The sequence below is a fragment of the Schistocerca serialis genome, chromosome 6, assembly GCF_023864345.2.
Source record: "Schistocerca serialis cubense isolate TAMUIC-IGC-003099 chromosome 6, iqSchSeri2.2, whole genome shotgun sequence".
Taxonomy (NCBI): Eukaryota; Metazoa; Arthropoda; class Insecta; order Orthoptera; family Acrididae; genus Schistocerca; species Schistocerca serialis.
The window spans coordinates 387,738,665-388,228,044 of record NC_064643.1 but is presented as its reverse complement, the minus strand read 5'-3'; the positions used below and the strand labels follow the sequence as shown (position 1 = coordinate 388,228,044).

General features: G+C 38.9%; 3 protein-coding genes across 8 annotated transcripts; 1 reads left to right on the top strand and 2 right to left on the bottom strand.

Moving 5' to 3' along the window:
• Positions 1-26,869: 26,869 nt before the first annotated feature.
• LOC126483839 (coiled-coil domain-containing protein 124) lies at positions 26,870-61,588 on the bottom strand. 2 transcript variants are annotated; one of them, XM_050107051.1, is made up of 5 exons: positions 61,419-61,588; positions 60,927-61,104; positions 44,688-44,822; positions 27,692-27,837; positions 26,870-27,155 (listed from the first exon to the last, which is right to left on the bottom strand). In XM_050107051.1, the coding sequence occupies exons 2-5, from the start codon at positions 61,083-61,085 to the stop codon at positions 26,963-26,965; spliced, it is 633 nt and encodes a 210-aa protein (XP_049963008.1). In that variant the 5' UTR covers positions 61,086-61,104; positions 61,419-61,588; the 3' UTR covers positions 26,870-26,962. The 2 variants fall into 2 exon arrangements, with proteins under 2 accessions (XP_049963008.1, XP_049963009.1); XM_050107052.1 differs by lacking the exon at positions 61,419-61,588 and adding an exon at positions 61,215-61,368.
• A 98,562-nt stretch (positions 61,589-160,150) lies between these two features.
• LOC126483836 (nucleoporin NUP42-like) lies at positions 160,151-161,349 on the top strand. Its single transcript, XM_050107043.1, has one exon. It carries the CDS (start codon positions 160,215-160,217, stop codon positions 161,259-161,261), a length of 1,047 nt encoding a protein of 348 aa, XP_049963000.1. The 5' UTR covers positions 160,151-160,214; the 3' UTR covers positions 161,262-161,349.
• A 41,202-nt stretch (positions 161,350-202,551) lies between these two features.
• LOC126483834 (E3 SUMO-protein ligase PIAS3) lies at positions 202,552-479,652 on the bottom strand. Of its 5 annotated transcripts, none has more exons than XM_050107037.1 (13): positions 457,790-457,851; positions 443,411-443,528; positions 429,236-429,402; positions 396,668-396,869; positions 384,659-384,830; positions 351,404-351,528; positions 351,221-351,322; positions 316,408-316,648; positions 308,385-308,619; positions 296,177-296,303; positions 282,445-282,481; positions 278,911-279,081; positions 202,552-204,084 (listed from the first exon to the last, which is right to left on the bottom strand). In XM_050107037.1, exons 2-13 carry the CDS (start codon positions 443,414-443,416, stop codon positions 203,753-203,755), a joined length of 1,917 nt encoding a protein of 638 aa, XP_049962994.1. In that variant the 5' UTR covers positions 443,417-443,528; positions 457,790-457,851; the 3' UTR covers positions 202,552-203,752. The 5 variants fall into 5 exon arrangements, with proteins under 5 accessions (XP_049962994.1, XP_049962993.1, XP_049962998.1 ...); XM_050107039.1 differs by lacking the exons at positions 443,411-443,528; positions 457,790-457,851 and adding exons at positions 209,573-209,685; positions 479,283-479,652 and having other exon boundaries at positions 203,952-204,084; XM_050107036.1 differs by lacking the exons at positions 443,411-443,528; positions 457,790-457,851 and adding an exon at positions 479,283-479,652.
• Positions 479,653-489,380: the final 9,728 nt, after the last annotated feature.

Here is a 489,380-nt window from a genome sequence, read left to right as displayed (position 1 = left end):
GCTCAGGTTTAGCAACAATTGTGGAATCTGTTTCTTCTGTGTTGGGAAACAGTTTTATTGCATTTGACGATGTATTATCACATCTGTACCGTTTTCCCTTAACATGTTCGCTGCAGTCACCAGTGCGGGCCGCTAATGCTCTAGGCGGACGCTTGTAAATGGACGTGAGCTGAGAGTTGAAATCATACCCCTGCAAAACCTGTAAGTTCATGTTGTGCATGTACGTAATGTTGACAGCAAATATAACGTCTGCACAAGAGGTGGTGCTAGATACAGAAATACAAGTACGCTTTAGCTGCATGCCGATCATGTGTGAAATGCTGCATGCTGTCTGACGCTTATAAGTGTCGTATGCATCTATTGCAAGCAATTCTAACAGTGCCTCTGATTTATTGATTTTATTCCAAACTGGAAAGAAAATGCGATTCAAACAACCAATAAATCTGCTCCATTGATAAAGAATTAGTCAGAAAACACCAAAAGATTTATGAAATGGAGAAAAAGAGACAGGACTCATCTGCAATGTGGTGCTATGGAAACCCAATCCCATATAACAAATGAGTTTGCAAGGTGTGGAGGTGATGTTTTTATAGCAAACCACAAATAAGTCCACATACTGTACAGAAACCTCATGTTCTGAGCAATCAGTGTAACAACATTTTACTTGGCTATCAAATAAAACAAATACAAACACTTTACAAATCAAACACAAAAGATCTTCCTCTGAAGATATGACATCCCATTACAATATGGAGTGCAATTGTGCAGCAGTTCAAACAGGATCCAGGTTTGTTTGGACATGTTACGCACATGTGTACAGACATGCCCCATTCCACACACATTGTACACTGCTTCCCCATAACTTGCTTCTTCCCTTCAGTTGCATCCCACTTTTGCACAGTGTGTGTGTCTTTACGATATTTGTTACGCACACCTTTTGTAACATCCATTTGTGGAAATACTCCCTTTATTATTTGTATTCTATAACCATATAACGTCATTTTATGCCCTGAGTATTTATTATATAGGTAATGTGAATTGAACATTAGCATGTCAACTACATGGAAGGATAGTTTCTTTGGCCAGCGGACAGTCTTTCTTTCACATAAATAATACAACAATACATGGTCCTGCCTATCGGTCCCAACATACAGCTATTATATTTGACACTTGCCAGTGGTTTTGAGACTATTTCCTGGCATGCATTTGGCGCATGTCTCATTGTAGTAGGATATTCTGTGGAAATATAGGAGACCTCTCGTCTATCCTTGCATTTGCCGATCATTATGCCATCCAAATATTGTGCAATGTGTCTCCTTTCCCCAGTTTTGCGCATACCACGTCTTTAGGGGTATTTCTTCTATTTACTCTTAGTGTTCCGATACAATTGTGTTTTAACATTCAACAGGGTTTTAGCTAAAGCAAAGCTATTGTAAAAATTGTCTATGAAAACGTGATGGCCAGCATGCAGCTTCTCTTCCAACAAATGTAATACTATCGTTCCAGCATGCCCTTTTCCCCCTCATACCACCACACATCCCCGTGTACACAGCACATTTATTTACGAAACTGTCTGGATTGTGTAGCATGTACAATTTGATGCCATATTTATTCCTTTGGTTCTTTATATATTGTCTAAATGACAATCGTCCCCTAAAGAATCATTGATTCATCTACAGATAGATCCTTACCTGGATAATACACCTGGCACATTCTGTTGTTAAAATAATTCAATATAGGGCGTACCTTATATTGTCAGTCATCTGATTTCGGTTCTCCTGACTGGATAGTTCGCAAAATACAGTGAGCGTAAGATGAGCAAATATCTGTCTCTGCCCATACTCATCACTATTCCTCTATATTGAAACAGCGGGTCTTCCTTCCAGTAGTCTGTAATCGGGCATAATTGACATTACCCATATGTAATGAAATACCCAGGAAGACTAGTATTTTTCCTGTACTTACAGGTTTCCAATTACTAATCCTAGAGCTCTCTTTCATATTTTCGCTCGCAAATATATTGCGTGCGTTACTGTTTGTTTCATCAACTACGAGCTGCAGTATGTCATCTGTAACCAGTAGCCTAAAGAAACCCATTGGCGCATTGCCAGCAGGATTTATCTGCAAACATTCTTCTTTTTTAAATGGACGATACTGCATCCCATGTGGTTCTTCACTCCAAGTCGCACCTGGTTGGCTTACTTCTGCGAGCGCAGGTTCTTTATCGTCAGCGATTTCCCCATCATCGTCATCCATATCGTCTGATTCCGAACTGTTGCGAAACATATTTGACAGTTCTGCTTCCACACTGTCATCACTATGGTATGTTTCTGCAGTCTCCAAATTCCAACCACCCGCCTCTGGTCCATCCCCTCTGAACTCAACATCACTATCTTCTAACACACTCAGTAACTCATGGTCAGTTAGAAGGCCCTGGTGTCGGTTGATTTGCCGCCATTGCAAACAATGCACAACACAGATGACTAAAGACAAAAACACACAACTGCAGACAGGAAAACATTACGTGATATTTTGTTGGTTGCTTGTACTAACACAAGTGCAAGCCAAACAAACCAAACTGAATACTCAGCTAGCAAATGCTCCACTTATAAGCATTACCTGCACTGGATCGCAGAAACACTTATAAGCATCAACTGCACTGGGGTGTTGATCGTGGAAAAGCTTATAAGTGTCAGCCGCAGCGAACGTGTTAAGCTACAGGCAAGGTACCTTATTTGGTGTTATAAATAATGTAGATATTACATTCCATAAGGCTTCCTACATTCCACATTCATTGATTTGGCTGAAAGTGTAGGCAAAGAAACTCTGCTTTGTCGGACAGATATACGTTCTGCAACAGATCAGATCTTCAGGTGTTTACTGCCAATTCTTCGTTATTAAAGGAAAACAACAGTCTTCAATAAATTTCTGTACATTACAAAAGACTCGTAAATAACATGTCCTGTGTAATGGACCATTTCATACATATCACATCCTTGGAAAACTAAAGTGTGACAAAAAGGGGGTCATTTTTTGGTTATTATCAATTTTTATGGCACTCTATATGCTCCCCATTGAAAAAACTATGTTACAAATAAATATAAATATTAGTATTTGCATTCATCTGATATTGTATACAGAAATATTGTTTGTTGGACACCTGGGGCACTGCTGTCACACAGGGTAACAAAAACGAGACGGAGTGTTGTGACTGTTATGTTAGAATGTGCTTTCTGTACTACCTTATTTATGCCAAGACATATTTCAGGTCTTCACCTCGTCTTCAATTGGCATAGTACCCTTGTATCCTCATAATTATTATGCTAGCTGAATTTTTAATATTGTAGCTGTCTTTTATTATGAATTTTGTAACACATTGTTTTGCGTTTACATTCCTAACACAATTACTTTTAGATTCATTGGTGTGCTGATGCAACACCACTTTCACCTTGTGCCCTACTAAATACAAAACAAATTGCCAGATACAGAAAAAAGTCAGTTACAACATTCCAAATTCAGTTGACATAAACTTCACGTATCAGAACATGGCTGTTCATCTTTCTGTATTTTATCTGTGGTGTTCGCAGCTGCAACCATTATTTGCCCTTTGTAACTCTGTGTATACTCAGAAAGCACATATTTAATGAGAAAGATGCTACATTTTTGGTAGATTGTATGCTCCACTTCAGCTCTGTCTTTTGTAGCGACAAATTAGTTAATATTTGTACACTCTCTCTAATAGACTGATGATGTCTTGATGATCTACACTCACACATCAGTGTGTTAGATAAATGTGTATTATATTTAATCAGGCACATGCAACTCGTACAACCCAGTAAGACTGATGATAGGATGAGACAGGTTAGTACAGTAGTTTATGTAAAGAATTAGTGATTTCAATACTCATAGACTATCAACAGCTGCAGTAGTAACAGATTTTTTGTGAACACAGTTATAGCCATAGATACATACCTCAAAATCAAAGCTCTGTGAAAGACAAAGCATTGGTGTGCTTCGTTCTTACTTTGTCATTTTACTTACAGCACATATTTATTATTGCTGCTATTTACACTCACTTGTCATTTCCCACCAGCTTTTCTGTGTGTAATCTTTTTGTTTTATTAATGTGTAAGTTAAATAATATTAAACTAAAAGCAGTATTCTCTGTAGCAGCCAAAATATGAACAAGACATATTTTTATATAAAAGAATCTCTAGATGTATTACTTGCATATTTGTGAAATGTTTGGTTTCACACCTATGAAATTTGTTGTTTGAATTCATGAAAGACTATGGAATGAGTATTGTTAATGATAAATGAATGAGAGACTGACTTCATTGATGTTATTGATGATTATAATTTTTGGACATGTTTAGAATCATGTATTATATATTTTTAAACTTAGTATTATTATGAATTACATTTACTATACCTTTGTATTTGTGATATCTAACAAGTCCTAAATGCTATTGCTAGTACTTCATTAGCACAAATATGTATTTAAAACAGATTTATCTTCTGTTTTTTCCCTCACAGTATTATGATGTCATAAATTAGAAAAAAGTGTCAGGTACTGCATTTAGTTGTTGAACCATGCTTACTAGTGCTTGACATGTGTAACAGAAAAGACTTGCCTTCCATTCTATGGTGCTTTGAAGAAAACAAACCTGTTTCACATACATATTTATAAGTGTATTAGATTAATGATCAGTAAAATCTTGCATCACTTTGTTTTTGGACATATGAAAGTTACATATTTATAAAAAGGGGTTAGGTGATGTAGACCATGATTAAGATGATATATAACAAACACAGTAACTTGTTGACTTTAACTTTCACACACAATTTGGAGTCATTCTATCAGTGCACTGTTGCCATCGATCATATGTTTGCAAAGTACAGCATTCTCTGTCACCTCCTTTCTCTCCAAATTTGATTCAGTCCTGTTGCATTCAGAGAGGCAAAACTTCCCCCCAGTGGGGAAGTCTGAAGCATTATCTCCAAAAGATGTGATTATTGTAGTTTTATCTGGTCAGATTACCTCATGTGCCATGTCATCATAATCAATATATGTAATTTAACAGTTTGTTAAAAATATTCTGACTAGTTGTAGGACATTTGTGGGAACTGCAAAACAGGCCCTTCTAATATAAGAAAGTAAGTGAACTGTAGAGGAAAGAGTCTGCCACTTCGTCTGAGCTTGATCACTCAACTACCGTCATTTCTTGGCTGTATTTACATCAAGACTATATGTGGAAGACAGTGGCAGGATATAAAGAAAGATGTACTAAATTTCTCATCAGCAACAGCAGCAAAACTATGAAGAAAGTTTTTTCTTTAGGATAGCTCAGCATGTACACTGAAGATCAGAAATAGGTAATGCATGAAAACAGAAAGATATGTTATAGGAATTGGAACACTGCAAGGGAGCCAGAAAAAAAAGAGTAAATGAAATGGAATGGGGACAGTGAAAGAACATTGGATTGCTGGAGAACTTGTCCACTATTAACTGTCCTAGTCATGGAGATTAACAATAAATTTTCAAGTAGGGATGTGATTTGTGAAAACGACATTGCTTGTCAAAGTGATCCTCTTTATCCAACATAAGATGTTACATTTGCAGACTGTTAATCTGCTACATCTACATTTATACCTATACCCCGCAAGCCACCTGACAGTGTGTGGCGGAGGGTACCTTGAGTACCTCTATCAGTTCTCCCTTCTATTTCAGTCTCGTATTGTTTGTGGAAAGAAAGATTGTCGGTATGCCTCTGTGTGGGCTCTAATCTCTCTGATTTTATCCTCATGGTCTCTTCGGGAGATATACGGAGGAGGGAGAAATATACTGCTCGACTCCTCGGTGAAGGTATGTTCTCGAAACTTAAACAAAAGCCCGTACCAAGCTACTGAGCGTTTCTCTTGCAGAGTCTTCCACTAGAGTCTATCAATCATCTGCGTAACGCTTTCGCGATTACTAAATGATCCTGTAACAAAGCGTGCTGCTCTCCTTTGGATCTTCTCTATCTCTTCGATCAACCCTATCTGGTACAGATCCCACACCGGTGAGCAGTATTCAAGCAGTGGGCGAACAAGTGTACTGTGACATTTTGTGGTATGATAGTAATCAAGTCCTTTTTTACTGTTGGAGGGTACTTTCTCATTGCTATTTGATTTGAATGCATCTCAGTAAATTGTCCCAGTGTGCAAGAAGGCAAAGCTCATTGTTGGTGTGAGAGAGAGAGAGAGAGAGAGAGAGAGAGAGAGAGAGAGAGAGAGAGAGAGAGTGTGTGTGTGTGTGTGTGTGTGTGTGTGTGTGAGAGAGAGAGAGAGAGAGAGAGAGAGAGAGAGAGAGAGAGAGACAGACAGACAGACAGACAGACATTATCTCCTGGAGATGGAGCATAAATATGCATGGTCTTTTACGGTGCTCAGGTGGCACTCATGCCCTAACTGTTTTCACTAGAATAATTGTTCTCCCTCTGAATTCTGTATGTTGCATGTCAAAAATATGTTCAGTTATTAATTTCATTATTTGAGTTACAAATATTTTAATTTATGTGTAGTTTGCACACATTGGAGAAGAGTGCCAAAAATATATTAAACTGGTGCTGTCACCATATTTTTCATAAACAGTTGGTATGCTATAAGCATAATATAATTTAAAAAAACCAGTCTTTAATTAAAATCTGTGTAGATTTCCTTTCTTCTCTGAAGCAACTTTAGGTTAAAATTTTCCTTCATCTTGCGTGAAATGTCCCTCAAATATTTAATAATGGAGCATTGTAGTCTTATATCATTGTTACGAGAATACTGTAAGTGAAATGCTTAACATTGATTGATTAATTCATTCATCAGGAGAATAAAAGGAAAGAAAAAAAGACTTTCGTTCATTGAAAAGGACCCCATATTTGGGATCATGAGAGAAATGTATTATGGAAATGATATTTCACTTTTACAACTCTAATGACATTCTCTTGTCGAGTTATATCTCTGTTATGTTGTAATCATCTGTTAGCTGTGATCAAACTAAGCTTTCTGAAAATGGGGAAAGTAGGAATACTATAAGGTTGTATTTATGTATGGATATAGGAGAGCTTGAACAGTATTTGGTCTGACATTGCAGCATAGCTGTCAGTTACAATAAGTTGTTATCTGAAATGCTTAGTAGTAGATACAAATGAAGGGGTCGATGGAAGAAAGTGCTAACCCTGGATTTAGTAAAGATTATTCTAATTACATTATCTGCTATATATTCACACACATCACATGCTGGTAACAGTTCCACAAGTAACATGAAAAAGCAGTATCTTTTTACATAAATTGTTTTATTGTAGTTCTGGTTTTGTATTTGAATTTAACCAACCATTTAGCATACGACAACTCAAAATATACTCTTGTGGCTTGGCACTTTCTTCTGTCAACTGCATGGAAATGCCAGCAGTAGAGAGATCTCACCTTGTGGACAATGTCGCCAGCTCTTAGTATGGGTTTTAATTAAACTCGATTTGTTATTTCATATAAGCAAATATGTTCACAAAATCAAGTAGACAAGTTTAACAACATTTATACCATGAACAGTGATGTATTTTTACTGAATTTGTCTTCCAATCAAGATTTTTCTCTTGCTTATATCTGTTAGTTACGGTAAATATGTGACATACAAGACTGAATGAGATGTTTGAATCCCATCTTCAAACAAGTAAATAAATGTGTAGTATTCATTGTTAATCTGCTTTATTCTTTAAAAATTATCAGTGTATTCAAAAAATTAAGTTGTATTTCAATAATAAGTAGGAAATTTTGTGCACTTTATTCTGCTGCAAATTTATATTTTATTACTTGTCATGTCTCCACAGGAATTGTACCAGTAGATCTGAGGGTTCTTTTTGTACAGTAATCTCAGTACTTTATTTCCATTTATCACTTGGCTGTATTATACTATCATTTTTTCCCCTCTATGCATGTGGTATCCTTCTTCCCAGTTCCATATTACATGGTCACCATTGTTTTAGAATGCCCACATGTCTCTTGACTTGCAATTTTTAAAAATAATTTGAACCATGCTACTGATGTTTCAGTGATTTCCAATCGCTTGTTATAGTGCTTGCCTTGTGGCATTTCCAGTCATGCCTATGAAGTGGATCACAGTATCTATTAACATTCAAGCAACCACCACATGGATGCTTGTTTTAAGCAGCTACATGAGTTAACAACAGTTGTTACTCTCTCAAATTGCCTCTAATGATGTTGTTGATTTAACACTTTGACTACCGCACACATAGTGATGGATGTTTCACCGCCATGCCATGCCATCAAATATACAGCTCTGCTGTGGTTACTGCCAGCCCTATGGCAGTCAACATGTTAAATAAGTTTGAAAAGAGAGCACTGTGTACCATAAAATTTATAAATAATGAGATCTAACAATTTTCTCCTTTAGCCATGCATGCTTTTTTTCCTACTGACTTAGTCTTCAAATACAGTAGTCACTGGCCATTTTTCCAGGAATCAGAGGCAAGATGACGCATTACTCCACAAATACCAATAATGAGAAATAGTATTACAGCAGTCAAAGCAGTGCGCCCCCTTGTATAGAAATGTCTACAGTTTGGATATAATGGTTTAAATCTTACCTTCCATCCAACCTCATTGTCAATACTGTGTTGTAGTTTCCTCTTTTGTAACAGAAAGCCATATTGCACTGTTTCATTCTATAGCTAAATTCAAAAGCTTTATGATTTACATGTTGGTGTGTGCCATTAGCTCACACTGTGCTAATATCCATTAGTTTGCTTCTTATTTCCTTTTTTCAGACTGGAAGTAAGTTTTATTTATTTAGTTTTGTGGTTCGTTAGTGGGTTCTTAATGGATAGAAGTGCATGGTTGTCCAAGTCTGCTTTCACCTACATCTGTTTTTTATAATCAATGATTGCATTTTGCTAAGTCATAAGATCTGGCTTAAAATTTCTCCATAGCTCTTTTTTACAGAAATACATATCGAACTTTTAAAACTTCCTTAGAGATTTGCAATTTTTTTTTTTTTTGTGCACTTAAATGAATTTTTAGTAAATATCATGTTCTGCTTACTAATGGCCTGAGAATAACCCTCTTCAATGGTTTCCTTATTATATAACACAAAAACTATACATATGTAGAAATTCAACAAGATGCATTTTCAATGATAAGTTAGTTCTCTACTGTGTCAGTTGTATTGTGGCCTGAAATCCATCTTCAACATTACAAATCAGATGTTTATTCTGTTTAGAACAGTGCTAGAACTTAAACATTAAATTCCTATAAATCCTTGCCACATCGCTAAAGAAAACGTGCAGTACAGCATCATATTTCTCACAATTCAGTTGTCAGTGAAGCATTCAGGAAACTGTACTGTTGTATTATCTCAGTAAAAACAAATACTCTCACGTTGTTTCATATGGTGCTACAAATCACAGGAACCTGAGCAAGTATCGCAAAAAATTTGGTATTAGGAATTTAGAACTGCAAAACAGAAGAGTAATTGAGATCCATGAAGTAATGGGCTTACAGAGTTGCCCTCTAAGTGCTCAGTACACTAGGGTAGTCAAGGTCTCAGACACTCCTTTATCTGTATTAATAATGACGTTTGCCATAAGTAATTTCTGTAGGTGAAAGACAAACTACTAATGATTGTATTTTTTAATTGTGTATTAAAGCCAAAGATAGATACAAAATAAAAGTGAATATAAGTACCGTTGTTAATTCAAAACTAATCCTTTTGTACATTACGGAGAAGGAATAAAATTTTTTTTATCCATTGTGGATTTTGTCCTGTTCTTACAGATATTTTCCTTCACCCTCTTCCCGAAAAGCCTCCCCTCCTTTCAGCATCAAAATGACTAAAATTGGACATTAATTTAACAAATATTGGAATTTGAAGGGAATGGGGATTTCCAGCAGTGGCCTAAGTGAGAGCATTTTCCTGAGGTGATTTAGGAAAACGATGGAAAACTTAAATTAGGATGTCTAGTCAGTGATTTGAATGTGCACTGTTTACAGCAAGGGGTAAGTATGAAGAGGAGGTTGTTACATAGGACACTTTTTTTGTCACAACAAAAAAAGACTCAGTTCAAACTGATTAATCATATCAAGTGATACTTTTAACAGAGAAGATGTGACTTACCAAACAAAAGTTCTGGAAGGTCGATAGACACACAAACATACACACAAAATTCAAGCTTTCGCAACCAATGGTTGCTTCATCAGGAAAGACGAAAGTATGTGGGTTTTAAGGGAGAGGGTAAGGAGTCATTCCAATCCCGGGAGCGGAGAGACTTACCTTAGGGGGAGAAAAGGACAGGTATACACTCACACACACACAAGCAGACATTTGTAAAGGCAAAGAGTTTAGGCAGAGATGTCAGTCGAGGCGGAAGTAAAGAGGCAAAGATGTTGAAAAACAGGTGAGGTATGAGCGGCGGCAACTTGATATTAGTGGAGGTTGAGGCCTGGCGGATAACGAGAAGAGAGGATATACTGAAGGGCAAGTTCCCATCTCCGGAGTTCTGACAGGTTGGTGTTAGTGGGAAGTATCCAGATAACCCGGACGGTGTAACACTGTGCCAAGATGTGCTGGCCGTGCACCAAGGCATGTTTAGCCACAGGGTGATCCTCATTACCAACAAACACTGTCTGCCTGTATCCATTCATGTGAATGGACAGTTTGTTGCTGGTCATTCCCACATAGAAAGCTTCACAGTGTAGGCAGGTCAGTTGGTAAATCACGTGGGTGCTTTCACACGTGGCTCTGCCTTTGATCGTGTACACCTTCTGGGTTACAGGACTGCAGTAGGTGGTGGTGGTGGTGGTGGTGGTGGTGGTGGTGGTGGTGGGAGGGTACATGGGACAGGTTTTACACCGGGGGCAGTTACAAGGGTAGGAGCCAGAGGGTAGGGAAGGTGGTTTGGGGATTTCATAGGGATGAACTAAGAGGTTACGAAGGTTAGGTGGACGGCGGAAAGACACTCTTGGTGGAGTGGGGAGGATTTCATGAAGGATGGATCTCATTTCAGGGCAGGATTTGAGGAAGTCTTATCCCTGCTGGAGAGCCACATTCAGAGTCTGATCCAGTCCCGGAAAGTATCCTGTCACAAGTGGGGCACTTTTGTGGTTCTTCTGTGGGAGGTTCTGGGTTTGAGGAGATGAGGAAGTGGCTCTGGTTATTTGCTTCTGTACCAAGTCAGGAGGGTAGTTGCAGGATGCGAAAGCTGTTTTCAGGTTGTTGGTGTAATGGTTCAGGGATTCCGGAATGGAGCAGATTCGTTTCCCACGAAGACCTAGGCTGTAGGGAAGGGACCGTTTGATGTGGAATGGGTGGCAACTGTCATAATGGAGGTATTGTTGCTTGTTGGTGGGTTTGATGTGGACGGATGTGTGAAGCTGGCCATTGGACAGGTGGAGGTCAACGTTAAGGGAAGTGGCATGGGATTTGGAGTAGGACCAGGTGAATCTGATGGAACCAAAGGAGTTGAGGTTGGAGAGGAAATTCTGGAGTTCTTCTTCACTGCGAGTCCAGATCATGAAGATGTCATCAATAAATCTGTACCAAACTTTAGGTTGGCAGGCCTGGGTGACCAAGAAGGCTTCCTCTAGGGGACCCATGAATAGGTTGGCGTACGAGGGGGCCATCCTGGTACCCATGGCTGTTCCCTTCAATTGTTGGTATGTCTGGCCTTTGAAAGTGAAGAAGTTGTGGGTCAGGATGAAGCTGGCTAAGGTAATGAGGAGGAGGAGGAGATTAGTGTTTAACGTCTCATCGACAACGAGGTCATTAGAGACAGAGCGCAAGCTCGGGTGAGGGAAGGATGGGGAAGGAAATCAGCCGTGCCCTTTCTAAGGAACCATCCCGGCATTTGCCTGAAGCGATTTAGGGAAATCACGGAAAACCTAAATCAGGATGGCCGGAGACGGGATTGAACTGTCGTCCTCCCGAATGCGAGTCCAGTGTGCTAACCACTGCGCCACCTCACTCGGTTAAGGTAATGAAGAAAAAGATTTTGGGTAGGGTGGCAGGTGATCGGCGTGAAAGGAAGTGCTCCATCACAGCGAGGCTGGACGTGCGGAATATTTGTGTATAAACAAGTGGCATCAATGGTTACAAGGATGGTTTCTGAGGGTGGCCAAAAGCTATAATTGTGAGTGTCGTTTTGTTGTGCCTATCTGCGAGTCAGCTTTTCTGCTATATGGTGAGCAGCAACTTTTCTCTATACTGTTTGTTGTTCAAAAATGTTCCTTATTAACGTATTCATGGTTCTAACATTTTAACTTCAAGGAAAAAATTAGATAAAATTGAAAATGTTTTGTAGAAAAAGAATAGCATTACTTGAATGTTAGTGTGGCTATAAAATTATAACATTACTCAAGAACTTACATTAACAGCACAGCAAATTAAGAAAGCATGGGAAACAAAATTTGGACATAACTGTCCTACAATCAAGTCAGACCTGTTAAAAGTATCGATATGAATATAATAAAGGGAAACATTCCACGTGGGGAAAAATATATCTAAAAACAAAGATGATGTGACTTCCCAAACGAAAGCGCTGGCAGGTCGATAGACACACAAACAAACACAAACCTACACACAAAATACAAGCTTTCGCAGCCAACAGTTGCTTCATCAGGAAAGAGGGGAGGAGAGGGAAAGACGAAAGGATGTGGGTTTTAAGGGAGAGGGTAAGGAGTCATTCCAATCCCGGGAGCGGAGAGACTTACCTTAGGGGGAGAAAAGGACGGGTATACACTCATGCACACACGTATCCATCCGCACATACACAGACACAAGCAGACATTTGTAAAGGCAAAGAGTTTGGGCAGAGATGTCAGTCGAGACGGAAATAAAGAGGCAAAGATGTTGTTGAAAGACAGGTGAGGTATGAGCGGCGGCAAATTGAAATTAGCGGAGATTGAGGCCTGGCGGATAACGAGAAGAGAGGATATACTGAAGGGCAAGTTCCCATCTCCGGAGTTCTGACAGGTTGGTGTTAGTGGGAAGTATCCAGATAACCCGGACGGTGTAACACTGTGCCAAGATGTGCTGGCCGTGCACCAAGGCATGTTTAGCCACAGGGTGATCCTCATTACCAACAAACACTGTCTGCCTGTGTCCATTCATGCGAATGGACAGTTTGTTGCTGGTCATTCACACATAGAATGCATCACAGTGTAGGCAGGTCAGTTGGTAAATCACGTGGGTGCTTTCACACGTGGCTCTGCCTTTGATCGTGTACACCTTCCGGGTTGCAGGACTGGAGTAGGTGGTGGTGGGAGGGTGCATGGGACAGGTTTTACACCGGGGGCAGTTACAAGGGTAGGAGCCAGAGGGTAGGGAAGGTGGTTTGGGGATTTCATAGGGATGAACTAACAGGTTACGAAGGTTAGGTGGACGGCATAAAGACACTCTTGGAGTGGGGAGGATTTCATGAAGGATGGATCTCATTTCAGGGCAGGATATGGGTAAGGATTCCAGGCATTCGAGAAAGTGGTTGGTGTCTTTGATGAAGGATGGGAGACTGCACGTAGTGGGTTGAAGGTGTTGATCTATGTAGGCAGAGATACGTTCTGTGGGGGCTTGGTAACCAGCTACAATGGGGCGGCCGGGATGATTGGGTTTGTGAATTTTAGGAAGAAGGTACGGGTGCGGGGTGTTGGTGGGGTCAGGAGGTTGATGGAGTCAGGTGAAAGGTTTTGTAGGGGACCTAAGGTTCTGAGGATTCCTTGAAGCCCCGCCTGCACATCAGGAATGGGATTACCTCGGCCAACTTTGTATGTAGTGTTGTCTGAAAGCTGCCGCAGTCCCTCAGCCACATACTCCCAACGATCAAGTACCACGGTCATGGAACCCTTGTCCGCCGGAAGAATGATGATGTATCTGTCAGCCTTCAGATCACGGATAGCCTGGGCTTCTGCAGTTCCGTCCTCCGTCACAGCGGGACCCGCCTCCTCTTCTTCAAAATCACCCTCTCCAAAGCTTCCAGGAATTTCTGACTTCCAGCCTTGCCTCTCAATCCTTCTTGAAAAACCTTAATCCTACTCCCAACATCACCACTGCTGAAGCCCAGGCTATCTGTGATCTGAAGGCTGACCGATCCATCGTCATTCTTCCGGCGGACATGGGTTCCCGTCTCCGGCCATCCTGATTTAGGTTTTCCGTGATTTCCCTAAATCGCTTCAGGCAAATGCCGGGATGGTTCCTTTGAAAGGGCTCGGCCGATTTCCTTCCCCATCCTTCCCTCACCCGAGTTTGCGCTCCGTCTCTAAGGACCTCATTGTCGACGGGACGTTAAACACTAATCTCCTCCTCATTACCTTAGCAAGCTTCATCCTGATCCACAACTTCTTCACTTTCGAAGGCCAGACATACCAACAATTAAAGGGAACAGCCATGGGTACCAGGATGGCCCCCTCGAACACCAACCTATTCATGGGTCGCTTAGAGGAAGCCTTCTTGGTTACCCAGGCCTGCCAACCCAAAGTTTGGTACAGATTTATTGATGACATCTTCATGATCTGGACTCACAGTGAAGAACAACTCCAGAATTTCCTCTCCAACCTCAACTCCTTTGGTTGCATCAGATTCATCACCTGGTCCTACTCCAAATCCCATGCCACTTCCCTTGACGTTGACCTCCACCTGTCCAATGGCCAGCTTCACACGTCCGTCCACATCAAACCCACCAACAAGCAACAGTACCTCCATTATGACAGCTGCCACTTATTCCACATCAAACGGTCCCTTCCCTACAGCCTAGGTCTTCGTGGCAAACGAATCTACTCCAATCCGGAATCCCTGAACCACTACACCAACAACCTGAAAACAGCTTTCGCATCCTGCAACTACCCTCCTGACCTGGTACAGAAGCAAATAACCAGAGCCACTTCCTCATCTCCTCAAACCCAGAACCTCGCACAGAACCACCCCAAAAGTGCCCCACTTGTGACAGGATACGTTCCGGGACTGGATCAGACACTGAATGTGGCTCTCCAGCAGGGATATGACTTGCTCATATCCTGCCCTGAAATGAGATCCATCCTTCATGAAATCCTCCCCACTCCACCAAGAGTGTCTTTATGCCGTCCACCTAACCTTCGTAACCTGTTAGTTCATCCCTATGAAATCCCCAAACCACCTTCCCTACCCTCTGGCTCCTACCCTTGTAACTGCCCCCGGTGTAAAACCTGTCCCATGCACCCTCCCACCACCACCTACTCCAGTCCTGCAACCCGGAAGGTGTACACGATCAAAGGCAGAGCCACGTGTGAAAGCACCCACGTGATTTACCAACTGACCTGCCTACACTGTGATGCATTCTATGTGTGAATGACCAGCAACAAACTGTCCATTCGCATGAATGGACACAGGCAGACAGTGTTTGTTGGTAATGAGGATCACCCTGTGGCTAAACATGCCTTGGTGCACGGCCAGCACATCTTGGCACAGTGTTACACCGTCCGGGTTATCTGGATACTTCCCACTAACACCAACCTGTCAGAACTCCGGAGATGGGAACTTGCCCTTCAGTATATCCTCTCTTCTCGTTATCCGCCAGGCCTCAATCTCCGCTAATTTCAATTTGCCGCCGCTCATACCTCACCTGTCTTTCAACAACATCTTTGCCTCTTTATTTCCGTCTCGACTGACATCTCTGCCCAAACTCTTTGCCTTTACAAATGTCTGCTTGTGTCTGTGTATGTGCGGATGGATACGTGTGTGCACGAGTGTATACCCGTCCTTTTCTCCCCCTAAGGTAAGTCTCTCCGCTCCCGGGATTGGAATGACTCCTTACCCTCTCCCTTAAAACCCACATCCTTTCGTCTTTCCCTCTCCTCCCCTCTTTCCTGATGAAGCAACTGTTGGCTGCGAAAGCTTGTATTTTGTGTGTAGGTTTGTGTGTCTATCGACCTGCCAGTGCTTTCGTTTGGGAAGTCACATCATCTTTGTTTTTAGATATATTTTTCCCCACGTGGAATGTTTCCCTTTATTATATTCATATCGATACTTTTAACAGGTCTGACTTGATTGTAGGACAGTTATGTCCAAATTTTGTTTCCCATGCTTTCTTAATTTGCTGTGCTGTTAATGTAAGTTCTTGAGTAATGTTATAATTTTATAACCACACTAACATTCAAGTAATGCTATTCTTTATCTACAAAACATTTTCAATTTTCTCTAATTTTTTCCTTGAAGTTAAAATGTTAGAACCATGAATACGTTAATAAGGAACATTTTTGAACAACAAACAGTATAGAGAAAAGTTGCTGCTCACCATATAGCAGAAAAGCTGACTCACAGATAGGCACAACAAAACGACTCTCACAATTATAGCTTTTGGCCTCTAAGGCCTTCATCATTAACACACACACACACACACACACACACACACACACACACACACACACGACCGCAGTCTCAGACAACTGAAACCACGCTGCGAGAAGAAGCACCAGAGCATGATGGGAGTGGTGACTGGGTGGGAGTAAGGAGGAGGCTGTGGCAGGGAAGAGGAGGGATAGTATGGTGGAGGTGGCAGACAGTGAAGTGCTGCAGGTTAGAGGGAGGGCAGGGGGAGTTGTAGAAAAGAAGAGAAATCATATTACATACTATGAACTCAAACACAATGAAGTGTCTCGATCAGACTAACCACTTCCATACCCACTAGTGTGGATTCTGGCAACTGAGGTGTGTGAAACTCAACTTGCACTTTTCTCACGACACCCTGAAAGCCACAGATCAAGCAGTGAAGCAGCTGCCATATTTCTTTACTTCCACAAAGCATTTGTGTCACTGCCACACCAATGCTTATTAATGAAAGACAACCCTATCAAATGAAATTTGCAACTGTTTCTAGGGAGGACACAGTATTTTATCATCTCTGATGGAAAGTCATCGATACAGGTAATAAATCCAGGAATATCCCAGGAAAGTGTGTTTGTATCCTTGCTACTCATGTTGCATATTAATGACTGTAAAACTGTTTCACAAGATGAAATAATGTAGTGTCCTGTAATTACAATATTAGTTAGTTGCAATTAAAATCAGTAAGCTCAGACAAATATCTGGGTATAACAATTTGTAGGAATAAGAAATGGAATCAGCACATAGGCTCAGTCAAGGTACCAGACTTTGATTTATTTGTAGGTTACTGGGAAAATGCAGTTAGTCTACAAAGGAGATTGCTTAAAAAACACTGGGTGACAACTCCTGGAATATTCCTCAGGTGTGTTTGATCCATCTGCAGACTAGCAGTAAATGCTGAACATGTACAAAGAAGGGCATCATATAGTCACAGGTTGGTTTGACCCCAGAGTGTGTCACAGAGTTGGCAAAAAAACCTGATCTGGTAGATTCCTGAAGATGGTCTAACTATACTGTGAAAGCCTAACTGAAATAAGTGTCAAGAGTGAGGAATCTAAGAACAGTTACCTATGTATCACTAACGTACAGACTGCAAAAACAAGATTAGATTCCCACACTCCACAAATTGAATGTGAAGAAGCCCTCAAAGTGGTACAATGGGAGGTATTCTTTGCCATTCACTTCACAATGGTTTGCAGAGTATAGATGTAGAACCTCCCTCCAGTGTAACGAAATGATAAACAAGATACATCACAGAATCTCTACAGCTGTTGACCACACTGCAGGCATGTTGATTGTGAACTGCTACAGCAGTCACCCACACTCAAGAAATGGCACAATTTGACTTGTGCGGCAGTCTATTGCTTTCAGGATAAAGCACTGAAGAGTAAACATTTGAGTGAGCTAGAATATCTTAAAAGTTAGGTGAAAAATCAGTTAAAGCAGCTGTATCTTTTAGGCACTATCAGTTCCCCCAAAAATTAAATTTCCAAGATCATTTAGTGAAAAGGGAGAGAATATTGAAAAAGAGGGCAATTGTTCCTGCTATGTGTATTTTCATAGATATTGGAAACAGAACAGAGCAGCAACACAGCCCTCAGTTTGGTTTCTAAAATCTGCCAGCAACAGAAAATGCAATTACTTATTCTTTGTGGGGCTCTTGAAGGAATGAATGAGAAGAACCATAGAGTTTTATAACTGTACTTGATTTGGCGCAAGAAGACCCTTAATAGCTAGCAGTCCTATTGCCAGCTTTCAGCTGTGAAGCACTAATGGCTGCAGGTGAGAACAACAGTCATCTATATAGCTGTGGCAACAATGAGGCTGTACCGTGGAAACATTTACAAAAATCACACTACACAGTTGACTGAGTTGTCACGTGAAGTTGCTGCACCCAATGCACTACAACTATCGGAGAGTGTCTTACGCCAACTTGACTGTGGTCTCTTGATTTTCTTGGGGTACGTAATTGATCACCAGCTGGAAATATTATCCAGCCAGTAAGAAAGGTGAAACTTCAAGGTATATGAGAAATTAAACAATCTAACTGAAGGGATTGCTTGAAGGAAAACAGGCAGAAAACAGACTTTTTTTGGTGCTCCACACTTTTGCAATTTTAACTGTTGTAAACTCACGCTGGTGTTCTTCTTTGGCACACCACTGAAGAAGTTGGCACAACTAAGTAGATGTTGAATGTGCTAACCCTCAATTTAATAATAGTTTGTATGTTCATGTTAATGAATGAGCAGCATGAACGAGTAGTTCCAAACACGCAGCTACAAAGTGCTGTCTGCTGTACAGACTGTTTTCAAATGGCTCTGAGCACTATGGGACTTAACATCTGAGGTCATCAGTTCCCTAGAGCTTAGAACTACTTAAACCTAACAAACCTAAGGACATCACACACATCCATGCCCGAGGCAGGATTTGAACCTGTGACCGTACCGGTCGCGCAGTTCCAGACTAGGGCCTAGAACCGCTCTGCCACTCCGGCCGGCAGACTGTTTTCTTTTTCATATTTATGTTACTGCCTTCGAATTTTCCCAAACATGAAACATGCAATAACTGCAGATATGCTCTTTTGGTTTAGTATTTGCTTCAACTGACCCCTTTCAATTAGTGGTCAGTGAGGGAGGGAAGAAGGGGGGGAGGGGGATAATTTTCCATGTCCTTGGAGAAGATCCATATAGCCCTGTAAACAAAACACACACACACCACCTCTGCTCTTCACTGGAGTTGTTGCCTACAGCCTGTACCAACCATTTAATAACAGTTTCATTTCCAACCGCAAGATTGTGCACCTTTAAAACTGATTTGGTTGACACCAAACTCAACATTCCACCTAAACCAGAGTTTCAATAGTGACAAACCAACAATGACAAACCCACCAGTGAAGCAAGGAATGTAGATCAAGCAAGTAGACAACTTCCACCCATTTTCTCTACCATTAGTTATTTAAACTTATAAAATCAATGTTTTTGAACAGAATTTCAGCAACTATCAATTAAAACCCTAACCCAGAAGAAAATGGTTTTAGATGTGGGAAGCCCCATTAGATGCTAATGTTGAATTTAGTTCAATATCCCGAGAATGGTATTGAAGAAAGAACAAATTGCTACTTTTGTAAATATGAAATATGCCTGCCACCTGTGGTATATGGAAAGTCCAGTTTTTTTTTTTTTTTTTTTTTAACAACACTTTGATGTTGCATCTCTTACTGGAGGCTTATCAGAAATCCTCCTTCAGAAAAAATAATTAAATATTAAATGGCAATTACAGAATGGACTTCTCCAAGGAAGCAATCTTTTTCAAATTTTATGTAATGTGTACACAATGGCTACACTGTTGGTGGAATGATGTAGTTTATTTGCACAGCTGATGCTGTGCAGCTTCCCTAAGATGAAACTTCATGAAGCATAAGCTGTTAAATGACCAAGCATCTATAAATGACTTGTGTGGTCAGGACCTCATCACTACTTCCATCTGAAATAACTTGAAGTTACCTTCCATAAGTACATTAAAGGTCAGGCAACACTGCCTCAAAAAAAAAAATAAATAAATAAATAAATAAATAAATGAAAGGTTTGTATGAGACACCAACTACTTATAAATTAAATGAGAAAATTCCTGATTAGGAATGAGGGAAGGGGTGATCACAGTTTTTAGTGTTTAAGACATCAGCCTTGGTACTCTGCTTCTGTGCTCCTTCACTGAAGTTCTTAAACAGAATATTTTATTGCTGGATATCTCAAATTCTAGTCATCTGTAAATCTAAGAGAACTTTGTGAAAAAACAGGAACAAAAAGAGATAACAAAAGACAGACCAAGGGCACCCTTCATATGGTCATCAGCCATCTACACCCACACTGCATCCCTGCAGCAACTAGCTGAAAAATGCCCGCCAGCACAGAAGACGTGAATATGATCGTCTTTAAAAGACACTTACAGAAAAATTGGGAACAAACTGCCTCAATCCTCATTTTGCCTCCCTAACAAAAATTTTAGGGTGCAAACATATTTATGCTTTTTTTCTGCGGAAAGCGAGTAGTAGGGAACCAGTGAGGATGGAAGAGAGAGAGAAAATGGCAATGAAAGAGAAATGGATGAAGACAATAATCAGTGAGAGCCAAAGATGGAAGAGAGAGCAATGGTCAGTGGGAGATTATGGCAATAAAAGAAAAAGAGAGATGAATGAAGATAGTAGCAGTTGGAGCAAAATAGAAAGACTGTGGAAATCAAAAAAGAGAAATGAATGGAGACCATACACACACTTGGGTGTTCTGAACTACCTCAGAGTGGCGATCTTTAACACGAAAGAATCTGCCCACTTCCTCCATCACCTATACCCACAGTTTCCCAATCTAGGGGGTCAAAAACCAGAGCAAACCATCCTCAAGGACATATGTCGAGAGGAGACAATGGTGGTTGAAGACTGTGAGTGCAAAAGGATGAGACAATGGCACAGAAGAGAGAAAGAATGAGAAAGACAATAGCAGTGGGACAGAGAGACAGTGAAAGTGGCAGAGAAGAAGACAGTGGTAAGGAACAGTGAGAGAGAGGGATGAAGACAGTGATAGCGGGACACAGACATATGTAGACAGTGATAGTGAGATGGCCGAGTATGAAGGCTTCATTACCAAGAGAGACTGGGAAAATGATTTAGAATATTATATGTTAAAAGAGCACAAGTATGTTCACATGCCAAAATTTTTGGTGAGGAAGGCAGAATGAGGATTGAGGCAGCTAGTTCCCCACTTTTCTGTCAATGTATTTTAAAGAGGAGCACATTCACAATTTCTGTGCTCTCACAGGAGCATTTTTCAGCTGGTTGTTTACAATATTAATTAAAAATGAAGAAACAATATTTAAAATATTGCCAGATGGAACACCACTTTGGGATATGGTATCTTTTCAGGCAGAAGCCATGGCAAAGGATGTAATTGCTCTCTTTCGGGGAGTGCCAGTCTGTGACCAATTCACAATGGTAACAAGTCTTTTGGTCTAGGAATAAATGATACAGAAATCTGTTTTTGAATATTTTACATCTGTAAAGGCTTTCTGAAGATTATTATCATGTTAGGCTACTTCAAGTTTCCCACTGCAGATGCGGTGTCCATAGGAGCTAAGACTGCAGGGGAGGTACCTTTTTGTGTCTAACGTTAACAGCTGTAAAAATTGAGTTATTATTGGTGCTTACCTGTTTCATATGGACAGAGGTTCTCATTAAGCAATCAGAGAGGTGACAAATATCCACAAATGTACCTCATTGAGCAGAATGCAAACAGATGAAGTGGATTGCAGAGCAGGTGTTAAAGGTTTAAGGTGAAAGAACAAAGGCAATGCTTGCCACAGTTCCAGATGTCACTGGTATCATTAATGTGTGTGAACCAGAGATGTGATTCAAGGTGTAACTGAAAATATATCACTAATCATGGAACAGAAGAAAAGAATGAGAACTGCTTAGCAGTCTTTCTGCTGAATTCTCTCTCTCTCTCTCTCTCTCTCTCTCTCTCTCTCTCTCTCTCTCTCTCACACACACACACACACACACACACACACACACACACACACACACACACACACTCCTCAACTCTCACTCTCCCACACTCACTGTGTGTGTGTGTGTGTGTGTGTGTGTGTTACCTATTTTCTCAGCTTCCAGTTGCCCCAACCATACCACCACCACCACCCTACTGCTCCTCCTCCACATATCTTCTCTAGCAATCACTCATGAACATTGTAGGCATAGGTGTAAAGGTTTGAAAGTTTGTATAATGTGTAATCATTTTATATATATAAAAAAAGTTAAATCCCATAGGCCACTGTGATATATCCATCAGTTAAAATTGCTTAGAAGGGATCCATCATTCATTTTCAGATATTTGTATCAGATAATACAAATTTATGAAACTGATTAATTGCATTGTTGATATAACTCAATACTTCATTCAATTTTATTTGAGACAGAGAGAGAGAGCAACCACAGGCAACGTTGGTTACCTGTGAGTTAATTAGCTGTTGTGAGTTGGTACACAGTTGTATCCAATTTGAAGCATTGGACTGATGTCATGCAAGTTACAGTGGTTTTCAGTAACTGAATCCACTGGTTCGCAGATGTTGAATTAGGCAGACCAATTTTTATGTGGTATTATTAGAACACGAAGTGCAGTTGTGTAATTTTGTGATTACAATGACGAGTTGCAGAGGTACAGCAAAATGAAATGAAAAGTAAGTTCAACATGCAAGGAGAGAATCAAACAGTGGATACACATGAATTAAAAATGTTCTCAAATGCTGTCAAAGGTGAAAATGAAGAAGTAATAGCGTCCATAAAGGAAGTGAAAAAAGCTTCAAGTTTGTTAATTAGGAAAAAAATGAATGAAATTAGAATAATAATGTAAATTTTGTAGAATACTGTCACAATAAGCCAATGCACATGGGTAAGAAAACAGATCATTGACTAAAGCTTCGTTCTTTTGTATCCCACGAAGCCTTCCCGACATGTATTGTTAGACATTAATGAACAGCATTTTCTCCGCTCACAATGGTTATAACAATAAACAGTTGTATGACATCAGAATATTATACTTTTAATATTTGTAAGTACCTATGTAATAAAGGCCATGTAATCTTGTTTTGTTTGGTGCTGGAATGCTAATAGTAACAAGTAAAAATACATCAAAAGTTTAAAATTGAGTGTAAAAATTTATTGTGTCAGTTATTAATGTAATTTGAAGTAGTTGTGACCTCTGCTTGTGCACTGTATCATAACTCATTGCACCTATTAAGCTGTCACCTAAGTTACAATTTTTGTGTATTACTGCTTTTGTATAAGATGAATTTGGCATATGGTTGGTAAAAGTCTTATATTAAGCTGAAAGGAATCTCATTACATATTTAAATACTTGGTAGTAGCAAGCTCATATCTCAGGTTTTCCAATTACAACTGGAACTGTCTTACAATGTTTGCTAGCTCCAAAACTGACATAAGATTTGTTCATTCATTCAAGTGTCCTGTTCAGATAGTTGGTACAGTTCCATAATATCCTTTTCAAAATAGCCAATCCTTCGTCTATTTCAACCATTTTGCTATTTCTTACTAAATAATAGTAGCAATATTTATTTTGACTGAAGGCATTTCACATGCCATATTGTGTAACATCCACCAATGAAGCTATAGCATGTACCATATTTACAGCTGCTTCCTGCTCCAACATGGGAGATTTAATTGTTGCCAGGTCAAAGCACAGCCATCCACTTTCAGTTGTCTGTTATCATTTATCACGAAGGGAATACAGGATTCTGATTTGCTGTGCTCATGACATTGAATCACACCGTCAATTTCTAAGCTAGCTCATTTGGCACCATAGGAAGAATGGCAAGTATTCAAAATGCCACACGCCATAGACCAGAGACCCTTTTAATTCACCTCCATAATTTAGTGTGACTTAGGTGTTAAAGTTAACTTTTTTTTTTTTTTTTTTTTTACCTTCCTCATTGGTATGATTTGCGTAAGCACTCACTATCCAATAGATTGTGAGATAGTCTTTGGAACGACACAAGTCAACCTTTGCAATGCTATTTACTAATTGCCAACTGCACGCCAGAACATGTTAACAGACAAGTGACAAGTTGTACTTAAGGTCCTACTAGGTTCTAAAAGGGGCTATTTTAGCAGTTTTGTGAAGCACTACAGTGATGTGACCACCCAATTCTGGAAACTGACTCAATGTTCAAATACTGCTAACAGTTAATATCAGTACCAATCGCCATTCTACATGTTCACTTCTGTTATCTTGTTCTGGAAGCTCTTTTCTCAGGATGCAATGCAAGATCACAAAGTCATTGCTGGACTATGGGGCACTTTGTGTTAAAAATGTGCTGTTCTACCTTTATTTACTGTAAGAGAAAATAAAAAACTATTATAAAGAATTCATATTTCAATCTGTACAATTATCCAGGTAAATCAGTTTACCACCTCTGATTAACTGCTTGATGTGGCTGAAAATACTTCCCACTGGTATCTGCATACTACTGGTATTGCTAAGTTATGATCTATACAGGCACTACCCCTACCTTTTCATTATGCTGAGTGACAATTTCAAGAGCACATTCTGATAAACATAAAACATCTAACCATTCGTCTGATAATTTTCCTGTAATGATAGGAATTTAAACTTTGTATAAAGCTTCTTATGTTTTTGTGGAGTAAAGCCAGTGAGTGTTTTTCCATCCCCATGTTCTGTTGAACTGTTTTGCTTAACAACAACTATATTTACTCTTCATCTCAGTCTTTTGCAATCTCTTACCTTAAAAAGAGGCCAACATTTCCACTGGGAGAGAGCAAATACTACTTTGATCGGAGAACATTTCTGACAATTACATGTGCCTGTAGGTTCTTAGCAAAAACATTCAGATACATGCCTGCCATACAGCATATGATTTGCTACTCGCCATAAAGATGACATACTGAGTTGCAGACAGGCACAACAAAAACACTTTTACACATCAAGCTTTTGGCCAAAGCCTTCTTCAGAAAATATTCACCAAAGCAGGCACCACCCCCTCCTCCTCCTCTCTCTCTCTCTCTCTCTCTCTCTCTCTCTCTCTCTCTCTCTCTCTCTCTCACACACACACACACACACACACACACACACACACACACACACACATGACCGTTATCTCTAGTCATCAGCAACTGTTGTACTGCATGAAAGCAGCAATCCAGAGTGAAGAAGGGAAGGGGGAGGGATAACAGGATACACATGGGGTGGAGAAGAACACTGTCTGGTAAGCATTCGGGGAGTAGAAGGTCGCAGGACAATGCTGCCAGGCATATTGTAGGGTGGCTGGAAGGGGGTGGGGTGGCGGAAAAGGCAGGGGAGGGGGGGGGGGGGGGGGGGGACAAAATGGAAAAGACAGATGGGTGCATTTGCAGAGTGTGACACACAATGATGATGAGGGGACATGAAACCTATGGTCCCCACACACTTCACTCAACAGTTTCCATCTCCCTGTCCAATCACCTCCTCCCAATTCATGTCTCCTTACCCCCGCTGTGCACCACACACTGCCAATGGACTAAGAAGTCTTTTCCCCTCTCTATTCCTCCCCTTTTGCATTCTCCATTCCTCCTTCATAGCCTCCCAACACTGCACCTGGCAGCCTTTTCCTGCCACCTTCTAGTCCCTGTATGCTCCACCAGATATTGTTCTCCCCCCCCCCCCCCCCCCCCCCCCCCGCCCCAAATTTGTTCTCTGCTATCCTCCCTTTACCTGCCCCACTCCAAATTGCTGTATTTGTTCCATGCAACAGCTGCAGTCTGGCCAGAGTGGCCGGAGATAGTGTTCAAGTGTGTATGAGGTGTGACTGCTTCTGCGAATATGTATATGTAGTTTTTTCTTTTCTTTTCTTTTTTAAAGAAGGCTTTGATCAGAAGCTCAGAGTGTAACAGCCTTTTCATTGTGCCTGTTTGCAACTTACCATGCCATCTTTATGGCACGTATCAATCTGTCCTTTTCACAACTGTTGATACTTCAACCTAGACTTCCCATTGTTTGACAAAGCATATTATGTGATGCATCAATTGCACACAAGTGTAAATTCCCCGTACCCTCTTCTGGATGATTCTCCAAAGTCAGTACACATTTATTTAGGGGAATACATTTTGTCCAGAATCAGAAAATTTTCTCCATTTAAGGCAACTGAAAATAGGAACCAACCAGATGGAACTGGTCAGACATTTCATGAGATATACATATTATGCTGCCCACTCCCTACATACTCTAAAGATAGTGTGATCGATTTCCTTACCAGCCAGCTACCTAGCAGCAGATGACAGCTTTCTGTAGTATCATGGCTCTTCCAACGGATAGGGCACTGTCATAAAATGCCAACAATGTCAGTAACAGAGAATGCTTGAGGTCAGTGGTGGGGACAATCACTTGAATGAAAATTAATGAACATTGATGAAAGAGATAAGGGACAGGAATATGCAAAGTTAAGATAGAAAGTGTTTAGTAGGCATTGAAATAGGAATGTCGACTCATTTCGTGCCTTTTTCAGAGTGAATGATTTATGGAATTTGTCAGTTTCCTGACAGCGATAGAATGTGTTATGGTTGGATGTGTTTATATTCTTGAAAGTTAAGTAAACTATTTTAAAGAATTTCATCTTTTATTCCACAAGACTTACCTTCTTTTGACATTAATTTTGCAGTACAGACATGCACAGACTGCAGTCTAACTTTCTATGAAACCACTGACTGTTGCAAGTGTCTCCCTCAAAGGTCCGATAGTGAATACTTAAGAACAAGATCAGTTCACTTAAAACTAAGGAGGACGAGAGCTTATAACACTTAGCACACCAATTGCTTATAAACCTGCAGCAAAAAACAAAACAGTGAAACTTAATGAAAAACAGTAAAATGGTGAGAAGCTGCAATTACATGGTATTTTACACAACAGCGAAAATAACACATTAAACTGCACTCAGAGATTTAATGCCTCATTTACACAATAATGAAAACAAGTCCACACATCATTTAACCACAAAACTATAATTATACATTAACTATGACATCAGACGCTGATTGAGGGGATTCTGTGGTGATTTCATCCACTCCTTTCGCAATATCTGTTTAAGCTGTGACAGTCTAAGTGTAGGATTTTCCATTTTTATACGGGGAAGATTAGCTTCTTCAAATTCTGTGTATGCAGCTTTTAATCGTTTCTCTGGATGTTTGTCACCTACTGAAGTTTTGTCACTGCAACAAAGAAGAAAAAAAAAGAAAAAAAAATCACCATGCTTGACTAAGTACAAACTTTTTTAAAAAAAGAAAAAGAAAAGAAAACTGGATTATGAATCTGAGAACAAAATGAAAATTTCAGTCTGTTTAATCAAAAATTATGAACTTAAGGAAAAGGAGAGGGTAAGGGATTATTAGAACCACACTTACCCTGACTGACTTAACGAGTGAATGTAAAGGGATCATAGAGAGAGAGTTGATAAGCCATACTAGAGTACAAGAGACAGAGATAATAAAGTTGCATGAGGGAGCAAAACACATTTTATGTGGGTGAGAGCATGACGGTGAGGAGATGAGTCAAGATGTAACAGGAAACTATGGAAGTCAGCATATCGCAGAATGATCAACCAGCATTGTGACTGACAGAAGGTGTAATTTTTTTAATGTCCAGCCAGGCTGAGGATTCAGTTTGGAAATGGAATCGCACACATTCACATATGTGCGCACACAAGCATGTACACACTAGATAGATAGATAGAGAGAGAGAGATTTACCTGAGAACAGCAATGGCTTCATCAATGTTCCGTGCCTCATCCCCTTCAACAACCACTCTATTTATGTTTTCCTCTAAAGGCACTTGTAAGTGTGTCTCTGGTTCTTTAATCTTCAGAGCAGCTAAACGTCTGCGTTCTGTTTCAGCCTGAAAAATACAAACAAGTAAATAATGCATGGTTAACATCTTTTATACCTTTAATACAAACTGGAGAACAAGTAGTAAAAACAAGAAATTTGGCTAATCTCCTAAACCTTATAAAGTAGCATAATTTTACACACACTACAGAGTTGAAATAGTAGCATTACATTTATTTTTGTTTGTCACAAAAATTTCAATAATTGAAATGGCTCCTCCTCCTGGACTAAATAAACTGTAGAACTCCCAGTCTTGGTCTCATTTTAATTTATCTACTGAATTGAAAAGTGACAGACTGAATTCTATAATTTATTTTGATATTGACATAACAGGTATTCTCTAATGATTAGAGATGCCACATTTCATCTTCTATGCTGAATCACTGAAATGTAATTAGCATATTTACACCAAGACAAATTTCTAAGTATGGAAAGTCCACAATGGAACAACAAGAAATTTCTAGTATTCTTTTTCATTGTCTGTCCAGGTCTTAACACCACCTCTATGTGGTGAGCAGCAATTTATCCTTCCTCTTGTTATTATTCTACACAAAATTTCTTAACTATGATGATTCATTAATGAAATAAGCAGGGATCTTGCGCTTTAACTACAGTAGACCTCCAACTTATTGCAACTAGCAGTTACAAATTGAACTGTCTCCCTCCCTCCATTACTTGGTGCAAGCTACTGAAAAAGTCAGAACGAAGTTCACTGTCCTGAATAGTCAACACAAGTAACGAATGCATTCAGTATGGTTTTACATGCAGAATTTGCATAGAATGGGCCACACAGATGACTAGTTTTCTGTTTGCACAGTGATTTCTTCAGGTTCCTGGTGAATCATTCTCACACACGCTTCACCATTCTCTGCTAACTATCTCGGCCAGCCTGTTCCCCCACCCACCAGATAAACATCAAATCTCATGGAATGTGTTCCACTACCCATGGATTGTTTAGTCTCTTGGAGCTTTTACCTGAGATTCCGTACAAAATCCTCACTGAAGCATCACTGCTGACTCACATTTAGTGAATTTGAGGTCACACAATGCATGCATTGCTGCATTATATGCCATGTTATAACATACTTGACCCCTACTAGTGACAAATGCAACAACGCCAAAGTGTGTATTACAAATCAAAACTTGCAGGCATGCTCTATCCACTGACATATGCCAATTTTTTGCACACCTTGTAGTTTTTGCATGATAGGTTTCTGAGACACCAGAGGCACTTATGAATAGCCCTGTAAGTAATGGGTTACCTTAAAAAATTAATAATGAATATAAATTGGTACAATGTATTAACAAGTTAGTGTACATATTTTTGAAACTAGCAATCACACAAAAAGAAAAAGTTAATGTTAAAGATGCTCAAGCACTGTTTTTGCAATTAAAATTTCCATCAATATGCACACACAAAAAATAGGAACATTCTCCATTTTCACCCATTCTTGCTTTTACGCTGCATAATGAGCAATGGAAAGTCCAGGTTGAAATATCAACAATATAAGGAAAAGGACAGATTGCTACTTATTGTAAAGGTGACATGCTGAGTTGCAGACAGGCACAATGAAGAGATTTAAGATTTAGCTTTCGGCTGAAAGTTCAATCTTTACAGGCATGCCCACTGAAGCACATTGTACTTGTGTTTACAAGGAGCACATTTCAAACTATCTGATGCACCTTCACTAAAGGGTTACAGCACTCACGATATATACAACCTCAGTATGGAAAGGGCTGAATCCATGTAATGTGCGATCTTCCTTGATAATGCCTTATACTTTTCTTCATAACACTTCTACCTGTAACTACATGTGCAGTGTTGGACTAGTAATGAAGTCGTATCTTTTCCATGGCCATGATCGTTTAAGACCCAAGCAGTATAATCAGTCGCTTTGCTTGTATGAAAAAAAATGTTCTTGATCCTGTCCTGGCAGCACCATCATCAACTGCCAGAGAAAAACGTACATAACTTTTTCACCAGTTCAATGGGTAACATATGCTCTGCGAAATCAAATCCCTCCTCTTTGCAACTGAGAAATGATGATTTGAATGTTGGTGGGCTTTAGGTGTTCTGTCTTTTTTTTTTTTTTTCTTCTAAATATATTATTCCTCTAGTGACCTCAATTGTAGCTGATAAACAATGCAAGTATTTTAAAAAAGAAAGAAAGGAAAAAAAAGAAAAAGAAAAGAAAAAGCTGAACACTGCCAAATTTGTAGCTCACCTGCTCACTGCCATCGCAGTAGCAGACAATCAATGCACAATGTGGCAAGCACATATCTCTGGTTGATGGCACATCAATAAACATAAGACTGTCATAATTTGTAAAGCGAATTTCAGTTTCCGTTAATAGTTTCTGTGACACAATTGCTCAAGTTACTATTCACTCAAATTTGTAACTCAGTTAATGTTCATAATAATTAGCAGTGGTTGTGAATAACATCTGTATTTGTGCAGCTTCCAGGATTTTACAGTAATGTGGAATCCAATTAACATTTTCAACCTTGCAAATATGAAATATGAAGAATGTGATGTGCAATCGAAATCACCTACTTCTCCTGAAGATCTACATAATATGTGTTATGTATTAGTTAATTTGTTGGACATTAATTCGAATAATTTCAACATTTCATTAGAATTGGGAAATGACAAGTATTTGAAAGAACATGATATAACTTGTACAATTTCATGAAGTGTGGCTTGAAAGATGATCATTGTGCTAATTAAACTCCAGAACACAAATAGACTACCTTCCAAGCCCAAAGAAAACGTGCAGCAACAGCTTTCAGTGACAAAGAAATGGTTGAACTTCTTTTTGGTTAAACAGGAGGAGGACAAATCAGTCAAATTTAAGTGGTGACCGTGGCTAATTTTGTTTTGTAAAATCCTGAACATGAATTATATAAAAGGAGAAAAGATTTACATGATGTACAAAATATGCATCAACATAAAACTCACAAAACCATAAAACAAAAACTTTTCAAAAGGTTTAGAACTGCTCATGAGAGGCAGTGCAGTGTTATCAAGGGGGATCTATGAGACTGAGCACTCTGAAAGACAAGTGAGAGGAACATTACTGATTTCCAGGATGGTTAAACAGATTATTGAAATTACTTCAAGTAAATGGGTAGAGGAGATGTTATTAATATATAATACTATAGAAAATTTCACAGCTGATGTGAAAACGAAGCTTCTTGTTTTATTATAACTGTTTATACCAGTGATAAGTATCAGTGGATTACTATTCATGCAACATCATATCTGTTGTCAGAAATATCAAGGAAAATTAGGACAAAAATTAAAAAAAAAAAAAGACTGTTTACCTACAATGTTGCATCTGAAATGTCTTGTTACCACTTGCAGAGAATAATTAATTGCTTTCATTGTACTCTTAGTTGGACATAGAAACACCTCTGTCCTCACGAGGATAACGAAAAGACGGTCAATATAATTCAGATTCCATCCACATCTAATTAGTGTGATTCAGTCTCTAGATAAAAAATTTTTCAACTGTGTCTGGCCCTTTCAGTAGCCCAGTAGCCAGAGACTGTGTGTGTGTGTGTGTGTGTGTGTGTGTGTGTGTGTGTGTGTGTGTGTGTGTGTCCATAGAAGGCCTTGGTGGCCGAAAGCTCACTTTCTTTCCTTTTCATAATATTGTTACTTTACATACAATTTTCTTTACAGTGTAAAGAATTTTTCAGAAAATCATCAGACAGTATAATTTCCAACAGCTCTTTGTCATTTCAGGTTTATCAGCGGAACAGTATTGTTAAACATCAGTCATTTCTGCAGTGTCAATTTGTATCACCACATTCTTCAAATTTGATCAAGTACATCTGGTACACAGCACAATATGCGGAACAATGATCACAACAATTTCTTACTTCATTCCAGTTCTCTATAATTAAAACTAGTTAATTACTGTGAAGTGTCTGAATGCATTAATATTTTGTCAGGTGTGTCTGGTGTAAAGTAAATCTTTCATTTCATCATTCAATAGACACTTCGCATTTTTGAGACAATTTCAGAGAATAAACAAGGAAATGTCTCATTGTTAATAAAATATACATTATTAAAAATTTCATACAAACTTTGCTACAAGAATTGTTATAAAATACTCAACATCAATAAAGTAAAGCCCTGACTGATGGAAGTAATCTGTAATTCAACATCGCACATTGCCTTTCTTTTCTTTCCTCTGCTACTCACTGGTATAGCAAATACCTCCGCAACAGTTTAGCTGAGATATGAATTGCAAGTTATTCAAAAAATTTATCATTTGAGACATGTTTGGTATGGTGTAAGTGCTTAAAATTTTTGTGTGTCATGCGTTGGACTTCACGCTGCGCAGTGCTACGTTCTCATGTCATGGCTGTATCTGCTTATTCACCAATTGTACACTAGAAAGGAAGGGCTGTACAAACTGCCGTAATAAATGGATCTTTGTGCACCAAAGATGAGTAGCTTTAATATTTAAAAAAATAAATAAAAAATAAGAAAAACTTGCAGTGTGCCTTAGCAGCTAAAATTTTGACAGTGCAATTGTTTTGCTGCAGTCTTCCTGTGTGAAAAGTATCAGAGTGGGCTTTGACACATCTAACTGCACCATTCCCTCATTAGATGGCCCTGTTGCCAACCTAATCTCATAGTAAACAGCACTGATGATTTTAAGATGTGACGACCAACCTGAGCCACAGGTCACGCGTGCATAGTCAAGACAGGACCACATAAAAGCCCTGTAAAACTGAAGCAGTGTTCTATCTGCTCCCCATGAGCTGTGGCTGAGGTATTTTAACATATTCATTGCCTTTAGAGGTTTGGCATTTATATTCTTCAGTGTGGCAACCAAGTCAGCCTTTCATCTCCTCACTGTATTTTTAAAATTGAGACCAGTGTTCCTCATTATAAGAACAGTTAGGTTACAAAGGCAACAGGAACAATTAAAAGTAATACCAGCACATTTTTCCCAAAGAAAATTTAGAAGCTATGCTATCTGTTCACTCCTCCAACTGTTTTATCATTAGGTGCAGCTGCCAAGTGGTCATTGCAAAACTGAAGGAGCAGCAGAATACGGTAAAAACACCCACAAGCAGTGAACATAAAATGGGAGATTTAACTGCGGACATAATACTGTTGATTGCTACATTCATTCATGCTCATAACTTAAGGATAATGCCGATACATGGTGGAAAAAACGCTCTGGTGGGCGGTTTGCGGGTTTAAATCACCTCGGGGTATGACCATGCAGTGCACTTGACCTGTGGTCGTCACACGTTGGTGCTGGCTGCAGTTCCCATACGCAGAGGTGTGTTAGTGCATGTCAGAGTACAGTGCAAACATTTTCAGATATGCTAATGGCGACTGTGTGTTGAAAGGCTCAAAGAACACACATTGATGACGTTATGAGGGGTAGAGTACTAGGGCGACTGGAGGCTGATCAAACACAGCAGGTCGTAGCACGGGCCCTCTGTGTGCCACAAGGTGTGATCTCAACGTTATGGCAATGATTCCAACAGACATGAAACGTGTCCAGGTGCTACACTACAGGACGTCCACAGTGCACAACACCACAAGAAGACCAATATCTCACCATCAGTGCCCGCAGACAGCCATGGAGTATTGCAGGTAGCCTTGCTCGGGACCTTACCCCAACCTGTATGGAGGCCATGGTTTGATGGTGTGGGGCGGGATTACGATTGGCGCATGTACACCCCTGCATGTCTTTGACAGAGGAACTGTAAGAGGTCAGGTGTATCTGGACGTCATTTTGCAGCAGTATGTCCACTTTTCAGGGGTGCAGTGGGTCCCACCTTCCTCCTGATGGATGATAACGCATGACCTCCACCAAGCTGCCATCGTGGGGGAGTACCTCGAAACAGGCGAATGGAGTGACTGGATTGTTTTCCAGACCTGAACTCCATCGAGCACGTTTGGGATGCTCTCTGTCGACGTATCGCTGCATATCTTCAAACCACTATGACACTTCAGGAGCTCCGACAGGCATTGGTGCAAGAATGGGAGGCTATACCCCAGCAGCTGCTCGACCACCTGATCCAGAGTGTGCCAACAGATTGTGCGGCCTGTGTACATGTGCATAGTGATCATATCCCATACTGATGTTGGAGACATGCACAGGAAACAGTGGCAATTTGTAGCACATGTGTTTTGGGACGGTTTTCTCAACTTATCACCAATACTTTGGACTTACAGATCTGTGTCTTGTGTGTTCCCTATGTGCCTTTGCTATTAGCGCCAGTTTTGTGTAATGCCACGTTGTGTGGCACCACATCCTGCAATTATCCTTAATTTATGAGCATGAGAGTATATCAAGCCAAGTCACACATAAAACACTTCCCTGAGGAGCCATTCTCTTGCCCATATTCCTCTGAAATAGCATCACTGACCTAAAAAATTGTCTGGAATGGAAGGACCATATAAATATGGATAAACGCCCTGGGAAGGCTTGTTTTTGGAGTTGTCTGAGAATATTAAGCTTCAAAATAGTGTCATAGGCCCTCTCAAGATCAAAGAAGATACACTGCCATTTGTGAAAAGTGCAACACTGAGAAGGAATTACCTGAATAGCACCACACTTTGTGTAAGTTGCGACGGGTGTGCAAGCAATATGTGATACATTTTGCAGTGAGATGGGGTACATGTAGGCCGAGCAGAGCCCTCTCATGTCAGTTCGACAGGGTCAGTGTTGCGCCTAGTGTAGTCTGTGCTGAGCTGTCACACAAGATGGAAACAATAGAGTGAAGGCCAGTATGCCTCGCTGAAGTTAAAGGGAGCCACATCGGCATGTGAGCGAGTTCAAACGAGGCAGAATGATTGGTGCCCGGGAAACGAGATTGTCATACCATGATATTTCAGCTCGCACAGGGCATGCTGCTATGATAGTGATGCGTGTGTGGAAGCAGTGGACAGAGGAAGATCGTACGCAGCAACGAGCAGGAACTGGACCACCGAACATGACCACAGCACGGGATGACCGTCATCTTGTCCGCATGGCCATTACGGACCATACAGTGTCATCCACAGTGTTGGCTCATCACTGGAGCACTGCAACAGGTATGAACTTGTCTGTATCAACAGTTCATCACCGTCTGCTGAAGGCTGGACTGGTTGCAGGCATGCAATTATGTCAGCTTCCATTATCCAGAAACCACAAGCTACTCCGACTGCAATGGGCACGTGAACACCTTCACTGGGGTGCCGAGTGGCAACATGTGATCTTTTTGGATGAGTCCCAGTTCAGCATGGATATGTGCAGTGATAGCTGCATGTGTGTCTGGTGGTACCATGGTGAGCACAACCTGGAGGGCTGCACTGTGGAGCGGCATAGCGGATAAACACCAAGTGTGACGGTTTGGGGCACCATTGGTTACAACAACCGATCTCATCTCATACATATTGCAGGCACTTTGAACAGCAACTGGTACCCAACGGAGGTTGTGGAGCCTGAGGTACTCCCCCTGCTTCAGACATCTCCACACGCCACATTTCAACATGTCTGGGATATGGTTGGTTGGCACCTGGTGCATCACAGTCCTCCAGTAACTGGTGTCACAGATTTCTGGGCTCTAGTAAAAACTGTGTGGAGGGAAATCCCTCCAGAACATATTCAGAACCTTATTGATTCAATGCCATGGCGTATAGCAGCTCTAATTGCAGTGCATGGTGGCTGTACGACATACTGAATGGTAGGGCTCAAAGGACATGTACAGATTTGAAAAGGTGATCATTTGTTACTTGTCATGTACCTAACCTGTGGTATTAAATTAATTGAGTCATGCGTTTCCTTCTTGGTGTTGCAATTTCCACAAACATTAGTGTATTTATAAAGTACTGTCTGCTTAGGGAAAATTGTTGTATTTCTCCTTTCAGCAGGGTGAATTTGTCAAAGGTTGAACAATACTTTCTAGCCAATACTGGAGGCGATTAAGTAGTCCTGCGCTCTTAGGACCCGGTCAGACACTAGTTGACCATACATTCTACCATTTTTGCTGCGCAGCTAGTGTGAGCTCCACTACAATGACTACTGCACAGCATGTGGTCCTTCCCTGGTTTCAGACAGGGTACTGAAATTACCTCCCTGCAAAAGGTGAGGAAGTGACACTCTTTGTTCCACCATGGGACTTGTTGCCCCTGAAGGACTCTCGGACATGTGTGTCAGCAGCATGATGGATTATGCTTGTAATGTGACTGATCCAGTTCTCGATGCTATATAGGTGTTCAAAACAGTCAGCTGGTTGGTAGTACAGTGCCTGTTTGCCCTCATGAGCATCTATTGTGGCAGCTTCCCTTCAGGTATTGCTCCATCTGGGATGTGGATGGAGATAAGGAAGTGGTCACTTGAATGCTAGTAATTTACCACTTCCCTCTGAGCAGTATTTATAATGGCAGGAGAACAGAAAGTGAGGCGAGTGGCAGCAAATACCCTCATTGCATTGCTGAAATGCTTTCTACTCCCAGTATAAAGACTTTTAATCATGTGAGCAAGAATAACTGCAAACTGAGCAATCATATTTAAAGTTAACATAACCAGATCAGCAGAATGATTGCAAAATAATAATCCAGCAGGACACAGTTACTCAAAATTACCACTAATTTCTACATTCTAATATGGCAGATCAGAGCAATGATGTAAGCTCTACAAATAAAGGTTTGGCATTTTTATTAAAACTTTTAATGGCAACATGATCAGATTTATAACTACTAGATTAAGCTTCACTATTAATGGAGCATTTGTCATTTTTCCATAATCATAATACAGCTGCACTATCATTATTTACAGTAATTGCAGGTTATGCCCTCAGTTATATATTAATGACTGCTTATACAAATATAAATATACTTCACAGGCATTTAATTGAAACTAGCGAACAGCTTTACCTGCTATAATCTAAATTTTCATTCCATTACCTTCACTATGACTACTATATTTCATGATTCAGTAGATACAATGATTAAAATTAAAGCAACTGGATGACAATGATACTGAATTCATGAATGTTTGGACTTTTTAGATGTTGAAGTCCATACTTACATGATACCAGAACAATATCTAGAAATTTATGGACTTTGACTATTAGATGCAGATAACCAGACAGTTTTACTTGTAGATACAGAAGTTGAAGCTCTAACTTCAGCATCAAACTTCCTAGATTCATGAGCAATACCCACACAAGGAATTAAGATTGATGCTACACCTGCACAATTAAATTGTGGAACATTTACAATTAACTGACCTGGATTATTCTTTGGTCAATGTTTAGAAATTTGTGGAGCAATCACAGGCTTATACCAATTGTAACTGAAAGGCCTTCAGTAAATCTATTAAGTGATTATCTAAAATAGCTCAGGAGTTAGTTAAAATATACAATTAGAGTGTCAATGTAAAATAACAAAAAATGTTATAACAAAAAATGTAGTACACCTCAATCATCAGATGGTAAAGCAAGTAATAGTCTCTTTTTCAAAACACCAGTAAATTAATGCCACATCTGACTGGGAAGCATTAATCTGAATTCCTCAAATACCACAACTTGTGTGACTTTCTCTATTTACTATATTTTCTACTGTTCTGATTTTGTTCCATCAAATAACCTATTATCATTTAAACAAAACTATTAAAAGAGAAAGAAAGAACTTAACCTGAAAATGGTAACAAACATATTCTCAATATTTGATCCATCAACCAACATTTCAATTTATCATTAAAATGAACTGGAATGTTCTTAGGACTACTATTAATCGCCTCATTAATTTGACTAACACCATCACAAATTAGTATTATCTGAAATAAAACAAAATTAACTTTACATAATGGATTTAAAACACTGTAAGGTCCAGAATTATTCAACGGCACAAAATTTTTCTCTGTCTCAATTTTCATTATACTGCTTTTAACAATTTCATACGATTATTTCCATATATTTTTACAAGAACTAGACATCTAGCATTAACATCTACAATTGCTTTATCTATATGATTTAAGTTTTATATTATTTGGATGAATTAACCACATAAACCACTTATTAACACACCTAGTACCTCACATACACCTCCTGCATTAATAACATTTATGGCTCTAATTGAAAGAATCAGAAATGTTATTCATCAAGGAACATTTTAATGCAACCCAAATGTTGTAATTAAATACAATCTTCTATTCTGCTCGTGTTTTTATAATAATTACAACTGGCAAAATTAATGCAATTCGGACATCCAAAATTAAGAAAATTATAGCAATTAAGCAAAACTGAAAGGAGTATGGTACTCGTGCTGATCTTTTTGGATCAAATCCACATTCAAATGGTGACCTTTTTCTTGGTCATTAATTATTTTTGTATATAGTTGTTGCAAGTATTATAACAATTACTGGTATATTAAATATAATAAAAACTCTTGTAGATAAAACTAGAATTGTTTTTCTTGATTAATAATTGAGCTTTCTGACTGGTAGTCAACTGTATTATTTATACTAGAAAAACGATTACCTACTTGATCAGTAAACTGAAATGTGTAAGAATACTCAAACTACATCTACAAAATGTCAATATCATGCAGCAGCTTTAAATCCAAAGTGGTGTCTTGGTGATAACTGATTTATTGAGTGTCAAAGCAAGCATGTTGTTAGGAACATTTTTCCAATAATAATGTGAAGTCCATGGACTCCCTTAGCAACAAAGAATGCTGATATATAAACTGCATCAGTAATGATTAAGGGTGCCTCTCAATATTGCTCGCTGATGACCTAGCTGTTTAGCACCCTCCGCCATAAATGATCATCATCAATATTGCTTGTCATATAGTAAAATCCTAGTAACATTCTGGTGAATAGGCCTTGTAAGGCACATGTGAAATTAGATTCTATATGTCAATGATGGGCTCATGTTACATTTACTCCTCTATGCAAGAAGATGAAACATTTAATTCCTATTGCTGGTCATAATATTTCTAAGTCAATAGTAGGTGCTAGTCTTCTACTGAAGAAAACTCAAAGGAATGATAAAAGAATAAAACCTCAGATGCAATGAATAGAATTGTTCCTCGACATAATATAATTTTAAATACATCATGTAAGTAATGCTTGGTACATACCTTCTTGAACTACATCTCGTCATCGCTGAATTATTGTAAGTAGTGTAATCCCAAATCTATTGACGAAAAGGTCAATCAGAGCAACAGTTCTAGGATCAGGGCCAGCTGAATGATTTCACTTATTTCATATCAGCCTTGGAAGTAAACTACTCACAATGATTCAATTCTGAAGAGATATAATTTGAGAAGGTACATAACGAGGATTACATAAGAATTAGCCAACAATGATCCCCTCTCTTTCATACATCCTTCAAATGATACAAAAGTATTTTTTGAGGCAGACTGTAATGCGGATAATGTTCCTGGTAAATCCTAAGAGCTGCCCTCATATTGCCACAAGTAGCACTGTAGGCAAAGAGCTTGTCACTCAGTTCGTCCCATGTGAAACCATACGCTATGTTGCTATTTCACAACACTCACCCACTTGTTGCTACCTACTCTAGTAAAGTGCTGGCAGGTCGACAGACACAAAAACAAACACAAACATACACACAAAATTCAAGCTTTCGCAACAAACTGTTGCCTCATCAGGAAAGAGGGAAGGAGAGGGAAAGACGAAAGGAAGTGGGTTTTAAGGGAGAGGGTAAGGAGTCATTCCAATCCCGGGAGCGGAAAGACTTACCTCGGGGAAAAAAGGACGGGTATACACTCTCGCGCGCGCGCGCGCGCGCGCACACACACACACACACACACACACACACACACACACACACGCAAGCACACACGCACGCACGCACACACGCACACACGCACACATACACACACACATATCCATCCACACATATACAGACACAAGCAGACATATTTAAAGACAAAGAGTTTGGCAGAGATGTCAGTCGAGGCAGAAGTGCAGGGGCAAAGATGTTGTTGAATGACAGGTGAGGTATGAGTGGCGGCAACTTGAAATTAGCGGAGATTGAGGCCTGGTGGATAACGGGAAGAGAGGATATATTGAAGAGCAAGTTCCCATCTCCGGAGTTCGGATAGGTTGGTGTTAGTGGGAAGCATCCAGATAACCCGGACGGTGTAACACTGTGCCAAGATGTGCTGGCCGTGCACCAAGGCATGTTTAGCCACAGGGTGATCCTCATTACCAACAAACACTGTCTGCCTGTGTCCATTCATGCGAATGGACAGTTTGTTGCTGGTCATTCACACATAGAATGTGTCACAGTGTAGGCAGGTCAGTTGGTAGATCACGTGGGTGCTTTCACACGTGGCTCTGCCTTTGATCGTGTACACCTTCCGGGTTACAGGACTGGAGTAGGTGGTGGTGGGAGGGTGCATGGGACAGGTTTTACACCGGGGGCGGTTACAAAGGTAGGAGCCAGGGGGTAGGGAAGAACTAAGAGGTTACGAAGGTTAGACGGTGGAAAGACACTCTTGGTGGAGTGGGGAGGATTTCATGAAGGATGGATCTCATTTCAGGGCAGGATTGAGGAAGTCGTATCCCTGCTGGAGAGCCACATTCAGAATCTGATCCAGTCCCGGAAAGTATCCTGTCACAAGTGGGGCACTTTTGTGGTTCTTCTGTGGGAGGTTCTGAGTTTGAGAGGATGAGGAAGTGGCTCTGGTTATTTGCTTCTGTACCAGGTCGGGAGGGTAGTTGCGGGATGCGAATGCTGTTGTCAGGTTGTTGGTGTAATGCTTCAGGGATTCTGGACTGGAGCAGATTCGTTTGCCACGAAGACCTAGGCTGTAGGGAAGGGACCGTTTGATGTGGAATGGGTGGCAGCTGTCATAATGGAGGTACTGTTGCTTGTTGGTGGGTTTGATGTGGACGGACGTGTGAAGCTGGCCATTGGACAGGTGGAGGTCAACATCAAGGAAAGTGGCATGGGATTTGGAGTAGGACCAGGTGAATCTGATGGAACCAAAGGAGTTGTGGTTGGAGAGGAAATTCTGGAATTCTTCTTCACTGTGAGTCCAGATCATGAAGATGTCATCAATAAATCTGTACCAAACTTTGGGTTGGCAGGCCTGGGTAACCAAGGCTTCCTCTAAGCCGCTTACCACAGAATTTAACGTCATTATTTATTCGTCAGACAATTGTTAACCTCATTTTCATAATCTGCCACCACAAAACCACTCCTTTTAATACATTTACACGTAGTTTTTTCGAAATTTTCCCGAATTTCTCCACCCTTTAACGTGTTTTGGCGGCAACACAACTACCTAACCTTTATGCACATCGTTGTCTACCAACCCAAGTTCACCACAGGATCAAGATAGCCCAGCTTTAACCAACACTTTCTCGCCTTTTTTCATACCAGATCTCCAGTTGCTTTCTAGTTCACCTTTATCTCTCCCCATATATTTTTATTTTAATTTTCATTTCAGCCTCATGTTACACTTTCCACCTTCTAATACCACGTCACCCTCACAACACCCCCACAACGACCCCATTAAGTTTTATTTACATTCCCTCCGCAAACATGCCTTCGCCCTAGCCAGATTACACTCCCATATTTTATTTAGTCAGGCTTGTCTGACATTTGGCATTACCCCCAAAGGCCTCACACTTAAAGTTCCCATCTCTGGCTGCAACCCTTCTTTCCATCAGTCCCTATACCAGTTCCAAACTGAACAATCCGTAGCACTCACCCACCTAATCCTTCACCTACACATCAACTCAGCCAATGAACACACCCGTCAACTCCTATCCTTAACAAAAGTCCTCAATCTTTCCTCGCCCACATCCACACCGGCTGTTCAGAGCATCCTCCTACAGGCCAAACGCAGATTAGAACAGCATGCAACCCTCCACCTTAAAAAACTATCCAATCTCCTGGTTTCCCACCTTCGGAAAGGCAACTCACCCACCCTTCACAACCTTTCCAGCAAACCTCAACCTCCTCTCATTGCACACAGACCCAGTCTCTCCCATCTACTCAATCTCCCACTTCCAGCTCCACTCCCTCCAAAACCTCAAAATTCCAGTCAACACAATCTGGAACCACAACACCCTAATTCAGTAGCTAACCTTTCCTGCAAACCTCTCTCCCAATCCGAAACCTCTGTCCTATCCAAAGGCCTAACCTTCAGCCCCACTCCCAGATTCAACCAAACAGCTTTCGTCAAAGATTTACTGTCCTACACTCGTACTCTCTGCTGGAAATATCACTTTGCCACGAAGAAAAATGATCCTTATCCTACTCCTAATGATTCCCCAAGACACTAACCAAATTAAACCCTGCCTGGAACAGTTCCGTCCTCTGTCACAGCGGGACCCACCTCCTCTTCCTCAAAATCACCCTCTCCAAACCTTCCAGGAATTTCTGACTTACAGCCTTGCCTCTCAATCCTTCTTAAAAAAAACCTTAATCCTACTCCCAACATCACCACTGCTGAAGCCCAAGCTATCCGTGATCTGAAGGCTGACCGTTCCATCGTCATTCTTCCGGCGGACAAGGGTTCCACGACCGTGGTACTTGATCGTCGGGAGTATGTGACTGAGGGACTGCGTCAGCTTTCAGACAACACCACATACAAAGTTTGTCAAGGTAATCCCATTCCTGATGTCCAGGCGGAGCTTCAAGGAATCCTCAGAACCTTAGCCCCCTACAAAACCTTTCACCTGACTCCATCAACCTCCTGACCCCACCGACACCCCGCACCCACCTGAAATTCACTAACCCAATCGTCCCGGCCGTCCCATTGTAGCTGGTTACCAAGCCCCCACAGAAAGTATTTCTGCCTACGTAGATCAACACCTTCAACCCATTACATGCAGTCTCCCATCCTTCATCAAAGACACCAACCACTTTCTCGAACGCCTGGAATCCTTACCCAGTCTGTTACCCCCGGAAACCATCCTTGTAACCATTGATGCCACTTCTTTATACACAAATATTCCGCACGTCCAGGGCCTCGCTGCGATGGAGCACTTCCTTTCACGCCAATCACCTGCCATCCTACCTAAAACCCCTTTCATCATTACCTTAACCAACTTCATCCTGACCCACAACTTCTTCACTTTTGAAGGCCAGACATTACACCAACAACCTGAAAACAGCTTTCGCATCCCGCAACAATTAAAGCGAACAGCCATGGGTACCAGGATGGCCCCCTCGTATGCCAACCTATTCATGGGTCGCTTAGAGGAAGCCTTCTTGGTTACCCAGGCCTGCCAACCCAAAGTTTGGTACAGATTTATTGATGACATCTTCATGATCTGGACTCACAGTGAAGAAGAACTCCAGAATTTCCTCTCCAACCTCAACTCCTTTGGTTCCATCAGATTCACCTGGTCCTACTCCAAATCCAATGCCACTTTCCTTGACGTTGACCTCCATCTGTTCAATGGCCAGCTTCACATGTCCGTCCACATCAAACCCACCAACAAGCAACAGTACCTCCATTATGACAGCTGCCACCCATTCCACATCAAACGGTCCCTTCCCTACAGCCTAGGTCTTCGTGGCAAACGAATCTGCTCCAGTCCGGAATCCGTGAACCATTACACCAACAACCTGAAAACAGCTTTCGCATCCCGCAACTACCCTCCCGACCTGGAACAGAAGCAAATAACCAGAGCCACTTCCTCATCCCTTCAAACCCAGAACCTCCCACAGAAGAACCACAAAAGTGCCCCACTTGTGACAGGATACTTTCCGGGACTGGATCAGACTCTGAATGTGGCTCTCCAGCAGGGATACGACTTCCTCAAATCCTGCCCTGAAATGAGATCCATCCTTCATGAAATCCTCCCCACTCCACCAAGAGTGTCTTTCCACCATCCACCAACCTTCGTAACCTCTTAGTTCATCCCTATGAAATCCTCAAACCACCTTCCCTACCCTCTGGCTCCTACCCTTGTAACCGCCCCCGGTGTAAAAACTGTCCCATGCACCCTCCCACCACCACCTACTCCAGTCCTGTAACCCGGAAGGTGTACACGATCAAAGGCAGAGCCACGTGTGAAAGCACCCACGTGATTTACCAACTGACCTGCCTACACTGTGACGCATTCTATGTGTGAATGACCAGCAACAAACTGTCCATTCGCATGAATGGACACAGGCAGACAGTGTTTGTTGGTAATGAGGATCACCCGGTGGCTAAACATGCCTTGGTGCACGGCCAGCACATCTTGGCACAGTGTTACACTATCCGGGTTATCTGGATACTTCCCACTAACACCAACCTGTCAGAACTCCGGAGATGGGAACTTGCCCTTCAGTACATCCTCTCTTCCCGTTATCCGACAGGCGTCAACCTCTGCTAATTTCAAGTTGCCGCCGCTCATACGTCACCTGTCTTTCAACAACATCTTTGCCTCTTTACTTTCGCCTCGACTGACATCTCTGCCCAAACTCTTTGCCTTTACAAATGTCTGCTTGTGTCTGTGTATGTGCGGATGGATGTGCGTGTGCGTGCGTGTGCGTGCGCATGTATACCCGTCCTTTTTTCCCCCTAAGGTAAGTCTTTCCGCTCCCAGGATTGGAATGACTCCTTACCCTCTCCCTTAAAACCCACATCCTTTCGTCTTTCCCTCTCCTTCCCTCTTTCCTGACGAAGCAACCGATGGTTGCGAAAGCTTGAATTTTGTGTGTATGTTTGTGTTTGAACTACAACTTGCAGTAGCTCTATTGTATAAATAAGTGAAGTGTTCCAGTACTATGCCACAATAGAGTTTAAATATGCTTAAGCTGAAAGCACTCTCTCTAAAAATAGATTCTCTATTTCAGTAGAATTAAGATTTACAATTTATAAAAATGACAGATACTGGACTATAAATTTAAAAAAAATACCTGGATCTGTGCCTGAGTTATTTTGGCAGCTGGCTGCTTATTTGTAGTCTGAATGGTTTTCAGCTCCTGTTCAAGTAATGCTTTGGATTCAGCCTTTTTTTCTAAAACTGCTTGTTTCTTCCGTAGCTGTTCTTCCTTGAATGAAAAAATGAAATAATTACTAACATTTAAACAAACTAAAAAGTCTACTTACAGTTTCATAAATGTACAAATAAATGATAACCTAGGGTTTTCAGATACAATTGTAACACTGCTAAGCTAAAACATTACAACCACTAAAAACTGTGACATTACGAACTGCGACACTGGATGCCACCTAGTGGCGTTGCAGGCACATAACGCAGTAAAAAAAGTATGTATGCAGAGTAGACACAGACAGGGGATCACCCTAGCAAAGAAATGGGCTGCAAATAGGGAAACCCATTGAGATAAGCAAATCTGACTGAAAGTAGATTATTATCATGCAGAGCCTGTGAACAAGTACCTCGAATATGGCGAAGATGGTTGAATGTTCTTGTGTTACTGCCGTGAGCATCTATGGAAAGAAGAAGGACACAAACTACCGCTAGGCGCTAAATGGTTGGACGTCCATGAGTCATCACAGAATGTGTGGCTTGGAGGCTTGTCTGTTCTGTAAGGTAGGATACATAGTGATTTGTGGCATCTGTACCAATACAGCACAATGCTGGTGTACGAACATGTTTCAGAGCACACTGTTCATTGTACATTATTGAACATTGAGCTACGCAGTAGACTATCCCTGTGTGTTCACATGCTGACCCAATGACGCAATCAATTATGAATGCAGTGGGTACAGGACCATTGGGATTTGACCGTCATTCAATGGCATTGTGTTGGCTCTTCGGGTGAACCACCTTTTTGATACACTAGGTCAATGGTTGTATCCACAAATGTCATCATCGAGGTGAACGGTGTGCAGCATGCCACAGAAGCAGACAGATGGAACAGTATTATGCTATGGGAGACATTCTCCTGCAATTGCATGGGACATGTGGTAGTAATCGAAGACACTGACAGTTGCAAACCACCTGTATATCTGCATCCTTTCATGCTTGATGTCTTTCCTGAAGGCGATGTCATCTTTCATCAGGGGGGGAGGGAGAGAGGGAGTGGGAGGGGGGAGAGGGGGAGAGGGAGAGGGGGGCGGGAGAGAGAGAGGGGGGGAGGGTTACTGTGAACATAAATCAGGGAGTTTATTTCAACATAGTTAGGAGATGTTGCATTTTCTTCTACAGCTTGTTAATGAATATGCTGTGGACTCTCCTGTCTTCCACTGTGACAACAGTTGTGTTCACTTCAGGTTTTTCCTCACATAAATATTCTCCTAGTCATCCTGGTGGATTTATTAACTTTCTCTCTAAACTGACATTGTCAATACGGTCAGGTCTGTTTGCAGCTACACGGTCTAAACTATTTTCGTTGTGAGCGAGTTATCTAACTAGTTGTTCAACGCAGTTTTTGGAAAATGTGTTGAAAAGTGCTTCACAAGACTATTTTTCCATACCTTATGCAGTTTCCCAGTCTATACTCTGTAGATTGAAGTTGCCTCCAACTAACTTTGCATGAACTGGGTATATCCACACAATGGAGCATAGACCTTCTCTCAATGATTCTACATTTGTTACAGTGGAATCGAGTGGCCAGCAAAAACATCTGTCCTTTTAATACATTTACACGCAGTTTTTTCGAAATTTTCCCAAATTTCCCCAGCGTTTAACGTGTTTTGGCGGCAACGCAACCATCGTTGTGCACATCGTTGTTTACCAACCCAAGTTCACCACAGGATCAACATAGCTCTGCTTTAACGAACACTTTTTCGACTTTTTTCACACCAGATCTCCAGTTGCTTTCTAGTTCACCTTTATCTCTCCCCATATATTTTTATTTTTATTTTCATTTTCATTTCAGCCTCATATTACACTTTCCACCTTCTAATACCATGTCACCCTCACAACATCCCCACAACGACCCCATTAAGTTTTATTTACATTCACTCCGCAAACATGCCTTCGCCCTAGCCAGATTACGCTCCCATATTTTATTTACTCAGGCTTGTCTGACATTTGGCATTACCCCCAAAGGCCTCACACTTAAAGTTCCCATCTCTGGCTGTAACCCTTCTTTCCATCAGTCCCCATACCAGTTCCAAACTGAACAATCCATAGCACTCACCCACCTAATCCTTCACCTACACATCAACTCAGCCAATGAACACACCCGTCAACTCCTATCCCTAAAAAAAGTCCTCAATCTTTCCTCTCCCACATCCACACCGGCTGTTCAGAGCATCCTCCTACAGGCCAACTGCAAATTAGAACAGCATGCCACCCTCCAACTCAAAAAAGTATCCAATCTCCTGGTTTCACACCTTCGGAAAGGCAACTCACTCACCCTCCACAACCTTTCCAGCAAAGCTCAACCTCCTCTCATTGCACACAGACCCAGTCTCTCCCATCTAGTCAATCTCCCACTTCCAGCTCCACTCCCCCCCAAAACCTCAAAATTCTAACCAACACAATCTGGAACCACAACACCCTAATTCAGTAGTTAACCTTTCCTCCAAACCCCTCTCCCAATCCGGAACCTCTGTCCTATCCAAAGGCCTCACAAGAAAAATAATCCTAATCCTACTCCTAATGAACCAACTCCCCAAGACACTATCCAAATTGAACCCTGCCTGGAACAGTTCTGTCCTCCGTCACAGCGGGACCCACCTCCTCTTCCTCACAATCACCCTCTCCAAACCTTCCAGGAATTTCTGACTTCCAGCCTTGCCTCTCAATCCTTCTTGAAAAACCTTAATCCTACTCCCAACATCACCACTGCTGAAGCCCAGGCTATCCGTGATCTGAAGGCTGACCGATCCTTCATCATTCTTCCGGCGGACAAGGGTTCCACGACCGTCGTACTTGATCGTTGGGAGTATGTGGCTGAGGGACTGTGTCAGCTTTCAGACAACACTACATACAAAGTTTGCCAAGGTAATCCCATTCCTGATGTCCAGGCGGAGCTTCTAGGAATCCTCAGAACCTTAGGCCCCCTACAATACCTTTCACCTGACTCCATCAACCTCCTGAACCCACCAACACCCCGCACCCCTACCTTCCACCTACTTCCTAAAATTCACAAATCCAATCATCCCAGCCGCCCCATTGTAGCTGGTTACCAAGTCCCCACAGAACGTATCTCTGCCTACGTAGATCAACACCTTCAACCCATTACATGCAGTCTCCCATCCTTCATCAAAGACACCAACCACTTTCTCGAACGCCTGGAATCCTTACCCAGTCTGTTACCCCCGGAAACCATCCCTGTAACCATTGATGCCACTTCTTTATACACAAATATTCCGCACGTCCTGGGCCTCGCTGCGATGGAGCACTTCCTTTCACGCCAATCACCTGCCACCCTACCAAAAACCTCTTTCCTCATTACCTTAGCCAGCTTCATCCTGACTCACAACTTCTTCACTTTCGAAGGCCAGACATACCAACAATTAAAGGGAACAGCCATGGGTACCAGGATGGCCCCCTCGTACGCCAACCTATTTATGGGTCGCTTAGAGGAAGCCTTCTTGGTTATCCAGGCCTGCCAACCCAAAGTTTGGTACAGATTTATTGATGACATCTTCACGATCTGGACTCACAGTGAAGAAGAACTCCAGAATTTCCTCTCCAATCACAAATCCTTTGGTTCCATCAGATTCATCTGGTCCTACTCCAAATCCCATGCCACTTTCCTTGATGTTGACCTCCATCTGTCCAATGACCAGCTTCACACATCCGTCCACATCAGACCCACCAACAAGCAACAGTACTTCCATTACGACAGCTGCCATGACTGCTGCCACCCATTCCATATCAAACGGTCCCTTCCCTACAGCCTAGGTCTTCGTGGCAAATTAATTTGCTCCAGTCCTGAATCCCTGAACCACTACACCAACAACCTGAAAACAGCTTTCGCATCCCGCATTTACCCTCCCGACCTGGTACAGAAGCAAATAACCAGAGCCACCAAACCCAGAACCTCCCACAGAAGAACCCCTCAAGTGCCCCACTTGTGACAGGATACTTTCCGGGACTGGATCAGACTCTGAATGTGGCTCTCCAGCAGGGATACGACTTCCTCAAATCCTGCCCTGAAATGAGATCCATCCTCCATGAAATCCTCCCCACTCCACCAAGAATGTCTTTCCGCCGTCCACCTAACCTTTGTAACCTCTTGGTTAATCCCTATGAAATCCCCAAAAAACCTTCCCTACCCTCTGGCTCCTACCCTTGTAACCGCCCCCGGTGTAAAACCTGTCCCATGAACCCTCCCACCACCACCTACTCCAGTCCTGTAACCTGGAAGGTGTACACGATCAAAGGCAGAGCCACATGTGAAAGCACCCATGTGATTTACCAACTGACCTGCCTATACTGTGAAGCTTTCTATGTGGGAATGACCAGCAATAAACTGTCCATTCGCATGAATGGACACAGGCAGACAGTGTTTGTTGGTAATGAGGATCCCCCTGTGGCTAAACATGCCTTGGTGCACGGCCAACACATCTTGGCACAGTGTTACACCGTCTGGGTTATCTGGATACTTCCCACTAACACAAACCTATCAGAACTCCGGAGATGGGAACTTGCCCTTCAATATATCCTCTCTTCCCATTACCCACCAGGCCTCAACCTCTGCTAATTTCAAGTTGCCGCCGCTCTTACCTCACCTGCCATTCAATAACATCTTTGCCTCTGTACTTCCGCCTCGACTGACATCTCTGCCCAAACTCTTTGCCTTTACATATGTCTGCTTGTGTGTGTATATGTGTGTGTGTGTGTGTGTGTGTGTGTGTGTGTGTGTGTGTGTGTGTGTGTGCGCGCCAGCGAGTGTATACCTGTCCTTTTTTTCCCCCTAAGGTAAGTCTTTCTGCTTCCGGGATTGGAATGACTCCTTACCCTCTCCCTTAAAACCCACATCCTTTTCCCTCTCCTTCTTTCCTGATGAAGCAACTGTGGGTTGCGAAAGCTTAAATTTTGCATATGTGTTTGTGTCTGTTTGTTTGTCTATCAACATACCAACGCTTTCGTTTTGTAAGTTACATCATCTTTGTTTTTAGATATATTTTTCCCACGTGAAATTTTCCCCTCTATTATATTGATAATTAACTTGAGTTCACCTAGTTTCAACTTCAACAGACATATTTTTTTCAGCAGCAATGAACACTCCCCCTCCTTTGACGTCTAATTTATGTTCTCAATACACATTCTTGTACCTCGCTAAATATTTCAGAGCTTTCTATTAAAGGTTTCACCCAGCTCCCGGTTCCCACAATAATTTTAGCATGACATCCAATGTAATAAAGCTACAAAACCATCCTGGCTACCAGAGCTATTTTATTTATTTGTAGCTGCTAATCATGTACAGCTGCAGTCCCACCATACACTATGACAGATATATTTTACAGGGTAGCTCTTCTACAAAATTATGCACAGTAGTTTTCGGCAAAGGTGGATTCATGGCACACACCACTGAAATAAGAACATCAGTCCAGGAGTTTCAGCACAGGGATGATATCAGCCAATTGTGCCCTGGCAAGAAATGCTCTTTGAAGACACTAGGAGAATGAATGCATTACGGTACCAAAAATGACTTCTCTGTATACATAATGATGATTCAGTGTTCCTGTTAACTAAAGTGCCTAACTAACTAAGAAACATATCTGTGAAACTGTAAGTACAAAACACTGTTGATTAAATATGAAATGAGCATGTGTTAGGTGCCATGAAAAGAGGACTGAGAAGTACTCTGCTGAGGTATCTTATTTCCAAGAGTGATGTGTTAATTTCTTTCAATGTTCCTCTGCAAAACCTAACTATGCACAGAAAATTAAGGTGATGAAGTCATTTGAATATTGTACAAAAAAAAAAATCATCTGTTGTGTGCTACTCGGCTGCCACTGAGAGCACATGACGCAGTAAAGCTGTTATCACACAGGCCATGGTATTCAACATGCTACACACTGACTTTATCTCTACCTTGCTGCTGAACATTCAGGAATTTTACAGTTTGAGCAGACGGTACATGTGCATCAACATTGTATACACAACTGCAGCGTGCTCCAGCAGCAATTTGGAGCTACAAGTAATGTGGGCGAACTACACAGTACACACAAGTTCTCAAAATGTAAACTAGCTACAATAGCTTGAAGCTGTCCTCACACAGGATTAGGCAGCCGATGACAATGTGGATGGGGATGCTAAAACCAACTGCAGAAGACACAGTGCCTAAGTCACATTAGATGCGCTGGTTGATGTGATTTGTCGACATGCCTTGGTGATTTATCACTGCAACACTCTCCAGTGGGCGTAAAATTCTTGTGTTAGCTCTATTAAAATTCACATTTCATCCCTTGTCCACATGCTAATGATGTTCTCTCTGTAGGATACATAAATATAAACTTTATCATTCACGAACATGTTAACGCAAAAAGCAAAGTTCCATGTTTAGTCAGTAAGAACACTGGCTCATAAAAGTTCCACACAAATAGTGTGATACGAATTTAGTATAGTATTCCACATAAGATAAAAATTATTTCATCATTATCACTTTTTAGTAATACCCTAACGTCATTCTTACTTGATCACCTTTTATATTCAATAGCACAATATTTGGAACATGTGAAATACAAGACTTGAAAGAAGAAAGCAAAAAATATCTTAAATGGAAGTAGTGTGAGTTCTCTTTTAGATACAGCCAGTGGACAAACTCATTCCTGAGAGACAGGTGGATTTGTATTTATATAAAACTGAATATTCCAGAATATACATCTATTAAATTTAGAAGGAAATTAGGGTTCTTTTAGAAAATGTTTTTATATTCAGATAGTCATGAACCAGTTACACATCACTTCACAACTTCCTGTCTCTGTTCATCACATTAAACTAAACTTCCACAGCTTATGGCCATATTTTGTGTGTTACCACTTCCTGAAGGCTTTAATCATCTATATGATATTAACTGACATTTAATTATGACAGACCATTCCAAAAACAGTGTGTTCTTGATGGATCTTCAATGTGCCACTGTCTCAAAACAGTATACTTTCAAAATACACAAGTCAGAATACAAAAAAATCTTTAAACATCTAACTGACATTTCCTGTCATTTTACTGCAACCAACTGTACTCATAACAATGAGTTTTTGAGAAGCCTCAACGTGATGGAGCTTTGAAATGGGATTTATTCATGTGACATATGTTATATTACAAAATCCACTAATATGGACTACAAGTAAAAATGACAAAATCCAATATTGCATCTCCTGAGTGTACTGAAAAGAGAGATGGCCAGCATGTGACATAGGTGGCATTTTTCTGTCTCATTGGTCTATGTTCAAATACGAACTCAGATTTTCTGACATAATTGATATTGCTCTGCATGATCGGACACACGCCATAATGTGCTGTTTCCATGATGTGACATCAGAAACTCTGCCTCCTCAATGTTGATGTTCTAATGTGCAGTCTGTGCAAGAACGGCTTAAGAAAAAAAACACAAGTGGGACAGAGTTGAGTGGGGACTCATACCAGCAAAGATATGTACCACAAATGGGGCAACTTTGACAAAGAGCAGATTGTTATGGTCTGAGGTCTGCGAACGAATATCTCAGAAATAGTGAAGGTGGTCAACCTTCAGCACACACTGCTGAACATGGGGCTCTGCATTAGATGATCCATATGTTTTCCCAAGGTGATTCAATGATATCCTCAGTTATGATTGCAGTGGGCAGAGAATAATCGAGATTAGATCATGGATCAGTGGAATATGCCTTCCGATCAGTTGAATCAAGTTTCTTGTAACACTAGGTCGATGGTTGCACATGGATACCCTGTTGTCCAGGAGATGATTACGGTCGTGATTATGATGATGATGATGATGATGATGATGATGATGATGATGATGATGATGATGATCGGTAAAAGAGGCTCAACAACATGTTCATCAGTGCTATTATGAAGTGGCAGTGCCATTCATGTGGAGGGAAGGGCAGGAGGGAGGGGGGGATGAAGTCTCTCCCCATGGCGGAGTTGCTTATAATACATGGAAGTCAACCTATCAATTATAAAAAACCTCCATCATGACACACTTGACTACAAAACTGAAAACCAATTCAAAAAACACAAACTACCTGGGAAAGCTACCCACTCACAGCATGCTGACCTCCGCTTCCCAGTACTTTAGGGATGAGGTCCACCAGTTCACAAAATTTCAAAACCTGTGTACACTTGTGTGTCAGTGAACATTGTGTGCTGATCTCAGGCCAAACTGAAGTTTGCCCTCATAACAATATATAAAACACATGTGACCATAACATGCTGAACCAAAAACTTCACAGTGGTTGTCCACCCCCTAGAGGGGAAAAAAAAAAAATATGTGTCCTATGCACAATCTAGTGACCAGTACTTCCTTCCATCGATGTAGTTGGCACAAAGTCCACCAAGTTTGCACTGTCGCATTGAGAGACCACAATTTGTTGTTTACCACTTACACCCACTTTATTTCCCACTGTCACACAATGAGACTATGGTGCGCAAGGGAACAGCACATTGATGCACCCCACCATCCCTACCCCTACCTGCTCCTTTGGCTGCTTTGTCAGCATTACCCTGTCTCTTAAAGTGTCCAGGTGTCCATCAAAATAATACCTCTTTGTGTCAGTGTTGGATCCAGTGTAAAGTGTCATGGATGATCTGAATCGAGTAGTCTACTGAATATTTGAAGTGGACCACTTGTAGTGCATTAAGTGAGTCATAGCTGATGAGAAACTTTGTCCTGTAATACCTTTGAATCCACTCCAGTGCCATCATAACCCCATGTAACTCTGCACCATAATTCGTAAACAGTTCTGGAAGATGTAGTTGTAAAACCCTATTCGGGACAACAGATGAACAACCGTGTGTATTCCTTGGTGGAAGCCACCCACACATACAACAATAAAACCATATTATGTACTTAACAATGAAGTAAACAGATTTGTGAAAAGTAATCTGCAGTACAAGTTTTCTTGTACTGCCTCAAGTTTAAATTCACTTTGGGCCTCTGAAGACACCGAGGCACCAATTTGTTCCATCCCTGAGTGCATATTGGGAGATCCGATATATCCAGATCTGTGAGATAGTCAGAACTATGTATCCAAATAGCTTGGTCACAACTGGCCAACTCCTGAACACTCCTGGACAGCCACTCATAGTAGGAGTGGACCACCACACTATATGCTAATGGGTGAGGCAATGTTAAGATTTTCAAGTACTATCGAGCGAGAATGCACCACTGAATTCAGAGTGGTGGTTAACCAGCCTTTGCACGCAAACAATGAAATATAATTGGCTAAGAATCCTTTATGCTTTCTCCAATTCCTCTCTCCAACAGCAGTTTCTAAAAAAAATCTGTTTAGCTAGGAACCCAAAATCCTTTTGATGATAAGAAAGATGGATGAACAAAAACTTAATATCAGAACTGTGGAGCTGCTCCATCTAGCCAATACTGAATTTTTGATAATGTTATTTTTTCTAATATCATCTCTTATTCTTTAGTAAATGCAACAGTGACATAGCTTTTATGTTTCAGTCAGACAATAAGAATGAAGACAAATCTGCACTCTTAACTGTATAATGATATGCGTCACTACAGTGTACACTGTCAGAGTCTTAGTTGCCCTGTGAAATTTTATCACCTCAGCTTGATCTTTGTATAATTATCTGAAAAGTCAACATACATTAGCAACTCATTCTGATTACTTTTAATACCTGGTGTTGTCTGTCTGTAGTATAAAGACACACACTCTTTTTAATAGCGTGTTGGTCCCTTAAATCTCTAGATCCATTCCAGAAACTCTCATCTGAATCTATTCTCTCTCCTCAACCCCAATATTCCTTACACTCTTACCTTCTACATGGATACTGCACTCCACAGAAAATATCTCTGCCTTGTAGACCAACGTCTTTGGCCTATTACTATAACAACTGCCCTCCTATATAAAAGACATTAACCATTTCCTCTGACTGACTGGACCAGTAAAATGTTGGTTCTACTATGTTCTTATTGTTGGTTACTAGTCGCTGTGTTATGTCTATTATTGTACAGGTATTGTGTGATTTTTCTTTCGAGAAATATATGAGTACATAGTGTACAAACTGCCAGTGACTACCACAATTTTCTTTTTGTCCATACGTTCTAATATATAAATTATTTTCAAAGTGCCCAACTGTACCAGAATAAACAAAATCTGCACCATACAATGTACTTGCAGTGAGACTGTCGCAATTCCTGAAATCAATCGCATGTAGCATCTGGCCTGCTGAAAAGCACTGCAGTCCTGGGTCCTTGGATAAACCATGAAAATCCGCCACATTATCTCTCTCTCTCTCTCTCTCTCTCTCTCTCTCTCTCTCTCTCTCTCTCTCTCTCTCTCACACACACACACACACACACACACACACACACACACACACACACAGAGAGAGAGAGAGAGAGAGAGAGAGAGAGAGAGAGAGAGAGAGAGAGAGAGATGACAGGTTTCAGACCGACAGGCCCAATCCGTTAGAGATACCCATAGAAATGGCTTGCGGTTTTGGCCTGTCATGGAAGCCCACTCGTGTGGCCAGCTATTTACATGTCACAGACACCATGTTGATGAAATGAGATCGCATTGATCAATCCATGCAACCGTTAACTTGAACAAATACTCTGAGAATCAGTTCTAATGAGAATAGGTAGCAACTCACCGTAAAGATGATCGCTAAGTTCAGACTGTATGTAGAAAAGACAATCACACTCTCACAACTAAATTTTCAGTCATAGCCTTTGTCAGAAAACAAGAGCATACACACATTCACACAGTCCCCCAACACAACTCATGTGTACATGACTGCCATCCATGGTTGCTGCATCAACAGTCTCTGAGAATCAGATTCAAACAAACCACTCCTCCTGCCTCCCATTGGCAGTTGCTAGGCTAGTGGCAAGAAGTGGTGGCAGCACTGTCTGCAAGCTGAGGAGAGTGGTAGGAAGGGGAGAAGCAGTAAGAATGAGGGAGTAGGGAAGTGGCACACATACTCCGCTGCACCCAGCCAGTGACAATGCATGACATCTCAGTAAACAAACCCTTTCATCTACAGAGACAAAAATGAGATTTTTTCCCATTTTTTTTAATTTCCCTGATATGTTTGAAATTCCCTTATTTCTAGAACTTGTAGCAACTCTGAATCTACTCCCTGACCACACTTACGCAAATCAATGTACACAACATTCCAGATGCCTTCTTAGGACCAAAACAGTTCCAACAGAACACACTTTACCCACAGAGCACTGGGGAATGGTCATCAGTGGAGTGCATTTCTTGTAGAGCAACAGAAATAGCAGAAGTGGAGGAAATAACTGGTGTAGACCTGGCAGTGACTTTTTAATATGCATTACAGTTCCACTGAATAATCACATTACTGGACTCCAGGTCAAATGTGTAGGGTCCAGGAGGACTGTTCACACCCCAGAACCACTGCCTGTTACCGATGGTGATGGAACCACATCAATGAGCATTGGTTCAGAATCCAACAGTGGAGAGTGGGGGTTCTGTTGCCTCTTGAGATCACTGGAGTAGCCTCATTCTGATTCATCATCATATTATCCTTCATAGCCTTTGGAGGTCAGGATTCTTTCAAGTCCTAGCTGTGACAGGCGTGGAGATGGATGAAGAGCAAGCAGCCCTGGGGCCTTCATGTCACTGGTCCTTCAGCTATTGGCTGGCTTTAGCCTCAGACATATGGGTTTCTGTGGAGATGGATCCCGAGAGGGAGCCCTGCCATCTGTAGAAGGAAGCAGCTCCTCTAGCTGGGTGTGGGAAGTGGTTCCTGAAGATGGTGCTGCGAGAGAAGTTCACTGGGAGTAGTAGTTTCGAAAAAATTGAGGTAGTGAGTGGGATGGCTGTAACTTTCGCATAACTGCGCATCATATCAACAATATGTAGGTGTTCAAAAGATTTATGTTCCTGTATTTTCTTTTATTTCTTGAAGAAAGGGCAAAATAGTGAATGGAGGTTGGTATTGTGTGTAACTGACACAGAAAGGTGTTTGTTCAAAAGGACTACCTTTGTGGAGTGATTGCCTGGAGCTATATTTTAGGTTGCTTTTATTCTGGAAATAGCCATTACATTACAACAAGTCTCAGTTTTAAATGGTATTAAATCTGACTTAACCTGTCGTACAGCTCACATGATACTACCACAACATTACCCAACACCCTCCCCCCTTCCCAACAAAAAGCCCTCTAAAACCTTAAAATTTTTTTACATTTTGAGCTCAAATTTTGCACTGTACAGTTTCATTCTAAAGGGAACTCTAAGGTAAAAATGAATTAAAACTACAGATCATCAAATTATTGCTCGTCCACTTAGCACAGAAGACCGACTGGGTAATTCCACGGAAACGTGACATGTTTGTCATAATTAAAATTGTCTGTCACTTACTCATGTAGCATATCATATTAAAGCTCTAAATGTGTAGTTTCTAAATTGAGCAACACTACAATAAACCTTGTGGGAGCTATGCAAGAGAAGCACAAATGCAAACAGCAACAATGCCTCGTTTAACTGCCATTATTGGCAGTGAATTAAAATGTATTTACTTCCATATTAAACATGTTTTATATGTAGCACGTTATATGGTGTTCATTTCTGCCATTTAATGCAGGTTTTCACATCATATTGATTATTCACATGTTGACAGATAATACAGTAGCTTCAATGTGAATTTTATGTTAGTCACCAAACAGGCCTTCTTTAGTACTGTCGTTGCATGTTTTTGGGCTATTGCATCCATAAACATAAGGACACACATCCAATACAGCACTCTGAGAAACAGGAGGCATAATAAGCTTCTACACACATTGTAATAGACAGTGTCACAAATGTAAAAGGTAGTTTGGAACTCATGTAACCTCCAGTAATTGTTACATTAGTCACAGGCTGTATTGACAGTTTGTTATCTGCCTCACTTGCAATCACTGTTTAATTTTACAATTTCATTTAAAAGCTGTGATATTACTGTGAATCACAAACAATGTACACAATATTTATGACAATTAATAGATTTTTTATAGGAAATTGTTGAAATGCAAATCATTGGCCACTATGGCTTCCATGGCACCAGCAGAATGGGAAAGAAGTCGTCAATCTAAGCAAGATGCACAAAAAATAGCAATGTAAAGACAAAAGGCACGAGAAAATATGAAGCTTCGAGAAAGTTTGAAAGGTGGCAATAACATTCAACGAAAGGAGAGGGAAGCTTCTAGGATCCATAATAGGAGGAAAGAAAGCCAAAAACAGGCTTCTGAGGAAACAGCAATAATGCCCAGTAGGTGTTCTGAAATATAACCACATAAAAGGCTTTGCAACGAGCTGTCAGGAAAGTGAATGGAGCTTTAACCAGCATCCTGAAAAAGGAACAAACTTTATGACAAAACTTCTCAGCAAATTTATGTAGCACCCCTTCATCTGACACACTGTCAAGACAGGTTAACCATAATCACTGAAGAAACGAAAGAAATTGTGAGAGATTTCTGTTGCAGTGATACAATTTCATGCCAGGCGCCTGATAGGAAAGATGTAAAAGCTGTCCAAGATACACACATGAAGACAACGACAAGCAAGCAAAAGAGGCTGATGTTCAGAGTGAAGGATATCCACTTCTTGTTTACAGAGAAGTATCCTAAGATGAAAACACAGTTGTCAATGTTTTGCAAACTGCTTGCAACACATGTTGACTTGTTTGGCTGAGACTAGAAGTGAGCTGTTGTTTATACTGTGAAAACTTCAGATTCCTTCTTCTTCAGATCCTCTTACACACAGTGCAACAAAAACTGTATGACTGGAATGTGCCATTTGTACTTACCGGTCAAACAATTTGTAGACACCTTGGAGTTTTATGTGCAGCAATAAACTCAAGGCAAAATTGCAAGATCTACACCACTCAGTGGGATAGAAGGAGAACAATTGTGGAGAAAGAGTGGAATCTTCTTGAAGCAAGAGCTGAACTAACATCTCAACTCAACAAAGTAAAATTACACCTAAGGTATATAACATATTGATAAGCATTGGAATTGCAGAAACAGAAAGACACTCTGCAGCAGGATGTCTGATACTGTAAAGAGGTTTTGCTGAAAACTATTGTGTAACACAGCGGAGTGAGGTAATGGCCGCACACTGGAGCAATGACTGCACCGAGAAAATATATACTGCAGTCATACGTCATCTGAATTCTGCCAAGAATGTAAGGCATCAATGTCATGCTGCAATTTCAGATTGAACTCGGCACACATCTGCAGAAGTACAAACCTTCAACAAAACAATCACACGTTTTGAAGACCATTTTGAAACTATTGAAAAAAGTTACAGCTTGGAGTGATAGCAGAGACAGTCATTTCAAAAGTTCTTATTTCATGGCTGCTATGTAAGTGAGCCCAAAATGCTGTGCTTGGAAATTTTTTTAATCCATCATAGTAAGGGCACACACAATGGTGCGCGTGTTGTTGCAAAAGGATATGTTTGAAGGCACATCCTCCAAGGTGATGAGTATGTTACTAATGCCAAAGAGTTGGTATGATGTACCTGTTGCTGGTCATTTGAATATGCAAATCCTGTTTGTCACAGAGTCACATGCAAGAACAAAAACATAAACTTAAGTAATTTTTTTCAAATTTGCAGCTCCTGTCCAAGGCATCAAGAGAGCAAAAAATGGCTCTGGGCACTATGGGACTTAGCATCTGAGGTCATCAGTCCCACAGAACTTAGAACTACTTAAACCGAACTAACCTAAGGACATCACACACATCCATGCCCGACACAGGATTCGAACTTGCGACTAGTCGCGCGATTCCGGACCGAAGCGCCTAGAACCGCTTGGCCACCGCAGCCGGCTCAAGAGAGCACCCTGCGTGAGACAAGAAGAAAATCTGCAGGTTCTGTTATATGAAAACACAGAAAATGATTGCCGTTTCTGATACAATAGATTTAGCAATGCCAGCCTTAATAATTGCAACAATGATTCCTACAGTGGTTTTCCCCAAAGCAGTGGTGAAAACATTCATATTGTATTATCTTTTGGTGAAACCGAAGATTTGTTACATACTATGGAACTATCTTTATATGACTAGTGTGCTGTTCAGTAAGATAAAGGTATCCTGGAGAAGCTGTTGGACTGGAGCCTGAGGATTTTAATGCTTTTCAAGTGTATTTCACGATTCCTGCTTGCACATAAATGTACAAATGGCCTGACAAAAAGGATCAGATTATCATAAGTGACACAGTGAAGAAACTGCACTCACCACCAATCCCAATGAATCATAGAATGAAATTTTCACTCTACAGCGGAGTGTGCGCTGATATGAAAGGAGAGCTTCTGTAAAGTTTGGAAGGTAGGAGACGAGGTACTGGCAGAAGTAAAGCTGTGAGGACAGGGCGTGAGTCGTGCTTGGGTAGCTCAGTTGGTAGAGCACTTGCCCGCGAAAGGCAAAGGTCCTGAGTTCGAGTCTTGGTCTGGCACACAGTTTTAATCTGCCAGGAAGTCCAATGAATCATAGTTGTCATTTCAAGCTCAGGGAGGATATGAGATTTATTCAGTGCTGAATGTTTTACATTTACATGTAGCTTATTTTGAAATACAGTAATGACCACTTTGTTATGTTTGTTAAACCATCATACTGAATACAACCTTGTCACCTTCACTGAATGTGCCACACAGCAATCAGCAGCTGGTAACAAGTCGAGCAGAGTTCAGAGGTCAAAAACATATAGTGACAATGAACAGTGCTGACACCAGACAAAAATCATGGCAACTTCAGAAGGTTTTCATAGGGTCACGCAAATGTTACGTTTGTCACAATTTTTTTAAGTATTTCTATAAATAGGCTATTGGATTAATAGGCAATATGTGAAACTATCAAACAATCCTGGAAGTCAACCTACCATGCGTAGTATAAAGGACGTGAAAAAGCAATTATTGTACCCATAAGGGAGGGGGTTATGCCTGTCACGACAATATATATTTTACGTTAATCACCATGGAATGATCCCACTGTCAAATGATATTCTTCATAGACTTTAGTATTTGTAAATTCCAATTGGCTGAGTGTAATCCTTCAGTTTACATTATTTCTTAGCAGTTCCGAACTAACTACCTTCCTCTGCTGCTTCCTAATAATGTGTTTATCGTCATCTTTCCACAATTCATCCTCTAGCTGTTGTTGCCGCCTTGCATTTTCTTCTTCCTTTGCTGCAGTTTTGCGAGCTCTTGCAGCAGCAGCTTTACTGTTTTCTCCCACAAATTTCTTGGGCATTAGATCTAATTGACGAATACTGAAACAAAATAGACCGTAAAATATGAAGCATGCATTAAAATTGTCAGTTACGTTACACACTCAACTAAACACTTCTTTTCTATGGCAAAATTAGGAAATAATATTAACCTATGAGTATTCTGTCTGAATACCACAACTGTTCTTGATCAAATGATATTACAAGTATTGTTTCTACGACTCATACTGGTCACGAATTACAAAGAAAAATTTAACATCAGGAGGTCTACTCGTTTCCTCCAAAGTCACGCACAAGATAGTTTTTATTGGGATGAGAAGCTTATTTGTAAATACTTCTGAAACGACAATACCTACACGATTTTACGTTGAAAGAAATTTCACATTCACAATCGAGCAGGAACACTAACTTCGCAAAGTCTCAGTCCTGTCACCGCCTACCACACTGTTGTAAAAAAAAAAACAAAATTTACTGCGAAATTATACCATGTATCATACGCAATGACAGCTGATCTCAAACAAGTGCAATGAAACCAAACTTCCTCGTACGCAACAGACAAAAATAGTTGCGCTACTCAGGGTCGCCAGCCTTTCAACGTTAGTGGATCGCATACTTGCAGCGAAATTATCGTATATATTTATATATATTAAATCCGTTTTTAGGTTGTCTGGCCTCTACTTTTGTTTGTAGATGGCGTATCTACCAGCTTCCAGGGGCAACAAAAAGTTCATTTTCAATATTTCGCGTAATTATTGACCGAATTTAAAAAATTGACGTGCTGTCGTAATTTACTCACTACGAGTAAGCTAAGATTAACACGATAAAATAAGAATTAAAATTATAAACTATTTGTTATGAAGCTAATGGCGCTCAAATATTAGAAATTTGTTCATCCATTACTCGAAAATGATAATACTTCCAACAAACATATAACTTCAAACCTTTACGGAACTTTTACTCACTGACAGCCCTCACAAAATCATGGAAGGAAAAAACTTTATCGCTTACTACTTTTTCGCTGTTCATGTGGTCAAAATTCAGCATATGCCATGACGTTTTAATTTCTTACTCCTTTACTACTAACGCTGTTCGCAACACACATTGCAGACAGTATCTACATGTATCACTGAATGCACATGCAAAATTATATCACTCTGCGGCACATAGTTCAGGGGGTTTGGCGTGATAAGACACTTAGACGTGTGAAAAACTAGCTTCTGCTTACATTGGCATGCATAAAAACTTCAACATCAAACATGGCGTTTTAATTTATTACTTTTTTACTATTCGCTGCACATTTTACATTCAGTATCTACATGTATCACTGAATGCACCTGCAACATAATATTATTGTACAGCAAATAGTTCAGGAGATATGACTTTATAAGTAATGACATCCGTCAAAAATACGCTTCTGCTTAAAATAGAGCGCAAATTACCTATCCTATAATCATCCAGTATTTTATAAAGAAAGCACTTAGCAACTTCCAACAAACTTTAAGCACAAGTTCAACCCTTTTTCTAAAGGTTCTCTCACTTACACGCTTATCGTCAAGAATAACGGAATTAGAACGCTATTATTATTGTTGTAGTGCATTGGAACGAACTCGTGGTCGGCCACGGCAAGGGATTTATACTGGTACCATGTAAAAATAGGAGTATCCGATTATTTCACGTTAACTTATTCACATTTTAATGCTATAGATTTTTGACTTTCTTATCAGGAAAAATTTATAAAAATTAAATATGGCTCACAAAATTATATTAAAAAATTACTTCATTATTAGCTTATCTTGAAAGAAGACTAAAAAATGGAATGTGCCATCATCTTCCTCCTCTGGAGGGTCAGTAACAGAAGAACACGAAGTGGAAGGCCCAGAATGTACCTGCCTTTCTTTCATGCTACTGACCTTATGTTCATAGGAACAAAATTTTTTGAAGGACTGCTGCCCCTCACACTTTGGCAGACAAGCAAATCTTTATTTATTGTAGAAGCAAGGAGCCTATTCCTATTTTTTACTTTTATGAGATTCATCTTACTAAAAACACCTTCACAGTCGGCATTTTAATGTGAGGGGTATAAACATGAGAGAGAAAACTGTGGTATGTCTGGGAAATCATTTTCATCAAATATAGTTTTTATATTGAGTATGTTCCCCCAAAAGACTTCCACTTCTAAGCAGTTCTTAATATTTTCGTCTATTTTTAAGACAGGAAGTTTCCTTCAGTCATTGTTGATTTGTTGTAGTTGCTTATCATCATCTAGAGAGACTTTTCTTGGCAATTTTGCTGTCAGAGGTATATGAGAGGGAGTTTCTTCCCTTTCTTTACTTGAAAGAAACCTGTTAGGCATCAAAACTTCAAGCCATGGCAATAAATCATCATCATTAAAGTTGTATCTCTCTTTTGGTTCTGAAGATCCTGTCTGCATAAAATTCCTACATTTGCAGTACAAGTCTTTTACAGCATCCTGTTCATTATATATATCTGGTTTCTGAATTGCCTTCAGAACTTCAATTCCTAAATAGATTTAGCCTCAGGGATAAACTTGGATGTGTTGTTTGGCCGGCCGGAGTGGGCGAGTGGTTCTAGGCGCTACAGTGTGGAACCGCCCGACCGCTACGGTCGCAGGTTCGAATCCTGCCCCAGGCATGGATGTGTGCGATGTCCTTAGGTTAGTTAGGTTTAAGTAGTTCTAAGTTCTAGGGGACTGATGACCACAGCAGTTGAGTCCCATAGTGCTCAGAGCCTTTTGAACCATTTTTTGTGTCGTTTGTGTTGGTGTCAATAAATTTATTGGTTATGCCGTACTACTGGTTTTTATAGCAAAGCAACATTTCCTATTCCCTTCTACCATCTTTTCGTGTAAGTCATTAATGACAACTTTACCACTCTGGAAATATATATGCGAATCTGTGAATTTCGGTAAAATATATACCAAAAGTAAATTAATTAATTTTAAAAAATTGTCCTTGAGGGATTGGTGAATTTCTTCTGCTGCAACCAGGCTCTCTTCTAGGTATTTAAGTAGTATAGTTATATGGTTTCTGGGGCAAAAAGCATACTTTTTTCCAAATTCTCAGATTTAAAAACAATATTTTAGTTTTATCTTTTCCCCTATATATATATATATATATATATATATATATATATATATATATATATATATATATATCTCAGATTATATATATAATATATAGTTTTATCTTTTCCTCCACATATATATATACAGGGTGTTTCAAAAATGACCGGTATATTTGAAACGGCAATAAAAACTAAACGAGCAGAGATAGAAATACACCGTTTGTTGCAATATGCTTGGGACAACAGTACATTTTCTGGCAGACAAACTTTCGAAATTACAGTAGTTAAATTTTCAACAACAGATGGCGCTGCAAGTGATGTGAAAGATATAGAAGACAACGAAGTCTGTGGGTGCGCCATTCTGTACGTCGTCTTTCTGCTGTAAGCGTGTGCTGTTCACAATGTGCAAGTGTGCTGTAGACAACATGGTTTATTCCTTAGAACAGAGGATTTTTCTGGTGTTGCAATTCCACCGCCTAGAACACAGTGTTGTTGCAACAAGACGAAGTTTTCAACAGAGGTTTAATGTAACCAAAGGACCGAAAAGCGATACAATAAAGGATCTGTTTGAAAAATTTCAACGGACTGGGAACGTGACGGATGAACGTGCTGGAAAGATAGGGCGACTGCGTACGGCAACCACAGAGGGCAACGCGCAGCTAGTGCAGCAGGTGATCCAACAGCGGCCTCGGGTTTCCGTTTGCCGTGTTGCAGCTGCGGTCCAAATGATGCCAACGTCCACGTATCGTCTCATGCGCCAGAGTTTACACCTCTATCCATACAAAATTCAAACGCGGCAACCCCTCAGCGCCGCTACCATTGCTGCACGAGAGACATCCGCTAACGATATAGTGCACAGGATTGATGACGGCGATATGCATGTGGGCAGCACTTGGTTTACTGACGAAGCTTATTTTTACCTGGACGGCTTTGTCAATAAACAGAACTGGCGCATATGGGGAACCGAAAAGCCCCATGTTGCAGTCCCATCGTCCCTGCATCCTCAAAAAGTACTAATCTGGGCCGCCATTTCTTCCAAAGGAATCATTGGCCCATTTTTCAGATCCGAAACGATTACTGCATCACGCTATCTGGGCATTCTTCGTGAATTTGTGGCGGTACAAACTGCCTTAGACGACACTGCGAACACCTCGTGGTTTATGCAAGATGGTGCCCGGCCACATCGCACGGCCGACGTCTTTAATTTCCTGAATGAGTATTTCGATGATCGTGTGATTGCTTTGGGCTATCCGAAACATACAGGAGGCGGCGTGGATTGGCCTCCCTATTCGCCAGACATGAACCCCTGTGACTTCTTTCTGTGGGGACACTTGAAAGACCAGGTGTACCGCCAGAATCCAGAAACAATTGAACAGCTGAAGCAGTACATCTCATCTGCATGTAAAGCCATTCCGCCAGACACTTTGTCAAAGGTTTCGGGTAATTTCATTCAGAGACTACGCCATATTATTGCTACGCATGGTGGATATGTGGAAAATATCGTACTATAGAGTTTCCCAGACCGCAGCGCCATCTGTTGTTGAAAATTGTAACTACTGTAATTTCGAAAGTTTGTCTGCCTGAAAATGTACTGTTGTCCCAAGCATATTGCAACAAACGGTGTATTTCTGTCGCTGCTCGTTTAGTTTTTATTGCCGTTTCAAATATACTGGTCATTTTTGAAACACCCTCTATATATATATTCTCAGATTATATATATAAATGGGGGAAAACACAAAACGACAAAACTAAAATATTGTTTTAAATCTGAGAATTTTGAAAAAAGTATGCTCTTTGCCCCAGAAACCATATATGTTGTTGTTGTGGTCTTCAGTCCTGAGGCTGGTTTGATGCAGCCCTCCGTGCTACTCTATCCTGTGCAATCCCTCTTCATCTCCCAGTACCCACTGCACCCTACATCCTTCTGAATCTGCTTAGTGTATTCATCTCTTGGTCTCCCTCTACGATTTTTACCCTATACGCTGCCCTCCAGTACTAAATTGGTGAGCCCTTGATGCCTCAGAACATGTCCTACCAACCGATCCCTTCTTCTAGTCAAGTTGTGCCACAAATTCCTCTTCTCCTCAATTCTGTTCAATACCTCCTCATTAGTGATGTGATCTACACATCTAATCTTCATCATTCTTCTGTAACACCACATTTCGAAAGCTTCTATTCTCTTCTTGTCTAAACTATCCATCGTCCATGTTTCACTTCTGTACTGGTTACACTCCATATAAATACTTTCAGCAACCACTTCCTGACACTTGAATCAGTAATCGATGTTAACAAATTACTCTTCCTCAGAAACGCTTTCCTTGCCATTGTCAGTCTACATTTTATATCCTCTCTACTTCAACCATCATCAGTTATTTTGCTCCCCAAATAGCAAAACTCCTTTACTACTTTAAGTGTCTCATTTCCTAATATAATTCCCTCAGCATCACCCGACTTAATTCGACTACGTTCCATTATCCTCATTTTGCTTTTGTTGATGTTCATCTTATACCCTCCTTTCAAGACACTATCCATTCCATTCAACTGCTCTTCCAAGTCCTTTGCTGTCTCTGACAGAATTACAATGTCATCGGCGAACTTCTAAGTTTTTATTTCTTCTCCATGGATTTTAATTCCTACTCTGAACTTTTCTTTTGTTTCCTTTACTGCTTGCTCAATATACAGATCGAATAGCACCAGGGAGAGGCTACAAACGTGTCTCACTCCCTTCCCAACCACTGCTTCCCTTTCATGTCCCTCGACTCTTATAACTGCCATCTGGTTTCTGTACAAATTGTAAATAGCCTTTCGCTCCCTGAATTTTACCCCTGTCACCTTCAGAATTTGAAAGAGAGTATTCCAGTCAACATTGTAAAAAGCTTTCTTTAAATCTACAAATGCTAGACATGTAGGTTTGCCTTTCCTTAGTCTTTCTTCTAAGATAAGCCGTAGGGTCAGTATTGCCTCATGTATTCCAACATTTCTACGGAATCCAAACTGATCTTTCCCGAGGTCGGCTTCTAACAGTTTTTCCATTCGTCTGTAAAGAATTCGCGTTAGTATTTTGCAGCTGTGACTTATTAAACTGATAGTTCGGTAATTTTCACATCTGTCAACACCTGCTTTCTTTGGGATTGGAATTACTATATTCTTCTTGAAGTCTGAGGGTATATCGCCTGTCTCATACATCTTGCTCACCAGATGGTAGAGTTTTGTCAGGACTGGCTCTCCCAAGGCTGTCAGTAGTTCTAATGGAGTGTTGTCTACTCCTGGGGCCTTGTTTCGACTTAGGTCTTCCAATGCTCTGTCAAACTCTTCACGCAGTATCATATCTCCCATTTCATCTTCATCTACATCCTCTTCCATTTCCATAACATTGTCCTCAAGAACATCGCCCCTGTATAGATTCTGTATATACTCCTTCCACCTTTCTGCTTTCCCTTCTTTGCTTAGAACTGGGTTTCCATCAAAGCTCTTGATATTAATGCAAGTGGTTCTCTTTTCTCCAAAGGTCTCTTTAATTTTCCTATAGGCAGTATCTATCTTACCCCTCGTGTGATGAGCCTCTACATCCTTACATTTGTCCTCTAGCCATCCCTGCTTAGCCATTTTGCACTTCCTGTCAATCTCATTTTTGAGACGTTTGTATTCCTTTTTGCCTGCTTGATTTACTGCATTTTTGTATTTTGTCCTTTCATCAATTAAATTCAGTATCTCTTCTGTGACCCAAGGATTTGTATATATACACACACACACACACACACACACACACACACATATATATATATATATATATATTATTTTTATTTAATTAAGAAAATAAATTTATTTAATTGAAATTTAATATTAAAAAATTTGAATCAAAACACTACAAAAATTCTAAAATTTATTCAAATTCAGTAGCATAAATTGAACAATCGTTATTTTGTTTTCTATCTCGATTAATAAAATTTAATCTAACAGTTTTCTCTAATATATCTTCACCTTCTGAAAAATATTTAGTGTAGCAGCCTGGAAGAGTAAATTTAAATTTATCATCTAAAAGTAATAAAACATTCTCGACGTATTTAGTTTCCAAAATTTCTGCTTTTGAAATATTATAAGGTTTATTTTTTTTGTTTCTGTTAATTCAGTGAACACTTCTGCACAACCATTACTATAACTGTTAAGTTCAGACCTTCAGTTACTAGATTTTCAGCACTATCATTCATGTTAATTTTGTTTTGCTTTTATTTATATAGAAAAAAAATGATTTTCAAACATTAAAATGTTTGATAAACGTTTCAATTTTTGAAAATCCTATTTTTTGCAGTTTTTATCTTCCCTATCTTTCTGAAAATAATTCAAAAAGAAATATAAAAAGGAAGATAACACCTTTAAAACTTTTTCAATTTTTTATACATTTGTGTACTATAAAGTGGGGCCACTTTGCTCCACTCTTTAGATGCTTTGTACCAATTCTTAAAAATACCTAAGTTAAAGCTAAAAAATATAAATTTTATAATTTCCACACTGATAACTAAAGCACAAATGAATAATGTCTGAGTGAAGAGGTCTTTGGATTTTCATTTTATAATGAATTATACAATTTTTAAAAGTGGGGCATAGTTTTCCATATAGACGGATTTCTTTCCTCCACTTTCAAAATCAATTTAATTCTAATGGAAAAATTGTATGGAGGAGCATTATATACATAGTAAAATTCAAGTTTAATGTTTATTAAACAGAAAAAAGTCCACATATAAAAATACAGTATTTATTTTTCAAAATTGCAAATTATTCTTATAAAAAGTAAATATTAAATTTTATTGGATTCATCATATTCGCCAAAAATACAATACGTTTGTATTTATCTGGGTACCATAAACTAATTACCACAGAATTTAACGTTGTCACTCAACACTAATCAGTTCAGGAATTTGGAAAAAGCTCCTGTTATTCACCTTGTTTGGTGGATCTATGCCTCCCACAATACCTTTCCATTCATAAAAGAGTTCATCTGGTTTTGATGGCCATTTCCATGATTTTTTTGACTTAGTCTTAGCACTTATTGTTGTCACAGTCTCATTAAAGTTGTGAATAACACCTGGATACAGATGATGCTCATAATGAAAGATCACAAAAGCACTGACTTCTCTCTTCACAGATTTAATTTGTGGTCCTTGAGAGTTCTGTAAGTTTTCCTCTTCTTCTTTTTGCTCAACTCCAGAAAACATTTCTTCCTGTAAGACTCCCAGGATTCTTCATTAGAAGAGTCTTGTGAATAGTGATCACTTCTCTTAGAATGCCAAATTTGATTTCTTTTACTTTCATCTGGCTGGCCTCCCGGTCTTTGTGAAGGGGTTTCTGCTGCAACACACCCTTCTTCACCATGCTGCTACTGGTACTAGTTGCATGAGAGACAGTTTTTCCAGGTGAGAGTGCAATCCTTCTTCGTTTTGTGTGCCTTTATCCCCAAGAGCGTTGAGAGTTTCTTTCCTTTGAGGAATGAGCAGGTGGTCGTGGTTAGTGTTTAACGTCCCGTCGACAACGAGGTCATTAGAGACGGAGCGCAAACTCAGGTTAGGGAAGGATTGGGAAGGAAATCGGCCGTGCCCTTTCAAATGAACCATCCCGGCATTTGCCTGAAACGATTTAGGGAAATCACGGAAAACCTAAATCAGGATGGCTGGAGATGGGATTGAACCGTCGTCCTCCCGAATGCAAGTCCAGTGTGCTAACCACTGCGCCACCTCGCTCGGTGAAGAATGAGCAGAAATGAATTATTCAGATCATCTGGTTGCACCTCTCTGTGTTTGATGAGTTCAAGCAATGGTTTAACATTACACAGAAATATCCCACACTTTCTAAAGCGACTTTCAAGGTTACTTTTTACATTTGGCTTTATCCCATCAAGAGTCTGTTGTGGGACTAGTTGTATTTACTTGATTGCAACATAAAAAACACACTCCTTTACTAGAAAATTAAACAACAGAACAGCATAAAAACAAATGAGGAAACAGAAGTCAGAGACTGCATCAGAGATAATAATTACAAATGGCAAACACTTGCGCACAGCATTACACTGCAAGTAACACTGCACTTCACCACTCCCCCCTTAGTGCCAATGGTACTTTCTGTTGATACGGCCATGTCGTCCAGACCGGGTTACAATGGGTCGTGCACAGGCTGCTGATGGTGCATTAGATAACAGACGTCCATTGAGGCTGACCTATGACGAGCAGTGGAGTGGATGGAGCTTCGGTCCTGTCCTCCGTACCAGTGTAGGGAGCACAGAAAGCTGGTTTGAGCCTGTCGACAGAGACGGTTGTTGGTGTACCCATCACATCGACATTGACTGTCTTGTCTTCCCTACTGATGACACGATAAGGTCCCTCGTAGGGTGGCTGCAGTGTCTTGCATACTGCATCATGCCGTAAGAAGACATGTTGGCATTCCTGTAGTACGTCAAACACAAATGGGCGACGGGTCTGCCGATCCCTTGGAGCAACAGGGCGTAGTTGCCGGATTTGTGTACCCAGCTTTTGTACAAAATCTGAAGTGTCAATGCCGTTGTCTGGCACATTACGAGTTTCTGAGCAGTCTTATCGGCTGGCAATAAACAAGTTCTGCAGTCGTGGCGTTCAGGTCTTCTTTCAAGCGACGCACGGAGACCCAGGAGAACAATAGGCAACGTCTCTGTCCACCACTGTGAGTGTTGACATCGAAGCGACGCTTTCAGTTGGCAGTGCATGCTGTCAATTAAACCATTTGCTGATGGGTGGTAAGCAGTAGTTCCAATGCGCATTCTACCCAGTAGGATAGAAAGTGCTTTGAACAAACACGACTCAAACTGTCTTCCTTGGTCTGTTGTGATTCGTAACGGCACTCCGAAATGGGCGATCCATCCCCTGAAGAAAGCAGTAGCGACAGTTTCCTCGGTGATGTCGGCGATAGGGAACACTTCACGCCAGCGTGTAAAACGATCGATAGCTGTAAGGCAGTAGGTGTATCCTTCCGATGGTGGGAGAGGTCCTTCTAGGTCTAGGTGGACATGATCAAATCTCTGATTTGGAGGAAGAAATGTGCCAAGAGGTGACCTAACGTGCCGGCTAACTTTATTCCGTTGACAGGCCACACACTGTCACATGTGTTGTTTGCAATCTTTGTCCATGTGTGGCCAGACAAAAGCTCGCTTCACCATATTGGTAGTGGCTCGTATTCCAAGGCGCGACAAGTTTTGTAAAGAGGAGATTGCCTGTTGGCGAAAGTCAATAGTCACAAAAGGTCTCAATTTGTTGGTGGCGACATCGCAATACAGCAGCACAGTTGACAATGGCAGCGTAATACGACGGAGTTGTAGGCCCGATGGTTGCGCCAACAAATCTCGGAGCTCACTATCAGATTGTTGTGCTAAGGCGAGAGCTTCAAAATCAACTGCAGTTGCAGATGCGTCGTCTATCAGGGCGAGAGGCGCCTGCGGAACTGGGTGCGCTAACGTTGTAGCTTCTGCGAAGGCAGTCTTCAGCCTGTTAAATGCCAACTCGGCCTCACTGTCCCACTGTAGTTTGTCTTTCGGCTTCGGTGAACCATGCAAGAACTTATTCAGTGGTGCAGCTAGGAAGGCATGATTGCGAGCGAATCGACGGTAAAAAATGCTTGTGCCAAGAAATCTACGTAATTCTTTAACCATCGTAGGCTGGGGAAAATTCAGTATAGTGTCTACTTTCTCCTGTGGTGACCGTATGCCTTGAGCGTTGATAGTGTAGTCTAGGAACTGTACTTCAGCTCCTCCACAAATGCACTTCGATGGGTTGATGAGCTAGTCATGTGCACGTAAACGAGTGAAGATGTGTCATAAGTGTGATAGGTGTTCTGCCTCTGAATTTTACATGAGCAAAACGTCGTCAGTATCACATAACGGAAGTCTAATTGACGTGTCACTTCATCCATGAACCGTCGAAACGTTTGGGCAGCATTGAGAAGTCCAAAAGGCGTTCGGGTAAATTCAAAGAGTCCAAACGGAGTGCAGACGGCAACATTGTCAGGTGCCACAGGTATCTGATAAAACGCACGAACTAAGTCAAATGTAGAAAAGATTCGCTTACTGTGGATATTAAAGTAAAATCTTCGATATGCGGGACTGGATAACGATCTGGAATGGTTCTGGCATTGAGCTGTCTGTAGTCGCCACATGGACACGATCCGTTGTTCTTCTATGGTACCACATGTAGAGGAGATGACCAATTACTGCTCGATCGACGACAGATTTCTTGTGCTAGCATGTATGAAAATTCCTGCTTAACTATCTTCAGTTTCTGGGGTGTCAAGCGGTGCGGTCGAGCATGAAGTGGTGGCGCAGATGTAGTCAAAATATAGTGCACTGTCGAGTGTCGAACAGGTGCTAGTGTGGGCGTCTGTCATGTGATCTCTGGGAACTGCCTGAGGAGCTCTATAAATGGAGAATCACCAGTAACCACACGTACTGCTGTGTCTTCCACACAACGCACTCGACCTTGGCGTGCTAGGTTGGTAGTAGTGTCAAGAAGACGTCGGTGACGGAGGTCAGGCAAGAGTCCATAAAATGATAAAAAAATCCGCTCCAAGTTTGGGGTGCATCACATCTGCTACGACAAATTGCCATTCAAATTTGCGCCGCAGGTCCAAGTTCAGAACTAATGTGTCACAACCATAAGTTGTTATTGTGGAACCATTGGCCACAAAAAGGTGGCAGTCATCACATTTGCGACAGGCAGATGGATAGACTGACACATCAGCACACGTGTCTACCAAATACTATAACTTTGTTCTATGTTCCGCTACAAACAGTCGACGGCTGCCGCCTGGAGAGCCAATGGCCGTCATCACTGACTTCCTGCTGATATTCCCTGTTCACACAGCAGTTCACCCGTGCTTGTACCGTGGCGAGAGTGTTATCTGCCAGAGGTTGTGAGAAAACTGTTGCGACGCATGCGGATGGATACATTTCCGCTATTTGATCCGCGGTTTGCGCGAGTGCATTCAGATCGACGGCACACACTGTCAATATTTTCTGTGAGTCGGGTGGCAGGCGCAATAGCCAAATATTACGCAAAATATCGTCACTGACCGCGTAGCTCGCTAATGTACGCAGTCGGCGTAGTAGCTGCGATGGCGTGCAATCGCCTAGCTCCTCTGTGCGGAGTAGTTTCTCTAATCTCTTCGCCTCGGACTGTGAGAGCCTGGTAATCAGAGCGTTCTTGAATGTTGTGTAACGATCAGTACTCGGAGGTGACGCCAGAATATCTTGTACTTCTGCGGCCATATTTTCATTGAGTGCAGCAACTCCATGTCTGTGCTTCGTTTCGTCTGCGGTTATGTGCACTAGTACAAATTGACTTTCTACTTGAGCAAACCAGAGCATGGGATTCTGTTGCCAAAACGGTGGCGGTTTTACTGTCACGCGATTAATTACTGCGCCAGTCGACACTTCTGCAGTTGGTGGTGTGTCTGCCATCGTGAGTTACAGCGAAATGGAAAAAGGAAGATGCGCGACACGGCTGACACGAATGTTCGTACTTAACGCGACGCGCCACGATATGGAGCGTTAGTGATCGTCGAATTTCACGTTAGTGACCGTTGGGCATCACGTCGGGATCACCAATGTTGCGGCACTAGTTGTATTTACTTATTTGCAACATAAAAAACACACCGTAACACATACGTCTCCTTTAATAGAAAATTAAACAACAGAACCTTATTTCCTTCCAGTTTCTTCTGCTTGGGCCGCAGTATGGTCTCAAACCAGTCACTGTAGGTCACTGTAGTAAACTCTCCTGAACTAGAATGATTTCCCTGCATCAGTTTAGACCTCTATGTGTTCCACAGCTGCTCGGACTTGTAGGGTGGCAAAAGTTCTCCTGCTGCACTGCCACATATCGTAATGGAGCAACTAGATTTAGAAAAGTTACAGATCATTTCTAGTGTAGAGGACAAGGGGTTATTTTTAGGAAATATGGTGCGAAATTGTGACTTAGTGTGTTTCAGTGCATGATCCGCCAGCCTCACGGCAGACGGCGGACGAAGGCAGGCCGGCGCGTTATGCAGGTGACACAGTTTTGCAACGAGCGTCGGTATGTGTGTATGTGCGTGGCAGCCATCAACAGCCAGAACGCAGCGTTAGCAGAATTACACAGGTGCAGGACGCGTGTGGCGCAGTTGCGTTAGCCAACTCATCGAGAACATTCTAATAAACATGGTGCTGTGTAACCGGTGGATTCAGCAGTGGTCTGTATTATTTAAGGGCTTCAGAGGTGGGCGTCGGCATCAGTTCGACCTACTGGCCGTTCGGTCGCTGTTACGTCGTCGTCATCAATAACGCTGTCCCCGAGGACCGACCAGCGGAGGGCGTTGCCCGCTGCTGCACCGGCGACTCCCGGCGTTGTCACGAGCCGCAGCGTCTGCAGGAGGCGAGCTAGGCCATGCCTCGTGCTGCTAACCTCCTACCACCTCCGCAGCCACTGACCGAGCACGGCGTCGTGTTTCCTGAGCTGAGCGGATCAGTACGTCTCCACCCCGACACGAGCGGTGGGGCTGAGCTACCGGAAAATGTATTGGAAGAACCAACAATAAAGAGGAAGATTGCTAAAAAGAGCCACCTTATTCTAACCAGCCATGCCCTATAACCCCGACCATGTCACCCGCTCCACTCATCCTATTACAAGTGGTGTCAGAAGTGGGCACTTATCAGTGGTTTAAAATCATATGTCTTGGGATTTTTAAATGATCTACAGCCTTTCTGTGGGAAAATGTATCATTCCCGATACTTTTCAGGTATTGTTCCAACTGGTGGCGTGAATAATCGATGTATGTGATCCTGGTTTTCTTTTATATTCACAAACGATATCGATTAGAATTAATACAGAAATATAACAAAAATACATTCAGTAGAAATGAGCACTAATACTTTGTTCCATTTTAAAAGTGGTAGCCCCACAATTGTTGAAAATGTAAGCTCACTTACTTATTTTTGAATAAGAAAAAACAAATGCAACCACATTATCAGATGAAGTAAATTTTAATTCAGCATTAAATTCTACAACAAATGGTTATATACTTACCATTTCAGTAATAAAATTCTGTTCTGTAGGGACAACTTTAGAAACGCTAATTTCGCTTTAATAAATAACACTTCAACTCAATGGATTCCACTCAAAAACTAAACGCAAAATGGCAGATGCAAAAAGCACTCAAAGAAAGACTATGATGCTATCTATGATTCACAGCTGAAAGCTTTTGGTTTAAGTTGAAGATTTCCCCTCAAGATGGCTTTGAAACTTCTTTCACTTCTGGAGCAAAGTAACCCCAAGAGGAGCAATGTAGCCCCAATTTATGGTACATAAAAATTTCAGTTAAAAGTCTATGTTGTGAATCATCAGTTGAATTCCTTTTTACCATACATATTTATACATCCAATTGCGCTATTACATTTTCATTAAAAAATGTACATAATTTCGTACTTAATTTCTGAGTGGTTAAAACATTCATTCATCTAGTCATACTTATGACAGATAGGATTGTTTTGAATAAAATAGAATAGTTTTATGTTTACATCGTTACTGAATTGTGCTATTCTTTTAAAACCTCTAAGAGCAGCATGAGCTTTTAAAAAGCTAATGGGGACCAAGATTCCATAACTCTTGAGAACGAACTTCATTTCTTCCAATTTTACATTAATATTTTGTAATTTAACATGATCGAATAGAGAAGAATCATTTAACTGTTTATTTTTTCGATTAATGTGGAAAACAACGAAAGGCATATCAAATTCAGCAGAATTACTGTAATTAGAAATATCTAGTTTAATATTTCTTTTCTAGTCAATCTTGCAAATTCAGTTGTTTGTAGTTCAAAGAAAGAAATTGGAATTTTTGGATTTTTCAGTCTTTCTTGTTCTACTTCAAGTGAATATTCTGGTTTATATTTAACAACAGGAAGACAATTTTCATATATTTTACAACAGTTTTACCTTCTTTTGTTAGTGTACTATAAACATTATTAGTTGTCCATTGAAGAATAGAATCTTCTTGATCTTTTCTAGAACTCCAAGTAAAAACTAGAGCTAACTCTTCTTCCCAAATTAGTTATTTAAAATCCTACAAAAATCCACAAAAAAATTAATTGGTACAGTACTTCATTTAGTTTGTTTTTAATTTGATCATTTTTAAGAATATGTCCTACTATAGTTAATTTTTTTGATAGAAAAGAAGTTAATCGAATAAGAGTTGCTGAAGAAATCAATAGATAATCTATTCTAGATAAAATATTATTTCCTTTTACAAATGTAATAATATCAAACAACTTTAACAAATACAAATAAATTTAATATTCAGCCTATATGAATAACATCAAATACCATCTAAAGTTCTGAACAATTGGGGTTAAAACCATCCGTTGCCAATTTTAATAATAATTTCTAATTGTTTATTAAAAAGATTTAAATTATTTTTGTTTTCTTATTTACAGGAAATGAGAAAAAACTGGAACTCTCGATTTCATTCATGATTTATAAAGGAAACAATTAAATAAATAATTTATGTTAAAGGAGCACCATTGAATTCAACCAAATTATCATTTTCATCAGCAATAGTGATTATTAAATTTTGGATAGTATCAAAAATTGAAATATTTATCTGATAATATGGTTCGTAAATTATTGGCCTTCAAATTCAGCATTAGGTTTCAATGAAGAAGTAATATAAGTTCCTCTATGAAAATGATCATTACATTTAACAACATACCAAAAGGCAGATTAAAATTTATATTTATTAATGCAAATAGAATAACTTATGAATAACATAAGGAATTAATTTTTCATTAGCTTCAATAATTTCATTTTTAATCCTAATATTTATACAATATAATCTTCCTTATCCACAAATAATACAATATCACCTTGAATAAGAACTCTATATTAAATTTCTTCTTCTTTAAAGAGTATGTTAGGTTTTCATGATCGAAGCAATAATTCTAAGTCTTTCAAACTGAATTCACTAAAGACTTTCTATCTTTTCTTCGTTAGTGGATAATTTATTATTTATCATTGTAATACTTGGAGTTAAAAAATTGAATGAAGAACAACTAGTTAAAAACTTTTTATCAGTTTATTTCATTGGAACAGTTAATTTTTTCTTCAAAACAGTTGAATAATCGCAGAATAGAAATAAACCATTCATTTTTATTAATAAAAATGATGTATATAAAAGACATTGGGAACCAAAAATAAGAATTCCTGAAAAAACGTTAAAAAATTGAAATGGTAAACTTTTACCAAATAATATTCGATGTTCTATAATAGGATGCAGAGCTTGTGGAAAAACAACACAAACGATTGATTATTATAATCTGGGAGTCTGGATTTTTTACATTAAAAAAATTGATCATTTATATGTTTATTCACAAAATTTAGAGCAACCAAAATAACAAGCATTTTTAAAAAGATTTGAAAAAAAATGGAAGATAAAATTAATGAAAAAGTACTGCTTTTATTGGAAATAGTGACGAAATTATTCTGTTAGATGAATGTGAACCAGTTGAAATGTTGTTCTTGACGATTTTATTCTTGGAAATCGAGATAGAGAAATACATGCTTTATTCAATAAATATGAAGAAAAAATATATATAATTGAAACAAAATCAAAATTTGTGAAAAGTAATGACGATATTTTCTGGATTAAGTACTGTTGGTACTTTAAAAATAAATTTGAAAATATCTGTATGTATTTAATGGTGATAAATTAAAAATTGGTGAAAAATAATATACAGTAAGTGATGATTACTCAATCTTTTCACTAAAAACAAATTACTTTGGATGATTTTCATAAATAATTTTATTGTTTTGATTTACAAAATTATGCTAGAATTTTATTCGACTCAAATGCTGAATATTCTAACAATAATCCAAATAAACCTTAGTCAGTTATAGGAAATAATGTTATTAATTTTATAAAAACAACTGTTGAAAAATATTTTCCAACATTTTCAGAAGGAAAGTCTTATGATTCATTTGAAATAGTTTGTGAAGTTTACTAAAAATATTCTTAAAAACGGGTAGAATATATTTGCATGAATGATGTTAGTCAAATAATTGATAGATTAACCGTAATCCATGGAGAAGGATTTGATGGAAATAAAAATTTATTGAAAAAGGGGAAATAGCAAGATGTTAACAAATAAATTTTTTGACTTTTACAATTAATAATTCATAAGGAATTCCATATTTTATTAAGATTTTGAATAATTTTCCACATACATTTGCGGTAAGTTAATATGGAAATAGCTTAGAGAATGGCGAAATTTATAAATTAGTATTTGAAATGCATTTACTGGCTATAATTAGTGTGGCATTGGGACTAAAGTAAATGAAAGATTAGCATATGGAGATAAAGGAATAAAGCCACTAGATGAAGCATGTAAAGAGCATGATATTTTATATAGAGATAATAAATAATTAGATGTAGGACGTAGACCTGATAGAAAACCTCAGTTAGCCGCTAAAGTAAGAATGTATGCTTCAGATACTTCAATTGGTGATAAATTAGCTGCAACTGCAGTAAGAGCAATAATGTACAGAAAACGAAACTTTTCGATTAAATGTTGCTCAAAATGAGGATTATAAAAAATTCTCTATTAATTCTTAATCTACATTACCAATAACTTCAATAGTGATTATGGTAAGCTTGCAAATGGTGATATAACCAAAAATCAATTGAAGTAGAATTCAATAATGAGCTATTAAATAGTAGATAAACATTTTAACAGATGAATGAAAAAGAAAAAAGGAACAAAATTATGGACTTTGCTTTTTAGATTTGTTATTCATGTTGTGAAAAAATCAGTGAATATTTAAAGAAAATAAAAAACAAAAAAAATTGGTGAAATTTTAGAATAACTATTGCCACCTTTTCCATTTTCATTTGGTGCTGCTTTGGTATCAGCATCTATTGCAAATGCAGTTATGATCAAGAAGAAAGCTCATAAAGAACTAAGATAACAGAAAAGACATACTCCAGCTAGGGAACATAAAGGAAAAGGTTTTTTAAAAAGTAAAAGAAATCAAAGAAGTAATCACAAACTTTAATAATCCGTTAACTAATTTTGACATAGAAAAAGTATTTAAGCAATTAAAAAATAAATGATTCATGGGATTTTTATGATTGATGAATTACCTTCTAAACCAAAAAATTCGGTATGTGGAATAACACATTTAGATATATCTGATCATATTGGTACACTCTGGATTTTTTGTTAAAAGTATAAAGGTATAAAAATTGCATACCAAATCAACAAATAAATCATTTATATATTTTAACAGTGAAACGTTACAAATTTTTTACGAATTTATATGTGATAAATTATGTTCACTTGTTAAAAAAACTTTTTTGTATGAATAATGAGTCAAATGATATTTTAAAGTTCATAAATGGAAACTATTGGAATTAAATTATATGCTAAACTCAATAGCGAATTAGGAAAAACTAAAGGTTTTTAATTATTTCAAAAAAATTAAAAAACCATCTAACTCCACAATTGGAAGATTTTAAATAAAAAATCATAGGTATTCATACTCCATTAAAACCAAAAATTAATGAAAAATGAAAGCATTTGAATTAAAAATCAAAAATATTCATTTAGGTAATTTGAACAAACAACTGCAAGCAGAATTTTCTACACACTTTTTATTTAGTAAAAGTCATATTGGTATTTAAAATAGGAAATTAGTAAACATAAATAATCCAGTTAATGCTCAAGTTGCAATTAACAAAAATTATTTCTAAAAGGAAATAGCTATTTTTGAAACAAAAATTGAATATAGTAGTTATTAAGGCAAAATTATAATTATGTGAGTAAAATGGGTTTTAATCAATTTAACAAAATTAATCTAGTTAGACAATTTTACTTTATTTCACAAAAACAAAGTTTTCTCCACATTTAAATGAGTTAAGTAATCTTATAGATAATTTACGTGATAATTGAATTTACTTTTATAACTGGAGGAAAAAGAAAACGCACAATTTCAATGAATATGATTTTACTCTTGAGAAAATTAGTTTTCAGCAAAATATAATCAGAGATTTAACAATTATGAAGCTGGCCTTTTGAAGAGAGATTTTAAAAAACCTTACAATCACCTCATGTTATCCAATCAATAATAATGTGGAAGTGACATTTTCTAAATTTATAATTAAATGAACCTGTTAAAACAGTTCCTGGTCATGTAAACGTAATTATACTTGGTTTAATAATTCAGTTATATTTTATTTTATACAAATGGAATATTATGTTCACATCTACTATTTGGAATGTAAAAAGTTTACTGAAAAACACATTCCTTAGAGAACAACAACTGTTGTTGTTGTGGTCTTCAGTCCTGAGACTGGTTTGATGCAGCTCTCCATGCTACTCTATCCTGTGCAAGCTTTTTCATCTCCCAGTACCTACTGCAACCTACATCCTTCTGAATCTGCTTAGTGTATTCATCTCTTGGTCTCCCTCTACGATTTTTACCCTCCACGCTGCCCTCCAATACTAAGTTGGTGATCCCTTGATGCCTCAGAACATGTCCTACCAACCGATCCCTTCTTCTGGTCAAGTTGTGCCACAAACTTCTCTTCTCCCCAATCCTATTCAATACTTCCTCATTAGTTATGTGATCTACCCATCTAATCTTTAGCATTCTTCTGTAGCACCACATTTCGAAAGCTTCTATTCTCTTCTTGTCCAAACTATTTATCGTCCATGTTTCACTTCCATACATGGCTACAATCCATACGAATACTTTCAGAAATGACTTCCTAACACTTAAATCAATACTGGATGTTAACAAATTTCTCTTCTTCAGAAACGCTTTCCTTGCCATTGCCAGCCTACATTTTATATCCTCTCTACTTCGACCATCATCAGTTATTTTGCTCCCCAAATAGCAAAACTCCTTTACTACTTTAAGTGCCTCATTTCCTAATCTAATTCCCTCAGCATCACCCGACTTAATTAGACTACATTCCATTATCCTTGTTTTGCTTTTGTTGATGTTCATCTTATATCCTCCTTTCAAGACACTGTCCATTCCATTCAACTGCTCTTCCAAGTCCTTTGCTGTCTCTGACAGAATTACAATGTCATCAGCGAACCTCAAAGTTTTTATTTCTTCTCCGTGAATTTTAATACCTACTCCGAATTTTTCTTTTGTTTCCTTTACTTCTTGCTCAATATACAGATTGAACAACATCGGGGAGAGGCTACAACCCTGTCTTACTCCCTTCCCAACCACTGCTTCCCTTTCATGCCCCTCGACTCTTATAACTGCCATCTGGTTTCTGTACAAATTGTAAATAGCCTTTCGCTCCCTGTATTTTACCCCTGCCACCTTTAGAATTTGAAAGAGAGTATTCCAGTCAACATTGTCAAAAGCTTTCTCTAAGTCTACAAATCCTAGAAACGTAGGTTTGCCTTTCCTTAATCTTTCTTCTAAGATAAGTCGTAAGGTCAGTATTGCCTCACGTGTTCCAGTGTTTCTACGGAATCCAAACTGATCTTCCCCGAGGTTGGCTTCTACTAGTTTTTCCATTCGTCTGTAAAGAATTCGTGTTAGTATTTTGCAGCTGTGACTTATTAAGCTGATAGTTCGGTAATTTTCACATCTGTCAACACCTGCTTTCTTTGGGATTGGAATTATTATATTCTTCTTGAAGTCTGTGGGTATTTCGCCTGTTTCATACATCTTGCTCACCAGATGGTAGAGTTTTGTCAGGACTGGCTCTCCCACGGCCGTCAGTAGTTCCAATGGAATATTGTCTACTCTGGGGGCCTTGTTTCGACTCAGGTCTTTCAGTGCTCTGTCAAACTCTTCACGCAGTATCATATCTCCCATTTCATCTTCATCTACATCCTCTTCCATTTCCATAATATTGTCCTCAAGTACATCGCCCTTGTATAGCCCCTCTATATACTCCTTCCATCTTTCTGCTTTCCCTTCTTTGCTTAGAACTGGGTTTCCATCTGAGCTCTTGATATTCATACAAGTGGTTCTCTTATCTCCAAAGGTCTCTTTAATTTTCCTGTAGGCGGTATCTATCTTACCCCTAGTGAGATAGGCCTCTACATCCTTACATTTGTCCTCTAGCCATCCCTGCTTAGCCATTTTGCACTTCCTGTCGATCTCATTTTTGAGACGTTTGTATTCCTTTTTGCCTGTTTCACTTACTGCATTTTTATATTTTCTCCTTTCATCAATTAAATTCAATATTTCTTCTGTTACCCAAGGATTTCTACTAGCCCTCGTCTTTTTACCTACTTGATCCTCTGCTGCTGTCACCACTTCATCCCTCAAAGCTACCCATTCTTCTTCTACTGTATTCATTTCCCCCATTCCTGTGAATTGCTCCCTTATGTTCTCCCTGAATCTCTGTACAACCTCTGGTTCTTTTAGTTTATCCAGGTCCCATCTCCTTAAATTCCCACCTTTTTGCAGTTTCTTCAGTTTTAATCTACAGGTCATAACCAATAGATTGTGGTCAGAGTCCACATCTGCCCCTGGAAATGTCTTACAATTTAAAACCTGGTTCCTAAATCTCTGTCTTACCATTATATAATCTATCTGATACCTTTTAGTATATCCAGGGTTCTTCCATGTATACAACCTTCTTTCATGATTCTTAAACCAAGTGTTAGCTATGATTATGTAGTGCTCTGTGCAAAATTCTACCAGGCGGCTTCCTCTTTCATTTCTGTCCCCCAATCCATATTCACCTACTATGTTTCCTTCTCTCCCTTTTCCTACACTCGAATTCCAGTCACCCATGACTATTAAATTTTCGTCTCCCTTCACAATCTGAATAATTTCTTTTATTTCATCATACATTTCTTCAATTTCTTCGTCATCTGCAGAGCTAGTTGGCATATAAACTTGTACTACTGTAGTAGGTGTGGGCTTCGTATCTATCTTGGCCACAATAATGCGTTCACTATGCTGTTTGTAGTAGCTTACCCGCATTCCTATTTTCCTATTCATTATTAAACCTACTCCTGCATTACCCCTATTTGATTTTGTGTTTATAACCCTGTAGTCACCTGACCAGAAGTCTTGTTCCTCCTGCCACCGAACTTCACTAATTCCCACTATATCTAACTTCAACCTATCCATTTCCCTTTTTAAATTTTCTAACCTACCTGCCCGATTAAGGGATCTGACATTCCACGCTCCGATCCGTAGAACGCCAGTTTTCTTTCTCCTGATAACGACGTCCTCTTGAGTAGTCCCCGCCCGGAGATCCGAATGGGGGACTATTTTACCTCCGGAATATTTTACCCAAGAGGACGCCATCATCATGTAATCATACAGTAAAGCTGCATGCCCTCGGGAAAAATTACGGCTGTAGTTTCCCCTTGCTTTCAGCCGTTCGCAGTACCAGCACAGCAAGGCCGTTTTGGTTATTGTTACAAGGCCAGATCAGTCGATCATCCAGACTGTTGCCCTTGCAACTACTGAAAAGGCTGCTGCCCCTCTTCAGGAACCACACGTTTGTCTGGCCTCTCAACAGATACCCCTCCGTTGTGGTTGCACCTACGGTACGGCTATCTGTATCGCTGAGGCACGCAAGCCTCCCCACCAACGGCAAGGTCCATGGTTCATGGGGGGGGGAACAACAACAAAAATGAATAATAAACTACTGAACATATTTGTTTAAATCGTAAAACAAAAAATTAAATTTGTTCAATAAACTTTGTAGGAAATGGATTAAATATTCGTCAAGAAACTGCAATGAATTACGTAAATCGATGAGATAGAATTTTAAGAGAAAAAATTCTAATTTCTTTTCAAGTAGATGATTTATGACAAGCTGACTTAGTCAGAATGGATTCTGTATAATTAACAGATTTTTTCTAAAATAAATAACGTACATAGATATTTGTTACCTGCTACACATATTTTTTTAAGATATGCTTGGTCTATTCCAGTTAAAGATAAAAAAAGGTAAAAATATTGTTGATGCTTTTGAAAAAATCTTCGAGCTGAAAAAACGAAAAAGAAAACAAACAGAGAAAGGTAAAGAATGTTAGAATTATGAAATTTAAGAATTAATTAATATTAATCGTTATTCAACCATTAGTGATTTAAAAGCAACTGTAGTTGAACGGCTTACTACATCATTAACAGAAAAAATGTGGAAAAAATCTAGACTTAGGAGCAAATTATAAATGGGTTCAACTAGTTTAGAAATTAGTTGGTGAGTAAAATAAACCAAAAAAATTCAGGAAAGAAAATAAAGCTAAAGATGTAAACCAAGAAAATGAAAAAATCTTATTGAAAATCGTTTATGTAGCAAATTAGTTACATACTAACGCTAAACATAAGACTGTCGATAAAGTAAGAATTTTATAGATGTTAATGTTGTTGAAAAAGGTATAAACAAGTAATGTAATGAAATACGAATTCAATGCTTAGGTGTTCAAAATTCACACAATAGTTGGGTAAATAAAAATAAATGCAATTTTTTAAAATGTTACTAAAAAGTTTTATATATATGTGGAGTTCGTTATTAAACATTTTAAAATATTTGTATCGAGGATATAATTCATTATACTCATTGTTCTGTTGAAGAAGATAAAGAATTTTTGATGCTTATATAGTGGTTAACAAAAATCACATAATATCAGAATTATCTTCAATTTTAAAACTGAAGTAATGTAATCAACCAGTTATAATAAGTATTCTTAATTAGATGTATATTATTATGAATGTCATGTAAAATCTGATCATGAAAAAAGTAGCTGGAGGTTTTCTGGGGAAAATTAGTAAGATTAATACATCCTTATGCAATTTTCAAAATATTGAAAAAAATTTTAGTGACAATTAATAGTCAACCTTCGTTGAATTTTTAGAAATTTGTTAATTTCTTTCATGAATAATTACTGTCGTTCTATCATATATTTCGTCTGATTTTTTTAATTAAATATTTTTATCTTATTTATGTCTTTGAAATGATTGATTTGAGCATTTTAGAGCTATTTTACATTCGTCTACATTTTATAATCATGTCTTGGTAAAATTTTTCATAAATCCGATCTTGAAATTTTAAGCATATGGCATTTGTAAATACCAAATTAAAGATTAGGTTAAATATATATCAATAATTTATCTCGATTTAAATATTCACATGTTTTATAGTATTTTTCTTTAACGTGTTATTTGACAGCATTTCGAGAACTTATATACCCTAAGATCTGAGGAACCTGATTTGCATAAAGCCATGGATTATTATATTCCTCAATATTTAATTATAATTAAGTATGTTATTTTATAGATCTAAAGAACTCCATTTATATATAATGAAATATATTTAATAGCTATAAATACACAGGAAGTGAAAATAAAATAATTTGTCCATTCTCCAAACAAGAAAGAGAAATTCATAAAACTATATATAACAACCACACCTTCAAAATTGGGTTGTATTGATGGTATATAAAAGGGACAAAAAGATTTTAGAGAAAACAAATACCAACATATATTAGATTTTATTAATAACTGGACTAAAAATCAATTACTTGTAAAAATTGTAAAAAGGAAATTAAAAACTGTCCTACATATATTTATAGTTGTAACTATAATCAGAAACATAAAGACAGATATTACAAAAAGTTAAATGTTATGTGGAAATATTCGTCTGTTAAGTATATCTGAAAGCAGATCAAAACTGACATACCATAAAAACTGTCAAAAACGTGTTAACTTGTTTTATTTCATTATTTGTCTTTTGGATTATCTTCTATGGAACAGGTCATTTCACATAAGAAATAATGGTTATCACCTATTATTTTATTTGAGTTTAATTCATAATGTACACATAGTAATGTAAAAATTTCGTCTTATAATAAATTACATTTACCTTTTTCATTTTCTTACATTCAACTGTATTCACCTCATATTTAAATGATAAAATTAAAATCATATGTCATTTGTTTTATATTGTCATCAAAACAATATTTTTAGGCATCAAAAATAATTTCATGTTTATAAAAGGTTTTTAACATCTTTGAATATATATATTTATTATGTTATACTTTATAGGTGTGCATTTCGCTCTTATACTAACGAACTGTAGCATATTTCTTTCATGATTTTCATGTCTCATTTTACCTAAAACTTTCTTATTTATTTTTGAAATTTCATAAATGTTTTCTTTTGACTATCCTTTTACATGAAATACGTTTATCATCAATTTCATATGTAGATAAAAACCTTCAGTTCTTATATTGTACTTAAAAGAGTTTATATCCATGTAACATATATCAATATTTTCTCCATTTTTTCGGTTAATTAAATTCTAATAAAAATCATAGGACGTCGTTATCAGGAGAAAGATAACTGACGTTCTACGGATCGGAGCATGGAATGTCAGATCCCTTAATCGGGCAGGTAGATTAGAAAATTTAATAAGGGAAATGGATAGGTTAAAGTTAGACATAGTGGGAATTAGTGAAGTTCGGTGGCAGGAGCAACAAGACTTTTGGTCAGGTGATTAAAGGGTTATAAATACAAAATCAAATAGAGGTAATGCAGGGGTAGGTTTAATAATGAATAAAAAATAGGAGTGCGGGTTAGCTACTACAAACAGCATAGTGAACGCATTATTGTGGCCAAGACAGACACAAAGCCCATGCCTACTACAGTAGTACAAGTTTATATGCCAACTAGCTCTGCAGATGATGAGGAAATTGATGAAATTTATGACGAGATAAAAGAAATTATTCAGGTAGTGAAGGGAGACGAAAATTTAATAGTCATGGGTGACTGGAATTCGTCAGTAGGAAAAGGGAGAGAAGGAAACATAGTAGGTGAATATGGATTGGGGGGAAGAAATGAAAGAGGAAGCCACCCTGTAGAATTTTGTGCAGGGCATAACTTAACCATAGCTAACAGTTGGTTCAAGAATCATAACAGAAGGTTGTATACCTGGAAGAATCCTGGAGATACTAAAAGGTATCAGAGATTTAGGAACCAGGTTTTAAATTGTAAGACATTTCCAGGGGCAGATGTGGATTCTGACCACAATCTATTGGTTATGAACTGCAGATTGAAACTGAAGAAACTGAAAAAAGGTGGGAATATAATGAGTTGGGACCTGGATAAACTGACTAAACCAGAGGTTGTACAGAGTTTCAGGGAGAGCGTAAGGGAACAATTGACAGGAATTGGGGAAAGAAATACAGTAGAAGAAGAATGGGTAGCTCTGAGGGATGAAGCAGTGAAGACAGCATACGATCAAGTAGGTAAAAAGACGAGCACTAATAGAAATCCTTGGGTAACAGAAGAAATATTGAATTTAATTGATGAAAGGAGAAAATGTAAAAATGCAGTGAATGAAGCAGGAAAAAAGGAATACAAACGTCTCAAAAATGAGATCGACAGGAAGTGCAAAATGGCTAAGCAGGGATGGCTAGAGGACAAATGTAAGGATGTAGAGGCTTGTCTCACTAGGGGTTAGATAGTTACTGCCTACAGGAAAATTAAAGAGACCTTTGGAGAGAAGAGAACCACTTGTATGAATATCAAGAGCTCAGATGGAAACCCAGTTCTAAGCAAAGAAGGGAAGACAGAAAGGTGGAAGGAGTATATAGAGGGTTTATACAAGGGCGATGTACTTGAGGACAATATTATGGAAATGGAAGAGGATGTAGATGAAGATGAAATAGGAGATATGATACTGAGTGAAGAGTTTGACAGAGCACTGAAAGACCTGAGTCGAAACAAGGCCCTGGGAGTAGACAACATTCCATTGGAACTACTGACGGCCTTGGGAGAGCCAGTCCTGACAAAACTCTACCATCTGGTGAGCAAGATGTATGAGACCGGCGATATACCCTCAGACTTCAAGAAGAATATAGTAATTCCAATCCCAAAGAAAGCAGGTGTTGACAGATGTGAAAATTACCGAACTATCAGTTTAATAAGTCACAGGTGCAAAATACTAACGCGAATTCTTTACAGACGAATGGAAAAACTGGTAGAAGTGGACTTCGGGGAAGATCAGTTTGGATTCCATAGAAATGTTGGAACACGTGAGGCAATACTGACCTTACGACTTATCTTAGAAGAAAGATTAAGAAAAGGCAAACTTACGTTTCTAGCATTTGTAGACTTAGAGAAATCTTTTGACAATGTTAACTGCAATACTCTCTTTCAAATTCTGAAGGTGGCAGGGGTAAAATACAGGGAGCGAAAGGCTATTTACAATTTGTACAGAAACCGGATGGCAGTTATAAGAGTCGAGGGGCATGAAAGGGAAGCAGTGGTTGGGAAAGGAGTGAGACAGGGTTGTAGCCTCTCCCCGATGTTATTCAATCTGTATATTGAGCAAGCAGTAAAGGAAACAAAAGAAAAATTCGGAGTAGGTATTAAAATCCATGGAGAAGAAATAAAAACTTTGAGGTTCGCCGATGACATTGTAATTCCGTCAGAGACAGCAAAGGACTTGGAAGAACAGTTGAACGGAATGGATAGTGTCTTGAAAGGAGGATATAAGATGAACATCAACAAAAGCAAAACGAGGATAATGGAATGTAGTCAAATTAAATTGGGTGATGCTGAGGGAATTAGGTTAGGAAATGAGACACTTAAAGTAGTAAAGGAGTTTTGCTATTTAGGGAGTAAAATAATTGATGATGGTCGAAGTAGAGAGGATATGAAATGTAGACTGGCAATGGCAAGGAAATCGTTTCTGAAGAAGAGAAATTTGTTAACGTCGAGTATAGATTTAAGTGTCAGGAAGTCGTTTCTGAAAGTATTTGTATGGAGTGTAGCCATGTATGGAAGTGAAACATGGACGATAACTAGTTTGGACAAGAAGAGAATAGAAGCTTTCGAAATGTGGTGCTACAGAAGAATGCTGAAGATAAGGTGGGTAGATCACGTAACTAATGAGGAGGTATTGAATAGGATTGGGGAGAAGAGAAGTTTGTGGTACAACTTGACTAGAAGAAGGGATCGGTTGGTAGGACATGTTCTGAGGCACCAAGGGATCACCAATTTAGTATTGGAGGGCAGTGTGGAGGGTAAAAATGAGGGAGACCAAGAGATGAATACACTAAGCAGATTCAGAAGGATGTAGGTTGCAGTAGGTACTGGGAGATGAGGAAGCTTGCACAGGATAGAGTAGCATGGAGAGCTGCATCAAACCAGTCTCAGGACTGAAGACCACAACAACAACAACAAAAATCATACATTTTTATTTTTGAGGTATAAAGAATACTCATTCCAGTTTAAATGGTTTAATGGATTTTACTATTCTTTCTTCCATGTGAATGGCAACTAGATTTTCTGGAAATATAGTAGTATGTTCGTTATTTGGTTCGGAAGTACATTGCGTACATTTATCTTGATCTGTTACTATTTTTATATGCTGTCTATTTCTAATATTCCCATCGATTTTCATAACCTGCATTGTTGATTATCTGTGTAGAAATATTTATCAAATTCGTTAGGTGCATGTTTTCTCATTTGTGTATCAAAATCAATATATTTTTTAAATATACTGATTGCACAGATGATAAGATTCTGTGAATTTTCGATAAACTATGATTTAAGTATTGTTTAAAAAATCTATAATGCAAAACATTTTTATTTATTATTGAATTTTGTTAGTCATTTGTTTCCTCCTCTTGCATTAATGATAAATCTTTGTGTAAATCATGTAATTTTTTTCGATGTTCTAAATCGACTTCTAAAATACAATCACATTTATTATCACGTGACTTTCTAATTATTTTTTTCAGAATGGGATCATTTGAAACCTAATCAATCGAAATTTTGAAACAGCATAAAATGAGATATTGCTGAACTGTATATATTTTCTGCATCTAAATAAGCCACATAATTTGACTAGTTTCTGGGTAGAAATTTTCAAATGTTTATTAATTGATTTAGCATACCTTTTAAAACCTGGAGAAATTTCTCCTTGAATTCCTTTTCCAAGATATAAAATCATCTAATTCGTTTAATAAATCTCATTCATCTTTTGCCAATTTAAAATAGAATTCCAAGATAAACCAGGTGATGTAAAATACCAAGATCGATTGTGTTTATTCATTTCAATACAAGTATTTTTAAAATTTCGAAAAATATTTCTTAGAATTAAAACATTGGACTTATTATATAATTTAGATATTTTTAATATTGAATTATCCCCAAACTAGTTTTGTATGAGTGTGATCTTCCTGATAAATCATTTTTTATAATGTCTAAAATCAAAATATCTATATTTGATAATATCTATCTTTAAATTTTTCTTCATAAATCTTGTAAACATAAGTAAAAACTTCTTTGTTAATCATTAAATCTTATTGTCGCCCTTCAAAATATTTTGTTTTTTCTCTAGATTTATCTTTTGTAAGATTAGAACATAATTTATCAATACTGAAAGTCACTATTTGGAATAGCATTAATATCTTGTTTCTCTGTTGCTAGTTCTTTGATTTATAAATGAACATTTTAATTTGCTAAATTATGTATATAAACTGCAATAAATTTAGGATTTTGATAAATGAAATTATAATTTTCGTGAACACTTCGTCGATATGACCGTTAAATGACAATGATCTCTCATATTTTTCATCAGCTGTAAATCTATTTTCCCAAAATTAACAAGTGTTTGAATTTCTAAAATTCGTTTTATCTACATTCGTCATTATCATTGACATATTTTGATCATATATTTCTTTACTATCTCGAGACTCTTGTTTTAACATTTCATGCAATTTTTTTGTTGCATCTATACCAGTATACGTAACATGATTTTTGTCCCTCTTTATGTTCTTTACAAATGTTCTTGTTACTGTCTAATTGTTCTTGTGAATAAAAGTATCTTAAATATCTATTAAAAGGATAAATTTTCAATTCATGATTAGTTGTATGGGATTTAATTAATCTAAATACATCTTTTATCCAAAATTCAAATGAATTATATTTATCAAGAGTTAAAAGCAGACTAAGACGTTTTTTTGTTTATTTTTTGTAACGAAAAGAGCATATTCAATTAATTTTTCATCACAAGCATAAACATCAATTGAATTACTTGTCTTCTTTTCAAATTTTGAATATTTCTTAATTGAACAGGAAAATTAATTTTCTGTTTTTCAGTAATTTCTTCTAATTCTTTTCCAGTATTTTAAAATTAACTTACTCTTTCTCCATCACAATTTCCTGGATACAAAGCTGATTTTATTGAATAATGAAATAATTTTTGATATATGTTATTTATGATAATTAAATCTTTATCTGTAAATTCTTTTGGTGAATCGATATAAGAAAAACGAAAGGGTCTATTAGCTGTTGTTGTTGTTGTGGTCTTCAGTCCTGAGACTGGTTTGATGCAGCTCTCCATGCTACTCTATCCTGTGCAAGCTTTTTCATCTCCCAGTACCTACTGCAACCTACATCCTTCTGAATCTGCTTAGTGTATTCATCTCTTGGTCTCCCCCTACGATTTTTACCCTCCACACTGCCCTCCAATACTAAATTGGTGATCCCTTCATGCCTCAGAACATGTCCTACCAACCGATCCCTTCTTCTGGTCAAGTTGTGCCACAAACTTCTCTTCTCCCCAATCCTATTCAATACTTCCTCATTAGTTATGTGATCTACCCATCTAATCTTCAGCATTCTTCTGTAGCACCACATTTCGAAAGCTTCTATTCTCTTCTTGTCCAAACTATTTATCGTCCACGTTTCACTTCCATACATGGCTACACTCCATACGAATACTTTCAGAAATGACTTCCTGACACTTAAATCAATACTGGATGTTAACAAATTTCTCTTCTTCAGAAACGCTTTCCTTGCCATTGCCAGCCTACATTTTATATCCTCTCTACTTCGACCATCATCAGTTATTTTGCTCCCCAAATAGCAAAACTCCTTTACTACTTTGAGTGCCTTATTTCCTAATCTAATTCCCTGAGCATCACCCGACTTAATTAGACCACATTCCATTATCCTTGTTTTGTTTTTGTTAATGTTCATCTTATATCCTCCTTTCAAGACACTGTCCATTCCATTCAACTGCTTTTCCAAGTCCTTTGCTGTCTTTGACAGAATTACAATGTCATCGGCGAACCTCAAAGTTTTTATTTCTTCTCCATGAATTTTAATACCTACTCCGAATTTTTCTTTTGTTTCCTTTACTGCTTGCTCAATATACAGATTGAACAACATTGGGGAGAGGATACAACCCTGTCTTACTCCCTTCCCAACCACTGCTTCCCTTTCATGTCCCTCGACTCTTATAACTGCCATCTGGTTTCTGTACAAATTGTAAATAGCCTTTCGCTCCCTGTATTTTACCCCTGCCACCTTTAGAATTTGAAAGAGAGTATTGCAGTTAACATTGTCAAAAGCTTTCTCTAAGTCTACAAATGTTAGAAACGTAGGTTTGCCTTTCCTTAATCTATCTTCTAAGATAAGTCGTAAGGTCAGTATTGCCTCACGTGTTCCAGTGTTTCTACGGAATCCAAACTGATCTTCCCTGAGGTTGGCTTCTACTAGTTTTTCCATTCGTCTGTAAAGAATTCGTGTTAGTATTTTGCAGCTGTGACTTATTAAGCTGATAGTTCGGTAATTTTCACATCTGTCAACACCTGCTTTCTTTGGGATTGGAATTATTAAGCATTTATTCTAAATTATTTATGTAAAATAAAGACTGACCATATTATTTTCTTTGCATTTCTTCCATTTCAATTAACACTTTATTTGTTGTATTTGATGACAAGACTCTAAATCAGATGTTCTTAATTAAACTTTGTTACTTGTTTTAAACTTAAAAGTCTTGTATTTAATCTTATAGTTTAAAATTACAATAAAATTTCATGTTAGCTTTAATCATTCATTGTATTAAAATATTTTTAATTGTATTTATTGCCGCTTCTTTAATTTGAATAAAATATCTTAAGGTTCAACAATATTATCAACATTATTAATTTCATCAATTAATATTCTCGATTTAAATGCAGAAGCTTGAAACATTTTTCAGGTAAGTTTCCACTGTTCTAAAGCTCTTTTAACTGAAACCCACAAGGATAAGCATATTGTCTGTGTTGGATACAACAAGTGACGAGTTTTGATATTTAAGGCTATGAATATTCCTAGATGTGTCTTCACAACATCCAGTAAGAGATTTACACATTTCACCGCCACAGGTTTGAGTTAGTGTTGTATATATTTGACAATAGTTAGGCCAAGCTATTTTTCAGTTAATTGAGTAACAAAAGAATTTCCTGACCCCATTACAGAGTTACAACCATTAGAAGCAAATCCTATAACACTGTTTTAAAAAATATGTACTCAGAAAACGAAAGCATTACATTAGAACGAAGGTTTACACTTGTTGAACCTTTGTTTTGCCTTACCAAATTCCACTGATTCCAAAATTTACTTTCAATTTTATTTCTGTCTTAATCAAAATATCTGACCATGACATATGATGTTTCAATAGATTCTCTGTCTGTTGACTCATCAGTAAGAACACTGAATGTCTCACTATCTCTGCAAGTTTGTTGTTAAGGCTCTTACGTATCACCTTTTTTACGATCTCGAATCCTTTATTGCGACGCAAATGTATAGCATTGACATTTTTAGAATTAGAATAGCAGCTCGCAACTACGACCCCCAGTGATCTACAACACTGAAAAGAAGATTGTGTTCTAGCACATCTAGATGCATCATTTGCAGCTGATTTCATAATGGTACCCAAAACTGTCTGGCTTTCAGATGATACCATTTTCACTTTTTCGACGTGATTTCCACTTTCAGAATGTTTTTAACACATCCCAATTCAGACACAAAAGTTACATTAGAGATTCTACTTCCAGCCCTTTTAGAGTTTGATTCAATCGCGCACAACCAGCCTTTAAATTCAGAGTTAGTTTCCCACACTTTTCTATATTTTTGTTTCCACCTCTTACATTTAAACACGCCATCAGTACATTTCTTAGGAGTACTAGAAGAACTATCAATGTCTTCCATTTCCACTGACACAAATTTCCGCTATTTATTAACTTACAAATCGCTCACTGTTCTCATCTGAGCCAACAAGTGAACTTTTTTTCCACCTATCTATGACCACTGTGCAGGATGCAGAACGGTCGCTACAGTAAATTCCCCCCAGGATTCAACTCTGAGAATGACTTATGCAGCTGAAGTTTAATGAAATTGGGGAATCCCATCGCTGTACAGTCTGGCATGTAGGCTGCTCAAAATCGTATTTTTGTAATAAATTGCCAAAAATTAAATAAACAATAAAAGTTAAAATAATAAAAAGATGATGTCTTAATAACAGTAAGTGTTTCAAAAAATCGTACACTAGATGTGCAATCTGAAGGATGGATGATATGTTCATGCATCATCTTAAATTATCATACATGTATGATCCTCATCAGGTGGTTGGCAATACAACAGCTGAAGAAGTTAGAAAGCCAACTGCCTTGTTTGTGTACCCCTGATCAGGACAGAACAGCAGACAAGTATATCCACCCAGTGACACGTGGATTTCTATACTCAATGAAGTATTTCAGTTTCTGCTGCATACCACAATAATCAACCAGTGAAATTATTGACTGAGAAATTATGTATGATTCACATTGTAACGGTTTGCTCCATTCAGTTGTATGCACAAATAAAATTACTTTACAAAATGCTTGTGTTACTACGTGTCAAAAAATTTACTTTAACAAATAGTGGTATAACTGCCTATTAGGTTCATCAGAAAATTATTAAAATAGAAATTTGTGGTAGTTAGATATAATTAAATTTTTTATTGCCACACACAAACCACAAAAACATTTCATGTTGCCTGATGATATTCCAGATATTCTGACAACTGTTTGATAGTGTATACCTTAACAGAAGCATGTTAAGGCCAATTCACATTGGCCATCATCTCACCTCACATCCCATTCTGTCAAAATGTTATGCAATGCTTTTCAAATGGTGACATCGACACTAGCCCTCAAGTCCTGTCATAGCACTGTCAACATTTCTCGGGAATAAAGTTCTGAGCATTAACATCATCCATCTGTTTTTGATCACACAACCCCCATGCTCATTCCCTCCTGATACACAGCCAAGTGCACATCTCTATATTTCATTTTGTTAGAGTACTCATTTTTTATATCAGTTTAGTTTAGCTTGGTTTGTCAGCGTCCTTTGCATCACTTACATGATACAGGGATTGTCATAATACCATGCAGTATATGCACAGCATAAATCTACATATTAATACAATAAATATAAAATTGATATTTTACAATGGATTTAAAATATTCCCAATGAACTAATGCATTGGCCTTATACATGCTCTCTGATGATTTGACATACATGCAGAAACTCCTTTATCACATAATTTGCAGTTGAAGGAGTATAAAATTTACAATGACAATGGCATGGATGAAAGACAATGAAGAAAATACACATGTTTGTTGGTGATTCAGGAATCCAAAATATTCAACTACATTATAAAAATATTTACTTCACAGTTCTTTTTTAATTCTGACTTGCTCACTGGCAGACCTTTATTTCATAATGGCTCACATGTTTTTCAGTTCATGTTTTTCGAGCTGTTCTACATGCAGATACCTTTCTGATATATGTATTGTAGTTTTGTAAATCTGAAGTAATACATAAATTAGTCAGGTATGTTCTTGTATGTGATATACTTTGGGAATATGTACAGAGAAGGTTCGGCAAGTATTTTTAGCTGCATGAATAAAGGGTTGCAGTATATTTGTAGAAAGATAATTGTAATAGCTCTTTTTCATAATTTAAAAATGTCTGTCAAGAGAGATTTTACTACACCCAAGAACATTATTCATTAAGATACAATGGAATGGAAATAAGCAATATACACTAATCTTCGATATTCTGAACTACAAACTATAGAAATTACTCTTAGAGCAAAACATGCAGAATTGAATTTTTCAGATATGTGTATGACATACTATTTCCTGCTCAACTCATAATCAATGTCCTTGTCCAAAAATTTTGTAGACTGTACTTTCCATAATTATTTGCTTTACTGTACTGTATGTAATTTGTTTTATTTAAAATCAGTATTAACTTATTAGCATGAAACCACTGCTGCTGTTTGTTTTTGTTTGTCATACATTATTACACTTCATTACTTCTTTTCTTAAAAATTATGAATTCATAATAAATGATGATACATTAATTGAAGCAGTGAGGCAGCAGCCTGAATGGTACAGCATGAGACTACTAAATTACTTGCGATCTACCTCTTTAAATAGTGAATTTTTATACATACCAGTACCGTATTTAATATTTTACAGTGAAATGGATTGCAATATGGCTGCAACTTGAACTGAAAAAAGTACTGAGGGTAGAACCAGATAGAACCAGTAAGTGGTATCTAGTTGTATGTTGCCAGGCATTTGCAAAGTTTCACAAAAAATTGGACTGAAACTTTGAGACACTGCAATAGTGACAATCAGCTTTTTTGTAAAGTATATATCAACCAATGTATTAGAATTTTTTATTTAAATAAGTATTTGTGGCAGGGTTATTTATTTTTAATTAGCTCTCTGGATTGTGTGTGAAACAGTTTGGCAAGTATCAGTGGTCAATATTTATGGGGTTTTACTGGCGTACCCCAGTACAAATAACTCCTTTCTCCTGTTAAAAGCCATATAAAAGATGTAAAGAGAACCTATAAAACTTGTAGGGAAAGGTGTTGAGGGAGATATGACTACTGCAAAAAAAAAAACTGCACTGGACTGGCATCTGAATTTAGCCTTAAACAAACCAATTTTTCATGGAATGTGATAGCAGCCCATAACACAATGTTCCTTTTAGTAATTCTGAATGAAATTTGTTGTAGCAAAGGAAAAAACAGGTGTCTCATTTTTCTTATATACTAATTATTAGAATAAATATGCACAAGTTGTTTGAAAGTTACATAAATTACAAGGCTTTGTGATATCATACCTTGTTCATCACATTTCAGTGTTCACATTGTTTATTATTTATAGTACTCTACCAGTGATTTCACTCGTATTTACAGCTGGTCACATTGTAATGGTCGCAGGGTTGGTCACACAACTCACATACTCAGTTGATCCTGGGGTCGTGGAAACTCTTGTTCTTGCCTGTTTTGTGGTGGTATCCATGCACTGCTATTGAGTTCAGCAGGTGTCGGATTTCTTGATTCTTGTTGGTCCAAACATGTAAAATCTCGAACAGCAGCTGCCACAAAAGCCATTTTCGACATCAAGGCAATATCCTGTTCATGGCAAAAATAGTTCCCATCACAACCCATGGAACAGATCTTATTTGAGAAAAGTTGAGTCTAGAAGACCTAACGATTCAGGAAATCACGGCTCATGAAAACCACTGTCATGAATGATGATGATGGTGATGAAATGATGAGGACAACACAAAAACCCAGTTCCCAGGCAGACCTTCCTAGAATACTTCCAAAAAATCGCATCCAGGGATTCCCATTTGATTTCCTGAAGCATCTGCATAACACTTGCAGGTTGTTCGAACCTACCAGTAATAAATCTACCAGCCCCCCTCCGTATTGCATCGATGTCTTTCTTTAGTGTGACTTGATGTGGATCCCAAACACTTGAGCAGTACTCAGGAACAGGACCCAATAGCATCCTATATGTGGTTTCCTTTGCAGATGAACCACACTTTCCTAGAACTGATGATGATGATGATGATGATGTTGGATTTGTGGGGCACTCAACTGTGCAGTCGCCAGCGCCCATACAAAGTTCCAGTTTTTATGTAATCCAAGTTTTTTCACAATCCAATATAGCCACTGTCACGAATGATGATGATGGTGATGAAATGATGAGAACAACACAAAAATCCAGTCCCTGGGCAGACTTTCCTAGAATTCTTCAAAAAAAATCGAAGTCGAACATTCACCTTCCCTGCCACAATCCCCACATGTTCGTTCCACTTCATGCCGCTTCATGAGGGGAACAAGAGGAAGGATCAGTACCAGAAGTCCCTCCAGCACACACCTTTCAGTGCCTTGCGGAGGATGATGCAGATGTAAGTGTAGATTTATTCCATCTCTTCTTAGCTAATTTATTTTTGTGGATTGTTGTTCTTTATGGCCAGTTTCTTTTCAGAAGTTTTTATTAGACGATGATTGTCTGTATTCTATCTGTTGGGCAAGGTAGTTTGAATAATGAAAATATGTGTTACTGTATTCAACAGAGCCTTCAGTAATATTAAATTATTGTGTAATCTGTCCATTTAGAATTAGAAGTTGTGACCCTGGTGTCCATGGAAACTGTATTTCAAAGACTGTATGAAATTAATATATCTGTAAATTCCATGTTAGCCATGTTTCTAAGAGCACATCATTGTTAAGGTCTTCAAGTACTGCAAAATCATTTGGGGCTGGTGGGCCTAATTATGGAACTGAAACTGTCGAGAAAATGGGTTGCATCTCCAGAAGGTGGTCTATATATTCCTGTTACTGTTTTACTGCATTGATTCCATGCTCTTTTAGATGAACTGCAATACTGCTACTTCTAGTGTTCCTTATTCACTATGTCGCTAAATAAGTACAAGTTTCTCAATCTCGATATGTTCACTAAAAAATATTGTCACATCACTGCCCTGAAGCTGCTTTCCTCAATATCTGTTTACCAATACATAAAATATTAGTTTGTAGTAATTAATTTCATTACAGTTTAGACTACTTTCAATTGATATTAACAAATGTGGCAAGTGCTCATTTACAAACACCGATAATATACTGAGTTTATTTCTAAGATGCTGCACAATCCTTAAGTGGTACCTGGGTTTCTGGTCTGTTTGTACATTGATGACAGATACAGTTTTCTGTGAAGGTGAATTAAGATTATCTTCAGTGTTGTACTTATGTTCTATATGTGGGCAGTGAAGAGGGAAATGCTATAGCATGTTATTTAAAGATCTAAAAATACTGCCTCTACTTTTTCTTGTATGTGAAATACTACACTTTACAAAAAGGAGCTTCTTAAAAAAAGAACAGGTTTTTCAAAACTAACTGATTTTCACTCATATGAAATAAGGCAGAAAATTATTCTGCATATGTACATAGTACATACAAACATATGAAAACGACTAGTGTATCATATTCGAATTATTATACAACTAGAAGCCGGACAGAAGTTGCGAGCAGAATACAAAGGCCAAAATTGCATTTAATCGGAGAAGGAACTTACTCACCAGCAACAACATCAGTCTGAAAATAAGGAAAAGTATAATGAAAGGTTTCTTTTGGAGTGTGGCCCTATATGGATGTGAAACTTAGACAATTGGAAGAGAAGAGAGAAGATGGCTAGAGGCCCTGGAGATGTGGTGCTATAGAAGGATGATGAAGATCAGCTGGAGAGACAAAGTAACAAATGAAGAGGTACTTAGAAGAGTACAGGAAACCAGATCTCTGTGGAGGCACATCCCAACAACAAGAGACAAACTTGTAAGGCACATCCTATGACATAACAACATCACCGGAACAGTAGCAGAATGAGCTATTGAGGGAAGGAATCGGTGGGGGCGACCAAGGATATCAACCTGCAACAGATTATGATTGACATTGGATGTAACACATACGTGGAAATGAAGAGGAAGGCAGACAGAAGAGAGGAATGGCGCTCTGCTGCAAACCAACACAGGGTTGAACAATAAAAGAAAGAAGAATATAACTACTTTATTCTTACATAAAATACATACTGATCTTAAATATGTGTAAAGTGAACTGAAAGAGAATTAATTTTCATCTAGAGTGGAGAGTATGGTGAGCTGAAACATTCTGACCGATTAAAACTGTGTGGCAGACTGGGAACTGACTCTGGAATCAGTGCTCTACCAACTGAGCCATCAAAGCATAACTCACGATCTGCCATCACAGCTTCATTTTCGCCAGTGCCCCATACTGTATCTTCGAGACTTCACAGACATTCGTCTGCTTACCTTGTAGGGGCTAGTACTCCTGGAAGAAAGGATATTGTGGTGACAATAGAATAGAATAGAACAGAGTAGAAGTATATTGTCGCATAACATACAATTTCAATTCATTCGCTTACTGCACAGGAGACTCGTCAAAACCCAAGAATTTGCTTACAGTTTTTCTAAAAATATCATTATTTGTAACATACTGCACTGAATACATAATTGACACACAACTTGTGATTTATTTTTTAAACATTACAAACTATAACATCATAAGTATGTGTTCTCTCCTATTAGATTTTCAGATCGTCCATTATGAGTTTGACACATAAGATTTCTTTCAGTCTTTATAAATGAATAGTGAACAATCCTTTTCGTTTTACATATACTGCAGAGTTTCAGCATAAAGTTTTAAATGGTAAGTGTGCAGTATAAAAATTATTTTGATTCCTAGTGTTCTAATCATTTTGAAATTAATTCACTAAAATATAGCGGGTTTACTATGACCAAGACAACCTGTTCATCGATGAACAGTGAGGGAACACTTAATATACTCATATTTTTAAGCAGTAGCCAACATGATTTTCTTTGTTTTGGGTTGTGTATATTTATAATGACAGTTTTTTGAAACTTTAATAATCGAGACATATGGTTTGTACTATCCCAAAATATACTTCCGTACTTTATTACTAATTCAAAGTAGCTATGACATATTACTTTCCTTATGGTTGTACTGGTAGCACTGTATAATGTAATCTTTGCCCATGTTAGGCTAATTAATTTGCTTACAAGGTACTGCATATGTAAGCACCATGATACATTTTTATCTAACTACATTCCCAGGAATTTCGATAGCTAACTTCCAGAAAGTCCTGGTTTTAGTGATGTATCTGAACTTCATTTGGCTTCACGTGCTCTGTTTTAACCTACATTAATTGATTTTTTTCCATTTTTAATTTTAATCCTTTTAAATTAAACCAAGTATCTAATTTTTGTAAATTATGTATGAGAGTTTGAAGAATTTGGTCGGTACTTTTACTTTCAATGATTACAGAGATGTCATCTGGAAATCAAACTAAGTGACAACCTTATGCAGTAAGTCATTTATGTAAAACAGAAATGGAATAGGACCTGGAATTCAACCTTGAGTTACTTCTTGTGACGTCGTTTTCCATTCTGATGCATGATGTTATAGTTACTCTTTGTCTTTGGCTGGCTAGGTAGAACCTAAATCATTCCAATACAGTGCACATGATTCCATGGTTTTTTTCCACTTTAGAGAGTAGTGAGCAGTCGTTCACACTTCCTATGGCGTTTGATAGCTCACAAAAAATTCCTGTGACATATACAGAGTTGTGTGGAGATGAGCTAATTTTGTCAACAATCTGGTTGACAACAGGTAATGTGCCTTTGTCGTTCTGAAACTCATACTGATTCTCTGAAATTATATTAAACTTTTGTATGAAATTTTGAATCTCTGTTCTCATAACCTTTTCAAATGTTTTTGATAGTGATGGAAGAAGGGAGATTGGGCGATGGTTCCCCATATGTTCATTTGCGCCATTTTTGAATTGAGGTTTAACTACAGCATACTTCAGAGTATGTGAAAAACAGCCTCCTTCAAAGGACTGATGAACTATTCAGGGCAGTGGCCGTGTAGTTATTTTAGAGACTACCATCAAAACTTTGGTTGGTGCACCATTCCATCCTCCTGATGTTTTTCTTTTTACTTATAATATAGTATTTTTCATATCTTTGGCAGTAGTTCTGCTGAATGTATTGAATAGTTCATATTCATATTCCTCAGTTGCAATGAAATTTACCTTATCTATTTAATTTTGTATATTCATGCTTCATTCAATTACACTTACACAGAATTCATCAAACAGTTCTGAAATTTGAGCAAAATTTACAATACATGTTTCCTCCATCTTGTTTTTGGAAATATCATGGCCTCTAGCTGCAGTGCTTGTTTCATCTTTGATCACTGACCATAGTATCTTTGATTTTTTTTCACTATCTTAAAGAAATCTGTTTTTGACAGTCCTTTCTCTGCTTTTACAAGTCTTTTTTTACATACTTAATAAAATGAGGACTTTTTTTCTGTTTTGGTTCACAGTGTAGCTGTCTTTTTCTTACACTAGATACTTTTATTCCTTCATTAATGCACTTTGCTTTATTTGCCATTATTTTACAGTATACATTTCATTAAACTGTGTGGTAAGTGCCAGTCGGTGTGGCCGAGCGGTTCTAGGCCCTTCAGTCTCGAACCGCGCGACAGCTACAGTCGCAGGTTCGAATCCTGCCTCGGGCATCGATGTGTGTGATGTCCTTAGGTTAGTTAGGTTTAACTAGTTCTAACTTCTAGGGGACTGATGACCTCAGATGTTAAGTCTCATAGTGCTCAGAGCCATTTGATTTTCTGTGGTAAGTTTCCCAAAAAGTCAGAAAAATTTCCTGTACATTAAGTACTATGTTCTATAGTCCACACCATGTTATGTAATCTATGGTGGAATAAGTCCATATTTTCCGTGCTGAACTGTCATTTGGTGTTCGTGTTTTTGGTGCAAGGTTGTATTGTATTTGGCAGCTCCTTAAACAGGACACAATGGAAGAAAGTCATAAATCCAAACAAAACTTATTTGCCTCATTATAACTATAATTGGTTAAAATAGTATCTACACATGCTGGTGACTAGCAGTTTATTCGAGCCAAACCAAAGAAATTAGCAATGTAACCCGATTTTTGAACCATTTCAAGGTATTTTGTCAAGCTGTTGGATTCACTAGCTAACTCTATGTTAAAATTAGCAGCTAAAATGAATCTTTGTTGGTTTGTTTTTAAGTTTCTGCAATAGGCACTGCAATCTTGATAAAAAGAGTTTCGTTATTTCTGCTGCTGGAATCCCACACACAGATAAAATTACAATATTTTGGCCTAACTCCACACAGTAGGGTTCAGATACACATTCTTTATGAAGAGAATCAAAATCATATTTTCCTTTATATCCCATTCACCTTTCCACAAGTATGCAGGGTCCTCCTCATGTTACATTACTCCTACAAAAGCTATAAGCAACATGTAAGTTTCTGTGCTCAAGATTTTGATATTGTCCTTTGTAAGCTAATGTTAATATGTTAATCTGTGCAAACCACTTTGGAATTTGCTCTCTCTGACAAAATGATTTGCAATTCATTAAGTTTTGATTCTCTGTCGTCAGTATAGTTTGATCTTAACCCATTTACCTCAAAATGCATTACTAAAGTATTTTTACTTTTTTGAATATCCTTAGGGCATCTACTTTGGAAGATACTTATAACTAACTGCACCAACGCCGATTAAAAAGCAAGATAACCGAGGGTCCCATGATCACAGTTAAAACTTAATCGCGATTAAGTCGTTTCTGTGCTGCACCAATGTTAAGCGCCAATTACCCAAAATGTGGTAAGCTAACCAGAAGTTTGACTGCGGTTAACTCCACGTGTTAAAAAGGAAAGCGCCCATATACACGCAAAGATAATGATATTCGCTGTCTCTCTGTGGTAAGGGTGTTGTAACCGCCTTGTTCTGTGGTACTTATGGGCTTTTCATATTGTTACAGTAACGTGAGCGTTGTTACTGCACTATGGAGAACAAGAGAAGGACGTCGAATTTTACCGAATTCGAAGTAGACATACTTTTGGAGTTGGTTGCCTCCAATTCAGGTATATTAGAATGTGAAAAAGCGGATGGTCACAGAGTTAGGGAAAAAGTGGATGCGTGGGGTCAAAATGGTTCAAATGTCTCTGAGCACTATAGAACTTAACATCTGGGGACATCAGTCCCCTAGAACTACTTAAACCTAACTAACCTAAGGACATCACACACATCCATGCCCAAGGCATGATTCGAGCATACGACCGTAGCAGTCACGCGGTTCCAGACTGCAGTGCATAGAACCGCTTGACCACCACAGCCCCCCGGATGAATGGGAAAATATAGTAAGACAATTTAATTCAATTCCAGGTAAGATTAAATTTTATTTGAGTCATATATCAGTAAATATCTGTTACTAATGTAAATTAAAACACTATTTTTCATAGTGCTTAGATTAATATTGAATAGCAATTCAAGATACACACAACAAAAATGATATCAGCTAATACAAAATACATCCATTTCAACTGTAACAAAAAGAAGGCCTGAAAGGCTTAAAACATGTTACGAGAATTAGAAGAGGAGGATGCAGAAGGATTTGGCTGAAGAGAAGGTTCAAGTCTATAAAACACGAGGAGGGATGGCAATACCAGTACCTAAGAAGCGTCCACATGAGGCAAAACTACTGGAAATAGTTGCCTCATCATTGAAGCCACTGGAAAATACCTTTGTTTCGGATGCACAGTACTGTGTAATAATGGATCTAAATGTAGATGTAGTTGATGATGCAGCAGTTGGTGATGCCAGCAGTGCCACAAACAGTAATGGAACTGTAATTGCTGCTGAAGCTGGCGAAAGCCTGATTCCAGCACAGGTGGTTATGGAGAATGTCCAGTAACCCTTCTCCAAACCTTCAAGTGCAGGAACACAAGAAACATGTAATCAGAGAAGGATGCCACCGAGACCTAAACCAACATCCTCCTCTGCATTAGACAGTGTGATGCAGAAGAGGGTGGAAGTACTCCAGCAGCAGCTGGAAATGATGAAGAGACAACATACGAAAGAAATGAGACTAAAACATCTAAAAATTTTGGCACTAAAAGAAAAATTAAAATATTGGAAGCAGAAGAATTCTACTGAATGTAATGTAAATGTTTAGAAAAAATTTTGTTATTTGTGCACTATTATAATTTCAAATAAAAATAATTACATATTTCACATGTATTAAATAACAGTTTACCTCTGTGAAAATGTTCATCAATTATAGTGTGACGAACTGCGCATCCTGGTAATGTGTCATCATGATACATTTGTTGACCGGGAGGCATTGGCTCATTATCGTCAATATCAGGGCCCCTCTCGCTATGTAATAGCCTCAGTACCTGCATAATTTCCATATCTTCTGGTGTCTCTTCCTTGCTTGTGCTCCTTGCAATTTTTGCAAGACAGCCATACTCACTGTAACTGCCATTGTCTTTTGTGGATTACACCTCATTCCCATAGATAAAATGGGGAATCTCCTCCTCCACAAACCATATTGTCTCTCCACAGTGTTCCTTGTTGTTATGTGAGACCTATTATATCGGTGCTCTGCCGCACTCTGTGGATTTGAAAGTGGTGTCAATAAGTAAGGTGTGCACACACAGCCACTATCTCCTAGTAAGTGACCGACTGGTATTTCACCATTTTCAAACTGTGCCCTTCAGGCGCAATTACGAAATATTGTACTATCATGCACAGTGCCAGGGTACCGAGCCACAACGTTCCGTATTATTATATTGTGGTCGCTGATTGTTTACAATTAAAGGAGAAATATGATTTCCTATTACAGAAAAGTTCTGCATTCTGTCCCCCAGGTGAATGAACCCTTATGTGAGTGCAATCCACTTTGCCAATGACTCTAGGAAATCCAGCCAGTGTGTTGAAACCATCCATCACAGAGCGTACTTCCGCTCGAGAAGGAAACTTTATGTATAGACGAGACATTGTTGCTACGATTCCCAACATTTCACTTATAATTCTTTGTGCCATTGTAGAATGTACATTAGCACTATCACCAATTACTATATTAAATACTCGAGTTACGTATGCCCTTAACGTCGTCAGAAGTCTGTTCAAGGGCTAGAACAGATTATTTCGGTAAGTTGGAAATTCTAACCAATCGAGGATTTGATCCAATAACTACCACACTGTTTCTTTTGAAAGACGAAACCACTCTTCAAATTTCTGGTCACCTTGATATTCGAAAGGATTTCCCCTTTCCACAAGTATACCAACATGGTGCGGCGATTCATATGTTGAGGATATAGCATTTCTTCGTCTTCTATACCACCTAAAACATCGAAACGCGCTGCCATGTTACTTGTTTACAATAGGTTAACCGCGATCAATTCCAGATAATCGACCCTTGGAGCTCGGTTAACTTTAATCGCTATCATATCCCTCGATTAACTTTGATCGAAGTTGGTGCAGCCAAATATCGAGTTAATCAGGGTTGAATGCTGACTTGACCATGGTTAACTTTTAATCAGCGTTGGTACAGTCGGCCCTTAATGTATTTTCGTTTCAACTCTGTTATTAATTTTACACCGCCATTTCTACAGGCTAGTTTCCCTCATTAAGTATGATCTTACAAATATCACTGTGCAGACCGCTGAATGTAGTTGTGCCTAACGTTTGTTTCAGTATTCCTTCTGTAAAGTTTTTACTTATTGAATCGCCAGTTATTAAGAAGACATTTCTGGTACTCTGTTTGTCATTTTCTTGATACTTCCTTCCTTTTGTTTTTGTGCTTTATTGCAATACACTTATATTTGTTTATATGTTAAACTTATTCCGAATTTCTTTCTATACCTACTCTCATCATTATCACTTTTTTCGGTTTGCGTACAACTTTTAACACTTTCAATTCTAATGTTTCTTGGCTATTTTCCACCATTGTTTCCACAAACACAAAAACTTTTTTTTCTTTTAAGAGATACATGTTTTCATGCTTCAAGATTATTATTTATTTTCTGAGAGGTTTGATGTCGCTATTTGATAACATGATGATATCGTCTTTTGTATTTATCATGTACAGAAAACCTTTAAGTTTGTCATGAACACAGTCTCGACATGAGCAACTAATATTGTCACTTACGAATTTCAGATTCACGTTTGCACACCAGAAGCTGCTCTTTACCCTCAGGATGCATTTTTATCTCTCTTTTTCGCATTATTGACACAAATAATTGCTATAAAACTGCTTTTTATCTAAAACTAATGTGCCACTGCTCTGATCTAACAGCGCCGTCTTGTAGGCTTAGCTACAACCTAGCGGATCGTTTCCAGAATGAATTTTCACTCTCTAGTGAATAGACATTGATTTTAAATTTTCTGACAAATTAAAAGTGTATGCCAAAAGTACTTTAACATGGGACCTTTAGCATTTGGAGTCAAGTGCTTAATCAATTGACCTTTCCAAGAACCACTCACAATCTGCCCTCATATCTATCTGCTATACTTCTGCTGAAGCTGTCTGTAGATGGGGTGGTAGAGAGCATGGAGAGCGCTTGCCCTTGATAGGCAAGAGTCCTGGGTTCAAGCTTTAAATTGCTAGGACATTTTGAACTAAAACTGTTCTTACTTTACTACTGCTTCTATCCAGTCTCTGAATTTTTGGAGTGTCATAATAAATAAGTATAACTCATCAAATATTGTTCTTTACATTACCACATTACATTCTGTTTATACTTACATTCACAATATTGAACTTGTCAACACTCTGATTAGCTAATATAATATAAATTAATTGTATTATTTCTAAAATTATATGCACAAACAATGTTTTGTACTATGGAGCAGAAAAACTGACAGCTGGAGGGGTAAGCATTGAAGGTACCCACATTTCTTCATATTTCCCACAGCCATTTGTTGCGACACAGTTCACTTGCTGAAAGATTTGCCCAAAGGCCAGTACCTGTCAGGCTGAAATTGGCAGACTATGGCACCAACTAATATTGTTTGACATGTATTCACATTTATGTTACAAGTTTTTCACATGAAAATGACATGATTAATGAAATCGGCAAGTAGTACATTGCAACAAATTTTTTGCTGCCAGAAGCAAACAATGATTTTTTTAAACGATTCGTTATGTGTTAGTGGTGAGGATGTTGGCTTGAGGAGGCCAATAGATGCCAGAGAGACTTTGAACTGATCAAAGTGACACCATGTGTTGACGCAGCAATGCAGTTGATAATGAGTTGGTGAGGCATTCAGACAGTCGTTTTTCCCTCGTGCAATCCACAAGTGGAACAGAAGGGGGGAAATATGACTTTGGAGCAAATTGTGCCCTCCGCCACACACCTCTTGGCAGCTAGCGGAGTACATATGTCGATGATGTAGATGTAAAAAATACAGCAGTAAAATACAATAGTTCCATTCTTGAACCTTATCCTATTTAACGAATTCACATGTGAATTACAGTATATTATAGCAAGATGCAATGTTACAGTTCATTAATAAATCTATTTCCCTTATAAGGGAACGAAACAGGGCTCCAAGGTTTGGTACTGTGGAATGGTCACTGTTTGTTACTGTTCTATGAATTCCACTTTCCAAAATATAACTTTCCACCAACCATTTCTAATAGACCACAGACATCAGAATTTTTAGTAATACTGACAATAAAATCAATAAAATGTGATATAATGATGATAAGAAATTGTTTAATGCCAGTGTAATATGTAAAATATTTAAATATTAAATAATAATAACAATAATAATTTGCATGGAAACAATTATTTGCTTTAGTCTATGTCACACTTTTATTTTGTCTAATGACTACTGAATTCGATAGCAGCCATGTTATGATCAATAAATCACAGTTAAAATGTTTATTAAGAAACATTTAAAAAATATGTTTTTAGAAAATATTTTCTTTTGATGCTAACATATGGCATAAATTGCAACCATAAAAGATAGGCAGTCCCTTACTCTCAGCACACAGCTGTCTAGCTCACTTGCCCCAGAAAGTGTGCATATCCTTGAAGTACAGGTCAATGTTATGCTTTAAATAGACGCAGAGTGCGGTCAGAAGTTATAAGAGAGCCCCCTATATTCTTTTATTTCTTATAAGAGAGTAAAAATAAGGAAGATATTTAAAAATAAAAATTGTGTGGAACATAAGAAGACAAAGAACAAGACATAAATATGAACCAATTTTCGATGCAATAAAACGTCAAATCACGATAACACATTTCAGTTGCAATGTTCCCATCCATCATTTGTATAAATTGGAAATTTGCGGTAAGGACTATGCGACCAAACTGCGGAGGTCATCGGTCCGTACGCTTACACATTACTTAATCTAACTTAAACTAACTTATGCTGAGGTCAAAACACACACCCACGCCCGAGGGAGGACCTGAACCTCCGACGGGGAGGAGCCGTGCGAACCGTGACACAACGCCTCAGACCGCACGGCTACCACGCATGGTTATTTGTATAAAGTGCTTACCACTACAGCAATTATACGGTGTGAGTATGATATAACTGAGGTACAATATGGTATGGAACGATAATAATGCTTTATTGCATGACTATTTACACAGTAAAAGGTACACGTCTATTCTCCTTGGAATTCAAGAACGCACTTAAGGCTGTAGTCAAGTCACAGATATTCCACTTATTGTATGTCAGCAATGTACATTGCAGTGGATAACCCCACAGAGCTCCCACTCTAATACATAGCATTGAAGGGAAGACGAGAGTGGGCTAAGTGACTGCTTCAGCAGTGGGTACTACTGTGAATTAATGGTCATGCCATAGCTGGCACATTCAAGAGACAAAACTGAATTGTTTCTTGAACTGCTGCTGAGCAGATGCACGTGATCAGTCGTGCCATGGCTGGCGTTGGGTGTGGTATGAGTGCTGAATGGGTGATATGGCTGTAGCTGATGCGGAAAGTGTCTTTTGTGTCCACATGGTATGGTGATGATACGGCCAAAGAGACAAGGGTGTTGATGGTGAGGGTGTTGGCTTGAGGAGGCCACTAGATGCCAGAGAGACTTTGATCTGATCAAAGTGACAGCAAGTGTTAATGGAACAATGCTGTTGATAATGAGCTGGTAATTTATTTGCCTGGTTGAACATCGATGGGTGTGGTCAACATAAGGGCTGTCCATGGTGGAACAGAGACTGTGGCTGGGCAGCAACACTTGGTACCAACCTGTTTTGAATCAAGGTTGAAACTAATGTAAACAGGGATGCAATCAACAGAGTCTGGCATTTTTGTGATGAACTTGTCTTGGGTAGAGGAGCTGAAGTTGCCAGTGATTGAAAATGATCGATTTCTCCAATGTGTCCTGAATGTGGCCTTGTAGAGTATTGTCAATCTATAGTAGATGTATGATATTCGAACATGAAGCTAGGTGAATGTACTTGGTAGTGTCAATGTTGTTTTGTAAAGATTCACAGCAGGCTGCAATCAAATGGCGTGGCAGTAAGACATGTAGAAGAGACTTTGCAATGGTGTGCCATACAGCCGGAGGGATGTGCCTGATGACACCAGTGGCGTGGTAGCCAGTTGGTAAGGCAGAGAATGCTGTACTAACATCGGTGCTTTGTTGTGTGTCTTGAGTTGGTGCCAGTGCAGTTGTTTTGTAGAGCTGGGAGCGGGCATAATAGAACATCATTTAGAAGTGATTGGTTGGTGGGACCTGGACAACACGTTCACTCCAATTCTCGTCGTCACGACAGTTGTTTGTTGAGGTCATGAGCTGCTGGTATGACAGGGTAAGGGCAACAAATATGTCGTTATTATACTGTGGTAGCTACATGTTCTTTGTAGCCGGTCGGGGTGGCCAAGCGGTTGTAGGCGCTACAGTATGGAACCGCCCAACTGCTACGGTCGCAAGTTCGAATCCTGCATCGGACATGGATGTGTGTGATGTCCTTAGGTTAGTTAGGTTTAAGTAGTTTTAAGTTCTAGGGGACTGATGACCTCAGAAGTTAATTCCCATAGTGGTCAGAGCCATTTGAACCATTTGTTCTTTGTATGGAGTGTATCTGATGATGAACGACAGTAGATGTAACATTGACTAATCACCAAGACCTTGTTAGTTGAGTGGACACACCGCTTCAGTATGTTGATGGATGTACAATTGTCTTCCTGTTGTTTTTCTTGAATGGTCCACGTACCAGGTATGGGTGGTGGCATCGGGATAAAAGTTCCTGGGATGGAGCGGCCGATGTCGAAGTACAGGAGTGCAGCATGTTGTGCATTCGAGGAGAGATGGAACTGGTATCAAGAGAACATCTCTAAGTCTGGTTTTATAATGTCCTTAACAGAGAATGTCCATGTGAGGTGACAGATGTAGAATCCAGGTCATGGATTTGTGCACTACCACCGGCGAGCTGGCAGCCTCGTAAGGTTACAATGCCATCAAGTGCTGTAGGGTTGATGTCAGAACTTGGATCTCCCGAAAGGCGATTCGTTGGAAAGAAGGATAGCGTTATCACAGTTGAAAACAAGATTCAGAAATGGTTCAAATGGCTCTGAGCACTATGGGACTTAACTTCTGAGGTCATCAGTCCCCTAGAACTTAAAACTACTTAAACCTAACTATCCTAAGGATATGACACACATTCATGCTCGAGGCAGGATTCGAACCTGCGACCATAGCGGTAGCACGGTTCCAGACTGTAGCGCCTAGAACCGCTCGGCCACTCCGGCCGGCTACAAGGTTCTCAGAAGTGGGACCAGTGAAGGTGGAAACCGTGTGGAACACTCATCAGATACCAAGTAGATGATAACATCATGTTCGTCTATGCAATTGGAAATGTGAAGTCCTGTAGCACTCATGGTCAGTGCAATGAGGGAAGATACATTGCTGTGTGGAGCCTTGAGGCGACTAGAATAGTCTTTTCAAATAGATGAACTTGTTACAGGCATCACTGAGTAGGGACAAGACAGGCAGCAGTCAAGCAATAATCGAATTGGATTGCATAAACATGATGGCATATGGGGTGTAGTTGCTCGGTGCAGTGCATTTAGCAATGTTCTGTGCAGGTCTCAGCATAGTGAAATTAGTGCTATAAAGTGGCTGCATGGGAACAGCATAAATGACAATAAACTGTGCAGAATCAGGCACTGCTAATGGTATTCTTTGTCCGGCCAGGTGCAGCACAAATAGTATGGGAGCGAGAGAATGGTTGATGTCAGGCAGAGGTCAAGGTCATCACTCTGGCTGGGTGGGACTGCTCTGTGCTGGGTAGTGGTGGCGATGTCACTGTAGGAGGCGGTTGGGTGAAGTCGGTTGGGCTCAGACTCTGAGTGAAGTAAGCACACTGAGACTGGTACTGTGGTGCATGGTCGGCAGTATTAATGTCAACAATATGAATGTATTGTTTGTGTTCGGTGGACTGTTCTTCATGTATCTTATTATCTGTTGTCTTTTCAGAGTATAGAATGTTGTTGAATGATGGCGAATTTGGTCTGTCGGAACGTTGCAGTCTAGCTGTTGTGCTGTATTGCGGCCACACAGGAATGGCGATGAGGTTCCACATTGTAAGGTGGCAGATTAAATGAAGTTCAATTTCGCACCTTACATTAGAGTTTTTATGCATCGTAGTGATGAGGTGAATATGTCACCAGACAGATGTTCTTATAGAAATGTACAGTATGCAATGCAAAAGGATGACAATCAATTGACAGCATTAACACACCAAACCCATATCCTCCATGTTAGTGAGCAAGAGGTGAAACAAGCTGCTGGAGGAAACGTTTCGTTTGGGAAGCAAATGCGAGGGGCGACATCCTGGGCGCGTCACGTGTGGGGTACAACAGAAAGCTCTTAAAAGCGACCCACAGCGAGAGACAGCGAACGGGCCATGTGACTTATTCAGGATGACAAGTAGCAGGCCACCGGCGTGGTACAGAAAGAAGCTTTAGAAAACTGCATTGGGGAATTGCATGTGGTACGCTTGTGATGTATGCATGTAACTTTTAGGCACAAAATATCCGACTGGCTGACACGAACTAGGAAGGAAAGGAGTGCCATAATTTCGATGCAGTTTAATGGTAGGCCCTTTGCGATTAGCAGAGAAAGTTTCCACAAAATAAGAGGAACGCTCCTATTGTCGGGAAAAGTCATGAGGTGGAGTATGAAAGGATCCAGGTGGGGGACGGTTTTGCTACAAGAGAGACAAGACCGAAAATTTCGGGGACTCTCCTCTCAACTCGCATCAAGTGCAGAACTGGGCACCTGACTCTATGTATGGTGCAGAGGAGGAATTTTGTGTGAACACTGCATTCACTGCGTCTGTCATTCAGATAGATATTAGCTATAGCATTGTTGAGCTCCAACTGCAGAGAAACGAACCAGCCACATAGTTAATTGTTCTTGCGAGAACTGAGAGGGTATTATAATATGCATGCTGTTCCAGCCATGCGCCTGCATATCGTCATATTTCAAGACTAGGGATGAGTGCATGTTTTCTCGCCTAACGAGAAAAATAGGAGAATTTCTGTTGATAAAATCAGCAAAGGTTTTGATTAGATTTTATAGGAATTTCAGAGGATGAGAGCAGACATCCAGCTGACAGCTCATCGCAGCTAAGGTAAATACCACAAGCAGAGGTGTTAACTCGTTTGTTCACCAGCTTACGTCCACTGTGAACTCGAGCAACACTGCATAATCTTTTGCTCAGCTTGTCACAAAAAACTAATCATGCTCCTTAGACTTGATTGTCAAGCTAAATAGTACGAACTTAGAACTGGAATCGGATGATTTGTCGTAAAATTGGCCAACTTCACGACGTAATAGTAAGAATAATTTTGTAAGGAACTTTGGTAAGAAATTAGATATTGTTGTGCTTAGAGTTATTTCTATTACGCAGGACGAAATGCGTTATCTTAGCACTGTCACATTTCAACCTACATAAATTCGTGTATTTCCTTGACAACAATTCTGCATTAAAACCAAATTGTGTACAGCTTAAATACCGTTGTGCTCTGTCATAGAAGAAGGGTCCACTCCTTACCCTAGTCTTTTATTCTATAGATGCATACACACTCACAGGCGTTTCTGCTGATGTCTGATGAAAGAGAAAAGGAGTGGAGTGTCAGATAATGGCGACCCTGCCAGAATGGCAATTGGTCTGGCAGGATGGCAATTAGTCAAATTGGAAATAGAAATTAAAGTTTTGTGTTGAAAAAAAAAGGTTACTTAATGTATGTGTCTGCATAGTGGTCAGAATACTGTACATGTGTGATCCAATGAGTAGAAAAAGTTATATTAAGGAGTAAAGTTCTGTGTTTGTGTAAAAGTAGCTTGTGCATGGCCTTGCTGGCGCACGCAAAGTTATTCGCGGCGTTGTTGAATTGCTTTGAATATTCTTAGACAGTGAAAGGCGTTGCTAATGATGTGTTCATAGTCTAAGAAACTTTCTATGATATTTTGAAGACGTGTCAGGTCATATAGTTTCATGTTGACTAGAGCCCAGGCTCGCGCAAATCGAGAAAGACAGAGGTTAGTTAGACGATCGGAGATGGTGGAAGGACGAAGAACATCGCATATTGGGCAAACTGAAGATCTTGATAGGATAGAAATTGACGTACAACAAAAAGTATCGAGGGCAAGTCACGAAACCGAACAAAGTGGCAATGCAGGGGGGATGGTGACAGTTTCGCGATTGGTATCACAGTCTGAGACTGCACAAAAACGAACAAATGGCAGGTCTAGTGGGTCAGAAGTAGAATCGGAGGACGAGTAACTTTGGTACATTGAACCAAATGTAGTAATTCTGGAAACGGGACAGTTTCCAACGGAAATAATGTGTGTGAGTGCGTCCGCACTATGCGCGGAAGGCGGTGAGACGTCACGTGAAAGACGCGAACGGCAAAATTTACACCAAATGGTGACAGGTGACGATGGCGAAGAATCAGATAGCTTGTTTGCAATGTTGAAGCAATTCACTATTGTTGTCAAGCAAACAAGTGAAACGACTAATGCAAGGTTAGCAAACATAAAAACTGAAAAGACAAATTTAAAAACTGAAACAGCGAATTTAAAAAAAGCAACAAATGCAGGGTTGGCAGACTTAAAAACCGAGACAAATGCTGCATTAAATGGTCTTGAATTCGAAACCAATGCTGGGTTAGAAACAGTCCGTAAAGATCAGCAAAAATTGCGAACGGAAGTTAATGAACATTTTACTGAAATCCGGAGAGGTGGGAGACTCGCGCAAGTTAATTCAATCACTAATCGCTGAACAGAAAAAGATGCGTTCTGACATTGACCAGGTGCAGGATGCAGTGTCTAATGTTAACCAAAGAGCTGATAAGTTAGCACCTAAGACGTCTGGTGAGGCGCAACAGGTGTGAAAGAACTCAATCTCAGAAAACGAGTCATGCGAGCCTCATTAAAAATATTCGATACACGCACTGAAAACATCGTCTCGAAAATTCAACAGCGGTATGAACAGCTTCGTACAGAACTGAAGCAGTGTATCGAGAACCATAAAGAAGGCAGTAGTGGGGCAACGGAATCGATAGTTATCATCCTACAAAGTGGTGAAAAAATCAAGAGGTAAACAAGTCAGTTATGCAATCTTCCGTGGCAGTAGCGGAAACACAAAGAAGTCATGAGATTTCACTTGTATCTCCACAAGAGGTTGCATCGTTATTTTCCGAAGTAAATGGGAGGACAACGGTTGAGACAGGTGAACGAAGAAGGTAAGGTGTGTTCACAGCAGACAATGGTGCGAGAACTGCGCCCATTCCAACAGAGCGGCAGCCGACCCTCCGAATGTACGCGAATGGCTCGATAACCGCGCAATTTACGGCGACACATGTACCAAATTCTCAATTTCCGAGTTACAGTACAACAGGCCATATACCGCAGGTCAATATAAACCAAATACAAAGACAAAACGTTTCTTTCAGTCCGATACACGAGGAACGGTACGGTTTAGACAATTGCACATCACTGCATAGTTGCGATGCTAGATGGACTCAAATACATCTCAGGATCCAAATGTGGCAGGGCGAATAAAAGAAAACATGACGCTGTTGAAGGGAACAGAACAGGTTGCGAAAACACAAACACATATGGTGTAATAGAAAAATTTGACAATGATCTCTTTTTGACAGTCAGAAAAGTCCAACATTACAAAGAAAGCGGGAATGACTTACACCCTCGCACGTTTATACATCAATTTCAGGTCGGTTTACCAGTGCATTGGCCACTTAGCTATAAACTTGACTTTGTTTGTGATCAAATCGACGCCGCAATAGCGGAAACCATGCAAAGAGTCGCTGCAAACTGTCAGTCGTATGAACAATTTGAATCTGCATTCTTGGCGCGATACTAGTCCACAGAAACCCAAAATAGAATAAAATATGAATTGTTACAAAAAGAGTCATTCGAAAATTCGGGAAACAAGACGGCAGTTAGATTTTTTGATCAAATGGAAAAAAAGAATCAGTGTTTAGATAATCCATACAGTGATGGTGAGCTGATACGTATGTGCACAATGAAGTTACCGTTGCGTTATCAGCAACCGTTGGTTGGTAGAGCAGGAGATAATATACAGGCATTCAAAGGGATATTAAGAGAACTTGAATTCATCTTCAGTGAAGATGACGCGAAGAAACAACGTCAAGTGAGAGAAACCAATGGTTGGGGGAATAATAGCAACCTATTGGCCTTTAATAATGCTTACAATGGCAATAACAATGTCGGGAAAGGTAATCATTTTGGAAATAATAGTAATCGCCCATGGAATACTAATTACTATGGTTTTGGAAACTCACAGAGGTCAAACAATAACTATGGTTTTGGTGACCCTGAGAATTACAATAACGGCTTTGGTTCTAGAAAGTAAGGTGGTAACTAAAATCCGCGATATGATCACCGTGCAAACGAAGCAGGAATGTTTAGGAGTTTTCCACCACAAAACCCAAGTTATTCAGGTGGAACTGGGATGCCTAGAACGCAGAAAAGTAGGGAGAATCAGACTTCAGCAGGACAAAAGACGCGAAATGAACCAGTACAGGAAGTCGAGCTGAGGCTACCAAACCCAGGTAAAAGAATTGACGAGATGGACGGTACCAAGACCAGTCAAAAGTGATTCACTAGCCAAATGAAGTTGATTTTATAATTAAACACGTAATTAGACTTAGCTTTGATCAGCAAGTTTCTGAAGTAGGTTGAGGGGGTGATCAGATACCAGGGAAAACGAGGTACAGCTGCGACCTGGATTGGCGCTGCAGTCTGTTAGCCAACTTGCATTTCTTTTTTGCAATGGGCAGGCCTACAATCAATAAGTGAACGACTGCCTAGCTCGAATGTCTTTTTGCTGTCAGGCTGCAATTACATACATCTGGACATGTCTTCTGTTACTGCATGTAATACAAAATGACAAACTACCATGAACAGAGGGAATTTGGTGTTGCTTTGTCTATGGTAATGGAAAGCAAGCCATCTATTAGTCGTTTGAGTCAATATTCGATAGTGCTTGTTTAATGCTGTATTGATTTGTTATAAGGAATGATTAAGTAGTGGTTACGATATAGTTGAGGTACGACACGGTACAGAACAATAATAATGCTTTATTGCATGGGTATTTACACTGTACAAGGTACACATCTGTTCCGTTTGGAAGCTAGGTACGCGCTTAATTCTACACACGGGTCACAGATATTCCACTTATCGTATGTCAGCAGTGTATGAGTATATCGCAGTGGATGTTTCCACCCTACTAAAAATATCGACTTGATCGTGACCCTTCCAATCATGTACGTGTCGTCCATGATAACAGCTTGATTTACCATAAACATAAATTAGTTTTATGGAAACAATATCCAGCATGTAGATGGAATAATGGTACAAAAACGCAATTTTTTACTGTTTGAGAGTCATTTCATGGTCTTTGGCCACATTCCCAGTTTCATGTTTGTCTATCTTAGCCATTTCCATGCACAAAAAGTAGTTCCTGATGGCGCCACATTGCGCTTCATCCACACCAAATCATAGTTCACCAACCTGTCACTGCATCAACAAACACTCCTCATATGCAGTGTGCAATCATAAAAGGCTGAATCAATGAACCTTAGTATGGTCAGATCGATGTGGACAGAAAAATAGCAACTTAGAAGTTTTATCCTGTCTTTAATATTTTGTTCCAGCGTTTCATACCAGGTTTTGCATTATATGTCTTCTTACATTCTGTACTTCGTACAGTTTTCCGATATTATTTTATGTTGTGAATCTTTTTTAAGATATAAGCAAAACAAAAAACCACTGTGCTCGAAGGGGCACTTAGTCTTCTAGTCACAATTTGCGTCTATTTAAATCTATATTGTATACCTACGTTAGCTATGGTAGAGAAAAATATTTTGTAAAATGTTTCTTAATGAATACTTTAACTGTGCACTGTAATTTTTTGATCATGGTATGACCTGATGATAATAAATGGTATCAAAACTAAAATCATTAGCAAAACTCGAGGATACCGTTGTTTAATAAATCCCTTTAATGTGGACAAAAGCAAGTGTTCTCCTGCTGTTATCAGTATTTCGCTTAGAAATGTAATCATGAAGACGACTATTTTGTTCAGACTATGGCTATGTAAGTGTTCTAGCACTGTCCGTCTTTCTGTTATTTTTCCTGTCTTCCTTTACTTCAATATTTATAGTTTGTCAGAAATCTGTGTGGACCCATGAAGGAACAATGGGTACAATCAATAAGTGAACGACTGCCTGGATGGAATGTCTTTTTGCTGTCAGGCTGCAATCACATACATCTGGACATGTCTTATGCAAACAAATGAAAAGTATAATATGTTAATTATCACTTTAATTTCTGGAATTTCTTGCTATTTTCGGAATTTATTTTTCAAGCTCCTTCATTCATATGAAGCTAGCCGACAAATTTGGAAACTTTTACACGTAAAAATACAAACGGCTTTACTGAACAGCTTTTTTTCAGGGAATGGGTGCTATTACACTGCCCCTCGTTTGGCCAGCATCTCACGAGAATCTTTATGCATTCATTAGCTTTGCATGTCCATTTTCACTTTAGCACAAGCTAGGAAATACAAGCATTCTTCTCCCTACAAGTAACACTGACAAATATGTACTCTATACACAACAGCTGGTCCACCTAACATAGACAAATTTTTGTAAGGAAAGAGGGGAGTGGAATGCGAGAAGAAGGAGAGTGGAAAGAGAAGAGTTTTGTAACTTTGGTGAAGAGAGAGAGAGAGAGCAAGAAATAAAAAAATAATGTATTAACTATTGTTTAATTATCTTGTATTGTAGAACTGAGTGACTGAAACCAATCAGTATCTGAGGAGCTATCTGAAGTAATGACAAAGCTTTCAATGAAATATTTATTCTTTCTTCAGAAAGTCGTTATCTTGAAAATTTTCAACTTAGACCCCTAAAGTATATTTGGCACTTATTTAATTTTGAACGTTCAGGTTATTGATGTAACCTTTCCTTACACTAGCACCATATATTTTTCGTTGGCTTACATAGACAGTGGAGAGTACAAAAAGTCATAATTTCTTGGCCCATTTCTACTGTACACTATCAGGTCAATTTCACTGTAAAGTTTTTTTAAGCGCATTACAGTCCACAATTTATCTGCCATTTCATAGCAGCAAGAAATTGAAAGCTTCCCTTTCTAGCCATATGCAGTTTCTTTCTTATTTGTGTTTTAATTACGAATCTTCTCCTTTATTCAGTGAGAACTGCAGTTATTCACGACGTTCACGTAACCCTCTTGTAAACCTTTTAATAAATGTAATAATCAATGTATAAAAAAATCACTATTCATCCATCCTGGTAATCACTGGATTTTCTGGATGTAAATATTAGCCTTTCACTTTCGATAAAGCCATATTCTGCTCATCCTGTATGAGAGAAAGTATGTGTTTTCTTTCCTTTTCCAGTCAACATTTTCATCCATTGCCCTTCAGATACTCCCACATGTGCTATCCATCATGAATTTGATTAAGCTAGCACTTTCCTTGGCTCATGTACCTTGTAACTGTCATCTTAACTCGCATTTAGGAATAGCAGTCTCAGCTCTCTTTACAAATGTACAACAATTCTGTACAGCAAAATCATAAGTGAATGTGGGTAGCAATACAATATCATAGCTGTGCTGCTAGCAACATGTTGTAACATCAATCCTGTCCCCAATAAATGTTTGTCTGGTTCTCAGTGCTTCTTATGGTGCTTTCTGGGTAGCAAGTTCACAGCCGCCTTTACACAAGCCTGAGTCATGACAAATGGCGAAGCTGTTAAAAACAGCCTACTACCAATGTGATACTGTATTGTGGAAATACGAATTGAGATAGTTTTGACTTCATTTTCTATAAGATGTGTAGCGACTGGTAAAATGATTTCCCCAGACGTTCAAAGACCACTGACCTGTCTTTCCAGCCGAGTTTTCTTAGAGATTTGTTATTAAGGAAATGATATTAAAAATATCATGAAAGTATGAAGACTCAGACTACACTTCATAGATGTAACACGTTAGTAAGAAGTTGTATCTCACTTATAGTAAATGTGTATTATTATTATTAATTAAGTAAAGTTTTTCGTGTGTTATATGACTACATTGTTCCAGCATGTGGAAACAATTGTTGTTACAGAGGTGGTAAGACCTACACTGATATCTATATTCATACTCGGCAAGCCACTATTTAGTACAGAGTGGAGGGCACTGTGATGGTATATAAAAATAATGTTTTTTATTAGGTGGGTGATAATATTAAGTAAAATTGTAATTTCCTGTTGCTGTTGTGGTACTTGATTTAAAGAGAAATGGTCATCATTAGCGTTGGGCTCTGATTCTGGCTAGGACAAGCATACTCAATACACCACAAGCATTTATGTATGAAACACAGCATGTGACTCACTATCTTCTATGGTTAAGTTTGCATGAGTGGCTGCTATCATTAATAATAATAATCTGCATATATTACGTGGAATGTTGTATTAAAAATTAGTTCTCATGGGGCTTCATGACAACTGGTTTAATTATGTACCAAATTTAAATGACAATTAATACCTGTTTTCATGAAAAGTAATAAATTGCTTTCATTATTTTTCATTAGCAAGGCAAAGCTAAGGAGATTCTCGTCATCTGCCATTAAGTGGACAATAGAAAATTTACTCCAGTCAATGCAGCGAAAATATTAATGATTGGAGCTTTAATTTAACTTTACTGGCTTTAGAATATTGAATAAGAAAAAAGAGAGCTCTCTTGCATTTATATTTACATTTAATAAATGATTTAATAAGAATAATTGTTTTGCTGGAGTAATGGCCGACCTCTGCTGCAAGAGGAATGGTGGTCCGGAGCACAAGACACATTTATGTCCAGCATACAATGGCGCCCATCATCTGTACAAGAATCGAAGACAAGAGAGAGAGTAACATGATACCATATTTCTGATCTTTATCATTGACCAACACAGATAAAATAAAGAAGCTTTGAGATCATTAACTTTAGTTCTCTAGAAAGAATTTCTTTTTCTTCTAAATGTGAATGTTCATTGCTCAAAATACATCGTAGTTTAACACTTCTATCGTCACATGACGAATCATTCATCAGAATACAAAAACTCCATTTTTTAAATAAATATATGTGGCGTTCCACCACAGTAGCATTACACTACAAGCGATTTCCTTTCCTGTTCCATTCATAAATGGAGCGAGAAGCAACCATCTATATCCCTCTGTGCGAGTTCTAATTTCTTGCATCTTATTTCCATAGTCCTTGTGCGAAATGCATATTGGTGGCAGGAGAATCGTTCTGCAGTCTGCATCAAATACCTGTTCTCTAAATTTTACCAACAGTGTTCCTGAAATGAAAATCGTCTTCCCTCCAGGGATTCCCATTTGAGTTCATGAAGCATCTCTATAATACTTGCAAGTTGATTGAACCTACCGGTAGCAAATCTGTCAGCAGGCCTTTGAATTGCTTTGATATCTTTCTTTAATCTGACCTGGTGGGGTTCTCATACACTTGAGTAGTACTCACGAATCGACTGCATTAACGTTCTACATGCTGTTTCCCTTATAGATTAGCTGCACTTTCCGTTCTTTTGTCCTTATTATATGTGGGAGTCACCTACACGTTTATCCAGTCGCTTGAGACTTAGTACTGGGCGAGAGATTCGCGATACATTCAAGCTAAGGAAGGGGCCAAGGCCCTAGTGTACACTCAGGAAAACCAAACTTGTTTTCAACTCTTTGAGTTATTCCTCTATATTCATGAATGACTATTACTATTTCCTCCATTTCTGTGTGATGTTAAAACAACAGTACATTTGTACGAATCTCTTACATGAAAGATTATTTGAATACGAAATTTAAGACTTTGGCTTTTCTTTTTCAGTCCTGTATTGCCACACCACACTATTTGACAAGTGACTGGATAAAATCCTTCAATATGCTTAATGACTTTATGTAAGAGCAGAATTTCATTGGGTTCTCAGCATGGTATGCTGTTTCTTAACAGATACAGACACAGAGGAAAAGCTGGATCCAACATCCAAGGCCTGTGCAAAACATAAAAAAAACACAGGTTAATAGCAATTAATATTGTTCAAGATTTGCAAGTAAATGAGCTGAAGTACCCAAGAATTCTACCAAAATCATGTGAAGGTTCGATTTAATTAAATAAACAAGAATCTTAAAGTGGAAAACAACCTAACAAAAGAATACGGTAGTGAGAGGAATATCTTTGTAAGAGAAATGAAGAGTAGCTTGCAGACATGTGATATACAGCTTCACTGACATTTGCGAAAATGTACATAATATTGTAGGAGGTGACCAGTTGTACCATACTTTAATAGACGACAGATTATGTCAGTGTAGGTTATCAGTGGAAGAATTCTAAAAAATCGCACTACTGTAAAGATTGGTAGTCGTAAAATTATTGCTTTCTTACAGAGTTCAACTAAATTAAATCAAATAAACCTAGATGTATATTCAAGAAATCTCATACCTTGTTCTCATATATGTGTTTCGAATTTTTACCTTTTATTTCTTATGGTTAAGAAACTGTTACAATAAAACAGCATAAAGCAAAGTACACAGCAGTTTCAATAAATGCCACACAAAACCTTATCCTATCACAAAACAATTAAATCAGTTACTTAAATGAGAACTGTGTTCACATGGCCCAAATTTTCCAGCTTTCTATAATTTTTTAAATTTCCTTTGACCAGTTTCTTGCAGATATACAAATATATCCAATGAAGCTTTCAAAATAGCTCATCAGAATACTGTAATGTATCTCGTCATCTCACTACATCTTACTATTTAATACCAGTTCGCGCTGTCACATGATATTATGTAACGTCATGTCAAAACATCACACAAAGCATTTCAAATGGTGGCATCCACATAGGCTATCAATGGAATATCAAGCCATTTCACCTCAGTTTCTTGAGAAAAATTTTTTAATAGTGTTGTAATCTGCTAACATCAGAAATTAATCTATTTTCTCTGTGTTCACATATGTTATTATTATTCATGTATGCTCCAAATAGGACCACGTGAGGTACAATTCATCAGCGAGACTTTTGATAGTTGGCCTACATTTGTGTCTAAATTTGCTTCGCCCACATTTGTGTCTAAATTTGTTTCGCCCTTTCAGAATGAAATCTTTCATCAGACCATGGTGTTCCAGTCAGTTTTCTAATTTCCCTCTGACCAACTTTCCAAACTAAATTCTTTTTTCTAAACGTTTTTCTACCTGTAATGGCAGCATGAGTTATACCGGCTTCTTTGAATTACTCCTTAATTGCAGAAATCCATTTACTTGGCTCAGTTTCAGCCTTACTTCTGTTTTTGTAGAATCCTACTATTTGTTTTGTCAACCAAGTGAGTGCCATTCTTTTAAAGTGCCTATAAAATCTAAGTCTTCATTTACTCATGACAGCATGTATGTCTGTGTATTCTTCTATTCACTTACTACTTCTCATGTACTGGCCCGTGACTGGCAGTACCAGAAATCGATTGACAACGACAAGGGATCATACTGTACCAACACCTCTATGCCGTTATTGCAGAGTATCCTGTAGCGCAAAGTACTTAGGCCACCAGTCGACTACCACACCTTTAATTAGGTAAAGTTTCTTATTTTTAAATAGATGTTAAGACTGCAGAACGCTATCTCATTGCAGAAGATTCCAGTTGGAGAGGAGCCTCTGATGACGACAAGAATCTAGCCAGCACCACAATCACACTGACAATGAACTAATCGAACATGAAATCAGCCTTAGTACAATTAATATTGCAGCCACCTCAACTGCTGACAATGCAGACATCCTGTCTGCCAAATAATGGGAACAACACCCTGCCTAGACACGACGCCGAAATTGTACCAAGCCACGATAGAACTACGAATAACCACTTAACAATATTCACACACCAATGATAACTGAAGTTAATCAGTAGTGAATAAATGGGCCTATTTAATGAACCACTCTCGTTGTCTACGATACTGATTTTGTCAGAGCAACAAATTACTGTAATTTCAGTACCTGATTATCTTGCGTGACGATAAATGCGACATCCAACTAGCAATTGTTATCTTTCACAACGAGCTTTTCACACTGCAGTACGTACTCTCTGACATAAACTCGGAACTATTTTATTACTTGTACTAAAATACCAATCTGTCTACCATCTTGAAATGATCATTCTGTTTATGGACACTTACATCTCTACTGTTAGGAATTAAAACATTTTTAATTCTCCCTTAAATATTTTTCCAACTCGACGCAGTGATAATAAGTAAGTGATGAGACTTCACATGCATCACAGAATAACGATTCTTTGTTAGTAGAAAAAGCTTTGGCCTTTCCGTAAATAATTCAATTACTTCAATTAAACTTATTCATCATTTAGGAAGCTTTTTCCCTTAATTGAAATCTTTTCTTTAATATTGAGAAGATCTACTTTCAGTAGATTATTTAATTTCATTCTTTCAAGAACCTTTTACCAAGCACATTTAAAAACACCACATCATAGGTGATATCGACTCCACTGTATCAATATCTCTGTATTACGCTCGTTTATACTTCCGAAAATTCTATAGATATGTTCACACTAGATATCAATTAAACAGACAGGAAGGTTTCCCTTAACCCCAATAAAATTAGATTTATTTTCCTTCTAGGTATCTCAACACATATTGGTTATCACCAGTGAACGAGTGCCAGCAAATAAATTATCATTCCCCACAATACGGAAACAAGTAATAAAAACATCAAACAAAAATCCTAAATGTCACCGCCACTTTTCAACTAACCTTAACTTACAATTTAAAAGCAAATCTTGACCACTTCAGGCATTGACCACACGCGACCCGCTAAGTTCCCTAACATTTAAATTGACCACTCGTCACCTTGACGAATCAAGTTTTGGTTTAGCTACGTGTAGCTCGTTAAATGGTTCCTTAATTTACTATTGCTTGTCTACTCAGTGATACGTGCACTCCATCACCGTATAGTGAAACAGTTTGTCGTACTATGAGCCAATTCACTGTCTGCTGCAAGCTAGTGATCTTGAAAATACAGCTACCGACACGTGTTCGAGGCTTTCCCTTCTCGATACACACACGCACAATAACCAAACCACCTCAATAAAAACGACAAGCAACCCAATTACCTCGGGGCGCGTCGCGACCACTCAACATACAATGCAGACGGGATATTGGTCACACCAATTCCACAAAACTCAGCACCTAACAAATCAATCTCTCAATTAAATCAGGCTCACGTGGGACTCACCCCAGCAAATTTTACGAACGAAACTGTTCCCACAACTATAATCAATAAAATTTCGAGCACTCTTCCAAGACTTAGGTGCAAATTTGTAGCCTCACTACACCATGCAGTGAAACACTATAAGATCAGACCTGATATACACCACTACCACCACTAGGTCAGTGAGAGGTCTATCGGGGAACTAACTAACTCTTTTCGTTGTACAATAGGAACCATTTAAAACGAAGAAACACGCAACGCCACACCAACTTTTAACAATTAATGTAATAATCGTCGATACTGTCGATTCTTTGCAATAGTGGCCGGCTGCTGCGCGTCGCTCAGTCGGCATCTCTGGACGAAGCGAGGGCGATATGGTATATCACTGCAGTCGCGCATGCCCGCCACCTGGTATTCCGTAGACGCTCTCATGTCATCTAGAAAACAGTTTGATTTTGGTTTTACCACATCATACACGTATATTATCGTGACCACCAGGTGTTATCATTGATTTATCATGCAGGACGCTGAGCACCAGTAAGGGCGAACGTACCCCGTGTGTTTTGACACAGCGCAGAGCCTCCTCCTCGACCTTACTCGTTGCTGAGTGACCTCTCTTACAGATTGACATTTTACTTTCAAATATACTGTACAGAGATTGATTGAGTAATTCCAACATTATCCTAAACATATTACAGTCCATTGCTTGTACTGAGGCATGATATACTGAAGCAAATTATACACTTTAGCATTTTCTTGTTACTCGTCCTATTCCCATCATGTTGTAACGACCTTTTGCCTAATAAGTATTCCCTATTACATATTCCAGTTAAAGAAACAGGTCCGTTGTAGCTTCCACTCTCATACTCGTGATGCCAATTGTAAGAAAAACAATTCTGATAAATGGTTTTTACTAGATCACTTGCTAGCTACTTCCATCCTTTCCTTCCTAACCCGAGTTCTTCCCCTCAGTGAAATTCTATTCTTCATTCAATTATATGTCAATACGTGCATAATGCTTAATTTTATCCTAAAAATGCTCATTAACACTACAGCTACAAAACAATATGCTAAATAGAATAGAAGTCCTCCTTACAACAAACACTACACTATGTACACAATGTTAGCACAAATAATAAATACCTTACAAATTATCAAACACTTATACTATAGATGGGTGATGCAAAGTTCCTAATCCACGTGGCATCATTTACCCTGAATTGTGGCTAATGACCCACCAGTATCTCATACCTTTTGGTACGCTCTGGGCCATCTTCCTTCTCCTTCAACTTGCCCTTCCTTAACCTTTTATTCATCAAAAGTTCAGTCCAAATAAGGACCCCTCGGCCTCCTCCTAGTTTCAACCTTTTCATTCTTATACTTCTTAATGCAGACTAAAGATAACTTACGAGATCGATAAATACGTCGACTTATGGCCTTACTTATTCTTGATGTTTGTACTTCTCCCACCAGTATATTTGGTAACGAAGTGTATTTCTTATCTCCTAATCTTATTTCCTGCTCATTTACGTACTTCTCTAGACTTACATCTAGTGCGTCACTCTCGAAAATTGGTTTTATATCTAAGTTATCCATATTGTTTAATAACATCCCTTCTTTTTGTCCAACCATTTTAGACCATTGCATCACATAGCTTTTCATATCACTTAAATGATATTTGCCAATCTCCTTATCAGATTCCACCTCCTTCAATAACACTGTAGAAGGATGTTTGATTGCCTTAATCACAAATGGTGCGTCATAAAGGTAAAAGAATTTTTTAATACGTTTATTACTCATTTTGCTCTTCCAATGTGTACCAAGTCACCTACTTGAAAGTTGCTATTAACTACCCCAACATTAAGGCGATTGGACCTCCTCTCCGTATTCCTCTTTAGATTACTATTTACAAATTCCTCCATTTTACTATTCCAATCTGAGTCCTTTGGCGGGTATTCTATTTGATCTAGTAATCCATCTCCATATATCCTACCTTCCACTACTTCTCGAGGAGCTACTCCGGTACTTTCGTGTGGTAGCTCATTTAACACCTTTTCGAACTCTTTTAAAAACATTGGCCACTTAGTATGTTTCTTACTACAATACGCTCTCCCTAACCTTCCTAAGTCACGCATGACTCTTTCGGACGGGTTGGATTGCGGCCTATACCGGGCGATTAACAAATGTTGCACCCCCTGCATTTGCATAAACTCCTTAAACTCATGGGCAGCAAACTGCGCACCATACCTGACAGAAGTCTTTTCGGTTTCCCTACTTTGGGAAAGTATTCTTCTCGCAACACCCTTATTACCGCTTTACTCGTAGCTGATTTATGTGAATAAAGCTTCACTAACTTCGACCATACTTCCAAAATAACTAGCACGTACTCTACGCCTCCAATGCCACGAGGTAATGGGCCAAATAAGTCGATAGCACATAAATCCCATAAACATGATGGTACAATAGGAAAACTCAACACTTTGACCTTTTCATTATACCTTTTAGTCTGTTGACACACTTTACACTTTGGTGGTTCTTTCCTAATTACTCTGCTAATACCTTTGCAAAAGTAATAACTCTGCATATGTGCCAAGCACTTCTTAATTCCAAAATGATGATATCGTCTGTGAATATACCATACTAACTTACTCGCATACATTTGTGGAATACACACTCGCCACCTCAACCAACCATGGCTACTCGTGTTGAAGAGTATATCCTTATGATACTTCCAGAATTTCTTTCACGGCACCGAATACTTTTCGTTCAATAGCCTCTGCCTCATGTGATTTAACCAACTGTCGTTTAGCTGTTCCTTTCGCAAATTCTTAACTACTTGTTTCAATTGTTTCAATTCCTTTTCGAATTCCAGTACTCGGAGTACCTTAAATTCCCTACCTGTTTCAACACAATCCAAATGACCTGCCATCCCAATGGGTAAACGTGACAAGGCGTTAGGTACTTTGTTGTCAGCTCCCTTTACATACTTAATGTCCACATCATACTCTTCAAGAAACAACGCCCATCAGATCAATCTGTTGTGCACCAGTTTACTTGTCATCAGAAATTTCAATGCCTTATGATCAGAATAGATTACTACTTTACGCCCATAAAAGAGATATTTAAATTTGTTGACAGCCCACACTATGGCTAAAGTTTCCTTCTCCGTTATAGAATATTTCTTTTCACAAGCAGTTAACATTCTACTGGCGAATGCTAAGGTCACTGGTTGCCCAACTCCATCTACTTCCTGCTCTTGAAACACGTGACAACCAATACTGTAGCCAGATGCATCTACCGCTAAACAAAACACCTTACTTAAGTCTGGATGCCCGAGTATGCGTGCTTCACATAAAGACTTCTTAATAGCTAACCACTCAGATTGACAGTCTTCACTCCTTGACCACTGGGCCTTCAGTTTTAACAGGGCATTTAGATTAATACAATTCATTACATCACTCGGGATATAACGACGGTAATACGCAATTAACCCAAGGAACGATTTTAATTGTTTCTTGTTCCTAGCTTGTGGAGATTCACTAATAGCTTTTAATTTCTTAGGGTCAGGTCTAATACCTTTGTGGCTAATTATATGCCCTAAAAACTTAATCTGGCTGCACCCGAAATGTGCTTTCGCAAACTTAACCGTGACTCCCCTTTGTGTCAACCTTTGTAACCTCGTCAATCAGTTCGACATGAGCTGACCAAGTCTTCGAAATCATTAGAACATCGTCGACATATACAAACACTTTGTCAAGCAATTCCTCTCCCAATGCCATGTCTAGCACTCTAATAAATTCAGCCATCGATACATTAAGGCCAAAGGGTAGTACTTTAAAATGATATGACCTGCCATTAAACAAAAAAGCAGTGTAATTAAATGACTCTTGCGCAAGGGGAACCTGCAATATCCCGCAGACAAATCTATCGAGCTTAAGTATTTCGCACCGTTGAACCTAACTAAGATTTCTTCTATCGAAAATGTTCGATCTCGTTCAATTTCTATGATTCGATTCACTGTTCTAGCATCTAAGACCAGTGTGATGTCTCCTTTAGCCTTTCTTACAGCTACTATGGGATTGTTATACGGACTGTCAGAACAATCAATAATATCCCAATTTAACATCCTGTTTATTTTCTTAGTTACAGCATCTCGAATACTTAAAGCTATAGGATACGGAGCTTTAAAGAATAGTAATTGCTCCTTAATTTTTAATTTGTATTCATACCCCTGAAATACTCATGGCTTGTCGATGAAGGCTCTTTTATTCCGTACTAAGACCGCTTCTAACTGCCCCTTTTCATATTCATTCAGTCCACTGGACTCCTTGCACTTTTGCTTAACCATACTTTCCCAATCACCAGTACTACTTTCATCTACCGACACGGGCGCTTCTTTGTCTTCCATTATCTTCACAGTATCTTCCCATCTTATATTCCAACTCTTGAAATGGTCCGTGCTCTCTAGCCAGGAACTACTCTCATTCAACTTAACCCACAATTGACTATTGTTAACATTTATCCTCATCCTTTCTCTGGGTATGTCTAATAATACTCCATTCGTCACTAACCAGTCCATACCTAATAATACAGGTAAATACACTCCTGGAAATTGAAATAAGAACACCGTGAATTCATTGTCCCAGGAAGGGGAAACTTTATTGACACATTCCTGGGGTCAGATACATCACATGATCACACTGACAGAACCACAGGCACATAGACACAGGCAACAGAGCATGCACAATGTCGGCACTAGTACAGTGTATATCCACCTTTCGCAGCAATGCAGGCTGCTATTCTCCCATGGAGACGATCGTAGAGATGCTGGATGTAGTCCTGTGGAACGGCTTGCCATGCCATTTCCACCTGGCGCCTCAGTTGGACCAGCGTTCGTGCTGGACGTGCAGACCGCGTGAGACGACGCTTCATCCAGTCCCAAACATGCTCAAAGGGGGACAGATCCGGAGATCTTGCTGGCCAGGGTAGTTGACTTACACCTTCTAGAGCACGTTGGGTGGCACGGGATACATGCGGACGTGCATTGTCCTGTTGGAACAGCAAGTTCCCTTGCCGGTCTAGGAATGGTAGAACGATGGGTTCGATGACGGTTTGGATGTACCGTGCACTATTCAGTGTCCCCTCGACGATCACCAGTGGTGTACGGCCAGTGTAGGAGATCGCTCCCCACACCATGATGCCGGGTGTTGGCCCTGTGTGCCTCGGTCGTATGCAGTCCTGATTGTGGCGCTCACCTGCACGGCGCCAAACACGCGTACGACCATCATTGGCACCAAGGCAGAAGCCACTCTCATCGCTGAAGACGACACGTCTCCATTCGTCCCTCCATTCACGCCTGTCGCGACACCACTGGAGACGGGCTGCACGATGTTGGGGCGTGAGTGGAAGACGGCCTAACGGTTGCGGGACCGTAGCCCAGCTTCATGGAGACGGTTGCGAATGGTCCTCGCCGATACCCCAGGAGCAACAGTGTCCCTAATTTGCTGGGAAGTGGCGGTGCGGTCCCCTACGGCACTGCGTAGGATCCTACGGTCTTGGCGTGCATCCGTGCGTCGCTGCTGTCCGGTCCCAGGTCGACGGGCACGTGCACCTTCCGCCGACCACTGGCGACAACATCGATGTACTGTGGAGACCTCACGCCCCACGTGTTGAGCAATTCGGCGGTACGTCCACCCGGCCTCCCGCATGCCCACTATACGCCCTCGCTCAAAGTCCGTCAACTGCACATACGGTTCACGTCCACGCTGTCGCGGCATGCTACCAGTGTTAAAGACTGCGATGGAGCTCCGTATGCCATGGCAAACTGGCTGACACTGACGGCGACGGTGCACAAATGCTGCGCAGCTAGCGCCATTCGACGGCCAACACCGCGGTTCCTGGTGTGTCCGCTGTGCCGTGCGTGTGATCATTGCTTGTACAGCCCTCTCGCAGTGTCCGGAGCAAGTATGGTGGGTCTGACACACCGGTGTCAATGTGTTCTTTTTTCCATTTCCAGGAGTGTATATTCCGGACACGACTAACATGGATTGCTGTAGCGTTACTTCGGAAATGGTAACTGTCAGTAACACTTCTCCTTCTATCTTCTTCCTTTTGTTTCCGGTTAGTCCCACTACATGTACGTTAGTTACCGGATATATTGGGCATTTCCACTTGTTTTTATACCTTTCCCACACTTCTTTGGATAATAAACTAACTTGACTTCCCATATCCAACAAGAACTCAAGCTCCAATCCTTCTACTTGGCCTTTCACTATCAGAGTTGATGCATTACTTACTGGATCCTCTTTCTTGGTCAGAAGTTCCTCACTTAAAGCTTGTTCATCCCGGTACTTCAAAAAGGCATCCCTGTATCCTTGATTTTGATCCCTAGAACACCTGGCATAGGAATGGGCTGACTATCCTCGGTGACCTCTTGTATCAACACTCCATTATGATTCTGACTACACCTACGATTACCAACTTGTTCAAAATTACTACCATTATTATTACCATTGCCACTATTATTTACTGTTTCCACTCTCTGTTCACCATTTTGATTATTTGCAGGGCCAGTTCTTCGCCTGTTCCCATCACTTTCATTCCACTGACTCCTCCTGTATCTACTCTTATTTCTATAACCAACATTATTCTTGTTATAATTACGTGAACTACCATTGTTATGTTTTATAACCTCCATTATTGCTAAACTTATGTTTGCGTCGTTCGTGTCCTTGCCGTCTCTCTCTCACATCTACCCAGTTAGTAAAACGCGTATCATTCCTTTCCCTTGATTTATCTAAATAGTCTAATTGATCTAAGAACTCAAGTAATGGTTGTGGCTGAGTCAAACGCTCACCTACCAACAGTTCTCTAACTTTTTCAGGTAAACGTGTAATCAACACTTCAATTAAGCGCATCTCATTCACTGGCATGTCTAGATAGAGCGCTTGGTTTAAATAATGTTCCACAAAATTATGGTATCCTTCCCAACTATCTGTATACCGCTGTGGTCCAAACAATTCTAATCTCAGCTTCCTCTTAGCATTTTCTGACCAATATTTAGCTTTAAAGGCTCTTGAAAATTCTTCCACAGTATTAAAACGATCTAAATTCAACATAGCCCAATGTAAGACATCCTCCTCCAGATGACTTACTATAAAACGAATACTTCTTTTACTATCCCACGACACAGGCAATGCTCCCTGAAATGACTTTAAAAATATTACTAGATGCACTGATCCCCTGGGTTTAAATTTAGGAAAATTATCACTGCCATTTTTAAAGCCCAATCGTAATTTTTCCACCAAATCACTACTACTAGTTGTTTCAGTTCTGCAGCTACGTCCATTGTTCGCCTGTGAATTAATGGCTCAGTAATCACATTACTAACTGCACTACTATCTTGTGACCGATTTGCCTCACGACTACATGGAGTTGAAGTTACATCTGCCTGCTGACTACAACCTGGCTCACCCATGGATCGATTCATTCTATCAGAACACTAATTTCTGACACAGAATTCGATACTGACTTTAACTTACTTACCACCCAAGTATGTGTCTTACTGATTTTGTAATCAACAAACTTAGTTAGACCGTCAAGGTCCTTACTAAGACCATCAATATCCTCTTTTAGTTCTTTCTGCAGCTTGCTGTGTCCTTCCGCAACTTGATCAGATACATCTTTTAATAATAATCCCATCGACATTTGTTGAGCCTCTTTCAACTTTTCCATTTCCCCAGGAAGAACCGACAATTCCTGATACTTTTGCTTCAAATCTAATACCTCATTCCTTAATTCTTCGTGCCCCTCATTAACATCCTTTTTCAACTCCTCTAAACTTTTATTCGTTTCCTCTACACTTTTCTTTGTACTTTCCCCAAATTTCCTTTGTCCAGCTAAAATTTGCTCCAAACAGTCTTTTAAGTTCTCATCCATTTTGCAACAAAAAACTAAACTACATCAGCAATTATCCTTTCAAGAAACTCAGTACTCTCTACACCACAATTTTGCGTACATATAACAATATGTCCTGACAGTCTTATAGTTCCTCCGAACACACTACACTGATCACTACCTCCAAAAAGTACAAAACATTAATAAAAAGGCACTCAAATTTTATGCTTTACTGCCTCCTCCGGCTCGATGCTGCGCCTGGATCGACGTCCCGGCTGAAGCAATGCTGGTCTGCAATGTCAACTCGGCTGTGACTATACAGTCAGCGCGATGTCTCGGCTGAAGTGATGTCTCGGCTGAAGCGATGTCTCGACTGAAGCAATGTCTCGGCTGAAGAGATGTCTCGGCTGAAGAGATGACTGCACTGCGGCGATGGTTCAGCAACAGTGCCGACAGTATCAGGTTCTACACGGCTTTACTGAATCTGGTTAGCGAACCTGTACACAACTTAATCCGCCTCCTAGCAACGAAACCCTCTTCGAAGTAACCTTTGACAATGCAACGATGTGTGACTAACTAACTTCCGTCATTCAGTACCCTCTCACTGCTTCTTGTTATTACGGATGGCCTCAGATTAGGCACATCCTGCTTCAGGGTCGCCACTGAATGTTCTGGTCCGTGACTGGCAGTACCCAAGATCGATTGACAACGACAAGGGATCGTACTGTACCAACACCTCTATGCCGTTAATGCAGAGTATCCTGTAGCGCAAAGTACTTAGGCCACCAGTCGACTACCACACCTTTAATTAGGTACAGTTTCTTATTTTTAAATAGATGTTAAGACTGCAGAACGCTATCTCATTGCAGAAGATTCCAGTTGGAGAGGAGCCTCTGATGACGAAAAGAATCTAGCCCACACCACAATCACACTGACAATGAACTAATCGAACATGAAATCAGCCTTAGTACAATTAATATTGCAGCCACCTCAACTGCTGACAATGCAAACATCCTGTCTGCCAAATAATGGGAACAACACCCTGCCTAGACACGACGCCGAAATTGTACCAAGCCACAATAGAACTACGAATAACCACTTAACAATATTCACACACCAATGATAACTGAAGTTAATCAGTAGTGAATAAATGGGCCTATTTAATGAACCACTCTCGTTGTCTACGATACTGATTTTGTCAGAGCAACAAATTACTTTAATTTCAGTACCTGATTATCTTGCGTGACGATAAATGCGACATCCAACTAGCAATTGTTATCTTTCACAACGAGCTTTTCACACTGCAGTACGTACTCCCTGACATAAACTCGGAACTATTTTATTACTTGTACTAAAATACCAATCTGCCTACCGTCTTGAAATGATCATTCTGTTTATGGACACTTACATCTCTACTGTTAGGAATTAAAACATTTTTAATTCTCCCTTAAATATTTTTCCAACTCGACGCAGTGATAATAAGTAAGTGATGAGACTTCACATGCATCACAGAATAACGATTCTTTGTTAGTAGAAAAAGCTTTGGCCTTTCCGTAAATAATTCAATTACTTCAATTAAACTTATTCATCATTTAGGAAGCTTTTTCCCTTAATTGACATCTTTTCTTTAATATTGAGAAGATCTACTTTCAGTAGATTATTTAATTTCATTCTTTCAAGAACCTTTTACCAAGCACATTTAAAAACACCACATCATAGGTGATATCGACTCCACTGTATCAACATCTCTGTATTACGCTCGTTTATACTTCCGAAAATTCTATAGATATGTTCACACTAGATATCAATTAAATTGACTGGAAGGTTTCTCTTAACCCCAATAAAATTAGATTTATTTTCCTTCTAGGTATCTCAACACACATTGGTTATCACCAGTGAACGAGTGCCAGCAAATATATTATCATTCCCACAATACAGAAAGAAGTAATAAAAAAATCAAACAAAAATCCTAAATGTCACCGCCACTTTTCAACTAACCTTAACTTACAATTTAAAAGCAAATCTTGACCACTTCAGGCGTTGATCACACGCGACCCGCTAAGTTCCCTAACATTTAAATCGACCACTCATCACCTTGATGAATCAAGTTTTGGTTTAGCTACGTGTAGCTCGTTAAATGGTTCCTTAATTTACTATCACTTGTCTACTCAGTGATACGTGCACACCATCACCATATAGTGAAACAGTTTGTCGTTCTATGAGCCAATTCGCTGTCTGCTGCAAGCTAGTGGTCTTGAAAATACAGCTACCGACACGTGTCCGAGACTTTCCCTTCTCGATACACACACGCATAATAACCAAACCACCTCAATAAAAACGACAAGCAACCCAATTACCTCGGGGCGCGTCGCGACCACTCAACATACAATGCAGACGGGATATTGGTCACACCAATTCCACAAAACTCAGCACCTAACAAATCAATCCCTCAATTAAATCAGGCTCACGTGGGACTCACCCCAGCAAATTTTACGAACGAAACTGTTCCCACAACTATAATCAATAAAATTCCGAGCACTCTCCCAAGACTTAGGTGTCAACTGCGTAGCCTCACTACACCATGCAGTGAAACACTATAAGATCAGACCTGATATACACCACTACCACCACTAGGTCAGTGAGAGATCTATCGGGGAACTAACTAACTCTTTTCGTTGTACAATAGCAACCATTTAAAACGAAGAAACACGCAACGCCACACCAACTTTTAACAATTAATGTAATAATCATCGATGCTGTCGATTCTTTGCAATAGTGGCCGGCTGCTGCGCGTCACTCAGGTGGCATCTCTGGACGCAGCGAGGGTCATATGGTATATCACTGCAGTCGCGCATGCTCACCACCTGGTATTCCGTAGACGCTCTCATGTCATCTAGAACACAATTTGATTTTGGTTTTACCACATCATACACGTATATTATCGTGACCACCAGGTGTTATCCTCGATTTATCATGCAGGATGCTAAGCACCAGTAAGGGCGAACGTACTCCGTGCGTTTTGACACAGCACACTCAGCCTATAAGTTTCTCCATCAGTAATTTTGGGTTCTAATATTTTCCTAATAATCTTTCTTTCTTTCTTTTGAATTCCTTCAGTACTCAATTTAGAAACTGATTTTTGATTATAAATATTTTATGTCAATCTGAATGTAGTTGCCATTTTTTGAAAGCAATCTTCGTTACCAGCGTTTTTCCAGACCGTTTTCTTGTATGTTTTCCCCCAAGTATTTAAACTGAGAAACCCTTTTCATTTTTTCCACATTTTGTGTTCAGAAACTTTGTGCTTGTTTGTTGCATGTCATATATTACTTTTTTTCGTATGTTACTTCAAGTCCTACTTTTTCTGCAACTTCTTTAAGAATTTCAATTTGTTTTTGGCCCGTGGTAACATCCCTAGTTAAATTTCCAGATCATCTGGAAAGGTGAGGCAATCTACTCTAATATTACTTCTACTTAACTTGATTGGTTGGTCTATATTTTGACTCAAGTTTTGCTCTCTCCATTCTGTAATTACCTTTTCCAAAACATAGCTAAGTAATAATGGGGAGAGTCCATCTCCCTGTCTAACACTAGTCTTTCTATCAAATAGTTCATAAAGTTCTCCCATGACATAACCTTGAGAGCTAGTGTCAGTTTAAGTTTCCTTAATCAGTGTTAGAGTTTTATTATCTAGCCCTTGTTCCTTTAACATTTGGAAAAGAGATTCACGGTCAACTGAGTCATAGGCCTTTTTAAAATCCACAAATATACATACAATATTGTTACCAGAAATCCTTTGGTGCCTAAGGATTAGTTTCAAATTAAGAATTTGTTCTGGACAGATCTGTTTGGTCTAAAGCCTGCTTGGTATTCACCAATTTTAGGTTCTAACTCTTCTTGGGCTTGATCAAGTAAACATTGAGAGATAACTATATATATGTGACCAGGAGAAGATATATTCCTTGGTAATTATTAACATCGGTTCTATCCCCTTCTAATGCAATCGATGAATTAGTGCAGTATTTTAATCCTCAGATATTTTCCCAGTCTGCTAGTTATGTCCTATTAGTTGAGTGATCTCTTTATAGTGTTAGCGCCAGCTGATTTTAGTAGTTCTGCAATTATACCATCTTGTCAGGGTGCTTTATTGTTTTTAAGCCTCTTAATTTGTTTAATTATTTCGATTTTGTAAGGTTCTTTAGAGTTAGGGTTAGTGTTATTAGTTTGCTGTGGTTGGAATTTATTCGCTGGTTCTGGACAGTTTCATAGTTTTTCAAAATAATTAGCAAGTTCCTTACAATTTTCCTGGCTGTTAAGAGCCAAACTGCCATTTTCATTTTTGAAGCAAACACTTTGAGGTTGGTAACCAGGTAGTTGTGTTTTGAATGTTTTACAATAGTTTCTTGTATTGGTCTTTTGGAAGCCTTTTTCGATTTCTAAAATTTGGGCGTTTTCATAGTTTCCTTTAGTCTGAAGGATTAATTTAGATGTTTCTTTTCTTACAGTGAGAAAGGTGTTGCTCATATTTTCAGTTTCGCTACTACTCCAATTTTTGAATGCCACTTGCCTAGACTTAACTGCTGTTTCACAATCCACCCCAGGTGTTTTTGTTTCTTTTGAAGTGGAATTAAATTTTGTGCGGTTTTAATGAACTTTTTTTAGGCTTTGCCAATTATTGGATCGTTTTTGTCAAATTCGTTTGTTAGAGCTGGGGTTATTTTAGCAGAAAATAGTTCTGGTTTTGAAGAGTTTTTGAGGTGGAAGTTTTGCTTTTATTTGCATTAAATAATGGTCAGAATCAATATTAGCCCCATTCCTAACTTGGACATTCAAAATTTCTCTGTTGTTTGGGTATGACTTTGCTACAGGGTTCATTTGAAATTCCCCAATAAATATATTGGGTGCCTCCCAAGTTTTTTGTGTAGAAGAGTTTTTTCTAAAATGTGTTACATGCTTTTAGGGTTAAAATTTTTGCATTTTTCAACACGTTTTTGGCCATTTTGGTTCGTCCATACATGTATAGGAAATTCGCCCATTGTTTTCTTATATTTTTTCTCTTTACCGAATTAAGCATTAAATTGACCCATTAAACTTTTAACATGGTTTGAGGGAATTTTCGAGATGACGCTTTCTAATGTTTCCCAAGTTTCATTAACTTCCTCGGGTTATTTTGGTTATCCTCATTAACTGCCATAAGGGCATTAATTAAAGTGTTTGCTTTATTTGAGCAGTTGAGAATAATTTTTATTCGTCTGTTACTGACAGGTTTTACCTCCATTACTGAATTTTAAATATTTTTAGAGACTGCAAAAGCAGTCCCCTTATGTGGTGTATAATTAAGTATTCGTTTATCAGTTTTACTTTTAAAAACACGATAATTACCGAAATCCATGGTGTTATTGTCTCATTCGTGGTTCTCGAAGTCCCAAAATTTGAATCTTCTGTTCTTTTAACATATCGCCAATTGATGAAGTTTACTTGGTTCCAAAAGCGTTTGTATGTTAAGTGTTGCAAAAAATGTTTTGTTTTGGTTTTAAGTTGGACAGCGGACTCCACTTTAGAAACACACTGCATTTTAACCTGGCTGCCCCAGAATCCGAAAGACCAGTTGCGCCAGGAACACTGGTGGTGGACTGATCACTTGGGGTAATATTGCGATTATCAAAATGGTCCATGAAGATTGTACCCGTAATCAATTGGGGGTGAGTAGACTCATTGAGTGAACTCAGAGTGTTAAGACTGGAAGGGTTGGTTCCAGAACACAAATGTCAGCCGCACCACTGGTAAACAGACGATGAGCACTTTGCCACTTGCTGCAAGACAGACACAAGTGGACTTGCTTTCATTTTGTCTTGCTCTGGACTGCTTATTTGGTGTTCGCAGCTGTCCACCATATCTGATAGAATGTATGTTATAATAGAGGAGTTTGTGCCTTTGTTTCTTTCCATCTTTATTTTATTATTGTACTTTCTCGTGGATTATTGCAAATGTTCTTTGGCAACTTGATTATTTGTTCCATCAAGTGTTCTTCCATAAGCGAGACAGATATCTGAGAGCGAAACACTATTTAGGTTTCACAGTAACTGAACAGAGCTGATATCCACACAGTATATAAATAAGAACGTTGTAACCTCCACACAGTAAAATAATATTAATAATATTCACATTTAGTGTAACCTCCCAACAGAAAAGTTCCAAAACCTCCCAACAGTAAAAAATATAACTATAACATTGACATTTAGCGTAACCTCCCAATAAATAAATTGCGTAACCTATCAATAATAAAATGTGACTAATCTCTCAATAAAAAATTGTGGCTCAATTATAGCCTTTCAGTAATTGACTGCGAATTTAAACTGGTAATTTTTGGACGTCAGCAGTGCTACGTCATGGCCCTGAAAATTCATTCTGAATAAATTGAAAAATCTTACCTCAATTAGGTCGCCGGATAACGCATATATATCTGCCCCTATAAGAAATTTTTCTGGCGTAGCTCAGTGCAATGCTGGCTGATAGATTTGTCATGTATAAAAAGAAACAACTGATTTTTCCTTTCAATAACCGGGATGACAAAGGATTGGAGAAATTAGTAATTTCTTTAAAGTGAAATGAATGATTGTCAAAAGTTACTTTTTATGAGAAAGATTATTATTAAGAGATTTTTATTTAAATATTTACGTGGGACTTAATATAACAATACTACATATGCGCGAGGCTGCTTTTACCTTACACTACAACGCTCAGGCTCCGCCATCGCTCCACCACGACCGGCCCAGCCAACACGATACACCAGACTGCTCGCTAGCAACTACTTACTCCAACTACCACACAGTTCCTACTGCGTACAACACTGCTCTCTGCTCTGAGATTCTCTTATACCTTACATATCGCAGGCAGTGCGTGAGCAATCCATCGAAATTACATCTGCTCAAGTGCGCTAGCAACGAATTTCTTAATCATGGACCTCTTACATAACCCTCCACTGGGGGGGCAAAAATTTGGCAGCGATGGTGAGTCAATTGGACTTGCCATGAGCAACAAATTTTTTTATAATCTATTTAGTTACTAAGTCTACAGTCAGAGAAGTATATACATTATTGATAAGTGCAGAACATATTAAGAAATGAAATAGAGTGCACATGCAATGAGTTCAGAACATATTAAGAAATGACAAAATGTGTACGCAATGAGTACAAAATATATTAACAAATGACATAAAGTGCAGCCACACTGTATAAGTTTTTACCATTTTACAAGAATTTAAACGTATTGAGAAATAAAATAAAGTGCACACACACAGAATAAGTCTTTACCATTTGACAAGAATTTAAACATATTGAGAAATGAAATAAAGTGCACACGTACTGTATAAGTCTTATCATTTGTACATGAACTGATCACATTAAGAGATGAAATAAAGTGCACATGCACTTAAAAGTCTGTAGCATATGTAGGAGAACTGATCATATTAACAAATGAAACGAAGTTCACCCACACTGTATAAGTCTTTAGCATTTTGCAAGAACTGGATACATTAAGAAAAGAAATAAAGTGCACATGCACTGTAAAAGTCTTTAGCATATTTAGGACAACTAGTAATATTAACAAATGATTTGGAGTGCACAAGCACTGAACAAGTCTTTAGCATTTTTTTTACAAGAACTGAATACATTAACAAATTAAATAAAGTGCACACACACTGCAAAAGTCTTTAACATTTTACAAGAACTGGATACATTAAAAAAAGAAATAAAGGGCACACGCACTGTAAAAGTCTTTAGCATTTTTACAACAATTAAACATATCAAGGCGTGAAATAAAGTGCACACGCACTGTAGAAGTCTTTAGCATATTTAGGACAACTGATTTTATTAACAAAAGTAATGAAGTGCACACGCACTGTATATGTCTTTATCATTTTACAAGAATTTAAATACACTGTATATGTCTTTACCATTTAACAAGAACTAGGAAAGGAATGGGAAGGATTGCATCATGGTTGTAGCACAGTAGGTTGCACGTAGCTGCACTGAAAGTCCATATCTTTCTACAGAAGCACAACACCAGATGAGACACTCTGAAGTTCTCTTCCTGAAGTATTTATCAGTGTAGCCAAGACACTGAAATGTTGCATTAATATTGTATGTTATCATTTTGGTAGTACATTATGTACACCAAACAGTAGGACCATAATAACTTCTCCATCGTTCAAGGTGGTGGACAGCTTGATATGTCAACACCACATTCTTGTAGAATGCATACTCTTACATCAACGTAGAATTAGTGCAAAAACCAAATATTGTGCTCCACGATCATGAGGATGGACAGGACATATGGATATTGCAGTAATTGGTGGTGATTAGGTCAGAAGGTGAAGGATATTAAGTCTTATGCTAGACATCATTCAGAATTACATTAGTGTATCAACCGATCTGAATAATTATTGGCACTCATTGGCCACTTACTAAACATTTATGTACTATGTATGGAGTATTACAGAACATTAATCATAAGTCATCTAATTACAGTAATTATTGGCATAGCATTTATGTGTGTCATCTTATAACAGTAATCACTGGCATTCATTTATGCATAAGTCATCTCATTACAGTAATAATTGGCATCATAAGACATCTCATTACAGTAATTATTACAGAACATTATTCATAAGTCATCCAATTACAGTAATTAATAGCACAGCATCTACATGACTCATTTCATTACAGTAATTATTGGCATCATGTCATCTCATTACAGTTTACAGTAACCTTTGGCGTCATAAGACATCTCATTACAGTAATCAGTGGCATTCATTGGCCAGTTACTAAACATGTAGCAAGTATTGAGTATTACAAAACACTGTTCATAACTTATCTGATTGCAGTAAAAATTGGCACTCATTGGCCACTTACAAAGTATTCATATAGTTTTACAAAACATTACTCAATATTATTCACAAGTCATCATTCAAAACAGGAGTTATTGAGTGTAGCATCAAGCTACTGGTGTTTATATATGATATCACATAAGTGACATAAGACATATTTAAAATGTAAGACATTGGAACTATTACTCAAAGTCTGTAATCCAATCATACATAGATATAAGCGAATCGATACTTCAGAGAAATTTACATTATATTTAGGACTAGAAATATATCATAAACTGATAGCATTATTTAGTTGTATACTAGTAATAATTGGGACTGATAATATTTTTTGTGCCAGCAATGCATTGCGTTGGGATCGATAATTAATTGCCGGGGCATGAAAATATTTGCTTTTGACTTATTGCTGGAAATAAGGATTAATAACGTCATTTGTCATGAGTCAGCTGTAGCAAGGTTATGAAACAGGTAGAGTATATGTGATCACATTCATGAATGATACACACAAATGGGTAAAAAAATGCAAGTATTAGAACAGGTTTCATAACTAAGTGTTTATAGCATATTAATATCATGAAAAGCTTCTCCCAGAAAAAATACAAAATGGATTATTGAGCTGAAAGAAGAAATGCATATTATGCAGAAAAGTAGTGAACTTCGAATTAGCAGGTAATGAAACGTGTACTTAATATGTATGTACTCTAGCTGTCTTTTCCAAAACATTCAGTCATTATACTATCCGACATAAGATATGCTGTCAAAAGGAACTGCAACAAATACAAAATATATACATAGCATTTCTTAACTAACAGTAAATATATAAACTTCATCATTATCATCGTCTGCAAAGAAAAACTTCATTATTCATATTACCATAACTTCATAATTATCATCATCTGCAAAGAAAAACTTCATTATTCATATTACTATAACTTCATCACTATCATCATCTGCAAAGAAAAACTTAATTACTCATATTACCATACTCTTCATACAACTATTCATCATCATTTGTTATCATCTGCAAAAAATAGACACTTCATTATTCATATTCATATTACGATTGACTTCATACAGATATTCATAGTATAGAGTTTCTTAATTCTAGCATATTTCATCACTAAAATTAACATGTGTAGTCCTGTCTGGCAGCTTGCACAAATCGCCTCGTATTCTGAAAGAAAAATAATTAGTCAAGACTGCTATCATAGAGTGTGTATAGTATATTCTTGTTAATGCTTGTTAATTCTGATCCAGTTACTCTTCATGACAAGGTATTGAATTTTCTTTCATTCATTCCGATGGCGAAATTTCCATTTGATAGTAAACCACTGTGGTTTGTTTAATTTATTTCTTTTACGCGTTATTGCTTTCTGAAAATGATGAATAAGGATTAATATCTTGAATTTAAATCACATACCCATTAAATAAAAACTTGTTCCTAGTGATACGACTAAGCATACAGCATAGCATGACAGTAAACGTGTTAATTCAAAAACATAGTCAGTTTCCCAGTGCAAAAATGTACATGCAGTAGCAAAAAATGTAGAATAGTCAAGATATTGAGATATCATAAGGAAAAATGTCAAAGTCAACTGGTGTTTTTACATCTTAAAGATTTCATAGTGCATACAGAGAAAAGTCTACTTTCAATAGGAAAATAATCATACATACACAAAAAATGGAAAATGTTGTCTTTGCATTGCTCCTGTGCTATGTCTCGTAATGACGACGAAATGAAATTTTCAAATGCAAGTTGTTGAATATACATGACGCTAAAATTTGCTTGGCAGAAGTTGGTTGCGATGTCTTGCTGATTGTTGCTGAGAGAACGTGACAGTGCGTCTGCTACAACATTTTGTGTACCGGGAATGTGAACAATTGTAAAATTAAATTCCTATAAATAAAGTTTCCATCTGCTTAATCTGTCATGTGTAAATTTAGCGGAAAGTAAAAACTGTATAGCTCTATGATCTGTGTAAACGGTAGTGTGTCTTCCATAAAGAAAACGCCTAAATCTGGTAACTGCCCATACAACACATTATGTTTCGAGTTCTGTAACAGTTATAATTGCGTTCAGCAGGTGACAGAATGCGACTTGCAAAGGCGATGTTTTTAATTACTGTATTACCGTCTTCTTCAATTTCCTGAAAAATGTGTACGCCTAAAGCTGTGTTAGAACTGTTGGTGGCAATGGAAAAATTTCTGGTAGGATCTGGGTGTGATAAAAGTGGTTCATTCAACAAAGCTCGTGTTAGATTGACAAATTCAGACTGTGCTTGGCTATCCCACGACCAAATTGCGTTTTTACCCGTCAACTGCCACAATCTAGGGGTGTCTAAAGCAGAGTAATGAATAAATTTACGGAAAAAGCTAATTAAACCCAAAAAGCTGCATAGTTGTTTCTTCGTCGTAGGTACAGTAATGTCAGGTAAAGCTTGAAGTTTTTCCGGGTCAGGTGCAATGCCTTCTGCTGAAATTACATGTCCAAGAAATTTTATAGAAGTTTTGCCAAAGTGCGATTTAGTAAGATTAACTGTCAGTCCCTGTGCACGAAAAGTTTGCAACAGTTGTTCCAGAATCAAATTGTGTTCAGACCAGTTAGCTTCTGCGATAAGGATGTTGTCTACATATGTTGTGGTTCTGTCTTTAAGTTCTGTCGGAAGTATAGTATTCAAACCGCGAATAAATGCTGCTGAAGAAATTGTTAAACCGAACGGTAATTTGCAAAATTGATAACAATCACCAAAACAGAGAAATGCTGTGTACTTTCTGCAGTTCGGATGGAGCTGAATTTGCCAAAATCCCGATTTCAAATCTAATGTGGAATAAACAGCAGTACCATGAAATTTCTGTAGAAGTTCTTCTAGTGTCTGTGAGCGATCTGTTTCATTAATAATAATGTCATTGACATGACGCGAATCAAGTACGAGGCGAAGTCAGCCATCCTTTTTCTTAACAATATGGAGCGGGTTTATGTACGGACTAGCTGCCGGTTCAGTAATTCCTTGGTCTAGCATAGCTTGTAATTCTTTCTTAACTTGTTCTCTGTAGATATACGGAATAGGATAATGTTTGGCTTTAAATGTGTCATGCTGCTTAACTTGAAATTCATACATAAAACCGGACATAGTACCAGGGATGTTGTCAGAAACTGGAGCTTGCTGTAAAAGAATTTTGCGTAGCTCTGTGCGTTCGTCGTCTGTATTTGCACTTCTTTGCTTTACTTTCTCAGAAATCATTTGTATAACGTCATAGTCAGCTTCGTCTGGTGTATTGTAGTTGTGTACGTACGTATCTGTGAACATTGTGGAATGACAGTCCGTGTTACGCGATGTAGAAATGACTTCTGTTCGATTAATTGCCTGTTCATCTGCAGATAAAGCGTGCTGAAATTCTAATGCCAGTTGTACATTCTCATCCTTTAACATTAAATAGGAATTTTGAAAGTCAGTAATTGCGTCATGTTGTACCAGAAAATTCGTACCTAAAATAACGTCTGTTGTCAATAAGGGAACAATCCAAAAATTTGAGCGGAACGTATGACCTGCAATACAAAATGATAAGTGTGTCTGTAATTTTACATCTACTCCTTTACTAGATACTGCTCCTTTTACTTTAGTTTTGTCTAATGGTAACGTAGGATAAATATTCTCTTGGTTACATTCGTTGAAGGTTTCTTCATTTATAACTGACATAGGTGATCCAGAATCGATTACTGCTGAAAATGTGGATGATCCAATCTTTAGGTAGGATAAATATTCTCTTGGTTACATTCGTTGAAGGTTTCTTCATTTATAACTGACATAGGTGATCCAGAATCGATTACTGCTGAAAATGTGGATGATCCAATCTTTACTTCAATGACAGGGTGGGAAATGATTTTTCGAATAACAGGTTTTTCATGCAAAAGAGTGTCTCGGATGTCGTCAAAAGTAACAACATTTTCGTGAACAACATTCTGCGTGTCAAAAGTAGTGCTTACGTTGTTGGAAGATGCAACCTGTACTGTATCTAGTCAAATTCTTTCTGACGTGCCATTATTTGCGGGAGGATGCTGTGGCATTTCAACTATTTGTACTGTTCTGCTATTTCGTCCTGACGCATTAGGTTCGGGATGATACCTACTGTCTAGTTCATTCATGATAATCTGTTGTTGCAGATGATTCTGCTGCTGGTAAGACCTACTGTTATTAAATGTACGCTGAAAATTGTGCTCATTACTTTTACGTCTGTCATGATAGTCATTGCTATACGGCGCATTGCGATAGGAGTTGAAATGATGTATTTTCTGTACGTAGTGATTTCCTTGTTGCGGTGCGTTACTATTTGGTGGAGCCGATGCTATAAGTGTAGGCGGCGAAACATTAAAGCTTGGTTGACCTTGCACATTACATTGTTGGTTAGGTATGCTAACCGGCTGGTTTTGTTGCTGTTGTGGGGAAAAACCTCTATTGTTACCAAAATGTGTTTCCTGTTGCTGATAATTTTGACGATACTGATAATTAAAATTTGGTCTGTTATTAAAGTTCTGGTGGTTGTTCCTGGAGCGTCTATTACCTTTGCTATTGAAATAGCGTGGCTGATCGTAATTACTGTATGTTGATTGGCCTTGGTTATGATGTGAAAAATTTTTGTTTATGAAAGAATAATATGATTGCTGAACTTCCAAAAGCTGTAACAGATTTCTAAATGCCGAAATATTTTCTTTCTGCTGTCCTGTTAAAAGTGATAGTCTTAACGATCGTGGCAATTTAGAAATACATAATTGGATAAGTGCTGATTCACTGTATGGCTCACTTAAGTATTGGTTTTGTTGTACCATGTGTTCAAAAAATTGCGTGATAGTGGGAAAATTTGAGTTCTCATAAATCGGTAAGCTAATTAATTGATCCTTGTTCCGCGCTGTGTCGTCTTCGACCAATACGCTGACCGAAAAGCATTCTGAAATTCTTCTACCGAATAACATTGTCTCGCGATCGGTCTCATACGAGTTGCCGGTTTGCCTTCCAAAAAACTGCAAATAAATTCAAGTTTGTGTGTTACGGGCCAAGTTGGTTGCAAGGCAAAGATAAATTGTTGTATCCAATCCAAGGGGTGAATCTGCGTTCTGTCATTCTTATATACCTTAAATTTTCTCATGGATAGAAAGTGCTTATAATCAAAATTATCGTCTCTGTATGTCTGAGCAGGTTCAGGATTGTATGATAATCTGTTTGTCTGTGACTGTTCGGAATCTAAGTCACGTACACTCTGTAAATTACCTAAATTACACTGGCTGTGTGAATGTGACAAATGTTCACAATGTGGCGTATGCTGTGACGTGTTAGAGGCTGAAACATTTTTCATTTCTGTCACTTCTTGCTGTAAAGACGACACTTTTCTACGCAATGTATTATTGGACGAACTTATCTCACTGATTGTCTGCTGTAAATTTTGGAATTCGGGTGTTTGATTGAAAGAAATTGGTGACGTATCGTCTGATTTGGTGTCTTTGTTAGTTTCGATAACGTCAATACGACTGGCCAATTCATCAAATTTTTCAGTCAGTGCTTTTACGTGGTCGTCGTTTTTAGTGTCACAAGCATTAATTCGTTTTTGTATTTTACATGTGGTTTTGTTCAATTTCTTAGTGTCTGCTTTGATGGCATCAGGATCCTGTATTAATTCTAATTGTTCAAGTCTGTTGGTCACTGTCTGAAAGGCTACTGTGTGTGTGTCTGTCTTTGTTTTAAGATCAGAGATTTCATCATGCAATTCGGTGTTCAACTGTTTGATTTCGTCTGATACTGTAGCAATATTGTTGTCTACGTATGTTTTTGCCTTCGTAAACATTTTACGCTTATCTTCCTGTCTTGGTGCAGTAATTGTTTCCATGACTTGTTTCTTTACTTTGTTCTGTTCCTGTATGAATTTACGGTAACGCGTTTCACTGTTTTGTAGGTGGTGATTAAAACGTTCTTCAATTAGGCTGTTTTGTGGTTCAAATTTCTTGTAGACTTTCGCGTCTAGCGTATGTGAAAGTTCTGCTGACATTAATTTAAACTCGTCGTGTAACTGTGTTGCGTTTTCAGAACATTGTTTAGCGACTGCACTAATTTCATATCTAAGTAATTTCGTTGTGGCTGCATGTGTATTGCGTATCTCTTCACTATTATTCCTGGCACAGGCCTTAATTTCCTCACATAACTGTTCTTTAGTTTCACTACATTGCTCTGCAACGGCTGTAATCTGTCCAGTAAGCTGTTCAATAGAGGTGTCAAGTTTTTCATTACTTTGTTTGAACGACCTGTCGTGTTTTTCATTCGACTGTTTGAAACTTTCATTAAGTTGTTTGAAATTGTTGTCGTGTTTTTCATTAAGTTGTAGCAATAATGCCATAACTCGATCCATGCCAAAATTAGCTGCTGTATTCTCTGTGCTGTGTGATGGTGTATCTGCATGTGTCACGTTTTGAGTACCAGTAACCATTTGGTCATTGTCTGATTCACAAAAAGGTTTGCCAATTGGATGCGCACTGTTGGTCACTACATCGGAATCAAATAAATTTGACGTGTTTTGTGTATATTGTTCACCTTCGTTAGAAACATTTATCTGTTCACTGTATAAATTTTGCAAATCAGGTGTGTTAAACTGGGCAGCGTTCATTGTAAAGGAAAATGCCGGGTCATCAATTGTCGTTAAATTTACAGAGGACACAATTGAATTTGTTTGCTCATCATTTAGATTAGAATCATTACTGGTGGTCGGTACGCACTGATTGTCTGTAACTGTAGGATTATCATTAAGACAGTGAGTGTCGCTAGTATTATCAGTCAAATTATTCAAGTCGGCTTTTTCACTCATTATGAATCGCGATGTAAGGTTAGAAGTTTTTCGCGGCATTTTCACAAGTCAACGATAAGCACAAAATCAAATAAAGACAAAACAAAAATGGAACAGATACAGTGACAACAAGGAGCAATAAATTGCCGATGATCTGTGAAAGAAAAGGTGACAAATCAATAAATGCATTGCGCCAGATGCAAACTAGATTTAGCATTAGGTAAATAAGAGCAGATATATGACTACTACTCAGAAATTCACAAAAATACGATCCTGACAGGGTCGCCAAGTGTAACCTCCCCACAGTAAAATAATATTAATAATATTCACATTTAGTGTAACCTCCCAACAGAAAAGTTCCGAAACCTCCCAACAGTAGACAATATAACTATAACATTGACATTTAGCGTAACCTACCAATAAATAAATTGCGTAACCTATCAATAATAAAATGTGACTAAACTCTCAATAAAAAATTGTGGCTCACTTACAGCCTTTCAATAATTGACTGTGAATGTAAACTGGTAAATTTTGGACGTCAGCAGTGCTGCGTCATGGCCCTGAAAATTCATTCTGAATAAATTGAAAATCTTACCTCAATTAGGTCGCCAGATAACGCATATATATCTGCTCCTATAAGAAATTTTTCTGGCGCAGCTCAGAGCAATGCTGGCCGATAGATTTGTCAGGTACAAAAAGAAACAACTGATTTTTCCTTTCAATAATCGGGATGACCAAGGATTGGAGAAATTAGTAAATTCTTTAAAGTGAAAAGAATGATTGTCAAAAGTTACTTTTTATGAGAAAGATTATTATTAAGAGATTTTTATTTAAATATTTACATGGGACTTAATATAACAATACTACATATGCGCGAGGCTGCTTTTACTTTACACTACAGCGCTCAGGCTCCGCCATTGCTCCACCACGACCAGCCCAGCCAACACGATACCCCATACTGCTCGCTAGCAACTACTTACTCCAACTACAACACAGTTCCTATTGCATACAACACTGCTCTCTGGTCTGAGATTCTCTTATACCTTACACATCGCAGGTAGCGCGTGAATAATTCATCGAAATTACATCTGCTCAAGTGCGCTAGCAACGAATTTCTTAATCATGGACCTCTTACAACGTAAGTTGACAAAGCAGTTATCATTAAACAACATAGTATGTGAAAAAGTCAGCTCTAATGAAGGAGAAAAATACGGCTGTTATTGACATTGCTAGTTACATAAGGAAAGAAGTAGTGGATAAGGTAAACAGGTTCCATTCACTCCCTTATAAATATTGCTTGAAGTGTCTCGATATACATATTTTGGCTAGCAAATAAATGTCGATGTTTTGATATGTTATACGTGAATGTAGATTTTCCTAGCGCATACAGCTGATAAACTCTGTTAGTTGGGTGTGCTGAAATTTCGCGACGTTTCGATGAGTATCATTCTCAACATCTTCTGGCGAACTATCGAGATGGCGCAGGCGGTCGATATAAGTCCTTAGCAGCGGCCATCTCTCCCAACCTCTTCCCCCAGGGAGTGATCCAGGGATCTGTGGTGGGGAAGTGCCCGCTGCAACCATCATTCAGTTGTATACACCTGTGCTTTCTCAACACTTCGCCAGAAAATGATGAGAATGACACTCATCGAAACTTCGCTGAATTTTGAAATATTGTTCCACTTCTCAGCACTTTACTGAAGAAAATTAATTAAGAACATGTGTTATGAAGTTTTCTTTGTTCACTGACAGAGTTTATCGTTGTTATTTCCTAAATTCCGATGCTATACTCCGACTTTTTGTGTCATGGATAGCAACTCATGAACTCACTTTCACCATTCAGTACTAGGCTAAATGAACTGACATGGCGTGATGTGACAGACAGTGAGAATACACCCTGAAATGGCAGTGCCATGTCGTGATGGCCACTGTGAACTGGCGGCTACATTGAGAAAACAGATATCAAAATTCCTTTGATTTAAGCTGTTGTAAATAATACTAGCTGGGGAATGTGGCATCGCCTGGATCAGAACATATGGTATGGGAGAAGGTACGAGTACCATTATAGATATGAGATGCATACAGACATATATCTCATTAAGGATATTATGAATGCAGTTATCCTATTGGTAATGTAGTTTGTTCACAATGCATGGTAGTGGGTAAGTGTGGCTGGCAAAACTTTGCTGGGTAATATGGAGCAATAAATATTCTTCGGTAAAACTGTAAGGTGGCTATAATTTCACATCATACAAGCACTCATCAACATACTTTGATGTGATTTAAATCGGAATTAGGTATCATTTGATAGGTTGTACATAGTATATATGAATATTTAAAGAAGACTGACATTGTCAAGTACACCTTGTGAATAGTCGTTAACCCTTATTGCATGAAAGGTGATGGGTTGTCTTTATTATCAAAATGGTGCGAAGTATGGTTGCCTATACTAGCAGAGGTTGGAATGCCAGTGGAAATGAAATGGCAGGGGTAACTCAGGCCGCACAGGTGTGTTGGTCCTGCTTAACACAGGAAGTAGTCCAAAACAGACGGTTGGGGCACCTGAGCACTGAAGCACAATACAGCGGCGGCCGGGCGGTCTTGTAGCGAGGCCAGAAGGATAACCAGATAATACTTTGGAAACTCGGAAAATCTTGGACACAACAGAGAGGAACAAGGAAGCGTTACCTCGGAAATCATGCGGGCTGGGTTATTTCTGAGGATTTTTACGCTGAGAAGCGTACCATTGCATGAATTCCTAATTAATGAGTATAGGTATTTTATGGCAAACTATCCACGCCAGACGACAAAAGACTAAAATATCTTTTGTCAGTGTTTGGAAGAATCTGTATAGAGGGAGAATATTCCCTGGTTTCGAGAATATGATTCACCTTCTGCAGTTACAAGGGAGGGGAGCCGAGCTTTGCTGGGAAGCCAGCAGTAGAGAGAAAAAGGCCTTCTGTTTTAAGCGCACGTATTAGACGGTCGCTCAGTATCAGCTTTTGTTGGTACATATGAACTTGCTATCTTCGCTCTCAGGAGGTTTTATAGTTAGCAAACTGTCAGGCACTGCACTGTTGCGAACTTATACGATTCTGGACTTAGGTTCGAGGTAGGGAGTCGTCGATAAGCACGCAGCATTCAGTGACTGAGAGCACATCTTCTGGCTACACTCACTTTGAGGCGTTATCTGTACTCTGTCCTTGTGGCTGGGAGTACGCGTTTCTCGTATCTAGAATCCAATGCCATGTGGGAGTCTTTCAGTTTCCCAAATTTGGCTGATAATTTCTGTTAGTTTATCTACTGCCTTATTCCCTGCATACTTCCAAAGGTCAACAATTATAGAATCTTCACCTGGTGCTTTGTTGTTTTTAAGCAAGTGAATAATTAGCTTGATTTCCTCTTTCGTGGGTGGTGATGAATTTGGGTGGACCTCTACATAATCGGTAAAGGAAAATGTGGAGTTTGGAGGTTCACAATTCAGAAAAGCTGTAAAGTAATTCGCTAATATCTGGCAGTTGTCTTTCCTCCAAATTTCATTTGAGAAAACGGAGTTTATAACGAACATAGGTTCACCACTAAGGGAGCTTGTAGAGGGTGAAGGTAAAATTAAGCGAGTCGAAAAGTTTAAATATCTCAGAGAATGGGTAGCAGCCACCTTATCAGACAAAGAAGTCTTCATATCATGCACGAACCAAATGGAAATGGCATTCCATTTAACCAAAAACCTCTACAGCAAATAATCAGTACCGTTCAACGCAAAGTTAAGGAATTACTGAAGTGTTATCCACCCAGAGGTCTTGTACGCCTCTGAATGCCTAGTAATGAACAAAAATGGCCTAATCGAAAAGCTGGAGGCCAAGGAAAGGAATATTTTGAAAAAGACATAAGGTCCCATCAAAGAGAATGGGAAATATAGGAGATGTCATAATTGTGAACTGTATTCCCACATAGAGAAGATAACTGATACCATCTGGAAAAGAAGGATTATGTTTTATGGACATATGACCCGAATGAGAACAGGAAGACTCACCAATCGTATGGTCAACTACTTTCAGGAGAAGAAAACAAAATGATCCTGGTTCACAGAGGTGGAGAAAGATCTTAAAGAAGTGGGGATCACCCATGATGACTTCCTGGGGCATGTCCCACTCAAGGAGAAACTTATAGCCTGGCAGGGTTTCCAAGAAAAGCCAAAACTAAAAAGAGAAAAGGCTTGGCCCCTGGAGAGATAGGAGCAACACCGAGAACAAATGTGGGAGCACTGGGCAAACATCCGAACACTTAAAGCAAGACAGTTGAAACAATGTGGTCCAAAGATGACCTATACAAAATGAATAAATGAATGAATTAATTAATTAATTAAGAGATCCTAAGATCTGCTTCAGGGGGTAGTCAGACAGGGCCAAATCTTAATTTTCACGTTCAGTATTTTCTATTGTTCGCACTCAGTTTACACCAGCCTGGAGTAGCATCTTGGAAAGCTAAATATTATATGACTAAGGCCGGTATTACACTATCAAATTTCTTTGTCAAAGATTTGATCAAAGATGTGATCCAATATTCCGTCCAATATATTGGACAAAGATCTTTGATGTAGCGCTACGAGGGGTATTACACTGTCATCAAATTTTTCGTCAAAGTTCAAGATGGCTGACAACAACTTGTTATTAACCGCAGCAGTTCTACGTACTCCAATTGCATTGTGTGCACATGCGGAAAAGAAGTGGGGGGAGAAAATGGAACCATACATACGAGGTTGACAGTCTTAAAAGTCCTGGGATTACAACTTGATAATAAATTCAGTTGGGAGGAGCACACCACAGAACTGCAGAACGCCTTAACAAATCTGTATTTGCAATTCGAGTGTTAGCAGACATAGGCAACATAAAAATGAAAAAGCTTGCATACTTTCATTGTCATATGGGATAATATTTTGGGGTAAATCTTGAAGTCAAACAAAAGTTTCCAAGGTCCAAAAGCGTGTAATACGTATTATTTGTGGAGTAAATTCACGGACCTCCTGCAGAAACCTCTTCAAAGAACTGGGTACTTCAGATTCTTGCATTGGTACGGGGGAAAATAAGAAAGAAAATGAAACTGTTGGCGGGCCAGAAGTACAGTGAGACTGTCGTTTGGACGTACGAGATTTGCAGGTTAGCTTTTTTGTTTTGTATTTCATGCCTAGATACTTCCGTAGAGATATTGTTGCATGTGGATCATTATATGTAATGATTATTACAATACATGCAACGATATGTTTGTACAGTTATCTAGGCATGAGAAACAAACAAAAAAAACTATAACTCTCGTAGGCCCAAATGACAGTCTCACTTTACTTCCGGCTCGCAGGTTAACTACTGCCTCTCAGTATATTTACTTCTTAATAAAATTTGTCGTAAATAATATCTCTTTTTCCAACAAACAACTCAGTTCATACATACAATACCAGGAACAAAAATGATCTGCACAAGGACTTAAAAAACACTTACTTCAGTTCAAAAAGGGGTCCACTACTCAGGAACACTCATCTTCAATAATTTGCCAGGAAACATAAAAAATTTAGTTAGAAATAAAGATCAGTTTAAAAGGAGCCTGAAAGACTTACTACTGGCAAACTCCTTCTACTCCATTGGCGAAATTTTTAATAGAAACAAATGATGTATTTATTCATACTATTAGTATTTTTATTTCAGCTTAAAAAAAATCGACATGTTCCACATCCACGAGGATCTCCTCAGCACGGATCTACGGAACGAAAAACTAATCTAATCTGGGTGAAGCCGTGGGTTTTACGACGACACGATAAAAGCATTCAACAAAACTTGTTACGTGAGCTTACAGTGGAAGACGTCAAGTCGTACATCAATTACTTAAGAATGGATGAGCATACATTTCTGTATGTGCTCAATGAAGTGTATCCTCATATCACAAGGCACAATTTTCACTTAAGAACTGCTACATCTTCAGAAGACAGGCTCACTATAACACTCCGATTCCTTGCTACAGGAGAGGGTTATGTTATGTTAGGTCAGGTTAGGTCTCCAATCTTCTTAATCTATTTTTTATTCAGGGTGCCTCACGTTGTAAAGCGCCTGATAAGCTTCAGACATCTCTATTAATTCTGTAGTTGTCGGCACACACCAATTGTATTTACCGGCAATGGTTATACAAACACTACAGACGACAGAACGCTGCAGCGATGCTAGCGCTCCGCGTGGTAACATATCGCATTGCAGTGAACAGAAGACAAGCGATTTCTTTGATCAAATATACGGCCTCGGCCTAGATTTGATCAAATATTGGACGACATTTGTCAAAGATCCCTATTACACTATCAAATATCTTTGACAAAGATATTGGACAAAGATATTGGACAAAGAAATTTGATAGTGTAATACCGGCCTTACCAACTTTGCAATACATGTGAGACTGTTTTTATTGTTTCAGTCATGATGCAGTGTAATGGTGATAGAGTCCTCAACACGTTTCATCCGTACTGTGGTGGGTTGAAGTGGGTGATTGTGGTTGGCAGATGTTCAATACAATTTGCGACATGAACGTTTAGCACTCTTAGAAAAATCTATACTCTCTGTGGGTTTTGGACTTTATTACATTAGTGAATATACTCGCTTACACTGTTCTCATACTGTTTCTTCTACACCGGCATTAACCCTATGCTACAGAGAAACATTTAAATGTGGCTAATACTCTGGGGTCAATGCGAAGTGAATGGCGAAAATGCGATAAATTATGAAAAGGATTATACTCACAAAGAATAAGCGAAATATTTAACCAAAATCATTGCAGTATACTATTCGATTATTCGTTTGTTACTTGCAAGTATTTTTTTCTTTGAGTCTATCTGGATTTTTTTCTTTATGTGTCTGTTGATTGTTCACGAAGTGTGATTGACAAAAACGAACTGAGAGATTAAAATCTGATATGTTTGATACTACATGTCGTTATTTAAGTATGAATGACGAAACCCTGCAAGCATCGGATTATGTCAGATGAATGAAACAATTAACGGACTTTCACACACACAGTAAAGTTTGTAAGTCACAGAGTATAAAATGACGATCCAAAACATTATAACCACCTGCTTAATAGCTTGTTTGTCGATCTTTGGAACGAAATACATTGAGTGTATCAGGGATCCACTAGTTTGTTGGTAGGTTTGTGGAAGTATGTGTCATTAGATTTCTATGCACAGGTCATGTAACTCGGGTAAATGATGGGCCAGCATTAATGATGGGCTGCTGAATTGCGTACAGGGTGATGGCACCCAATAGCGATCCAGATGGGTTCCGTAGGATTTACATCAGGAAAATTTGGTTGCTGAGACAATGACGCAAGTTCATTATAATGCTCCTCAAACCATTGTAATACAGTTCTGGCTCATAAACACGGACAATTATACTGCTGCAAGATTATATCACTGTCAGGGAAGACATCAAGCATGAAGGGATGTAAGTGGTTCACAGTTATCAGTGTGTTTTCGATACTACCACAGGTCGCATGCAATCGCAGGAGAATGTCTCCCATAGCATAATACTGCTCACAACAGCTTGCGTCCTTGACGCGCTGCACGGTTCGAGCCTCCTTTCACCTCGATGGCGGCGTTTGTGGAAACGACCATCGATCTAGTGTAGAAAAAACGTGTTTCATCCGAAGACCCGACACATTTCCATTGATCAACGGTCGAATCCCGATGGTCCTGTGCCCACTGAAATCGTAATAGACGATGTTGTTGGGTCAACATGTGAACACATAGGAGTGGTCTGCTGCAGAGCTCCATGTTCAGCAGCACACGATGAATGGTGTACTCTGAAAACTTGTACATCCACCAGCATTGTGTATTTCGGTAAAGATTCCACAGATCACCATCTATCCTACTTTACAGTGCAGACTAGCCTTCAAACCCCATGTTCTGTGCGAAGTCGTGGACATCCAACCATTTAGCGCCTAGTGGTAGTTTCACTGTCCTTCTACCTCTTTCCATAAGTGCTCAAGACATAAGCATATGAACATTCGATCAGCCTCGTTGTTTTCGAATACTTGTTCACAGGCTTTGAGTAATAATAGTCTGCATCAAAGTCACTAATCTCAATAGATTTCCCCATTTGAAGCCCATATCTTCGCTAGGACGAACCCCTGTTGTGTCCGTTCTTCTTACATGTTGCTTGTTACGCATCACATGCCCGCAGTAATTATCTTTTATATTTGTTGTTTTTTAACTTGTATAAACGTTCTGCACTATACATGAAAGCTGCACAATGCTTAGTTATCGTGTATCATAGTTTCGTCGTTTGTTAAAATTCTTTTCTTTCCTATTTAAATGGGAATAGCGTTACTGATTCATTCTTGTGCACATGTGTTAATCGTAGCATTGCATTTATGTATGAGAATACGACACGTCCTGTCATTTATGGTACTTGATTTCTGCATCGTGCACAATGTTCTGTTTTCGTATTTCATAATTTTCGACAATAATTAAAATTATATTTGTGGATATTTAAGTATAAAGATGTTAGTGATTCGTTTTCATGTGTTAAATTCACTGTTGCATGTTTAAGCAACCCTCATACCATCAATAGTATTGTCAATACTGTCAGTTGGGAATGCGATTTTACAAGGAGTGTCCCAGCTATTTTAGCAGTATCTGGTAAAGAAAACAATGAAAACGAGGTAGGCCTAATGTGTCCAAGAATCGCTGAAAAAAGAAGCGATTTCTCATATGTTAATTTACCAACTAAAACACAGAATGAAAAGATTTCATAAAATAATTGTGGATGAGTCCTTCATATTACAACAAATTATTAATTTTGGTACAACATAAAAAATAAAAGCGAAATACGTTAATGGGAGAGCCAACCGCAGTAGATGAGAGATTAGTTGAAACTTCGAGGTTTCGAGCGGCAGGCAGGTCTTTCAAATGCCTGAAGTTCAGGACTGTAATCATAAGCAAAAACAATAAATTAGGAGACCCATTACTGAAACCTCTAAAGTAGTTGTATCTGTTCTGTATACTCGTATTTGGGCCAACTTTTTTACGCTTTGTGATAATGTGGTGACATTGACATGTATTTTGCAGTCATCACATATTTATACCGAGGCCTAATGTGCTTTCAAATTAATAAAGAAAGCACTGCCATAATGAATCCTCCACTATCACCCCAAAATAATAGATAAAACTGCCTCTGCACTGTCTTATTAAAACTGTTTTGTTATAAAAGACTATTAGAATAACTGAATGTTATGTTCAAAGATGAACTAAAAAATAAACAGTGAACACTTATGCTATGTGGATGGTTCACGGAGCTCTGTCAACATCTGAATGGCGGATATTGTCAAAATGTCCATTCCCGACTTCATATGTTTAGTATGTATTGACAATACTGAAAATATTTTCGAGTGTACCAACACCGCTTGTCAGTATTTCTAGTACTGACCTCATAGGCGACCTCCTACAGTCAACATTATGATGGTTTGACACTGTTATTTACTGTGTAAGGGACCTTTTCGAGAATACTGTTTTTAATGTGCAACGAAGGGGCCAGCTTGTATTTGACACCTAAGAGGTATTGTCATGTTGAAGACTCCCACTTGTGTTGAGTAGCCTGTAGCAAGTGTTATAGCTGTCACTGTGGCAAATGTGTGCACTTAGAACTGTGGACCAATCCGGTCTAAGCCAAAGGCTTCTTATTGGCAGTTACAAACGAGGGGAAGGTGAGGGCTGGCAGAACTTTGATACCCCTTCAACCCCACTATTTCACTGCTTCAAAATATAATTTATTCGACTAAAAATAAATGCATATATAATACAAAATACCTTAACAGGAAGGCAGGCTATGTCACCACCAAGTGATGGTGTGTTCACAGTAGACAGGAATCAACCTAACGTCACTCACTTACCCTCATACCAAACAGTGAAAATAAGGTTATGAGGTACTACCCCTGATTCATGCAGACAGAGCAGAGTATTAGAATTGAGGACCTATCAATGTTAAAGTTTATTAATGGCCAAATAAAAAATTCATAATGGCTATTCTTGATACATCTTGTACAGTAAAGTGCTGAGAAGTGAAATAACAGCAAAAGTGCCATCCAAACACTTCAAAACATTGACCTTTTTTGTTAGCAAAAATATATGAACGCAAACATATCAAATAATATTTATAGGAAAATATCTAGATCCTGTCTTTCTTGACTATTGCAATTTTTCTTTAAGCATGAATCAATGTCAAAACAACAGAGCAGACTTTCTCGCTATTGAAAAAAAGGAAGGAAAAAATTACTTCATCGATTTACGTTGTTATTTACACAGACTGTAGGTTTTTTCTTTGGCTAGTTATTGTAAAACTGTAAAACTGTAAAACTGTAATAATTTTTCTAGTTTCAACAGAAAAAATATCCTAGTCGCTATGGAACATTAGTAAGTGTGATTTCTTGTCTAGCTTGTGCAGCAGGATTGTGGGGCAAATCCGGAAACGCATCAGTTGCACTTTTATTTTATTTATTTATTATTATTTTTTTAAATGTCTCGAACGGTTTTGGCTCCTAACTTCATTTTCCAAAGGTTATACATCTAGCATCGTGAGAGTACAGACAGTCTGCGTTTATGCGATTTCAAATTTGCAGTGTTTCAGGGAAACAAACTAAAATAATAAAATATAAACTTAGAAGGTGCAAAAGCTCAAAATGCAAAAGCTTAACGAAAGTAGGTTAACTCCTGCTGTTGGCAGACGACGACTCCGTTCCCCCAATGTAAACGACAAATACTTCTTCCTGACAAACCAACGTCATAATGAATTTTGAGTCACTAGGATATTGAATGCAGCATGTGGAACCGACAACTGACAGCTCTACTGCAGCTTGAGCCACTGGCGTAATTTTAGTTGCATTTAGGAAATCAGACTTACGGATGTTGATCTTCTCCTCAACCAACGTCGTTGCAGCAACGCGGAGTTGAAGTTCTTTGCAGAAAAGTCTTTGGGTTGTTTTGGGAAACAGCATGGTGCTGATGGTGATTCGGAAGTACGTTTTGAAGTGCTCAAGATGGTTGTATGTCGATACTTTTTACAAGGCATATGTAAGTTTGGAAGTAACTGTAGATATGAACACTCATACCGCGAATATGAAAACGAAGGATCACCAACGAGTAGTTACAGAAGAACGTACGGTGGACAGTATAATGAGAGTGCAAACAGATACAACACCGCCCCTCAGAATCCAGCTCTCTCCAACATACGGGATCTAATGCAAGTTGTTATAAATGAGTTGAATCTAAGTGAGCGGGGTGGGCAGTGGCCGCTATCATGTTTTGCTCCTTTTAAGGAGAAGCCATGTTATCCAGGTCTGGACGATTACTCTCCTGAGGAAGTGCGATGGCAGATGTACGAGGCTGTGAAGTCAGGGTCTGTTGACGAGTGTAAAAGACGCATCCAACAACTCCATGAGTCATACAAGGTGAAGAAAAATAATATTCTTCATCCTACTGCTGAAACGTATGCAGTCGTTGAAAAGCTTTTCAAGGGTGAAATTACAGCAACAAACTTCGCGCCGTTGCCTGCTGCACCACCTGCAAACTTCTCTTTCAACATATCAAATAGTGGGGAGAGGCGAGCAACACCTAGTCTATTTGGTGGTGGGGCGGTTGCAGTTGGCGGCGTTAACAATAACAACACACCAAATCTTTTTGGCGGATCTGGAGACATTGTTCAACAAAGAAGTGTATTTAACGTGACAGCACAAGGCATTCCTACAGCTAACGTATTTGGAAATAGACAGACACCAGCGCCAACACCCATGTATGGTGGCACAGGTGCAGTTACAAACAATGTGTTCCATGTTGAAACGGGAAACTTGAATAAGAGCAACTTTTTTGCGAACAACTCGCAACAGATGTCATTTGATAAGTCAGTTCAACAGCCTGCTGGTTTTACACAGCAAAGTGCCCAAGTAGGAAACGTGTCAGCTGTACAAACTGATGTTTATACTAATCTGAATGAACTTGTGGAATCTGAACGAAATTCATTTAGTGCACAGACATTTGCAATGGGTCATATACCCAAAAGGCCGCCACCAAGAGAATTCTGCGTGTAGCAGCTTAAATTATTGATTCAAAATTGACATGAGCGATGCTTACCCATTCTTTTGAAAGCATACAACAATAAATAATATGAACTCTTTTGTTCTCTGTATTATTCAAAAACCTAATTTTCGTCCATTCCAGTATTTATGTTGAAAAATAAAATTGACAGGGGTATAATGGATCTGTAGTTTGTTACCCGTTTAGCCCATGTGACTTCCACATGTGCATACACAGTGTTTCAGAAAATGTAATTAAGGTAAACTAATTCCAAAGAGGACATCAGTAAAGCTGATTAATTTAAATTGACAATTTTAGTGTTTTGCTGGACACACATGGCTAGAAAATCATTGTGTTCTTCACTTGAGTCATCTTGCTTGTACCCATGAATGTTACTGATGCCTTCAAAGTTGACTGAATAGTTTTTTGAATTAGTAGAAGGGGGCACAGAGTGGAGGAAATATGGCTTACCAATGGGGTGGGGCAAGAGACAAGCTGTGTTTTCTCATTCACTGCTGGCAGAACATATGTGCAAATTCTATGCTAACTGTTTACAGAAGTATAAGAGGTACACACTTCATTGGGTACTGTAGCTGCACTCTTCCAAGGAGTGTAGCTAAAAAATTCATCTCTTACTTTGACGCAGATTGACTGCATGATGAAGCATTTTGTAATTTCTACTAGCCTACACTGGTTTATTATTTGTTATTGTCAGAGCAAAAGATTTGTAGTGGCCAGGTGCAAAACTAGCAGTGTGGTACAAAAGTAGGGAACCATGTTATCAAAAGCTATAGGACTACAAGTAGTGTGCAATTAGGTTTATTACTTGTAAATACTCATCTCAATTGTGATACAGTGTGATAGCTTTTCTGGATCACATAAAGTAGAGTTGTCACCCCTAAGTACTTTACTAGGCATTGTTTTTTAGGGATTGCATGAGATCTAATGGTGAAAAATCATATTCCTCAAACATACAACTTGGGTAATTTTATGAAACACACTGCTTTTCGTGATGGTCAGATGCACTTGCAATCCTCGTGATGTTTGATAGCTGCTGACAGTACCTCAGTAAACAATGTGCATACATCATCTGTAAGAATAGATTGTTTTCTGTGCGAGACCAAAAAGAAATCCTAGGTAGATAATATAGTGATGGTGGAAAACTCAGCATCTGATCTCATAATTGCTACTAGTCTCAGCTGTAAGAAATTTACCTTGCCATTAGAATTTCGAAGGAATTAATCCCTGTTACATGTAAGCATTTTAGGTTAGTGTCTATTGTGGCTGTTATTGATGCCAATTAGAACTAGAAGTTTATTGTTACCGGTCACAATTTCTCTTATTTCCACTATATCTCCGTTATGTGGTGGAATTATTGGAATGAATAAGACACTCATATGTTGAGTACAGCATTGTCTTCTGCTACTAGACAGTGCCACAATTACCCAAAGTCATACACAAAACACACATTGTATGTGTTTGTTAATTCACATAAGTCCACCAGATGATAAAGATTTAAACCTCTGAAATGCATAGTGAAAATGAAATAAATTGTAGCTGGTAAGCCTATAGAAAACTCGTAGTTTTAGTCAGTCTTGTAGTCTTTGTTACTCTAGAATTCAGCTGGAAGAAAAGACAAAATCTGTGCCGTTAAAGTGGACTCTAATCCTATCCTCATCAGCATTGCTTATAGGAAACACCTTTCGTAGGTATCTTCTACATCAGATCAATTTTAACCACTCTTTGCCATTGTTTATTTCAAGCTTCATACCAGTAGTAATTGTTCGTGACTGCAGTTGGTGGAAGCTCTTGAGTACAAGGGTAGGAAACAAATTTTGACTGACAATTTGCTGTGATCCTCTTTACAATAAATTGATGATAAAAACAGTCTAAAATATGAGAGTTTTTCACTTTCTCTTACAGTGTAATAACTTTCTTTTGTTATAACAATTCTTCCTGTGCAAGTACATCATTGATTTCTCTTGGATAATAATTTTCAGGTAAGGTAATGTACGACAAATTTTATGTTGCTTTAAAGGACCAATGGAGTTGAGTGGCAGTACCACTATTTAGTGCCTTGCTTAGCAAAACTACTGACATAGCAGTTTGTAAACATACTTTCATTGTGTCTAGGTTGTTGATTGATGCTGATCTAGATTTTGTAATGAATTTACCTGATAATGATTTCAGTGCATACATGAATGCCCCTCAAGATGTATCTGTTGTTGGGGACAAAGGTTAAAATGAAGTTGTCGAAATAGGTGAAGATTCTTAAGCTCTTTGAGAAGCAGTTGCCAGGAATTTCATTCACTTGGTGGAAAAGGAGTAGGAGTCTGAAATTTCAGCAGTTAGGTAGTAGAGACAGAATATGAAATTCCAAATGTACAGATTAGTAACAGAAGTAACAATATTGAGAAAGTATGTACGTGTAAGTGAAATTAAATATCGCACATTTCTATTTCTTTAAATTTCTGGTTGATTTATTGAGAAGTGGAAAGGTTACAGAACAGACGTTAACTTACCAACCATAACAAAATGAAGAAGCACCATCTGCACATAATCAGCAGCAAATGTTGGGTAGATGTAAGAATACTGACTATAAATTTAGAAAAACTGATATTGTAATCCAAGAAACACAATGAGAAGAATCACTTACACTTCTATCAGCAGAGGAAATGACACCTTTGCACTACTACAAAGCATTTATAAATGATAATGTATCTGAACTCATTGTGAGCAGTCTAGCTTTGGAGATACATTGTTCCTTTGTGGTCAAGCAAAAGAATTTGAAAAGTTTTTTGTTACTTTACTGCATAAGAGCATAATGAAAATGTTCTAGTTTAGTCATCCACCAGTCACTGATATGAAAAGCAGACATCAGTTCTTCCAGCTACTGTGGTATTTTCACATAGTCAATAATAAGGAACTGTCTGAATGTAATGCTAATAGAGACACTCTTCAAGATTTGTCAGCACGTGCTATCGGTTCCCCCAGAAGAATATCAAGTTGTTGATGAACAGATACCTTTCAAGGGTAGAAGCTGCGTGTAAGAAATGGGACTACAAATATTTTATGAAGGCTGGTGCTTCAGGCATGATGTACAATTTTGAATTCATGCTAGCAGAAATACCTACAGCATAGTGGGTTAGATTTGTCTGGGGATATTGTTTTGACATTGACAGCAGCACTCCCAGAGAAACAGCATTTCAAAGTATTTGCAGATAGTCGATTTTCATCTATACTAAGAGCAGTTGCTTCAAAGAAAGGGGCATTGAATTTTGTGGTGTAAACAGCATGGGAAAATGTCCTTTGAAAACAGAAGTCCAGCTCACGAAAGCTGGACTTGGGTGCTGTGACGGAAGAGTGGAGACAACAGGAAATGTATAAATGTTGTGCCAGCTTACGCATGCCTTGATCTCATGGTGACATCACATTCAAGTGCCTGGCCAAGGGTTCGGAGAACCACCTTCACAGTTCTCTATCATTCCAGTCTCATATAGCGTGCAGAAGGAACAAACACCTATATCTTTCTGTACAAGTTCTGGTTTCTCTTATTTTATTATGGTGATTAAAGACCTTATATTGTGGAAAGGTACAACAGATTTATGGGCGGTGTAGATCTTGATGTGTTGGTAGAATTGTCAGATAAATCTGAGGTGGTATCTGCACATTGTGTACTGGTGCTTGTCTGTAGCCATTGTCGATGGATGGCCATTCCACCATTGTCTTATGGTCCAGCGTGGGACAACTACAAAGATATCTCTCTGTTAATAAAGACTCCACAGCTGAAATGACTGTATGAACAGCTTCAGTTATGGTTGTGTATTTTGATGGTTCTGAAGTCCGCCCCGATAGCTGAGTTTTCAGTGTGATGGATTGCCATCCTACAGCCCCGAGTTCGATTCCCGGCTGGGTTGGATATTTTCTCTGCTCAGGGACTGGGTGTTGTGTTGTCTTCATCATCATTTCATCCCCATCCAGCACGCAGGTCGCCCAATGTGGCATCGAATGTAATAAGACCTGCACCATGGCGGCCAGACCTGCCTCGCAAGGGGCCTCCCAGCCAATGACGCCAAACACTCATTTCCAGTTTCATGGTTCTGAACATTGTATAGATAGGTGGATAAAGAAGGTCAATGTATGTGTGCATCAAGTGCACTACTAAAATTGTTTACACTAAATGTAAAATGCATCTGTGTCTCACTGTGAATAAGAAATAGTTCCACACACTGATATTTTACTGGTGTATAAAGTGGAATTTGCTAAATGACTCCTCTTCAAACTGTTAATAATGACTTGTAAGCTCAATAATGTGATGTAAAACCAATATTTTGCTTAAGTAAGCTGCCCAGAGAATTTTGTTTTTGACATTGTTACCTGGAAGTACTACTGTTTCTGAAAAGCAATGTTAAAATTTTTGTTTGAATAAAACTTAATGTCATCTTTCACATATATTCACCTACATAATTGTAAAACTCCTGCAAGAACTTTGTTTCTCAAAACTTAGAAATTAAGTAAAGAAAGGTATCAGATGGTAACGAAAATCTGTTAACAGAGAGACAAAATGCCAAGGATCCATACTGAAACCATGTTATTTTCTTTTTAATTTCTATAAAATAACATTCATTTAGTTCAGTACTGTGCAAACTACTGTGAGGTCCATGGCAGAGAATATGTCCCATTGTATCAATTACTAGGGATTTTTCCCTTTACCATTCATGTATGGAGCATGGGATGAATGATTACTTACATGCCTCTGTGTAACACTGTAATTGTCTTAATCTTTTTGTTTCCAAGGGAGTGGAATATATTCCTAGAGTCATCAATTAAAATTGGTTCTAGAAACTTTCTAAGGAGGTTATGATGGGATAGTTTCTGTATATATCAAAATGTCTGCCAGTTCAGCATTTTCAGCATCTTTGTGAGACACTCCTATGGGTCCAACAAAACTTGTGACCATTCACGCTGCCCTTCTTTGTATCTGTTCAATACCCTCTGTTAGTCCTATTTGGTACAGGTCCCACACACTTAAGCAGTATTCTAGGATGAGTCACATTATTGTTTTGTGTGCAGTCTGCTTTTTAGACTGATTGCATTTCCCTAGTACTCTACCAAGTATAACACCTGCTTAACTTGTGACCGAGACTGTATGATCATTACATTTCTGATCGCTACACATTTTTACACCCAGATATTTATATGAGTTTGCTTTTCTGGCTCCGAACACAATAAGAAAGACGGTTGTGAGAAACCAACTGTTTATTTGGTCACGGCATCACAGCATACATAGACATTTGCAAGAGCTGTTTACAGGTAAAGACAGCCAAAAAGGAGCTGGCGCATGCTCATATAAAAAGCATTTTGCCCGCTCTATCAACTACAGGCGACCTAGACACTAGACCATGATGGCGACCTCTATCAGGGGCCTGGAGAAGCCAAAGGACATGATACTGAAACTGCCTGATGCATGCCACAATAGTGGCGGCTAAGCTGTAGTAACATACAGGTTACTACACTTGCCCTTCCCTTAGGGGAAGGACAACCAGCTGCCCATTCCCCCAAAACATGCTAATGGGTGAAACTTCCATGCTTGAGGCACATGCCCTGCATGTGCACAATTCCAGGTCTGTGAGCCATGAAGGCGGTGAAATGGGCGCAGCATTACACGTTCCTCCCCCTTCAAGAGCAGGTGGCCCCAACATCACAGCGGCAGGGCCTCCGTGACAATGGAGTCAGCACTGAGAGCTGTAAGTTGGGTAACTGCGATGTCCAGCAGAAAGTTAGGTGGCACTCGCAGGTGTCCACGTTGGTGGAGGAGGCATCTGGGTCAATGTGGAAGGTGCCCATGTACATGCAGGTGGTGCACATCTAGGTGCAGGAGGCGTCTGCAGCAAGGTAGAAGGCGGCCACCTCAGTGATAGAGGTGCCTGCATAGGTGCAGAAGGTCCTTGTGGTTGGTTTGGAAGCACCTGAGAAGATGCTAGAGGTGTGTGGAACGAGATAGAAGGCACCCATGTTGGTGCTGGATGCGTCAAGAGGGCAGACTGTATCGTGTGTGTGGATATGATCCACTGGTGGGAAGGAGAGAGCCAAGAAAACACTGTACAAGGGGGCAGAGAGTCGTGTCTTCTGCTGTAGACAGACAAAAGGAGGGCATTGGACGACCAATAACTGATAATGCCTAAGAAAGGTTTGGCAAAGTCAATACAGATTCTGTTCCAAGGTAATGTGGGTGCCGCCTAAGGGAGAAAACCGATTGTGTGGTGCGGGACATAGACTGTGTCAGGCCACGACTGAGAACAGGAAATTGCTTTATGTTATAGCTTATCGTATGGCATTAGTCGTGAGCTAACAATAGGGAGCCCAACCGTATGTATGGTTGCAAGTTGAGGAGCTAAACAGCTTCTCCAGTGTCCATGTGCAGTTCTCTCATGTTGCACGAAGCAAGAGAGGGTGGCTGGAAGTGCTGCATGGTGCCCTGGTTATTGCTGCCAACAGAGTTGTCCATTGTGGCAAGGTTAGTGGTTGGGACTCCAGTGACACCCTCTTTGCCCAGCAGGCTTGTTGCTATCCGCCAATGTGTTCCACAAACAATGACAGTGCCGTCCCCCCTCAATTTGATAGGAGAAAGCGGAAAACAGCATTTCAGGATGGATACATACAATAAAGAGTGCACTGGCTGACATCTTTATCCGGCACGAGGGGAAGGATCACATCCCTGAGCACCGAGCGAGGTGGCACAGTGGTTAGCACACTGGACTCGCATTCGGGAGGACAACGGTTCAATCCCGTCTCCAGCCATCCTGATTTAGGTTTTCCGTGATTTCCCTGAATCGTTTCAGGCAAATGTCGGGATGGTTCCTTTGAAAGGGCACGGCCGATTTCCTTCCCAATCCTTCCCTAACCCGAGCTTGCGCTCCGTCTCTAATGACCTCGTTGTCGACGGGACGTTAAACACTAACCACCACCACCACCACAACCCTGAGCATGGAGCTGGCAGAATGCAGCACGAAGAGAAGGTCAACTCGAGCGGCGAGGGTAAGGGTGCACGAGCAATGAAAAAAAATAAAGACAACAAACGTGAATTAAGCTGGACCTTGAAAGGGAGCCATTGAACTAAGAATGGGAGGCTGTTCCAGAAAAGGATTCCAACTAACAGAACAACTAGAACAAGTGAGGATGAAATCATGATAGAAACAAAGCATTACCAGTGTCCATGTATGTTTCTTAAAACATGACGAAAAGTAGGTGGAGCTGTTAGTCAGAGGCTTGCCAATCTGCAGCAGTGTCATCAGATGACAGAACACAGAACGATGGAGCCTGTACTGTCAATGTAGTCACCAAGTGGTTGAAGGCAACCGTTCAAAGTTGCTGTTGCTGTCGAAGCACCCGAAAGTCCTGTAGTGGATCACATGAAAGTTTTGTAGCAGAGCACACGAAAGTTTGACTTGTCGCCGCTTGTGTGGACGAGGTTAGAGAAAACAACTGTAAGAATGAACACACATGAGAAACAAACAAGTCACCACTTGTGTTCAGACTCCAAACACAATAAGAAGCTTAGTTATGAGAAATCAGCAACTCTCTATTTGGTCACGGTGTGTCAGAATACTTTGACAGTTTAATTCTGCTTCGTGACATTTACAAGAGTAGTTGTTGTTTAGACTGACAGGTACATTCGTTAACATGCACAGACAGCTGGCCAGAGCTAGTTCAGAGGCACATAAAGAGCATTTTAACTGCCAGGCACCACTGGCTCTTGGCTGTAGGCCACAGAAAAACATGAACACGATCAGTGACCATGAATGGGCGTCCTGGAGCAGCCGAACAGCACAATACTGAAAACTGCATTATGCACACCAGGGCAGTGGCAGCTAAGGTGTACTAACATATGGGTTACTACACTGACCGATCTCAACTGTGATTAATTGGGTACTATGTTGTTTTGTTTTGTGAGGAGCACAAGCTGACATTTATGAATGTTTAAAGGAAGTTGCCAGTCTTTGCATGACTTTGAAATCTTATCTGACAGAACATTTGTGCAGCTGCTTTCAAACAGTACTTCATTACAGATAATTGCATCATCTGCAAAAAGTCTGAGTTTGTTATTAATGTTCTCCGCAAGATCATTAATTTATAACATGAACAGGAAGGGTTCCAAAAACACTCCCCTGGTGCACACCTGAAGTTACTTCTACATATGTTGATGACTTTCCACCCAAGATAATTTGTGTTCTCCGTACTGAAAAATTCTCAATCCAGTCACAAATTTTGCTTGATACCCTTTATCTGTATGATAATAAGTGTAGATGTGATACTGGGTCAAGTGCATTTCAGAAATAGAGGAATAATACCTCTACTTGACTGCTTTGATCTGTGGCTTTCAGTATGCCATGTGAGAAAAGTACATGTTGGGTTTCACACGATGAATATTTTTGGAATTCATGTTGGTTGTCATTCTGTTCAAGATATCTCATTACATTTGAGCTCACAATATGTTCTAAGATTCTACAACAAAAGGATGTCAAGGATATTGGACAGTTGTTTCATGCATCACTTCTGGTACAGTTCTTGTTGATGTGTGTGACCTGTGTTTTCTTCCAACTACTGGACACACTTTATTGTTCAGTCAGTATATGGTAGATTATAGTTAAAAGAGGGGATGATGCAGCCTCAAATTTGGTATAAAATCTGATAGGGATTGCATTGGACCACTGACACTAGTATCTATTTCACTTGTCTTTTTAGTGGTACGAAAATTAAATTGGGGCAACACTCCTGGGTTTTCCATTGTAAAGGAACATTTGAAAACATGGTTATGCATTTCTGCTTTTGCTTTGCTACCCTCAATTTCACTGCCTGTCATGTGTGTACATGTCTGAACACTAACTTTGGTGCCACTAACAGCCTGTATATATGTCTAGAATTTATTTGGGTTCTGTGGAAGATCTTTCAATGATGTTCTGCTATGGTAGTCATTAAAGGCTTCCTGCATTGCACTTTTGACAGCAAAAAGTGTTTCATTCAGCAGCTCTCTATCTACTGCCCTATGCTTTGTTTTACACCTACTAGTCGGTTTCTTTAGTATTTTTTTGCAGTGACTATACCGTGGAGGCTCGCTCTCATCAGGAACTGTCCTGCTGGGTACGTATCTGTCCAGTGCATAGTCAATAATTTTTTTAAAACTTGAGCCATAGTTCCTCTACATGCTCCTGTCCTGAGCTAAAAGTTTCAACTCTGCATTGAGATAGGACACTATTGCTTCTTTATCAACCCCTTTACTAAACATATCAATCTTTCTACTTTGTTTAATTGCTCATTGTACTTTGGTAATCATTGTTGTTACAATTCCTCATAGGCAGTGCTATCAGTTTTGATTCTTAAAAGTCAGGCCTATTTGTTGCTATTAGATCTGATATATTTCTGTTGTGAGTGTGCTTCTGAACCAGCTGTTGTAGGTAGTTTTCTGAGAAGGCTTTTACTAACTTTCACAAGATATCTTGTCACACTCACCACTAACAAAACTGTAATTACCCCAGTTGTTTAGTGGATAATTAGTCTCCTTCAGTGATTATGGTATGGTTGGGGAGCTTAAGTACGAACTTGCATTACCTTAAGTTTTTGGTTACATCAGGTTGTGAGTATGGTGGTTGTTAGAAGAATCCAATTTTAATTTTATGCCCAAACCTAATACCGAATCTTGTTCAGACAATCTTTCAGGCTGCTTCAGTCTGTATATCAGTGGATTTGAGTTTCTTGTCTATAGTGACAAATACACCACCTCCATTTACCATTAGCTGTCCTTTCCATACACACTTAAATTTTCCTCACAAATTCTCATTGTTATCAACTTAAGTGTTTAACCAGCTTTTTGTAGGTGGTATCACGTGAGCATTTCCGCGTTTTAGTAGCGTTTGAAATCTGACACTTTGTTGGGAATGCTTTGCAGTTAACCGCTAGTATTTTAATACTCTCACCTGTGGGGAGCATTTCTTTGGACCTTACATTTATACTTCCGTGTCTCTTACAGCTACCGTTATTTAGACTGCATGGTGAGTTGCCTAATCTAAAAAGCCTTTGTGTGCATTTCACACACAGCCAGCTACCTGGGTTGCAGCCTCTGATGTATAGTGCACACCCCACCCATTACAGTGGACCTTACAGTTCTCAACACTATGGTGCAAGTCGAGAAAGTCACAGCCTAGCATGTCACAGAACCTTTGTATTCTCTGGTTCAAGCCTTCCACTTGTCCCAGAACCAGGGGCTGCAATCTGATCTGGGACAATGCTGCATATTGTAAGCTACATTCTAACACATACAGTCACAACACCCCTGCGCATTTTTGCTATACTATGTGGTAGGAGCACTCCTAGCATATAGAAAACTACACTTCCGAATAGGATATCTGATGACTAAGAATAGTATTGTTTGTATTGATTTGTAAGAAAGTTTTTGCAATATGGAGCATATTTAGCTCTATAAAAATCAGCACTAACCAAAAAATGATGCTGCATTTGTCTTTCTTTTGTTTCCTAAGGACCCTGGGAGGTATGAAATGGTACATTATACAACTGTTTATTTATGATTCTCTTGTTACCTGTAGATATTTACTAAAGGATGTCATTTTCTTTTAAGAACTAAAATGGCTAATAAACAGCAGGCGACCCAACCTGTTGCAGAAAGACATCATATATCTACCAAACTCAAGAAGGTGAAGTTTCCTTCACTACACTTTAGTCGAATTAGTGATAGAGGAATGTAGGAAACTTGTATGGAATGCAATACCTAGATTATTTAAAATACAAAATAAGCCACCAAAACTCTTGCTGAAAGGAAAGCCACACATATGTGATGGTAAAACATCAACAGGAAGAAAAACATTTCCCAGCACAGAAGAAACCAGTTGCACAATCGTTATTACATATGAGCCATTGCCAGCAATGTGGAAGGCGTAGTATACTGTTAGCAGAGCCTGTTCTGTTGATGGTGCGAATGGAGCGGTCTAATGCCTGTTGAATCTCTGGAACAGTTCTGAAGTGAATGCCATGAAGTGGTTCCTTCATCTTTGGAATCAAATCAAAGTCACAAGGACTTAAGTCGTATTACTGTTTGTTTTTGGAGCATCACCTGTGACCAGCTTTGCGAAAGGAGAGGCGACACTTTCTGCGCAACCCACCCATCATTTTGCACAACAATGTGCGGGTGCATACAGCACAAGCTATGATTGCTCTGTTCAGTTGATGGGACTGGGAAGTGCTGTACCATCCATCCTACTCCCTGGACTTAAGTCCTTGTGACTTTGATTTGATTCTGAAGATGAAGGAACTACTTCATGGCATTCGCTTCAGAACTGTTCCAGAGATTCGACAGGTAGTAGATTACACAATTTGCTCCATCAACAGAACAGGCTCTGCTAATGGTGTACTACGCCTTCCACATAGCTGGCAATGGGTTCTACACAATGCTGCTGACTACGTTGAAGGACAGTAACAGGTGCAAACATGTAACTCTTTTGTATAAATAGTTACCACTATTTAAGTTCCAATCCTTGTACATATTCAGAAGTAATTCTTCAGTCACTCATGTCACTTGATAATTTACTAATTCTTGGAATGCAAAAATATAATATCAGTTCCATTATTTAAGTAGAAAAATATTTAGAAACAAACAGTGACCTTACAGCTTGCTTTCTTGCCACTAGGGGCACTATTGACGTCACACGAACAGTTTTTGCAGCAGTGAGTACCATGACTGTATGTATTAGAATGTGTTGTGGACTTTGTTAAAACCCTCTGTGAACAAGGTTGGTATTCTGAATCTTCTCTACCTGTCATTGGAATGTTCCAGGTTTGACCTCAGAGCCCCGACAAAGGACATTGTTTGTTCTAATGTATGACACTATGTGCTGCTGGTTACACCTTGTTCCGTCAGTGACTGTTGGTACAGGCTCTTCAACATGAGGCATAAACAATTTGTGCACATGCTGTATGAAGTCTTCATGGGTTGTCAGCCGAGTAGCGTCGTCTCGTAGCAACGTTTCGATGGAATGTGTCTCCATCATCTTCATGCGAAGTATCGGGATATTGCGGTCTGATACCTCTGCTGGACCGCTCTGTGCTTCCCGCCGCCGGTCAATCGTGCCCACGGACAAAGCAATGGGCTGTGCGTTCTTGCCTTACGTGGGTCCTCCAATGGCCAAGATCGAGAGAATTGTCAAGAAACATGAAGTGAAGACCTTTTTCCGCACAGCGGGAAAAATCAAAGACCTTCTCAGTTCGACCAAGGATCCACTAGGTCTGACGGTACCTGGTGTCTACAAGATCAGATGCGAATATGGGATGCAATATATAGGACAGAGCAGCGTTGCATCTCACAGCGCTGCAACAAACACATCAGGCATGTACGCTTGGGTCAGACCAACAAGTCTGCTGTGGCGGAACATAGTATTGACAAGAAGCACACCTTCGATTTCGAAGGCACAAAGAAAATTTGCAGTAGAAACGGATTTTGGCACTCATTAATCAAAGAGTCCATAGAAATATGGTTACACGAGAACCTAATCTAGCGTGACAGGGCTACCATCTTAGCACAGCCTGGGAGCCTGCAATCAGGAAAATCAGAGAAGAACGTTCCGTTCCACCAAGGACCATGGACGAAGCAGACAGTGATGGATGCCAGAACACAAACTCCGCACCCCCCCCCCCCCCCCCCCCACACCACCACCACCGGCTGCTCCAGGTGCATAGCGCGAATCCGCGGGCACATGATTGGCTGGTGGCGGGAAGCAGAGAGCAGTCCAGCAGAGATATCAGCCCGCGACCGACGATATCCCGACACTTCGCCTAAAGATGATGGAGATGCATTCCATCGATATGTTGCTACGAGACGACGATGCTGCTCGGCTGACAACCCATGAAGACTTCATATATGAAATTCGCCGAGAAAGCCTGCACTCACATATGTGCACATGGTGTTCTGTCGATTTTCACCTGCCTCGAGATGACTGGGTGTTTGTGTTGTCTTCATCATTCATGAAAGTGGCTAGATTGGATTGAGCAAAGGTTGGGAATTTGTATGGGCGTTGATAACCGTGCAGTTGAGTGCCCCACAAACCAATCATCATCATCACAGTGTTCTGTCCCATGCAATGCTGCCACTTCACCTAAGGATGCTATTATTTGCCGTAAGTTTGAACTGCTTCTTTGTAATAACGAGACTGTGCGGGTGTGCTATAAATGCTGCCACCCTCACAGGTGTTTTTTGATCCCACATTTCACATGAGGGGGTGGATCCAGCACAAGCACTCAAGGTATCACAGGCAGCAAATCAAAGAATGTACAGTATGATATATACCACAATAATATGTGCATTTGAGGCCTTCACTGCCCAGAGCATTATGCACTTGGGTTGGTCATCTTCACTTTTGGTGTCACCCCCTACCTTGTACAGCTCTGTGCTGACCTACAGGTGTTACACTGAAACTTATTGCTCTGCTCCAAATGTTTCAGAGCATGAGTGAAATCGATCCTCCATAGATAGGCCATGGGAATGACATCCACAAGGTGAAGACTGTGTTTCTACATCTACATCCATACTCTGCAAGCCACCTGACGGTGTGTGGCGGAGGGTTCCCTGAGTACCTATATCAGTTCTCCCTTCTATTCCAGTCTTGTATTGTTCATGGAAAGAAGGATTGTCGGTATGCTTCTGTGTGTGCTCTAATCTCTCTGATTTTATCCTCATGGTGTCTTTGCGAGATATACGTAGGAGGGAGCAATATACTGCTTGACTCTTCGGTGAAGGTATGTTCTCGAAACTTCAACAAAAGCCTGTACCGAGCTACTGAGTGCCTCTCCTGCAGTCTTCCACTGGAGTTTATCTATCATCTCCGTAACGCTTTCGCGATTACTAAATGATCCTGTAACGAAGCGCGCTGCTCTCCGTTGGACCTTCTCTATCTCTTCTATCAACCCTATCTGGTACGGATCCCACACTGCTGAGCAGTATTCAAGCAGTGGGCGAACAAGCGTACTGTAACCGACTTCCTTTGTTTTCGGATTGCATTTCCTTAGGATTCTTCCAATGAATCTCAGTCTGGCATCTGCTTTACCAACGATCAGCTTTATATGATCATTCCATTTTAAATCACTCCTAATGCGTACTCCGAGATAATTTATGGAATTAACTGCTTCCAGTTGCTGACCTGCTATTTTGTAGCTAAATGATAAGGGATCTATCTTTCTATGTATTCGCAGCACATTACACTTGTCTACATTGAGATTCAATTGCCATTCCCTGCACCATGCACTTCAGTACAATTTTCCTTTGTTACAACCTCTCAATACACCACAGCATCATCTGCAAAAAGCCTCAGCGAACTTCCAATGTCATCCACCAGGTCATTTATGTATATTGTGAATAGCAACGGTCCTATGACACTCCCCTGCGGCACACCTGAAATCACTCTTACTTCGGAAGACTTCTCTCCATTGAGAATGATATGCTGCGTTCTGTTATCTAGGAACTCCTCAATCCAATCACACAATTGATCTGATAGACCATATGTTCTTACTTTGTTCATTAAACGACTGTGGGGAACTGTATCGAATGTCTTGCGGAAGTCAAGAAACACGGCATCTACCTGTGAACCCGTATCTATGGCCCTCTGAGTCTCGTGGACGAATAGCGCAAGCTGGGTTTCACACAACCGTCTTTTTCGAAACCCATGCTGATTCCTACAGAGTAGATTTCTAGTCTCCAGAGAAGTCATTATACTCGAACATAATATGTGTTCCAAAATTCTACAACTGATCGACGTTAGAGATATAGGTCTATAGTTCTGCACATCTGTTCGACGTCCTTCTTGAAAACGGGGATGACCTGTGCCCTTTTCCAATCCTTTGGAATGCTATGCTCTTCTAGAGACCTACGGTACACCACTGCAAGAAGGGGGGGGGGGCAAGTTCCTTCGCGTACTCTGTGTAAAATCGAACTGGTATCCCATCAGGTCCAGCGGCCTTTCCTCTTTTGAGTGATTTTAATTGTTTCTCTATCCCTCTGTCGTCTATTTCAATATCTACCATTTTGTCATCTGTACGACAATCTAGAGAAGGAACTACAGTGCAGTCTTCCTCTGTGAAACAGCTTTAGAAAAAGACATTTAGTATTTCGGCCTTTAGTCTGTCATCCTCTGTTTCAATACCATTTTGGTCACAGAGTGTCTGGACATTTTGTTTTGATCCACCTACCGCTTTGACATAAGACCAAAATTTCTTAGGATTTTCTGCCAAGTCAGTACATAGAACTTTACTTTCGAATTCATTGACCGCCTCTCGCATAGCCCTCCTCACACTACATTTCGCTTCGCGTAATTTTTGTTTGTCTGCAAGGCTTTGGCTATGTTTATGTTTGCTGTGAAGTTCCCTTTGCTTCCGCAGCAGTTTTCTAACTCAATTGTTGTACCACGGTGGCTCTTTTCCATCTCTTACGATCTTGCTTGGCACGTACTCATCTAACACATATTGTGTGATGGTTTTGAACTTTGTCCACTGATCCTCAACACTGTCTGTACTTGAGACAAAACTTTTGTGTTGAACCATCAGGTACTCTGTAATCTGCTTTTTGTCACTTTTGCTAAACAGAAAAATCTTCCTACCTTTTTTAATATTTCTATTTACGGCTGAAATCATCGATGCCGTAACTGCTTTATGATCGCTGATTCCCTGTTCTGCGTTAACTGTTTCAAATAGTTCGGGTCTGTTTGTCACCAGAAGGTCTAATATGTTATCGCCACGAGTCGGTTCTCTGTTTAACTGCTCAAGGTAGTTTTCAGATAAAGCACTTTAAAAAATTTCACTGGATTCTTTGTCCCTGCCACCCATTATGAACATTTGAGTCTCCCAGTCTATATCTGGCAAATTAAAATCTACACCCAGAACTATAACATGGTGGGGAAATCTACTCAAAATATTTTCCAAATTATCCTTCAGGTGCTCAGCCACAACAGCTGCTGAGCCCGGGGGCCTATAGAGACATCCAATTACCATGTCTGAGCCTGCTTTAACCATGACCTTCACCCGAATCATTTCACATTTCGGATCTCCGTCAATTTCCTTCGATACTATTGCACTTCTTATCGCTATAAACATGCCTCCCCCTTCACTGTCCAGGCTGTCTCTGCGGTATACATTCCAATCTGAGTTTAGGATTTCATTACTGTTTACGTCTGGTTTCAGCCAACTTTCTGTCCCTAGTACTATATGGGTGTTGTGACCGTTTATTAATGAGCAGTTCTGGGACCTTTCTATAGACACTCCTGCAGTTTACTATTAGCACATTAATATTGTTATTCCCTGTTGCAAATTTTGCCTACTCCTACCTTGCCGCGTCTCAGGAGGCGTCTTGTCGGGCCTAGGGAGGGAATTCTCTAACCTAAAAAACCCCCATGTGCACTCCACACGTACTCCGCTACCCTTCTAGCCGCTTCCGGCGTGTAGTGCACGCCTGACCTATTCAGGGAGACCCTACATTTCTCCACCCGATAGCGGAGGTCAAGAAATTTGCACCCCAGATCTCCGCAGAATCGTCTGAGCCTCTGGTTTAAGCCTTCCACTCGGCTCCAAACCAGAGGACCGCGATTGGTTCTGGGAACGATACTACAAATAGTTAGCTCTGATTCCACCCCATGAGCGAGGCTTTCCGCCTTCACCAATTCCGCCAACCGCCTGTACGAACTGAGGATGACCTCTGAACCCAGACTGCAGGAGTCACTGGTGCCGACATGAGCAACAATTTGCAGTCGGGTGCACCCAGTGCTCTCTATTGCCGCCGGTAGGGCCTCCTCCACATCTCGGATGAGACCCCCCGGCAAGCAGACAGAGTGAACACTGGCCTTCTTCCCCGACCTTTCCGCTGTTTCCCTAAGGGGCTCCATCACCCGCCTAACGTTGGAGCTCCCAATAACTAATAAACCCCTCCCCCCGTGTGCCTGCTCGGACCTTGCTGAAGGAGCAGCCACATGTCCACTCACAGGCAGAGCGGGCGATGCCACACGGCCAGCCTCGACATTTACCCTCCGCCTCGTACGCCGCTGAACCCGCGACTCCCCTTGGGGAGAGGGTGGCCCAACCGCGCCCGGTAGCCGCAATGATGTCTCGACAGCAGGGACAGTGGGTGAAGCATGTAACACCAGACTCCCCACCGCCGCTACACTCCGAGGCAGCAGCCTGAAGACGGCTGACGGCTGACCGTGGCCATCAACACGTTCAGCTGTTCGCGAACAGTGGCCAGCTGCTCCTGCGTCCGTACACAGCAGTCACACATCCTATCCATCCTAAGGAATCAATTTACTGAAGAGAGTTAATCAACTTTTAACTAGATTGCTAATTCACTAAAGGCAGCTGATTATTGACTAAACTATGATTGCTAGCCAGTTCTTGTAGAAAACAATGAAAATAGCACTACCTGTCTCTGGACTGTATTGAAAACAAACACTGGCACTATGGTTGACTAAAGGGACTCCCTCTGACTGTATTCAAAACAAACACGAAATCTATGGAACACTATTAATAGCACTCGACAATTAAAGCTTCCTAAAAGCAAAAACACACGGAAGAAGAAGTGACAAGTAAGAAAAATACAGTTAATACTTAAATTAAGGTAGCTCGCTGCACAGCAGATGTGAAGCAGACGGCGGTTAGGACGTCATGAAAACTGCACATTACATTCATACAACAGTTGCCAATCCAATTCCAAGTCAACACTTTAGCATCAGCACTTTAAACTTAGATAGTTTGGATATCATCAGTTAGTGAGGTATGTAATCAGCCAGTTACAGTTAAATGACAGTTCAGCAAAAACACTTCTTATAAGCAAATCATTCTGTTACATTATTGGTCATAAATAACACCAAGTCCGAAAATATATTTTGCCCCCACAGGTTTTATACTTTTGGTTTTCCAAAATACGCTGTCAACATTTTTTTCCTTAAAATAATTCAGACCTCTGTTGTATGTTAAGCAATTGGTCTGTGAGGTTGAAATCAAAATTATAAAGCCCAAATTGCTCTGAAAGAGCTTGCTGTTTAAAGCCCACATTGCTCTGAAACAGCCTGCTGTTGTTAATCTTACTGTACTTGGACACTGCTGTTCACTGGAATATTTGGACTCTGGGAAGAATTAGACAAACTGCAGATTCTGGACATTCCAGAACCAGTGTCACCCATCCAGTGAACGACAAACCTGATTACTTACAAATTAACAGGTGCTTTTCACTTCTGAGGGTATTTCATGTTCACAGTAGACACTCTTGTCACTTTTTGGTTCCTATCTCACTACTTACTCAACTAAATGGAGATAACTGATTCTCCCAAATAGACATGGATGAAACATATCTGCAGTTACTGCTTGAAAAGCGTTCCAAAATACTTCTCAGCCTACACTAACATAAACATCTATCTATTGGTGTATCAAACAATGGAAAATCCAGTATGAAATGACAATATTAAGAAAAGGATACATTGCTACTCACCATATAGCAGAGATATTGAGTTGTAGAGAGACTTATAAAAATTATTAAGACTTTATTATTATAAAGTGAGCCTCCCGAAAGTAATACCTAGTTAGTTCACAACCTTTCTGAAGAGGGCATCAAACTGAAATCTGGCTGCCATTGAGAAATAACCAAAACTGTTGAATTTAAAGGCACTAAAATTATTTTGGTGAGGCTAATTACAGTGCTAGATTTATTCCTCACACATCAAAGATAAAATACTCAAAATAAAGTGTGAAATTATGTCATTAATTTTTAATACACATCATAATGTGCTTACCAAGTAAGATTATTAAGGCACTGAAATCTCATTCAGAAGAGATCATCCAGACTTTGGTTTCTCAAAAGTGATTAAGGCAAATACCAACATAGTTCTTTGAAAAAGGCGTGACTAATTTCCTTCTCCGTCCTACTCTAATCCATATTTGCATTGCATCTCTAATGACTGTGTCATTGACAGAACACTAAACCATAATTTTCCTTCCTTTTTCCTCCTTATCAGCAACGTGTCAAAGTGTAACATGCCCATTTTGCATATACTCCCTTCTTAGAAAGAGAGAAAGTAATAATGACAGGTGAAGGGTTTCTGGGAAAAAAACAACCAATGTCAAAAAAAGGCCAAGAGTGATGTTATTAGTAGAAGGGGAATAACAGATGCTCCTCTCTCTCTGTACATCACATATTCTACAAAAGCAGTAATAGTCACTGAGTTACAGGGGCAAGAAATATTGGTAGTTCCGTAAAAATGACCAACGTTGATTGACTTTCCAGCAAGAACAACCATAGTCAAATGACATTGATTGTTTTTGCTTACAATCTATAACATGCTCCACCATCTTGTGTTCTGGCCATCATCTGTTACCGTTGCGTTATAACAAAAGTTGAGAGGGATCCTGAATGCAGTGTAATTTGGCCACTTAATAGGCAGAAGAAAAAGAAGAAATGTGCTGTGATAAAAGATCATAGACTAAAAGGAGGGTATTATCAAAGTAACAAAGGCGATTCATTTCCTAAAAGAGAAATAGGAGCTGAATGCAGGAATGGTGCTTGTTAACTTTAAGGTTGTGTGTACCAAATTACAAAGCTCATGGTTCATTATTGAGCAAGTGCTTTTGGAAATTCATTTATCAGTAATCGTTGCATTTCACTTATGGTAAAGTAATATGATAGTTATTATGACTTAACTGTTGTGATACATTTGCAGGTGCAAGAGACTGAAATGCTTTTCAAGTATAGGAATTAAGGACTGAGAACAACTGGCACAATTCAATGGTATGTCATCTGAGAACAGACAGAATTCTTACCCCTCAGGACTCATCATTTTCAAATGTAAAACAAGAGAAACGTCAGTATAAAGGGAAAACTGACCTTGCATATAACCATGATGTCACCAATCCTTATAACATAATGGTTAATGGCATTGATGCATTTTCCAATGTGAAACAGGAGAGACGTCAATGTAAAGGGAAAACTGACCTTCCTTATAACTATGATGTCACCAATTCTTGTAACGTAAAGGTTAATGGCATTGATGAGGAAATGTGCCACAATGCTATGATAGCTCTACATGGTATAGCTAGAGCAAGATTAAGAAGGGTCCAGCATTCCTTAAAGTAACGGGCATTTCACTCAAGGACATGAGGGGTATGAACCATTGGAGACTAACCAAAGCTCCTGCAGCAGTTCTCATACTTATTAGAGAGCGCGCAAAGTCATTCAGGGTCAGACATTCCCACTATTCCTGCCATGATAACCCAAACAGACCAAGTGAGGTGGTGCAGTAGCTAGCACACTGGACTTGCATTTGGGAGGATGATGGATCAAGACTGTGTCCAGCCATCCTGATTTAGGTTTTCCATGATTTGCCTAAATCACTTCAAGGCAAAGGCCGGGATAATTCCTTTGAAAGGGCAAGGCCGACTTCCTTCCCTAACCAAATGGGACAGATAACCCCACTGTTTGGTCCCCTACCCTAGATCAACCAACGAATCAACCAACTCAAACAGAGTATATTTACCAGTGTGTTTGACCATGAGCCTTATGCACGAAATGTTCCTTGATGAAGCAAGACTGAATGTGCCACATGAACTTTATTTTGTGTTTTTAATTAATTTAACATTAAATTCAATACTCCCTGAACACATGCTTGTTACAAATTAAAAGTGCATCAGATCATGAAGAAAAGAATGTATTAATTCAGAAAAAAAGAGTTGCATCAAAGGAGGACAGATAAATTTTTTGAAATTAAGCATACAAACAAGCTGCTAGAGAGGGGACTTGCATGTTAATTTCATTTGACTTCACACAGAACCTACCATTGCCTCATATACTCGTATTTACCAGTGATCCTCTGCAGGCTACTCTGGTATTATATGTTTAGTGTATACGATTTGGTAGCTGTCAGTGCTACCATGTACATTTACACAGAAGCAGTAGGATGAAAGGAAGCAAAGTAGTCATGTCTAGGTTGTTGCACCCTTTTAATAGCAAAGCCATCACTGTCATTTAGTTATGCTGAGTGATAGGTTCTCTGGACAGAATAAAAATCATACAGTGGTATATTTCCAATACAAAGTAGTTCACTGCCTCCATGACAACAGTGGCAGGGGCACCAAGGGAATTCATTTTAGTGAATCATGAGATTACTGTGTTATTTTCTTAATCTGTTTTCAGTACCACATGAAGTGAAGAAAATAAGTAAGAAAAAGTATAAAAAAATCTATAATACATCACATTTCATTGAAAAAATTGTGAGAATATTGTCATTGAATTAAATGTACAACTGTAATGACAGAATCTGCTGCATTAAAGGATGAATGGAAGAAATAAGCTGTTTTGTGACAATTTTAGGCAAAAACAACCAATGTCAGCATATTTTTTGTTGTTTAAAAGGACAGTTTTAAACTTTCAATGCCAAAAACTTCAGCAAACTGTTCCTTTCCTACGAGCAAATTTACAAAAAAAATTCCAGGCTTCAATGTAACACAGAATGCACATTTGGACAGTTTATTGCTTCTCCTGAACATTTCATTTTTTTGACACTGGTTGTTTTTGTGTTCCTTTCCTATGAGCAAATTTACAAAATTTTTTCCAGGTTTCAATGTAACACAGAATGCACATTTGGACAGTTTATTGCTTCTCCTGAACATTTCATTTTTTTGACACTGATTGTTTTCATGAGAAATTTTTCAATTACTGACCAGTTGTCATGCTACCGGTACAGATGTAGCAAGTTGGAAACTCCTCCATCTGTTATGTTTTCTAATCCCATGAATAACTAATTTGTTCCTGGTGTTTTGTTATTTTATTTTCAATGTTGTTGCACATGTAATCTGTACATGAATATTCCAGAATGTTATTTAGGCAAAGTTCCACTTAAATTCATTGTTCAGTTGGTACTATTGCTGTTATTGGTTGCAATGATGCAACAGAAGTGCACTTAATTAAAAGTTACAGTTAAATGAAAATTATGTAATGAGAAAACATTACAAGCTAATCAATAAAATAGGAAGTACTGCAACCACTCATTTGAAATCAGACACTCCACTCTTTCTTAGAACATGCTTTAAATTACTTAAAAGTAATTAACTTACAAAATAATTGACATGGACAGTACAGATCACTATAAGGTTCATTGCCAATTGTCTTTTTGTTTGTTAAATTCTGAACTTCGACACTTTACATTTGTTGCTATATTTCTTCTGAATCAAACAACACCCATTACTAATTAATTATGACACTAATTAAGATTTTTCATACTTTAACATAATGTAAAATTATTTTCAAGATAGGTGCCATATTAGTAGTTAGGGTATTCCAATTGCAGAATCATAACAGGATTCCATATGCTTTTATTATTCACTAATCATCAACATTTTCTGTAAACCAAAAAACTGTCAAAATCCACACTTCATTCAAAATGGGAAACTATGATCTAGCCTAGATCAACAAATATCTGTACACCAATTCTTAAATAGGGCACTCTACCCTAAAATTGCCTGTTTGCAACTGGTGAGTAAATGTGCAACACCATTATGTCATAACATAACGTCTGCTGACAGCATTCTTACATGCAGCAGCTATGTCAGCCGGTATTGGAAAGTCCACTTTCAGATACGAACTGCATGACATCTATATAATAAGAATCTGTAGCCAGAAATTGTAGAAGATATAACTATATCGGTCAGTACGTGTCTTTGCCACAGTTGTAACAGCTCGTAAAATGTACTGCGATTCAGTTGGATCTCATGTCCTGTCATGTATCATTATTAACATAATGACAATATCTTGTAAGTATGTCACACTGTCATTTTGCGTTCAACTATGATGAGTGTAATTAATTTTGACAATGGTGTACTGCTAAGACAGCAGTCCAATACAGTGATTGACAGGATTGATTAGTGCAAACACACTTTCACGGTACAATCTCATTTAAGTGTAATGTTTTTTGCTCAACCTGAAAAACAGTGCATTACTCTGGTTAAATTTTTCTGGGACACAACAAAGTGACTAATATTGTGAAGGTTATACTGATTGCCTTTTGCCATACTGAACAATTGTTAATTATTTTGTTGAGGTTGTTTGTTGCACTAAAACTGGACAGAAAGAACTGTAATCAAGTAGGTATGTAACATTCCTCTACCCGCATTCAAAAGAAAACTGTGAAACCTGAACTGGCTATCAACAGTTAATATTTGAAAAGTGGTATAAAAAGTGACTAATATCCAGCATTACATACTGTGTGGGCTGCATTGTTGGAACTGTCCTTGTGCCAGTTGAGGGCTGACACACAAGCCACCACAAGCAACAAACCAAGTAAACTGAATAAGTTACACAGTGTCTTCTAAGGTTTTTGAGAAGGTAGTGTACACGGCCGGTAATCAGTAGTACAGAGTGTAATATTTTGTCAGACTTACATTTTGGATTCACGAAAAGAACACCAACAAAAGACGCGCAATACACAAAACTTCTGCTTTTCAGTGAGTGGTCTCCTTTAATTCTAAAATATTTACATTCTACAAGAACTTTCCCACAACATATGAATGTTAGTTTCTCTCTTTCTTGCAAAGTGGTTGGGAACCTTCCATGTTGTTATTGCCCAGTTTTCTCCCTGGACGTCTTCATTAGGTTCTTTATTTCAGGTGTTAACCCTTCAACAAAGGTCTGCAAGTAACTGACAGTTGTCCATCCTCTACATCAAATTTCTTTTCTCACATTATGAGGTTTAAAACTGAAGAAACTGCAGAAAAGTAGGAATTTATGGAAGTGGGACCTGGATAAACTAAAAGAACCAGAGGTTATATAGAGAGTTTAGAGAGTATTAGGGTACAACTGACATGAACAGGAGAAAGAAATACAGTAGAAGAACAATTGGTAACTTGGAGAGATGGAATAGTGAAGGCAGCAGAGGATAAAATATGTAAAAAGACGAGGGCTAGTAGAAATCCTTGGGCAACAGAAGAGGTACTGAATTTAATTGATGAAAGGAGAAAATATAAAAGCACAGTAAATGAAGCACGCGAAAAGGAATACAAACGTCTCAAAAATGAGATTGACAGGAAGTGCAAAATGGCTAAGCAGGAATGGCTAGAGAACAAATGTAAGGATGTAGAAGCATGTATCACTACGGGGTAAGATAGATACTGCCTACAGGAAAATTAAAGAGACCTTTGGAGAAAAGAGAACCACCTGTACAAATATCAAGAGCTCAGATGGAAAACCCGTCCTAAGCAAAGAAGGCAAAGCAGTAAGATGGAAGGGGTATATAGTGTTGACAGGTGTGAAAATTACCGAACGATCAGTTTAATAAGTCACTGTTACAAAATACTAACACGAATTCTTTACAGACGAATGGAAAAACTGGTAGAGGCTGACTTTGAGGAGGATCAGTTTGGATTCTGTAGAAATGTTGGAACACGCAAGGCAATACTGATCCTACGACTTACCTTCTTAGAAGACAGGCTAAGGAAAGGCAAACCTACATTTCTAGCATTTGCTGCAGACTTAGAGAAAGCTTTTGACAATGTTGACTGGAATATTCTCTTTCAAATTCTGAAAGTTGCAGGGGTAAAATACAGGGAGCAAAAGACTATTTACAATTTGTACAGAAACCAGTTACAAGAGTTGAGGGGCATGAAAGGGAAGCAGTGGTTGGGAAGGGAGTGAGACAGGGTTGTAGCCTATTCCCGATGTTGTTCAATTTGTATATAAAGCAAGTAGTAAAGGAAACAAAGGAAAAATTTGGAGTAGGAATTAAAATCCATGGAGAAGAAATAAAATCTTTGAGGTCTGCCAACATCATTGTAATTCCGTCAGAAACAGCAAAGGATCTGGAAGAGTAGCTGAACAGAGTGGGAAGTGTCTTGAAAGGAGGATATAAGATGAACATCAAGAAAAGCAAAATAAGAATAATGGAATGTAATCGAATTAAATCAGGTGATGCTGAGGGAAGTAGATTAGGAGATGAGACACTTAAAGTAATAGTTTAGACAAGAAGAGAATAGAAGCTTTCAAAATGTGGTGCTGCAGAAGAATGCTGAAGATTAGATGGGTAGATCACATAATTAATGAGGAGGTACTGAACAGAATTGGAGAGGAGAGGAATTTGCGGCACAAATTGACTAGAAGAAGGGATTGGTTGATAGTACACATTCTGAGTCATCAAGGGATCACCAATTTAATACTGGAGTGAGGCGTGGAAGGTAAAAATTGTAGAGGAAGACCAAGAGATGAATACACGAAGCAGATTCAGAAGGATGTAGGTTGTAGTAGTTATTCGGAGATAAAGAGGCTTGCACAAGCATGGAGAGCTGCATCAAACCAGTCTCAGGCTGAAGAGCACGACAACATAATGAGGTAACCTGCATACTATCCTCACCAGGCTGGATTCTTCTAAAGGATTATCTAATATTGCCAACCTTCCATCTAAGATGCCATTTGTTATACTTCTTATAACTATACCAGCAACTATTATAGTATTCTGGGTCTAACAATTCTAAAATCAGTTTCACCTGTGTGCCTGAGCACCAAAATTTCTTCCTGAAAATCATCCTGGATCTAAAACCTTCTGAATGAGCCATTCACCACTCTGCCATGTCCCCCATCAAGTAACTAAATGTGAAATCAATTTTCTTATGATCTTCCCACTTCCTGGGCAATGATCTAGAAAATACTTGCACGAAATAAGTAGAGTGCACATTCCCGGCAGTTCTATTCAGGGTGTACATAAAGTCCACGAACACTTTCAACTACTTATTCAGGGTGTATACGTGGACAAGGAAAAAAAAAAATTCCGGATTTTTCCCGGATTTCCTGGTTAAAAACTCACTTTCTCCCGGATGAAAACACACTTTTTCTGTGTTATTAAGTGACAGTATATTTTCCCTTGGAACTGTAAAACTTATCAATCCTTTGAATGGTTATGTTTTTATACACGGCGTAGAATTTCCCGGCACTTTAGAAACCGAAACTCAGGGAAGAAAACTCCTTTTGGAAAGATTTTTGTTGTGCAGCAACATGTACGCGTATTTCGTATTACGAAAGTATAAATTCGAATTCCACCGAACACCACATGTTAGTTTCCGAACCATTGTAATTGAGATTACGATATGCTTTTTGCTATGATGCAGGAAGCCCGTATGTTCGTACGTGTAAAACATTAAAAGATCTTACATTATGTCATAAAAGAAAAGGAACGTCAGAGGATACTCCAAGAGCATCGGAATTTCGTGAACCATACTAAAATGGGACATTTGAAGTGCATTCTTAAAGAGCACATTCGTATATCTAGATTCCCAATGAAGCAGTCCTCAACCTGGTATTAAGCTTTTGAGTGTGGGTTTCGGGATGTAAATTTTCTTTGAATATCAGTACTGTGTCCACAGCTCGTGGTCTCGCGGTAGCGTTCTCGCTTCCCGAGCACGGTCCTGGGTTCGATTCCCGACGGAGTCAGGGATCTTTCCTGCCTCAAGATGACTGGGTGTTGTTGTGTCGTCCTCATCATCATCATTCATCCCCATTACGGTCGGAGGAAGGCAATGGCAAACAACCTCCACTAGGACCTTGCCTAGTAAGGCGGCGCGGGTCTCCCGCGTCGCTCCCCTAAGCTCTGTAAAGAAGTATGGGACTCATCATCATCACCAGTACTGTATTAACTAATTTTTGATTCTTTATTGTAGCATAATGCCATACGTGCTGTTGTTTTGTTGTTGTTGTGGTCTTCAGTTCTGAGACTGGTTTGATGCAGCTCTTCATGCTACTCTATCCTGTGTAAGCTTCTTCATCTCCCAGTACCTACTGCACCCTACAACCTTCTGAATCTGCTTAGTGTATTCATCTCTTGGTCTCCCTCTACGCATTTTACCCTCCACGCAGCCTTCCAGTACTAAATTAGTGATCTCTTGATGCCTCAGAACATGTCCTACCAACCGATCCCTTCTTCTAGTCAAGTTGTGGTACAAACTCCTCTTCTCCCAATTCTATTCAATACCTCCTCATTAGTTATGTGATCTACCCATCTAATCCTCAGCGTTCTTCTGTAGCACCACATTTCGAAAGCTTCTACTCTCTTCTTGTCTTAACTATTTAGCGTCCATGTTTCTCTTACATACATGGCTACAAGCCATACAAATACTTTCAGAAACGACTTCCTGACACTTAAATCAATACTCGATGTTAACAAATTTCTCTTCTTCAGAAACGCTTTTCTTGCCATTGCCAGTCTATATTTTATATCCTCTCTACTTCGACCATCACCAGTTATTTTGCTCCCCAAATAGCAAAACTCCTTTACTACTTTAAGTGTCTCATTTCCTAATCTAATTCCCTCAGTATCACCAGACTTAATTCAACTACATTCCATACGTGCTAGAAAATGAAAATGTGCACCTGAAATGCAGCGAACAGTTGAAATTTGCCAATAGTGAGGAATCAAACATTTCGTTTCGAATACATTGACTGCCTCAGCGTAAAAAGTTAATGAAGGTCAAATTTCTGTAGCAAACCGACAAAAGTAACTTCATTATTCTACAACGCGATTAATGCACGACTGTCAGAAAAGTGGAAATAAAATAAAATCTGAAACTAATAATGTGTATTAGCCTTCTGTAATTACGTGACTGTATTTTAATTCACTTCATAGCTCCTGGCCACAGAAATCCATTTTGTTTTCATTTGACGTGAGAGCAGTAAACGAAGAGGAAACAGCAAAATCACCAAATGTAAACACGTGGAGACTACACACTTGGATTCGGGAGGACGACGGTTCAATCCCGTCTCCGGCCATCCTGATTTAGGTTTTCCGTGATTTCCCTAAATCGCTTCAGGCAAATGCCGGGATGGTTCCTTTGAAAGGGCACGGCCGATTTCCTTCCCCATCCTTCCCTCACCTGAGCTTGCGCTCCGTCTCTAATGACCTCGTTGTCGACGGGACGTTAAACACTAATATCCTCCTCCTCCTCCTCCACTACACACTTGCCCAGTGTAACTCAAGACTGCTCTGCACATCAGCCTCGGATCTACGATATTTCCGAACCGGGACAATACTAAGATAGTAGCGCCCCCCGCCTCCCTCGAGCGTTTGAGATACGACGTCAAAAATTTAAATATGTTCATTTTGTAGCGCACATCTTTCTGAAGAGTCTGATACATAAAACATATCTGTGGTCTTAAGTGTGCCAGAGTGCAATGCCACCCCTCTTCATACAGCATTCTTCTATCGCACGTCACTGTATTTCGCTCCGTGGAATTGAAACGTGTATATTTTGTACTGGATGCCATCAAACTATATTCAGGACAGTGGAAATGAAAATGTCCTGTGGTACCTCTCCTGCTCCCAGTCGCGCGGTTCGACATTGTGCCCTTCATATATATATATATATATATATTTTTTTTTAAATTATTAACTTGCAATTAATACTGGATGGGATTATATGTAACCGGGAGAACAAGAACTCTTCAGAAAATTTGCACTCTTTATTGCCTGTTAGCTAATAAGTTTCTGTTTTGGGTGACATAAAATTAAATACAGGATACATAAACCAGTAAAGACAACAGACAAGCAAGACATTTCTTCAATCCTTAGCTCCTAGCATTGTTTGATCTCTAATCTTGCTACAGCTTTACATGGCGTGCTTTCCTTTTTGCGAAAGAATCTGTTACCTCATCAAAGTTCGTCAAACATTTTGCTACATGAAAAATCGAAATATCAATCTCATCGTTCCATAAAAACACGGGAGAACTGCCGGATATCAGTAACGTCCTGCCAAGATATTTCGGCGCAGAGTCTTCTGGCCATCTGCAGGTGAGTGCCACTGTAGTAGTACATCACAACAATCTCGTCATGATTAATTCTGGAACTACTCCTGCCTTTGTCAAAATTTATTCGCCGGTTAACTTCACTAACCCTGCCAGAATCACCGGTTTAGTTATCCCTGATTATTCTCTGGTTAGGCGATGTTATGTTCGTACAAACCACTTTCCGCGCTACTTCCAGAATAGAAGTTAAGCGGCTGCTAGACCGGGACTGTACAACTGGCCCTTACTGGCGTAGCGGCCTAGCCAAAAATTTTCTGACAAAATTTCATTTTCTTGGCTACACTGAGAAGATAATAAGTAATCTATCTTGCTCGTTATTCCTGTCAGTCGTTTATTTCCTCTCTGGTAGTCTGAATCTATGGATTTCAATAGTAATTATAACAACGCTGATCATTCGCAAATCCAGTCAACCACATAATCAGACAGCGGTTCGGCTTTACTCCGCTCAGCTCGTATAACCCGTGAATTGCCCCCTCTGTTTATTGATTGTATAGCCACTGAATTGCTATTTATTTATTTATTTAATGGGATAATAATAATTATTAAAATGTGGCAATTGTATTTAAGCATTGATTTTACTCTTTCGATTGTTGCGAGTCAGTGATAGTGCAATGCTGCTCGCTTTGGAAAATACACATTTTATAAGAATTATTTGGTCCAGGAAACACTTTTGCGATTTACACGGTATTCGCGTAATTGTACTGATTAAAAGTTATCGTTTCCGAAAGATGCAGGTTCGATTAAAGCTGTGTGCACTTTTGCGCGTATAATGAAAATATTCATAACACGTCGCGTAACAAAAAGAAACATGCGAATCACAACCATGATCAAACGAAGAAAATATATGATAACATAAATGTTCTTCGCTGTTATTCAGGACAGGGATATTTGTTTTGAATAAATTGTATTTATCTTCTCTCTCTCTCCTTTTCACAGCCTTTATACCTTCACATCGATTAAGGGACTTTTCCTTCTCTACCGACCAGTACGCAAACAAAATTCAGACTCAACAAAATGTCTTACATCGAATTATTACATGCTTAACCCTTAACAATCATATATAGTTTCGTAGTACAAACAATGATAATGTCTTCCGTGCACTAGAAAGTCTTTGATACACTGAGCACAAAAATGAAAATAATAAAATTATAATTACATTTTTAATATCATGAATACTTCTTTAAATCATGAAAATAAGGTTTGACATTGTCATAATATTAATTTTGATCGTTGTAGCACTACATTGCCCCCTTTGGATGTAAGGTTTGACTGGACATCCAAGCAGGCTTATTTTCCTTGTCTGTTCTGTTTAAAGTTCACTGTGTTCTTTCACTTGGAAGCATGTGCTTTGTTTACTTTTGAGTCTCAGGGATTTTGAGTTACGCTCCCCCATTCAGGCAAAGGCCAATGGGAAAAACCCCGGAAAAAGACCACGGCGGAGCGAGCACATCTTCCATACCCTCTTTTTTTATTTTCAACATTTGAATATTCACTTCATATGATATTTAATAATGGTACAATTTCATTATAGTGCTGCTGGTGACGACGGCTGGCGACTTGGTGTACTGCAACACTGATGTCTCGCCCCATCAAGTAAGTCTGCGATGACGTGGCAGGGTGCGGCAAGGGATGACGGATGTCGTCGCTGCAGTATGCGGCCCTCACCGACATGTGTGCTCAGTATCCCAGCGTACAGTCACATGAAATTCAAACAGCAGTATCAGTTCCTTAAATTAACATTTAAATTGCATCATCATATTTCACGCACTCTTTCACTCAACAAGAAGAAAGTTTTTTTTTTTTTTTTTTTTTTTTTTTTTTTTTTTTTTTTTTTTTTTTTTGAGGTGTTCGACTGTTTGTGAGTTTCTTTATAATGATGCAAGTCCATTCGTCCTTCCGACGTAACTGACTATCTGCAATTAAAGGTTCATGTAATTCCGTTCCAACATTGATTCAGTTCTGCAACGGGTTTAATGATATAGTCAGTAGCAGTTCTTAACACTGTTACGACTCACCACTGTTGCTGACTGATCAATAAAAACACTTGCTCTTGAGTTTTAGTTTGCATGGAATGTTATATCCACGCATGTGGTCCCAATAACACTCTGAATGCTTTGCATTACTAAACACTCGTAGCACAAAATTTGAAAACGAAATCATGGTAACACAACGCACTCATTGAGCGTCCACTTTTGTGTTAAATTCCACTCTTTCGCCAGTGAAATAAAGTTCGTACGCGTAGAGGATAATGTTCACAGGAAGTCTTTCAGTCATGGACAACATCTTGTTCGACCTGATTTATAGCTCATGAAAGTCCGAGCACTAACTTACGGTGGAAAATTTGTTAAACCTATAAGTAACTTGCGTAAACTTTACATGTTGTAAGTGTATCCTTTACACAGCCTGGAAAAAAAAAACTGCTCACCCTAGTGAGTTCAAAATAGTTAACAATCAACAAAATGAAACATTTATTTTCTAAAGTCACTATATCCTACTGTTGTGTGAAATATGCAGTTCTGTTCACTGTTCGTAGTTTCACACGCATAAGTTCCTGAAAATTTACTAAATCTCAACAACTTTGTATTATGTTTGATTAAGTGTCTTAGGGTGGAATCATCTAAAAGCAATTCTTCTTCTCCTTGCTGCAGCTCGGCGTCCTCTTCTCCGTCGAACTGGAGCTGAAATTTTCTTACAACTAATTGGTATTCTGAGAGTCTCTTCCTCCAAGCAGTACTGATGCTTCCAATGTTGTATGTTCCTATTCTCCCACACGCCACATCACAGTGTGTCCATGAAATACTTATACACTAGTCCATTAATTAATAATTGTCACTTAGCCTACTCGCACAGTACTTGAGTCTTTGATGTTTGACTTCACCTTATTACGACACACGTAAAATGTCATCTACTGTACTTAAGATACATATCTTTTCAAGTCTTTGTGATTGTATAGTCCTTTCTGTCTATTTGAGTTGGGATAGACCAAGAAATAACTATTTTTATGTGGTGTACCTAAGATCACAAATGGTCCTGAATATAACGGAAACCACTTCTTTATTTTTCTCTTTAATAATGACGACTTCGGATAATTCCTTACTGACACCATATCTCCCACGTTAAATTGTTGAGTATTCTGTAGTCTCCGGTTGTGTGATTCTTGCCGTTTCTGTGCATTCTCGTATAGTGTGACCAATGCTTGTCTAACTTTGTCCTCCCAGTCTTCCGGTTCGGTATTTAGTTTTGGAAGTGGGTTGACCCAACTATTGTCCTCTTTTGTTTTTAATGTGAGTTCTGCTGGAGTAAAACCTGTCGATAAATGTGGTATGTAGTTTAAAAATTGGTTTTATATTTTGTTTCTCTAAGAATTTCTTCCAGGTAACACTCGTAAAATTTGAGGCATTGTCAGAGAGCAATGTTTCTGGCATTCCGAAATAAGGTATGTAATCATTTTCCAATCGGTTTATTATCATACACTCATAAGCATAGTCTGCCTCATGCAATAATGGAGGTGATAAAACCTATTTTCAGAGACTTAGCAGCACCTGAACTGTTGAAAAAGTGTATTCACGGAAAAACTCAAAACCCCAATGAAAGTGTAAATAGTGTTATATGGTCGAGAATACCCAAGACTGTATTTGTTGGAATAGAAACACTTCACTTTGGTGTGTATGATGCTGTTGCGACTTTCAATGATGGCAACATTGTAAGGTGCAAGGTATTTAGAAATATGGGAATGAAGATAGGTTCTAACATGGTACGAGCGATGCTTGCTTTAGACAAGGAACGCCTTCGGGCTGCAGACAGGGCTGTAAAGAGTCTAGAAATACAAGCAAGAGTAAACAGGAGGAGGAACAAGAGGAAGCTGGAGGAGGAGCTTGCAGAGGATGAAGATAATCCATCCTATGGACCTGGAATGCACTAAAAAGTTAATCCAATCTTTGTCGCTCGATTCCCAAAACTTTTATTTTCTCATACTAATTACATGTTTTCTAAGGATCTTCCAAACACATTTGTTTTAAACTTTCAGTAAATGTTACACAGTACCTTCTGCATAATTTAACACAGCCTTTTTCCAAAAAACTGTATATTTTTGAATATATAAATAAAAAATTGCAAAAAATGTTGTGAATTTTCATTACAATTTAAAAAAAAATCATCTTTAATAACTGAACTAAAATTTTGTAAAATCCCTGTGTTAAGTTGTAGCCCATATTCCAATAAATAATCTGTAAAAAGTTCAACTTCCTACCTCAAATACTTTGTGAGGAAAGATGTAATTTATAAGCGTTATTTTAACATTGCAAGTATAGGGCGTTCCGGAGCCCCTTAAACTAACATTAATTTACGAAAAGTGAAGTGCAATATAATGAACTATGGATTCGGTCGAAGCTTACCAATACAGGGACAGAATGTTAATACCTGCTACGACTGTGAAACTCTTATATTGTCTCTCTGGTAATGACAAAAGTAAAACTACAGATTTGTGGCTCCCCCTCAATTTATATTCTATTACTGAATATTTTTTGTTAGATAACAACAATCTGGTATGCTTCAGTCCCTTTTTATATATTTTACAATTTTTAATAGTACTGGAAACGCAACAATTACATGAGCTTTCAGTTTACTAAAACACATTTTGTGCATCACAGTCGGCAATAGTGTGTACCATCTTTTTCATGCAGGTATTAAGCAGCAACCGTACGTCTAGTTAGTTGAGACATTACTACACATAATGATACAGAAGCCCGGTTTAATGAACTCACATTCAAAAATTTTAAGAAGAATTTAAATACCTTAATCAGATCTGGAAGGGACTGCAGAAGCTCTCCACCTGTGTGCTGCTTTCTGCTGCTACTGTTTGGCCCTCTGTGCCTTTGCAGATGTGTTGAAGTGCCTTATCCGGATGAAGGTTCTGGTTTTAGCGTACACTGTGATGACCTCTTGAGGAATAGTTGGAAACTTCCCAATTAAAAGTCTCGTCAGGTTGCTGATCACATTGCCGTCTTTACACAGACTGCTGCCATGAAAATTTAAAAAAAGCACCTCTAATTGCTTAACAACAATAAACCACTCATCTGAAGGGATGATTAAGCCATCACGAGACAGTTTCTCAATCCACCCAGAACTTGCATGGTCTTTCGACACTTTGTGTGTCTTACCACTAGGATGACCGAGTGATTTGTCAATGGAGACGCACCTGGAGGCAATATATCCAGCGATGTAGCGGAGACCTTATAGAGAACACTCTGAATCTTCTATCAAAGGTGGAACAATTAAGTCATGTAGTGTAATGTCCCTCATTTGTTGATCACCTTCTATCATTGACAACGCTTCCTCAATGCCCGGCACAAGTCCTGTAAACAGGTTGGAAGTCGAATAATTTGTATCAGTTTCCGCTGAGACTGGACAAGAACTTCGTAACTGAATGTCAGCAATACTTTTGTTCATAACTAAAATACGCAAACGGCCTTTAAATTCCACTGGTAAGGGAAGTTCATAGGCTCTGCCAATTGCTGTTATCTGGGAAAATAAGTTTTCAAGGCAGTCTTGGTTGAACCTCGAGGTCAATACATACTTCAAACCGTAGCCATGTTTTAAATCCGAAAAACAACCCAGCAGTGAGTAATCCCTTTTGGAAAGGAAGTAAAGTTTTATGATTTCCCACTCTCATTTTTTCACAGACGGAGTAGAATCTGCGAAGAACTTCCTCCTGCGTCTCCTTACGCAATCCAAAAGCACTTGAAATTGGTCGTTTGCCGACAGATACCCTCGAATTCATAACATCAGAAGTGTCGTTCTCCAATTTGAAGAATTCTGCCGTGTCTTTTTCTTCAGGCATTACAAAAGAAATTGCTTCTGATACAGTGTTGGAAAAGAGTTGGCAAGCAAGATGAACGCGCTGTCGATCTCTTCCACAAACTGTCAGATGATGAGCAGTAAGCTTAGGGCACAGTTTCAGTTCTCCATTATCTTTCGACAATAGCTGCTCGATTACGCGCTTTGTTATCGTTCTTCCGTCACTTAATGAGAAACCATCATCTAAAAGGTGGTTTCTGAGAAGTTTCACCATATGTGGTACATCAGCAAATACCCAAACACGTTTCGTTTCATCATCTGGGTTGGTGAAGCACGTGTTTGTGTAGTCGATGTGGAATTCCTTCCACACTTTCCCATTTTTACCCCCCAAATCAGAAACTATACCAACTACGACAAATCCCACTTTCTGCGTCTCTCTGACGATACTGATCAGTGAATCCCGATTCATCGTAGTATCAAAGTTATAATATACAGGCTGCTTCCAGGTTCCAGACAAACCACGTTCCATAACAACCTGTACCTGGCCATGTGGTCCGTATATGGTGTCAAGTTTCTTGGTCGTAGCATATGCGACTGTCCACATTCATTTCGTCAAAGCTTAACACACACAGCTTCTCTGCTTGACTTAAGTTTGTTGCTTGCTTATTCATTAAGTACAAAACATTAGTCAAAATTCCGGGAACACAACGAAAAGAATTGGATATGCATCGTTTTAACGTAGAAAATCCAGGTAATGGTACTCCCATTACATTTCTTAAATAAATATAAGTTTTTCTGGACAGAGAGCGCAGAAGCAAGGCTTTGCTTATATCTTCCTGGGTCAAATGGGTGCTCTTCTTTGATTTCAGAAGACATTCAATTTGTGGGCGTTCGTGAACACTTTTTTTAAAACTTGGTGCACTTTGTCACTTTAGTACTTCGTTGATACTGAAGGCTTTGGCATAGCTTTCTCTGTCTGATTAATGCTTGAGCCAGTAATTTGTATCTCGTTCTCAGCGTGTTGTTTGCAGCTATCAAACGCTTATTTTTTTCTGTCTGTAGCGATAATTTCTTATGAAGCCTCTTCATTTCATCCTCGATGCGGCCTTTTTCTGTTTCTGTGCTTTGATCCACTTTTTTTTCTTCGGTGACAGTGAAGCTAGTCTGTTAAGTGCACGTTTACGTGTTTCACGATCTTTCCTTGTCATTTCTTTCTTGGACCCATAGAATTAGTTGTAGCAGTATTGGAATCAACCTTCTCTAGTACTCATTCAAATAACTCTTGTAGTCACTCCTCCAAACTAGTCAAAGCATATGGGGCATCAAAATCTCTATTTTGTTGTAGAACCTCTGCTCAGACGTGTATATCTGAAATTTGACTATGTATACTTTTAAATTCCTGGGTGAATACTTCCTCTATATGTTTAATCTTATCATTTACCTCTTTAAACTGTTCCTGAACCTCCCTCCTGACAAGCTGCTCAACTTGTAGCCCATAAATTTGATAATGTCTTACACATTTTATCTACTGTCACAGCTGCCAAAATGGACTGGAACCTTGTGGTTGGTTATGGTGCGACACACACTGTGTACGATCTGTCACCCTGAAGCATATGTGTCAACTTCACTTCTTGTTTTCGTGTTCCTGCTTCGCAGAGCCATGAGGTGAGACTTTTCAGTGGGGCAGGTGCTTTAAGTATAGTGTTCATGGCTATAGTTACGGGTTGTAACTCAGTCAACAACTTCACTAGTGATCTGTCACCCTAATGCTCCTCCTGATATCTGTTACCTTGATTATTTTCTTAAAGTCACTCTCTCAAATTTTCCTGATGCTGTGAAATTGCTATGCAGTGCCACTCCTTGTACCGTGGGGCATACTTCTCCTTCTGCAGAGGGTCGTGGGTTGCAGCGGAGCTCACATCTGTGCCAACTCACTACAAAATGACATAGCTGCCTTTTATCTTTTAACTTCTTTCAACTGTCTCTGGGATTCTCATTGCAGGTAGTGCCTCTTGTTCTCTGCCTTCCAAAACACTGCCAGGCAGAAATACCAAATCATAAGCGGCCCATTCACAGCAGGTGGATGCGCCCAATCGCTGTCGCGTGTTGTTGACATTCTGTGGTTGCGCTGCTTGCTCCGACTCTGTACACTGACCAAACTAGTGCATGCACAGTAGATAGTTCCTACAAGGTAGCTACCTAAATGATGTTTTTTCATGAATGGTCTTCATCTGATTGCAAGGACGAGGCACAACAACTGTTACACCAGAACTTCAATCTGTGCAAGATACTAAATGATATAAATCAGTTTTTGATAATTCTTCTGCGTTACAACAAAATCTCAACCTTGACTGCAATTTGCGGTGAACAGATCTGACATAATGAATAGTTCTCAGTAAGTCACGACAGGTGTGTGCAATGCTTGCACATATCACTTAATCAGAAGTGACAGTTCTCAACTCTGATCTTTACCTGTTCTGTTGTTTTCATTCTTGCAAGCCTCCTTTTCTCTGAGACTTCCAAGGCACCATCAAGCTGTGATGCCAAAGCTTAAGCGAGCCTTCACAGCAGGTAGAGACATGCTGTCACCGTGGTGCCTTGATAATATCTGGAACCAGCAGCTTTTGCATCCCACCTGTACATTTGTTAAACCAAAGCATGCACAGTGGAATGTTTCGCACTTAAAACTACCCAAACTATGTTTCCAGTTAACATTAATATCTTCTGCCAGCTTAAGACGATAAAGTTGAAACACGATGATCCGAAGAATCACACACGAAGTGAAATTTCTGCTGTCATTATGAGGAATACGCACATTATATAGGTTGTACGGAGCCATGAGAGAGAGCATTCTTCAGTTATCAGAAACTTCAGGTGAAATCTTTCTCTACACACAATATCACAAGCTGCAATTAAATCAAAAATATGGAGGACATTTTTTAGCTTTCTTGAAAACCTGGTTCAATAAATGCTGAGAGATCGATGACTTGATCTGTACAACTACGACCTGTTCGAAAACCAGCTTGTTCAGCAGGGATGTTTTCCATAGTTTTGCTCTAAATTCCACGTAGAATCAGTGTTTCCAACAGGTTATAGCAAGAATTACGGAGAGCTATAGGACAAAAAATTTCTGCATTATCTGTTGGTTTTCCATATTTAGGGATCCCTTTAGTCTTTTGGAACGCACCTTGTCTCCATAATGCTGTTGAAGAACACTGCCAGCCACTGTTTAGCACGAGGACCATTATTTAATAAAAATTTGTTATGCACTCCATCATGCCCACAGACTTTCCCAGCTTCTATACTTACATGGTGCTGGCTATTTCTGCATTTCCAATGTTTCATTAACTCAGAAACTATAAGCATTTGAAATAACACATCAATATTTTATATGTTGAACCCACCAAAGGGGGCACACTACTGCTGTTAACATGCTCATTAAATATGAATAAACTGTATACGAAAGTAAAAAATTGAATCTCCACCACACCATTTTATGCACAACTTCATCACATTCTCATCCTTCCTGTAATCTTAATGTCTTCATGTTCATTAAATTGTTGGTGCTAACATCACCATTACGACCATCGATTTTATAACAACATTCTGCTTTCTTTGGATGTTCATTAAATCTGGTAGAGTGCAAGTTTATTACTGGATGGAATTTCCTGCAGACAGAAAAAAATAAATTAGAACAGAATAAAATGTGATATTCAATCGCTCATATTTCAGTTACACAGTGTTCTCTAAGGTTTTTGAGAAGGTAGTGTACAAGACAGGTAATAAGTTGTAGAGCATGTAATATTTTGTCAGAATTACATTTTGGATTCAAGAAAAGAACACCAACAAAAGTGCATGAGGCACTTGCTGTTAAAGATAGTTCAGTATATTTTTTGTTTTTATTATTAAGAAAAGCATTTGCCATGCTATACTTTTGCTTAAGTGGGGGTGTTATGGAACTGGAGGAACTGCCCTAGGGTTCATTTCCTTCCAGCAAATAGGAAGCAGGAGATTGTCGTGTCGACAAAAAAACAGAGAACAAATATGAATCTGACCCAAGTGCTGTAAAGTGAAGGGTACCACAGGGTCTGTTTGAGGTCATCTGTTTCCTTAAAACATGTGCCACTAAATATCACATATGATTTATTTTATTTTCTTCTGTTTGCAGTTGAGTCAAACCTTATGTGAAAGACATGGAAAGAGTGTAAGATTCAGCAAATAAAGGTCCTGAGTTCAAGTCTCGGCCCGGCACAGTTTTTAATCTTCCAGGGAGTTTGATTCAGCAAATAAGTTAGGGGGTAAGCTTGTTGGTTACAGAATACAGAACACATTCAATAAACATTTCTTTCATGGGTTACAAATATCAGAGAAATACTTATTCAGCAGAAACTTGTTTTTTGAAAGTACGACATTCCATCAGGTAATAAAATCTAGCAAACATCCAAAGAATGCAGAATGCTGTTATAAACTTTACGGTTGTAATGATGATGTTGGCACCAAAAATTTAATGAGCATGAAAACACTAAGATTATAGGAAGGATGAAGACAGGAAGAAGTTTAACATTTCAATTGCGTCATGTCACGAACTTCTGACACAGTGTCTTGGAATGCATTATTGCTGCCAAGTTTGTACCACGGCTCATGAGTCAAGACCTGAAAGACCTTTGCCTCGCAATCTGTGAACAGTTTTGGATCACGCAAATGAGAATGAGACATTCCTTAAGAGTGTCGTAACTAGTGATGAGACATGGGTCTACAGTTATCACATTGAGACCAAGGTTCAATCTCCACAGTGGCTCTGGAAAGGTTCTCAAAGACCATGCTGATAGTTTTCTCTGACTCTGAAGGATTAGTTCATCATGAATTTGTGCCACAGAGACAAACTGTTAATTGATAGTACTACTGGGACATGTTGCGACTGCAAGAAAATGTGAGAAGGAAATGGCTTGAAACATGGCAAGACAATTCACGACTCTTGCATCACGATAACGCACCCGCACATTCATCCCTGTTGGTGCGTGACTATTGCACAAAAAACGGAAATGCTGTACTGCCTCATCCCCCATACTCTCCAGACCTGGCTCCTACAGACCTTTTATTTATTAACAAAGTTGAAAATCCCATTGAAAGGACGAGTATTTGCAATGATTGACTAGATAAAAGAAAATTCGCAGATGGCGCTTCAAGCGATCCAGCAAGAGGCATACCAAGACTGCTTCCAGAAGTAGAAAAGGCGTTGGGAGTGGTGTATCAATTGAGATTATTTTGAAGGAGACCATGCACAACATGTAAAAGATAAGCGTACAAAAATTTTGTAGACAAAGTTATGGAATTTTTTGAACAGACTTTGTACAGAATATGCATCTATGATGATGATGGCAGAAAACTTAGAGATGGAAGAATGGTGAGCTTGCAGAGATGGGCCTGGCTAAAGTGCAAAATACATCAACACCTTCAAAACATTTAATATTAAACATAGATTAATGATGCATCAAAGCTAGCTTTTGACCTGTTAACACATCCTCTACCTGCCATCCTGACAGCTTATCCTAATACTTAGACCATCAAATGTCTCTCCAAACACACAGCACCTTCTGTCGGTGCAATGTGTACACCCTCCCCTGGCAGTAAAGACTGCATGCTTATTTTACTGGAACTCTAGTCTGTTCTCATTTAATCCTCAGACATCCGCACCTCTCACATTTACCATGGCCTTCCTGTACAAATAGAAAGATACAAGAATAGGGATTAGTGTGAAGATACAGCCACACTGTTGGTCCCCCTTAATTACAAACAGCAGAAAGTGACAATCACATGGAGGGTCATACAATTTTCTTAGGGTCAGCTACTACTTCTGGAATCCCACACGCGCAGTGCTCCACAGAAGCCACCCCCCCCCCTCCCCCAAACTCTGCTATGTAGAGCTCACTGGCATTTCAAGGTGCAGTCTTCAGACTAGCTACTACCTCTAAATCCCACTCACTACAAACAGTTTTAGAAAGAACTGTTTTATACAAATTTTTGTCTAAAATTTTTAAAATGGTTCTTGCAATTTAAATTTTATATTATTGCAACCGACACACACACACACACACACACACACACACACACACACACACTCTCTCTCTCTCTCTCTCTCTCTCTCTTTCTCTCTATCTATTGGTTCCACTTAAGACCCTGTAACTGTGATCTGCATATGGTCCCTTGCAACAAGAGGTTCCACTACAGTGAATGAATGCTGTGTCATAACATTGTGTATGCCACTCACTGTTAAGAGATGTTTTACATTGTGACAAGGGAGGATGGGGAGGTGGATAGTGGTAAGCCCTGGGTTGTAGAAACCTTCTCTCTGTTTTAAATATATGATAGAACAAGATTACTGCTCATATTAAAAGATTTATTAGCTGCCACTATTTCTGTCAGTTTTTTGTGGGTGAGCAATGAAGACCATTGTCTGAAAGCTTAGGTGTGATTCCAGTCTTGTTTGCATGTGTTGACAGATCAAAAGCTTCCATTTATGCTACTGATGTTAAAAAAGAGCTCTTGGAAAATTGTCGTAATGTAGGCTTCAATCCTATGACAAATTTATTCTTTTATGAATGCCATTTTATAACATACAGATGGCCTTATATATAAATATGAACTCATTTCACATGTGCAGTCATAATTTAATTCACATTTTGGTCAACATCAATTATTATATATCCAATATCAAAGAAGAGAGATTACAAGTGGAAATAATAGTCACACTGAAAAGGACATCACATACAAGAGAAACTGTACAAGTGTGCAAGTACACAAACACACTGGTTTTCCAGCAACATTTTGCATTCATTAAACAGTCTTACAACTTTACACATTTCAACCTTATACATCACAACTCATTTAGACTTTATCACAAAGGTATCTCATTTCATCTGAAGACTGAGAACAAAATAATAACTGACTGGTGCTTTAAATACTTCTGGGTGTTTAATTGGTGAAACTTGGTTTACATGAAATAACCATCCTACCTTCAGAATGATTTTTACAACAGAAAATGTCTCAACATCCTCCAAGGAACTTGCCATCAGTATCAACGTTAAAAGAAGGTATACACCAAATTATATTTACATGGTCTGAACACCACATATTAATAGCCTCTGTGCCATAGAATGAAAGGTTATTTGTAGGGAAGCACACCTGCTTCAAACTTCTTTATTAGGAATTAATGTACAGTGTATGTAACTCTATATATATCACAGTCCCAAATTTGTTCCTACTCCACTTGTAATACACAGGAGGGGAAAAAATAGATTTAATAACACATTGCTTAATTTAAAGATGTTTCAAAATATAGTAGGTACAAAAACATTAACCCCAAGTTCTGAAGTAAAAATAAGAAATTTAACACTATGGATTTGAACTCACACACGAGTTCTTTATAAAAGATTTTTCTGGCAGTCTCTCATGAAAAACGTTTCTATAATGCACAGACCAAATTGTAAAACTGCAAGTGCAACTTTAATTACATTAATTACTTTTCTTTTTACAAATTTTAAATTACACCATCTACTAATAAATAATATTTACACTGCAGTAAGCACAATGTCTGAATTCAAAATAACAAAGACTAATTAGAAATTAAAGAGAATAAAGGAAAAGAAAAAAAATAATGGATTGCCTAGATCACAATGACATGTAAACATTACAAGTAATACTTTAAAGAGATGCTTTTCTGTAGTTCACTCCCAGCACAATGAACCACTTGTACAAAATAAAGAGTACCTCACTCCTGTTCTCAAAGGTGTATATACACAAACACACGTACACACATAAAGACAAAATATACACTTAATTCATTTCTTTTTAATATGGAGCAGAGAACATGGTTGTTGGTACACCAGGTTGTGGGCTACTTGATTCTGAATCTAATTCCAACATTGTTGGCATTCCTGCAATGAACAAAGAGCTTGGAAAAGATGGTGGAGCCATCCTCAATGGAGTAACAGGATTGGCAGCTGTACTTGTGGGTTGTCCCCCACTTAAACGGGGATCTGGAGTAGATGTCCGTGTGTCTGGTGGGGATGGACTGTCCAAAGTGATAACACTTGGGCTCATGTAACCAGAGCTGCTTACTGCGTTGAAGCTGCCAACTGGTGCTGAGCTGCTGTTCACAGTACTACTAACACAAGATGAATCTGTAACAATAAGATTAGACACTCAGTTTTGCTAAATATATTTGTACTGTTTCACAGTCACAAAGAGAACTGGGAAACTTTATTCAGAATACATTAACCCATTAACTTTTTCACATCGACATACTGGTATAAAATATGCTTGGTGTTCGAACCATATCAAATTCAGGTTAAAACTCAAGCTTTTGAATGTTATCACCATCTTGTCTGTCTATTGGCAGTGTGACATCACTTGGAGAGTGGGATCTGCATATGCAAATGCAAAAAAATCATTGTAGTGGGTATGCCGCCGCCTCTCCCACCAAGCACTGACAGAGGTTGAAGGGGAATGGAGACTACCCTCAGCATAACGTAACCCCTTAATGAGTCATTATTTTTGGATCTTTTAAGACACTCTGTTTTAAGAGCTCATCTGCAGGCCGCAGTAAGATTATAACCTCATCTCTGTTAAAAGTAGTTATTGCACATGCAAAAGCTATCACTTCTTTTATTACGGAATCCCAATACAGTGACACAAGGGAGAGGAAAGATGATGATATGCGTTTCCATACATCTGTGTTCAGTGCAGCACTCTGCTACAATGCAGATTGTCTCCTCTCTGTAATTTTTGCAACACTCATGTGGCACATTGTAGACAACCGGTACTCACAAATCCATGCAGTTTTTCACTGGACACATCGAATCCATCATTTCCTGCAGAAAGCACAATACTGGTCTAATATCACATTTTCATAATATGGGCACAATTTTGTTTAAGATCACTCTGATAGTGGAAGGAATTCTGCACATTCATCTTTTTCCATTGGCTGGATGGGTTTGTGTCTTCCATTCTGCAGAGCATTCTAGCAAGTTTGGGCACATATTACATAAATATGGTCTTAGTTCAGTATTCTGACATCTGCAGAAAATTAAGGATTTGCTGTGTTCTGTGAAAGACATCCCGGATTTAAGACTACTACATTTCTACACAGCATCAAGTAGAGAAATCTGAGGAATCAGAGATAGCAGAACACAGTCTTATAGTAGAACACAAGATCAACTTTGAGATGATGAAGGTCCTTTCCCACACATCCAACTACAGGGGTTCAGTAATAAAAAAATCCGTAGAAATTCTCTTGTGTACTGACAATTTTAACAGAGATAGAGGGATAATGTAAGTGGTGCACATGAAGACACCAAACAAAAATCAACTGTTAAGGGAATAGATGATGAAGATTGACTCCATTCCCCTTCTGTCCTCAATTGCAGCCCGGGCATGGGTGGGTGCATACTGCTGCATTGCCCATTTTTCTGCATTTGCATATCCAGATCCTGCCTTCCAGGTAATGTCACTCCACCAATGGACATCAGAATTCCAAGTGATGTAACACAACAAATGACGAGCTAAAATGCCAACATAAGAAGAAGCCTAACTCCGTCTAGACAGACCATTAACTCCTGACAAATAATGTAATGATAATCTTTGAAAGCTCGAGTTTTAACTCCGACCTGACATGGTCTGAACACTAAGAAGATCTTATACGCAATTATGGAACAGGTTACGTACTGTACAGCATATATGTGCCTGTCAAAGGCAATCTACATTTTCATAACCAGATGTATCCAGCAACATAAAACGTAAGTCTGCCAACACCAAAATACAGAAACACCATTCCTTGGGGGACACCCAACGAGAAAGAGAGAGAGAGAGAGAGAGAGAGAGAGAGAGAGAGAGAGAGAGAGCCCATTTTCACATTGAACTTTTGATCAATGTCAAATCGCACAAACTGTGATTTTTTTAAATTATTTATTTCCTATTGGTTTTGAGCCTGTAATAGCCTAAGCCCATAATTCTGCACATGGGCAAAACAAAAGGCAATTTAATCAACCACACATGACCAACTATATCTATCAGGAAGCATCAGCTAGGTCTGAGAACTTGTTTTGGTAAATGCTGTTTTCAAGTTAGGTCAGATTCAGTGAGTAGAGTTGGTGGAACATCAATGATATTTTGGTTTTGGCCATAAATTGCACAACATTAAACACAATGTGACAGGGAGAATTTTGTGGTGGAGGAACCAATGTTTTGACTATAGGGGGATACTGAACATATACAGAGAAAGGCAGCACAAATGGTCACAGGTTTGTTTAATTCACGAGAGAGTGCCAAATAGATACTGATGAAACTAAACTGGAAGGCTCTTGAAGACAAATGTAAACTATCCTAAGAAAGTCTATTAATGAAGTTTCAAGAACCAGCTTTAAATGACTTCTCTACGGATATACTACAACCCCCTATCTACCACTCACACAGGGATAGCGAGGATAAGATTAGAATAATTACTGCACGCACAGAAGCATTCAAATCATTCTTCCTGTGCTCCGTCTGTGAATGGAACAGGAAGAAACCCTAATAACTGGTACAATGAGATGTACCCTCTGCCTTGCACCTCATGGTGGTTTGCAGAGTATAGATGTAGATACATTCAAAAGCCAAGTACTCTTAGTATTCAACAGCTGTTATAAAATCTATAGAATGTGGCTGATGTAATCTTTTTATTGTTTATATTCTATCTCTCTTAATTAATGTATGAGAGTCCGCCCCTGGTATCTAGGTGGTCAGCGTGACCGAATGTCAATCCTAAGGGCCCGGGTTAGATTCCCGGCTGGGTTGGGGATTTTCTCCACTCAGGGACTGGGTGTTGTGTTGTCCTAATATTCATCATTTCATCCCCATCGAAGCACAAGTCGCCGATGTGGTGTCAAATCAAAAGACTTGCACCCGACAAGAGGCCCTAGTCACCGACATTTAGTTAATGTATGAGAGATTCTGCTGGATCTGGTTTCTGAACTGTGTATTTCCCATTTCTCAGTCGAAGTAATTGAAGTTATTAGAGAGAAGGAAGGAGGCTAGTGTTGGGCTGGATTCTCCCACTATGTGCCTCTGCTACACGAGCCTCTGAACCGCATGACCAAATATATTTATTAGGAAGCATCAGTTACGACTAAGCACTTGTTTTGATAAATGCTGTTTTGAAGTTGGGCCAGATACAGCGAATAAGGTTGGTGTATTATCAATGACATTTTGGTTTTGGCCATAAATTGCCTGACATTTAACACTATCTTGACAGGGACCATTTTGTGGTGGAGGAACCAATGCTTTGACTAACATAATGAAGACTGATTTTTCTATAGTTCCTTACATGATCACTGTATCATTTGGAGGTAGAAAGGCTGGTCAATCAAGATATCTGGGGAATAAATTTATGGCTGACTATCCAATTCTGTTGAGAGCTAACATAATGTTTATTGTTTTTTCAGGTGCAAAACTTTTCCCTCTTTTTAGTGCCTGTTTTGAAATCTCCCATGTGCACTTATTGTGTAAGTTTTTCATAAAACTGATGCCATGAAGATTTAAAAAACGAAACAGATGTTAGCATATTGTCTGTCATGTCTAAAATTGCAAACTTGCTAAATAAGTGCAACAATGTGTACATAAACAGGCACTGTTACTTAATTGATGTTTCCACCCAGATGACGGTTGGTCATCAGTCATCTGGTTGAAACAGTGTGATCCAAGAGATCCATTTGCATGCAAGAAGAGTGAGGTAGCAATGAAAAATAAGATGTTTATGAGAGAAAGTAAAGCTGGTGAGGTAGGACTGCTTCAGTGGAGGTGAGAAAACAAATATCTGTATGGTCTCTCTATATTTGGACATCAATACCTAGAAATGTAGTACAGTATTAATAATTATTTAATTTCATTAACACTTTAGGAACGAAAGTTCATACTTGAAAGCCTCAATAAACTTGCTCTAACTACATGTACATATAAGCCTTGAATCTGTGTTACCTGGTGATGGGAACTTTATCCCCAAAAAGAGTTGTATGTAAAATACTGGTGTGTGTTGAATAGACTGTGAGCAAGTGGTACATCAAGTATTAACTATTAACAAAATTAAATATATAATGCGTCATGGTCCTCAGAACAGACCTGTAAAGCTGTGAATATGGAGAGTTACATATATTTTTTGTTGTTAAGTTTGACTTCTGTAAAAATACTACGTAAATTATCTCAGTTGTTAAGTAAATAAATAAAAGTACTTGGAGAGACTGGAAGGACCCCAGGAACAAAATGCAGTACCAGTTCAGCAATGGGCAAAAATCCAGTCACAGTTTGCAACAAAATACACTAATGGATTTATTGAATCATGTGACAAACTGTTAGCCAATAATTATCTTCAGGAGAAACAAGAAATGTAGTACACATAAAATATATACACTATCCTACCTTTCAGAATACTTAATTTCTGACAGTTAAGATAGTGTATGCAATTTTATAAGTTTCTAGTGGCAGTACTGACACCTGAAGATAAGTACTGGTCAGCAATTCTGCCTCCTAATTTTATAGTTTACTCGTGAGAATTTTTTCTTTTGACACTACTGGAGTTTTATACTATATGTAAGACTTGACATTATCTGCTAAATGACCTATAAGTGAGTCAGTTTGTGCAATGGAGTTCAATGGAATGACTCTTAGTGAACAGTTTCCCAACTTAGTGTCATGTACAGAGGTATTTTATCATTTAGCATCAAAAGTTCTAATTTACTGAGTGAACCTCTATTCTAATTGTTAACACGCAATACTGCTGGTTCCCTTAAAATATGTTACAAACCCCCAATGTTGAGTGACCTGAGGTGACTCGGCAAGTTCCTGGAATGCCTATGTGGAAATGGCTAGATTTTTATTCAAACTACAAATCCCCAATTTGGCATACTAACCTTTTCCACTGTAACACATAATTCAGTACTATTGCTCTACACTACCCAACAAAACATTATGAGATGTTTGATAATACAAAGTTACAGTCTGCAAGTAGCGAAACAAAGACTAAAACAGCAGATCAACCAGTATATGTCGTAGGCTGCAAGCCATAGATAGTATGTTATAGTGAAACTACATGCACAAGTGACTGATTCTAATTTACGTATTTTGCAACCAGTACACAGTCACTTACCAACCCAGCTGTAACTCACATAATCAAAAGTCCCACATATCTTATTCTATTTTTACAAATCTGTATGAGCTATTGCCATCTGTACAGAAAAAGAACTTTTTTTAGTTGAAATGATATGGTTGAATAAGCACACATCTATAGTTTGTCTTAGTGTGACATATTTCACTCTAGCATGGGGCATTCAGTGACATTAAACAGATGCCAACTGAAAGCCAACTATGCTGGAACTTTGCTGCAAAATTCTAACCAGAACATGGAAAATTGTTTCCTAGTCTAACACATAGTTTCAATTATCAAGATAATCCACGATTACTAATTAGTGTTCAAATGGATGCAATACAAATTTATTTCAGAAGCGTATCTTCTGTTACCACGGCAGAGATAAAAATGCACTCTATTCCCTTAACATAAGCTTGCAAGAGTACCGAGTGTTATCTTAGATGTTACCACTATTTTGGAAGTGGGAAGAATAATGTCATCTGCAAACAACCTACCTCTAAAAATTTAAGGGAGCATTACAATTCCACAGTAGCATCAATGTGGACAGAATGACTAGAGGAAAACCGAAGTTGCAATGCAAAATCGGTTGATCGGTGAAGATTTATTCCTGAAATTGAGAAATAATGCTAAGAAAAGTGAGGTGCACACATCTGCTGTAGCAACAACACAACTACTTCAAATCAGTTTAATAAGGGCTGCAGCTTGAAAAAGTAACACTTAATACACTTTCTTCCTTGGAAAAGTTTGGACATTACATTCAAATTCACATGTAGCATAACAGACAGTTACACACAAGTTATCTGAAGATCGTTTTGAGGTTCAGAACTGTTACTTGTAACATCTTTATTCCAGATGAAAATGTGTCATGCTGCTACATAAGGCCACTACTGTATGCACCTCTGATAGCAACCATCTGAGCAAAGTTGTCTTTGAAAATGAATTAAATTTTCTTGTAAATGCTAAGAAAAAGTAATGTTCTTTGCTTTAATTTCCTTTAGTCCACTTCACATCTTAACAGTGATTTTGTCAAATGTGGGAACTACGGCTCAAGCATTTCATCTTCGTGAACTGGAAGGTGGTTATAACATATTTCCCACCATCATAAATTCAGTCTTCACCTAATTCTCGCCAGGACCTATAAAGCAAACACATGCTCATAATGTCTTTACAATACAGGTGTAAACTGGTTTATAGATTAACACTGAATGATGGTAACAATAGATTTTCACAGCAATACTATCACTCAAATGTTAACATGTAACAAAAATGCAAATTGAGTCTGTCAATTCACCTTACTGCCTATTTTGTGTCTTTGATTTAGACTTATACAGATCAGCAGAACATTTTTATCAATGACATAAAGAGACACCACAAACAGTGCAATAGAACTGTAAGTTAATTTGTTGACTAGTTTATGGAGGACGTAGTAATAGGATCCCTGATGTAGACAATCAAAAAGAGTTGAAAATAAATAAGTTGCCAGGTCCAGTTAGAATCCCAGTTTGATTTTATAGAGAGAGATCTACGACACTGGCCCCTTACTTAGCATGCATTTATTGTGACTCTCTCGCCTAGCACAAAGCCCCAAGCAACTGGGAAAAAGCACAGGTGACTCCTGTATGAAGAATAAAAGATCAACACAAAAAATTACATATCAATATCCTTAATATCAGTTTGCTGCAGAATTCTTTAATATATTCTGAGTTTGACTATACAGGGTGTATACATGGACAAGGAAAAAAAATTTCCGCATTTCCCGGTTAAAAAACACTTTCTCCCAGATGAAAATACACTTTTTCCGTGTTAAGTTGGCTTGGTTCAAATGGCTCTGAGCACTATGGGACGCAACTTCCGAGGTCATTAGTCCCCTAGAACTTAGAACTAGTTAAACCTAACTAACCTAAGGACATCACACACATCCATGCCCGAGGGAGGATTCGAACCTGCAACCGTAGCGGTCTCGCGGTTCCAGACTGCAGCGCCTAGAACCGCACGGCCACTTCGGCCGGGCCGTGTTAAGTGACAGTATACTCTTCCTCGGCACTGTAAAACTCATCAGTCCTATGGTTTTATATACGGGAGTAGAATTTCCCGGCACTTTAGAAAACGAAACTCAGAGGGGGGGAAAACATGTTTTGAAAGACCTTTGATGTGCAGCAACATGTACGCTGCATATCTTCGTATTACAAAGGCATAAATTTGAATTCCACCAAACACCGCATGTTACTTTCCAAAACATTGAAATCGAGATTGCGATGCACTTTTGTAAGACAGTCATAGCTCCTGTCACGTGATCTTGCCAGCTGATGGCAGCATAGGACACATGATGTAGTGAGCCAATGGCAATAGCACTCTTAAGTAGCGCGAACACACAAATAAGAAAAGTTAATGGTTTAAATTAATATACACAGCATTCACATATAATATTGGTCTCTAAGATTAATAAGCTGGAAGAGAAGCTAAGCTTTCACATATAATGTTGACCTTTTTTTGCGCGTGTTACACTTTAAGATACATCCCACAAATGTGCCAGTAAAACAACGTAGATGTCTGGTCTTTTGGGCTCGAAATTCTTCTAAATGGTCATCCTCAAAGAGTTGATTTTTAAATGAGAGTCAAACGCTTTGTGATTTAAGAAATTCATCGTACATTCTCGCACATAGTTCATCTGGCGTAAAAGGAAATCTGCTTTGAATTTAACGCTTTTCAAACCACCATTCGCAATATTTTCCCGCGACCTGTTACAAATAGGTTCGTTTCAGCAGTTGCACGAGAAAGCCAAATAACAGGCGTCACCGTGCTTGCTCAGCTACGATGACACAGGAAGCCCATATGTTCGTACGTGTAAAACATTAAAAGATCTTACGTATGGCATAAAAGAAACAAGATATCAGATGATACTTCAAGAGCGTCGGAATTTTGTGAACCATACTAAAACGCATAATTCGGCTTAAAATGCACATTCGTATGTAAATTTTCTTGGAGTACCAGTACTGTATTATCTCATGTTTGGTTCTTTATTATGGCATAATGCCATATGTGCACTTGAAATGCAGTAAACAGTTGAAACTAGCCAATAGTGTGAAATTAAAAACTTCGTTTCAAATAAATTGACTGCCTCAACAGAAAAGATTAACTTTAAGCCAAATCTCTTTACCAAACCGGCAAAAATAACTTCATTGTTCTGTCAGAAAGGTGGAAATAAAATCGGAAATTAATAACATATTTTAGATTTCCGTAATTATGCGAACATATTTTAATTCATTTGATAACTCTAGGCCACAAAAATCCGTTTTGTTATCATTTAACGTCAGAGCAATAAACGAAGAGGAAACAACAAAATCACTGAACGTAAACACAGGTCACGTGGACGCTCCCCACCACAACTCAGACTGCTCTGTGCATCAGTCCCAGATTTACTATATTTCCGAACCGAGGCGATATTAAGCAGTGGCGCCCAGCCACACTTCTGTAACCAGAAGCGGGAGAAGGTACTACTCATACGCGACTCAACTACGCATGCTCAAGAGCCCGCCCGCAACAACTCAAAAGAATCTAATTTAAACAGTTTTCACGTCTCGCTCATCAGAGGCAGTTTGTTGTTTTAAAGCATTGCATAGTCTTCCAAAAGCCTTTGACACACTTTGCTGTTGGCAGACGCTTGTACGAGCTCTGTTTTGTTGTTGTATACGGTGCATTTCCTTTGCAACTTAAGTTTTATTTTCGTTTTCTTTTTTCTCTCGTTCATGTTTTGTTGCTGCAGTATTTTTCTGCTGTAGCGGTATACAGTAATATCCTTTGTTAGAGTATTGGTTCTTACCAGTCAATATCACAAAAATTTAACTGAAAGCTGAAACAATGAAAAATTCCCGGAGTTCTAAACAATTCCCGGGTTTTTCCCGGATGAAAAAATTCCCGGGTTTTCCCCGGATCTCCCGGTTGTCCCGGGCCGTATACACTCTGCTATAGTAAATTTCCTTGAAAAATATTATGAAAAGGACAGATTGCTACTCACTGTAAAGATGACACACTGAGGCACAGACAGGCACAACAAAAGGACTGTTACACATTTAGGTTTCGGCCAAAGCCTTCTCCAGAAAAGTATTACAGACACACATTCACACAAGCAAACATACCTCAAGCCGCTTTGGCCCCACTGCAGATGATTAACAACGGCCTGTGCACGCGGACTAGGTTTCCAGATATGTGAATCACTGGAAGACTTCTGAAGTAATAGACTCCAGTATGTTGTCCTCGATGGCGAGTGTTCATCAGAGACAAGGGTGTTATCAGGAGTGCCCCAGAGAGATGCGATAGGACCGACGTAAATATTTTAAGATGTGACCAAAAATCTTCCATTCAAAGGCTGCAGAATCCAGAATCCTATGCCAATCAAGCAAAACCACTGTGAACATTGAGGCAATCATACCAATAAAGCACCAGGTGGAAGATACCAGTTTGGTAAAACACCGTATTCTGCTATGCGAAAAAGTCCGCAACTGCCTGCTGCACATTCTCATCCAACAGGAATCATCAACCCTTCAAGGTCTTTTTAACGGACCAAAGGCATGATAATTGCATAAGGAGGGATCAGGAGTGCAGGATGGGCAATTGAATGTCACCCACTTGAGTTGGTGTAACTTCTGCGTTATGACATTTGCGATATGGGAACGTGCATTATCAGGAAGCAGCACCTCTTACCACATAGAATTTGGTGCACCATACCCCAACAATGGTTTTCAACAGACATGTTGCTCGTACATATTCTCCATTCTCTGATGGATGTGTACCACTGTTTGTCCTTTGGGAGCCAATAAAAGAACAACAGCACGAGGTCCTCGTTGGAAGCATTTGGTAATAACGTCGCTTCAGTTCAAGTTTCTGCATTTACTGCACGCACATTGGAAGGACACGAATGTAACACTAAATCCCTGTTTACATGCCAGTATTTATATGCCCACAACAGATTCATGCTACATTGCATATATGCCACAGCAATGCCCTCAAACAGAAACTTTTTTTGATTGCCCCCTATACCTGAATGATCTGACAGAAAGAGTGAACAGCAATCTGTGGTTGTTTGCTGATGATGGTGTGGTGTACACAAAGGTGACTGTAAGGGAATACAAGATGACTTGGACAGAATTTATAATTGGTGTTATGAGTGGGAGCGTGCTCTAAATGTAGAATACGGTTCGTTAATGCAGATGAGTAGGAAAAACAATCCCGAAATGTCTAGTAGAAAGCACTAACAGTGGGCTGCTTCATGCAGTCCTATCAATTAAATATGGGTGAATGTTGCAAAACATTATGAAATCAAAGAAACCCTTGAGGACATTAATAGAGTGAGTTGGTTGGTTGATTCGAGGTTAAGGGTCAAACAGCAAGGCCATCAGTTCCTCAATACAGGGGTATTTTATCCGTAATGAGTGATGCCTGTGAAGTACTGATGATGAAAGCAAGTGGAAATGGTAAAATTGAGGCACTGAAGACAAGCCAGAGTTGACAAGTGGGCATCCCCAGGGCCTTGCCTGTGATGGTAGTCATCCCACACACTCCTGCTCGAGTTTATCTAGGCATTTAAGAGCACCCACTATTCAGCATAGCACTATCTCTAAAACAGGAAAGGAAAAAAAAACCATGTCTAAACGCAATTAAAGAAAAGTAAGACGAATCAAAGAGTGAACTGTCATGGAAGTTGGAGTCAGAAGTCCCTATGACCTACTGTGCGGTGTGAGACACCTCAACCCCAACCATCCCACCCCTGCCCCGAAGGTAGCTTGATGTCTTATATCTGAAAACGAAAACCATTTTCATGGAAGAAACAGGGATACAGTTCAACTGTCTGTGAATTGCATACCGATATTTTGAGGCAAAGAATTTATAAGGCTTAGCATGGAGGACCAGAAGAAGGGGGCATTCCACTAGGATGTGAGACTCCACAACTACAATGTGGGGGTGACTCATGTAAAATGAAACTATGGGTCAGCCATATATGACCAATGTGGAAGCAACACAGGACACTGGATTTCCTTTTGAAAAGAACTGAATGAGGAGTGCACTCTCTTTGATAGTGGGGAGTTTATTAGAGAGGCCAACAGCCACATGGCAATCTATCTCTGAGCGAGCTGAGGTCATATTAACACCCGCAAATCCACACCTGGAACTGTCTACACATATGGAGGACGAGTAATTGCTCCTCTAGCCAAACGGATGGCCAGTTCATCCCTGGGATACTCTCATGCCTTGGGACCCAGAGAGAAACTGACCAATCAAGTGTGGCCAAGTTCAGTGAGAAGCTCATGAATAGCATAGGCCACAGAATGACAAGAGTAACATCAGTCAATAGCCTGAAGACTACTCTATGAGTCATACATATCAAATGCAGTTAAGGGAGGCCCATTTCATTTCATAAAGAGAAAGCCTCTGTTAATGGCTATCGGATCTACTGTAAAAACACGAAATGTTCCTGACAACGAAAGGTGTTTCTGACCAGCAGGCGATGTAACAGCATATCCTGCCCTATCCAAAGTTTTAAGAGCAGTCATAGTACAAAATGTTACCACCCTTAAACTCCAGAAGAACTGTACATAACAGACACTGAAAGGTCATGGGGATGACAGACTTTAGGATCTTGAAATAGATTGAGCCTAATATATGGGGTGTACGCGAGAAAACACAGGGTGCACATTCCAGGGAGGGGAAGCAAAGATCGTGCGAGGCGCATTCCAACCAATAGTCCCACCTGTGGGTGAGTGTCAAAAGTTCAATGACACTTGCAAGCAAAAAGAGTGGGCTAAGTGGGATGATCATGGAACTGTCAGGTGGTGATTGCATAAAAGACCAAGAGTTGGTACCATGTGAACTAAGGAGGTAAGATCCTTGATTTGGCAAAGAGACAGACTGCAGGACTATTCCAGTTGTTTCCTGTGGCCAGATGAATTCCACAATAATGGACTGTGTCTAACAATTTTATAGCTGAAGGTGCTGCTGAGCCATAAACTGGCAACAATAGGCCAGCCGAGATGAGATCACAGCCCAGTAAATACAGATATGACTAGCATACTCTGTACATCAAGAGTTGTGGCAAGGAAGCAGAGAGCTTTAGGCTTCACATATAACTAGTCTTTAATTGACAAATATGGGGCAGCCAAGTCAGCTTTCTACCAAACAGAAGCCCCAAAAAATGGGACTGTGCAACGACGTCAAAGTGCTGGGTATCCAAGTAGAGTTCCGGGCCAGGACGGACTGTGGCACCATGAAAGAAATGCATGACCCACATTTTTGCAGGAGAGAATTGGAAACCAGGGGAAAGGGCCCACACAGAGGTCCATTGGTTGGCACTTGGGAGCTGATGTTCAGCTGAGGCTAATGTGTGGGAGCTGTACCAGAAGCAAAAGTCATCAACATACAGTGCAGAGGTAACCAGCGGCCCAAAAGAGATCACTAGCCCATTGCTGGCAATGAGGAAGAGTGTGATAGCCAGGACAAAGCCCTGTGGGATGCCATTCTGCTGAACCCGTTGAGAGATCAATGAAGGTACCAGACTCAAACCTGGAACAACCACTGAACAAAAATTGGTAAGGAGGCACGAAAGCCCAAGTTACTGAATGTAAGTAAAATGTGATGGCTTGAAGTGGTGTCATATGCCCTATGTAGGTCAAAAAGGCCTGCAATGAGGTTTGGCATTTAACCTGTAGGACTGCTGTTTCCAAACGGACCAAATGGTTGGCTGTGGATCCTTCTCCCTTGGAAACCACACTGGTAGGGAGAAAAAGGCTCCAAGCCAGGATAATCTGCCGGCACTCAATTTCAAGCAGTTTGCAGAGCACGTAGGTGAGGCTAGTTAGTTGGTAGCTGTTGAGAGAAGTTGGATTTTTGCCTGGCTTAAGGACTGGGACAAAATACTGAAGGGGCGACGCCTTCGGGCTACATAAGGTTGAAGATCGTACGTAGAAGCAGTCTTTGAGTAACATTCATGTGTTTGAGTATCTGATCATGAACTGAACTGGGGCCGTATTGTGAGATGAGGCAAGAGCCTGATACAGTTACCCGTCGTCAGTGAAAGATTCATTATATGATTCCGCTTAGCGGGGGCTGAACATAGAGGGACATTTCTTCAACTAGTCATTTCTGCAGTTAAAAGCTAACTGGATAAAAAGATGGCATTGCTGCCACAATGTGGTTTGCAAGATGTTCTTCAGCAAGAACCGTAGTGATGCTACGAAGACCATTGTGAAGGACAGGATCTGGAACATTTGATGATCACTGGCAGCACAGAAGACTATGGAACTTGGCCCCTACCCGGAGTGAAGAGGCAGACGTTTCTGGATAGGAGACATAGTGCTTCCAGCATTCCTTCTTACTTCATTTAATAGGACAGTGAGCCTACCAGAAAAAGATGCTTAAAATGATAAGGTTCATCTGCAAAGGATGATATTAACATTTGTTTCATTTAAAAAGCTATGAGTTTTCACATATAAAATTTGGAGGTATTACTTTTCAGCATGCCCTCGCAATTCCAGCAAGTGAAGGTCATGTCCATGACAGTTCCGCTGAATGATCATGTTATGGGTTTCCAGGTTACGAGTGAAGGGGTTGCGAGAACTCATCACACCCGAGTATCACTGCCTGTCATTGATGGGGATGAAACCATATCACTGAGCACTGGTTCAGAATCCGACAGCATGGGGGGCCTGGTCCCTCTGGTGTCACCAGAGTAACCTTGTCCTGATTTCCTGCTCCTCCTCCTACTCCTGAGCCCTTGGTGGCTAGGATTCTTTCTTGGGCCTATCCACAATGAGTGTGGGTATGGATGAAGAGTGGAAGCCTTGAGACCAAAGGTTGCCATTCCTTCAGCATTTGTCTAGCATTTGGTATCTGGTACATGGGGTTAGGGGTCTCAAGAAGGGGGCCTGTCACTGATTGATGCTGGAGGAGGAAGATGCTTCTCCGGTTGGGTGCGCGAAGTGGTTCCCGAAGAGGGTGACACAGGAACCACAAGAGAGGAGGACGATGGCAAAACTGGTTTTCAAAAAAGTTGAGGCCGTGGGACCAATGGCTGTCACTTTCATATAATTAGCTGTCAGATAAACATGTTGTAGGTTTTTGTATTTTTTTACATGCCTCAGTGTATGACAGGTGATAAGAGATTTGTATTCCTGTGTTTTCTCTTCTTCCTTGAAGACTGGGCAAACTGCTGAATGAGTAGGATGATCATTTGTGCAACTGACACGTAAAGGTGGTTGTTCACAAGGACTATTTTTGTGGAGTGCTCGTTTGCAGTTAACCAGGTTTTGGGTTTCCCGTGCAGCAGGATGACATATAATCAAAGAACAAGCATCAAAAGTTCCTCATGGGTGGTGGGAGATAAGGTTTCATGTCACACCTGTAAACCATAACTATTATTTTTCCAGGAGGACTTTCCCTACAAACACAAAGGTCAAGAACCTATATTATTCTTCTATCCTAAGGGTCTTTGTTGATGCATCGGACAGAATGTATACCTCGCTGCTGAAGATCAGCTCATACTTCCTTATCTGCCTGGAGCATAGCTCCGAGGAATATCATTCCTTATACCATACTCAAAATCTTGTGTGGAGCAATGGTCACTGGTATGCCACTCAGATGTACACATGCCAAGGGTCTATAATCACTAGCAGTCCATTGCACATTTTTCCTAATGACTCAATTTCTCCAAATTTACCTTTAATATGATCCTCAAAAAATAATAGCTTTGTTATAGTGAAAGTACTCCCACAAGTTTGAGCACATACTATGTATTGAATAAACTGATTCACTCTTAGATGTCTGCCTTGTCCCTCTTACTATGGGCAACCAGGGTAGGGAAAGCAGTATGATTGTAACTGTCCACATTGAAGTTTCAATTCCTGTCTGAAGAGATGGCCAGATCAGAATGGCCATTCTTTGGCATAATTTGTTTCATGTGCGAAACATCCATTCTGATGCCACCTACTCTGACCAAGGGCCTTCTCCAAGGGTACCACCCAGCTGCAGTGAAGGCTACCTGGCACGGCAGCCACTGCCCACATAGACAGGGCACCAATTCCTTGACATGTGTGAGTCATCCAGCAATATGGGCACTGAGGCTTTAGGAGTACAATGTCACAGTGGTACACAAAATCCACCACAAACACAATGGCTGCCTTTCAAGGAATCCTTTGTCAGAACATAGCAGCATAGCTGCTGAACAGAGTAAAAAATCTAACACTGCTGAGAAACAAAGAAACCCTGAAGGAGGAGGAACTGACGAAAGGAGAATTGCAATTAATAAATGGAGCACTGTGTAGGAGGAACTATGATCCCCAGTCAGTCCACACTCCAAAAAATTTGGTAGATGAAGGTCAAACTCAGAAGGGGACCATAAATTACTTCAGCCTTACTTTCTTGGTATATTCTTTCATTTACTACCTTTTGGCTGAACGTAGAAAATTGCTGGTCTGATACCAAAGGACCTTGCCGTTGGTGGGGAGGCTTGCGTGCCTCAACAATACAGATAGCCGTACCGTAGGTGCAACCACAATGGAGGGGTATCTGTTGAGAGGCCAGACAAACGTGTGGTTCCTGAAGAGGGGCAGCAGCCTTTTTTCAGTAGTTGCAGGGGCAACAGTCTGGATGATCGACTGATCTGGCCTTGTAACACTAACCAAAATGGCCTTGCTGTTCTTGTACTGTGAATGGCTGAAAGCAAAGGGAAACTACAGCCGTAATTTTTCTTGAGGGCATGCAGCTTTACTGTATGATTAAATGATGATGGCGTCCTCTTGGGTAAAATATTCCATTCGGATCTCCGGGCGGGGACTACTCAAGAGGACGTTGTTATCAGGAGAAAGAAAACTGTCGTTCTACGGATCGGAGCGTGGAATGTCAGATCCCTTAATCGGGCAAGTAGATTAGAAAATTTAAAAAGGGAAATGGATACGTTAAAGTTAGATATAGTGGGAATTAGTGAAGTTCGGTGGCAGGAGGAACAAAGCTTCTGGTCAGTTGAATACAGGGTTATAAATCCAAAATCAAATAGGGGTAATACAGGAGTAGGTTTAATAATGAATAAAAAAAATAGGAGTGTGGGTAATCTACTACAAACAGCATAATGAACGCATTATTGTGGCCAAGATAGACGTGAAGCCCACGCCTACTACAGTAGTACAAGTTTATATGCCAACTAGCTCTACAGATGATGAAGAAATTGATGAAATGTATGATGAGATAAAAGAAATTATTCAGATAGTGAAGGGAGACAAAAATTTAATAGTCATGGTTGACTGGAATTCGAGAGTAGGAAAAGGGAGAGAAGGAAACATAGTAGGTGAATATGGATTGGGGCTAAGAAATGAAAGAGGAAGCCGCCTGGTAGAATTTTGCACAGAGTATAACTAAATCATAGCTAACACTTGGTTTAAGAATCATGAAAGAAGGTTGTATACATGGAAGAACCCTGGAGATACTAAAAGGTATTTGATAGATTATATAATCGTAAAACAAAGATTTAGGAACCAGGTTTTAAATTGTAAGACATTTCCAGGGGCAGATGTGGACTCTGACCACAATCTATTGGTTATGAACTGCAGATTGAAACTGAAGAAACTGCAAAAAGGTGGAAATTTAAGGAGATGGGACCTGGATAAAATGAAAGAACCAGAGGTTGTACAGAGTTTCAGGGAGAGCAAAGGGAACAATTGACAGGAATGGGGGAAAGAAATACAGTAGAAGAAGAATGGGTTGCTTTGAGGGATGAAACAGTGAATGCAGCAGAGGATCAAATAGGTAAAAAGACGAGGGCTAGTAGAAACCCTTGGGTAACAGAAGAAATATTGAATTTAATTGATGAAAGGAGAAAATATAAAAATGCAGTAAATGAAGCAGGCAAAAAGGGATACAAACGTCTCAAAATGACATCGACAGGCAGTGCAAAATGGCTAAGTAGGGATGGCTAGAGGACAAATGTAAGGACGTGGAGGCTTAGCTTACTAGGGGTAAGATAGATATTGGCTACAGGAAAATTAAAGAGCTTTGATGGAAACCCAGGTCTAAGCAAAGAAGGGAAAGCAGAAAGGTGGAAGGAGTATATAGAGGGTCTATACAAGGGCGATGTACTTGAGGACAATATTATGGAAATGGAAGAGGATATAGATGAAGATGAAATGGGAGATACGATACTGCGTGAAGAGTTTGACAGAGCACTGAAAGACCTGAGTCGAAACAAGGCCCCCGGAGTAGACAACATTCCATTAGAACTACTGACAGCCTTGGGAGATCCAGTCCTGACAAAACTCTACCATCTGGTGTGCAAGATGTATGAGACAGGCGAAATACCCTCAGACTTCAAGAAGAATATAATAATTCCAATCCCAAAGAAAGCAGGTGTTGACAGATGTGAAAATTACTGAACTATCAGTTTAACAAGTCACAGCTGAAAAATACTAACGCGAATTCTTTACAGACGAATGGAAAAACTGATAGAAGCCGACCTCGGGGAAGATCAGTTTGGATCCCGTAGAAAAGTTTGAACACATGAGGCAATACTGACTCTACGACTTATCTTAGAAGAAAGATTAAGGAAAGGCAAACCTATGTTTCTAGCATTTGTAGACTTAGAGAAAGCTTTTGACAATGTTGACTGGAACACTCTCTTTCAAAATCTGAAAGTGGCAGGGATAAAATACAGGGAGCAAAAGGCTATTTACAATTTGTACAGAAACCAGATGGCAGTTATAAGAGTCGAGGGGTATGAAAGGGAAGCAGTGGTTGGGAAGGGAGTGAGACAGGGCTGTAGCCTCTCCCCGAAGCTATTCAATCTGTATATTGAGCAAGCAGTAAAGGAAACAAAAGAATAGTTCGGAGTAGGTATTAAAATCCATGGAGAAGAAACAAAAACTTTTGAGGTTCGCCGATGACATTGTAATTCTGTCAGAGACATCAAAGGACTTGGAAGAGCAGTTGAACGGAATGGACAGTGTCTTGAAAGGAGGGTATAAGATGAACATCAACAAAAGCAAAACGAGGGTAATGGAATGTAGTCGAATTAAGTCAGGTGATGCTGAGGGAATTAGATTAGGAAATGAGACACTTAAAGTAGTAAAGGAGTTTTGCTATTTGGGGAGCAAAATAACTGATGATGGTTGAAGTAGAGAGGATATAAAATGTAGACTGGCAATGGCAATGAAACCGTTTCTGAAGAAGAGAAATTTGTTAACATCGAGTATAGATTTAAATGTCAGGAAGCCATTTATGAAAGTATTTGTATGGAGTGTAGCCATGTATGGAAGTGAAACATGGACAATAAATAGTTTAGACAAGAAGAGAATAGAAGCTTTCGAAATGTGGTGCTACAGAAGAATGCTGAAGATTAGATGGGTAGATCAAGTAACTAATGAGGAGGTATTGAATAGAATTGGGGAGAAGAGGAGCTTGTGGCACAACTTGACTAGAAGATGGGATCTATTGGTAGGGCGTTTTCTGAGCCATCGAGGGATCACCAATTTAGTATTTGAGGGCAGCGTGGAGGGTGAAACGCGTAGAGGGAGACCAAGAGATGAATACACTAAGCAGATTCAGAAGGATGTAGGCTGCAGTAGGTACTGGGAGATGAAGAAGCTTGCACAGGATAGAGTAGCATGGAGAGCTGCATCAAACCAGTCTCAGGACTTAAGACCAAAACAACAACAACAACAACAACAACATCAAAGGCTGCCGCCATGAGAAAAAGAGCAATAGAAGGAAGAATAGTCAGAGATGAGAGATCGCAGCACAGGGAAGGAAGCAGATGATGGCAAATTTTCGACTTCAGTTTACTGGGGGAATTTATAGGGAAGTGTGGTTCATTTGTAAACAAGACTGCATATAGAACACCAGTGTGCCCCATTCTTGAATACTGATCATGTATTTGGGATCCCAACAAGGTCACACTAAAGGAAGACATCAAAGTAATTCAGAGTTCAAATGGTTCAAATGGCTCTGAGCACTATGGGACTTAACTACTGTGGTCATGAGTCCCCTAGAACTTAGAACTACTTAAACCTAACCAACCTAACTAACCTAAGGACATCACACACATCCATGCCCGAGGCAGGATTCGAACCTGCGACCGTAGCAGTCGCGCGGTTCCGGACTGCGCGCCTAGAACCGCTAGACCACCGCGGCCGGCGGTAATTCAGAGATGAGATTCGTTATCCGTAGATTTATTCAACACGTGAGTTTTATGGAGATCCTTCGTGAATTCTAGTGGGAATTCCTGGAGAGAAGACGACGTTCTTTTTGTGGAACATTACTAAGAAAATATAGAGAATTGGCATTTCAAACAGACTATGGAAAGCTTCTACTGCCACCGGCATACGTTTCACATAAAGACCACAAAGACAATATAAAAGAAATTAAGGCTTTTATGGAGGCAAATAGACATTGCTTTTCTCTCATTGAGAAAAGGAAATGACTGGTAGTGGTATAAGGTACCTTCCGCCATACACCATAAAGTAACTTGTTGAGTACATATGTACGCACATGTAAATGCAGATTAAATTATGTCGATGAGCGAATTCTACAATTTAGTATATTTTCCCAGTGCTGAAGAAGTAATGATTTCACCTTTTGTTTGAAGTTAAAATTATCTACTATGTGTGTTACAACACTTGGTAAGTGGTCAAAGACTTTTATGGTGTGGCACTTCATTCCATTTTGTGTCATACTACGGCTGAGTAAAAGATAGTACAAGCAATTTCTCCTTTTAGTATTATATTTTTAAATGTTACTGTTGTTTTATAACAGCGTTATTGTTGACGACTAACTTCATAAAGGAGTAAATATACTGCGATACTGTTTCCAGTATGCCCAACTGTTTAAAGAACTGTCCACAAGAGGTTTTAGAGTAGACACTACATATAACCTTTATTACACACTTCTAATACATTAGAGAAGTTAAGCTTCCTTGTCAAGATCTGTAATAATAAACTTTATTCTCGATACCCGGTTTCAGTAATCAATGTTACCATCTTTAGATCTGGAAAGCATTTATACAATGTGACTACATACAAGACAGTTGTAATATGCATTTTGATGTATAAAAAAAAGAAAGAAAAAGGGTACCTTGAAAGACAGGTTATTTATGTCTTAAAATAACAGTAAAAGTTCTCTTCTTCATGAACTGGCACTTACGTAACAGACTAGAAGGCTGAAAAATCGGCTTATCAAAATTAAAACAACTATATAGACAGTTATTCACCAAATACATCTGTCTTATCTCACTCAAAACAGAGTACAAATTTTAAAAGTACAGGGGTAAAAATACAATCTGGGTTTCTACAATGTCATTAAAGTAGTAGTGTAAGCTGTGGTTACATCACTGCAACAACAATGTACTCAAATAATAACAGAGTAAAAAATTTTATCACAAAAATGTGGAAATATTATCATCCGCTGGGTTCACACAAAGTCATTTTGGTAATCTGGGCCCCTACAATGTCACTGCAGCAGCAGTGTAAGCTATGGTTACATCCAAAGTAACAACAATGTACTTAAATAGTACCATAGTAAAAATAATTCTTTTGTAATGTGGAAGTACAGTTATTAGCAATGTTTACACTTCTTTTTGGCAACCATCCATCTGCAGAAGCACCCGAGTAAAAATCACAGAAAAAAAAGGAATAATAACAATATTAGTTCAGTGTGGTAGTAGTAGATTGACGATGTAATCACCTATTCCAGAGACACAGTCCATCTGTACACTGTAATCTCATTATAGTGTGAATGCTAATAATGTGGAACAGCCCTAAAAAAAAAAAAGAAAAAAGTTTAAAAATTTATAGCCAAATAATTATTATTTGCAGAAGCTAAAATACTATTCTTTTCACGTGCTTTGCGACATTGACATCAATATCAGATGCAGTTAGCATTACTGATATAAGTTATAACGTAATACATGTTTAGTAATTTATGAAATCCACAAACACAAATATATAAGGATATAAGATGAACATCAACAAAAGCAAAACGAGGATAATGGAATGTAGTCAAGTTAACTTGGATGATGCTGAGGGAATTAGATTAGGAAATGAGACACATAAAGTAGTAAAGGAGTTTTGCTATTTGGAGAGCAAAATAACTGATGATTATCGAAATAGAGAGGATGTAAAATGTAGACTGGCAATGCCAAGGAAAGTGTTTCTGAAGAAGAGGAATTTGTTAACATTGAGTATATATTTAAGTGTCAGGGAGTCGTTTCTGAAAGTATTTGTATGGAGTGTAGCCATCTATGGAAGTGAAACGTGGACGATAAATAGTTTGGACAAGAAGAGAATAGAAGCTTTCGAAATGTGGTGCTACAGAAGAATGCTGAGGATTAGATGGGTAGATCACGTAACTAATGAGGAGGTATTGAATAGAATTGGGGAGAAGAGGAGCTTGTGGCACAACTTGACTAGAAGAAGGGATCGGTTGGTAGGACATGTTCTGAGGCATCAAGGGATCACAAATTTAGCATTGGAGGCAAGCGTGGAGGGTAAAAATCGTAGAGGGAGACCAAGAGATGAATACACTAAGCAGATTCAGAAAGATGTAGGTTGCAGTAGGTACTGGGAGATGAAGAGGCTTGCACAGGATAGAGTAGCATGAGAGCTGCATCAAACCAGTCTCAGGACTGAAGACCAGAACAACAAACACAAATATACAGCCATAAAAAATGTAAACAAATTTCTTTTACACTTTGAAAATGTAATGTTACAAACCTGACAGTCACAAAGTAATTTCAGTAGCAGTGTACACTGGAGCTATAGTCTGAGACCATCCTGTGTAATCATACAATAAAAGTAAACATAATTATTTAAAAAAAAAAACGCTGAAGTGTAGTTACAAACTGGGCTTACACAAAGTCGTTTAGATAACAGTCTACACTGTGGTTACATCTAAGTGAACACCACATGAATAGAAACTACAGTAACAGTGTAGCATACTTAATTCAACGTCGTAGCAGTAGAAGGATAATGTGATGGCCCACATCCAAGTCACAGTCAATGCTTACGAAGTATTCCCCGGGGTATACTACTTAAAAATAGAATTATCACAATAATTAAGTGATGGGATTACGTCAACGAGCAACAGCAAGCTGACCCATACGGCACAGCTCTAGGCAAGAAAAATAAAAGTCATTTGCTAAGTATATGATACCTCACAGATAACACTCCATTATTGTGCTGGATATGCGCAGTATTATCGTTCACTGCCCGGAATTCATATTTTCATTTATCAGTACAGAAGAGATGTCAGGAACATTACAAGTGGAAAAACATGTAGCTAAATGTCTATGTGTATAGTAGTATCACTGTTTATTAGGGCAACCTGTCCGTGACGGTTTCCACAGACACAGCATTCGTGGCAAGGAATGTATAACTTAAAGGTGCTGATAGTAGTCTGTAGCAATTCTTCAAAAAGATCGTCAATTTAAATGAATCAGTCCCAATGCAAAATTTAGAGTCATCTTATCATCTGGTTAATGAATGACAAAAATGGCAAAATGTATTAATTTATAGGATAAGCCGCTTGTACGCCCATTACAGTATATACTGGATAATGTGTACAATGGGGTAGATGACTCAATGGATACATAAAATAGAAACATAGCCTCACAAGAGACAGAATCAGTGGCCCAATGGTTACTAATGCACGGATTATGCAGGTGGACTGAAATACTGATGAACCGCTTCAAGAACAGACTGGCTACGATGAATAGTAGAGATTATTTACTGTTATAACATAAGTGCAATAAAGTAGCAACATCGTGGCCGGACATCTACGTGTATGATGTGGACAGACACGGACATGTTTGTATAGGCACACGACAGCGAGGTCCTTAGCGTCCACGCAAAAACAGACTGAACACTAAAACCTCCAGCCTAAAAGTTTAGGCCCGAATCAAGACACATCACAATCAAGACACATCACAATCAAGACACATCACAATCAAGACACATCACAATCAAGACACATCACAATCAAGACACATCACAATCAAGACACATCACAATCAAGACACATCACAATCAAGACACATCACAATCAAGACACATCACAATCAAGACACATCACAATCAAGACACATCACAATCAAGACACATCACAAAACTTTAAAACATTAATCACACTCGTCTCATCACCAGCAAAATGGGGGACCCTCTCGTCATAGCAAAAAGCTATGTGTGAGAGAGCAGTGCTCAATTCTAAGACGAATGAGGGTCACTTCATCCCACATAAGCAACTGGCAAGAGGAACACCATGGCTGGGTTGTTGACTTACACCAACTGTGGCTTATTAGCCATCACTACCCACAACTGCAGGAACTTCCTGTGTACAGCGGAAATGACGGCCTGCAAGGGAATAGGACACTGTGCCACATCCTGTCCTCTGCAGGCTTCCTTGGCAGCCCGATCTGCCTGTTCATCTCATATACCTATATGACCTGGCACCCAGCAGAATGACATATCCTTACACTGCATTGGAGCAAGTACCGTTGGTCATATATCAGCTGGCCCAACTCCTCAGCTGGGTACAGATTCTGTAACGATTGTAAGGAACTAAGGGAATTGGAGCAAATGAGAAACCGTTTGCTCCAAATATGACGCATCTGCTCCAGTGCCTTCAGGGTCGCATGGAGCTCTGCTGAGAAAACAGTATACTCGTCAGGAAGGCGAATCTTGGTGACAGGGTCCGAGAACACGACAGAGCAGTCATGGAATTCTCTTGTTTGGAGCCATCAGTGTACACTACTCTAAAACCATGATGCATATAAAATGTTAAAAAACAAAGATTGAAATGTAAAATCTGGTGTAAGATCTTTCTTAAAATTTGTCACATGTAAAATAAGTCTGGGCCTCTGGAGAAGCCAAGGTGGAAACCGAGGCGGAAATCTGCTTCCACTGTGATGTAAAACATGAAGACCGGCCACACCCATCTCTAGAACACAATCCCATTCACAAATCCCATAGGGAAACGTTGCCTGTTACGAAAAAGCGTTTCCAGTGGAGGCTGAGTTACGGTAGGGTAGGTGGGTGTGTATGGTGTGAACATTGTTTTATATGCCTGGCAAACTGTACGTAACCATTGTCTGATGTAAAGTGGTGGTTCACCAGCCTCTGCATAGAGGCTTGGTATTGGGCTTGTTCTGAATGCCCTAGGGCCAACCAAAACCCTTCATGGTGCACCTTGTCCGCTATCTTTAAGTACGATCAAACAATGGAAAATCCAGGATGGAATGTAACAATATTAGAGAAGGAAAGTTGCTACTCACCATATAGCAGAGATGCTGGTTGCGATAGGCACAACAAAATGGGTATAAGAGGGTATCGCAGACCCATTCACTGTGCACCCACAATCGAACTTAGATCGCACAAATGCCCTGTAAAACTGGAGCAGACAAGTCCCGTTTGCTCCCCATATACTGTGGGTAAGACACTTTAAAATACTTAAAGCCTTAAGCGAACGTTTTTTTTCAGGTCCTTAAGATGTGGTAACCACGTAAGCTTAGAGTCAAATATGAGACCCAGAAACCGCACTGTGTCTTTTAGGACAGGGTTCCTCACCGTTGACTCAGGAAAGCTAAAATGAAACGAGAATGCTAAAAAAAACACACACAGACTACTCGGCGGAAAACTTAAAAGCACTCTTCTGCACCCTCATCCAAATGTCGAAGAGGTAGCTGTAACTGACATGTTGTCATTGTGATGCTTGAAGAAGAACAAAACACAGAGAAGTCATCCACAAACAAAGAACACTGGACAGGACTTTTCACTATGGACGTAATGCTATTAATAGCTATGGCAAAGGCAGTCACATTAAAAATGCTACCTTGAGGGACACCATTCTCCCGCCCAAAGCGATCAGACAGGATGTCACCGACTCAGTATCTGAAATATCGTGACGAGAGGAAGGACTGGATAAAAATGGGCAGACAACCACGAAACTGCTCCAGGATGAGATGCACCCAAGTAGTATCATAGGCCTTCTCGATGTCAAAAATATACCTAGAAAGTGATGCTGGCATAGGAAACCCTGTCGTATAGCTGCCTCCAGGTGGGCAAGGTTATCAAAGGTGAAGTGATACCTCCTGAACCCACACTGAAAGTGACTAAGGCGTTCCCTGGATTCTAAGATCCAGACAAGGAGGCAGTTGACCATCTGCTCCAAGGTCTTCTCCATGCAGCTAGTGAGGGCAACACTACAGTATTTACTTGTGCATATACAGTCTGTCCCAGGTTTTAAAAGAGGAATTAAAATTGCTTCACACCACAAGTCGGGAAAGTGACCTGACGCCCAAATGGCATTAGAAAGTGCGAGGAGGACATCTTTTTATCGCTTTGTGAGGTGCCGCAGCATACTGTAACGGATCCTGTCATGACCAGGGGATGTGTTACGAGCCACAGACTATGCAGAATCCAGCTCCCATATGTAAATGGGCAGTTGTAATCTTCATCAGAGGCGGACTGGAAGTCCATAATGATGATGTTTGCTCTGTGGGGCACTCAACTGTGCGGCCATCAGCACCCGTACACAGTCCCAATTTTTTCACACTCAAATTTTTTTCACAGTCCAATCTAGTCACTTTCACGAATGACGAGGGTGATGATGAAATGATGAGCACAATGCGGACACCCAGTCCCCGGGCAGAGAAAATTCTCAACCAGGCCGGGATTCAAACCTGGGACCCCATGATCCAGAGGTAGCAACGCTAGCCACTAGACCATGAGCTGCGGGTCCCATAGTTCAAACTAGACCTTTCAGCAACTGCTCTATGGCACTGGAAACCTGGATCCTGACTGGCTGTTGCAGTAACTGTGGCAAAATATGCCACCATAGTCTGGGCAATGTCTCGCAGATTGGTTTGGAGAGTGCTGTTCCCCATTACAGCAGCCATGGGGCATTTGCCTCCTCTCCTAGAAATTCTCCTGAGGGTCTTCTTGCTCTCTCAAGTAATTGTGCAACATTCTTCTCTTGCCACTGGAAAGGTGTCAAATTCTATCAAGTTGGCCGACACTTGAATCTACGCAAAGCTGCATGCCTGGTCCTGATTGCAGCGCGGCATAAGGTACTCCAACAACGGACAAGTTGCCCCTTCTGTTGTCCCGTGGACTGTAGAATGGATGCTGCAGCGGTGTGGGAGATCATTTTGGTAATATGATCTACCAATGCCTCGACATTCACACAACGTTGGAACTGGGCCAACTGGCTAAAAAGTGTCGAGTCGGCTCTACCGAGCACCCATCACAGTGGTTTCCTTTTGGGTTCCACACCATCAGGCCGGTGAATCCAGATCGGAAAGTGATCACGTCCACGCAAATCATCGACCACTTCCCATTGAGCAATGTGAGCAAGAGCTGGAGAGCAAAGCGAAAGATCAATGGCAGAGAATGACCCGCTTGTTGTGCACAAGTGAATGCTCTGTCCTGCATTTAGCAAGTATGCACATGATGACATGAGAAGCCTCTCCATTGCTCTACCCCTGGGGCAGGTAGTTGCAGAGCATTAAAATCACCACAGAGGATGAAGGGGCAGGGGAGCTGTGTAATAAGGTCAATTAGGGCCTCTTCATTGAGCGCATCATGTGGGGGCAAATAAAGGGAACATATTGTCAACGGATGACGCATGAGCACTGATACAGCAACTGCTTGTAAAGCCGTTGTAAGTGAGAGGAGCGAGGAATGGTAGTCTGTAGTGATGAAAATACCTACGCCTCCTCTAGCTCTCTCTCTCTCTCTCTCTCTCTCTCTCTCTCTCTCTCTCTCTCTCTCCCCACTCAGGTCATCCTTTTTGTGGAGTACATAGTGTCGTAGCTCAGGGCTGTATGACTGATGGGAATGAGTGTCCTGTCTAGACACAGTGGTCTATCCTGAGATAAGAGACAAGACTGAGTTCCTCCACATGCTTGCTGAACCCCTACAAATTCCACTGTAGGATGGGAGCCATTTCATCGATGAGGTTTTAATGTACCCCTGTTTGCACCATGTAGGTGATCCTTTTGTAAAGCGAGGGGGAGTGGAGAGGCTGCCTGGATCCAAGGCATCTAACTCCATGTCATGATGTCCTCCTCATCAGTCAGATATGAAAGAATGATGCCCGACGGTGCTCAGGACAGTTTTTGACCCAAACTTCGTGAATCTTTCCCTGCACCCTGTCCCTTTGAGGATGAGCGGGGGGGAAAGAGGGCATTGAGAGACACACTGCTTGTAGTGCGCCTTCTTGATACTCACTACTACAGAACTGTTGCTGATCTTTTCTTTGTCGGCTGCTTGAATTGTTCTATCCTTACTTGTTTTGCCTTGACTTGTACACATACAAATACAGGTACTGGTGGTGGATGGTTGTACACTGGACGATGCCTGCATCGAGGCATTGACCTTAGGAACAGGTTTCTGCATCATGGAAATATAAGAAGTTGTGAAGACAGGAGGTTTTGTCATCTTGGATTCCTTTTTGGCTTCAAAATAGGGGCTTCACTTGGTGATTTTTAGTTCCTGAATTTTTCGTTCCTCTGCAAAAACAGGGTAGTCTCGGCTCCAGATAGGGTGGCTCCCAGAGCAATTAACGCAGACTGCTGGAGATGGAAAGTCAATCACAGCTTCATGGGCTGTGTTAACACATTTCTCACAGGTCACTTCAACCCCGCAATTCAGTATTGTTCGACCAACATGCTGGCAATTGTAGCACCACAAAGGGTTATGTACATAAGACCTAACCCTAAGTCTGAGGAAACCTGGAATGATGTGGTCAGGCAATGCTGGAGAATTAATAGTCACAATGAATGTGGCAGTCTTCTCAATTTCTCTATTATTCCTACGCATCCTTTGGTCTACATCCACTATCCCCCGTAATGTCCATTCCTGTTTAAGTTCGGCTATGTTGATATCCATAATGTCATGGCATGTGACCACACCCTTGTTAGAGTTAAGGGAGCTATGCAGTTCAACATTTACATCATATTCACCCGATTTTTTGGTCTTCGTAAGTAGTCCCGCCTGCTTTGGCCTGTTAGTCTCTACCAGTAGGGAACCATTCTGCAGCCATTTAATAGACTCCAGGCTTCCAGTAAGTCCTTACAAGCCTTTATGGATATAGAATGCGAACACTGCAAACGTCCCTCCTTCCTCTTAATGACTCCTTGAGCCCTGTTACTATAATTCAACTGATGCATATTATCAGGAGGGCTAGCCCCCCTCACTTGTTCGGAGGACTGGGTGTGAATACTCCCAGGTGGGGACACCCTTCCCATTGGAGAGAAGAAGAAGAAGAAGAAGAAGAAGAAGAAGAAGAATTAGAGTGTTTCATCTCGGTCCCATGAGCAGCTAGGGAAACAAGGGTCCACTCACTCAGACAGAGCCTCACGTGGCCGAGTAAGCCTTTTACAACTGAGGTGCGGCAAGTTCCCCAGAGGTTGCCTGCTAATGACTGTTCCACCTCAATAGCCATGCATCTCATCAGTGCACAGCACACCTTGAGATTGAGGGATTTTTATGAAGTTTATTCCATCCTGGCGATCCAGAGGGCCAAGATCCCCATTCCCTGCGACACACTATGTTCTGCAGCCATGCAAGACAGTGGTCATCGATGCCCAGAGCTTACAGTAACAGGAGACTGGCAGCACTTACCAATCCACAGTTCAGGAACCCCAGGGCCGCCAAGCTCATATTCAGCAAATGAATGCTGAGCCCCTGAGGGCAATGTATGCGACAGTGGACTCCAACTACACTACAATAAAATAGACATTACCCACAAATAGGTACTCCACTTGAGATACGCAAATCTGCTACACTGAGAACCGAAGGCTAACATCTCCAGGTATTGAAAAATGAATGTAGAAATAAGTCATTCGTTCAGTGTATCAGACCTCATAGACTTACAGAATCCTGTTAAGGCCAACATGCACTTTATTTGTGTTCACTAACCATAATTCAAATTTTCATTTATCAGCACAGAAGAAATGCTGTACGTAACAAACCTGATAACAATCCAATGGAGTGTCAATGTACTACGAGTTAGTCAGTAGACTACGTTATGAGAACAAGGAAATACTGGTTGGCAGAATATCTGCTGTTGGCAGAATTGTAAAATATGAAGTCTATCAAGAAACGAGTAAACCTATGGGCATTAAAGAACATCATGAAATATTTTGAAAAAATCGTTGTCAGTGAAATCAATCCAATCATTAAGAACATTGTCTTTGTATCACTTCTTATGCTTGCATACTTCTAAGTTTTTTAAAATGTCCAACTTTTCACCCTTCAGGGTATCGTGCAACACTTTCAAATTATGATTAATACTAGTACTGTTATGCAAAGACTCTTGTAAACAACATTCAAACACCATTTTATTGTGTTTGCTGGTAGCTCTCTGTATCTAAAAGAGAACTATCGGCCAGTTTGTACTTTGTAGAGCCCTTTACACCGACCACATTCCAGTTTGTACACATTAGATTTTTTCATATTTATCTTTATTATCTGCAATTCTATGTTGTAATTTAAATTTTAAAGTTTTATTGGTGTGTAAAGATATTTCAATATTAGATTTGCTAAACTATCTTTTGATTTTATCAGAATATTTGGTCTTGGGTTTGGAAGCTTCACTACTGTTATTTACAGTTTGTCTTTCATTTAATTGTATAGGGTTAAAAATAAATGCTCATTATACCCATTATTTATGGTGACCTGTGTGGTGTCACAAGGCTTAGGCCTGTCCCACCCCTCATTAAATCGACCAAGACTTATACGAATAATTGTAAGAACAGTTACTATTATTATTATTATGTTCTTTAAGTTTGTTTTTGGGTTTTCAGAAATACTGTGGGAAGAAAGTTTATTTATGTTGCAGATAATGTGGAAGACGTTGCCCAATGATCGCCACGGAAGTTCGACGTAGCGGCAAGTGGGCAAGGAATAAAACAAATGCTGCAAACTACCGCGAGCCATGAAACAGCCTGGGCCGTGAGGGCGTCGAGCTTCCTAGGTCGTTGTTGGACAACGTCAAAGGAAGAGATATTCTGCTTTCTCTTTGTAAACAGATCGATCGAGTCTTGAAAGGTTCATGTAAAACGTATAGGCGGGTGACACATTAGGTGGGACCCGATGCCTGTAATACTTCCACAGTTATTAAAAAGTTGTTAAACGGCAAAACCAATAGTTCATCATTTATATAGATAAAAAGTAGTAAAGATATAGGAAAGGAAGAGTTGCGGCGTCAGAACGAAAAGTGATACATCGCTCAGCAACGAAGAAGGACGTAAACAGCAGGTGCTACGTGGTGAAAGCAAATCAACTGATAAAATAGTAAGTCTGTAATTAAGCATAAAGCCACGTAACATTGCACCTGTTATCAATGTCTGCAACTCAGTGCCTATACTGTTGGGGGTCTGGTGGTAATTTCAAAATTATATGAATCACACACCTGAAAAATGGATTTTGGTATTATGAAGGGCGACATGAATCTGCTCTAGTAACTGAATCTGTATATGGTGGTTCCTGAAAGATGCTATATGCATCTGTCCCATTTACTTAAGTAAAAGTAAGGTCTAAGTAATTAAAACTTTCATTTTTTTCCATTTCCATGGTGAACTGAATGTTCTATTCTATTTAGAACTATTTGATAATCTAACACACCCTTTTTGTGATCTCTGATAAGAGCGATCACATCATGGTATCTTCGGTAATGGTACCATCTAGGCAGTTTCCAATAGCAAGACCTTCTCTCTGACAACAAATTTTATTACTGAACGAAAAATAAGTCCTATCGGTTCTACAACTTCTGCCTTGCTCAATTTATGATGTATTAGTAAATTTTTCTTTATTATTTATTTGCATTCTTTCACAAGTATGTTGGTGTAAAAATTCTTTATGTTAAAAGATACCTGTTACAAACTATTCGGGATGTCACTGTTTTATAAATATGATGCCAGTTCTAAGTTATTCCTGAGGTTGCACAAATTTTCGAAAAGAAATGTTCTTTTAATTTTTTATTTTGAAACTTGTTTAATTTGTAACTTGGTGCAAACCTTCCATCAACTATAGGCCTGATACTTCAGTCTTGTTGATGTAGCTTAACTTGGGACTGTAATGTTGGAATGGAAAATTCATCATTTTTAGATTACACTTTTCACTATTGTCCAGAATTAAGTTGCAGTCTTTAACCGTCTTACAAGGAGTTGAACTGGACTTAACAGTTGGGTCTTCAGCAATGTTAATATTATTATTTCCAGAATTTTTTTTTTAAAAAAAAGGACATGCGTAAGCCCTGCTGATAACTAAATCTCTGCAACTTTATAATTTTTTAAAATTTTCAATTTTTATTTTTATCATGTTACTATTTGAGTACACTGTTCAGGCTTTGGATGTAACCACAACTTACACTGCTACTTTAATAACACTGAAGCAGCCCAGATTCTAATTTTTACCATTGCATTTTTAAGAATTGTAAATTAAATTTTTTAAAAAATATTTTAATGGCTTTGTATGTGTGTCTGTGGTTTTTATAAATTGTTAAATCTTGTTCTAACTCTACAGTGTGTAATGTAATAGTTTTGCTATATGAAAGTCATTTGCTTCTAAATCTGTAGAATTGCAACAGATGGCAGCAGCATTGCTTGTGTCAGTCTCCTTGAGTTCTGTAAGCTTATGCATAACATGGTTGTCACTGAGTTAGTTAAATCTCCATTGTTTTAATTGTTGTATCTTGGACAAACATGTTCTGTGATTTATAACAGTGGCTGTGTAAGGATGTCAAAGTAGTCTGCACATTTAGCAAGCAGAAATTATTTTCCTTTATAAAAGGCATGAAATTATAGATATCTATGTCAAAAAACGGCCTTGCTGTGCTGGTACTGCGAACGGCTGAAAGCAAGGGGAAACTACAGCCGTAATTTTTCCTGAGGGCATGCAGCTTTACTGATTAAATGATGATGGCGTCCTCTTGGGTAAAATATTCCGGAGGTAAAATAGTCCCCCACTCGGATCTCCGGGCGGGGACTACTCAAAAGGATGTCGTTATCAGGAGAAAGAAAACTGGCGTTCTACGGATCGGAGAGTGGAATGTCAGATCCCTTAATCGAGCAGGTAGGTTAAAGTTAGATATAGTGGGAATTAGTGAAGTTCGGTGGCAGGAGGAACAAGACTTCTGGTCAGGTGACTACAGGGTTATAAATACAAAATCAAATAGGGGTAATGCAGGAGTAGGTTTAATAATGAATAGGAAAATAGGAATGCGGGTAAGCTACTACAAACAGCATAGTGAACGCATTATTGTGGCCAAGATAGATATGAAGCCCACACCTACTACAGTAGTACAAGTTTATATGCCAACTAGCTCTGCAGATGATGAAGAAATTGAAGGAATGTATGATGAAATAGAAGAAATTATTCAGATAGTGAAGGGAGACGAAAATTTAATAGTCATGGGTGACTGTAATTTGAGTGTAGGAAAAGGAAGAGAAGGAAACATAGTAGGTGAATATGGATTGGGGCTAAGAAATTAAAGAGGAAGCCGCCTGGTAGAATTTTGCACAGAGCACGACATAATCATAGCTAACACTTGGTTTAAGAACCATGAAAGAAGGTTGTATACCTGGAAGAACCCTGGAGATACTAAAAGGTATCAGATAGATTATATAATCATAAAACAGAGATTTAGGAACCAGGTTTTAAATTGTAAGACATTTCCAGGGGCAGATGTGGACTCTGACCACAATCTATTGGTTATGACCTGTAGATTAAAACTGAAGAAACTGCAAGAAGGTGGGAATTTAAGGAGATGGGACCTGGATAAAATGAAAGAACCAGAGGTTGTACAGAGTTTCAGGGAGAGCATAAGGGAACAATTGACAGGAATGGGGGAAAGAAATACAGTAGAAGAAGAACGGGTAGCTTTGAGGGATGAAGTAGTGAAGGCAGCAGAGGATCAAGTAGGTAAAAAGACGAGCACTAGTAGAAATCCTTGGGTAACAGAAGAAATATTGAATTTAATTGATGAAAGGAGAAAATATAAAAATGCAGTAAATGAAGCAGGCAAAAAGGAATACAAACGTCTCAAAAATGAGATCGACAGGAAGTGCAAAATGGCTAAGCAGGGATGGCTAGAGGACAAATGTAAGGATGTGGAGGCTTATCTCACTAGGAGTAAGATAGATACTGCCTACAGGAAAATTAAAGAGACCTTTGGAGATAAGAGAACGACTTGTATGAATATCAAGAGCTCAGATGGAAACCCAGTTCTAAGCAAAGAAGGGAAAGCAGAAAGGTGGAAGCAGTAGAGGGTCTATACAAGGGCGATGCACTTGAGGACAATATTATGGAAATGGAAGAGGATATAGATGAAGATGAAATGGGAGATACGATACTGCGTGAAGAGTTTGACAGAGCTCTGAAAGACGTGAGTCGAAACAAGGCCCCGGGAGTAGACAACATTCCATTAGAACTACTGACGGCCTTGGGAGCGCCGGTCCTGACAAAACTCTACCATCTGGTGAGCGAGATGTATGAAACAGGCGAAATACCCTCAGACTTCAAGAAGAATATAATAATTCCAATCCCAAAGAAAGCAGGTGTTGACAGATGTGAAAATTACCGAACAATCAGTTTAATAAGCCACAGCTGCAAAATACCAACACGAATTCTTTACAGACGAATGGAAAAACTAGTAGAAGCCGACCTCGGGGAAGATCAGTTTGGATTCCGTAGAAACACTGGAACACGTGAGGCAATACTGACCTTACGACTTATCTTAGAAGAAAGATTAAGGAAAGGCAAACCTACGTTTCTAGCATTTGTAGACTTAGAGAAAGCTTTTGACAATGTTGACTGGAATACTCTCTTTCAAATTCTAAAGGTGGCAGGGGTAAAATACAGGGAGCGAAAGGCTATTTACAATTTGTACAGAAACCAGATGGCAGTTATAAGAGTCGAGGGACGTGAAAGGGATGCTGTGGTTGGGAAGGGAGTAAGACAGGATTGTAGCCACTCCCCGATGTTATTCAATCTGTATATTGAGCAAGCAGTAAAGGAAACAAAAGAAAAATTCGGAATAGGTATTAAAATCCATGGAGAAGAAATAAAAACTTTCGAGGTTCGCCGATGACATTGTAATTCTGTCAGAGACAGCAAAGGACTTGGAAGAGCAGTTGAATGGAATGGACAGTGTCAGGAAAGGAGGGTATAAGATGAACATCAACAAAAGCAAAACGAGGCTAATGGAATGTAGTCGAATTAAGTCGGGTGACGCTGAGGGAATTAGATTAGGAAATGAGACGCTTAAAGTAGTAAAGGAGTTTTGCTATATGGGGAGCAAAATAACTGATGATGGTCGAAGTAGAGAGGATATAAAATGTAGACTGGCAATGGCAAGGAAAGCGTTTCTGAAGAAGAGAAATTTGTTAACATCGAAAATAGATTTAAGTGTCAGGAAGTCATTTCTGAAAGTATTTGTATGGAGTGTACCCATGTATGGAAGTGAAACATGGACGATGAACAGTTTGGACAAGCAGAGAATAGAAGCTTTTGAAATGTGGTGTTACAGAAGAATGCTGAAGATTAGATGGGTAGATCACATAACTAATGGGGAAGTATTGAATAGGATTGGGGAGAAGAGAAGTTTGTGGCACAACTTTACCAGAAGAAGGGATCGGTTGGTAGGACATGTTCTGAGGCATCAACGGATCACCAATTTAGTATTGGAGGGCAGCGTGGAGGGTAAAAATCGTAGAGGGAGACCAAGAGATGAATACACTAAGCAGATTCAGAAGGATGTATGTTGCAGTAGGTACTGGGAGATGAAGAGGCTTGCACAGGATAGAGTAGCATGGAGAGCTGCATCAAACCAGTTTCAAGACTGAAGACCACAACAACAACAACAACAACAACATGTCAAATCCATGCTTTCTTTTGGTTTTTTATGGTGAAAATATGTCAAATGATGCATGTGTAATGGTTTTGTAGATATAATATTGCTATTTGAATCTAAATAAAAGTTATGATTTAGCAGTAAGGTATTGCTTATGTAAGTAGTAATGGATATGCATTATTTTTATTTTAGTGGTGTGGATGTTTAATGCATTGATGAAAATGGTTGGAAACAAAAATTAGAGGAGAAATATATTCTTGCCATCCTTGAGAAGCCATCTGGGAGTGAAGATGATTTCTCATCTGATGACTCAATTGCTGACCCAACTGCAAACATAGATACAATAGCTGACAATACTGAGGAGTGCCATCCCACAGACTCTGATGATTGTAATCCTGAACATGCACGTTTCCACACTTCCAGATTCCTTGCCTAATATGTATGAGATGAAAGATAAATCTCAGTATCAGCTGTGTAGTGATCGTGTAACACGGAACCTGCATAGTATTGATTTTCTACTTGATAAAGAGTTTTCAAGGGGAGCATCTATCTACCAGGTGAAGTTTGTGCTTTGGAAACACCATTTAAGTTCTTCAAACAAATATTTGCAGGTGAGTTATTGAATTACATCGCAGGACAAAAAATATTATACAGTGTTCAAAAGGACTCAATAAAGCCCTTTAATAATACCACCTCTGAAGATATTTCAGATCATGATAACAACACTGCCTTTGAAGAGATTTCAAAATTCAAAGGAATTTGTATCATAACATCAGTCACATCTGCAATAAACACTAGGCAGTACTGGAACCCAGCTGTAGGTTTATCCTTGATGCATGAAACAATGCCAGTGAATAAATTTGAGAAATTGAGGCAGTTCTTGCATTCTGATGAAATTCCTAATGATTAGCCAAGTTGTGATAACCTGCATAAAATTTGTGCAGTCATAGTATCACTAAAGAAGCAGTTTTCCACATTACTACTTGAAGAGAACCTTGCAGTAGATGTACGCAACAAAATCAAGATGTCATCTAAAGCAAGACAATGCCTGATAAGCCACACAAACCGGGCTACAAAATAGTCATGTTGTGTGGTATATATGGCTTCATTTATGATTTTGAAATTTATACTGGGTAGGAAAATCATCCCCCACTCCGCTTGCAAGATGAACCAGACTTGGGTGCCAGCAGCAATGTTGCTGTCAGATTAGCACAATAAATTCCACTGCTTTTGACTCATAAGCTGTACTTTGACAACTGCAACACATCATTACCTCAAATGACATACTTGGCTTCTCAAGGAATTCAGTCTCTGGGAACTTTTCAGAGAAAAAGAATTCTAGATTGCAAACTTCCAGTGGACTGCAATTTGAGAAAGTAGCCAAGGGAAAGTCTGTGGAGGATGCGACAAAAATAAGTGTAAAGGTAACAAATGTGTCACATTACTGCCAATGTATGCAGCGGAACTACTAAAGTGTACAACTGAAAGGTACAACACCACAAACAACAGAGACAAATGGTAAATGTCCCTTATATGATACAGGAATACAACAAACATATGAGGGATGTGAACCTCTTCAACTTCATATCAGAGTCATTTCTTTAAAATTCCAAAATGGTTAGCGTTGTGAGGTATTACAATTTGTCAGGTTGTGTGGAGACCATGTGATACTTTGTCATGGAACAAATCACTATACAATTCTCAGGAGGTTTATTTAAAAAAAAAAAACTTCTAGAAAGAATATAAAAATTGAAACACACACACACACACACACACACACACACACACACACACACACACACACACACACACACACACAAACCACCACCACCCCAAAAAAGTCACAACAGTATCATGCCTTAACAATAATGAAATACAAGATTTAGGCCAGTATTACACACAGTATTTCTTTGACAAAGTTGCTCTGTCAAATGTTGCCTTTTGTCAAATTTATTTCATTAAATCTAGCACCTCACCTTGGATTTAATCAAAGAATGTCATCGTCTTCTGTTTACTGCAAGCAACTGGCATGTATAAACAATCTGTGAAACCATTGTGTGTTGCGTGTATAGTGTGGAGAGGCACATTAAAAATGCAAAGGAGGTTGTATTTGGGGGCTTACCTTACTGTGGTGCTGCAAATATGGAAAGGTGTCTCTTACTCTGGAACGAAACAAGATATTTTTCCTTTCTTTTTGGCAGTGGGATGGAAATCCACTCTCTTTCTTCAAAGCACATTGGAATAATTGCAGTGACAGATTCGTATAAGAAGTCAAAATGAGGAAACATGTAAGGCAAGTTATTATCACCACTGGTGTTTATTTGTTCACTGAAAACGGAATTACTGAACTGTTGTTTGTCAAAGACAGAAAATTAGCACAATACTAATCACTGACAATGCAGCACTGCGAGCTGACAGTGAATAAGAAGTGAGTTTTTCCACTAAATCTAGTGGCACACGTGTTATGTACAGGTTGATATATGTATGTAAAGAAAGCGTCACTGAGGGAGATGCTGGAGGACTAAATGTTGCATCCATGAAAGAGAAACCTGATATGTGCACATGCAAGACACATAAGCAAGAACATGACCAAATGTTTTTTATAAGAATAATATCCAAAAATGTAAAAATCATGCATAGTTTTGAATATATTAAAATGAATCTGAAATCCCTAATAAAGAAATTCACGAAATGAACTACAATTAGTGTAAAGCATCAGAAAGTATTTGACAAGCATGTAGATATACTATTAGTCAATTCCTTTTGAACTTAAAACACATCAGGTCCCATTTCATTTCTGATGTTAAAGGATTTTCAGTGATATGATTACGACTTGGCAACTGTGGACTGTATACAATACATCACACACAGACTTCATTACTATTAACAGGAGGGATATTTTGTGTGTGTGTGTGTGTGTGTGTGTGTGTGTGTGTGTGTGTGTGTGTGTAAACACTTTCGTTTGGTAAGTTACATCATCTTTGTTTTAGATATATTTTTCCCACGTGGAATGTTTCCCTCTATTATATATATATATATATATATATATATATATATATATATATATATATATATATATATATATAAAAGCTTGAATTTTGTGTGTATGTTTCCCTATATAAACACAAATATTCCTCATGTACAGGGCCTCGCTGCGATGGAGCACTTCCTTTCACCCCGGTCACCTGCTACCCTACCAAAAACCTGCGATGGAGCACTTCCTTTCACCCCAATCACCTGCCACCCTACCAAAAACCTCTTTCCTCATTACCTTAGTCAGCTTCATCCTAACTCACAAATTCTTCACTTTTGAAGGCCAGACATACCAACAATAAAAGGGAACAGCCATGGGTACAGGATGGCCCCCTCGTACGCCAACCTATTTATGGATGGGTATACACTCGCGCGCGCACACACACACATATCCATCCACACATATACAGACACAAGCAGACATATGTCTGCTTGTGTCTGTATATGTGTGGATGGATATGTGTGTGTGTGTGTGAGTGTATACCCGTCCTTTTTTCCCCCTAAGGTAAGTCTTTCCGCTCCCAGGATTGGAATGACTCCTTACCCTCTCCCTTAAAACCCACATCCTTTCATCTTTCCCTCTCCTTCCCTCTTTCCTGATAAAGGAACCTTGGGTTGCGAAAGCTTGAAATTTTTGTGTGTGTTTGTGTGCCTTTTAATGTGTCTATCTACCAGGGCTGTCTCGTTTTGTAAGTCACAACATCTTTTTTATATATATTTTTCCTACGTGGAATGTTTCTTTCTATAATGGAGACATGTAACGCAGAACTGAATTTGACTCAGAATCATAAGGAAGTCTATTTATGTTGTTATCTGGTTGCATGAACTTACTGCTGATCAGAAAATAAACTGATTTGTAATTGGGATAGTAAACCTTGTTGTGAACCCACCAACACTTGTTACTATGTAACGGCGTCATTTCACAAGAAAAGTCTGATGGAAGACAGGGTCCGGTCAAAAGTAGCATGAAGACCGCTTCGAGAAGGAGAGTACCCTTGCACTGGGTCCTATGAAACTACAGTTGGTGCCTTTGTGTTCGCATCCACTTTTGATAGTACTGTGGTGATGTGTTCCTGAAGTATCAGTGTCCAGTTGACCCCACAGATTCTTCATACTTTTCAGCTACCACAGAGAATGGTGATCAGTCACAACAGTGTACTGTTTGCCAAATAAATATGGTTGGAACCTGTTTATGACCTAACAACTGCACTCTTTTTCATAACCTTTTGAGTAACTTCTGAACTTGCACTACAACTGCATCTATCCCACAGCCTCTAATGTCTGTGTGAAGTCCTGTCTCTGCATTCTTGTCACACAATGCTAGGAATGGAGATGTTAGCGCCTCCTTAAGGACAAGGAAAGAGTTTAAGTGTACCATGTTCCACGAAAATCTGACATTGCCCTGCAGTAGCTCCTGTAAGGGATGTGCTTTGGTAGTGAAAACCTTTATGAACTGCCAGCAACACAAGCACATTCTGAAAAAACTTCTCACATAGCGAATGTGCCGAGCAGTCATAAAATCTGTGACTGCTCTTATTTTCTCCAGACAAGCACCATTCAGCAGATGCTTCAAGATTTTTTCATTTCTTGGGCAGCAGAGGGCCACTATTTTTAGATTAAGTGAAGGCCAGCATCCTCAACACACTTCAACGTGGTTGTTAGATTTTCTTCAAGTGTCTTCGAAAAAAAGTCATCCCTCTAGCAAAGTCATAGGTACCGAAGCAGGTTGTCCATCATGCATCTGAAGCTGGCTGGAGCATTACACAATCCAGGCACATAACTTTGAACTCACACACCATCAGGAGAGCCTCTTCATGCCTGTCTGCATGTCCATAGTTGAGAAATACTTTGCTCCTTTCAAGAAGTCTTTCTCCGTGGTTTTGTTCCGTCGTCAATAACCAACGTAGAAATGCCATGTGCCATTCGCCTCCTCCAATCACAGGAGAGGAACAAGGACTTTCTGAAGGTTCAATGCTGTCATCTTGCAACATCATCTCCATTTCCTCCCATATTATCAGCTGACAACACACTGTACGAGTGCTGGCTAATCCCCTGTGTTCATAATGTGTTTTACCGTGGGCCATTTGGCCTGTCTTTTTTTCCACTCTGAAATTGAGAGCATCTAAAAATTGACTCAAAATTCATTTGCCAACATTGTTCCTCAGTCAGGCTACAGCTTACTTGCTGTTCAATAGTAACTTCTCTCCAGCATTGTCTGCAGTGGTAGCAGAGTACAGTTCTTTGTCAATGATACAAACTGAACTGGTTTGCCTGCCTCTCTCCACATACCTATATGGATGAGTTGTGGCTGCTTGTGACAGTTAGTGATCCAAAGTTCTTCTTGCCCACTTACAATGCTTATGATCATTGGTGTGTAGAATTCTTTTGTGAGCCCGATTAACTTTTTGCAATTGTCTCATTTATGGCAGTGGGTTAATGTCTTCGACAACAATGCACTGCCCATAACAATCTTTAATATGTGCTCTTGTTACAATATCTTGGCAATCTGGAGCTCTCATCTCCCACAGTCTATGACTTCTTGTGACGCCTGCAAGAAGTCCCATTTGAGATTAACATCATGACTACATTCTGCTAAAACGTCAAATTGATACTTATTCTAGCAATACACAGACAGTGATTTCCAAAGCAGTCACTCTCATATCACATATCATCATCTTCTGTAGCTCACGACTATGAGCATTCAACACTATAGAAAAGAAAGCCCTTGAATCAACTATCACCTGGAAAGGTGGCCACAGATGACGACTTCAACGAGACTTCCTGACATCTTGGTAACTGTTGTCCATGAAGGATTTCCTTGTGCAGCCTCACCACCATAGGTGGTCACCTAGCTTAGCTTTCTTGAAGTTGGCTACTAGGAGAGTGATTGGTACCTCTGTACAGTGACGGACAATGGCTACAGCGTGCTGGTGAGTGACCACTGCCAGGGTATGCTAATGGGCTTCGTCCCAATAGGTGATGTTAATAGAAGTGTCATTACGGTCGACATTTGGCAGTCTGAAGTCATAGTAGTTGTCAAAAATTCATGTCCTTTCTCTGCAGTAGCATACACTGTCCAAGTTGTCCATTGTGGAAACAGAACTGTGTGTTGTCCTCCATCCTGCAAGTTTCTGCTCTTCTATGGGATGTTACACTTGACGTACGAACTGGTTGTACCTGTGTTGGTTGGGTACTGTTGTTTGATAGCTGCGGCGTAGGTTCGAGTGGGCCAAGCCCATCCTTCAATATATCTCTTCTTCACCTTTCTCTACTACCTCCTGACACATCAGGTCAGCATCCATGACTGCTATCTCTTGCTGTCTTGGTCAAACGGTACTACTGTTTGCCATAAAATGCTTTATCTTTCCTCTCACTACCTGGCTCATGAGGGGGGTGAGGTTATGGTGGTCTGTCATAGGGACCACACTCAGAAGTCCTCATGCTTCTTTCATGTGACTTATTTATTTAGTGCCCATTTTATCACATTTATGAAACTGAACTTGTCGAAGTTGCATTTTCTCAATGTGATGGCACCACTTCATGAATTCCTCAGGTGTTGTGCCATCCTTCACCTGAAAAGATTGGTGCATGTCTTCTGCAACTCGTTTTATCAAGTGTGAGAATTTGTCAGCTTCTGTTATATTTGGATTCACAATGTGACAAAGGCCAAAACATCCTGATTTATGACAGTCCCATTTCCCCATGATGGTGAGTCTTGTTCTTTAATTGTTCTTCCACTAAGAGCCCTTGTTGCTGATTGTCGCCAAATGCTTTCTTCTGTTCGGCCTGCAATTATCTCAGTTACTGAGCTTTTCTTCATAGTTCCACACACGATGTTATCCTACCTGTTGTACTTGGTTACTGCCAAATTCTTTCAGCCATTTCGTCATATCCTGACCGCTATCTCCAGAGAAAACTGGCCATTGCTTTATCTGCAGCTGACTTGTTGCTGTTTTGGAATCCACTGCTCTTCTAACATGCAGACCTTGGGAATGCTGTACTGCTTGTATTCCAGTTCATGTCTGTGTAGGAGATGGCTTTTATGTTACTTAATTGGAGGCATGTAATGTAGATGTTTTGAAGTGCCTGGCATCTCCACCCAACAGTGTCACTTCATAACCACACTCAAGTCAAAATCTGAAAGCAGGGTTGTCAATGCAATACCACACTTAGCACTGAAAGCACGCTTATTACAAACACCTAAGTATAGCCAAAACAGAAGTGACGTGGACGGAGAGAGTAGCTATTTGTATGAACAATGAGTATTTCAGAATATACAAACATTTCAAATGTACAATATTTTTAGACACCTTCCAGAAATGATAAGTAGTAAATAAGAAATAACTGCTGGTGGTGGAGTCTGAACTGGCTTCTCATAGCAAGCAGCCAGTGACACTAACCGCTATGCCACACTGTAGGCGTCACAACACATGGCAGTAATTTCCACAGTAAAATAGGCTTTCCAGCACAAGACTCAAAACTTTTGCAGGGAGAAAAAGGAGTGTGCCATGCCAGCCTTTGAAACATTAAGTGATCATTTAAATTTTTCAGGTCCACTGGAAGCATAACAAAAATGAAACCTGTAGAATAGTGCATATGTTTCTGCACAATTGTGAAACAATTGTGGCATAGTACATGTTGTTTTTCCATTTAGTATTTACTGAGTGAATGTGGCAGTTCCTTTTGGCAGTGCAGATTGTTCTGATTGCACTTATCTGCCTACAGATAGTCTTTCTGATGACACAATATGCAAAGCAAACAAACTTTTGCATTTCAGTGCCAGAAACAGTGGATGTTATTCATACAGTAAGATAGCAGTATTTAGCTTCTGACCAAGCCCTGAATGTGATACTTCCAAAGAGTTTTTCGTCTACCTTCAGGCCAACGAATTTAGAACATTAGCATCTCAGGTGTTTTGATCACCTTAGTCAGTAAAATTTAACTTTTACACGAAGTCCTTCTTATAAACTTTATGAACTGGGTTTTCTTATCATAAATTCTGAATCTATTTTCAGTAGCCCACCAGCCAAAATTATCCACTACCCAACTTGTTCAACTCATCACATTCCTTTCCTTTCCACATCTTGCACAAAGACACATGTTTGGTGGCACACAGCTGAGAAACATGTTAAGAAAAACACTAACCTAGTAAAGAAACCTGTGGCACCCTCACACTTTACAGCACACACATCAGATACTAACCTGTTGCTTGTTATTGACACTGTCCTCCAACCTTCCTATTTTTATTTTCTAAATGTAAAAGGATCATCATTCAAGCATTCTCCCCTCTCCCCTTTTTGTAATGGTGCAACTTCTGAAATATGGTAGCATAGTCCAGACAGTCAAATAATCTTGCTAAATCAAAACAACAGACCTACTGTCCTCATTAATATCATTTATCCTTGCAAATGCCTCACATAAACAGAAGAATGAACTATATTTTCTGTGGATGCTCTTTTCATGAAGGCAAACAAAAGTCTGACAAATGACAGGTAATGAGACGTGTTACTACTCTTCTACATTGCCTTCTCTATGCCTTTTGAAAACATGGGTAGCATTAGCTCTTTCTCCTTTTCTATGAAGTAGTTTTATTAACCTGTATTTTAATTTGTCTGGAAACAGAATGTGTACGCAGGCAGGGCAGGGGGGAATAAATTCCCGGATTTTCCCAAATTTTCCGGTCAAAATACACTTTCTCCTGGGTGAAAATACACATCTCCCCAGTTGAAAACACACTTTCTCCATGTTAAGTGACAACATACTTTCTCTCTGAACAAACTTATCGATCATTTGGATGTTAAAGGTTTTATACACCAGCACCTTATGAGTGAGTGAGAGAGAGAGAGAGAGAGAGAGAGAGAGGGGGGGGGGGGGGGGGTGGCTTGGAAAGATATATATATTTTTTAATGTGCAACAGCTTCTATGCTGCATATTTTCATATTATGAAAGTATAAATACTACCACCAAACACAGCATGTTGGTTTCCAAAATATGAAATAGAGATTGCGATGTGCTTTTGTCAGCGAATCATCACTCGTCATGATCTTGCCACCTAGAAACAGCAGATATTCAGAACATAGGACACGTGATGTAGTCAGCCAATAGCAACATAACTGTTAAATAGCAAAGTTAATAGCATATAGCTACAAGTAAAGCTAAGCTTTCACGTATAATATTGGTCTTTTTTGCATGTGTTACCCTTTAAGATACATCAAACACAATGGGGTCAGTAAAATTTTAAATGATGACATAAATGTCTGGTCTTATGGGCCTGAAATTTTTTAAGTGGCTAGGTCCTCAAATTTTTAAGTTTTAAATGAGAGTCAAATGCTCCATGATTGAAGAAATTAATCACACATTCTCATGTGTGACATAATTCATCTTGCATGAAAGGAAATTTACTTTAAAAGTAATGCTTCTCAGAGCACCGTTCACAATATTTTCCTGCGACCAGTAAGATGTATATTCATTTGAACAGTTGTCGGAGAGCGTCAAAGACACAAGTTTTACTGCACATGCACAGCTACAATGACATAGGAAACCCGTACTTGGTACGTACACTTTTCATTGTGTTTCTATTTGGAATTTCATGTGTTGTGGGGCATTGGCTGACCATATACTGCACTGTGCCATGCTGTTCAGAGGGGACACGTGGAGTTATTGTACTTAGGTCAACTGTTTTATTATATCTTATCCAGCCTGGAAAGCAGTCCTTGGCATAATATCCATTTCAAAACTAGACTCTACAACTCAAAGCACTGTACAAATTTCTTGGTAAAGGCGGAGGGGCAGGGTGGGGGAATCACAGTTTGTATACTCCAAACAAACTTTTCAAACAGTATAAAAAATTGACAAGGTTATTTATTAAGCCTAGAAACTGTATACCTGGCAGTTTATATTTTGTTCTAGGAGTAAATATAAAGCCTTGTGGGGAACCACAATGGATAAACATGGTGTGCTGCCAGTCTATACTTTACTGAAGAATGGTGTTCTGTAAATTTAAGACATAAACAATACAGAGTAAGAAATAACAGCAAGCCTAGGGGAGGTACCAGACAAGTGTTGAAACATGTATTGTGATCGAAAAACGTTATGTTTCACAAAATACAAGTATGTAAAATTTGCTGCAGCTCTCAAGACGTCAGTTTCCTTGGAGTGCCAGTACTGCTCTATCTCATGTTTGGTTCTTTATCATGGCACAATGCTGCACATACCAGAAGTTGAAAACGAGCACTTGAAATTCAGTGAATAGATGAACCTAGCCAGTAGTGTGGAATGGAACACTTTGTTTCATGAACTCCCGGGATTGGAATGACTCCTTACCCCCTCCCTTAAAACCCACTTCCTTTCTTCTTTCCCTCTCCTTCCCTCTTTCCTGATGAGGCAACAGTTTGTTGCGAAAGCTTGAATTTTGTGTGTATGTATGTGTCTGTTTGTGTTTCTATCGACCTGCCAGCGCTTTCGTATGGTAAGTCACACCATTATATATATATATATATATAAACAAAGATGATGTGACTTACCAAATGAAAGTGCTGGCAGGTCGACAGACACACAAACAAACACAAACATACACACAAAATTCAAGCTTTCGCAACAAACTGTTGCCTCATCAGGAAAGAGGGAAGGAGAGGGAAAGACGAAAGGATGTGGGTTTTAAGGGAGAGGGTAAGGAGTCATTCCAATCCCGGGAGCGGAAAGACTTACCTTAGGGCGAAAAAAGGACGGGTATACACTCGCACACACACACATATCCATCCACACATATACAGACATAAGCAGACACCCGTCAACTCCTATCCTTAATAAAAGTCCTCAATCTTTCCTCTCCCACATCCACACCGGCTATTCAGAGCATCCTCCTCCAGGCCAACCGCAAATTAGAGCAGCATGCCACCCTTCACCTAAAAAAACTATCCAATCTCCTGGTTTCCCACCTCCGGAAAGGCAACTCACTCACCCTTCACAACCTTTCCAGCAAACCTCAACCACCTCTTATTAGGTCTTTAAATATGTCTGCTTATGTCTGTATATGTGTGGATGGATATGTGTGTGTGTGCGAGTGTATACCCGTCCTTTTTTCGCCCTAAGGTAAGTCTTTCCGCTCCCGGGATTGGAATGACTCCTTACCCTCTCCCTTAAAACCCACATCCTTTCGTCTTTCCCTCTCCTTCCCTCTTTCCTGATGAGGCAACAGTTTGTTGCGAAAGCTTGAATGTTGTGTGTATGTTTGTGTGTCTGTCGACCTGCCAGCACTTTCATTTGGTAAGTCACATCATCTTTGTTTTTAGATATATATTTCCTACGTGGAATGTTTCCCTCTATTATAACTATATATATATATATATATATATATATATATATATATATATATATATATATATCACATCAGAAGTTCAATGAGGCTTTTTTCGGATGATGCTGTAGTATATCGAGAGGTTGTACTGAAATGCAGGAGGATCTGCAACGAATTGACGCATGGTGCAGAGAATGGCAACTGAATCTCAATGTAGACAAGTGTAATGTGCTGCGAATACACAGAAAGAAATATCCTTTATCATTTAGCTACAATGTAGCGGGTCAGCAACTGGAAGCAGTTAATTCCCTAAATTAGCTGGGAGTAGGCATTAGGAGTGATTTGGAAGAATCCTTAGGAAATGCAGTCCGAAAACAAAGGAAGTAGGTTATAGTACACTTGTTCATCCACTGCTCGAATACCGCTCACCAGAGTGGGATCCGTACCAGACAGGGTTGATAGAAGAGAGAGGGAAGATCCAACAGAGAGCAGCGTGCTTTGTTACAGGCTCATTTAGTAATCGCGAAAGCGTTATAGAGATGATAGATAAACTGTAGTGGAAGACTCTGCAAGAGAAACGCTCAGTAGCTCGGTATGGGCTTTTGTTGACGTTTCGAGAACATACCTTCACCAAGGAGTAATGCAGTATACCTCGCGAAGAGACCATGAGGATAAGATCAGAGAGATTAGAGCCCACACAGAGGCATACCGACAATCTTTCTTTCCACGAACAATACAAGACTGGAATAGAAGTGAGAACCGATAGAGGTACTCAGAGTACCCTCCGCTACACACTGTCGGGTGGCTTGCAGAGAATGGATGTAGATGTGGATGTGTATGTAGAATTAATGCTCGATTGCTAATGAGGAGGAAACAAAATCAGAAAATTGAAACTAATAACATATTTTAGTCTTTCGTAATTATGTGGGTGTGTTTTAATTCACTCGATAGTTCCCTGCCACAAAAATTCATTTTGGTTTCATTTGAGGTGAGGCTGTAAATGAAGAGAGAACAGCAAAATCATGAAACAAACACAGGTCTTGTGGAGACTACTCGCCACTACAATTCTGACTGCTCTGTGCATGCATGAATGTGGCAGCTTGGGAGCAGCAGAAAAATTTTTGCGGGTAGCCTCTGGGTGCTTGCAGCTACTGCTTATACAACTAACTGCCCCACTTCAAGTAGTGAGAAGCGGGAAACGGTGCTGCTCACACGCAGCTTCAGCTCTGCGCATGTGCATGAGCCCCCTGGTGACATCTAAAAAAAAAAAAAAAAAAAAAACCCCGATTCCAACAGTTGTGATGTTATGCTTGTACCAACAAAGTTTCATTTCAACTTGTCAACTACTGAAAGGAAATGGTTGTTGTAATAAAGTATTGCATAGCTTTTGTCGTAAATTCTTTGACACATTTCTCTGTCGGAAATCGCTTATGTGTGTGCGCCCTATGTTTTGTTGTTGTAAATGTCGCACTCTCTTTACAACTTAAGTTTTATATTGGTGTTTTTCTCTCGTTTTTGTTTTACTGCTGCATTAGCTGGCTAAGATAAAATTCTTTGTTAGAGCATCAGTTCTTATCAGTCAAGATTACAAAAATTTAAATGAAAACTAAAACAATGAAAAATTCTTGGAATTATAAAAAAATTCCTGGGTTTTTCCCAGTTTTCTCTCTGATGAATAAATTCTCAGGTTTTTCCTGGATTTTCCAGGGCTTAATACACCCTGGGAAACTGACTGTGTTTGATATATACATTGCACAGGTGACTGAACACAGGAAAAAGTATAAGGTATACTGATCATTAGTCTACTAGATGTTTCATGATTACCATGTGGGTATTTACTTTGCAATGATTTGACAGTCGATTCAAGGTCCTGAATGCTTGTTTCAAATAGCTACATGTCACTATTATTTTGGAACACTAGCTTTTTTAAAGTTCTATATACTTGCTTGTACCAACAAAGTTTCATTTCAACTTGTCAACTACCGAAAGGAGATGGTTTTAAAAATTTTGCACAACTCTGGTAGATCGGATTGTTTTAGTTTGTCTGACGACATATTTCAGGGATGTGCACAGTGATATCCAATGTGAAACTCTTAATTGGACTACGGTTGTCTTATGTACTACAACACATCTCCTGCTTCCAGTTGGCATTCTAATGCCATTAGTTATCCAGACTGGTTGCTTATTAGTACTGCATTTCTGCTTGTAATTTTTTGATGGACAAGAACTGTCAAGGAACGTAATGAGGGTTTGTAGAATTTATCTTTTTATAGCAGATTTGATCCTTCCATTATAACACAATGATGTCCCATGACTAAAGTAATCCTATAGTGCCCGGATATAATGGCAATATGCACTGAGCTATGATATGCTTAGGTTTGTGTGTGTGTGTGTGTGTGTGTGTGTGTGTGTGTGTGTGTGTGTGTGTGTGTGTGTGTACACATGCATGTGCATCTGTTTGTTTTCTATTTTGAAAGTAGGACTTTTTGCCTGAAAGCTTAAATGTTAAGCAGCCTTTTTCATTGCGTCTTTCTGTGAATGTTATGCAGGTTATGTAGAGCGTATTTTAATGACAAGCATTTTAAGTGGGTCATGCTAATCAGAGGCTTTGAAATAGTACTAAGCAAATTACCAGATTCAGTCACACCTATAGAAGTAGTAAGTTGTAAATCAACAACTGCTACTGAAATTGACAGACTAGCCAATGAAAATACCCACTGGCACAAGAGACTGAAACTACTATTAGAGAATTGTTAATTAAGGAAGTGTAGACAGAGGAATAATACAATATAAAGTAGGAGATTTAGTATTAGTCAAAGCTCACGAACAGATCCTGAAAAGTAATAAAGATATTCTATCCTCTACCTGAAGAACCTTCCCTAAATCTGTTGATTGAACCTACTGGTACAAAATCTAAAAGCCCACCTCCAAATTTCTTTGATGTCTTCCTTTAATCTGAACTGGTGGGAAACTCACTCGAGCAGCACTCAAGAATGCATCACGCTAGTGTTCTGAGTGCCATCTTGTTCATAGATGAGCTGCACTTTCCCAGAATTTCTCAATAAAATGTACTTGACCATTTGCCTTCCCTACTACCACGTGCTTGTTTATTTTACATCACTTTGCTGTCTCCAGCAGCGCACTATCAATGCTGTATTCAAATATTACAGAATTGCTTCTCATCCACCTTAACTTACATTTTTCTATATTTTAAAAGTATGCTGCCCTTCATCATACCAGCAAAAAATTCTATCCAAGTCATCATTTATCCTCCTACAGTCACCCAATGACAATTCCTTCCTGTACACCACAGTGTCATCAGCAAACAGCAGTAAACTGCTGCTCACTCTGTGTATCAGATCATTTATGTATATAGAGAATAGGAGTGGTACTTTCATACTTCCATGGGGCACTCCTGACTATACCCTTGTCTCTGATGACTACTCGCTGTCGAGTTCCATTACATAAGAAGTCTTCATTCCACTCACATATCTGGGAACCTATTCTGTATGCTCATACCTTCATTAATGGTCTGCTGTTGGGCACCATGTAAAACGCTTCCTAGAACTCTAAGAATAAGAAACCTGCCTGTTGCCCTTAATCCATGGTTTGAGTGAAGAACATTCCAAGTTTTGCACGAGCATTGCAGTCTAAATAAATGCTGGTCTGTGAATGACACACTTATCAATTTTAGATAGGATCTGAATTTTCTTTGGTTCTTGGCCAGATGTTATATGCTTTGCAAATCCATCTTTTTACAGATGCACGAATTTTTACAATTTTTGCCTGTCGTCATTTGCTTTTACTTTTTGGACCACGAGTGCAGCATTCTGCTCCCTCAGCATTTTCTAGATTTTTTGGGTAAACCACGGTTGGTCTTTTCCCATCTTAATCTGCTTATTCGGCATGTACTTCTCCACAGTGTAATATATAATGCGTTTAAACTCTGCCCATAATTCTTCTACATCCATCATACTGAAATTAAATTATGTACATTTTCGAAGTCAGATACTAACAACCGCTTAGCTAGTAAAAATTCTCTCCACGTCTTCCTGAAGGATTTATTAATTTTAGTAACCATTGTCACAATGATGGTATCATCATCACTAATCCCTGTCTCTATACTGACACAGTCGATAAGGTCAGGCCTGTTCGTAGCTATGAGGTCTAAAATATTTCCACTGCAAATGGACTTTCGAAGTATCTGTTCAAGGCAGTTTCTGGAAAACTGTTTTCTCTGTACCACCAGCAGTGAATCCATAGACATACCAGTCTACACTTGGTACACTGAACTTGCCTTCAAGTAACACTTCATGATCTGGGTATTTCCACAATACTGACGGTAGACTTTCTCTAAATGATTCTATGGCAGAATCAGATGCCTGATAAAAAGATCTGGTAAATTAACTCAAGAAACTAGATATGGTAAGGGCATCCGCCTAACTTCACCATCGGACCCAATTTTGGGCACCATAGAAGGAAAAGTCAACTTCAATGAACACACCTCCTCCTTTGGCATCTAACTTGTCTTGTTGATACACAACAGGTGTCCATAATTGAAGTTCCAGTTTCAAAACACTGTAGAAAGAGAACTACAACTCAGAATAACATCAAAAAGAGCATATTATCGATGGAGGGGGAAAGGACATGTGACAAAAATCTGACCAACAGATGATGCTGTAAGCATCCGAGATGCCCAATATGACCATCTCCAAGAAGGATCATGTGCTGCTGGTAAAGCTCTTTTACAAGAATTGTGACTATGCGCCACTAGCCCCAGGAAGTTCCGGACACTCAAGGGTATGAAAAAAGCCATTGGTCCTAGAGAAAATAATTACAAAATTCAAAAAGACAATTTCTTTGAAGTGCTATGTGGCAGAGGGAGGAAAGCAGTTGATCTGACGTCTGTCGAAGATGCGGCCACAGCACTGCAAGAGGGGCTGAACGGTGGTGTGCAAACATTCAATGCACGGGGAATTGCCCAAATGTTTTACATGCCTGCGAAAATGATGCATAAAATACTAAGAAACATCCTGCATTGCTATCCATACAAATATCAATCATTTTCAGGAGTTGCTGCCTGCTGACCTCCCAGCAAGGTAAATGTTCACTCTGGAATTTCTTGCTCACTTGGAAGTACACAATAAATGTCCATGGAACATCCTGTGGACAGACGAAGCTCATTTCCAGCTCCAAGAACATGTCAATGCACAGAGCTGCAGAATATGGATAATGGAAAATCCACATGCACATCAACCGATATTGCTTCATTCTGCGAAGGTGACTGTGTGGTGCTGGTTAATGGCATTGTTTATTGTATGGCCAAATTATTTTTTGAGGAGATGAGTCCTGCAGGTCCTGTTACCTGTACCATCAGTGGTTAATGCTATGAAACACTCTTGCACACCATCATTCCACCCCTTCAACATGGTGGATGCATGGGTAGGATCATTTTTATGCGCAATGATATGCGCAATGACACCCCTCTGTACATTGCATAGCCAATCAAATGGCTGCTGCAGAGGTATTTTGGAAATTCTAGAATAATTAGCCGTTCACATCACCTGAATCCTTGGGACTTTTGGCTGTGGCATTATCTGACAGATGTTGTGTTCCGTGCTCTACTTACGACCGTAGGTGAACTGGAGGCATGCGGTCGGCAGCACATTCTGAACGTGACCCAGGAGACACTCCGATTCATTGTGGAACATGCTGTTCCTCAATTTCACCTAGCATAAAACCATGTTGAACAGTAAAGATGGTGTAATGTGCAACTCAAACCACAGTCATCTTATTGCAATTCATCTGTAATTTGGAGACAACCCCATTTATGTTACGACTATTAAAATGCAATCTATTGGCAAAATTTTTGTTACTTCCCTCCCATAGTGGTACATAGTACCCTCTGCTGTGCACCATATGATGGCTTGCGCAGTGAGAATGTATGTACGTATGTATGTCGGTGTAGATATAATGAAGTTGCTGCTTCCCCTGTACTACCCCCTGACTTATCAAGGGGAGTCCTATGATTCTTTATCACATAATGCAGGTACAGGAATCTGTGGAAGATCGTCAACAGAACCAATGGAGCCTTTGGTTGAGACCATCAACTCAGCTCCAAACCAAAGGACCCTGATAAATTCTGGTAATGCTGCTGCAAATTGTGACCACTGCTTGCATCTCATGAACAAGGCCAGCAGTCCTCATCTCCTCCCACAGCCACCCATTCAAACTGAAGATGGTCTCAGAACACAAGTGACAGACATCACTGGTGTCAATGCGAGAGACAACTTGCAGCCAACTGCACCTTGTATGCTCGATAAGTGAAGGCAGTGCCTCCTCCACATCTCGGATAAGAAACGACGAAAGACCTTTATTATTAATATCAGACTGGATATAAATTCAACACTGTCCGTTTTAGTTTACCTGTTATTACAGCAGAAATTTTGAAGTTTTATTTAGGGAGATTCACATGAATAGTTTTTTGTTTCAAATTTCTATACTCTTGGTGTTCAGTCACTACATTTGACCAAGCCACTGGAGAATGGTGTCCTCTTGGAGATATTTGTACCTGAGGGACAATGGTCCTCAAAGGCAACAGTACAATCACCATAGAGAAGAAGATAAGAACAATGTTGTGAATGGACTCTCAGTCTGTTAGCTGGGGTCAACTTGTGGCTGCATGCCACATAAAATGGAAAAAATATGTATATTTTGACTTGTGAAGCTTAATTGTGAATAATAAATGATTATCTCAGCTGTTGTCATTCATTACAATCCAAATGGATCCGAACCATTATACAGTCTTCCTAAATTCATGGTTCTCCAGTACATTTACGCTTTATATTTTCATCTGTGGATGCCAACATTTTGGACCTACAAGGCCAGATTGTGATGGATTTGATGAAGTAATGTTACACTTTGAATATTAGTATCAAGCGAGAACAGCTGCCCAAGATCATGGATAAGTATGAGAACATGCAGTCAAATTTTGAACTTTTTAACACACTGCAGGAGAGCAGGCAGAGAGGGAGAGAGGGAGAGAGGGAGAGAGGGAGAGAGAGAGAGAGAGAGAGAGAGAGAGAGAGAGATGAATCATGCCAACGTTTCATCAGATGCTGGGTCTAGTTTGAGTGCATCAAAATTAGCAGCAAGCTGCCCACCACAAAACTGCCATCATTTAACAGTGATGTAACACAATTCTGGCATTTTTATGAAATTTTAGTGAGTCTTGCATAAATACTGAGGAACTAGAGGCTATTGCTAAGTACCATCATTTGTCGAGTTAACAGGTGAAGCACAAATTGTAATTGCTCATCATTCAGTGACTAATATTAACTTTAAGGTAGAATTTGATTTGGTCTGTAACAGATACAACAATCGCAGACTACTGCATGGCACATTAAAGAAATTTTTAATGCTACAAGCAATGACAAAGACATACGCAAGTGGACATCGAACATTACTGAATGAGGCTTTAAACAATACGCATGTGCTGACAGCATTACAGTTACATGTCACTTTGCGAGACATAATTACATCACAGTTCTTTATAGAAAGAATTGAACACTCCAGGAGCGTTTGAAGCCAATCTGAGTTCGAACAGCTTGCCGACACTTAAAGAAACACGTACTTTTCTTGAAAATAAATGTAAATCTTTAGAAACTGTAAAGGCTAGGGTACCACCAAGTCAATGCATACCTGTTAATAAACATCAGAATGCATCCAACCCCAAGCAGTTTGAATATTCAAGACAGATTTATGTCGCTACTAGTGTTACATCTGCCATGTGCAATCAGCCTCAAGTATTGCATAAGTCCTGCAAATTCAGGCAATCTATATGCAGTGAACGCAAAGTCGTTGTGATGCGCTACCAACCTATGCTACAATTGTCTCATGAGTGATCATAGGGCTTCTAACTGCAGAACTGTTAGCTGCCAAGCTTGAGGAAAACACCACCACACGTTATTACATGCAGAATCACAATGCACAAAAGATGGAAGAAGGAAGGATTGTCCAAGTGACATGCAACACGAGCACAATGATAAATTTCACTCAAGCACATCGAGTTGCTGTTAAATGACGGTCTGTCCAGGCAACAGCAAGCTCTGCTCCTTGCAACAGCAAGAAATAAAACATCAATCTCTGTACAAGTGGGTTCTGGCAGAAGCATGTTATGTGGTCTGTTGATTTTTTAAATTTTGCCAAAGTTAACTGACAGCTTGCTACAACAAATGACTGATCCTAGTATGCGGAACTTACCGAATTTACAACTTGCTGATTGAGAGTTTTGGTCAACTGGAAGGATTGAAGTATTGCTAGAAGCAGACTACTGCCCATACATTGAAAAGTCAAGGACTATCTCCATAGGAGCAGATCATTCTTTACTTCAAGAAACTGAAATAGGTTGTATCATATCAGGAAAGTATCAAATGGAAGAGTACACCAGTTCGCCACAGTGGTCTGCTGTGTAGTGATTTGTAAAAACCAACATTGGCGTAGACACATTTCATTCTGCATGACAGAAGAATTACACCAAGGTACAATGATAAAAGAAAAGGTACAGTATGAAGTACACTTTCTGGACCACACAACGAAGGATTCCACATGCAGATTTGTTGTCCACCTTCCATTTTGCGAACAGCCAAGTCAATTAGGCAGTTCTTCCCACATTGTGGCAAATGCTTCTCTCAGATTGAGCAGAGACAATTGAGAGAACCAAAGCTTAGGGGAAGCTACACTGAGTCCATGAGGCACTACGAAGACATTTGTGGGGTATCGTGTGTGGGATATACATGAAATCACAACAGCTATGGTATGGAACAATGTATGTACAGTGCAAAACACAGCACACCTGATATCATGAGGAGTATTCCCTGCAGACATGCAAGGAAACAACATGTCATGGGGCCAGCTTGTTTTCAAGAAGGCATCATTTCATCTCACGGCCTGTATTAGACACCTCTAACGTTTCTGCATTTCAGTAGCTGCCAAAACCTGTACAGTGACAATGGGACAAACTTACTTGGAGCTAGTTAGGAACCCCACGAATTAAAAGCTGCTGCAAGCACTGATTACCTGAAAAACTTTATGCGCAAAGAAGGCACAGACTGGCACTTCATTCCTCCAGCATCACCACACTTTGGTGGAATATGGGAAGCAGGAGTAAAGTCAGTGAAGTACTACTTGCGGCAAATGATGGGAACTATACGTCCAACATTTGAAGAGTTGACAACCTTGACTTGCCAAATTGGGGCTTGCATGAACTCTTGTGTCACTATCTCGTGATCCTTCTGATCCTCGATTCTTCACCCCAGGTCATTTCCTGATTGGAACCACAGTCACAAGCATCCCTCAGCCAGGTCTCGGTACAGCCAACCTGAGCTTGCTTACAAGATGCGAACTACTGCAGCAAGGGTTCTAGATCTCTTGGCGGTGCTGGTCATCTGACTACCTACATCACCTGTAGCAGAATACCACATGGACAGTCCCCAGTGTGAACGTGCCACGCCTATGCCGAAAGCTGACCATCTGTGAAGACGTACACCCTGGGTGCAATGAGATGGTGTGAATGGCCACTATTCGCACACTGCAAGGGGTTTTCACGAGACCACCCTGCATCAATGTTGTTTACTGGGTGAAGTGATACAAAAGTGGAAGTGTATGTGTGTTTTGTATGTCTTCTTTTCTTGTCCTCAGAGGGTTTCATAACTTTTTTATGTTTCAATGTATTTTTTGTTTATGCAATTATTATTTTCAGGCACCACTTACAAACTCTATGGACACACCTGACTGAAAGACAGAATGATTCTGTATTTCCTTGTGTTCTTTTCCATGATTTAGCAGGACTTGTGTTGCATGTATTACACTGGAAAGAAATTAATATGCCTTTGGGTGCCGATATGTCAGCTGCTACATTCTACCAAGCCACTGGAGAGTACTACCCTCTCTGGAGATGTCTGTACTGGGAGGGACAATGGTCAGCAAGCTATCCCTCCAATGACACATAACAGTACACTTGCCACAATGAAGAAGAGAAGAACAATGTCGTGAATGGACTCTGTCAGCCGGCTGTCCTTAGCTGTTTTGACTATGTTTTGACTTGGGGAACTTAATTATGAAAAATAAGTGTTTATCTCAACTGTTGTCATTCATGACAATCTGAATGGACCCAAACTATTAAATGGTCGTCTTAAATTCATGGTCCTCCAGTACATTTATACTTTATGTTTTTGTCTGTAGAGCTGCACTCAGCACTGATTATAAACAAGCAAACATACTATCTTATGACATTGAAATGAGTTTTGCTATTATTAAAAACGATTTTGATTATGTCGATCAATGATTTATTTACGTAACGTGTTTGGTTATATTTCTGCTTGTATTTTGTAATTTCTGTTTGAGATATTCATTGGGCTTTGTGTGGTGTTTGAAGTGTATCTAAACATAGTGAAAGAAGAGAGAGTAGTATTTTTTTCCCATTTTCTTTCGACAATAAACTTCATTACCTTATATCAGCTTTTGGTAAATTCTACAGAATAATAAGAACCACAGAAATAATATTTGTGAAACAGCAAATGAAATTTGACAAGCAGACTACTTTCAGCTTTTTTTAAATTAGCTGCTTCTGTCTGTGATGATACTGAGAGAGCGGGTCGTACCGAGCAGACATGACAATGCCCTGTAGTAAAAATGCTTATGTGGAAAACATAATTGCCATAGTAGCTAAACACAATTTTTTTTACCTATTTATCTGTGAAACTATGAAGGAAGAATTATTAATGTACAGAAGTCACTGCACGGCACAATGCAAAATCACATCCGATTGCTAAGTCCAGGCTACATGGAAAAGCAATACAAGATGTGTCGGGCAGACCACAATTAACTTAATAGCAACTGAAATACTCTGAAATGCAGAGGTAAAAGCCGATCTTCACTATTTACATGCCCATTGGCACCAACATTTATCAAGAAACAACAATACACGTAAACATTAACACTATGTGTACAAAAGGTCGTTGTAAAAACTTTCATCTAAAGTTTCTTTCAGGTTCCATTAGGGACACATTAAAAAAAGAGCCATGGGCCCTGCCGTTGGTGGGGAGGCTTGCATGCCTCAGCGATACAGATAGACGTGCCGTAGGTGTAACCACAACGGAGGGGTATCTGTTGAGAGGCCAGACAAACGTGTGGTTCCTGAAGGGGGGCAGCAGCCTTTTCAGTAGTTGCAGGGGCAACAGTCTGGATGATCGACTGATCTGGCCTTGTAACACTAACCAAATCGGCCTTGCTGTGCTGGTACTGTGAACGGCTGAAGCAAGGGGAAACTACAGCCCTAATTTTTCCCGAGGGCATGAAGCTTTACTGTCTGGTTAAATGATGATGGCGTCCTCTTGGGTAAAATATTCCGGAGGTAAAATAGTCCCCCATTCGGATCTCCGGGCGGGGACTACTCAGGAGGACATTGTTATCAGGAGAAAAAAAACTGGCGTTCTACGGATCGGAGCGTGGAATGTCAGATCCCTTAATCGGGCAGGTAGGTTAGAAAATTTAAAAAGGGAAATGGATAGGTTAAAGTTAGATATAGTGGGAATTAGTGAAGTTTGCTGGCAGGAGAAACAAGACTTTTGGTCAGGTAAATACAGGGCTATAAATACAAAATCAAATACAGGTAATCCAGGAGTAGGTTTAATAACGAAAACAATAGGAGTGTGGGTAAGCTACTACAAACAGCATAGTGAACGCATTATTGTGGCCAAGATAGACACGAAGCCCATGCATACTACAGTAGTACAAGCTTATATGCCAACTAGCTCTGCAGATGATGAAGAAATTGAAGAAATGTATGATGATATAAAATAAATTATTCAGGTAGTGAAGGGAGACGAAAATTTAATAGTCATGGATGACTGGAATTCGATAGTAGAAAAAGGGAGAGAAGAAACGTAGTAGGTGAATATGGATTGGGGCTAAGAAATGAAAGAGGAAACCGCCTGATTGAATTTTGCACAGAGCACAACATAATCATAGCTAACACTTGGTTCAAGAATCATAAAAGAAAGTTGTATACCTGGAAGAAGTCTGGATATACTAAAAGGTATCAGATAGATTATATAATGGTAAGACAGAGATTTAGGAACCAGGTTTTAAATTGTAAGACATTTCCAGGGGCAGATGTGGACTCTGACCACAATCTATTGGTTATGAGCTGTAGATTAAAACTGAAGAAACTGCAAAAAGGTGGGAATTTAAGGAGATAGCACCTGGATAAACTGACAGAACCAGAGGTTGTAAAGAGTTTCAGAGAGAGCATAAGGGGACAATTGACAGGAATGGGGGAAAGAAATACAGTAGAAGAAGAATGGATAGCTTTGAGAGATGAAGTAGTGAAGGCAACAGAGGATCTAGTAGGTAAAAAGACGAGGGCTAGTAGAAATCCTTGAGTAACAGAAGAAGTACTTAATTTAATTGATGAAAGGAGAAAATATAAAAATGCAGTAAATGAAGCAGGCAAAAAGGAATACAAACATCTCAAAAATGATATCGACAGGCAGTGCAAAATGGCTAAGCAGGGATGGCTAGAGGACAAATGTATGGCTGTAGAGGCTTATCTCACTAGGGGTAACATAGATACTGCCTACAGGAAAATTAAAGAGACCTTTGGAGAAAAGAGAACCACTCGTATGAATATCAGGAGCTCAGATGGAAACCCAGCTCTAAGCAAAGAAGGGAAAGCAGAAAGGTGGAAGGAGTATGTAGAGGGTCTATGCAAGGGCAATGTACTTGAGGACAATATTATGGAAATGGAAGAGGATGTAGATGAAGATGAAATGGGAGATACGATACTGCGTGAAGAGTTTGACAGAGCTCTGAAAGACGTGAGTCGAAACAAGGCCCCGGGAGTGGACAACATTCCATTAGAACTACTGACGGCCTTGGGAGCACCGGTCCTGACAAAACTCTACCATCTGGTGAGCGAGATGTATGAAACAGGCGAAATACCCTCAGACTTCAAGAAGAATATAATAATTCCAATCCCAAAGAAAGCAGGTGTTGACAGATGTGAAAATTACCGAACAATCAGTTTAATAAGCCACAGCTGCAAAATACTAACACGAATTCTTTACAGACGAATGGAAAAACTAGTAGAAGCCGACCTCGGGGAAGATCAGTTTGGATTCCGTAGAAACACTGGAACACGTGAGGCAATACTGACCTTACGACTTATCTTAGAAGAAAGATTAAGGAAAGGCAAACCTACGTTTCTAGCATTTGTAGACTTAGAGAAAGCTTTTGACAATGTTGACTGGAATACTCTCTTTCAAATTCTAAAGGTGGCAGGGGTAAAATACAGGGAGCGAAAGGCTATTTACAATTTGTACAGAAACCAGATGGCAGTTATAAGAGTCGAGGGACGTGAAAGGGATGCTGTGGTTGGGAAGGGAGTAAGACAGGATTGTAGCCACTCCCCGATGTTATTCAATCTGTATATTGAGCAAGCAGTAAAGGAAACAAAAGAAAAATTCGGAATAGGTATTAAAATCCATGGAGAAGAAATAAAAACTCTGATGTTTGCCGATGACATTATAATTCTGTCAGAGACAGCAAAGGACTTGGAAGAGCAGTTGAACGGAATGGACAGTGTCAGGAAAGGAGGGTATAAGATGAACATCAACAAAAGCAAAACGAGGATAATGGAATGTAGTCGAATTAAGTCGAGTGATGCTGAGGGAATTAGATTAGGAAATGAGACGCTTAAAGTAGTAAAGGAGTTTTGCTATTTGGAGAGCAAAATAACTGATGGTGGTCGAAGTAGAGAGGATATAAAATGTAGACTGGCAATGGCAAGGAAAGCGTTTCTGAAGAAGAGAAATTTGTTAACATCGAGTATAGATTTAAGTGTCGGGAAGTCGTTTCTGAAAGTATTTGTATGGAGTGTAGCCATGTATGGAAGTGAAACGTGGACGATAAATAGTTTAGACAAAAAGAGAATAGAAGATTTCGAAATTTGGTGCTACAGAAGAATGCTGAAGATTAGGTGGGTAGATCACATAACTAATGAGGAGGTATTGACTAGAATTGAGGAGAAGAGAAATTTGTGGCACAAGTTGACTAGAAGAAGGGATCAGTTGGTAGGACATATTCTGAGGCATCAAGGGATCACCAATTTAGTATTGGAGGGCAGAGTGGAGGGTAAAAATTGTAGAGGGAGACCACGAGATGAATATACTGAACATATTCAGAAGGATGTAGGTTGCAATAGGTACTGGGAGATGAAGAAGCTTGCACAGAATAGAGTAGCATGGAGAGCTGCATCAAACCAGTCTCAGGACTGAAGACCACAAGAACAACAACTATTACACATTTTTATTCATTAGACTAGAGACTGCAACAAGAGAGTGCCCATTGAATGTTGTAAGTACTATTGTTCATACAACTGTAAGGAATTTAACTGCTCACATAATAAATGATGTACGTTTTCTTTGTAGCATGATATGAGATCGTCAAGAAAATAAAAATAATAAAAGCCCATAACGAAATTTGCAAAGTAACAATAAAAGGAAATACAAAACCAGAACTGCAAAGAAAATTTACATATATACCGTATTTACTCGAATCTAACCTGCACTTTCTTTCCGGTTTTTTTCTGATCCAAAAAACCGCCTGCGGCTTCCAATCGAGTGCAAAGTAAGCGAAAGTTCTGAAGAATGTTGGTAGGTGTCGCCACAACTAACGTCTGCTGTCGAATATACGTAGCGCTACACAGGCATGCTTTGCAGGCACAAAGATAAATACTGGAACCAAAACCTCTGCGTCATAAATAAATAAATAAAAAAGGGAGGAAGACGAGCTTTTTTCTCTGCCCCGAGTTTCAACCACTGTATTTTCATACATTATCCAATGAAGTAAATACAAATTCCGCATTGTTCATCTTCGAATGTAGCAGCATTTCAATGTACTACAAAAATCCGGCTGGCAAGACTGTTTGGGATGTTTGTCAATATGGCCAACTCTACATTCTGAATATACTGAATATACTGAGATACTAAAAGGTATCAGATAGATTATATAATGGTAAGACAGAGATTTAGGAACCAGGTTTTAAATTGTAAGACATTTCCAGGGGCAGATGTGGACTCTGACCACAATCTATTGGTTATGACCTGTAGATTAAAACTGAAGAAACTGCAAAAAGGTGGGAATTTAAGGAGATGGGACCTGGATAAACTGAAAGAACCAGAGGTTGTACAGAGATTCAGAGAGAGCATAAGGGAGCAATTGACAGGAATGGGGGAAATAAATACAGTAGAAGAAGAATGGGTAGCTTTGAGGGACGAAGTAGTGAAGGCAGCAGAGGATCAAGTAGGTAAAAAGACGAGGGCTAGTAGAAATCCTTGGGTAACAGAAGAAATATTGAATTTAATTGATGAAAGGAGAAAATATAAAAATGCAGTAAGTGAAACAGGCAAAAAGGAATACAAACGTCTCAAAAATGAGATCGACAGGAAGTGCAAAATGGCTAAGCAGGGATGGCTAGAGGACAAATGTAAGGATGTAGAGGCCTATCTCACTAGGGGTAAGATAGATACCGCCTACAGGAAAATTAAAGAGACCTTTGGAGAGAAGAGAACCACTTGTATGAATATCAAGAGCTCAGATGGAAACCCAGTTCTAAGCAAAGAAGGGAAAGCAGAAAGGTGGAAGGAGTATATAGAGGGTCTATACAAGGGCGATGTACTTGAGGACAATATTATGGAAATGGAAGAGGATGTAGATGAAGATGAAATGGGAGATATGATACTGCGTGAAGAGTTTGACAGAGCACTGAAAGACCTGAGTCGAAACAAAGCCCCCGGAGTAGACAATATTCCATTGGAACTACTGACGGCCGTGGGAGAGCCAGTCCTGACAAAACTCTACCATCTGGTGAGGAAGATGTATGAGACAGGCGAAATACCCTCAGACTTCAAGAAGAATGTAATAATTCCAATCCCAAAGAAAGCAGGTGTTGACAGATGTGAAAATTACCGAACTATCAGCTTAATAAGTCACAGCTGCAAAATACTAACACGAATTCTTTACAGACGAATGGAAAAACTAGTAGAAGCCAACCTCGGGGAAGATCAGTTTGGATTCCGTAGAAACACTGGAACACGTGAGGCAATACTGACCTTACGACTTATCTTAGAAGAAAGATTAAGGAAAGGCAAACCTACGTTTCTAGCATTTGTAGACTTAGAGAAAGCTTTTGACAATGTTGACTGGAATACTCTCTTTCAAATTCTAAAGGTGGCAGGGGTAAAATACAGGGAGCGAAAGGCTATTTACAATTTGTACAGAAACCAGATGGCAGTTATAAGAGTCGAGGGACATGAAAGGGAAGCAGTGGTTGGGAAGGGAGTAAGACAGGGCTGTAGCCTCTCCCCGATGTTGTTCAATCTGTATATTGAGCAAGCAGTAAAGGAAACAAAAGAAAAATTCGGAGTAGGTATTAAAATTCATGGAGAAGAAATAAAAACTTTGAGGTTCGCCGATGACATTGTAATTCTGTCAGAGACAGCAAAGAACTTGGAAGAGCAGTTGAATGGAATGGACAGTGTCTTGAAAGGAGGATATAAGATGAACATCAACAAAAGCAAAACAAGGATAATGGAATGTAGTCTAATTAAGTCGGGTGATGCTGAGGGAATTAGATTAGGAAATGAGGCACTTAAAGTAGTAAAGGAGTTTTGCTATTTGGGGAGCAAAATAACTGATGATGGTCGAAGTAGAGAGGATATAAAATGTAGGCTGGCAATGGCAAGGAAAGCGTTTCTGAAGAAGAGAAATTTGTTAACATCCAGTATTGATTTAAGTGTCAGGAAGTCATTTCTGAAAGTATTCGTATGGAGTGTAGCCATGTATGGAAGTGAAACATGGACGATAAATAGTTTGGACAAGAAGAGAATAGAAGCTTTCGAAATGTGGTGCTACAGAAGAATGCTGAAGATTAGATGGGTAGATCACATAACTAATGAGGAAGTATTGAATAGGATTGGGGAGAAGAGAAGTTTGTGGCACAACTTGACCAGAAGAAGGGATCGGTTGGTAGGACATGTTCTGAGGCATCAAGGGATCACCAATTTAGTATTGGAGGGCAGCGTGGAGGGTAAGAATCGTAGAGGGAGACCAAGAGATGAATACACTAAGCAGATTCAGAAGGATGTAGGTTGCAGTAGGTACTGGGAGATGAAAAAGCTTGCACAGGATAGAGTAGCATGGAGAGCTGCATCAAACCAGTCTCAGGACTGAAGACCACAACAACAACAACAACAACATTCTGAATTCTTTCCTACGTGTGAGGAGAGATGTTTGCTAATAGGAACTTTTATGAATTGTGAACCACATGCAGTATTCTCTTCACCATAAGAATAATATGAATATAAGCATTTTGTCATGTATTCTTTCGTGTTTGCTACTATCTCATTTAAATCCTGTCTGTCTAATAAACTACGAAACTAAAGTGAGACAACAGCAAACGTGGAAGAATATACATATCATGTCATGTTTATATTCATATTATTCTTATGCCTAATAGTGATACAGTCAGAAATGAAGCACGGCAATTCACTAGATTTTTAAATCTAAGACAGCTCTAATTTCTGTGCAGAATGTAATGTACTTAAGAGGCGTCTGCAAAGATTTTCAAACTGAGAAAAATTTTCGCTAAACTCTCGTTGAGAACATCTTCTATCATATGCAGTCTATTATTTGGTTCTTGTTGATCATTATCAAAGAAAGCAGCGGTGTAAGTAACAACAAACAGCAGTCTCTTGCCATTGTTTCGCTAATGAGACGATCCCCCCCCCCCTCTCTCTCTCTCTCTCTCTCTCTCTCTCTCTGTGTTTTTTTTTTTTTTTTTTTTTTTTTTTTTTTTTTTTTTTTTTTTTTTTTTTTTTTTTTTTTAAGAGGCGGCAGCGTGCACAAAAGCAAGCCATCCTGCGAGCGGCGTCAGGCCGTAAACACTCATTATCAGAATGCGACAAACAATGCATGACACAGTAAAGTACTGCATTTTCAAAGGTAGGGTACCCGTATAAATATGGACGGAGCACGTTACGCATATCAATGGCTACCTGGTAAAGCTTAACTGCTAAGCTTACGATTCGAACCGAACTACTGTAGCTGTATTGTCATTCATTCGACCTAATTGTGTCTCATATTACAATGGACCAACTTTGTTTCGATTTGGCGGTGCGGCCTAAAACTTTTCTTGCCCCTTGAATTTTGCGTCTCAAATTTCAGGTGCGGCTTAGATTCGGGAAAATTTTTTTCCCTTGATTTCGAGTCTCATTTTTCAGGTGCGGCTTAGATTCGAGTGCGGCTAAGATTCGAGTAAATACGGTACGCTAATGACCACATAAGCATAAGACAAGATAGGACCAAGCATTATCAATTACTGTAATCATTAGTGCTTTGTAGCTAGATTAAACGGAAATAGATCATTGCTTTCATTCCTTTTAGCAATTTCCAATTTTTTTTTCTAATATTTTTCATAGCACCACTGCTGCAAAAATTAATAGGCAAACAAGGAATGTTTGTTGTGCCATTTAATTTGTACTCAATGAACTGCAGCCATCTTGTTGCATGCAATTAGTACACTACAACTTTCAATGAAAATTGAAAGTAACTTGCAGTAATTTAAACAACAATTAACATAGCTAAAGATATACATAGATATTCCGCAATATGAAACCAAAAGAAAATTTTGAAAGGAAAAATAATAAACACAAATAAATAAAATGAAATGACTGAGACAGCAAAGCAACAAGATGACAGCTATGCGAGCAATAAAGCAGATTTAAATTTAACAAAAACTACATGCAAAAACACTGCATTATACAATATCTCATATCTCAGTGCAGACAATAGATGAACTGCCAGCACAATTGTCAACAGAGTGTGCTTTTTCATGTAATAGTTTTGTAAGACGCAGTGTAGCTGGCTTTGAAATTTACAACAGTCCAGTGTAGTGTGAACACAGATGTTTATGAGGAAAAGAACAGCCCCCCCTCCCCCTCAAATATTGGGAAACAACACACTGCTCAAGGCAAGCAGTATGAATGGCATGATAGAAATTTTAAAACACATTTTTATAAATATGTCAAATGATCTCAATGAGAATTTTACAAATATGTCAAACACATATGATCAAACACTAACAACACGCGATGAGTTAGCTTGGACAATAAATGCCATTCAGACAGCCAAAGTCACTGAGAAGTAAATTTGTTCTGAGCTGGCCACTGCCAGAGTTAGTTAGAACAAATTTGTTAATCCCAGAAACATGCAGGAGAACGTATCACATAAAAGAGAAAATATATGTTAACTCTGCATTTTCACAAAGCCAATGAAAAGGGTTTCTGCACATATAATGAACATGGCTACTGCTGACAAACCAAATAAAGTACCTCCCACTGCCTTACATCATTACCACACTCACAGGAAACAGGACCTTGGTGGATGAAAGCTTATCAAAATGTTGCCAATTTCAGGTCTTGTCCACAGGGACAAAAAAGTTCATTTCATCATTTTTATAAGAGCAATGATGTAATGAAGCTAGGCCGAATCACAAAAAATATGCTGCATGGTACAAGTCACCCAAGGAGACGCACTGCTCTGGGCAGCAAATGTTGGAGAACATTGTCAACACATGAACAATCTAAGCAATCCATTTTGGGTAATTTTTGGTCCATTAGTGTTCACGGAAGACTGTGGCGAGAAGTCTTTAACTCACAACTGTTGAATAGCAAATGAGGAGGACTGCAAAAATACTTTGAAAAGTATGCAAATAAGACCAGATGACATTAATGTAACCCTGGACATGAGCCAGACCTTGAGTATTTTCTCTGGGTATTAGATACCATCATATTTTCTCTAGGAACTGGATTCCACATCTCTCATACACGAAGACGGCCAAGCTCAAGAAGATCCACAGTCAAATGTCCAAAGCAATGGAAACAACCAGCCTGGTAACAACAATGACCATGGTTGGCAGCCATATACATCACTGTCAGGTAATAGGCAGAGTAATTTTGGTTATTGTCGAAACAACGGTTATCAAAAGAGAGGTGGCCATGGGTGTGAACCAAGCTACTGGAACTGACCAAATCCTAAAACACAGGCAGGTACACTAATTGGCAAGGTGCTACAGATTATAGGAGACCACAGATACCGACTCCAGTTCTAAGCAAAGAAGGGAAAGCACAAAGGTGGAAGGAGTATATAGAGGGTCTACACAAGGGCGATGTTCTTGAGGACAATATGGAAATGGAAGAGGATGTAGATGAAGATGAAATGGGAGATATGATACTGCGCCAAGAGTTTGACAGAGCACCGAAAGACCTAAGTCGAACCAAGACCCCGGGAGTAGACAACATTCCATTAGAACTACTGATAGCCTTGGGAGAGCCAGTCCTGACAAAACTCTACCATCTGGTGAGCAAGATGTATGAGACAAGCGAAATACCATCAGACTTAAAGAAGAATATAATAATTCCAGTCCCGAAGACAGCAGGTGTTGACAGATGTGAAAATTACTGAACTATCGGTTTAATAAGCCACAGCTGGAAAATACTAACACAAATTCTTTAGAGATGAATGGAAAAACTGGTAGACGTCAACCTTGGGGAAGATCAGTTTGATTTCCGCAGAAATGTTGGAACACATGAGGCAATACTGACCCTACGACACTTATCTTACAAAATAGATTAAGGAAAGGCAAACCCACGTTTCTAGCATTTGTATACTTAGAGAAAGCTTTTGATAATGTTGACTGGAATACTCTCTTTCAAATTCTGAAGGTGGCAGGGGTAAAATATAGGGAGCGAAAGGCTATTTACAATTTGTACAGAAACCAGATGGCAGTTATGAGAGTCGAGGGGCATGAAAGGGATGCAGTGGCTGGGAAGGGAGTGAGACAGGGTTGTAGCCTCTCCCCGGTGTTATTCAAACTGTATATTGAGCAAGCAGTAAAGGAAACAAAAGAAAAATTCGGAGTAGGTATTAAAATCCATGGAGAAGAAATAAAAACTTTGATGTTTGCCGATGACATTATAATTCTGTCAGAGACAGCAAAGGACTTGGAAGAGCAGTTGAACGGAATGGACAGTGTCAGGAAAGGAGGGTATAAGATGAACATCGACAAAAGCAAAACGAGGATAATGGAATGTAGTCGAATTAAGTCGGGTGATGCTGAGGGAATTAGATTAGGAAATGAGACGCTTAAAGTAGTAAAGGAGTTTTGCTATTTGGGGAGCAAAATAACTGATGGTGGTCGAAGTAGAGAGGATATAAAATGTAGACTGGCAATGGCAAGGAAAGCGTTTCTGACGAAGAGAAATTTGTTAACATCGAGTATAGATTTAAGTGTCGGGAAGTCGTTTCTGAAAGTATTTGTATGGAGTGTAGCCATGTATGGAAGTGAAACGTGGACGATAAATAGTTTAGACAAAAAGAGAATAGAAGATTTCGAAATTTGGTGCTACAGAAGAATGCTGAAGATTAGGTGGGTAGATCACATAACTAATGAGGAGGTATTGACTAGAATTGAGGAGAAGAGAAATTTGTGGTACAAGTTGACTAGAAGAAGGGATCAGTTGGTAGGACATATTCTGAGGCATCAAGGGATCACCAATTTAGTATTGGACGGCAGCAGGGAGGGTAAAAATCGTAGAGGGAGACCAAGATATGAATACACTAAGCAGATTCAGAAGGATGTAGGTTGCAGTAGGTAGGTGGGAGATGATGAAGCTTGCACAGGATAGAGTAGCATGGAGAGCTGCATCAAACCAGTCTGTGGACTGAAGACCACAACAACAACATTTTATTGGTTTACTTTAGTCTCTTAGTGTATTGTGAATTACGTTTGCAATTGATAAATTTGTTCCCAAAAAGACGCGCTTGGATGTTGATGATACTGCAAGTCAACCTCCAACAATTATTGCATCGTCAATTGCTTCGTCGTCTTCAGGCGAGAACCGTACACAGCTGAAACCTCGACAATCCAGTAAGTCAAGATCATTTCAGAAGTCTTGGTTGATCAAATATACATGGCTAGAATATGAATCATCTACCGAAAAAGTTTTTTGCAAAACCTGCAGACAGGCAGATCCTAAAAATCTAACAATTTTCTTAGAGAGAGAGAGAGAGAGAGAGAGAGAGAGAGAGGACGCATTTACTTCTGTAGGGTTTTCGAACTGGAAAAAGGCTTTGGAAAAATTCCTCTTCATAGAAATACGTTGATGTATAAAGATGATGATCTGAAACTAAATTTTATCACTAACCGAAGTGTGATCTCCCAACTGAATGAACAGTTACATAGTGATATGAAGAAAGGCTGTTTAGCTCTGGAGACAATTTTTACTACTGTGCAATTTCCATGCCAACAAGGACTAGCAATTAGAGTGCATGAAGATGTAAACTCTATTTTTTTCAATTGTTGGAACTCTGAAAGAAAGATATACCGGAGTTTAAAGATTGGTTAGGGCGTTTGGCGTATAGGTTGACGTCCCAAATTCAAAACGAGATCATTGATCTACTAGGAGAGTTTGTTTTGAGAAAGATATTGGCTTCAATCAAGAAGACTGAACATTTTTATATTATGGTTGACGAAACAAGTGATTCTTTGATTCATGAACAAGTTTCATTTTGTATTCATACTGACGATGATACCTTAATCGTCAATGAAGATTTTATTGGCTTATGCGAGACCCCCAACACTGAATCACAAACTCTATTTAGTATTTTAAAAGACATTTTTGCTCGTCTTGATTTGTGAATGGATAACTTATGAGGACAGTGCTATGATGGTGCCTCGAATATGAGAGGTAAGTTCAAAGGACTAAAAAACTTAGTTTTGGATAAACAACCAAAAGCACGTTGTGTGCACTGCACTCCTCACAGTTTAGACTTGGCAGTTGTAGACAGTCCCTGCCATCTTACATCTATGAGGGATATTATGTCTTTAGCGAAGGACTTAATAATCACCATAAGGGACTCCAACAAAAGGATGGGACTCTTCAGAAGCACATGCTGTGAGAGTGCCAACGACCAAGCTGGTCTACGACCCCTTTGCCCTACTCCATGGACTATGCGACCTTCTAGTATCTTGAGAATAGTAAAAAACTTTGAAGAACTTCTAGAGTTTTTTGAAACATTTTCTGCAGGCGACAAAACAGAGGCAGGTTACAAATGTACAGGCTATCTTGAGTCAATGTACAATTCAAGACTTATTTCTTTTTACGTCTTTATTGGCATGCAATGAACCCAGTAGAGGATGTCAATGAAAACATTCAATGCCCTTATCTCAGTGTTGCCGATCTGGAAAAAATATATGAGGGCTTGATTCGTATATTGAATGGAAGGTGTGACAGTTCTGAACACTTCTGGGAATTGCATTTAAAAGAAAACGCCTTCACAAGTTTATCCTTTTCTTCCTCGTAATCGAAGTATACCAAAGAGGTATGAAAACAACAAAGCCAGTTCACCGCACACTTTCAAAATCCCAAAGGAATAATACAAAACTATTTACACTGAAGTTTGTGACACGGTGCAATCTTGCATTACTGAGTGGTTTGCTTCAACTGGACTCACAGGTCATTGCAATAGAACAAGAGTATTTGCTTTTAGTAAACAGAGGTGAAACAAATTTGGACAAATCAACAGAGTTTTTCAAAAATGACCTAGACATTGAGAGACTGCGCTTACACTTGAATATGTTAGCTGATGTCACGAATAATAAACAACTGGTCTTAAAAAACATGCATGATGTAAGAAAGCACATCACACAAGAGCCTGCAGTTGGCGAAATTTTATGTGAAGTAGTAAAGGGCATTAAGCTTCTCCAAGTAGTTCCAATCACGACAGCAACAGCAGAATGGTCTTTTAACGTTCTTAGATGTCTGAAGTCTTATCTCTGATCAACAATGTGACAGAAGCGATTGAACAACTTGGCTGTTCTTCATGCCCATCGAGACGTTTTGGATGAACTCGATATCCGACCAGTCATCAACGACTTCATATTCAATAATCCAGTCAGACAGTTGACATTTGCACCTTTCTGAAGACACTCTAGCCCTAATAATGGCATTTAGAACAATATTAAAAATCTTTATAAAATAGAGAATTAAATACATAAATAATGTTAAATTTTCAGTTTTGAAATATTAGTACTAGTTTAGTACTGTATTACTATATACTGTAGTACTGTATTAGGTACTTCAAAATACTTAAATATTTTTAGGGGTAAGACCCAATTAAAACCTGCTTCGTAGGTACTTTTTGACTGAAAGTATTAGTCATACTCTATAAACTTTATTAACTATTAAAGCATTAACTTTCAGATATTGTTTTCATTTAATGAACCCTGAGCCTTATTCAAAGTATGATTAAATTAGCTATTTCACTTATTAATCAAAGTGCTATTACTGTAGAACAGCAATATTTCATGTTTTATTCTATTAATTATAGTTTAAGGATTTATTTAAATATAAATTTAGTCGTTTCAGCACTATATATTCATTGCCCTGTAATAGTATATAAGCATGATTATTACTGTAAATTAAATTAGCTATTTATGAAAATACCATGAGTGTTGATGTTTTGTTTCTTTTTTCAAAGTCAAAAAATGCGTCAAGTTTGTCAAGTTTCCTGGAGTGTCGAGTTATCAAGAGTCAAGTTTTTTGGGGTTCTAATGTTGATCATATGACTCTAAAATGCTTAAAAAACTTTTAAACTCACTATTTTTCATCTAAAATTTAGAAAATTTCCTGGGGCAAGACCGCCAGTATGCCTCCCCCCTAATATTTTTTATAAGCCAACGTCCCTGTAGGAGACCAAATAATGTGAACGGTAATTAGTACAGACCAGTAACTGTTGGTCCCACACAAGGTGGAGAAACTGACAACAAACGAATAGGAAAGTGGGGGAATTGATTCACAAAACATGCATTTTTTATATTATGATAAAGACCAAGATGTAAAAGATGAGTTATATGCAACGAAGGTACTTAATAATAAAAACACTGATGAAATAGTACAGGCAATAAGAAATACCAAACTACAAAATATTTTAGTACCTATTGCACTGGACACCAGAGCTTCGACCAATGTAATATAAATGCGTTTTTTTAAACAAGATCAAAAACAATATGCATATACCAACCTTACCATTCAAAATTGTAAAATTCTGATTGCCATGGGAGACAGGTCAAGAGGAATGAAACTACAAAAGCGCATACCCGTCACCCTTAATGAGGTTACCATAAAATGTACATTTCTTGTGGCGGAGAAATTAATAGTTATATGTATTCTCAGAATGGATTTCTTTCGACAGTTTGAAGTAACAACTAGTGTTATTTCCAGTTGGACAAACACGTGATTCTGATGGAACTAGTTTGAACAAAACCAAGTCATAACAAATACAAAGCAACATAGACTTTCAATTCTTTTATCCTGAAGTATTTTTATAAATGCTCAATGTAATGATCAGTAATTAGATAAACACACAGACATTAATGTGGTGCAAAATAAGGTAAAGGAATCTCCGTATTTACCTCAGACACAAAGACAAGTTAATTTTGCAATATAAACAATTGTTTGTGAAGCGATCTAGGATTATCAAAGATTATGTTTATAAAATGGATGTTTCTTCTTTCAGCTTTTACAAAACCTAATGGGAGTGTAGTGCCCCAGAATTTTACGAAAGTCTGGAGACACTTGTGTTCCAGCCGTTTCGAACACACGTTATTTTAAAGCAGGGCGTAAGGATGAGCATGGGATACTGCACCCATTTATTGTTTGTACAGGTGGAAGGGAGATAATTCGTCGGCATTGGCAAGTGTTCAGCGCGACCTGCAAGAATAAGCAAATACAGCCCGGAAACTCCGTGGCCGGCTGCAAAGAGTAATGTAGCATTGTATTGTTAAAAAACAAATGGAGAGATTCGAAATAGTGACTGTTTATTAGACGTTAAACTGCTGTTGAGAGTACGTGGATGGTCAGCCACGATAAAAGCTTATGTATTAATTGTGTTCAAAAATGTATAATTAACTGATTCTGGGTGCCCAGTAATGTGTGGGCTTACGTCATACAGTTTAGTTGTTTTTTTGTACAAAGTGGAAATAAATATGTTCTGGTGCATTGAATGATATTCCAAGAGTAGCGTATTTTTTAAATAAGAAGAGAGAGAGAGAGAGAGCGAGAGAGTGAAAATTTCCCTTCCTAGCAGTGAAAGCGGAGAAGCACCCGGAGCTAGCAGAAGACTGCAAGAAAGCAGAACCAGCATTCTTCAGCAAGTAAGTCCACGAAAACGCTTCAGCTGTATAGAGAGAGCTTAACATTACACCGGGCCACCACAACTGTTTGTTATTGGAAGCAAGGGAAACAAACACAATCATTGTGTCGATGAGGGTAAAGCCTGAGAATTTACATAAACAACTGTTAAAATTTCACAGGATTAGGTGTTGAACAACTATAGGTCTGTCTCAGAGTATCATACTGGCAGACAACAATACATCCCGACAGCAGAAAATATACTGTATTATTTGTTTTGGTAGAAGTTGTACACTTTGCGTTTTACCCTTTGGGCTAAACGTCAGCGCTAGTGCATTCATAATAGTGCTGGGCAGTGTTGGGCCCAGAGCTGCTAAGTAGAGCAACGCTCTATGTACATGGCTTAGTGATCACGACTGCCAGGTGGGAAGAGCATGTCATCTCTCCAGAAGGAATACTACCAGATACAGGAAAAGTCATGCGATACCAGCTGAAGGCAGGAGGATTTTAACGCTTTTATGAAAGCCTTAATAAATGCTAATTTACTGTGCCATCTGGACATGAGTAAAGACCTATGCTTGAGCACAGGTGCTTCATCACAAGGAGTGGGGGCACATCTGTTTCAGATCAGAGAAGTTGAAGGAAAACCCTTACAGAATGTTAGTTATCATATTCAGTGACCAAATTTAAAGCAATGGCAGTGGTTTGAGCATTCAGAAAAGTCCAATATTACCTATGAGGGAAACGAACAGAAGTATTTTGTGACCACCAAGTCCAGTCATTTTACTTAACACGCAAACTATTACACAAAAGAAATAGCAAGATGGTGCCTCTTCCTACAAGAATTTAGTTTTGAGGTCGTGTATATAAAAGGAGAACAAAACATCATAGCAGAAAATAATGGCACAAAAACCAATTACCAAAGTTTTTGAAACTGTTTTATGCTTTAAAACAAACCTGCTGTTGCGGATAAAGCACCTTTCAAAATCGCCTTTCGCATAGTTTCTGTCTATTGCACTTGTTACGAACGAAAATAGTACTGAAAAGGAGACCCTGAGTGAACATTCTGATGGAGTGGCAACAGTACTATAGTCTTTGTTAGAAAACGTTGACAGTGATTTAGTGACGAATAGATTTTAACTTTATTTTAGTAGTTTTGTTACTCCTTCCGCAGTGGATATTGAAGCCCAGTTCTTGAAATTCAGTTGGGGGGTCACCGACTTTCACTGTATTGGGGGGTCACCGACTTTCACTGTAGGTGCATGCTCACGGAGAGGTTTTGCAATTCATCTGACTGGAACAGTATGTTCAACAGCTATAATCTCACTTCAAACACTGAGATGGTAGTAACAAAACATTAGAATTGTTTTAACAGTATGAAAAATACGAGTAAATCTCTTGAGAATTGCATCATATTGCTTGAGGAAAATGATGTCCAGGCAGTGAGCATCATATTCTATATGTATGAAGGAAACTGAAAAGGAACGGTCTTTAAGGGCTCTTTGTAATTATAAAAGGTATAAGCTGAAAGATCATGTTCATTTTACTCTCAGTATTTCTGTGTGAAAAATATGTTCCAGGGTTTATAACAGACTGAAGCACTGACTGAAATATTAATGCCTTACTGTACAGAGCATCACAACTGCAACATGCGTAAAAGTTAAATCATCATTCTGTAAATTTAATGATGTGTACATTATTAACTAAGAAATAAAAAAAAAAAAAAAAAAACTTCATTGTATAAATGCTAAGTAGGTGCCTTGTACAAGAGGCATGTTGAAATTCTTGTATAAATTTAACGTTTGTACCTTATTAATTTAGAAATATAAACTACTGATGTCAGCCAGAAAATACTCTTCAGTATGTTATAATATTAAGCATTTTATTTATTTTTTCTAGATTTAATATTTCAAATGCTGAGACAAAACAGGTCGATACGTACTGTAATTTAAATAAAAAGTGTACACATAGTGTATGTTCTTCAGCTTTGTGTTATGTTTTTAGCAAATGCTTTAGAAAAAAAGTAATTTTTACAACTGAATAAAAATATAAAGTCATCCCCCTAACTGACAAGAGATAATGATTCTCCATTTGGTTTGAGATACCCAAACTAAAATTAACTTGAGAAACACTTTCAACTAATTCATTACCACATTACATCTTGGGAGAAAATGTGGCAACATCCAAGACTGCAACAGCAATAATATTTTGCATTCCCTTCTTCCAATGCCTTCAGTTAAGTTGTTCTGTACATTATATTCAAAGCCTAATGATGACAGTTATTTTGGAAGAACTAAAATTGCCCATTACATACCTGATGTCTTCATTAACTGTTGAGATGAATCTTTAGAGCTTTTGTCTTTTGTTGCACTACTTGTGTCATCATCAGAATCACTCAGTGTCAAGTCTATAACTTCTGCTTTTTCTGGCTTGTCTGCTTTCTCACTTTTAGCTGGCTCATCTGGATCCTTGTCTGATACCACCACTAGAATAAATAAATAAATCTGTCACTTGATTGTCTTAATAAGGTAAACAACCATTAAGCATACTTAAAAAAAAAAAAAAAAAAAAAAAAAAAAAAAAAAAAAAAAAAAAAAAAAAAAGTGCGGAAGGTTTTTGTTCTGCTATATTTTCTTCCCGCTAGTTAATTCTGTTTAATTTATAAACAGTGACTCCTACTAATATTCAGTACACATAATACACTACTAAATATTTTATTACCAGATCAATTGGACACACAACTTTATAGCAGAAGGTACCACCAATGGTCCTGATAATGGCTTTGGATGCTAAGTTGATTCATCACTGTTCAACAAATGCCCAAAACTCCTGGAGATTGGTCAGTACTGTGTTCAATGAACTAATTTTCTTTCAGCTTTCATACAAATACCACCATACAAACAGTGTTTTAATTTAACCACTTTGGCACAATATGATGATGTGCCAATATCTGCCAGAAGATCACAGACAGGTCACCTGTGTGAGATGACTGATTTACAAGAAGGCTCATGTGGTAAATAAATGTTACCCATACATGCGTGTGCACCAACTGTTTTTCTTTATTTTTAACCTTATCCTTTGTTTTTGGAAACAGTTTTAACACTATCTGTTGTGCAGTAAAAGATGACTAACCACCCACTTGCTTGTTACAGCCGTGTTACAGTTTATATATTTTATTGCAGTCACTGTCATCAGTAATGACAAACATTCAAATCAGCTTACTGTGATTGGTGCTAGGATTTACATCAAGAATGGGCTAAAATTTTCAAAACTGGACGTGACACTGCATTGTTCAGAAATAAGTGCTGAATTTAAGTTGCATGAGACTAACTGACGAAAATGTAGTTTTGTTTTCCTGAATAAAAGGGCAAAAGGAGTGCTGTTGACCTTGGTGCTTACATTTGAGTGCGTACTTTGGAAAAAAGGTATATAATTACTAGTTTCATTCATACCAAAGAATTGCATAATAATTCGATGATGATGATGATTATTAGTGTTTTAGGGCGCACAACAGCGAGGTTATCAGCGCCCGCATAATAATTCGAATAGTTGCTCTCTCCTACATCTGAAATAGGAGCTTTGTGAAAGCTAAAATTTTGCTAGAAGTCTGGTTGATCTAAAATAACTTACTCCTCAAAATAACAGTAATAATATAGTATAATAAAGAATGCCCTTAAAATAACTTGGATGAATTTTGTATAAAATTTTGTGAGTTCTGTAATACAGTTATAGTTAACTCATACTATGACAGTTCTCTTACAGACCACAAATAATATGCAGCAGTGCTGTACTCATCAAGAAAAGAGAAACTACCACAGAAAGGCTATCGCCATTTGGTACAGCAGGGACATGAAACATACTGGCTAGACAGTGGACTAGAAGTCTGATTCAATGAATGATGACTGGGTACTTTGACCATGAGCTACTTGCACACTGGTGCTAACAGTTCCCTCAGACTGCATCTAATGCTGTCAGTTAAATCACTATGCATTTCATGGTCACTAGGACATCCTATACTTCTGTATATAGTAAATTGGTATAATTTTTCAATGTTCTGTATAAATGGCCTCGTTGTTGTGATAAATGTGTTGCCACTATTTGTGACTTGACTGTACATGCCAACAATACCCGACATGGGACCTGGATGTTTTCTATATGAACACTTTTGTTTTGTTGATTGTACATTATAAATTCATTTATAACATAACAGGATAATTCTGCAACAAAAACAATTAAAAGTCAGCATACCCTTGCTGCTTACATCATTTAACCTACTCACTCTCCCACACGTGCATGCACAAGTGTGTGCAAGTAAAGCTTAAAACAGAAATCAAGGACTGCCAAATCCTGCTTCTCCTATGACTTATTTCCCAATATCCCCTCTCCCCAATACCTATATGCACCTGTAAGATAACTAAGTGAGGACTGAATAGCACAATTCAACATCAAAATAAAAAGACAAGTCTGGAGGATGCACTACAGTAGTTGATAGTAAAGGCTGTTTCAAAATGAACCGTGCGGGTTTTAGGGATTTGTTGCATTTATTACATTTAACATACCATTATAAATAATACATAAAATGAAACAGCAACTCAAACAGTTTTGTTTGTATACTTCTGCACAAAGGGAAGAGTATGGGACTACCAAGAGTGACTGTCTCTCATGCGTAGCCCCAAGAAAACAGTTCCAAAAGCGAATCGTGAATTTGTAGTTAGAGTGATGTTTGTGTGGAGATTTAACAAGATGCTTCCAACTGCATCTTAATCATTTTCGGTTGTTACAAACTCTAAAGCCTGCAGACTATGGGTTACCTACCAACTCTGCATACAAAATGTTGCTGCATGACTGAAGATTTTCTGGATCCTGTCATCTTCAGTGATCAATCGACATTTCACCTAAGAGGCAAAGTGAACACACACAAATCCCCACAAAGACTCCGCTAAATTGATTTCTTTTTTTGCCACATCCTGGTGGAAAGTTAATGGGCATTACTTTGCAGATGAAAAGCAGAATCAAAAAACTTCACTTGGCAGCTACAATTGGTTCAACAGTGTTGTATCTGACCACTAGACTGACCACAAGGGGCTGAATGAAAAGAACTTTTTTTGCATGACCTTTATGTCCATACATGATTTGATGCCATGCAATTTTTACCTGTATGTGCTTCTTCTACCAGCTTATCTATCCAACTTTAGAAACAGCACCGTTGTAACAATTACTCCAGACACACTAATCAAGGTTAGTGAAGAACTATCGTATCGACTAGATGTGTGATGAATGGTCCTCAACTGAACACTTGTAAGAAAAACTGTTTGAGCTGCTCTTCTATTTCATGATTATTTAAAACTGTAGACTGAATATAATAAATGCTTCAAAGCCTTAAAATCAGTATATTCATTTTGAAATATCCTGTTTTCTGGCTTGTGAAGACACAGGTAACAAATGCTTCTGTAACAGCTAGTTGCATTTAAGATTGTTAAATATGATCTATGTGAGTAGATGCCATACACATCTATGTAACTGTGGTGCTAGCTCAGAAACAGCACTGCGTAGCTCAAGTTTTGAGAACAAAAACTAGTAGGAGAAACTAAGAACACTTAACAGGCTGAAGGACTGGCATAATTTATTATTGTACTTTAATATTACAGTAAATTAGATAAATAAGTGAAAATGCAGGTAGAGAGAATTTTATGCGAGGATTAACTAAGTAGTACTGAACTACTACAACTACTTGATCAGAATACGAAAGCAAGACAATGTGAAGTCATGTTGCACAATTCTCATTATGAATTTGCTTCTACACCAAATAAATGATTTTCAAAAATTCGTGGCTTGTGAATGTTCTTACCTAAATCCTCACTTTCACTCCTTGATGTCACATCAGGCTGAAACACAGGGAAAATAATAAAATGAAAGCCAGAAATACTCATTTCAAACATATACATGTAAAAAATTCAGTTCATTAAAATAGAATATTTTCATACATCACCGCAAAGTTATGTTCTTCACTAACCAACTCGTTAGGAGTGTGCAGGAGTACCTACTTTCTACATGAAAATTCTGTAACTTTTTCCTGAATGAATGAATATAAACATCTTTCTTCTTCTATCATCATAATATGGAGGGGGGGGGGGGGGAAACAACAACAACAACAACACTACGGGAGGGGGGGGGGGGAGGAGTAAGAAGGATTACAGTAACTGCAGTGGTGTCACAATGATACCACACTGTGCCAAGATACATGATAAGATCCTGGAGAGTAGAATCCAAGGAACGATCAAGAACAAATTGAGAGAGGAACAGCATGGCTTCAGATCAGGGCAGTCAACTGTTAACCTTATATTTGCAGTAAGCAGCTCCAGGAGCACCACTATGAATTTAGGGAAACATTGTGCTGGCCCTTCTTGATATAGAAAAGTCATTTGACAGTGTCTATAGAAGAAAGGTCTGGGAAGCACTAGAAAAGAAGAGAGTGGAAAAAGAGACAACAAGCAGAATGGATAAGATGTACTAAGGAACCCTGAGTTATGTGAAAGTGGGAAATGAAGGGAAGGAATGGTTCAGCAAACAAATGGCAGTGCATTGTCACCTCTCCTCTTCACTGTGGTCTTGGATGAGATAATCACTAAAGTGGCAGAAAAGACTGGAGAAGACAGATGTAAGCAACACTGCTCGTGAATGGTCTGAGAAAACAGGGAGGAAGAGATTCAGGAAGAAACTGTGTGACAGTATGGAATGAAATGTAATGTAAACAAATGTGAGATCCTGGTTAAAACTAGAAAAAAATGTAGACCAACTAGTGAAATAAGAATTGTAGGTTAACAATTGAAGAAAGTGCGAAGTGTCAAGAACTTGGGAAGTGTTATCGGGGAAAATGGAAGAAATGAGAAAGAGATCACTGAAGATTGCAGACAGGGAGAAGTTTCCTGCAAAATTATTGAAACACTGGGAGAAACCAGGACTATGGCGAGGCTTATGTTCCAAATGGGCCCAGCCTGGAGCTGGAAACTGTTCAAGGTGGTGGTGATCATGATCCCTGATTTTTTGCTTTATCATAATACTGCAAAACCCCACTGAATTTTGCTTTGGTAACTTGCAAAATCCCAGAGCATTTCAATGCTGAATCATAACATACTTTGAAAATAAGGTCCTAGAAGAACCAGATCACTTTTTCACAATTTATTGCACCTACTCGATGAAGGCATACTGTCTTTCAAAGTTTGTGAAAGTAGTTTATCAGCTGATAAAGAGCAAACAATGTATCTTCTGAATAAATGCATACTGCCCCAACTCCTTTTACTTGATGAATAATGGATGGGAAATACTCGACACAAACAGTAAGTGTTCCCCAAGGAAAAGTAACCAGTACAGTAATGTTCTTACCACAAATATAAAATTCATTAGTAACGTAACATTAGCAGGCTGCTCACTGATGCTGGTGACTTTAAGAAAGTAACAAATTATTGCCAGGAAAGCCAGAAAGACATTGATAGTATTTCCACTTTGTGTGCTGAATAGCAACAGAGCCCTACATGACCGACTATGCAAAATGTGAGACACGATGAGCACATCCTAACTGCATAGGCTGCCCACACCAGCTATCTTGGCCTAGTACAGAAGACATGACCGTATCCTATAAATAGATTTCAATTGATTGACATCCGACATTTAAGGGCCAAAGTCATGAAGTTGTCCCTGTAAGCAATGCAATGTTGAAGGCAGCTGTCTGCCTTACGTAGTAACAGAAAATCACTTTCAAGCATTTATCTTCTTCTTCAATAAGTTAACTTATCAGGTCATACCTTAAAAACTACTGGACTCACTGAAATAATTCTTTTTTCCTGTCGATTATCCCACCACTGATTTTCCACAGTTGGATATCACATAACATTTGACAGGTATAAGCTTCGGAAAATGGCTCTCTTCCTTCAATAGGTTAACATTTAACTCTTAAGAAATGAATGTTTCTTTATTTATTACAAAAGTGAAAATTCTGAAATTTATCTCCACAGTGTCAATCTCTGAAGAGTCTCCACTCTTCCCCTCTTTTGACTACTTTTTCATGGCACAGTGTGTTAAGGCACACAAAACTTCACAAATCTTCTAGTAGAGAGAGAGAGAGAGAGAGAGAGAGAGAGAGAGAGAGAGAGAGAGAGAGAGACCATGCACAGTTCGGAAATAAGTGCAGTAAAAAATAAGCCTGAAACCAATGAGTACATGTTGAAGAAGGGTCTTCAAAGATAAAAGCAACAGAGCTACTAGGTACACACCGTGCGTAAACTGCTCTACATTATTGTGTTACCAGTTGGGACCACTCTTTTCAGGAAACACAATTTTAAGAAAGCCCCCACTGACACAGTTCTTTCTCGGATACTAGCAGTGATAAAAATTTGTATTACAATAAATTGTGTTACAATGCATCCTGAGGATAGGAGACCCTTTAATGCTGTTCTGGGGAAGGTTTCGAAGAACTTGTTCAAGAACTGATACATCTATGTGGAGAAGTTAGCTATGCAGATCCACATCTCTCTACAATAAGTACACATGTCAAAGAAGAGGTTGAAGCAATTGGAAAAAGTGTAATGCTTTCTGTTAATACAAAAGTTATTAATAAAACATCTGCTGCAACAGTTCATGGATGGATTGATTCACACAAACATTTGCACTATTTGATACATACAGCACATAACATAAACACATATTTGTCTATTGTGAATGAAGTTTTATTTACAAAATTATTCCAGAATGTTAATATAATAAAAACTTTGGAAAATCACGATAGGCTTCCCTGTGCTGTTCATCGTATGAACACAGCAGCTGGCCACACTTTTGATGCTCCGAACATCGCAGCAACAATAAATACAGCAAAATGCATGGTACGGTACATGAAATGAGGCCTCTGCTCCTCTTTGAAACAACGGGTCAGCATTGGTTAGAAATACTTGTTCACTACACTAGACTCTTCACACGCTCAATGTAACGAAACTGCTGCTTTGCTGATGGAAAAGAATTCTGCTTACAGATTACAGGAATAAGATAATGAGATGCAGGAAGAATTGCAATTTCTGGAAACAATTTAAAGAGGCCACTAACGAAACACAAAGTGAAAAGAACCTACAATCCAGTTATTTATCCTTTGGTTTCATAAATTGCAAATCTGCAGTGTCAGTGACAATGAATGGAGTGACTGGAGGTACAAAGATGACTTCATTATGATTGGGAGTGGAATAGATTTGTGATTAAGTAGCATAACACATATGCATATCTTAACAGGAGGTACGAGGGATTAAAAATAGAGCTCCTGAGTTTTCTACGTGAGAAGGTTGTAATTACTTCCAAAAATAAAATTTCTACATTTCTTTGGCCATCTTTCCAATACACTAACATGCTTGACATCAATGAAAAGCAGAAAATTCCTAGCACTGTGCGACGAATGTGTGCAAGTTATGCAGGTAAGACATGCAATTATTAATGTAATCATTTTTCTATAGTTGCTGTATAGTGTCTTTTGGTGTATGGATTTATTATAATACGTATAATATATTATCAGTGGAAACCACATTTTTTTCCAGGTACACCACAATGATTCCAACCTAAGTTTGGTATTATTTCTCTCTCACTTGTTTATTAACATAGAGGCTACAAGTGCAGTATCAGTACCACCCAGGAAGAGAGATTGTTTCATTCAAGGAATGGAAGAATAAAAACTCCTCCACAGCAGATGAAGTATATCCCTATATTTTAATGCACCCCTGAGATGATATCTTGAAATAGTAGAGCAGACAAGAAAGAGTTCTACCAGGCCTGGCTGCCATTGCAAGATGTATTTTATGTCTTCCTGCAACAGAAGCATCTAGAAAACAAATCATACAACCAATTTCAATATTTTTGACACAAGGTTGACACTGGGCAGAGTTACAACACAATATGCATGCATTTTAAACAGCAACCAGTCTATGACACTGATCATGTACTGATCATGACATTCCATTTTATGTACTGTAATTTTGAGTAGATTATGTATATCATGACAGGGCGATATCTGAAAGTGCCACTTACAGTGTAATATATTAGGGTATATGTCTAAAACCATCGAGAAAATTTTTATTTGTGAGGTCCATTTGTTCACCAAGTATATATTGTGGTTGTTCTTTGAAGGCACTATAAATATAAATTTCTTCTACAGCATCCATTAATCTGTCTTTCTCTACCATATGTAAGACATTTAATGATTGCTGTACGATGTTGGTGTTAACGGCTGTAGTATTTTAGACGTGCATTAAAAGAGGATTTACAGTTCTTGCATATCTTTGTGTGCTGACTGAATCTGTTGGAGAAACATCTACTTGTTGCCACACATGGAAACTTTCAAATTCACAAAATTTTATTATTAGAATAAATGTGCTCTTTTATACAACAGAAGCCATGACAAACGGATCCTGGACCAACACAAATCAAGAACTCCAACAACTGGTGAACTCAATAGCAGTGCACGGATACCACCACAAAATATGTAAGAACAAGAGTTTTCACACCCCCGGCAGCAACTGTGTGTGTGAATTGTGCGACCAACCCTGTGACTTACCACCTGACCAGTTGTAAAACATGAGTAAACTCTCTGGTAGAGTTCTGTGAATAATAAACAATGTGAACACTGAAATGTGCAAACAATGTGTGATATCACATTTGATTTTATAACTTCTTGATTGTGTAAATGGCTATGTTTTGTGTGCGTATGTCTGACGGTTGCCCCTACTTTTGTCATAGATGTGGAAACTGATTCATACATTAGTTTTACAAAAGTTATGGGCTATTCTTTCTGACATGACACCATAATAAAATAAAGTAATGTTTTTAGTTGTTAGTGTTTCTGCTTCTCGTGTTAAAGTTATTTCTCTATCTTTATTGTCAGTTTTGGTCTGTAATTTTGTAATACAGCAAACATTGAGAGAATTCAAATATTCACTTCTAAGATCATATCAAGTGGATGCAATCCATATATCAGAATTATTCAAACAATTTAAACAGAAGTGTTTGGAACAAAGGTATATTTGTTTGTCAAAAAGCAAAATCATTTACTGTTGCACAATTTTTGACATGTGTTAAAAGAAAGAGCATGAAATTACATCATATATAGTCACAATCAAAGTATTATGTCACAATGCAATTTTATTTTTTTATGTTATAATTTTGCAGGTACATTTAGTTGTATATGTGGATACTATCTGCAAATTGTATAGCATAGAAAGTTAGTAGTACAGAGGTAATAAATTAAAACAACATGCCTGATGCTGGAGGGAAGGCCGGGAGGGGGGGGATCGGTGCGAAAAAGTTAGCCAGCCATTTAGTAATACAGATCAGGTGCAATGCTCTTACTTGTGTGTTTAGTGAAGCAATGCTGGCACAGGTCACCCTGCTATGAGATGGGAACACATGACTGCAAGTAACCAGGGAGGTAGTAGCTGTCGGATGGCATGTTTCATAACAGTAAGCACAAGTAACTGCAAAATTTTGATGTCAATATTACGATGAAATGTGCAGATGTATGTAATAGGAAGGAAGGAAGGAAAGAAAGAAAGAAAGAAAGAAAAAAGGAGGATGTAATTGCAAAATTTGAAAAATATATAAGGGTCACTCAAAAAGTGATGCCTACCATAATGTTTTTCTTTTTTTTTCCTTCTTAAATAAGATTCGTCAATTCAAAAATTTGAATTTGGCACTACTTCGCAAAGCTTCTCCTCAAATCCATTGCAGTAGTAACTTTCTGAGTCGATAGATGCCAGTACTATAGTCACTTGCAAAATGGCCGACATCCACGTTCATATTGAGACAGTGTTCTGTGATATGGTTCTTGAATGCATTAGGAGAAACACAAATTCACATTCATGAGAGACTGAAAAATGTGTACAGTGATGCAACAGTGGGTATCGGCACTGTTGGGCAGTGGGTTTGTTACTGTAACTAAGGTGAAGGGCAAACACTGTTGGCTGACAAAATGCAGGCTGATGACTCAGTGCCTCCGCACAACATTCAGCGAGTCGTCGACATCATTCACGGCGACTACTGTGTGACTGCAGACGTTTTTGTGTTGCATTACCTCCCTCAGTTAGGGAAGTATGGTGAGGATTATTCAACAACTAGGATACCAGAAAAGTTTGTGCAAGTTGGGTACCACTGAAGAGATTGTGAAAACTGGATGAGAATTCTTGTCTTATCCCCCATACAGCCCTGATCCGGCACCACCAGACTTCGGCCTTTTTTAGCTGCTAAAAAGAGTATATCACGGAATTACATTTTAAGATGATGATGCTGTGAAAATTTCTTTGCATCAATGGCTTCGGAATAGGATCATAAGTTTTACCACACTGGAATATATGCCTTCGTTAAAATACGGACCAAAACTGTGGAAATGGACAGACATTATATTGGAAGTCAAAAATTAATCAACAATGTCATGGTTTTCAACTTATGTAGTTGCATTTGAAATTCTTGCCAAATCGAAACTGCAAAAAATGGGAGGCATTACTTTTTGACTGACCCTTGTACTTGCTGCAAATAATAAATAAATTTTTGGCACACAATAATTATATAGCTGTAACGATAAAGCAAAATAAAGCAAGACATATGTAACCTTTGATCAATGACTGTCTATGGTGTAATTATAAACCATTTCGTAGATACAGACAAGCGTCTTGTCATAATGCCACATTCACTTACAAATAGATCTTTGTCTAAATTACCATTATTTTATTTTAGAATTTTTGCGTAATGTGTTTTGGCGTCACTATCATCAGATTTGTTATAAAAAGATTGCAAGTGAAGAAGAAATAATGCAATGTACATGGTTGTACAGGAAAATTCTTCTTAAGGTGTCTTTTGCTATCTGGTCTTTTACGAGGGTTGTTTTTTAAGTAAGGGCCGTTTTTATTTTTAAAAAAAGATGCAAATACTTTTGTAAAAAACTTTTATTTTCTGACTCTACACACTTTTACCTATTTTTCTACATAGTTGCCTTGTTTATTTAAGCACTTGTCATACCGTACAACTAAGTTTTTAATTCCCTCTTCAAAGAATTCGGCCGCCTGCTCTGACAGCCAAGAGTTTACGGCCGCTTTCACTTCATCGTCGTCATTGAAGTGCTCGCTAGGAGCAAGGTCCAAAACTTCCCAGCCAAAAGAATCAATCAAATCCTGAGTCTTTTGAGAGGTGTGAGGCCTAGCGTTATCGTGCAGGAACAAAACTCCTTTTGTCAGCATGCCGCGCCTTTTGTTTTTAATTGTTCTGCGGAGCTTCTTTAGAGTTGCACAGTAGGCATCTGAGTTGATTGTCGTTCCTCGTGGCATAAAGTCCACTAGCAAAACACCGCACCGGTCCCAGAACACAGTTGCCATAATCTTGCGCTTTGACAGCGTCTGTTTGGCTTTGACCTTGACGGGCGAGGTTGTGTGTCGCCATTCCATCGATTGTCGCTTGCTTTCGGGAGTGATACGGGATACCCATGTTTCATCTCCAGTGACAATTCCCCTCCCCTTCTTCCTCGTAACGAATCAAAAAGTCCAATGAAGTGGCAAATCTCTTCCCTTTGTGGTCCTCTGTGAGGAGTCTGGGTACCCACCGAGAACACAGTTTCTTAAAGTTTAGGTTTTCAGACACAATTTTGTACAAAACCGATCTTGAAACTTGTGGAAATTCCAAAGAAAGAGTGGAAATTGTGTATCTTCTGTCCTCACGAATCTTTGTTTCGACTGCAGCCACCAAATCATCGGTGATCACAGAGGGCCGGCCTGAGCGTTCTTCGTCATGGACGTTTTGACGGCCATTTTTAAACACTCTAACCCATTGACGCACTTTACCTTCACTCATCGCATTCAAGCCATAAACTTCTGTTAACTGACGGTGAATTTCTGCAGCTGATAGGCTTCTCGCAGTCAAAAAACGTATCACTGACCGTATTTCACACGCGGCGGGCGATTCAATAATCGTAAACATTATAAATTAGCACAGCGATGCGTACACGTCAGCTACAGAGCTGCAACTTGCATCAGTGTGAACGGGAAGGATGCCGGCAAATGGCGCGGTGGCTTGTTGCGGTGTCCACGCGAACTACGGGACTATACGCGCGAACGGCCCTTACTTAAAAAAATAACCCTCGTACAGTATGCTACTGAAACGGAAACATTTGGGAAATTGTAAAATAAAATAATTATGATCTTGACAAAAACTTGTGCATACATACTAAAAACGATTCGTTTTAGTTCTTTATACGTGTATTGTTCCGTATTATGAAAATCACATTCATTGGTTTCGTCACTTTTCCTTGGCTTTCACTTTACACTTAGAATTACCCTTCCACTGCCTACACTACAGTGACATATAGCCAATCTGTGTGAAATATAGGAGAAATGTCCAGGGCTGCACTGCTCTTTCCTAGACTTTAGACTCATTTATTAACAAAAAAAACTACATAATACGATACTGCAGTGCTGGTGTTATTCTGATGACAATGCACTGCGGGGACCACAGCCATCGCTAAACACTTCAGATGAATTCGCAATTGCGAATAATGACTACCATCAGCTGTAGAATGGAATGATGAAAATGAAAATTTGCGCCAGACCCACTTGCGATAAGTAGGAAATCCGGGTTCAAGTCCTGATCCGGCACAAATTTTCATTGTCATCATTCCATTCTACAGTTGATAGTAGTCATTATTCACAACTGTGAATTCATCTGAAAACTACATAAGTTCAGCATTTGAGTATTGCACTGGATAATCTACAGATAGACCTGCAAATGAGGTTTAAAATCATTTGGTCTCATTCTCTGCATGCACCATTTACAGCACATATGTAAAGTAGATTGACAAAAACATGCAAACATCATGAGAAACAAATGTTTGAAAAGAAATGGAGATAATAGCCAAACTGCAGATTGTACTCTTGTACTTGACCATGAATGGCCCTCGTGCAATCTCTTCAATATGTTGCAAGTGTAAGCTGTGGTCAGAACAATGTTTGTGTAGTTGTGAGTGCATTAAGTCGGAGCTAAGTGAATTCATATGTGGGCAAATTGTCGGTGCTTGTACGGTGGATGCTCCCGTGACTAAGGGAGCTGATGTGTTTGGTGGTTCAAGAGGCACCATGCCGAAACTAATATTGCACACAAAGAATTCGCAATATCATCATCCGCTAGGTCACAATGTAGACGAAAGCATGTGTGTCGAGTGATCATGACAGACGGTCACTGAAGAGAATTGTGAGGAAAAGTAAAAGAACGACAGCTGCAAAAGTCACTGCAGAACTAAATTTTGCACAAGCACGAAGACAACACAAAGGAGCTCCATAAGCAGGGAATTGCACAGTGAGCTGGAATTCCAAAACCACTCTTCAGTGATGCAAATACTCGTTGTTGTTGTGGTGGTGGTTGATGATGATGATGATTATTCGTTTGTGGAGCACTCAACTGCGGGGCCATCAGTGCCCGTACAAAGTCCCAATTTTTACACAGTCTACTCTAGCCACTGTCACAAATGATGATGAAATGATGAGGACAACACAAGCAACCAGTCCCCAGGCAGAGAAAATCCTCAACACAGACAGGAATCGAACCCAGTACCCTGTGATCCAGAGGAAGCAACGCTAGCCACTAGACCATGAGCTGTGGACACAAACGCTCGTAACAGGAAAAAGTTGTGCTGAAGATAAGGCCTGGCTGGAGCAATAAAACAAAGTAATTTGGTCGGATGAGTCTTGTTTCACAGTGTTCAACTTCTGCTTGAGTTTATGTCCTAAGAGTAAAACATGCTGGGGGTTCAGTAATGATTTGGGCAGCCATATCATGATATTTTACAATTACTCTGCAAGGTCAAATTACCATCAAAAATTATGTGACCACTTTGGCTGATTAGGTCCGTTCCATGATACAATGTTTGTTCCCCAATGGGTATGCTATATTATAAGACAACAGTGCCTCGGTTCACACAGTTCCCATTGTCCAGGACTGGTTTTGTGAGCACATGGGGATGAACTATTGAATCTCCACTGCCCAACAGTCACCAGATCTAAATATTACTGAGTCTTTGTGGTCTACTTTGGAAAGCAGGGCGTATTATCGCTTTCCGTTTCCACAATCGTTACCTGAACTTGCCACTATTTTGCAGGAATAATGGTCTAAGACTCCCTTGAAAACAGTACAGGTCTGGTATTTATCCATTTTGAGGTGAATGGAGGTGGTTTTGAATGCCAACAGGTTTCCTACACCATATTAGGCATAGTAATGTGTTGTGTTTTTGGTGTTTCCATATTTTTGTCCAACCTGCCTTCTTTAATGTGCATATCTGACAGGTGAGGTGACAGGTAATTACTAATGAGTCCTTTCCCATGTGATAAAGCACCCTCCTGTGTGAACAATTCTTTATTGAGAACCAGGGCATGTTCTGTGCTTCTAATGACCAACTTTCTCATTTCTATTCACTGTGATGAATTTATTCATCTTAAGACCACTGTTGCAAAATGTTTCTCTGCAAATCTGTCTGCTTTCCAGAAACTACATCCAAATATGCCACCTCAAGTATCTGCAATGAATAATGTTCCATTTTCAGCAGTCAGTCATAAAATATGAACTGTTGCCGATGTCAACGTGAACATATCACACAAAACTGCACACCATTTTATATGGTAGCACTATGAACACTGACGTTGCAAGCAATTGTTTGTTATGCAACTTACGCAACAATCAGTTTAGGATACTTCACTGTCTGTGATGGATGCATTAACATTTGTTAAGTATTTTTCATGTGGTTTGTCAAACTCAATTTTAGGCTTTAGTATTGCCAACTTCTCATTATCTCAATGAACTTTGTAGGTTTGCACTTGCTGTACATTACAATTCAAATAATGACTAATTTCTTTTGAATGGGCTGTGCAAGTAGCTGCTGGAGCTCTGGGAAGAGTGTACAGATGAGAAGTGGAATGAAGAACCAGCACTGCTACTCATGGAGCATTATTTGAGATATTGCACGCCAGAGTCCATGACCTTGGTTATTGTGAAACAGAAGTTAAGGAATTCAGAGATATGTTGAACACCATGTATGATGGATTTCTAAGAATATGATAAGAAGTCTTCTATGAATAGTATATGAGGTGTGTGAGAAAAGTAACGAGGCTGACAACACTGCGTGTGACCTGGAGTGCTTAGTAGTTCTACTTGTGTAGACCTGTCAGTGTCTTCATCCCTTCCAGACGCTCAGTCCGAGTTCCAGCTCCTTAAAGCCATCACTTGAGTTTTGAGAGTGCCACCAGTCAAGTTGTGTGTTATGCAATTTGAACAGCAGAATTTAGAGCAATGCTATGCCATCAAGATTTGTGTTAACCTTGTGGGAGGGGACTAACAACTGAGAAAAACATTGAATGTGGGCATGTTCTTGCGAGATCACACTGATGTTCAACAATAAGGATGATGGGTGACATGTTTAAACACTTTCATTGCATGTCAAACTTTGGTCAAAGTTATGCACATGTCAAATGTTTGTGTCAAAATGGTGTCGAAAAACCTCACATCTGAGCAGAAGGATAATCCAAGAAAAGTGTGCATTGATTTTATTGAGATGATTGTCAATCACCATGAAGTTCAGTCATGTGATCACAGATGGTGACTGATGTTTGAATATGATCCTGAGAAAGCGGCAAAGTGAAAGGTGGCACACCGAGACATCTCCTTGAACGAAAAGCACAAGTGAGCAAAACAAAGATCAAAACAATTCAAATTTGCTTTTTTCACAGTAGAGGTATAATGCATAAAGATTTGTTCCTCCAGAATGAACTAACTGTCAATCAAGTTTTTTACAAAGATGTCTGTGAAAGGCTCAGAAAAATTGTGAATCAAGTGAGACCAGGCACTGCAATCAAGTGGATGCTGCATCATGACAACGTCTCAGCCACTTCCATCACGGAATTTTTGACCTCAAAAGGCTTTCCTGTTATTCCACGGCCTCCCCATTCACCTGATCAGAGTCCCTGTGACTTTTTCTTTTCCCAAAACTGAAAAAGTATTAAAAGGATATAATTTTGGGACTCTGGAGAACATCCAAAAGAATGTGACCAACATGTTAAAGGCTCTACAAGTTGAAGCCTTTCAGTGCCGTTACCGAGACTCAGAACAACAAATCCGCCAGATTATAGCTGCCAAATGGAACTATTTTGAAGAGGCAATATCGCCGTTTGAAAGAAACTTTGATTGATAAAAAATCATCCTCATTACTTTTCTTGGACACCTTGTACAGATGATCCAGTAACTCAATGTCTGAGGAATGAAGCTGAAGTCAATTTGAAAACCACCATTAGAAGAATCTACCGTAAAATTTTGTAATCAGTGAAGGGGCAGTAACAAAATGAATTCAGTAACTTTGACTATGGCTTTTGATCAATATAAACATGGTTTCCCTAGATTTGGATTCCAGTCTTTAAGACACTGCTATAGTCCATTTTTTTTAATTTTCCTGTTTGCTATCACAGCTAGTAGTTATTTATTCTCCAGGAGGAATTATTTATAACCATGAGGAATGTGCCATGATAATGTTGTTGATTTAATGAAGCTTATTAAATCAAATTGACTCTGAATAGCATACTGTAAAATTTGGAACTCTGAACTTATCTGACTACTCCTGCCACCAGTGTCTCAGCTGAGAGGAGCTTTGCCGCCCTAAATATGATAAACAATTATGGGAATAGTTCACAAATTCAAGAATGGTATCCAAACTTAGATCTATTGTAAAATGAAAACTCTCTCCTGCAGCAACTGAGGTCCGACTACAAATTTCACGAGATGGTGGTCACAAATTGAGGTGAAAAGAATCCAGCATCATTACTTATGTGATATTTTCATATTTTTAAAGTTAACTTTATTCTTTTATAGCTGCTAATCTTTATGGAAAGTTCAGTACACAACCACTAGTCTGTACAATTTTCATCCTGAATATTTAAGCTGTCCTATGAGTACGATTTGTTCACGCAAACATTTCAAAGAGGAGTGCAGAGAGTGGAGGGGTCTACAACTGCCCCATATACAGATTACTGTGGGGAGGTGAGAAGTGTGCAGTGCTGGCAACCTGGGAATTAAACAAATATTAATTTTGTTTTGTTCTTAATTTGGAGCAATTATTGATTTAAAACTAGCCTATACAGACAATGAATGTTTTCCTTGCTAAGTGAATAGCATTTCCCTCTGCTTACTCGAATGCAATAATATAAAACAATAGACTATTTTGGACAATCACTGCACAAAAGCAGCCACTGTGTCACTTCATTGTTTGTAAATAAAGGCTGGCAAACTTGCAACACTTACACACTTAACCCAACATACCCATTCTGACCTAAAAACCCCAGAGCTAAACAAAATGGGGACGAATTAGAATCCTACCTTATGCATCTCTCTTTGCCTGGAAGCAAGGTGAGATAAGGAAAACAACCTATCACACCAAAACCCAACACTGCTAAAATCCACATAACAAATATGTTACGTATCTACAAAAATAAAAACTACATTGTTCAGAAGCTTACTAAAATATATATATATAAACTTACAATAGGAGAAAGCACCCTGGTCTGTTCATTTTTAACAATTAGTGAAGACCAAGAACCATCCTGATGTAGCTGAATCTCATTGCTGTCAATAGGCAATTTTGGAGAAGCCAGAACTTGCTGGAAGTACCTTTAAGAGAAAGAAGTTAATTATATCAAAGCCATATATAATGGAAACAAAAGCAAAATGAGGGCCACAGTTCCCTCTAACTTCAATGTTTTATGAAATACACAAATTATTTTATAAAATTGGGTGTTTCAGTGTTACCTTACACTAACCCCTACACATAGAGAAATAATTTCTCCACTGATCACTGGTATCTACATTTGATTAAAGAGTGTTTATATTATCACATGTGTAAGTACACACAATAGATACCTATTCCGCTTGGATAGGTAATTACATAATCACACATTTAAGAGAGAAAAAGCATCTCTAAAGGTTTCATTTGATTTATTTATGTATTGATCCCAGCATCCCAAGTGTTGTAAACTACAGAACACTTGGATATTAAGAAGTATATATGAAACTTGCTGGCAGATTAAAACTGTTTGCTGCACTGAGACTCGAACTTGGGACCTTTGCCTTTTGCGGGCAAGTGCTCTACCAATTGAGCTACCCAAGCGTGACTCCCGACCCATCCTCACAGTTCCAATTCTACCAGTACCTCGTCTCCTACCTTCCAAACTTCACAGAAGCTCTTCTGGGAACCTTGGAGAACTAGCACTCCTGGAGGAAACCTGGCGGAATTAAAGCTGTGAGGACGGGTTATGAGTTGTGCTTGGGTAGCTCAGTTGGTAGAGCACTTCCCCACAGAAGGCAAAGGTCCTGAGTTCGAGTCTCAGACTGGCACACAGTTTTAATCTGCCAGGGAGTTTCATATCAGCACACACTCCACTGCAGAGAGAAAACCTCATTCTGGAAACATTCCCCAGGCCATATCTCCACAGTATCCTTTCTTCCAGGAGTGCTAGTTCCGCAAGATTCGCAGAAGAGCTTCTGTGAAGTTTGGAAGGTAAGAGACGAGGTACTGGCAGAATTAAAGCTGTGAGGACGGGTCGTGAGTCGTGCTTGGGTAGCGCAGTTGGTAGAGCACTTGCCTGCGAAAGGCAAAGGTCCCGAGTTCGAGTCTCGGCCCGGCACACAGTTTTAATCTCTCAGGAAGTTTCATATCAGCACACACTCTGCTGCAGAGTGCAAATCTCATTAAGATGATTCTGGCCATTCACGCTTCCAGAATTTATGACGACATGACAGAAAAGTTGTGAAAGGCTCTAAGCAAACATTACAATCAAGCCCAAACAGACAGTGTGTGTGTGTGTGTGTGTGTGTGTGTGTGTGTGTGTGAGAGAGAGAGAGAGAGAGAGAGAGAGAGAGAGAGAGAGAGAAATCTTATGGGATTAACTGCTAAGGTCATCTATCCCTAAGCTTACACACTACTTAACCTAAATTATCCTAAAGACAAACACACACACCCATGCCCGAGGGAGGACTCGAACCTCCGCCGTGACCAGCCGCGCAGTCCATGACTGCAGCACCTTAGCCCGCTCGGCTAATCCCGCGCGGCAAAGAGACAGTGGTAAGCAGCAATATAATACTAGCTAGCATGTAAATTTAAAACAGCAACAGCTTATTAACATCTGAGTAACTTCTGTCTCACATCGTCTCAAGAGTTCAAAACACTAAATACTATGAGAGAATGTAATGCCAGTGTTTGAAAACACTTAATTATCTTACTCTTTGAGGTGCATATGCTTTATTGATTGCCCATGAGGCATGCACAGCTATTCTCCAGAAATTCCCACGTTGCTTAGGAGAGGGGGAATCACACACACAAATAAAGTCTAGTCTAAATAATCACCCAAAAATGACTACTGTCCAATGATATTTGACCATCTGAGATTGGTACTGATGCATTGCACAAAATACTGAAGAGGTCTGCAGAGCTTTAAAAACCGGAGAGTTGTTTGATATACTGTACTGTCTAATGGCGGTATTGTGCAATTAATGTCAGTTCCTGCCATGACTGAAAGAGTTTCTCAAACAACCGAAAAAAGGTAAATAACAAAATATCAAGAAAGAGGCTGGAAGATGTAAGTGAAAGTGCTATCTATGACATTGAAGAAATGATGTTCAGATGATCAGAAAATGCCATATACCTTGCTGTCCAGAATAGCAGAGGAAACTGAAGATCATGGTATCATGACAGTAAGTACACAAGTTTGACTTGATTTACTGGCAGCAGTTCTCAGAATGGACAAATAAGATTCACCCTGTTCCTTCCCCTCCAGCTCTTCTGCCAGAAGGAGCCACTGGTTCTCAAAGCTTGTAAAAGCTAAATCCTTTCGTCTGTGTGTTCACATGCCACCACTTGGTGAGTAGATTTTTTATCTATCCGTTTATATTATATTATAAAAAATTCATTATTTTCATTGTTATAAATAATTGTTGTGGTTTTCAAATCTACACTGCCATGAAAGAGCTCCTGGATCACTGAAATATTATCAAAAATATTCTTGGGCTTGTTCCTCCTTTCCACATAATTTCTGCCTACATGTTGCACGACAACCAACTCTACCGCAATACAGTCAGTTCTTCATTAGCGAGTGCTGACATGTTCACTACGAATGCAGTGTTCTAAGTGACACATCCTGGGCATAAATAATGCACAATAATACTGTGCTTGCCTTGCAATTTGGCTGAATATATTGACACAGCACTATTGTGTCAATGATACTGAGTGTGTGAGGGCCAATTCAGAATGTCTCTAGATTAATTTAATGTGATCTCATTGGAAGCATTGCTGCTCTGATGAATCTATGCCAGTGGTCTGCTCTCCTACTTCCTGGACACCAACCACTTTTTCAGTGCTTCTCTTCATCCCTGCTCACTTGTGCCTGACCCAATCCATTGCTGTAATCTACCATTACATTGATGGGACAGTCATCTTTGGCTGCAGGGTTATCCTACAACACGAGGGGCTGGACCACCTGCGAAAGCAGCCATACATCATAGTCCACCACGATAAATGGCCACCATTAATCTGTGGCCAACAACAAAGTGAGCTATACTGTGGCAAAACATGCAGCTCAACAAAGCATGCTTGATTTCACTGGCTGCTTCACAACACTGGCCATACCGATCCTCCTCTCCACCATCTGATATTCTGAACTGCGCAGATAGGAGTTAACCTTACAACACATTCTCTGCTCCTGAAACCAAGCTGTCTTCAACCCCTCGATCCAACAGTTTCTGCCACCTCTACCTTGTCACATTCTCACAATTCGCCTCCCCTCACCCTCCATGTGCACTGCTCTCTGTCTGCACACCCTCTGGTCCATTCCCCTTCTCTGCTTCTCCCCTTTCAGCTCACCACTCTGCTCCCCCCCCCCCCCTCCCCCAACCTCCAGCACAGCCTACTGATGCTGCACCAAGCAGCCCTGTCCCGCTGCCTCTAGTCCCTGCATGCTCCAACAAGCAATTCTGATTCTCCTTTCCCCATCCTTACCCTGCTATCCTTCCCCCTTCCCTGCTCCATTCCTGGTTGTTGCTCCTGTTTGACACTTCTCTGTGTTGCATTCTGGCCTAAGCAGCTGCAGATAGATGGCAGCTGTGCGTGTGAGGTGTGCTTGCTGGTGCGAATGTGTGTGTTTCTCTTTTCTGAAGAATGCTTTGGCCTAAAGCTGACACGTAATGTCTTTAGTTATATAAAGAAACAGTCTCAGTTTTAAAGTTATTTTTACTACAAATAACAAGTTTTGCCTGGTTAAGGCTTCCCCAGATCTTTATAAAAGAAAAGGAAAAGCAAGGACATAATTATATAAAGTTACAAACTAAAGGGCATTGTTCTTAGCTGCACAAAATTTTAAAAAAGGATTAATTTTTTAAAAAATAAATTAACATTAGCAAAGCATTGTGTATCACTGGCTGGTAGGGCAATTAGTCAGAATGATGGTAACAAATCATCTACAGGAGGAACAATCCATCAAAATACATGGGGGAAAAAATCAAATGTGTAAACTTGGAAGGATAAAAACTGTGGTAAAATTTATGAAAGCAAAACTAAAGGAGAAAAGGGGGGGGGGGGGGCTGGGTGCATAGGCCAATAAAGTAATGGAAATTACTTTGAAATAGTCACAGCCACCAGGTGAAGTGCAGTGTAGAGCGACACACACAGCGAATCAATGTGGAGAGCAGGTGAGTAAACGGTCTAAGTGATGGCCACATTGCCACTAGAGTGCAGAGGAGAACCACGTTTCCCGCACTAGTAGGGGAGGACATCAACAGAAGATGCTAGTGTTGGTAAAACTTAACAAATTTAGGCATAAGGCCATAAAAAATAGCTACAGACAATAAGTAAAAGTGATTAGGTAGCATCTAACTGACAGTGTACGATGGGGCACAAGACAAAAATTCAAAATGCTTGGAAATTAGAACACACACAATAGGAATACTGTATAATCAAATGTTGCCATAAAAACAAAGGCCCCTAAAAGTTTACAAATGGGTGTAAATAAAAAATAAACAAAATAACTATATGTATAAAAGTAATAAGAGTATTAAAATCATAACAAAACAGTGTGCAAAAGAAGGGAAAAAAATGTGAGCAAATTAAGTAGACAGATTTTGTTTTTTATCAAGACATTGTAAGAAGTCTGATTTTTACTGACCAACTGATCATGCAGAAGCCCAACATTATTACCTGTTAAATGTAATTTTTTAAAAATCTTTTAGAGTAAGTTAAATCTTGTCAACTACCACTGTGTTATAGGCATTATGAATGGCAATGTACCTCAAATTAGACATCTATTTCCCTATGGAAGCTGGAGATAATGACAGTTCACAAATATGGTGAACATAGACTTACAGAAAGCAAGTTTATAATGGAATGGGTGAGAAGAGGAAGAACATATCACCACGCCACTCCCAGTTGACCGTATTGTCAGTGTGTAAAATTTTTAATGTTTTGGCCACTCTGATTGGCTATTGATAATGAGGAGGGGGGATGTTAGATGTCCTGTATTGGTGTTTGCTTTATTGCTTGCCACTAGTGGAAAGATATGAATGGGGGATGGTTGGTAGTTATGATGGAGTGCTTTTTACTGTGTATATTATGTATTGAACTGGGGACCTAGAAACGGCGGAGAGGCTTAGTCCCCGCCATAGCCCTCTGTAGTTCACAACCCCACAATAGGCCACAGCAGTCCACTCACCACACTGCCGCCCCACACCGAACCCAGGGTTATTGTGCAGTTTGGCCCCCAGCGGACCTACCCGGAAATGTCTCATACCAGAGAGTGTAACCCCAAATGTTTTCATGGTAGAGTAATTATTGTGTACGCGTACGTAGAGAGAGTGTTTGCGCAGCAATCAGCGACATAATGTAACTGAGGCAGATGAAAAACTGCCTTAAAAATCATCCACAGGTATCATGTAGTTGGAGTCAGGGATAGTACATTGGTAAACACAGTGCCAACTTCAGCCCAGAGGTGATAGGGCAGAGATAAAAGTAAAGATAAAAAAATATATATAATAATGGTGACAACAAAGAGGAGGGATCATATACTAACAGAGGTTACATCAGAGAGGGTGTTTGGGATGTGAGAATATGTTTGCAGACAACTTCACGTAAATGGAGTTCTGGGAAATAATGCTGGAGGGGAGGATCCAAATATAGTGCCCCTTTTGGTGAGATGGCTAATTAGGTCCCTTGGGTCATGCTGTAGAATGGGTTCAGTAATTTGGTTCAGAGTGTCTCCCAGACAGTTAGGCCACCAGCTTCCCCTGTCAGAGGTTCGAGTCCTACCTTGAGCATGTGTGTGTGTTGTTCCTAGTGTAAGTTAGATTAAGTAGTGTGTAAACCTAGGGACCAATGACCTCAGCAGTTTGGTTCCATAGAAACATACCACAAATTTCCAAAATTTCCACACAGTTCGGTGTCGATTTATGTCAGGTAATTAATTTCATATTACATGCATCATTTGCTCGATAAATTGAAATCATGTGGAAGAAGTCATTTTACATACACGTCACAACTTAATTTTTAAATATGGCTACATGTTGAACATTGATAAAGGTCTTATTTTTTCTTTTCTTTCTTTTAAATATCTGCAGATGTGAGTTAGTAATTGCTACCCATCGCCTTTCACACATTACAGAAATATAAATCCTTCTCCAGAACAGGAGGAGTTGTGGAAGGAGAAACTAAAAAATTTATCAAAAATTTTTGTTGTAACATCCTGCACCTTTTTGTCCTAAAGAAATCTTAATGTGGAGTAATGAACCTAATTTTTCCTTCTAGTATTACAGTTACATACATCACTGTTTCTTTTAAACTGCAGTGGATTATTTACAACAAACTTCATGATGGAATAAATATGCTGTGACACAGTTGTCAGAACACCCAAAAATTTAAACAAATGTCTACAATTTTTATGAAATAATATATATTGCAAGAGTCATTTGTTACTACAATTCCATTAGCACGTCATGTTGCTGCCAACATCGGGTGCATTTGCAGTTACTTTTACATTGTAATTAAAATGAAGAGAGGTTAGTTTCATTTGCTGTGAGTGCCAGCGAGATTGTGTGTCGAAAAATATGTCTATTCAAAAAAATAAATATGTTATTGTGTGCATTAAGTGATAGGCATGATAGTTCATTTTGCTAGTGCATTTACTTACATTTCTTTCAGTAGGTAATTTCACTGCCTGGCACAAAGAGCACAAGTACTTCACAATTTAACACTTTCAGAATCATATGTTTACAGTCACTCCAACGAGCCTTGAAAGCTAAGATAAACTCATTTTACTGTTAAAACAGTATTATGCAGTGAAGATGAAAATATTTCTATCCAGATCACGTTTTTTATGTGGGTAGATATTGCAGATTATTATAGTTGTTTATGTGGTAGGCATTTATACGTTTTTTGTATCTATGTACGTCAAACTGGGTGACACATCCAAAAAAGATATAATGAACACATACATGCATGCCACACAAACAACTATAATAAATCAGCAACAGCTACCCACATTTAAAAAACCAAAACAAAATACATACATGTGTGCACCCAGGACGCCCATTGCACGATATCGGCCATGATCTTCATATTTTACGTAAAATGAACGAGGGACACCATATGGACTTATATGAAGAACTGTAAATATTCATTCTTTGCACAGTTTATGGAGACATGTTGGTAAATGATAAACTCGAACATAATAATACTAACTTCTTTGAAAAATTCTCCAATGTTGAATGACCATTTCATGGGGAAAAATTGCGTTTACCAATTACTCACCTAATATATGACGTAACAGAAATACATCTACATATAAATGTTTCATCTTCACTCCATAATACTGCTTTAACAGCAGAAACTAGTTTAGCTTAGCTTTAAAGATTTTTTGGATTGATGTAAACAAATGATTCTGAAAGTGTTAAGTTGTGATGTGTGTTAAGTTGTGATGTACTTGTGCTCTGTGTGTTAGACAATGAAATTACCAACAAAAATGTACATAAATTCACTAAAAAAATAAGCTAATCATGCCAGTCAATGTACACACTACAACACATTTATTTTCCAAAACAGACGTCTGTTTCGACAAGCAGCCTCACTGGCACACACAGCAAAAGAAAATAACTTCACCTTAATTACAATGTAAACAGAAATGTAAATGCACCTGATGATAGCACCATGTTGCTGAAACACGCCACACTAATAAAACATTAGTAACAGGTGACTGTTACAGTATATATCATTTCATAAAAATCTTACAATACGGTCACAGGCCTCAAATAACATTCATATAACATGGATAAATCCCTAACGTGCAATGTAGGGGATATAAAAATCTAAAATAATGCAGAAAAGTGGGTGACAGAAAAGTGGGCGTGGCACATAAACACATGTGGTAGGAAAATGCTCTTTAAATGCTCGAAAAATTTCAGCAAAACCATTTTCAGAGTACTTAAATAAAACCTTAATCTATTGAAATATGATGAAAACCGAAAATCGATTTTTTTTTTTTTTTTTTTACCTTAACCACTATGTGGTCCCCTTAAATAACATTGGGGACAGTTACAACCATGCCCACTTCCTGCCCAGCCACTGCTTCCCTTTCATGCCCCTCGACTCTTGTTAATTGCTGTCAGGTTTCAGCACAAGTTGTGAATAGTCTTTCGCTCTTTGTATTTTACCCATGCTACCATCAGAATTTCAAAAAGAGTATTCCAGTCAACATTGTCAAAAGCTTTCTCTAAGTCCACAGTGCTATAAATGTAGGTTGTCTTTCCTTAACCTACCTTCTAAGATAAGTCGTAGGACCAGCACTGTCTCACGTGTACCTACATTTCTCCGGAATCCAAACTAATCTTCCCCGAGGTTGGCTTATACAAGTTTTTCCATTCTTCTGTAGATAATTTGTGTTAATATTTTGAACCATGACTTACAACCGGATTGTTCGGTAATTTTCACACCAGTCAGCAACTGCTTTCTTTGGAATTGGAATTATAACATTCTTCCTGAAGTATTATACATCTTACAGACGAGATGGAAGAGAGTGTCATGACTGACTATCCCAAAGGTCTTTCAGTGCTCTGTCAAATTATTCTTGCACCACCGTATCTTCTATCTCATCTTCATTTACATCCTCTTGCATTTTTATAATATTGTCTTCATCTCCCTTGTACATACCCCTATATACTCTTTCAACTTTTCAGCTTTCCGTTCTTCGCTTAGGACCAGTTTTCTGTCGCAGCTCTTGATATTCATACAGCTGTTTATCTCTTCTCCAAAAGCCTCTTAATTTTCCTGCATGTGGTATCTTCCTGTCCCCCAGTGAAACAGCCTTCTAAATCCTTAAATCTGTCCTCTAGCCATTTATCCTTAGCCATTTTGCATTTCCTGTCAATCTCATTTTTGAGACTTTGCATTCCCTTCTGCCTGCTTCATTTTTGTATTTTCTCCTTTCATCGATAAAATTCAATATCTCCAGCATTATCAAAGGATTTCTAATAGGCCTTGTCTTTTAGCTATTTGATCCTCTGCTGGCTTCACTATTTCATCTCTCAAAGCTACCCATTCATCTTCTACTGTATTTCTTTTCCCTGTTCTAGTCAACCATTGCCTAATGTTCCCTCTGAAGTCCTCAACAACCACTGACTCTTTCAACTTATCTAGGTCTCATCTCTTTTTACTGCTGTGGTAGGCATGGGCTTTGTGTCTATCTTGGCTATGATAATGCATTGAGGATGGTGTTTGTAGTATCTTATCCGTATTCCTATTTTCTTATTCATTATTAAACCTACTCCTGCATTACCCCTACTCGATTTTGTATTTATAACCCTGTATTCACCTGACCAGAAGTCCTGTTCCTGCTAACTTCTACTACATCCAACTTCAACCTATCCATTTCCCTTTTTAAATTATCTGTCCTACCTGCCCAATGAAGAGAGCTAACATTTCATGCTTCGATCCATAGAACGTCAGTCTTGTTTCTCCTGATGACAACTTCCTCCTGAGTAGTCCCCACCCGGAGACCTGAATAGGGGACTATTTTACTTCCAGAATATTTTACCCGAGAGGAGGTCATCATCAATTAACCATAGAGGAGAGCTGCATGCCCTTGGGAAAAATTATAGGTGTAATTTGCCCTTGCTTTCGGCTGGTCACAGTACCAGCACAACAAGGCAGTTGGGGTGGATGTGACAAGGCTAGACCAGTCAATCATCTAGACTGTTGCTCCTACAACTACAGAAAAGGCTACTGCCCCTATTCAGTTTATCTGGGAGAATATTGTGATTCGCACAGTCAAATGCATTAGTTAGGTTGCAGAAAATACCAAATGACATTGTTTTATTATTTAAACCTTGTTCTGTACGTGCATCACAGTTTAAGTACTTAAATAATAGGTCTATAAGAAATGGAGATTAAATTGTTATTTGCCTTGATAGATGTGAAATTTCACAGAATCTGCGAAAGAGTGACTATTTCTCCAAAATGAATCCAAAGTGGATAACATCTCATATCAGCAACGCTAAGGACTGACCAAGGCTATGCTAACAGGATATAAAAATCACTCATTTTAACACAATATGCAAACATCAATCACAAATTCTATAAAATATCTGCCCTGAGAGTTAATATAACTGCTTAACTGTAGCTAATAGCGCAAAAATATTATAACTGTTTGTCTTTGTGTTGTAAAAATTTCATAGTTACTACTGGGTGAAGCAAAGTGGTAATCTCACCAGGGTCACAGCACTATCGTGTTTACACTTGAGAAACAAGGAGGGGGAAGGACATGCTGAACACCTCCAGTATTCTTACAAGTTGGCTGGTATCACACGCCACCCGCCCATCACCACATTTACACTCTACACAATGTATGGAAGACTAAAAGCTCATTTCAAAATCCAAATGTGATGTTTGCTGTCACATTTACAGGTTAGGCATGTATATTTTGCTAACCTAATCAAATATAGGTTCCCAAGTATCAGTTGCCTAACAAGAATGGATTATGTAAATGTGCTTTTCTTTAGTCAACTCTGAAGTGAATTTTTTTTCTTCTTTAATAAAGAGAGGACATTGTTCAAGAAGGGATGTTTGAAAATTATATCCATGGGAGATTGTTTTATTATTACCACTGGATCACGCACATTATGGAAACTGGTTGTGAAACGATTACTGGCTCATAATTATTGTGATGAGAAACATTTTGGACACTTAAAGGCTGGAATTATACCAAATGGGTAAAGAAATTGTGAGTAATTAACAGAAAGAATCTGTATGACATTCTGGTGGTTGGAAATTTTTACTTCTACATTTTTATCAAGATGACTTTTTTTCTCCCTCCCCCGCCCCCCCCCCCCCCCCCCAATTACTTGCACTTATTTTATTTCTGACCCTTTGCTGCAATATTCTAATCACTGAGTCAACTCTTATTTGCCCCCCCCCCCCCCCCATTATACCATCTTTCAAAAAGTTGTTCCCCCACTGCCCCCTGTGAGCTACTGAATGATTTGTCACCAGCAAAAGATTGTGGACGAGTGTGTTTGCCATAAAGAGAAAATGGCTACAATAATTTACAAGTTAATCTGCTATGATGGATAATATTGTTACTACCAATTAATTTTGTTTTGTTAGTTTAGAAAATATTTCATTATTTGTATATCTAGTTTCATCTTGATAAAATATGATTCTCCTCAAATAAATAAAGAAAAGACTCAATGGTCCATTTCTGAATGGTAGTCTGATATTTTGCTTTTGAGTCGTATATGAGAAATGAACACTTAATGATTAATCCATGTCACTGCCTGCTTGCTCAACAAACGCTGACCGAGACTCTCATTCGACAATATTCCTCAGACACTGTCACATTTGTTTACAGTGTAACGTATATGACACCAAGTATTATGTAAGAAAATCGCTGTTTGCTTTGATTCTGATGCTTCTATCTTGTAAGCACATAATACATTTATTTTGGCACCTTTAGTTTTAAAAGCTAAATCCCATAGACAGAACAACTTCTCTGAGAGTTACTTTGCTAGACTTGAAGTTCAGTTCTATGCAACAAAAGCAGTCTAGTTTTCGCAAAGTTGGTATTTCTTCATATCATTCACAATAACGTAGAAATTGCTGCTGGATAATACATTTATCCATATTGTTACTGGAATACTTATTGTGAGCACCTTACTTCTCCTTCTTTTGTGGAGAAACTTTAACTCCAATCTGCTCTTGGTTTTGTGTTCCTCCTTCCGCAATTTGCGCACTGTCCTCCTGCTCAACTAACATTCTGACTGCCCGTTCTGTCACCATCTCTGCCAGATGTTAAATCCCTTCTCTTTTTCTCTGTCAACTTATTTAATCACAAGCCGTTGCATCACCCCACAAATACTTTTTCTGTGTTCGTCTTGTATGCCTGCACTGTGTCATTGCAACGAGCACTACTTTACTCAGGGTGTGACTGTAGCTTATAAGGGGCCAAGTTAGTTCCTGCTATTACTGCTTTACCAATTCATCTTGCTGGGTAATACAGATAAATAATTTACATCAACACACTCATAAAAATGTCAGATTTGATATAGTACAAAGAAATATACAGTGTTATCTTGATATCTTTCTTGAATATTGGTGTATAGTGGGCAATGTTCATAAAACAAACTGTTAAAATATATCTAAACTCTTTAGACACTTATTATACATACCCATCAATTACAAGTGTATCATAGAGAGCTGGTTTGTCACAAACTGGGCACATCCATGTAGGTTTTCTTTCATTCATCTGAAGATACAGAGAAGCATCAAAACATTGTAAGTGGAAACACGTTGATGCTCTACAAGGGGTCGTCATTCGCATTTTCCCCAATGGGCAAACTAAAGAAACTCTCAGTGATGTAGTTGCTATTTCACAATCTGCATCCTCACTCAGTTTTTCTTTAACTGAAATCAACCACAATAATTATACACATTAAAAACAAAATAAAGATTGTAGCACTTCCTACCAGTAAATTTACAAATGAAAACAGGGATAACTAATAATACAAGACATGGTAGAACAACTAATACCACTACTGTAAGGCACAAATAAAGATAATATAATACAAATCCTTACTGTGCAATGATGATCCTGAAAAGCACTACCACAATGTAAAATAGCCCAACTTAATTTTAATTGGTAAAGGAAGAGTATAAGCACACAATAGTGCACTGTGGCACACTTTTTTTCTGTAACCCAGGGATGGCCCCCCTTGATCTGATGGTCGGGGCCCCCTCTCACTGCTCTTTCTTGTAAATTGGCAAAAATTGAGCCAAATATCAATTGTGAAATCTGTGAATTATCATGTTTCAAATGAAACTGTGTCAATGTTTCTGTAAAAATATATTTTTGTAATTATATTTGTTCAGGATGTGTATGTGGACAAAGAAAACAATCCTGGATTTTCCAGTTAAAAATACACTTTTTATCAGTTGAAAATACACTACCAACCTTAGTGGAAGTACACATTTTCCATGTTAAGTGACCCTATATATTCCCTTGGAGCTCTAAGACCTATAAATCCCTTGAATGGTAAAGGTTTTATACACCGGCATAGAATTTACCAGCATTATTGTTGTTGTGGTCTTCGGTCCTGAGACTGGTTTGAAGCAGCTCTCCATGCTACTCTATCCTGTGCAAGCTTCTTCATCTCCCAGTACCTACTGCAACCTACATCCTTCTGAATCTGCTTAGTGTATTCATCTCTTGGTCTCCCTCTACAATTTTTACCCTCCACGCTGCCCTCCAATGCTAAATTTGTGATCCCTTGATGCCTCAGAACATGACCTACCAATCGATCCCTTCTTCTAGTCAAGTTGTGCCACAAACTTCTCTTCTCCCCAATCCTATTCAATACCTCCTCATTAGTTACGTGATCTACCCATCTAATCTTCAGCATTCTTCTGTAGCACCACATTTCAAAAGCTTCTATTCTCTTCTTGTCCAAACTGGTTATCGTCCATGTTTCACTTCCATACATGGCTACACTCCATACAAATACTTTCAGAAACGACTTCCTGACACTTAAATCTATACTCGATGTTAACAAATTTCTCTTCTTCAGAAACGATTTCCTTGCCATTGCCAGTCTACATTTTATATCCTCTCTACTTCGACCATCATCAGTTATTTTACTCCCTAAATAGCAAAACTCCTTTACTACTTTAAGTGTCTCATTTCCTAATCTAATCCCCTCAGCATCACCCGATTTAATTTGACTACATTCGATTATCCTCGTTTTGCTTTTGTTGATGTTCATCTTATATCCTCCTTTCAAGATACTGTCCATTCCGTTCAACTGCTCTTCCAAGTCCTTTGCTGTCTCTGACAGAATTACAATGTCATCGGCGAACCTCAAAGTTTTTATTTCTTCTCCATGGATTTTAATACCTACTCCGAATTTTTCTTTTGTTTCCTTTACTGCTTGCTCAATATACGGATTGAATAACATCGGGGAGAGGCTACAACCCTGTCTCACTCCTTTCCCAACCACTGCTTCCCTTTCATGCCCCTCAACTCTTATAACTGCCATCTGGTTTCTGTATAAATTGTAAATAGCCTTTCGCTCCCTGTATTTTACCCCTGCCACCTTCAATATTTGAAAGAGAGTATTCCAGTTAACGTTGTCAAAAGCTTTCTCTAAGTATACAAATGCTAGAAACGTAGGTTTGCCTTTTCTTAATCTTTCTTCTAAGATAAGTCGTAAGGTTAGTATTGCCTCACGTGTTCCAGTGTTTCTACGGAATCCAAACTGATCTTCCCCGAGGTCCGCTTCTACCAGTTTTTCCATTCGTCTGTAAAGAATTCGCGTTAGTATTTTGCAGCTGTGACTTATTAAACTGATAGTTCGGTAATTTTCACATCTGTCAACACCTGCTTTCTTTGGGATTGGAATTATTATATTCTTCTTGAAGTCTGTGGGTATTTCGCCTGTCTCATACATCTTGCTCACCAGATGGTAGAGTTTTGTCATGACTGGCTCTCCCAAGGCCATCAGTAGTTCTAATGGAATGTTGTCTACTCCCGGGGCCTTGTTTCGACTCAGGTCTTTCAGTGTTCTGTCAAACTCTTCACGCAGTATCTTATCTCCCATTTCATCTTCATCTACATCCTCTTCCATTTCCATAATATTGTCCTCAAGAACATCGCCCTTGTATAAACCCTCTATATACTCCTTCCACCTTTCTGCCTTCCCTTCTTTGCTTAGAACTGGGTTGCCATCTGAGCTCTTGATATTCGTACAAGTGGTTCTCTTCTCTCCAAAGGTCTCTCTAATTTTCCTGTAGGCAGTATCTATCTTACCCCTAGTGAGACAAGCCTCTACATCCTTACATTTGTTCTCTAGCCATCCCTGCTTAGCCATTTTGCACTTCCTGTCGATCTCATTTTTGAGACGTTTGTATTCCTTTTTGCCTGCTTCATTTACTGCATTTTTATATTTTCTCCTTTCATCAATTAAATTCAATATTTCTTCTGTTACCCAAGGATTTCTATTAGCCCTCGTCTTTTTACCTACTTGATCCTCTGCTGCCTTCACTACTTCATCCCTCAGAGCTACCCATTCTTCTTCTACTGTATTTCTTTCCCCCATTCCTGTCAATTGTTCCCTTATGCTCTCCCTGAAACTCTGTACAACCTCTGGTTCTTTCAGTTTATCCAGGTCCCATCTCCTTAAATTCCCGTATTTTTGCAGTTTCTTCAGTTTCAATCTGCAGTTCATAACCAATAGATTGTGGTCAGAATCCACATCTGCCCCTGGAAATGTCTTACAATTTAAAACCTGGTTCCTAAATCTCTGTCTTACCATTATGTAATCTATCTGATACCTTTTAGTATCTCCAGGATTCTTCCATGTATACAACCTTCTATCATGATTCTTGAACCAAGTGTTAGCTATGATTAAGTTATGCTCTGTGCAAAATTCTACAAGGCGGCTTCCTCTTTCATTTCTTCCCCCCAATCCATATTCACCTACTATGTTTCCTTCTCTCCCTTTTCCTACTGACGAATTCCAGTCACCCATGACTATTAAATTTTCGTCTCCCTTCACTACCTGAATAATTTCTTTTATCTCGTCATACATTTCATCAATTTCTTCATCATCTGCAGAGCTAGTTGGCATATAAACTTGTACTACTGTAGTAGGCATGGGCTTTGTGTCTATCTTGGCCACAATAATGCGTTCACTATGCTGTTTGTAGTAGCTAACCCGCACTCCTATTTTTTTATTCATTATTAAACCTACTCCTGCATTACCCCTATTTGATTTTGTATTTATAACCCTGTAATCACCAGACCAAAAGTCTTCTTCCTCCTGCCACCGAACTTCACTAATTCCCACTATATCTAACTTTGACCTATCCATTTCCCTTTTTAAATTTTCTAACCTACCTGCCCGATTAAGGGATCTGACATTCCACGCACCAGCATTGTAGGAAACAAAATCAGCAAAAAAACAATGCATTTTGGAAAGATCTTTGATACGCAGCAACGAGTAAATTGCATATTTTCATATTCAAAAGTATAAACACGAATTCCAACCAATACAGTATGGTAGCTCCTGGAAGCACTGAAATTGAGATTACAATGCACTTTTGTCAGCCAATTATAGCTGATGTCACGTGATTTTACCAGCCATCACTGTTAAGTAGCGTGAACACACAAATCGTTTGAATTAACATATAAAAAGCATAGCTACAAGAAAAGCAAAGCTTTCAAATATAATATTGGTTGTCAAAAATTTTTTGCTGTTTTCTCCTGGGGATGTGGTTAGGCAGGACCTTAGAGACAGCTTACATTGCAGCCACTGAATATTTCTGACAAGCACGATTATAAATTTCACTGCTGTGCACAGAACATTTTGTGGCATTTCGAATTTTCCATAGAAAAGTCAATTACATGTACAATGGCTCAATAACTCACTTCACATTTTAACATTTTTTTGCCGTTGTCATTGCATAACTTGTAATCTATGAAAGATCTAAGATAGATGTGAAAAAAAAAACCTTAAAGCTTTGTCTTTTTTAGTGTGTGTTACCATCTAAGACATATCAAACACAAACGGGTCAGTAAAATTTTAAATGTTGGTATAAATAGCTGGTCTTCCAGGCCGAAAATTTTGTAAGTGGCTTGTCCTCAAAGTGTTAAATATTGAATGATTGTCTAATGCTCTGTGATTTAAGAAATTCATCCCACATTCTCATATGTAACCTAACTCATCATGCACAAAAGGAAATTTACTTTGAAATTAACATTTCTCAAACCACCATTCGCAACATTTTGCCACGAATTGTTAGAAATGTAAACTGGGTGTATACGTGGACGAGGAAAAAAAAATTCCCGGATTATTCCCGGTTAAAAGTAAACTTCCTCCCTGGTGAAAATACACTTTTTCCGTGTTAAGTGAGAGTATACTCTCCTCGGAACTGTAAAACTTATGTCTTTTGCATGGTTATGGTTTTATACACCAGCGTAGACTTTCCCAGCACTTTAGAAAACGAAACTCAGGGAACAAAACACGTTTTGGGAAGTTGTCTGACTTGCAGCAGCGTGTACACTGAATACTATCGTATTTCGAAAGTATAAACTTGGATTCCACCAATCACACAAATGGGAACAGTTAATGGTTTAAATCAATATACGTAGTGTACCTACAAAAAAAGGAAAGCTTTCACATATAATGTTGCCCCCTTTTTTTTTTGCGTTTTACACTTTGAGATACATCACACAAATGTGCCAATAAAATTTTTAAGAACGACATAAATGCCAGATCATCTGGGCTCAAAATTATTCTAAATGGTCATCCTCAAAGAATTGATTTTTAAATGAGAGTCAAAAGCTCTGCGATTTAAGAAATTCATAGTACATTCTCGCATATAGTTCATCTTGCATAAAAGGACATTTACTGTGAAAGTAACGATTTCAATCCAACAATTCGCAATATTTTCCTGGGACCTGTTAGAAACAGGTTCGTTTCAGCAGTTGCCAGAGAGCGCCAGATAACAAGAGTCACCACGCTTGCACAGCTACGATGACATAGGAAGCACGTATGTTCGTACGTGTAAAACATTAAAAGATCTTACATTATGTCATAGAAGAAACAAGACATTAGAGGATACTCCAAGAGCACGGGTATTTCGTGAACCATACTGAAATGCATAATTCGGCTTAAAGTGCACATTCGTACGTCCAGTTACGGATGCAAATTTTCTTGGAGTACCAGTATTGTATTATCTTGTGTTTGGTTCGTTATTATGGCACAATGCCATATGTGCTACAAGATGGAAACATGCACCTGAAATGCAGCGAACAGTTGAAACTAGCCAATAGTGTGGAATTAAACACTCCGTTTCAGTGGAAAAGTTAATAGAAGCCAAATTTCTTCAGCAAATCGACAAAAATAACTTCATTGTTCTGCAATGTGATTAATGCTTGACTGTCAGAAACGGGAAATAAAATAAAGTCTGAAACTAATAACATATTTTAGCCTTCCGTAATTATGTGAATGTATTTTAATTCATTTGACAACTCCCGCTCACAGAAGTCAGTTTTGTTTTCATTTCACGTGAGAGCAATAAACGAAAAGGAAACAGCAAAATTACTAAACGTGAACACCAGTCATGTGAGACTACCCACCTCCCCGTTACAACTTAAGGCTGCTCTGTAGATCTGCCCCAGATCTACGATATTTCCGAACTGGGGCATACTAGAGAGTGGCGCCCCTCCTCCCTCGAGCGTTTGAGGTAGGACGCCAAAAATTTAAAAATCGACTTTTCAAAAATGTCCATTTTGAAGTGCACATCTTTCTGAACAGTCTGATACATAAAACGTGTGTTTGAGGAAATTAAAAACATTTTATTTGGTCTTAAATGTGCCAAAGTGCAGTGCCATGCCTCTTCACACAGCATTCTTCTACCACATATCACTGTATTTCGGTCTGTGGAACTCAAACGTGTAACATTTTGTAATGGGTCCTATCAAACTATATTCAGAACATTGGAAATTAAAATGTCCTGTGGTGCCTCTCCTGTCTCTGGTCGGCCAATTTGACAACCTGCCCCTGTTTTAAAAACTCACAATAAATACTGGATGGGATTATTTGTAACGGGGACAACAGGAACTCTTCAGAAAATTTGCACTCTTTATTGCCTCTTGGCAAATAACTTGGTGTCTTGTGTGACATAAAATTAAATATAATAGAGGGAAACATTCCACGTGGGAAAAATATATCTAAAAACAAAGATGATGTGACTTACCAAACGAAAGTGCTGGCAGGTCGATAGACACACATACAAACACAAACATACACACAAAATTCAAGCTTTCGCAACCAACGGTTGCTTCGTCACGAAAGAGGGAAAGACGAAAGGATGTGGGTTTTAAGGGAGAGGGTAAAGAGTCATTCCAATCCCGGGAGCGGAAAGACTCACCTTAGGGGGAAAAAAGGACGGTTATACACTCGCGCGCGCGCACGCACGCACGCACGCACGCACGCACGCACGCACGCACACGCACACACACACACACACACACACACACACACACACACACACATATATCCCTCCACACATTTACAGACACAAGCAGACATATTCAAAGGCAAAGAGTTTGGGCAGAGATGTCAGCAAAGGCAGAAGTGCAGAGACAAAGATGATGTTGAATGACAGGTGAGGTATGAGTGGCGGCAACTTGAAATTAGCGGAGATTGAGGCCTGGTGGATAACGGGAAGAGAGGATGTATTGAAGGGCAAGTTCCCATCTCCGGAATTCTGAAAGGTTGGTGTTAGTGGGAAGTATCCAGATAATCCGGACGGTGTAACATGTGCCAAGATGTGCTGGCTGTGCACCAAGGCATGTTTAGCCACCGGGTGATCCTCATTACCAACAAACACTGTCTGCCTGTGTCTATTCATGTGAATGGACAGTTTGTTGCTGGTCATTCCCACATAGAATGCACCACAGTGTAGGCAGGTCAGTTGGTAAATCACGTGGGTGCTTTCACACGTGGCACTGCCTTTGATCGTGTACACCTTCCGGGTTACAGGACTGGAGTAGGTGGTGGTGGTGGTGGTGGTGGGGGGGTGCATGGGACAGGTTTTACACCGGGGGCGGTTACAAGGGTAGGAGCCAGAGGGTAGGGAAGGTGGTCTGAGGATTTCATAGGGATGAACTAACAGGTTACGAAGGTTAGGTGGGCGGCGGAAAGACATTCTTGGTGGCGTGGGGAGGATTTCATGAAGGATGGATATCATTTCAGGGCAGGATTTGAGGAAGTCGTATCCCTGCTGGAGAGCCACATTCAGAGTCTGATCCAGTCCCGGAAAGTATCCTGTCACAAGTGGGGCACTTTTGTGGTTCTTCTGTGGGAGGTTCTGGGTTTGAGGGGATGAGGAAGTGGCTCTGGTTATTTGCTTCTGTACCAGGTCGGGAGGGTAGTTGCGGGATGCGAAAGCTGTTATCAGGTGGTTGGTGTAATGGTTGAGCCATTAACTCTCTTTTCCTTGCAGTCCTTATGTAGCCACTGTGAGGGATTTGCAGCCTGCAGAACTATTAACTCTGTACATCACTGCTCTTAACTATCAGTAAAAGTAATGAAATGACACCTTAGGTTAGGATAAAAAAAATAAACAAATGTTAGAAACATTAAGTCACATTAACAAATGTTGTCAGGTTCAAAATATTTAGCAACTCACTGAGCCCTCTGGTAAAATCAGAATGCCTTATCCCTCTGGCTTTTAGCCTCTGAAGCAGTTCCGATGATGAAAGTTTCCGTACTAAGTACACAGCTATCACATAACCCCGTCCAAAATCTGAATTCCAAGTGACGTTTATCGTATTTGGAACTGTGGGGCTTAGTTTCACCATAGGAGTAATATTCACAGGCTTTGGCGGTCTCTTTGGTTCAACACCAGGCTTATTTGTTGGTATTGGGTTCTGGAAAAAAAAAAGAACAATTATTAACAAATGGTGACTGGATAAACTTCAGTAAACTACACAACATTAATCCTGTCAAGTTGCAGACTTCATAAACAAATTACATTTCCAGAGAAAAGTCTATCATTTAAGACAATATTATGGTAAGACAAAAGAGTTACTTTTGTCAGATACCAAGTGAAATCTTTTTTTAAGCATGTATGATCTAACTGAAGAGGTTATTTTGTCTAATAAATCATGCTGTGTGGCTCAGCAGTTATGAAGTTAGTTTATTTAAGAGAGATGGGCCAAGTAGCGAACATGCACTTATTGTGCAATTATTTCAACTATTCAGAACTTCAGAAATTGCCACAATATAGCTACACCAGGGTCATTGATGGGGTGGGGCTATGACTAGGGAGCTAAACAACATTGTAAACAGCACTCTTACTAAAATGTTCTGAGACAACTTCTTAAATACTTGACTGAAATTTTATTAACTGTTCCACCCCAACTTATTTTCACTAAAATCTTCATACAGAAGGCCTCCAATATATAAAACTTGCCCTGTACTCACCATAATGTTACTAATATCTTAAGAACAGATTTTATACAATGGGTTTGCAGAAATATTGTGACTGATCACTTAGTGATGAGCCAGCCACTCTGTAAACACATCAAGGGCCATGAAGGCAGAAGTAGCAAAATCAAAATTCACTAGAGATAATTATAAGACAGAACTGCTGAAAAGTACCTTTCTCTGGAGGCTATGAGGGTACATAGCTTTAGCATATTTGGGGTGTTTGCCTTAAAGTCAGGAATGCAAAGTTTTCTGTGCCCTCATTGTCATATGAAATGAGGAACTCTGTCAATTACTAAAATTATACTAATCCACATACTTCCAGAAGTGCATAGGTTGGCATTTTTGCATAGGATACACATGTTGGAGAAGATATTTGTTGGTATTGTATTGTTACTCATTTGGGATACTCCTTAGGTGGTATGTGGCAGTTGGAGTTCACCAGCAGACACTTTTACATCACAGCAAGTACATCATGGAGTTTCCAACACCACATGGACACTGATGAGACTCCTCAGAGAAGACAAGATCGAGAATAGCCAAATGAGAATGTACATGAAAATTATATTGATCAAATAAGGAGCCTTTAGAATTTTAATTCCACACAGATATCCACACAAAGCACACTTGCAAAAGTTCATACAAGAAATGTACTTCGTTAATGAAGTTAGAGGTGGAAATAATAAGAAAGAAACTGACTAATGTATTGCAACAGAGTATATTGCAATAACAATTTTTCATGATTTTGCCACATGGAACCCTCTCAAGCCAAACTTCTTTGCAACACGTGGTGCTCTCCGAGGCTGGAGTCTGAATGACCTGCCATTCTTTTCTAACCTTCCATGACATATTCCTCTTTACTTCCACAGGGAGTAATAAACAGTTCTGAGAACTAAATTAGGTATATGAAGATAATCAATGTTTGAAAAAATAATCTAATTGTATAGATAAAAAGCCTACTCACCAAGAGGTGGCAGGAAAAAACACATTTAAAGGTCAAGGAAATGGGCAAGTTTTTCGACTCAGTAACTCTTCTGGCAGAAAGGTTGAAGGGTAAGGACGAGGGATGAAGGAAAAAGACTTGAGAGTTCTAGGACTGCTGGTACCGCTGACTCTGAAAGCTTGCACATTTCCTTTCGCTTTATGTGTATTTTTTCCTGCTGCCACTTGGCAAGTAGATTTTTTTATCTGTCCAATTATATTCAGTTAGGTAAATGGTAAGATGTAATGTAAAATGCTAAACTTGTACCAAACCTACACATTCACTTAAAACTGATGGCACTTTAGCCAACAAAGTATTTTCTGTCATCTAGTCAAGAAATGAAAGCAATTCGTTAAAATGTGGTATGTGGGTATCCATGCACTGTCATGTGACAGGATGTTAATTGGAGGCATGCTGAAGTCAATTCACCTCACTTTAATGGCTCTTAGGAGGACTGTCATGACCATATTGTTGACTTCACTGAGTGCAGTTTATGTTTCGCAACCTAAACTCTTCTTTCTCTCACCGATTCAAAATCTTGCATTGCTACAGCATGACAGCTGATGCAGGCTGACAGCACTTAGTAACAGCCACATCATTCCTCATACCGGTATCCTTGGTCACTCCATGTCAATGAATCCCTCCCTGCGCTGAAGCTACAAAAGGGAGGCCTGACTCATCAGGATTTCTGCTGAAATGTAACAATGGATAATGGTGCATTTTGAGTGTCAGAACAAGAAGAATTAATGCCACAATTACACCTCATCTGTTCTGGTGCCCTCAAGGAGCCATATAAATCTGCAATGAAAATAGTGATTTCATAAAGTGTGTGCTCTTAGAAGGACACATCCCTCTAATGTTAACAAATCACTGTAAACTTTAATGTGTAGTGCTTCGAGAATTTACACGTAAATTCTGGAACCACTTGACCTTCTGCCACCTCAAACACATGATATTTTAATGATACGTGTGAGAGAGGGCCTATTTACTGCGCAACACATGTCTGTGTGTGCAGGACTGATGTTTATCATGGGAAGACAGGAGCTGCATCAGATGAGCGGCACTGACAAGTGTTTGCCGCAAGCGCCACAGATGCTGTAGGAGAGGACACGGAGTAATTAAATGCTACTCTTTGCTGTGTTAGTGAATGTAATTTGACTACAGACTTTTAACTTAAGTCATATCTTAGCCCTGAATGAAGCAAAATGCAGGGGACGTCTATAAATTATTTGGTTGTTATTTTAAATTGCTGGTGGTTAAAAGCTCGAAATACGGGAAGACGGAAATATTTACATGTGAAATGCTAACGACAAACTAGCTTTCTTCACATGTAGTAAACATCTGGGGAAACAGGTAGAGGAAATAATCGACCAAAAAGTTGCCAAAAGGGTAATTCCCGATGTTTCTTCAAATTTAGCTTCAGAACTTACTCGCAATGATACTAAGAGAGGCGTAGATAATCTACGGAAAGAATTCAAACTTATCCAGGATAAGGTAGACAACAAGGTGACTTCTCCTAATATGGAATTAACCAGTGAGGTAATGACTGACCTACAATGGGGGGCAAATTCTGGACTCTCCAGACAGTTTCAAAGTTTAAGCCAGACGGGGGAAGTACATCCTACTCACTTTCTGAAACAGCTTAATCAAGCTTTGCCAAAAAACTGGGAAGTTTCAAAAAAGACAATTTCCGGTGGGGTACCTTTTAGGAGAAGCTTCAGAGTGGGGCACACTGACATAGAGAATTTTTCGTCTTGGGCTGATTTCCAGAAAAACTTTCAGGAGAAGTATTGGTCAGCAAGTGCCCAGGAAAAACTAATATCCGAGTTGGGGGACACAAAGTATTACAACAGTTCGTGGGGTATGACGCCAAAGTATTTCGGCTGGCATTTAACTAGTGATGCTGGGCTAGTGTCAACCTAGTCGAGGGAAAAGGAAATTTTATCAAAATTCAATGAAGGCGTGGTTGGGCGACGAAATCTGGGGCCACTAGCAGAGTGTGGTAACTGTCGACAGCCAGCAGGCCAGGCAAGGTAAACATAGCATTCGCAAGTGCGCAGCTGAGACAGCGGTATTGCACGCATGATTTGTTTTGAGGGGAGCAACAACGAGGCAGAAACTGTGGCATTGCTTTAAGTTATTACTATGTATGTGGCGGGGCACTAGGCCAGAGCCAAGAGTGTCGATTTGTAAGTGGCTGCCATAGTTTCTGTCTCTCTCTGACACTACGTCAGAAGTGAGGGAGAAACCAATATAAACACACGGGCAATTTTAGCTTAGGTTAGAGTGTGCCAGGTCAGTTGAGCGTCGGGATGGACCTGCATTGGTCTTCGCTTATAGGGGCCAGTCTGGCAGCAATGTTGTAAGTATTCTGCATAAACTTGTATTCTGTTTTCTATGTACTTGTTCAGGCTATATTCCGCCTCCGGGGACACAATGCCGGGGTGGAACAGAACGCCAGAATGGAACTTTGAGATCACACGGTCTGCCTGAAAGAGGGCAGTGACAGCGATCTGCAGCGAGTCCAGGAGGGGCTCGGTTCCACTCAAGTCTACGGGCCACGTTCACTTCCCACCTGGCGTACCGGGGTCCGGGCGAGGCATATGCTGGTGAAGGCGAAGCAGCACTGCAACACTGTCAGAGATGGTGGCAGGTGTTGCCATCCGGCAAGCACCACTAGGGGCAAGTTGCAGCACAACATCCAGGAGGGCACGGCTTAGAGTCTGGTCCTGTCCTGGGAGCAGTGGCAGCCCAAGGGCCACAGTGACCAGTACACCGACCTTTGTCCCATGGTCGGACAGAGCAGGCCACATGGGGTGGAGGGCGGTGAGGTCCAGGGACTGTAGCAGTTTCTGGAATTGTGGGCACCGGAGCGGCGTCAGTCGCAACTCCCCGGTGGGCAGTGACCGGGAGAGCACGGCTGACTTCCATTGGTGGGCGACCTTTATGACGGCAGCAGCGGCGTCGTATACCAGGAGGTTGCTGAGCCAGCTGGACTCGCAGTACAGCACGCGGCGGGAAGCCGACATTACGCTTCAACCATCGAGTACTGTAAAGTAGCTGAATAAACGAATGTTATCGAATACTGCTGTATCACTCTGCACTGCTCCTCGACGCTCTTGAACTTGCTCAGCCTACTTAGATAAGCCCATGGAGGAAGAAGGGTTGTTGTGAATTTTAATAAGACGTTTACCCATTTACGCAAGGAAGGATGTACTAAGTAGCGGGTGGAAGACCGTAGAAGAATTAGTATCCTTTGTAGAAGCACTTGATGGTTTAAACAAAGACCACAACGAGAATGTGCATCCAAGTGAAAATCAGAATTTCAGAAGGGGTAGCAGCAACAGTAGTAGCAATTTTAAGAGACATGAGGCCAATTTAGCTTGATTACACCAGTGTAAGCGGAATAAGGGTAATGAAAATTATCAGAAGAAGCATTCACCTTCGAATATAGGACCAGTGACATAACAGGAATTTGTACCAAGCAGTAATAGAGTACAAAGTAGTAATGTAATACCCCGATTTCGTAACCAGATTTGAGATTAGATTAGATTAGTTTTTCGTTCCATAGATCCGTGATGAGGAGAGCCTCGTGGATGTGAAACATGTTTTTTTTTTTTTAGCTGAAATAACAATACTAATAGTATGAATATATACAATACATCAGTCGTTTCTATTAAAAAATTCGTCAATGGAATAGAAGGAGTTGGCCACTAGTAAGTCTTTCAGGCTCCTTTTAAACTGATCTTTATTTGTAACTAAATTTTTTATGTTTGCTGGCAAATTATTGAAGATGAGTGTTCCTGAATAGTGGACTGCTTTTCGAACTAAAGTAAGTGCTTTTAAGTCCTTGTGCAGATCATTTTTGTTCCTGGTATTGTATGTATGAACTGAGCTGTTTGTTGGAAAAAGAGATATATTATTTAGGACAAATTTCATTAAGGAGTAAATATACTGACAAGGGAACCTCCCCATCGCACCCCCCTCAGATTTAGTTATAAGTTGGCACAGTGGATAGGCCTTGAAAAACTGAACACAGATCAGTCGAGAAAACAGGAAGAAGTTGTGTGGAACTATGAAAAAATAAGCAAAATATACAAACTGAGTAGTCCATGCGTTAGATAGGCAACGTCAAGGATAGTGTGAGCTCAGGAGCACTGTGGTCCCGTGGTTAGCGTGAGCAGCTGCGGAACGAGAGGTCCTTGGTTCGAGTCTTCCCTCGAGTGAAAAGTTTTATTTTCGCAAAGTTATGATTTGTCCATTCGTTCATTGACGTCTCTGTTCATTGTAATAAGTTTAGTGCCTGTGTTTTGTGACCGCACCGCAAAACCATGCGATTAGTAGACGAAAGGACGTGCCTCTCCTATGGGAACCGAAAACATTTGACTGCAAGGTCATAGGTCAAACGATTCCTCCACAGGAAAACACGTCTGATATATTCTATACGACACTGGTGACGGCATGTGTGTCACATGACAGGAATATGTTGTCGACCCACCTAACTTGTACACTTGGCGAATGGGTAAAAAGATTCTTCTACCTTCCGACGTTTGTTTAGGTGTAGCGTCCCCATACTAGGGCGCAGTTACCTCGCATCGGACGGTCGGACGGACAGATAATAATTGTCCGAAAATAAAAAATTAAACTTTTCACTCGAGGGAAGACTTGAACCAAGGACCTCTCGTTCCACAGCTGCTCACGCTAACCACGGGACCACGGCGCTCCTGAGCTCACACTATCCTTGACGTTGCCTATCTTCCGAATGGACTACTCAGTTTGTATATTTTGCTTATTTTATCATAGTTCCACACAACTTCTTCCTGTTTCCTCGATTGATCTGTGTTCAGTTTTTCAAGGCCTATTCACTGTGCCAACATATAATTAAATCTGAGGGGGGTGCGATGGGGAGGTTCCCTTGTGAGAGGCAGTAGTTAGTATACCCAGCTCTTTGAAGAGGTTTCTACAGGACGTCCATGAATTTACTCCACAAATAATACGTATTACACGCTTTTGGACTCTGAAAACTTTTGACTTGAAGAGTTACCCCAAAATATTATACCATATGACATTATGGAATGAAAGTAGGCAAAGTATGCAAGCTTTTTCATTTGTATGTTACCTATGTCTGCTAACACTCGAATTGCAAATACAGATTTGTTAAGGTGTTTCTGCAGTTCTGTGGCATGCTCCTCCAAACTGAATTTATAATAAAGTTGTAATCCCAGGAATTTAAGACTGTCAACCTCTTCTATCTGCTCCTCTTCATACTTTATGCAGATGCTGGGTGGAAACCTCTAACAGGTTCTGAATTGCATATAGTGAGTCTTTTCGAAGTTTAATGTCAGTGAGTTGGCTTTAAACCTTTTATTAATATCCATGAAAATATCATTAGCAGATTTTTCTAGAACTACACTCGACATACTATTTATTACAATACTTGTGTCATCTGCAAACAAAATGAACTCTGCTTCTGGTAGTGTAACTTATGAGAGATCATTAATGTACATAAGAAAAACCAATGGCCCTAAGATGGATCCTTGTGGGACACCACATGTAAATTCTTCCCATTCTGATGATGACTGATGACTTAATTCACTAGACCCTTGCACTAACACCCTTTGTTTCCCGTTAGTGAGGTATGACGAACCATTTTGCAGCACTGTCCATGACACAATAGAATTCTAATTTATTTAAAAGGATGTTGTGGTTCACACAATTGAATGCCTTTGACAAATCACAGAAAATACCTGCTGCTTGTAACTTGTTATTTAATGAATTAAGTACATTTTCACTGTAGGTGTAAATAGCCTTCTCGATATCAGAACCCTTCAGACATCCAAACTGTGTTCTTGATAATATGTTATTTGTGGTCAGATGGTTGAGAAGCTGCCTGTACATTACTTTTTCTAAAATTTTTGAGAATGCTGGCAAAAGTAAAATCTGTCTGTAGTTTGATGGTATCTCTTTATCCCCTGTCTTGAATAGAGGCTTAACACCTGCATATTTTAGCCAGTCAGGAAATGTCCCAGTTATAATTGACTGGTTACACAAGTAATTTAGAATTGTACTAAACTCAGAAGAACATGCCTTAATTAACTTTGTTGATATTTCATCGTAACCACTAGAATGATTTGTTTTTAAAGATTTTATTATGGAAGTTATTTCTTTTGGTGAAATGAGTGACACATTCATGTACCTGAAGCTATTTGTAAAGGCTAGTTTCAAGTATTCAAGGGCATTATTTACTGATCCTGACAATCCCATTCTATCAGTAACTGTTATAAAGTATTTGTTAAATAGATTTGCCACACTATGCCCATTGGTTACTAGTGTGTCATCTACCCTTAGTGCTATTTGCTCCTGTTCCTTTCTGGTTCTACCAGTCTCCTCTTTCACTATATCCCATATTGTTTTTATTTTGTTCCCTGACATTGCTATCTTCTTCTCGTAGTGCATTTGCTTAGATGTCTGAATTACTTTTTTTAATATTTTACAGTATTCCTTGTATTTAGCTAAATCATCAGCACTGGAGCTATTCTTGGTCGACAGATACATTTTCCTTGTTGTCTTACAGGAAATCTTTATTCCTTGTGTAATCCATGGTTTTATTATAGACTTCTGTTTAATTTGAGTAACTTTTAGAGGAAAACAGTTTTCAAACAGGGTACTGACATTGTTCATGAATGTGTTATATTTTTCATTCATGTCATGAGCACTATAAACATCTTTCCAGTTCATATCTTTGAGTAGTTTTCTAAAACACTCCATTTTTGGTTGATTGACTACTTTCCTGTACTCAGATTTAGCAGTCTTGATAATCTGCTTAGAATTTACATCTAAAACAAGGAGCGGTGGTGGTGGTTAGTGTTTAACGTCCCGTCGACAACGAGGTCATTAGAAACGGAGAGCAAGCTCGGGTTAGGGAAGGATTGGGAAGGAAATCGGCCATGCCTTTTCAAAGGAACCATCCCAGCATTTGCCTGAAACGATTTTAGGGAAATCACGGAAAACCTAAATCAGGATGGCCGGAGACGGGATTGAACCGTCGTCCTCCCGAATGCGAGTCCAGTGTGCTAACCACTGCGCCACCTCGCTCGGTAAAACAAGGAGCTGCATGTCATGATCTTATAGTCCATTTATAACAGGTTTTATGACTTGATTTGTCTATAAAAATGTTATCAATGGCTGTCCTTGAGGAGTTAGTGATCCTAGTTGGAAAGTTTACAGTGTGAGTTAGATTGAAAGACAACATTACTAACTGCAGTAAATGTTTACTGGAAGATTGCATTAGAAAATCTGTATTAAAGTCACCAGCAATCAAAATTTTTTGTGTCTTCCTGTTAAATAACCCAAAAGAGCTACTAGATGATTTATGAATAGATTATAATTTCCTGCAGGTGCTCGGTAAATAGTTACTATGATATAGGATCTGTTATGGAAATCTACTACTGTTGCACATGCTTTTAGATGCTGCTCTAAACAGAATTTATTGATGTCAATGTTCTTGAATTTATGACAGTTGTTAATAAATGTGGCAACTCCTCCTCCATCCATATCTACTCTGCAGAAGTAGGAAGCTAGCTTAAATCCTGAAATGTCTAACATATCTATACCAGTGGTCACTTTATGTTCAGAGAGGCAGATTATGTCAATCTGGTTAGATGAATTCATTTCATCGATACAAATGAGTAGTTCATCAACTTTATTTCTGAGTCCCGGAATGTGCTGGTGTAATAAAGATAACTAATACTGCATACTAATGGGATTATAACTGCTTTGGCAAAGATGAACTGGCAGTTTCTGATTACTTTCTGTTAAACATTGTTTAAATGGAGGCTGTATGCTAAAATCTGACTCCTGTTCATCTGTTTTCTCAAACTGAGTTTGTCTGCCAATCTCTCTTAAAACTCGTTTTCTTTCCCCCTTCCCTATCCTAAAAAAGGCATCTCTCTGACACCTTCCCTTTCCTATTGAGGTGAAGGCCATGTCTAGTGTAGTCCCACCTATCGATAGCATCCACAGGAATCAAACCAATATGGGACCCTATATCCGTCCTAAGCAGCCACTCCAACTCCAAGTTCACCCTCCCTACGGAAGAGTTCAAATGAGGCCGATTATGGCATCGCAACACAGACACAAATCCCACACTCGTATGTTTCGTTGCTGATGCTATCTTCACCAGGTCACTCTCTATGGAATATTCAGTCTCTGTCAATGCTATTTCCCGGACCACCCACTATAACCACGGCATCCTCCTTTGTGAAATCCTTGCATAAAGAACCTACATCCTCTGTTACCTGACCCAGATCTGCACTAGGCTTGAAAAAGTTTATGACCTGGTACTCTGGACCTAGATTTTCCTGCACTAGTTGGCCAACACCTCTACCATGGGAACTACCTAACAACAGAACTTTCTTTCTCTTTACAAATTTCCCTACCTTTTTCAAGTCCTTGAAAGCTTGTTGTGCCCTTTCTACAGCTTCAGCTGCATGAGGCTCATCCGATTCTGACTGAGGCAACAGGTCAAATCTATTTTCAAGATTTATGACAAAGCTGTCTGATGCTCTCCTTTGCCCCCCCCCCCCCCCCCCATTACCTGTTGCCACTTCCCACCTCTGTTCACCCTTCTCCCTCTTTAACCTGTCCAGATCCTCCCTTGCCTTGTCTAGCTCAGCTTGAAGAGTTGCAATTTTCCCTTCCTGTTCCAGTATTTTCCTATCTCTACTGCAGGTCCTACAATACCACTGCTGAGCCTCATTTATGTCCCCATTTCCCATGCCACTATATTCGCCCCAATGAAAGAAACTACTGCACCCATCACACCATACTCCGGAACTAACGATCCTACGGCATACCACACACTTCTCACTCATGGTAAAAACAGAAATCGTATAAACTGATTTAAGTACTAACTAAAACATAAACAAAGGACCCTAGAAACTATTCAGGGAGATATAAATAAATTGAAAGAGTACTGAATAAAAAAACTGGTGATTACATATAAGTTTAAGTCACTGTTTACTTACGATACGCGTGTGTGAAATTAAGCCTAAAATCCGTGCTATAGGCGCGAGAAGGAAAATAAACTTCTTATCTCGTTTAATCTTCTTTAACACTTCACTAACACTTCCACTAATGTAACAACACTTATAATATATTTATACCAACTGCTTACTTACGATTCACGCACGTAAAATTAGACCTAGGATTCGTGCTACAGGCGCAAGAAGAAAGATACGCTTCTTACCCCGTTAAATTTTATTTTATACTTCACTAACATTTCCACTAATTTAACAACACTTATATTATATTTATAACACCTGTACACGTTTAAAAATAGCTTAATAACAACGCTTTTTATAATTATTTAGTGCAGCAAATACTCGAATAGTCCGCATCGGCCAACCCAGCCAGTAATTACCAATAAAGAGGAAAACGTAGTGCGATCTGGATTCAGGGCCGGGGACCAGGTCATAGAAATACTTTAGGAGGCCTGGTTTATAATAGGTATGGTAATTTCACGCATAAAATAGCAACAAAAGAATAGTGGTTACTGGAAGAACCGCGCTTAACTGACATTAATCCACAACCAATAATAATAGCAAAAGCAGAGGATTTTGAAGTTAACATATTTATAGATTTCGGGAGTGAAGTGTCACTTATTTCTAGTGTTTTCTTTAACACATTATGAACAAAATATCACTTACTGGTATTACCAGTAATGGTAGTGTACATAGTCGGTATTACTGGAACAAAGAGCAAAGCTGTAAAACACGAGACCCAGGTGAACTTCAAAGTTGGGAATATCCCATTTCGTCAGACACTCTTAGTAACAGAAAATTTCAATAGGGATGCGTTATTCGGCCTAGACTGGCTACCAGAATTTAACATCATATTGAATTTTGAGGAGAATCTTCTTTATTTTGGAAAAGGTGACTACAAATATTGTGTAAAGTTTGTGACTGACAGCTGTATTAGTAAACAAACACGAGGGTCAATGTCTGAGTAACTGCTACAGCAAGACTGTCACCAGCGATTGACAACATAAGTCACGTATCACACCACGCCGACATACAAAACAAAATAAACTCATCGCCAATATTAACCAGTGAACAAAAATTAGATTTATCTAAAATTCTATTGAAATACGAAATGGTATTTTCTGATCATCTGGGTAGTATTAGTGACTATGTACGTAAATTTAAAATCAAAGATAGTACTCCATTTTTCTGCAAGCCTTATCCAATACCAGTAAGTTTAAAAGAAGCAGTTAAGGAAGAAATTGACAAAATGAATGACAATAACATAATAGAACATAGCACTAGCATCATGAATAACCCCTTGGTGGTAGTAAAAAAGGCTGCATGAGGTCTGCAGTGGTACTAGATGCGCGTACTTTGAATAAGCATATGGAGACGGAACGAGACAGACCCATTAACATCGATGAATTATTGCCCAAATTTGAGAAAGCACAGTATTTTAGCATAATGGAACTGACTGCTGGATATTGGCAAATTCGGTTACATCATGAATAAAAGAAATATACAGCGCTTCTATTTGATGGGAAATCGTATCATTTTAATGTGTTGCCATTCGGGCTAAATATCTTAGTATCCATGTTTATACGGGCACTGGACGACGCGTTAGGAAGGGAATCGTTAAAGGATTTAATAATATATATAGATAACATACTCGTTATCTCATCTACCTGGGAAGAGGATTGCCTGATCTTGAGTAAAACTCTGACAAGGTTTAAAGAAAAGGTATTACAGTAAAACTGTCTAAATCGCACTTTGTGAGGCAAGAGTTTAAGTTTTTAGGGAATATCGTAGGAGTGCAAGGAATTAGATCAGGTCCAGAACATATGAAGGCGATTAAGGAGTGTCCACCCCCTAGAAATATAAGGCAATTGAAGGGATTTATTGGAATGGCCAGGTACTATAGACGATATATACAAAGTCAAGAGCTGAACGACCTAAGACTTTTACGTTTATCAATGAAGGGAATACCGTGGGTTTGGGATCAAAAGGCCAACGATGCGTTTGAAAATGTAAACATGAACTGAATCACCCATATTACAGCACTCGGTTATGGGAGAGCCATTTAAAATTTCAACAGATGCATCCAACTACGGTATAGCAGCAGAACTTTTCCAAGGAGAGTGGGGTCTGGAAAGTACAAATCACAGATCTATAGCTTTTCCTAGCCATAGTCTCGACAAACATGAATTAAACTATACAGCTGCAGAAAAGGAACTATTAGCAATAGTATGGGGTATCCAAAAATTCCAAATACTAGTATGAGGGGTCAGAAATACCGGGCAATCAAAAAGTCAGTATAAATTTGAAAACTGAATAAATCACAGAATAATGTAGAATGTACAAATCGACACACTTGCTTGGAATGACATGGGGTTTTATTAGAACCAAAAAAATGCAAAAGTTCAAAAAATGTCCGACAGATGGCGCATCATCTGATCAGAATAGCAATAATTAGCATAACAAAGTAAGACAAAGCAAAGATGATGTTCTTTACATGAAATGCTCAATATGTCCACCATCATTCCTCAACAATAGCTGTAGTCGAGGCATAATGTTGTGAACAGCACTGTAAAGCATGTCCGGAGTTATGGTGAGGCATTGGTGTCGGATGTTGTCTTTCGGCATCCCTCGAGATGTCGGTCGATCACGATACACTTGCGACTTCAGGTAACCTCAAAGCCAATAATCGCATGGACTGAGGTCTGGGGACCTGGGAGGCCAAGCATGACGAAAGTGGCGGTTGAGCACATGATCACCACCAAACGACGCATGCAAGAGCTCTCAGCCGTCACGGACGTTTTGCTGTCCAGCGCCATCTCTCGGACATTTTGTGAATCCCCCCCTAATAAAACCCCATGTCATTCCAAGCATGTGTGTCAATTTTTACCTCTCTATCTACATTATTCCATGGTTTATGAAGTTTTCAAATGTATACTGACTTTTTGATCACCCAGTACATATATATATATATATATATATATATATATATATAAGGATCACCAAGCTCTATCCTTTTCAATGAGTAGTCAATTATTACACAATAGATTAATGTGGTGGATGTTGTTGGTACAGGAATATGACATTAAAATACAGTATATAAAAGGTTCTGAAAATATTGCACCTGGCACTTTGTCTAGGTTATCTGTAGACATGAAAGGGTTAAAACGTATGGAAGGGCCCGGCGTAATTTTTGTGATTAATTTTTTGACAGTAGAATACCCACAGAACAGGGTACAAGATATGGCTTGAATAATAACAAAGAACATCCATCATGATACCTACTTTACGGAAATATATGCTATGTGTAACAAGAATTCCTTACCTCTTCATTAAGTAGAGAGGTGGAAAATATAAGGCACAATTTAATTTGGAGGGACACTATAACATCTCAACATTGGCGCATATGCATTCCGAAGTTAATGGAGGATGAGATTGTGTGGTATGTTCGTAAGGCATATGGACACTTCGGAGTAAAGAAAAGTATAGTTCATATGAAAAAGTTCTATTATTTTAAGAAGCTGGTACAGAAGGTAGCATCTTTAATTAGGACTTGTGAAATCTGTCAAAAGGTAAAACAGAGCAACACTCATGTTAAATACAAAATGTATCCAATCATTCCTAAGGCATTAACGTGATCTTACAGCAGCAGAGTTCTTTGGAACAATTCCGAAATGAAAGGAAGGAGTGTCATACATTTTTGTCATCATAGTGTTGGTCCAAGTATGTTAAACTGTATCCTATTAAGAAAGCAAATACACCAACCGTGATTTACTGTTTGCAACAATACTTTCTGGAGGTAGGCAAACCAAAACAGTTTCTCACCAATAATGGACCTCAGTTTGTTAGTAACGATTTTAAAGAATTTCTAGCTTGGGAAGATAGTCTTCAAGTATTAATCTCCAACTATAATCTGTCTACTAACCCATGTGAAAGGGTTATGATAGAAATTGGGAAATTATGCCGCACCTACTGCTATGAAAAATATGTCATGGGCAACGAAAGTTAAATACTTTGAACTTATTTTAAATGAATTACCACATTTATAAACTGGATTAACAACTTTCGAAGTAATAGGTAAAACCTTTGTGGGAGAACCTGTTATTCTATCAAACCTCAATACAAGGTCAATGACCTAGTTCTCTTAAAACAGCGTCTTCAGAGCTCTGACCTGAAGAAGGAGAGACAAATTTTTTCAGAAGTATGAAGGACCTTACTGAGTACAAGCAGTAATACATCCTAAAGCCTTGCTTTTAGTAGATCCTATTACAGGATCAGAAAAAGGAAAATATAATGTAAAAGACATAAAGTTGTATATCCTCCAGGGACGTTAACGTTCTGTGTTAACGGGCAGAGTGACAACCGTCAGATCCCAAGTTGTTTTCAGTGTTTCTTCTGTGCTATTTTTTCCTGCACCGAATTCCCTTCAAATCTTAAACTATCCTGTAATATATTCTTGAATTCTTATCCTATCGTATTATCCACCTTTAGAGAAACATATCCATGTGGAAGTGTGGTAACATCACCTGATGCCGGTCTTTGATTTGGTGTTACACGTGTGTATGCTGCAATATCTTTCATCACTCTAAAATCATTTCTCATTTCATCAGGAAGTCCAGCCAAGAAGCACAACTCGGGTATGAGACATATAAGCTGTTCAGTTTTCTCTTGGTTCTGCATCCTTTTCTTTACTTGGCTGACAAGCAATGGGTGCTGCATGTCTTTGATATCAAGGCCATACTGCTTCTTGTAGTAATAGCAATAAGTGATCGTACCACCATTGGTTGCCTCAAATGTGTCACATGGGCTTCTGTTTCACACTATGTCATCAACTCGATAAATTTTGCTGCAATATCAAGTCAGGACTGAAACTGGTTTCATAATATGCTCATTAAAAGCAGTTGGATTCTGATTTGATATATCTGCAACTACATCCAGAACAGTCTGTGTTCTCAGTACTCTGTTGTTAGAGGAGCATGCCTGACCAGTATTTAAGTCGCCTTCATGCTCCACTCTAGTCAGCAGTGGTCTCAATTGTAATGCCTAGCCAGCCAGTCTTTCCCGTAATCCGCATATAGTTAGGTCTATTTCTGCCTAACCAGCGTATAGTTAGGTCTTAATTTTGTCCAAGCTACTCTTTGAAAGTAATTTCTTATCCAGCTGGTCTATGCAAACCTGGGTGCAGATTAATAAACTGCAAAGAACATTAGATTAACAGAAAATGGGATTTTGTTTGAATCAGTACACAATTGTGATAACATGACACATAATTTTACCTTTATGAGATGTGATGTGTAGGGGAGGGTGTATATTAGTTTTTGGAAGGGGTGGGTAGCGTAAGTACAAACATGGATAACACAGCGCGCACACACACACACACACACACACACACACACACACACACACGCACGCACACACACACCTTCCAAATGACCCTCACAAACAAGTGTGACTGATTCTTCACCATTTGCCGTCCCATAGGGTTTGCCAAGATTTTTTTTTCTGGGTGTGCATGACTGATGTTTATCGTGGGAAGATAGGAGCTGCATCAGATGAGCGGCACCGACAAGTGTTTGCTGCAAGTACCACAGATGCTGTAGGAGAGGACACGGAGTGATTAAATGCTACTCTTTGCTGTGTTAGTGAATGTGATTGTTGTATAGACGTTTAACTTACTTCATATCTTAGCTCTGAATGAAACAAGACGCAGGGGATGTCTATTATTTGGTTGTTAAAACCAGGCAATTGTGATTATGTTTAACTGTATCTAACGGGTGCTGTTGTAGTTGACTTACAAGAATCTGTATGTTTATGTGAAACTTGTGGAGATGGAAATATACCTAAACTGAACTGAAAGTAAGAGGTTACCGAATTATTTCTGGTGACCAAGAGAGTATTTGTTAGTTCCTCTAACCAGCATTATTTCTTTGGAGAAGAAGTTGCAGAGATCGACGCAGCCACATACCCAGAGAAGAGGATCGGCTAAAAGTTTCAAGTCAGTCAACTGTAGTAAGAGAAGTGTGAAGTTCGCAATGCAGCTCTGCACCACTTCTCTTGTCACCGAAACCGTCAGAAATGCAGTTGTAGAGATCCAACAAAATTCTGTAAAATATCAATTTAATAATGCAGTCTAGGGCATAATTTTTTTGTTAAATCTAAAAAATTCAGGGTAGTAAACAACTCAACAGTAACAATAGTACACACCAAGTGCCACTAACTGTGTTGAGCAGTGGCCAAGAGTAAGTGAAACTGAAGTAGTAAGTTACTAAGAGACAAGGGATCGGCTACTTCCAGTCGACAGTATTAAACTAAAGGAGCAAATTACTACAAGAGCAAATTTTTCATTTACTTCTGAAGCAAATTTATTTACTCTGTCAACTTCTGGAGAGAATAATCAAAGAGTACATTCCTATGTTAGTAATTTAAGAATGAGACCAAAATTTACTCCTAAGCAGTAGTAAGAGTGAAGTTAGATAGTAAAATGTGTTTTCTAGTTTCTGCGTTTTATAATACCAAATTCTATGTATTACCTGGACAACAAAAAATATATGGAGATGGAGGAAGATGCAGACATCACAGAATGACGGTTTTCATGGAGAAAAAAGAACCATCTGTGATGTATACAGATGATGATTTCAAAGTGCAGTTTGGGTTTCTTAAGGAATCTTATAAGCTGCTTCTTGGTACGTTGGAGCCGCTACTGAAGCATGCTTTATCTCCTATGGTGCATTTGAAATTAGTTGAGGCTTTTAACATTTGGCTCACAGGAATGGATGACACTGTTGCCCACGTAACTCCAAAGGCAAGCTGGCTTTCCCTACCACGCAGCCTGCAGTTCAGTTGGAAAATCGCTTCTGTTGCCACGCTGTGAATAAACAGTACCAAGTGGTGTCACATGTTAGATTCATATCTGCATTCATCAGCTCTCATTGTAAAGTGGTATTTTCTGGCATTGAGGTGTTCTGTAGCTGTCAGGTATTATGAACAAGTGTTCTGTGTTGGTGTTGGATTAATGACAACAGTGCAGAACGTCTGAACACAAGGTTTGCATTAAACGTTGTCATCTAAGGACACATTCACTGGCTGTGAGGATAATGTTCTTTTGCAAAATATTACTCCGAATTCGACAACAGTAACGGATAATGCACATGCCACTCTGTTCTGACGGATAAAGCAGATATTTTGCTCTTAGTAGAAAGAAATGATCCATTGGATAAAGTTGAACACAGCATGTGTAAGGCAAGAGTTAATGGAACTTACAATGCTGTACAAGCCAAACACTCCACACTAACAGGTCGACAAGCCAAATAACACTAAAGGGCATACACTTTAATCAGGATTCCTCCAAATCATGCTTATTTAAATCCGACAACTCTATGTGGGGCTAGGTGAAAACTAATGCGGCACAAACCAACAAGAAATTTACGCTCCGTGAAGTTGAAATGCTCACAAAAGAAGCCATTGCAAATATTATACCACAGGACTGGTATCACAGCAAGAAGGCAGTTGAAGAAAGGGATTCATGAAGGACTGTGCCAAGTTTTGAGGTTACAAGTAGCTTCTCTTGTCATGTTAAAAACAGCAAAGTGTCACCAACATTCTAGTGCAGTAGAAAAATAAACTGCGACAGAATCCTGAAACAGTATAATATTAGACTAGCAATTGAAGGCAATACAGGTCAACAGTTTATGAAGAAGCCCATTTACAGAATAAAAATTAACATGTAACATCTTCACTTATATTGTTGCAAAACCCACAGCAATTCTCGTTTCGCCAGCTATTGCTGTTCCTTAAAAATTACATTATCTCACTGAAAAAATCTGTGGTTCCTTGAATATCGCGCCAGATGTGGAAGTCTTACATATTAATCGCGTGGCAAATACTCTCCTCTTTGCATTCTATCAAAAATCTTGTTTCGGTATCTGAGACCATTTATAACATACAAGGGATTTGTCAACATTTCATTTTGGCTTTTTCACTGGCACTTGCGTTTATGACAGCGCTCTTTAGGTACATTCTATTTTCTTGAGAATGGAGACACACAGTGATATTCGTCCAAGTTTTTTGACATAACAAGCACCAAAAACAAATTCATAGCAACACTTATTTTTCCATTGCAAACTTTAAGGATTTCTTGCAGTACTTTATATAATAAGGAAATATCACAACTATGGGCCACTGGCGATATGATAGGCAGTTCATCATGAAGCTGACAAAACAAGCTACAAGATGTGCGAGAATTATTTATTAGCGAGCAGTTTTAAAGAAACTGTTTGAGAAAGAGCACAGTTTGGCCAGCTTGCTGTTCATGCAGGCGAGCGAGCCTGGCAAGTTCCGTGCCGAGTAGGCCAGGTGTTATCATCACCTGCTGATGCGCTCAGAATACACTGGCAACTACACTTTCCTCCACAGAGCTGTAAAAGTTGCAACTAATTTTAAACACACTGTAGGCTGCAAATTCTTCGTGGACTGTGAATCTTTCGCACTGGTACTAGCAGGGCACCTCATTAACATCCATCGTACTACTGCTGGAAGAGCTATTAAATAAATGGTTTAATTGCCTTAAAGCCACTGTATGCATCCGTGCCATAGAACACAGAAGATATATCAAGTAACAAAAGGGAATTCTACCGAACTGGTGGATTCTCATATGTCACAGGGGCCACTGATTGTGTAGATAGACCCATACTTTGTCCTTCTGCAGCACAAGCAAAAATATGTGGAAATCACAAGAATTTCTTCTCTATCAATATAAAATCAGCTATGATGCCAATGTGAAGATTCTGAATGTGGTAAGCTGTTGGCCAAGTTCCACACATGGTGCACACATTTGGGGCAATAGTAGAATTGTTGCTGAATTTGAAAATGGACAATATGATGGATTGCTTGTTGGATATACTGGACGTGATCTCTCCAAATATCTTATGATTTGTGTTTCGTGACCCCACAGAGGAGCTAAAGGGCACTACAAAAGACCCCATATTGCTACCAGATGTATCATAAAATGCACATTCGTTCTTTAGAACATACCGTATTTACTCGAATCTAAGCCACACCTGAAAAATGAGACTCGAACTCAAGGAAAAAAAAAATTTTCCCGAATCTAAGCCGCACCTGAAATTTGAGACTCGAAATTCAAGGGGAGACAAAAGTTTTAGGCCGCACCAACAAATCGAAACAAAGTTGGTCCATTGTAATATGAGACACAATTTAGGTCGAATGAATGACAATACATTTACAGTAGGTTCGAGTCTTAAGCTTAGCAATTAAGCTTTACTAGGTAGCCATTGCTATGTGCCACGCTCTCCGTCCGTATTTATACGGGTACCTTTCCTTTTTCACGTGCTTCACCTGGTTTGAATTGATTGCTTATTTTGCTTTGATCTGGTAAGTGCCGATCTCTTTGTTATAGGTGTTTACGTCACTCTAAGCTGAAAATGCATTACTGTACCGTGTCATGAACTGTTTGTCGCATTCTGATAATGAGTGTTTACGGCCTGTCCCCGCTCGCAGTATGGCTTCCTTTTGTGCGCGCTACCGCCACTTACAATAAAAAAAAGAGAGGAATCATCTCATTAGCAAAACAATGGCAAGAGACTGCTATTTGTTGTTACTTACACTGCTGCTTTCTTTGATAATGATCAACAAGAACCAAATAATAGACTGCTTACAATAGAAGGTGTTCTGAACGAGAGTTTAGCGAAAATTTTTCTCTGTTTGAAAATCTTTGCAGGCGCCTCTTTAGTACATTACATTCTGCACAGAAATTACAGTCATCTTAGATTTAAAAATCTAGTCCATTGCCGTGCTTCATTTCTGACTGTATCACTATTAGGCATAAGAATAATACGAATATAAACATGACATGATATGTATATTCTTCCGCGTTTGCTGTTGTCTCAACTAGTTTCGTAGTTTATTAGGCAGACAGGATTTAAATGAGATAGCAGCAAACACCAAAGAATACATGGCAAAATGTTTATATTCGTATTATTCTTATAGCAAAGAGAATACTGCATGTGATTCACAATTCATAAAAGTTCCTATTAGCAACCATCTCTTCTCACAGGTGAAAAAATTGAGAATGTAGAGTCGGCCATATTGACAAACATCCCAGTCTTGCCAGTCGGATTTTCGTAGTACATTGAAATGCTGCTACATTCGAAGATGAACAATACGGAATCTGTATTTACTTCGTTGGATAGTATAAAACGCAGTTGTCGAAACTCGGGGCGGAAAAGAAAGGTCGTCTTCCACCGTTTTTTTTTTTTTTTTCTTTTTCTTTTTCTTTTTTTAATTTATTTACTGACGCAGAGGTTTTGGCACCAGTATTTATCTTTGTGCCTGCAAAGCATGCCTGTGCAGCGCTACATATATTCGACGGTAGAAGTTAGTTGTCGTGGCACCTACCAACTGATTCTAAGCCGCAGGCGGTTTTTTGGATTACAAAAACCGGAAAAAAAAGCGGCTTCGATTCGAGTAAATATGGTACCTAATATTCCAGAAAAAAGAAGTTAATGTAAAGACTTTGCATTCTTAAACTGATAAATAAGGCACTGGATTGTCACTATTGCATTGAAATATGACCCTTTTTTTATTTGTGTATAATTTTACAGTTTGCTGCGCAAAGGGTCTCAGTTTCACTGGTTGCCGGCTTGTGAAACCGTGTTTTCCATTCTTAAGATCACAGTGCAGTCTGTGCTCTGCTTAGTGACTTACCAACCAGGCTTCCACTTGGTGCTTGCGCCTGATACTTCTCAGCACTGGTTGGAGGTAGTACTGGCTCATAGATATCCCGATGGCTCTGCGTGACCTGTTGCTTTTGCCTCAACGAAGCTGGCTCCTGCTCTAACTAGGTACTCTCAGATAGAAAAGGAAGCTTTTTCCAATGTATATGCCGTGCAGAAATTCCATGGTTTTCTCAATGGTACTGAATTCCATCTGGTCGCCAATCACGAATCACTGGTTTCCTTATTCAGTCCTTCTGCTTCATTACCAGATAAAGCGGCACACTGCATTCAACGTTGGGCTCTTCTCCTTTCACACTACAACCATGAGATTTATTTCTGCCCTACGACTGAACATGCAAATGCAGATGCTTTGTCCCGCCTGCCGGCCAATCCAGACCCAGGATTTGATCAAGAGGAATTGCTTTGTTTCCACATTGATGTCACCACAGAGCAGACGGTTAATGGATTTCCTGTAACTAGCACATGGACCGCAAAGGCTGTAGCTTCAGATCCCATTTTTATGAGGGTAATAACATGGTTGGCCGAATTCACCACCTTCTCGTGCATCCGACCCCCTCTGTAATTATTACATCTTTTGACACTGATTCTCTATTGTCGATTGTGCTCTCCTTTTAGACACAGATCACAAGACCCCTCAGGTAATGATCCCTTCTGCGCTTCGTTTGGAGATTCTCCATTTATTACAGCCAGATCACTGGGGTGTATCGTTCACAAAAGTGTTGGCCTGTCAATACGTGTTTTGGCTCGGCTTGGACTGTGATGTTACCCACCTAGCTGCCTCCTGTTCACAGTGTATGCCATACCAAGCAGACAACCCCCCCCCCCCTCGGGTGTCGTCACTGAAGTGGCTCATGCTGTTGCATGCATGAGACCTTATACATGAGGATTTTGATGGCCCTTTTCTCAGCGTTTACTGGCTGTTGGTTGTTGATGCATATTACAGCTTTCCCTATGTCGTTCATTGCGTTTTCACCCCACAACTGCCACCATCACAGTGTTGTCCAAAATTTTTTCACTCAAAGGCTGGCCCATGAGATTAGCGTCCGAGAATAGTGCATAATTTTCATCATAAGGGTTTGCATCCACGCTGATGGTGAGGCGGAACACCTAGTCTCAACGTTCAAAACTCAGATGAAAAAGTATGTTGCCAACTCTTCATCTGACGTTGTCTTAGATCAGTTTCTTCCTCATACCATTGCATGCCTTTCGGCGCGAACAGCCCAGTGGAGCTACTCCATGGGTGCCAGCTGAAGACACTGCTACACCACCTGCGTCGTCCACTTGGACATCAACCCATGCAGTCTCCACGCCTTTTCCACCCGGGTGTGGCTGTCAGAGCACACAGTTTTGGACGTCGCCCTAAATGGATTCCAGTTGTCATTGCCAGATGCCAGGAGTGGGATTTCTGCATCATCTACATCGAGGATGGCCTCTGTTAGAGATACCACGATCAGCTTTGCCTTCATGTGGATGACCAGGCGCTCGCTGATGTCACGCAATGCCTCCGAGCCAGTTCACAATGGGTGGCACATCACCTGCTGCTGCCGGTTCTCCACTCCCACATGGGCGAAGGCATCCATCCTCATTGGCCAAATCAGCAGTTCCTCTATTGCTTCCTACACCACTGTCACAGATTCCGTCACCTGTTCCTGAGCAACCACTGATACCAGTATCATCAGCACCGTCACCAGAACTGATGCCTGAGGTTGACATGGAAACAGCCCTGGCATTGCCAGTGCTGCTGTATGGTTTGACACCGGAAGGTTGGTGCAGAATGTGTCCATGTCCAAAGTACTTCTGGCCATACGCTCCCATTGCAGCATTGCATCCTACCCAGAGGTCAGCAGATGAGGACAGACGTCTTTGAATCTCCATAAGAAAGGAGGACTGCAGTGACGCATGCACATACTTTCAAAAGGTCATGCGTGTGGCAATGCTATAACATCCGCAGAGGGTGTGTGTGTGTGTGTGTGTGTGTGTGTGTGTGTGTGTGTGTGTGTGTGTGTGTGTGTGTGTGAGAGAGAGAGAGAGAGAGAGAGAGAGAGAGAGCCCTCTTCGTGTATGTCATTGGTTCCTGCTGAATGTTACTTAAATATTGTGTACAAGTTGTTAATGCATCAGTGAAATCAAGTTGTATTTAGTCTACTGGTCATGTTGTACTGTAACTAATTACAACAGCATGTTCTCTGCCTTTTTTCATGGGAGCATCTTCTGCTAAGCTCTCACCAGAGTACACAAGCTAAGGTGCATGATTACTGGATAAAGCTTTACCTTCAGCAGTTCCATTGCCATCTGTAGAGTAGTTGCTATCATGCTATCTGCAGAGTACTTATCATCATTAATGTTGCTTGAAAGGATGACATTATTTCCAGTTGAGTCATTTTCGTAAACTCAAGCTATCCCCTCAAAAACTTGTGGAATCAATTCAACCGCCATTTGGCTTAGATTTCCTGGCTTTGTGTCGGCTCCTCCGCTTTCAGTTTGGAATTGTTCTACATTTGGCATTCATATCCTTTGCTTTCACTTTCATGCCCTTCTAAATTACTTTAAGGTGCTCTTGCAATCTGTGTTTGAGAGCTTCTATGTTGTATGTTGTCGCAAGTACCTAATCTCCTTTGTAGCATATTAACATTAGACTTTTTAGATTCAATAGTACCTACGCACTATTTCATTATTTCAGCAAACTGTTCTTTTTCACTTTCTGGTACATTTTTTGAATATTTCTTAACACTTAAATTGCTCTTAGATCTTATCTGAAGCATATATGGTGCATTTAAATTAACATGTGTCATCCACCAATAATGGTAGTAGCTGTAGATGACGAGGTTATTATGGATTGAACAACAGACTCATTCATTAATACCATGTTTCTTTTTCATGGTGCACCGATCTTAATATTAATAAAACAGCACTTAGCTTATCTGAATTTTAATAATAATTTGTAGCATGAATGAGCCAACATTATATTCTTGTCAAAAGTGATGTAATAATGTCTGCTTGTAATCAATATTTTCTGAGAAGAAATGAAACACGTTAGCAGTGTGCAGCAATGTATTACTTTTTCAATAAAAAGGCATTATTATTCGAGTTCCACCTAAAGTAGTAAACAGAAATTAAGTTCTCCAACAGTTACTAACAGAGTATATCACTATGGCAGTAATTTACTACTGCAGTTCAGACTAAAGAAGTAGGACTTACTACAACAGAAATTTATAATAGTTTGGTGATCGCCACCAAAAGTCCATCATGGCACTGATCCCAAAAGGTCTCATTACTCATAGTCCGCTGATGTATATTCACTCTAATACAGGGTGAACAGCTGTGTAGCATGCTGTTAACTCTGGGATTAGTAGTAGGCGTTACCCATGACGAACAAGAAGGGCTGCAGCTGAATGATAAGGAGCAATTCACAAGCTTAAATATATGGACTAGGAACCGGACTGGCTTCTATATCCACTGTTGCCATGCTAATCCTCTCTTAATGAATGGTATCAATGAATCCAACAAAACAATCATCTACTTGAGCCATAAACTGTGCATCCATAGCCGTACCTTGTGGGTCTGGGTCAACTGTGTTCGCTCTCGTCTTGCGACTGAGGCACTCTGATATTCATCTGACAGCCAAAAAGGTCTCTCACTAAAAGTGAAGCTCAGAAAACTCACAGCTTTTCAGATGTCTTCTGTTTTGAAAACACGCAAGTTAAAAACACCATGAGTTACTCCAATTGCTTAGCCATCAGCTGCTAACTGATCAAACGTCATTGCAAGGCACTGTCGTATTTGAGTATCTCTCTCTCAAACAGAGTATCACCAGGTAGTATTTAAAAAAACTAGACCAGAACCTCCACATAAAGATGTGTAAGTATTCCCAGAAGGCTCAATTGTACAGCTGTCCAAGGGTATTATGCCTGTATATATTGCTATAAGCCCTTTGAAGATCAAAGAATGTGTGTATGAGTAGGGACATAAATTTCACGTAAATGATAACATAAATAATATTGCAAAATAAGCGGTTTTATGAAATTTTTCAAAATGAAGCATTTTCCTCTTTTCCAGTACAAACATGTTATACATCTGAGAGCAGCAATTTATTAGTAAATTGCTGTGATTACTAATAATCACCACGAATTAACTTATGTTGAAATCGATTTTTTTTAAATTTTATTTATTAGTCTCATGGATTCTTCAATTGTGACAACTATGCAGTCTAGTGTCTTTCCTACTAAGTTTGCGAGTTCTGCACTTTGATAGCTGATGGACAATGATTGTTCTTTCCTGGATTCAAAGTAAGGTCCAGCACTGACACCATTCATGGGTTAGGAAAGTCTCCAATTAGTTAGCTAGCCAGGCTCAGTATTTGCTGTGACATGCAATGTTCCACCACCATGCAGCAAGGAAGTTGTCGAAGCGTGTCACAATGATTGGTGGCACTCATCAGCCCCCAGTTCGGGAATCCTGGGTGTGTCAAATATGTAGCACGATAATGCTCTCTGACGTATTGATCCAATGAGTATTTCTTTACATTTGTTGTCATTAAGAGAAGAATTAAGTTAATAACAAGCAGAAAATGTGATTGATTGGCAAGCATAGTTGTCAAGGAAATCAAATTTAATGGTCCATAAAATAAATTAACAATTATCATAAAGTTACTTCTTGTGTAAGGGTGTTAATTTGAACAGCATCTACACTGTTCTAAAAATAAATAAAAAGCAGCACTTGGCAACTATAAATAGACACGGAGCCATGTGTCTGCTCATTGCTTTACTTTTTGAGCTGAAGCACTTTGATGTCAATCAGGACAGAAGACTGATAAACATTTGCATCAGAATAAATTTAACACAATGTTGTGGAAAGTAAAGAGGAAGTAGATGTAGATGAGTTGGCAGATGTGATGCTGCAAGAAGAACTAGACAGCACACTGGAAGACCTAAGTTGAGAGAAGGCCCCTAAGGCAGACTACATTAGCACAGAACTATTGAGATCCTTGGGGCAGCCAGCCATGACAAAACTATTTCCCCTGGTGTGCAAGATATATGACACATGAAACACCCTCAGACTTCAAGAAGAATTGAATAATTACAAATTCAAAGATGGAAGGTGTTAAAAGCGTGATTATTGTCAAACCATAAGATTACAACGTCGTGGTTGTAAAATACCAACTTGAATAACTTGAATTATTTACAGATGAATGCAAAAACTGTTAGAAGCCAACCTCAGGGAAGATCAGTTCAGATTCTGGAGAAACATACCAATGCTAATGCTATGACTTATCTTAGAAGATACGACTGAAGAAAATCAAAACTACATTTCTAGCATTACAGAAAGCTTTTAACAGTTTTGACTGGAACACACTTTGAAATTCTCGAGGTAGCAGGGATAAAATGCAGGAACCAAAAAGTTACCTACAACTTTTACAGAAGCCAGACTGTAGTTGTAAGAGAGTATGACAAGCAGTAAAGGAAACCCAGGAGAAACTTGGAAAGGCATTTACAATTGAGAGAGTAGAAATAAAAACACCAAGGTTTGCGGATGACACTGTAATTCTGTCAGAGATGCAACACAATTGTCAAGAGCAATTTAAAAGAACGAACACTGTCTTGAAATGACATTATATGACGAACAACAACAAAGGAAAATCAAGGGTAGCAGAATATAGTTTAATTAAATCAAGCTAACAGATGGAATTAGATTAAGAAATGAGACATGAAAGAAGTAATTGGCTTTTGATAATTGGGCAACGTAGAGGGGACATAAAATGAAGAATGGTCTACAGTAACAAAAGTGTGTCACTGAATATAAATTGAACTGTTCAGTAATCTTTGCTGAAGGTGTTCATCAGGTATGTAGTATTGTGTGATAGTGAAACAAAGATTATAACTGGACAGAAATGAAGAGAACAGAAGCTTTTGAAGCTAATGAAGTCCTGAGTCAGGATGGACAGAAAATAAATTTGTGATATCTTGACTAAAGAAAGCAACTGGTTAATAGGAATCATTCAGAGGCATAAAGGAATTGACAATTTGGTAATGGGAGGAAGTGCAGTTGTAACAACTGTAAAGGGAGCCCAAGGCTTGACTACAGTAAGGAGATTTGGAGGGATATAGGTTGTAGCAGTTGTGCAGAATTAACAGGTGTACACGGGGTAGACCAGCAGGGAGAACTGCAACAAAATAGTTTTCGTGTTGAAGAAGAAGAAGAAGACAGGAAAGGGTTCTTCTGTGAAGTACATTTAAGTGTACGCCCAATTATATACACTGTGCAGTGTGTGCTACTTTTGAGTAAAAGAAAATGATAGTGAAGACGTAGAGCTGTACACAGGCACAACAGGAAGACTACTGGTTTTCGGCCAGAACTCTGGCTGCTGATGCCAGACTGCGAGCAACTGCACATGATGGGAGAAACAACCTGGGTGGCTGGTGTAAGGAGAAGGCTATCAGGGGAAGGGATAGCAGGCTAGTGGTGGGGGATGGTCAACTGCTGCTTGTGGGAGCATACAAGGATGAGGTGGAGAGGGTAGGATAGATAGGTGCAACCAGGAGGTTAGACAGAGGGTAGATGGAGGGGGCGAGGGAAAGCAGAAAAAGAGGAAAGTAAAAAGATTGTGGGTGCAGCTGTGGAATAGAAGGTTGTGTAGTGCTGAAGTGGGAACAGGGAGGGGGTAGAATAGAAGGCTGTATAGTGCTGAAGTGGGAACAGGGAAGGGGTAGAATAGAAGGCCGTATAGTGCTGAAGTGGGAACAGGGAAGGGGTAGAATAGAAGGCTGTGTAGTGCTGAAGTGGGAACAGGGAAGGGCTAGTCGGGTGAAGGACAATGACTAATAAATGTTGAGGCCAGGAAGGTTACAGCAACGTAGGATATATTGTAGAGAGGAGCAGGTGTTGGTGGGAGGATGTATGGGACAGGTTTTGCATCTACGTCTATTATAGGAATATGAGCCATGAGGCAAGCGATTGGGAAAGGGATTGTTTAAGGATGGATGAGGATATTGTGTAGGTTTGATGGCTGGCAAAATATCAATGTGGGAGGTGTGTGAAGGATAGTGGGTAGGACACTCCAGATTTCAGGGCATGACAAGAGGTATTCAATACTCTGGCAGAGAATGTGATTCAGTTGCTCTAGTCCTGGGTAGAACTGAGTCATGAGGAAAATGCTCCTCTGTGACCACAGTGTGACTTTGGAAGGTGGGGGGTGACTGAAGAGATAAGGCATGTTTCTGCACAGTCTGTGGAGGCCTTAGTGAGACCACTGATATATTTTGAGAGGGACTGCTCATCATTACGGATGCAATGGTCATGTGTGGCTAGGCTGTTTGGAATGGACTTCTTGGTATGGAATGGATGGCAGCTGTCGAGGTGGAGGTATTGCTGGTGGGTCTTATGTTTCATATGGAGATATGGAGGGAGGTAGTGATGTAGCCATCTCTGAGGTGGAGGTCGGCATTAAGAAATATGACTTGGGTTGAGATTCTGGAGGAACGAGAATAGGGTGTCCTCACCCTTAATCAAATCATGAACATTGCATCAATGGACCTGAACCAGATGGGGGGGTTTGAGATTCTGGATGGTTAGGAAGGATTTCTCTAGATCAGTGGGTCTCAAACTTTTTTACACGCCCCCCCCCCCCCCCCCCCCTTCACTAGGAAAAATAGTATCAGCCTCCCATCCTATTGTTATTAATAAAAATAGTCATATTTTATATTTTCCCTTATTATGTTTACCAAACTGGATTTAAAAGGATTTTACACAGCAGAAACAAAAAAATAGCATGACTTATTGTAACAAAAATATGGAACAATTTTTTTTATCTTTAGCATGTTTTCATTTATTCAAGAACGTTATTTACAATTCAGCAAACAAGAACCACAAGAGCAATAAAAATTTAATTAAAAAGTTCAGTGTGATGGATGAGCTTACTTTTGAGAACAAAGTTTCTCAAGACATGGAGGAACAGCAGAAAGAGCCACCCAAATTTCTTTGTTTACATTTAGCTTCGAACGGTAGTTTGACTTCATAGTTAACAAAGCTGAAAATCCAGGCTTGCACAAGTATGTTGTTGCAAAAGAAATCAGGATCTTCACTGCATTGTGGATAAGCGCTGTGAAGTACTCACTAATACATATTAATAACTCCAACAAAGGCACTTCATTAAATTTACTTTTCAGTAAAGTGTCACAAGTGGATTCAATAAGCTGTTCTTGTTCTTCTATATTTAGAAATGATGGTCCAGGAGCATTTATGAATGGATTTTTAATCCAATTAAATTTATCAAAATCATTGCTGAAATATTTCTCAAAGTAAACTTCTAATGTTGCAAGATGATGAAGAAAGCAAGCTTTTATAGCCATTTGAAGTATCGAATTATCTGTATCCTCTAACAGTGACACTATTGTAGGGAGCATATCTAGTATGTCACTCTCCATTCTGTTTTGCCACAGTTCCTATTTCTTTATGAACACCTTTACCTTTTCGTTCCAAGATAACAGTTGCCAGATTACCTTGAAGTGAAGTGTTAAGAATATTTAGTTTCTCACGCTGTTTTAAATCAAAAATCTCTGTTGTTGGAACAGTCTGCCAAAGAGTGACTCTATGCTTTAAAAAACAGAATACCTCATTCCTCAGTTGACATATTCTTTTCAATACTTCACCCCTTGAAAGCCATCGAGCATTACTAAAAAAGAGCAACTAGCGTGTTCATCACCCATCTCCTGATATAGCACTTTAAAAAGCCCCGAATTTATAGATTTTGCCTTAATAATATCAACTGTTTGCAGAGCTTCATGAAAGGGTGGACTAAGTTCTTTAGCGGCCAGAGCCTCCTGATGTATCATGCAGTGAGTCCATACAGCATCAGCATCTACAGCTTTAACTTTCGCTTGCAATCCACCATGAATTCCAGACATTGAGTGAGCTCCATCTGTGCATACTCCAATGCATCTATTCCATCAAATACCATTTTGATTGAGAAAAGTATTGAGCATGTCACAAAAGCTTTCAGCTGTAGCTGTTTTCAGTATTGTCTCACAGAAAACAAATTCCTCTTGAATGTTAAATCCATCAACAAAACTAACGTAAGCAACCAAATGAGCATCTTTATGACTGTCAGTTGCTTCGTCCACTTGGAAGTGCAAAATATTTGTTGCACAATTTGTCGATTAACTGCTTGAGTAAATCGTCAGAAATGTCTAAAATTCTTCTATGCACTGTGTCATTAGACAGGAATACTTTTCAACTGCTGAGCAAATGAGTTGCCGAACATTGTTGATCCTACATCAATCGCTGCTGGTAAAACCAGAGTTTCTGCAACCGTGTGTGGTTTCTTGCATTTAGCAATTCTATGAGAAATCTGGCAAGAGGATAAAAGGGCCTTAAGACATCACATTCGTCATTCTAGTAAAGTTCTTCTGGGTAGATGATAAAACATTTAGTTTCCTGACAAATAAATCTCTTGGATTTCCCATTAATTCAGGATGTTTGGTTTCAAGATATCTCTCTAACTTGTTAGGTTTCATGCTATCACCAGCTAAAATTGTTAAACAAACTACACACTGCGGACGTTCTTCACCACTGATTGTAGTTTTTGTGAAGCTTAGCAATAAAGAATGCAGTGAAGAATGCTGAAGATTAGATGGATGGATCACATAACTAATGAGGAGGTATTGAATAGAATTGGGGAGAAGAGGATTTGTGGCGCAACTTGACTAGAAGAATGGGTCGGTTGGTAGGACATGTTCTGAGGCATCAGGGGATCACAAGTTTGGCATTGGAGGGCAGTGTGGAGGGTAAAAATCGTAGAGGGAGACCAAGAGATGAATACACTAAGCAGATTCAGAAGGATGTAGGTTGCAGTCAGTATTGGGAGGTGAAGCTTGCACAGGATAGAGTAGCATGGAGAGCTGCATCAAACCAGTCTCAGGACTGAAAACCACAACAATAACAACAGCAATAAATGGTTCTCATCGTGCGTCATCGTTTTTGTCTTCAGAGTATCTCCTTCACTCTGCCAGTTGACAGACCACTGCTGTCTTGATGTTCGTCACTAATCAGGAATTGCTTCATACTGCAGTTAAGTCTTCCTCACAAAGTCTATAATTATAAAACTATAATTTAGTCATCACTATGAGAATGCATTGAGATACACGAGTCAAACCTTGCACTGCACGGGATAGTTACAGGAACAGTAATGGTGCAGGCGTCAAAGGATATTCCGCTGACTATCAAAGGAAGCAATGCCACCTAGGGAACAAAGCCTACTCAGCTCGTGTGTAGGCTTTGTTCCTAGGTGGCATTGAAGGAAGTCATGCAGCTCAACCAATCATTTCAAACAATGCTGAAAATGTAACAGCGCTGTCATTGTCGTCGACCACATCTGACATTAACACTGATGCCAGGGGAAATTCAAACCAGATCAGTGGCATGTCGTTTGTTCGAGAAAAGATAAACCTAATTGTTTGTTAATAAGAATACACTTTTTTCTCTAACATAACACACTCCACTTGAATACCATTCCTCCCCCCGACTCCCTCCTTGGGGTCACGTCCCACAATTTGAGAACCTCTGCTATAGATGGCCCATGTGTAGGTTGGCACAGGACGGTACTACGTGGGTGCCCATTGCCATATCCCAGATTTGTTTCTAGCTGATGCCTTCAAAGGAGAAGTAATTGTGGGTGATGATGTAGTTCGTCACGGTGACCAAGAAGGTGCTTGCAGGTTTGGATTCCGTTGGGGATTGGGAAAGGTAGTGTTCAATAGTGGCTAGGCTGTGGGCATTAGGGATGTTAGTGTAATGGGAAGTAGCATCAGCAGTGACTAGCAGGACACTGTGTGGTAAAGAAACAGGAACTGTGAGGAGTTAGTGGAAGAAATGGTTGGTATCTTCTATACTGGAGGGCAGGCGAAAGACAAATGATGGAAACTTTTTTTTTGTGACAATTATTAGAAAGACTCTGTCATTAGTTCTCATGACGAGAAGACGTATTCTTGTGATAAGTGTGTAGTAGACATTGTATTATCTGAATAATATTTTTTATGAAAATATGAAGTATGAGGATTCTTATTAGCGCAAAACCACAAGAGTTTTCTTTTTCCTCCTGCGCATTATGCTAACGTCATGTCACTAGCTGCCTGCATCTGAAGAGGAAGTCCGATTAAGAATCAATATTATACACATGGTCAAGAATGAGAACTAATTATACAGGACTCTATGTAAGTTAAAAGCGAAAGACATTGTATTCCCGTAAAAATCGATAAGGAATCAAAATGATAAAAGTCAGAAAAAATCAATTTGTTTAATTAATTATATTATATATTTTTTAAATATAAATTTGCACAGAGGTTCTGGGATGGGCCTAAGGATTTAAGGAGAGACTATATATCCTGCTGGATTTCTGGAGTGGGGTCACAGTGGAAGAGTTTATAAGTGGATAAATCTGATAGCTGGCAGAAGGACTTGGTTGCATCTGTAGTGACGTGCAATCCCTCTTGAAGTATACCAAGGGTCTCATTGAGGCCTTCACAGACCACAATTACCCTCCCAACCTTGTAGAGAAACATATCTTCTGTGCTTTATCTCTCCAGCCACCCACCACCTCCTGAAGTCCCACCATCGGCCACACAGGAGCATTCGCCTCATGACTCCGTGCACCCCATGACTGAAGCAACTAAATCACATACTCCACCAGTGTTTCAACTACCTCTCATCATGTCCTGAAATAAGGAATGTCCAGAATGTCCTACCCACTATCCTCCCCACTCCTCCCACAGTGGTACTTTGCCACCCACTGAATCCACACAATATCCTTGTCCATCCCTATATATCTCTGCTTCCAACCATTCCCTCATGGATCTTATCCTTGTAATAGACCTAGATGCAAGACCTGTTCCATAAATCCTCCATCCCCCCCACCAACTCCAATCTGGTCACAGCCATCCCCTTTCCCATCACAGGTAGGGCTACCTGTGAAACTCGACGTGTCAAGCTAAGTTGTAGCCACTGTGCTGCATTCTACATGGGCATTACAACCAACAGGAAGTCCGTACACCTTAATGGCCACCAACAAACTACAGCCAAGAAACAGCTGGACCACCCAGTTGCAGAGCAAGCTGCCCAATACAATGTTCTTCATTTTAATGACTGCTTTACTGCCTGTGTCATCTGAATCCCTCCCACCGACACGCTTTTCTGAACTGTGCAGGTGTGAACACTCCCTGCAACATATCCTTTGTTCCTGTAACCCTCCTGGCCTCACCCTTATTTATTGTCCTTCACCCCCCTACCCTCTTCTCTGTTTCCCCCTCCAGCACTAAACCAACTTCTATTCCACAAGCGCACACACAGTCTTCTTAGGTCTTCCCTTTACCGAACCACCCCCCCCCCCCCCCCTCCTGCCATCCATCTGACCTCCCAACTGCACCTGCTGCCCTACCCTCTCTTCACTTCGTCCCCATATGATCCCACAAATAGCATTTCACTGTGTCCCAGCCTTACCCTGCTATCCCTCTCCCTCACTGCCTACTCCTTACTTCCACCATCCAAATTGCTTCTCCCATCATGCACATTTGTTTGCAGTCTGGCATTGGCAGTCAGAGACGGACATCAAGTGAGTGTGAGCTGCATTTGTGTGTGTGTGTGTGTGTGTGTGTGTGTGTGTGTGTGTGTGTGTGTGTTTTTCTATTTCAGAAGAGGGCCTTCTGGCGAAAAGCTTACCTGTTTAGTAGTCTTTTTGTTGTGTGTACAATTTAACATCTCCACTATATGGTGAATAGCAATCTATGCTTTTCGTAATATGTCGTTATTCCAGCCTGGACTTTCCATTGTTTAAACGAAATGTTACATTACCCAACTGCATGGTGGCTACATTTATTTTTAGCAACTCAATTTTTGATACCAGTATATATATGCATTCACTCAGAACCATTGCCCTGCACATATTGGACATTAGTCTGGGAGAGATATGTGGAAGATCTGTAAATACCTGGTCACCATTTGCATAAAGTGAACGAGCATGATAAGAGACTTCATCAACCATACTTTTCAACTTCTTTTTCAGATGTACTGTCGAGGTTTCTCAAGTAGAGGAAATAGCAAAGTACTGCACTTAGTTAACAAATCTTTGATGGGAAAAAAGACCTTTTTTTTAGAATTAATTTACTGATAATCTCAAATTTTTTTCCTTTTCTCTACCATTCATTTTTGTAATGTATATTAGCTTTTAAAACTTATTTCCTTTTTTTTTGTACTTACAGGCAAGGGACACATTCGCCCATTCACCTTCACAGAAAGTCCTGGAGGGAAGAAGTCATCCTGTTCACAAGAGGTTTCTAACAAACAGAACCTCATCTGAACCTGAAACAATGGAGGCACTGAAGTTTTGAAAGACATGAAAAGAGAAGTTATTTAACTGAAGAAACAGCTAACGATAAATACCTGAATAACATAGTCGACTTTTGTGTTGGGGCGAACATCTCTGTAAGTTGCAACATCAGTAGCTTGTTGTGGTGTGAGATGGAAAACGTAATTATTTTCCTGTAACCTTTGTGAACCTTGAGGAACTGGAAAGAAAAAAACATTCAATGTAATAAACGTAAACGAACAGAAAATGTAACTGAAGCATTACCAAACACTGCTTCTGTTCACAACAAAATTCATAATCCATTATGCTGGGAAACTCAGCACATACTCTTGTACCAAGATCATCTCGACAGCCACTAAATTGAATGCCTTGGATCAATCACACTGTTTCACTGATACATTTTTTTTTTCTTTCGATACAACTTTGAAAGCTGAACATACAGAAATGTTAGTCATACACAGTCTTATCTTTATTGGCAATACAGTGACAGAAGGAAACTAGAATTTTATCTAATTATCGCAACACAAGTATTTCAAATATCAACCAACTTCTTGCAAAACCTGTAAGCTTCTGCGGCAGTCAGTTGTAACAGTGAAATGCCAGCTAACTCTAAAAGGATTTCAAATTAAACTCTGCCTTTCTATATTAACCAGACATTTAAATTACCAAAAATAGCCTACAGCTTGAGGAAATATTTCTTCTGGCATTTTCTTCAAGTTCTGCAACAATGATCTGCAGGGTGTAATGTCAAACATTATCTTTGGTGTGACGTCATAAGCGAGTGACTGCGTGTGAGATCGCTCTCTAAGTTTTTCATATATTTTTAGGTTTCAGATACATATTTTAACGGGTTTTGTGATAATATTTACTATATAAGTGACTTATTAGTGGTTTCTTCATTCACCTCTGCCTTTCTTGTGTTGTGACCTGATATTTGTGAGTGTTTCGTATCGAGCAACTTAACCTCTTGCCTGTGTTTACATTCCGTGCTGACCAGTTGCAGCTGTAGCGGCGCATCAAAAGCTAACTACTAATTAATTGTTTGTGTATAGTGGTTTATTTAGGAACTTTAGTAGTCTTCAACCGGTGTTCTTAGTGTTTTGTGGTGAAATGATTTCAGAAGAACCTTTTGGGAACTGTTTTCAGCTTTGTTACTGTGTCATTAGATGTTTGATTCTCTTTCTGTATTAGTGTTTTGTTATATGCACATTTGTTGTTTATTAATACTGTTAATAATAGTAGTTACTTCCCTTGTAGAGTAAGTTTGTGATTATTGTAGTCAGGTTTTTAACATCTTCTTATTGTAGTAGAAAAAGTAAAATTTTACCATGAGTGAGAAGTGTGGGTTTTGCCGTAGGTTCGGGAGTAGTGGATTGCGGTGTGAGACTTGTTCGAAGTATTTTCACTGGGGGCGGGGGGAATGCAGTGGGGAAGCCAGTGGGCATTCTGGTGAGATCCTCTCCTGGAACTGCAGGTTATGTAGCAAGAGTAAGTTGATAGAGGAGCAGGAGCGTAAGATCTGTGCCCTTCAGGTGCAGTTGAAAAACGCACAGGGGGAGCTAGATAGGATGAGGAGGGAGAAGGGGGTTGGGGAATGGGAGCTGGCTGTTGGCAAGAGATCTGCTAGGAGAAGGAGATTTTTCAGATAGTTTTACTATTGGTGTTTACAATAGAATGACCAACTGTTAGAGTCTAGTGGAGAGGAATCTCTAGTAGTTGTAGATATAGGAAGTATGCAGCAGACCTCAGTAGTTACTGTGCCTAGAACAGTTGCAAAGTCTAAGAGGAAGAAGAAGGTTCTGCTGTTAGGTAGTTCTCATGGCAGAGGTGTAGGCCAGCAGTTGCAGGAAGTGCTGCGGAGTGAGTACCAGGTCACCAGCATTGTGAAGCCTAATGCAGGGTTGGCTCAGGTGACTGTTAACATAGGGGGGTTATGCAGGGATTTTACTAAAGAGGATCAGGTAGTGATTGTGGGTGGGGCTGGTAATAGTATTGATAGGGATGGGGAGTATAACATAGATGGTGACCTGGAAAAAACAGCCACTCAGACTGGCAACACGAATGTGCATTTCGTGGAACTGTTTCAGCGTCACGATCGGCCTCATCTTAATACAGCCGTCAGGCGTAATAACATGAGACTTGGGGGTGCGCTGATGACAGAAAGCATGGGTCACATTTCAGTGGTGTCGGTGGAGTCTATCAGCAGGACGGGTTCCACTAGACATTGGCCTGCACCTCATCAGGTATGGGAAGGGGAGGTTGGCGAAGCTTATAGGTGACAGCATAGGTGGGGTTGGTGGGATCACTCATGGGAAAATTCCTGCAGTAGTGGGTGTTAGAGCTGCACCTTTTTTAGATTGAAGTCAGCTGATAGGTATTCCTGCTTAAAGGAAGTCTCTCTGACAAGGGAATCACTTTTGACAAAGCTTAGGTATCCGAGTAATGAGGGAATTAGTATATTTCATCAAAATATACAAGGTATTAGAGATAAAGTTAGTGAACTGCTTATAGATGTTGACTCTGAAATTATTGGTATCTGAACACTTCTTAAATAAGGAGATAATTCAGAAGCTTCCTTTACCAGGATACAGGTTGGCTGGCAGCTTTTCGAGGAGCTCTCTGCGGTGTGGGGGAGTAGCCATGTATGTGAAAAACGGCATCCCATTTGAGTCAATTGATGTTTCAAAGTACTGCACTGAAAAGGTGTTTGAATGTTGTGCAGGTGTGGTTAAATTTAACGGAGCTAAACTTCTAACTGTTGTTATTTATAGATCCCCAGACTCCGATTTCACAACATTTTTGCTAAAGCTAGAGGAGGTTCTTGGTTCACTTTATAGGAAATACAAAAAGTTAGTTATATGTGGTGACTTCAATATTAATTGTATAAGTGATTGTGCAAGGAAGAGGATGCTGGTAGACCTCTTTAATTCATATAATCTTATGCAAACCGTATTCTTTCCAACGAGAGTGCAAGGGAACAGTAGAACAACCACAGACAACATTTTCGTTCATTCCTCATTACTAGAAGGGCATTCTGTTAGCAAAAAGGTGAATGGCCTTTCAGATCATGATGCACAAATTTTAACTTTAAAAGATTTTTGTGCTGCAACACGTGTTAAATATAGTCATCAGCTGTTCAGGAAAGCTGATCCAGTTGCTGTAGAGACCTTTGTAAACCTTATAAAGGAACAAGAGTGGCGAGATGTTTATAGTGCTGATACAGTAGACGATAAATAAAATGCTTTTCTCACGACTTTTCTCATGCTCTTTGAAAGTTGCTTTCCGTTAGAACGTTTAAAACAGGGTACTAGCACAAACAGGCAGCCTGGGTGGCTGACTAGAGGGATAAGAATATCTTGTAGAACAAAGTGGCAATTATATCAAAACGTTAGAAACAGTCAAAATCTAAATGCAGCAGCCCATTACAAACAGTATTGTAAGGTGCTTAAAAATGTTATTAGGAAGGCAAAAAGTATGTGGTATGCAGATAGAATAGCTAAGTCTCAGGATAAAATTAAAACCAAATGGTCAGTCGTAAAGGAAGTTGCTGGTCTGCAGAGTCAGGTCGAGGATACAGAATCAGTGCGTAGTGGGAATGTCCGTGTTACTGATAAGTTGCATATATGTACAGTATTTAATAATCACTTTCTGAATATAGCAGGTGAACTAAATAGAAACCTAGTCCCAACAGGGAATCATGTAGCGCTCTTAGAAAAAAAGTGTTCCGAGACTGTTACCTGAAATGCTCCTCCATGACACTGACGAGAGGGAGATTGAGTTAATAATTAAATCACTAAAGACCAAGAACTCTCATGGATATGACGGGGTATCTAGCAGAATACTAAAGTATTGTTCTATGTATGTTAGCCCAGTTCTCAGCCATATCTGTAACTTTTCCTTTAGGAGTGGTCGGTTTCCTGACCGATTAAAGTACTCGGTAGTGAAGCCACTTTATAAAAAGGGAGACATTGATAATGTTGACAATTTTAGACCTATTTCTATGCCATCGGTGTTTGCTAAAGTTATCAAGAAGGTTGTATATACAAGGTTACTGGAGCCTTTAAATTCACATAATTTGCTGTAAAATGTACAGTTTGGTTTTAGAAATGGTTTAACAACTGAAAATTATATATTCTCTTTTCTCTGTGAGGTTTTGGACGGATTAAATAAAAGGTTGCGAACGCTAGGTGTTTTCTTTGATTTAACAAAGGCTTTTGACAGTGTTGACCACAAAATATTACTACAGAAGTTGGACCATTATGGAGTAAGGGGAGTAGCTTACAATTGGTTCGCCTCTTACTTTAAGAACAGAAAGCAGAGGGTAATTCTCCACAATATTGAGAGTGGTAGTGATGTTCAGTCCCAATGGGGCACTGTTAAGTGGGGCGTTCCCCAAGGATCGGTGCTGGGGCCACTGCTGTTTCTTATTTATATAAATGATATGCCTTCTAGTATTACAGGTGATTCAAAAATATTTCTGTTTGCTGATGACACCAGCTTGATAGTGAAGGATCTTGTGTGTAATATTGAAACAGTAACAAATAATGTAGTTCATGAAATAAGTTCGTGGCTTGTGGAAAATAATTTGATGCTAAATCACAGTTTTTACAGTTTCTAACTCACAATTCAACAAGAACTGATATTTTAATCAGACAGAATGGGCATATTATAAGCGAGACGGAACAGTTCAAGTTCCTAGGCGTTCGCATAGATAGTAAGCTGTTGTGGAAAGCCCATGTTCAGGATCTTGTTCACAAACTAAATGCCGCTTTATTTACCATTAGAACAGTATCTGAAATAAGTGACACTTCAACATGAAAAGTAGTCTACTTCGAATATTTTCATACGCTTATGACGTATGGTATTATTTTTTGGGGTAATTCTTCTGATTCAAAAAGGGTATTTTTGGCTCAAAAACGGGCTGTTCGAGCTATATGTGGTGTAAGTTCGAGAACCTCTTGTCGACCCTTATTCAAAAATCTGGGAATTCTGACATTGCCCTCACAGTATATATTTTCTTTAATGTCCTTTGTTGTTAGCAATATTAGCCTATTCCCAAGAGTTAGCAGCTTTCACTCAGTTAATACTAGGCAGAAATCAAATCTGCATGTAGAATGCACTTCCTTGACTCTTGTGCAGAAAAGAGTGCAGTATTCTGCTGCATCCATTTTCAATAAGCTACCACAAGAACTCAAAAATCTTAGCAGTAGCCCAAACTCTTACGTCTAAACTGAAGAGTTTCCTCATGGCTCACTCCTTCTATTCTGTCGAGGAGCTCCTGGAAGAGCTAAAAAATTAAGCAAATTCCAGTGTTATATTGTTGATTTTCTTCATTTAAACTTATGACTTGTCACCTGAATATGCTTTTTTATATTTCATTTTATCTGTTTCTAATATCGTGTTATAATTTCATGTATTGACTCGTTCCATGACCATGGAGACTTCTCCTTAATTTTGTCCCACGGAACAATAAATAAATAAATAAATAAAAACATATGAAGGAAACCTAACAGGGCACCTAGAACTGGTATGAGGTAAAATAGATTTGATGTACAGCTGAATCCTAGCACGAACGGGGCTCCAGACAGGCTGCCGCAGCTGCTCCAGCTGAGCCAACAAATGTACAGATGTGGATTAATCCCAGTATGGGGAATTTTGGCAATGACAATCTCTCTCCCCTCAGGAAATGGCGACCATCAGGCAATCTTAATAATTGCTATGTTACAGCTCTCTGAACTATGACAGGAAATCACAGTTACATATTAATGTAAATCTGAATACATCTGCACTCTCAGAAAAATGAGGTGTATCTAACAACACAACTGTATTTCAATATCTTTAAACCTACAGTAGAAAGAGGAAGCCGCCTGATAGAATTTTGCACAGAGCACAACTTAATCATAGCTAACACTTGGTTTAAGAATCATGATAGAAGGTTGTATACATGGAAGAACCCTGGAGATACTAAAAGGTATCAGATACATTATATAATGGTAAGACAGAGATTTAGGAACCAGGTTTTAAATTGTAAGACATTTCCAGGGGCAGATGTGGATTCTGAACACAATCTATTGGTTATGACCTGTAGATTAAAACTGAAGAAACAGCAAAAAGGTGGGAATTTAAGGAGATGGGACCTGGATAAACTGAAAGAACCAGAGGTTGTACAGAGTTTCAGGGAGAGCATAAGGGAACAATTGAAAGGAATGGGGGAAAGAAATACAGTAGAAGAAGAATGGGTAGCTCTGAGGGATGAAGTAGTGAAGGCAGCAGACGATCAAGTAGGTAAAAAGAAGAGGGTTAGTAGAAATCCTTGGGTAACAGAAGAAATATTGAATTTAATTGATGAAAGGAGAAAATATAAAAATGCAGTAAATGAAGCAGGCAAAAAGGAATACAAACGTCTCAAAAATGAGATCGACAGGAAGTGCAAAATGGCTAAGCAGGGATGGCTAGAGGACATATGTAAGGATGTAGAGGCTTCTCTCACTAGGGGTAAGATAGATACTGCCTACAGGAAAATTAAAGAGACCTTTGGAGATAAGAGAACCACATGTATGAACATCAAGAGCTCAGATGGAAACCCAGTTCTAAGCAAAGAAGGGAAAGCAGAAATTTGGAAGGAGTATATAGAGGGTTTATACAAGGGCGATGCACTTGAGGACAATATTATGGAAATGGAAGAGGATGTAGATGAAGATGAAATGGGAGATACGATACTGCGTGAAGAGTTTGACAGAGCACTGAAAGACCTGAGTCGAAACAAGGCCCCCGGAGTAGACAACATTCCATTGGAACTACTGACGGCCTTGGGAGAGCCAATCCTGACAAAACTCTACCATCTGGTGAGCAAGATGTATGAAACAGGCGAAATACCCACAGACTTCAAGAAGAATATAATAATTCCAATCCCAAAGAAAGCAGGTGTTGACAGATGTGAAAATTACCGAACTATCAGTTTAATAAGCCACAGCTGCAAAGTACTAACACAAATTCTTTACAGACGAATGGAAAAACTAGTAGAAGCTGACCTTGGGGAAGATCAGTTTGGATTCCGTAGAAATACTGGAACACGTGAGGCAATACTGACCTTATGACTTATCTTAGAAGAAAGATTAAGGAAAGGCAAACCTACGTTTCTAACATTTGTAGACTTAGAGAAAGCTTTTGAAAATGTTGACTGGAATACTCTCTTTCAAATTCTAAAGGTGGCAGGGGTAAAATACAGGGAGCGAAAGGCTATTTACAACTTGTACAGAAACCAGATGGCAGTTATAAGAGTTGAGGGACATGAAAGGGAAGCAGTGGTTGGGAAGGGAGTAAGACAGGGTTGTAGCCTCTCCCCGATGTTATTCAATCTCTATATTGAGCAAGCAGTAAAGGAAACAAAAGAAAAATTCGGAGTAGGTATTAAAATCCATGGAGAAGAAATAAAGACTTTGAGGTTCGCCGATGACATTGTAATTCTGTCAGAGACAGCAAAGGACTTGGAAGAGCAGTTGAACGGAATGGATGGTGTCTTGAAGGGAGGATATAAGATGAACATCAACAAAAGCAAAACGAGGATAATGGAATGTAGACGAGTTAAGTCGGGTGATGCTGAGGGTATTAGATTAGGAAATGAGACACTTAAAGTAGTAAAGGAGTTTTGCTATTTGGGGAGCAAAATAACTGATGATGGACGAAGTAGAGAGGATATAAAATGTAGACTGGCAATGGCAAGGAAAGCGTTTCTGAAGAAGAGAAATTTGTTAACATCGAGTATAGATTTAAGTGTCAGGAAGTTATTTCTGAAAGTATTTGTATGGAGTGTAGCCATGTATGGAAGTGAAACATGGACGGTAAATAGTTTGGACAAGAAGAGAATAGAAGCTTTTGAAATGTGGTGCTACAGAAGAATGCTGAAGATTAGATGGGTAGATCACATAACTAATGAGGAAGTATTGAATAGGATTGGGGAGAAGAGAAGTTTGTGGCACAACTTGACCAGAAGAAGGGATCGGTTGGTAGGACATGTTCTGAGGCATCAAGGGATCACCAATTTAGTATTTGAGGGCAGCGTGGAGGGTAAAAATCATAGGGGGAGACCAAGAGATGAATACACTAAGCAGATTCAGAAGGATGTAGGTTGCAGTAGGTACTGGGAGATGAAGAAGCTTGCACAGGATAGAGTAGCATGGAGAGCTGCATCGAACCAGTCTCAGGACTGAAGACCACAACAACAACAAACCTACAGAAGATAATATTTCACATCAAATAAACATTTTCAAAATGAATCTCTGAATTAACAATTTTTAAATGCTTCATGTGATTTTAACATTTGATATCTCACAATCTGATTGCACAATAGATATCATCCCTGAACACCACTCCATCTATTTTTATACTGACTTATGACATATTTCACAACTGTTTTGTTACGCAAATGTCTATCAGAACACCTTATTCACCACATTTACACAGCTAATGAATACCTCACACATAGTCATACTTGTGTAGTTATTTAATGAACAGTTTACTACTTTACCAGTAACTTTATTTAAATGTTGATTGCAAGTGCTATTAAAAAGCTGTGCTAATTTGAAAGTGGTCCATCACATGTGTTAGCAGACACCACAATTTAAAGGAGTACCAAAAGGTGCTTCTATCCAGAAGGCATCAATAATTGTTTAAATAATATTTAATGACAATTTGTTGTCATTTGATATGAGCACACTTGGCAAGAACACTAGCTTATTTATGAACAATCCTTTATTTGTAATTGTTGTGAATGACCTGAGTGTGACTGAATGTTTACAACATTTTTTTATTTAAATATTGTTGTAATATTATAGTTTAGTCTGGGAAGTGGTGAAGATGAGTCAAATCATGACTGTAGCATGTAAGAACAATGTATTTTTGGTGGAGAAGGCCTTCAGCCAATGGAAAAACAGACAGTAGTGCAGTACTAAGGGAGTCAACAGCAGACTGGGAGTTTCTCGAGAGAAGAGCTCAAGGGAGCAATTCTGGGACACTTTTACATCGGTGGTAGAAGAAGACAAACCTGTGGTAACACGTGTGATTCAGACATATAAGTGATAGATTCTGGGCAGTGAACAGCTACTACCATACTTTAACATCTGAAGGGACTTTGCATTTTGAAAGGTCTGAATGTGCTCCTGAGTAGGGCTCTAACTTTTTCTGCTTGATTTATAGAACTGAGAATAGACACAGTATGAGTTACTATCCTTTGAACCATGTGTGTTAATTTGTGAATCATCATTCTGAACTTGAGGTGGTGAATGTTCGAGTATTGTGATTACGGAATAGACTTAGTTTTTGCTTTTGCATATCTCTGACAACAATTTAGTTCAGAAGTTTTGCTATCATTCTCGTAACGCTGTCAATGTAACTTAGCTGCATTTCATATGGGAAATTTCCGTCTGCATTTTAACTGAATCTTGTATGACCGCCTTACGTTTACTTGAGATGTCCTTTCTTGAATAAACATTATCAGCATAATTCTCCATCGTGTACTTCAATTACAGACATTATCTATTCTAATGTCTGCATCGTAAGGCATATCAATGTTGTGTTACAACATATGCACAGCATACAGTCAAAAGCAAAGCCAATTATGGTCAGCAAAATATATTGAACCACTGTTAGTTTAACTGATGCTATTAAATAATCTGTACTTTCACAGGAGAGAGGAAAACTGTGTATCTAAGTTGTATGCAAAATTGTATAATGCTGGAAGAATCAGCCTGGACATATAACAAAAAGCAAGACAATATGGAGCACACAGAACACAAGTTACAAATAACTCAATGAGATAAAATTATTATCTGAAATGTCAAAGAGAATATAGAAATTGCAAGATAAAATTAAGAACAATATTTAGAATGCTTAAAAGGTTAAGAACGTTAAAGGATCATGACAAAGCTCAGGTTGTCGATTTTATTTCAAGCCACCTGGCAGTTGGGTCATTAAAACTTTTACAATGTTGAGAGGAATGAGCTAAAACTGCACATTTCAGTTACACCAGGTTTATCCCCCCCCCCCCCCCCCCCCCACTTATCCCTTCCCTGTTTCCACTCCAGCATTACACAGCCTTCTTTTCCATCAATGCATCCACTGTCATTTTACCTCTCTCCTTTTATATCCCCACCCTCCGTCCAACATCCTGACTGCACCTTGCTGCCCTATCCTCTTCCCACTTTGTCGCTGAATGCTCCCACAAGCAGTGCTTTACTGTCCCCTATTCTTACCCTGCTATCCCTTCCCCTCCCCACACTAGCCTCCTTGTTACCCCCACCACCACCCAGATTCCTTCTCCATCGTGCGTTGTTGCTTGCAGTCTAGACCAAGCAGTCAGAACCAGTGGTCACGTAAGTGCAAGTTGCATTTGCATGAACATGAGTATGTCGTCTAATTCAGAAGAAATGCCTTCTGGCTAAAAGCTCACTTATTTAGCAATATTTTTGTTGTGCCTGTCTCCAATTCAACATCTCCACCAAATGGTGAATAGCAATCTATCCTTCCATAATAGATTAAAGCAAAACAAGTAGTGACAGTTGAAGTCAACGTAAATGAAAAACAGATTTAAAATAGGTGAGAGGAGGTGGTGGTGGTGGTGGTGGTGGTGGTGGGAGGGGGGGGGGGGGGGGCGGGGCGGGGGGGGGGGGGGGGGGGGGAAGACACCAAGAAATTAAATACATAACACATGGTGCCATCTGTTGGCATCAAAAGTAAAGACAAGAAGTCCATAAGAATTACAAAGACATAACAGCTCATTTACAAAACAGATATAAAATTTATTAAAAAAATGCATAAGCCAAATGCAAAATATGTCCCCAATTTTAGCCAGCAGCTATGGTAAACTTTTTCACAAAACTAGAGTTGGTAATGTGGGGACCTGTGATTGATTTGACATGAAATGACCCATTCGTCTTTAGCATCACAATCCAAACGCTTCTATTATCTTCTTGGCTGAACTGCTTAACTGTGCAAGATTCACTTCTGTACAAGGCTATACTCCAAGCAAATACCTTCAAAAACTTTCTAACTGAATCATTTTATGTCAAATCAATAAATGAAAGTATGATTTTCAACTTGAGCCTCTTAGATTTATTAAAATTAAGTATGCGTGTAGTATTCAAAAATATTAACACAAAACAATTTTTAACATTTTTCTGACGAAAAGTTACTGACAAGAGGAGGCCACGATGCTGGGATCATGGATTTACTCCAAACTTTGTACGTCTTTAGTAAGCCATTAAACAACATTATATGAAAGTAGTACAGCGCACTACTCAGTCAATTCCAAGAAAATCACCGGAGAAGTTACAAGTCTATTATGTAAATCATGTACCTGTGCAAAGGTGCCGATTGTAAGAATTCATTGTGGTCTAGTGGTTATCGTTTGGGCATGAGAAGAGAGTTATGGGTGATGCGACAGTTTGAATTCCCCTACCGCTTATATATATAATGGGGGAAACATTCCTCGTGGGAAAAATATATCTAAAAACAAAGATGATGTAACTTACCAAACGAAAGCGCTGGCAGGTCGATAGACGCACAAACAAACACAAACATACACACAAAATTCAAGCTTTCGCAACAAACTGTTGCCTCATCAGGAAAGAGGGAAAGACGAAAGGATGTGGGTTTTAAGGGAGAGGGTAAGGAGTCATTCCAATCCCGGGAGCGGAAAGACTTACCGGGGTAACCGTCCTTTTTTTTCCCCCTAAGGTAAGTCTTTCCGCTCCCGGGATTGGAATGACTCCTTACCCTCTCCCTTAAAACCCACATCCTTTCGTCTTTCCCTCTCCTTCCCTCTTTCCTGATGAGGCAACTGTTTGTTGCGAAAGCTTGAATTTTGTTTGTGTGTCTATCGACGTGCCAGCGCTTTCCTTTGGTAAGTCACATCATCTTTGTTTTGTCTTTAAATATGTCTGCTTGTGTCTGTATATGTGTGGATGGATATGTGTGTGTGTGCGCGCGCGCGCGTGTGTATACCCGTCCTTTTTCCCCCCTAAGGTAAGTCTTTCCGCTCCCGGGATTGGAATGACTCCTTACCCTCTCCCTTAAAACCCACATCCTTTCGTCTTTCCCTCTCCTTCCCTCTTTCCTGATGAGGCAACAGTTTGTTGCGAAAGTTTGAATTTTGTGTGTATGTTTGTGTTTGTTTGTGTGTCTATCGACCTGCCAGCGCTTTCGTTCGATAAGTCACCTCATCTTTGTTTTTTTATATATAATTTTTCCCACGTGGAATGTTTTCTTATATATATATATATATATATATATATATATATATATATATATATATATATATATATATATATATATATATATATATATATATATATATATATATATATATATATATATAATAGAGGGAAACATTCCACGTAGGAAATATATATCTAAAAACAAAGATGATGTGACTTACCAAATGAAAGTGCTGGCAGGTCGACAGACACACAAACAAACACAAACATACACACAAAATTCAAGCTTTCGCAACAAACTGTTGCCTCATCAGGAAAGAGGGAAGGAGAGGGGAAGACGAAAGGAAGTGGGTTTTAAAGGAGAGGGTAAGGAGTCATTCCAATCCCGGGAGCGGAAAGACTTACCTTAGGGGGAAAAAAGGACAGGTATACACTCGCACACACGCACATATCCATCCACACATACAGACACAAGCAGACATATTTAAAGACAAAGAGTTTGGGCAGAGATGTCACATCTCTGCCCAAACTCTTTGTCTTTAAATATGTCTGCTTGTGTCTGTATGTGTGGATGGATATGTGCGTGTGTGCGAGTGTATACCTGTCCTTTTTTCCCCCTAAGGTAAGTCTTTCCGCTCCCGGGATTGGAATGACTCCTTACCCTCTCCTTTAAAACCCACTTCCTTTCGTCTTCCCCTCTCCTTCCCTCTTTCCTGATGAGGCAACAGTTTGTTGCGAAAGCTTGAATTTTGTGTGTATGTTTGTGTGTCTGTCGACCTGCCAGCACTTTCATTTGGTAAGTCACATCATCTTTGTTTTTAGATATATATATATATATATATATATATATATATATATATATATATATATATATATATATATATATATATATATATATAGTTGTAATAGAGGGAAACATTCCACGTAGGAAATATATATCTAAAAACAAAGATGATGTGACTTACCAAATGAAAGTGCTGGCAGGTTGACAGACACACAAACAAACACAAACATACACACAAAATTCAAGCTTTCGCAACAAACTGTTGCCTCATCAGGAAAGAGGGAAGGAGAGGGAAAGATGAAAGGATGTGGGTTTTAAGGGAGAGGGTAAGGAGTCATTCCAATCCCGGGAGTGGAAAGACTTACCTTAGGGGGAAAAAAGGACGAGTATACACTCGCACACACACACATATCCATCCACACATATACAGACACAAGCATATATATATCACTGGTCAAATTATTTAATTTATATGAAATTTGATAGGTAATATAATGGGAAAAAAAACCACTTGTGTTTGCATGAAGTTTCAATTTATGTTTTCCATGTCTGAATAACCAATAGCATCCTCCAATGTCTGATGTCGAGAGCACATCTGACAAATAATTCTACATTATTCTTTTGGTCTGGCACACTGTGACCTACTATATTACTGATTCTGGAGTGGGAAGGAGCGACTGGTCCCTGGCACGAATCCGCCCGGCGGACTTGTGTCGAGGTCCAGTGAGCCGGCCAGTCTGTGGATGGTTTTTAGGTCTACTGGGAGCCAAACCGCACAATAACCCTGGGTTCGCTGTGGGTCGGCGGTGGGGTGAAGTGGATTGCGGTAGACGTCGTGGGGTTGTGTACCACTGCGGCTGCGGTGGGGACGGATCCTTTCCGTCGTTTCTAGGTCCCCGGTTAACATACAACATACATATTACTGATTGTGAATAACATCATTTGCATCATTACTTATCAAAGTTTGACTTGGGCTTTCCAAGCCTGTCCCTATTCCTTGAAAATGTAATTACAAATAGTAAACAGAATGTGAAATTCACAACTTCATGAAAATGCTTGTCGGCTTTTTTAATTATAGCACCTTTCAAATGTCATGTAAATTAATAATGAGACCAGTGATAAAAAAATACAGATTAAAAAATGAGTGTTGGCAGGATTTGAATCATTGCCTCATCCACAACCATCTTGCCATGCACAAAAACTGTAACAATATGACCAGAACGAATTCTTACAGCTGGCACCTTTGCACAGATACACGAGTTACGTAACAGACGTGTAAAGCTTCTCTTGTGATTTTCTTGGAATTGCCAGAGTAGTGTACCTTACTACTTTCACATTATGTTGTTTCAATGGCCTACTAAAGGTATACAAAGTTTGAAGTAAATCCCTGATCCCAACAGCATGGCCTCCCCTTGTGAGTAATAGAGTCCTCAAAAACATAAAAGGAATACAATTTTCAGTTTGCAGAAAGATGTTTGCAACTTGTGTTCAAATTAAGCTTGAACACTGAAATTGAGTTCATTTGAAAAATAATTAGCTGAATATATGTATTGGATGTGACAGCCCGGGGCTTTTGAACTAGGCCATTGGGATAATTATGTCCAGGCAGAAGTGAGAGTGGTGGTGAATTGCTGTAAAGGTCTGCATTCGAACAAATGTTTGCCTCGAATGCCAAGGTCGTATGGGAGGCAATGTTTGACATGGAAAGGATGGCAACCGTCAAAATGTAAGTACTGTTGTTTGTTAGCAGCCTTGATGTGGACGGAACTGTATAGCTGGCCTTCGGTGAGGATGAGATCAACATCAAGGACAGTGGCATGGGATTCGGAATTGGACTATTTGAAATTTAATTGGGAGAAAGTATTCAGAGATTCCAGGAATTTTAAAAGATCAGCCTCACCATGAGTCCATGGATCCCAGGAAACACACTCCAAGTGACCCATGAAGAGGTTGGCATACGAAGGAGCCATCCTTGTTCCCATGGCTGTACCCCTGATCTGCTTGTATGTCTGCCCCTCAAAGGTGAGGTAATAGTTGGTAAGTATAAAGTTGATTAAGGTGAGCAAGAATGATATCTTAGGCTTGGAATCAGGTGGGCGTTGACCGAGGGAATGTTCTGCAGCAGACAGACTATGTACATGAGGGATGTTCGTATAGAGGGAGTTGGCATCAATGGTGATAAGCAAGGTGTGCGATGGGAGTGGGATGAGCATGGATTTCAGATGATCTACGAAATGGTTGGTATCTTTACTATGGGTTACAGGTGTTGATCAACACCTGGCCAGTTTTACAAAATTTCGTCTCCTTTCACAACTTTGCCTATTGCTTTTTCTTTTCCAATCATTGTTTTGGGTTATATCGACTATTCTTGTAATGAGAAGTTCTCGTCCACTCATTGCCTCTTGTTAACCATAGTCTGGTCTCATGATTTTCGGGCGAATTTTTCCGATTTTTTCCAAAATTTTTCTATGTTTTTCTTCCATTTTTCTATCTTTTTCAACTCTCTGCCTCTCATTTTTGCCACTCCCACCATTTCTAACACTCCAAACCATTCTCTCTCGCCATGGTGAATCCCATCACATTTTACATCTGTTCTTTTTGAAAACATTCTTTTGCACTATCAAAATTAAGGTCCCACATTCTGTTTCTTGAAATATTGAAAAACCCTGTTTCTGGATGTAATCTTACTCTACACCAGCCTGTTTTACAGTTTCAAATACAGCAATCTCTTTAACTTATCTGACTAATCTGTGACCTATATGCCTCATCTGCCAGTTTGCACTCCACCGTCTTCTCTCCTTCTACAAAATTCTGCAGTTGCCTGCCTCTCTTGTTTCCTTGGATAGTGTCATCTGCCAAACCAACTTCAGACTGCAACAACATGTCAAACGTCACCTCAAAAAGCTATCCCACCTTCTCCTAACATGCCTCAACAGCGGTGTTTTCCTTCCTGTACCTCTGCAGGTCCTCATACAGCCACACCATCAACCACCACTCCTCTCCTACAAACCGAGCTTGGCGAACCTACTTAACATTCCATAGCCTTCACCACTGCCTCCTGGACCTCTCATAATCACAAGAACAGTCACAACACATAACAGTACAGTGTTCTCGACCTCTAGTCCAAAGCACCCTCCCCGCCTCCACGAATTATCCAAAGGTCTCATCAGCCCTAAACCTGTATTTAACAACACTGCTTTGGTGGAGGATGTACATGTAATGTCAACTGGAAATATCACTTTGCAACCCAATCCCAAAATCTTTCCAACAACAAACCTGACATTGAAACCTGCCTTGAACAGTTCAGACTACGATCCTAACTTGATGCACCACCACCTCAGAATCATTCCTTACAAGCCTTCCAAGAATTCCTCACATCCAGCATTGCTTCACAACCTTTCCTTAGGTCCTTATGACATGACCCTAACCTGTCCTCTGCAGAACTCTAGGCTCTACGTTCCCTAAAAGCTGATGACTCCATCATTATCCTCCCATCTACCACTGTGGTACTTGACTGACAGGCGTATTTTAGTGAAGGTCTACACCAGCTGTCCGATACCTATACTTACAGCATCTGCCATCAAGATCCCATCCCTGTTATTCAAACTGACCTGCAGTCCCTCCTAAAAACCTCAGGCCCCTCACAGAGACTTACACCTCAATCCATAGAACTTATTATCACAACTAAACCTCACACCCCCACCTTTTACCTTCTTCCTAAGGTTCACAAACCCAATCATCCTGGCTGTCCTATAGTTGCTGTCTTCAAAGCACCCACCAAACATATATCTGCTTTAGTTGATCAACACCTGCAACCCATATACAAAGACTTCCCTCCTATATTAAAGATACTAACTATTTCCTAGATTGTCTGAAATCCGTGTCCACCCCACTCCCACCACACACCTTGCTTGTCACCACTGATGCCATCTGCCTCTATACCAACATCCCCCAAGTACATGGACTGTCTGTCAGCTGCTGGACATTTCCTCAATCAACACCCACTGAGTCAAGCCTGACATTCTTCTTACTCACCCTGATCAACTTTATACTGACCTACAACTACTTCACCTTTGAGATGCAGGCATACAAACACATCAGGGGTACGGCCATGGGAACCACGGTGACTCCTTCCTATGCCAACCTTTTCACCTTTTCACGGGTCACTTGGAGGGAGCTTTTGTGGGATCCATAAGCCTTCAGTCCCTAGTTTGGTTTACATATATTGATGACATCTTTGCCATATGGACTCATGGTGAGGCTGTCCTGTTAAAATTCCTGGAATCTCTAAATACCTTCTCCAATTACATTTCTCATGGTCCTATTCTGAATCCCATGCCACTTTCCTTGGTGTTGATCTCATCCTCACCAAAGGCCAGCTACACACTTCCGGCCACAACAAACCTACTAACAAACAACAGTAAATACATTTTGATAGTTGCCATCCTTTTCCATGTCAAATGCTCCCTCCCATATAGCCTTGGCATTCGAGGAAAATGTATTTGTTCAGATGCAGACTCTTTACAGCAATACACCACCACTCTCACTTCAGCCTGGGCGTAATTATTCCAACGGCCTACTTTTGGTACTGTGTTGTGGTACTGAATTCTGCAGTTCACCTCTAAATTATTCATTATGAACCACATATTATATTATAAAGTAAAAGATGTATAATAATAACTATGTCCCTGAAGACACTGTTCCAAGATTTTTCATTATCAGCTTGACACAGTATTATGACTACACTCTTCTTTAGAACATATGGTCATCATCATCATCATCATCATCATCATCATCATCATTTAAGACTGATTATGCCTTTCAGCGTTCAGTCTGGAGCATAGTGTCCCTTATAAAATTCCTCCATGATACCCTATTCAGTGCTAACATTGGTGCCTCTTCTGATGTTAAGCTTATTACTTCAAAATCATTCTTAACCGAATCCAGGTACCTTCTCCTTGGTCGACCCCGACTCCTCCTACCCTCTACTGCTGAACCCATGAGTCTCTTGGGTAACCTTGCTTCTCCCATGCGTGTAACATGACCGCACCATCTAAGCCTGTTCGCCCCGACTGCTACATCTATAGAGTTCATTCCCAGTTTTTCTTTGATTTCCTCATTGTGCACCCCCTCCTGCCTACTTTTTTTGCTACGCTTCACAACTCACATTAGATGATGACAGAGGACTGTACAGAGTTAAAGTAGCTAGCAATCTCCCAACACCAGATCAAATGAATTTCGTTACTTGGGTTACCTCTTTGCGGTAAACAGTTCAAAATGAATTTTATTTTTATTATGTACCACTTGCCATAGAGTCAGCTCCATGGATTTCTCAGTTACAGAATTATAAGCAGCTGTCTTTTTATCCCTATTATGTATTCCCTGCTTTTAACTCTCCACAAACATATATGATTCTATATACTTTGATAAATTCGGCCATCACCTTCTAGAAAACTGACTTGTCTCTGCCATTTTACAACTCACTCTGCACACACAGATGAGAAACACATGAGTGAACAAACAGCTGACTCAAACACGTTTCTGTCCACATGCTGCAACTTGTCTCCACAGATATTATTTGACCCACAGATTTGAGCAATTCCACTACAACCTGTAAAGGTTCGAGAATTTCTGTGTAAATCCTAGAACTACTCAGCCTTCTACCATCTCAAACACACAATATTCAAGATAAGAGTGTGGGACAGTAAAATCCTACCTACTGTGTGTCACATTTGTGTGTCCAGGTTTAAAATCAGTCGCGGGAAGAAAGTAGACGCGGCAGTCGAAACGGCACTAACAAGTACCTGTCGGGAAATCCATAGATGGTTTGTGAGTGTGTACGGAAGACCCACGGAATCTATATGCAGCTTTGTGCTTATTGTGTCACTGACTATCGTTGTGTGAAACTAGAACAGCTGAAAAAGTTCTCATATAGACTCTTGACTCAGCCTTGTTAGAGGCAAGACTTTTTTCAATCTCCTTTTCTGGAAGTCATGGTGTCTAAGCAGACTTACTTTCGAATGTAAATCAATTTGTTTCTAACATACGACTGTACGAGAGACTTAATGAAGTTACATATTAAGTTGGAAGTGAGAATTTTTATTGTGCTTGAAAGTCAAATACATCATTGATTTACGAAATGCAAAGTTTGTATGGCTACTTATTTCACTAGTAGAAAGAGGTTTCAACGTTTCTGTACCTAGCGTTATTCAACGGAGAAGAAGTCAAGAGAGTTTCCACAGCTGGGTATCCAGTAAAGAAAAGTGGCTGCAAACCCCAGGTAAGTCATCTCGTAAAGAAGTGGAATGTGGTTTGGGGAAATTAATCAGTATTACACAGACCCAAACTCGCACTTTAAGTCGTCAAAAAGTTAGAACGTGGTGACCTGTATGACAGGACCGAAAAAACACAAATTTTCAGTCAAAAACAAGAAAAGAAGCTTTTCTGTGTTGCCATAGCAACCAAGCATAATATGACAAGGGATTTATTCTGAGACATTGGAATATGTTCAGGTATCTCATGGAGCAAAATTTGAATGAAAAATGGTGAAGACATGAAAAATTCACAACATAAAAACAGCAAAGAAGATTTCGATGTATTTGTCTAAGTAGAAATATGCCTAGAATGCTCCAACCAAGAAGATCCAGTGCGGGAAGCATACAGCTCTCTCACACATTGCAGGGATGCAGACGCAGGAACCAGTGTACAAATGACACTGCCGGCACCAGCTGCTGTTTACCTATGTTGACCTGCCTCCACATCCGCTCACCTACGCTACGAGAATTCTACGCCGGATGAGCGTGAAACAAAACTTCATTACTTCAGTACGAAGTGGTACAAAATACTGTTGAGCGAATTTTATTTATGTAGTTGTCATATTTAAAGTTAGTTTTAAAGGCTTACAAAAGCTAAAGCATACAAGAGTATGGAAAATATACAACAGGTTGGGGAAATTCAAGACCCTGCTATGGCCATGAAAATTAGCAAAGAAGTGCCTGACTGGGCTGAATTGGTAAATTTAATCAAAGCACAAAGTGCGACTAAGTAAAGAACTAAGCTTAGTAAATTCTCAATTAAATACCCAGAGTGAAACTTTAAATGCTCAGAGGGAAACTCTAAATATTCAAATGACAAATTTAGGTTTGTTTAGTGCCAAGATAGACTCTCAAAGTGAAGAATTTAGCAATCTGCGCGAAGGCATTAGCGCTTTGAAGACTGAGTTCAATGCTGTATGTACTAAAGTAGAGAATTTAAAAGCAGATCTAAAGAATGAGTTTACAAACTCTTTGACTACTTACATAAATCATATGTTTACTGACCTAAGTCAGAAACAGAATGACACCTTTCAGGATCTTTCAAAAAGGTTGGAACTTAAAATTGAGATCAAATAGTATAGAATCTGAACTTATTGAAAAGTTAGGATCCTTTGAAAAAGTGTACAGTATTCAGTATAATAATGTAAGGGTTACATACTTTACAAGAGAGTGTAGATAAGCAGAATGAGTTAATGCCTGTCATTCAATTGCAAATTACAGGTGTCAATATATGGGTAGATAATGTAGAAAGAAATTTCAAAGAGAAAATAGCTAACTCTGATATTATAAAAGTAATTAGTTTGGAGGAACAATTTGGGGAAATTATAGATTGAAAAGTTATCAAGAGAATAACATCCAGGAATGTATCGTCTATTCCTTCTTCTGAACTTAATGGTACCAGGAAGGGCATGGACAACCTGTGGAAAGAGATTAAGCTTATCCAAGATAAAGTAGAAAAAAGGGTATCTTCACCGAACATTGTATTAAGTAGTGAAGCTGTGGCTGATTTACAATGGGGAGCTAATTCAGGGTTATCTAGACAATTCCCTAAATTTAAGGCGTACGGAAATGTACATTCGACCCATTTCTTAAATAGGTTTAACCAAGCATTACCAAAAAAATTGGGAAGATTCTAAGAAGAGCGAATTTGCTGTGGGGTACCTTCTAGGCCTCAGAATGGAGTACAGTAAATACTGAGATTTTTTTCTCTTGGGAGGACTTTCAAAAGAAATTTAAAGAGAAATCAGGGTGCAGACGTGGACAAGGAAAAAAAAATTCCCGAATTTCTCCCGGGTAAAAATACACTTTTTCCATGTTAAGCTATTCCTCAGCACTGTAAAACTCATCAATCCTTTGAATGTTTATGGTTTTATATACCGACGTAGAATTTCCCGGCACTTTAGAAAACAAAACTCACGATGGGACACAATTTTTTAAGACCTTTGATGAGCAGCAACATGTACGTTACGTATTTTTGTATTACGAAGGTATAAATTTGAATTCTGCCAAACAACGCACTTTCCAAAGCATTGAAATCTAGATTATGGTGCAATTTTGTAGACCAGTCATAGCTCGTCACGTGATTTCGCCAGCTGATGACAGCATAGGACATGTGATATAGTCAGCCAATAGCAATATCACTTTTAAGTAGCACGAACACACAAATAAGAAAAGTTAATGGTTTAAATTAATATACACAGCATTCACATATAATGTTGATCTTTTTTGCGCATGATACACTTTAAGGTACATCACACAAATGTGCCAGTAAAATTTTTAATTACGATGTAAATGTCTTACCTTCTGGGCTCTAAATTCTTCTAAATCATCATCATCATCAAAGAGTTGATTTTTAAAACAGAGACAAACACTTTGTGATTTAAGAAAATCATTGTACATTCTCGCACATAGTTCATACTGCGTAAAAGGAAATTTGCTTTGAATGTAACACTTTTGAAACCAACATTCGCAATATTTTCCCGCGACCTGTTAGAAATAGATTCGTTTCAGTAGTTGCAACAGAGCGCCAGATAACAGGTGTCACCGCGCTTGCCCAGCTACGATGTCGCAAAAAGCCCATATATATGTTTGTACGTGTAAAACATTAAAAGATCTTACATTATGTCATAAAAGAAACAAGACATCAGAGGATACTTCAAGAGCGTCGGAATTTCGTGAACCATAATAAATGCATAATTCGGCTTAAAATGCACACTCGTACGTAAATTTTTTGGAGTACCAGTACTGTATTGTCTCATGTTTGGTTCTTTATTATGGCATAATGCCATACGTGCACTTGAAATGCAGCGAACAATTGAAACTAGCCAATAGTGTGAAATTAAATAACTCGTTTCAAATAAATTGACTGCCTCAGCAGAAAAGATTAATGAAAGCCAAATCTCTTTAGCAAACTGGCAAAAATAGCTTCATTGTTCTGCAAGGCGATTAAGCTTGACTGTCAGAAAGGTGGAAATAATATCTGAAACTAATAACATATTTTGGCCTTCCGAGATTATGCGAATGTATTTTAATTCATCTGATAGCTCCCGGCCACAAAAATCTGTTTTGTTATCATTTAACGTGAGAGCAAAAAATGAAGAGGAAACAACAAAATCACTGAACATAAACACAGGTCACGTGGAGCTGACCCACCTCCCCACAACTCAGACTGCTCTGTGCATCAGCCCCGGATTTACTATTATTTCCCAACCGGGGCAATATTAAGCAATGGCGCCCAGCCACACTTCTGTAGCCAGAAGCAGGGGAAGGTAATACTCATACGCGACTCAACTGCACATGCGCAAGAGCCCGGCTGCAACTGCTCAAACGAATCTAATTTAAACAGTTGTCACATCACGCTCATCGGAGGCAATTTGTTGTTATGAAGCATTGCAGTCTTCCTAAAGCCTTTGACACACTTTGCTGTTGGCAGACGCTTATATGAGCACTGTTTTGTTGTTGTATATGGCGCATTTCCTTCGCAACTCCAGTTTTATTTTCTTTCTTTTTTTCCTCTCGTTCATGTTTTGTTGCTGCAGTAGCAGGATACAGTAATATCCTTTGTTAGAGTATTGGTTCTTACCAGTCAAAATCACACAAATTTAACTGAAAACTAAAACAATGAAAATTTCCCAGAATTCTAAACAATTCCCGGGTTTTTCCCGGTTTTCTTTCAGATGTAAAAATTCCCAGGTTTTTCCCAGATCTCCCAGTTGTCCCAGGTCGTGTACACCCTGGAAATACTGGTCTGGCTGTGCTCAAGGAAAGTTGATATCAGATGTATGGGACCCAAAATTTTACAATAATACTTGGGGTACTATGAGGAAATATTTCGATTGGCATTTAACACAAGCGAAGTACTTAGATAAGCCAATGGAAGAAGAGGGATTGGTACGTATTTTAATTGGATGATTGACCATCTATGCAAGAAAAGACATCTTAAGTAGTGGTTGCAAAACAGTAGAAGAGTAGTTGTCTTTTGTTGATGCACTTGATGCAATAAATAAGGATGGCAACAAAACTTTACACCAAAGTGAAAGTTCGAACTATAAAAAGAATAGTGGGAATAATTTTAAAACGCATGAGGCAAACTCAGCAAAAGTACAGCAGTACAATAAGAAAAGTTGTAACGGTAATTACCAAAAGAAGTATCCACATTCAAATATAGAGATCCAGTAACTTCTCAAAAATTTGTACCGAGTAACCAAAAAACACAAAATAGGAATGTAGTACCTTGTTACGGTAACCAATCTGTAATTAGTAGTAATGAGGAAAACTTTGTTCAACCTGGATCCAGGGCTGGGGCCCAGGTCACGGAAATAGATTAGGAGGCCGTATTCCATATAAGTATGTTAACTTTACGCACAAAATACCCACAAAGGAATGGTTGTTGCTTGAAGAACTAAGTTTAGCTACTAATAACCCACAACCTATAATGGCAGGGACAGTGGAAAATTCCGAGGTTAATATATTTATAGATTCGAGAAGTGAGGCATCACTCACGTCAAACGCATTTTTTAACTCTATACAGAATAAACAGCACTTACCGTTATTGCAGTGACTGGAGTATACATAATCAGGATAACGGGGACAAAAAGTAAACTTGTAAAATACGAAACTCAGGTGAACTGCAGTATTGGAAATATGTTATTTCGTCAAACGCTGTTGATTGTAGAGAATATTAATAGAGACGTACTGTTTGGTTTAGATTGGTTGTTAGAGTTTAAAGTCATCTTAAACTTTGATGTACATCATCTTTGTTTTGGTAAAGGGAACAGTAGATGCTGGACACCTTTTGTGACAAATAGTCACTCTGAGGAACAAACAACGGAGTGCCAGTGTCTGCGATTAACAGCTGCAGCACAATTATCACCAAAAATCGATAATATTGATCAAGGAACACATTGAACTGATATGCAAGACAAAGTTAAAGAATCCCTAATATTAACTGATCAACAAAGAGGAGATTAGTATAAAATTTTAATGGAGTATGAAGTGGTATTTTCTGATTGTCCAGGTAATATCGGCGACTATATTTGTAAATTTAAAATCAAAGATGACACTCCATTCTTTTGAAAACTGTATCCAATACCAGTGAGTTTGAAGGGAGCAGTTTGGAAGGAGATTAACAAAATGATTGATAATAATATTATAGAACAAAGTTCCATTGTAATGAATAATCCTCTGATAGTGGTGACAAAAACTACAGGTGGGGTATGATTAGTCTTGGACACTCGTACATTGAATCGACATATAGAAAAGGAGAGCGACCGGTCGATTAACATCAACGAATTGTTATTCAAATTTGAAAAGGCACAATGGATTTGACTGCGGGATTTTGGCAGATACAATTACATCCAGAATCCAAAAAGTATACAGCCTTTCTGTTTGATGGAAAATCATATCATTTCAACGTATTAGCATTTGGACTTCATATCTCTGTGTCCGTATTTATACGTGTCTTAGATGAAGCACTAGGGAGAGATTTATTGAAGGATTTGATAATACACGTAGACGATATCCTAATAATATCACCTACTTGGGAGGAACATTGTCGAACTTTGTAAGACACTGAAAAAATTTGAAGAGAAAGGTATTATGGTGAAGCTGTCAAAATCTTTTTTTGCACGGCAAGAACTTAAGTTTGTAGGGCATATTGTAGGGGTAGAGGGAAAGCTATCAAAGAATGTCTGCACCCCCATAAATGTATGAAAATTAAAAGGATTTATAGGTATGGCCGGATACTATCAACAGAACGTACAAGGACAGGAGTTAAATGATGCGAGAATTTTACATTTATTAAAAAAGGGAGTACCGTGGACTTGGGCTCACTGTGCAAATGATGAATTTGAAACATTAAAAAGAGCGCTTGTTGAGTCACTCATATTACATCATCCAGTTATGGACGAACGGATTAATATTTCGACAGATGCATCTGATTACAGAATTGCTGCTGAATTTTTCCAAGGAGAACCATAGCTTTAGCTAGCCATAGCCTAAATAAGCATGAACTAAATTACACAGCTACCGAAAAAGAACTATTGGTGATTGTGTGGAGTATTCAAAAGTTTCAAACACTAGTATGGGGATCAGAAATCCATATTTATAAAGATCATCAAGCTTTATCCTTTCTGATGAGTAGTCGGTTACTACACAGTAGGACGATTCGTTGGATGCTTCTCCTACAGGAATACAATATCAAGGTACGATACATAAAAGGTTCTGAAAATATAGTACTTGATGCATTATTGAGGCTACCCACAGTAATGGAAGACTTGAAACATATGGAAGGGCCCGGGGTTCTTTTTTCCATTAATTTTATGTAAGCAGAATATCCTAACATCGGGGTAAAAGAGAGGGTTAAAAGAATAACAGAGAACGTCCCTCATGATTCTTATTTCACAGAAGTATTTTCTATGTGTTTCCAGAACTCGTTGCTGTTGTTGTGGTCTTCAGTCCTGAGACTGGTTTGATGCAGCTCTCCATGCTACTCTATCCTGTGCAAGCCTCTTCACCTCCCAGTACCTACAGCAACCTACATCCTTCTGAATCTGCTTAGTGTATTCATCTCTTGGTCTCCCTCTACGATTTTTACCCTCCACGCTGCCCTCCAATACTAAATTGGTGATCCCTTGATGCCTCAGAACATGTCCTACCAATCGATCCCATCTTCTAGTCAAGTTGTGCCACAAACTTCTCTTCTCCCCAATCCTATTCAATACTTCCTCATTAGTTATGTGATCTACCCATCTAATCTTCAGCATTCTTCTGTAGCACCACATTTCAAAAGCTTCTATTCTCTTCTTGTCTAAACTATTTAGCGTCCATGTTTCACTTCCATACATGGCTACACTCCATACATACACTTTCAGAAATGACTTCCTGACACTTAAATCTATACTCGATGCAGGGTGCAATTTGTGCTTTTACCAGTGGGGGGGATGTCTTGGGGGTTAGAAGAATTATATTTGTTACTAGCTTGGACCGTGGCGTTACGCATGGTTAAACAGCTATTTATAAATAGATGTTAATGCCGAAACTCACTATTGGCGAGTATGCACTATCAGAAAAGCCATCCCTTGTTATATCTTTAAAGTACATTATAGGTAAAGCTTATTTACAAAATCATCTACATACGGGTACAGATATACGAGGGGAATTCAAAAAGTAGAGGCACATTTGTGAAAAGTTGGCCGGCCGGAGTGGCCGAGCGTTTCTAGGCACTACATTCTGGAACCGCGAGACCGCTACGGTCGCAGGTTCGAATCCTGCCTCGGGCATGGCTGTGTGTGATGTCCTTAGGTTAGTTAGGTTTAAGTAGTTCTAAGTTCTAGGGGACTGATGACCTCAGCAGTTAAGTCCCATAGTGCTCACAGCTATTTGAACCATTTTTTTTGTGAAAAGTTGTACTTATGCTGATGATATAAAACTGAAACATATTAATAGTATTATTAAAAACTTTCAGTGTTCGGCTCCACAAATTTAAATAATATGCAAAGTTTTACTCCAATGCGTGGGAAATAAACATCCCAGGTTGGGATGCATAAACTAAAACCAGAGGAGTGGATGGTCTGATGCAGAGGGGGGGAAATCCCCCCCCCCCCCATCCCCCCTGCAAATCGCACACTGACTCGATGTTAACAAATTTCTCTTCTTCAGAAACGCTTTCCTTGCCATTGCCAGTCTACATTTTATACCCTCTCTACTTCGACCATCATCAGTTATTTTGCTCCCCAAATAGCAAAACTCCTTTACTACTTTAAGTGTCTCATTTCCTAATCTAATTCCCTCAGCATCACCTGACTTTATTCGACTACATTCCATTATCCTCATTTTGCTTTTGTTGATGTTCATCTTATACCCTCCTTTCAAGACACTACCCATTCCATTCAACTGCTCTTCCAAGTCCTTTGCTGTCTCTGACAGAATTACAATGTCATCGGCGAACCTCAAAGTTTTTATTTCTTTTCCATGGATTTTAATACCTACACCAAATTTTTCTTTTGTTTCCTTCACTGCTTGCTCAATATAAAGATTGAACGACATTGGGGATAGGCTACAACCCTGTCTCACTCCCTTCCCAACCACTTCTTCCCTTTCATACCCCTCGACTCTTGTAACTGCCATCTGGTTTCTGTACAAATTGTAAATAGCCTTTTGCTCCCTGTATTTTACCCCTGCCACCTTCAGATTTTGAAAGAGTATTCCAATCAACATTGTCAAAAGCTTTCTCTAAGTCTACAAATGCTAGAAATGTAGGTTTTCCCTTCCTTAATCTAGCTTCTAAGATGAGTCATAGGGTCAGTATTGCCTCACGTGTTCCAACATTTCTATGGAATACAAACTGATCTTCCCCGAGGTCGGCTTCTACCAGTTTTTCCATTCGTCTGTAAAGAATTCGCGTTAGTATTTTGCAGCCGTGACTTATTAAACTGATAGTTCGGTAATTTTCACATCTGTCAACACCTGCTTCTTTGGGATTGGAATTATTGTATTATTCTTGAAGTCTGACGGTATTTCGCCTGTTTCATATGTCTTGCTCACCAGATGGTAGAGTTTTGTCAGGACTGGCTCTCCCAAGGCCGTCAGTAGTTCCAATTGAATGTTGTCTACTCCTGGGGCTTTGTTTTGACTCAGGTCTTTCAGTGCTCTGCCAAATTCTTCACGCAGTATCTTATCTCCCATTTCATATTCATCTACATCCTCTTCCATTTCCATAATATTGTCCTCAAGTACATCGCCCTTGTATAGACCCTCTATATACTCCTTCCACTTTTCCACTTTCCCTTCTTTACTTAGAACTGGGTTTCCATATGAGCTCTTGATATTCATACAAGTGGCTCTCTTTTCTCCAAACGTCTCTTTAATTTTCTTGTAGGCAGTATCTATATATACCCCTAGTGAGATAAGCCTCTACGTCCTTACATTTGTCCTCTAGCCATCCCTGCTTAGCCATTTTGCACTTCCTGTCGATCTCATTTTTGAGACGTTTGTATTCCTTTTTGCCTGCTTCATTTACTGCATTTTTATACTTTCTCCTTTCATCAATTAAATTCAATATATCTTCTGTTACCCAAGGATTTCTACTAGCCCTCGCCTTTTTACCTACTTGATCCTCTGCTACTTTCACTACTTCATCCCTCAAAGCTACCCATTCTTCTTCTACTGTATTTCTTTCCCCCATTCCTGTCAATTGTTCCCTTATGCTCTCCCTGAAACTTTACCTCCTAATCAATTGGGAAAATGGAAAATTGTAAATCATAACTTGTTTTGGAGAGACAGTGTAACATCACAGCATTGGCGTTTATGTATTCCGAAGGTAACGGAAGACGAACTTGTATGGTATGTTCGCACAGGGTATGGCCACTTCTGAATCAAAAACTACATATCTCATATGAATAAATTTTATTATTCCAAGAAACTAGGGCATAAAATAGCACCTTTAATTAGAGCCTGTGAAACTTGCCAGAAAGTAAAAAGAGAGTAATACTCACTTGAAATACAGAATGTATCCTATTATCCACAAGTCATTACACGACCTTACAGCAGCCGATTTCTTTGGACAAATTCAACAAGCAAAGGGAGGAGTATCATATATTTTGGTTATCATAGAATGTTGGTCAAAATATGTTAAACTATACCCTATTAAGAGAGCAAATACACAGACAGTTATACACTGTTTAGAACAATATTTTATAGAAGTAGGTAAACCACAAGGGTTTCTTATAGGTAATGGAGCACAATTTGTGAGTAACAAATTTAGAGAATTCCTAGTGTGGGAAAGTATTCAACAAGTGTTAGTATCCAATTATAACCCATCATCAAATCCGTGTAACGCGTAATGAAGGAAATTGGGATATTATGTCGTACATACTACCATGCAAAATGTACTTTGTGGGCAATGAAAATTAAGGACTTTGAAATTACCCAAAATGAATTACCTCATTTATCGACTGGGTTGACACCTTTAGATGTTATAGGCAAACCTTTTGTAGGAGAACCTTTAATTAAGTATTTTAATTGGCCTGAACAACCTAGTGTCAATTACAAAGTAAATCAGGAAATAATTTCCAAAAATTTGATAGAAAAGGTGCAGCAAAGAGCAAGTAAGCATAACAAAAAGGCTGTAGAGCCTCAGTACCAAGTCGATGACCTGGTTCTTATAAAACAAACCTTCCCAGCTCGACTCTGAAGAAAGAGACTCTTAAGTTTTTACAAAAATATGAGGAACCATACTGGGTACAAACGGTGGTCCATCCTAAGACATTTTTAGTTGATCCCACAACCGGATTAGAAAATGGGAAATACAATGTAAAGGATGTTAAATTGTATACCCACAAGGACGTTAACATTCCGAGTTAACGTGCATATGTAGTGATTCAAGAATTTCTGTGTAAATTCTAGAACCTCTCAGCCTTCTACCATTTCGAACACACGATGTTCTAGATACGAGTGTTCGATGGTAAATTCTACCTACTGCGCGTCACATGTTCGTGTGTGCAGGTTTAAAATCAGTCGCAGCGGTCGAGTGGCACCGACAAGTACCTGTCAAAATCCATAGATGTGTTAGTGAGTGTGTTTGGAAGAACCATGGAATCTATAAGCAGCTTTGTACTTATTGTCGCACTGGCTATTGTTATGTGAAACAAAAACAGTTGAAAACCTACTCATATAGAATCTTGACTCAGCCTTGTTAGAGGCAAGATGTTTTTACGATCTCCTTTTCTGAAAGTCCTGGTGTCTAAGCAGACTTACTTTCGAACGTAAATCAATTTGTTTCTAACATACGACTGTACGAGAGGCTTAATGAAGTTACATATTAAGTTGAATGTGAGAATTTTTATTGTGCTTGAAAGTCAAATACATCGTTCATTGACAAAATGAAAAGTTTGTATGGTTTCTTATTTCACTAGTAAAAAGAGGCTTGAAAGTTCCTGTACCTAGCATTATTCAACGGAGAAGATGTCAAGAGAGTTTCTAGCAGCTAAAACTTAAGAAGTAAAGAAGAGTGGCTGCAGATCCCAAGTAAGTCATCTCGTAAAGAAGTGGAATGTGGTTTGGGGAAATAAATCAGTATAACCCAGACCCACACTCACATGTAAGTCATAAAAATGTTAGAAGCCTCCAACTTAGAGGTTTGCGCACATTTCATATCTACACAAATCTCCTGTTCACACACAACAATCTGTCTGTGTGCACGTTGAACAGACCGATCAACACATATGGATGGGCCTTAATGTACATATTTGCCCTTTAGTAGTTTGTGAGTTCAAGATTGCCTTTAGTTCCCTGCTGCTTATGGAAAGAACATGATTGGGGAATGTAAAAGATGTGGACAGTCCATGTGAATTTAAGAAGTTAACTGTGATTTAATCCTTTTCCTAATTTTTTCCAACTACACATGCTGGCCATCAGAGTCATTCACAAGCAATATATACTGTGGTGTCATCGAACAATATTCGATCACTGTCTAGTCTACAGTTGTTGACAGTTCAATTTCGCTTTCATTATAGAGTAAAAGATGTGAAGTTTTTGTGCCTCTGCAACTGTGCAATATTTCTCAAACCTCTTTATAAATTTAAATTAAAATCCTTCACAGCAGGATACTTGAAACTGATCCCCTCTACACTATCCTTGGCAAATACAAAGTTGTTGGTGTGATCAATGTATGGGTGTTGCAGACCTGCTCAGGTAGCCAGTCGCTTGACTGTTCCACAAACACCATCGTTAGCCCCTTTACCATGGAAGGTGGCTGAAAATGCCACTGGGCTTCAACATGGAAATCATCTTCATGATAGCACAGGTTGATTAAGTAGTTATTATTATACTGAGCTGCTACTCCATCAGAGAAGTAATATATTTTACTTGAGACACTATTAAATTTTTTGGCTGTATAGTTGGAAAAAATTAGGAAAAGGATTAAATCACAGTTAGTGTCTTACATCCACACGGACCATCTATATCTTCCACATGCCCCAGTCAGACATTCTTTCCGTAAGTATCATGGAAGGCTACCTTGTATACTCAAACTGCTAGAGGGTGAACATTAACATCATCCCATGCAGCAATTGTGACATCCAGCAAATTGCTTGGCTAGAAACACGATGAAACATACTGATATTAATCATCTAAGTAAGTAACAAGAACTAACAACGAACTAATTTTAGGTCTATCTCTGGTATTCAGTTGTAGCGATTTTTTTTTAAGATTTGCAACGTGTATGTTTTAATTCAAAACTTATAAGGCAATTTTTGAAGTTGTTTTTACAGCACTATCTTAAATCTAAAGTTTGATAGTTGTGCTCATACCAAGCTGAAGCTTTCCGAATACATAGAGGAAAACAGTATCTGTCAAAGTTTTTTGAGAATTTTAAAAATACAGATTCTCAGAATTCACTAATGATGTTTTTATTAAAAATGACTATATGTTTGCAGTTAATTAAGTTTTATATCATGTGTGCACCCTTTAAGTGAGCTTTCAAATGAGCTCAATTTCATTATTCTATCTTAATTTTAACACAAGTTGTGAACAAATCAGCGTCTTCCCAAAAGTTAAAAATTTGATTGTTTTTACATTTTTGATCACTCAGTATCCTTTTATCAGAGGAGTGTGTAAAAACTGCTTTGTGTTACTGTTTATGAATACTACATGCATACTTAATTTCAAATAAATTTAAAAGCACTTTAAACTTCCTGGCGGATTAAAACTGTGTGCCTGATTGAGACTCGAACTCGGGACCTTCGCCTTTCGCGGGCAAGTGCTCTACCACCTGAGCTACCCAAGCACAACTCACGACCCATCCTCACAGCTTCAATTCTGCCAGTACCTCGTCTCCTTCCTTCCAAACTTCTCAGAAGCTCTTCTGCGAACCTGAGCTGTGAGGACGGGTCGTGGGTCGTGCTTGGGTAGCTCAGTTGGTAGAGCACTGGCCTGCAAAAGGCAAAGGTCCCGAGTTCAAATCTCGGTTTGGCACACAGTTTTAATCTGCCAGGAAGTTTCATATCAGTGCACACTAAGCTGCAGAGTGAAAATCTCATTCTTTAAAAGCACTTGTTGATCTGACACTGAATAAACCAACTATCAAATTTATATCTGATATTAACAAATTCCTTTTTCCATAAATGCATTTATAGCCATAAACTGGAGTGACAAGGTTTTCATTGCTTACCATCATTATATATCATCTCTTTCCAAGAGACAATTCATATTGCTCAACTGTTCTTCCAAGTCCTTTATTGACTGGCAGAATTACTGTCACTGACAAATCTTGAAGCTTTTATTTCTTTTCCCTGAACTTGGAGCCCTTCTCCAAATGTTTCTTTGGTTTCCTTTACTACTTCCTCAATGCACAAATTGAATAACATCAGCAATGGGCTACAACACTGCCATTACTTTCTCAACTATTGCTTTTTTTTCATATCCTTCAACCCCTGTAACTGTAGTCTGGTTTCAACAGAAGCTTAATATAACCTTTCCCACCCTTTATTTTACTCCTACTACCTTCAGAACTTCAAATAGCATAGTTCAGTCAACACTGTCAAAAGCTTTCTCTAACTCTACAAATGCTATAATTGTAGGTTTGCCTTTCTTTAATCTATCTTCCAAGATAAGTCATGAGGTCAGCATTGCCCAGCATGAACCTACATTTTTCTGGAACACAAATTGATCTTCGATGTCAGTTTCTAGCTGTTTCTGTATCTATATCAGGTTGTTAGAGTATTTTCATATCTGAAGCCTGCCTAAAACACAGGCCACTTCATACACTTAACAACAACTAACAGTTACTGCAGCATACATTTGAACAGGGATGGGCAAGGGGGCTCCCCCCCCGCCCCCCAAACCCATATACACAAAACGTCCAGCAGGCTTCTGTATTGAGAGCAGACTGTGTGGTGTAATGAAGAATGTAGGTTTAATAGCTTAACTACAATAACTACCACATCTGCTATTGTGTTATAAGGTATTTCATCATATCATTTTGTAAGTTATTTATTTATTCATTACATGCCACAAAATTACCTAAACTAGATGGTTTCAGCAGTTCACCAAGCAAATCAAAGAATGGGAGCTTTTTTAATCTCACATCTGGATGAACTGGAAAATTACTGGCTGCAGGAGCTGCTGCTGGTGGTGATGCCTTTGGCGGGTACATGTTATGGTGGTACATACTGGCATACATGCTGTTTCTTGGCTACAAAAATAGGGAAATAAAGATTTATCAGACACATAACCATTGGAATCTGATTACATAATTTGTAAAACACACACACACACACACACACACACACACACACACACACACACACACACACTGATGTAGCAAATGGTTTTCCAATATATGATTTACAATTAGGAAAAAACTTAACATTACACTGAGACAACATATCAAAGTAACAATGTTGACCCTTTTAATGCAGCTGATTGTGACAGCAGTGTGGTGTTCAGCAAAATTCGTTCACTCAGACAGCCGATAGTCCGCAAACTTGGTTGTGGGGTGCTCAAATGCTACTGAAGTTCCAAGTTTCATGGCAGTGTACTGGGGGATATATCGATTACAGTTTTTGTTCCATGGGGGCCACTGTGAGGAAATCATCAAGAATGTAAATACTGTCATAAAAACATAATACATATTTACAAAGGAACAGAGACACTAATGTGTGTTCCACAGATTGTAAGCAAAGTGCTCCTCAAGGAAGTGGAATATACTGTTCAACACCAATACAGACCATATTACTGCACTGGAGATAGGCAAAGTAGAAACCAGACATACGTATTTTTAATATTATAATATTATTATTATTAATACTAATAATAACTGGGGACCTGAAAATATAACCTCTCTCTCTCTCTCTCTCTCTCTCTCTCTCTCTATATATATATATATATATATATATATATATAAAAACAAAGATGATGTGACTTACCAAATGAAAGTGCTGGCAGGTCTGCTTGTGTCTGTATATGTGTGGATGGATATGTGTGTGTGTGTGCGCGCACGAGTGTATACCCGTCCTTTTTTCCCCCTAAGGTAAGTCTTTCCGCTCCCGGGATTGGAATGACTCCTTACCCTCTCCCTTAAAACCCACATCCTTTCGTCTTTCCCTCTCCTTCCCTCTTTCCTGATGAGGCAACAGTTTGTTGCGAAAGCTTGAATTTTGTGTGTATGTTTGTGTGTCTGTCGACCTGCCAGCACTTTCATTTGGTAAGTCACATCATCTTTGTTTTTAGATATATTTCCTACGTGGAATGTTTCCCTCTATTATAACCATATATATATATATATATATATATATATATATATATATATATATATATATATATATATATATATATATATATATATATATGAAACATTCCACGTGGGAAAAATTATATATAAAAACAAAGATGAGGTGACTTACCGAACGAAAGCGCTGGCAGGTCGATAGACACACAAACAAACACAAACATACACACAAAATTCAAGCTTTCGCAACAAACTGTTGCCTCATCAGAAAAGAGGGAAGGAGAGGGGAAGACGAAAGGAAGTGGGTTTTAATGGAGAGGGTAAGGAGTCATTCCAATCCCGGGAGCGGAAAGACTTATCTTAGGGGGAAAAAAGGACAGGTATACACTCGCGCACACACACACATATCCATCCACACGTATACAGACAGGTATACACTCGCACACACACACATATCCATACGCACATACACAGGCACAAGCAGACATTTGTAAAGGCAAAGAGTTTGGGCAGAGATGTCAGTCGAGGCGGAAGTACAGAGGCAAAGATGTTGTTGAAAGACAGGTGAGGTATGAGCGGCGGCAACTTGAAATTAGCGGAGGTTGAGGCCTGGCGGATAACAAGAAGAGAGGATATACTGAAGGGCAAGTTCCCATCTCCGGAGTTCTGACAGGTTGGTGTTAGTGGGAAGTATCCAGATAACCCGGACGGTGTAACACGTGCCAAGATGTGCTGGCCGTGCACCAAGGCATGTTTAGCCACAGGGCGATCCTCATTACCAACAAACACTGTCTGCCTGTGTCCATTCATGCGAATGGACAGTTTGTTGCTGGTCATTCCCACATAGAAAGCTTCACAGCGTAGGCATGTCAGTTGGTAAATCACGTGGGTGCTTTCACACGTGGCTCTGCCTTTGATCGTGTACACCTTCCGGGTTACAGGACTGGAGTAGGTGGTGGTGGGGGGTGTGCATTGGACAGGTTTTACACCGGGGGCGGTTACAATGGTAGGAGCCAGAGGGTAGGGAAGGTGGTTTGGGGATTTCATAGGAATGAACTAACAGGTTACGAAGGTTAGGTGGACGGCAGAAAGACACTCTTGGTGGAGTGGGGAGGATTTCATGAAGGATGGATCTCATTTCGGGGCAGGATTTGAGGAAGTCGTATCCCTGCTGGAGAGCCACATTCAGAGTCTGATCCAGTCCCGGAAAGTATCCTGTCACAAGTGGGGCACTTTTGTGGTTCTTCTGTGGGAGGTTCTGGGTTTGAGGGGACGAGGAAGTGGCTCTGGTTATTTGCTTCTGTACCAGGTCGGGAGGGTAGTTGCGGGATGTGAAAGCTGTTTTCAGGTTGTTGGTGTAATGGTTTAGGGATTCAGGACTGGAGCAGATTCGTTTGCCACGAAGACCTAGGCTTTAGGGAAGGGACCGTTTGATGTGGAATGGGTGGCAGCTGTCATAATGGAGGGACTGTTGCTTGTTGGTGGGTTTGATGTGGACGGACGTGTGAAGCCGGCCATTGGACAGATGGAGGTCAACGTCAAGGAAAGTGGCATGGGATTTGGAGTAGGACCAGGTGAATCTGATGGAACCAAAGGAGTTGAGGTTGGAGAGGAAATTCTGGAGTTCTTCTTCACTGTGAGTCCAGATCATGAAGATGTCATCAATAAATCTGTACCAAACTTTGGGTTGGCAGGCCTGGGTAACCAAGAAGGCTTCCTCTAAGCGACCCATGAATAGGTTGGCGTACGAGGGGGCCATCCTGGTACCCATGGCTGTTCCCTTTAATTGTTGGTATGTCTGGCCTTCAAAAGTGAAGAAGTTGTGGGTCAGGATGAAGCTGGCTAAGGTAATGAGGAAAGAGGTTTTAGGTAGGGTGGCAGGTGATTGGCGTGAAAGGAAGTGCTCCATCGCAGCGAGGCCCTGGACGTGCGGAATATTTGTGTATAAGGAAGTGGCATCAATGGTTACAAGGATGGTTTCCGGGGGTAACAGACTGGGTAAGGTTTCCAGGCGTTCGAGAAAGTGGTTGGTGTCTTTGATGAAGGATGGGAGACTGCATGTAATGGGTTGAAGATGTTGATCTACGTAGGCAGAGATACGTTCTGCGGGGGCTTGGTAACCAGCTACAATGGGGCGGCCGGGATGATTGGGTTTGCGAATTTTAGGAAGAAGGTAGAAGGTAGGGGTGCGGGGTGTCGGTGGGGTCAGGAGGTTGATGGAGTCAGATGAAAAGTTTTGTAGGGGGCCTAAGGTTCTGAGGATTCCTTGAGGCTCCGCCTGGACCTCAGGAATGGGATTACCTTGGCAAACTTTTTATGTGGTGTTGTCTGAAAGCTGACGCAGTCCCTCAGCCAAATACTCCTGACGATCAAGTACCACGGTCGTGGAACCCTTGTCTGCCGGAAGAATGACGATGGATCGGTCAGCCTTCAGATCTCAGATAGCTTGGGCTTCAGCAGTGGTGATGTTGGGAGTAGGATTAAGGTTTTTTAAGAAGGATTGAGAAGCAAGGCTGGAAGTCAGAAATTCCTGGAAGGTTTGGAGAGGGTGATTTTGAGGAAGAGGAGGTGGGTCCCGCTGTGACGGAGGATGGAACTGTTCCAGGCAGGGTTCAATTTATACAATGTTCTTCTAGTAATGATGAATTTTGTAGTGCTATGCACAACACTTACCAAAATTTATACCCTCTGAAAGCATATTATGGAACATTGCAGTCACAATATACACACAACCAGTAGATTACAATCATTGCTTCGTAATAAGTCCTTCCCTCTTTCCTGATGAAGCAACCATGGGTTGCGAAAGCTTGAATATTTGTGTGTGTGTTTGTGTGTTTTTTATTCTATCAACATAGCAACGCTTTCTCGTTTGGTAAGTTAAAGAATCCTTGTACCTGGGTGTAGCTGCCACACTATGTTGCTGGAAACAAAACCTTGGTGAATTGGAAAGTATCACAAATAGTAATAAATAAATAAATAAATAAAAACATCACTCACGAAAGTAAATAATAATAAATATTCTAAGCTCTTTGAGTGCTGATATAAACTTGGGGAGAAAAGGAGGCTGATAAATATTCAACAGGTCACAACTAATTAGTACCTGTGGTACTTCAAAAGTCATGAGTGTAGCACCTGAGCCTGGGTTACCACATGTCCGATGTTTCAGTCAAATGGTTCTGTGTATCTGTATATACTTCTGTGTTCCTCACGATCTTTTTTCTGAATGTATACATTTATTCTTGTATTTTTCTGACTTCTAAATTCAATATTTTCAACTCCGTAAGTAATACCAAAATTACAAAGAGAGGAAGGTAGATATGCACCAGTATTGTTCTAAATGTGGTGCTATCACAGGCTTTTGTTTTCCATCTGAAAAATGTTGCTCCTGTGAACAACAGAGAACTCAGCATGTCAGTGGTAGTTGAACTACACGAAATATAAAAATCACTTCACACACACACACACACACACACACACACACACACACACACACACACACACACACACACACACACACACAGCTCACTGTCTGGAAACCACTAGACTGACGTCAGTCAAACTTTGTACACAAAAGGCATTGTCTGGAAAGGTGCCGTTGAGTGTAAGAACCATCTATCTCCCATGGGGTTGGGGGTGACAGGGGAGGAGTTGGATGGGGAAAGGAGGGGGATGAGAAGATGGAGAAGATGATAGAGAGAGTGGACATTGAACAGCGGGGGCAGGGGGGGAGAGGAGACGGACCGCCAGACATTGGTCCGGGGGGTGGGGGTGGGGTGGGGTGGGGGGGAGGGGGGGGGGGACCGATAGACATTGGTTTGGGGGGGGGAGAGGAGACGGACCAACAGACATTGGTCTGCAGGAGGGGGGGGGGGGTGAGGTGATGGACCGACATTTGTGCGGGGGGTACGGGTGAGGAGATGGATCGACCATGTTGCGGGGGGGGGGGGGGGGGGGGGGGGGGCGGAGTGGGGGTGTGAGAAGATGGACCGACACTGGTGCAGGGTGGAGGAGATGGACCGACACTGGTGCAGGGTGGAGGAGATGGACCGACACTGGTGCAGGGTGGAGGAGATGGACCGACACTGGTGCAGGGTGGAGGAGATGGACCGACACTGGTGCAGGGTGGAGGAGATGGACCGACACTGGTGCAGGGTGGAGGAGATGGACCGACACTGGTGCAGGGTGGAGGAGATGGACCGACACTGGTGCAGGGTGGAGGAGATGGACCGACACTGGTGCAGGGTGGAGGAGATGGACCGACACTGGCGCAGGGTGGAGGAGATGGACCGACACTGGCGCAGGGTGGAGGAGATGGACCGACACTGGCGCAGGGTGGAGGAGATGGACCGACACTGGCGCAGGGTGGAGGAGATGGACCGACACTGGCGCAGGGTGGAGGAGATGGACCGACACTGGCGCAGGGTGGAGGAGATGGACCGACACTGGCGCAGGGTGGAGGAGATGGACCGACACTGGCGCAGGGTGGAGGAGATGGACCGACACTGGCGCAGGGTGGAGGAGATGGACCGACACTGGTGCAGGGTGGAGGAGATGGACCCACATTGGTGTGGGGGGAAAGGACATGGACCGACATTGGTGTGGGGGGAAAGGACATGGACCGACATTGGGGCGGGGGTGGAGTTGGACCAACACTGGGGCGAGGAGGGGGGGGGGGGGGGGAGGAGATGAACCCACATGGGGGTGGGGGAGGTGATGGACCAACATTAGGGTGGGGGGAGGCGCTGGAATGAGATTGGGGGGAAGGGGAGGCATGTGGAAGACGGAAGATGGGTAGTGGGCAGATGGAAAAGGGCAGACGATGGTGAGGACGCTAGTTGAAGATGGAGAGGATGTTAGGAAGTTGGTGGAATTGGTAAAGGGCGTGGGGTGATAGACGAAGAAGATGTAAGGAGGTGAGGCAGGTGTAAGAGGTAAAGAGTTGGATAGTTGGAGGGGGAGAGAGAGAGAGAGAGAGAGAGAGAGAGAGAGAGAGAGAGAGAGAGAGAGAGAGAAATAGTTATCTTCTTACTTTTCTAAAAGAAAATGGGAATAAATAAATATGCATGCAACACTGGGTACTCACCTAGAGCACACTAAGAAGGAGTACATGGTTGACACTCTAATGGCTGACTAAATTTCCATGACTTTCTAAGGACTTTTCCAGAATTTTACTAAATTTTTCCCATATGGAATGTTGAGCAGGCTTTAAATATTCAGTATATTACTGCTCTTTTTCTTTAAAAAAAATGCTGATTTTATACGTTAATGCTTAACTGAAAATACCTAACATACTTTGACATACTGACATTTCAATGTACCACCACCAAATGGCAAAGTGAACTGCAATACATTGGATGAAGCACAACATATCGAACAAGAAGAATTCCAGATTGAAGTGCACACATTTTAAATCAATCTGTAAATTAATTTAAATTAAATGATTTGAACAATGAAAAATGATGTTGAGTAAGAGTCATGCAATGCAGTTTAAAGGAGTAAACCACCAGTTGACTGTATATTACTACATTATGTTCTGTACTATTCAGATTTTGACTTTTATATCATTATCAAGTACAACGCTAGAAGTTGTCAGACCATTATTATGCCCTATCTGTTAAGGCAGTGCAAATCAGGTAAACAGGACTAACATGTCTTGTTTACATACTTTGGACTGTCTCAACAGATATGACATAATAAGGTCTAACAACTTTTAGTATTGTCCTTTATAGTAATACACAGTCAAATGGCAGTTTGCTCTTTTAAAAATTGTGTTAAAAATGGAAAATAACACATTTAGCTGTGTAGAAATCGTCAGGTAAAGATATACACACAAATTTTAAGTTTAACTAGTGACCTACGACTTGAATAAAAAATACTGGCAAAGTACTTACAGTTTAATGTAAATGCAAAATTCATACACTTTTCGGATGATTTCTTGTGAAATGGTACGTAATAAATTTAATCTCCCATTAATGATGTGGAAGGTGTAGTTCCTTATACTTCAGTTTTACACAGATGAATATTCAATGGAATAATATACTAGGTACATTGACACAAATGTAGCCATCATGTGTATATAATGTTCTCCATACGTTAGTTTAAAGGAAAACTTGAAAACTATTTTAAAATTACAAAAAAGTTGTCTCACATGTATAAAACTATAAAGAAGAAAGTTTCAAGTAGCACTACTTTTTACGATCTTGCATTTTTTCTTCAACAAGTATCTTCTTTCAGTATCTGCTAATAATTTTTATTTTTTATTTGTAAGAAGATTAATTTCATCAGCAGCACTCTGCTGTGACTCCACATAATGAGAATGATCATTTTTCACTTATGTATCAACCACTCCATTATTTCAACATTTTCTACTCTCCAGAAGAAATAACAGCATAAAAACCCTGCTGTTGATCAGTATTTTTTCTTTTTGATGTTCCATAATGCCATCTGAATTCAAAGAAAACCCCCATTCAAATGATGCATTCCCATGAGAAAGTATGGAAATAAATGTTACCACAGACCTTAGATCAGGAAATTCCTCTTCCCCAATGAGCTTAAAAGTTTGGTCCAGTGATGATCCAGTCTACTTTTCTTTTGTTTGTACATTAACATTCTCGTTTTATTCTTGGTAGTGAAGAACTCCTTAAATTAATGCTTAGCACTAACAGCCTACTTTGCGGAAAGACATCTTTCTCAACCAGAGGCTGATGGCATAAGTGTAAATCAGTGGTTGTTTCTGCTGATTTGAATGTCATCATACTTGGATCTAAATATGCAATTGCCTTCATCAAAGCCAATTTTACTGGCGACTCCCCATTAACTTCTGTAACAGAACCTTCATATAGACTGAACAGTTATTTCAGAACTGCAACATATGTAAATCAGTGATGCCTTTAACTTTTTTTTTTTTTTGCAAAACCAGTTTGAAGGAATGAAATTATCTTTCTCCAAAAAATGTTTCAAAGTGTGAAGCAACAGATATAAAAAAATACCACTTTCAAGCCAAAAGGATGTGCTCTGAAACTACTGCAGAACTAGGACTGGTCTCTGACGCTCTGACTCCGAACAACATCTGTTACAAATACTGATAAAGCCAATGAGATAGAAATAGCTCACTCAGCTGCGTAAGTGAGAATATACTGGAACCTTTTGAGTTAATATAATCAGTTCCTTTGCTGGCACATCCTTGGATACATAATACAACACTCATGAAAGCTCTACTACATTCCAATCAATGTTTTTAATGCTTGCTGTAAAGGCATTATGTAGTGTGTGTGTAATACACATGGTAGCCTTTGATTCTTGTAACTCACTTGTTAACTTTCACAATACCTTCAAGACGACATGTGGGCCATCCCTTGATACATGTGTAACTTAGTTTGTGTTTTCTTCACCCAAATCATTTTCCCCCATTTAAAAGGTCTTGCATGGTTGTGTGCCCTAATAAATAAATAAATAAATAAATAAATAAATAAAACGCACAGATGTTAAAAATCTCAGAGACCTAGTTTTTCTCAGCATCCTAAAATCTGAGTACCAAGTCTATTTGTGCTTCTGAGTGATTTTGTTTAATTGTCCATCATAGTATGCAATAACATGGTCACAGTTTTTTTACAGTTTCTGAAATGGTATCACCAAACTATAGAGGAACACTATGCACAATTGCTGTAACTGCAGTTTTGATGCAATTTCACCATCTGGAAACATTGTTGTGAAAAGAGAAACAATATCTGCTGTGTTGGCATTACACAATTTTGTTGCTTTTGCTGAAAATGAAAACATTTGTAGAGAATTTCTTTAGCAGAAGTGAAAGCTAATGAACAAGATGCCTGCATTTTACTTGGTACTTTGTGATCACTTTCCAGAAGTACGGACACTCTGACGAAACCATCATCTTTTTGACAAAACAGGAAACAGGTAAACATTTCTTTGAAAGTTCAATAGTCAATTTACATGTCTTCCCTTTCACATGATTTGTTAATGCATCTCTACCATATTACTCAAGCTAAATGGTCTTTTCCTTAGCTTACTGTAGGCAGAATACTTGTCTTTTTTCATTTCCTCTAACAACACTAAATATTCTTCACTGAGTAACCACAATGGGTTGAAAGTACACCTGCTAACAGCACTCATCTGTGAAAGATGTGTTCTTATTATTTACATAATTAATTATGAAAAAATGTGATTAACCTTAGGCATATAAACATTAAAATTACTGAACTTGTCTACTGTGCATTAATAAAATTTATACTGTAACCTTGGTTAACCAAGAGGAAATAAATATTACTGCCAAGTTATTAACCCATAAGAGCCCATTGTACTTGACTGAGGACAGTAGTGTTTCCTTCTTGCCATCCTCATTTGAGGACACTGGGCACTTCCACAGTAAATGTTATGTTCTTTGGGTTCTTCAGATTTCTTTGCCATGACTCGCCAAATTTTTAAAACTGCTGAAGAGGTAGCAGAAAACATATTTCGCGAAGAAAAACATACAGATAAGGTAGGTCTACCTCCGGATGTTGATGAGCAGACAGAGGAAAATACTGAAGATGACTTGTTAGGGATTACCTATGTATGCAATATTGCAGGCACAAATAAAATTTTACATTAAAGAGACAACGAAGACAGTCCTCATGTTTATTTTAAAAGATTCCTTAAAGAAGAAGTTAGATGGAAACAGATTATTGGTCTGAGGATAATGCTCTTGGTGTTCAGATAGTGAAAGATGTAATGTGTCTTGATATATCTTGAACTTAAGTCTGCATCACATAGTAAAAAGACCAATGAAAACAAAAGTGTCAAAGGTTTCAAAATAAAACCATTAGCAGAGGCCCAAGCACAAAATTATCGAGGATGGGATGTCTTCAGGAAAATCTAGCAGCTGATGGAATCGTCATGGGGTACTACGGACATCACCCAATAAAGCAGTTTATAAGACTTTGGATGTATTGGATGTAGGCTACGGGCCTTTCGAAGTAATTATGGCTACTGTTACAAATTTTTACTATACTATGGGAAGGACACAAGGAAAATGTAGCTTTGAAAATGTCGTCCATTACTGGTGAGTCAAACAATTACAAAGTATTTTTTTTGACAATTACTTTACTACTCATGACTGCTCATCCGATTTAGGATTCTGTGCAAGTGGAACCATATGAGAAAGCAAAAAGGAAGTGTCCCGTATACCTGATAATGTAATGAAAGACAAAGGGAGGGGATATTTTGAGTTCAGATTTGACAGAGAAGGAAATCTTGGCCACAAAACTGAATGATGACAAGTGTGTTGCTCTAGCGACTAATTTTGATACTGCTCCCTACTGTCAAAGTCCAATTTGGAATATATCCCAGAAAGAAAGGCTCAGTGTTTCACAAACACATGCAAGAATTTAATGGAGGCATCAATCTTCACGACTGGCTAACACAGAAACATACAATTGCAGTACAAGGATGGTAGGTATGAGACTGTTGTAAATGTGTACCTAGCTTTCAAGAGGTGCAATGAAGGACTTCTCTTTGGGATTCAAAAGACAGATTGCCACAACACGCCTAAAGAAAGGTGTTGAAATGAGGTCAATTAAACGAAGTCCAACAAAACTCGTTTCATCTTCCAGGGCTAAAGTACCAGAAATACAATATGAGCGGATACTGCATGTCATTCAGAAGCATAAAAAACAAAGAAGGTACCAGTTTGAGAACTGTAAAGGAAGGCCAAGAACATAATGTGGGAAGTGTAATGCTACACTCTGTATGAAATGCATCCTCACATATCACTTAGGCCTTGACAAATGATTGTTTTAGAAAGTTTTTGTATTAAAACTTTTGTAAATGTGAGTTGCTGTAAAGTAAATAATAATTTTGAAATGTTGTTATGAAATTATTGTTGCCAATTTCATCATCTCTTGTCGTTTTTCTAGTAATCAATGTATGGATGAAACAACCGTAACTGTTCAGTGTCCCCAAATGAGGATGACGCAAAATTTCACATTTAGGACCTAAGTGAACAAAACTTCCTCATATTTCCATAAATTGGTAGCCATAATAAAGTTTTCCAAAAATCAAGAATAAATGTTTATTAAAAATAAATTAGGTGCTAATATGTTAAAAAAATATATCAAAACTTACCTTTCAACATACACTGAAAAGAAAATGGTGACATAAAATAATGAAGCATGGCTCACTATGATAGGTTTCACCATGTAGGAAACTGTACATTTTCAGATGTCACCTAGTTCAAAAAAGTAACAGATGCCATCCTATGGGGCAAATACATTGATTCACATGATGTCACCTGGTGGGAGGCTCACATGTACGGAATATTTTCTTCCACCGGTCAGCAAAACCTGTCTTAATGAGCAGTGGACTGCAAACTCTGTTTCTAACACTTGCCACTAGTAGTGCAGTTCAAACATTTAACATCTTTTATGTCAGATTTTTATGACATTACAAAAGTACATGATTTTTAAAGCTAAACATTAAAATTCCAGAACTATGTGAAAAGATCCATAATTTTCACTACAATTTACTATTCCCTGATATTTCCCAGTTTCTAGATCGAGTGACCTACCCCAAGTAAAACATGGTGACCTATTCAATCATATGCTAGTGTTTTAAGCTACTTCCAGAACATTCAAACATTCAGTATTCCCAGCTCATGACATCATTTATGTACAACAAATGACTAATACATAACCTTATAGGAAATTATTCTCAAAACCAGTTTTAGTTTAATATAATAAATGCTATTTTTCATGGGCATGGATTAAACATGTTTCAAAACAATACAATTTGCCTCAAGATTTATTTACCGGTGGTAGTGGCCTGTCTGGTGCTTGGACGATGTAACCTGATGGCTGATATACATTACTGCGTTGTTGCTGCTGCTGAGGCTGCTGTTGCTGCTGTTGTGGTTGCTGCTGCATGTTAGTACTATGGACACTTGGAAGGTCTTTCCCTGGTGCTGGTGATGGTTGTTGTAAAGCTAAAGCTGCAGCACTAGCATGACTCTGTCTGAAATAACATAATTTATGTTACTCTCTTTTACATGGCCCTATTAGTGTAGCTTTTCCAACAACATACTTTAATACACAAGTGACACAGTTACTACATCATAGAGTATTAAGTAATAACACTAGCCAAATATGGAAGTGGAGCACTTATTACACAACAATCCACAAAAAAAAAGTAAATTTCTGTTTCCTTTTTATGGAGATAATAAAACATAGCATTTTCCCCCTGAGTATAAGAACAAGGCTTGCTCACTTATGTCACAAATACTGTGGAATTTCAATTTTATATTCTCTGATTTTATGTTTTTCACAGTTTTACATCATTAATTTGTAGCCCCCGCAAAAAACCCAGATGGTCAATGCTAAAAATTCCCCGATTTTACATTTCTTCCTAGTAAGGTTTACCTAGACTGTAGGTTCTTACTTGACATCTCGCTTGACTTTGTCCCTTTTGGTTCCCATTGACGTTTGATGTGACTGAAAAAGTTATAAGTGACTTAAAAGACAGGTAATTCGCATCACGAGTGGTGGCAGAATTAAGGGAATATTTCAGGCCGTCGTGGAGAGGAGATATGTGAGAAAAGAAATACTGACATAATCCACGATCCCTGTCACCAACACAACTTGCAACATTTAGCTTCACCACGCAGTTATGATACAACTACTGCTAGGTTGCAGTGGTAATAGACAGACAGACAGACAGTTGATGCGAAGTGTTCCGTACCAAGCCAATATGTGACAAAGGGGCCCAGCCATCACCTTTTGTCGTGCCATTTATAACTCCGTCTCATCTTTTTTCACGTATTTCCAATGTACTGCATTCAGTAATGATACAAATCGTCAATCTTTTAAATTCAAACATTGAGTCCTGAAGAATATGCTTGGTCATAATCGAGGAAACGTCGCCCATTTCCAGCTACTTAACTCTTACTTACTGGCTGGCGGCTTGTTAAGCCATCCAGTGCCAGCGCAGCCACCACACTACACTAACAGATGTAAATTGAGCTCACCTACTAGACGTGTGGGGAAGCGGCCCTTCAGCGAAGGGGGTGCAGGTAGGGGTGAAAGCATTTTGTGAAGAGCTGATAATAAGACTTTTTGTGCAGATGATGTGCTATAACAGAGGTGTCACATGAAAACAGAACAAGGGTTTTGCAATATCACATTAGAAAGACTTTTGTCTATCTTTCAAATTTACATTTTACACAGTGTACAGAAATTTACTGAGCTGACTTATAGTAAGTTTGTAATGTCAACTGGGGAAGTAAAACTCATTTTTTCATGTCTGTGTTTCTCTCATCAAGACTAAAATAACACTTTAATGGTGGTGAGCATATTAAGTGTGGCTCATAAGAAAAGCATTAAACAATAACAGCAACAGTAACAAAGTATGTCATTAAGCAGATGCCCGCATTTATGCTTTTGGTTTCACCACTCAGCTGCTGTGATATTCTTGGTTTACTTCACCATGTTCATCAAACTTTGCTTTTATATGGATGAGCAAAAAGGATGATCTCTCAAAAATGTGTGTTTTGAGCATATAATTTCTAGTCGTAGACACCGATCAATTTTTTGACGAATTTTTCTTGCTGTTACACACCTGCAATTTTTTTTAAAGAACCGATGACATCCTTTACCACAAATTATTGTATAACCATTGTATTGTACATTTAATTTCCTTCACTTAAACAGATTTTATACAAAGTTTGGAGATGACTGTCATTGTTAATCATATCTGCCAGTTACTTTTTTTGTGCATTTTTTTTTTTTTTACATTTTCCTCAATTTCGCATTTTTTAAAGAAGGAACCGCACAAAAATGTAAAAAAGTGGTTTCACTGGTTACCAATTTTAAAATATTTTCTGTTGAACTTAACACTAAATACGCCAAGAAGAATGAACGACTAAACATCGGACACAAACATGCAGGTAAATAATGTACACATCTGTTCATTACTGCAAACATTAATTCACAATAACACAGGACACAAAAATTTCAAATCCGACCATCTCCAATTTTTGTCAAATTTAGTGCATTCATTCTCCCGACAATAGAATGAAAAATGCCAAATTTAAGAGTTGCTGCAGAAGTCTGACAAAAGTGACAGTTGCCACAAGTTCTGGAAACGTGCAGAAAATTAAGACACACACTGCAGACAAAAATAGATGTAACTTCTATTCGAAAACAGATAGAACTGGGAATAACCTTTCATATGGTGTGCAACATGACCATAAACAAATAGTGTACACAATTAAGGTTGGTGACCTTTAAGATCTCAAAAAATGCCACCTTTGAAATTAATGAAAAAAATTTTATTCCTTCTTCATGTTATGCTTCATAACATAGTGAGGGGGACAAAAAAAATCAAGTTCAGATGACATTTGTATTAAGGAAACATTTATGCCTACAGCTATGTGACACAATAAAGCAGTACAAATTGTATATAATGTGCAACAAAAAGGCATAAAGTACTGAAAACATGTTAACTGTTAAATAGGTGGTGTGACAACAATGCCATAGTAAAGTAGCAATGTGGACAGGCCAATAGCAAGCATTCTTCTGTACATCAAGAACATGGTAAGACCAGAGAAATGTATAAAAGCTTGGATGACAGCAGGGGTGCTGCATGTAGAGAGGATGCCACTGAAAAATGTGCTGTGTGTTGTGACTGTACAAATTTACCACAAATATGTACTTTGAGAGGATCACATGCTGCTTTAATCCATTTGGGGTAGAAAAGTTTACGTAAAGCGCAATTGTGAGTGGTTGACAAAGTGACAGACCACAAAATATGTGGTAGATGTAGGAAATCATTAACACGGAAACAAAAGCCTGTGGCTGAAGCAACTATAGTGGAACAGATAGGAATCAAGAAACTACATAACTCTTTAGATCCATCTGCAGATCAAAATATTGCTTTGCTTGCATTAAATGACAATCTGGTATCTCTTGGTGAATCCCTAGTCACAAATAAGAGACAGAAAGATAAAACATATGTGCAGAAAATGTTTGAGAAAGTGCCTGAGCTATTCCAAAGTAGATATATACCCAGTGTGGGAGAAAATACAGAGGATGAAACAAATGTGTAATGTGAAGGTATAATTCAGTTGAAAAAGCAATTCAGTACTAGTACGACGAGCAGACAATGTTGACCTTTCTTCTGAAAAGTTAGAGCAGTTAAAGGTTTGAAAATGAATTTGGAGCTACGAAGTATTTAGTGAGAAAAGTGATACGATTTGTCAAAGAACATGGTATCACAGCAATTCCTAACCTGAGACCTAGATGTGTCATAAGTGAACATTTTGTGAACTGTGCCTGAATTCAACAACAGAGAAAATAAGAGACACAGAGCTGCATCAAGCACTTAAAGATGAACATACTGCAAACAGTACATCCAGGCAGGTAGGTAGGTAGGTAGGTAGGTAGGTAGGGAGAGAGAGAGAGAGAGAGAGAGAGAGAGAGAGAGAGAGAGAGAGAGAGAGAGAGAGGGGGGGGGGGGGGGGTTCCACCAAAATGTGAAGCTCGTGATGGAAGTTTGCAGCTTTAAAGCATTGACGCATGATGCCAACAGTTAACTTAACATGTACGAACACTGTCCTGAACAACCAAACAGTTGTTTGTCATCATCTGAGAACTGCTCTGGTACCCATTCTTTCATGGTATACCTAGGAGAGTTCTCTGATGAACATGGAATTGATGGTACGACATACAAGCTGTGGACACCTACAGATAGAACAACTCTCCAGGTGCGTCTGTCTTCTGCGGAAGGCTTCTTGTAAAACACTGCAAACGAATTACAACGCTCCTGTTGCACTTCTTCATAGTTCTCCAACAGTCTGAATTTACAAAAAATCTGAAAAAGGAGGTCAGTGACAATGTACACATTGTAATGTGCAATTTCGCAGAAAAAGCATTTGTCCTGTAGGATGTGGTTCATGGCTTTCGCTGGAACAATGCACAGAAACAATTCATCCACTTGTTGTTTATAATAGACACCCAGAAACACGTGCAATAGATCACATTTCATTTGTTATCATAAAAGAATGCCTTAAACACAATTATTGTAAGCATTTATCTTTTCCAGCAATGTTTGGTTAAATTCATGTCATCCCAATTCCATAGAACACACAAATATATGTATTACTTCTCAGATAGTGTGTGTGTGTGTGTGTGTGTGTGTGTGTGTGTGTGTGGTTTTCTTTTTTTTTTTCTTTTTCTTTTTCCTCTGTGCAGCAGCCCTATATAAAATATATCTTTTTTCATCACAGTGATTTGTGGCATTTCTTTACCAAGTCACATGGTAAAGAACCATGTGATGGTATCACTAGTACCAACAACACCATCAAGAGACTTGCTACCCGTGCCAGTTCCCACTGCAACTGCAATGCTCAGATAATGAAAGCCAAACAGTTGTTTGAATGGTGTTCCAAGGAAATTAATCTCTGCACTTTCATTATACTACAGTGAGTACAATGAAGAAGTATCTCTATGTCAAGAGTAGTTAGCAAAATTCACACAGCTGCAAGTATCCACATCGCGTTCATCAGACATGAATCTCTAACATGGATCCAGGAAGACTCATGTCTCGGTGATGTCAAATGGTTTGTTGTATATGTAGATGAACGTCACTGGTGGCCTGAATGCATTTTGAATGCTAATGAAGATACCAGTGGGGTTACAATTAGCTTCCCACATCCTCGTGGCCATTCATCTTTATTTCTATTTCCCTAGAAAACCAACGTCTTTACTGTGGACAGGAACGATGTTATTGCAATGGTTGACATTAGAACACCATCAGGCTGAACATATGTCCTTTCAATAAATTAAGCACATTTTATATCATGTTACCTATCCCTGACAGATAGTAAGTCCTGACAATGTGCTTGTCATAATGTCTGTGTAAATATGAAGCTCTTTGCCATGCCTTTCACGTTTGTTTGGCTGGATCGTTATCACATGCTTCGGATCACCGAAAGTCAGAGGTCTGTTAAACAGCTTATTGCAAATGCTTGCTACTGGACTGTTCTCACTGCTATCTCATTGTGCACAGCCACCTTTCTAACAGTTTTTTTTTTTTTATAACTTTATGCCATTTTATTGCACACTGCATACAATTTGTATTGTTTTACTGTATCACATGGCTGTACAATTAATATGTTGTCCCAACTTCATCTTTTACTGTATTGTACAGTTAACATGAAGAAGTGAACACAATTTTTCTGTCAGTTCTGAGGTGGACATGCTTTGAGATATTCAAGGTCATAGAACAAGGTGCCTGACCTTAACTGTGTACACTGAACATGGTTGTGATAAATATCATTCAAAAGTTTGTTTCCAAATCTTTCCAAAATTACCTGTTGCACAGAAGTTACAGCCTTTTTATCTGCAGTGTGTGTCAAAATTTCTGAACATTTTCAGAACTTTGTTGTACATCTGCTACAATTTTGTAATTTGGCATTTTTCATTCACTCTTCAAGTTCAATTAACACTCCAAATTTGATGAAAATCAGATGGTGGGGCTGGCACCTTTGTAGATTTGACATGGAAAGACTATACACACTTTGATGAATTGTAGAAAGTGTCCTGAAGAACAAATGAGGATAGGAAACCAGGTCCAAACTCGTCATCAAACGATGCTACAGAGTGTTGAAGTTTCAGAGGGAATGCCTGCCGCCAAGTTATACCTTTGGCAGCAAAGGCATACTGTAATACACAAACATCTCCCACGACTGCACTTAGTGGCTTCTTAAAGTATGCAACCCTAACAGTCTGAACACTGCCATGTGCACTGCAAAGAGTTTCGCTAGTAGTCAATACCATTACAACTCATATTTGCTGCTGAGAGATGGCTTTCTCAACAGTCTGCAGCTTCATCAGATGATGTTTTCAGTAACATGTTATTACCCTCAATTTGTTCCCCGATTGTGTAATTCCCAAAAATGGAGAATATGCCACCAAATGAACAAATTTCTTTCTGATCTGTTTCAGTTTACCACTCTTCCAGACTTTAAGCATCCCTCATATCGATAAATGTCAAAGAAAGACCAAAACCAAAACTGTCAGCCACTGTCCCCAAATAAAGAAATTCTGAATTCTACTGGTGAACTGTGGTTTTGCATTTCCCATTATTCACTTCATCTACTTATCTCACTAATAACTATGTCCAATTTCACTAGTGAATTGTATCTAGTTCAAGCACTTAAGCGTTTACTTAATTTGAACATACGTAGACTTTTCAGCTAATTTTACATATGATGTTTTATATTAGGGCATGGACCCATGCGTCATTACTCAGCAACAGTATTTAGAAAATAGCAAAATGTATCACCAGTTTGAAGAAATCTTAAAAAGATGATACATGTCAATGATAATAGAAACTTGACAGAATGTGTTGAATAAAATAAGGAGAGTCGGAAATGTCTTTGAGAGCAATTAGAAATGATGAAAACATTAACATTTTGGAAAAACCTGAAATAAAATCTTATTTTCGATAGGTACTACATTTCATGAGTTAAGATAGCAGATACCACTGTATCTTTTAACAGAAAATCATAAACAACTGAGACTATTTCAAAGTTTCCCTAATTCAAGAGATGAATCGGAAACACAAATAGTTAATAATGAAAATTACATTCCAGGAGTAATGCCACTGTTGTGTTTAAAGTCGTTCAACGAACAAAGAAAAGGCATCTGTGTATGGCGGTTCAAAGGACATTATGAAAGAAAATTCAAGAAATATTTACAGAATGTTTGCAAAAGATGACACAAATGCCTTAATTATTCTACTTTGCAAGAAAGAAAACAGTTTTTATACATAGTCTACCAGTATAATGTAGTAGATATTTACTAAAAAAACACATGAACCATATAAAAAATGGTGCTTTACTCATGTAAAGGTGTAAATATAACAAATGGACCATCTGCGAGTCATTAATGAAATTACAGAATATCAATGAGTATGGATTACAACTTTGTCTAGGTTTCTCAGACTTTGACAATTTCAAGAAAACCTGAACAAATATCCTTGAGAAACAACACACTGATTCAACCTATGTTAGTATACTGAAGAAACTTGCTCACTGCACTCAAGCCTTGGTCTTCTCTAAAATTTTTACAGTCCACACTTACTTCCATTACCAAATTAATATTCCTTGATGCCTCAGAAAGCATCATGTTGAGTGATCCCTTCTTTCAAACAAATTGTGCTACAACCCCCCCCCCCCCCCCCCCCACCCCCCCCCAGCTTTTGGTTCAGTACCCCCTCATCAGTTATTTACTCTAATAACATAATTTTCAGCTTTCTTCTGCAACACCAAATTTCAAATGCTTCTATTCTCTTCTTATATAAAAGTGTTTACTGTCCATGTTTCATTTACATAAAAGGATACATACTACACAAATTCTGTCAAAATAGACTTACTACTAATAAAATTTATACTTAATATTAACGAATCTCTCTTTTTCAGAAATGACAAGTCTGAAGGTGTGAGATCTGGGCTGTAGGGCGGATGAGGAAACACAGTCCAATGAGGTTTTGTGAGCTCCTCTTGGGTGTGCAGACTTGTGTGAGGCCTTGTTGTCATGGAGAAGGAGAACTTCGTTTGGATTTTTGTAGCGACAAATACGCAAAGTCTAATATTTCAGGAGTCACAGCTGTGCCCGGCCAATTGGCATGCTGGATACCGGACAGGTTTGTGTGACCTTGTTGCGATAACTACATGTGCATCGCCCAACGACTCACCAAACTTTATTTCACTGCTAGGTCTCAGTTGACAGCTCTCTGCTTGGAACACATCTCCGGTGCAGATCTTTGAAAGCTACATAAAGTGCTGCCACTTATCAGAACTTCATGAAACTACAGGGGCTGAAGCAAGAATATTTCATGATGCCTCACAAAATTCCGCATTATTCCAACCAAAAAAAAGTGTTGCCTTACTTATTGAATGCCCTTTGTAATTCAACTACATTCCATTACACCATTTTACTTTTGTTGATAGTCATCTTATAACTTTGTTCAGCTGCTCTTCCAACTCATTTGTGGTCTGACGGAATATGTCATATGCAAACTGTGAAGTTTATTTATTCTAACTTAATTTCAATTTCCTTTCCAAATTTCACCTTGGTGTGCTTTACTCCTTTCTCAATGTACAGATTAAATAATATTGGCGGTCACACTACAACCCTTACCCCTATCTCAAATAGCGTTGTTGTTATCTAATCTTCAACATTCTTTTGTAGCACCACACTTTGAACTCTTCTATTCTCTTCTTGTGTGAACTGTTTATCGGCCAGTTTCACTTCCATACATGGCTAGACTCCAGACAAATACCTTCAGAAAAAGACTTCCTGACACTTGAATCTATATTCGATGTTAACAAATTTCTCTTCTACGGAAATGTTTTTCTTGACATTGTCAGTCTACATTTTACATCCTCTAGGCCATCTTCAGTTATTTTGTTGCCCAAACAGCAAAACTCATCTCCTGCTTTAAGTACCTCATTTCCTAATTAATTCCTTTTGCATCACAGTAATGATTAAATTATTCTCAGTGCAGAACTCTACCAGGCAGTTTCCCCTTTCATTCCTTTCCCCCAGTCCATGTTCTCCCAAATGTTTTTCTCTCCGATTCCTTTTCTACCAACAAATTCTAGCTCTCAATCACAAATTGTTGCCTTTCTTAATTAATTGAATAATTAATTTTATCTCATCATACAGTCTTCCAATCTCTTCATCTGGAGCAAGTAGGAGCATATATTTTTATGTTTTGCTTGCTTTGTTCTCTCTCTCTCTCTCTCTCTCTGCTTCTATAGGCTAGAGCATCCACTGTGCTGTTCATAGTAGATTCCCTGCATTCCTATTTTCTTATTCATTTCATTCATTATCAAACCTACTCCTGCATTACCCCTATTTGATTTCATGTGGTAATTCGATACTGATCTGACTGCAAGTTCTTTTCTTGCTACCATTTCACTTCTCTAATCCCCACTGTATTTAATTTCAACCTATCCATTTCCCTTTTTAAATTCTCTGATCCGTCTACCCAATTAATGGGTAGGCACACACTCAACCACAGAACAACAGTCCTTGTACACACCGAAATACCCATACCTTAATACCATAGCTTGCTAATAGAGTAGCCAAATCAAAACAGTGAAGCCAAATTGATGTAACAGCGGAAATATTGGGAAATATTGCATCTGCACACACACACACACACACACACACACACACACACACACAAAGATCCAACCATCATGAGACACAGTTATAATGTTTGTTTTTGAGATTACCAGGCCTGGAGATACTGACAGGTTTCAGATAGATTATTTAATGGTAAGACAGAGATTTAGGAACCAGGTTTTAAATTTTAAGACATTTCCAGGGGCAGATGTGGAGTCTGACCACAATCTATTGGTTATGAACTGTAGATTAAAACTGAAGAAACTGCAAAAAGGTGGGAATTTAAGGAGATGGGATCTGGATAAACTGACTAAACCAGAGGTTGTACAGAGTTTCAGGGAGAGCATAAGGGAACAATTGACAAGAATGGGGGAAAGAAATACAGTAGAAGAAGAATGGGTAGCTTTGAGGGATGAAGTAGTGAAGGCAGCAGAGGATCAAGTAGGTAAAAAGACGAGGGCTAGTAGAAATCCTTGGGTGACAGAAGAAATAATGAATTTAATTGACGAAAGGAGAAAATATAAAAATGCAGTAAATGAAGCAGGCAAAAAGGAATACAAACGTCTCAAAAATGAGATCGACAGGAAGTGCAAAATGGCTAAGCAGGCATGGCTAGAGGACAAATTTAAGGATGCAGGGGCTTATCTCACTAGGGGTAAGATAGATACTGCCTACAGGAAAATTAAAGAGACCTTTGGAGAAAAGAGAGCGACTTATATGAATATCAAGAGCTCAGATGGGAACCCAGTTCTAAGCAAAGAAGGGAAAGCAGAAAGGTGGAAGGAGTATATAGAGGGTCTATACAAGGGCGATGTACTTAAGGGCAATGTTATAGAAATGGAAGAGGAGGTAGATGAAGATGAAATGAGAGATATGATACTGCATGAAGAGTTTGTGAAAGTATTTGTATGGAGTGTAGCCATGTATGGAAGTGAAACGTGGACGATAAATAGTTTGGACAAGAAGAGAATAGAAGCTTTCAAAATGTGGTGCTACAGAAGAATGCTGAAGATTAGATGGATAGATCACATAACTAATGAGGAGGTATTGAATAGAATTGGGGAGAAGAGGAGTTTGTGGCACAACTTGACTAGAAGAAGGGATCGGTTGGTAGGACATGTTCTGAGGCATCAAGGGATCACCAATTTAGTATTGGAGGGCAGCGTGGAAGGTAAAAATCGTAGAGGGAGACCAAGAGATGAATACACTAAGCAGATTCAGAGGGATGTAGGTTGCAGTACGTACTGGAAGATGAAGAAGCTTGCTCAGGATAGAGTAGCATGGAGAGCTGCATCAAACCAGTCTCAGGACTGAAGACCAGAACAAAAACATGGTGTGATGCTGATAGATCATGCTCATGAGGGCCAAGCTGTCAGAGTAGCATAGAACTAAAATCTATTGATATCATGGAAGGCTGTCAAGACAAAATATCATGAGAAGCTGAACACGCGAGCACTGTTTTAGTTCCACAGCTACACCTGAGCCAGTTTCACAAAGAACACACTGACATCTGCTGCTTCTCTAGGCAATCAAATCATGCCTAGCCACCGAGTATTTTCCCGACATCGCACTCGGTGACTTCTTCCTCTTTTCTCAGATGAAGAAGCCATTCTCTGGCAGGTATTTCCAGAAAGAAGACAAGGTGATTCTCGACGTGGAACGGTTCCTGAACAGCCAAAAATGTAGATTTTTACACACAAGGTGTCCCACAAGTCATTCTTCATTGGGAAGAATATGTCTCACTGAAAGGCGAATTTGTTGAAGGATCCACCAAATTTCATATTTGGAGTTTTATTTTTTTCAACGTGATACTGAAACTTTATGATCATTCCTCATACATATAAATGCTGTTCCTTCCATTAAGGAATGTGTGTTAATGAAAAATATCTGAGCTACTTTATCCTGCAGGTGACACTGTACTGTATACATCTAATAAAGACAAACAACAATAATGAGGTGATTTAAGAGAGTTTAAAATTAAGCACGAAAATTACCTACAATGCGACTAAAATAATGAACAATTAATACAATGAAAAGTAAATTGCACAAATGAATAATGAACTCAAGAACCAATATGTGATTTTCTGCATTTAGGGCACATGTTGACGGTGACTGGATGGAGGGAAATGGAAATTAATACTTTTTGATAAATTTGATACGATTTATAAAACAAAACTTCCACTTATCTCAAATGGAAATTTTACAAACTGTACAACACTGTACTGACTAGCTGTAGAGAGACAGAGAGCTTCAAAAACTAATGATACTCAGTGAGCAATCGAATGACAAAATTCGGGAATTTCTAGAGCACAGAAATCAAGAAACACACTAACCAGGGAACATATTAGACAGAAAGACACAAATATGACTGTAATGAAAACCAAAATGACAAAACATGCAGGAGGGTGAATAGATTGTAGTTGGGCGAGTTTTTTGCTGGATTCCAAGATGTAATAAAAGATTAATGCAATGTGGGTTGAAGGCATGTGCAGGAGTAACGTGAATACCTATCGTGTGTGATTTTAGACTTTTCCAGAGAATCAACTGCTCTCAGGTGTTCAGCTGGGGAAGTCATTTACAAAACAATATTTTGACAGTATCGCTCACTGTCATCTTCAGGTGATACCTGCAGAATGAGCATCTTCATGATGTAGTGCCTCCTTTATACTATTATCACTTATTGCTCACTAGCCCTTCCCTCACCAACCAGCCATGTCTGGTGGTGGTGGTGGTGGTGGTGGTGGTGGTGGTGGTGGTGGAGTGCGCGATCGCTGTCCCTCAGAGCTTTTGTCGCCACTGTCAGGCGTCACTCACAGAAGTCACTCTCAGACAACGTTATGACTTAAGCTGGTTGAGTGCTGGGTCCTATGCATCACTGAATGTAAAGCCACTATCATGTTTCAATAGCCTCCTTTAAAATGCAGTTCCAAAAGGACAAGGTTTGTCTTAGTGCTTTTGTTTTTTCATATTTCACTGAGTCCCCTGAAGCTATGTGTGTTCCGTAACTACAGGTTTTGTTGGTTGCTCGAGTTCAGTGTTCCTGTGCTCCTGAAACTAACTTTGATTGTCTGTACAGTCTGCTCATGTATGCCTTACAACATTTGCGTGGAATACAATACACATCAGGATATGGAGCCCCAAGTCATCTTTCACCATACCCAACAGTGCATACAGTTTCTGAGGTGGACGGAAAACACATTTAATGTTACATTGAGCCAAGTTTTATTCAATACTCTGTGTATGACAGATAGTCATTGTCTTTTCCTCCTCATCATGTTCCATTTGCGGAGTGTCTATCTTCTGCCTAAATAGAAATCAGAATTGTCTGTTGTTGTATCCATTCTTCTTGAAGACATCTTTCAGATGCTTGAGCTTGCATAGTAGGCTTTTTCCGTCTGGTATTGCATGGACCCTGTGCAACAAAATACATAGCATGCCCTCACGCAGTGAAAGATTATTGCAACTCAAAGTGTGGAGATACAAATCAGTGTGGATGGCTTTCCTGTACACATTGTCTTCCATAGAGCTATCTGCTTAGCAAGGGACTAGGACATCCAGAAAAGAGTTCACCATTCTCTTCCACCCCCATAGTGAACTTTATGCTCGTGTGTTCCAATGTTTGAGCAACTGCTGCTGCCTTCCGTTCCCGTGTAGCCACACCACAACTGCACCAACAACATATTTGAAAATGCATGTGGGCTATAAAACAGCTTTTTCCAAAGCTTTCTCTTTCAAATCCTTCATGAATAAGTTTGCCACATCTGGTGACAAAGGGCACCCCACTGACAAGAGTGAATGAAGATGTGAGGAAAACGTTGAAGAAGTTTGTCACTGTGAGGTTAAATTTCTCCCCAATCAGCTTGAGGAGATCAGAAAGTGGTACTTCAATGAAGACTGAGGCCACATCAAAGCTCACTATAAGTTCCTGATTACACGCATAGTTCTTGCAGCTGTTGAATGGAATGTACGTAGTTCCCAATATAGTGCTGACATTTACCAACATAGCGGCCATTAAACGTTTGACCAGCTGGTGTGCTGGTGTACTTACATTGCCTTACTCTTTCCATTATTTGTATTCCACACAAGGCTTTGAATGAGTGTACAACCAACATATACATCTTTGCTACATATCTCTTGAGCTCTTAATATTCACACTATGAACTAGCAATCTTACTTTTGAAACAAATTTCCAGCCTTCAAAAAGGAAGGAAGATTTTAGTTTAACGTCCTGTCAGCAGCGTGGTTACTAGACAAGATAACAAGCTTGGATTATGAAAGGATGTGGAGGAAATTGGTCATGCCCTTCTCAAAGGAACCATCCAGCATTTGGCTAGAGTAATTTAGGGAAATAATGGTAAAACTAAATCTGGATGGGGATTTGAACTGTTGCCCTCATGAATATGAGGCCAGTGTGCTAACCACTGCTATCCCCTCATTCATCTCTGAAAGGACAACACTGACTACATAGCATGCCATTGTTTTCAATATGAATGTGGCTTCATCTTCTGATTATGTGCTAGGTAAGTGGTAGTTATATACAGTGCATCTACGAAGTGTCTCTGCAGTGGCAGGCTCCATGTGTCTCTTATTGTGGAGCACACAAGGTTGGCAGCACATTCATGTTTCTGTGTAAGCTAGGTGCAGAGATTCACTGCTAGTGACTGCAGTTATGTTGGGAGATAGGATTCTACATTATTACAACTAAACCAATGAAACTAATTAACTATATTGATTACAATCAAATACCATGTAGTCACCAATATAACAGTAGGTGCTGTAAAGGTTTTTCTCTTTCTTGAAAGCATAGTTCAACATGTACATTTATTTGTGAACACCTTTACCAATGTTTCCCGTGTAATCGAATGCAGATAATCAAGTATCGCTGTCTTTAGTTCATCTATTGTCTCTGGTTATTTTGATACACAAATGTTTCAGCCGCACCCTAAAGGAAATAGTCGGGCAGAGACAAATCTGTTGAGTGTATCAGACAGAGAACTTTCATAATTACCTTTGTTCGAAGATTTCATCTAAAAGTTGTAGAGACTGGTGTGTCGTACGAGCAGTAGTGTTGTCTTTATGGAAAAAGGAGTGATTCACCTCCTTTTCATTCATCAGGGCAATAAATGGATAAATTAACTGGGAACAATAGACTTTAGAAGTGACGGTCCCATAATTTGCACTCATGTCACGTCAATTCACTCTCCATTTTCTGTGTGTGCAATGGTGTTGCTCTAAAAAAAAAAAAAAGTGGCTTTTCTGCTGAACAGATTCGTTAATTTTGAAAATTAATGTAGCCAGTTAGGTGAAACCAAGTCTCAGCACAGAAAAAGGTTCTATCTGAAACATCAAATCCATGTATGTTAAGAACTCGCTGAAACGTTTCCCAATATGTTATTCATTTCGCATGGTCCATACAATGTAATTGTTGCACATCAGTAACATTATATGGATACATCCCCAGTTCTTTAATCACGGTCATATGTGGTGTCATACGAGAGACTTTAGCCTCTTACAGTAATATCCTCACTGATTTAGTTGGACTCCACAACATGATGTCTGAAATGTCATCAAGCTTCCGTTCTGTCAAAATTGTTTATGGCGCATCATGAACTGAACGTATTGTCTGGAATTTACGAATTAAATCGCATACCATGTCACAATGTGGACAACTTGAAACAGGAAAACGCAATCTAAATTGCCACCTCACATGCTCCATAAAGGAGGAGGAGGAGATTACTGTTTAACGTCCCGTCGACAACGAGGTCATTAGAGACGGAGCACAAGCTCGGATTAGGGAAGGATATCGGCCATGCCCTTTCAAAGGAACCATCCCAGCATTTGCCTGAAGTGATCTAGGGAAATCACGGAAAACCTAAATCAGGATGGCCGGACGCGGGATTGAACTGTCGTCCTCCCGAATGCGAGTCCAGTGTGCTCCATAAAGTTTCCAACTGCACGGGAAACCTTTTCTACTAAAAACGCACTCTCCACAATGGTAAGCATTCTCACTACACTCAGCTTACATAAGAACTAGACAATAACACAACTAACAGCTGCAATGCACACACAATGCTACTACCCCACTCTACTACTGCAGGTCCCTGGAACACATGCATGCAAGACTTGCACGTGCTGCCAACCTTCCATGCCCCACAAGGAGAGACGTGCAGAGCTCTCTGCTGCAGAGAGACTTTATGGACACATTCTATATTGGTTAATATGGATGAAATTGGCAGACTTGACATCTAACTTGTTGAATGTGGTTATTTCTGTCAACGTACTGATGGCTAGAACTACAAATGAATATGAAATGTTTTTGTGAGATTTCTTAAGTAACATGAAACAAAATAGCAACAGAAACGTGATTGGTTGATGATTGGTTGGTTGGTTGATTTTAGAGAAGGGACCAAACAGTGAGATCATCAGTTCCATCAGATTATGAAAGAATGGGGAAGGAAGTTGGCCATGCCCTTTCAAAGGAACCATCCCCGCATTTGCCTGAAGCGATTTAGGGAAATCTAGTCAGGAAGGGCACACGCAGGTTTGAACAGTCGTCCTCCCAAATGTGAGTCCAGTGTGCTAACCACTGCTCCACCTCACTTGGTGGAAATATGATTACATAATTTCTGAACAATATCTTCCTTTAACATATGATTACAAGGAAATAAAAAACCAGATATATAATATGTAAGAGGTTTCTGATACAAAACCAATTACATTTCCAGCTTCTTTTCTGGATTGGTCCACACCTGCAAGTTTCAATTTGATGCTTCATGACAGTCCTACAAATCATAGATTTATGATAGGATTTCAGATTGTTTCAGCGGCAGTACACAAGTTCCAACTGCTATCAATAATACACATATAACTTTCACACAAAAAAGACTTTTTCACTGTGTTTGGCCAAATTTGGGTACCTTTTTCTAAAGAAGTGCAAATTATATTGCTAAGATGAATGAAGGATTAAGCAAACTGAGCACCAAAATAAAGGACTGGTGCTTTCTAGATTTAAAATGGGCGTCTGCTCAGATTCTATTTTCAAAGATAGGAAGAAAAATAAAAACTATAATTTTTTTAAAAAGTACAAGACTTAAGATTAGTGCATTTGCCAACCAAATATTCTGCAATATAACAGCAGCAACAAAAAGTTTAGGATGAGATGATACTCAGATTAAGATAATTACAGCAACAAGTTGATACCACACTGCTTTGTTAAACATTGCCTTATTTGGGATAGTATGCTTTTCCAACCCATGCCTCATATTACCAAACAAATTATGTGACAATTTGTGGTAAAAAGCACTTCAAACCGTGACTGAAATTATATTTCTCTTTTTTTTAAAAAAATTAGGAGAATAATGTTCACTGTTGACAAAGCAGAAAATACTAAAAAATGCAACTACCATTACATTAATATAAATTTTGACACCTGGTGTTGGCTACAGATTGATTCTTGTCACTGTCTTTACAAGCTTCATATCAGCCTTAAACGTTTCAGAGATATCAAATGACAAATGTTTTACGGAGAATATTTATGTTTGTTAATCACTTAAATGGCTTCTTTTGACTACGTCAATTTTCTACATTTATTATGGTTGAATGTTACCCTCAAATATCAAAGAATCTATGTGGACAATGGATAGCAAATTACACTTTTATACTCTTTACCTTCAACCAAAGTGTATAGTCTCTGGCACAGGATGATAAAATAATTCTATCATAAGAGCAATAAACACTGTGATTAAACACAATCTCTAATCACAATCACAAGAAGGTATGACAATATTATGAAAAGGACACATTGCTACTCACCATGTAGTGGATATGTTGAGTTGCAGACAGGTACAAGAAAGAGACTGCTAAACATGTGAGCTTTCAGCCAAAAGGTCTCCTCCTGAAGTAGACAACACACACACACACACGTTCATGCAAGCACAAGACACACACATGTGACCACTGTCCCTGGCCACCGAGGCAGGACAACGAGCAACTGTGCACGACTAGAGATGCAATCTGTGTGATGGGGTAAGGAGGAGGCTGGGGCAGGGAGGGGGACGGATAGCACTGTAGGCATGGGGTACAGTGAAGTGCTGCTTGGGGGAGCATACAGGAATGTGGTGTGGACAGAGTAGGGCAGCTAGGTGCAGTGGGGACATTATACTGGGGAGAGGGAAGGGGGGGGGGGGGGGGGGAGAGGAGTGCAAATGGCTCTGAGCACTATGGGACTTAACATCTGAGGTCATTAGTCCCCTAGAACTCAGAACTACTTAAACCTAACTAACCTAAGGACATCACAAACACCCATGCCCGAGACAGGATTCGAACCTGCGACCATAGAGGTTGCGCGGTTCCAGACTGAAGCGCCTAGAGGAGTGCAAATTGAGGCCAGGAGAGTTATGAGCACATAGGATATATTGCAGGGAGAGTTCCCACTTGTACAACTAAGAGAAGCTGGTGCTGGTAGGAAGGATTCAGATGATACAGGCTGTGAAGCAGTCACTGAAGTGAAGTACATTGTGTTCAGCAACTTTGGTCCAACTGTCTTTTGGCTACAGTTCGTCAGTGGCCATTCATGCAGATGGCCTGGTGGTTGCCATACCCTCATAGAACACAGCACAATGATTGCAGCTTTGTCCATCTACAGTGATAAGCACCACCTTCTCCCTACTACTTGTAGCTTACCCTCCAGCATAAAAAATGTCATCAACCATTTTCTCCACCAACTACCCACAGCTCCTGTTTCTTTACCACACGGCATCCTGCTCGTCACTACTGATACCACCTCCCACTGCGCTAACATCCCCAATGCCCATGGCCTTGCCACTATTGAACACTGCCTTTCCCAACACCTCGATTATTCTAATGCTACAACCTTCTTCCTGATCATTGTAACCAACTATATCCACACTCACAATTCCAGAAACAAATCTGTGGTACAGCAATGGGCACCTGCATGGAAACATCCTATGCCAACCTATTTATGGGAACCCTTCACCTGGTTCAGATCTAAAGACATCCTATCCACTTTCCCCAGAACCTCGACACTTTCTCCCCCTCAACCCAACAAGTCTTCTTCCTCCAAGGCGACCTCCACCTGATAGATGGTTATATCAGAGCCTCCCTCCATATCAAACCAACCTACTGACCACCAACAATACCTGCACTTTGATAGCTGCCACCTATTCCATACCAAGAAGTCCCTTCCATACAGCCTACCCACTCGTGGGCATCACATTTGTAGTGATGAGCAGTCCCTCTCGAAATAGAGCAAGGATCTCACTGAGGCCTTCACAGACTGTAATTACCCTCCCAACCTTGTAGAGAAACAGTTCTCCCATACCTCACCTCTCCAGTCGCCCTCCACCTCCCATAGTCCCACCGTCCAGTCACAGGGCAGAATTCCCTCATGACGCAGTATCACCCAGGACTGGAGCAACTGAATCACCTTCCCTGATAGTGTTTCAAACACCTCTTCTTGTGCCCTGGAATGAGGAATTTACTACCCACTATCCTTCCCACTGCTCCCACAGTGGTATCGCATCGCCCACCGAACCTACACAATATCCTCATCCACCACTATTCCCAACCTCTTGCTTCATGGCTCATATTCCTGTAACAGACCTAGACGCAAGGTATGTCCCATACATCCTACCACCACCACCACCACCACCACTCCAATCTGGTCACAAGCACCACATATCCCATCAATGGTAGGGCTGCCTGCGAAAGCAGTCATGTGATCTACAAATTAAGCTGCAACCACTGCTGCATTCTATGCAGGCATTACATCCAACAAGCTGCCTGTCCACATGAATGGCTACTGACACCTGTAGTCAAAAGACAGCTGGACTATCCAGACGCTGAGCATACTGACCAAGACAATGTTCTTCACTTCAGTGACTTGCTTCATAGCCTACATCATCCGAATCCTTCCTACCAACACTAGCTTTTCTGAAATTGTACAAGAGGGGATTCTTCCTTCAATGTATTTTACATTCCTCTAACACATATGGCCTCAACCTTCATTAGTCCTTGTGCTTCACCCATCTATCCCTGGCCCTGCACCCATTCCAGCACTACGCAGCACAGACACAGTCTTTTTTTCTCTCTTCTTTATTTCTCTCGTTTCCCACCCCCTTCCTGGTCTAATCTCCTTGGCTGCCCTAACCTGTCTCCACCATGTCTCTATGCGCTCTCACAGGCAGCACTTTACTGTTCCCTTCCCCTACTCTGCTACCCCTCGCCACTCCGGCCTCCTCCTCACACCCACCATCCAGACCGTTTCTCCCATCATACCCGTTGCTCAAAGTCCAGCCTCAATGGCCTGAGATAGCAGTTTATGTGTGTGACTCGTGCTTGCATGATTGTATGTGTGTGATGTCTACTTTGGAAGAAGGCCTTTTGACCAAAAGCTCACTTTTTTAACAGTCTTTTATTATGCCTGTCTGCGGTTCAACATCTCCTCTATAGGTGAACAGGAATCTATTCTTTTCATAATACTGTCATTATTCCATCATGGATTTTCCATTATTTCATAAGAAGGTGTGATTAATTTGAGGCTTGAATCAATATCAATTACATACTTATTGTTGAAGGCATGCATTTCATACGACAGGCAAGAAAGGATAAGTCAAGTCACAATTTTACTGTATATGGAATAACAATCACTGATTTTATTAACAAAAGCCACTAGGCTTAAAAAAGGAAATGAACCCAAGCTTATGATAAAAAATGTAAATTTCGTGTGACTAAGGGCCTCCCCTCAGGTAGACCGTTTGCCGGGTGCAAGTCTTTCGATTTAATGCCACTCCGGCGACTTGCGCGTCGATGGGGATGAAATGATGATGATTAGGACAACACAACACCCAGTCCCTGAACGTAGAAAATCTCCGACCCAGCCGGGAATTGAACTTGGGCGCTTGGGATTGACATTATGTCGCGCTGACCACTCAGCTACAGGGGGCGGACAACTTATGATTATCTTTGAAGAGTCTTTAACAGTGCATGAAAAAGAGGTCTTGAACTAATCATTTCACTGGAAAACAATCTGCAATTTTGAATGAAATATTAATTTCTCCCAAAACCAAATTTTAAAGATATGTGAAGCAGGACTGTGTACACAAAGACAACAGAAACTACTCAGAGCTTGCACCACATCCAAATAAACTAATGTTGGTTTAAGCATAATTTTATGAATCACTTCACTAGACACTTGAACTAAGCTGTTGTTATTATACTTGTACCCATATACAAAGCCTTTGAACAATACTGTAGTTAGAAGTCAGCACTGCTGCAGTTATCAGCAGTAGTCATTACTTAGCGGATACAGGACTGTGCCAATGCGGACAACTGTAATAATAATTACAGGCAAAAAGTTAACAGATAGTGTCAATATTATGACTTTTTGTCTATCTGCAAGATATGTACCAAAATAAAGTTTGATAGACTTGCTATACTCTTTTAGATTCACTGATTTCATACCCTAGTACAGATTTTATCACTTATTACATTGAAAAGCGTAGCTCATACAAAGACTGTTCATAAAATGTCTATTAATTTGTCATTGTGAACAAACTACATACTAACATTTAACAATATTCAAGATGTGATGATAGCTTTAAACACAACTTCACCTGGCTTCTTAATGTTGTGGAAATGTGTCAAGAAAATTTCACAGAGTTTATTTCAGTAATTACAAGGGGTATTCAATAAGTAATGCAACAAACTCTCTCTCTTGGCCAATTTCAGTTGGTGGGGGGGGGGGGGGGGGGCACAACAACTATGGAATTTGCTGTGGGACATCATGGCATAATGTCACTTCAGCCCCTATAGTTTCACAAAATACTAATAGGTTGCAGCACGTCATGTAGCCTTCAAAATGGCATCTGTGTTTCAAGGAGAGAGCTGTGACGTTTTTTGTCAGAAAACCAGAGCATTGCAAATATTCATAGGTGCTTCCAGAATGTCTATGGAGATCTGGCCACGTGATTATATTATATTTTGCCACCTGATTTACAACAGTATGAAGTAATTATGGAAATATTTTGAAAATTTTCAATTATGTACTTTTTGTAAAAAAATTAAATCAAAATATTAATTAGTATTTTGAAAAAGGTTATTAATTAGAAGCTACGTTTTGTTGTATATCACTGGCAAGAGCATGAAAAATGCTGTGAAATGACACCTTTCCCAGCTCTCTAGCTCAATTAGGGCAGCTCCTAGGGCAATTTTAAAAAAAGTCCATTCACACATTTTTGGCCAGTTTTTGAAAAGTTTATATAGGAATGGTTTGAGGTAAAAAATTGAAATTTGGTACTTTTCTTAGTTTCAGCACCCACTATAAGTATACCACTTTCAGCAAAATCTAAGAGGGTGAGGTCAAATTTTTATTTAAAGTGTGTTGATTTGACATGGAATGACCCATCGGTGTCTCGCTGGGTTGCATATATGCTACAACAAAAGCCCTCAAATGGAAACTTCTAATTGGCCCTTGTATATACGAACGATGATTTCAAATTAGAGCAGTGGATCGTGAATTAACTAGTTCCTTCAGATCCATACATATCAGTTAAAGTGAAGAACTTCTGAAACACAAATTAAATGCTTGCAATGGCAGTTCCAACAATTAGTCATGGAAAGAGATAGGGAATAAGAGGTTAGAAAATATAATGAAAAATATAGGAATCACTTGCTCAGTTGTTTGTTAAAAATAATCCACACTGGTGTTTGTATGGGGGTGAGGGATTAACTTTATAAATATAAAATGTGAAATGAATACCAAATATTTACTGGTATTATTGAAGGATCACAAAGACACACAACAACTGAGTCCCTCTAATTTTCATTCCAGAAATGTGGTGGTTTTTCCATCTTCTATTCAATTTTGGTTCTCAATGAGAAAGCATGTTCATAATGGAATTGCCACATTTACCATTTCTGTTAGTATTAAGTCTTTAACCTTCTGTTATTCATTCTAAAATTATTGTTTTACAAATAAAAATGTTTTTCTTAAGCTGTGATTATAGATTACATAATTTATTAATCTGTGTGGTTGAAATATATGTGGCTTCCAGTAACATGCAGCAAACAGGCTTACCACACATTAATCTCGTAATTTATTGATTTATCTATAAGTTTAACATCCCACAATATGGTTCATATGTTGTGATTTATAATAGGATTTCATCATAAGACACTCACCTGTCCCTTATCTTCATTTCAGTTCTATTGTGGGTGTAACTGTCTATGGAATAGAACATCATGGGTGTAACTGACTATGGAATAGAACATACGTCGATAGCAGTTTGAATAAATTGTACAATGTTGCTTACATTCAGTCACAAACATCAAGGGATAGTTATACTGAAGTGGCACCACAAATTAGTAAATCTATCAAGCAACTTACAAATGAATATACCCTTGTCTATGGGTAGTAAATCATAACATGCTACTTGTGGCAATACTGCTCAAGTTCATAAAATCTTAATATTATATGAATAACAACAATGAAAATTCCTGATGGAATACACATAATAAAGGCACTCAATCACTTATAGCTGACAAGACGTGTCGCACATAGAAACACTGAACAGAACACATATTTACACTACCTTTAGAGTTCTTGCTCTCGCTTTATTTTGCGTAAGACAGAGTGTCCCACTCAAACCTCCCTGATTTCAAAAACCCAGGGGAAAAAACCACAGTAGATACAACAATGAAAAATTCATCACATTGTAAAGCATCTCAAAGATTTTATTTATTTATCATCAATACACCTCTACAAGTGAACCATTTGTAGCACAAAGAATATCGAGTCTATATTCAATTTCTTGAAAAGTTCTTTGTAACATTTCCTCTGTTATTGTTGCAGTCACATTAGTGATACAATGTCGCAACGTAGGAATATCGTCCACTTTGGTCGCATACAAGCGGTCCTTCACGAATCTCCACATGAAGAAATCTAGAGGAGTAATGTTGGGTGAACGTGGTGGCCAGGTAATCGATCCTCCGCGTCTCATCCAATGACTGAGAAATTTCCTATCCAGGAACTTGTGAACAGACGTTGACCAATGCGGCGGAGCTCCATCTTGTTGAGAAACGATGTTGGTTTGCAAGTCTTATCTGAGGCTACACAATCTGCTCCAACATGTCCAGACACACTAACCCATTCACTGTTTGTTCTGCAAAGAAAAATGGTCCAACAATCCTGCCGTGCATTAGCCCGCATCAGACGTTTAGTTTAGGGCTATCACGAACGTGTTCAATGACAACATGTGGGTTTTGCGAACGCCAAATCCGAACATTATTCCTATTAACCATTCCTGATAGATGAAAGGTTGCCTTACGTGAGAATAAACATCTTTCCAGGAAGCAGCAGCCCTATCAATACGGTGCAGCATATCCACAGAAAATTGTTGTCGGTGTGGTTCGTCATTCAGCGTCAGATGTTGCAGAATTTGCACTTTGTAAGCACACATACGAAGATGCTGGTGAAATACACGATGCAATGTTGATTGAGGTACATGAAGTTCCCTAGATGCTTGATGAATTGACTTATGTGGGCTTCTGAGAAACATTTGTCTGATGTCCTCCACTGACTCTTCTGAAACTCCGTAACATGTGTAGTACCCACAACCAACAGCGGGAATGCCTAGGGCCGTGGATCAGAGCCGCCAGGCGGGGAAGCCGCCGGCGGTGGAGCTCGCACCACCGGGTAAACACAGGACGAGTCGGATGACAGACCAATGACAACTGACAACAACTGACCACGACCGACTGTGAGCGACACAACAAGGAAGAGACAAACAATGGAGGCTTGTGGAAACCACAACACCAAACACCAAACGTAAATCCACTTGGAACCAGAGCCAGGCAAATATCAACAACGAGCAACGACCAGAATGCAGTACCGCCGAGATAGAAACGAAATCCAGAGCGAGTACCAGACTGGCTGGACTAGGGCAGAGCGGGTCCCTATATACGAAACCGGAGGGAGCGGCTATTGGCCGCTGTCTGCACGTGGCTTAGCGGTGGCGCCCTCGCTGCGCGAGAGCCGCCGGGCAGAATAGCCGCCGTGGAGGTGGAGCTCTCTATGGGCTGACCACGTCCATTTGTTCTGCCGCGTGTTCGACTTCTGCGGCGGAAGGTACTAGAACATGCACTGCCAGAATGTTTCAGAACTCTTCCTGTTGACAAAAACTTCCTATACCATTCCTTAATTGTTTTCACATCAGGCAGATCACATTCATACACACAAAGACAATTTCTTTGTACAATAATTGGGGATTTTGTTTCTGCAAACTACACTACTGCTTGCACGCACTGCTGTGGAGTCACCATTTTTACTTCATGTGACCATGCTGCACTCTGGCAACGATACTAGGCACTTCTGATGCAGGAATATAAATTCTCTGAGATGCTCTACAATGTGGTCTATTTTTCACTGTCATATCTACTGTGGTTTCTCTCTCCTAGGTCCTTGAAATCAGGGAGGTTCGAGTACCACATCCTGTATTATGTGAAAGTGAATAAAAATTTGATGAAACACCCAACCTCCAAAACAGTGCAGACATCTTCTACTGAAGATGGTATGTATACTTCACATTTCACTGAAAGTATTAAATCTGTTACAGTCTGTTTTATGTTCTATAAAAGCTGCTTCATGATATCCAACAAGGTTAAGTACCCAACACTGGAAATTTGGCATTTGATAGTTTACATAAGATGATAGCAAAAGATACACATTAATTCTTTTGATCAATTGAAAGCACAAATGTATCTTAAAGGAAAAGCAAGGTAGTAAGAGAAATTCCCATCAATAACAGCCTCGGTGGCTCTGGAGTGCTCAACAGGGGCTCTGAAGTGCTCAACAGGGTTTCCACTACCCATATCTCAAATACAAGTTCTAATGCAACATTTCCTAGCCACACTTATGTGCTCGTCCCATAGCTATTGTGTACACTAGACCCGGTTTCCAGCATCCTGAGGAAGGAGAATTCCTCCAGCCTTGAGAATGAAAGGTCAAGTCTGCTCCTAATTGTCATAAATGTATTGTGGTGGAGGATTAAGAAGTAAGCACTTGGAGGATTAAGAAGTAAGCACAAAAGTGAATGACTTTCCCAGCATGAAATGTGCTTCTCAGCCCCTGATGGAAATAAACTTTCGAAAAGCTCTAGCAGAAAGCAGAATTTTTCAGCGTAATTTTATTAGCACAAGCAAGAATTGGCCAATAAAACTGAATGAATGGAGGTACTGGACATCAATGGCTGAAAGACCATAGTGTTCAAACATTTTTTGTCAAGTGGTTGTTTAGAGCTCGCATTTTCATTACGGTGTCCGCCTGAAGCCCTCATGAGGACCTGTAGATCAAAGTTGGTGTTTCAAAGTGTTTACCTGAAGTCAGGAGTTAGTGAACCTTAGTGTTCAATAAAAAAAAAATATTTTTCAAGTACAGAACTACAAGAATCACAAAAGTGTGCTTGTGTATGGAATTCAGTCTAGCCTTCTCCAGTTTTCAGCGAGCATGCACATGCTCAATATGAAGAGGCACCTTCTATCAAAGCATGGAGCCATTAGCTAGCTGGGAGTAGCATTCTCTGAACAAAGCGAACTTCATGGTTTATATGAAGTAAATAAATTACATTTCATTCTGTGGAAATTATATGGTCATGGTTTTTTTGTTGTTGAGGCTATTGGCGGAAGTTGATAGGAGCCAGTTGGAGGTTCTGTATAAACTGCTAGCTCTGTACAGATTTTCGTCCAATGGTCGAATTTTGGAATCTTCTGGCGAATAATTAGAGAGCTACAGGGTTTTTAATTTTAGACTTTGGAGAAGTGAGAAGTTGAATCCAATGCCATGGTCCAAAATGAGGCTGGTGACCCTAATTTACAGTTCCTTAACTGCTAGTGTACTGGTGCAGAGAACTTCGCTGGCTCAGCCAATAAACATTCCTGAGCAAATCCTCGCAGTTGGTTTGTGAAGTGCGTGGGTATATGTACAAAGTTGCTTTATGAGGATTTAGGGCAGTCAAGGTAGTTATGGCTGGCCTGTGATGGAAGTATCTAGTCATATCCAAAGTCCTTTTCTCACAGTATAAGGTAGCTATAGCCAATTACTTAAAAAGTATCACCCAATATTTCTCCAATGATTTTCTTCCTGGTGTGCATGTTGAAGAATACCTATCCTTGTATCCTAATTAAATACTCTAGCACCATTTTCAATCAAACTGGTAAGTATATTTGAATGAAATCAGATAGAAATGGGACTATAATAGAAAAAACTCTGATGAAACATGTCACCAGATAATATTTATATTAATTCTCGTTAAAAAAATTAATAATAATCACATTAGTCTGGAGAATTTGAAGCCCAAGGAAGGGTACTAAATTTGCACTCTCAGGCATCAGTGCTCCATAACAGCACACCCGAAAATCAGCTTACGATTGCTAACAATCTGCTTTGACAGTTACATAAACTCATCACATCAATAAAAGTGATTAGCCATAATTTATGCAGAGCATTTTTTCAAGAAGCATCACATTTTTGAGAAGTAGCCATCTATCTAACAAGGAACCCCTTTGAGTGTGAGGTCACAAGTTCAATGTTTAGTAAGGCTCATTTGAAAGTGCTGTGTAAACAACTATCACAGGAAAAATATTAGCAGCTAATTTCACACCATGTGCAGGAGGAGGTGTACAGAAAATGAGTGTTGGAGGAGTGCAGAGATCAAGTTTCTATGGGATGTATGTATTACACTTAACAAAATGGACATCGCCAAAATTCAAAATACATCATTAACTTTCACCATGGAAAAAAAAGGTCACATCACAGTGGTCACAAAAATTTGCACCATAAAACATAAAAATCTAACTCCTTTGGAGATACAAACCATGCAGGGTGTTCAGCTACGTATCCACTCTCACAGAATGCATTTCATATTGGTATAACAGGGTGACAAGAACCGATGGAATGTGATGGCATGCAATCAAATGCAAAATATTGTGTCGTCAAGGTTATCATGAAATTGGCTATCTTTTAAGGGCTAGTTGCAGACAGTGCAGTAATATGTTTTATAGGCACGGAAAAAACAAACATCCAGAGGCTGAATTTGTCCAGTGGTTCCAAATGGTATGAACTGCAAAGTCACACATTTTTCAGGAGGTATATTTGCTCTTAAAAATTATGATTTTTATACGCAGACCACTATTCAAGCAAAGCAAGTTATTTTGAACAGCTGTTGGCTGAAAGCATAGGGAATATTTTTCAGAGCAAGCAAGAGTGGGAAAACAGACACTGCTTTCAGCCAACAGCTGTTCAAAATAACTTGCTTTTGCTTGAATACTGGTCTGCGTATAAAAATCATAATTCTCAACAGCAAATATTATTGTTGTAACTGAAGACAACAACATTTGCTCTTAAGAATTATGATTTTTATACGCAGACCAGTATTCAAGCAAAAGCAAGTTATTTTGAACAGCTGTTGGCTGAAAGCAGTGTCTGTTTTCCCACTCTTGCTTGCTCTGACAAATATTCCCTACTGTCCTTGCAAGATCATGAACACAAGTAAAAACCGAAGGGGGTAAAGCACTTCCAACTTCTTGCAGGACAATAAATAACTTTCCAGCCAGTTTACTATCAGATTAACAGTTGGCATAATTGTACACAACTGCGTTAAGGCACTGACGTTAGTTGATATTGATACAACTCTCTTGGTACCTCTAGTTTTCAGGGTTCCTTTCATATGCATTTCTTCTTCAAATCATGATTGGTCAGAGTTGAAAACAAATTCCTTTCTGAACAATGGGATCAGTTTGTTTATCTTATCTACAAATTTTCAGGCCTATTCTGCAGCTTCCTATTCATTGTCAAGTCAATGCTTTGTTTGAAATTTCATTATGTTACATCTTCTAATTCTGTAGCACTGAGAAGTTATGCAACCATCCACTGCTTCCCTTGAAATCATTGTAATCTACATAGTATGCAGTTTGATGTGTGTAATGTACTGGGTCATTATCATGTACATCTTGTAAACTGTATCGAGCATTCTTGAAATGTGCAAACACCAGTTTCTGTAACAAATGTGCCTTATTCTCCCTCGAATTCGTGTAATTTTTCTTATGCACTACACAGCCATACTGCTTTTTACTATACTGTGGATGATCTTCCATGTACGTAATTATATTTAGTACTTGTGCCTTGGACAATGATTGTCCTTTAATATGTTTCACTGGTGATGGGGTTTGTGGCTCCCTGTCCGACAATTATGATGAACTAAATGGCTCGACACCTGTTTCAATATCACTGTCACTTAAGCATGTATCGCCATCACTGTACTCCTGATGTACATTGTCCTCCGCACAGTCGAGCTATACAACACCACACGTTCCACTGACGCATCTTTTAGAAATGCTAATGTTTCATTTGTAACTTCTTCCTCACTCTGAGTCCTTTTTTACGAAATGTCAACGTCGGCAACTGTTTTGTAGATATAATGCAATGTTTGCTTTGTTTTGAATCAATACCACTAGCACCGTAGCACTGTTGTGAGTTACTTGTCAATTAAGCAGTTCAACTACGCTTTGTAGACTCATGTTGTGCTCACTGTTGGACACCTCCAGTCCCGCCCCAATGCCATTAGCAGTGAATAGTGTGTTTCCATGGCAGACAACAAGCGGGGTGTAAACATCATTGACCTATTGCAACCTTGCACCCAAGGGGTTCCTATTAAGTACTATTCTATTGTATTGTGTTAGAACATGGAATCATTATAAACAATTCACTGAAATGTCCTGTTACATATGATTCTGAGTTATACATAACTGCTAAAACATCCCATTATCCCAAAGAATAATGATTTAAATAGACAGTGAATCCAAGGTGAAGTACCATTCTGGGAAAACAACTCTCTCTCATGGATATCACATCTAATATTTTCATTTCCCCTTTCTAGTCTTATTTCTCAAAATTTTAAAATGTAAAAAACTAACAACACACAAATAAATATTGGTTTATAATGCTAATATTTACATAATATTTTTTCTGTTAAAAAGAAAATTCAATTGATGGGAAATACCATTATAATTTACAAACAGTTGTCTCAGTTACATGGCAGTGTGCATCAGCACTGGTCTACAGAGTACAAAGACGTAACCAGTTCAAAACTTAATCCATTTTGTCTGGAGCAGTTCACAAGTGGTTTTTGTGTGTGTGTGTGTGTGTGTGTGTGTGTGTGTGTGTGTGTGTGTGTGTGTTTTGGGGGAGGGGAGGTGTATATTTAAATAAAAACATTAAAGGGAAAAATAAAGCTTTATAAACAGCAAAGAGCTTAAGAAAAGTCCCTCAAAATGTAGCAGAGAATTCCGTAGCCACTGAGGTGCAAGTAATCTTTCTTAATTAAAAAATACCATGAGTTTATTTGAAATGTGACATTATATGCAGTCTTGTAAATAAATAACAATTTACAATGACTAGATACACTTCAGAGTACCTATAATTTTGGATCAAACATTCCATAATCACACCTAAGATGGTAAATATGCATTTCGCATACATTTGTGTATTACTGGCGCCCTGCTTTACCGTTGTTGACAGTTCAAACACAAAATTTTGCTGTCATTCACAAAGCAGAATTGTGAACAAAGACAAACCATTCTGCAGGTGACAGGTACACATATCACATGATTAATTCGTAAAATGTTGTTGACAAACATATTTGCAACCACAGAAAATGCCTCAGGGTGTTATTGCAGCAAGATAAACATATCTAAAAGGTACTTCATGGTTCATGTGTGCAATGTCAGACCAATATCTCTTGCCAACAGTTCTGATACTGAATCTTACTGGAAGCTATTTCATAGTTAATACAAATGAAACTTTGTATGGTGCTTTTCTCAGCTGGAGTAATTTTAGTGCCCAGTGTACCACAGATGTTCAAGTATTTATGTCAAAAGTAACTGGAAGTTTACAAGAGCAACTACATGAAGACCAAATATAACAGGGATTAAAACTAAAACAGGGGAAGGGGGGGGGGGGGGGGAGTAGAAGAGGCTGAACTTTCTAGAGTGAGCTGCACAGAACATTTATCTCGTATTTTAATGCAATGATTACCTTCCATCATTTGTTCAACAGAAAAATCCAAGATGGAATGACAATATTACAACAAGAATAGATTGCTACTCACAATACATTGTGGAGATGTTGCGTAGCAGACAGGCACTTCTCTTCCATCCCCAACCCAGTGATGTTTTCCTTTGTTGCTATTTTGTAACACTACTATACTCAGTGTCCCTTCCTTTCTCTCTTCTTTCTTCTGTTCTGCATGTCACTGTTGTACCTGTCTGTGAGTCAACGGAGCTGTATGGCGAGTAGCAACCTATCCTATTTGTAATATTGTCATTCAACAGGAAAATTAGATTTGAATTTCATTTTATGCTACTGTTGGAGTAATTCCAGAATTTGAAATCTTCACAAAAATACATTTCTGATCCTAGTACACTAACTCTCTCACTACACAAATAACTCCGCTTTCATCATGCAGTGCCAAATATTTTTGAAGCTGTCCGTACTTTGTGACATGTGGTGTAATTTTCCACATATTTATACCGAATGCGTTTGTTTTCAGTTACTTGTTTTATGTATTATGTTAAGAATATAAACTATTTAACTGCAGATATTTTACTGTTGTAACACTTCCTCCATGTGACCTCCTCCTACATTTATCCCTCCTACATTTATCCATCACTGACTGTATCCATTGGATGCAATTGAAAGAGTAATTGTTTTCTCACATTTCCTTGGTGCTACAATTACTACGAAAGAGAATACATTTACACAGAACACCAACACCTCATAAAAAGCAACCATTCAAATTACAGGAAGTAGTAGTGGAGGAACTAAGAATGCAGCTGTTATTCAAATGATTAACAATAGAAGACAATAACAAACGAGACAACTGCTCTAAATTTACAGAAAGAAAATCTTGCATTAGAGTATATTTTTTGTAAAGGCATACCTATCACCTATAGTGATGCATTCAGCACTATCAGTCTAATTTCAGTAGCATTCCTGTTGTCTTTATAAAAGAAAATGACACTTTTCTCTACTACTCTAAGTTTCAGTGATATTTTTTGTTATATTTGACCAAATAAGTTTATTTTCTTCTGGCATTTGTGTGTGTGTGGAGAGGGAGGGAAGAATGAAAAGAGAGTTAAATATCTGTCAATATTATAGAGAGAGCCCTAGTTCACTTAGTTGTAGCTAATTTAGGGGACCCAGTTGTGATTTTTACTGAAGGAACTATTCTGACATTCGCCTTATTAACCATAGAACTATACTATGACAGTTGGACCCATCTTCCCCATTCCCTCCTTGGCAAACAAAGATATAAGAAAGAGGAGGGGGTTGTTAATATTTACTCTGATCGCATACTACAATGAGATTAGAGCGATGAACAGAAACTACTTCCATGAAAGTACAAATATATTTCAGTAAGTTTGGGTTTACATCAGGAAAAGAAAAAAAAGGAGTGTTGGGGGGGGGGGGGGGGGGGTTCCATGTGGCAGGTATGACAATCTAAATGCTAAGAAAAATATACCCACTCAAAAGCTTTTTTAATGCTAATGAAAGAAAAATTAACTGTAACACTGAACTTAAATACCAGTGAGTTAGTCAGTAGCAAAACAGAACTTATCTCTATCCCCACCCTACTACACTGTTATGAAACCACAATTATAGGCATGTTTAAATACTAATGAGGGGGGACAAAATGACAAAAATCCTGCACGAAAGAAAACTAAACATAATAATTTTCTATACAGAACTCCTACACTGGAAATGATTCAGTTTTCACCTTTTGAAAAACTGCCGCAATGCTCTCATTAGCTGCCTATAGCTCGTCAATTACTATTTGGTTTTGTTTCATTTCTCTTTAGTTCAATATCACAGTCATGGTTGTTGTGAAATCACAAATAGTAATGCTATACATCTTCAATAACGATACAACATGCAAGAAGAATGAAGCACAAATAATATTGAAGCCAGAGAGCCTGCAGTGATTAGCAGAAAATATGAACTGCATGTGAAACAATGAAGGTAAGCAGTTCACCTTCAGAGCACAAAAGGATGTCTCCGAAGTACCTAGGGAAAAGAAGCTTTGAAAATAAGGCTATCTACAGCCAGGCCATACTTACTGGATAGACTTATAGAGCTCCTTAATCTTCATTGTTACAGGTGTTGAACGGAGCTTTAGCAGTTCCACAGCTCTTGCTTGTAACTCAGTCTTCCTCCCAGATTTATTTCTGCCCGCAAAGCCTAAAAGCATCTGAAGCTCTGATACTCTAAAGCTTAGAACCATACTCTGTAAAGAGGAATGAACCTCAATTTAGCTAACTCAAAAAATTCACATTGTTGTTGCAAGTTTCTGTAGGAGTATGGAAAACAATTCCCAAATTCTTGAAATACTACAATCAGTACACAAAACAATCCAGTACAATGCACACATTAAACTTACACTTCATAACTTATTGATCTTTGTAAAATACAAAAATCTGTATTACAATGCTTTGTTATTTTGGTGAAAGTAACTTACTAGGAAGAACATAAGTTCAAGAAAAGTAATTAGTGCTCAGATACAATGAACAACAATTTCTAACATTTTGTGATGAATAAAAAACAGTTCTATAAATACTACAATCAGTACACAAAACAATCCATCAGAGCACAAACTTACAGTTAGAGCTCCAGAATTATAGTTTTAAACTACAAAAATTCAAATTACAGTTAGTCATAATATTTTGCCTTAGATTATTCAGAGATATACTCAATTACACAAATGTAATGGCACTAGTAGTTTATTACTGTGAACTTTTTCTAACCTCATGTATATATAAGAAATTTACTTTGAATTCAATATACAATGTACACAATTTCTTATTCCTTAATGTAAAATACTGAAAAGAGGAGCACTACTTTTAATAATGCCCCAACAGAATTACACAACAAAACCTTTGAGCTGGGTATCAACATACATCTTACATCTGTGCTTTGCTGCAATTATGGGCAAGCAAAAAGACTTGGACTACAAAACTTTGCTTTACCAATCTGATAGGAATAAATATAGAAAAACTTTGTGGATGGAAATATTTCTCATTTGAAAATCTTCATACATTGACATGTCAGTTGATTAACACTCCTAAATTTAGTAAGTCGCATACTGCAGAGTGTAGAAGATGATGACTGTTGTTTGGAGAGCAACTTGGCATCAACCCGTCAAAACATTTAGTAACCCCATTGTGTTAAACAACTAAAACAACAAAGTATATTTTCATTAAATGGCTACAATAATGATGCAGAAGATTTGGAGGTCATACACTATGACATACACAAGGACTATTCCATCTGCCATTCTATTAACTCCATTATACATAATTTTCTGTTTATTGTTGAAATATAACCCTAACTTCACGTGGCAAGTACTTCCTAGTTGTTGCACTGTTGTTTGATCAGTTTAAACTGTCATGAACTCTTATACTAATGTCACTCTTCTTACTCCACTTCTCTGCGTACTCCATCACCAGCTCTCCAAAAAATCTCTTTGGTTATGGCAGTGACACCGATGAGCATGTGGCTTCCAGAACTTTATAGGAAAGTTGAAATGGGACAACCACTTACGTAAAAACTAATTACACCCTTTCCCTATGTTTTCTTTTTGGTAACCAGTAATTTTGATGCCACACAGGTAGCCCACCACTAACAAATAATGTGAAACAACATTTAAAGTTCCATTTCACTCTTAACAATATGAAAAGAAAATCTTGTGAACTACAAAGATAAACTGAGCTACCGTAAGGGTAGGGGGGAGGAGGGAATAATGTGACATGGCTACTAACAACGCTGGCAGGGTTAAGTACAAGTTTCGCGGTATGGTTGCTCTTCAGACATACATACCTTTGTACATACACACACATATACATACCTATGTACATATATACATACATACGTGTTTTTTTTTTGCACACGTGCAAACGCACGCGTGCTGAAGTGTGGGGCAGGGAGGTGTGCATTCCACTTTTTATATATATATATATATATATATATATATATATATATATATATATATATATATATATATATATATATAGTTAAGAACCGGTTCCTTTAGTATCAAAAGTCAATTTGATTTCTATGATTGTTTCTAGAAATTCTCTGGATAAGATTGAGGATCTGCAGATTAGAACACCACAAGAAGTGTGTGTAGGACGGCTACAAAGATAGAGTTGTGAGTAAATTTATAAACAGCGATTCACGTAAATTCTGCAGAAAATGACCACCATCATCATCACAAAGAGTTCAAAAGTAGAAGCAATCTCGAAAATATAAATTATACAGCAAACGTAACAAAATTAAGGATAATCACCATTTCACTGGCTAAGCAATGAAACAAGATTGCTAAATTAAGTTCTTGACATTTCCACAAATATGGAAATGCCAATTAACAATTTTCATGAGACAAGCAGGCCAATAACATAGAACTGGAGTATGAATGTCTTCATTTGTGCCAAAACAGATGAAGAATAATCCTTGAGGGTCTCCCCATTATAAATTCACAAAACAAAAAGTACATCTAATCTGCTGTAAGCTTTGTAATTAAGTTAAAACAAAACATTACAAACCTCTGATTTTGGTACCTACAAATTTATTACACTTTATGTCAATATGCAGACTTACTTTACTGTTACATTTGTTGTACAAGTATAAAACATACTTTGCTTTTGTTAACAACATATATTTTGTACAATCATTAAAAAAGATGTTGCACTTAAAGTTAGTAATTCTTCATGTGAAGCAATGAAAATGTTACCAAAGAATATCAAGAAAGTGATAATTTTCAACACTGATGACAATTACCTTCTGGATGTAAACTTTATGCAACCCTTTCGAAACAACAGTGCCACAGCAGCTTGCATGATAATGCAAGTGAGCACAAAAATCTAGGGAGTAGCCATTTGGGATTGCACCCAAAACCATTGTCTCTGTAGAAAACTACAAAAGCTACTAAACCACAGAGGCAGTAAGTCATGTTCAGAATAAACCATGCCAGCCAGTAAGTCATGTTCAGAATAAACCATGCCAATCCGTATACCAGTATACAAAATTTTTCATTTTCAATTTAAATTGCCTGTGTCCAAACCTGACAACTTTGGGGAAAGCTACTTATAGCACTTAAACATGACATACAATTAACACACACGCTCTCTAATCCAACCCAAATCTGACTGCACAGATGGAAAACTGCTACTGAGAAAGCTACAGAATGCATTTGTCAATGAGACTAGAGTTTGAAAAGCTATAATCTATGTCTCACAGCAACTTCAAGGTACATTGTGGAGAGTATCCTATATGATTACTAGTCACTTCCTTTCCGGTTCACTGCAAATGGAGGGAGGGAAAAACGACTATTTATATGCCTCTGCAAGAGACCTAATTTCTCTGTCTTTACACAAAATGTACATTAGGCAGCAAAACCATCCAGCAGGCATTTTTAAATGCAAATTCTCTAAATTTTCTCAATAGTGCTCTTCGATAAGAATATTGCCGTCCCTCCAGAGATTCCCATCAGGGTTCATGAAGCCTCTCGGTAATACTCTTGTGTTGATCGAACCTACAAGTAACAAATCTAGCAGCCCACCTCTCAATTGCTTCTATGTCTTCCTTTAATCTGACCTTCATGGATACCAAACACATGAGCAGTACTCAACAATGGGTCACACCAGTGGTCTGTATGTGGTTTCCTTTGCTGATGAACCACACTTTCCTCCAATTCTCCCATTTAACTGAAGCCAACCATTCACCTTTCCTACTACCATCCTCAAGTTGTTCTTGCATTTCACATTTCTTTGCAATGTTATTCCTAAATATTTAACCAGCGTGACAGTGTCATGCAGCACACTACTAATGCAGTATTCGACCATTATGGGATGGTTTTTCCCTACTTATCTAAATTTAACTTCCATTTTTCTACATTAAGGGCAAGCTGCCATTCATCACACCCACTAGAAATTATGTCTTAGTCATCTTGTATCACCCTACAAAGAATGGAAACTCCAGGCTGGAATATCAGCAACATTAGGAAAAGGACAGAATACTACTCACTGTACAGATGACTTGTTGAGTTGCAGACAGGCACAATCAAAAGACTGTTACACATTGTAGCTCTCAGCCAAAGCCTTCTTCAGCAAAGTAAACATACATACACCACGCATTCACACAATTGAGCACACCTCACTAGGTGTGCTTCCTAGTGTGAATACGTGTGTTTACTCTGCTGAAGAAGGCCTTGGCCAAAAGCTACAATGTGTAAAAGTCTTTTCATTGTACCTGTTTGCAACTCAATGGGTCATCTTTATGGTGAGTAGTACTCTAACGTTTTCCTGATGTTGCTGTATCATCCTACAGTCACTCAACAATGATACTTTCCTGTAAACCACAGCATTACCACAAACTGCTACTCACTCTGAAAGCCAGATAATTTATGTGTATAGACAATAAGAGCAATCCCATCATACTGCCCAAGGGCACTCCTTATAATACCTATGTCTCTGATAAATATTGACCATCAAGGACAAAGTACTAGGTTCTATTACTTAAGAGGTCTTTGAGTCACATATCTGGGAACCAAATCTACATGCTTGGACCTTCATTAACAGCCTGCAGAGCATAGTGATATTCTGCTGTTATAGGATTTCAACCACGATTTCTGCTGTTAAGGAGACTGTTGACTCGAAGTACATGTTTCCATAATCATTGCCCATTATGAAACAATTTTGGAGATACATCAAATGTTAATTATTACAAATGTTGTACTGATAGAATGGATGTGCCTTATCATTACTGCTTTGCTGATGTCTTGTCAATATCATTAATCTCCAATATTTTCTTGAAAAGTGACTGCTCATTAGGACTCCCCAGAGGACCAGTTAAATTCCTGCTAGTGTTTAAGGCAATTAAGAAGCCTTAAAAGTTAAGAAACTAAATATCTCACACAAGCAGAACCAAACATGTCTATATAATCCTGATGACTTGTAGCTAGCACTTAATACACAGCATCCCCACTACAAATTATTTCACATCAACAACGATCCACATCCTCAGCTTGTAGCTCACCTTGCAGTTTCAATAAACAAAACTACGGAAAGATAACAGAATGATACATGGTATGTTGAATTATGTACATCACAGTGACATCATCACTGAGTGGAAGAGTAATTTAGTGATAACTATAACTGTATAGAAAGTTTATAGTCTCAAGCCACACCAACACTGAGACCATTACAAATTGCAATAGTTCACATGGACAAGGACAGGTGTGGAAACTAGTGATGATTTGATGAAGCAACCAGTCTCAAGTGGCTCAAGAAAACAACAGCAAACCTAAATTGGGATAATGGGATAAGGGCTCCAGTCTGATTCCTCTAAAAAAGGAATGACTGCATATTTATATCTCGGTTCCAAAACACAGAGAGAGTTTATGTACTTTCTTGAGAAATGTCGTCCATATCTACACAAGAAAAAGCTCTTACATAGGGAAGATACAATACTTGGTACGTTAATCAGATACAGAATTATATGTACAAGCTGATACTGTGTTTAAAATGTATGACATTAAATTCTAAACAGTCTTTCAAAACTGATACCCCAATTTTGCTTAACAGTGTTAGCACTGCTGAACAGTAATTCAGTTACTTTCACTCTTAACACATTCAGTGACAAATTATGTTATTAGGTACTTGATCATAATCAACTGGTCAATCAGTAATGTAGCATTAGCAGATTTACAATCTTTCTCTACTGAAACAAAACTGTTCTCACATTTAACTTTAGTTAGTTCTAGTGAACACAAAAACAGGGAGTTGCAGTTGGCCTGTCAACTATTCTGATGACATGCAGAGAGATCGACTCTCATTAAGTTCACACCCAAACAACTAACGGAAAGAAGTCAAACTAAAACATGCACAGACAATAAAATGATGGCAGACTCTTAGTGACAGGTTGAAGAAATATTCGGAAGATAAGAAAAACAAGTAGACTAAAGTTAACTGTCGGAATTTTAAAGGGCGAAATGAAATAACAACAATAAAAAAGATCCTGCCTGAAATTATCACATGGTAGAAGCATACTGATTCAAAGTAACCAATTCTAGGTTAGGAAACAATTAATTAACCACAATGATTCAGTATTACACAAATGAGCCTAGTTTCTTGGTCTAGTACATATCATGACTTGGGTGTTTCAATCTGTACTTAGAAAATCTGATTTAACACTGTTCACTAAATGATGGGAGCAGTGGCTTCTTGTGCAAAATTTTGCCCATGTGCTACAATGTGTTGGCATATAGCTTTTGGCTTACAAAGTTAGAAACTCAACTACAGTATGTTAATTTCACACACATAAATTGAACTACTTAAATTTTATAATTAATAACATTGCAAGGAACAATAATAATAATAATAATAATAATAATAATAAAATTATGGCAGCAGCTGCCATTGAACCCGAGTCAATAAACTACTAGCGAGTTGCCTTAGCCCTGGGGCTACTGCATCATTACGTGAAATGCTGCTCGCAAATCCCCATACTCCACACGTAAATCTTTGGACAACATTTTACCTTTTCCCTCGGCCCACTGAGGGGAAATATTCCAAGAACTTGAAAGTGGAATCAACCTGCTCCTAATCAGTTTTTTAATCCATATTTTCTGTCAACAGAATCAATGGCCTCTAGGAACCAACAATCATCTTTCGAATTCAGCATTTTGTGGCAAATGATTGACTTCAGATTAAATATTTGTTCAGATCATGATATGCCCTTCCTAGAGCCACCTTGATATTCATCTAATTACTCTCCACTGTTAGTTCAACTCTGTTTAGCATAAACTTGGAAAATGTCACACACACCTGGTTGCAAAGAAATTCCTCTATAGCTGTCAACATTTTGCTTATTGCTTTTCTTATGTAGCAGAAGAATCAAGGTCACCTTCCACTCTCCTAGGTGTTTTTTTGTTTTCCAGGTTCTTTCAAATATTAATTTTAGCTTTTTACCTTTGGCACAGACCATTTTAAAAGCTCTGCTGGAACAGAGGCTTTTCCACATGCTTTACAAGCTTTTAACAACTTTTTCAATTTCTCTGATAGTTGGGGGCAATTTCCTCATAGATTTTTCAAGAGTGTTTGGGTATTCAAGCTTATGGATTTGTTCTGGAAAATTAAGAATCTGATTATATATACACCTAACTCTTTCAATCTCACTTTCTCATCCAAAGATCTACTGCGAAGGGGCCTCTTTAGCAGACCATCTACAGAGAACACTTTCACACTAGGGTTGTCCACAAAGTAAGTTCCCATTTCTATTTCTATTCGCGGCAGCACTACAATCGCATTTCCGAGCTTGTGCGGCAGTTACCCTAATTCTACGAGAAGACATACGCCATTTTCAGATCGCTGCTGTCGACGTGTGCTTTGTAGTGCTTCTTTATAATGTTAGCCGTAATTGAAAATGCCGCCATGTGTGAAATCAGATCTGTGATTCATTTTCTAAATGCAAAGAAAGTTAAACCAAAGGAAATTCATCGGAAAACCTGTGAGGTTTATGGACAAAATGCTATGAGTGATTCAATGGTTAGGAGATGGGTCAGACTGTTCAATGAAGGGTGTGATCAAGTGCACGATGAAGAACAAAGTGGACACCCGTCTGTGGTTACTGATGAACTGGTTCACACAATTGAAGAGAAGATTAAGCACAACCGTAAGTTTACACTTAGTGCCCTTGCTATGGAAGTTCCGCAAATCTCACAATCACTAATTCATGAAATTGTTATTGAAAAACTGAAATTTCAAAAACTTTGCCCGACCTCACATGGCGAATGTGACCAAACAACTCTTACATGCATTTCACTGGGATGCATTTGATCATCCTCCGTACAACCTGGACCTTGCTCCTAGCGACTTTCATGTCTTCTTACACCTAAAATCTGTCCTTGGCGGTCAGCACTTCAACGATGATGACGAGCTGAAAGAACATGTTACCCCATGTTACAGAGGCGGCAACCTTCTATGAAGAAGGCATATAGAAACTTGTACCATGCTATGACAAGTGCCTACAAAATTTCGGAAGCTATGTAGAAAAGTAATTTAACAGTTGTAGATTTTTGTACAATAAATATTATTTCTGTATCTGTATATGTTTGTTTTATATAAACAAATGGAACTTACTTTGCAGACAACCCTCTTATTACATTTCCTTGTATCCTCGCTTTTTTTACCACCACATAGCCTATACCCTTCTGACTTACAAGGGTAGTAATCATAATTAAACTGAATATATTCAACTCAGGGTTGCCGCAATTTACCCCAAGTGAAATTCCCTGATTTCCAGACAAGTTTTAGCATTTTTCCCTGACAAAGTTTGAGGTCTCAAGGATAAGTAATGATGTAATTTGACAAAAAAATGAAAGGACTTCTGCATTTTTTAAACATGTGAGCAAAAATTTTAAGTACTAACATCAACATCTTTTGTAATGAACTGTTTTAGGATGCAGAAAGCAAGCTAATGGTATATATGTTTCATTGAGACCACTAATGTTATTTTATTTCAATAAAACTCAACACTTTTGCTGACAAAAACACGCATTTCCCTGAAGTTGCAAGACAGATTTAAAATACCTTCACCAATTTCAGAAATAATCTCAGAAAACATAGGCCTCTTGAGAGAAGCGTATAAAGCGGGGAAGAGTTTCATAAACCAAAACTGTAGGTGACCCCCAATAAAACGTTGGTTTTACTATGTTTGTCATTGTTGGTTGTTACCCACTATATTATGTCTATTATTTTACCAGTATTGTGTGAGTTTTCTTTCAAGGAATACACAAGTACATAGCGTGCAAACTACCAGCGACTGTCACAATTTTCTTCTTATCGTCAATACTTTCTAATATACAAACACCTTTCGAAGTGTCAAAATTGGACCAGACTAAATAAAATGTCTATAAAATGCTGCAGTGTACAATGTACTTGCAGTAAGACAGTCACAATTCCTGAAATCCATCGCCCATGGCCTCTGACCTGCCGAGGAGCACCACTGTCCTGAATCCATGGATATATCACAAAAATCCATCGCATTACGCCACACACAAACAGACCCAGCCTGCGGGCAAATCAATGAGACTAGATCCGAAGGGCAGGACCTGCACATTAATGGGAAACGATGGGCTTCAGATTGGCAGGCCTGATCCATTAGAGAATACCCATAGAAATAGCCCCTCATGAAAGTCCACTTGTGTGGCCTGCTATTCACATGTCACCAACACTATGTTAATGAAATGAGACGGTGATGATCAATCCATGCAACAGATAACTCGTGCAAATACTGTGAGAATCAATACTAATGAGGATATGTAGCAACTAACTATAAAGATGATCGCTGAGCCCCAGACAGGCACATAGAAAAGACAATCACTTTCTCACAACTAAATTTTTGGCCATAGCCTGTGTCAGAAAATGAGAACGCACACACAATCACTCAAGACAAAGCTCATGCAAACATGACCACTGGCTCCGGCTGCTACATCAACAGTTTCTGAGAATCAGATCCAAACAAACCACTCCTTGCACCTCCCTACCTCTTGTTGGAAGCTGCTAGCAAGGATAAGTAGCAAGAAGTGGTGGCAGCACTGACTTCAAGCTGAGGGGAGTAGTAGAAAGGGGGACAAGTAAGAATGCGGGAGAAGGGAAGCGACGCACGTACTCAGCTGCACGCAGCCAGTGACGATGCACGACATCTCAGTAAACAAACCATTTCAACCACTGAGACAAAAAACGAGATTTTTCCAGTGTGGTGTTTTCTTTTTTTTTTTTTTTCCTTTTTTTCCAAATTTCCCTGACACGTCTGAAATTCCCTGATTACCACAGATTGTGGCAACCCTGTAATTTTACGTATATAAAGTGAACTGTGAAGTTTATTTAAATATTATGGTTAATAGTTTAGAGAGAGAAAGAGAGAGAGAGAGAGAGAGAGAGAGAGAGAGAGAGAGAGAGAGAGAGAGAGAGAGAGAGAGAGAGAGAAAGAAGGAGATGGTAACAGAACAAGTCGAACCCAAGTCAACAAATTGCCAGTCTGTGTGCTAGACCACTCAGTCACTGCGCAGTTACAACCACAGCTCCTCAAAAATCCCTCATTCTCTATACTTGCACAATATGTAGAGAAATCAGGAAAATTTAAGCGCTCGTTTTTCCTGCACGCCGTTCGAGAGTGCTATGGTAGAGAGAGAGCTTGAAGGTGGTTCACTGAACCCTATGCCAGGCGCTTTACTGTGAATAGCAGAGTAATCATATGGATGTAAACACTACATCCAATTTAAAAGAAAAATACTGACCTGGCACTTGCAGTGCCAGAAGGGATGATGTCACATCAGAGAAAGCGCAGTCTACAACAGACAACCATGTTTTCTTCTGAGCTGATGAAGCACAGCTGACAATCATTTCAGCAGCACGCGACACTGGTTTTTTAATTAGCACAGAGAGAGAGCTACCAAACATTTTTCATCCATTTTATTTGCATATCAGCAAGAGAATTTGAAGAGAAATGGAATAATTTTAGTGTAATTTCCTGCTCATATCTGAAAAGAAACAGTGTAATTTTAACGTAATATTTACAGTATGCTGCAGCATATAAGCACACAATAGCTAGCTGCAACTGGATGGTGGGTAAAAAGTGGAGAAAGAAGAATATAGTGTTTGAGGTTTGTAGACAACATGGTCCTTCAAGTAATACATGAAAATGAGTGCTATAAAACAGTGGATGTCAATAAAGGAGAAGAGCCATGGACAGAAAATCAATATAAAAAAAAAACCATAGTACTGGCAGGGGGAGGAAACTGAACATACTAAAGATAATTTTGAATAGAGAAACAGAAGCACATGTGCACAACTTCAAATACGTACAAAGCAGAATAGAAATTGAAGTGCAGCACAGAAACTGGAATTATGACAGCAGTGATGGAAGATGCATTTTGTAAGGAAATAGTTTGCAGTAGCAATATGGAAACGATTTGAGGGAAAGTCTCATACAATATTTTGTATGAAGTGTCCTGTATGGTGCTGAAACACAGACAACATGGAAGGTAGACTGAGAAAGTCCAGCCAGTTTTCAGAAGTGCACATGATGAAGGGTGGAAAAAATATGTTGGATGGATCAATGAAAGATGAGAGCAGTGTGTGAGAGCAGATGCAATCACTGACTAACAGAAAGAAGGAAAATAAAATGACTAGGATAAATTTAAAGAAATAAGGAGTGGTTTACAAAAGAGTCTTGGATGGATATGTGGAACGCAAGCGCATGTGAGAGAGAAAGATATTTCAGATCCTGAAGGAAGTGAGCATGGTTCAACAGGCAACTTTTCTTGTGAAATAGAAAGAAACTGATAGGTGGGTGCCATTTGGATCTCTCTTATACATAGCCAGTGACATAACAATAATTTTTTTTAAATAGTGCACTTATTACTATTAGAAAATGTTTGCTGCACTGAGTTTTATTGGACAAAGTAAACTGATCTCCATATTTGAAAAGACGAGAGATGGTGTTTCTGAAGTAGCATCTGCTCTTGAAATGGCTGCGATACTTATTAAAGAATTAAAATGTATTTTCCCCAGCATTTAATTAGATGGTTCAAATGGCTCTGAGCACTATGGGACTTAACATCTGTGGTCATCAGTCCCCTAGAACTTAGAACTACTTAAACCTAACTAACCTAAGGACATCACACACATCCATGCCCGAGGCAGGATTCGAACCTGTGACCGTAGCGGTCACGCGGTTTCAGACTGAAGCGCCTAGAACGTCACACCGGCCGGCCCATTTAATTAGAATTCCCATGTAAATAGTTTTCATGCTCTGATGTTGCAGGAGTGACTACTTGTTTTTTATGCTTCCTCCAAGACAAGGAGTCTTGTTGATCCATGAAGAGGTTTACAGGAATTTAGATTCCGTGAGACTGCATGAATTTATGACTAACATATTGTCCAAGATATTACTATTTATTTATAAGCATCAGTGTGCACAGCACTAGAGCCTATAATTGGGCTAATCAAAGTCAACATAAAGGCTATGCACATGCTGCATTACTGCTTGACCAATTATCATCAAATACTTGAGCACATTGGGCCTCTGAAAATATTTATGAGAGAAAATAGTTTCAATGGTTTTATAGCTGTCAAGGAAAATGGTTTCAGCTATTCCAATCTGAAGAATTAATCTTGAATTTTGTTTCAGATACTTAAAACCCAGTACCACTAACAGCGATCCAATAAAAATTATCAACAGACCGGAGACAGGATTGTGTGACTGACCTCACACAGATACACAGCAGCAAGAATAACAACAAGTAAATCACAAAGAAACAATTTTGAGAAGAACTGCGGCCCCTGAGAGCATAAATCACACTCTTGCGTCACAAATCATTCTGCACAACAGTTACTTTACCTGCATCACTGTGTGCTGTGAGCTCTCTGGCCAAAAGGCCAATATCCCACATTACTCTTCTGTGAATAGATTCAAAGCTGAAACAGTGAAGATACAAAGTTCACAATTTGCATTTTATTTATGAATGAGGGGGTGGGGGGATTTAATTAGAATGAATAATAAATTATCATGATAATCACATGAGGGCAACTGCAAACCCTCATGCAATATTGGAAGCAGGACATCAGTTTCACTTTCGTATCAGTATGTCTGAGGGAAGGAATTGTAGGTGACAGAAACATATGACTATATACTGCAAATGACAAATTAACAGGTGATGCATAACACCAGGTGCTGTGTAACACCAATTTCTGTGCACTAAATTACCTGCACTATTACAGAACATTTCTCTTTTGACAGAATGGATCTGGCTTTGTATGACAGGACACAACTCCAATTTCTATGTCCCCTGTGACAAGATATAATACACAAAAAAAGTGATGGATTGGTGTAGGAGCTTCAGCAAGCACGGTCTCTCATTCAACTGACTTTCATCCATTTGAATTCTGAATACAAGCACAATTAAAGGCATTGATGTATTACACGTTTATCAACGAAGTGCACCCATTACAACACTGTGTGTCCCATGTAAGTAACCAAACATGGGGGCAGCCAAGTGTGTCCACACAAGGTTGTGATTCTCTAAGGAGGAAGACCATATATGTGTGAAAATGACTGATAACCATGTTGAGCACTCCTGCAGTGCAACAGACAAATGCTTCGTAGGATATAATGGTATACATGGCCAAGCCTTATAAAGTGCTGCTGCAGCCAACAATATATAAAATTCCATGTCCACTGAAGTACAGCCATGTCTGGAGGAGAGTATTTATCACTGCCCAGCACTGTCTACATCGAGACACCCAGAAGAAGACTAAACTTCACTGCTTTCTACGGGTTAGCATTTGGGGGCTGCACATAATGGTTCAAAACTGGAGCGCCCTATGATGCGACGTACACTATTGTATGTTTTCAGACCTATATCTATAGGACTTCTTTTCCTAGAACCGACCAGTACTACCTCCTGTAAGCACACAGCGTGTTTTCTTCATTTTTTTTTTTTTTTAAAGGCCTGTATGTTTCTTTCATTTATTATTCAGTAAGATCTAACATCAAGTGACAAAGACACAACAATCTGTATTACCTACCTTCTTCTATCTATACATACATAAATTACAGTCCACACTACGCAGTTCCTGTCTGTGTGTTCGACCTTATCTCAGAAACTACATTAGAGATTTTGTTACAGTTTTCACTACTAAACTGGCCGATTCCAGAGGAAGGTTTGTGGCTGCAAGGGGTAGGTGTAAGGCAGTCTGACTGCAGCACAAGGGCAGAGTGAGCTACCGCTGTCAAGAATGTGATGATATCTAGTTATCTAGCATTGTTTTCTTAATTTTAATTATAAACACTGTGCAGTGGCTCATACGCAAAATTACTGCTACACCAGACAAGCTGTTTACCGCTGATACTTAGTCCTACCCGTGCAAAGTTGGGGTGGGGGTCACTGATTTATTATAAATTTAATGGTATTTATTGGAATACAATGTAATACCCCACAGAATATTTCAAAAATATGCCCACCTCCCTTTTCAGATATTTCACCTCATCACTTCTAGAAAAAATTATATTAATTCTAGCAATGGTCTTTCCTTTCTATTTCAAAGTATTTATGCAATCACAATGTCATATAACCCATTAAATATAAATACTCCTAATGACAGTTCAGGACATGTTTGTGTACTGATTGTAGTTTTACAGAGAGGCTTCTCAAGCAATTTCGTAGTAGTTGTTACCTGCATCAGAGCTGCTGGACACTGCACATCAGCAACATTCAAACACCTCTTTTCTGAAAAAAATAAATATGAGGATGGCCCCAACAGATAGCAAATGCTGCTACGTCCACCAACAGGTCTGAAAACATAACTTAGGCAAAAATAAAGAGAGATCCCTTCACTGTATTAGTTGACATTCATTCACTAAAATTATTTTTGAAGACTTAGCCTACATTAAAAGTTTGAAGTGACGTACACCCAAGGATAAGAAAGTCATTAGAAGTGTCTCCATGCTCAAATGAAAAATGAAGGCTGCAGACAGCATTCACTCACACACTTGAAGTAAATCACTGGTGACAAAGGTAACCAAGCTATTATACAAAGTAACTGATGAGAGCACTGCTGCAGCAAATTGACAACTGTGTGTGTTGAATGAAGTTACAGGAGGAAGGAAAAATCTCATTACTGTCCTATCAAAAAAAAGTATGCGCTAGATCACAAAAGATATTTTGTGAGTTATAAAAAGACATTTATGTGGTAATTTTCTGTGTGGTTAACATCCTTAAATATTTTAATGGAAATACGTTCTTTAGCAGTATCCGAGAGAAGCTATATAATATTCTGGGTGGAGCACAAAGGAAAAGAGTACATACAACCAACAAATAGTAGCTGAAGTTTAAGAGCCTTTGGAAAAAAAAATTGGCACTGAGCTATCAAACTCGTTATGATTTTAAATAAAACTTCCTGCAAAAAGAGGAAATACAGTAAGTATTATGGTGAAGACTATTGGTGCAGCTACACTGATGCAAGAACATTCATTAATACATTAGAAAATCCATTTTTCCTGCAGATTTCATCTTCATATGTATTATTACAAATATGAACCCACATACAAAAAAATTTATTCTGATATACATGTCACCTGTAATAAATCTGATGTTTGTATTTGCTGATGTTGATCACTAACAATGAAATAACAGTCAAGATTCAGTTCTTAGGTACGATTCAGATGTAGTAGTAACCCATTACGTTCTAATTATTTCTTGTACCTTGCACCTCTCTTCACTCAAGGTTTACAGCAACCTTCCATGCACAGCAGTAGACATACACATATCTTTTCATTTCAGTGTTTCAATTTGTATCTCAAAGAAGGAATTTTACAAAATTCTGAATCCCATAGTTTCAATTATTTTAACGTTGTCTTCCTATCAGCTTTCCTGTAGTCATTCCTGTTTCAGTGGCCATTCTTCAGTCACAATATTGAAGTAATAATTTTCTTTATATGTAGATTTCCCTTTCCTTTCACGAACAGGAGGTATCTGTTCAAGCAATTATGAGTATAAGCCCGATTCAAATTTCTCTCTGTTTTTTTACCTGCCATACACTCAAAACAGTATTTAAATCCTCAGCCCCTCCAGTTATGGCTGCAGTAGCAGTTGAGCATCACAATGGTTCACACTGTTGTTCCTAATTTTAATGTCTTCTGTAGGTTACATCTTTTCAGTCTTCAAGATAACACAGGAACAGGTGTATAACTGCAAAAAAATGTTTCCATTGCCTTTATTAAATGAATTTTCATTAATGCTTTATTCCCTAAAAACAAACCTAAGTGGCTTAAAATGTTTCTGAGTGGATTTTGAAATTAAGAAGTTTTATATACCTTGTTGTAGCTGTTGTCTCCGGTCCAAAAACTGGTCTGATACAGTTCTCCAGCCCTGCGCAAACCTCTTCACCTCTGTGTTAACTATTGCAACCTACATCCAACTTTGCCCGCTTACTGCAATCCAGCCCTTCTTTTCCTCTAAAATTATTATCCCACACATTTTACTCCTTTACAAACTAAGTATTTTTGTTGTCTCAGAACGTAACCTGTCCCTCCTTTTAGCCAAATCGGGCCAATAACTTTGTTATCCCCAACTTAATTACGTACCTCTTTCTTACTTGTCCACTCCATCGATATAATCTTCAGCATTCACCTGGTGCACCACTTCTCAAAAGCTACAGTTCACTTCTTGTCTGAACAGTTTATTGAGCACATTTCATTTCTGTACAAGACTACAGTACAGAGATATATTTTCAGAAAAGACTTCTTAACATTTAAACTTGTATTTAGTGTTAAAATATCTCTTCTCAAAAAAGAACTTCTTGCTATTGCCAGCCTGTATTTTATCTCTTTATTACTTCAGCGATTGTCAGTTATATTGCTCCCCCAGACAGCAAAAGTGCCTCATTTCCTAATGTAATTCCTTAAGACTTGCCCCATTAATCTTGACCACACTGTTACTCTTGTTTCACTCTAATTGTTGATCTTATTGTCTCCTTTTCAAGACACTATCCATGCCATTCAACTCTTCTTCCACGTCCTTGGCAGTCTTTAACAGAGTTACAATGCCACTAGCAAACCCGAAAATTCTTACTTCTCCTCCCCTTCAGAATTTCTGCATCATTTCCAAAACAGCCTGATGGATCTCTTAATATCCAGAAATTCTAAATCATAAACAGAAGAACTAATATATAATTTTTGTACAAGGACTAACCACGAAAATTTTATAGCACGGCAAAAATGATAGTCTTAAGATGAGAAGATGCTATGACAGAAAGAGAGTGGCACTTTGAGCATCAGTGTGCCTTTTACAATAGAGTGATAAGATGAAACATCTCTTACCACAACGGTGAGTTTTACATCTGATGGTTTAACAACTGTCAACATACCTAACAAATAATACAGATCACATTTGGCACAGGATACAAAGGACGGATACCACTGTGACAGTTTTCCCAACCTATTACTGAAAATTAACTTTTCACTCCACTAGGCTGAACTGAGACAACCAAGTGCTTGAATTATTTTGTTTGCAGCAATATATATACATCTCAAACAGTTAACAATGAATGCATATATCTAATGCACTCAATGTTGTGTTTAAAATATGTGAGATGTTTATTTTAGTATTTTTCATAACAATAGCAACTAAAATGTTTATTTTTGTAAGCTGACTGTGTAATGTGGTGGTGTTGTTGTTGTTGTTGTTGTTGTGGTTGTGGTCTTCAGTCCACAGACTGGTTTGATGCAGCTCTCCATGCTACTGTATCCTGTGCAAGCTGCTTCATCTCCCAGTACCTACTGCAACCTACATCCTCCTGAATCTGCTTAGTGTATTCATCTCTTCGTCTCCCTCTATGATTTTTACTCTCCACGCTGCCCTCCAATACTAAATTGATGATCCCTTGATGCTTCAGAACATGTCCTACCAACTAATCCCTTCTTCTAGTGAAGTTGTGCCACAAACTCCTCTTCTCCCCAATTCTATTCAATACCTCCTCATTAGTTATGTGATCTACCCATCTAATCTTCAGCATTCTTCTGTAGCACCACATTTTGAAAGCTTCTATTCTCTTCTTGTCCAAACTATTTTTCGTCCACGTTTCACTTTACTTTCAGAAAAGGCTTTCTGACACTTAAATCTATACTCAATGTCAACTAATTTCTCTTCTTCTGAAACACTTTCCTTGCCATTGCCAGTCTACATTTTGTATCCTCTCTACTTCGACCATCATCCGTTATTTTGCTCCCCAAATAGCAAAACTCCTTTACTACTTTAAGCGTCTCATTTCCTAATCTAATTCCCTCAGCATCACCCGACTTAATTCGACTACATTCCATTATCCTCGTTTTGCTTTTGTTGATGTTCATCTTATATGCTCCTTTCAAGGCACTGCCCATTCCGTTCAACTGCTCTTCCAAGTCCTTTGCTGTCTCTGACAGAATTACAATGTCATCGGCAAACCTCAAAGTTTTTGTTTCTTCTCCATGGATTTTAATACATACTCTGAATTTTTCTTTTGTTTCCTTTACTGCTTGCTCAATATACAGATTGAATAACATCGGGGAGAGGCTACAATCCTGTCTCACTCCCTTCCCAACCACTGCTTCCCTTTCATGTCCCTCGACTCTTATAACTGCCATCTAGTTTAATGTGGTAGTAATGACTAATATTAAATACGTCACCCTTGCCTTTTAATATTTTTGCTCTGTACAGTTTGAAAAAGGTGGTATTATTAGTGTCTATACAAAATTAGTAGAAATGAATGTGATTGAAATGGAGAGAATGTGAGAAAATAGCTAAAAAGCAATTCAAGGTAAAACTGCACAGCACTCCCCCCTCCACCCTCACTCCCGTATTCACCCTGCACAACCAAAATAGCACTTATCATGGAAGACAGTGTTTAAACTGTTAAGAAAATCATAAGCCAGCCACTCTGAAAACACATTAAAAGACCCCCTAAAACTTTAGTGAACAGCCATACCACATTTGTTTGACTCATTTAAAATAGATGGCAAATGAGCTACTGCCCTTTGCTCTGAAAATAAAATAGTCTAATAAAATGTGGCACTCTGTGAACCATACACCACATGCACAACACAATGGACAGTCCTCTCGCCAGAGAAAGAAACCATGCTTCATAGGGCTGTGCCCTATGTGAAGATGAGTAAGGAGGATCTCATCCTCCCATGCATGACTGGAAGGAGGTGCACCACAAGCACATTGTGAAGTTTATTAAATGGAGCTTACTGTCTGACTTTTCCAGCCACTCTTCTCCTCGCTGAGGTATGACTTTGTACCTCAACACCAAGCTGATACCTTGTAGGCAATGACACAAACAAGTATCAGATGTACACAGCATGCCTTCCTGTCTACTACATGCACTCTTCTATGTAGGTTTTCGTGAGACAGTTTACACCTATCTTCACATGTCAGTAGTTCACTTGTTTCATTTCCTTCATGACACTTCTATGAAACTGTGGCTATTCATGCTGCCCTTCTTTGTATTCATTCAGTATCCCCTGTTACTCATAATGGGTACGGGTTCTACACACTTGAGCAATGTTTAAGATGAGTTGCGTGGGTTTCGTATGTCTCCTTTGTAAACTGATTGCATTTTCCTAGCATTATATCAATGAACTGTAGTCTGCCACCTGCTTTGTCTACAACAAAGACAATGTAATCATTCCATTTGATATCCCTACAAACTGTTACACCCAAGTACTTGTACGAGTTGATTGACTCCCACTGGTATTAAAGTCATAGACCATATAATATTTCTTTCCTTTTTGGCGACGTTCACAATTCCTAAAAAATTTAAAGTAAGTTGCCATTGTTTGCAGGACTTTGACGTCTAATCGAAATTTAACTGAATATTTGTGCATCTTATTTAAGACATTATAGATAATTGCATCATCTGCAAAAAGTCTGAGGTTAGTATTACTGCTGTCTACATGCTCATTATTAATATACAACATGAACACACTTCCATGGGGCACACCTGAATTTACTTCTATATCTGTCAGTCCATTCATGATAACATTCTGTATCCTCCCTTCCAAAGAATCTTCAATCTATTCACAAACTGTACTTTTGATAATAAGCATTGATGTCATACTGCGTCAAATGTCTTTTGCAAATCAAAAAATACTGCATCTACCTGACTGCCTTGATCCATTGCTTTCTGTATGCCACATGAGAATAGTAGAAGTTAGGTTTCACATGATTAAAATTTTTGCAATCCTTGCTGGTCACATGCAGGTGTTCAGTCTGTTCAGAATACTTACTATGTTTAAACTCTGAATACATTCTTAAATTTTACAACATACGGATGTCACAGATTTTGGATGGTAGTTTTGTGAATCACTTTTTTGAAAAGATAAGTCAACTGCAAAGCATTCTCATACGAAAGAAACTCATCACAACTATAACCAATGCTACACTAGTACATATGAACAATTCTTAACTTGAATAACAACGACCAGATGAAAAAATACTGGAAGAAAAGCAAGTAAAAACTAATAAGAAATTTAAATTGGTGTGTAGTCCTTAGCTGGAACATCTGAAGGGATGATGATGATGATGATATCATCATCAAACTGACTTATGATTTCCTTTTAATGGCCCATTGCCATTTTTAACTACAGTAATTATACTTTTATCACAGACTGAACGGAACTTATGTACATAGTAGGAACTAACCAATTAGGGTACAATTCCTGGAAAAAAAAAAGGAAGCAAGCAGAACTTCTGAACGAATAAATCTATGCCTCCAATTAGTGGCAGAGAATTTTTCGGTGTTGTGCCTCTCTTTAAATCAATGAAATTTGTTATTACAGGTGAAAACTGTTCCTTTTCTCAAGCCTACAAACATACTGAAGGACTGAATATCATGAAGAAACAAATTATACTACATAAGGCATACTTTCAGAGAATGAAATGCAGGGTCTTAGCAAGCTTGCAAAATCCTGTACTTCTGAAAAGCATTTCCACATGGTTGAGACATTTAGTATGGAACATTCCTTTTATTAACAGAAAAAAGTAGTATAAAAACTGTGTGATCATATACCAAGTACAGTGGAAGAAGTTTGCACACCCTACAATGTACTTAATTATGTTTGTAGCAAATTCATTGGGACATGTATTTCTGCGAAGACACCTATGGCCACGCAAGTGAAGTCTCTACATAAGGAAGTGGAAGTAAATGATGCTGACAACTACAAGCAAAGATTATTGTGTATGTGTTCCTCAAATAAAGAAGTTAGCTCTTATTTCAATGATCATAACTTGTCAACAAACAATATGAATTCATGAATAATTCAGCACTAGCAGAATCACACATACTACTTTTATTGCATGACATTACATTAATAGTTTTTCCATAGATCATGAATACGACATTTCACGATGATGTGGAATGAGTCAGTTGAACATAAGGTTTCTTTACAGGATATAATTATTTTTTTAATACTTCGTATCTAAAAATTCATCTATTGAGTAGAAGGGGCTGTCATTCAAAACATCTTTTAATTTGTTTTTAAATACTGGTTGGCTATCTGTTGGACTTCTAATGCTTTTTGGTAAGTGACCAGACTTTTGTGACAGCATAATTTACCCCTTTCTGTGCCACAGTCAGATTTAACCAAAAATAGTGAAGATTATCATTTCCTCTAGTGCTGTAGCTATGCAGTTTGCTTATTATTTTTGAACCGGGATGGGTTATTAATGACAAATTTCATAGGTGAATATATTTATTGTGGAGGTACTGTGAATATCCAAAGTTACTTAAACAAATGTATGCAAGATGATGTTGCATGAGCTTAGTGACATGGGCTAGGCAAATGCCCGGGTGGGCAGGACATTTATAAATGGACATTTGTCCAAAGCCATTTTAAATTCCCAAAATCTGGGCATTTATGAAAAAAGTACTTTTATGAAGTTTTTACTGCTAGAATGTATAATTTACCAATTAAAATATGAGATGGGATGATACTCCCAAAATTAATAGTTAGCAAATGTTTACACTTAAACCTACATATAGCATTCATTGCTTTGTTACTAAGAACAAAATGAAAGAAGATGGAAGCATTTTTTAAAATTATAATTCCAACTTTCTGTACCAAGAGACGGCGCCTGATGCTGACAGCTGCTTACCATTTATAATGTATTTTCTTTTTTAACAGTTCTGCTCTTCTTCTTCTCCCTCCCCCCCCCCTCTCTCTCTCTCTCTCTCTCTCTCTCTCTCTCTCTCTCTCTCTCTCTCACTCACCCCCCCCCCCCCACACACACACACACACACATTGAACGCTGTGTAGTGATAAGCCAGTATAAAAAGAACATTGTTGTTAAGTTATCACTTAGTAATGTAACACACTTCATAATCTGTTTCAAATCTAAGAATGTTATTGAAGAATGATTATTGATAACAAAATTAATACTGAATCTATTAAACAGATAGCATATTTGTCTTGACAATAAATGTATTTATAAATATTACAAAAATGCTTTATTGGCAGATGTAGTAACATTTGAGACAGACTATAATTTTCTATTTTGTTCCTTTTTTTTATTGTGTAATACCCCAATAACTGACCTCATTAAAGACGTAATAAGTTAGGTTTACAGTTGAATTTACTTGCCCTAATAATTCTCCTCTAACTCTCAAGCAGCTTTTTCAATCTGGTTACCCAAACTCTAAAGGAGCAGTGTTGCAAAACACCTTTTCCAATACAAAGTATCAGCTTAAAATATTTTATTAGTGACACTTATTTTGGACATTTTCCCTAACTTATAAATGCCCCGGCATTTTACACCACTAGGTAGCTCCGGCTTTTTATCTGATTAGATGCTTTTGTGCAATGAATACTAATTCTCTTAATGATGAATACAACAAAATATAATGCCGTATGAAAGCAGTGATTGAAAACAGGCATAGCAGGCTAGTTTACTGATATGTTTATCACCAAAATTTGCAATAACCCAAAAAGCATACGTAGCTGAACTCAAACATTTCAGAAGATCATCAACGTGTTTCTTCCAATTCAAATTATCATCATCAATGCGTTCACCCATAAATTTGGAATAGTCTGCCTTAGCAACAGACTTCTGTTCAAAGTCTATAGTTATTGATGGTGTTATGCCATTTATTGTTTAGAATTGTATATACTACGTTTTCTCAAAATTTAGTGAGCTGATTTCTAGAGAACCACTTAATAATTTTCTGAAAGACGTTACATACAATTTTCTCAGCTAATTCTTGTTTATTCGGTGTGATTACTACACTTGTGCACTCAGCAAAAAGAACCAGCTTAGCAACCTCCATGAATGCACAGTGGCAAGTCATTAATACCGAGGACTGAATCCTGTGGGACACTGTTTTTGATACCTCCCTAATTACAGGACTATGCTGATTTTTGCAAATTACTGTAATGTTAATTTCAACCTTCTGCATCATTCTTCCAGTTAAACATGAATTAAACCATTTGTGCATTGTCCCACTCATGCCACAATACTTAAGCTCATCTAGAAGAATTTCACAATTCACACAGTAAAGCCTTTGAGAGATCACAAAAAAATCCCAATGGGTGATGCTTGATTATTCAGAGCATTTAATATTTGATCAGTGAAAGTGTATATAGCATTTTTTTGTCGAAAAATCTTTCTGAAAACCAAACTGACATTTTGTTAATACTTAATTTTCACAAGTATGTGAAGCTAGTCTTGCACATATTACTTTTTCAATAATTTTGAATAAAGCTGTCAGAAGTGAGAATGGGCAGTAGTTGTTAGCATCAGACCTAACCCCCCTTTTTATGCAGTGGCTTAACAACAGCATATTTCAGTCTGTCCAAAAATATGTCCTATTTCAGTGAGCTACTGCATATGTGGCAGAGAATCCTACTTATTTGTTGGGAACATGCTTTTTGTACTCTGTTGGAAACGCCATCAATTCCATGTGAGCTTTTACTTGAAATGAATTTATTATTTTCCTAATTTCAGTAGGAAAGGTGGGTTGAATTACAGTTTTTTTTAAAAAATTGTATAGGTGTCGTTGCCTCTTCCATAACAGCTTTGCATTTTCTAATGAACAGCTGACTACTATTTTCTCTACAACACTTAAAAAATTATCATGAAGTATATTTTCTGTTTCTGATGTTTTGCTAAAAAACTTTTCATTGAAAATTAGATTTTCACTCTGCAGTGGAGTGTGCGCTGATATGAAACTTCCTGGCAGATTAAAACTGTGTGCCAGACTGAGATTCGAACTCGGGACCTTTGCCTTTCGTGGGCAAGTGCTCCACCAACTGAGGTTCTGTGAAGTTTGGAAGGTAGGAGACAAGGTACTGGCAGAATTGAAGCTGTGAGAACAGGTCGTGAGTCATCCTTTGGTAGCTCAGTCGGTAGAGCACTTGCCTGTGAAAGGCGAAAGTCCCGAGTTCGAGTCTCGGTCCTGCAAAAAGTTTTAATCTGCCAGGAAGTTTCAACTTTTCATTGAGTTTGATAGAAATACAGTCTTTCTGTGCTCTCGGTTGCTCTGTTTCCTATTTAACAATATTCAAAATTGTTTTAATTTTATTATCAAGAGGTGCTAATCTCAGACATAGTACACATACTTCTGGACTTTTTAATAACTTTTCTTAATACAGCGCAGCAGTTTTTGCAATGTTTTGACTGTTTCTGGATCATAACTCCTTTTAGCTGTAAGATACATTTCCGTTTTCTGTTTACAAGATATTTTCATCCCTTTAGTCGGTCACGGTTTTTAGATGGTTTCTTATAATTATGTTTCACTGTTTTCTTAGGGATACTGTTTTCAAATATTCTCACAAAGGTATCACGAAATATGTTAAATTTTAAATTAGCACCAGATTCCCTATACACCTCATCCCAGTCTAAATGTTGCAAGATTTCCCTAAAATTTGTAACTGTTAAATAATTAACTGAATGCATTATATTGGAGGGATGTTTCACATTACTGTATGGAGCTTGTCATATACTGTAACTAGCTGTGCATCATTATCAGAAAGACCATTCTTAAAAGGAAAAGTTTTTATTTGATTAAATTTATCTTGGCCTTATAGAAATATTATGTATCAGTGTGCTGCTGTCCTGTACTACCCATGTAGGAAACTCAATAACTGATGTTAAGTAGGAAGAACCAAGTAATACTTCGTCATTTTTTCTATCAGACTCTTTCAGAATATCTACACTGAAATCCCCACGAACAGTAATTTGTTTCCCTCAGACAGCACAACAAAGAATACAAGTTTTTCCAAAATATCTGAAACTTTTGCAATGGGAACCTATACACAGTTTTAATTAGAAAAGTACCATAATTTAGTTTAAGCTTACAGGGACATGCTTCTTTATGTTGCTCTACATAAAATTTTTTACTTTCTAAATTTTTCACACTACGATAAATTTTAACATATATGGCAATTCCTCCTCTCTTCATACTGTCTCTACTTACATCTGCTGACAGCTCACAGCCACCTACAGTTTACCTTTTTCATATCTGCACTACTGTGAAGTTACAAAATGGCGTCATGCGACAGGAAGTTCACTGCACCTCAACACGAGAAGATGTTTGACCTGTTTGTTCACATACTTTCATTCTTAATGACTTACAAGTTACAAGGCGAGGTCCCCAGCAGTGGGATCAAATTTTTAAAACCAACTATATAGTGATGTAGGTATCACCCCCTGCAACCCTCCACCCTCCAGGATCCTCGTCTAAAATTAATTATAGAAAGTAGTGCAATACAGCCTGGTTGTGTAGTATAACAGTTAAGGTACAGTCCTTTCAAGCAAAGAGTGTGTTCGCATCACCTCGGATGCTTTGAAACTTTTTCTTTTTCAATCTTTATCAAAATTATTTTGATCATTATTTTTAATCAATTAATTGGTTTAAATGAAATTTTTTTATTTATATTCTTTTGTCACGTCACTTTAATCATGATATTAGCGTTTTCAATTGCTCTCATTTTTACTCCCTAGCATTCTTTCTCAACTTGGAATCTTTGTGCATGTGATTTTAATTATTTTCATTTATCTAGCAGTTGGGGGAGGGGGGTGGGGGACAGAAGACGAAATCTCATTTCTATTGGTACAATCGTGTCAGAAATGCATTTTTTGTTATAAAATGTACATTTTTTGGATAATAATCATCAAAGAAACATTTAAAATACAAATTCTAATTGCACAATGGAAAAATTAACACAGATGAAGATTTAAATGAAAGAGGAACTAATAAGTAAAACAAAAAAGAATAAATGCAGGGTGATTTCATCCCAAATTGTACAGGTCATGTCAACTTGTGTTCATGAATTTCTCTGGAAAAAATATATATTAGACATCTAAATCATAAGTATTGAGAAAAAGTATTTTCATTTTATCTTAGTTTTTGTAAATGGTATGGCCCTTTGAAAAATGTATATTTTGTAACTCACTCTTGAAACAGTAGAGGGGGGGGGGGGGGGGGGGAAACTAATTAACCAAAAGTATTAGAGACCTGGCAGATATTTTTTGTTAAAGCTCCCTCTTCGTGTATTGAAATTTAGTTGAAACCCGCACACTTACAGGCTTCCTTTAACTTACAAATTTAAGACAAAAATACAAAATTTAAGTTGTGAGATCTGAGTTTCTCCTGGCATATATAAATTTCAAATAACTTCCGGGAACTCAACCAGGTCACAAAGTGTTACCTGGCTGAATTCCCAAAAGATATTTGAAAATTTAAATTAATTTCTCCACTTAAACAATTTTTTTCCTAATTTGGAAAGTCACAGAATGCTATCTTTTTTTCACATTACCAGATAACACTGACGTAATTATAAACAGTACCTTCTCTGCTTCAGCTATCTGTATTACGTAAATATTTATTACTAAAACTGCGGAAAAAATGCATTTTTACGAATTGTTTACTCAAAAACTCCAATCCGAAAACTTCAGAGGATTACACAAAATATTGTTTGGTTAATATATTAGTAGTCAGTGCAAACACTGTGGGTAATACTTTTCTGCGTAAAGTGTTAAAAATTTTTCATAGTGTAAAATATGCATGTTGCAACACTGTTTCCAGTGCTCTTCTGTTTATAACAAATGAGTGAGAACTTGCACATAAACCATTCTGCATCAAGTTTTGTGTTTGGTCTGAACTTTTTGTTAGATACAATGTCAGTGAGGAAATACAGTAGTGAAAGAGTGAGGGGTGTAGACCCCCCCCCCCCCCCCCCCCCGCAAAAAAAAAAGCACCACAAGAAGGTGGTGTTTTCGAAAAGTGAAAAACACTTCACAGTTGTGGGAAATCTGCGAGAGTTATGCAGAGATATCTCGGTCCTCGAGTAACAGTATTAGCATCACATCCATTGCGCAGGAATTTCTACACTCACTACAGGAAAAAAATTTACTGACAACCCACCTGAACAATTGCCATCATCCGAATGTGAAACTGAAGAAGATAGTGCACATGTTTATACTCCTAGGTGTGAAGTAGTTGATGTGTTGCATGTTAGCATTTCTACTGTAGCCTCTACTATATTCCCCCCCCCCCCCCTCCCCCCTTAAATGTCCAGGAAAGGTAAGAAGCACAAGAAGAAAACAGTATGAAAAAGTGGAAGAAATCGAAACAGGTTTTACACAAGCACCATCTTCAAAACTTTGTGAAGTGTATAATGTAAATGCACCTGGTGTAGCACCTGAAGATAGTGATATGTACATGAAATGTGATGTGCAGTTTCAAAACCTAAGTACTGCTATTTCACAGCCATCTATACTGAGAACATACTGTTATTGAAACTGATACCAGGTAGCTACTCTAAGCAGCAGATACAAAAATATGCACACACTTCCTCACATTACTTGATTTAAACAGCTTGTAAAATAAAGAATGAGGAGGTATTTGGGCATGCCCAGATTCATACCATGGGCATCCGTAGCAAGATGATATGCTTACTGATCCTCTGGAATATTACCTGAATGATGACAAAAATTGCAGCAGGCAAAGTCCTAAAGAGGCTGATGTTAACTCAGTTAGTGAAAAATGGTCAAAATGCAAGCCAGTGAAGGAAGTATGCACATGCATTTACTGCACTAATCTGAAACTTGTTAATTTCGCCATAAGCAGTGGCACAGGAAAGAAGTACAAAGAGATGGAACTGATGCTTTTGCGTGTATGTCAATAGCCGCAAGATAAATGTTGGTTGCAGAAGGGTGCAATTTGTCATGTCACTGAAGTGATCACTGTTGAAGCATTACACCTTCAGGATACTGGCAATAATGTAACCTATGCATTGTGGGGCAGAGGAAAGTTGATGAAGAAGGCAGTAAAGCCAGAGTAGTTTGTTACAGAGGTCAGGCATTGGGTCACGAAAGGAACAGCTCACCATCATATCATGAGGATTCAGAGACAGGTCATAGCAAAAGTAAAATCAGCCACATACCAGAACACAGACACATTAGTTGTTCATTTCGACTTTGCTGAGAACTGGTATTTTGCTTGGAAGACTGTAATTCAAAGTTACCACTAACATACATCACAGGTATCAATATTCACATGTGTTGCTCACTTCCTTGGAACATCACACTATTTTGCTATTGTCACTGATTATCTCATTCATGACAGTGCACATGCATGCCTTGTTGTCAGCATGATGACATAGCATTTAGAGGCCACGCTTTTCCTGAACATGTGTATGTGACGGATGGTGCAGCATCTCATTTTAAAAGCTAATTCAGTTTTATGAGCTTGGTCAATACTGTAGTACAGGAATTAAGACAAGAAAATGCGTATTTTCAGCAACAGGTCAAGGAAGAAGTGCATGTGATGGGGTAGGAGGTCTCTGTAAACATCTTGCAACAAGATTTAACCTCCAGCGTAAAGCAGTTGATGCTATAAGAGATGCTACTGGATTTGTACACAACATATCTACATTAGTAACATGAAACTCAATTCTAAATTGAAGTACATTAAGGGAATTCCATTTTAAAAAAAGAGAGAGAAGAGTTGTCTGCTATGAAGCCTGTGGTAGGAATTCAATCAATTCACAACTGGGTTGCATCATGGAGCAGCACATACATTGCACGAACGGTTCTCCACAAAGTGCAGCCTGTTACTGTGTGTGAAATGCAGAGACCACAGTATACATTATAAGACTTTGTACTGAGCCACTTCACTTCATTTCTTGCATGTATGACAATCAGTGGTGGGTGGGAGAGATAAGTATGTCTCATGAGCTGCAAGATATGACCGTCTCCTTTATGACACGTCATGGTCCTGCTAATGCTTTCAAGTGGCTATCATCAAAAGATCAGTGTGCAGTTCCAATTTCCCAAGTACTGCTCTTGTTGGATAATCCTAGTCCGTGTGCATATTCACCTTGGCTGTAAAAGTTCAATGAGAAACAGATGAACTCTTTTCAACTGTGCAGTGTTGATTATTACATTGTAGGCAATTTTAATTCGTGGAAAGTCATAAAGAAGTAAAATCATGATAGAAGACAATAATAATTTGTGAATAATATCATAAAAAGAAAAATGGGTATAAATATTCTCTATCTCATTTTGGTTACAAAAAAAGCTTTTGAACAAAATTATGAATTGTTTCCCCACTCACTTATAGTGCTGTAAAGCAATTATTTTGATTCAGAAGTACCAGTTTTGCATGACATTTACTTAAAATCAGCAATCAATTTGTCCATGAGTTTTTGACCTTGAGAATAGAGCTATGTCTACCTAAAAAATTTCTCACATTTTGTACAGACATGTATTGCCCACTCTGACTGTAAATTCCCTAAGTATGATGACCAACTAACATACCATGAAATTTTTAGAACATCTAGATGAGTTTTTTGGAGAAAATAATTTCTAAATAACCAAAAAACTTCAGATTCTTTCATCTTTATGTAAAAATATTAAGACAGTTTCAGAATTTCATGCATTAATGTCATAGCTGACAGTTAGCAGTCCTTTCACTTATTCATTTCTCAAGACAGTTAACATCCTGTGACAATTCATATTTTCAAAACATAATTTTGAAATTCGCAAAAAGATACAAATTTTCATAGTATATTTAAAAAACAACCAATCTCAGAAATGTGTACGTTATTGATCATGTCTCATAGTATGGGAACAAAGTATTTATTAAAAATAAATTCAGATCTCTATCACTTTTGGTTTCTTTACTACAATTTTTCAATTTTCCCTTTCATTTTGACATTTTTCAAATACTCTCATTTAGAGATGTCTGTAGTGTTTTAACAAATCATCAGAAAATAAAAATATTGTAGTTTTGGAGAGCTGTTATGTGGAACTTCACATATATTTTTTCAGCAAACTTTGAAATAGTTATGTGTGACATTCATTCTTGACCTGTATGATTTGAGAGTAAATTGCCCTGCAATAACACGAACAAAAAGATTCCAAATAGAAAAAGAATGATACCAAGAAAAATGAGAACAAATGAAAAAGTTAATATGATGGTTAGAATGATGTGACAATGGAAAAGAAATGAGAAAATTACCTTTAAACCAATTAATTCATATAAAAAGTAATGATCAAAGTCATTTAGATAAAGATTTTCAAAGTCATTTCAATAATGATTTTAAAATAAAAAATTTCGATGTACCCCTGGAGATTTGAGCTCACAACCTTTTGCATGACAGAACTGTACCTTATCCATTACACTGTGCAACAAGACTGTAAAACGCTACATTTTTAAAGCTGTAGACCATCACATAAAACTCTGAAAATTTTTCATCAATTACTCGCAAACAAGGACCCACCAGATTGAATAGCTGCAGGGTGTGATACCTGAGATCTTAACCTACATCACTGTAAGATGGTTTCAGGAAGTCAACCCCAACACTTGGGACCTCTCCTTATTAGTATATCAGATAGTGACAAAACCGTTTTTGTCTGTCTCAGATTAAGGTTATGATCTTAACAATAAAGGAAAAATGTAGTTGAGTGAATTATATTTACGATTTACAGTTAACTGCTGATTACACTGCAGTTACATATGATACAGTCATGTGATTCTTCAGTTTCTCTCTGCAAATATTACAAAGGAAAAGTTCTAAGGCGAAAGGTCACATGTTATATCAGACAACACTCTGGCCATTCATCTGAGAGCTTTTTTCTTCACTGTACATTCAGTTTCCCCACAAAAAAATCTGCTAGGTATCACAAATAACGTCCTTAGAATGGTCATATGATATGTGAAGTAAAAGACATCAGATTTTTGGATCTAAAGCTACATGGGAAATTGTCAAGGTAGGCATACACTGGTTTGTTGAAATATTAAAACCATTGCCCTCTGCGAGATTGAATGCTGCTTCTTGGCAATGGGGACAAGTGATGCAGTAAGGAATGCATGTATGTTGAGGAAGGAGAAATGGGGAATCATCCCACAAATGAGGAAATTCAACAATTTACGACTCTGACAAAAGGGCATATTGTTATGGCTCAGCAACTGGGAAAGAGCATCTTGGAAATGGTAAAGCTAGTCGACTGTGTGCTACTGTCGTGAACATCTATGGAAGGTGGTGAAGGATGAGAGACCTCAAGTAAGTGACGTGGTGTTGTCCAACCATGCGTCGTCAAAGAATATGGAGGTCCAAGGGTTTCCCACTCTGTAAAAATAGATAGGCAGATCTATGTTTGCAGGTCTGAGGACAGTGTACAATGCTGGTGCACGCACTAGTGTTTCAGAGAACCATGCTCAGGACACATTCTTGAAACTGGGTCTCTGCAGCAGATAAACCATATGTATTTCCTTTTTTTTACCCGACTTCCATCAACTACAGTAGCAGAGGGCAAGGGATCATCGACACTGGACCATGGATTGATGGACATATGTTACATGATCAGAGGGATCACTTATCTTCTTACACCAGATTAATAGTCTAGTCCAGATACACCTTCCAGAAGGTGAATGACTACCCAAAACATGACACACCTTGGATGCAGGCTGGTGGAGGTATTGTTATGCTACAGGAGATATTCACCTGGTCTTCCACTGGACCTGTGTTAGTAACTGAAAGCATCATGACAGTTTTTGAGTGTATGAACATTACTGTGAACCACATGCACCCCTCATACTTGATGTCTTCCTATTGGCTACTGCATCTTCCAGCAGGATAAATGTGCATGCCACAGGGCCATAAACAGGGTCTGACTTTCAAAAAACTGTTTATTACCTTCATTTACAAGGTTCAACAACAACAAATACAGGAAGCAGCTCTAGCCAAGGATGAAAAAACAGAAACAAAATAACATTTACATACAATTAGTATGGATATAAGTTTCTCCACAGAAGACGATAATCACTCAGCACGATTTGTCCTCCCTGATGGGTCACTAGCCTCATTGGTAGAAAAACTTTTTAATTCACCATCTAAATCCCACAACACAAAACTTACATTCATGTCTTGATTCCCAAATCTGATTTTTAGCTGTGGGAACACATCTGGGACACTACTGCATGCCAGCTTCATGCCCGCGAATGGAAATTGCAAGACCTACGCGTAGACATCTGGTGCCATATATCTCTGACTGATGAGCACCTGTCGAACCCTCACCACACAGAATCACTGCTGAGGAACGCCATTGTACCAGACACTATTAGGCAGCTGGCCACACTGTTTTGGTTTATCAGTGTACTTGTAGCACATTTGCAGGCGATATCTGCTGTATATTCTAGAAATCATGATTCCAACTATTTGTCATAAGCACTTTCTTCTGTACAGCTACCATGAAGCTCTATTTCTGGGAACCACTGATCAGAGGTCAATAAACAATGTGATGTTCCTTGTCATCTTATTCCATATAGACTTCATGGAAGAGTTTCGCCATCCAGCAATTTATTTTCTGCCTATCATTAATGACATTATGTACTTTTTAACTGGCTGCTATTCAATGGCGTTTGTTTGCCTCACATAATTCAGACAGATTAAAAAAATCTACTCGCCAAGCTGTGCAGGAGGAAAAAAATTTGAAAGATGTGGAAACACCCATTAACAGCCACAAGCAAGGTTCGGGGGTAGGAACAATGTGGGCACATACTTCATATTGTGCAGTGGGTGGTGTTGTTGTGTTGTTTTGGTCTTCAGTCCTGAGACTGGTTAGATGCAGCTCTCCATACTACTCTATCCTGAGCAAGCTTCTTCATCTCCCAGTACTTACTGCAACCTACATCCTTCTGAATCTAGTGAGTGTTGGTGTCTTTAATATAGGAAGGGTGTGTCTGTACTAAAGGTTGCAGGTGTTCAATCGGAGCTTTGAAACCAGCAACTATAGGACCGCCAGGTTGGTTGTGTTTGCAGATTTCAGGAAGAAGGTAAAAGGTGGCAATGGTTTGGGTGGGGTAAGAAGTCCTAAGAACTGAAGTGTGAATCCTTATGAGGGGCCTTAGTTTAAGGAAGGACTGTATGTCAGTTTCCATCACATGGATGTGATACTGATGGCAGATGCTGTATGTAGAAGTGCTCATATGAAAGCTTGGTAGATCCCTTGTCTGCCAAGAGGATAACGATCAAGTCTTCATTTTTAGGGAATGAAGTGCCCCAAATTCTATCTACCTTTCAGCTAGAATTTCCCCCGTCGCTCCTCAGTGAGCAGTATTTTTTTTAAAAAAATCTATTCATATTACATGTTCAAACATTGACCATTTTCGTTGAGAAATTGATGTTTACATCGGGTGTGACATGCACAAGACTTCTGTCATTCTTATCTTGGACATGTCGTTTGTTTTATGGGTGACTCAGGATACTTTTGTTGTTGTTCTACATATTTCATTCTTACCCACTTAACATAATGTTTCCTTCATGTGGCAGAGGAACAATGTACCTATAGGGCCAATCAAAGTGAAATGATCCAACGAAAATTAAGGTGGTTGCTTGACCAATTTTAAATATTTTTTTTATTTGATTACCCTATACTTGAGAATTTCAAAACAGGTTTAAAAAAAATTATCTCGCGTTGTTACTATATGGTGGCCTTTTATATTTGTAAGCTCATGATGGTTTTTCAATTTGGAGACATTAGCATTAATTTGAATATCTATGCACTGGGTTAGGTTAAAACATTGCAACTGAAATGATTGTTTTTAGAAAAATCTCCTCTACGACACTGTTAATTACCCAAAACTCAAAAATAACCAGTCAAAATGACCTTCAAAGTTTGGTATTGAAAATTTAGAAAACCCACTTTTAAGACCAAAACCTAACAACCAAGAAGTGATTTACCAATTTTTTTTCCTCTCTCTAGTTAGATATCATAAATTACTAGTTTTATAGAGCAAGAACAATGACATATGTTTCCTTAATTTTTTATGAATTTTTGACAATCTTTATTTTTTGTAAAGTTTTGGGCTAGTTATCATCGGTGGGACTGAATGTAAGATTTTGATTTTTGCATATTTTGTACACCTTTATGATAGCAAAGTACTGTAAAAATTTCACCACTGATATCTGATTGATAACAAAGATACGAATGTTTGAAAATGAGGAAATAATTCATATTGCACTACAACTGAACTTATGGCTGTTGCCTGATTCATGTGTGTTGTTGGCTGGATGTAATCAATTACTATTGAAGTTACAGTACTGAATTACATGGGAAAACTCGAAACATTACTGAACTTAACAATTTCATTATCTTGACCAATTTAAAATAAAAATTTTCAATTAACATACTTTGAGATGCATTGCTTCCTAATCCTAGAGGTGATTGTTGAGAACACTTATTTCTTCAGACAGCTTTAGTGATATTCTATAAGACCTCCCATTAGCTGTGGTGAGTTCAAACACTGAAAGCTTTCTTAATACGTTTCTCATTGGCATACGAACTTGGTCACTCGTAGATTTCCTGAATGGATTTCTTGGGTCAGCAGGGTGGTAAAAATGCACAAAACATCATTTTTTCCAAACTTATTCTTTCAACCTGTGCAAGCTACTGTTGTCCATCACACACATATTCCACTATGTCATACAATGTTAAAGACGGAAGTAATTTTACTGACACATTGATCCTCATAAATTTCAGTTTATTATGTTACATAGCCTCGAACTAAGTTTTCTGTAATGCCAACGAATTTGTGGAATTGCCTTGCCCCTTTTATTGCTGTACAGTTTTCAAATCTGGTTTAAAATGCCATTTTGATATGGAAAATTGCCTCTTCTTTCTTGATGAGAAAACAGGTGATGCCTTTAATATTATCCTTGAAAAAGGCATACATGTACTCTATTGTAATAATTAGGTCTGTGGTCTATCTCTGTAGGCTGGCTTTATTCATTTCATTTCATGTTTTGTTGTACTTCCTTCTGCATCACATGCAACTTTACCATGGCAAGAGGCAAAAACGTGCCATTCGGCCTCCAACCAAAAATATACTTTGCTGTTGTAAAGATTTGAAAAATTCTTTTTGTTCTTGTATTGACAACCACTTCCATCTGAAGAATATATGAACTTCTCAACCTTGAACAACTTTACTTTTATGTAATTTATTACATACTTTTGAAACACATGGACAACTGAAATGTTGTCCTCCAAGTAGTCGCTTAGAATACAAATTGAAGAACTGCAAACCTCATTTTTCTCATTTTTGAAGTACAGAAGAAATGGATGCACTGTTGCCTGGTCATTGACCCAGTGGTATCCTCATATTTTATCCTTATCCACAAATGTAAAGTTTTCTGCAAAATCAGCTAGGACTATGCACCCAGTTTCATAAAGATGCGACTTGAGATTTTCTCAGTTATCAATTAAAGATTCAAAGTATTCTTCACGAGATATATTGCAGTGGTGTCGGTTGTGACCCTCTGTTTGAAGGTAACATTGTCAAGCATTTCCTCACCAGACTCCTTAAACAATTCAAGAGCAATTTCTTTACCAGGACATTTATCACACAAACTCATCATGCAGTCATAATTACAAGTATCGCAATCCATAAATCCAATAACTCTTTGCAGCTAACATAACTGAATTTTGCACCCGCAATCATCAGTTTGACATTTTGATACAAACATGAGGAGTCAGCCAAAATACACAACTTACAGTGAAGGTAACAAAATTTTGAGCTTCCAATTTTACATTCAGGATGAGCATTTTTGAAAGCCACATAAAGTTCATTTACATCTGACAGCATTAGTCCTTTATGCTTTGTTACTTACTCCATTCATAACAACTCTCTTGCCATCTTTGCTACCTCGGCACATTCTGTTTTCATCATCTTCAAAAAAACTGCTGGATCTCTTCAGCTGTTTCTCCACTTATACCTACTCCTTTCTTCCTTCCTAAAACTAGCAGAATGCCTTGCTCTAAAACTAATTTTCATGTTAGTCTAACCAAATGATCAGAATGTTGAACTCGTGAACTTTTTTTTTCTCTTGAACATGAGTCAGGGAGCAAACTTACAATTTTTACTTTTTCCTCTTTATGAGTCACTGAACACTTACTTTTTAATTTCTCGATTCAGCGATTAAGCTCAAATACTCAGTGTCGGATGGTTCTGGAGATATGTTTTCTTCTTTTTTAGAAATACTGTTGGTATCTGCATTATTAAAGCATGATTCTAAGTCTCTTCTAATTTTGTCTAAAATTCGTTGTACCTTGCTTTCAATAGCTCTTTTTCCGATCCTTACTTTTCTTATTTTCAATACAGGAGACACCACTAAGTTAGAATAAGAAACATCCAACATCCTAATAGCTTCCTCATTAGGAATATAAATGTCATCATCAAGGTTACATGATTATGGTCTTCGATTAACAGTAAATATTCCTGAGTAACAATGTGGGCACAGGGAATATCTAAGAATCACATAAAAATTTCCAAATACAAATGTTCAAGTTTTATTTCCCTCAAACCATTAATAATTGGCTTTTTATGAACTTTGAGTGGATCAGAGCATTTAAGAGAGAGAGAGAGAGAGAGAGAGAGAGAGAGAGAGAGAGAGAGAGAGATTGTACTTCAGAAGATATTTGTTCTCATGATACTCACAAACTGACGATACAAAAGAACCTACTCGCAGTAAATTAAACAAAGTTTGTCTATGTCATTACCATGTTATAAGTCTTTTTGAAACTGAACCATGAACTGTTTTGTCATACACTTCACTTACTATCTGTCCAATAGAGTACTGTTTATCCGTTTTATTGTATTATATTATCTTTCAAACAAAAGCACATAAAACATTCTACACTTTCAATGAAGTATGTACATTCACTCTAACAGAGGTTTCTGAACTAACTGACTACAATAATGCCACACCTAGCAAATGTAATGGAAGTACGCAGTTCACGTATAGGCTTCTCACTGACTACTTGGCTCCTGGGCAGACTTTTAATTCTGTCCACTGAGTTTCTGTACACACTCGTCTTGAGAACTAAACTCATGCACAAAACTGTAGCCTTCTCAACAACTAAGAAATTTCAGACGTTTCTTATTTCCCTTTTATCATTTTGAACTTTTAATAATGTGCTACTTAACTGAGAATAAACCTAGATGTAAATAGACAATTTTTTAACAAAGAACTCAAGAAAAGCTCTGTTGTTTAACATTTTATTAACTAAGGGATGATAGTGTTAATGAAATATAAGTTACAACTAAATTTTGCTACAATGAAACAATAAACCATTTAAATAGGCAATAACCATAACATCAACTGCAGCATAATGTGAGTTACTACCTCATTTTCAAACATTCATATCTTTGTTCACAGTCAAATATCAATGTTGAAATTTTTACAGTACTTTGCTATCATATAGATGTACAAAAATAAAATTTTTACATTCAGTTCCACCAGAGATAAATAGCGCCAAACTTTGCGAAACAAAGGAAACATTTGTCAGTGTTCTTGCTGCATATAAGGCAGCTAGCTTACGGTATCTAACTAGAGGAAAAACACACTGACAAATCAATAACTGGTTGTTATTTCTGGGGCTAAAAAGCGGATTTTCTAAATTTTCAAAACCAAACTTTGAAGGCAAATTTGGCTGGTTATTTTCAAATATAAGGTATTTAGCATAATACACAATGTTGTTGAGGATACTTTCCTAAAAACAACCATGTCAATTGCAATGTTTTAACTTAACCCGATGCATAGATATTCAATTCAACACTAATGCCTCCAAATCCAAAAGCCATCAAGCCCTTATCAATAACGGCGAAAGAATTAAAAAAAAAAAAAAAAAAAAAACTGTTTCGAACTTTTCAATTATAGTGTAATCACATATAAAAATATCAAAATATTTACAAAAGGTCAAGAAACACTCATGTATCACTTCATATGCATTGACAATATAGTATTAAAAATAAAAATAAATATACAACTATAAGTGGCCCAGTTCTTCAGATGTGAGCAACTGTACAAAGACAGACACAGCTTCCATCATTACCGAAGACACAGAAATGTTGTTGTTGTTTTCAGTCCAGAGACTGGTTTCATGCAGCTCTCCATGCTACTCTATCCTGTGCAAGATTCTTCATCTCCCAGTACTTACCGCAACCTACATCCTTCGGAATCTGCTAAGTGTATTCATCTCTTGGTCTCCCTCTACGATTTTTACCTTCCACGTTGCCCTCCAATGATAAATTGGTGATCCCTTGATGCCCCAGAACGTGTCCTACCAACTGGTCCCTTCTTCTTGTCAAGTTGTGCCACAAACTCCTCTTCTCCCCAATTCTATTCAATACCTCCTCATTAGTTATGTGATCTACCCATCTAATCTTCAGCATTCTTCTGTAGCACCACATTTAGAAAGCTTCTATTCTCTTCTTGTCTAAACTATTTATTGTCCATGTTTCACTTCCATACATGGCTACACTCCATACAAATACTTTCAGAAACGACTTCCTGACACTTAAATCTATACTCGATGTTAACAAATTTCTCTTCTTCAGAAACGCTTTCCTTGCCATTGCAAGTCTACATTTTATATCCTCCCTACTTCGACCATCATCAGTTATTTTGCTTCCCAAATAACAAAACTCCTTTACTACTTTAAGTGCCTCATTTCCTAATCTAATTCCCTCAGCATCACCCGACTTAATTCGACTACATTCCATTATCCTCGTTTTGCTTTTGTTGATGTTCATCTTATACCCTCCTTTCAAGACACTATCCATTCCGTTCAACTGCTCTTCCAAGTCCTACAATGTCATCGGCGAACCTCAAAGTTTTTATTTCTTCTCCATGGACTTTAATACCTACTCCGAATTATTCTTTGGTTTCCTTTACTGCTTGCTCAATATACAGATTGAATAACATCGGGGACAGGCTACAACCCTGTCTCACTCCTTTCCCAACCACTGCTTCCCTTTCATGCCCCTCGACTCTTATAACTGCCATCTGGTTTCTGTACAAATTGTAAATAGCCTTTCGCTCCCTGTATTTTACCCCCGCCACCTTCAGAATTTGAAAGAGTGTATTCCAGTCAACATTGTCAAAAGCTTTCTCTAAGTCTACAAATGCTAGAAATGTAGGTTTGCCTTTCCTTAACCTATTTTCTAAGATAAGTCATAGGGTCAGTATTGCCTCACGTGTTCCAACATTTCTGCAGAATCCGAACTGATCTTCGCTGAGGTTGGCTTCTACCAGTTTTTCCATTCGTCTATAAAGAATACACGTTAGTATTTTGCAGTTGTGACTTATTAAACTGATAGTTCGGTAATTTTCACATCTGTCAACACCTGCTTTCTTTGGGATTGGAATTATTATATTCTTCTTGAAGCCTGAGGGTATTTCGCCTGTCTCGTACATCTTGCTCACCAGATGGTAGAGTTTTGTCAGGACTGGCTCCCCCAAGGCCGTCAGTAGTTCCAAAGGAATGTTGTCTACTCCCGGGGCCTTGTTTCGACTCAGGTCTTTCAGTGCTCTGTCAAACTCTTCACACAGTATCGTATCTCCCATTTCATCTTCCTCTACATCCTCTTCCATTTACATAATATTGTCCTCAAGTACATCACCCTTGTATAGATCCTCTATATACTCCTTCCACCTTTCTGCTTTCCCTTCATTGCTTAGAACTGGGTTTCCATCTGAGCTCTTGATATTAATACAAGCGGCTCTCTTTTCTCCAAAGGTCTCTTTAATTTTCCTGTAGGCAGTATCTATCTTACCCCTAGTGAGATAAGCCTCTACATCCTTACATTTGTCCTCTAGCCATCCCTGCTTAGCCATTTTGCACTTCCTGTCGATCTCATTTTTGAGACGTTTGTATTCCTTTTTGCCTGCTTCATTTACTGCGTTTTTATATTTTCTCCTTTCATCAATTAAATTCAATATTTCTTCTGTTACCCAAGGATTTCTACTAGCCCTCATCTTTTTACCTACTTGATCCTCTGCTGCCTTCAGTACTTCATCCCTCAGAGCTACCCATTCTTCTTCTACTGTATTTCTTTCCCCCATTCCTGTCAATTGTTCCCTTATGCTCTCCCTGAAACTCTGTACAACCTCTGGTTCTTTCAGTTTATCCAGGTCCCATCTCCTTAAATTCCCACCTTTTTGCAGTTTCTTCAGTTTTAATCTACAGTTCATAACCAATAGATTGTGGTCAGAGTCCACATCTGCCCCTGGAAATGTCTTACAATTTAAAACCTGGTTCCTAAATCTCTGTCTTACCATTATATAATCTATCTGATACCTGCTAGTATCTCCAGGATTCTTCCACCGATACAACCTTCTTTTATGATTCTTGAACCAAGTGTTAGCTATAATTAAGTTATACTCTGTGCAAAATTCTACCAGACGGCTTCCTCTTTCATTTCTCTCCCCCAATCCATATTCACCCACTATATTTCCCTCTCTCCCTTTTCCTACCCTCGAATTCCAGTCACCCATGACCATTAAATTTTCGTCTCCCTTGACTACCTGAATAATTTCTTTTATCTCATCATACATTTCATCAATTTCTTCATCATCTGCAGAGCTACTTGGCATATAAACTTGTACTACTGTAGTAGGCATGGGCTTCGTGTCTATCTTGGCCACAATAATGCGTTCACTTTGCTGTTGGTAGTAGTTTACCCGCACTTTAATTTTTTTTATTCATTATTAAACCTAATCCTGCATTACTCCTATTTGATTTTGTATTTATAACCCTGTATTCACCTGACCAAAAGTCTTGTTCCTCCTGCCACCGAACTTCACTTATTCCCACTATATCTAACTTTAACCTATCCATTTCCCTTTTTAAATTTTCTAACCTACCTGCCCAATTAAGGGATCTGACATTTCACGCTCCGATCCGTAGAACGCCAGTTTTCTTTCTCCTGATAACGATGTACTCTTGAGTAGTCCCCGCCTGGAGATCCGAATGGGGGACTATTTTACCTCCGGAATATTTTACCCAACAGGACGCCATCATCATTTAACCATAAAGTAAAGCTGCATGCCCTCGGGAAAAATTACGGCTGTAGTTTCCCCTTGCTTTCAGCCGTTCGCAGTACCAGCACAGCAAGACCGTTTTGGTTAGTGTTGCAAGGCCAGATCATCCAGACTGTTGCCCCTGCAACTACTGAAAAGGCTGCTGCCCCTCCCCCTCTTCAAGAACCACACGTTTGTCTGGCATCTCAACAGATACCCCTCTGTTGTGGTTGCACCTATGGTACGGCCATCAGTATCGCTGAGGCACGCATCGTTGGGTGGCTTGCGGAGTATAAATGTAGATGAAGCCTCCCCACCAACGGCAAGGTCCATGGTTCATGGTGGTAGAAATACAAATAAAAAAAAACTACTCCAGCAACTGGAGACACAGTCCATATCAATTCAGGCAGGCCAAGAAACAATCTTACCTTCACAGTCTCAGATGTTATTGAATTTAACATGTGTTAAAATAAAGGAATAAGTAAGGAACACGTATTTTTTTTTAATTTTTTGTTGTTGTTGTTTTGTTTTCTCCAAACAAAATTTCTGCTCCGAGATACAGCCTCCGCAGATGAGACTGTGCATACAATTTTGAAGATGCAAATTTTGGAAAAAATTATAAAATGCCGTATATCTGGAGCAGTTCTAGATATTTTGTTGGTTTTTTTATTTGAAAGATAAGTTAATTGCTTTATGATGACCAAGAAATCTTCCTTTTGGACTTATAAGTCAAAATTCTTTTACTATAGCATTCTGAACATTTTTAAATAATGTATGGAAACAATTTTTTTTTTAATAATGCCAATCTATAAAATTTTGATTTTTTTTCTGTTGATTAGTGTCATACAGTTCTACATTCCCTGAGAAAGAGAGCTTCCACTTTTAGGTTGAAGAGGTTTTATAAACAACTGAAATTTTTGCCATACATAAAACCTGTTTTATTACCACTTTATCACGTAACAGGCTCATAAAAAGTCAAAACCTATCCTTATTTAATATAATTTTAATTTTGGAAAAAAAACCGAGTATCAGATTCATTTTTCAAGCATTTTAAATGTTCCAAAATGTATGTGAAAGGTCCAAAGACTTTAAGGTTTCAATTTATACAACTTCTGTGCACTCTGTTTTGTACAGAAATTGGCCAGTCAATGATCTAAAAATGTGTTCAACTGCCGAGTTATGCCTTCCTGTTGAACCAATAGGAACTGGAGCGCTTACTATCTTCAAAACATTGTGAATGGGAAGTGAGCACTGATGTTGTTGCTGGCCTTCAGCTGGAAACCTATATCCAGCAGTTTGTCCATCTCTGCAATCTACCAGTCATAGTCACACACACGCCACAAATATCCCCCTTCTCAGGTTGTGAATCTGAATATTATCGTGCCGTTTCTGAGATGTTGGCCGAACGAATGAAATTTCTTCTTTCTTACTCTTTAAAGTGCTTGCAATACGATTTCGCCCATCACTTTGAGTCTAAAAATGTGTCTTCTAAATTCATTTCACAGGAGTAGTTTGTTTGGACCATTCTTCTTTTTGCTGCTCACAGAATTCTCAGATTTCCTCTTTGGACAAAAGAACGAGAGCTGTGGATGTGTAAGATTTCACAACTCTCGTAAAATTCTCAGCATTCTGAATCACGGCTGTATTTGGTCTGGAATAATTACGTTTTGTAGCATGATACTTCAGCAGGGCTCCTACACCATCACAAGGCCCCTTCCCGTGACCAGTAGCACTGTATACCCAGTCAGTTGGAACAAGCAACTTACTCAATTCAAACAGCTGGTAACAGGTTTTAAAATGTCTAGGAGCACCATCAGAAATAATGATGATGATCTTCTCTGCCCCTGTTTGCAGTTGAATTTTGTGCATTGCTAGCAAAGCATGTGCTGAGTCATGTCCTGTGTGCTCACTTATAACAGCAACACTTGTGGTCTTGTTTTGAAAATATGTCACTCTCGTAAAAAATTGAAACCTGATCATTACTCCAATGATACCCTTGTACTTCTTATGGGAGAATTACAGACCAGTTCTCAGCAAAATCACATTGAAGCACTAAAGATAGTTCTTCAGCCTGTACACACCCTTTCATGTCTGCAATGTGTTGTTGCAATTTCTTCAGATGCTGGTGTGTTACTGCTTTCATTAACCATTTACCAAGTTCATCAATGCAACTGTCAAAGCCGACAGTTTTCTTAATTTGTTTATTTTCCTTCCACGTTACATATGTAATTTCTGCAGAGTTACCTGCTAGATATTCCATGCCAATTGTCTGTCAAGACAGTCGTCTCTTTCCAGTGTAGTCACCACGTTCTTGAAACAAACAAGTCTCTCGCTTTACGTCGCAGACTACAAATGATTTCACACGCCCAACCAAGATGTCACATGCTCCAGTAAGTTCTTCAAAGTTACCACACTAAGTTCAAAATTCGCGCACTACACACAGACAGACATCTCAAGGTGGGTGTGGAACTATTCACTTGGGTCATAGTGCATAAAACTTTGATCTTTCAATATGTGAAGCTGTATAGTTGCTCTTATAAATTGAAAAGTTTCTTTAATACTGCGAGTCATGTACCTCTTCACTTTCACAATTTTTTGACCTTCAACTGTTTCAGTTATAGTGTCTTTTTTTTGTTGGCACTCTGGTGAAAACAGTCCCATTTATCTTCCAGATAAAATGAATGCACTATTTGAACTTGAGCTGCTTCTACAGGATGATCATAATAGGAATCTGGTCTCCCAAAGACTCCTTTTACAGACCTCACATTTCTTGATTTGTCTACCATGTACTTTGATACTGATGGAACGTGGTTCAAAATTGTTTTCTTTGAAAATGTCTCTGGAATAATAGTTAGAACTTGCACCTTGTCACTGTAGGATGCACAACATTCAACAGCTGAATTGATATTTGTGAAAAATTCCTGGCAAGAGGTGCAAGAGTGCTTTGGTTAATTTTCTTCTGAAGATGGAATTTCTACTTTGGAGAGTGTTGTCAGTTTTGCTGGTATTCACATCCACAGCTTTAGTAATCTCTCTGCACTTTTGTTGATGCATAGAGCTTATGACTCATCTTCACTGACCACAGTTTCTTAACAGAACTAAAATCTGCCTCTGTAATTGACTGATTCAGGATATTTAATTCTTCCTCTATTGATGCAAAATCTGCATCATCTGCACCATGGGAAGGCTTCACCTTGTTCCGATACTATCATTGTTGTTATCCTGTCAAAACATTTAGAACACAAAAAGTCATCACTGAATACATCTTCACTTTGAAACAGGTCTTCACATGACAACACTTATTCCCAACCTGAACAAAGTCTGTTTTTCTTGTTTGTCTTACATATCACTCTTTTATGGATATGCAAATAGCCAGCACACTTCACTCTTCTGTGGCCCCAGTCAGAAGACATTTCAAACAGTCCTTTTCACAAAACACACTGCAACTGTGTCAACAGGCAAATTACTCATGAAAGCATAGAACTCACTGAACGTCTCAGATTTCTTAGAAGCCTCTTCAGCAAAGAAATTAGCACTGAACAACTACAATACAGACACCTGTAATAAACATCCATAGCAAAGAAACTGACAAGAATCTATAACAAAGTGTAAGAAATATCTGCAACAATGAAATTAGTAAGAAACAACGTCAGTGAAGACGTACGTTACCCTATTCTTAAAAAAATTTAGAACTTAAAAGTAGGAGCTCTCCTTTACAGAGAATATAGTACCACATTTCTGAAAATAATCTGTAAATTATAAAAAAAATTCAAAAGGTAACAGTAAAAGAACTTTGACAGATATATCCAAACAGAGGATACCATTTTAATCATAAAGCAATTATCTTTCAAATTAAAAAAACCTCTCACAAAATATTTGCAACTCCTACAGAGATACAGCATTTTAAATTTTTTTCCAAAATTCGCATCTTCAAAATGGTGTTCGTAGTGTCATCTTCGGAGGGCTGTATCTCAGGCCAGGAATTTTTTTGGAGAAAACAAAAAAATAGGTGTTTCTTTCTTATTGCTGAATTTTAACATACGCTAAATTCAATAACATTCAAAACTATGGAGGTAACCCCCCTGCCCGAAGTGATACGGATTATCCCTGGGGATCAATTTTATGAATCTTTCAGCTGACAAAACACACCTATGATAACACGTGAAATGTCCTTTAATCACAGATATAATATCTTTTGGAAATGCTTGTGTATGTATATAGAAGCACATATAAAGCCACTTCCAGGTAATGTACACCCTAACAGAAGAGTAATACTTACTCATCAGGACAAATGCACATATAAATAGTTTAAGTTTTAAGAGACAAAATGCACACTGTGTTGCTACTGTTGTTTAAAATTTGTGACATTTTCTTTCTCAAAGTGAAATTTCAAATTCATATACATATCAGATCACATGATCTGCAAAACAGTAAGAGTCCACAGCTCAGTCTCTTCAATTCTAATACACACCATGTTTCCTCAAGTTTAATTTCCGATAAAATTTCATTCAGTGTAAAAAATATGGGGTTATACCATGATTACCAGATCACAGAAAGCACAAGGTCTTTCTCTCCCCAAATCCCCCTCGAAGGCCAGATACTGAAAAAATAAGTCAGCAACATTACTTCCTCAGCCATGGTGACTCAACTTTTATCCAGATGACAGTTTGTAGGTGTGTCTAAATTCCAGATTTTAATCACCAGTTGTGTTAAAAATGCTGCGAAAGATGTTTTTAAGAGACAATAAAGTTTCGTTTGTTCCTAAAAAAGCTGACAGCATGCTTTTAGAGACAGATTGCCATCCTTCTGCTAAAAACAGTGCACAATATGTTGATCACTGTATCAATGTTTGATGTGTACTTCCTGTATAGCAGTGTGTGTGTGTGTGTGTGTGTGTGTGTGTGTGTGTGTGTGTGTGTGTGAGAGAGAGAGAGAGAGAGAGAGAGAGAGAGAGAGAGAGAGAGGACTTACTGATGAATTTATTGCAAGTGAACCATCTTTACACATGGGTACCACTGTTGTTGCACATTCTGCTGCCAAAGTAGTGTGCTCTCTACATTATACACTTAGAAATCATAAGATACATCATTCCAATAAAATATTTGAAACAGAGCACCTGCTTTTTTTAAGCACAGATTGGACCAAAAAATGAAATACATGCACCTAAGTATCATATGCCAGATATCGTCTGCATACTCACACCACAACAATGGCTTTTCCTTGGAAAAAAAGTCATACAAGTGCAGAAAGAATAGACAATATAAATCTGACAACTCCTCCAATTCCAAGGAAGAATTTCTATTATTGTAATTTGTAAAAGATGGTGGGTAGGAATGATAGCTCACACCTGTAAATCTCTTTTTTCTTTTTGTAAAAAAGTGAAACTTTCTGCCACCGCTAACTGGTTAACAGTGGTACAAAGCAACAATGCTGCATAAGTACAGAAGCAATGAATCCTTTAGGTACATTGTTAAGAAGTTAGAACCACCATAATTTCTGCCTGTCAGAGAACAGGACAGATTGATAATAGCAAATCTGGCAACCAAAATGTGCAGTACAAAGCTTTGTTTCATGATGTAGCTGTGCTGTGTGACATTTGGAAATTGTGTTATGTTGTCTGGGGAGCTTTAAGTGAGTGATGTTAGTGATGCATAGACTTAGTGCTTATGTCACTTTGGATTTTTTTTCCCTTTTTGTTAGTGTGTTATTGGCTACTCATTTGATTTCCGTTTTGGAATTATTAGTTCTCTGTATTGTTAATGTTTGAAAACAATCTCGTTTTTAGTGTGTTGCTAGTTATGGATACTACTATGAAATTTATGAGTTATTCTTTAGCTGACACTGTGGGTGGCAGCATGCCTATTACAACTAAATTTCTGCACTTATAAAGCCTTTGTGGTAGAATACTTAAAAAGTCTCAACAGAGCAATGAATTAATAAAACTGACCAAAGTAGTTGTGCCCACTTATGAGTGTTATTTTTGTTTTATTATATATTTATTTGGGTACTGTGTTAGGGACAGGTAAAAGCTGGGGGGGGGAGGGGGCGCCTTCAATTAGAAAGAAATGAGTTTCATTAATGGCATTTTTTTAGTGCACGCAATTAATTTCTTTTGAGATGGAAGGCTTTGAAATGGTTTCTTATAATTTTTTGGAGTGGGTTATTTGTTGAAGTTCAGAATTATTACTTTATTTTGGTGAATATCATTGCTTTTGTTGTTATTTTGGTTCACTTAGGGTTTAAATATTAGCTGCATCTTCAAGTTGTGTTCTCACACACTTTTTTTTGTTACAGTGGAAATTGGTTGAGCTATACAGATCAAGAGAAATTTTCAATACCATATTTTTTGGGACTTTGCTACCAGTCAGGTGTTGGCGTAAGTGATTGTTTTGCTATATGCTCACTACAAGGAATGTCATTCTGTTCACTTGCCCCCGACCAAAACCCCTAATTTCGAGAAGCTGTCCCGTTAGAATAATATCCTTTGTTGAATTAACTGCACATAAATGATGCGATACTGTTTTTCTTCGTGTTTTTATTGTTTGATGTCATGGTCATCATGCTGTGGAAGTGCAAATTGGTGGTGTCCATTGTTGATGTCAGGGGTCAAAGCTCACAGCTGGTATCACATCAGTATTCCGTATTCATATGAGGAAACTACTACACAGCATCTGGAATTCCAAAGCTTCCGTTACAATAACAATGGAACAGTGAGAATACCCATGTCTACAAAGTTTAAACTCCTTATGTATTTTTTATGAATGCCAACTTACACAAATTTTACACCAGGCCTAATGATGTACAATGATCATTTCATATTACTCATCTGGGCCATACAACTAAATAGAAACAAATTTCAAGTTTTAGTAAACTTTAAATTCTTCTGTGCCATTATCTTGCCTACTGGCTGGAACTTAAATTGGCTGGTTGGTGGGAAAAATGTTGCGTTTTATTTAAAATCCTTTACCACAGGAATTAAGTATACAAACATACCAAAAGTTTCAAAGTGCAATGAATAAGATTCAGATCTGTGTGGTTTACTTTGAAATAATCTTTGAACTGTCCTATATCAGAGTTCTTTTATAGCTATTTTCTGTAAGCAGAATTCTCTCAATTAAATGCCTTGCAAAATGAGGTATTTACTTACTAGCTATGTGTCCACGTGAAAATGAAGCTTTGCGTATGTTTTGAATCTTTCTATTTTGAAAACAAATCTGAGTACAGGATTTGTTTCTTTCACACTTTAAGACTCTGCACATTATTTTGAAATGTGCTTCTTTTGGTCCAATATATTTCTCTTTGTGAGCTTACTGGTTCAAGTTGATTTTTGTGCTGATGACCTTATATCATGCTACCAAACGAAATAACAGCAGCAGCATGTGAGTTTACAGATTACATTCAGTCAAGGTAAAAAAAGTTGCAATTTGTACATTTTGACACGTTCTCACTACTAACAGGAATCATCAAGTAGCCCTGCATAATATAGGCCTACTACTTATTTACATGAAAATGAACCTTAAGATCATACACAGGAATATTCACCAACCTTCAGAGAAAATTGTGTTTAAAAGCAGATATTTAGCGAAACACACAAACACCATGCCTAGTTAAGCACTCTAATATATCAAACCAACAATTGGATTAATGAAAGCTTCGCATTTATGAGGATTGTAGGTTAAACTGAATGTACTTAAATTTTGTCACAAATCGGTAAAAGCTTTGCAGGAGTAGCTTTTTCTTCCTACTGGTTGAATTCTTGATAAGATGAAAAGCAGCAACCTAACACAATTATTAACATTTTTAAGCACAAGCTTAGTAAAAACAAATGAAATAATAATAAAGCAACCATCAAATCAAAAGATTGGTTCAAACATCACACCCCTCTTGCCATTCTCTCAGCTGAGAAATAGTCCAGCGAGTCATAACTAGAGCTACAGTTAAATATGGAAGCCAAAGTATGGTATTATTCACATACATAAAACAATGCCAGAGTTTAATGACCATTGACAGGATCAACTGCAGTTCAAAAAAATTGTCAACCAGCTCGTATCTATGGCATCAAAGCCACGTGTACATGTCAGTCTCTGCACACACATTAACAATAATAACAGAAGAACATGTACTCATTTACCATATAATTAAGGTGTTAAGCAGTTGACAGGTTCCAGCCATCGGCATCCCTTTTCTCCATCCTTATCATGCACAAATTTGCTAGTTTGTTCCCTTTGAAGAAACTTGGGAACTATTTCTATCTTTGTTTTGACCACTTAACACCCAAACCATATGGTGAGTGGTTATTCATACCATTATTCTTTCAGGCAAAAATGTATAGTACTACATTACACACTAAGTTGCACCAAAGATTGTTTTAAATTCAATTTCCTGACTAGTTCTACAGCTCCATAGCTATTTACCATCCTGGTTATGTACACAAATCCGTGTGAGACTGAACATATTATTTCAGCAGCACAGAAAAAGAGAACAGTTGTGGCCTTCAGTGCATGAACCTTGATTGGTTACAATAACAACTGAAATCTACACAATGACCACTGTGGATTTAACTCTTTTCTTTAAAAATTGGTATCCACTATTTTATGTTATCTTTAAGACTTAAGATCCTATCCTATGGACACGTTTTAAACACTACAGATCTGTTGCTTATGAGCTCGACTGTACATTATATTAAATATTCTCAGGGAAACTAACCGTGTAAGCTGCAGTAATGGATTTTCAAAGTATTACCAAGAGAATGATAACTACTGTCATATCTGATGCAGAAGGAATGACGATAATTACAGTAATCTAAGTCATAAACACAATACTAAAAATTTCAGATGTACCAGCAAACACTTTCAGCAATGCCTAAGAAGCGTTCGTGCGACAACGTTGTCACAATATTTAACGAATTTCATGTTGTTCTGCCACGACGGTCAGCCAATCACCCACAAAAACAATTGCACAGAAAATGAACCAAAGACAACGAAACATGAAACGAAAATTTGAAATGAAAACATAAATATAAGAAACATGACATTTCAAATTCAAATGTTCAAAATCGTTGTATGCGCCATCGCTACTTCACGAGTGACAATGGACAGTCGATACCATCTTCGCTGGACTATTCAGATCACCAGTCAAAATACACCTGACAAATTCCAAAAACAAAGCACTTCAACATTTATTACGTGGGGAGTGGGAAAAACTTACCTTCAGGGCTTCCTGCTCCACTATCGCCATCTTACGCGATGACTTCTTCGTTGAGTTAGCCGTGGTAATAGATACTTAGGTAACAAATGGCTTCAACAAATATTTTCTCGTAGCTCAGACCAATACAATCTATGGGCTGGGAAAACGTACGGACAGCTTTCACTCGGAGTTTCAATATTCTTTAATAAATATGAAAAAAACCTGATAATGAGAGACAACACTTTCACCGTTCCCAACACAGGTTCAGAAAAGGTACGTCAAACATATTCAATGTATGGAATGAAAATTATCACAATCTGATCCATCAATTGATACTTGGATACGTTATTTCAAACAAACATCCTATCCTTCCCAATTTCCTTCCCACGCATTCCCAAAAAACCAAAGATACATTCCACAAATAATATCTTTGGTCAGGATTAGGGTAAATAATATCTTTGGTTTGCGGTAAAAGTGTAGAGATTCGGCATAATCTTTTGTCATCGTACAGTGCTGATCCATTTCTCTTCAACGACTTGTTACAAGAAATCTATCCTCAAGACAAGACACATTTTTTAACCAACCGCATAACCAACTCACATGGGCTCATTGACATGGTTTGCATTGAGATGCAATGTTGCCATCGGGTAAAACTGATCCGCACAGGACCTCAATGAAACGAACGCAGCATCAAAACATTCCAAAATGCATTTCAAGTGGCAGTCTTCACACAAACTATGAATGGTGTGGCAAATTGAAGTCAAGTTTTTTTTTTTTTTTTTTTTTTTTTGCGTGCTCCATGGCTCATTTCAGCTGCAACTCTCCATGGTGTGGAACATCTCAGTGGCATTCCAAATACAGTCATGCAAACATGGCTACATGCTGGTCATTTACATCACTCGATTTTTTTGTCTTAACGTAAAATAAAGTTCGATAAATGTAAAGGTCAATTCAAACTGTCCATCGTGTCATGTCGCAGAACCGTTATGTCAGAGTGCATACACACCGTCCGTCAAGTCACGTCAGTTCATTAAGCCTATTATCGAACAGCGAAAGTGTGATTATCAGTTACCTTCCACAGTACAAGAAGTCAGAGTATAGTACCGAAATTGAAGAAGTAACAACGAAAACGTTTGTTAATGGCCTAAGCAAACTTCATAAGATATATCTTTGAAAATTTTGTGTGCAAAGTACTGAGAAGTGAAATAACATTTCAAAACACAAACATTTATTTGCTAGGGAAAATATACAAACACATCAAACAATATTTATAAGCAAATGAATAAACAGAGCCTGTTTACCTTCTGCATGGTGTTTTTTTTCTCACATAACTAATAACGTCGTAAGTAACAGTATTTTTTCCTTCATTAGAGCGGATTTTTCACTCAAAACATTATCTAATGAAAATTGCTCTATCAACATATGTTGTTACTTGTACTGTATACAGTCTGGGCATCAGTTCTCTTCTGTTATTGTAAAACATACATAATTTTTCACTTTCAGATATCTGACCACACTTGTGGAAGAATACTCACTGGCAAAAACATACAAGTAGCAACAGGATATTCACAATTTGTCACGAAAACAAAGCATAATAATAATAATAATAATAAAATGAATATCAAAAAGAACCAAAAGCACGAAATCAACTACTGCAGCATCAGTGAGTGCAGTGAAAATAGGTTGATTACGAAATTAGCAGACGACGCCGCTCTCAAAACTTCTTTCCGAAAAAGTCCATCATCTTATATACAGTAGTTAAATTTAATACTAATCCTCTCAGTGAAAAGTGAATTAACTGTTTCCCTCAAAAACAAAAAATCAACAGTACCCAAAATTGGCACCACCACTGAATTTTTTTTCCAAAATCTGTTTTCAACATTAAGCGAGTTGCTGTTACAGATATTGCTGATTCAAAAATATATTTCTCTAGGAATTTTTCCTTTAGCAATTTTTTTACAGTTACTAATTAAGCTCCATAACTTTATATAAAATAAACTATTATACTTCAAGAAAAGCACAACATCATTAAATATCCTGAGAATTATTCCTGCCACCATCTATAGCTCTGAAAAACATCACTATATGTTACAAAAATAATGCAAAATCATTGAATATACTGAACACCATTCAGGCCACCTTCTGCAGTTCTGCAACAACTCCTATATACATTATATAAAAGGAAAAAGCAATTTTGTAAAATTACTGAAAATTACTCATGCCCACTTTAGTAGTTCTGAAAGAACATATCACCCACATATTATAAATAGAGAATACCAAACTAATGAACAGTCCTTATAAAATTACTGAAAATTATTCTCGCCAGCTTCTGTGGCTTTATCAAAGTCCTCACATTAGACATATATTACATGAGGAATGTATTATTATTGGCAAAGCATACCAAAAGTTCATGTAGAAAATTTGAAGATAACTCATTCCACCTCTGTGGCTCTGTATATTTCGTATACAATATTCCAGAAAAATACAAAAAGTCCTTATATTAAAGTACTGAAACCACTAGCCAATTACTGTGGATCTTCATTACACATTACTGAAACTAACTCCAGCCAACTTCTGTGGCTCTCAAAACACCTCTAACACCAGTCAGTTACTGTGATATATATATTGTACATACAAAAAAGGTTCTTATAGATAAACATTAAGCACGACTCATGCCAACTTGTGTGGCTCTCAATCCCATATGGTACACTTCATTCAAGAAAACATACATTACTGACAATATGAAATACACTCAAGTCCACCTTTCTTTGGGTTTCAAGTAATCTCATTTATATTTGTGTTAGGTTTGGTCAGTATCTTAGTTCACTATTAAAAGAAATGTGTCAATGTAAGTTTGTGCTGTTTGGCTGAAAAACCTCTCTGCTGATCATCTACACTAAGGATCAATACTCAACGAGTCTGTATCGTTATGAGTCCTTACAAGGGCCTGCGGAAGAATGAGAAGACCATCTAAGGATGCTGTCAATGGTGCAACCAAAAACAGTGCTGGAAATTGGTGGTGCTTCTTCCTCATGCCAGGGAAAAAAGAAGGGAAGCATTTTTGCCGCAGTGTTCACATTACTCAAGAGGTCCGTAACCCATTGGTAGTGCTGAGGGGCAATACAAGGAATTGCAATGAGTAGATAGAAAAGTGTTCCTTTCCCACTCCCAAAGGGAGGGGGTGGGGGAAGCAAGGACGCATAGATTAAAGAGACAGATAGACGACCAGTTTATGAAAACGAAAATTGAAGGAATAAACCGATCAGCTGGGCACTTAGTGGGCCCTAACCACAATGTGCAAGACACACACCCTGCAGGAATAAGGCAGGATGGAGAATAGGGTAGTAATCCAGTGTAGTTACTACAGTTTTAGATTTCTTTCTGAATGCATCTCTTTAAATCAATAGAGTTTATTAATCCAAATAGTTTATGTGACTTCACATAGACCAGTCTATAGGCATTAGCATGCGGTTTATCTGTAACTCTAAAAGGTCCTACATACTTGTCTGTAAATTTCTTAGTTTAAGCTGTAAGTTTCTTAGATTTTTCCTTAGGCTTTACAAGCACTAGATCAACAGTCTGAAAGCTCGTTGGACTAGCTCTCACATCATGTCTCCTTTTTCTTTCCAACGCCTTTTTTCTAAAATTGGCATGAGCTACCTTCTCCTTTTTTTCCATATCCAATTCTGTAATTTTAGGGAATTCTACTAAATCAAATAGGATGTTGTTCGGTCTAATCCCTCCCATTAATTCTACTGGAGCAAAATCTGTGGCATTGTGTTTTAAATCATTAATTACTTCCTCAAAGTACCCCAAGTAATTAGCCCATGTTGAGTGCTTCTTATGACAGTATGTCCTAAAGAGATGGTTAAGTTCTTTGATGATTCTTTCACACATGGTTCCCTGTGGAAAATGGGCCGAAATTTTGATATGCTCTATGTTTTTCTCACTTAAACATTCTTCAAAATGCTTAGATACAAACTGTGGTCCATTATCTCACAAAATAGCTTTCGGCACACCAATGTTGACAAAATAGTTTTTCTCTAATTTACATAAATTACCTTAGAGTTAGCCTTCTTAAGATGATAAAATTTCACATATTTAGTAAATCCATCTACCGTTATGAACACATACTCACAACCTCCTCATGAAACTGGTAGTGGGCCAAAAAGATCTATTGCTACTAAATCTAGTTCGTTTTGGGGTTCCACAGAGTACATCTGTCCCTGTATAATTCTGTTACTAGCTCGTACCTTTTGACACCTGTCACAGTATTCCAGCCTCTTCTGCGCTCTGCGCCACGTGTTGTCAAATATTACAACTTCACATAGCTTGGCAATGCATTTACATGCTCCATAATGCCTATATTTATTATTTACAAAATCAATTAACAGATTCACATCTTGTTCAGGTTTGCAAATACGCCAGTCCTCTCTAGTGTTCTTTCTCCTCCTAAAAAGAGTATCTCTGTTAACTTGGAAATATTCTGCTAGCTTTGGAAACTCGGGGTGACCTATTCCATTTTTCACCTATTTAAGATTATCATCCTGATTTTGTTCTCACCTAAGGTTCTTAGAGATGCGTTTAATCAGACCCTCTTCCTGTAGTTGAAAGACTGTGATCAATATCTCATCACAATCCCTGTTCGTTACAGGATCCACCCCCTGCTCTTTATTCTTTACACTTCTGGACAGCGCATCTGCCACTACGTTTTCAGCACCCTTTATATACTGCATCTCATAGTTAAATTGTTGCAAATACATAGACCACCTCCTGAGTCTACCTTGTTTGAGTTGACAAGTATTTAAACAAGTTACAGCACTATGATGCATAAACATCAACACTTTATGTCCTAACAGGTATTGCTCAAACTTTTGCAAGGCGAAAATAACCGCTAAAGCTTCCAGTTCAGAGATGCTGTAGCTTTTCTCTGCTTGTTGTAAAGATCGACCTACAAATGCGATTGTTTTGTGGACCTGTTCTTCTCCAAGAATCTCAATCTGGAACAGTTCTACCCCACACTGTAACCACAGGCATCTGATCCTAAACAAAAAGGTTTTGAAAAGTCAGGATGATTCAAAATCTGGCTGTTCACTAATGCTTCCTTAAGTTTTTCAAAAGCGGTTTGACATTCTGGGATCCACTTATAGGGAACATTTTTCGTCAACGATTCCCTTAAACAAGGATCATTAAATAATTGCCCTGCCACAAATTTGCGATAAAATCCAATCAAACATAACATTCCTTTTAGTTCCTTACATGTCGTCGGTGCTGCATAGTCCCTAACAGCACTTATTTTAGTTGGATCAGGCATAATTCCTTTCCTGCTTACTATATGTCCCAGGAATTTCTGTCTTATCTAACTTCAATTTCATCCCTCCAGTTTTAATAGCATTCAACACATTGTCTAACAACAAACAGTTCTCTTCCCAAGTGGGAGTCGAAATCAATACATCATCCATGTAAACAGTAATTCACCTCAAACCTGAGAGATTGACCTGACAAATGCACAAACACTGATATTCAACCCAAAAGCACAACCTTACACTGACAACATCGTCCTTCAAACAGGAACGCTGTATACTTTCTGGATTCCTTAGCCAGAGGTAGATTCCAGTATCCACATGTAACATACATAGAAGGAAAAATTTAGCCCCTTTAAACTTTTTTAATAGTTCTTCAATGTTTTCTGGCCTGTCACTCTCTGATAAAACGATCTTATTCAACGCTCTAGCGTTTAAAACCAGCCTAATTGAGCCGTCCTTGTTAGGTACTACAACCAATGGGTTATTGTATACACTAACAGCCTTTCCAGTTAGCGTCCAATCGAGAATTTTCTGTATTAAGTATCTAACGGTTTCCTTATGCATTTCTGGAATGGCAAATGTTTTTTTGAAAAAATGTGAATCTCCTTTTACGGTTAAATAGCATTCGTAATTTCGAACTAATCCAGGCTGATCTGAAAATGCTTCACAATGTAAATTTGCCTTAAATCGTCCTTTTGTATCTCACTTAATTCAGTAAGTTGATATAGCTTTTTTATCTATCCTGATTCTGACATTTTCTAGTTCAGAAGGATCCACTTCCTCCCTTTCACCATATTAATTATAGCCTTCAATCAATGTAGCCACCCTGCAGTATCCTATTGGAGTGTCACTTTGTCCTTCGTTTACACTCTGTCTTTTTCCAATGAATGGAAAATCTACAGGTTTTCCACTTATTCTCATAATTACGTCATTGGACCAAAATTTACCTATCCTTCATATTTAGGAAAGAAGTTGGCACCCACCAACATTTCTACACTGAGTCCATTTATAACTAGAAAATTATGTTTTATGGCTACCACACTTACAGTTATGGGTAGTAGGACTTACTTGTTTAACCACTTTCTTAATTTTTCGAGTAGCTACAATAATGTTTAGACCACTCACTGGCATTACAACTATTTGCTTATTCTTTGGGAGAGCATTTACAAAATGCTGTGATACAGCACACACTTCCGAACTGGTATCAATTAGACAAGGAAGTTCTTCTTCAAACATAATTACTTCAATAATCGGTTGTCCTACATACTCTCTCTTGATCACAGTCTCAGGGTCCTCTAACATGTCTCTACCATATAATGATGCGTCATTTACTGGATATACCTTTAGTTTCTCCTTGTCACTCTCCTCTGCTCTCTTAGTGGCTAAATTATTATTACCAATATGTTGTTATGTAGGCGCCTTCGTTGCAAAGGGTGTAGCCGAAGTGACCGTACGGTTAAAGGCGCTGCAGTCTGGAACCGCAAGACCGCTACGGTCGCAGGTTCGAATCCTGCCTCGGGCATGGATGTTTGTGATGTCCTTAGGTTAGTTAGGTTTAACTAGTTCTAAGTTCTAGGGGACTAATGACCTCAGCAGTTGAGTCCCATAGTGCTCAGAGCCATTTGCAAAGGGTGTCGCTAGCGGGTTAAACCCGTAATGTTTTTGTCTGTGAGCACCAGCTTCATCGCAGACCACTAACAGTTTTCCTGCTGGATGTTGTTATTATGTCTAAGATGCCTATCATTGTGGGGGGGAGGGGGGGCACCGCCTCTCTGTTATGTCATCAGCCGAGAGCTGATGGCAGTCGAAATACTGAACCCATTCGTTGAACCTATTCCAACTACTACCTCCTCATCCTCTGAATCTACATCTGTATCCATTACCTCTTTGGACGCTGATTCTATTTACATTAACTTCAGCTCTATCATCATTCTGTCTGGCAGGAGGCCCATATTCTCTCCTAGCATTTTCTTCTTCCTTTAAAATACTTTCTACCCTTTCCAGATAGTGAATAAATCTATCAAGATTATCTCTAGGAGCTGAAATTATTTTGTTTCTCCAGTACAATGGCAGCTTATTTTCTATCCCCATAATTATTTTCTCAGCTTCCACTTTTGCATTTAAATATGACAAAGTAGTTACCCATTTCTGTACAAAGCATTTAATGCTCTCTCTCTTTGAATCATACTTTTACCTTGACCAAAATTAATTTAAAACCTCCATTTGTTTTCTTTTTCCCCAATACTCATCCAAAAAAGCATGTTTGAACTCCACTAATCGGTCATATTTATCTGAGGCCAAGTTTCCCCAAATCCTTGCCTCTTCCATAAAATTTGAAGTAATGAATCCTATATTTTGTTTATCATTTCAAGATTTAGACAAAACATCCTCAAAATCACTTGAAAATTCCTTTGGATGAACATTTTTACTAGGATCAAATCTCAAAAATTGGTGATGTGTTACATAGGCAATTTCAGATGAATCTACTACACCATTAGTTACTACACAGCCACTATGGTTGTTAACATTTTACTCTACTCGGGTTAGTCTACCCTCATGCTCACACAATTGCTGATTCACACTGGTACTGAATTGCTGGATATTAGTTTCTATGTTAGTAATTTTACTAGCATACACAACTTAGCACACACATCTTTTCCATGTTTAACTTTACTTTCTAATGCAATATGGCTACCCTTACAGTGTTTTTCTATATTCTGAAGCTGCACATGAACTTTAATTAGTTCTGAATTTACTTGCTCTTCCAATTGTTTGCTATCCTCAGCAACTTGCTTAATCTGAACGGTCAATTTATCTTTTACTGTTACAGCAGCCTGGTTACATTCTCGTTTTATCTGATTAAGTTCACATTTCTCATTATACTGAACACGGTCAAATAATTTTTCCAAGTATCCCTCAAATTCGCAATTTTATCTTCCATCCTATCTTCCATTTCTATTGACAAGTTAGTAAACCCCTGGTCAACTTCAGTATGTAACTCATTTATTTCAGAACTTATGGAAGTTTTTATGTCACTATCCATTTTATTCATTTTAATTTCGATAATGAAGATTTTATATCTGAACCCATCTCCATAAGTTTGAGAATATTCGCAAACATATCTGAAACACTACCTTTTGGTTCACAAGCCACTGACATGGGTTCCTGCTTTATTTCTTTTGCAGTTACAGGTATAGTTTCAATTTTGTCTCCCATCATGTTTTGTTCACTCTTAGACCCACAATTAACATACAGTGAATCTGGCAAATTATTGCTAACATTTGCTTGTGGCACATCAAAACTGAAACTACTAATCATGAAATCATTTTCATCCTTTACATGCCCCAAATCTACCCCCAGTCTCTCCTTTACTATCGCCTGATTGTTTTCAGCCATTTTGCAAAGTTTCTTGGCACACACACACAAAACTCTAAGTAGAATAATCTTTTTCTTCATGTTGTTGACACGGCGAGATGGTATTGCATGTCCATACACCAGGCTCTGCCCACGTCGGTCCAGAACACAGGTCACCAATTCCACCATGGCTACCAACTGTTCCCACTCGTCTGATTTGTTTACTGCAGTAGCACGGCGCCTGTCGATCGTCAGTTGTTGACACGTCGTCTGCTACATCGTACTGTCTGTTGTAGTCGCTGCACGGTACACTGCACTAGCAACTTTGCACTCGAGTTCTTTGCTGCTGCACTCCAACTACAATTCATTAGTACACGTGTCTATTCTCCTACAATAGTTTTTTTTTCTCGTGTGTGATCACTTTACGGGTCTATTTAAACACTGTTGCTTTTTATAAAGTTCCTACACACCCAACGTTTACTATTGTTTTCCCGACCGATAAAGCACCATTTATGGTGGGTTGGGGTTTAATTTCTCACATCTGTTCATTGTTGTCACCGTGCAGGCTGCAAATTAAAATTCACCTATCTCAGAACGGCGTATGCTCAATGTCCCTACACTAGGCAACGTACATACTTACAAGATGATGTAACAGCAGCATTGGCTAAAAAAACACCACCTAATACCTAAAATTACTGATGCCACGCAACTCTAGTTATGAAAAAGTTCTGTAGAAATACTATCATCCAATTTTATCAAGCAGTAAGAAAATGGACTGACTTCCGAAAAATAATGTCCAAAATTTCCACACCATAATGTTTATTTTGTCCTTGATAACCAAAGGAAAGGTACTATTCAGTCCACATTTAAACTATTGGCCATTTCCTTCCAGTTCATGATTCATACACACATTTCACGCACACAGCAGCCAGAAATCTGTCAAACCCAACCCAAATTAAATAGCGTTTTCACAGTAATTAATTTCATCACTAATATGAGTTATTACATTCGGTCCTTCTTGTGGATTTATAAAAAAAGAAACTGCTCGCCAAAAAATGCTCAGTAGTTGAATACATGGATTCTATGAAGGTCAATATTTCACATCCAACAGATTTAGTCAAAATCTCTGAAATTTCGCCAACCAGTCCTCAACAACAACTGCTATCGACTTAGCTCACCAATAACTCAAACACTAAATAATTCTTCATCTTACACATTGTTTTTACTAGCACTAATAACATGACCCCTACATTCAAAGCTAGCAAGTCACTCCCTTCTTCCAGCCTCACTCCCAGTATAACTATCAGGTAACGAGCGGGAACCATCTCAATTCTGATTGGCTGATTATACTGACTGCCAGTCAGAATACTCGTTTGTGATCATACTCGTGCCAAAACTGGTCTGCACCAGTCCTTATACACAGACGCATTTGCGTCAATTTGACATACAAATATTGTAG

Excerpts from the sequence above, each read along its gene's own strand:
- LOC126483839 (XM_050107051.1), bottom strand. The coding sequence starts at position 61,085 with ATGCCCAAGAAATTTGTGGGAGAAAACAGTAAAGCTGCTGCTGCAAGA. Across the intron at positions 44,823-60,926 it reads TTAGGAAGCAGCAGAGGAAG|GAAGAACAGCTACGGAAGAA; the intron begins GTAGTTAGTTCG and ends TTTTCATTCAAG. Across the intron at positions 27,838-44,687 it reads TAACTCAGGCACAGATCCAG|GCTGAAACAGAACGCAGACG; the intron begins GTATTTTTTTTA and ends TGTATTTTTCAG.
- LOC126483834 (XM_050107036.1), bottom strand. The coding sequence starts at position 479,312 with ATGGCGATAGTGGAGCAGGAAGCCCTGAAG. Across the intron at positions 351,323-351,403 it reads AAGTCGACTATGTTATTCAG|GTTCAGATGAGGTTCTGTTT; the intron begins GTATTTATCGTT and ends CCATTGTTTCAG. Across the intron at positions 316,649-351,220 it reads GGCGAATGTGTCCCTTGCCT|AACCCAATACCAACAAATAA; the intron begins GTAAGTACAAAA and ends TTTTTTTTCCAG.
- LOC126483836 (XM_050107043.1), top strand. The coding sequence starts at position 160,215 with ATGGTTGTATGTCGATACTTTTTACAAGGCATATGTAAGTTTGGAAGT.